Genomic DNA, 516,831 nt, shown 5'->3' on the forward strand with positions numbered 1-516,831 from the left:
TGGAATTTAAGAGAGATGTTCATGTGTTCGAGCTCATCAACCATGTTCGAGGATGGCCTCACATCTTCCTCGCATCTTTGCAGCATCAAGGGAGTGAAGATAAATAAAATAAGACAAGGGTGTGGTTGCAATCCGCATGCATGTGCTCTTGAATATTCACCTTCAACCCTTGGCTTATTGGATTTCCACTCTCTCTCCTCTCTCCAACCATCAACCCCAAGATGCCTGAGGAGGTTGCAAGAGGGGTGCATAGGCAAGGGGAGGGTGCAGATCACGTGTGACACAAGGGGTAGGGTGACAACGTGCTGGCGGGCAAACCCACCGCCCAAAAAGAAGTATTAATTAAACTAATTAAACTGACTAGGTTTTAACCAATCTACGACTAACCACTAATTGAGTGACTTTTCTAACTTTTACTAACCAAATCATTGTCATTTTTATTTTGATTGTCACTTTTTTTAATTTTTACTCAATGCATGTCCCAAGATGAGACATGACATGCATACATGAGGTGGAAAGGTTAGGTTTGTGGGTATATTATTAACAAGGATTCTCTATTTGCATGTATATGTAACTTGGTTAATTTGGATGAAGATACTACGCTTCGATTACAATGATTAGAAGTGTGACAAAAGAAAGAAAGGCATGGCATGATAGGAGACTTTAAAGCTTTTTGGAAAGAGAGACTGGTTCTATTATGTGATTGTATATCAATATAATTAAGACCATGATAATACAGAAGGTGCTGGAAAATCTTGGTAATGCTTGTTTAGAATAGCAAATACTACATGTCAACCTTCGAGGTAATCAAGTGTAGGTCACTTTCATCCTAGCTAGAACATGTGTTAATAAGTAAAAAGAAGACATCGGTAGACAACTAAAGGAGCTGCAAATTCTTATTACTGCTTGTTTAGAACAGAAAATACTAACTTGTAGGCTAAGTGTAGATAACTTTCCCAACTGGAACACTTGTTAGCAAGTGAAAGAAGTAGTTGGTAGATAACTAGAGGAGCTGATAGTAAAGTTGCTTGGACAAATGTGTTTACAGAGGCCAACTGGATAGCAAAGATCTTGTGTTCACTAAAAAATTTTGAAATATGTTGGATGGGACCACCTAAGGTTAAGTATTTATAGTATAATGGTTCCATGGATATAGGAGACCTTAATGAAGAAAATGAAGTAACAAGGATTATGCATCTTTTTTGTCACCTAGGTAAGTAGCAAGAGTAGGCTTATGTACTATTGGCAATGAGGACTATGTTAGTAGTTGATGTGAATCCATGTTTATGTAGGATGAGGATGGGTTGCAAGTATGGAGATCCTTTAGATGGACCCAACGAGACTTCAGTTAGATGGTGATATTCTAGATCCTAATCATGGAGCTTTATATAGTGTATCACTTTTTTCGAGGCATGATAGATTTTTGTACGCTTTGACAGGTGACAAATGTCATGGATCATTGTTGGCCAAAGGATCTATGCAATGAGATTTGAGTTAGATAGTGATCCTCCTCATGGAGTTTCATACAGTATCACTTTTTTAAAGGCATGATAGATTTTTATACACTTTGATGGGTGAGAGATGTGGATCATTATTTGTGATTTTTTTTGTTTATAAATTCACCTATAATTTCATTTAAGACCATATGAGCATCACCTAAATGTGCATACTCAAGTACTATGTTGGCAATGCAAGATATACTTATGTTGCTATCGTACAAAATTAATTCAACACTCCTGATCGATACATCTTTTCAACTTGGATGATGTGGCTTCGAATAAGTAGATAGAGAGCACCGTGAGCTAGCACAACATCAAGAAGTTTTCTATCAACTCACTCCAATTTATCTAGCCATACAATTAGATGATACTTGTCCACATTCAAAGTTATATTGAACAAACAACATGCCATACACTTGGGAGCTTCTTAATAGCATCTATGACATATTTTGATGCGGCATCAAAATACAATAACCCCTCTTCATGAAGAAGTGGATATCTACCACGATGCACCTAATGCTTCAATTGCTTCTAATATGCTTCACTTAAGAGTATATTGGTATGAGCAATGCACCTTTCATTTCTACTAGCATGCCAATTATTTGATAAGAGTGCACCTACTTGGAGTGAGGCTTAAGCACAAAAGGAAGTGAAAACATGGAAAAACTTGAGCAAAGCACAACTAACTGATTTTAAATATGAGTTAGCTAATTAAAAATATACACAAAAATTTATATTTTAATTATCCCATCATCAATGGATAAGCTAAGAGACAAGGAGTCTCTTCATGAAATTTTAACTAGGGTTTCTATGAAGTTATAGCCTATGCACATCCTCATATGATTGCCTACACATATTTGAGTGGCTAGTATAAGGCAACAGATCAAGTTTCAAGAGGAGGATTGTTAAGCTTAAATGTCTAGATGATCAATTTTGATGGTGAAACATAGTATAAAGTGTTAAAATATTGAGAATGCATGCTATGGAGGATCACTGATGAGCAAATAGACAATCATAATGAGGCAGAAGCATTGACAAAAAAGAACTAATATTATTCAAGCATAATGCAAGTACAACTGATTGATAATGACTGATGGAATCAGTGTGGGGATGAGTGCCTTTTATAGGCTTACAGTAGGTGGTATTGGTAGGTGGAGATAGGTGGAAAGGGACCATGGTATTCAACAACCGTGGTTTTAATAAACCGTGCATACATGACCTAGTCTAAGGCTTTATGTGCAGTCTGTTTCTTTGCCTTGTTTGTCCCATACAAAGAGGCTATGGTGGATGTGATTGCACATTTCTCAACACCCCTCCTCAATCACAACCGTAAAAGACACTGAGTATACAGAGGCCGTCGTGAGTACAACCTTGCTAAGTGTAGACATGGAAGAAACAAAAACCATACAAAGCTAGGGGCTGTTAGAAGGCCTCACTAAGTGTACAGAGGCTGTAGTGTGCAGAGGCTATATGAGGAGTTTAGGAGCTTATGGTGGGAACATAAGGCAAGTCCACATGTTAAACTTTAAAACAGTCTATCATCTAAAAATGAACTACAAAATAGAGACTGATGAGTCTTATCCTTCTGTTCTTGGGGTTCTTCTTATCCTTCTTCAATGTTGTCTTCATCTTCTTTGACTGTAGCAAGATATGCTCTTTGAGACTTTTTCTTAGCATAGCAAAATTTCTCAATATGTCCAAATTTCTTACAAAAGTCACAGACTACGCTCTTCTTCCCTTTCACATAGAGGAGTTGTTGGTCTCCTCTTGGGATGCTTATCTATCCTTTGTTCTTGATCTTCTTTTCCTCTTCCAGGAGAGAGGCTTTGATGTCCACAAGTTTAGGCTTGGGCATGTTGATTAATGTGGTAGACACATTATCAAATTCGAGTGAAAGACTTTTGAGCAGCACTCCAATGAAAATGTCTTCATCCATCTTCAAGTTGATCCTTACAAGTTGTGTCAACAAGCTTTCCATATAAGTCAAATGAGTTGCAAGTGAGGTATTACTTTGCATGTCGACCCTAAAAAATTCAATTAGTAAACCATATTTTGAGGATTTGGAATGAGCTCCAAGTAAGGTTTCTAATCGATCCCATGTCACGTAAGAGGTTTCACAATCATCAACATGATTAATGTAGCTATCATCAAGTTCAAGCTTGATAATAGCTTGAGCCTTATCATCATTATTATCCCATAAAACTGAAAGTGCAGCTTCCCTTGGTTTCTTCTCTTGACCACTTGTGATTGACCACAAGCCTTTCTTCATTAGGATCAATTTGATCCTAGTTTGCCATGTATGAAATCCAACACCATTGAATCGCGATGTCAGTGAATCCTCGCTCATTTTAGTACTGCAAGATCAGCAGAAATCCAACTCCAAACAATTCCAGTTTCAGTTGAGCACAAGTGCTAAGAAACACTAGGTGATTAGTATCAAGAGATACTAAGCAATTTAGTGACTATGATGCCCTTGATGTTGGAATCCTCAAGATCTGATACAAGTCCGAGTCTTCCCCTCCTTGATTTGATGTTGGAGTTGCAAAAAAAAATCAGTTTTGATTAGAGACAAAGCTGATTGTGTTAACTGACATTAGTGCTAAAAGCACTAGATGAGTGTCAATGGACACTATTTCTTGAAATGCTTGAGAATCTTGTTAAGATCTCCTCTCCTTGCTAGTAAATAACTTGAATGCTTGCTAAAGACTAAGTGTTGGAGCATATTAGAGAGTCAGTGACTTGATTTGAGCCACAGGAGTGAGAGAAGGAAGTAAAACAAGAGCTTGAAGCTTAATAGCTATGGAGTCTGCATTAGGGTTTCAAGGGGCAGCTTGGTTTTTCACCTCCTATGAGCTGAATACTTGATCATTTTCAAAACTTTCTTGAAAGAAATGAAGCTTAGGAAGTAGACTATCAAAGCCCTATGATGCTCGTCAGCATTGCGACGTGTACAGGCGGAATTCGACGTACGAACAACAGAAGGCGCAATCTGGACAACGTGTTGTTGCAAGCGCAATGGTGGAGTAGAGAGGCAGCAATGTTGGGCTTTGAAGTGATAGAAAGGAGCTCCTAAAGCAAAGGAAGAGTTCTCCAAAAGAAAGTACAAGCTGAAATGGCCCGGTTTGAGAGATTCAACCCCTCCACTGAAGATGGATAGCTATGGAGGGTGAGAGAATCGTGGAAAAGTGGAGGGAGCCAAAATTCAAACTGAAATGACTCAATTAGTGGCATGATGACTTACTGACTTAAAACCTGCTCTGATACTATGTTAAAATACTGAGAATGCATGCTATGGAGGATCACTAATGAGCAAATAGACAATCATAATGGAGCAGAAGCATTGACAAGGAATAAGAACTAATATTATCCAAGCATAATGCAAGTACAACTGATTGATAATTACTAATACAATATGAGTGGGGATGAGTGCCTTTTACAAGCTTACAGTAGGTGGTATTGGTAGGTGGAGATAGGTGGAAAGGAACCATGGTATTCAACAACCATGGTTTTAATAAACCGTGCGTACATGACCTAGTCTAAGGCTTTATTTGCAGTCTATTTCCTTGCCTTGTTTGTCCAATAGAAAGAGGCTATGGTGGATGTGATTACACATTTCTCAACATAAAGGCCACAAGAAAACTAAATAAAACATAACCAACAAAAAGCCATATTCTTTTTTTAAAACATTTGAAAAGAAGATATCAATCACCTCTAAGATTCTTGTGGGATTTAGGGATTTCCTTGATTTTTGCCCCGTGTGTGTGTGTGTGTGTGTATGTGTGTGTGTGTGTGTGTGTGTGAACACAACAAGTACTCTTCAAGAGTGAGGAGATTACTCTCACGACTTACAAGAGAAAAACTTGAAAGAGAAATTAAGCTAGAACTTGATTGTGAGATAACTCTATTACAAGAGAACTTGATTACAAGAGAATGTTCACAAGAGCATGGCTTGGTTACAAGACAAGACTCGATACAAGATAAGACTGGAACAAGACAAGAACTAGAAGAGGACTTACCTCGCATGAGCCTCACAACTGGTGTTGGCAAGCCTGAAGGGCTTGTAGCCCAAGACCCCTATTTATACTAGAATTGAGGAGGTTAAGGGGAAGCTTCTAGATTATGACATCATTGATGACATAAACATCATTGACATAGGTGATGACACAAAGAATGTCGATGCAAGCATTGATGCAAGCCTCTTCTAGAACCTTCCAAAGAATTATCTAGAAGCTTTTTAATAATCTAATACTTTATCAAATATCCTGGAATGTTTTGGAATCTTCTAGAAACTTCATGGAACCAGGGGTTGTACAAGCTTGCATACGAACCAAGGGTTTTCCTTGCTTGAGCATCCATTACATTTACCCCCTTCTAGCACCAAGTTTCACGAGGGGCCGTGGTATGCTTTTGAATAGGCCTTAGCTTGTTTGGGTGTTGAAGACGAAATTCGTGAACCTTAATAGGAGCTCTTTGAAGATGTGAAGCCGATTCCTACATTCGTTCACTTGCATCATGACCCTTCCAATGGACAAGACACTATAATTTGCCTCTTGAAATTCTCGAATCCAAGATTTTTTTGTCTTCATTCACTCCCTTAGACAACAATTTGAGTTATATAACACTTGACACCCCCTCACATCCACAACTACCACTAATGAACGACCAACCAAGGTGTCAATCCAGCTTCCATGACTTGCCCTTCAGTATAACGACACAAGTCTAGCTTCCAAGAGTCCCCATGCAAACCAATGGCATGGCTCCTTGCTACCCTCAAGTTGATGCTACCAACTACCATCTTGTATGACAAAGAAAGTATTTGGGCATTACCACTCTTGCCACCTACAACGATCATTATGCTCACAAGTTGCAAATTCTCCCTATCACTAATCTACCCATTCCAAATGATTGATTTTCTATCGCTCTCCTCTTAACAATCATACATAGAAATCAAAAGCCGCCTCCATCAACCTTTAGATAGGTCCACACGCTTGCACTTTGATCTCGTCAAAGGTTAAGAATCTGATCCCTTGTCCTACTATGCCAATAAACTCTCTACACATAGTGTTCCCTTCTAAAGGCAAAAAAGCAACAATGGTCTAGGAGTACTCCATCCTTCGATCCACTATGCTAGCTAGGGCATCTCTTATATCTAAATGGTATGGCCTCCCAAGGAGTCTTCTAGCAACTACTGGAAGATTTCCAAATCTTAGCACATTGCCCTATCCTCCTCACATTGTTGCCCTACACGCAAGTTCTTCCTCTAGTAGATTCTACTTGACTCTCCAAGAATCCATGCCACCCCATTTGTAATCTTTGGAACACTCCCAATTTCTAGACCAAAGCTCCCCACTCTATTTATGTATCACTTCACACTCGTAAGTCAAAGGTCAATGTGAGTCCATCTATTGTCAAAAGATCTAGAACATGATCTAATAGCAGTACCCACCAAGTGCCCAATCTAGCCCCAAAGTTACCTCCAATAACTGATACAAAACTAGTCAAGATATTCTAAGCAACTACCTCCCAATCACCTTTAGTCCCAAGAAATCTTGAGAGAGCTAACTTGCCTATGGAAAGTTGGGTCTCTTTGAGCAACTCTAGTCTCCACTATGACAAGAAAGACCTCCCAAGCATCTTACGCTTTTATCTACAATGCCCTAGAGCTCTATAACTCTACCCTTTCGAGCCTCTAGAGTCTCCAAACTATTGAATTCTTCTCCAACAATCCAAGGCTCAAGGCCGATCACCACATCAAACCCTAAACACATCCCGCACTCTTAACCTTCATCTCCATTGGTGCATGAAGGTTGAGGATGTCAATGCACTCACTCAATATCTAGTTTAACCCACAAGGCCCATGCTGTGAAAATGGGCCATGATCTCTCTCACTCAAGGTCATAGGCCCATCAAGGCACACACATCTGCTCTAACCATGGGCATTGATCTAGTACTCCTAATATGTGAACAAAGCTTTCAAAATTGCCTTTGAGATCCGCTACTCTGGGACAACTCCTAATATATGCCCACAAGTTGTCAATGCATCCAACAAGTGTTGGCTACAACTCTTGGAAAATCATCACCTTCATAGAAACTTGTACTCCAATGAAGTGAAGTTGAAATTCCATGACGCAAGGTGTATATATATGCTCAAAATAGTCAAAGATGAAGTGGGTGAACTGTGCACCATGGAGAGATGCTTGGTTGGTCACTCAAAGGGCAACATCCACTCCCACAATACTAGCTCAATGGCATAGTAGAGGTGTGATTCTCAGCCCTTTGCATTGGGAAGCATGCCTCTATTAGCCAAGCTATCAATCATCCCTCTATTGCTATATAAAAGTGGACGGTCTAAGATGACCATCACTCATGTCCATGGAGAGATGCCACTTGTGTGCCATGCAAGAGAGTAATAAGATAAAGAACTTTGATCCAATCCGCCAATAATGTCCATCATGTACTTGGACTACTACTCCAACAGTAACTAGCCCACCTCCAACTGACCACTACGACATAAGCTCCATCACTTCATCTCGATCACCAACACATCTGGTTCGGAGAAAGCAGTTTGGACCATATAGCTTGAAGAGTACGTTCTAACTGTCAAAGGTCTAAAATTTTTGAGTGAGTTTGAAAATTTCACCATAACCGCATTTGGGGGGGGAGAAGGAGAGAGAGAGAGAGAGAGCGGCTCAAATTTTGTCCCATGTTCGTTTTTGGGTGATAGATGCACCTTATCATTCAAAAACCTGCAAGTCTCAATCATTTCCAAACAGCCGGGGAACTCTTCAGTGTATGACCAAGGAAAACGGAAGAACAACTAGGTAACTAAGCATGGTGGGGGAAGCCCAAGCTGGTGAGAATAAGGTGGAACTTCCTACAAACTGGGATGGACCACTAGGGCTCTAGAAGAGTTCATCAACTATGACACCGCTGCTATCTGGAGGAGGCAATACAAGGCATGAATCAGAGGATAGTGATGGGGTGGCATGTTGGCTGCCTGAGGGGTGCCATAGTGGTGGATCAATAGCCAGTATGGGGGGATTTCCATGTAGTTTGGATAGATAACACAAGATTCCTTCAACTTCAAATTGAGTGCCACATGAGATGAACTGAATAAGGTGAAACCTTACAGATGCTCGTCTCTAAAGTTCATCAAGGCTACACTCTTAATGCTTACAGGATACGTCACAGGAAAGAAAAGTGTCCCTTTAATTGGAGTCCACATCTTGCTTTCTTCAGTGGAACAGAAAACAAAGAAGATCAAGCCATGTGATAAGAGTACGAAAGGAAAGTTACAAAAGCTGAAACAAATCAACAATCAACTCTTCATAATCTGCTCGCTGTTTACTTTGTCCTCAGTCCTGGATTAATAAATACAGAATACTCGAGACGGAAACAGTACCTGAAAATCTGCTTGCTGTTTACTTTGTCCTCAGTCCTGGATTAATAAATACAGAATACTCGAGCAGGAAACAGTATCTGAAAATCTGAAAATCCTGCCATTCTCTTAGTTCTGCATCTCAGGCAAGGGTCCACAGGAAACTTTTGTCCCTACAGACCTCACCATTCAATGAAGTTCAGCAACAATAACTTCACCTGCCTCACTCATCAGATGGAGCAAAACTACTCCTGATTTTCTAAACTTCTAATCTCTTCCCTCAAGGACGCCTCCTGAGACAATTTTTCTTGTTGGGCTGCATTTAAAGTGTAGCTTCCACTCCCTTCTTGCACTTTCTGTTTTATCTCTTCTATTTGTCTAAGTTTTTTGTTTAATGCCCTCAATTTTTTTCCAACATCATCACCTGTTAAAAAGTACACACAAAGCAGCTCTGGTTAAGCAAGCACCAAACATGAGATGATCACAACAAATATCAAAGTTATGAATGAACTCTCCTACCTGCACCATCACCATCAGTGTTGAGAGTAGCAGGCAAAGCTCCAAGCTTTTTATCCTGCCAAACATCAAAGAAATGGATTAGAGCATACAAGCCAGCTGCCACTTTTCAAAACAAAAAAGGAAATAAAAAGCTTGTGGACACTTAAGATATTGTTTGAGCTGCAGACGTGAAACAGTGCAAGAATGCTGTGATGAGACTACTAATCTACCTTAGGTTATAACAGAGTTCCTTTAACATTTCAAGACAGTATAACCACTATCATTGAAACCCTACCAACAATGACACATCTTCCTTTGAAGCTGCAACAGACTCTGTGTCCTTTTTTTCTTTCTGTTTTTCTCTACGTTTTTTGTTCTTCAATGCACTCTTACTCAACTCACTGCCGGACCTGTTGCAACCAATTAAATAATTAGTACAGAACTGCACAGCTTGGGAGTAACATATGAAGGCAGTAAAAAGTAGCAGTAAGGTCCTTACTCCAAGGGATCCTCTCCGAGCAGCTTCAAAAAGACAAAAAGAGTCAATACCCCTCTCTCTCTCTCTCTCTCTCTCTCTCTCTCTCTCTCTCTCTCTCTCTCTCATACTTGGTAATGTCATGTGGAAATAGCAATAGGGCTGATGAAGTACAAGGACTGAAAAGTATTAACCTTGAAGGCCAAAGGTGGAACATAAAAGGAATTACCAAAGCCTGGTTTGGTTGAAAACATATTGGTACGAGCCTTCAAGGGCCAGTACAGCTGCTTGGCAGTAACTATTGAGCAGCCATTACATCTATTCCCAAAAACATGAAGGGTGATATCATAGAGCAAGAACAAGCACTTAGCCCTCCTCAAATCAAAAGCATGCTTGCAAATCTCCCATATTTACTGTATATCACATTAATTTTCATGTGCGATGCACCATGCTATCTCCACCAACAAAAGAGAGCGACCCATAAAGCCCTATTTTTTGGGATGGTAACTCCTCATGAAGTTAGTGTAACACGATGCTCTCTGAACTGGTCTCTATAGCAAGCTCAACGTCAACTGAATGCAACTTACATTTATCAGGACTGTAGTGTGGCCGCCATAACTGAAGGTGGCTCCATTTATAACTGAATATTCTCTGTAACCAGTTAGATCAAAGGGGATACCTGCACATATTCTGTCAACGTGCCCAATCTTATTCCTCCGAAAACACTAATGAGGAGATGAGTCATCTTGTGAGATAAATAATGACTCAAAAGGAATTAGGAACAACTACCACCTACCATCCTCCCTTGGTTTTATCGTTTTTGTCAGCTCTTCTCCATTCTTTTTTGGTAGGCTTCATAGTAGGGCGATAAATTTGAAGACAAGAGTATGGGTGCAAGTCGTTGTAGCATGTAAATTTTTCATGCACAAATCCTGGCCAGATGTCCAATTTCCTTGGACTTGTACCATGCATTTGGGAGAAATGAAAATTGGACTGGCACACTGTACAAGGCCTAACTTGATCTCAAAAGCTATTTTTAAACAATTCTGAAATAAGACCACACCTATGCTATATCACTGGCCCAAATACTTTTCCTTGTAGAATGAAAGACAAAACCTGGCCGGATGTCCAATCTCCTTACAACATCCATTTTTGAAAAAGGCAAATTGGATTGTCAAATAAACTGTTGAGAAGAGTCTCACTTCTTGCCATCAAAAGCTACTCTTGACCATTTTCCAATAAGATCACACCTAATGCTTTATATGTTAGCCTACAACTTTTGGTGTTGTCAATCTATCATCTCCCAGTTGTGAGCTTCTGTCAAAGTCTGACGGAGACATGGGAGCTATGGCATTTTAGTGTGCCTTTCTCGAGTTTCATGAGCATTTCCCAGCCTGTGCCACCCTGTCCACATTGACCTGTCTCCCCACATTTTTCTGCCCTGTCAGCTAATTTTTCTTGCATTTTCTATGCTGCCAACTGCATTAAATGCAGTTCGACAACTGGCAGCTGGTTGGTCAGCATCAGGTCAGCCAATTCAGCACATTTTCTGCTATTTATAGCAGACATTCAGGGTGGGCAGATCAACTTTTGCAGGCTGCTCCTCTGACTTCAGGCATACTCCTCCATCTCTGGTGCTGCTGCTGCCATCATCATTTCCAGCCAGATCTGGTGTCCTCACTGACGCCTGGGCTGCATGCAAGGACTGATCAGTCCTTCCATTTGTATTCAGCATTTATTTCAATCAGAGCACATTTCTTTCTTCCTTCATCTTCCTGTTGTCTTCTTCTCTCTATGTTCACCTTCCCTCTTCCTTTGCGCACTCTCACATGGTATCATCACGTGATAGCAAACAAACCCAAATTTTCTCATCCATTTGACCGCCGTCTTCTTCAGCAAATAACAACATCTATGGCACAAGTGGCACCTCTACATCGAGTGTAGCCGTTTTCCTCCTGTGCCCATACTGTTTGACAGCCAAACACAACTTTTCTAGGTGTTTCAAGTTTCTAGGATGTCTCAACACTAGTTTTTCGGCTTTACTAACACAAAGGATGAAGTCTCTCATCATTCCTCTAAGAGACAGCGAGATTATCAGCGATTACAGTCCCCCGTTTAGACTCCTCATTCAGAGTGACCCTCTTCTCTCCCCTCCCTTCATGTTTCGAAGGAGGCTCGGTCTACCGGCCTGAAGATGTCTTATATGGCACCCATTGTACAAGTGCCCATACTTTTTTCTTTGCCCAAAGAAGACAAGTTGGATGGTTTCAACTATTCTCTATGGTCGCGTAAGGTGGAGTTTATATTAGACATCTTCAACCTTTGGGAGTTTCTCTCTCTCTCCTTGTTCCTCGGCCCGAGGAAGATTCCACACATGGGACATCAATGGATCATGCAACCCTTTGGGATCGGCTCAACTCTCAAGCACGATCCTTTCTATTTATGAGTTGACAAGATTCTGTCTTGGTTCATGTTCACAGAATGAACACTACGGTGGAGGTGTGGAAGAAGCTTCCGCCTCTTTACCATTCGAAGAAGTTTGCCCACAAGATCTCCCTGGAGAAGAACCTTCGGATGCTTAGTGTTGATGACTCTCCTTCTACGAAGCATCACATCCACAAACTACAGAATTTGCAGGATGAGCTTACATCCCTCAAGAGGATCGTATCTTCGAAGGATATGGCCATGATTCTACTGACTCAACTGCCATCTCCTAATTACATGATGTTTTCTACACCATCCTTCTGACATCAATAACCCGAGATAAATATCTAAGCGATGTTTTGGTCCATATGTGGTAAGGCAAGTATTTGACAATGCTACCTATTCACTTATTGAATTGGATGGATAGCATTATGCATTCCTATAGCTGGTAAATGGATCAAGCTCTTTAAGCAAAGGGAGTCTACAGCATATGAATTAGCTGAGTTGGATACAGGTATTGACCTTGTTATTGTGGAAAAAAAAGAGGATGACATGGATATGGATTTGGAAGACTCTAAATCTTCCAAACACTAAAACTCTAGCATATGCCAAAGAATGTGTAGGTTCGGAGACACGAGCAAACAAAATGATTGTAAGAGACTATAATGGACGGGTAGCATAGATTTGACAATGTTGAAAACTGTTTTAACTGGAAGCAAATTAATGGTGATTGACACATCCAAAATGGGTTTTGATACCTAGGGAAGGCCCGTACAAAGTTTGGTTGACATTTGAGTTCATATGCAAAAGTTATAGGGTTGGAAAGGGTGATATCTAACTGCGACTACATGTTGTAATAGAGTATTACTACCCCTTTCCCATCTCCTCAAGTTTCCTCTAGGGGAATTGAGGAGTCTAAGGGGGAGTCTTCATCAAGTGAGGAGAATTCCCCTTCAATTAGTGAGAGGGAGTCCCTTCCATAGATACGCGCTTTACAAGTACCGGAGGCTTCTCAGTCTCCTTTGCAACGGGATGAGCCTATCATCATTCCTAGGTGGTATCAACAGCTCATGCAAGCTTCAAGGATTACTTAGTTCCTTGAGATGCCTCTTGGCCCGCACAGGTCAATTGGGTTATAGGCTCGACAAGATAGTTCACCCTGCATGAACTATTCCCTCATGTCCCACATTCTTCAAGACCATGAGCCTACTACAGTTGATGAGGCTCTTGCACAAGATGTTTGACATAGTGCTATGTAGGTTGAGCTCGATTCTATCAAGCAAAACCTGACTTGGGAGTTGGTCCATAAGACCAATCATCTTACAGATGTGACCTTGGACAAGCATAAGGCACAGCTTTTTGCCAAGAGATTCTCTCACCGGGTAGCTTTGGATTATTTTGAGACTTTCGCACCGACAGCTCGGATGTCCACTATTCGAGCTATCTTGGCTTTAGCCACCCATCACCATTGGCCCATTTATAAAATGGACATGGATTCAACCTTTCTAAATGGCGTCTTGGAGGAGAAGATTTATGTCTCATTGTCTCCTCGTTTTCTTGTGCAAGGGAAAGAGGACCATGTTTATAGGTTGTGGAAGGCCATCTATTGATCAATTCTTCTTGGACAATGGCTTCCATCACTCAAATCATGACCCCAATCATTATTACAAGGTTGCGAAGGACAAGTATGTATTGGTCATCTTGTATGTTGATGACCTCATTATTACAAGGAGTGATATATAGGAGGTTGACAGTCATAGAGACAGGGAACGCCCGTTTCGGCGCATAGGAACGGATTAACGCGTTCCGGGAGGTACGAGCCCAGGAAACGCTGGCGAAATGTTTCCTCCCGTTCCCGCCCGTTCCCTGGCCATTCCCTATTTGGAACGGCCGTTCCAACCAAGGTAATTTTTAAATTTTTAAAAAAAAGTCGGCAGCCCGCTACTCCCGCCAGTTGTCGCCTGCTACTCTCCCGCCTGTGCGTGTCACCCGCCTGCTTCTCCACGTTCCGCCTGTCGCCCGCTCCTGCTAGTCGCCCACCTGTCACCTACTTCTCCACGCGCCCGCCTGTCGCCTGCTTCTCCACGCTCCCGCCTGTCGCTCGCTCCCGCCTGCTCTTGCTCCTACTCCTGCTCCTGCTCCTGCTCCCGCTCCCGCTCCTGCCCCGCCTGCTCCTGCTCCTGCTCCCGCTTCACTCACCCACAGGCTGCTCCGCCTGCCACACCTACCTCGCCAAGGCCGTGGGCGTGCCTACTTCTGCCCACCTGACTCTCCCACCTGCCTCTCCCGCCTACGTCGCGTGCGGCACACGGTACACCTCTATTGATTGCTTGGCCTGACTCCCGCCCGCGATTAGGTGAGGTCCGAGGAATCTAGATTCTTGATACACATGTTGAAATTTTGGCCGAAATTTTTGCAATTTCATTGGACTTTCAACTTTGGTTGAAATTTTTGCAATTTCATTGAACTTTGACGCATGGATGTTGAAATGTTGGCTGCAAATTTCCGTAATTTCATTGAAGTTTACTGATTATTTGTCACTTCTATAGAGATGGCAGCATTGACATCTATGGGATCTTCATCATCCTCAGCAGGTACTTCGTCAACAACTGGATGAAGTCGAAGCACTACTTGGTCATGGTGGGATGAGGTAGATGCAGGGGTGCCATTGAGAGGTGGAGGGGCTCGCCCTTGGAAATGCAAACTTTGCCCTTATGCTTGCACTAGTGGGGCTGATAAAGTGAGAGCCCATCTTCTACATGAGGAGGGGAAAGAGATGCATTTTTGCACCAATGTATCAATTGAGAAAAGGCAGGAGTTACTTGACCGCATAGCCACTTCTATGGGGATTTCACATGCCAGGAGGACGCCAAATATAGCAGTGGATCCAACAACATGGACTCCAAGGCCAGCAGGGCATGGTGCTTCATGCAGAAGACCACCAGGATTAGTGGCTACGCAGCCTTCTCGTGGGCCATCAATGGCAACAGGTCGTGATGTTAAATAGAGTTCATTGCACACTTCATGGGAACCAAAGAAAAAAGAGGAAACAGATGTAGCAGTGGCACGCTTTTTTTACCATGACCATATTGCATTCAAATCAGCAAGGTCACCTTATTTTTTAAATATGGTGACAAAGATTGCAGAGTATGGACCCACATATAAGCCCCCTTCATCAGAAACTATCAGGACTACATTGCTTCAAAAGGAGAAAGTAGCCATAAAGATTGCAACAGCAAATATTCGCAATCAATGGGCAAGAAATGGAGTGACATTGATAGCAGATGGATGGAGTGACACACGCCATAGGTCCATACATGGTGTTGTTGCATATTCTCGTGGAGATGTATACTTCATTTGTAGTCATGATGCTTCAGAGACTGGAAAGAGTGCAGATGTATTGGCATCCGAGTGGTGCGAGGCAGTGCAGGCTGTTGGGGCAGAAAATGTAGTGCAGTTTGTGGCAGATGGTGAACCTACAAACAGGGCAGCAGGAAACATTTTAATGGCAATGTATCCACATATCACCTTTAGTCCATGCATGGCGCATTGCCTGAATAACTTGTTGAAGGATATTGGAGACTTGCCATGGATTGCATCTCTTGTTGCGAAAGGCAAGATTATCACATTTATATGTAATCATCAATACTCGCATGCTGAGTTTCGCAAGAGAAGTGACAAAGAACTTCTTAAATACTCGGATACACAATTTGCATATAGCTTTCTTATGCTTGGTCGATTGCACTATTGCAAAGGTGCAATTCGGAGCTATTTGCTAGTGATGAGTATGAAAATTGGACTGGGGCTGCCACTGCTACTGCTGTGTTATGTAATGCATATGTTTCTAATAGAGATTTTTGGGATGAGGTTAATCGCACCAACCAAATGGTTGATCCTATTATGCACATGTTGAGGCTTGCAGATGGCATGGATCCATGCATTGGGAAGATCTATGAAGGTATGGATTGCATGATTGAGAGGTTGGAGAGTTTGGAACCAAATGCAGATAGGTATGAGCAGATCAAGGAGTTATGCATCAGCAAATGGAATGAGTATGACTCTCCTATGCATGCTGCAGCATATGTGCTTGATCCAGAGTTTCAAGGAAAGATGCAAGAAAGAGACCTTGAGGTGGTCAAGGCTTGGAACACATTGCTTGCAAGGCTTTATCCCAACCGTGAAATGCAACGCAAAATTAAAAATCAGCTCTCTGTATATCGGCAAACATTAGGGATGTTTGGTACAGAGGATGCACTAGAGGACAGGACAAATATTGGGATTGCTTTATGGTGGGAGGACTACGGGACAGAAGCTCCAGAGTTGCAGAGTTTGGCTATTTGTATTCTTAGCCAAACAATTAGCTCTTCTTGTTTAGAGCAACTATGGAGCTCATTCAATCACATTCACTCAAAGAAGAGAAATCGTCTTGGTACAATGAAGACGAATGACCTAGTTTATGTGAGCTCCAATCTTCGCTTGCTAGCTCGTACATCAGTTGCAAAGGCTGATTCTTTTATATGTTGGGAAAAAGATGACGATGATGATGATGGTGATGATGATGGGCAAGATGTTGTTCAGCAGGATGAGCATTCAGGCACAGTGGAGCCATCTTCCATGAATCAGAGCACTTAGTAGCTAGCCCTTTGGAACTTTAGAGTATTGACTTGGAAATTGGAGCTCTTGTAACTTGGATCTTTACTATTTAGGCTTTAAAGTTTAGTGCATATTTTGTGTTTTTGCAATGCACACTTGTTGCCAGTTGGACTTATGCAACATTGTTGATTACAATGTTGAATTATGAATGCGACAATCCATTGCTGGTTACAATATTTTGAATCTTTATTATTATTGAAACTTGATTATTATGTCTCTAGAGTCTAATTTCATGAATTATGGTTGATATGATCTCTCTCTCTAGATTCTAAGACAAGTGTTGACTCTCTCTCTCTCTCTCTCTCTCTCTACACACACACACACACACACATATATATCATTCCCTCCGTTCTCGTTCCCTCACTTTGGGCGTTCCCCCCGTTCCAGGGGGTCCCGTTCCCGTTCCCATTCCCCATTCCTGGTAACTATGTTGACAGTACTCAATAGATATTGGGCCAGGAGTTTGACACGACACATCTTGGGATCCTACACTTCTTCCTTGGATTGGAGATCTATCAAATGGCACAAGGCTTTTTTATTTCCTAGCACAGGTACATCTCTAAGCTTCTTTCGATACCTGGTATGACCAAGTGTAGACCTAATTCTTGCCCCATGGACCTAGATTCCAAGCTTCTAGCAACGAGAGATCCCCTTAGTGATGTCACCCATTACAAGTGCCTCGTTAGCTCTTTAATATGGCTTATCCATACTCAACCAAATATCTCTTTTGTGGTGGCCTTGTTGTCTTCTTTCATGATGACTCCTACTACGGCCCAATGTGAGCTACTTTGCATGTTCTACACTATCTACAAGGGACTTGATTCTATGGGATCATGTATGGAGAGGGAGCCACTCTTTCTGTTTGAAGTGACTCCGATGGCTCGTGAGCTATCTCTTGGAGCAATAAGAAGCAACCTTCTATGGCTTTTTCATCTACAGAGGCTAAGTATCATGCCCTTTGTTTTATAGCTAGCAAGGTCGTTTGGCTCCGTTGCTTGTTGGCACAGATTGGCTTTCCACAAACAGGACCTACAGAGCTGCACGTGGACAGCCAAAGTGCCCTCACTCTGGCAAGGAACCCGGAGTTTCATGCAAGCACATCGAGGTTCAATACCACTATGTTCAAGAGCGGATCATGGATTCCGAGTAAGCAGTGGCCTATTGTCCTATTGAGGGCAATGCAGCAGATCTCTTCACAAAGCCTTTGCCCAAGGATTCCATGCTTCATCACATGAGCTTGTTGGGCCTTCAAACACTCCCAAGATTTGAGAGGGGGTGCTAGCCTGCCACTTTTAGTGTTGTCAATCTATCATCTTCTGGTTGTGTGCTCCTGTCAGAGTTCGACAGAGACATGGGAGCTTTGGCATTTTAGTGTATTTCTGGAGTTTTGTGAGCATTTTCTGCATTTCCCAACCTATGCCACCCCGTCAGACATTGTCCTACCTCCCCGGATTTTTCAGCCCTGTAAGCTGATTTTTCTAGCATCTTATATGCTGCCAACTGCATTAAGTGCAGTCTGACAACTGGCACCTGGTTGGCCAGCATCAGGTCAACCAGTTTGGCACATTTTCTGCTATTTATAGCAGACATTCTGGCTGGGGCAGATCATCTTTTGCACGCTCCTCCTCCGTCTTTGGGCATAGTCCTCCATCTCCGGTGCTGCTGCTGCTGTCATCATTTCCAGCCAGATCAAGTGCCCTCATTGACACCTTGGGCTGCATGCAGGGACCGATCAGTCCTTCCGTTTGTATTCAGCATTTATTTCAGCCAGTGCAGATTTCTTTTCACTAGCCTCAATCTCAACCACAAAAGCTTGACTATGTGTAGTTGTCTGCTCTAGGAGAGAAAAACAGACCCAACACATTATACCTAGGCCAAAAGGGCAAGAAAAAGATAGTAGTATGGTCCTATACAAAAAACCCTGACTGCAGACTAAAATGTACAGGTGGGACTAAAAGGTGTGTGGCCACAACAAACTTTAATTACCAAACCAACCACAAATAAGCAATACATGTCAAAGTGCGATGCAGTTGCAAGTTTGTTTGTGAAGTCATCTTTGCTTCTCATGGCCTTGCCTCTGCCTTCCCCTTCCGCTGCAATTCATGGCCTGTTTCCCATTTGTGGATCTGCAAGATCAATCAAAATGGCAGCAAAAGAAGGAACACGTGAACAAAAGATAAAAACGCCGAAGAGCAAGATCAAAGCCCTTGCACATGCTATTGTATGTAATTGTCTGCTGTAGGAGAGGAAAACAGACCCACCACATGGTGTCTCGACTAGAAGGGCAAGAAAGAGGGAGCTGTACGGTCATATACAGAAAACCCTAACTGTGAACTAAAATGTATGGCTGAGCCTTAAGGTGTCTGGCCACAAGAGACTTAAGTGTCAGAACCAACCACACATGAGCAATACACATCAAGGCAGGGCATGGCTGCAAGTGTTGCTTGCGAAGTAGTATTTGCTTCTCGTTGGCCTCGTCTTTGCCTTCCTCTTCTCCTCTAATTCATGGCCTGTTTCCCCAGTATGGATCTGCAGGATCTATCAAAATGGCAGCGGTAGAAGGAACACATGAACAAAAGAAAGAAATGCTGGAGAGCAAAGATGAAGGTGATCAACTAAGATTGATGATGAACAAGGCCAATACAAGGAAAGGTGGGATATTTTAGCATGGAAACAACCCAACCAAAAGACACATCTCTCTCTCTCTCTTTTTCTTTTTCGTGAACGAGTATATTAATATTGGAATATTTACATCCGGCCTTCAGGCCAACCAAACAAAAAGGATACAAGTTTCACATTTTTTACATCAAACCATCAAGTCAACAAAGAAAAAACACATATAACTAAAAGTCTATCCATAGCAACCAAAAACGTCTGAAACATTTAGAAACGAAACGTTAGAAACGTGTTTCGTAAGTTTCTTTCGAGAGGGGATAAAATAAGAAATGCGACATTTTTTTATAAAGGGTTTTTTAATAGTTTTAAACTAGGGAAAGATGTTTTAAACCTCCATGAAACTTTCTCTTAAACAAGAACAAGTGAATTGAGCAAAAGTGATAAAACATGAAATAATATAGTCAATTCAGAATAACATGTTACACATCCATGATCCATAACCCATTGTTGACTGTTGTCAAAGTTTAATCTTTGAATAAGCTATACTATAATCAAACCTTAAACATCATGATCATTGATTCATACATATCACATAAAGAAAATTGAAAGAAATTTTACATAGCCCATGTGCAAATAGCAATCTAAAATGGATGAAGCGGCAATATTATGATTCTCATTTCAAAACAAGTTACAAAATGACAAAATATCAAAATCCAAAATGAATCATGATACATCATAGATAACTCATAAATGAAACTAGACTCTAGAGTTATATAATAAACTGTCCAAACAATAATAGTCCATGGACACTACATTGACCAAGTGAAAATCCCAAAAAAATAAGACTCTAGAGTCTAATCCAAAATCATGAACCCTCATGAGTCATGGCTCATGAGTCACTACTCAGACTCATCACCATCGCCACCATCATCATCCCCATGCTCATCCTCCCCACTCACACTCCAATCATCCTCTGTATCATTTATGACACTAGCTCGAGCACTAATTGCTGCCATCCTGCTGGAACCTTCTACTGGAATTGATGCATCAGCACCCCTTAGATCTTGTTTGATGCCGAAGCTGTGCTCTCTCTGCTACATAAGGCCCACACCTCATCATCCTCACGTGTAGGATGCATCAACACCCCTGGCCCTAGATCTTGTTTGATGACAAAGTTGTGCTCTCTCTACTACATAAGGCCCATACCTCATCATCCTCATGTGTAGGATGCACCAATTCTTCTAAGTGAATTTCCACCTTGAAGGAGTTGTGGTTAATCTCATTTGGTCCCTGCAATTCTGTTTTTTGCGGAGAAGCTTTAAATTTGAATTCACATAAACTAGATGCTTGAGTTGCTCAGGAGATAAACAATTTCTTTTCTTTGTGTGTATGGATGCAAATAAACTCCAATTTCTCTCACAAGCTCCTGATGAACAATCTTGTGAGAGAACCCTCAAGCCAATACGCTGAAGTTGGGGGGCATGAGTTACCATACTTCTCCCACCAAGTAACAAGCTTGAGTTGTGAATCTTGAATGCTAGCCCGTGCACTCCCAAAGTGAGGGTCAAGAGGATCTCTATATGCCACAAGGTGCCCCTCAATTATGTCCTGCAACACAAGATTTTGCTCCACTTTGCAAAGATAAGACATCCATCCTGAGTTGAGCTCGGCATCATGCTTTTGCCCCTCGTTCCTCCAATAAGGATGCAAGATGTGAGCAACAGCATGGATTGGGCAATGAAACCAATCCCATCTATCCTGCCATATCTCCTTGATTTCATCCATTCTACAAGTGGATAGAAAGATTAGTTCCAACTTCCAAGCAATAAGTTGTCAACAAAGTCCGTTGAAATTTGAATTATGGACACTTAAAAATTAAAATACAAAGTGGACCAAGAGTTTGAGAATAAATATTTCTACCTAAGGCATGAGATAAGTGTACATGTATCAAAGGCACCACCAACTTTGTCCATGAACTCATAGATGAGACCCATGGTGCACCCCTCTTAGTCAGAAATCTGCAAGGCAACAATGAGAGGCTCCATGGACCCGACGATCACCTCTGCATTGTCCCAGAAGCTAACCTCATGGATGAGATCCCCAAACAAGACTCCCTTGGGAATCTCCCTTTTAGGCCATGCAAGCCACCTAGAATCAACAATCATGTGTCTGAATCCAATCCGACATTTGACCAGCTTCTGTAGAACAATGAAAAGATAGGCAAATCTTGTCCTACAAGGCTTTGCCAACTCTATATCACAATTGGCCCTAAAAATACGAAGGGCACGTTGGTTGCGGCATACAAAATTCACTAAAAATTCAGCCTTCTTTATCACATCAGCCACCCATCCAAGCTTCCCTATGTCCTCAATAAGAAGATCAAGAGAGTGTGATGCACATGGTACCCAACAAATGTGTGGAAAGTCCCTCTCTACATAAGACCTTGCTAGTTTGTAATTGGTTGCATTATTCGTTATCACCGATACCACATTTGCAGGGCCAACCTCCACAATCGCAGCTCTCAACTGCTCATAAATATATTGTGCCGTGTGAGCCTCCGCCGAGCCATCCATGCTCGTCAAGAAGGTACTGCCAAGACAACAAGAAACCAAGATATTAATAAGAGGGCGTCATTTGGTATCAGACCATCCATCACATACTATGGTACATCCATACTTCACCCATGCAGTCTTGAAAGGCTCCAGCTCCCTCTCAATGTCTAACACTGCAGCCTTCAACTCCTTTGTGCGAAGCATATCATAGCATGGGGGCTTGAAGGTCTCACCTACCTCTGCCACTGCACTCAACATATTGATGAAGGCTAGCTTTCGTGCATGATCAAAAGGCACATCACATTCAAAAAAGTACTGCCTAACAGCCCTTCTAGCTTTTTCATGCTTCAATTTCAGCCAACTTTTTTGCAATGTCCCTTTCTTCCCCTTCTGTTTGGTAAGCATGCTTTGAGAATTAGAGAGCTGAGATACATTTGCACTTACATTGACATTTGGAGAGGGAGATGTAATAGGATGTAGCTGAGTTGTTGTAACTCTAGATGACCCAACATTGGGAGATGAATCTGTAGTAGAAGGGGGACTGCCTCATCTGAACATTTTCCTCTTCTCTTTCAATTCCCAACCGAGACCTTTTTGCTCAATGGAAGGCCTCTGGATCTCCGCCCACCGCAACAATCACTTTTTCCGCAAAGAAACGTGTTTCTTTGCTGCTATGAGTCTATCACAACTCTAACTAAGAAAAGTCATTAAGAAAGGACAGCTGGAGTGGAGCGAACAATATCCAACCAGGGAGCAGCAATGCCAGGAAGAACCAGATCCATAGAGGAGATCTGCCATAATACTAGACCACGAACACGGGTCACATGACCATGTATACCCGATACTGAATCAAAAACGAAGGCATTCCAAGTACGCCAAATATGCCACATGGCTGTCCATCTAAGGAAATGGAACAGGCAGGAATAATCTGAATGCAAAGAAGACGAGGAAATCATCTTTCCCATAATCCACGAACGAACTGATATCCGGTGCTGAGTTGCCGCGGACCACACATGGGAAACAAAACTCCAAATTTGTCTAGCAACAAGACAAGAGACAAAAAGATGAAGCACTGTTTCATCGCATGTAGTACAGAACACACAACGACCAGCAGAGATCTTGCGGGCTCGCAGCACATTGCCAGTTGGAAGACCCCCAATTAGTAGCCTCCACATGAACACGTTACCCTGATACGGAACCTTAGACTTCCAAAGCTGGATGAATCTTTCCTACCACTTCTTTTTGCTATCCCGAGTATGCCATACTTTATTAGCCTTTTTCGTGACTTGTCTCTTGGCCTCCACCATTTGATAATAAATCTAGTTGGCTGACCTTTTCTCAAAATCATCAAGAATCACACACTTCCAATCACACCATGGAGAGGACTACTGGCAGGTTCAGTCACCATAACACCTTGCTCATCCATCAAGCGCACAATATTTTCATGAGCATATTTCTAATGCAATCGAGCAAAAAATTTATGGGATTGAAGGTTATTAGCCTTTTTCGTGACTCATCTCTTGGCCTCCACCATTTGATAATAAACTAGTTAGCTGACCTTTTCTCAAAATCATCAAGAATCACACACTTTCAATCACGCCATGGAGAGGACTACTGGCAGGTTCAGTCACCATAACACCTTGCTCATCCATCAAGCGCACAATATTTTCACGAGCATATTTCTAATGCAATTGAGCAAAAAATTTATGGGATTGAAGGTTATTGTCGTGTAAAGCTTCTGCTATGGCTAGCAATTTGTATTTAGCATATTCCACTTCCTGTAAAGATTGAACTCTGTCTTTCAACCATTCAATGCATGTAAGCAAGTCATCATTGGAGTCCCCCAACTAACACAAAGACGACGAGTGGGTCAACAATGCTTGTGTATGCTGCAATTCAGCGCGTAAAGAGGAAGCATGCTGAACACCATATTGTCGAGATAACGATCAAGCATTATCCCTAAATACAGCCCAAGCTTGCATCCCGTCAGTGAGGACCCTGGAGCTAAAAGAAGTAATCAGTCCTCTCTCTCTCTCTTATACGAGATTGTATTAGTTAGAGCTCTCTCTTTGTCAACTAGAGTTCTTGTTACTTATAGCTTTTAGTTGTTTTATACTGTTCATTACATTTGCTTTTACTATTCTTTCCAAACAGTTGTACCATCATACAAATAATTGTAACTCATGGTCTCATGGGTCATTTTGACCTTTTTGCAAATATTAATCTCCCTTTTTTTCTCTTTTCTTTTTGTAATGAAGTAGCTTACAACTTATGCCTACAAAAGATCTACTACCATGTAGTGTGTGTGCACTTGCTTGTCTGATCCTAGCTGCACATTTTCTGCTACCTCCTAGTCACCACCCTCGACACACTATCTTGAAGCCATGCAAAATTTCCACAACCGCTCTTTTTTCCACTACCTTGGACTTGTTGATTTGAAGCCTTGGATCCCATACCAATCGACCAACCATATAAACAAAAAGTAAATTGCACTTTCTTTTTTTTTGCAGATAAAGTGTGGCTAATTATATTACTTCGGAAAAAACTTGAATACAAGGAAGGTCTCATGCTCAACAGAATAGCTGGAGCTGATGCAGAGTCACAGATATATCAGATGTACAAGCCTCTCAAGGTGGTCTAGGGGGGATGGGGGCAAGAAGCCATGGAGGGGGGACGTATCACCATGTCTGGAGCTGCCTACCTACATTACAAAAAATAGCTCCTCGACGCCCCAAGTGCGCATGAAATGACAACGGAGCTCCTAACAAGCCATGGACTCGCCTTGCACTTGGTCCCATCAATCGCGGAGGGAGTGGATGATGGAGGTCCAAAGCTCTGCTAAGGTCGCCTGTACTAAAAGTCTCTCTCCGCCAAAAGCCTCCTGACACCATGCCTTCTAGATATGCCATCCAGTAAGACTCCCTATGATCTCCCATACCTCAGAGTGGTCTGATGTGGACTCCAGTACCTAGCGGATGGGTAGAGCCTTCAAACCGACCACTACACACAACCCTACCTCAATACTGAATATCGTGTCCTGTATCCCGGCCTCATACAGAACGTCACAACCCTGGCTGACTGCCTACCAGCAAAAAGCTCCCCATGAGATACATCCAAGGCTGGGTGCTATACGACGGAGGATGCAACATGCTTGTCTCCACATGAGCTGCGATGCCTCATACGACCAAAGGCAGTGCTTTGGAGTTTCCAGAGGCTGCTGTGTGCAGTGCTTACAACCTTCCTCCTCCTGCATCTGCCCTAGCCAACTTCCCACCGCCAAGCCTCCATGTGCCACCAGCCATAAGAAATACGATACCCTCCTTGGCCTCCAACTACCCCATAGGCGGCACTAGAAGGTCCGTCGAAAAGCCTCCGTGATGTTGTGCTCCGCCCAGTGCCTGCTACGTGATGGCGCCCAATCCCTGTCCTCCTACATCAGTACGTGTCTGCCAATCCTAGCTACGTACTCTAGAAACCTCGGTGGCTTCTTGGCAACCACAGTGGCTGGCCATAGCCACTCTCCTAGATCCCACTCTACCTCATCAAGTGGCCTGCCCTCCCAAATCCAGAGACGCCATCCTTGAACTCCTCCTAGAAGATATAAGGGTCCAGCCGCCATGTCTTTCCCTGAAGGCCAATCACCCGAATCCTCCTCCATGAAAGAACAGCTATTCCCTCATCCTGCTGCCCTCTCTCAAGGGCCAAATGCCCCCCCTCTTACATGGTGAAGGTCTCATGTGGAGCGCCGCCCACTCTACCTGCCACTACCTGTAGGGGGATACCTGCTGGTGAGAACCTAGCAGCCCATACCTCCCCAGGCTCTACCGACTCTCGTATCAGGGGAGCAAGCCACTCTTGAGGTATTGCTGCGTCTATCTCCCTTCTCCTCAACTCAACTCCTCTCTGATAGCCTGATACTCGCTACAGCACCTCCTCGTCCACCATCCTATACACCTCCCGCCATGTCCTGATGGTACGAGCCAGGCCGGCCTCCCAACCAACCCACTGGATGTGGGGGCACTCGCCAATCACTGCCCCATCCCGATCTCTGACCTAGGGGTTTCATATATCATCGACTGACCGTCTATCTCCTCCTGGCAGCCTGGGGGGCTCTGGATTAGGGCCTTATTGAAGCCTTGCCACACACGGAGAAGGCTACGTAGGAAGGGTGATCTGGGCTATCATGAAGATACATCTCAGGGACGCACTGGATGTGGGGGTACTCGCCAATCTTTGCCCGATCCCAATCTCTAACCTAGGGGTTCCATTTCATCGACTGACGATCTATCTCCACCTGGCAGCCTGGGAGGCTCTGGATTAGGACCTTACTGAAGCCCTGCCACACACGAAGGAGTCTACGTAGGAAGGGTGATCTAGGCTATCATGAAGGGTCATCTTAGGGACAACCTCCACTCACCGCCAAGCCCCGATCTACAATCCTAGACACCCTCCTGCAGTAGGACCTTCCAGGTCTACTGATAAGTAAGTGATAAGTGAATACGTGAAACTAAACTAATGAATAGTGGAGTCCTCAAAAAAATGTCTGACGATCTTGAGATATAGTGGCACGAGACTCGTTTCTCCTCCCAACCTCGCCTAGATAGTTGCTGGCAACTCTCATCGTGATTCGATTGCCAGCCGTCAATCTTTGGTAAGTACTACTATTCTTGGACTCTCTTTCATTCTAGGCTCCCCTAAACCCCATTTGGGTGCCCAAGGCCCCCGGACAGTCGTCCCTCGCGACTGTTTCCCATAATTTGCCTTATTAATGTAACATTTCCTTCCCCTTAAGAATCGGTTTCGTCCTCGAAAACGATACTTGGAAGGTCTAACTGTAAATTGGAAAACCTTTTCCTTAGGGTACTTACTCACTCCCATGTTGAGCTTTCTTCTGAACAATCTTTCCATTTGACAAAACATTCTTGATAAATAGTATTCCTTGTTCGTCTGTTACGAACATTTAATATTCTTTCTGGTTCATGTGGATGGGATTGGTCATCTAATAGCTCCTCAATGTTATCATTTAAGATTAAATTATCCAAATCACCCAGCTTCTTCCTTAGCTTACTTACATGAAAAACTGGATGTATTTTACTACCAACAGGTAGTTGGAGCTTGTAAGCCTGTTCTACCACCTTTTCAAGTATTGTGAAAGGACCACAATACCTGGGTGAAAGCTTTGGACATCGTCCCGTTTTCATGGTTTTAGTTTGTTCATGCACCTTAAGATAGACCAATTCTCCTTCTTCAAATGAGATGTCTCTTCGGTGAGGATCTACATAAGCTCTAGCTCAATTTTGAGCTTTCTTAATATTTTCTTGAGCAAATTTTAACATATTATTCATATCCTCCAAAAAATCCTTGGCTGCCTAAACCTTTTCCTTATGCAGTCCTACTGCATGAGGAGCTCTGGGCTGAAACCCATACATTAACATAAATGGACTATATCCAATGGAAGAGTGCTTGGCACTATTATATGCAAACTCTGCTATCGGTAAATACTCTTCCCAATTAGTTTGCCTTATACTTACATATGCCCTGAGCATATCTTCAAGGATTTTGTTAACCCTTTCAGTTTACCCATCAGCTTGCGGGTGGTCCGCAGTACTCATGCTAAGTTTAGTATCCAACTTCCTACATACCACACGCCAAAATTGACTATCAAATTTTCTATCCCGATCAGAAACTATATTTGCCGGAAGGCCATACAATCGGTATATGTTCTCTACGAAAAATCTAGCCAATTCTGGTGTTTTAACATCAGTTGAAGTTGAAATAAACCTAGCCATTTTGGTTAACCTATCCACAATCACCCACACAGAGTCGTACCCCCTCTATGTTCTGGGTAATGCAACAATAAAATCCATGGAGATACTCTCCCATTTTCCCGAAGGGAATCTCTAATGGATAGAGAAGTCCTCCCATTTTCAGTCTTTCAGCTTTATTAACCTGGCATTTATTACATTTGACCACATAGTCAAGGACGTCCTTATTCATTCCAGGCCAATAGAACTGCCTTTTAATAAGACTATAAGTCTTATTAACTCCTGAGTCCTAGATGTCCCGCACTAGGGGTATCATGACCCTCAAAGAGTATCTGGCGCCTTATTTCTTTATCTTTCGGGACACATACCCTACCCTTGTAGAGTAAATAACCATTATCAATGGTAAAGTTCATCCACTTGAATCCCATTTGAGCAACCCCTGATGCTCCATTTCCTTGTTGAACATCCTTAGATATTCCTTCCTTAGTGGAGGCCCTTCCATTTGGATCCCCATTTTCTATTGCTTCCCATATGTTGGAATATACCGGATCACCCTAGCATTTCCCTTTTAAGGATTCAAGAAAATCGGAAGTGAACTGAGTAAAACTCAATTCATTTATGATGGGCATTCTGCCGAGTGCATCAGCCACTATATTATACTCCTTTTCTATACCTTATCTCATAGTTGAACTCTTGGAGGAGTTCGACCCATCTGGCTTTACGCCCTTGTAGATCCGGTTGGTCATTAAGCCGCTTAATGCTTTCATGATCAGACAAGATCAAAAGTTTGGCACTGTACAGATAGTGCCTCCATTTCTTCATTACATGTACTATTGCATGTAGCTCCCTCTCATAAACAGAATAATTCTGTTTTGCACAGTCTAATTTCTTGCTTTCAAAAGCAACTGGTCGATCTTCTTGTAATAAGACCGCACCTATCGCCTTATCACTGGCATAAATGGTTTATTGGGATCCACAATTAATAGTTCTGGAGTTGCAGCAATAGCTACCTTAAGTTTTTTAAAACTTTTATTTTGGTCTGTTCCCCAATTAAAACTCTTCCCTTTCCCTTTAAGTTGGTCTGTCATTGGAACAGCTATTCTGGCATAATCTCGAATGGATCTACGATAAAATCCAGATAATCCTCGGAAGATGGCCATTCAATAATTGCCTTTACTTTTTCTGGATCCATCTTGATTCCCTCCTTCAAGATAATATGCCATAAATATTTGACCTCTTGTGCGAAGAATTCACATTTAGTTTTCTTCGCATAAAGGGAATGTGCTCTTAACAATTGGAATACCAATCGTAAGTGTTCCAAATGTTCTTCTTTTGATCTACTAAAGATCAAGATATCATCCAAGAAGACTACTACAAAATGTCCTAGATAGGGTCGTAACACACTATTCATCAACTTCATAAAGGTAGCTGGTGCATTAGTGAGGCCAAAAGGCATCATCAAAAAATCATAATGCCCGTATCTACTACGAAATGCTGTCTTAGGAATGTCATGTGCCTTAATTCTTACTTGGTGATAGCCTGATCTTAAGTCCATCTTTGTGAAGAATTTTGCCCCTTGTAATTGATCAAAAAGATCTTCCATTCTGGGCATAGGAAATTTATTCTTCAACGTTATCTTATTAAGTACTCTATAATCAATACAAAGTCGCATAGAACCATCTTTTTTCTTTACCAATAAAATTGGCGAAGCCCAAGGTGAATTGCTGGGTTGTATAAACCCTTTATCAAGGTAATCCTTAATTTGTCTTTCAACTTATTGGTGCTATGTTTCACTTAACTTATAAGGTGGTTTAGAAATAGGGTGTGTATCCTTATTTGTGTCAATTGGGTGATTTATATAACCCCTATCTGGTGGAAGGCCACTTGGTAAATCAGAAGGAAACGCATCTTTAAATTCATCTAACAAACATTCAACTCACAAACATAAGAAAATTGTTGCTTTATATTACAGAAAGTAAAAGTGTTTTGTACAGGAAGAGACCATAACATATATACCTCACAAGCTTCCTTCTTTATCAACTTCTGAACTTCAGTGGAACACAACAAAGGGTTATCAGATACTTCATGTTCACCTTGAATCACAAAAGTCTTACCACCCCTTTCAAATTCCAGTGTATTATGATGATAACTACGTTTTAAGGATGGTTCCCATCCCCATAGCCACTCCCTCCCTAAAGCAATATCGGCTCTTTCCATATTCATAATTTGGAAATCAAGTTTATCTTTATATCCTTGGATCTCAATTTCCAAATTGGATACCATTGTATCCCATATTTTATTATGCTGACCTTGCATCATACGAACAACATATTGATCCCCACTCTTTTGTTGGGGAAGTTTCAATTTTTTGACAAGTGCATAATTTATAAAATTGTGGGTAGCAGAGTCATCAATCATGACTCTAAACCTCTTTCAGCTCTATCAATCCATGTACGCTAACTAAATCATGTGGCCCAAAGGTAGGCTGCCACATAGAAGTTGACATACAACACGTGTTGTACATCCTTGTGCAAAACCTCTAAGGATTTATACTTTTCATGCCCCTTTAATTCTAGGGTCTGCACTACATGGATTTGTTTTTCTTTTCCCTTGCCCTTGTCCTTATCCTTTCCTTTATCTTCCCCCTTTTTCCTTTAAGGGCAATTCCAGGCAGCATGGTTAGGGGATAGGCAATTGAAACACAACTTTTCTTTTTTGGCCTTATCAAAGTCATCTCGACTTAACTTTGGCCTTACATATTGTTTCTTTTCAAAAGGTTGTTTCTTGCCCTTAAGAAATGGCATTTTCCTTTTAAATTTGCCTACAAATTTTAAGGATTCCAATTCCTTAGTCTTGGGCTCCATATCAGTGAGACCAGTGAGTGTACCTCGACGCGTACTATCTTCATTGATTAATGCAAATTTAATTGCTTCTTCAAGCGTCTTAGGTGAACTCCTTTTCACTTCCTTTTTACAGGCCTTATCTAGTCCCCTAATGAATCCTCGTCTTTTGAAATTCATCTATTCCTTCCAATTTGAGGATTATCTCACGATATTCCTCCAGATATGTCAGCAGGGGTCTTCTCTTTTGTCTGACATAATCCTAATCTTCCCAAGTTCTTTCCATTTCATTTTCAAGAAGGAATTCTTTCAAAAAGACCGATTCAAATTGAGCCCAAGTTTCAGGTATTTTATTTGCCTCCTTTAAAGTTCGCCACCATTTATACGCCTTTGGCCCCAAAGTTAAACTGGCCTCCAGCACTTGGAGATGTGGTGGAGTATTTTTAAGTTTGTGCAAATCTTCCCATTTTTGGAGAAAATTAAAGATAGTATCTTTATTTTTATCTTTTTCCTCCCGTGAAACTGAGGGGGTTTCATATCTTTTAAAACTGGATTATCCCTCAACTTGTGGTGGGGTTCTTTAGGACCTCGCATAGTCACATCCAAATCCTTCGATGAAGATGGAATATCCGAGGTTTCTAGTTTATTTTTATCCCTTTCTAATAATAAAGTTAATTGAGATTTTATTTTGGTGAGTGTTTGAGTTAAAAATTCCATTTGAACCCCCTGTGCCTACACACGAGCAATTAGATCATCAAATTGTTCTCGTGTGGCAAAAAATTCTTCCCACTATTCTTCTTGTATCTCCATTTCATGGGGATCTACCATAGAGTGGTCCCCAGAACTAGAACCCTCAATTACTCCCTCTCTCCCTTTCCCTTCTATTAATACACTGGAATTGGAAAGCAAATATAAGAAATTTGTGTACAAAGTGAAGTACTTCCCTGGTTATAGTGATAGGGCAACTGTTGATGGCTTCTAGTAATAGCCCCGAAGAGTGAGGAATAGTTCGTCTTTCCCAAACTGAGGCAGTCACATTGACAATAAAGCTTATTGGCAGGAACACCGAATAAGGAAGGCCTAAACACATCCCCTCCGTAAACGGGTCACATGAACCAATTGTACCCCTGTTACGTGTGAGACTGGTCCGACTGGCTTCGTCCCCGGATTTTACTGCCGTTCAATTGCTACGCTCACGAAATCAATCGTGTATGACAAAATGTGGGCCAGTATGACGTATGACGTGTGGGGCACCGTCTTCACGCCTGACCCGTATGACGCCGAAGAAAGCCTTCGTGGGAAACGGACGAAAGCAAGACCCGACGGCTCCGACGACTCTGAAGCAGGACCCGATGGCTGAAGCAGGACCCAACGGCTCCGGCAGCTCTGAAGCACGACCTGACGGCGGCTCTGATACCAGTGATAAGTAAGTGATAAGTGAATACGTGAAACCAAGCTAATGAATAATCGAGTCCTTAGAAAACGGTCTGACAATCCTGAGATACAGTGGCACGAGACTCGTTTCTCCTCCCAACCTCGCCTAGATTGTTGCTGGCAACTCTCATCGTGATCCGATTGCCAGCCGTCAACCTTTGGTGAGTCCTACTATTCTTGGACTCTCTTTCATTCTAGGCTCTCCTAAACCCCGTTCGGGTGCCCAAGGCCCCCGGACGATCGTCCCTCGCGCCTGTTTTCCATAATTTACCTTATTAATGTAACATCTGCCCTCCTGATGTGAGACTGCGGACTACTAGCTTGCCCAAAAGGGCCATACTCTGATACCCTGGGTCTATGATTCCAAGCCCTTCCTCTGACCGATACTGGATGATGGTCGCCCATGCCACCTTGGCCCGAGAATCCCTGGAACCATCTGACTCAAACCAAAGGAAGTTCTGCACTAGGCGGCGAAGCTGAACTACGTAGGATGAGAAGAAGCAACAACATGAGGCGATGTACCAAGCCGTCGCTAGGAGAACCTGGTTAACCACCAAGGCTAGGCCTGCTAGGGAGAGACGAGCAATACTCCAGTAAGTCAGCTTCCTCCGAATAGAGTCAAGGACTAGACAAAACTGCTGAGCGGGAGTGATGTTGAGTCCCATCTGGAATCCTAGGTGACAAGCGGTCTGCCCTTTGTTGGGGTAAAGGCGCCTCCGCCGTGCCGCCCCGTGTATTACTACACTGATAGTACCCGCCACTACACACTGCAGGTGGCGGACGCCCGCCACGTCACTTTATTCTTTACATTCATTTTTTAGTGACTAGTAAATAAAGGAAGGCCCGGTCACACATTGTGACTGTTGGAGTTCCCATTTCTTGTCTCTCTCTTTCTTGCTCTTGCTCTCCCGCTATAGCTCGTGTGCAAGCTTCGATCCTTCTCACCTTTCAACTGGTATCAGAGCTTGGCTTCCTCTTGCTCAAGCTCGACTCGGTGCTTCTCTACCTTCGCATCGACTCCCTTCACGCATTGGATCTCCATCCCGCTAGCCATATCCGATCTCCCCGAGCTCCCGTCACTCCCCGGCTTCCCGAGCACCTTCCCGGCCAATTGAGGCACCTTCAAGGCATTGATACTGAGATATTCGATCATTCTTTCAGGGTTTTATTTCAGTCTATAGGTTGCAAACAGCAAGGGCAACCATGGCTTCAAACCCTTGAAGCTTATTCTCCTCATATTGTGCCTTACACCTATCAAGGCTCAAAGAGGCTTGTCATAGGCCTTTGATAGGCCCTTCTTGAGCCCCCCATTACCCCCTTTTCAGCCCATGTGGAGCAGCAGCAAGTTCAGCACCAACAGGGCAGATTGCACCATTTTTTTTCCAGGCTGTTAGCACTCGTCTACTTCAACTCCACACTTGGCCATTGCTTCTTGCTCTCTACCTTGATCAAGAGGGCTATAGACTTCATATTTGATGTCATTCAAGCTTTGGGCATTGGTCTTGATCATTCGAGGCTGATTTCTTCAGATTTGGGACTGTCATAACAGGCTGAAAAACAGGGCAGCACCATTGGCATTAGCATTTGTTGCTTATACTCCATTCCGGTTGTGCTATTTGATGCCCGTATGCGGTCTACATGATGCCTAGTGCCTTGGGAATGTATACACATGATTATACCATGATTTTGGCCTGAAATATTGGCTGATTTGGGACTGTTATTTACTGTTATACAGTGCTGGAAACAGGGCAGCCACACTTGGCATTGGCATTTGATGCTTATACTCTACTCCGATTACCTTGTTTGATGCCCGTATGCGGTCTACATGATGCCTAATGTCTTGGAAATGTATGCATTCGATTTGCCCATGATTTGGCATTGTTTTTGGGCTGGAAATTGACAGTTTTGGACTGTTTAGAGCTGCTGTACATGAGCGGGCTGAAGCTTATTTGTCACATGTATTGCTTCTCTATCGATACCGGATGTATGCTATGGGTTATGTCATAATGTATTACACTTTGGGGATCGACTTCGAACTCATGATCGCGATTCCGGAATGCTTTTGAGCATCGCATTTGCTCCGTTGTTATTGGTTTGTCATTGGCAGTTTGGTCGACTTGACTGGCATTTGGGCCGCTTATGCCTATTGTCTGTACTTGACGGATAAGCTCTATGCATTACATGCTTTGGTCCGTGGTTGATGCCTCTTAGTTCGTCCATGCTTGACACATATTTTGGAGCTCCGATTTGGATGTTTTGAGCACTTCCGACTTTGGCTTGCTACTGGATGTATTGACTTGACAAAGATCTTGCCATTGGGATTATGTCTTGCTTAGTGGTTGCTACATCAGTTGCTTCATGTATGCCATGCTCTTGGGAAGCATATGACGCATTGACTTGGTCACTTGTCACTGGTACTTTGTCTTAGGTTGCTTGAGCCCTTAACTCGATTGTACGCCTTTTGTGCCAATGGGAGCATCTTGCATGCTTACTTGACCTTGAGCAGGGATTACATGCTATTGGAGCAGTCTATGTCATTGAGCAGTTATGGAGGTATTGAGACTTTGGGATTATACTCCGACAATTGGATGTTGCATTGAGTATATGTCTTGGTTCACAGGATGCTTATGAGCTGAGTCTCAATTTTGGATCCGCTTTCTTTTGAGCAGACACCTATTTGTGTCAGGTTTTGGCAGTTGGTTCTATATTTTGCCTAGATTGTCTGGGGTGTGCCTCTTACTGGCAGATGCTATTTGACATCTCTCGGTGTTATGCTCATGTATTTTCACTGTCATTTGGCTTTGCTTTGTCCTCTTTATGCTGGCTTTGGACCTAGCATTGTTTAGTTGACATTAGATCCAGTTTTGGGACAGTTTGCTCTCATTATTGCAATTCTGAAATTTATTACAGCAAGCATTTATTGGTGGACTAAGCAGTATTTTTTATGCTGAAATATCCTGATTTGGTGTACCGCACCTAGTACTAAGTGGGCAGCATCTTTTGGCACACTTTTCTCGCCATTTGAAGCTCATTTCAGTGGATTTTGGGCATTTTCTGCAGTAAAACAGCAAGCAGTTTTACATTGTCTGTGCATTTCCAGCCTGCATAATGGCATCCTCTTCGACTGATAATGCCATATTTAACATCACAATGTTGGATGGTACCAACTACTCTTATTGGAAGAGTCAAATTTGGCAGGTCTTGGTGCAGAAATCTCAGATTAAGCCACTTCGGTTGAGTGGGGAGCAGCCTGAAACTATGGATAATGACGACTGGCTTGAACTTGATGAGCTATGCAAGCCCACGATTGTATTGTCTCTCACTGAACAGGTACATTATAATGTATTTGAGGAAGCATTGAGTGCATGGGATCTATGGAATAAGATCAAGAATCTTTATGATAAGAAAAGTCCGGCGAGTCAGATGTACTGGTTGAAGCAGCTTATGGATCTGCGCATGAAGGATAATGCGACTATGTCTGCTCACTTGAGCCAGTTCCATGCTATACTGAAGAACCTGACTTCGCAGGATATCACCTTTGGAGAGGAAGTAACTCCTCTTTTCTTGCTTGGGACTCTGAATGAGTCATGGGATGTATTCCGCACTGCCCTATGTGCCTCTAGTGCTACTCTGAAACTGAATGATGTTGAGAGTGCTCTTCTGCAGGAAGAGGTTAATCGCAAAAACTTGGATGCCTCTCGTGTTTCACATGCTTTGACAGTTAGAGGCAGGAATGACAGGAATGATCGTGGTAATAACCGTAGCCGTGACTCGCAGAAGGGTCGGTCTAAATCTCGTGGAAAGTCGCGTAGTAAGTCGCGTGGGCGCAACGCTAATGTCACTTGTCATCATTGTGGGAAAAAGGGCCATATCAGACCACAGTGTCATGAGTTGCGCAATGAGAAGCGCAAGGATAAGAGCAAAGAGAAAGTGCAAGAGAAGTCCTCTGATCGCAGCATAGTACCTGCGAAGTCCAGCGTCAAGATTGAAGAAATTAATGTCATGCAGACCGAGGATTCCGATGGTAGTGATGAGTTCATACTTGCAGCTAGTTCTTCTGATGCTTCACACTTGACTGAGATACCTAGTATGTACGCACAGTGCTGGTTATTGGATTCAGGTGTGTCCTTCCATGTGAGCCTTACCGTGAGTGGTTTCACTCTTACCGTACTGTATCTGGATCAGTCAGACTTGGAGATGACAGGTCTCTTGATATTGTGGGCTGTGGAGATATTCAGTTGCAGTTTTCCACTGGCAGTTCCTTTTTGCTCAGGGATGTACGTCATGTACCTGCGCTTACGCGCAGTCTTATGTCTGCAGGACAGTTGGATGATGCAGGGTTTCATGTCTGTTTTGGGGATTCTGCCTGGAAGATTACCAAAGGCAAACTTGTGCTTGCTAGAGGCGCCAAGGCTGGCAGCCTCTATCCTCTTGTTGTATCTGGGTCTTCTGTAGACCATGTTTTGGCAGTGGGTTCTATCCCACATGTATCACTTTGGCATGCCCGTTTGGGGCATATGTCTTTGAAGGGAATGAAAATGTTATCTGGTTTGCAGTATCTTCCGCCTTTGGACTATGCACGTTTTGACTCGTGTGATCATTGTCTTTATGGTAAGCAGAATAAGTCTACGCATAAGAAATCGGGTAGGCCATGCATGAGTGAGCCCTTGGCTTTGGTGCATTCAGATGTTTGTGGGCCCATGCCGTGTATATCTATGGGTGGTGCGAAGTACTTTGTTACCTTCATTGATGATTTTTCTAGGAAAGTGTGGGCTTATCCCATAAAGCAAAAGTCCGATGTCTTGGCAGTCTTTCAGCGTTGGCTTGCTCTTGTTGAGAACCAGACTGGGTATAGGCTGAAATGCCTTAGGACTGACAATGGGGGAGAATATGTCTCACGTGCTTTTGAGCAGTTTTGTGATAACAGGGGTATTAAGCGTCACTTGACCGCCCCTTACACCCCCGCCCAGAATGGTTTGGCTGAGCGCATGAACAGGACTATTCAGGAGCGTGTCCGCTCTATGCTTAGCCATGCAGGCCTACCACAGAGCTTTTGGGCTGAGGCAGTTAGTACGGCAGTGCATGTCATAAACCGATCGCCTTCTAGTGGATTGGATTTCCAGGTTGCAGAGGAAGTTTGGGCTAGTAAGCCACCCTCTTATGCGCATCTCCGTGTCTTTGAATGTGAGCCATTCTGCCATGTGCCCAAGGACAAGACGAGTAAGTTGGATCCAAAGAGCATTAAATGCATCTTTCTTGGTTATGGTGATTCAGGAGAGATGGGCTATCGCCTATGGGATCCGCAGGCGCGGAAAATAGTACGCAGCCATGATGTAGTCTTCCATGAAGACAAGATGCACAAGCAGCCTGAGAAAGTGGGTGAGATCCGCAGAGTGATCTTTCAGGAGGAGCCTAGAGCTCCTGCACAGCCAGTTGGACAGCCTACAGCTGCAGCAGATGCTCATGGTCAGGGTGTTGGACAGGCAGCTGGGCAGGCAGCAGAGCCTGCAGTGAGACGGTCTGCTAGAGACAGACGTCCACCTGATAGATTTCAGCCCTCTATACATTATATTTTGGTTACAGATACAGGAGAGCCTTTCACTTATGATGAGGCTATGCGCAGGGGTGACAATCACTCCTGGGAGAGGGCTATGCAGTCTGAGATCGACTCCTTGCATAAGAATGAGACTTGGGATTTGGTTGCCTTGCCTAAGGGCAAGAAGGCTTTGGTGTTTGGCCATGAATCTTTTTTTTGGGTATCTTTTCTATCTTTTCCAAATTGTTTAGAGGAAGAAGTCTCTATTATTATAGAAGTCTCTTTTCTATCTTTTTCAAATTGGTTAGAGAAAGAAGTCTTTGTTATTGCAAAAACTCTTGCCATGGTTCCATATGTGCTTAGAAAGTCATTTAGTGCCATGTAGCCTAGCAAGAAGCCTTGTTTTTATTGAGATAGGAGAAAGAACCCACCAAAATTGCTAAATTTATATGAAGCTAATGGCTTGGAATTTTGTGCAGATGTCAAGTTTCTCCCCTTTTTGGATATTTATTTCTATTGGGAAAGGCCGGATTGAGGTGGCTTCTCATGACCATCATGCGAAAATGAATCTGCAATTGTTATGTGTAGCACAGGAGGTCTTAATAATTCAAAAAGCACTATAGAAGCATTCACAGGCACTAGATTTGCTAAAAGGGCCAAAAAGTCTATCAATGCAATTGTTGTGGTGCCTCCTAACCCCAATCCTATTAAGTAATCTTGTACCAAAGCAGGAGCATGGTGTAGACTTTGATGAGGTCTTTTCTCCTGTGGTTAAGATGACCACCCTGCGCTTGGTCTTGGCTTTGGTTGCTCAGCTTGACTTAGATCTATATCAGATGGATGTCAAGACGGCTTTCTTACATAGAGACTTGCATGATGAGATTTATATGGAGCAACCTAAGGGATTTGCAGAACCTGGCAGGGAGCACCTAATGTGCAAGTTGAAGAAAAGTCTTTATGGCTTGAAGCAGGCACCTAGGGAATGGTATCATAAGTTTGATGCCTTTATGCAGTTACAGGGCTACAGCAGGAGTGCTATGGATCCGTGTCTTTACACGAAGAAAGCCCGTGATGGTTCATTGCTTATTTTGGTACTCTATGTGGATAATATGCTGATAGCAGGGAAAGCTCATGATGAGCTAGATGCTCTTAAATCTCAGCTGAAGAAGAGCTTTGAGATGAAGGATTTGGGACAGGCCTCTCACATACTTGGTATACGCATTAGACGCGACAGGCATCAGGGACTCCTCTACTTGTCACAGAGGGAGTATATTCATAAAGGCCTTGAGCGCTTCCGCATGCAGGACGTAAAGCCTATTGGCTGTCCATTGCCTTCTTATGTGAAGGTATCACAGGCCGATTGTCCACAGACAGATGAGCAGAGGGCCGAGATGGCCCAGATCCCTTATGCTTCAGCCGTGGGCAGTTTGATGTATGCCATGATAGCCACTCGTCCAGATATTGCCTTTGCAGTTGTTGTGGCACGCTATATGGCTACACCTGGTAGGAAACATTGGGATGCCGTGAAGGGTATCATGAGGTACCTGAAGGGCACAACAGATATGTGTATTTGCTATGGCAGCCAGGATACAGGGGTCGTGGGGTACACTGACTCTGATTATGCAGGACATGCAGATAGTAGGAAGTCCACTTCTGGCTATGTATTCACCTATGCTGGAGGTGTTGTCTCTTGGATGTCCAGGGTTCAGAAGTGTACGGCTTTGTCTACCATTGAGGCCGAGTATGTTGCAGCCACTGAGGCTTGCAAGAAGGCCATATGGCTAGGCCGTCTAGTTGCTGACCTTGGGATTGATGCTATACCTACACTGCATTCGGATTCTATGAGTGCCATTCAGTTGGCTAAAAATCCGGTCTTCCATGCGAAGACAAAACACATTGAGGTGAGGTATCACTTCATACGTGGTGTCGTGGAGGACAAGTCTGTTGACCTTGTCAAGATCTCCACTAACGAGAATCCTGCAGATCTGCTCACGAAAAGCCTCACTACTGAGCGCTTTGCCTTCCTCAGGAGATTGATGGGCGTTGGATGAGATGTTGCCTTTCCTCATCCCTTGTACCTATGTACAGTTGTACTGTCTTTTTCTTTTCTTTCTCTCTCACTGGGGCAGATTCGCCTTTAAGTGGGAGGTTGTTGGGGTAAAGGCGCCTCCGCCGTGCCGCCCCGTGTATTACTACACTGACAGTACCCGCCACTACACACTGCAGGTGGCGGGCGCCTGTCACGTCACTTTATTCTTTACATTCATTTTTTAGTGACTAGTAAATAAAGGAAGGCCCGGTCACACATTGTGACTGTTGGAGTTCCCATTTCTTGTCTCTCTCTTTCTTGCTCTTGCTCTCCCGCCATAGCTCGTGTGCAAACTTCGATCCTTCTCACCTTTCACCCTTTGCTCACCCATCTAAATCCCAAGTGGATGCCCCACTCCGTGCTAGAGTCCGGGTCTCTAAGGAATCCAACCAACTTTCATCAGTTGATTTTTGCTCCCACTGCAGTACAGAACACCTTAAGAGCCAACCTCACTCTCTCTAGCATCAACTCATCGTCCTCTATGCAAAGTGTTGTATCATCTACATACTCTGGGTCTAGCAACTCCGTCTCCTCTCTCACTGGAAGTCGAAGGCCACATAACCCGCTCACACGTGACCTAAGTGAGACATCGCCTCTACAAAGAGTAAGAATAGATATGGGACCAAGGGGTAGCCTTGCCGGACCAATCTCTCTAGCCGAAACTCCTCTCGCCTACCACCTATGAGAACCCTGTTGGTAGAGATGATCTGTAAAGTGCGGAGACCCCGCGGATCCATGCCTGGGGGAAACCCAACCTCACCATGGTGCCCTTTAAGAAATCCCAGTCCATCCTGTCATAGGCTTTCTCGAAGTCCGGGAGTAGTACGGCCAATCCCTACCCACTGTGCTGAGCCCACTATGTCGCCTCAAAGAAGGTAAATACATTGTCTAGGATGCTCCTATCATGGACAAAGCCTGTCTGTGTTATGAATGGTGTCTGGAAGCACAAGGCGGAGTCGCCTACCAATCATCTTTGCCAGTGCCTTATAGGCCACTGACAATAAGGTGATCGGTCTCCACTGGGAAAGCTTCAAATGGTCTCTCCCTTTGGGCGGAAGACTGATGAGGCATGCTGAAAGACTCCCTGGCATCTTTCCTAAAGTGAAAATCTCTTGGAAGGCCATCAATAAGGGGTCCTTCACTACCTCCCAATACGTAGCGAAGAAGGCCTTAGAGAGGCCATCTTCTCCCGAGCATTTCTGCCCGTCCTGTGTATGGAAAGCCTCCTCTAGTTCCTTCTCTGTGAAGGGGGCTAGGAGAAAGCATCCCATCTCCTCTGTGACGAGGGACGGATGTGATCCCAGACCTGCTATCTACACCGCTGTCCTCTAGCTGAGGCTCTCTCTTGCCGGAAAAGGCGTCTACAGTAGTCGGTGACAATCTCCATCACCTCGTCCGGGCTAGAACGAGTCCTCCCATACTGATCCCGAAGGTTGTGTATCTGCTCTCCTGAGGTGCGGGGCTGGTGCACCTCGAAAAACTCCCTGCACATCGTGTCCCCCTTCCGCACTCAGAAGGCTATTGAGGTGCAGAATGAGAGCTCCGAGAACCTGTCCTCTAGGCCGGCGTGGCTGCTCGCACGCGCACCTCCTGTGCTTGGAGGGTGGGATCCCCTGGTGCCTCCTATAATAATCTCTGCGTGGCTGCAAGGTCCCACTAGAATACTCTCTCCTCCTCCTAGCTCTGCTCCCTGGCCTGTCTAGCCTGTAGGGCTGCCTCCTGCCAAATACTGCTCGACTTGGCTATGACCTCTACAACCTTCTCTGCGATCCGGTCCCTCCTGTCTCGCTCCCTAGTCCAAATATGCTCAATCTGTCTCTTCACCTCCTCCCTCCTATAGATCGAGTCAGGGATCGGACACAATCGTGTGTCCAAGGCAGATGCTGGGGGATCAAGTGTCAGGAGAACCGGGCAATGATCGGTTGGACAATGTGGTGCCTGCTAACTTCCCTACCTGGCCTCCATGAGAGCATCCCCACTCTCCCACATAGAACCTGTCTAACAGCTCTAGCAGGACTCCACCTAGCCACCTGTATCCCCAAGAGAAGTCCAGCGACCTCTCCCTCTTGTGGAAGGCAAGGTCTCTCCAAGCATCGTGTGCTCCTACTGCCAATAGAAACACCTCCCATGTCTCCTGCTCTTCCCCAACCATGCCCTGGTAGTTTCTGCCTCTACCCGACTGGTCCTCTAAAGCCTCCAGGTTGTTGAAGTCTCCTCCAGCAATCCAAGAGTCCACCTCTAGGAGTCCTGCTGCGATCTCCACCAAGAACCTACTGCAAGTCCTAACCTCAATAGAGGCATAGACATTGAGGACTCCAAGACACGAGTCCCCAATATCCAATCTGATCCATACAACCCTTCCTGCCACTATCGTCCCGTGGTCTCATACACAGGCGGTGAGACTCGGACCAATAGAGGTGCATACGCCTCCACTCCTACCGTGGCCACCGATGACATGCTCCCAGTAAGTGTGTAAACTGCCCGGGATTACCTTCCCTACCCGCTGGGCTTGGGCGGGAGTGAGCTTGTACTCCTATAGAAGTAAGATGTCAATCTGTCCAGCACCGGCAAGCTGCAGCTCCTGCCAACAATCAACTTCCTGGAACCACGTGCCCCACTATAGTGGAGGCTATTCACATTCCAAGATGCAAGGTGTAAACTCATAGAGAGGTGGGAATACTTGTTCGGTCAGTCACAGGTCTCTCTATGAGTTTACACAGGATGTGTAGGCAGTCACAGAGGATGCTGCTCCTAGACTTACATACCATGAAGAAACCCACCTCCAAGGGTAGCGGGAACTCTCCACGCTCCGCAACTCTCAGGTAAGACCACGGCCTACTGCGGAAAAACTCGTGGTAGCAATTGCGTCTGTCTCGGGAAAGTGTGACAGGCAGCATGAACGGATAAACTCGTGGCTGTGTGGGTAGGGAAGGGGAGGCTAGACTGCCGGTGAGTGAAGGATGTCGTTGTATGGGGCTCCGCACCTCCAATGGGAGGGGGGGATGGGTGAAGGGGGTGTCACCTATGCTAGGTGGGGATCAGGGGGGCTGGTCCGCGAGGGTGATGGTGGGGAGGGGGAGGATCGAGGGATGCTGGGGTGGTCGAAGACACACGGCGGGTGGGGGGGACTAGGGTCGCAGGGAGGGGGGAATGTGGACCCTCGGGTGAGGCGTCTTGTGACGCCTCCGTGGGGAGTGGATGTGTAGGCATGTGGTCCTATCACGTAGGGTGAGGAGGGGAGGACCGCGTGGTGCTCTACCAAGGGGGCCACGATCGCCCTCCTACTCCCTGTTGCCATGGCTGTGTCTGAGGGGCTGCTTGTGGCCCCCCTGCCGTATCCCCCTCTGTCATCTCTGTACCTATCTAAAGCCACCAGCATCCACCTGGGGACCTGTCGGAAGAGCCGCCTTAGCTCTGAAGCACATGCACTCTATTGCCTGGTGCCCAAAGCCATGGCAGCGCAGGCATTGCCCTGGCCACCCAATCACAATGACCTACTTCTTGAAGGAATGTCCGCCTGCCTCGATCTCTAGAAACTGTGGTATATTCTTTCTCTTTCACTGCCACCCTACCTTTGGGACTCCTACGGCTGTCATTGCACCCGCGAAAGAGGCGGAAAGGACAATGTCAGAGAGCCGTCCAAAGTCTTCCACCAACTAGCGATACTCTATCGCCAGTCCAGAAAAGAGAAGGGTGACCGGGTGTCTAAGGAACCTGTTGAGGAGGGCGAATGCCTTCACTGTGAAGCCACTATACGAAGGGACAATGTAAATGATCCCCTTCATGGAAGCATAGGGTGAACTAGCCAGTAGCTCACAAGCTGCGTCTACCGAGGTGAGTCGTACCATGAAGATCCCTTGGCCCATTAGAACCGCCTCCACGATCTACACTGTGCCGATGCATAGCATGGAGTGAAGCCAATCCCGAAGCTGGGCCCTGGATGGAGAATGTCCTACTACCTGACCAAAGATCGTTGTTTCTTTTAGCTCCAGCTTTGTGGCACGGACAGCTAAGAGTTGTTCCTCAGAGAAGACAACGCGCAAGGTGTTATACTAGGGGACACTCGCAGAATGCACCAGCGTCTAACCAAAGGTTTCCATTGCGCATCCCTACTAAGAACCTACCAATCACGCTGCAGTGTTGCCGCCGGGGGGGGGGGGCGGTGTTGCTGCAAAAGGAGGAAGCAACAGGGCGAGGGGGGTGTTTGTCTGTTTTCTTGCGGTGGGTAAAGTAAAATGTTGGTCTCCACTGGTGGCCCGATCCCACGTGTGGGGGCCTGAGCTTTATCTTCTATTGCTGAAGGTTGAAGTACACTATTATATGGGCTGATCTCCTTCACTCTTCGACACAAATGGTTGTCATAAATGACCACCAGCACCAAGAATCAATTTAAACATTGATCAAATTACAATTTAAGCTCAAATTGGTTTTAAAAACTCTTGCATGCAAGCTAAATCAAATGGGAATAGGCTCGCTCCTCAAATCAGCTGTAAATTCTCAATTCATAACTGCTATTCTGAGTACAAGATCTTCAATTAGTGGGCACAGATCTCCAGGTGATTGGGAAACCCTAATGGCTGCTGCAAATTAGGGTTTCGGCAACAATTTCTTCAATCGCTCTTCATATGGCTGGATTATGCAGAGAATTGCTGAAGGAATGTTAGAGGATGAGAAGAAATTTTAGTTGAAACTTGAAAGAAGTATCTATGAAGATATGCTAGGGTACTAAGGAAACACAGCATGTATGACCAAGACTGAAACACAAAGACTCAAAGAGAAGCAAAACTCAAACCCTAAAAGCAAAATGCAAAATGCAAAACACAAAAACTCAAAACTCAAACATAGAGAGAAGAAACTCTAAAGTGAGTGAATTTCCTTTTTTAGACTTCCGCTACATACTTACATACTCATTGCATTGCACTTGGCTTTGCTTTCCTTTATTTTCAATCTTGGTCGTGCATGTTGTGTTTCCTTGGTGCAAACCCTAGCATATCTTCACATGTGAATGCATGCAAGTACAATAGGTGAGTCACTAGCAAACAAATCAACTAATCCTTCAAGAGTAGTAAAGAGATAGACTGCTAAGACTGTCCACGTGCCACATATCTAGTAGTAGCCACTGGGGCAAATGGAGCAGATGGTGCAGTAGCGAGAGGCATAGCCCCGCTGGAGTGGCTAGCCGGAGTGAAGGCAATCGTAGCAATCTGCTGTGGTTTTCTAGGAGGAAGTCCATCGGCCTTGGTACGACACTCCTCGTCCACATGGCTCGATCTCTGGAGGTGAATGCAAAACCTTTTTTTCTTAGGAATTTGCCACACAAGGGGTCGAGTTTCTTCAGTTCCATAGGAGGAAGTGGTGTCACCCTTGTTTGGCTTGCCTTCACATCTTGCGAGTTCTTGCCACTGTTGGTTTTCCCTCCCAAAGAAGAGACCACCAACCCTCGCGTCTCTAAATGGATGTGTGTGGACGACTTCTTGTGGACTTCATCAAGCAGCCTTGCGTAACGCAAGAGCTGGCACTCAAACTCGTAGAGGGTCAACAATAGAGGTAGTAAGATAATGTGTTGGATAAAATGGAAGTATTTGTCAAGCAACTTGTTTCAGAAGAACGTAACCTGATCATTGTCTGACTTCAGGGGCTAGTAGTCGCAAACTCCGCGAGTAACCGCCGACATTCAACCAACTTAACTTTCAGATCATCCCTTCCTTAATGGAAAACTCCTGAAGCTCAAAATCGACATTGATATATCAAGTGCGATCTCAAGCGGCATAGCAATCAATGGGATGACTCCAATGCTCAAATGCAAGAGGAAAATGTTGTAATTGAGAGTGGAACTCAAGAAGCAACCCCTGCATTAACTCAACATTGGCTATAGCATTGCACACTCTCCATTGACAAATGTGATCAAGGTGAGCTAGGAGCATAGACTCGATACCAACAATGAGGTCCCAAAGTCCTTGAGATTCAAGCACTTGTTGCATGAAGTTTGACCAAGTGGTGAAATTCAACCCGTTAAAACAAATCTTATCCATGAAGGCATTTTTCGTTGTTGCAACAAGAGTGGTAGTGCTAGGAGATGAAGAAGGTGTATGAGGGGGGTAGGGTGAAGAGGGGACAGGGTGGGGAAGTAGAGTACACTTGGGAAGAAATCCTAGAGTGCCCACCGTGTATACCGAAAGTGTACACAGTAGCCCCGAAGATAGGCATGGGCGTACTGGTTATGGGCATGGTAACCGCATAAGGAGCCTAAGGTGGAGGGATAGGAACATGGGGAGTACAGGATGGAACTCCTTGCGTAGGAGTGACCCAAGGAATGTGTGGCGACAGTCCACAAGTAGAGGATGGATATCCCTACGTTTGAAAGGTCGTGCAAGGGGTTTGTGAGTGTCCGGGGGTAGTGAGTAGAATGCATATCACATCCATCCCAGAGTGAAAGGACGTGGTAAAGTGGGGGTAGGTGAAAGGTATAGTGTTAAAGGGTAGCATTCCCCCTAACAATGCACTAAGAGGTGGAGTAAATGGAAGGGAAGATAGATGGTGGGCTGGAGAAAGAGAAAGTATTAGGAGCAGACATGGAAGATCCAACCTCTAGTGTACTTTGAGCGGAAGTGAAATGTAATCCAAGATTTTGGAATGAAGATGTGAGTAGATCAGAATGTGGAGAAGATAGTGGTAGGATGGAAGGGAGTTGAGAAGTATGGTTTACTTGCTCAAAAGAAAAACATATGGTAAAGATATACTTGGCAAAGAAAATCTACTTCGAGAGCCTCCTCTATTAAAGTTAACAGATTGAAAATCATCTGGATCCTGCTTAACAAAAGAAGAAACTGGAGAGGGTTTTGGCTCATACGACTCAAAAGGGTTATTTTCCAGCCAACATAACTAAGTCATAATTGACCAAAAATGAATCATAATTATTGTCAGAACCACATGGAACATGTCCATTAACTCTAAACCAAAAGTGTTTGAACCAAGCAATCATAGTAGAGAATAAACTATGATTGAACTATTAGTAGCATTACATAACAAAGTTGTCCAATAAAACTCAGCTAAAAACTACGGATATCTAATGCAAATGTATGGTCTTAAAGCTACAATGAAAACCATACCTATCTACATGCCAATACAATGACTAATTTTCATGGTAAATAAATTCATGAGCTATCCATCACTAGAGGAGTGTAAGTGCTACCTCCCCCTTGAGCATTAGGTAGTGCTCCAACTCTATTGAGCTTGAAAGAGTATATCTTAAGTTATGCTCTAGCTGAAATGCCTCTATGTAAAGCTACAACAATTGAGAGTGGCTTGCCAAGTCACCCTCTTCCATTCATTTCGCATCCACTGGTGAGTAATGCTAGGACTTCACCAAGTACCTCTTGGAAACTTTACCTCTAATCTTCCTTTCATTATTCGTCAATATATTCCCAGATACCAAAATCTCATCTAGCTCCTCAACAATTTCAGTAGACATATCCTCAAGCATATCACCATGAAAAGGCTGCACTAAGCTCATATGAAAAGCATAATGTATCCACCAATGTGGAGGCAATTTAAGCCTCTACACCACATCACTAATCATTTCCAATACCTCAAAGGGCCCATAATAACGTATATTCAATGTGACCTTCAAAGTGCTAGCTTGACCTTCTAATAGGCAATACCCATGCTTTCCATATACCTATCAACCTCAAAAACCTTGTCCTTTGTATACAAGATCAATGAAATTTTCTTTCCACCCTCAACAACCTCAAAAGAAGCCTTGCCACTAGAAATATGTACAGTGTTGTTATACGTAAGCTCAACCAAGGGCCAAAATTGCTCCCAATGTGCCTTATTGTATGAAACATAGCACCTCAAAAGATCCAAAAATGTAGAGTTTACCAACATGCAACACTAATCAACATCGAGCATACAGAGCCCGAGCAAAGGACACAATGCTTGTGAGTTCAAGGATGCTTCTTCAAGATTTAAAGGCCCTACTTGTGGGCCTCAAAAGGAGCCTTGCCTTTTTGCATTCCTTTGTAGATCCAACCACTAGTGATATTTTCCTCCTGTAACCAGATATATGAGTCCCCCCTCCCTCCCCAAAGCTTATCAATCTAGTTTCCTATTCACAAAAAAATCATCAAACCGTCTCAAGCTCTTGTCTCTTCTCGGGTGTCAATAATGGGCAAAAGCGCACCTCTTTAACTTGATCCCCCAAAAACTGAGTGTGCACCTTATCCACTCTGCTCCAATGCCTTTAAGGACATAGCTTGCATGTTCAATGGCATGCTCCTACGCCACGGACAGGGTGCTCCACATCGTCTCATCATGACCAAACTCGAGATAAGTTTTGCCTTGTCCAACCATGAGAGGGAGCGATGGCAACGGAAAAGGGCATCGATGACACACAAGATGAGTCTCAAGGATGTTGTGATGGATATCTTGGAGTAGCCCTACAAACCCTTCAATACTTAGCATTATTTTGATAGTTTATTGTTGCCAGTTTGAGTTTTGAGATTTGACTTTATATTTTATATGTATTGTTGACCTTGCCACCTGGGCATTAGCACTTTCATATATTATTGGTTATGACTCTTAAGTCTTTAATCCTTAAGACTTTTCAATTGTGTGTATTTATTTGTAGCACTGATTGGTTTAATGTATCATGCATCGTTTGTCACGAAGATGTGAATATTTAACTTAATGCTCTTTGGACACTTAAATTGTGCACATGTGAGATTGAATTAAATGTGTATCGCAGAGACAAATAATTTTTGCTTGGGCAATGGAGGCTATTGGCAAAAGTTATTGTCGATAGGTGCCAATAGGGTATTTCCAAAAAAATCCTCACAATGTGTGCAACAAACCAAGATGCCTAGGCTCAATCGAGGTGACATGTGGCCATTGATCCTAACACACATTTTCCATGACCAGCAGCAACAGATGCATCTGTGACAAGATGCTCTAAACACAAAAGCACAATACCAATCGTACGACAAAGCACAAACTAATAACACAAAACACAGTTAGGGTTAAGGTAACTCAAAGACAATGAACACAGATAATAATGAAATGAATGACTGCTGACTATACAATGCTCATGCAGTAAACACACTATGCAGAGAGTGAATATTGAACCACAAACTCCTGTATCTCAAGGATTAGGGCAAGGGTAATGAGCTGGAGAGTGTGTCGTATTCCAAACGGACACCAAAATGTAGCAAGGCAACCTCCGAATATCGAACACCAGCAAACACAGCCAAGGAAGGTTGGATCCAATGCAGACGGCAATGCAAGAGAGAGAAAGACTAAACGCAGGTGAGGAGAGAGAAAACAGCAAAACGCAGCCTGTTTAGGATGGGCGACAACTTCAGGAAAGAGAAAACTGTCAAAAGCAGCCAACAAAGGCTGGGCGACAACCTACAAGAGAAAGCGACAGCTAAGAAGAGAGAAAACTGTGTAGGCGACAGCTCCAGATAGCAAACGCATGCTGGTTGATAATGTGGGAAGCTGGCAACAGCAGGAAAAAATAGTGACAACGGTTGGCAGGCTGAAATCAGCTCCGAACAATATGTGGTAGGCTAGAAACAGACACCAGACTGTTGTAGACAGCAATGGCCATCTTGGACCACAATGTCCTCCGTATCCGAGGTGTGGACAGCAAGCCGAAAGACCTAAAATCTACAAAAACGAGATTGGAAGAGTGGAGGGTAGACTGCCTATTTATAGAAAGTTTGGGGGCCCCCACTTAACTCTCTCGAACCGCACCCCATTTTAGGGTTTTAAGTAAAATAAGACTAACATAGGCATTAAATAAGCTATTTTCAGGTTGTTTAAGTGGCTAATGGCATTTCTTAGCTCAACGGCATCCACGTTGAGATCAATCACACCTACACCCTCATCCGCCCATGTCTAGAGCACATTCAAACTTGGTGCCCCGTCATCTATTTCTACTACACGTTACATATGATGCCAAGATACCCTTGACACGTCTTGGGATCCACAAAAGGAGAAGGAGACCAACATCACTATTACTTACTACTTATATATTGATTGCATTGCCTTCCATACTACGAGATCTTATTCACATATTAATGGATCGAATTTCTAATGACTTGATCTTTGTATGCAATATTCACATATTAGTTTCATAACTTATTGCATACATATGGGATGATGTATACAATTAGGTTGATATTTTGCAAGACAATGCTAAAGAAGGTTGCCAAAGGTGATATGTACAATAAGGTCAAAATCACAAACCTTGCATACTACTCTATTGGAGAGGGAAAGACACGAAGTTAAGCAAGCTACAAAGATCACAAAGAAAATATGGGCATGCCATGGACTAACATTAATTGCGGAATGAGCAACAGTCACAAAAAATCCATTCATGGGTTTATAGCATACTCTCGTGGTGAGATCTCACGAGGATGTGAAAATTTAAGATGCTTTAATCTTGCCAATAACATTTGATTAAGTTATTAATCAAATGTGCAAGGTTCTTTACCACGTGATGCACATGGTAATTATTTCATGATAATAGATTAAGGACCCCGAGGATGCAATGAGTGTCAAAGACAAAAGTTATAGTGAGTTATGCCTGACAAGTACTAGGTGATACTTGATGTCAAATTTGGACCTAACCAATTTATTAGCCACTAATATAAGCGATGACATTAGAGACTAGGTATTAATCAGTTAATTAATGCTAGTCTAAGAGTCAATAACTGCTTGGAAATACTTTGAAGATGATTTGGCCTAGCCAATTTAATTGTTAATTGATGGAGCTAATTTTTTTAGCACTAGAATAATTATTAAATTAATATTTTAAAAATTAATTTAACAAGCTGGATAATGCTAAAAAATGGAATTAGAAGGCTGGCACTTAGTAAAAATTGCCCATGCAAGTGGTAAAAAGGTTTTTAGGGGCTACTGAAAGTCTATTCCAGCCATTGTGAGAGAGAAGGAGCCTGTTAGAGAGTAAGGAGAGGCTACTAATGTAATTTGCAGCCACCAAGGTTCAGTCCTACAAAATGTAATAGCAGTCTAGAGCTCTCTAGGAGTAGGTAACAATAGCCCAAGGTCCTTTTGGTACAAATGGCAGCATCTAGGAGGAGGCAACAGTCTTTTAGGTGGTCCTAAGCTGTAGGTGGCAACTTCCATGGCTGTTTGAGCAAGGCAGTAGTAGCTTTTCAATGTTTATCGTGATGAAACTCTGAAATTTCTCTCTACACCATTTTCTCTCATCCCCAAGCCATCTCTCAAGTTATCTCAACATTTTCCAACAATTTGAGCCATCAAAGGAAGAGATTTCAGTCAATCTCTGCTGTAAACCCTAATTTACAGCAGAAATTAGGGTTTTCATAGCTACTTCAAGATGGGGGCTTAAAATTGAGAGTCTAGGACTTGAATTCCAACAGCTAAAATTGAGAAATTTTAGGGAGATTCAAAAGGCCAACCAGCCAAAATCAGAATTGGGACTGAATTTGTCTTTCAAAGGGCAAGGTGAAGGCCAATCTCCAAGTAAATCAAGGGGCAAATTAGTTTGGAGTCTTGCTCGTCAGTTTTGATAGTAGAGGCACTTGGATTAGCAGAGGAAGTCAGAGGATCTCTGTTGTACTCCATCCATTTGCAATAAAAGTTAAAGAAATAACAAAATTGGAATGCACACTTTACCATAGAATCTTGGACATTGGACAGCCTGTTGACCCCAAAAAAATGACACAGAGTTTTGTGATGCTTGGAGGTGTTGAGCTAAAATATGCATTACCTGCTGATTAGCCTCTTAAACAGCCCCAAAACACACTAAAAAATGCTCTTTTAGAGTAAAAACGCTAAAACGGGGAGTGGTTTAAGAGAGTTCAATGAAAACCTTAAAACGAGGAGCGGTTCAAGAGAGTTCAATGGAAACCCTAATTTTTGGGGCACCCTTCCACATCTATAAATAGACACAAGCTTCCCCCATTCAGCCATCATTCCGTCTGTGTAGATTTCACACTCTCCAGTGTAGATTTCAGCCATCAGCCTCCTCCCACGTGGCTGTCCAGCCCTCGAGACTGCTGCCACTCCATCCGTGTTTGCTCCTCCTACTGGCGCCTTCATGCATGCTAACGTCAGATGCTAGCGACATCTGTGAGAGTGCGCAACGGAAGAAGAACACGAACACAGAGGAGAGGAGAGAGAAAGCAGAGAATGAAGGAAGAAAGTCTGCACTGACTGAGATGAATGCTGAATACACTGGAATGGACAGAACAGTCCCTGCACGCAGCCCGGAGCGTCAGTGAGGGAACCAGGACAGACTGGAAGCAGAGGCAGCACCAATGCCGGAGACGGAGACGGAGGGAGCAGTGCTGTACCTGCAGAGAACAATGCTGGACTGACTGGGGGGGCTGCTATAAATAGCCCCCAGGCCAGCAAACTGGCCGACCAGCCAGATCTGGCCGACTGCCCAAAATAATGGGCAGTCAGCCCAGAAACAGCCCAGTTTGGGCTGTAAAATGCCCAAGGCTGCATGCTGACTAAAGCAGCCATAAAAACACACTGATAGAGCTCCTCTGTCTCCTGTCAGACTCTGACAGGAGCTCACAACCAGGAGATGACAGACTGAGACTGAAAAAGAGCAGGCTAACACCCCCTCTCAACTCCTGGGAGGGTCTAAAGACCCAAGAACCGCATGTGATGAAGCAAAGAGGCCTGAGGCAACGGCTTCGTAAAGAGATCACCTGCATTGGCCGCCGTAGGACAATAGACCACCACCAACTCCGAATCCACGATCCGCTCTCGAACATAGTGATACTGAACCTCAATGTGCTTCGTACGAGCATGAAACACCGGGTTCTTGGCCAGAGCAAGAGCACTCTGGTTATCCACGCGCAGCTCCATAGGTCCGGTCTGGGAAAAGCCAATCTCCGCGAGTAAGCGACGGAGCCAAACTGCCTCCATAGCGGTCGAACATAGGGCCCGATACTCAGCCTCGGTAGAAGAAAGTGCCACAGTAGGCTGCTTCTTGCTGCTCCAAGAGACAGCACCAGAACCAAGGGTGAAAGCATAACCTGTAGTGGATCGTCTCGAATCCACATCACCTGCCCAATCAGAATCACTCCATCCAGAAAGAATAATCCCATCTCCATACATGATCCCGAAGGATCGAGTCCCCTGTAAATAGCGAAGAACCCGCAAGGCAGCCTGCCAGTGATCCTGGGTAGGAGTCTGCATAAAAGAAGACAATAAAGCCACCGCAAAAGAGATATCCGGCCGAGTGTGAAGCAGCCAGATAAGAGAGCCGACAAGGCACCTGTAACGGGTGGGATCAGTAAGAGGAACTCCAGCTGTCAAAAGCTTGGACTCAGGGTCCATGGGGCATGAGATAGGCCGACAATCAGCCATATCAAACTTCGAAAGAAGCTCGGAGATGTACCTGTGCTGCAAGATAAAAATGCCCTGTGCAATCTGATAGATCTCTAGACCTAGAAAGAAGTGAAGGATCCCTAGATCCGTCATGTCAAACTCCTGCTGTAAAATGGACCATGTATGCTCCACCTGCTGAGTGTCGCTCCCTGTAATGATAAGATCATCCACATACAAAATGAGGAACACTGAAAGAGAATCCACAACCCGGAAGTAGAGGTTGGGATCATAAGCGGAGCGCGCAAAGCCACTCTGTAGAAAGAAGCGGTCAATCCGCTGGTACCAAGCACGAGGAGCCTGCTTGAGGCCATAAAGAGCCTTCCGCAGCCTGTAGACATGATCCTCCTTCCCCTGCACAAGAAAACCAGAAGACTGTGAAACATAAATCTCCTCCTCAAGAACGCCATTCAGAAAAGCAGACTTGACGTCCATCTGATAGACAGGCCAACGGTGGTGAGCAGCAAGAGCCAAAAGAACTCGGATGGTGGACATCGTGGCTGTAGGAGCAAAAGTCTCAAAGTAATCCAACCCTGCACGCTGAGCAAAACCCTTGGCGACAAGCCTAGCCTTATGCTTGTCCAAGGAGCCATCTGCAAGATATTTGGTCTTAAAGACCCATTTCACACCAATCACCTTCCGTTTCGCGGGACGCGGTACAAGCTCCCACGTATGGTTTCGCTCGATGGAATCGAGCTCGGCCTGCATAGCCTGTCTCCAAATATCCTGTGCAAGAGCCTCCTCCACTGTGGAAGGCTCGGAATCCTGAAGAATCTGTGACATAAGAGCATAGTTCACACATAGGGAACTGTCCCGCTGGGCCTGTAAACGGGCTGATCGTCGTGGACCTGTAGAAGAAGCAGGAAAGTGAGTAACACCTGAATCCTGCATGAGCCGGCGATACCATAAAGGAATCCTGAGAGACTCCTGCGGGCTGTGAGGGAGACCGGGGGGCCTCCGGAACCTGTAAAGCACCCAAATCGGAGAGGGACTCCCCCTCACCGAGTGAAGGTAGATCCTCCGCATCTGAAGAAGGCTCTATATCTCGTGAAGATCCCGAAGTGGCGGTAGAAGAGCTCGTAGTAGACGAAGGCACATCCACCAAGGGGGAAAGGGAAGCCGAAGGAGGAGGAACAGGGGGGGTGCTAAGAGGCATCCTGGAAGGAACTGAAGGGAGAGAAGGTGGGGGGGGGGGGGGGGGGGGTGGTGGTCCGTCAATGATAAAGAAACATCGGTAAGAGAACCATCAATCGGATCCTCAGAGGCAGAAGCCTCATCAAAGATCACATCCCTGCTCACCTCAACCGTCCGTGTCGTCGGGTCATAGAGCCGATATCCCTTCGTGGTCGTGCTATAACCAACGAAGACAAGCTTTCGCGACTTAGAGTCGAACTTCGTCTTCCTCTTCTTCTTGTCCACATGGACAAAAGCATCGCACCCAAAGATGCGAAAATGGGACACGGAAGGCTTCTTGCCAAAGAAAGCCTCATACGGAGTCATGTCTTGTAACGCCGAAGTCGGAGAGCGGTTGCGTATATGCACCGCTGTAGCCACCGCCTTACCCCAAAGGAAATGAGGAAGACTCCTATGCTCCAGCATAGATCGGGCCATCTCAATCATGGTCCGATTCGCACGCTCCACCACACCATTCTCTGATGGTGTGTTCGGATGGGAATACTCCACCCGAATACCATGATCCCTGCAAAACTGAGAGAAAAGATGAGAAGTAAACTCTCCACCGTGATCAGCTCGAACACCGCGAACCTTTGCTCCAAGACAAGCGGGGAAAGTTCCTCCCATATGAGAGTCTCACGGGTCCTCGAAGTGATGAGGCTGGTGTAGAAGACATCATAACGGGGTGATGGCAGCTGAGTTAACAGAATCATCGCCATATCCTCAGACGATATCAGACGACCAAGAGAGGCTAGCTCGCCTCGCATATCCTCCATCTTCGTGATGTGCTCCTTCATGGAAGAAGAGCCATCAAGACTGAGCATCCGCAACTTCTTCTCCAAGGAAATCTTGTGGGCAAATGTCTTGTGCTGATACAAAGACGCAAGCTTTGTCCATACTTCCGCCGCGGTCTATAACCTGTGAACATGTACAAGAACAGAATCATGGAGACTCATAAAAAGAAAGGAACGGGCTCGTGAGTTGAGCCTATCCCATAAGGCTGCACAGTCCATAGAGGTGCCATCGGACGAATCCACGGGGGGTCGGTCGATGGGCGAAGAAACAAGCTCCCAAAGGTCAAAGGTATCAAGGATGCAAGCCACCTTGCATGACCATAGGGAGTAGTTGGAACCATCCAACTTGTCTTCCTTCGGAAAGGAAGGGAGAATCGGCACCTGGATAGAGGGAATCAGGGAAGGCATCCGCACATCTGATGCAGTCTTCACGGAAGAAACCTTCGCAGTAGATGGAACCCTCTAAGATGCATGGACTGAAGAAGGACGAGTGCGAGGAGGGTCTTCCCGATGTCGAACTTCACGATAGTCCCGCCTCCGCTCAGAGGAATGATGAGAGACAAGCTCATCCTCTGAGTCTTCAAAGCCTGAAAACTGGTAAGACATCTTCCAATCTGCAAAATACCAAAGAAAGTTGTGCCGCTGTCGTAATAGGACCAGCTATGTGATCACCAACCACCAAGATGCAGGCTGAGAGTGCCTACAAACACCTGGATCTGCAGAGCAGCAAAACGCAGCCTGTAGGGAGGTCGCCCAGCAGCAGGAGAGGTCGCCTGGCAGCAAACGCAGGGTTGCTGCGTCGCTGGATGACGTGGCAGCCCCTGTGGACAGCAAACGCAGGCTGTACAGCCTCCTGATGCAGTCGCCTGGCTGCTGTGGATCTGTTGGCAGCAGCAGTAAGGTATTTCTCTCCTGAAGATCGTCCTCCGTACTCTCAATCAGGCGATGATACCATGTGAGAGTGCGCAGCGGAAGAAGAACACGAACACAGAGGAGAGGAGAGAGAAAGCAGAGAATGAAGGAAGAAAGTCTGCACTGACTGAGATGAATGCTGAATACACTGGAATGGACAGAACAGTCCCTGCACGCAGCCCGGAGCGTCAGTGAGGGAACCAGGACAGACTGGAAGCAGAGGCAGCACCAATGCCGGAGACGGAGACGGAGGGAGCAGTGCTGTACCTGCAGAGAACAATGCTGGACTGACTGGGGGGGCTGCTATAAATAGCCCCCAGGCCAGCAAACTGGCCGACCAGCCAAACTGGCCGACCTGGCCAGATTTGGCCGACCAGCCAGATCTGGCCGACTATGGCCAGATCTGGCCGACTGCCCAAAATAATGGGCAGTCAGCCCAGAAACAGCCCAGTTTGGGCTGTAAAATGCCCAAGGCTGCATGCTGACTAAGGCAGCCATAAAAACACACTGACAGAGCTCCTCTGTCTCCTGTCAGACTCTGACAGGAGCTCACAACCAGGAGATGACAGACTGAGACTGAAAAAGAGCAGGCTAACAACATCATCATCTGCTGCAATCTGATCATCCAATCATCGCCAGCCATATGAGACACTGTTTCAGCCTGCTGTTTACAACAAACTGTGCGCAGTTTCCAGCCTCCGATTGGCGGTACAATGCTGTGTTTACCAGTTTCCAACCCCCAGAGTGCTGCATTTTGGTGACCAGCCTGCTGCCATTCACTATTCAGCACTCCTACACTCCGACTGGTGGTCGCAAACTTGGGATCTGTCTCCGATGGACGTCACACTCCGACCTTGCTCTGCCCTTGAGCACACTGTACACTCTTACATTCATTTACAGCATTCATTCACTTCAGAGTTGTGTTCTCTCTCCCCCTTCTTCTGTTTGTGTTTGAGTTTCTGTGTTTTGCGTTTAGGGTTTGAGTTTTGAGTTTTGAGTTTTGCATTTAGGGTTTGAGTTTTGCCCTCTGTGTCTGTCTGTCTCTTTATGTTTCTCTTGTGGTCGTACACTCGTGTGTCCTCAGTGCAAACCCTAGCAGTTTTCTTCACAGGAGGTGCACCTTGGAGTGCATGATCCATGATGTTGACACGCAGTGCTTAGTGAGGGACCAACTTGCAGCCTAAAACATTTACCATAGTTCATTTGATTGTGGTGATGCTTTACACTTTGGCCCAGTTGTTAGCTCCTCTTCTTTGAAGCAATTTTGGAGCTCTTACAGTCACACCACCCAATGATCTTGTATTCATCAATACAAGCTCATGTATGCTTTGCTCAAGTGTGACTGTGAGGCATAGCCACATGGAATAGGAAATTTGGGTCACATGGTAGGCACTTTGGACTATCTCGAAAAACCACAACATCGCAATCTTTGGTGACTCTTTAGTTGATCTTTATACTTTCTTTAGGAGATCACTTCAACAATCTCTATACTTTCTTTTAGGAGTTCTCTCAAAAGTTTAAAAAATGTGTGGTTGTGCCTAACACCATTATGTTGCTTGTCTCCTAGCTTAAACATGCTACTAGGCCCTTCAGACAACACAATTTGCCAATACTACCTTCTTGGAGGCTCCCAATGCCCGCATCCCAACTCAAAATTAGCTTTAAGTACAGCAGTGATTTTATCTCTCCTTAAAAAATGTGTGCACACCTGTACCTGCATTGAGGGCTTCTCATATTAATAACACAGTAGCTCTTACCCAGAAAACAAGTGTGAAATATCTGTTAACCCCTACCTACATCCATGTCTCCTCTCAATATTTTACACATCCAAACAAGCTGAAAAGAATTGCAAAGCTCAAACATCCCCAACCTGGAAAAAGGGAAAACAAGTCAAACCTGAGCCCTGACCGCAGCAGCTGCCTTTGCATGTGGAGCTTGATATGCCATAGGCTTTATTGGAGCAACTGCAGGTTTGTTTGATAAACCTGAACCCTTCGCACCTGCAAGAAATTGGAAGCTCAGACCCTCACTTTTCTTACACACAACTAGCTTCTTTAGAAATCCCCAGACCACTTTGACTATTTAACTAATTCTGTAAGCCCTAGTGTTGCCATTTAATCAAAAAAGGCTTAACTAGGTAAATTATGCAGCAGGCATAAGGCATGTACAATACCTTTATCTGCTTTTGTTAGAACATTTACATTCTCCCCTGAAACATTTCCAAGTCGTGGTGAAGCTGGCCTATCTTCATAGACCCCAATGGCTGGCCTCCACTCTCCCTGCAGCTCACACAGCACAAAGATCAAACTGAGAGAATGGAGTTGCAGACATGCATCTGTAAATTAATTGAAATGTATGCATGCTACACCGACAGAAAACTTCAACCTGATATAACTTGTCATATTTCTTCTCAAAGTAGAGGGAACCATCATATTTGAATATCCTTATTCTGCAAAGGTTTGGCAATTAAGTCAACAGGAAATTATCTCAAAGCAAGAGTTCAATAAGTTGTGGAGCTGCAAACTGCTCTAGCACTAGCACTTCTTATCCTTGTAAGCAGAGACAAACATTGGTATCAAGCAAAAGAGTCTAAAAAGTAAAGTGGCCCACCCATTATCTACTTGCAAACGAGGAGCTGTTGTTGCTGTCAAAAAATATCGACCATCAGCTGACCACTCACTGGTAACTGAGCATTCTGCTTTGGTGTTTGCTAAACATTTTAATGTTGTCCGATCCCAAAATGACTACAGAGAAAGATCATTGAGAACAAATGAGACAGAAGGAACAGCCAAATTACTTAGCCAAATGCAAGACCAACTCACCAGATCTCCCGGAAGATTGCCAAAGCCAGCTAAGCATATGACTTCATTATTGGATGTTAAGGAACATTGGAGTAAAAACTTCACCTGTTCAATAAGGACACTTGCAAAAAAAAACGGCACAACTCGAAGCGTAACTTTTTTTTTGGAAAGGATACATCTTCCATGTGGATTCCAACGAACAGTGTTATAGGGTCCACTCTTGAAGTGAAAGAGAACTTTACATTTGGCATCAAACAGAGTTGCACATGCAGGCATGACTTTGTCAGGTCAAGGAGTTCTGGTGCTCATATATGAACAAGATTGAACTTTAAACACAAACTCCATAGCATGAACAAGAAAAATTTTCTGGATACAGCCATACACCACCAAAAACTCTGTGCCCAAAGGAGACCATTGTACATCATGAACAGGTCCTTCTTTACCTGTAAAATAAGCTTGTCCTGTCAGCTAAGCTTCCCAAAACTCTTCCAACTTTTAACATGTTAAGGAGAACTAGATAGAAAATCTTTTAACATGCTAAGGAGAACTAGATAGAAAATCTTACTTAAAGGAACAGATCCCTCATGACTTCCATTGCTTGTAAGGAAATATAGGCGTGTCTCTCCATAATAACTCTGGTTAGTCTTGTCTACATCAGATTGTGCCAAGACTAAAAGCCCACTGGAACCGCGATTCCAAAGCAAGCGTACGCTCGAAGACTTGAAAAAGCTTTTGCGTGCCAGCACATCTCCTTGACTGACTTTAGCTCGTTCATAAATGCGAACACTTGCTGGAGAACCCTACCATGAAAGAAATCTCTCTCTCTCTCTCTCTCTCTCTCTCTCTCTCTCTCTCTCTCTCTCTCTCTCTCTCTTTATCGTAAAAGGTAATTGTATTAATTACGAAAAAAATACAAGATTACTGGATTACAAGATACATGACGACAATACAAGTCATCATGTGAAGAGGTGCTAAGTACTACAAGTTACAATTTCATGGCAAGGATGCGGAGGAAATTGCCATATGCCAAGGACGGAAATCCTCTGTAGAGAGCAAATCAGAACGATGGAGAAGATCTAACTGCCAATACAAGAGGCCCTTAAGCCTCACAATATGCCGCTGAACATTATGGGCCGAGTCAAACAGAAAAGCATTCCGAATCGTCCAGTTATGCCAACAGCCCCAGTATCGAAGAAAGTGATACATGAGCTTCATATGTGGCTGTGCGGGAGTAGGGTATTTGGGCTGGCCCAAAACCCAATCAAAGGGGCGCAGTGTGATGCCAACCACCCCTCGCCAAACGGGCGACAAAAGTAACCAGACTTTCTTAGCGACGGGGCAGGAAATAAATCGGTGGTGGGCGGATTCCATAGTAGTGGTGCAAAAGAAACAGGTGCCATTGGAGATTCGGCGCTTGGAAAGAGCCGAAGCAAGCGGAAGACCCCCAATTATCACTCGCCAAAGAAAGACTTTGTATTTAAAGGGTGTCTTGTTGACCCAGCCCTCCATCACAGTGACCCTCCACCACGAGCGGGATTTACGCAATCCCCATAAAGCATTCGCTTTAGTAACTAGCCATTGATTATCTTTAATCAGGAGATGATATACTTGATTAGCAGAAGCTTTGCTCAAAGGCAGCCGGCCTTGTAGGTCCCAATCCTGCCAGGGATGATCCAAAGCAAGAGCAGGAAAGGGTTCTCTGCTCTGGAGCACCGTCACGAGCTGTTCCCATAAAGGCCTATATCCACGAGGGATCCGGAAAATCCTCCTAGCAGTACGAAACGAGATAAGCACATTGCGCCTGGCAAGGGTGGCATCCGCAACTGAAGACAAGCCCAAACATGCCATCCGGTTGAATTGCAGTCTAAGCTCGTGTTTACCTTCCCACGAAAGTAGACGTGAGACCGCCAGTAATTCCAATTGAAAAGAGTTAGTAGCCAGGCGATCCTCCGTTGGGTGCCACTGAGCCTTTCGAAGGACGTGTTTCCAAGAACACACCAAATGAGTAAGCAGCGATGAAGAAGAACTGGAAAACCGTGAATCCGCGTTAAGAACGTGCCACCAAGAACACCTGAGTCGAGTATTGCCATGCCGAAGCCCATGACCCTCAAGGAAAGAACGGGCAATAGCGACCCACGGATGATGATCATCCGAGCACATGGCGCGGAAAAGGGACCAACGGAGTGCCTGCATGTGAGTTTGGGCATCTAAAATAGCTCCGCCACCCATGCTTTTGGGGGTGCACGCATGTGACCACGAGATCCAGGAAATGCCTGCATGCAATGAGTCCTTCTTCCAAAGCATGAAGCGAATAGACTGAGTGAGAGCATTCAGAGTCGTAGGAGTCCAGGGCAACAATGGCAAGAAATATGTGATCATTGGCAACATAATTATCTGGGCGACTTTGAGGCGAACATGAAAAGGCCAGGCCTGAGACTTCCAGTACATAAACTTGGCCACCATCTTCTGAGAAATCCACTGCAGAAGCTGCTTTGGGGGAATATCAACACCCAATGGGTATCCAAGATGCCTGACAATGGAACCTCGAGGAACAACCAGACCCTGCCAGTCCAAGGACTGCAAATCCGACTCCGTGCAGCTTAGAATGGCTGATTTGAGCGGATTGATACGAAGGCCTGACGCCTGGCCAAAGAGACCCCAAACATCCAATGCTTTTCGAAGGTTATCCTTGTCCGCACGCAAAATCATAAAAGTATCATCCGCCAGGGACTGGCTAATGAAATGGTGTCCTGTAGGAAGCGACAGTCCGGCCAACTGGGAAGAGGCGGCCATATGTGATAACATGGAAAGAACTGGATGTGTCACAAGGGCAAAGAATAAAGGGCTCAAAGGACACCCCTGTCTGACAGAACGGGCAAGGACAAATTGCTCAGTAACACCTCCGTTCAGCATGACTCGCGAAGACGCCGCAGCAGTAATGGTGTAGATCAGACGAGACATCCGAGCACCAAAGCCCATAGCGGACATAAGGTCAGCAACAAACGACCAGTCCAGATAGTCAAAAGCCTTTTCCAGGTCCAGTTGAATCAACACCACCTCCTGATTAGAATGCCGGGCATAATCAATGGCCAATTGGGCATTCAAAACATTGTGTAGGATATTTCGGCCCTTAATGAAACCGTACTGGAGAGGGTGTACAAGGGCAGGGAGATGCTTATGGAGCCGATTCGCCATTACTTTGGAAAAGATTTTGTACATGGAACCCATCAAAGAAATGGGGCGCCAGTGTGTCAACTTAGATGGCGAAGGAACTTTTGGAAGCAGTTTAATAAGTCCTTGTTTCCATGAGGGAGGCATGATCCCTGTTTCCCACACCTGCTGAAACAGAGCCTGCAAAGGTTTTGCCAGTTGGGTAGCAAAAGCTTCAAAGAACTCATTGGTGAGACCATCCCAACCCGGACTTTTATCTTTGGGCAAGTGTAACAAGAAATCCATAACCTCTGCTTCACCAATATCTGACTCCAGAGTAGCTTGCATGTCCTGCGGTAGCTGATTGCGGACCAGGTCATAGAAGACCGAACGGGCCTGAGTAATTTGGGCTGAAGGAGGAGAAGCGGAACCGAGAAGGTCACGAAAATAATTGCTGCACATATGCACAATAGTCTGTGGATCCAGGATAAGGTGGCCTTGTGCATCCTCGAGTCTGGTCAAATTCTCTCGAGCAGGAGAGGCATGGAGAGCTCGAAAGAACTTATGGGTCTGACATGCACTATCTTGCAAAGTCTCTGTTAGATGTTGCAATTTGGCCTGCTGATACGATTTTAATTGGAATTCTTTAACAAGATCGGCCACCCGCAAGGCCAGTGTAAGCAGAAATGCATCATCCGGAGTGTCCATCAGCAAGGAGCGAACCAAAAGCAGCAGGTCCTCTGCTGCCTGTCTACGGCGCCGACAAAGAGAGGCATGATAGATCCCATATTGCCGAGCAACCCGCTGCACATTAGAGAGCAATCGGTCAAATGACGCAGTGCCTTGAGAGGAAAAGTCCAAGGAGAATCTGTCAAGCAATTGCTGCATATAGCCCTGAAAAATTGTATGCTTTAAGTAAGAGGAGTTGAAACGCAAAGGGAGTCTCTCCAGAAATTGCTTGAAGGGGGCAATGGGTTGTGCAAGCAACTCGAACTGCAGAGGGAAATGGTCCGACAAGACATATTGCGGCAACACTTTTATTTCGAGCATCTCAGGCAGAAAATCATCATTATGCATGATATATATGCGGTCCAACCGCGACCATGTTGTGGCATACTGGGCCGAATGGAAAGTAAAGCCTGGAGAAGACGGGTGTAGCCAGGACCAAAGATCTTGCTTAAGAACAGCAAGAGCCAAGTCGTGCCACATACGACTTTCCGGTGCATCCATGACCGAGTGCTCCGATGTAGACTGGGAAGAATCAACACACATATTGAAATCCCCCATGAAGAAGCCGTGTCTGCCAAGTGACAAGGAGGTCTGCAAAGTCTGCCAAAGCTCCCGGCGAGATAACGAATCATTCGGAGCATAGAGGCCAAGTAACCATAGGATTTCCCCTTCGAATAAAATTTCAACCACCAAAAAGCGGCCATGAACATCATTTTTAATAAGAACAGGCTGATATTTGGCATGTACAATCATGAGCACACCCGAATAATGCCTGGCCTGTTTCCTGCATAGAACAAACGAAAGCCATGACAATCCACCACTTTACCGGCGTCACTGTGACTCTTGTGCTCAACAGCACACAGGACATCCCACTGATTCTCATACAATGCAGTCCACATGGCATGTTGCTTGTGACGAGAACAAATTCCTCGCACGTTCCACGTGGCTATTTTCATGTGTATACAAAACACACTTAGGTACGAGGCACAGTTTGCCTCGATTTGACTTTGTCGGCGAGAATGTCGAGGACTCCCTCGTCCAAGAAATCTGCCAACACCGCAAAAGAGTTCTGAGGACCAGATTTGGAAGTTGACGGCATATCTGCTTGCTTGGGGTTGGAACGTGGGTAACGACGGTCCCACGGAGTAATGACGTTGCCTCTGGTATCAAAAGCCAGCTGTGCAGGTGGACCCTTGAGACGATCCGAATACATTTTTCTGGCGGGCTGATGATCTCTCTCTCTCTCTCTCTCTCTCTCTCTCTCTCTCTCTCTCTCTCTCTCTCTCTCTCTCTCTCTCTCTCTCTCTCTCTCGTTCAATTGCAGAATACTAAGATGTACACAAGACTCAACAGAAACCACACACACCAAAGTGTAGTCACCATCCATGACACGCTGCAATCAACAAAAATCCACTCAAATATCTACACATGCAAAACACATCCAACACCAAGGACATTTGAAATGCCACCATAGATCTACAGCATGCACATGACATCACACAAGCTATGCAAGCATAAAGAGAAACAGAAATATATGGATATCAGAATCACCTCCCAGCCATAAAATGGGCTTACACACGAGCTTGCCCCTTCTCACACATATTAATTGGCTGAAGCCACATACTTTAAATGGCCTAAGCCCTTGGTCACACATCACTTACATGTGCTCTTAGTCATGCACCCTCAAACCTTGTACATGTATATTGTCACAAGGACGTGAATTAATATTTTATTGCTTTGGCATATTTAAGTTGTTCACATGTGAGGTGCACGTGTGAAGTGCAAGTTATGTTAAATACACCTTATATTTTCCTCTAAGTCGTTCTGTGTGAATGCACCCTATCCACAAGCACTTTTTACCCTCTTGCATGGGAAGGGTTTTTTCCTCATGTGAACATACTTCAATGTGTAGGTCTATATAACCTTAGGGTTGTACATTGTATTCTTATTGTTGTGATTCATTTTGAGTGAAGGTACTTTTGCACCCCTCTTTGTGTGTCTAGTCTCTCTCACTCTCCACTCCACCAATTGTCTATTGAGCTGTCCTTTCAATCCAATAGTGGTATCATAGCCGTTGTGCTGCCAGCCTCACCACCATTGATGCATCAGTTCCATCACCAGCTCCAACACATGGAGCCCCTCATGGCATTGCTGCCTGCATCCTATCAAAAGTGGATGCAGCAATGGAAGCATACACATATGTTGAAATAGACTGCTGGACACAAGACACAAAGACAAGAAGAACACTACAAAAGAAGAGAACTCACAAGAATGCTCGAGAAATGGAATCCATATGCCAAGACATGAGACAGTACAGAACCAATGTGGATCACTAGCTGTGAAGGCACTGGCACCAGCTCCTCTCTCCAACAAGGACCTGTGAATAACAGATGAATGATGAATAAAGTGTGAAGGAGTCGTCTGAAATAAATAGGCCAAAAGAGTGCCATAAATGGTAGCAAGTCGGCAAGTATAAAAATGCAAAAATAACCATCATAACAAGCCAGATAAAATGCCTAAATAATCAAGATAATATCCTGGTGCCCTAGCCCACTGAATCACATGCACAAACTCAGCCATGAACTGACATATCTACTAATACTCTCTGTCAAATCAATGGTGATCTAATACAATACAATATACAATGATAATGTTCCATCATAGTACATGCAACAATGTCCACTAGAGTACAACCATGGATACCCAAGTTATGGATACGCAAGCCACCACCAAGGTGCCTCGGAGAGAACCTAATGTCAATGTCAATTGTACCACCTCCTAAAAACAAAGAAGAATCAAAATAGCTCTCCATGTCTATCAACAATGTCTCGCAGTAGCATACAAGACCATCTTGTCGAAAATGCCTTTGAACTATGGGTCCATTGATTCCCCAAACCGCCAAAGTGTCCCCTCATGTGAGCTCAGACTAGGAGCCAATCCAACTCTTTGTCAAATAGCAGCCCATCATGAACCTAGATGTCAATCCCAATGTCACAAGGACGTGAAATTTTAAGATGCTTTAATCTTGCCGATAACATTTGATTAAGTTATTAATCAAATGTGAAAGGTTGCTTAGCACATGTGATGCACATGGCAGTTATTTCAAGGTAACAGGCCAAGGACCCGAGGATGGAGTAGGCGTCAAAGGCAAAAGTTGTGATAAGTTATGCCAACTTTGCTTTGGGGGTCAATTGGGGTCAATTTTGACCCTAATCAGGTTTTACCACCCTATCCAAGGAGGAAGACTGGTTTCATGGTTCCATCGCCAAAATACTATCAATTCCCTTGACTTGGTGGACCCGAGGCACCTAATTGAAGGTCAGAAGCTTTGCTCTAGTGTTGAAATTGTATTCAATTGAGCATTACAGCAATAATGTTTTCAAATAGTGAGATGGGATCAAGCAGGGATGATGCCTCTCAATCTGAAAATTCACAAAGTGTTGGCGAAAATGCAATGCATCATCTTGAACAAGGCACTCAACATGGATAGCAAGCTCATAATGTTGGTTTAGATCAAAATGCGGATCCTTCTAAGCCTTTAGAAGCTGATGATCAACAAGAGGAAGAGAAATTTGATTATCGATTTAAGATCAGCTAAGGACAGCAGCTAAAATGTTTATGCAATTGGTAAATGTTGCTCAGTTCATGGCCTTTTTGAACCCCTTAAAGAAGGGCAGCAAAGGGAACAAGAGGAAATCATATTAAGGAGCTTTGGGACATCAAGATGTACTGAAGAAAGAGCCAATACAACAGTATGATGTTCCAAATGAAGGTAGTGAGCATAAGCAAATGGTGCCAGTGGGGCAATTGATGCATATGCAAGGCCAACTTAGAAGTGCCAATCCAATGCTTTTTGGATAGCAGGGCATGCACGTAATGATGGGGCAGCCAAGGTACTTTGGTGGTGGCACTAGTTTCCATGCTATGGTGGGCTTGGAACTGCATACAAGGATATATGACACAACTCCTTATGGTATGCAGCAACCAATGGCCTTTTTGAACCCCTTAAAGGAGGGCAGCAAAGGGAACAAGAGAAAATCATATTAAGGAGCTTTGGGACATCAAGATGTACTGAAGAAAGAGCCAATACAACAGTATGATGTTCCAAATGTAGGTAGGGAGCATAAGCAAATGGTGCCAGTGGGGCAATTGATGCATATGCAAGGCCAACTTAGAAGTGCCAATCCAATGCTTTTTGGATAGCAGGGCATGCACGTAATGATGGGGCAGCCAAGGTACTTTGGTGGTAGCACTAGTTTCCATGCTATGGTGGGCTTGGAACCGCATACAAGGATATATGACACAACTTCTTATGGTATGCAGCAACCAATGCGAGGTGTGCAAGGCCTAGTGTATCCGGGTATGGCTAGTAATATACATAACCCCATGTATAACAATATTGACATGATGCTAGGGCACAAAGTGATAAGTTTGGCAATGCGTATATGCAGCCCACTATGTTTGGGAATCATGGTATTAATGCTGGTCATGCAAATGCTCCGTATAGTGTTGGTCATGAGAAAAAATGCAGCTAGTAATGCATGCAACATATGGGAAAATGTACCTTGGTATGGCTGGTAGTATGTAAATTTCCTTTACAATCACATTGCAACAGTCCAAAGTATGCAAACAAGAATGTTTTCTGATTCATCTCAAGCTCCTAGCATGTCAAGTACACATGAGAGGCTAGTCAACTAGATGCGATATTGCATGTTCGTTAAGTTGGAATTGCAGCAATGCTAAAGTATAAATCATTGCAATGCCTAAGGGAAAAAAAGGCCTATAACCTAGTGGAGGTTTCGAGACAAGTAAAGTCATGCAAACAAGAATGTTTTCTGATTCATCTCATGCTCCTAGCATGTCAAGTACACATGAGAGGCTAGTCAACTAGATGCGATATTGCATGTTCGTTAAGTTGGAATTGCAGCAATGCGAAAGTATAAATCGTTGCAATGCTTAAGGGAAAGAAAGGCCTACAACCTAGTGGAGGTTTCGAGGCAAGTAAAGTTAGAGGTAAAAGTTTCCATATGCTCCTTGGTGAAGCTTTAGCATTGTTTCACAAATAGATGCAAAGTGGATGCAAGAGGATGACTTCACAGACCATTCTCAGTTGTTGCAACTTTACCGAGATGCCTTTAAGTTAGAGCATTATGCTAAAAATATGCTTTACTATGGTTTTGGAGTCAGAACAGTTGAGAAACATGAGTTATAGATGTATCCAATGGGTTTCCAACAACATTTCTAGACTTATTTTCAGTTTTATGTTATATATATGCTAGCTGGAAATTTTCAACAGGTTTGGGGTATATGGCATGGTTGGACAATATTGGCTAATGCCTTATGGAAATTCTAGTACAATATGCTTTTCTTTTGGCACAATGCAATGCAATGTAGAACGATTGCACGGATTTCAAGGGGGAGGTCTGTCACAGGGACATGAAATTTTAAGATGCTTTTAATCTTGCTGATAGCATTTGATTAAGTTAATCAAATGTGCAAGGTTGTTTAGCACATGTGATGCACATGGTAGATATTTCATTGTAATAGGCCAAGGACCCTAGAAAGCAGCGGGTGTCAAAAGCAAAAGTTGTGATAAGTAACTGGGCTTTGAGGGTCAATTGGTGTCAGTTTTGACCCTCGAACAATTATTTGGCCAATAAATGTCAATGGTGACACTAGGGACTAGCATAAATTAATTAATTAACAGAGGTTGGGGACCCAAAGTGACAGGAAACGGCCGGAACGGCCCCCCGGCACGCGGAATCGCCGTCCCCGGAATGTATCCGTCATGAACCGCATTTCCAAATGATGGAACGTTCCCTGTCTAAAACGGGACAGGGAATGCCACGTGGCAAAATTACCTGCGCCCGGTCGCGTCCTGCTCCCGCCTGCATCCTGCCCCCAGCCACCTTCATTCTCTTCCTTCTTCTTCTTTCTTCTCTTCCTTCTCTTCCCTCTCTTCCTTCTTCTTCTTTCTCTTCTTTCTCCTCCCACCTCCAACCTCTTCCTTCTCTTCCTTCTTCTTTCTCTTCTTTCTCTTTCTTCTCTTCCTTCTCTAGGTTTGGCGTTCCCGTTCCTACTTACTTCATGAATTTTGATTTTTTAAATGCCGTTCCCATTCCCACGTCCCCGTTCCCTAGGTTTGGCGTTCCCGTCCCCGTCCCCGTCCCCGTTCCCGTTCCCGTTCCCGTTCCCCGTTTCATGTTTCTATGTGGGGACCACTTTAGGTTGCAAATGACCTCCTTTTGGGCCAAAATATTAGTGCATTGCAGCCAGGAATTGAACCCACGCCTTCCAGCTCTTAGAAAAGCACCCTACCATCTCACCCGTATGCATTAGTTGACACAAAATGAATTCATTAAATTTATATATTTTTTAAAAAAATGTGACCCCTAAAAAGTGCAAGGTCACCGACACGTGGCCTCTCTATGGACAATAGCCCATAGCAGGCTGATATTTAACATGAGCCCACCCTCTCACACTCCCTCTCTAGAACCGGAGAGTCATGAGAGATGACTGCATCACATGTACTAGAAAGCAATAAAGGGGTAGCCAAGCTGACCCCTTCTACACTTTGGCCTTCGCCTAGGCCAAAGGATCTAAACCAGAGTCTAAGGAAGAGGATGATCCAACACAAGAGTTTGGATCCTACTTCTTATTCTTCTCCTTTTTCTTCCACGAAGTTGCTAACACTTTATAGTCCTTCCACAAGTGTCCCTTCTTACCGCAGTGATCATATTAGGCCTTCGACAACTTCTTCCTGTCACCCCTCTCTCAAGCTACAAGAGTCACCAAAACCTATATAGAGCATGGAGGACATATGGGTAAAGCTCATAGGTATCAAGGATATCTATGCCCTCAAAGCATTGGCCACTCCATCAAAATCCGAGAGAGCTTGTAGAGTATTATTCCTACAAGGTGTGTCTCTAGAAGAGCAAAATGCATGTGTTGAAGCTAGTCCGGTACTCATGAATAGTGTCCTTCAGCTCAAACTTCGTCTGCTGGAGCTGTCCATAAAGTGTCACTGTACAAATGGTGGAAGGTGCCTCGTACAACATCTAAAGCTTTTGACCATACTTCTAGAGATGTCCTACAAGAGGTAACCACTGGTAGAACTTCTTTAGAAATACATTAAAGAAGAGCAAAATAGGCACATGCATCATCCATATCCCATGTAAGCACAACTTCCTCATGATTGTCCTCATCAACATCTTCAAGAATGAGAAAAGAACGTTGAGGACGTGGAATAGCTTCACAAACAATGTACCATAACTGCTTTTGCACAAACCAAGCTTTCATAAAAGCACTCCAAGTTAGAAAGTTAGGGCCATGTAACTTATTATCAGTAGAAGTGCACAGAGGAGCCATCTAGAGAGGATAGGAAGAGAAGGTAGAGGATAGAAGGTGGACAAAGAGAGAAGAAAGCCAAACCAATAGCAAAAACTGCATAAAAGAAGAGTTCACATGCTACGGAAACCAAAATCTCATCAAAAGATGAGAGTGACGGCTCCACGAAGTTGAAAATACAGCCAAAAAATGCCAAAAAATGCCAAAAAATGCAAAAACGACCTATACACACAATCACCCAGCCAGCAGTCAAGGTTAGAAAATCAAAACGCGGACTGAATTAAGCAATAAATGCAGCAAACTTACAAAAACAGGGCTAACAACTTTCCAGGCTGAAAACACAGATTCCTAGTCACAACACCTAGGCTGCAGTAGGACGATAGTCAAGCTCGATAGCAATCGGCAGCAGGTTGCCTGATCAGAAGAGGTAAAACAAACCAATAATCAACAGAAAAACATTAGCACGAACATAGATCCTGCAACCTAATACCATGTCAAAAGTGGATGCAGCAATGGAAGCGTATACATATGCTAAAATAGACTATTGAACACAAGACAAAAAGAAAATAAGAACACTGCAAAAGAAGAGAACTCAAAAGGATACTCAGGAATGGAATCCATATACCAAGACATGAGACAATACAAAACCAATGTCACTCACTGGCTGTGAAGGTTGTCACGAGGATATGAAATTTTATTGCTTTGCTTGGCATTTGATTAAAAGTTAATCAAATGTGCTAATGTGACTTGCACATGTGAGGTGCAAGTTAATTATTTCATAGTGTGAGACCCAGGAACCCAAGGTATTAGTAGGTGCCAAAGGCAAAAGTTGTAATAAGTTATACTTGATAGATACTAGGTGGTACCCAATGTCAGATTTGGGCCTAGACTAATTTATTGGCCACTACTATTAGTGGTGACGTTAGAGACTAGGCATTAATCAATTTATTAATGCCAATCTTAAGGGTTGATAACTACTCAAGGATACTTAGAAGACAATTTGGCTTAGGCTTAGCCAATTTAATTATTGGCTAGTGAAATTAATTTTTTTGAAGTGCTAAAATAATTATTAAAATAATTTTTAAATCAATATTTTAAAAATTAATTTAATAAGCTGTATAATGCTAGAAAATGGGATTAGAAGGCTCAAAACTTGTCTATGCAAGTGAAAACGATTTTAGGGGATGATGAAAGTCTAGTCTAGCCATTGTGAGAGAAAAGAAGGCTATTAGAGAGCAAGGAGAGGCTACTGATGCAATTTGCAGCCACCAGGAATCAATACTATAGCATATAACAATAGTTTGGAGCCCTCCAAGAGCAAGTGATAGCAGCCCGAGGTCCTTCTAGTACAAATGAGAGCATACAAAGGAAGACAGCACTCTTTGTGGTGGTCCTAAGATGTAAGTGACAGCTCCATGGCTGTTTGAGCAAGGCAACAGTAGCTTTCAATGTTTCTCGCGATGAAACTCTGAAATTTCTTTCTCTACAACATTTTCTCTCATTCCCCAGCCATCTCTCAACTTCTAGCAGTTTGAGCCATCAGAGGAAGAGATTACAATCAATCTCTACTGTAAACCCTAATTTACAGCAAAAATTAGGGTTTGACAACCACCTCGGGATGCATGCTCATAATTGAGAGCCTAGGACTTAAATTCCAACAGCTGAAATTGAGGAATTTTAGGGAGATTCAAGAGTCCGACTAGCTAATATCAGATTTGGGATTGAATTTGTCTTTCAAGGAGCGGGGTGAAGGCCAATCCCCAAACAAACCAAGGGGCAAATTGGTTTGGAGGCTTTGCTGGTCAGTTTTGATAGCAAGAGGCACTTTGGATTAGCAGAGAAGGTCAAAGGATCTCAATTGTACTCCATTCATTTTTGTAATAAAAGTTAAAGAAATACCGCAAGGGGCGCCAATTTTGGGAACAACATGCTATCCATTGTCCAACATTAAAGTGGTAAAGTGTGCATTTTAATTCATGTGAATTGCTTACTTGCTGTAATTAGTATTAAATCAAATAAGTTCCACCCTATCCGAGAAGGAAGGTTGGTTTCAAAGAACCTAGCACCAACTCCTCTCTCCAACAAGGACCTATGAGTAATAGATGAATGGTGAATAAAGTGTGGAGGAGAAACCTAAAATAAATAGGCCAAAAGAATGCCATAAACGGCAACAAGTCAGCCAACATTTAATGATACCAATCCGCCAATATAAAAATGCCAAAATACCCATCATAAAAAGCCAAATAAAATGCCTAAATAATCAAGATAATATCCTTAGCCCACTGAATCGCATGCATAGACTCAGCCATGAACTAACATATCTGCTAATGCATTCGCCATCATTCCATCCATCTCAACCCATTTACTGTTGTGCCCTCTCTCGTTGTACAAGCTACACACATCCTCTCTCTATGCAGCTTGCACTTGGTTCCACTCACAGTCCCATGCACAACCCCATACACAACTTTTCTCAGCCCTACTCATCACCTCTCTCAACCTTGCCCACCATCTCCTCAGCCTTGGCTGCCATTTTTTGTAGATCTGAAAAAGAAAACACACAAACCCTAATTTTGGGATTTGGGGTTTCCGAGAATTTGAGCAATGTCTCATCCATCTTACATGTCTTTGGTCATCTTTGCCATTTTCAGCCGTGCTAAAAATCTGAGAAACCCTAAACATGCAAAAACCTATCGTTTTACTTTGGGGGTTTCTTAAAGATTCTGCAATTTCCAAGCCACCTTGCTTGTCTCATCTTGATTTACAAAGAAGCTTTAAGATTCACACACCTAGCCCTCGAGAATTTGGAGGTTTTTGACCGGCCCTCCCAATTTGTGCAATTTCTTAAAATTTCCACCAAAAAATTGGGGATTTTTGCTGGATTCTCCTTCCATTGCACGGATCTTCCTCAAATTTGTGCAAATTCAGCAATTTCTCCAATATTCACATGCAAAATTTGGGGATTTTCAGCCAAATCCCCCAATTCAACATTGATTTCGACAAATTTCAACTTGATGCCCTAATATTTCTATGTGTAAACGCCCAGAGAGTCTTTTTTTTTCGCACATAAGTGTTGGCACAGCAACTCCCTCATCCATTTTCAAAGAAATTTGAGCAATTGCCTTGATTGCATTTGTACACTTAGCATATACAAAGATGGCATATAATCAAAATAAGTTGTTTGGGATGCTTTCTGCTGATGACAAGTTGGATGGTACCAACTATTCCATTGATTATACATGATGAAGCATGTATTGGTTGCAACAGGATTTTGAACATTGTCATGGGTTCAAAGGTAAAGCCAACGAGCCCTAATGCATCCACAAAGGTTCAACCAACAAGCCATAGTGCACCTACAACAGCTAGCACTTCTACTTCAAGTGGTTCTATTGCCACTTCCATCTCCTCAAGAGGACTATTGCTCCTCCTATTGCTGATCAGGTACATTGGGATATGTATGACACTCGAGCACACTCTTTGATCACTCTTTCAATCAAGAGATTTATTATTCCGCACATCTGCTCATGTTGGACTGCGAAAAGTGCTTGGAATGAGCTCACATGTCTTTATCAAATCAAGAATAAGGCACATGTTGCCTATTTGAGGAAGCAATTAGATTCTGAGAAGATGCATAAAGGGGACAGCATGGATGCCTCTCTAGCACGGATTACAAATTGGCATGAGCACTTGGTGAACATTGACAAGGGGATATTCTAGAGCTATCTTTTCGCTACTGTGTTTGGTGGACTTCCATAGTTCTATCATACATTTGCTGCCACCTTGCAATGAGTTTCTCAATGCAATGGGCATCAATACTCTCTTGATGAGTTGACTGCACTTCTATTGCATGAGAAGAATCATCTCTACAACTCTGCCACTACCTTGGATGATCAAGCCTTGGTCTCCTCTCACGATAGAGGCAAAGGAAAGCCATCAAGTTCTTCATCCAACCATCAAAAGGGCAAGGGTAACTCATCGTATTTTTCTTCACACGAAGAAGAGGACGAGCAAAAAAAGAATAGATGCAACTACTACCACAAGTAAGAGCATGAGATCTCTCAGTGTTGCAAGCGCAAGGCTATGAAGGAGAAGAAGAAACAAGCCTCACTGTTTGTTACAACTACTATGTCTATGTTTCCAATGGTGAGAAGGATGAGGCAGCTCATCTTGTAGAGACTTTCAATTCATATGGCTTTTGCATTGACTTGTTCTTATGACCCCACCATACATAACGTATGCAAATTAACTCACAATCTTGGACAATGGACATCCTGTTGGCCCCAAAACTGTGGCGCCCCTTTCAGTATTTCTTTAACTTAATTAAAAAGAAGTTGATATACAATGGGATTTTCCCAATCCCTTTAGGTATTCCAACTCCCCCAGCTATCAAAATAACCAACAAGTCTTCAATCGGATTTACCCCTTGATTAGGGCGATCAATTGGCCTTTACTCACTTTGATGGAGATGGAAAATGCCCCAAATTCATTGATTTGCTGGTCCCTCCACTTGAATTTGACTAAAAACAGCTTCAGCCTTGTTGAATCCAAGTCTTGGAGCTTCCAATTTCTGGTGTGCTTCCCAAGGCTATTACTAAACCCTAATTTTTGCTGTAGATTAGGGTTTATAGCAGAGAAATCTAAAATTTCTCTGCCTCTGGTGATCTCAATGCTGTAATCTTCAAAGCAAGGCTGTAGAAAGGCTGGGAGATGAGAGAGAATGTTGAGGAGAAAAATTTGTGTTCTCATTGAAGCATAACACCGATGATGCTTTCTCTCTACTGCCCATCTCTTCTCCATGGTTGTAAACTCTTCAGACTTTCTTCACAAAGAATTGAAGAAAATCAATCATTTACTACTGCTGCCTTGTCTCAACAACCTGTAGATGTTGTCGCTTGCTGCAAATTGGTCTTCTCCTGCCCCTAGCTACCTCAGAAGATCCTCCAATGGCTGCAGATCAGACCAGCAACATCTCCTTCCTCTCTCTTGCAAGCTGAATGCACTAAATACCTCTCTCTAGCCTCTAGAGAGATTTACTCTAACCCCAGTTACACCTCACATGTGCAACATTTACTTAACCATGTGATTAAAAATTAATCCACATGTTAAGTGAGGTTTAAAAAATACATGTCCTCATGACAATACTAGCAAGCATATCACCTCATGCACACATCTTTTTATTTCTTTGATTGATGCTACACAAGGGGGCATTGTCACATATGCCAAGAATGCTAGTTATACAATCAATGGTATTCAAAAAATCCTTATCACTAGCGTAAATGGGGATGTTGCCACCTTAAAGGATGTTTTGCATGTACATGGCATTCAAAGAAACCTATTATTAGTGTCAGTCATTGCTACTAGTGGCTTTAAAGTCCACTTCATTGGGCCACAATGTGTGGTTAAGGACACACATGATAATGATGTAATTGTCATCACTAGTACTTTATCTCATGGCTTGTACGGACTTGATGTTTAGGATAGACAGCCTCATTTTCATGTTATGGTTGTGGATGCTTTCACCTTATCGACTACTAAGTTATGGCATGCTCAGTTTGACACTTAAATTTTAACAGCTTGTCACGCTTGTACACAGATGATATGGTGCATGATTTGCCCAAAATGCATATCCCTCATATCAGAATATCCTATTAGGCCTCTTCTTTGCTAGTTCTATTGCTTCAAACAAGAGAAGGGGGGGTCCTAAAAGTTTGCAACTTAGTCATCTGTCTCTTGCCTCCTTTGTTGTGGGAAAGCCACATATCAAGGACCTACGATGGGGTCAACTTAGATGACTTGAGAGGGCTAGAGACACCGATGCATCAACCTATGGCATCTCCATCTCCTAGACAACTACTAGTACATTGGCAATCTCTATGTTAGTGGAGTAGGCCACGTTTGTTTGAGGGGTTGCTACTACATAGGGTTGTGGCATCTCTAGCTCCTCATGTGCCAAAAGTGTCGGTAAATGCAATAGGTGGCTGAGGTGGTGCTATATGGGTTGTGGATCTGTGATTTTTGACTGCTCTCTATTGTCCCTTAGCCTATCTCTACTGCTCCAAGCCTCTCTATCCATCATAAGTGCGCTCTTGCTATTGCTAATGATGCCTCCTAGAAATGCATCATCTTTGATGGCCACCTTCCTCCAAGGCTAGCATCTACCACCTCCCTCATCTTGAAAGGAGAACTGCTATTGGCATGTTACGGGACATTTAGCTACTTAATGTCTAACATCTTGCAAGTGAAACACTAGCCAAGGGGACCTAAATATCAAATCGTTGGACAAGGAATCCTTCATGGATAAAAGGAATCCGATGGTCAATGAATGGTATCCAAAGATTGTGGGGACAATAACTCTAACCAATGGGTATCAATGGAAACCCTTCGTGACTACGTAGCAAAGGTTCTGTCTCTCTATATAACTTGGCCATAAGTGCTACCAAACTCATATAGGTATGGAACGAAATACAGTATACCCATTGAGTCCCAGAAAGAAAATACAATATACTCATTGAGGCCCATAAAGAAAATAGTGATGGCAATGCCATCCTAAAGTGATGAATAGTGCATGCCCTCAACCCATCTGTCAAAATATGCTACTACAAACCTGATGTCCAACTGACTAGTGGCAAGTGCCACATTTATCTACTCACGTGAGCTAAACTAAAGCCTAAGCACCAATTTCCCATAGATATCATTGGGTAATCCTAGTTGGTGCCAATGAGAGCACCGGCTGCATTCTGCAAGTCTTGCTCACTCCTTGTGTCTGGTGCTGATTGGGCATCTAATTTCCACTCTTGCTACAATGAAGCGCCCCCCCCCCCCCCTACAAGTAAGTTTGAATGGGAGAGGGTGTGATAGAAGCAACTTGGCAAGGAAGCAAACAAAGGCTGCTAAGGTGGAGGAGGCTAAGAGCCCTTCCATGCTTGGACAAAGGGGAGAATACCTATCGAAAATGCATGTTGGTAAAGCAAGTTATGGAATGAGGGCTATTGCAAGAGGGAACAACGATAATGCTATACAAGCTGACCAAGCAGCAAGGCAAAGGGGGACAAAGAAAGGCAACAATGCAGCAACACGCGGGAGGAAGTAAAACAAAAGGGAAACTAAGTGTAAGCAAGGTGGGAAGTTGAGTGGTGCGAAGCTGAAAAAAGGTGAAGTTGTGAGGTGGTGGGGGTTTTGGCGCATAGGTAGGCAAGGTCCCGAAAGCTGAGGGTGTAGTTGTTAGCAGATATGCCAGTTCATGGTTGAGTCTGTGCATGCCAGAAGAGCTGGGCACATTCTAGATATTTGAGGCATTTTTTTATTTGTTACTTTCATGGTATTTATGGCATTTATTGTTGGCGATCTAACATCATTTATGGCATTATTTCAGCCTATTTATTAGGCACACCTCCTCCACAGTTATTATCATCATGCATCATCTGTCATTCATTATCTGACAAGTTCTAGTGGAGGGAGAGGAGCAAATGCTAGAGCCTTCACAGCCAATGACTCGCATTGGTTCTATACTGTCTCATATCTTGGTATATGGATTCCATTTCCCGAGCATCTCTTTGCTTCTGAGTTCTTTGTGCAATGTTCTTTTCTTTTGTAGTTTTCTCTTTCCTTTGTCTTGTGTCCAACAGTCTATTACAGCAATTTTCCATGCTTGCATTGCTGCATCCATTTCTGACATGGTATCAGATTGCAGGATTATTGTTCCTACCACTGTTTTACACTATTTCAGGTCTGAGTTTTGACTTTTCGTCTGCTGATTGGACCTGTTTCTAACTGCTGCACCTGATTTGCAGCCTGGGCGACCCTTTTCTCCTAATTTCAGCCTGTATTTCTGCTATTTTCTCAGTGTTTTGCATTCTGCCATCTGCGTTTAAAAACTTCTGGGGCTGTTTCAGAACACCTGTTTTTTACACTTACTTTTCTGTGTTTTGGTGTCGTTGGCAGAGCCAACCTGTTTTTCTGCAGCACGACTGCATTTATTGCAGTTTCTGACTGCATTTTGTCATTGGCATCTGCGTTTTGCCTTTTTCCTTCTGTGCAGGGCTGGACAACAGGTTTCACACTATTTTTTGGTTGCGATTGGTCCATTCTTCCTTTTGTGATACACTACTCAGCTTTAGAGAGCGTTCATCTGCATCCGGTTGTCATGTTCTCATCACTATTCTTTAGTTACTATTGATCTTTCCTCTATGCACTTTCTTCATTGCTTTGAGCTCGTGCAATCCTTGTGAGTCTAACTTTTTGGCATACTTGTCTCCTTGAAGATCCCTTGTTTTTTCTTCATCCTCTCTCTCTCCCCCCCTCATCACGGCTCCTCTGGTATCTCCTCCTAATGGTCAGCATGCCGACATTATTCACTCATCTACAAGTGTCGTGTTGGAAACTTGATGTGTTCAGCTTCAAGTTTCTGTCAAAATGCTCTCTCTTGGTGCTTCAAATGTTCTCGTTTCAGAGAGGGATGCCATATGGTGGAAGAAGTCCGATTGCTCTTATTGTCGCAATACATCTTCGAAAGGACTACAAGACATTAGCAACTTTTCGGTTGGAGCAGGAGTGGACGATGACAAAGGGTAACGACTCTCTCGGCAAGTCTTCCTCATCTCCAAGTCCAGGTTTAGGCTCTAGCTGTGTGGCCCCGGTGATGGCTACAAGGGTGTAACGTGCCCACCTATCGACTGTCCAAGCACGTTTTAGTGGTCCATCGAGAAAAAATTCTAGGCGTCGCCGCCCGGCATTCCCATGGAATGTTTCGGGGTTTGTCGCCTGGGGTTTCCCAAGTCTGCCTCGTAAGGGAATGTCCACAGCCGAACCCACTAGGATCGACCTGAAATTTGGGTTCCTAGTAGACAAAGTCTCCTGACACTTGTGAGAGTGCGCTGCGGAAGAAGGAATACAAACACGGAGGGAGAGAGAGAGAGAGAGAGAGAGAGAGAGAGAGAGAGAGAGAGAGAGTAGAAAATAAGGAAGAGAAATCTGCACTGACTGAAATGAATGCTGAATACAAACGGGAAGGCGGAAGGAGACTGATCAGTCCCTGCACGCAGCCCACAGCGTCAGTGAGGGCACCAGATCAGGCTGATGATGATGGCAGCACACGGGGGAGAAGGAGTGTCGGAATCTGCAAGAAGACAAGTGATCAAGTGGGGAGGGGAGCTGCCTATAAATAGGCAAAAGGACAAACCCTAACCCTAACCCTAAAATGGGCGCAAACCCTAAAAATGCCCTAAAATGGGCGCACCACATCAGTGACCAAAAAAGTGGCCGAGCAGCCAGTGGCTGCCCACTAAAAGAGGCCAAAAAGAAATACACATCCTAAGACAGCCAGTCAAGAGTGACTAGCCTCCCCCATCATAACATATGACAGACATGTCAGAGCTCCTAATGTCCTCGTCTGACTCAGACTGAGGCTCACAGGCAGGAGATGACAAGGCATGACAAACATGACTACTAACACCCCGTCTCGGATCCTGGATGTGGCTGAAGGCCGAAGAAGAAATAGATCATGGGGTGGCAAGAGGAATGTCAATGTCGATGAAGTCCGTCAATGTAGACTGCCGCTGAAGGAGCTCCTCACGATCCTGGGAACCCCCCTCTAAAACACTAGGGACCAGGAAATCCACAACCGCATCACCGAGATTGTCCCCCGCTAAAAGGGATGGGGGGTACGAGGCAACCACTGGAGGAGAAGGTGGGGGATGGGAAGGAACCTGTGGAATAGAAGGTGCACAAGTGGGAACGGGTATAGCAATAGACTGCCGCGGAGGACCCTGCATCAAAGAAGGGGAATGGAGCCTGTAAAGCCCGCTCTCCTGCCAACCTGTAGATAAGACAGCTCTTGTAAAAGAATCCTCAATAACAACGGCATGATCGGTGAAGATCACTCGTGTGCCAAGCCTCGTAAGGCCATAAACTGAGAGGAGGGGAAGGCCCAAATCCGGAACATGTAGGGCCTGTGAAAAGGAGCTCGAAGGTCCGTCGGTACAAAGGCAATGTGCCAACACCACTAATAGGCACCGATAAAATGTCACCAACAGTGACTGAACCCTCTGATGGACGGAGATCCTGTAACAAATCACCTCGGGGAGTCATGTGACTCAAAGCACCACTGTCCACTAACCAAGGCTGCGCAGAAGACACTGCAGCCACGGACGAAGGATCCTCCTCCAAAGCATGGATATGAGGGAACACTGACTCATGGGTAACAGCTGGTGTAGAGGTAGAAGAAGGCTCCGATGAAGATCCACCCTTCGCTCCCGGACGAAGGTGAGGGTACTTCTTCCAGCATTTCTCCTCGGGATGTGCCCCTTTCCCACAGAGTGGGCACTTCGGTCTCTCTGAATCTAAGTCAGAGCTTGAAGAACTGTCCTTCTTCTTAGCCTTTGACTCATAAAGACAGGGAACACCCGTTCCGGCACATAGGAACGGATTAACGCGTTCCGAGGTGTTCGGGCCAACGAAACGCTGGCGAAACGTTCCAGCCCGTTTCCTGGCCCGTTCCCTCCCGTTCCAGTCCGTTCCTTGGCCGTTCCAGGTCCGTTCCCTGTCTGGAACGGCTGTTCCAGCTCAAGAGTTTTTTATTTTTTAAAAATTTTAACTTTTAAGTTTTTTTTTTGTTGTCGTTGCCCGCGCTATCTTGAATTGCCCGCGTGTCGCCCGTTTCGCCTGCGCCCGTCTGTCTGTCGCCCGTTTCGCCTGCGCCTGTTTGTCTGTCGCCCGTTTCGCCTACATCGACTGCTCCCGTTGGCACGCTACACTCGCGCCGAGTACCTGGTCCGCCCAGTCCGCCTGCCGACTGTCCCCGCCCACTCTGCCTGCTCCGCCGGCCATGCCGACTGTCCCCGCCCACTTCACCTGCCCTTCCGACTGTCCCGCCGACTATCTCGCTTGCCCCGCCTGCCCCCACTACCTAGGCCCTACTCCCACCTGCTCTCGGGACTCGTCTACCTCTCCCGCCTGCCTGGCCCGCCTCTCTTGCCTGGCGTGACTTCTCCCCGGGATCAGGTGAAGTCTCAAGGTCCGAGGATCATTATCTCGATTCTCAAATTTGTCATTGTCCCAAATTTGGGAGCTGAAAATGCACCAAATTTTGGGGCATTTTCAGCAAGGAATTGCAGGCTCGAATGCCCAAAAATTGGGGCATTTTGAGTCTGTCATTGCCCCAAGTTTGGGAGCTGAAAATACTCCAAATTTTGGGGCATTTTCAGCAAGGGAATGTTCAATACAGGCTAGAATGCCCCAAATTTGTGGCATTTTCAGTAAAAGGAATGCAGGCTGAAATAGCACCAAAGTTCTGGCATTTTTAGCATTGCTAAAAATTTAACACACACATGTTGAAATTTTGGCTGCAAATTTCTGCAATTTTATTGAACTTTACTGATTATTTGTCACTTTTATATAGATGGCAGCATTGACATCTATGGGATCTTCATCATCCTCAGCAGGTACTTCGTCAACAACTAGACGAAGTCGAAGCACTACTTGGTCATGGTGGGATGAGGTAGATGCAGGGGTGCCATTGAGAGGTGGAGGGGCTCGCCCTTGGAAATGCAAACTTTGCCCTTATGCTCGCACTAGTGGGCCTGATAAAGTGAGAGCCCATCTTCTACATGAGGAGGGGAAAGAGGTGCGTTTTTGCACCAATGTATCAATTGAGAAAAGGCAGGAGTTACTTGACCGCATAGCCACATCTATGGGGAACTCACATGCCAGGAGGACGCCAAATATAGCAGTGGATCCAACAACATGCACTCCAAGACCAGCAGGGCATGGTACTTCATGCAGAAGACCACCAGGATTAGTGGCTACGCAGCCTTCTCGTAGGCCATCAATGGCAACAGGTCGTGGTGCTAAACAGAGTTCATTGCACACTTCATGGGAACCAAAGAAAAAAGAGGAAACAGATGCAGCAGTGGCACGCTTTTTTTACCATGACCATATTGCATTCAAATCAGCCAGGTCACCTTATTTTTTAAATATGGTGACAAAGATTGCAGAGTATGGACCCACATATAAGCCCCCTTCATCAGAAACTATCAGGACTACATTGCTTCAAAAGGAGAAAGTAGCCATAGAGATTGCAACAGCAAATATTCGCAATCAATGGGCAAGAAATGGAGTGACATTGATAGCAGATGGAAGGAGTCACACACGCCATAGGTCCATACATGGTGTTGTTGCATATTCTCGTGGAGATGTATACTTCATTGGTAGTCATGATGCTTCAGAGACTGGAAAGAGTGCAGATGTATAGGCATCCCAGTGGTGCGAGGCAGTGCAGGCTGTTGGGGCAGAAAATGTAGTGCAGTTTGTGGCAGATGGTGAACCTACAAACAGGGCAGCAGGAAACATTTTAATGGCAATGTATCCACATATCACCTTTAGTCCATGCATGGCGCATTGCTTGAATAACTTGTTGAAGGATATTGGGGACTTGCCATGGATTGCATCTCTTGTTGCGAAAGGCAACAAGATTATCACATTTATATGTAATCATCAGTACTTGCATGCTGAGTTTCGCAAGAGAAGTGACAAAGAACTTCTTAAATACTCGGATACACGATTTGCATATAACTTTCTTATGCTTGGTCGATTGCACTATTGCAAAGGTGCAATTAGGGAGCTATTTGCTAGTGATGAGTATGAAAATTGGACTGGGGCTGCCACTGCTACTGCTGTGTTATGTAATGCATATCTTTCTGATAGAGATTTTTGGGATGAGGTTAATCGCACCAACCAAATGGTTGATCCTATTATGCACATGTTGAGGCTTGCAGATGGCATGGATCCATGCATTGGGAAGATCTATGAAGGTATGGATCACATGATTGAGAGGTTGGAGAGTTTGGAACCAAATGCAGATAGGTATGAGCAAATCAAGGAGTTATGCATCAGCAGATGGAATGAGTATGACTCTCCTATGCATGCTGCAGCATATGTGCTTGATCCTGAGTTTCAAGGAAAGATGCAAGAAAGAGACCTTGAGGTGGTCAAGGCTTGGAACACATTGCTTGCAAGGCTTTATCCTAGCCGTGAAATGCAACGCAAAATTAAAAATCAGCTCTCTGTATATCGACAAACATTAGGGATGTTTGGTACAGAGGATGCACTAGAGGACAGGACAAATATTGGGGCTGCTTTATGGTGGGAGGACTACGAGGCAGAAGCTCCAGAGTTGCAGAGTTTGGCTATTCGTATTCTTAGCCGAACAATTAGCTCTTCTTGTTTAGAGCAACTATGGAGCTCCTTCAATCACATTCACTCAAAGAAGAGAAATCGTCTTGGTACAATGAAGACGAATGACCTAGTTTATGTGAGCTCCAATCTTCGCTTGCTAGCTCGTACATCAGTTGCAAAGGCTGATTCTTTTATATGTTGGGAAAAAGATGACGATGATGATGATGGTGATGATGATGGGCAGGATGTTGTTCAGCAGGATGAGCATTCAGGCACAGTGGAGCCATCTTCCATGAATCAGAGCACTTAGTAGCTAGCCTTTTGGAACTTTAGAGTATTGACTTGGAAATTGGAGCTCTTGTAACTTGGATCTTTACTATTTAGGCTTTAAAGTTTACTGTTTAGTGCATATTTTGTGTTTTTGCAATGCACACTTGTTGCCAGTTGGACTTATGCAACATTGTTGATTACAGTGTTGAATTATGAATGCGACAATCCATTGCTGGTTACAATGTTTTGAATCTTTATTATTGTTGAAAGTTGAAACTTGATTATTATGTCTCTAGAGTCTAATTTCATGAATTATAATTCATGGTTGATAATAGATATGATCTGTCTCTCTAGATTCTAAGACCAGTGTTGACTCTCTCTCTCTCTCTCTCTCTCTCTCTCTCTCTCTCTCTCTCTCTCTCTCTCTCTCTCTCTCTCTCTCTCTCTCTCTCTCTCTCTCTCGGATATATATATATATATATATATATATATATATATATATATATATATATATACACCGTCCCCTCCGTTCCCGTTCCCTCGCTTTGGGCGTTCCCCCCATTTTAGGGGGTCCCGTTCCCGTTCCTGGTAACTATGGTCACACATAAATGTTGTAAGACCTAATTAGAAAACTAAAGCTATCAAGGGAAGCGGGTGGGCGGAATCCCCGACGGGTGGGTGGTCTGAGAGAACTGTGAGGCTTCTCACAAGGTTTTACCGACGACGACTTTAGGTATCGTAAAGTTAGAATCCAATTCATGCCGTTTTAGGGGACCGGAATGGGACTATGCCCTACGGGCAGAGAGGTTGAGCGGTGCTTCCCTCTCGTTTCCCAATCTCTTTGAACCAAGTGCGGTATATGGATCTGCTTCGGATTGGATATCTCTGCGTAAAGTAGGATGTCCAAGACCCGATGCTAGGATACTGTTGTTAGCAGTCATGTTTGTCATGCCTTGTCATCTCCTGCCTGTGAGCCTCAGTCTGAGTCAGACGAGGACATTAGGAGCTTTGACATGCCTGTCATATGTTATGATGGGGAAGGCTAGTCACTCTTGACTGGCTGTCTTAGGATGTGTATTTCGTTTTGGCCTCTTTTAGTGGGCAGCCACTGGCTGCCCGGCCACTTTTTTGGTCATTGATGTGGGGCGCCCATCTTAGGGCATTTTTAGGGTTTATGCCCATTTTAGGGTTAGGGTTAGGGTTTGTCCTTTTGCCTATTTATAGGCAGCCCCCCTTCCCACTTGATCACTTGTCTTCTTGCAAATTCTGACACTCCTTCTCCCCCGTGGTGGTGCTGCCATCATCATCCGCTTGATCTGGTGCCCTCACTGACGTTGTGGGCTGCGTGCAGGGACTGATCAGTCTCCTTCCGCCTTCCCATTTGTATTCAGCATTCATTTCAGTTAGTGCAGATTTCTCTTCCTTATTTTCTGCTTTCTCTCTCTCTCTCTCTCTCTCTCTCTCTCTCTCTCTCTCTCTCTCTCTCTCTCTCTCTCTCTCTCTCTCTCTCTCTCTCCGTGTTCGTATTCCTTCTTCCGCAGCGCACTCGCACATGGTATCAGAGCCGAAGGAGAGTACACGGAGCTGAGATTTACGCGGGAGAACACCCACAATCTTTGCGTTTGCTACTGGTCTCTTCCCCAACAGCCAAGGCGGCCCTTCCAAGATGTCACCATCCTTGCGTTTGCTGCAGCGCCCCCTCCAGAGGCTGCCACATCATCAACCACCACTTCCTGCTTGCGTTTTCAGTCAGGGCGGCCACTCCTACAGCTGGGCGGCATTCCTCCAGTCTGCATTTTGCTGATCTGGCTGTCGTTCCATCTCCAGGCGGCTCTTTTCTTGCTGGGGACCTATTCCCAGGCTGTGTTTTGATGCTGGCAGCTTCTGTCTTGGTGATATTCATCAGACAACCTTGCGTTTTGCAGCTCCAGGTGTCTGTAGGCCTCCCTTGCCTGCGTTTTGGTGATTGGTGACTATACTGCTGGTCATTATTCGGCATCGGCAAAGTTTTCTTTGGTGTTTGGTGTTTTGCAGATTGGAAGATGTCTTCTCATCAGTTTACGGGCTTTGATGACTCAGATGACGAGCTTTTGTCTCGACACTTATCTGAACGGAGGCGTGATTTCTATCACGAGGACCGTTGTCCGAAGTCTATTCCTCTTTCCAGTCCCCCTTCTATTCATGTATCTTGGCGAGCCCCTTCCAGTGGGCCGAAGATGCAGCCTTTGGTACCCCTTGTACAGGTACCTGTACTTCCTCAGCTGCCCAAAGAGGACCAGTTGGATGGCTCCAACTTTTCTCTATGGTCCTGCAAGGTGGAGTGTATCTTGGACTCCTTCGATCTTTGGGCGCTTGTTTCTGTTCCTATTCCCCGGCCTAAGGTGGATCCCGCAGATGGGACATCTATGGATCGTGCAACCTTATGGGATCGGCTTAATTTTAGAGCCAGATCTTTCCTCTTTCTGAGTTTGCAGGATTCTGTCCTTGTTCATGTTCACAGGTTGAAGACTGCAGCAGATGTGTGGAGAAAGCTCGCATCTCTCTATCAACAGAAGACGTTTGCCCACTGGACATCTCTCGAAAAGAAGTTGCGGATGCTCGCTATTGATGATAGTCCTTCCTTGAAGGACCACATCAACAGATTATAGGATATGAGGAATGAGCTTGCATCCCTCGGTCGGACGATATCTTCTAAAGACATGGCTATGATTCTCTTAACTCAGCTGCCATTGCCTTGGTTTGATGTCTTCTACACCAGCCTTCTTACATCGAGGACTCGTGAGAAGCTTCTATGGGAGGAGATATCCCCGCTTGCCTTGGAGCATGACGAGCAACTCAAAGAGGTCAGTGCTAGTGGATCCGACTCCACTAGAGCCTTTGTCGTAGGTTCGGGAGGACAGAAGAAGAAGAAGAAGTCAAAGCATAGTTACTAGGAACGGGGAACGGGAACGGGAACGGGAACAGGACCCCCTGGAACGGGGGGAACGCCCAAAGCGAGGGAACGGGAACGGAGGGAATGGTGTATATATATATATATATATATATATATATATATATATATATATATATATATATATATATATATATATATATATATATATATATATATATATCCTCTAGAGAGAGAGAGAGAGAGAGAGAGAGAGTCAACACTAGTCTTAGAATCTAGAGAGACAGATCATATCTATTATCAACCATGAATTATAATTCATGAAATTAGACTCTAGAGACATAATAATCAAGTTTCAACTTTCAACAATAATAAAGATTCAAAACATTGTAACCAGCAATGGATTGTCGCATTCATAATTCAACATTGTAATCAACAATGTTGCATAAGTCCAACTGGCAACAAGTGTGCATTGCATAAACACAAAATATGCACTAAACAGTAAACTTTAAAGCCTAAATAGTAAAGATCCAAGTTACAAGAGCTCCAATTTCCAAGTCAATACTCTAAAGTTCCAAAAGGCTAGCTACTAAGTGCTCTGATTCATGGAAGATGGCTCCACTGTGCCTGAATGCTCATCCTGCTGAACAACATCCTGCCCATCATCATCACCATCATCATCATCGTCATCTTTTTCCCAACATATAAAAGAATCAGCCTTTGCAACTGATGTACGAGCTAGCAAGCGAAGATTGGAGCTCACATAAACTAGGTCATTCGTCTTCATTGTACCAAGACGATTTCTCTTCTTTGAGTGAATGTGATTGAAGGAGCTCCATAGTTGCTCTAAACAAGAAGAGCTAATTGTTCGGCTAAGAATACGAATAGCCAAACTCTGCAACTCTGGAGCTTCTGCCTCGTAGTCCTCCCACCATAAAGCAGCCCCAATATTTGTCCTGTCCTCTAGTGCATCCTCTGTACCAAACATCCCTAATGTTTGTCGATATACAGAGAGCTGATTTTTAATTTTGCGTTGCATTTCACGGCTAGGATAAAGCCTTGCAAGCAATGTGTTCCAAGCCTTGACCACCTCAAGGTCTCTTTCTTGCATCTTTCCTTGAAACTCAGGATCAAGCACATATGCTGCAGCATGCATAGGAGAGTCATACTCATTCCATCTGCTGATGCATAACTCCTTGATTTGCTCATACCTATCTGCATTTGGTTCCAAACTCTCCAACCTCTCAATCATGCAATCCATACCTTCATAGATCTTCCCAATGCATGGATCCATGCCATCTGCAAGCCTCAACATGTGCATAATAGGATCAACCATTTGGTTGGTGCGATTAACCTCATCCCAAAAATCTCTATCAGAAAGATATACATTACATAACACAGCAGTAGCAATGGCAGCCCCAGTCCAATTTTCATACTCATCACTAGCAAATAGCTCCCTAATTGCACCTTTGCAATAGTGCAATCGACCAAGCATAAGAAAGTTATATGCAAATCATGTATCCGAGTATTTAAGAAGTTCTTTGTCACTTCTCTTGCGAAACTCAGCATGCAAGTACTGATGATTACATATAAATGTGATAATCTTGTTGCCTTTCGCAACAAGAGATGCAATCCATGGCAAGTCCCCAATATCCTTCAACAAGTTATTCAAGCAATGCGCTATGCATGGACTAAAGGTGATATGTGGATACATTGCCATTAAAATGTTTCCTGCTGCCCTGTTTGTAGGTTCACCATCTGCCACAAACTGCACTACATTTTCTGCCCCAACAGCCTGCACTGCCTCGCACCACTGGGATGCCAATACATCTGCACTCTTTCCAGTCTCTGAAGCATCATGACTACCAATGAAGTATACATCTCCACGAGAATATGCAACAACACCATGTATGGACCTATGGCGTGTGTAACTCCATCCATCTGCTATCAATGTCACTCCATTTATTGTCCATTGGTTGCGAATATTTGCTGTTGCAATCTCTATGGCTACTTTCTCCTTTTGAAGCAATGTAGTCCTGATAGTTTCTGATGAAGGGGGCTTATATGTGGGTCCATACTCTGCAATCTTTGTCACCATATTTAAAAAATAAGGTGACCTGGCTGATTTGAATGCAATATGGTCATGGTAAAAAAAGCGTGCCACTGCTGCACTTGTTTCCTCTTTTTTCTTTGGTTCCCATGAAGTGTGCAATGAACTCTGTTTAGCACCACGACCTGTTGCCATTGATGGCCCACGAGAAGGCTGCGTAGCCACTAATCCTGGTGGTCTTCTGCATGAAGCACCATGCCCTGCTGGTCTTGGTGTCCATGTTGTTGGATCCACTGCTATATTTGGCGTCCTCCTGGCATGTGAATTCCCCATAGATGTGGCTATGCGGTCAAGTAACTCCTACCTTTTCTCAATTGATACATTGGTGCAAAAACGCACCTCTTTCCCCTCCTCATGTAGAAGATGGGCTCTCACTTTATCAGCCCCACTAGTACGAGCATAAGGGCAAAGTTTGCATTTCCAAGGGCGAGCCCCTCCACCTCTCAATGGCACCCCTGCATCTACCTCATCTCACCATGACCAAGTAGTGCTTTGACTTCGTCCAGTTGTTGACGAAGTACCTGCTGTGGATGATGAAGATCCCATAGATGTCAATGCTGCCATCTATATAAAAGTGACAAATAATCAGTAAAGTTCAATAAAATTGCAGAAATTTGCAGCCAAAATTTCAACATGTGTGTGTTAAATTTTTAGCAATGCTAAAAATGCCAAAACTTTGGTGCTATTTCAGCCTGCATTCCTTTTACTGAAAATGCCACAAATTTGGGGCATTCTAGCCTGCATTGAACATTCCCTTGCTGAAAATGCCCCAAAATTTGGAGTATTTTCAGCTCCCAAACTTGGGGCAATGACAGACTCAAAATGCCCCAATTTTGGGGCATTCCAGCCTGCAATTCCTTGCTGAAAATGCCCCAAAATTTGGCACATTTTCAGCTCCCAAATTTGGGACAATGACAAATTTGAGAATCGAGATAATGATCCTCGAACCTTGAGACTTCACCTGATCCCGGGGAGAAGTCACGCCCAGCAAGAGAGGCAGGCCAGGCAGGCAGGAGAGGTAGACAAGTCCCGAGAGCAGGTGGGAGTAGGGCCTAGGCAGTGGGGGCAGCGGGGCAAGCGAGATAGTCGGCGGGACAGTCAAAAGGGCAGGCGGAGCAGGCGAAGTGGGCGGAACAGTCGGCAAGGCAGGCAGAGCAGGCAGAGTGGGCGGGGACAGTCGGCAGGCGGACTGGGCGGACCAGGTACTCGGCGCGAGTGCAAAGTGCCAGCGGGAGCAGTTGACGTAGGCGAAACGGGCGACGTAGGTGAAATGAGCAACAGTGCGGGCGACAGACAGACGGGCGCAGGCGAAACGGGCGACAAACGGACGGGCGCGAAACGGGCGACACGCGGGCAGTTCGAGACAACGCGGGCAACGATAACAAAAAAAAAAAAACTTAAAAGAAATTTAAAAAATTAAAAAACTCTTGAGCTGGAACGGCCGTTCCAAACAGGGAACGGACCTGGAACGGCCAAGGAACGGACTGGAACGGGCCAGGAAACGGGCTAGAACGTTTTGCCAGCGTTTCCTTCGCCCGAACCCCTCGGAACGCGTTAATCCGTTCCTATGTGCCGGAACGGGCGTTCCCTGTCTCTATGTGTATGACATTTAAAATCAGCTTCATTAATTAAGCCTTTTAGGGCACACGGTTCATTCACGTAATTTACAGCACGGACATGAAAACAGAGCAAGCAGACCTTTTGACAAACAAGTTCCTTAATTTATCTTCAAGTTAATCTTTGTCTCCTGCCCATATAGGAGAATTATGTATCCCTTCTGTCCAACAAAAGTCCCTGGTCCAAATCACATGGCACCAAAATTTCCATCCTTTATCTAGAATAGGATCTTCCAACACTCACGGGGATCTCCAACTCCATTTTGGACAAGCAAGGGGTGTCCAGAGCTCCACCGACCCACAAGCGGTCTAGGAGTGAGATGCCGTTTCCGTGGTTGGCCTTTTCACCGCTTGACTATCGGCTTGTAAATCGAGCAATGCCCTCTCGGGGTAATCCGCAGTGTGGTCTTGGAGATGATCCACGCGTACAAAATATCCTTCCTTAATTAATCCAATTAAGAGTCAAGCACAATCAAGGCAATTAGCCCTAATATCATCTTCTAGGAAAATATTTCTTTATTCCCATGGCAACTTGTTATTACAAACCCCTGCTATGCATTGGCCATCAACACAAGCCTTGGAATATTTATCCAAATCACAATGCAACAATCAATTGATTGAAAGAAAAACATTTAGGGTGTTGTTCAATCAACTAATTATATTATTTCCCAAACAAAACAAGAATAGACGCGATAATAATTCCATCGAATATTTGCTCTTCCCCTTGGGATTAAAAAGCGATTCAATGCAAAATTTACTTAATACTTGTGCACATTTCTTAATGTCATTCTTTTTACGATTATGCTATTCATAGCCCCTGACTGATTGCTCTATCAACGAATAAGCCATATGCAACTAAGTGCAATTAACTTCCCTATACAAACACTTTGCAAACTCCATCTTTCAAATATGTGAGAAGAGGCTTATCCCTTCCCATAACCTATTCTCGTATGTCATAGCATGGGCCTAATGTATCTCATGCGAGAATCAAAGCAAGCATCAATCAATTTAGAAATACATTACTTACGACCAGAACCGCAATTGGATTGACAGTGATGCCTTTGCTCGAAGCTTCGTTGCCGGTTGTAAAATTGTGATCCGCACACGACACTCTTCGCTTGGAGGCCATCGTCCGCAAATAGACTCAAGAGATTACGAAGACGGAATAGATTTGAGATGGGAGAGCGTAAGAGAAGATGGCTACGTCGAGGATCGAGATAAAGGGAACTGTGCAACCTCTCGGGGTAACTCTCTCTCTCTCTCTCTCTCTCTCTCTCTCTCTCTCTCTCTACCTCTCTCTCGCAGCCTCTCGGGGTCTCCTTATGCTCCCTTATGCCTCCCCATCCCTCATATTTATAATGAATTAGAGAGAAGGGAATAAGGCTGAGAACAAGAGTGGAGGGGCTCTTGGAAGACTCAGTGATTTGATGCTTAGATCATAAATCTGATGGTTGCATTGGCTCCAAAAGGAGGGTAAAACCCCAAGACACTTGTTTGGCAAGCTCTCAGTTCACTCCTTTTCTTCTCTGTTCGAAGTGTTGTCTACTGCCTGTAGACTGCGATGGCGGCGCGTGCGATTTCGCCAGTCTTTATTTTTTTTTCTTTTTATAAAATCTCCAAAACTAACTAAAACATCAATTGTCTTTTCTTTTAAATGACTTTCAGTTCTAGCTTTTTAAGATAATATCTAAAATATACTAGTTTGTTTTTTGTCCAAAAATCTAATATCTTTGGACCATCCAAACTATGCACATTAATACTAGTGATTAATATGGCTCATAAGTCTTGTTCACATTGTAACTTCCATAAAGGGTAGCTACAGTCCTTGTCAATCCAAGAAAAATATCGGATTACGACTCTCGGTTTATTTTTAAATATATTTTTAATTAAATAAAAATATTAGTTATTAATGTTTGTTAGTTTTTACCTTAGTTAGTCTTTAGTTAGTAATCTTACTAACTTATTAATTGACTACTAACTTTCGAACTAACCAACTAACTTTTAATTGCGTGGAAATATTACAAAGGGTCTCCCTTCCAAGTTGCTAGTACAGATGATGCAGTCATCCCTCACAACTCTCCAATGCCAAAGAGGGGGTGTAAGAGGGTGGTGAGATGGGGTTGATACACCTCATCTATACAGATGTACAGGTACACAGGTTCCCGAAAGGGGTTTCTCTGACAAACTAACTAAAGTCTGACAGGCTCAAATCCTAGAGCTGTGATTGATATCCAAGTTCATGATGAGCCGGTAATTTGACAAAGAGCGGGATTGGCTCCTAGTTTGAGCTCACATGAGGAGACACTTTGGCAGTCTAGCCAAAGGCAGTGAATCTATGGTCACATATGTTCAAATACATTTTTGACAAGATGGTCTCATATACTACTACGAGACATTGTTAACAGATGTTGGAATCTACTATGATTCTTCTCTATTTTCAAGAGCTAATACAATCGACATCGACATCAAGTTCACTCCAAGGCACCTTGGTGGCAACTTACGCACCCATTGCTTGGGTATCCATGGTTCTACTCTGGTGGTCCTAGTTGTATGTATTGTGATGGGATATTCTCATTGTATATTGTATTGTATCAAATCACTCATGATCTGAGAGAGGATATTAGCAGATATGTTAGTTCATGGTTGAGTCTATGCATGCCAGAGGGGTCTCCGTACATTCTAGATATTTTAGGCATTTTTTTATTTGTCATTTTGATGGTGGTTATGGCATTTATTGCTAGCCAACCTGAAATCATTTATGGCATTATTTCAGCCTATTTATTAAGCACTCCTCCTCCACAGTTATTATCATCATGCATTATCTACCATTCATCATATGACAAGTTTTGGAGGGAGAGGAGCGGATGCCACTGCCTTCACAACCGGCAACTCACATTGGTTCTATACTATCTCATATCTTGGTATATGGATTCCATTTCCAGAGCATCTCTTTGCTTCCATGTTCTTTGTGCAATATTCTTTTCTTTTGCAGTGTCTTTCTTTCCTTTGTCTCTTGCATTCAAAAGTCTATTACAGCAGTTTTCCACACTTCCATCACTGCATCCACTTCTGACAATAGTGGGTAGAGTATGGTGGGTGAGTAGAGCGCACAACAACAAGCTTTGATGACATCCTCAAGGCAGGAGTGGCATTGTGGCAACAAGGATGGTGCAGATGTAGGCCACGCCATAGCAAGTTCATCAATTTGTTAGCTCATCAACTCAATGATTTCCCTCTCCCAACTAGAAGTCCGAATTCCACATACACACACACCCACACGCTTTAAATTTTTTCCTTTCATTTTTCCTTTCTAATTAAATACACTAGAAGAAAATTTGAATTCATGAGCTGAACAAATAAATGATGGAGCACTTCCATTTGAGTTTGTAATAATCGTGAATTAATTCAACACACTGCCTGAGCAAGCACGTGCCAAATCCGACTCTAAGCAATCCCAAAAAGTCCAAAACAGCATCGCTTCTTAACAAACTCGATTGCCTGCTTCTCGTTTCAATTGATTTCAACTTGCCTTGGGTTGCGTGCACCACCAAACTTGCATCAACTTGCTCTTTCCCTATATTTGAGCTTGCCACACACATAATTTTGAAAATCCAATCCTATTTACAGCAACAAATGCTGCTAGTAGAATCAAAGCAGATGGCTGGGAGAAGAAACTTGGCCTTTCCCACTATTCCATTGCTATCTGAGTTGATTGTGTGTGCAAACCTGATGTTGTTTACACATTAACTGCAAGAATTACTCTATTTGTAGCAATCATGGTCTTTTCCCCTGCAATCATTGAGAAATTGGGAACTCAAAAGTGACTTGTAGCAGTAATTTAATGCACTCCAGCAGTCATGATGATTATCAGCTGTGCTGATCCCACATGCCAATTTCGAACCAAGACAGCAAGGTCAACTTCCATGGAGCAATCATCACTTCAAGGTTGCATTCGGTCTGCGGACAGATCCATATAGTACCATCCATCCAATCCAATTGGACATATGCGATCCATCCACTTCTCATCCTCTTTTTCTTTTTTTCTTTTTTTTGAGAAACCGGTTTTTGGCTTTACCCTTTTCCCTCTTTATCCTCACTGACCTCTACCTACACTTCATTTACCACCTGTTCTTCTACCTCCCTCTTATAAGCTTCTCTAGAATCTCTACTCCTCTCTCGAATCTCCTCCCTCCACTTCTCTCCCTCCTCTTCCTCGTATCTCATCCCCTATGTGTAGCTCTATTTCTATTTCCTCTTCCTATGCCTCCTCTCCTTTCCCTTCCCCTACCTCTACCTAGCTCTATATTCTTTATCCCCTATCACAATGCCTAAGCCTCTTCATGAAGCCTCCACATTACACACATCTCGCCTTGAGTTTAGCCTTCAATTTCTTTTTGTATCTACTACTTTTTGTACTTGCCACTTGCCACTTGTTAATTGTCATACCATGATCCATCATTGTTGCAGCTAGTTTCTTTTTTTGATCCATTGTACATGTATTCAATCTTATAAATGAAATTGAATCTTAGAAATTACTTGTGACTAGAGTCTAGGATATACATTTTGTCTCAACCTCTCATCATGTTCATGGCTCATTACTGAAAACTAAAGTAAAGGCATTTGTGGTTTGTAAACTATGTTGATATTGGATAGATAATGCCTTGTGACACTCTATCTCATGTATAGCCACTTTCATGTTAAAACAAGTAATATTTATTAGCCTACCCCTTCAATTTCTATGTATTTCTAATGACTGTACGAAATAACGGATTTTATGGAGCGTTTTTTTGTGTATGTTCGGTATCATAGTAAGTCCACAAACTAGATAGATCAGATGGATCATACCTAACTACCCTACAACGCTCGTCCCTATGCAATCATTGCACTTTTTGGCACTATTGAGCACTTCCTTGAAGTCATTTTACTTTTTGCTGCTTCTTAAAGTTAAAAATCTTCATTTATTCATCCTTTCCAAGGGCTTCTTGCTTTGATACCAATTATAGATGAGAAATAAAGGCTTGCTAATCTAATCAAAAAATTAGAGTTTCGACAGTTAAACACAGTAAAGAAAAGAGAAAATATTGTGCACACTGCACGATTCACGTCCTAGCATGAACATGACCCTTTTTGGGTGATTAATAGCACTAATCCTAGTTAGTGTATGCATGCCTACCACGTTACCTACTTACTTGGCTCTAGCCCTTGTTCACACACATTAATTGGCTAGAGACCTATACATTGAATGGCCTAAGCCCTTGGTCGCACAATGAAGTGTGCTATTAGTCATGCACCCCTCAACTCTATATCTGTATATTCTATAAAACACGCACAATCACACTTCCTTAAGATGTTTCCTAGTAAATCTTGCTAACACTTTTATTTGTGTAACAACTCTGAGTACCCATCCAAAATGTCTAAGGATGTAACACTTGTTGAGCATGGAGCACACCAATCCAACCGCTTGGGAAAAAGATGGTATTCTATGGTACCATCTTCTCAACCTCACATACCATGAGTTTATCATGTGGTCACACTACATGGATTCACACTATATGGGTACACACTTGTCACATGTTTTGAAATTTATGATTGGTCAAAACCAAAAGCCATCCCACGGTCCACCACTTGCAAGTGGAGATCACAACTCCATAAGCAAAAGTCCTTCTTGAGAGAGCCAACAACACAATCTACTAAGGGTATCAACCAATAAACTATTAAACACTTCTTCAAACCTCTAGCCACACAAGCCTTGTCAAGCTCCCTCATTCTTAACTGAAGAGCAAGCTCGAGGGGGGTGATACTAGATTGATCTTTGGAGATTATGTGCAACAAGTGTCCTCCACCACCATGCCGTCAACATGACCGAGATATTGTAGCAAGATGTAGGCCATTACTACTAGCCTCAAGATCTAAACACCACTCCACTTGGATGCAAACACCTTATTTTCTATGCTACGGGGCTCGATTGTTTTATACAATATCAAAGTAGCTACTGTAGCAAGATCTAGGCCATTATTACTAGCCTCAAGATCTAAACACCACTCCACTTGCAAGCAAACACCTTAGGATAGTCATGCCATGTGCTTTCATTTCATATCATTTTTGTTTTGTGTTGTGATGTATATAATATTATGATTCTCATAGGTCGCTTTGGGCTCTTATAGTCATTAATCCCCCCCTTCTCTCCCCCCCACCCCCCCCCCCACCCCCACCAAAACCTTTCTTGCCCCTCTTCCCTCACTCCCTCTCTCTCAAATGCACAGCACATACAAAATTTGTATAAAACCCTAAAAGCCACACGTTGAGTAGATGTTTCATTCTTTTCGTACATGCCTCAATACAATTCAAGAAAATAATAGATACGGTTTCAAGATATGCATCCAGGCCCAATCAAAAAGTAAAGGCCTTCTCATTCTCTACCAATTTAAGGATCTTCAAAAATTTGTCCCTTCTACAAAATTTAAACTTAGGAAAAAATATCAATTTAAGAATCTTAAGATTTTTTACCCCTTCTAATTCTCTGCCAAATTAAGGATCTTCAAATTCTTTACCCCTTCTACAAAATTAAAGTTAGGAAAAAGATCGAAAACCTTTATTTCAGGCACATATGCAGCAATAAATGTTGCAGGTGCAGCAGCAAGTTGTACACTATCAATTCCTGGAAGACGAAGCCTATCAACTATGCCTTTTGAAAAATCCGATGGATCAAAAAAGTGCACTTCATTGGTCACAAGCCGGCATGCCACAGTCTCATCCTCGCTAAACTGAACTGTTGGCCTGAAGCATTAATGAAACCAACAACTTAAATTCTCATAGCACCAACCACCATGTAAGCTTTCTACGTTACTTTGTATAAAAGTTTAAGACACTTGTAACTCCTTCCGTACCATGCAGTTTTAGAAAAGGTCCTTTGAAATTGTTGGAAGACAATGGCACCTGTTGAAACATTCCAAACAGTGAGGTTCTTCTGAGATTGGGAAGGTGGCTCAAATGTTTGCAAAAATGTCCCCTTTGGTGAAAAAGCAGCAGCTTTGATTCCAGCAACCTTCAATGACTGAACCTCTGAACCATTCTTCGTAGCATAGATATTCACTGCACTGTCTGTGGTTACAGCTAACATACTACCATCATTGCTAAACACTGCTGAGGCACATGGTACCCTGCATTGTATGCGTTATTGAGTGACCAAAAAAAAAGACAAATACTGTGCGTCAATGTTTCTTGTCCTTGCTTTTGTGAAGCATGGTGGGTGTAATGTAATTATGCAACATCGGGTGGTGGAAACAACTACAATTCGTGGTAAAATGAAAGGAGTCATGAAAGACCAACAAACAGTCTGTCAAAACATTTTGTTATCACTACTGTGAAAAATAGGGCATGGTAGATTGAAATAGCTGCATCTAGATGCGCTTCCTATGTATGGTTCATCTTCACTATCAAAATTTGATCATTTGAGTTGAACGAATGAAATGTAGTGTCTGCCAATGAAGTAAATTAATTCAATGCTCTGATAGTGAAACAAACAGACTGACTTGTCGAGTGTTGCGGTAGGATCTCCATTGAATGGCGGTCCGATCAACAATGACAGACCCTCCGGACCTCTAACTGCAGGGTTTGGGGCACAGAGCATACAAACTGTGTTAGCATTAAGAGAGGACGGTAAGAAATCTATTTGCACGAGCATCAAAACGTGCACAGATATTTACCGAAGAAGCTCAAAGGAGGTGCAGAGGACGCCATCGCTAGTGTGTCGCTCTTCTCCACGTGCACTATACAGAAATCGGAAGACCAAAACTAGACTTTATATTGTGCTTTCATGTAGCTCATGCTGTGAACGTTATATTGTCCAATCTATATTTATTATATTATATTCAGTTTAGCGTGTTTTCAAGTTTCATGTAGCTCATGCTGTTCATGTAGGCTTTCATCATTTATATTTATTATATTATAAATCCCTCCAATTTAAAATAAGCAATAGGCGCGCCTGGTGCTTTGCACTGAGATTGGGCGGGCGGGTCGGCAGGCATGCGAGTGGGCAGGTGGAGTCGTGCAGGGTTGGCAAGGCAGGCAAGCGAGGATGTCGCATAGTGCCACATGGACCTAGTGGAAGGTTTTGCGGGACCCGGGGGACTCCACGTGCACCATGTGGCCCCCACAAAACCTTTTGTTAATAATAATAGAATCTTTATATCTAGTATAGATTGCAAATTATAAAGAGAGAGAGAGAGAGAGAGAGAGAGAATGCAAGGATACCCAACCCAAACACCAAACCTACATTGTGTGTACAAGGTGATTCCAAACCTTGAAAGCTTTTTTTTTCATAAATTAGAGAAGGAAGCACCAAACCCTCTTACTATGAGCCTAAATAAGGCCCAAGGGAATACCAAACTCTTTTACTGTGAGCCTAAACAAGGCCCGAGGGAAAAAAGAGAGATATCAAGCTTTTTCTCTCTCTATGAACCTAAATAAGGCCCTAAGTATGGAGGCTAAGTCAATGCCTCTCTAAGAACCTAAATAAGGCCCTAAATATGGAGGCTAAGTCAATACCTCTCTCTCTCTCTCTCTCTCTCTCTCTCTCTCTCTCTCTCTCTCTCTCTCTCTCTCTCTCTCTCTCTCTCTCTCTCTCTCTCTCTCTCTCTCTCTCTCTCTCTCTCTCTCTCTCTCTCTCTCTCTCTCTCTCTCTCTCTCTCTCTCTCTCTCTCTCATGTGTTGAAAATAGCAATAACCTTCTAAGGGTTTTTTGCTCTTCAAAGAAAGTTATTAACTTTTCAAAGTTACAAAAGAAAAGTACAACTTGAAATTCACCCTTCTTTATGGCCTTTATTGCCTTAAATGGCCCTTGACACATCTAGGCAAGTGTGGACATATGGCACTCCTAGCCCATGTAGGCCTCCACCCTCGTGCAAGTTGAATATTAGGAGGAGATGCTACAGAACGCATGGACAAACAAGGTGAATCATTAGAAGTCATGGACATGGACTTCCTTGTGTTGCTCGACAAGATGAGGTGGATATGGTGGAAATGGAGAAGCAAGTGTGTGATGAACTTATGGCGTCCTCAAAGAGAAAGAAAGGCCTATCATATCCTCCCTGCTATGGTCAAACAACACTATGTAAATTTTGCTATTGCTGGTGTTTTTATTTATTTCATGCGGAGGATTTCATCAGAGGAAGAATTTTGCATGTGGCTTCTATCAACCTATAGTGTAAGGGCTTCTCCTCTCCAATACAAACTCTTTGGAAAAGGGCCTCATTAGTTGGATATAGCTTCACTAATGAGGGATTTCTTCCATATGGTCCACACATGTGCCCAACAACCAATACTTCCTCTACTCCAAAAACTGATTTTTCTCCTGACAAAGTCAAATGCACTTCTTCAAGACGGCTCAAAATCCAAAGGAAAGAGGAAACTTTCCCTTAAAAAGATTGCTTGCAATATCCTTGCAGTGTTGATAGAGAGGATGAAATTGAAGACTCTGATAATTAGTTCTATGAGTAGTTTGATACATATATCATGCATTAGTTGGAATATCCATGGGCTCTACAAGGATAAAAAGAAGATTGTGTATTGCAGTCTTTTGAAGAGGAGAAAACTTGACATATTTGTTGTTGAGAATATCAAAATGCAACAAGAAGACGTGAGCAAGAAGAACTTCCCTTCATGTGGTTGTTTTATTGTGCCATACTATAACGATAGAGGTGGCACACTTCGATCGGTTAAGGAAGGGTGGAGAACCCAAATCAAATGGAAAGATGACAAGGGGATGGCACTTGCAATGCAAGTTAAGCAAGAAGAGTTGAACATCATCTGTGTATATGCAATCTTGCATCAAATCAAAGAAGCAAGGTCCACTAGAAAGATCTCTCTTCACCCTACTCTAATAGTGCAATTTATTATTGAAAAGAGTTTATATGTTTTGAATTTGAAAATATTGATTTAGCTACTACTCATCAACAAGGTGTTGTTACCATCTATTGCTTGCAACTAGAAGATCATCTTATTTTTGTAGAAATTATGTGAGAGAACTCCCAATAGATGCGAGCATTGTGGGCAACCTTTATTCTCTTTCACCCAAGACTAATCCCAAAAGCAAAGTTGTGTGCATATATTAAGAGAAGGACCAATCAAGAGCCATAAACTAGGGTAAGTGGGAAACCCTAAGCATAACCCTAATATGTAAAAGGTAAACCTAACTCGAACCCTAAAGTGTAAAGTGTTAAAAAAATGAATAGAGAGCTCATTCTCATGTGTGCAACTTTGCACAAGAGAATCGAGAAAGTGTGAGGGACTTGGAGAGTGAAGTTGTCTCATGCATTCCATTCATCTCCTTCTCTTCTTCTTGTCCTCTTCTATGGTTGTGTGCATCGTGAGGCATCCATATCCATTTGAGAGTTTGCAAGAGAGTGAGAGAACAAGGGAGAGAATGACCATGAAGGTGAAGCTTCTCCTCTTTTGCTCACGTAGGTTCTCTTTGCAATTCGGAAGCATGATAGTGGTAAATTGATGGCTTGGCTTGTGGAAAGTGCTCACTTGGATCATGTGGGCATTTACTTCCTTTGATGGTAGACTATAGTCTTCATTCATTTGTCTTTCATGCGACTCTTAGAGAGAGAGAGAGAGAGAGAGAGAGAGAGAGAGTGTGTGTGTGTGTGTGTGTGTGTGTGTGTTGTTGACTTGGAGCATTAACCTCAGCACAAGAAAAAGTAGAAAAAGTGGAAAGGCACAAGCCAGGAGCCAAAAGAGGCAGCCTAGAAGGAAATTGGACACAACGGAAGAAGCAGGAAGGGAAACAGCCAAAAGCACAAGGGCCGCCTCAAAAGCTAAGGCAAAGGCAAAAGCGCATTTTTAAATGCTAGGCGCCCCCAAAACTTTTTGTAAAAGAGCATGAGGCTCCCTCCTGTGCAAATTGTAAAAGTAGATGGGCAATAGACAGGAAGCTACGAAGATAGGAGGACAATGGGAAAGAGCGCCTAAGCCACGGCCATGTAAAAAATGGAATAAGGGGATGACCGCCCAAAAGGGATTTAGGGTTTTGTATATAAAGTTGTCAAGTGAATGAGGAGCTCATTCTTTGGTGTGTGGCAAAGTGGACTCATCTTCTTCTCTCCTTCTTGCTTGCTTGTGTGTGCTTGAGAGAGGGAGAGGGAGAGTGTGAGGGAGTAAGTGTGTGAGGGTAAGGGATTAAGGAGAAGAAGCTCTCCATCATTTCCTCTCTTCTTCTCTTCTCTTGTCTCACACGCGGCTACGGAGGATGGAGCTTGAAGGTGGAGGCTTGAGGTTGCTTGAGTTCGCATCACGAATTGTGGAGCTACTAGTGTGCTTGAGGGAGGAGGCAACTCATTTGGGCATCGAGGTAAGCTCACTATACCTTGGTAGAATCGAAGGTGCATCGGCTAGGTGAGAGATAGCCATAGGTGTTTGCTTGAAATGCTTGAACAATAAGCGGTCTGTGGGTCTTGGCGATTGATCGTGAGCTTACCTCTACATTTTTGTTCCGTTTGTCAAGACCAACGAATTCAAGCTTGAGCACTTGCACACCTCAAATCGACCGACGAAGTAAGGGTTTCATCCTCAAACCAAAGCTTGAGATAAGTAGGAGGTTTTGGGTTTTTGATATTGGCAACAAGTAAGTATTTTAGTTTTTGGATGATTAGGCAAGTAGGAGGAATCACTTCAGTATTTTGCTTTTGATTTTTACTGCATTTTGAGTAGGTTAGGACCAAGAAATCGAAGTAAAAAGCTTTAGGGTTTCTGATGTTAAACAGGCCCAAACAGGGCATAAACAGGGAGAAAAATGGAAAAAAAAAGAGTGCTTGGAGGTGTTAGAATCACACGGGGAGTGATCGGGTAGATTAAGGTCGAGTCCAGCAAGGGTTTAAGACCTTGGGAGGCAAAGGGAGACCTCATTTTCAGGTTCTACAGTAGAGAGAGAGAGAGAGAGAGAGAGAGAGAGAGAGAGAGAGAGAGAGAGAGAGAGAGAGAGAGAGAGAGAGAGAGAGAGAAAGCTTGTGAAAGACTCGCTCCTTCCAGTGAATCAATCGAAGGCCACATGAGTTTTTTGCTTGGATCAGGTGTGTAGAAACTTTATGTGCATCTAACCTTGGATTCTGGTGAATCTTGCTAGCGTGATGGCCAAAGATCGTTAGCACAAAGAGATTTTCGTTGCCGCCGGTTATGTGCCGGTGGAATCGAACATGATTCACATCAGACCAACTTGACTAGTCTGATCAGACCCAACAAATCGAACTCAAACACTCTGGCACACCACACTCGGATGCCCCAATAATGACCACTACTATGCGTCTAATCCAGAGGATAGGACGCTTGGACTTGACCTTGTTCGATTTTCAGAATCGGACTCTCAGACCACCCTGCCCAATTTTGAAAATCGAACCATCCTGACCTGTTCGATCAAACACACCCTATCCGATTCCCAAAATTGGATATTCCATAATCGAACCATTCAAAACCAAACACATGTCACATCAAACGTCTGATTCCTGAAATCGGACACTACAGAATCGGACCAGATTCGGACATATCAAAATTGATCAATTTAGTGTGTTCCAAATAGAGATCACAACCCGTAAAATAGGAGAATTCACCGCAAACCTTACAAGCAAATCTAACCATAGAAACCACAACCGAACGGCTTGGCATAGTGCTGACACTCACATCAGTATATTCGATGCACTTAGAGTTGTAGGCTACTCAGCAGACCCCATTTGACCTTGAGTAAGCTGAACGACGTAGCACAGACCCTAGAGACTAGCGGAAGCAGCCAGGGATCAAGCCTAGAGCCCCATTAGGCCGAGTATGTAGATGAGAGTGTGAAAGCTGCAATTGTCACTCTATATTCGCACTCACATTGCCTTCCAACACTTTAAGTGCACTTAAGAAAAGCCGAAAGCCTAATTTCGCACAGTGCATGGAAGAGAGCACGCATATACACACACCAAGTGAGTTTAAGTTGAGGACTGTTTGTAAATAATAGGGAATTCATTCAGACCTAACCATCAGAATGAACCCACTAGTAGGAGAAGACCCTAAAACGTAGTCGGGTGATCCAAAACCCCAAGTGTAGAACCCCGAGACTATTGGAGGAGTGGATCTGCCTGACTTGATCAATCTCATCAACAACCTGGTGAAGCACAAGACCGCAAACATGGCAAATCTAGTCACCAACTACGGTCTACAAACCCGAGACAGACCACCACGCTAGGATGTCTGAGGATATCATATCGGACCTCGAAGAGGAGAGGAGGCTAGCGGGGGAAGCTATCTAGGGCATAGTGACCTATAATCAGGAACAACAAGCCATAAGCTTGCGACAGAACATAGAAATGCGCGAGATTTGACAAGTACTAGCTGTAGCAAGCAGAAATAGGACATGACTTGACGCAGAGAGGAAAAGAGTGCTAGAAAGCAACCTCACATTGAGCGAGCTTCTTACGAACCGACTGCTAGACAACTTGTTAGTAGAGCAAAGCGTCGCTGCAATGGCAACCTCGTTGCTTGCAGGTTTAGGAGTTAACCAAGGCTCTAAGAGCCAATCAAGAATCCCTGTCGTGGCTAAGCAACTAGACAAGTACCAACCAAACAATGACCCATATAAATTCTAGAACAGTTCAAGAAAGTTTGCGATGCCAACGGCCTCACCGACCTTACTCTATGCTCGGAAGCTTCAGGAAAAGAATCCTGACTGGTGAGTGATCCATCGAAAGAGCGGTCTCCATAGTCTTCATCAATGTGATACAAAGTAAAGAACTCTATAAGGCCGTGGCATGCAATTCATGCTTGCAGCGAGACGCACTGGCTAGGGTCTTTGACGAGGCGATTAGAGTAGACGACCAGCTCAAAGAAAGAAGCTCCAAGAGCTCGACACGGAAGGAGACTAATACTAGAAACTTTGAGAGAGTTTTAACTTCAAGTGAAAAATTAGGCCCAAATACTTAGGATCAAGGAGAGGGCACAAACGCAAGTCAGGAGCTAGCGAAGATGAATATGGAGCTAGCCAAATTGTTGGGGGTAAAGGCGCCTCTGCCTAGCCGCCTGCTACACTGACAGTCACCACCACTGCACACTGCAGGTGACGGGCACCCACATCACCGTCACTTTATTCTTTATTCTTTTAGTGATAGTTTGAATAAAGGAAGGCCCGGTCACACATTGTGACTGTTGGAGTTCCCATTTCTAGTCTCTCCCTTTCTTGCTCTTGCTCTCCCGCCATAGCTCTCAAGTCCAACCTTTGATCCGTCGCTCCCTTTCAACTGGTATCAGAGCTTTGCTTTCCGACGCTTGAGCTTGGTTTGTGGCATTCTCAACATCTCATCGACTCCCTACTTGCATTGGGTCTCCTTCTCGGCAGCCATATCCGACTCCTTCGAGCTCCCGTCACTCCCCGGCTTCCCGAGCACCTTCCCGGTATTGTTGGGCACCTTCAGGGCATTACATCAGAGGTATTTGATCATTTTCTTCAGGGTTTACTTTAGTTCTCAGGTCTCATAGGCCATAAACAAGATTGGGGCAACCACCATTGAAGCTCCCTTGCTTCATATCTCACTTGCCTTTGAACAAGACTTGCTGGAGCTTGTTTGAGGCCTTCCTTGGTTTTAACCGGACCCCTCCAAAGCTTAGCCACCATTTTTTGCAGCCCCAGGACCAGCATTTACAGTTGGCTGAATCACACAGCCCTCCATATGTGTCTTCAATATTGACAGTCACAACAATAGCTCTCCCCCTCCATTGGCACTTGGAAAGGCTCCATTTCGGGCATATGAACATGCTTTGATGCTCTGTTTTGATGGTTGATGTGTTGGCATAGCATTTGGACTGATTTAACACTATTTTGGGACTGTCATAACAGTCCACATGCAGTTTATGACAGTGTTACACTAACATTTGATGCTACAGCTTGTTTTGCATTGTCATTTGATGCCCGGTTGGTCCCGTTTGATGCCCAGTTGTTAGGGGAATGTATGCCTATCGTCTGGCAACCATTTGGAGCTGATTTTGGTGCTGAAATTCTCAGTTTTGAACTGTAAATCATTGTTGTACACAGTTGGGTTGACGTCTTTTTACTCATGTATACTTATATCTATGCTTTTTGGGCTATGTTTCGGACATATATGGTGATGTATTGACACTTGGGGCTCGACATAGAGCTTGGTTTTGATTTGGGATCGTTGGTTGAGCTTGAGCTTGCTTTGCAAAGCATTTGGATGCTCTGTCTTGGATGTACTTATGGCATGTATGTTGCTTATGTCTGACCGGTCTTGACATGCTTAGCCTATGCCATTACTACATGCTAGTTACATTGTTTGGAGCCTATTGCTACTGGAGCTCTTGACCTTGGATTCTCGGAGCTTACTTGAGCTATTTATTGGCTTGCTAGAGTTGTATCTTGGGATGTACGATGTCTTACATGCTTATGGATGCTACATACGGATGCTTTACCGCCTACATGTTCGGGATGTACTATTGATATATTGTCTTGAACTTATTTCATTGGCACTGTGTCTTGCCTTGGCTTGAGCTCTTGAGGTCGTACATACGGATTCTGTGCCAGTGGGAGCATTCTTGAATGCTTATCAGACATTGAGCAGGTGGTACTTTTATGCATTTACACGTTACATGCTATTGAGCAATTACAAACACTTGAGACTTTGGGACTTCTTACCTTTTGGGATGATACATCATATGTCTTGGTTCATTGTATGCTTATGAGCTAAGTCTCAGTTTTGGATTCATATCTTTGTGAATTGACATCTACTTGTGTCAAGTTTTGGTAGTGGTAGGAACACTTTGCCTCGTTGACTAGGGGATGTGCCTACTCACTGGCAAATGTTTGTATGACATACTTGGGTGTTTGATCCATGCTTATCGACCGTCATATGCTTATGCTATGCCCTCATGATGCCGGCTTTGGTCTTGGCAATATCTGATTGCCTTGGGATCCGATTTTGGCATTGTTAGCTCTCTTTTACTGAAATCTGAAATTTATTACAGCAAGCATATATGTATGGACTAACATGGATTTTTCATGTTGAAACACTTTGAAATGATGTATTTTCATTAGTACTTGGTGGGCAGTAGCTTTGGTTCCACTTTCCTCGCCATTTTCCCTCGATTTTGGTGATTTTTTGGTAATTTTCTACAATAAACAGCAAGTAGTTTTGAATTTGTCTATAGTCTTCCAGCCTGCATTATGGCGAGTTCGTCCACTGATGATGCTATTTTCAACATCACTAAGCTTGATGGTACGAATTACTCTTAGTGGAAGAGCTAGATTTGGCAGGTGTTGGTGCAAAAATCGCAGATCAAACCTTTGAGGTTAAGCAGGCATCCGCCTGCAACTATGCCAGATGAGGAATGGCTTGAGCTTGATGAGTTATGCAAGTCCACCATTGTATTGTCTCTCAGAGAACAGGTTCACTACAATGTATTTGAGGAAGAATAGAGTGCATGACAGCTGTGGGATAAAATCGAGAATCTATATGACAAGAAAAGTCCAACAAGTCAAATGTATTGGCTGAAGCAACTTATGGATCTGCACATGAAGGAGAATGTGACTATGTCTGCTCACTTGAGCCAGTTCCATGCTATACTCAAGAACTTGACTTTGCAAGACATCACTTTTGCAGAGGATGTCACTCCTCTTTTCTTGCTTGGAACTCTTAATGAGTCATGGGATGTATTCCGCACTGCATTATGTGCCTCTACTGCTACCTTGAAATTATCTGATATTGAGAGTGCTCTTCTACAAGGAGAGGTTAACCGTAAGAATTTGGATGCCTCTCGTGTGTCTCATGCTATGACAGTTAGAGGCAGGAATGATGGATATGGAAAGCATGGCAGTGGTAGTGGCCGTGGACGGGATTCTCAAAAATCTCAGTCCAAGTCTCGTGGGAAGTCACGTAGCAAATCCCGTGGTAGGAATGCAGATGTTACTTGTCACCATTGTGGGAAAAAGGGCCATATTAGGCCACAATGCCATGAATTGCGTAATGAAAGGCGCAAAGATAAGGGGAACGACAAAGTGCAGGATAAGTCTTCTGATCGCAACATAGTACCTACAAAGTCCAGTGTTAAAATTGAAGAGATCAATGTTATGCAGCTTGAGAATGTTGATGATGATGATTATATCCTGATGACAGCTCTCTTGATATTGTGGGCATTGGTGATGTTAGGCTGAGTTTCCTTCTAGCAGTAGTTTTGTTATGCAGGATGTACATCATGTACCTGCTTTGACATGCAATCTCATGTAAGCTAGACAGCTTGATGATGCAGGTTATCATGTATCTTTTGGAGACTCTGCATGGAAGATCACTCGTGGCAGACTTGTGATTGCGAGAGGTGCCAACGCTGGCAGTCTCTACCCCTTGATTGTATCTGCTTCTTCCCTTGATCATGTTTTGTCTATGGGTTCTATCCCACATGTATCTCTTTGGCATGCCCATTTGGGCCATATATCTTTGAAGAAAATAAAAATGCTTTCTAGTTTGCAGTACTTACCGCCCCTTGATTATGCATGTTTTGATTCATGTGAGCATTGTCTTTATGGCAGGTAGACTAGGTCTATACATAAGAAGTCTGGTAGGCCACGCATGAGTGAGCCCTTGGCATTGGTACATTCGGATGTCTGTGGGCCCATGCCTTGTCAGTCTATGGGTGGTGCAAAGTATTTTGTTACATTCATAGATGATTTTTCACGAAAAGTTTGGGCTTATCCCATTAAGTTGAAATCCGATGGCTTGGTTGTGTTTCAGAGATGGCTTGCATTGGTTGAGAACCAGTCTGGGTATAGGCTAAAATGCCTAAGGACAGATAATGGGGGTGAGTATGTCTCATGTGCTTTTGAGCAGTTATGTGATGAGAGGGGTATTAAGCGTTAGTTGACCGCCCTCTACACCCCCCCCCCCCCCCCAGAATGGTTTGGTTGAGCGGATGAATAGAACCATCCAAGAGCGTGTATGCAGTATGCTTAGCCATGCACGCCTACCACAGAGCTTTTGGGCTGAGGCAGTTAGTACAGTTGTGCATATCATAAACAGATCACCTTCTAGTGGTTTGGATTTCCAGGTTGTGAAGGAGGTATGGACTGGAAAACCCCCCTCTTATACGCATCTCCGTGTCTTTGGATGTGAGGCATTTTGCCATGTGCCCAGGGACAAGAGAAGTAAGCTGGATCCCAAGAGTGGCAAATGCATTTTCCTTGGTTATGGTGATGCAAGCGAGATGGGTTACCTTCTCTGGGATCCGCAGGCGTGGAAAGTTATCCACAGTCATGATGTAGTCTTCCATGAAGACAAGATGCATAGGCAGCCTGAGAGAGTTGTTGAGATCCGCAGGGTCATATTTCAGGAGGAGCCGAGAGCTCCCGCACAGCCAGTTGGACAGCCTACAGCTACAGTAGATGCTCATGGTCAGGGCGTTGGATAGGCAGCTGGGCAGGCAACAGAGCCTGCCGTGAGATAGTCTACTAAAGACAGACGTCCACCAAATAGATTTCAGCCCTCGATGCATTATGTCTTGGTTATAGATGTAGAAGAGCCTTTCACCTATGATGAGGCTATGCGCAGGGGTGACAGTCACTCCTGGAAGAGGGCTATGTAGTCTGAGATAGACTCCCTACATAAGAATGACACTTGGGATTTGGTTTCCTTGCCTATGGGCAAGAAGGCTTTGCCATGCAAGTGGGTGTACAAGCTAAAAAGTACCCCTGGACACCCCAAGCCGGCATACAAGGCTAAATTGGTAGCAAAGGGTTTTAAACAAGAGCATGGTGTGGACTTTGATGAGGTCTTTTCTCATGTGGTTAAGATGACCGCCCTACGCTTAGTCTTGGCTTTGGTTGCTCAGCTTGACTTGGATTTATACCAGATGGATGTCAAGATGGATTTCTTACATGGGGACTTGCATGATGAGATTTATATGGAGCAACCTAAGGGCTTTGCAGAACCTGGCAGGCAACAGTAGGAAGTCCACTTCCGGCTATGTATTCACCTATGCTAGAGGTACTATTTCTTGGATGTCTAGGGTGCAGAAATGCACGGCCCTTTCTACTACAGAGGTCGAGTATGTTGCAGCCACTGAGGCTTGCAAGAAGACCATTTGGTTGGGTCATTTAGTTGGTGACCTTGGTATTGGTGGTATCCCTACACTGCATTTAGATCTTATGAGTGCTATTTAGCCAAGAATCCCAGTCTTCCATGCGAAGACAAAACACATTAAGGTGAGGTATCACTTCATACGTGGGGTCGTTGAGGACAAGTCTGTTGATCTTGTCAAGATCTCGACTAACCAGAATCTTGCAGATCTGCTCATGAAAAGCCTCTCTACAGAGCGCTTTGCCTTCCTCAGGAGGTTGATGGGCCTGGGATGAGATGACGTCTTTCCTCATCCTGTTGTACATGTATACATATTGTATTGTCTTTTTTCTTTATCTTTTCACTCCTCACTGGGGCAGATTCACCTTTAAGTGGGAGGTTGTTGGGGGTAAAGGCACCTCTACCTAGCTACCCGTGTATTACTACACTGACAGTCACCACCACTGCACACTGCAGGTGGTGAACGCTCGTCACCGTCACTTTATTCTTTATTCTTTTAGTGACAGTTTGAATAAAGGAAGGCCCGGTCACACATTGTGACTGTTGGAGTTCCCATTTCTAGTCTCTCCCTTTCCTTCTCTTGCTCTCCCGCCATAGCTCTTGAGTCCAACCTTCGATCCGTCACTCCCTTTCACAAATTACAAGAAACAGATGACCAACATGTCCTCACATCCAATGTGTGTATTGTGGTGAAAACCACTTGCTAGCCAAGTGCTAAGACCGAAGGTCCCAACCTTGCACCAATTGTGGTAGACTCAGCCACGATACCCTGCATTGCAAGCTACCGAGGAGACTTCTAGTGAATAAGCCACAATTTTTTTTTGGAAGGGGAGCCCCATTGGCTCTCCCAGCACCTAATGATGCCAAACCAAATGTGCCATACATATACATGATTGGCAACTATTGAGAGGTGGAAAACTTACTGGTACCACTTTTCTCCATGTCTTAGGTTGACAACTCTCAAGAGACGTCAAGTTTTCTTTACTAGCTTCTCATTGATGCTATCATATGTCTCGCTCCACCTGTATCTAAAATTGGAGCTAGAGAGATGTGCCCATTTTTGTTTGATTTACTACACAACCATGTCATAGTTGTCTTACATTTAGTGAATTGTAGTTACATTAATTGTAATGGCTTAGGATTTAGGGCCTTTTAGAAAATGGATTGTACACTAACCTTGAAGGAAGTACCTTTTGCATGACATGGGTGAGATTAATCAATGGTTATTAGTACCATGTGGGAATGGGTGAAGAATTCATGTGTGCTTGCACCCATTCCTTCACATCCTTGTTCAACTTATCAAATATTGATGCATGATCAGTCTACCCTAGCATTCTCACTTTGCACACGAGATCTAAATATGAAGTATGGATGACCCCCTTTTCTACCAATTTGATCATGTTACAAGCATGTTGGTTTTACCGATTGACTTGGCAAATAAAAACAATCAAATAACATACCTATTTGTATGAGATATTACTGATAAAATCTTCCTCTCAGCCATACTTGTCACCTTCACCAAGCGACAATTCACATGTATTTGTTGCCTTGGGTTATCTGGAAAGGCTATAAGAAACCATTAAAAAAGCTAGTGATACAAAAAACACACACTTCAATATGTTGGGCAATTGCAATTGGTCGCTCACATGTGTTTATCTCATTCATCCAAGTTGTAAGCCTATGGTTTCCATCCCATATATAGAACATAGAGTTTGATAGGAATGAAAAAAACAATATATGAGAACCCATCAAAATCTCTTACAAATACTTACAGTTAAAGGTTCAACTGATCCTTAATACAAGATCGCATGATACGCTTGTAACAAGTGACTGTGAGAGGAGTTTTCCCACTTGTATCTCTTACTTTTGTTATGTTCTTTCTTATTTTTTCCTCTGCATCTTTTTGCCCTCTCTATGGCCATGTCTATGTTGTGCACTAATTGATGCAATGCTTTGTTGGTCGTTACTCTCACAATCTTCGACTACCTCTTGATTTTACTCTTGGACATCACTAGTTTTCCCTTTTCCTTGTGATCTTGCCCCATCACAACAATATGTACTCTCATATGAGAGGTGAGAATGGCACTACCTTTCCCAAGGTCACTCTTCCCTCACAAGCAAGCACAATGGCCTCCTCCGTCTCTATAGATATTAGCAATCTTGATTGTCTTGATCTTTCCCTTCCTCTTGGAGGATGTTTCCCCCTTTATTGATGAGTACTTCTAATCACTACATAATGTCCAACTCCATGTTGAGAGGGCGAATATGTGTCCTCCTTCCAAGACTCATACGATCAATGCTATACCAATTCAAAAAACATAAGAGGAAGAGATAAAATGTAATTATTAACTTCAAAAGAGGAGCTACTTATTGTTAATTCAAATGGCCACTACATAATTCCATTTTCTTGGAGCTCAATATCAATAGGCAAGTGCTTCATACCTCTACGATGTACAACATTGATAAGAACTCCCACATATCTAGAGAGCAACCCTTGTGAGGTCATCATTTGATCTTGCCATGTTGGTGGAGTGTTGATGTTTACTAGATAGTGAGATATTTCTCGCTAGATTACATAAAGCTCATCCTCTCTCTCTCTCTCTCTCTCTCTCTCTCTCTCTCTCTCTCTCTCTCTCTCTCTCTCTCTCTCTCTCTCTCTATGTTATCCTCTCTTCCTCTCTCTGTCAAAACATTCGTGGTATTTTGCTGCAACGACTATTTCAACTCTTTATTTTTCCATAATATAGTGTCACCATATGTGTTGCTATATAGGTCGCTATTAGCGACTATCATAGTGACACTAATAGCGACATGTATAGCAAAACTAGTAAAATCATTGCTACCAAGTGTCTGTAAAGCTTCATTCCCTTGTAGTGCTTCATCTTCTCCTGCTCCTTCTTCACTTTCTTCTTTCTCTTCTTCTTCTTCTTTTTTTTCCCCTTCTTCTTCTAGTTAAAAAGCGTGTCACGTAGTTAATTCTTCATACTTTTTGGTATTAATAAGTAAGTTAAGAAGCATGTCACCTAATTAATAAATACCTCATTAGTAAATAAGTTAGTATTTAATTTGTTAGTTATTGAATAATATGTAATTAATACTAAGTTATTAATTAGTCTATAAGTAATTTAATGAGTTGATTTTTACTCAATCTATAGGTAATTAGATTACAAGTAATTAAGTAACTTAATCTATAGATAATATATTAGTTAATAAACACATATTTTATAAGTAATTACTAATCTATAAGCTATTGATTGATGAATAAGTATTTTTATAACTAAGTATTTAATTAATTAATAACCTAAAATTCATTAATAATTAACAATTCTGTTATGAATAAATTAGTTGATAATTAAGAAGTAAGTAATTTAATGAATAAGTTATGGTAAGTTAATAATGAAGAAATTATTAATAGTTGAGAGAGAGAGAGAGAGAGAGAGAGAGAGAGAGAGAGAGAGAGAGAGAGAGAGAGAGAGAGAGAGAGAGAGAGAGAGAGAGAGAGAGAGAGATGGTGTTTTGATTTATTTTTTCCCAAAGGGGGTCACCGATGTCACCGACATCCCCATATTTGGTCGCGATCCAATACCCTCCCCTCTTTCCCTCTCTCTCATTTTCTCTCTCTTTTTTGGCATATATTTAATGTTCCTCTAACTCAAACTGGTAATATAAGGCCACCCCCTCCTATGAACCCCCCCCCCCCCCCCCCCTCCAAACACTTTTTTTATGGTGGAGGTAATATCTAGACAAAAGACCCTCATCCCCCTTGGTCAAGTATTCTTGCATGTGTGTAGTTGTATGTGTGTGTTTCTCTCTCTCTCTCTCTCTCTCTCTCTCTCTCTCTCTCCATGTGTAGATTGCAACTGAAATTGTCCCATTGTCAAGTGCCACATTACAAACAAGAACCAAAGTTTGTATATTTGTTGCCTCTCTTATTTCCAAACCAATAGTGCATTATACAAACAGCCATTTCTTAATGCTACAGGAGGAGGAGATTCACATTGGCAAATTTTGTCAAAGCAAATGCATAGAAGAACTGGAGTGTCCAAATAGACATTGCTCTAGTGGCTGCTCAACCTTTGGATTACCAAACCATGTGGTATGGATAGGTGTATCACTCTTCATTTGCAAGGTTTCTAAATGAATTATGGGATAACCTCTTACCTTTTGTACCCTAAAATGACTATGTATTACAAATTAACACTTGGATGCTTTGATTGCAAGAAGCTCCCATTTTTCTCTCCAACTATGAGTGTGTAATGTACTATGTGATGTTAGTGAGCATAATGTGAAGATTGTTCACCCATTAGGGAATGCACATACATGAGGTGCAAACAAGCACTTTAGAGCCAATGTGAAAGAGTTCCAAAAACCATAGAGGAAATGGTGAGAGACTTTAGTATAGCTTGGCCTCAACACTTACAAATGATAGTGGCTAGAAAACTAATGACAAGTGTCCTAGTTTGTGAGCAAGGTGTTTCCAGGCACTAAACTCTCAACAATGCTAGAGAAACTCTAGCCACTAGTTCAGAGGAATAGGTAACATATTCTTCCAATCATTGAATAAGTAACATATGGTAATAGATCTCAAAAACAACCCAAAATGATATTGAGGGTTTGTGCATCACGTGCAGAGAGTGACCTAGGGATGAAATCTTGTCTTCTAAAGTTAAAGCAATATTGTGCATACAAAATTTTCCATGGCAACTATTTCCTTAGCAAATTGTTGATGATGGTAGGAGGTGCTTCATATTCAAAATGTAAGCAAACAATAGGGCCAGTGTCAGGGGTCAACTTGGTGAATCGCATATGAAGGAATGGTGTTGAGGACCTATGCAATAGTTTGAGTATGCATTGACCATATCACCCATGATAGCACATGGATATGACCCAAGGTAGTTATTCTTGTTTCATTTTGTCATCGCCACACGAATGTAAATAATATATTGTTCCTTGAGGTTCAATTTGTGATTATCTTTTGAAGTTACAAGAGTTGATTTTAGAGAAGTATGGCCATCCCAAAGCTGATTTTTGAGGGTTCATGGTAGACAGGCAGGTGCCAATTAGAGGACATTCCACACAATGTTTAATGATGGTCCGGATAACATAATATAAGGATGAGAATATCTTACTTGTTTCATTGGAAAAAAGGTCTCCAAATACACACCTCCCAATACGTGCACAAGAATTTCCAAGATAAACACAAGTGTTTGTGCCGCATATGGAGATGTGTATCCATAGAAGATGATGCAACTACATAGTACAGGTTCTTTTGGGCCTGGTGGGCCTCATGCAAGCTTGCAAGTTGCAATATTCCTACAAATGGATTCTTGGCTTAGTTGGTGGTATCTCAAATATCCACACTAGAGATGTTACTTTGCTAGGGTAACTCTAATTTATAAGAGTAGGTAGTATGAAATGTGCTCTAATTATTTTCTCAAACTCCATACACATTTGTAGTTGGTTTTGCATGGTAGAGAACATTTCTCATTCAACCATAAAGGTGATAAAGCCAATGCATGCAAGTTGACTGGCCAGTGAGTGATTCAAAGGGACTATCAGCTTGTACAATGCATGTGTTAGTGATTTGGCTTGTGCTTTACTAAAAAGCACAAAATAGTATACATTCGTTGGAGGAAAATTCCATGATTCACAACCCAATGTAGAGAAGCTTTTGATTCAATTGCAACAAGAGAGTAGTCCCACACCAATAGTGGTAGCATGGATGGTGGAGGAGGTGACAATTGAATGGGAATGCATCAACAACTTGATTTTAGAGGTAAAAATATAACTATAGCAAGGAAATGAATATATTGATGGAAAAATGGGGTTAGAGGAAGCAATAACCTATTGTAGGCCAAAACATATAGCTAAAAATCAACTAAAAAAATTTGGTATAAGAAAATTAAATTTCAAGGGCCCTTCACCATAGCAAGCGAAATGTCTCCAATTTCTTCAGAGCATGTGGTAGTAGAGATAGACTTTCATAATACCATTTGGGCCATAAGAAGGATTCCAGCTCATAGCCCTATCCAATGTCAAGATTGGTTGGGGTTTCAACAATGAAAGTGTAAGAAACCAATTAGAAATACAACACACGGGATATCCGAATCTTCATTTTGGGGTGTCATAGAGTGGTCAATTCATGAGAGGATGCTAGCAATCAATATGGTGTTGAGATGGCAAGCTCAACACGTGTGGACATTGATGACGGATCGCGTGGCTAGATGGGTTTGCATGTCTACACTTAGAATGTCGGTAGTCATTATGATCCTCACATGGCCATTGACTTATCACTTATTATATTTAGTTTGTTACACCTACCTATAGTTGGCATAGATATAGTGCCAATTGATTAATATAGTCAATTATGCACTGTTTGACTTAGTAGGCCACTTTCCTATATGTTTTATCTTATCTATACTTTGTGTACATTGTATTTTGTGTGAAAGAAGAAGAAGAAACCAACAAGAAAACGTTTTGGCCTCCATCTCTCTTATTGTGTTCTTAAGTGACCTTCCTCTTGTGTATACAGTGTGTGTTTAACACAATAGCTCAAGCAAGTCTCCCTGCCATGCGATTCTTGACATGGTATCCGAGTGGCGTCACTAAGAGAGGCTGGTTTTGAAGGCTAAAGTGAAGGAGAAGAAGCAAGGATTTGAGCAAGCAAGCAACGGGTAAGAAGCTCTCCCATTCTTCCATTCTCTCTCTTGGATAGTGCTTGTGGAGGCACCGAAAGCACGCAGAGTGAAAATCTTAGATTGATGTGAGATTTGGTATGCGAGTAGAGCACTGTATATTTTGCAAAATTTCCCTTTAAGAAAATTTTGCTACTTTTTTGGGCATCTAAGGCCATTTCGGGCCCCATTTTAGAGCCGTAAGGTTGCATGCAACAGTTTCAGGGTATATTGTGATTTCAACTGTATCGATCGAAAGTGGATGCATAGGTTGTAGATTTCAAATCTACAATTTTTGAGGTGTTTGCTAGGAAGCAAACATAAATCTTATCTGCAAACAGGTTGTAGATTACATGTATTGTTGAGCAATCAATGAAAAAGGTTGCTTGCTGTATTGCTGTGCACTTGTTGTGAAAGGTTGCAGAAGACTTGCTTGCTGTTCTATATCATTTTTGTGATTATGACACATAACAGTGGAAATCCCATCATTGAGAAGTTGGATAAGATCAACTACCCCTCTTCATGGAAGTTCCGAACTTCCTCATTGGAAAGGGCATTTATGAGTTTGTTGCAGGTGAAGAAAAGGAGTCGGAGTTGAGTATCCTTGTGACTCTCGATGAATTAAAGGCATGGAAATAATGGAATGCAAAAGACAAAAAGGTGATGTATTAGCTATCTACAGTCATTTGATAATACTATGTTAGGACATATCAGGAATGCAGAAACTTTACATGCAATAGCTTGGACAATGTTTGAGAACATGTTTTTAGTAAATACAAAGGCGTGAAAGATTCAACTCAAGTAAGAGTTGAATACATTGAAGAAAGGAAAAATGTGTGTCAATGAGTATATTTTGAGGTGAGGAGCATTGTAGATGATTTAGCAGCAATTGATGTGATGCTTGATAATGATGATTTGGTTTCATCTACTTTGAGTGGCCTTAATAATGAGAAGGCTTGGAAATCATTTGTCACTTCTGTATATGTACGGAAGCCATTTTTAGATTTTGATGAGTCAGTCTCTCTTATGATTACCGAAGAGATCAATATGCAAGGTGAATAGGTCCAAGCATTCTACTCAAGTTTTGGAAGGAGATGTGGCAGATCCTCTTCGAGAGACCATGGTATGGGACGTGCTATTGGTGATAACCAGCAAAACAAGTTAAATCAGCAATTTGGTGAAATGCAGGTTTCAAGAGGTCGTGGAAGCTTTAGAGGCAGGGGGGGCTCTAGAGAAAGAGGTGGATGGTAGAACAGAGGTTATGGAAAATTTGCTATTGTTTGCCATTATTGTGGCAAAACATGTCAAATTGCAGCCCATTGTTATGCTAAGAAGGATGATATCCGCAATGGTAAACTCTAGTAAGGAAAGTATGAATCATCTTCATGACAGAATGAAGATAAAAATGAGCGTATGTCTGTCATGCAGTATATGATAAATGTTGTTACAAGAAAGGGGACACATGATGATGTATAGTATGTCAATTAAGGTGCATCTAATCATATGACCAGTCATGTTGAATGGTTTGGAGAGATGCAAGACTTACAAAATCCAAGTTATGTGTAGATGGATGATGATTCATGCCACCCAATTTCACACATTGAAAAGGTTCCCTTGTCCTTACATGATGGCTAGATAAAGAGTGTGACACATGTATTACATGTGTCATCAATCACAAAGAATTTAGTGTCTATTGGCCAAATGGTAGAGCAAGGGTTACAATTTTGATTTAATGCAAAAGCTTGTTTTTGTAGAAGACTTTAAGGATAAGTGCAAGTTGATCGTAAAAGGAAGTAGAGTTGGCTACATGTTCACTTTAGATGTTGAAATTCATGTAATGAATGTTGCTATGTCTGCTATAGAAAAATGAGTGGTTTACATACATTGAAATATGGCATAAACGTAATGGACATGCAAATGTGCAAAGGCTGAAATTAATGTAGTTCAAAGGATTGGTTACAGGGTTGCCTTCTTTTAGAGTAAGCAGGCAAGACAACCCTTTTCGCATGATAGAGATGTGAGTAGAACTATACTTGATGTTATGCATACAGATGTTTGGGGGCTTACACAAAATGTATCTCTTGGTAGCACTAAATACTTTGTCACATTTATTGATGATTGTTCAAGGAAGTTATGGGTGTATTTCATGAAGGAAAAGAGTGATGTATTTGAGCACTTCAAATCTTTCAAGGTAGATGTTGAAAAAGAAACGTGCTTGAAAGTTAAGTGCTTGAGATCAGATGGAGGGGGTGAGTATTTCTCTAATAGCCGCTTCTTGAGGTCTCATGGAATAAAGAGACAATTTACTTACAGGTATACCCCACAGTAAAATGGGGTTACAAAAAGAAAAAATAGGCATATTGCATAAGTTGCACGAGCGTTGATGGCTGAAAAGAATATGCCAAAACATTTTTGGTCTGAAGTTGTTCATATTGTTGTCTATATTATGAATAGAACTCTCACAGCTTCAATTCATGGGATGACCCTTGAAGAATGCTTTACAGGCAAGAAGCTCGATGTGTCACACTCAGAAGTGTTTGGCTGTATTGCATATGTTGATGTGCTAGATGAGCTGCGAAAGAAGCTTGATTTGAAGGCTGAAAAATGTATTTTTATTGGATACTCTTTAGAGTAAAAAGGGTATTGTTGTTATAAACCTGTCACAAGTGAGTTCAAAGTGAGCAAGGATCTACTGGTGATGTATTAGATGATGATAATGATCATGATAGCTATTCGTAGAAAGAAAAGCAAGAATCACAGAGCCTTAGTGGACCGAAAACATCATCTAGTACTACTAAGGAGTAGCCCCACATCTCTAAGTGGATTTACAAGTGTTGCAGGTAAAGACAAAGAAAATAAAAAAGTATTGGATAGGAATGATGCATCTACTAGTCATTTGGGTTTTGATGGGGATTCTAGTGGTTTAGAGAGTTTAGATGATGAGCTTTGTATTCCTTCAGTCAGGACACCAAGTGTACAGAGAGTACATAGTAATGTAAAGGCTCCACTGAGTAATCCAATGGTACGCGGGTCAAGCAGGGTCAGATACCTTGTTAAAAGATTTGGTTTTTAAGGTTTTGTAGCTCACCATTAAGCTTATATGGTGAAGGTAGTTGAGGATGTTGAGTCCACTTATTTTGAGGATGCTGTTGGTCATGTTCATTGGGATGCAACAATGGATGAGGAGATGGTTGCATTAAAAGCCAATAAAGGATTTGGTACCCTTGCCTAAGGGCAAGAAAGCTATTGGCTGTAAGTGGGTTTACAAAGTCAAGAATAATGCAGATGGTTTGGTTAACATGTATAAGGCTAGGCTATTTGCAAAAGGCTATACTCAAACATATGGCATAGATTATGAAGAGACATTTAGTCCAATTGCTAGGAAGGCATATGTTAAATACGTGATTGCCTTGGTAGTAGTCAAAGGTTGGAGTTTAAAGTAAATGGATATTAAGAATGCCTTCTTGCATGGTGAATTGCAAGAAGAGGTGTATATGGAGAAGCCAGTAGGTTATGAGGATTTAGAGCATCCCACATATGTGTGCAGCTTAAAGAAGGGTGCTCTATGGGCTGAAGCAAGCACCTAGAGCATGCTTTGACAAGATCGGAGAGTATCTTGTCAATATTGGCTTTTACATTTCTGATGTTAATCACTTACTTAATGTGAGAAGGGGAGATGTCGGTTTGATCATCATAGCCATCTATGTTGATGACTTGATTATTACAGGTGATAGTGACAATGTGATTAATGAAGTTAAGGACTTCTTGAAGAAGAAGTTTGAGATGAAGGATTTAGGTGAGTTGAGATACTTTCTTGGTGTTGAGGTGATTAGACGTGATAATGGTATATGGCTATCCATAAGGCAGTATGGCTTGGATATGTTATTCAAGTATGGTATGATACATGTGCATTTGACCGTAGAAATTGCAACTGGGCAGCTAGAAATGACCATTGATAGTCACGTAAGCTTTTAGCCCCTCTTAGAGCCACAGACTGGCATGCATACCCTAATTAGACCTTGATTGAGCTGAAAGGTGTAGCACAGACCCTAGAGACCAATGAGACCGGCTAGCAACTGAGCCTAAAGCTATGTTTAGCCAAGAATATAGATGGGAGTGTGGAAGCTGCATGCATTGCACCCCACATTGTTTGACACTTGAAATGCACTTAAAAAAAAAACTAAAAGCCTAATTTCACACCATGCACGAAAAGAGCACCACGCACACATTGAGTGAACATAAATTGAGGGTTATTTGTAAATAAGAAGGAACCCACTCAGACTTAACAAACAGAATAAACCCACCAATAGGAGACTACCCTCAGGCCTAGATGAGTGATCGAGAACCCCAACCTATAGGACGAGGAGAGAGACCCAACATGGAAGGTTCGACGCATAGAAAGATCGACACCATTGGAGGCACAACAATGCCCAACTTAATCAACCTCATCGACAACTTGGTGGAGCAAGAGACGCAAATATGGTAGAACCTAGTCCAAATAGTAGAAACAAAGAGCTCAACTTGGGAGATTTCCCAGTTGAAATCCAGTAGATGGTGAATAAATACAATGCACACACCAAGATGGACCACCATGGTAGGCCATCAGAGGACATCATAGCGGACCTCGAAGAGGAGAGGAAACTAGCGTGGAAAGCCTTGAAAAGCATAGCGGCATACAACCATGAGTAGCAAGCTAGAAAATTTTGCCAAGACATAAAGATGAGGGAAGTCTAAGCCCTAGGTGAATAGGAACCAAATAGGATTGAATGCACAAAGAGAGAGAGAGAGAGAGAGAGAGAGAGAGAGAGAGAGAGAGAGAGAGAGAGAGAGAGAGAGAGAGCACTAGAGGCAGACCTAACGTTGAGCAAACTCCTCACGAAGTGACTTATAGACAATACAGCAGTAGCAAAACAAAGTACAGTAGCACTAGCGACCTCATTGCTTTGTAGGATTAGGAGTTGCCCAAGGCTCCAAGAGCCAATTAAAAACTATTGTAGTTGCAAAAAATTAGATAAATACCAATCGTAATACGGCCCTTATAGCTTCATGAAGTAATTCGGGTAGGTCTACAAGGCTAATGGCCTCATTGATCTTGCTCAATGCTCGCAAGCTTTCAGCCTATGCCTAGGCGATAAGGGTAGGACATGGTACACAAGCCTAGACGTTGCAGAGTGTAACAACTTCAACAACCTCAAGATTCTCTTGATTAAGAGATTCTCTGAGGTTGGGTACTTCAATAATCTCATAATGTGGCTGATGAACATTAAGCAAAAGGGCAAAGAAGATATTAGGGACTACATTACCCATATGTGGAGTCACTTCAAGAGAATCATGACTAACAAATGACCCACTAAGAGAGCGGTGTCCACAATCTTCATCAATGGAATTTGTAGCAAGGAACTCTACAAGGTCTTGGTAGGTAACTCAAGCTTGCATAGAGATGCACTAACTAGGGTCTTTGAAGAGGCCATACGAGTGGACAACTAGCTCAAGGAGAGGATCTCTAAGAGCTCAAATCAAGACGAGGCCAACTCTAGAACATCAAAAAGGGCAACTGCATCTAGCAAATGATCAAATCCAAGCACTCAGGACAAAGGAAAAAACATTGACCAAAGTCAAGAACTAGTGGAGATGAAGATGGAGGTAACTAGACTACAAGAGATGATGAGAAGACCTACGTGCCCACATGTCCAATGCATGTATTGTGGCGGAAACCACTTTCGGCTGAGTGTCAAGACCCTAGGTCTCGACCTTGTGCCAATTGCGATAGGTCATGATGCCATGCATTGTAGGCTACCAAGAAGACTTCCATACTCACAGTCTTATAACTAGCCATACCTAGGGAATAGGCCTCCAAATTTTTTGGTGAGAGGACCCCCATTGGCTCTTCCAGCACCAAACAATGCAAAACTAGCCATTCCTAGGATGGAGATCAATCCCACTAGCATACCTAAGCAACCTGGACCTTTCGTAATCCATGCATCCAATGACGCTCCAGTCCGCTACGTGGAGGAGCCGAATGATGAGGAGTCTTATGTGAACCCTTACATATTGTATGATGAAGAGGGCAATCCAGTTCTCATGCACTATCAACCAATGTTGGTGATGGCATTAGGAAGAGGAAGAGGCATGGGCCTAGGAGGGTAGATCCAAGAGCCGATTTCGTGTTGGGCTTGCGGTCACCTGGGACACATCTCTTTGCGCTGCCTCGAGAGGGAGCAAGCCAATCGAGATAAGGCTAACCAGATGTGCAGAGAGTGTGGAATCTCTCACTTCTTTGTTGATTGCCCTAGATGGACACCACCCTCTAGTTCGATCATTGTGCCTTCGGTACCATTGGGACTGTTCGGAGTCGAGACACTCAATGGAGAGGCCATGCCCATCCCATTGCATATTATGACTTGAGCATAGATGAAGCAAGCTGGCATATTACTGGTAGGGCCCAATAACCTAGACGTAGCCTCGATAGGAAAAAAGGGCCATAAGTGAAGAAAGAGGAAAACTAACGCAAAGGTCACACTTAAAATTGAGAGCACAATGACACTACTTGTTGGAAAGAAAGTCATGGACACAGAGGCAGAGACATCCACTCTAAAGAATGTTGAGAAAGGGAGTGCTAAGGTAAGGGAGTACCCCAATTGGAGGCGCCAACTCAAAGCCATAGAAAAGGTTAAGGAGTGGGTGAGAGAAGCCCAAGAACACCTAAATGATGTTGAGCCCATCTTGGAGGATGAGATCAATGATCTCTCCAACATAAGCACACCAATCTCTCCCACATGACTGAGAGATGCATCTGCACCTCAAGTAGTGCCACCTAGACAAAGCTTGAATGCCATAGGCTAGCAAACTAGTCAAGGCCATTGGCCAAGGAGCACAGAATAAGGAGAGAATCAAGCAACTAACAATCTTCTGACAATGCTAGTGGCCACCCCTGTAACTCTAAGATTAGGAGACCTGCTTAAATAGCATTCGACATTATGGCAAGAGTTAAAGTAGTGGATAGAAGGATCACTAGAGAAAATGGCAGTTGACTTGCAAGACCACAACACAGTAATGCAAATATTGAGCATGACGCTGCACTCAGTGCCCAAGTCCTTACACGTTAATGCTTTCTAGGAAGGACATAGATGCACGCAGTCTTGCCGGTCCTAGCTTTAAGTGATATCACGAGGAAAGGGATCATAAACACGGGGGCAAGATTCAGTGTGCTTACCCACGCAATACTCCAAGCTTGGGATAACCCACCTATTGAGAATCTAGGTTCAACGTCACAATGGATAATGAAACAAAAGTAAAGCCATTCGAAGTGCTAAAAATTTGGCCATTGAAGATCGTAGGAGTCCATGTCTCTATAGACGTCATAGTCATGAAAGGAGTGGACTACAATATCTTATTAGGTCAACCCTAGATGTGCAATGCACAAGTCATAGAAGACTAGGGCAACGATCTGATCTTCTTAGGCAATCAAATGAAAGCGGTAAGAGTGGAGATGGACACTTAAAAGACTACACTAGTCAACGTAGACACCATCTCAGCCATGTTGAAGGGCGATGCTCAAATTAGAAAATATTACAGCCCGTTGACCAAGTATATCCCTTGCCTTAAGGATGAGTGAGATTGGATGCATGTGTTAGCCACAATCGATTTGCCATTCTTGGACAATGAGGAGTACAAACGAGCTTTTAAGGCAGTTGGTGAGCCCAAGAACAAACCCTCAATAATAGTTTGTTTGATGGCTAGAAGCTCTCATAGATGACCCACCCCCATCACGCTCCATTTCCCGAACAACAAATGAGAGCTCCACAAGATCTTAGAGCACCGGACAGACAAACTAGTATGTAGCCCACCCGCAAATCTTAAACCACTCAAGGATCTCTTAGACAAACCTTAGTGGCAATGGAGCAAGGTTCACAATCTAAACTTGATGTACAATTGGGCCTTAGTCACCTGTGACAAGGAAACACAATATCACGACCTAAGGGATGACCAGCAGCCAGATGTTGATGACTTAGACGACGAGTACGATGACTATTGTTCCTTCAGTGATGAGAGTAAAGGAGAGATCAACATAATAGATTTTGACACCGAGGGACATGTGATTGAATAAATACGAGCAAACTTCGAACCACAGAAGAAGAACGTCTTTAGAATCGAGAAAGGAGTAGTGTGTAAGGATTGCAATCGCACATGGTTGGAGCACGTGGGAGCGATCGATTTATGAACAAGCAGGCCTCACCCAAAGGTCCATATCATTGTTTAGAACAGAATCACCATCTGGATAGATCACCATCCCACTGTGAGCAAGAGCAGTCCACTAGTGAGAGAACGATGAGTGAAGAAGAAGAAGAGCAGGAAGCACAATCTAGCCATGGAGGGGCCAAGAAGTCAAATAAAAAGACTCCACAAGAGAATGTCGAAGAAGAGAGCATGAAAAAAGAGAAAGTGGACCTACAAAGAGCCCAAAGAGATTCCAAAAATGCTGAAGAAAAAAGAAAGAGAAAAGAAAGAAAAAAGAAAAGGAGGAGTCAAAGAGGATAAAAGAGGAATTCAAGAGGGCTGAAGAGGAGAGAAAGAGGAAAGTAGATGAAGAGGCTGAAGAGCTCAGGAGGAGAGAAGAAGAAGACATAGCCTTGGCCATCCACCTATCGATGGAGCAGTCCTCCAGAGAGAAGGAGCTAGTTGCCATGAGCCCCCATGAAGAAGAATGCCAAGGGACAAGCTCCCATGTATTGAAAAGCGTGCCACCCCCAATAGCAGAGGGCAAAGGCAAGGGTCTAATTGACCCCACCCACCACCCTAATCTCTGCACCCACCCATGGCACTGCTACCATAGTGGATACCAATAACCTTGTGGCATGGGTGCAGTTTCTGGTCAAGAAAGAGATAACTCAAGGTGCAAGTGGAGGGACCCCAGTGATTGGAGCAAAAAGACCAGCAACTATGGATGCAGAATCCAGACAAGATCCCAAGAGATAGAAGATAGAAGCATCCACAATGACTACTCCTATAGCATTGCCGTCGTCTACCAATTATGATGATTACGTCAAATAACTCCTTTCATAACTAGAAAGAGTGAACGAGGAAAAGAAGGTGGCTGTTGCTGAGCTAGAAGCCAAAAAGGATATGTTAGTGGCCTTTTAGCTCGAGAAAACCCACCAAGTGGGCTTGTGTCAAAAAGAGATAAGTGAGCTTAAAGCTGAGCTCAAGGCAAAGGAAGGAGAAAAAGACATATGGCAAGCAAGGCTTGCTGAATTCGATGCCACAGAGCAGTTAGCAATTAGCAGTAGCAAAAGAAGAGAGGGGCCGAAGGTATCAAAAGGACATAGAAAATTTGGAGAAGAGGGTAGCCTTAGAGCTAGAAGAGCAGGAAAGATTAGAAAGAGAAATTGAGGAACAAGAGCGGAGGCTAATGATCCTAGCTAAAAGGTAGGGTGAAGGCTTGGAAGAGATGAACAAGAGAGCAGATGAATGGGTGGGCAGAAGTGAAAGAAGAGTCAAAGACCTAGCATGCCGTCTAGCTCGTGTAGAAGGTGACAAGGTGCTAGCAGAGAGCAAAGTAGAGGCTACACAAGTAAGCTTGGAACCCCAAGAATGCACCTTCCTCAACACTATCATGGACGTCACCCAACAAGAGGAGGAGGAGGCTGTTGAGTCATTAAAAAGAAAGTTGGGAGTCACCCACAGGGCTCTGAGACAAGGGCTGCATATGCCACCACAAGCAACAAGAGTCAGCCTAAGCTTACAAGATCAGAGGAGCTATTTGCTAAGGGCACGCTTGACTGTACAAGAATTGGATGCCTTGGGATTCATTAAAGGAGCACCACGGGAACATAGAGAAGAGGAAGGAGCAGGACCAAGCTATGAGATGGGACAACAAGATGATGAGCTAGTCTCACCGCCTCCCTCTCCACAACCTAAAGAAGTGTAGCAAGAGGTGGACACCACTACTGAGAGAAAAGCGGAGCTCAAAAGGAAAAGAATGTGAATGCTAGAATAGGCACATGAAAAAGGCTACAAGCTCAACTGGAAATTGTTCCAACAACGCTAATCCCACCAAGAGAAGAGTTCTTCCCAACAATCTGGAATGCAGAACTCGTAGTTTGGGAGTAGCAGTAGAATGGTTGCGAACCATTCAACTTTCATTTCTGATTCCCCACCACATTGAGTAGAGTGTTATCAATCAAGGTGGTGGAAGAGGTGATTAATGTCGGAAGGAGGTTGGGAGATAGATGGACCTCCAAAAGAGAAAAGAATCCTACCCTATGGGGAACACATGCTCTCAATTATTGGGAGAACAAGGTCCTAGAAGTGCCTAGAACATTAAAAGGCTATGAGTGCCAGCCAGGATGGAGGAGGAGGATCTAGGATGGAAACATGGATGCATGGATTTAATTTTGCAACACCTTGCCCTTCGAGAGAAATAACCCTACCTACGTGCCATATCCTAGAAGGGTCAGGGTGGACTACAATAATCCAGACACCACGGTAGATATGATTTTCCAAAAATATACAACATGAATGACACCAAGCCAGAGGATGCCTTGACCTTCAACGAGAATGACTTATATGCTTCTATTGACCATTTCCTTAGCGAGCTCTCCTCTTGCCCAAGCCCTACCTTCCTCATTACTTGTAATTATCTTAAACTCCTTAGGGTATTGCTAAAGCAAGATCCTACCCTACCAAAGTACCGCCTCCCACCACTCTTTTTTTATCTTAATGCCCGCATACATAGCTGTGCCATGTATAGATTGATGATGCAAGATGCTCTCTTACCATCCTTTTGCATGGACCTCTTAGATCACATGAATGATAGCCGCTTCACTCAATGTAACCACCTATTTCTATCCATCACTCCTCTTAACGATGGAATGGGCCTAAAAGGATACATCCAAATAGACAGTTTCTTAGCAAATCCATTAAGCCTGCAACTTCTCCCTCACATGACCATGACAAGAAGATTAGTTCTTCGTTATAATCCCAAAAAAACCAAAAAAAAAAGAGAGAGGGGAGAAAAGAAAAGAAAAGAAATGAGAACAAGAGAAGAAAAAGATAAGAGAAAAAGAGAAGAAAATGATACGAGAAAGAAAACAAATCACCTCACTACATGTAGGCCACAGTCATTGCACCTAGGGGTCCTCAAGTTAGGTGTGCTCGGTAGCCTCAGTCAGCCAGCTCTGCCCCTAGCCCTTTTTTGATTCCCCACTTCATGCTTAGGGCACATCAAGGGCATGACATACCTAGGGAGGTCACCCTCGCCTATGGTTAGACATGTATCCCTAACTTGCACCCACCACACCTCCCTTATGCACGAACTGGGTCCTCAAGTGTGGGACAACAACCAGGCTTGCTTGTGGTTTGACCTAGCTCCTAGTTCCACTAGTAGAAGCACAATGCACTACATGCTAAGGTACACACATCCCCTAGGTATGTGCACATTCTTTTCTTTTCAAGTAAATACAAATGCTACAAACCACCAACTTCGAAGGCCCCGGTGTTCACTCAATTCGCTCTCAGTCTCCACCACCTCAATCATTTAATCAGCTTCTCCCTAGGACCAATCCCCACGAGGCCCCATCATCATCGACTCACACAACCACCCTTCAGGACCCGCAAGCTCCATGGGATTGGTACTCGTCTAGGAGGGGGTAATGTTAACCCCAATGCAAGATGGGAAAAAGAAAATTAAAAAAATGGAATAATGCGAAAAAAGGCAGCCAAGCAAGGAATAAAAGAGGAAATGTCAAAAGCACAAGGGCGACTGCGAAGGTCAAGTCGAAGGCAAATGCGCATTTTATAATGCAAAGGCACCACTAAAATTTTGTAAAAGAGCGTCAGGCTCCCTCTTGTGTGAATTGTAAAACATAGATGGGCATAAGTGAAGGGATAAGGTAACTAGAAGGGAATAGGCAAAGAGGACCTTGGCAAGATGCCCGGTCATGTAAAAAGGGGATGGGTGTCCAAGGGATTGAGGGCTTATATATAAACTCAAAAAGTGAATGAGAAGCTCATTCTTTGGTGTGTGCCTAAAGTGGTCTTCTTCTTCTTCTCGTCTTCTCTCCTTTTTGCTTGCTTGTGTGTGCTTGGGAGAGGGAGTGTGAGAGTGTGAGGGAGTGAGGTTGAGGGACCACGGTGGAAAATCTCTCCATCATCTCATCTTATCTCTTCTCTTCTCTTCTCTTCTCTCGTGTGCTACTCACAGCTAGGTGAGAGATAGCCATTTGTGCTCACTTGAAATACTTGAAGAAATAAGCGATCCGTAGGTCTTGGCATATGAGCGTGAGCTCCCACTTCAAACCCCTATTGAAATCCAAGATGAAAACCCAAAATGTTGATCCAAACCATAGAGAGCTTGGTCCTAATTTTGATCCAAGGAGTTTCCCCTCCCAAAGTTACAAATGAAGGTAGTCATCAGGTGGACAAAGATTCCAAGTGGAATGCTTCAAATGCAACTCTAAAGGTCATATCCCCCCAAACTAAGAAAGGTAGTCATCTGGTGGACAAATATTCGAAGTGGAATGCTTCAAATGCAGAGAGAAACGTCATATCTCCCCAAACTGAGGAAGGTAGTCATCTAATTGACAAAAATTTGAAGCAGAATGCTTCAAATGTATAGAGAAGGGTCATATATTCCCAAATGATCCAAACCTAGAAGAGAATATTGTCAAGGAAATCTTCCAAAGAAACCAGAGGCACAATCCTTGACAGTGGGCACTATAAGCCATCTCCCAAAAGAAGCAAAGTCATTTATTGATGGTTGAAGATCTCCTACGTAAGCCAAGAATGACTTTTGAAATCACTTTCAATAGTGAGATAGAGGCATGGAGTATTATTCTCTCTATTAGATGGCAACAATAGAGCCCAAAATAGAAGCATAAGAGGTAATAGAAAGCCAGTTCTTTACTTATAGAGCCCCTACAAAAGTTGAAACAAATCTTAAAGAGGAACATAATGGAAGTGAAGATCAAGATTTTGATATTGACAAGGATGAATCTATCCAAATAGAAGAGGATACAAATGAAGAAAAAGTTCTAGAGGCCTTAGAAGCTAAAGATTCCATGTCATTGGATTAAATGACAATGTGTTGGGGGTAAAGGCACTTGTGCCTAGCCGCCAGTGTATTACTACATTGACACTACTCGCACACCTGTACATTGTAGGTGGTGAGTGCCCATCATTGTCACCTAAATTTTTATTCTTTTAGTGACATTTGAATAAAGGGCAGGTTGGTCACACATTGTGACTGTTGCAATTCCCACATCTTCTCTCTCTCTCTCTCTCTCTCTCTCTCTCTCTCTCTCTCTCTCTCTCTCTCTCTCTCTCTCTCCTTCCACCGCAGCTCTTACTTTCGCTCCTGCGCTTCCATTCCAAGCTTATTCCCTTCAATTGATATCAGATCCATCTTCCCTTAGAGCTTGAGCTGACCCGCATTGCTTCAACTTCCATTCAAATGCCTACAACAATTCACAGTCAATGGTAGGCATGGCTTCGAGGTGAGCATTGGCCTCCATTGCTTTAAGGCTTGTGTGTGCCTTCTCCAAGACCTTCCTTGGGCTAGTTGAGCCTTGTTTAAGGAATCACCAAGGTCAATAAGAGTAGCGGGACCAACATGAATAGCTAGCATGGTTTTCACCTGGATACCCTACCCTCTCTGCTACCCACATTCCACCTTATTCTAGCTCCCATACGGTCTTTGGCACTTGGACAATTATCTTTGACACTCCCTGATATTGGCCACTTGCACATTGGAGCTCCCAACCTCCATTACTTGTTGAAATATATAGTAAACTTGTTGTAATATAGGTATTAACAAATTTTTCTCAAACGTTGAAGCTTTTATATGCTTCTCCAGATGCCTATATGCATATGTGTGGATGTTGGATACTTCGGGATGATATTGTAATAACCACCCCCTAGTATAATTAAAATTATTTCATTTCAAAAATTTTTATTTCCCCCTGTCGACGCCACCAACTAGCAGGAGGGAGGGGAAGTAGAAGATGATGATGATGACAATGGAGACGATAATGACGATGAGGAGGAGGGGCACACATGTGCCACCTCCCTCCCCCACTATCTCTCCCCAAACTTACAGTGACGGTTGCATGGCAACGACCCGTTTTGGACCGCCCAGGTGGCGGGTGGGGAGAAGGCCACCACCACCCTCATACCACTTCTCCTCCTCCCTATAAATCTCCGTTCCCACCCCCCCCCCCCCCCCCCCCCCCCCCCCCGAGATGAAGGGACTACCCCCTGTCAAACTGGGCAAAGAGAGAGAGAGAGAGAGAGAGAGAGAGAGAGAGAGAGAGAGAGAGAGAGAGAAACTTCCAAAGAATCCCTATCATAATAACCCTTCACATGCCTTCCTTCCAAGTCTATTTTACTTATAGATATCAGGTGCTACTCACCCAAGAGTGCGTAAGGACCATCATAGTACTGGAAATTCTACACTGATTTGCAAAAATTTTCTAGAAATCTAGCCCAACAACTACCTTGCAAGAGACACGTGTGAAGAGACATGTGTGTCAGAGCAAAGATCGCCTTAGGTCCGTGAGCAAGCTTCCATAATAGCACGTGCGCGCATCTCTTGAAGAAGGCATGAGCTAAACAATGGCTCTAAAGTGAAGGAAGGTTCAAGCAAATGCTAATCTCGCATCAAATGATGGAGCTATGGGTCAAGGAACCACAACACTTAGTAACCAGGTGCATTCAATAAATTTTACTCTAGTAGAAATCATCTTAAAGGAACAATAAACACAGATCAATTACAATAAGTTTTAAAAAAATTATTCATGTAAGATAGCAAGCCACCAATTATGTTGCATTAAAAATCATGTTGGAGATTGTATTTATATTCACCTTAGCAAAAAGTATGGATTTTATTGCACTAAAGGCATGTTATAGAATGTAACAATTTGCATAATAGACTTCGCATTGGTGCACACAGAAATTAGGGTTTTGTATTGTTTTTTTTTGGTTCATGGAGCATTAAGTTTTATGCACTAGCATTGGCATGAATGAGAGATAAAAGGAATTGATAGATGTTTGCACTCGAGTGTGTGTAGAAAAATGATACAAACTGTCAGGGATTGACATTTTATATAAAAAATATCATGAAGGAGACTTGAATCTAGGAAGTTGCATCTTATGATTGTAAGGTAGGATCCTAAGCATCTTAGTTAATAAAGAAATATTTACATCAATTTCTACAAGAAACAAATGCATCCATGAAAAACATTAAATTCTCGCTTCATTGCATGTACAAAGAGTTAAGTTCTTCTTAGCTTGCATAAGTAGTGTATTCAATTTTCACTTCACTTGCAAAGAGGAAAGAATTGAAGGAGATAAAAGTGTTATTCATTTTTTCCACAAAATTGCTTTTACACCCCATGATTGCAATGTGCATGAATTAGGTTACTTGCGTTCACTGAAGCATAAACAAATGCATCTACGATAATGAATACTTGAAAGACGTACAAGCTCTGATTAGCTTGAGATAATGACGCTGATAATTAGACTATTTAAAATTGTCCAAGTAATAAGGTCAAATTCCTTAGGTTATCCCAAGGATTCCCGATCAATAGATAAACCTTAGAGCGATAGTTGTGACCCAACTATCAAGACGATGGAAACATTGTCTAAGGACCGTGTCTAAGGACTGACCCATAAGATCACTGATTTCTCTTCCCACACTCATTGGCAGAAAATTAGGGTTTGCTATCATGGAAAAATAAACCCCATGATAGTGGTGATCATCCAAACTATGGAAGAGTTATTCTTATCGTACATGAGGTAGTTGATAATGGTTTCTACAAGGAAATCAAAGGAGTGAGATAATGTGAATAGGAGGGACCCTAAATAGAGCCTAGAGTGATAAGGGATGACTTAATTCGAATTATGCAAAAACTCTAATCCTAGAGGATTGGGTAGGGTTTCGTGGGGATAATAATGGGGATGGTAACACCTACTAAAGGCAACTTGCAATTCCTATTGAAAGGATAATCAAGGGATGAAGTGTAGATTACTCATCCAAGAGTAAGAGGACTTATACCTAGAATACCTATGTCACGCAAGAGATATGGATGATAACAACATCAAGGATTTGATGCAAACGCATCATGGCCAATCTCACCAAGGTAAGAAAAATTTGAAGGTTGAATGCAAGGCATTCAAAAGGAAACTCCACCTTGGGAGGTGTTTTGAGCACCCGCCCATATTATTGTTTGTGCTTGTAATTTTAGGAGCATTATTGTGAAAGGATTGTTAGACCCAAGCTCTCATAAAAATATTGTATAATGAATTAGGTTAAATTCCTGGAGGGGCGTGCCAAGCCACCCCCAGTTGGTTGCTAGCCCTATCCAAAGGGTTCTAAAAAACCGTGATGGGAATGTGGATTGAACCTGCCATGAGAGGTCTCTCCATGGATTATTTTGATCGTAGGAGGATGCTTGGATGCCAGGGGGGACTTTGGCTATAAATCCCCTTCCTCCAGGTCCTACTCAAATGGTCTATATGACTCGAGATGGAATCTCGAGGCCCTGTTACTAGTGCAAGGGGGGCGAAGACTTGGAGAATAATAAGATGCATCCTTACGGATTGTGGGAATTGTCCTATGGACGGGTTTTGTATCTCAAATGAAATTTTAATATAAAGTTTACTTGTCAAGAAATTGATCTGAATTGTTTTCGTGTCAGTGAATAAAATTACATGAAGGAACATGTGACTAACAGGTTAATTAAGGAATTTGTTTGTATGTGTTACCACTAATGTGCCCTTAGGTAAGTAGAAAACTAAAGCTATCAAGGGAAACGGGTGGGTGAAACCTCCAACGGGTTCATCCTACAGCAGGATGGTCCCAGAGAACTGGGAGGCTTCTCAACATTCAAATCACGATGATGTATTGACCCTAGATAATGTAAGGAAGAGCCCTGGCTCATATTATTTTAGGGAACCGAAATGGGACTTTACCCTATGGGTAGAGAGGTTGAGCGATGCATCCCTCTCGTTTCCCATTCTCTTTGAACCAAGTGCGACATGAGTCGCTTCGATTCAGATACTTTACGCAAAGGAGATCATCTAAAGACCGACACTAGAAGGCTATAGAATGACTTGGCCATTAGAAACCCAAAAGATTCAAGTCGATCCTAACAAGGTTGGCCAATATGTTTCGTTGTGGAGTAGACTCGAAAGTCGCTAACCAACAAATCTTGTGACATTCCGTGGGAGTGCCAAGCAATGTATTTTAGATCAAATTCTTGATGGACTACTAAAACATGTCAAGGAGGATCGGACATGTTACATATATGGCATTGATGTGAGATGCTATTAGGCTGATTTGAGCACACATTTGACTCAATTTTCTCAAAGATTTCATTGCTGTAATAACAGGGCTGAATGTCATTTATCTGGGAAAATCATATGCCTCTTGTCATTTGATGCTTTGAGGGCTTAATATTGATGCCCAAATGTTAGCTTGACACTTAGGGATGCTCGATACATATCTTGAGATGCTTTTGAGTTTGCACTAAGCCAAAAAGTGTATAACAAGAGAAAGACTGAGCCAATACACTGTTATTCATAAGCATGAAGCAGTAGAGTACTCAATACAAGTTTTTGCTCTCAAATAAAATGCTGAAAACTAAATTTCAACATGGATGTTCATAAAATTGTAGCAAATGAATGTATAACTATAGGAAAAAGAAAAAGAAAACCAAGGTCAAATTGCCATTGATATTCATGTAGTAACTAGGATATATGATGCAACTAGCAATGCAAGATAGAGCATAAAACCACCAAGGTACCAAATTCTATCAGAGACCCAAAGATATTAGATAGATAGATGCAACCTCAAGTAAAAGAGTGGCATGTACATAATCCAACTATACATAACAGATATCCAAAAGCAATAAAGATCCATTGTATTACTCTAGATGTTCAACCCATTCCATTCAGTGGTTAGCAACATCCTCTAATAAATAAATGAGTTTGCCAATGCAGCCAATGTGCATTTGCCACGTTAGTCCTTGTGACCACTAGAAATAATGATTGCCACACACTTCTTGATACATTGTACCACTACCTGTAATAGAGACGGGGCTAAAATATAACAAAAGATATTGAATAAAGGCCACGTTACCACAAGTAGTGTATTCAGGATCACATTCAGTTTGGATTTTAGAAATCATTAGGATGTCGAGATTGGACTGGGGATAATTTGGATTGTTGTGCACTTGTGGGTCTAGAGGGTACTCTAAAGTGATAGTATTGCTACAATCTGAATCTGAATCACCAGGCTGTTCACAGTGACAGTACTGCTATAATCTGAATCCATTTACTGGGTGTGGAAGGAGATTTCCTTGTAAGTCATTAAGGTAGAAAGAATTAGATGTAGATGTGTGAAAAATCTAAAATAGTAGGGGGTGCTCCATCACATCTTTCGTTTGCTAAAAACCTTGCTCATTCAAGTCATGAAGGACAATATTACTTGCCCCCACTCGAAGAGCCACTTCTTGAAGAGGTGATCTACTTGGTATTTCTGCCAAAATTAGACTTCGAATAGGAGGTAGGAGCTCCAAATCCAATCTTCGTCTATCTATGCGAGTCTCTCAATCTGGAACGAGGGATTCCTATTGCAGAAGAAGACAATCTTTGGCAGTAATCTAGAGACTAGAGACTATAAATTCCAGAGGCATGATTGCCTCCAAGCCAAATACAAGCTTGTAAGGAGTCACACCTATTGCCACCTTGAAGGATATGTAGTAAGCCCATAATGCCACTGGGGTCTTGGTATCCCAATCTTGCATATGCTGATCTACTAGCTTGGTAAGAATTTTGCATAGAGTTTTGTTAGTTGACTCGGCTGCCAACCCATTCACTTGTGAGTAGTATGGAGAGGATTTCTTATGAATTTCAATGAAGAAGGAAGTCATATGCTTGATGACCTTATTTACAAAGTGACTACCTCAATCACTCACTAGTTCTACTGGGCAACCATAGCAGGTGAAGATATCCTTGAATAGGAAGTTAGCCACTACCTAAGCTAAATTGTTTGGAAGTACCCAAGCTTCTATCCACTTGGTACAGTATTCCATTGCAATGAGGATATACTGGATTTTGGTGTAAGATGCCACAATTTTGATAGGACCAACAAAGTCTAGTCTCCATTTCTAAAATGGTTTGAGCAACAAGATTGAATGGAGTGGTAACAAATCCTAGGAAAGGGTTTGACCAAGCTACTAGCAAGGATCACATTTTCTAACAAACTTGCAGACATCTCCATGCATGGTAGGCCACCATAGTTCTAGTTGTTGAATTTTCCTGATAGTAACATCATCTCTATGAAGTGAACCTTTGCAATTCCCTAATGAGCTTCAATCACAAGATTGTATTCCATGAGCAAAACCATACACTACAGCACTCTGAACAAGGTCCGATGGTAAAGGTGGCCCAAGATCAACTCAAAACTTTAGCTCCAAAGAGCCAATCGTTTACGTTGATCCATAAAAATGTGGTCCAGGAGTTGTCTAAGTCTAGGAAGACCAGCAATTCTTTGTACCACATCCATGGAGGGTTGGGTGGATTAGAATTTGGATTGTTAGCCGTTACACAAAATAGTTGGGCATCAGGAAAGTCATCATCTACTCCTAGAGGAGCTTCTCTAGAGTCTAGTTCAGGAAAGGAAGTTTGCAATGACATGCTATGCTTTGGGTTTATGCATCACTTTGAAGTCAAATTCCTAAAGCAAGAGGATCCATCTAGCCAATCTTCTGGTGACATTCTTCTACTTGACCAAGTGGACTGGAGTAGAACGGTTCACATGAAAAACAAAGGAATGACTAACTAAATAATGCCAAAATTTCCAAATTGAATAGGTCATTCCAAGGCATTCTCTTTTAGTAACTAAATAATTCATGGGGTTAAGGCTGAGACTTACTTTGTGATATTTAAAGCTAAAGATGATGCAATGGGGAAGTAGTGTGTTGAAGACACTAAAGTCATCCAAAAATACCTACATGAAGTCGGTCAAGTAGGGCCTGAAGATTTCTTGCATATCCCATTGAAAAGAGACTGAGCATTCTTCAAACCAAATAACATCACTATACAGACAAAAATACCCCATGTTGTCATGAAGGCAGTCTTGGCTTGATCTTTCGAAGAAAATCAAACTTCATTGTACTATTGAAGCTATCAAAAAGGAGTACATTTCATTACAAATAGCCTCATCTAGGATGTTGTCAAGGTATGGAATATGAAATGGGTTTGGAATAGTAGCATCATTTAGTTTTCTATAATCCACATAGATCCTTAACTTCTTATTTTTTTGTGACACCGACTATTGGAGAAATCCATTCTGTTTGATCCACTAGAGCAATGAATTTGCCTTGAAGGAGTCGGTCCAACTCTTCCTTCACTCCATGTGTGAATTCATGTGATACAATTGCATGCGGACTAGAACAACATTTGATTTGAGTGGAATCTAACACTGATAGAATCAAGGATCCAATCCTTTCATGTCAGCATAATCCCATGCGAAGACATCTTTAAATTCTATTGGGAGAGCAATGGGCTCGCAATGGACTACTCTTGGAACTCAGGTGCAAGTGAGCATTGATCTTTACCCATTTAATTTCTTTAGTATCAATATAGATGGTAGAGAGAGCATCCTCTGTGACCCTAGTCACCTTTTGCATTTGTCCTTCAAACTCTCTTTCATGTTTGAGCACGTACGCTACATCTGATTCAACTATAGCCATAGCTTGAGATGTTTTGGTTCAGAGTCCAAACTCAAGATTTTCATACATGGGGAAATCTTATCTTTGTGCTGACAAATATCCCCAAACACACAACCCACTCGTGAAATGTTACACTCACTATACATGCAAGCATTTTACCAAGATATGTATAAATTTTTGGCTTTGAAATATCTATCTGGTCATAACTTGGAATATTTCTGTAAGTGCGCTATCCATGTTGAAATGTTTTTGGCTAAGGAGAAGTCAAAAAGGGAAAAAATGAGCTAAATCCTTGAGAAAACTTATTGTATGGATCCAATGACTCATATATGGATTCAAACATAGAAGAGAAGAGCAGTCATGAGGAAGATAAGTTTGAGGATGAGGAATGTTGAAAGCCTATAAAGTCCAAGAGGAAGGAAAAGGGCCACAAATCCTCAGAGGGAACTCGTAAACTTGCAACCAAAACCCTCTGGTGTACCAAGTGGAATAATTTGGGTCTAGCAAATGACTGTGGCCATAATCAGTGATGGAGCGGCATTTGCCATATATCTACCCACAATATGGAGGCTTGTTTTGGTACAATGCCAGAAGTGAGATGGGACACCTTAAGGCATGGCAAGGTCCTGGAGGAGTGCAACTTGCCAACAAATGGCAAGGGGTGGGAAGAGTGTAGCCTGCTAACTAGAATACCCTTGGTCCATTGATAGCAGTGTGGCATTGATAGTTGCTTACAGACAATAGGATTATCTATCTCCTAGCAAGTTGAGTCACAAGCTTCTTCATAACTTGTTTCAACAAGTTGAGAATCATAGATTGCATGGGGACCAATATCTATTATTATTTCTTTGGGAGACTTAAACTCGGTCCCAACATTCAAGGACCACTTGTGTTGGAAATGATTCAACCGGGTTAGCTTGTACTACGAGAACCAAAAGTGGCACCCTTGATTGCAACCACATTGGAGGAGAAGAAAGTCTGCAAGGTGCAATAGGAGCCAATCCTACTAGGATCATTGTTAGAACCCAATATTCCGGTAATCTCTCTTTAGTTCAAAGAATGAGTAATTTATCATATATTTCTTGATAGTGGTTCAAGAGTGAACATCATCACAATGACCACTTACTAGCATTTGGGGTTGATGAATGGGAATCAGCTTCCTTTTTGGTCTGCATGGCTAATTAGCATAGAGTGCGGCCTCTTCGGATTATTTGCTCAGTTCTAATGGAAGTGGAAAGTATCCCATTTGTGATTTCCTTGGGCTTGGAATGAAGTTTAAGGTCATCTAAGGGTAGTAAGGGGCTAGACTTTCGATGGATAATAAAAAATGTGGACAAGAGGTGCTAAATCACCTCATTGAGAGGAAGTAAGTCCCTTGATCATGATGGTCTCAATGGGGCATCCAAAACATGAGATAATATGCTCCTAGAGAAATTCAACAATGATCCTTACATCATTTTTATGGGTGGTCCTAGCCTTTGGCCATTTTTTCATACAATCCATGGCCAGGATGATGTATCAGGCCCTACGACTATTGAGTAGCTAGGCTGATAGGTCCCATGAAGGTTATACCCCATCTCTCAAAGTATTGGTATATGATTACTAATATAAGTTCTATTTTATCCTTCTTGATATGAAATTTTGTCCCTTGGCACTCATCATAATGTTGAAAAATTTGAGTAGCATCTTTAAACAAAGTGGGCCACCATAACTATGATTGAAGCACTTTTCTAGCTATGGAGGTTGCATCAAAGTGTCCTCCTATGATGCCACCATGAGCTTCTTCCAACATAGTCTCAATCTCCTATTCATAGATTTATGTCCTAAGAAGATCGCCCTACCCTAAGTGATATAATTGACCAACAATCAATTGGTAAGGTTGGAATTTAATTAAAAGGCATGTGAGCCATGCTTTCTTGATTGGTCATAGACAATGGTAGTACTACTGCTAGAAGTCATGACTCATGACATACAAAAGAGATAACTTTGCTACTATTGTAGCACTCAAGATGCCAATCAAAAGACTGGTTGAAGGGACACATAGAGAATGTAATACTTGAGCTTTGATCCCTCAATCCTCTCCCAAACCTTCTGCTTGGGCAAGTCTCTCCTTTAAATAGTCTACTACCTGGTGCAATATTCCCTCCATCCATGTGCCATGTCAATGGTCTTTACTACTCTTGCACTCGTCGGATCATAAATGTGCTACTAGTAGACCTTGCTTCAAATGCCGCTACTATCATTGCCTTTAACACAGGCACACATGATGAACTCTGACCCATAGAAGTATTTGCTAATGTTGCCTTCATCCTAATGTGGGGTAAATCGTCTTGCTAGATTTGATCCTAGTGCGGAGGTGGAGCGATGAGGGCTAGAGGAGGGATGGGAGGCAATAAGGGGTGACATGGATGGGGGTCAAGGAGGTGCTGGGTAGAGAGGTTGAGGTTGCAATGGGGAGAGTGGGTTTTATTGGAGGTGGTACTATTGTAGCCAAATATCCATCTAGGTCCAAAGAGGAGGTTGTGGGATGTTGTGGAAGATGAGCTCAGTTGTGAGCTTTTCCAAGTAGATAGCTCCGAGCCAGATTTGCTATTGGAGTTGGTCATGCTCGAATGTGATCCTAACAAGGCAAACCTACAATCCTTCAAGTTCAAGTTTATACATGGATTTAGCGCTCAAGGTGGCATGGATGCAGTACCATCACTTGAGGAAGAGGGCTTCTTATTTGGTCGGGCGGGCTTGGAGTTGGTTAATATTGGCCAACTTCATGATGTTTAGGGTGGGAGTAGAGGGGTCTTCAGAGAGTGGATCATCAGGATTAAGATATCCACCTCTCTAATCCTTTATTGGATTATCAAGATTTGGGGATTCTTCTCCTTGATCTAGATGGGGCTTCTTCTTGACTCTTGCTTTTTGAACCTGGCTACAGAGCTGATGCAGAGTGGAAGAGCGACAAGGCGGAGCGAGTAGGGGTGCTCTCACCTTGCAGATGGGGAATGGGCAAGGTTTCAGGGACTGAGGTTGGGTAGTGGGTGCAGGCTTAGCCTCAAAGTCTAGCTCATCCAACTTGTTAGGTGCAGAGCCGAGAGCTTGGAGCAAGTCTCCATTATGGTGGCCAGGAGTTCACGTTTAAACTTCTCCCATCTGTTAATCCACTCCCGCTCATAGTCACACTAGAGTTTCCCAATGATCTCTAGATAGAGTGGGGTTGCACCATCTAGGTGCTCCACTCTAGCTATACACACTTGGATTGTCACCTCTTAGTCTAAACATCCTCCCTATGGAGAGACCTCTCGTATCTAGGTCTAGTCATAGTCTCCAGCACGGTCAAACCAGCCAGCCTCGTAAGGGCCTTAGCAACCTCTTTGGCTTTTGACTTATATTACTCTTAATCATAGGCTCCTTTAGATCACCATCAAGTTTTAGAAGACCCGCGTGAGTATTTATATCAATGACTTTCTTATCAACAACACTTTCTTTAGGATTAGGTTTACTAGTAGTAGTAAGGTTGATCTTCTGATCGTCTTTCACTTTGTGACCTCTAGCAACTACCCTAACATCATTAGAAGCAACATTTCCATTGATCAAAAGTGGCTCAACTAGATTAGCCCCACCATGCATTTCTTTAAGAGTAGCTTTTTCCCACGATGAGATTGTCTTAGAGCTCATCTATCCATTATCTATGCAATGATTAACCAATCTAGGGCACTCTAACTATTGGGTGCAGCTTTGGATATCATTTGCAAAGGCTAGTTGGGCTTGTTGGCATGCCTCCAAACTTTGTCCATATTCGCAGAGGGTGGCATCCTTCTATTCGAGCTGCTTAAGAGGGTGGTATTGACTTGCTTGAGCTAATACACTTAGGTGGTGAGTTCCTGCTAACTTATACTACTTTATGGTCAAGAATCCATTAATGAAGTTTAGTGACTGGTGAGCCATTTTCCAAGTGAACTCTAATGAGATCAAAACTAGTTGCTAGAAAAGATTGGTAGAGAGGGGTGTGATAGTAGTAGAGGAGGTGTTGCTTGAGCTTGTGAGGATCATCAAATTGGGGTCAAGGGGCTTGTTATCTTCTTGAGGCTCCTCCTCCCACTGCTGCTTTTGGCCCTTAGACTTGAGGAGGGCAATTTGGGAGGTTGGCACTGCTAGGGTGGTTGGTCTTGCTTAAGGGTATGCTCGTTAGTGCCTTTCTATGTTTGATCCTCCTTTTTGAGAACTTGGTCTTTAGGATGTTGCTCCATTGGATCCTGGTGAGGGTTGGAGAGCTGGGCTCATGCAAGGATCCAATCTTGAGTTGAGACTGGGCAATATCAATGATAGGTATCGAGAGCTAACGAGGTGGAATAAGGAGAGCGGGTGGGGGGAATAGCAAAGTAAATTGTTGTCCACACATCATCTTCATGGTTTTGATGGTGCAACTAGAGAAGGACAAGGCATATCGTCTCGACTAAGAGGCAGTCACAAAAGACATGGGCCCAGGAAATGGGAGAATAAGAAAAGGAGAAGAAGAGAGAGACTACCTTTTTGGAGACGTCGAACACCTTGGGTTGTAGGTATAAGGTTTCTTAGCCAGGACTTCTTGTTCAGCATAGGGCCAAAGATTTCTTCCATGGCCATAGTGGAGAGCATTTATGGGTCAAGGTCGCCATCAATGGGTAGGCACAACTTCTCCTGCACTCACTTGGTAGACAATGTATATTTGTGATCTTGAACATGGACTGTGGAACTTGAGAGATGCTCCACTAGGTGTCTAGGTGAACTGGGGTCATGCTCCATGGTAGATTCACAAAGTTGGTAAGCTACAAGGAGTCGATTCAAGTCTATGTATCAATGGTGGCCTCAAGGGGGCTAAGAGGCAAAACTTCCTTAGTTGGTTGTAAGTTGGAAAGTAGCCATGAAAGCAAGAACCAAGAAAGGAAATATGCAAAGAGTGCAAAAGAAGTGAAAGTAGATTTGAGAAACAAGACAATGAGCACAAGTGTCAGATGATAAATAAGGGCAGTGAAAGGGAAAAGTTTTCTTAAAAGGCTATTGAGTTAATGCGAAGAAACTATGGCCAATGCATGTACACCACATCAGCCAAATAGGCCATAAAAGGGCATGATGAAAATTGGTTTTTGGAGATATCATGCCATTATCAGGGATATTAGAAAATGAGTGGGGTTCATAAATGAATTCCACATCACCATGACTGGCAACTTCTAGATCCAAGTCAATCTGTAGAGCAACTAGTGGGGCACAATATCTAGAATCTGATCACGATGGAGTAGTAAGGGAATCCAATTCGATAGGGAATGGGCACTGGAAGCCTTTATCATGATAATGACACAAATGGAATCCATGATGGGCTTTGGTGGCAATTTTTCTTGTAAATCGATCATATAGAAAGAGTTAGTTCTGGAATAATGAAAGACCCAAAAAGGACCACTCCATCCAAATTTAAGCTTGCTCAAAAGCTTGCCTATCTGAGTCTTAAAGGCTAGAATGAGTTGGCCCTTTTGGAAAAGTGGTTTCTTGGAAATCCTGCCCACTTGATGCTTTTGTTGGGCTTGGACTTTGGATAAAATGTAGGCACTGCAAATACAGTCTTCTTCCAGTTGTGTTATGGCTTCCATCCAAAAAGAAAGGGATTCCTTCGAAATGAGCCATCCTTGTACCATGATCCATAAACTAGATACTACATACTCTAAAGATGTAATGGCTTCCAAGTTGAATGTAATTTGTAAGGGGTCATTTTGATAGTAGCGTTGAAGCAGGTGTGAAAGGCCCATAATGCCAACCATTTGCAATGATCCTTTTAGAGATGGGGCGGGGAAACTCTAGTCTCCAAGAAGGTCATCATTTCTTCATACTATGTCCACCAAGGGTTAGGTGGTGCAGGCTCTTGCACATCCATTACAGGTCTAAATAAATGGACATCCAAAAACTTGTCTTGAACACCAATGGGGGGTTCTCTAAAATCAATTCATGATAGAAAGTCAACAATTGCATGCTAGGCTTGAGGGTGATGTATCACCTTATATTCAAATTCCTGTAACATCAAAATCCATCAGCCTAATCATGTGTGCGAGGCTCCAAGACTAGTGGGCTTGAGGGCAATGTATCACCTTGTATTCAAATTCCTATAACAGTGGAATCCATTGGGCTAGTCGTCGAGTGACATTTTGCTACTTAACCAAATAAACTAAAGCTAAATAATCCACATGAAAAACAAAAGCATGCCCAAGCAAATAGTGCCAAAACTTCTTGATGGAATAGATCATACCAAGGCACTCTCTTTTTGTGATTGAGTAGTTCTTTTTTACATTGGACAATCTCCTACTTTTGTGTAAAATATTGGGTGGAACCATCCATTGGCATCTTCTAGCACACTGCCAATAGCCATATCAAAGGCATCAATAAATACATGAAATGGTTTCTCCCAATCCAATGGGATCATGAAAAGTATCAGTCTAAGGCAACAAATGCTAAGTCTACCTCTTGATTCCACTAAATGACAAAATCTCATAAAGTCAAGACAACCAGACAATAGCTATAATACTACCAAAAGTCATGACTCAAAAGGAAACACAAAAAACTTAATAGTCGAGCTTTTATCCCTCGATTCTCTCTTGAATCTTTTGTTTGGGCAGGTCTGTCCTTTATATAGTCCACTGCCTCTTACAATATTCCCTCTATCCATGTGCCATGCTAATGTTCTTTACTACTACTACACTCATTGTCTCATAAATGTGCCACTAGTGGCCTTGCTTTAAATACAACTACTATTGTTGCCTTTAACATTGAGTTTCTTGATGAATATGGAATAGTTGAGTATCAAGAAGTTGATCATCAACTCCTACGGTCTTTTCACTATACTGGTCACTTATGATAAGTGGTCAGCCATGAAGTGTTGTTTTCCTTTCCATACAACAACAAAAAATTCAAATTCTAGTAATAAGAGAAGCCAAGGGGTAATGCAACTAGTAGCATAGGGTTTGTTCACAAGATAAAGCAACATTGAAGCAAAAGGCATGGCGAGAAGGTAATGATGAAACTTCTTTACAGCATAAAGCATTACTAAGCCTTTGTATTTTGCGGTTGAATAATTCATCTCAATCTAATTGAGCTATTTGCTAGTGAAGCAATTGGTGGGTTGGCACAACATTATGTCAATTGCAATCTTAGAGGCGTCAATGTATACATGAAATGTGATTGTCCAATCCAAGGCTCTTAAAATGGGTGTTGTCATGAGAGCCTTCTTCAATGCTTGGTAGCTGGTTTGGTCCATGCCCAAGTGACTAGTAACTTATGAAGTGGCTAAGCAATTGTAGCATAATTGAGTATAAAACAACAGTAGAAGCTAGTATGGCCAAGAAAACACTAGAGCCCCTTTGGATTGGTGGGTGGAGAGTTCATAATACGTTAATTGTGTCAGTGGAAATTCCATTTATGGATACAACATAACCCAAGATGATGCCATGTTTTACCCAAAATTGGCATTTTAGAGGATTCAAGGACAAGTGATACTATCAACATCTCTCAAAGCTTCTCAAGATACTCCTCCCAACTAAAATGGATGCAAAGATCATCCGCAAACACCTCAAGCCATTCATGTAGTATGTCCTTAAAGATAGTGCACATGAGGTGTTGGAAGATCATGAGGACATTAGTCAACCCAAAAGATCAACCCAAAAGACATAACAATATATGTAAACACTTCCCACTCAATGGCAAAGGCAATCTTTGGTTTGCCATTTGGGTGGACTTCGACCTAGTTATATCTTGAAAATCTATCTAAGAAGCTATAACTTTTCTTTCCTGCCACTCACTCACTCATATGATCTATGTAGGGGAGGGGATAATGGTCTTCTAACATTGCAACATTCAGCTTCTTATCATTACATCCTACTATTTGTAGTTTTTCAATCTCTTTTGTGACATGATGGGCATAGCAAGAATTCATGGGATACAGTCCTTGCTTAACAAGCTTGGCATCAAGCTTAAGCAAAATGGTGTGAGTAAGGACATGCAGTGGGACTCCCTTAAGGTTATATTAGCTCCACGCAAAAACATCTTGATATTCTTTCAACACTTCTAAATATATAGAATCAGGGGATTCTCAAGGCTCTGTGATATTCACATATTTGACTTTTGCTTGACTTTTGCTAGTCCCTTCATGCTTGACTCCAAGCAATACTTACTCGATTGCTTTTTTCAAATTTCATAAAGTGTGGAGGTAAATCACTAGGAGATTCCAATGTAGTGCTGCATGTCTCATTTTTCAAATGTTTTCTTCACAAATGGCATGGAATTTTGGCTTTAGATTGCAAAGACGAGGTAGGCTTGAGGGTTTTTGGGTCAAAATCAATATCAACCTCTGTATTGGAGTCGGAGCTTACTCTAATGGTCTCCCTATCTTTTTGATTTCCACTTTCTATGAGCAATATCTCAAGGTCTAAACATGGATTATTGCTCTAATGTCCTATTTATTCATAGTCCTTATAACTTTAAGATATTCAATCCATTTCAATTCGGACGTTACCCTAAGGAACCCAATATCAATGAGCAAAGCCTCAAGTTGAGAGGGCTTGGGGATCCAAGTAGATTTTCTCAATGTGCAGCTGTCAGTGTCATAATCTATAGAGTTGATATCAAAATCTTCATTTTTCTAAATTGACAGGTTGTCCTCAAAGCCACTCAATTCCTCAACATCAACTCCTTGGTCTTGCATTAGCAAAACAAATAGGTCATTGTGGAAGTCAAACAGGACTAGTCCATTGCTGTAATATTTCCATGCAAGTAAAAGTTAGTTGGTTAGTTCGAAAGTTAGTTAGTCAAATAATAAGTTAGTAAGATTACTAACTAAAGGCTAACTAAGGTAAAAACTAACTAATGTTAATAACTAATAAATTTTATTTAATTAAAAATATTTTCTTTAGAAAAATCGAGAGTCGTAAATTCGATATTTTTCTCGGATTGACAAGGACCGTAGCCACCCTTCAAGTAAGTTACAACGTGAACGAGACTTATGAGCTATATTAATCACTATTATTAATGTGTATAGTTTGGATGGTCCAAAAATACTAGATTTTGGGCAAAACTAGTATATTTTAGATAATATCTTAAAAAGATATGGAGATTTCTAGAACTGGATGTTATTTAAAAGAAAAGACAAGTGATTTTTTAGTTACTTTTGGAGATTTTATAAAAAGAAAAAATAAAGAGAGGGATTTGCAAAATCACGCGCGCCGCAATCACAGTCTACAGACAGAAAACAACACTTCGAACAAAGAAAAAAAGGAGCACTAAAGTGTTTGTTATTCTAATAATAGTTTGAATAGCAAGCATACAACAATAAACTTCATGCTTTGAATGCCTACTGTGCCTATATGGTATTTTGGTTATGCTACATGTCTACAATGATATCTAGCATTGATGTATTAGCTTGGATATGGTTATGACTTGGCACTTGGATTTGAGCTAAATTTGATGTAGTTGAGGTTTGGTTAGTTGCTTTGAGCTTCTGTACTTATTCACTTATATGTATTGAAGATTCATTGGACATCCTCTCAGATGTATTTGTGATGCACTTGGGATTCTTGGATGATTTGATATATATGTCTTGAGATTTGCTTGCTCACTTTGGATTCTAGGTTCACTTCTAGTGGGATCTGCTTGTACTTACTTGGCAAACCTTGGTTCTTTGAGATAGTGGGGCTCTTGGTTCATATATATGCTCTCTTGTACATTATTGGATGTAACAACCTCTGCTTTCGGGCTGATTTGATTTTGTATGCTTTGAACACTGACACTTACCATTGTTAGAAATTTATTATACATATACATGCATATTGATTATGTACTAAGTACCATTTCTCTTTGCTCAATCACTTGTGTATTTGATTTATCTCTACAATTGCACTTGAGAATTTCTACATACATGATGAATTGTATTAGCTAAAGAAGCTTGTGGACCTTCACACAAAGGAGGCTATAGCTATGCCTACTCATTTAAATGAGTTTCATTCCATTTTCAACCAGTTTGTATCACACCGGATTCAGTTTGAAGATAATATTAATTCTTTGTCCATGCTTGTTACACCACCTAAGTCATGGGACGCCTTACATACTACTATGAGTGCTCATCCCTTTGAGGGTGATTTTAAATGTAGTCATGTAAAGAGTGCTCTATTGATACAAAAAGTAAATAGAAAGAACATTGATGGAATCCACACTTCTTATGCATTGATTGTTAGAGGCAAAAAGGGTGGTAATGGAAATAATAACTATGGTAGAGACTCCCAGCCCAACAAGGGTAAGTCTCAATCTCATGGGCAATCTTGTAGTAAGTCCTATGGATGTAAGTTCTCTTTGACATATCATTATTGTGGGCAACATAGTCATATTAGGCTACAATGCCATAAAATATGCAATGGTAGGCACAATGACAAAGGCAAGGGGAAAGTGCATGATAATGCAAAGCTTGATGATTGTAGCATTGTCCTTCATAAGTCCAACATAAAGATTGAAGCGATAAATGTATTGTAGCCTAAGTCTGATGATGACTATATATTGGTTGCTTCATCTCTTGATGTTACTCAATTGACTGATATCTTGTCTACTTGCTTTCAGTATTAGCTGCTTGATTCGGGGTTTCTTTTCATGTTAACCCACATTGAGATTGGTTTCAAACCTATCACAACATTACATATTCTATGAGACTAGAAAATAACACTGAATTTGATATCATTGGCATTGGGGATGTTAGGCTACAATTTGCTGCAGGCAGCTCTTTTATTTTACATAATGTACATCATGTATTGGCTTTGACCAAAAGCCTACTCTCTATTGGATAGTTGGATGATTAGGATACCATGTCTCTTCTGGTGAGTCTACATGGAAGATTACCCGTGGTTAGCTTGTTTTTACTCAATGTGCCAAGGTTGGTAGCCTCTATCCTTTGTTTGTATATGGGTTAGTTGACCATGTATTGGCTTCTATCGATGTACCATATGTATCTTTATGGCATTGTCACCTTGGGCACATGTCTTTGAAAGGAATAAAAGTACTTACTTGTTTGCAATATATTTTGTCTCTTGACTACTCACATTTTGACTCATCTAATCATTGTCTTTATGGCAACTAGACATGTAATGCTTATAAAAAGTTTGGCTCTATGTGCATGGGTGAGACTCTGGCTCTTATGCATTTTGATGTATGTGGTTCCATGCCCTGTTAGTCATTGGGTAGTGCAACGTACTTTGTGATGTTTATTGATGATTATTTGCATAAGGTCAGGGCTTATCCTATCAAGCAAAATTTAGATGTTCTAGCTACATTTTAGTGCTTTGCTACTCTTATTGTGAGAATGAGTCTAGGTATAGGTTAAAATGCCTAAGGTCTAACAATGGGGGTGAATATGTCTCCAAGACATTTGAGTTGTTTTGCGATGAACGTGATACTAAGTATTAATTAACCACCGCATACATCCAACTCTAGAATACTATTGCAGAGTGCATGAAAAGGACTATTCAAGAAAGAGTCCATAGTACACTTCTTCAGATAAGCTTATTGCAGCCCTTTTGGGTTGAGGTAGTTACTACTATTGCGCATCTCATTAATAGATCCCCATGCACTGCTCTTACTTGTTGAGAATGAGTCTAGGTGTAGGTTGAAATGCCTAAGGTTTAATAGTGGGGCTGAATATATCTCCAAGACATTTGATTTTGCGATGAACGAGATATTAAGCATCAATTAACCACCCCATACATCCCACCCTAGAATACTATTGCAGAGTGCATGAAAAGGACTATTCAAGAAAGTGTTTGTAGTATGCTTAGTCAGATAGGCATACTGCAGTACTTTTGGACTAAGGTAGTTATTACTATCGTGCATCTCATTAATAGATCCATGTAATTTGAGAGTCTTTGGGATGGAGACTTTTGCCATGTTCCCAAGGACAAGTGCAACAAGCTCGATTTGAAGTTTATCAAATGCATGTTCTTGGATATGGTGATGTAGGTGAGATGGACTACTACCTTTGGAATCCTCACACTAAAAAGCTTATCCATAGCCATGCTATTGTGTTTCATGAATGGAGGATGCATAAGCAACTTGACTATGTAGTTGAGGTACATAGGGTGGTCTTTTAGGAGGAGGAGCCTCCTATTATTGTATAGCTAGTCCTAGTGAGATAGTCTATTGTGGTTGTTAATGATGTAGTGACCCATGATTTGCCCACTGTGTAAGATCATAATGTTAAATAGAGAGGACATATTGTACATGTCCCACAACCACCTTTGAGGTACTTTTCTTGAGCTTCACATCCTCCTGATCCCTATGAGTCCTCTATGGATTATATCATGGTGACTATAATAAAGCTAACCTAGCTTAACCTAAACTGGCCTAAATCCATGACCAACCATGGATGATCAACAAGAAACCAATAAGACAAATTGAAAGGGAAGGAACTAATCTGCATTAATCATTGCCTGGCAGCCATAGCTAAAACTAGGAAAGAAGTACAAGAAAGTTACCAAAACATGAATTCTCCAAATGATCCAAAGATGATGCTTCCTTTGGCTGGCCTCACCTTTTATAGCTAATCCTAGCTAACCCTAATCCTCTAATTATAGGGTATATTTACATATGTGAGCTCATTTTATGGCTGTAATGGTATCCTAAATACATGGAAAATTTTCTACATTACAAACTATCCCCTCCTAGAAAAACTTTGTCCTCAAAGCTAAAATTACAATGAATACAAGGATGGATACATGTAATAGGAGAGAATATAGGACACAAAACTCATGACAAACTCTAAAAGTGGCTCTTCAACAAATGGTCTCATAGGATAGGAGATCTATCATGAAACAATGAATTTGGGCTGAATAGGGTAGCTGTAGAAAAATGATCATAACTTTCAGCAAAAGTATCCAAATGGGGCGCATGAACACTAGAAATGAAGTTCGTAACATAAGCTATCAGGCCATAACAAAATTTTCCATGTTTTGATGAAGTTGCACTGATTAATTTTCTCACAGAAAATTAATACATCAAACTATCCCCTATCCCCAGCCACATGAAATTCTCCAAAGTCAACCTGGATCGTATGGGATTCCAAAGTAATAGTCATCTATAGCCCAATGAACCCAATCCTCACCCGGATCAAATGGTATCCCATCATAATAGCCATCTAGGGTAGGAAAATTAGCATCAAAACTGTCAACACGATATTGACCACTACCTGGGTCAAAAGGATAAGAAGAGTCCTGCCCATGATTTGCATAATCAGCCCCATATACCTCAAAATCATCAATATCACCATCATTCTCATCAAAATGCAACAATTGGGATTTTAGACTAGCCCTTAGAGCCTTGGTTTGCTCCTATTCCTGCTAGTAATGATGTCCGAGTGCTGCAGTACTCTGCTCTGCTGCTGTGTTGTCGAGCAGTCACTTTATGAGAAGCTCACTCAATGTCAAGTCTCCTTCCAAGGCTCTCTCATGATCGGTCTGATTCCCACCTACTAGGTGTACCGTGATGGTAGAGATCATCATCATCAATAAGCTAATAAGCATCATGATGCACATGAGGCACCACAATATCTACAAGATTGTCACTGTCATATTCTTCTTGAAAGACAAAAGGATCATGTGTATCTTCAATGTCATCTTCTTCTCCTTGATCCCCTTCTCGATCATAATCTTGTTCCTCGTTTACTGCATTGTTCTCTTCTTCATCTTCTTCTTCATTTTGTAAGCTGTCATGTACTTCATTTTCTTCAATGATGCCCACTCCTTCAGCTTTCAACTCTTCTCCATATGTATGATCAATATCAATTACTATGGAACACATCCCCGCATTCAATGCATGAAGCATAATCACCATATGGATAAGATCCGCCATAATGACTTTGCCACTGCTCTAAAACATCATGCCTCTGCTCATAGACAATGCTTTGATAAGGGATGCTGCAAACACAACTCTCATGATAGTGATTATCATGAATAAGACCATCTTGCTGCTCGCAAGAACCATTTGAGAAGGGATAATTTTGGCACACATTATCATGACCATAGTATCCCCCTAAATTGCTAAAATATTGCCCACTAGTGAAAGAAGAAGTAGGAGATCCAAAACTATCATGACAATGAGCTGGAGCATCATAGGAAGCATATCCATAAGCATTGAATCCAAAATCATGAGCATGCTGACTCATAGATGCTAGTCCAACACCTTTATCAATAAGAGACACAAGGTTTCCAACCTCTAACTTCATTTCCCTAACATCCTTCACTAAACTATCCCATGCAGAGACAAGTTGTCCCAAGTACCTAGTTGCATAGTTTGGGCCATATCTTGAGAAATACTGATCCAAATGAGGTGCTTGATGGTTCTATTAGAAGCCCATGATGTCTAATACCAATTAAAAGTCTTGGTTTACATTAAAATATTCATATAACCCATTTTTTAAACGATTTATTATGTCTATCCACAGTAGATCACCCTGTCCCAAGTACCTAGTTGCATTGTTTTGTCCATAACTTGATGAATACAAGTCAAAATGGAACAAATGATAGCTGCATTTGAATCATATGATGTCTAACTTCAAATGAGAGTGCTAGTTTCAATTTAGGAGCAGAAATACCCGTCTCTGTAAAAGGATTTCCAGATTTGTCCATAGTGGATTGCACGCTGTTTTTACTCTGTTTTGGCCATGTTTTACCTCATGAACAATGGCAATGTCTTCCATCCATAAGAAGTTGGGAGATGTTTCAGATCAGTAAGTACATTGATAATCCAAGCATATTCTCTACAAATAGGCCCATAATGCATGCAATTTTTGCTCTATAGTAGTCTAACTATCATACATTGTATACCCTCAAGGACTTGGTCAAGGGTGATCCATAGTATATGCAAAGGAAAGAGGAAGCCACTTTCTTATTCAATCTTGATGAAAGATGCCAAAAAGATCATTCAATCTTGAAAATCATTTACTGATATTGATATTGGAAATACCCCACATGTCAAGGTCCATACATGCTATTCATACATGAAACAAACATGTCTTGAAAAGCATTAGGCTACCCATACATTTGTCTCATGTTGCTCCTGCATTTGCCTTCAAAACACCCATACATTTGCCTATAAGGGACTCATACATGTGTCTTTATGCTGCCATACATTTCTCTTTATGTTGCCTATATCAAAATACCCATTCTATCATAGTCCAAACATGATACAATGCTAAGAATGCTTGTAGATAAGAGTAGGTCTTCAATCTTCATGAGATCTTGGTAAGAATGCTTGTACGAGTGACTCACTGATTGAAGAGTACTTCATTATTGATGATGAACCAAATCTTCAATGAAATTATTGAGTACAAGCTATCCATTATGTCCAAGAGATAAGAAATTATTGAGTACAAAATGTCCATTATGTCCAAGAGACAAGAAAGTTCCAAGACCTCTCATAGAAACTTTGAACTCTATGGATTCTTTTAAGAAATCTAGATAGAATCATCCAAGAGTGGATTGAGACTTTGAAAATGAAATGAAGTTCTATTCTTCAGTGAAATTTGCCAAAATTTTGGATTACTATGTTGTACATTATTCCCATGAAAAGAAAGAACTCCAAACCCTCAAATTTTGCTCAAACCTCTGTCAATCCATAGTGGTCATGTTTGTGGAAGCTCTTGTACTTGAGTTTGAAGCATATTGTTGATGAAGAACCATTGATTAAAATAACTTCAGTTCAGCTCCAAATAGTCAAGACTCTCCATGCTCTTTGTTGAAATTAAATTCCCTACAACTATGCTTCATGTATGGTTGATGGAATGCAAAATCCCCTTACATTTGATAAGAGACCTTGGATATTGGAAGTAGGCAATCCAATGATGGTTGAAGAGTTCAAGATTGAAGAGAAACTCAATGACTTCAATGGAAATTGAAACCTATGCTGTCCATAACCTCCATAGGTACCTAATGAGTAGTTGGTCAATTTATCATCTTTCTATTTCTATTGCAGATTTAGAAAAGCTCCTAGCTAACTGGGACCACCCTACCATTGGACGGACCCGTCGGGGGTCACACCCATCCGCTTTTCTTTGATGACGGAATCATCTTTGGTTTTTTAATTACTTACAACACATTTATTGGAACATATACAACCATCTTCCTTAATTAGTATGTTAAATCACATGTTCCTTCATGTAATTTATCTCACTGACATGCATACAATTCAAACAATCCTTGAATCAAAAAAACTTCTTTATTCTATTAGAAGCTTATTATAATTTCCATCTTTTCGACCTTGTGGAAGATACATAGAATTCCATGAGGGTATTCTGCCCATCAAGATTCCACCATTGTAACTAGTATTTAGGGTTTCAGGATCCCATCTTGGGTCATGAAGGGGCTTGTCAGATTCTAAGAACAATACAAGATTTACAGCCAGAGCCCCCATGGCACCCACATTTCCTACTGCCTGAGACTATCCCTATTGACAAACCTTTCGCTAATGGAGCCGGTCTAGGCCTCACGAAGTGATAACCATGACCCCCTTGGATTAGGGTCTAGCAACTAGCTTGGGGGTAGCCTAGCGCAATCATTCCTTTTATCCTATTTGTTAATATTTTCAAGTAGAGATCTAGATTCTAGCAAATACAAACAATCCTTTCAAATGTATATCAAATGATGCAATGACAATCGCACCATCATGCAATTCATAGCTTTCATAGCCAAGGCAGATCTTATCCCAAGGTAACCTTACATTCTAATGAGGATTCTCCTCCCCATAAAGAAGTGTTAAGTACATCTCTCACAACATGTTAAGCAATGCATGAATTTCCCGTTTGGGCTATCTTACCCAACATAAGTGAAATTCCTTAAAGAAATATATTGTGCTAATAACTTAACAAGATGACTTATAAGACTCTTAAATAAACATTCACTTTTCATAACAAGCATTAATAAACCTTAACCTTGTCGTGTTTGACCATAATTATATCAAATGCGCATAAAGGCATATGTGCAATAACCTTTGGCAATTATCTCCAACATGATTCTACGATTTAGAATCTCAATTAATCTAGCTACAATTCATAGCGATTAATTGTTTATGCATGTGCTAGTATGCTTTCTAGATGAAGGTGCTAATTTGTGTAAGTATAAAAGCTAATATTTTATGTAATTAATTTATGTGGCAAAATAATAAACTAGTAACGAATAAACTAGTTTGGCACGATTACATTGGGAATTTCGTCTTTGCTTACGCTTGCGTTTGCCACACCTGATGTTTCATTGGTAGTGGCAACTTCGGCAACCTCGAGCACTCCTGTATCTCTAGCAATACCCATTCCTTGACTTGTTGCGGTGGTTCCCATGGTCTTTCCACCTCGTCACTTTGGAGCCATCATTCGCAAGTGGATTCAAGAGATAAAGAAGGCAGAATAAATTCGAGATAGGAGAGTGTAAGAGAAGATGGCTTAGTTAAAGACAGAGATAGGGGGATTGGGTCTTGGGTCAGGAAGGGGCTTGTCAGATTCTAGGAACATTGCCAGATTTATAACGAGAGCCCCCCCTGGCACCCACATTTTCTACTACCCGAGACTATCCCTATTGACAAATCTTTCACTAACGGAGCCGATCTAAGCCTCACGAAGTGATAACCATGACCCCATGGATTAGGGTCTTGCAGCTAGCTTGGGGGTAGCCTAGTGCAATCATTCCTTTTATTCTATTTGTTAATATTTTCAATCAGAGATCTAGATTCTAGCAAATACAAACAGTCCTTTCAAATGTATATCAAATAATGTAATGACAATCGCACCATCATGCAATTCACAGCTTTCATAGCCAAGGTAGATCTTATCCCAAGGTAACCTTACATTCTAATGAGGATTCTCCTCCCCATAAAGAAGTGTTAAGTATATATCTCACAACATGTTAAGCAAGGCATGAGTTTCCCGTTTGGGCTATCTTACCCAACATAAGCGAAATTCCTTAAAGAAATATATTGTACCAATAACTTAACGAGATGACTTACAAGACTCTTAAATAAACATTCACTTTTCATAACAAGTGTTAATAAACCTTAACCTTGTCACGTTTGACCATAACTATATCAAATGCGCATAAAGACATATGCGCAATAACCTTTGGCAATGATCTCCAAAATGATTCTATGATTTAGAATCTCAATTAATCTAACTACAATTCATAGCGATTCATTGTTTATGCGTGTACTAGTATGCTTTCTAGATGAAGGTGCTAATTCGTGTAAGTATAGAAGCTAATATTTTATGTAATTAATTTATGTGGCAAAATGATAACCTAGTAATGAATAACCTGGTTTGGCACGATGACATTGGGAATTTCGTCTTTGCTCGCACTTGCATTTTCCACACTTGATGTTCCATTGGTAGTGGCAACTTCGATAACCTTGGGCACTCCTGTATCTCTGGCAATATCCGTTCCTTGACTGGTTGCGGTGGTTCCCATGGTCTTTCCACCTCGTCGCTTTGGAGCCATCGTTTGCAAGTGGATTCGAGAGATAAAGAAGGTGGAATAAATTCGAGATGGGAGAGTGTAATAGAAGATGGCTTAGTCGAAGAGACAGAGATAGGGGGATCGAGCTAACTCTCTTCCTTGCAGCCTCTTGAGGTAACTCCTCTCTCTCTCTCTCTCTCTCTCAAGCTCCTTCTCATAGCCTCTTGGAGGGGTATCCTTCTACCTCCCTCTCTCTACCTCTCTCTCGTAGCCTCTCGGGGTCTCCTTGTACTTCTCTAACTGCTCCCCATGCCTCATATTTATAGCTAAACAAGAGAAGAAGGGTTGTGGCTGAGAAGAAGAGATCTTTGTGGAGGGGATCTTGGCAAAATTAGCAATTCGATGCTCAAATCACAAATCTAATGGTTTCTTGGCTTCAAAAGGGGGGTAAAACCCCAAGACACTTGATTAGAAATCTTCTTGATCACTCCTTCTTCTTCTCCATGTTTGAAGTAGTGTTTACTGCTTGTAAACTACGATCGCGACGTGCGTGATTTCGCCAATCATTTTTTTTTTTGTATTAAATCTCCAAAACTAATTGTTTTACTTACATGACATCATGTTCTAGATATTTCCATATCTTTTTAGGATATTCATAATAAATAATATCTAAAATATTGTAGTCTTGTCCAAAAGTCTAATAGTTTTGGACCATCCTATACTATACACATTGACACTAATAACTAATATGACTCATAACTCTCATTCACGTGGTAACTTCCGTGATGGGTGGCTATAGTCTTTGTCAATTTGAAAAAAAATATCGGGTTACGATCCTCGATTTTATTTATTTATATTTTAAATATTAGTTAGCTATTAATATTAGTTAACTTTTTCTATTAATATTAGTTAACTTTTTTACTTTAGTTAGCCTTTAGTTAGTAACCTTACTAACTGATTAATTGACTAACTAACATTTGAACTAACTAACTAACTTTTATTGCGTGGAAGTATTACAGCTGTCCATCACCAAAAGAGAGATCTTGGAGAAAACAAGACAAGCGAATAGGGAAAGACTATTATCCACAAAAATGAACAATATTTTAGCATAGTGATGTAAAGTCCGGAAAACCTCTCAAATCTCCAATCAATTGATCCAAATTAGTCCACAAGTTAAAGATAGGGACTAAACTAGTATATGGAGGGGTGAAAAAGAGATTGGAGAACTCTATATAAGCATATGGTAGCCTCCATAGCTACACACAAGTCTAATAGTTAAGATGATGTTATCCTAATCACTCCATACTGCATTACCCTACTTAAATCAACCCTATATCTTGCCTATAGTATCATGAAACTCTACCTAATTTACCCAAAATCACAATCTATTTTGTCCAACCTCCACAAGGATCAAGTCATCTTATTTTGGTCTATTAAACCCTCTAATTTACATTTGTTCTAGAAATTATTGTGGCTATAGTTTACTCCCATTTATAGTGCAACTCAAATAGTTTGTCTTGCCCATGTTATACCTCAAATTATCTATTTCACTCTTGCATTTTGTCTAGAATTTGACCTCTATTTCCAACTTGTTTTAGATTGAAAAGAGTGTGAATTAGTGAGGTTCTTAAGTGTTTCACATATTGGATTATTCCTAATTCAAGAAGTAAAATCATAAAATACAATCTACACTTAGGATCAATGTCTTCTATGACCCTTGTATCAAATTATTTAATGGGAATATATATTAGGAAGAAAAATTCACTATAGCACCCAAATGAAGATTGATGGTGGTTGAGCAAGTTCCAACAACAATCAAAGCAAAGTAAACTATTACAAATATAAGCATGGCTCCTCTTTCAATTTACCATGTACCTATGTATAATAAGATTTTTTGAGATGTCAAGCTCAAGCTAGCACTCACATACTTGGATGATTGTTGGTACTTGCATTGACATAAGCTTCTAGTGATACTCTACAATTGGACATCAATAGTCCACCTACACAAGTTATGGGATATCTATATAATCATATTTCTAGTTTGCATGTTTATATTATGGTCTGCTCGTAAATTATGCATGTTGTACTATTTGTTATTAGCAAACTATTATGAAGAAGAAGAAGAAGAAGAAGAAGAAGAAATATTAGAGGTTTTAGCTTCCTATCTTGTGTGTGTTCTTTATTTGTTATGTGTCTTGCAAGAGGTCAAGATCCCTCTCTCTCTCCCTATCTTTTCGTGGTAATAGAGTTGTGTCTAGGCAAGGAGCTATTGCCATAAGAAAAAGAGTCTACAAAGAAGTCGAATGTTGTGGAGATATCTCTATGACGAGCCATCTTTGTGAGCTTGGAGTGCTTGAGGAGATAACAAGATTATAGGCTACAAAGCTTTATGTGTTACATGCCTACATGCTATTTGGGTATTCCATATGCTTATGTTGATGCTCAACAACTTTATGCTCGGATATGTTTATGGCAACCTTTGAAGCTTGGATTGGATGTGTTTGGGTGTTAGCCATTTGCTTCAGTGATTCTTTACTTGCAGGTATTGAAGATATATTGAATGTATATGCTTCGGGCGGATGTATCATTGATATGCTTGGGCTTCCAAGATGTTATGTGCTTGTTGTATTGAGCTTTATTGTGTCTTTGGCATTATGGATTTTCTTTCAATGGTAGCCATTTGTATTTATATTGTAGAGCTTCATGACTGTGGGTTGATTTTCTTCTGATTACTTGGATATATGCTTGATACACATTGTTGTATGCATCTATGTATTTAACACCCTATATATTTTGATAGTTCTAGTAGATATTAGTGCATAAGAAGTAGGTTAGGCCATTGAAAGACAAGGTCATAAGGCCAAGAAATTAGGATAGAGATGATTGGGATGAGCTTGATGAATTATGCAAGTCTATTATCATATTAAGCAGATGTGCTTCAATGTTATTTTGACCGATACACATGATATGGAAGAAGATATGTGATCTTTATAACAAGCAGAGTCTTTTATCTTAGTTGTATTGGTTGAAGAAGCTTGTGGACCTTTGCATGAAGGAGGGTACCCTATGTTTATTCATTTGAATGAGTTTCACTCTATTTTCCTCTAGTGTATCTTGCATGGCATTCAATTTGAGGATAATATAAAGTCTTTGTTCTTGCTTGTCACACTACGAGAGTCATGGGATACATTCCATACTACTGTGACTGCTAATCCTCCTGATGATGGATTTAAATATAGTGATGTAGAGAGTGCTTTACTTACAAAAGAAGTGAACATGAAGAATACTGATGTAGCTTGCTCTTCTCATGCACTTAGAATGAGAGGCAAAAATGATAGAAATGGGAATAATAATTGTGGTAGAGACTCATAGCCTGATGGGCAATCAAGTAGTAAGTCTTAATCATAAGTTCTCTTTGACATGTCATTATTGTGGGCAGTAGGGTCACATTAGGCCATAATGCCATGAAATTCATAATGATAGGTGTAAGGAGAAAGGAAAAGGGAAAGCACAAGATAATGCTAAATATTTTGATGATCACAACATTATATCTAAGTCTAGTATGAAGATAAAGGAGATAAATAAGTTGGATTATAGTTCTAATGACTACATGCTTGCTGCTTCATCACTTGATGCTACTCAGTTCTGTCTTCTTACTCTCTGTGTTGGCTTCTTGATTTGGGGGCTTTTGCATTGCCATTGGTTTTATATATACTGCATTGTTATGGGTTCTATTAGACTGGAAAATGATACTGCATTAGATATCATTGTCATAGGTAATGTTAGTTCGGTATTGGTATTCCTTTTGTACTTCATGATGTATATAATGTCTCAGCTTTGATTAAAAGCCTTATTTCAACTGGATAGTTGGACAATGATAGAGACTATGTATCTTTTGGTGATTTTGTATGGAAGATCACCCATGGTAGTCTTGTTTTTTCTAGAGTTGCCAAGGTCAGTAGCCTCTGTCCCTTGCTTGTCTCTTAGTCTATTGACCATATTTTGGTTGTGAGGGATCTTTTACATGTATCTTTATGGCTTCTTCACCTTGGGCACATGCCTTTGAAATGGATGAAAGTACTTAGTGATCTGTAGTATATTTTGCCTCTTAGTACTCATGTTTTGATTCATGTGATCATTATCTTTGTGGTAGGTAGATATGTAACTCTCATAAAAAGTTTTGTTCTATGCATGTGGGTGAGTTGTTGGTTCTTAATCATCCCATGAATGTCGGCACCCTATTATCTGCAAGCAATTTCCTAGATAAACATATTGATCAAAATTGTGTCAAGATCATGGTCAAACTGGGATAACAAATTGATAGTAGCATTACAAGCATACTACTCCGCTTATAAAACAAACACAAGATAGACCCCTTTTAGGTTAAACTATGACATCAATGCCATCATAGCCATAGAATACTTGATTCCCAATCTATTTATTTCAATACAAAAATGTTGGGAAGGAAACAAGGCCTAGACCAAATACCTCTTTGAGTTAGAATTGTTGACGAAGACTTGACTTTTAGCTACTCATGTGCTTATTGGAGAAAGAGTCCACGGGAAAGCTTGGTTTAATAAACATGTGCATTAAAATTTATTTGAATAAGGAGATAGTCCTCCTTTTTTAACTCAAGGGATACTAACAAAAATTGAGATTCAGAGGATTGGGGCCCTACTATGTTCACACTACTAGCTGAACAAAAAATGTATAGCTCGAAACTCTTGATGGGGATGTGATCACATCCACTTTAGTGAAAGCTGCATAAAAAAATATTTCCCCTTGGACATCCTCAATATGAGAAACCCACTACACCCACCAATGGTGCAAAACTGAAAAAAAAAAGATAGAATCCTATAGCAAAAATACAACACAAGTTTGCAATGAAATATTCAAGTTTGAACAATTGCAATTAGTAATTTGATACATATGAAATCTCAGTTCAATCCCACATGGGTACCCAATGCCCTATTGACCACACAACGGCTAATATGAGGGTAATCCTACACATGGATTCTGACATGCCGACCAATGAAACCCCATAGAATGCAGCCTAAACACAGGCCTTCAAGCTAACAACCTAATATCCATGGCACCAAAACTATGTTTCCATGAACTATCTAGGTTTAGAAGCCCAAGTGCTCAATGAAGATTTATTTACAAACCCTATATAATACAAAGCAAGGAATAGGATCACGGAGCACACACAACCTAAAAACAAAAAAATTATGGTAAAAAATCAACTAGCAATCATCATTGCATTCCACCTATTGAATGCCACTAAACCACAACCGCTAGCTAGATCGAAACCCTCCTCAATTTGCTAGTTGATCTACCAAATGGCCATAGAACTAGCCAATAAGATCAATCTTCGGTTGCTAATTATTTTACCCATCTTAATAGCACATTTGAGACACTCCCTCGAGCATATGAAATGATCGATCTAAGAGTTGCCACCATTGATGAATAAATGTCTCCTATTGGAAAACTATATGGGAAGATAGTGAAGAAATTTTTTGCAAAAGCAAAGCAATTTAGGAGAATATTCTCAAAATTCTTTTTGAAAAAAGTGCTAAAGCAATGCATCTTGTTCCAAATTGGCATTCTAAATTAGGCACTGATCACAAAAGCCAAGGATCCTATTGAAATGGCCAAGATCCAATAAAATTGTGAAGTGAAAAACCCTTCCTCACAAGTTAGTACAATCATGCATTGACATTGCCTATAGTCAATTAATGACCAACATGGAACAATGATACGTTGTAAAGACCTTGGAGCATGACAAAACCCACTACACTAGAGTTTCACTTCGAGCAATTCTCATTGCCCATAAATTTCCCTACCCTTATGAATTGGGGCAACACCCTTGATTCAATAAAGTCTTTTTGGAAGAGGAACTTCATGTAGCAAGTTGCCTTGACCACCTAAACTTGTTGATGCTAAAATGTATGGTGCGAGGCACATATATGATATTAGAGGCATACATAATGAATTCCATAAGCATGGAGAAATGTGTGTATCCAAGCTAAAAATATATAAGATAACATAATTACAACCATCAAATCAATCAAGTCTCTTTCATGCCACTATGGTTCCATTCTTATTTTTCTACTTTCCCCCATAGTCTATTCTCATTCTCTTGCCTAAACCTATGTTTTACAACATGGTATTAGAGACTTTTTCCTAGAGATTGTGAGGTTATGGGAGATTCCATAGCTGCCAAGCTCAAGCACTAGATGTGATGCTATTCAAGAAGTTCAAAGCTTGGGAGTAGAGACTTGCAAAGTGTAAGTTAGAACCAAAATCCACTAAGTGCATTATTTTGGGATATGGATAGAGTGGTGAGGTGGGTTATCACCTTTGGGACCCAAAAGGTAGAAAGATTTTCCATAGTACTGATGTGTTCTTTAATGAGAAGAATATGTGTAAATAGCCTCTTAAGGAAGTGAAAATAAGAAACATTACTTTCTAGGATGTAGTGTCGCTTATTATTTTGCCATGTAGGGTAAGTGCTAGTGCACCAAGTGTGTAGATAAAGGGCATAAGTGACGCTTCAATAAGAAGCATGGAAATTTATTGAGCAGTAGGTTGAGAGCCCTATGGTGCCTCATGAAGGAAGAGTATAGGCTGAAAGTCTCACTCCTAGTCATCCCATTGTGCTATGCACATCTACTTGCATCTCTCATCCCCTTGAGAGATTTTAGCGAAGGGTTGACTATGTGATATTGATAGATTGTGGAGAGTCATCTTGTTATAAAGAGACCATGACTTATGATGATAAGCTTAAGTGGGAGCTAGCTATGTAATCTGAAGTGGATTCTATTATGAAAAATCAAACTTGGAAGTTGGTTTCTTTGCCAAAGGATAAAAATTATTTGCCATCCAAGTGGATTTATAGGTTGAAGATTACAAGTAATGCTAAACCAAAGTACAAGGAAAGGTTACTAGCCAAAGGTCTTAAGTACGAAAAGGATGTGAACTTTGAAGATAACTTTTCACTTGTGGTGAAATTGAATACTCTTTGCACTATGCTTGCCTTGATGGCTAAATATGACATAGACCTTGGTGGTGGCTAAAGATGACATGGACCTTGGTGGTGAAATTGAATACTCTTTGCACTATGCTTGCCTTGATGGCTAAATATGACATGGACCTTGGTGGTGGCTAAAGATGACATGGACCTTGTGCAATTGGATATCAAGACAACATCTCCACATGGTGACTTTCATGATGAGATCTACATGCAACAACCAAAGGATTTTGTGTGTAACATTTCACTCTCATCCCCACCCACACTCTCACATTTCAAGGAAACATCGATGCCCATCAAGTTTTGTTTGCGTGCAATGAGCTGAGGATATATTCATCAAGTTAGTAAGCTAAGAAAGTTAGTAACAAAAGCTAGTTAGATAAGGTTTAGTGAGAAGTAAGTTAATAGGTTAGTAATACTTTAGAAGGTTAAAATGCTAGTTGTAAATGTTATAAGGTTAATAAAGTGAGTTTAATAACAAGTTTAAAAGGAAACAAAAAAATTACTTACCTGTCGTGCAACCGCAACATGCCCATCATCGTCGTCGCCATCTTGAGGGCGCCACCATGGTATACACATCAGCCGTTGCCACTTCGGAGAATCACCACCTTGACACCATTTATCATCACAATGATGATAATCATCATCATAATCATCACCATCAACTATAGGCTGTTGTGGCAACCATGGATGAGCATGGCAGACATCTATACGATGGGTGGAGAAGAGAATGTGGTGCACAATGGGGAGATATCGATCCCCTTACCCCTTGCAAGAGGATTGAGAGAAAGATTTCCATCATGGAACCCTAGAGGAAAGAAACACATAACAGAAGTTGGAGTGGGATTGAAAATTTGTAATAGAATCTCAAGAGGATGGAGCCACCCTTAAACGGTCCTTGAGGATCTTAGATTGGATCTTTCCGAAAACCCAACCCGTGAGCTATAGAACCTAGGAAAGTTTTACCAACCGAAAACTAATGGGTGTTGCTAATTGGATGTAAGACCAATTGTGCAAATTCTCATTCTTATCGCATAAGAATGAGGGACGGAACAAGGGTATTCCCTACCCCCACAGAGAGCCATTGCAGTTGACACCAAGGCAAGAAAAAAGGTTGCTAAGTGTTCAAAAAGGAACTCCACCTTAGCAGATGTTCTGAGCACTTGCCCCCATTATTGTTTGTGCTTGTAATTTTAGGAGTACTGATTGTGAAAGGATTGTTTGACCCAAGCTTTCATAAGAAACTGGTAAAGTGAATCATGTTAAATTCCTAGAGAGGCATACCAAACCACCCCCAGCTGGCCGCCAAACCTATCCAAGGAGGTTCTAAATAACCATGATGGGAATATGGACTGAACCTGCCACGAGAGGTCTCTTTGTGGATTAGTTTGAATGTAAGAGGATGCTTGGATGCCAGGGGGCTCTGGCCGTGGCTCTGGTCATAAATCCTCTGCCTTCGCGTCCTACTCAAACAGTCTATGTGACTCGGGATGGATTCTTGAGGCCTTGTTACTAGTGCAAGGGCGAAAACTTGGAGGAAAATAAGACGCATCCTTATGGATTGTGGGAATCGTGCCACGGGTGGGATTTGTATCTCAGTTAAAATTTAAATATAACATTTAATTTCAAGAAATTTGTCTGATTTGTTTTCATGTCGGCACATAAAATTACGTAAAGGAACAAGTGACTAACGGGTTAATTAAGGAAGTTGCTTGTATGTGTTACCACTAATGTGCCTTGAGGTAAGTAGAAAACTAAAGCTATCAAGGGAAGTGGGTGAATGGCGGGCTTGTCCTACGGCAGGGTGGTCCCAGAGAACTGGGAGGCTTCTCAACATTCAAATCGCGATGACGTATTGACCTTAGAAAATGTAGGGTAGAACCTTGGCTCATATCATTTTAGGGGACCGGAATGAGACTTTATCCTACAGGTAGAGAGGTCGAGCGATGCATCCCTCTCGTTTCCCATTCTCTTTGAAATAAAGCTCGAAATAATGGACTTATTCTCTGGATATCGTTGTTGCTGGTCAACAACTATTGAGACTTGCTCAGTATTATCCAAACCCGAAGACAAGGATTCATCCTTACTAAACATGCCTTAAGCATTGCTACTTTTTGGATGGTTGAAATGAGAAGTGGCTAGTGTTGTGTGATTTTCCATCCATCTTCCTAAACATAGCTCTGCCAAGTCATGATTTGCAACTTGCTGTTCAAATTTAGCAGGCACCAAAGGTATTCTACCAATATCCATATTCTCACTATCTGTAGCCTCATAATTCCTACCCTGAGCAATATGGATTCTGCTCTGAAATGGGGTGGAAGTAATTTGTGGACTAGAATAATGGTTGTCCATAGGGAAAAATCAAGGAAGCTGACACATACCTCCTCTTCTTTACTATCCATCATGTGGCTTGAGAGGAGACATATCTAAGACTATGCGAGGGAGCGATTTGCCTCGCGACCATTTTGCTTATGGCAAGAAGAAAGCCTACCGCTTCAACTAATACTTAATCTGTAAAATGGTGAAAACTGATGAAGCTTGTATTTGCCTCAGTGATGGAAGCTATGGTGCATGATCAAGCTCGATCAAGATAGAAGGAAGACACGAGAGGGTGTAGAAGGATTCTGTTCTTAGACAAGCAGGAGGGGTAGGGCTAATGTGGCAATGGTGGTTGGGCCTGCAATTGGTCTTGAGAAGATCAAGAGTGGAACTGTGGCACACATAGACACAAACTAAGAGAGAGAGAGAGAGAGGTGGTGGGCCTAGGTGAACTTTGTCTAGACTATATGATTCTCTATACTGGTGCCAGACATAATCCTCTCCAAGGATAATTAGGGAGTCAAAACTAGATGTGGATGGGGTTTTAGCATGTGATCCAAATATGCACCGTGCAGCTGCTCCTGTATGTTTATTGACATATGACAAAGTAGCCAAGTTGGCTTACTTTGGTGCTCAGGTTTCAAGAGCCTTTCCTGCATCCATTTAGGCCTCCTAAGGCTCTAAGTTCTTTGAGGGTTGATCTTTGCATACGTTGGGTAGTAATTTAGGTCCTTCATCCTCAGTTCATGAGGCTTAGAAGGGAGGGGAAAATACCAATTCATTTCAAGAATTGTTACAATTTGCAAGGTCCCCAAACTCTTATCAAAGAATCACAAGATTTCAGCAAGACTTGGCTTAAAGTATAGTGGTGAAATGGATTGTTACCATGCTGGACATTGTCAGTATTCACATGCTTGGGCAGTTTGGTTTTCTTGCCAAGCATGAATAATTTTTCAGATTTCTCAATCCAAATCAAGGGTTTTTTTGAGGAAAACCCACTAATGGAGTATCTTCATACTCATGACCTCAATCTTTGGACAAGATTGAACCAACATTGAAGAGATTTGGACCTATCTAGAACCGACTTGCATTGTTTTAGGGGGGCGGAATGTGATTTTGCCTTAGGAGCAAGAGGGTTGACGTACCACACTCCACTCCGTCTCCCATTCTCTTTGAACCAAGTGCAATGGCAAGTCCGCTTCAAATTGAGTAATCCTGTAGAAGTGTGAACTCAAAATTACTGATGCTAGCTGGTTGTTAGGAGACTTGTCTAATTTTAGGAACCTGAAAATTCAAGTCGATCTTAGTGGATTCGGCTGCAACTCTCCTATTGCAAAGTAGACTCAGTAGGGCCTAAGTGACAAACCCCATGGCGTTCCAAGGGAGCACTGAGTGGCATCATTTTGGAAAACTTACTGATGGACTACTAAAGCTGTGCTATGGATTGAGATTAGCAATGAGGCCTGCTTTAGGATCAACAAACTGAGTGGTTTTGATGCAAGAGATGATTGGGAGAAGGAAAGGAGAGAAAAAATTCAATTTGTAGCAATCTTGGGCTGTTTTGGATTGTGCCTATTGCTTGCATGGATATATCCAATTTATTATTGGCTATTTTAAGTCATGTGTTACTTGCTTTTGATCTTTTTTATTAAAAATCTTATAATACTTGTTGTTATAAATAGCAATAAAATTTATCCCTTATATCATTTTACCTTTTTCTAAGGTTTCAACATGTTTGGGTTGCTCTAGATGATTACAAACACTGATATTTTATGCCTAGAATACTAGTGCTACATGTGGCTTTGTCAAGTAATTTGAAAATACCATGAAACTTTCGATAGAAGGTAAAACTAAACCAATAAAACATAATCATATAGAGATAAATTAGGTTTTTGGGGCTATTACAATAGTTAAACATGCTATATAAATTTGGGTACATTGAATAAATTAAGTTTAGGGACCCATACATTAGAAGGAGGAACTCACCACTAACTCTCATCAACACTCTTATGACTTTTAAATGATGCCAAATGGGTAGCGATGGATCAAGAAATGACACACCCAAATTGAAGGGAGCATTAGAATGGGGGCCTCATCACTAAGTATCATCAACAATGTTATAGCTTCTAAATAATGCCAAATGGGAAGTGATGGAGCAATGACACACCCAAAGCAATCGCAAAACAAGACCAAACACATGCCCATAGTGTGCCTAATCATCAACTCCCAAGGCACCCATAGAGCAACACATTAACATGCACACATACATGAGGTTTCTCTCATGAGGATGACACAAAGTTTAGATAGGCCATCTAGAACCCAATGCACAAGAGGAAGGAGGAATTACAACATCCAATGCTCATAACATACCACTCAATTGCAATCACTGTGTGTGTAAAAACTCCGTAACACCATGACAATAATCATCATGCAATAATGAGGTAATACATGAGATATCAAAAATGGATTCTTGCATTACATGGAAATAATTGTCAAAATATATACATGCAATGAAGCAACCAAGAGCTTATGGCTATGAGAATATGATGTCCATGCGTAAGAGTATGCTCTCATTATATGGCCATACTAGTGTGGTATGGGAGTGAGGGTGGATAAGTGGGATGGAATGGCAAGAGAGTGGCTCTACATAATGGGTTTATTGTGAAATGAGGGGAGGTATGGCTCCTTATATAGCCTTCCATGGGATTTTATTATAGTAAAATAATGTTTTACATGTAGCTTTGGTCATAATGGTAATTATGATTACATGTTTCCAAAATTGAGCATAGTCAAGTGATAGATGCCCAATGAGAGGCTTCCATGAAGGATTAGATAATCTTCTTGAGAATTTGTATACTTTCCAATATCATTCTACTTCCATCTTCTTCTTCATTTACTCTCGTTTTGAGCATCTTCACTTTGGAATCATTTTTGTGTGGGAAAAATAGGGTGAATGAGACCAACCATTGATCAAGGGTGGGTCTCTACAAGCCCAAAAGGGAAGAGAACATACATCTTGTGCCCTCTTATGATGGTGGAAGATTAGATTGTGTTTGTGTCTATCTCCTTCCTGTATGACATATGTCCATATGCAAGAAGCTTCAAGATCCACATGTCCAAGGCATGCCCTATAAGTTTGCATTGTTAAGTATGAGAAAGCCTATGTATACATGCTATAAAAAAGAAGAGTGCATAAGTATGTTGACTCCGTTGCTTCCATCACTATCCATCTCCATGGACATTATGTTGCTTGAGAATCTCAAAAGATTAAAATGTTTAAAAATTTGTTAAAAACCCCTCATGTCAAACACTCACTCATCAATAATACACACAAATCATCCTCATGTCTCCCTATTTTGTGCCAAGCCACAAGGATGTGGGACCTAGACACCATGTTTAGTGTAGTTAGTGCAGGCACAAGGAAAGCTTTGTGACTTTGTGACTCTATGTGGCAAAATTTGAGGCTTGGAACACTGACTCAAGGCTAAATGTACAAGCTCTAAGCCAATTAAGTCATAAGCATAACTATACTAATAATGGTGTCTCTTCAGTGCCAAGCAATGAGGACATGGGACCTAGACACCATGCTTAGTGCATGTATAATGAAAGCCTTGTGTCACTGCATGCCAAGTGAGGCTTGGGACACCAACACAGAGTTGAAAGTATAAGCTATAAACCACTTGAGTCAAATGCATGACTAACACTAATTATGGTATCCCTTTATTATCATCATGCTAAATTGTAACTACACAATTGGGTTGGAGAGTCAATTTATTCAAGTGCCTTGTAAGCCTCATGTGGATAGTGTGAGACATACCTCATGATACCTTAAGGCTGCATTCAATTATGATATCTTTTATGAGGTTGATTGAGTGGTGTAATTATTTGGTTATACTAATGTAAATTCAATAGCGTGCCTAATAGGGAATCCACTAGTTGCTATGTGTCTTCCTTTGCGAGTGAGGTTGTGACTTGGAGCAGTAAAGAAAAAACCCACTAATGCAATATCAAGTGTAGAAGTAGAGTATAGGGGTGCTAATATGGTAGCATGTGAGGTATTTTGGTTGCAAAAGATGCATGATAATTTGGGGATGTAGATAGACAAAAGAGTTGTCATTTATTATGACAGCATGAGAAGCAAACAATTGGTGTGGAGCCCAGTGTTCCATGCATGCATGAAATACATTGAGATTCACTAAAGAGCAAGTTGTAGATATTTTCATCAAGGCTCTAGGAGCAAAAAATCTTTGATGATTTCAAATCTTACATGGAGGGTGGGTCATAGAGTTAATCTCCAGGGGGAGTGTTGAGTTGTCAACTCAACATGAGCTGACACTCACATACCTAGAAAACTGATTTTGCATTCATATCACTCGCATGGTCGGCACCTACACTGGTATATACTTCTATTGATATGTTATAGTTGGTTGGTCCACTAAACCAAGGCACAAGAAATCTATCTAGTCATCCTTTTGGTTAGCATGCTAACATTATGGATTACTTGTATAATATGTATATTGTATTCTCTCTCTATTCTTGGTAGATTGTTCAAGTGGAGGAGAAGAAAAAGAAAGATTAAGGTCTTGCACTTCCTATCTTATGTGCATTCTTAGAGTGTTCTATGTCTTGCAAGAGCTCAAGCTTCCTATCTCTCTCCCTATCTTTTCTTAAGCTCCCTACTTTGGTAACACTTGATAATTCTAACCATTGACTTCTAGGGCAAGTTATTCATGTTGAACTCTCAGTCTCTTCTGTTGAGGCTTCTCAAATAAATCTCTCTTTCACATTTTCAACTTTCCTCTCTTTCTCAATAGCTAGCCTCATAGCCTCTTTAAATGTGTCAATTTTTTTAATCCTAAGTTTTGTCATGATCTCCCCATGAAGTGTATCTCTACTTCACTTTCAATTGTGTTAGTTCTCTCTCTCCATCTCCAAATGAACTATTTCAACAGTTCCAAAGTCTCTCAAAGTCTAGGGAAAACAACTCAATGGATTGATCTTCTTTTCTACGGCACAACTTAATCTTTTTCTAGGGCAAATAACTCAATGGATTGATCTTCTTTTCTATGGCACAACTTAATCTTTTTCCAAATATCTTGTGGTGTTTCAATCTCTTGAAATCAATCAAGAAAATCTTATTTGCTTGCTTTGTACTCTTAACAAAGTTGGAGGGTTTCTTTGGTTTGATTGTCTTTCATAGTCTCTCTTTGAACTTCTACTCTCTTGCCAGAAGGTAGGTTCCATGAGTCTTTGGATAATAAAACTTAATTCTACCTTTTCTAGGAACTTTGACATCCTCGCTCTCTTTTCCATGAGACTCAGGGAATAGTTTTCCATTTTATCCACTTAAGATTGGTCAATCTAATGACACTAGAATCACTCACAATACTTGTCAATGAAGCACCAAGAAAGATGACATGACATGTGGTTAGCTAATAGGGGAAATCCTTCAAGAGCACATGTAGTCAACGATACTAAGAAGGGTTGGTAGGGTTTAGTGATCTAGTGCCTAGGCTTGGCTTGAACTCAAACACATCAATCCCAAGAATAACCTACAATAAACCCCAAGAGATCAAAAAGGATATTATAAAAGCTAGACTCAACTTAAGTATCTTCAATAAGCTTCAATAGCCTCTATGCTTTGATTCAATGGTTGGAAGAGTCCTAATGAAAATACCTCTCTTGTCACTCACAATCCAATTCAAAACCGATAATGTCTTCAACAACAATGGCTCAAGGTCACAACATCCACTCTCAAACTTATCGTAGAAAGACAATCACAATGCTTCTCACATTTTATAGCATTGAGGAATCTAATCTCTAGTGATATGGCTCATTGCTCGCTCTAGAACTCAAAAGGACATTACCTTTCTCTCTCTTAGCTTCCCCCAGAATTGATGCTTTAAGAATTTTCCAATTATAGTTTCCATTTACAATGCATATGGACATGACAACTCAAGGGACCTACCCTCGTACCTCCAACTAGTGGTCCATCATTTCACCATAATTTGTTACCCAAAATACATCATCTAAGCCACACTAGGAAACAAGATAGTGTCAATGTTTGAACTTTATCATACCATCCTAACTCGCAAGGCATGCAAACCTTATACACATCACAAGATCACCAAGATATAGTAATCTCATCATATAATCAGCATCCACCCTCATCCAACCACACATTAAAGCAATATCAATGAAACATATGCACCTGAATAAATTTTCTTAGAGAAATACCATGTACATATCACATTTCTCTCAAAAAAGAAGACATCATTCATGAGCCCATCATCATAAACCATTATCCCTTTTAACATGAGGAATAACCAAAAGCACCTCTTGTGTTATCTAAAGAATGATAACTTATACCCTTGAATTACAGCCCCAAGTTCTATTTAACATCACTCTTTAGAAGGTGATCCTTATAATCTTTTTACATGGAAGAGTTATAGTCTGAAGGCCCAATAGACCTAGATTCTCCACCTAGTGCTACAAACTCGCCTACAAAATGGATCTTGTCAAGACTAGAAAGAAAAGTTTGAGTATTATCATATCTTGAAACTACCTCTAGTAGATGTTTACATGAATTTTATGTCTCACTAGCCATTAAAATATCAAGTTCACCATTTTACTCTAAAACACATGTTGCTAGAAGCCCTCTCGGATGTCTCTAGTTTCCAACCACAATTTGTTTGCTCATGGGCCTCTTTCCCTCTTACTACCATCCCAAAAAATGCCCCTTCAAGACCCTTTTTTCTCCTTCCACCACCTTCCCAAGCCTTCTCCCTTTAGTTCATTTTCCATAATTTCCTTTTTAGGCCTTTGGATAAGATAAGGGTTTCAACACCTATTCACACGCAATAGGAAAAACATTTGCACATACATGATATAGCACTAATATGTACGCTCACACATTTATCTTATATTGATAAGCATATGAGACATGCACAATTGCAAATGGTTATGCACACATTGAAATAGACAAAACATTGTGTGTGTGTGTGTGTGTGTAAACACACACTTTTACACACAATAATGTGTATTCACACATGAAGGTAGATAATAACTGTGGGAGCTTCTCGCTCAACCACCAAGACCCATGGACCACTAATTGCTTCAAGCGTTTCAAGCCAAGTGCAATGGTTGGACACCTCTCACATAGCCATATGTTCTCTCACAGCTACGAGTGTAGTGAGCTTACCTCCATGCTCGATCGAGTTGCCTCCTCCCTCAAGCACTTCGGTAGCTCCACAATCCAAGGTGCAAGCTCAAGCAAGCTCGATCCTCAAGCTCCAAGCTCCATGCTCCATTTCCGCGTGCGAGAGAAGAGAAGAGAAAAGAAGAGAAGAAGAAGATAGGAGAAGATGGAGAGCTTCTCCACCATGGTTTCTCACCCTCACACACTCACTCCCTCACACTCCCTCTCTCAAGCACAAGCTAAAGCAAGCAAGAACAAGAAGAGGAAGAGGAAGAGGAGAGTTAGCTTTGGCCACACACACAAGAATGAGCTTCTTCATTCACTTTTTGCCTTTTATACAAAACCCTAATCCCCTTTGGGCATCCATCCCTTTTTTACATGACTAGTCATTTTAGCCTAGGTCCTCTTTTCTTATTTTTTTCATATTTGCATTGTGCACCCATGCCCATCTACATTTACAAATTGCATAGGAGGGAGTTTGGCGCTCTTTTACAAAGATTAAGAGTGAATATTTATGTTTAAAATATGCATTTTCTCTTTTGCACTTGCCTTGAACTTTTAAGGTTGTCTTGCGCTTTTGGCCTTTTTTCCTCCTATTTCTTCAGTCGGCAGGCTACCTTTTTTTGATTTGCCACCTACATCTTTTTAATTTTCTTTTTGCTTTCTTTGCACTAGGGTTAACATTAGCCCCATCCTAGCCAAGTGTCAGGACCTATGACACTTGCTAGCACTTATCGATGAGGGCTCGAGTGGTTGAAGGATTGTCATGTGGGTTAATGATGGGGTTTCGTGAAGATTGGCCGTGGACAAGAAGTATCACAAAATCAGATGAGAGATTGCGGAGGTCGAGGATAGATTTGAGCGGGTAATGGGGGCTTTTGATGTTGTTGGTTGATCATAGTTGTTGAGTGTACCTGAAAAAGACAAAGAAAGTGCACTACCTAGGGGTGTGTCTACCTCACCGTGTAGTGCGGGGTGTTCATCTAGTGAAGTTGGGAGTTGGGTTGAGCCGCAGGGAAGCCTGTGGTATTGTCCCACACTTGAGGATCTAGTTTGTATACAGGGGAGGTGATGTGGGTGTGACTTAGGGAGACACGTCTACACAAACTCCCTGGGTGTATCCTACCCTTGATGTGCCTAAGTGTGAAGTAGAGGGACAGGAAGGGCTAGAGGCTTAGGCACAGAGCCGGCCGACCGAGGCTACCGGATGCATCTAACTTGAGAACCCCTAGGTGCAATGTTTGTGGCACTTTGATATTACATGAGAAAGCTCGTTGTTCCTTTCCTTTTGCTTTGTGTGGGTATTTTCTTTGTTTTGTCTTTTCTTTTTCTCTTCTTCTTCTTTCCCTCTCTTTTTGTGAGATACATTGGGAGGGAGCACGCTATACATCATCTTGATACTCTTTATAGTTACATTTCAAGGGGGCCTAAGAGATTCCATGTTGCAACACCCTCTTTGTTAGCTCTAGTTTTCTTTTCAATTGTTCCAATGTCTCTTCTCCTATCAGATGCATGACATTAAATGTTGTGCTCAAGAATGTCCGTTGTTACTCCAGCATTCCTATCTTGATAGCCATGGCTTTGCTTTTCTCCAGGAGGCATTCACTCTCAGAATGGGCCAGCTTGTAGGCTAAATCTTTGAATTTGTTTTTGTTAGAGCAATCTCTTCCTCCTCCTAGTGCCTTAGTCGTTCTTCCTCCTCTTCTTGCCTTTTGCTATGATCTTTTTCTAGTCTCTTAGATTCCTCCTCCACCCTTTGCAACTCTCTGTTTTCCTTGAAGGTGGATCGGGTTCTTCTTATGGGGATTTTGAGAGCGACCTTTTCCTTTCCCCTTGGCTCGACAATTTTGAGCCTTGCTTCTCACTATCGGTCCTCTCACTCGAGGCTTCTTGCTATTGAGATGGTTGGTCATTCTCCTTTTCATGAGTAACTCTCTGCGTGTTTTCCTGCACTGTTCCTTGTAGACTTTGTCTTCCCCCTGTTTTCCTACTAAAAGTGAAATGGTTGGGTTTGTTGGGTTGGAAGAGCTATGCTCCTCTCAGGTTGGTGATGGCTTTGGGGTCTCCTCTGCTACATCGAAAGCTCTTAGGAATTTTGTGTATCTACTGTGGTCCATTTTCTAGCTAACCTTCTCCATGTATCTGCGGAGATTGCACTGGTCGACTATTAGTCTCACCGCAGCTTCCTTGTTCACCAACTCTCCCAAATTGCTAATGATATAGTACTTTAGCTAGTTGTAGACTTGTGTTTTAGTGGCCAATTGGTACTTTATTGTGCTCTTCGTCTAAGAATAGGAGTTGGACTGCCATCTCAAGTTCTTGTTATGGCATAATAGCTTACAATTAGCTCCTTTGAGAGTATTTTTTGCAAAAGGAGAGAGTTTGAGATCGAACATTATGGAATGGTGCGATGTTCTAGTAATCAATGGAAACTTTTTATACTTCAAGCAATCCACACATTCCAAGCACGAATTTCATTGAAGATTTTCTTCGAGTACAAGTTTCCTTTATTTGTCATTTTTTGCTTTTGAACCTTTTTTGCTTTTGAAATACAGTTTCAAGTTTTGAAGTTCGTCATGTTTTCTTTTCCAACTTATCCCCCTCTCCACAAGAATGATGAAAATCCTTTCTAGGATTGAAGGATGAAGGGTTAAGGGCGTGAAACACATGTATGATGTACTTTACTTCATCATGAACCAATCATAGAAGTTTGGATTATACTCCAAGTGGGCATGACAGTCGATGCCATGAGGTCTAATGCCTACATGTGTAATGTAGGTCAGGAAATCAGCAAGGAAGTCTCCAAAGTTCATCCTACTATAAATATGCAATTCTTCATTGGTCAGAATTCGATCGAAATAGGGGTGGGTCATGACATATTTCTCTAAAGGTCATTTGTGTGTGATGGCCAAGACTCTAAATGAGGTAGAAGCCACATAGGTTGGGTCATACTCGGAGATTTTAATTGCGCATCTCTACTTGATGTTGGTCATGATTTGGCAACCCTCTTGTTCCTATTACAGAAGCAAAGCATACCATTTTCGCCAAAAGGAGAGTCAGAGTTGGCTAGCTTTGTCAGCTCTTCTAGCTCCTCGCTTGTTGTTGAGACTTTGCTCCTATGATAGGATGTGATCATAGCCATTGTGTGTGAGCTTGCTCTCGAGAGATCTCGCTCTTGCTTTAGCCATTTCAAAAATCCTGACAAACACAAACTCATATTTCTCCCAAGTGCATGGCAAGGAACATACTTCCATTGCTAATGTCTCATCGAGGAGGCCTAAGTCCAATCGTTCATAGCTCCTAGCTAGTGAGGTGAATGTGGCATCCAAGCATCTGATAGAGGTGACGAGGTCGTTCCTCGTATTCGTGGCTAGGTATGAGGCCAAGGCAACGATGGATCTCCTCGTATAGAGGTTGTAAGGCTTGCGGGAGGTTGGCTGGACTAGATAACTCCACTACTAATGCCTACCTTCTCGACTATTCAGTGGGGTGTCTAACGGAAACTTGTGCAATGGGTTGGGCTTGCAACTCAATTGATGTCATGTTCTCTACTGGAAAGTAGTTGGAATACAAGAAGTGTTAGGTTGAGTGTTGGGGAAGCTGGTTGTGGTTTTGGTCATCAATAGACGTGTTGGGGCTCGACGAGTTTAGTTCCTTTTGGATCAATTGGTTTCTTGATCCTCGCTAGCTTACCATTTGGTGGAGATGGAATGGAGGGCCTGGATTGAGGGGCACGTGTGTCGCTCGTAGTCTTGGGCAACCAAATCCAATTGTTTCCTTCGTAGTAGCCTTGAGCGCGTAATAGGTCTTTGGGTACCCTATTGCAACTTGACCGTTCATGTGCTTCTATAGCACCAGCTTTGCTGGCTAGGCCTAAGGTGTGATGTTCTGTTGTTTGCATTATTTCATGCAATTTGGCTTCCAGGCAACTGCAATTGGCATTTTGGCACCCATTTGAGTTGTTGCTTAGTGGTCTTGGATGTGTCTCCTTTGGATTCTGGATGTGGTTTGTCTTGGAAGGGTGGGACAAGTTACGACCCCTTCCTTAGACTTTGCACTTGGTTCCTCTACGGGTGGCACTGCAGGAGGCTATGATGGAGTTGTGTTGCCCTTGTTGTTGAAAGCCGTCACTATCCAAACATTGATAATGGCGAGGTGAATGTGCTGCAAGCCATAGTCGACATTGCAGTGTGCTTGTTTCTTGAGTGCGCGTCCTAGCATCAATTTCTTACCAGCAGCCTTAGTGTTAGGCATCACATAGAAGATCATAAGTAGGCTTTCAGTCTCAATAGAGACCGTATTTTACACTTTCCCAGTAGTGAGTAGGATTGTCCCCCAAATGGATTGAGTTTAGCATTGGTAGTTTGTATTTGGCTGACCAATGAGGGTCCAATGATCATGTTGTGTAAGAATATTAAAGTTAGCTTCTTCATCAATAAGTGCATCAAAGGTGTGTGGTCTTTGGGCAGTCTCACTAATATATGTAGGTAGGAAGGTGCTATTCTTCCTCATCCTCTTCTCCTCAATCTTAGTGATGGTGGCTACCCTTATGTTTATAAGTAAGTTTAGCATTGGAGGCTTGTGTGGTGGGTGTATTGGTATTGGTCGATTGCTAGAGCTCCTAGCCATCATGTGGAGTGGTATTGATGGTGGGACCCTACTCTTTGGCGGCAATTGAGATTATGTGACTTTTTGGGACTCACCGACTACCCTCACAGCTTGCTTATTCACGTATAAGGACTTAGGCACTAAGTTCAAGGTTAAGCTCGGTACGTATGTTATTGTGTCATGCTTAGGCAAGTTAGTCACTCCAAGATCGTCATGTCATTCTACCCACTGCTTCAACCCTTGCCATAGCATCGAGTTCTGCCTAAGTAGTTGTTAAACCTCAGACGAACAAGGTGGAGAATCTGGAAAATCTAAAGTAGAAAACAAGGCCAAGAAAAAAGGGAAACAAAAGGTGAAGGCACGCCAAGAAAAATATGGAAACGTAAGAAGTGCAAAAAAGTCCTAAATCAAGGAGAGAGACGCACACGAAAAAGCGCAAGTCAATACTTTTGTAAATGAGCACAAGGTGCACCATGATTTATTTTAAGAACGATGGGCTCTCACTCGTGCAAATTGTAAAGGTAGATGGGTGGTAGGAAGGAAGCTAAGAATATAGGAGGACAATGGGAAAAAGGGCCTAGGCAAGGGGATAAGGGGATAACCGCCCAAAAGGGATTTAGGATTTGTATATAAAGTTGAAAACTAAATGAGAAGCTCATTCTTGTGTGTGGCCAAAAGTAGCTCTCCTCCTCTTCTTCTTCTTCTTCTTCTTGCTTGCTTACTTGAGCTTGTGCTTGAGAGAGGGAGTGTGAGAGTGTGAGTGTGCGAGGAGGATGAGGGACCGTGGTGGAGAAGCTCTCCATCTTCTCCTCTCTCTTCTCTTCTCTTCTCTTCTCTTGCTCACGGAAATGAAGCTTGGAGCGTGGAGCTTGAGGATTGAGCTCGCTTGAAGCTTACACTTGGATCATGGAGCTACCGAAGTGCTCAGGAGAGGAGGCAACTTGATCGGGCATGGAGGTAAGCTCACTACACTCGTAGAGATCGAAAGTGCATCGGCTATGTGAGCGGTAGCCATTAGTGCTCGGCTTGAAACGCATGAAAGAATAAGCGGTCCGTGGGTCTTGGCGATTGAGCTTGAGCTCGCCTCTGCAGTAATTCTCCCAAAGATAGAGTCACAGGGGCCGATATCAACTTCATGAGCAAGTTGCCAACTACCTACTTTTCATTAGGCTCTACACTCTTTTTCCAATGATCTTAGGCAGTCTACCCACCTGTGGCATCTAGGCTCTTCCTATGTGGTGCTACATGGGGTGCGAATGAGTCTCTTGATTTGAACTAAGTAGGCAAGACCGATGTGCTCATAGGAGAGAGCTCATCGATCTCATCTTCGATAATGGGTTCCGCATCTTTTAGGTGTGCTTGGGCTTCTCTCACCCACTCGTCCTTGACCTTATCGACCACTTGCAATTAGTGCCTCGGATCAGGATATTCTCCGAGCTTGGCACTTCCCTTTCCTACTACCTTAGGAGCAGATGTCTCTACTTCTACATCTGTCACTTGCTTCCCCTTTGGTAACGTGGTGGCACTATTTTTCTGAAGCGTAATCTTCATCTCAACCCTCCTTTTTCTTCTTCTACGACTTCTCTTTCCTACTGAAGCTGCATCGAGGTTGCTAAGTCTTGGTAATGAAATGCTGGTCTACTTTGCCTGTGCTCGGGTCATGACATTCAGTGGAATTGGTGTGGTTTCTCTATCAAGTGTTTCAACTCTGAAAAATCCACAGATGGTATGATAGTCAAAGTAGTGGAAGGTTTCTACCTAGGGCACTCGGCATACAAGTGTATGATCCCACACTCATGGCATCTCAAGTCCACCTTGTCTTGATTGGCTTGCTCCCTTTCAAGGCATCGAGATGAGATGTGTCATGGAGGACCGCAAGTCCAACATGCGATGGGTTCTTGGTTCTGTCATCCTAGACCTCTACCTCTTCCCCTAGCCAACACCGTCATTAGTACTGGTCTGAAATCCATCAAGATGGGATTGCCCTCTTCGTCATACAAGATGTAAGGGTTTATGTATGCTTCATCCTCGTTCGGCTCCTATACATAATGTATAGATGTGTTGCTTGATGGATGGGTCACGATGGATCCAAAGTGGTCTAGGTATCGCCATGGGGGGTTTATATCCATCCTAGGGACAGGTAGCTTTGAATCATTGGGTGTTGGGTAAGCTAGTGGAGCTCCCCTTTCATAATGTGGTAGTCTATTCCGTAGATAGTAATGATAATTGTATGGCAATGGGTATAGCAATCGCCTCAGTAATCAGCAATGCATTGCATCATGGACAAACCTATCACAATTGGCACATGGTCTGTATCTAGCATCCATGCACTCGACCAGGAGATGGTTTCCTCTGTAATGCACTCATTACATGTGAGCTCATGGGTGGGGCCTTCTCATCATCTCTTGAAGCCTAGCCAACTCTTGGCTCTGATTGATATTCTTTCCCTTGTCTTGGGGTGCTTTGGTTAGATCTTTTACTAATGGTCATAGCTCTTTCTGAGATTCTAGAGGCATTACTATCTCGGGTTGTGGGTCTTGAGCTCCTCTCCTTGAGTAGGTCATCCACTCATATGGCTTCTTTAAAGACTCTAGCTAGCACATCCCTTTGCAGGGCTGAATTACTCACCAAGGCCTTGGAAAGCTCTTTGCTTAGAATTCCACTCATGAATATGGTGGAGACCGCTCATTCGCTAGGTTACTCTAAGGCTGGAATTCTCTTAAAGAAACTCTACGCGTGACATGGTCTCAAATATCCTCCTTGTTCTTTTGACTAACGTTCATCAATCTAATGATGAGGTTGTCAGAGTATCCCACCTCAGAGAATCTCTTGATGAAGAAACTCTTGAAGTTCTTGAAGTCATTACGTTCGGCATTGTCTAGACTAGTGTGCCACCTTCATTCTTTGTCTCCTAGGCAAGTCCAAAAGCTTGTGTGCATTGAGCAAGGTCTATGAGGCCGTTAGCCTCGCATACTTGCTCCAACTAGTCCACAAAGCCATAGGGGTCATTGTCATGCTGATACTTGTCAAGTTGCTTGGCAAGCACATGTATCTTGGTCTGGCTCCTAGAATTCGGGGTGATTCCCAGTCCTCCTAGCAATGTAGTCACTAGAGCTGCTCTGCAACTGTGTTGTCTAAGAGTTGCTTCGTAAGAAGCTCGCTCAGTGTAAGGTCGGCTTCTAGTGCTCTCTCCCTTACATCATTTGGTCATGTCCTAGTTCTATTAGCGAGAGCTAAGACACATTGGACCTTGCACATTTCTATGTTTAGCCTCATCTTTTGAGCTCATTGTTCTCAGTCTGTAGGTAGCTATGCTTTGCAGCACTTTCCTTGCCAACATTCTCTCCTCCTCTAAATCAGCTATGGTATCCTTGGTTGATCTACTGTGATGCTCCATTTTGGTTTGCAGGTCATATCAGGTCATCAATTTGCTAGATGTCAACTATGAATTGTCCCAAGTCAAGCTTGTCATTTTCCAGGTTGGTACTGGCTCTTGACATATTGTTGACTTCTTGAACAACTAGCGCATCGATTAAATTGATCAACCCGGGTAGACCTATGTCCCTAATCATGCCTATTATTGTTGCTCCCTAAGCGGCTCGACGATTCAAGTCTCTCAGTGTTTGGTGATTTGGATCCTTGGCCACTATTCAATGTCTAGGGATCTCCTTGGGTTCATTCAACTTATCCTATCTTATGTTGCATGAATACCTTGTTATTTAAAACAATTCTTAATGTTACAAGCACTCAGATGTCAGTGGTGTGCTCCTCAAAGTGCGCTATGCAAAATCAGGCTATTAGCTTTTTTATGCCATGTGAAGTGTTTAATTAATGCAATGTGCGAATCCAATGAAAAACCACAGTACAACATACACTTTTCTTGATTCTTTCGTGTGTTTAACAACCATTCTAGCTAGTTCGTTATGGTCTCTACAACATCCTAGATGTGTGGTTTGAGGGGTAGCTAATTTGGTGTCGTTTTCTGGGCCATTAGATTGTAATTCATGAGTCTGGTGACCCTATGAGCCATTCTACACATTTGGAGGCCTATAGGGATATCATCTAGATTGGGCTTAGCCTTTGCATGCCCTAGGGTGTTGGGTCCAATTTGTCAAAATCTAGGTTCTACATAGCTCGTATGAGTAACAGTGTCCGAGTGTGGGAGCATTCGAGTTTCAGACTCAAACATCCGAGTCAGGTACCTGTTTGAGTCTGAGTGGTCCTACCCGAGCCTGTTGAATGGACTGTCCGAGTTGTCTAACTCGGACCATCCGAGTTCAAGTGGTCCTAATGAACGGGCACTCAACTGTCCGAGGTCGAATATGTGAGTGTCCAAGTGGACAATTTTGGGGTGTCTGAATTTGGCCGTCTGAGAGTCCGAACTCGAGTGATGTTGTCTAAGTAGACTTGTGACTCGAACTATCCGAGTGGTAGCAGGACTCGGACGGCTGTGGAATCCATCTGAGTGCAGACGTCAAGGGTCTAGAACAATGAAAATCTTACCAAATCTCACACACGCCTTAATCAATCTCTCAATTATAATCCTGGAAGCAATTATCCAACACAAAAACACACTCAAAGCTTACCTACAAGGCTCGAAGGTGTAGTGGTGAAGATTGCTATGATGTTGCCACTATCACTAAGATGTTGATGTGGATGACATCATTGTTGTGCTTGTGTAGTAGTTGTTGTGTATAAGATAAAGTCAATGAGACAAAATTGGAGCATGTGACCAATTAGTTTGTTGATGCTTCTCCTCTCACCTTCTCTCATTGATAGTATGAAAAATGTTAAGAATTATCCCAAATCGTAAATCAAGAGAGCCACGATAAGAAAGGAGACAAAATCAACTAGATTCGCACTCTAGAAATGTGGTAATCACGTGCCTTTATACTTGATGTTAAAATTAACATGGCTTAATGGCTCTTTAGTAATATTGTGGCTTTATATCTGCTTGAAGTTAAAATTAATGTGGCTTAATAGATCTCCAAAGAGCATCCCTAAATCAACTCCACATCTCTCATATTCACTCTTGATCAAATACATCAATGAATACATCATTAATTTGATAGATGCAATCATGCTACATACTATGGTTCTAATGAACCTTAAACATTTTAATAAAACCTAATCTACCTTTTCCTTTCAATAACCCCCCATCAAGGTTAGGTTGTGTTAGATCAATTACATTGTTTGATTTATTAGTTCCCACTTAAACTTGGCCTATTAACTAGACAATGAGACCCATGGCACATCGACTTCTTTAGAATCTTGTGGAAATGGAGTGCTCTCCTTGCTTGATGGTTGGCCTCTTGATTGAGATAAAATACTTGTGAGAAGTTACAAAGGTTTTAAGATTTTCGATTCAATTGATGGTTGATACTCTTCTTTGTTTGCTTTGAACTTGTGACTATTGCTTTGTCAACTTCTAGCTTTTGTGTCTTGGTCTTGAACTCTAGGATCTTGCTTTGTCAACTTCTAGTTTTTGTGTCTTGGTTGTGAACTCTAGGATCTTGCTTCATAGGCTTCTAGCCCTTGGAGTCTTCAACTTCTTTGATTCATTGGTCTCCTTTATGTTGAATATTCACTTTTGGTCCTTCTTGTATTCTTATTCTTGGCTCACTTGCTCTTAGCTTCATATTTTTGTTTTTGTTCTTCATTTATATATTGCCTAAAATTTTCATCTATGTCTTGATAAGTAGCTATCAACTTTATAATGGATATATGCACATATTCTCTTTGCTTCGTGACATTACATCTTTAGAGCATGACCTTTACATTGATTTTTGAAGATACATTCTGTTTTGAAAACACACTACCTTGGCTCCACATCTCCTTGGCATGCTTAAGTAATTGAGATAATGAATTTGTTTCTTGATAGCTTTGTGGGTCTTGCACATAACACTCACATGGGGTATGTGCTATTAGGCTTATAGACTTGATATTGTTATGAATTGAAATTAGTCATGTATTTAAATAGACATTTAATAATACTTGGTTCTAACTAGTACAATCATATAAAGGTGTGAGATATTATTTTTGGGATCATCAACATAATACAATTGAGTCTCTTCATCTTCTTCAAGCTTCTCTCTCAACTTCCATAGCTTCTCTTACTTTCACCTCTACTCTTTCTCTCTCCATATCCTGCATTCTCTCTTCTTTCTTTCAATATAGTATATTTTCTCTCCTTAGTATCTCACCTTCTTATAAGTGGCATCAAATCTCATATTGTTGATCCATTTATTTTTCATTTCTTCCATATCTAGTTAAATTGAGGGCTTAGGGATGACCAGGAAGGGGGACAAGTGCAATCTTGACCAAGATGAGACACTGATCGAGAAGGAGGAGACTTTATTCTGCAAGATGAAGAGACATCATTCCATTCAACCCAAGGAAGTGGATACACAAAAGGTCTCTCATCCTCTTCTTCTCTAATCCTAGAAGAGAAGACATTGAAGAACTTTATCCTATTCTATCAATCCGGTTAGAAGTCATACCTCCACTCTCGTCCCTATTCTGTCTACTAGAGAGAGAGAAGTATTGCTCTCTATGAGGCAAGAAGAACCATCCACAAGGCCTACATCATTGAATCCTGCAATAACCATCATCATCATCAAGAGTCTTACACCCTTGCCAACCGGTATTCTTGTCGTGTTCTTCTTCTTCTACGAATCATATTTGTGTCATGGCCTCAAACAAAAAGAATTCAAAAGCAAAAATTGTGAATGACCCTACTAACATGAAAGCAACAATTGGAGTTGCGAGCATGGGAGTCACTAATGGAGTCACGGGTGCGGATAACAACCCTTCACCAATTTCAATACCATAGGTTTTTTCTAAAAATTTCTATCCAAATTCAATAGAAATAAGATAAGTCTCTTAAGAAATACTATGATCTTAGAGTATTCACTTGGTAAATTATTAGAACATCTTATAGGCTAGAAATTGTTAAGGAAACTACAAAATTCTAGAACTCAAGAGAAATCATGATGAATTTTTCAAGATGGATTCATTAAGAACGAACCCCGAAGAAATCAGTCAAGGATATAGTTTGATCTAGAAGCTCTAATAGAAGATTTTAAGACCAGAAATATCTCTAAGTTAAAGAAACTGACTTAAGGCCAAGAAACTTGGTTATAAGAATAAACCTTAAATTGGGAAGTTAGAGATTCCAAAATCTAGATACCCTTAGTTAAATTCCAAGGGGAAGAGTTCATTATGTGAAATTCAAATATCGATTGCTACTAGATTAATCATCACTTGAAAGTTGCATGATTGATTGAAGTCATAACTGCTTGAAGACATCAATCTTGTTCATGATTTTCCAGATTAGATCCTGATTGAATTAAGTATTGGAACATATATAAATTGAGGAGCCCTATACCTCCCCCCAAGAAATGTTGAATCCCCATACCAAGAGGGGATGTTTTTACCACTGCAGAAGCATGGACTGACTCCGATGGTGAGAGGTCTCCCAACAAGGATTGTATTAATAAGGAGTTGGTTAAGGTGCTAGGGGGGCTCTGGCTAGTAAATCCTTTATGCACCTAGGAACTACTTGGTCCCCTGTATGCCCCAAGTTCTACTTGGGACACCTAAAAACGCTAGCTATAGGTGGATTTGATCTTGGTGACATGTAGACGCGTCGGATGAGGCAGCACATGAAATTGTAATTTTTCTCCTGTATGGACGGGAGAACACATATTATGGAACATAATCAATGAATTTGTTTTATTCTAATTGTATGTTTGTGACTAAATTACACGAACGAAAAATTATGCATAAAAGGATTCTTTTTAATTAATGAAGCTGCTTTTATATATTTCACATAATGTGGTAAGTAATTAGATAACTAAGAGGGAAGCTGCTTTTATATGTTTCACATAATGTGGTAAGTAATTAGATAACTAAGAACTTCCATAGAGGGAAGCAGGTGGATGGATTTCCAACGAATCCAGTCCTATGGCAGGGTGGTCTTTGTTAGTCGAGAGGTTTCCAACAAACGCTAGAAAGAAACTCTAGGAAGGGTCGATTTGCTGACTTACCTAGGGTTTGGTCTCAGAACCTGAACTGTAAATTATCTTACGGGAAAGGTACAGGGCTGTGCCAAAGCACTGTGAGGGATTTCATAAATCCTTAGTCTGCTACTAGAAAAAATTATTGTACTCCATGAACTAAGGGTAATGGCAGTCACTCCTTCCAGGCAAAAAGCCTCTTAAAGGACACCTTCGGATGTGAGCTAGTTGTTGATAGGTGACTGTTAGGTCAATTAGGAACCTTCATGTCGGTCCTCCATGGGTAATGGCAAGACATTGTCAAAGGGGTTTTTGTCGAAAGGTCGAATCCATCGGGGATCAAAAGTAGAAGGAAGTAGAGATAGGAGATGGAAGAGAAGATAGAGAATACCCAAGTGGTAAACACTACAAAGACAAATCACAATGAATTGAATCAATATGTATTGAAAGAACCCGGAATCTTTGCGCTACTCAGAAGCAATCTCCACGTATTAGTTCTCCTGGAGCTTCTTCGTAGAACAAAACGTGCATAAAAATTACAGCTCCTTCTTTGCTACTCAGAACCCAAATCTAATGGCTCAGTTGGCTCCGAAAGGGGGGGTAAAACCCAAGGACACGTGGTCATGGATCTCCCGGATCACTCCTTCTTCTTTCAGTTCAATCTGTAGTTTTCGGTTTGTTTACAACGATCACGATGCACGAGATTTCGTCAATCTGTCCCTCTTGTGAAAATCCCCTGATTGGCTGAAAAAGCAACGAGCTTTTTTCATGCCATCCTAATCTAGAAGCTTTTTTCTAACTTTTTTCAGATTTTGACAATAAATAATATCAAAAATATACTAAAATTATCTAAAAATCTAGTATTTTTTTATAATCCATGCAACTCACACTAGTACTAATGGCTCAAATCACATTGACTCTCTAGATCAATAAAGAAGTCAGATGATGATGCATTTCATACTTTTTCACACTGTGTCCTCATAACATCACGACATCCACCCCCTCTGAACCTGCACATCCTCCAGTATGTGCCAAAATCCTAGTTGTCACCAGATTCTAAGTCCTCCTCATCCTCTGCAACAACCATATCCTTTACTTCTTCATCTTCCATATCTTCCTAGCTAGCCCCTGTATCATGACTACTATTTTCTTCCAATTCTGGCAACTCATAGGTAGTAGATTCTAGCCTTTTGAATAATTTGATTCTTTTCCCTGCTATCGCGTTTGATGGCTATCCCATCCAGCTCATTTAATGCATAAGTAGCATTATCAAACACGTGTCTTGTTTTCTATTTAGGAAAATCCAACTCAAACGTGGTACAAGTGGCTACTAATTGAACGTGGTTTATCTCTACTTTAGCTTCTATCTTTTCTATCAATTCTTCTGTGAGCTCACGATTGGAAGGAAAGGGCACCATTGTCTCCTAGAGCTTGTGAGAAAAGGGCAACCATCTATCCACGTGATTGTATTCTCATTCATCTTCCTTTCTTTCATCCATTTCTTTTTGTGAGGAGAGAGAGAGAGAGAGAGAGAGAGAGAGAGAGAGAGAGAGAGAGAGAGAGAGAGAGAGAGAGAGAGAGAGAGAGAGAGAGAGAGAGAGAGAGAGAGAGAGAGAGAGAGAGAGAGATTAATAGAGAGATTGGACCGAGAGAAAGGGATAGAGAAACTTATAGAGAGAGAGATACAACAAACTTTCTTTGACTTGGAGGAACAAGTTGAAGAGTTTATTATCTTGCAAATGAGCTTGTGGGAACAAGGAGTATGGAGCTATAAGTAGAAGTAGCTACCAAGGTTGGTGAGAGATTTGGAGCTCAACAACAACCATCTAGACTATATAGGGTGAGTTTCTATTGCATCCCTCTACTTTCTTTTTATGTTTCAATGTCCGATCTTGACCTTAGATAGAGTCCATGGTTACGCTAGAATAATGAGATGTCATGGTGAGGATTCTTTATGGGGTGAGAGACCACAATATGTCAAAGATTCAAGTGTATGAACTAATATGCATAAATACATCTAAGTCTACTGAAATGAGGATTTGGCCTACATTTTTTGTTCCATCACTGGGATAGAATAGATTCTCAATCATTGAATAACCCCACTATTCATGAGTAGAATACATTGTGTATTAGTATTGAAAGTACATTCTAGAGACTAGAAGACTTGCCACAGGTAGGAGAGACCAAGTTTGAAGCCATTGATAGGTGTAATGGAAAAAAATGGTGGGAGAAGGATCATCTTAGTAGGTCTTATGCCTTTTGAAGACATTCTAGCAATCAATTTGGAGAAAGGGGACTTCACAAGAGTTGGAAAGGCTTTAATTCATGTTACTTTTTCAAACAAGCTTCTTCTTTAACCTTTCTCAAGCTTTCTTCAAGCTCCGTGGATCCATTCAACCCATATCTTGTCATCTCTTGCTTTATGGCACAAATGACTTCAAGAAGATTGATCTAGATATCTTGAGCTTGAAGTAGACAATCAATAGAAGTCATTGGTGAAGCCAATGAGTAGCCTCATGTTGGGTTGGCAAACAAGTGCAATTCACACTAGTATGATAGGCTAGATCACTCCATGATTAGCAAGCAAATCATCAAGCATTACATTACTTCACCTACAAACTAGCAAATGGCTCTTTCCTTCATGTGGTAGATCCCTCATTGTTCTATTTTCATGTGTTTGCTCTCTTCTCCAAACCCTAACATAGTAGGTTAGACATTGAAGCTTTGATTCAACATTTATTTTCTTTAAGAGAGTTCCACCTATTGTTCCATGGATCTATTCTTGTCATCGATAGAAGCCTAAAGGTTGAACACATTAAAGAGAATTTCATCAAGATTGCATCGTGAAGCAAGTTTTGGGGCAAATGACCAAATCAGCCCATTCTTTCATCTTCAAGATTTGGAAAACATAAAGGATACTCATATTGGAGTTGCCTGCAAAAGCATTATTGCCATTGGATCATTTTATGTGGAGAATTGATCATTCTATTCTTCATTGAGTTCAAAATCAAGAGGTATTTCTATTCATTCCCTTATCTCTCCTTGAAATCCAATTCTTGAGCCTACATACTATTACTAAGAAAGATTAAATCACTGTTAAAACCTCTATGTTGAGCCATTTATCCCTTAGAATTATTCAATCTATATGCAATTAGTGAATTTAAAGATCTCTCCATTTCATTATTGAAATGGATTCAAGTATGATTTCCATTGGATTTATCATGATCCTTGAACCTTAACTTTTTGTGTTTTGATCAATTCAATAGAAAAGGTAGGTGTAAGAAAATATGAATCAATGAGTCAATGATATCCCAAGGTATAGTCTCTATTCCCTATATCTAAATCTTTGATTGCCAACTTTACATTTTAGTCCATTGCAAAGATTCCTTTCCATTTATCCATTGCATACTTTTTGTAGAATGCTTAGAAATTACCATTGAATAATATGATTTTGATCTAGGAAAGAGTTCAATGCTAATGGAGAGAGCGGGATAAAAGAGAGATGACCCATCCTCACTTCTGAAGATCCCAAAGGGATGCAACAAACTGGACCAAGGAGGTACTTCGCTCACCTCTAGTGATTTGAAGCCCATTATGAGTGCTCAGATTGTCATTTTATCCCTTATCATATGTAATGTGAGCAAACTTGGCATATTAAAGAATTTCTTGAAGACAAAGGGGTTAAAATAAGGTAAATATAGGTGTAGGATTGTTTTAGACAAGGGATGTGACTTATTTTGTAGTGATTGAGACACCAAAATTGAGTGCTCAACTCAAAGAAAGAAACTTAGCATCATTTCAAACTAAAAAGTTTGTCAATCAGAGCTTGGGAGCTCGAGATACTACATTTTTTCTAATGGGGGTTTGTTTGGATATCACTATAATGGTAGGGAATATGGGTAAAAATAAGGCCCAATAAGGTTTATTACAATAGATCAAAGATCTCATGCTAGAAACCCAACCCTCAAGACCTCTACAAGATGACACTCAAAGACATAGAGAATTTAGTACATTGAATGCTACATTATTGTGCAAGCATGAAACATGGCATGCAACTAGACATAGCAAGTTGGTAACCAACATAGATGAAATGGTTTTAGTGGGGTCACAAACGAATGATACCATCAACAAATTAATGGAGGCTAATGTAATTGGATGATAGTGCATATGATTGAGAAAGAAATTAGGGAAAAGCTTCGAAATAGTGGGGAAACTAGCGTTCCATTTCAGCCCTATTAGATGGGAATATATTCCTAACAACTGAGTTGAAGTGGGTTAGCTTTCACAAAGCAATGATTATCCTATTGGAAGTGTGCATAGCATGAACTCTCAGGGCCAAAGAGTGCAAATACCAATGGGCAAATTTTGGTAGCCAATTGATTGGAGTTTTTCCAATGTTGGGAGTCAAAACAGTGGATTCCATGATCAGCCTACAAACCAACGGGTCTCTTTAATGAAAGGAAGCATAGAGACAAGATAGTCTTATCTAAGTATAGTGGTCAATCATCATTACCATCCGACCTTGAAGAATGGACAAAAAATATTGAATCTTACATTGACATTTATCATAGGACTGATGAGCAAAAGACTCACTTTGCTACCCTATATTTGGAGGGATTTGCACATACATGGTGGAGGGATGTCAACCAAGAGAATTAGCCTATAGAGGGTTGGAAAATGTTCAAGGATCAAATGGTTAAGTCTTCAGATCTCTTGTTGATATGACCTGTAAGAAGGTGAGATGGAGGAGAGAGAAAATAGACTATAGAGAGAGAAGTGATGAAGAGACTTGATTGTATTATGTTGAATGATCCCAAAAAAAGTCTCCTATATCTTTATGTACTCGTGTCAGTGTAGCACTAAGTATTATTAAATACCTATCAAAATACATGATAGATATTGGCTCTTGGACTCATTATAATGTTTTAATTTGGAAATGGGATTTGACGATTATTGAATTTTTCTAAAGGAATTTATGCAACAATGGTTGCATTGACCATTACATAGCTTGTTGTAAGCATAGAGGATATCTTTTACATATCACACATACATGATTGTTTATGGATTGAGCTCAACTTGTCTATATTGATGCAAACAGTTTAATTGGTAGGTCTTATAATTTGAGTAGTATATCTAGATCTTCAATACTACACTTACATTAATCATTCTCCAAACAACCCTAGATATGATGCTTTGGCTGTTCAAATAGGTGATTGAGATTAAGATTAAGGAATAGACTTCACTTGCCCTCAAGTTGATGAAGTGTAAGTGAAATTAGTAAGAAACCTTGTCAAAACATCAAAACCCTAACTTGGAAGTGAATAGGGACATGGAGATTCAGAGACCTTTTAAGCCTTCTCCTTCCTGGAGGATAAATTATTGTGATGCAATGTATCTCCAAGATTAAGATTCCATGAGCAAGTCGGTATGCCGCCTCTATGATGAGAAATCAAGAGAAGCATGTTGAGAAATGAGAGAGAATTGATCAAATCCACAATTGGTAAATACATTAATCACATGCCTTCAAACATGCTTTAACTTGCAACTAATCCAAACGGCATCCCTAAATCAACTCCATCTGTCCTAAAGATGGAGATGCAACAAATAGTCAATCCACCTCCTTTACATGGTCGAGTTTTTATATAATTAAAACTCTTCATCAAATACATCATTGGTTTAGTAGATGCTAGTACGACTAAGTAAATATTTTGATAGACCCTAATCTACCCTTGCTTTCCAACAAAAGTGCATGCCAAGTTGAAGTTTCTTAGGAGGACTTACGAATCCTCAAATTTTTGGGTTTGATTATTGTATGAATATCAAATCTCGAACGTACATAGCAATATAATCTCAATGGAATTGATCGTGCTTCAAACATCACACAATAATCTTGCATTTGCACATCCTTGAATACACAATACTTTTTAGTTGTAGGAGATGTATTTGCACAAGCATGACACTATGCATAATGGTGCTTGTGTCTAATGGGGATTGTTCACACTTGTACACACACACATCCAACATACTTACACATTAGGATTGATTGCTTCTTTACCAAGCAATCCATAGTTTTTAGATAGAACTTGTTTGCTTTGTAAAATTATTGTAAACAGTGGTAGTTTTATAGCCTTGCACATCATAACTTTCTTCATTTAGTCATTCATAAAATCTTTTTGATTGCATATAATGTCCTGTAATAGTCAACATCTTATATAATCCAGGGTAGTTAGCTTTTAGGTATGAGGCCACTCTCTACCTATTAGCATGGGTAAAACGAAGGCCTTGATGAGACCTCACACTAGTATTAGATGGAGTAAAATGGTTAATGCTTCCACCTTCCATTAACACTTTTGCATCTTTGAGGGGATGTGAAGTGCTTTTTATGCATATACACAAGCTCTCTCTTTCCCTTAAAAGAATTGATGCATAAAGTTCAAGTTTAATCATGTAGGCGAAATAAGGATTTATGCACTCTTTTAATTAGTTTATGCGACATCATATCTATACAAGTTGTGAAACCTTGCCTTCGTTGAATTTTATGGTGTCAAAAATGTAGATATTAGAAGACCTAATGGAGTGTAGATTTATGTTAATAATGGTTTACACATAAGAATTCACAAATAGACTCAAGGAAGAGATATGTAGTGATATTGAAGGGAAATCAAAATATGATGGCATTAGGTATGAGTTGGACTAGTAATATACACTAACCAAGATGGCATATGCCACTATTCCAAATAGACTATGTAAACAATTTTTCATGTTGATTCAACTAAGGAGTGCAAGTATTTACTTGGGTATGCATGAGATTGATAACATTCTTTTGGGGTTCTCTAAAAAGCATATAGCTAAGGGTTTGGATAGAAAATATATCCTTTGTTTACAAAGGTTTGCCCTTTTTCATTGCCATATAGCATAATTAGTAATTGAGATAACAAGGGCCAATGAAGGGACTTGCCTAAAGCATTAGTACAATGACATGGTCCAAGGCAAGAGCTTCTTGCTTTTACACATATGATGTAGTGGTACTATTTGCATATAGTACTAGGTATTACAATCTTGTAGTGATAAGTAGTGGCCTATCACTCTAGTATATCCAACCAATTCATTGGCCATGACAAGGGCAATAACTCATCCCACATAAGGGAGGTTTCAATTTTTGCATTTGGAAGTCCCTTATTGAGAAACATGATGTTCATTTGGTAACTCAAGATACTATTTGAATGATAAAATGACTTTGGTGGTTCATAGTTGTGGTTTCATTGGTGTAAATTAGCTTCAGTCTCAAGGTCTTGAAGTATTTATATATCTGTTTGACCTATCTAACACATAATTTCCTTTCCTTTTAAACTCTCTAGTTATGATCACAATTTCTAACAACTCTTACATGTTTATTGTTTATTTTTCTTGGGATCTTTCCTCTTGACCTAAACATCATACAAATGGTTTTTTTTGGCATTACTCGTAAGAGTATGCATTGCAATGTTTTATGTGCATCACTAATAGAGTAGCTAGATTGGATGAAGCTACCATATGCAATGAATTCATTATAGAGGGTTCACCTATCTGCATTCAAATGTTGATAAGCATCTTACAGTATTGCAAAATACATCTATTTACATCATTATAGAACATATAAATATACTATATGTGTGTGTGCATGGGTGTAAAGTTAATTTATAGTACACATATGGATGTTGAAGGAGTGAGAGCTTATGGATAACTTTTGATGTGGCAACAACTAATTTGTTAGCAATCTTGTTTGGAGAAGCAAAATGTGACTGAGCTCCTAAGGGTGTATAATCAGAAGACACTTTGTAGTAGAAGATACATACTCAATAATGTGGATTGTACCATGGTCCATCCATTGTTAGGTAGATATGATCCCAATCCAACAATTATGATGGTATGGATGTTTTGATGGAGTCATTCTTGTACAACATGATTATTATGCAATTGGATGAGATGACCATCAACCTCATTTGAGTAGGTCCTCAACCAACATTTGTGCAGACGAACAAATCTTACATGCACTCTTGTACATCACATGCTCTCTGTTGCTAGGACTGACTAGTTGAACTGGAAGAGAGAGTGTGTGATGAATGGGTTCTACTGGATTTCATCCTAGTTGGTCACATTGGGTGGATATCCTAAAAAGGGGACCAAACCTTGAGTTAGTTGTTATGAGTGTTCGGTGCGAATCCTTATCAAATTAATAACCCCAAAATCAATAGAAGGCAGTGTTGTAGGTTGCGAACAGTGAGATCCCTTAATAGAAAAGCAGTCTTAGCAATGGTAAACAAAATGACATACAAACGTTCCTGTGATCATATTGAGATGCCTCAATAGAAATACAATGTTAACAATGGTGAATCTAATGATGTACAAAAGCTCTAGTGACATCACTTTGATTAATACAAATCGCGAAGGATCGATGCAGTAGGTTGCTACTCATGTAGGGCTCCTTATATGGATTTGATGCAATTGAGCTATAATAAACATGCCGATGGGGTGACACACACCATGTAAGAGTGGTGTCATGCGGTGGACTTGCGTGGGGCGGGTCTAGCACGCACTAGATGAGTGCTGCTCGTATACGAGATCTCTCCCGATACACCATCGTCATCATCATCTTCGCTCTCATCATGCACGTCCGAAGGAGAAGGTAGATCACATCACTCGTCCCTCTTTCTTGGTCTTTTTGGAGGTAGAGCGAGGAGGCAGCTGCGCCCACCGGAGAGACTCGCCTTTCCTCGCCGGAGCTTCACACACGTCAAGCTCCCGCAGAGGAGATGGAGGATGCATATGCCAGATCTGTCCCGGAGGTTTGCCTCAGATCCTTTCTTCCGTATGCCTTGTGCATTGTCTCAAGTCCCATAGACAGCTCGTGCTCATGTCGCGGGATTTGCATTTTTCATATTTATGACTTCTTTTTAAAAAATGGGAGTTCGAACAATCAAGCACGCTAGCATCCAGCTACACAAGGAAATCCGTCATAAGTATAGAATCTGCATCTTTCATATTATGACTCGCCTTGATATGCTTGTAAGGAGGAAGCATGGTAACCAGCTACGCAAGGAAAGCCATTAAAAGGAGAGAATTTGCATCTTTCATATCATGACTTGTAAGAAGGAGAAGAAGAAGCAAGCCAGCAGTCGGGATATGAGGGAAAGTATAGAAATCAGGAATTGTCATTGAAAGCAGCGCAGGCAATAGGCACGTGTGTTTCTCTAACCTGGACAATTTGTTTTGTTGTTGCAATCAACCCAATAAAATCCAAGTGTGAATGCTTTACATTACCGTCAGTGTAGAGCATGGAAATCTTTTCCAGCTGTCAACCATGAAGTGCTTCTGGTTTGCTGTTAAAAATCGTGTTTGAAGTTGTCAGGCCTGCTCTATCATTTCACAATGATTGACACTTTGCACTGCTCATAATCGGAAGCCACACGGGTTTGTTATATCTAGAATTTTCCATAGCAATGACACCTCTGTATGGATGGCTGAGATCTCTGGAATTCTGACTGTTAGACTTGTCAGAATTTAAGGTCCACTTTTTGTCGTATTCAGCATTTGGGGCAAGCATAGGTGTATTCATACATCTTCGCATGATTTGTGAGAGTGAATGATACTTTGCATAGCTTTGACATATGGTCTAATTTGCTAAACACACCACAGTGTATAAGTGCTTCCAATTGATAACATAAAATATCAAGAAACCTTCTTTTCTACGGATAAGAACAAAGAAAGTTGCACCAAGCTTATGAAGGTTAAGAAGATGCGAGTGGTTGAGGCTGCATCCAACTTTATTCCACCCCTTCTAAGACTCCCGCCATAATATTAGATATAATGCATTAGCCATGAATTGGAGTGCAAAGATTGTGTTTGGCTGCATATGCCATCTAGTTAAGCTCTCAACTTGTCCTAATGTAACATGGTGCGAGACAATGTGATGAAAAAATAGTAGCTCTCAATGGAGATTATTTGAGATGTTGAGACATTAACCAGTCCTTTTGAGGTAGAGTGCATTTTCCTATTGATTTTTTCTTCAAGCAAATTGAGTGTGGCCATTAAGTAGGTGATTCGTTTCTCATGGTGCAAAACAAACACATGAACACATAAGCACTAAAAGGAAGTGTAAGAGATCCTAGTGGATAACCAAAGCAAATACACTATCATCAACATAGTGAGGAGGATGTTAGAAGTGGGTGCGGTGATGGAATTGTAGAAGGCTACTATAATAGATTGCACAACACAAGAGAGAAGAGAGGAAACACAAGAACAAAGGAACACGATAAAAAAAGGACTCAGAGATATGCTTGGAAATGGAATCCATATACCAAACATGAGACAATAGTGAGTCAGTGGCTGTGTAAACATTGGCACCGGCTCCCTCTCGCCAATAGGACTTGCTTTGGTAGATTGCAAGTGAACAAGTCACTAAGGAGGAGGGAGCCCAAATAAATAGGCATAAAATAATGCCCAAAATGCATTAGGTCAGCTAGCAATAAAATAATCATAAAATGCTGGTTGACCATTAATGCCAATAACCACAAAAGGAAATGCTAGAAAAATGCCTAAAATAATCCCCTGTGCCCATCTCACAATGGGCCAATTAATTTGCTAACACTTGCTCTTAGATCATGGGTGATTTGATACAACAAAGACCATCAGAATAGGACCATGGATACCCAAGCAATGGGTGATCAAGCTGCCACTAAGGTGACTTAGAGAGAACCTGTTGTCAATGTCAATTATACTAGCGCTTGAAAATAGAGAAGAACCATAGCAACTCTCTACTTTTGTCAACAATGCCTTGTAGTAGCATATGTGACCATGGATTCCTCGCCTTTGGCTAGTTGGCAAAGTGTCCCTTCATGTAAGCTTGGACTAGGAGCAAAGCTTGCTCTTTGTCAAGAAACAACCCATCATGAGCTTGGATGTGACTTCTAGCTCTAGGATTTCGAACTTGCCAGACTTTAGTGAATGCGTTAAAAGTCCCTCTCTAGATCCTATATACCTATATACCTTACTTGTATAGATGAGGCTCATCGGCCCCATCTCACCACCCTCTCACACTTCCTCTTTGGCACTGGAGAGCTATGAGGTATGACCACATCACTTGCATGAGAAAGTAGTAGAGGAGGGCCTTTCCCTTCTTTGAAAACAGAGGAGAAAGAAAAATAAATAATGCAGCAGTCAGCTGACGATGTGGCAGCCTGCAGTGAAAACGAGATTAGGATGATGATGTGGCAGCCTGTATGGCAGCTTGCTGCTGCCAACACAGATCATGATGATGATGTGGCAGCGTGTACAGCAGCCTGCTGCTGCAAATGCAGGAAATTCTGTAGGCATTTGGGCAGGGTGGCAGCCAGCAGGTATAATTGCAGCAGCAAATGCGCCATGTGGCAGCTGGCAACAGCAGATGAGTGGACAACAACAGAAGTCGTGGCTGGGCAGCAGCTGTGAGAGGTTGGACTGCACGATGAAGCTTGGAAACAGGCCCCAGATGGATGTAGACAAGGTTGGGCAGCCTTGGCTGGGATGTTCTCTATGAACGGGGTATGGGTAGTGAAGCTAGAAGGCCTGATACTTGCAAAAACGAGATTGGGCTGAATGGAGGGCAGCCTACCTATTTATAGAAAGTTTTGGGACCTTGAACCTCTCCCTATTTTGAATGAATTTATTATTTTTGGGGCTGTTTAAGAAGCTAATTAAGCATGTAATGCATATTTTAGCTCAAGATCCCCTCTCAAGCCTAAAAATTGGGCTAGAAAGGAAGACCAATCCAAAGTTTTGTTTCTTTTTGTTTGTACCCCAAGGTGTCCCACCCAAAGTAGCTAGGGCATTGGACACGTCAGCTGCCCAATGGCCTACCAAAGCTACAGAGGTGATGGTAATCTTACCAAGGGAGTCCAAGTGGTCATCACAGAGAGGCCAAGGGCATTGGACAAAGGGTGCATGTCGGCTGCCCAATGGCCTACCAAGTCCTGCACAGGTGGATGGAACCACAATGAACTTTTTTTCTCCCTTTTTGGGTAATTGTTTGTTTCAAAAATGGTGGCTTGCGGTTGATTAAGTAATTGACGGCCGGGAGAATATTGGTTAGGACCGAAGACATTCACAAAACAGGCAAGCTAACCCTACTACTACTAGGTGTCAATAATGAAGAAATAGGCTAAGGATGTGTGAAGCAAATATGATGGGTATGTGGAGAGGCAAAAAAGATGTGTGAAAAGCAAACTAGCAAAGCTAAGTAAGCAAGGGAGATTGCGTTGGAGACTGCCATGTGCAATGGCACCAATATGGTGGATCCAGAGTCGACTACTTAAAAAGATTAAAATGGATAAATGCATACAAATGCATGTTTATAAGAATAGAATTCCAATGCACTAGAGTTATCCAAGAGGCAATGTAGGTGTGATTATGCTCATGCAAAATGCTATGGAACGGTGCCACGACTTGAACAATGCCCTCGCAAATGAATTATTTACTTACCGAAGCGTCCTTTTACAATCATGTCATCTTGATGATGCGGATGAAGATACAAAGTATAAGTAGTGAACATTTATAGTATTTGGTATACACAATGTTTGAAAAAGTAATTGTAAATAACATCTTGTCACCACCAAGAGAAGAAAGTTGTCCCCTCTCAAATTGGAAGGGAAAGCTGGGGAATTACTCTTCCCCTGTCAATATTGAAGAAGTAGGAGAGAGTCTACCCAAGTTGATCATCGGTAACAAATACTGAAGTATTAGCCGATTGACTACCTTGATCAATATGTCTGCAAAGTTATCTAATGAAGGCACAAACTCTAGGCGAATGGTGCCTAGCTCAACTTGCTCTCTAGTGAAGTGGAAGTGTAGTTTTAAGTGCCACATCTATGGTGTGATGTTTGAATTGTTTGTGAGGGCAATGGCACTTTGGTTGTCGTAGTAGACAACAATAGAAGAGTTGCATTGAAACTAAAGCGGTGCCACTAAGCTCCTCAAGTAGATAGCCTCTGTGGTACCATCAAAGAGAGCTCTATACTCAACCTTGACCATGGAAGCTACCAATGTCTCCTGCTTATGACAGGCCCAAGAGATGGATGTGGCGCCCAAGGTAAAGAGGTAGCCACCGTGGGAATGTCGGGTGTCAAGATCTCCTGTCTAGTTAGAGTCAATGTGCCCTTGTAAACATAAACTAGAACCATAAGTCAGGCCATAAAAATAGGTACACTACAAATATCTCAAAACACAGAGATATGCAATCCAATATGACATCCTAGGTGTAGTGAGATATTGGCAACCAAGGCACTTTTGACATCCATCTGATAGATCGGCCAACCATAGTGAGTGGCGAGTGCAACCAACAAACAAAATGATGTCAATTGTGCAATAGGAGCAAAGGTCTTTTCATGGTCAATGCCTTGCTTCTGTTAAAACCGTTGCATTGCAAGGCGAGCCTTGTACTTGTCTAAAGTTACATTAGCCTTTAGCTTAGTCCTAAAAATCCACTTCGTCCTGATGACTTTCTTGTGGCTTGAACGATTCACGAAGGTCCAAGTCTCATTTTGGTCAATGCTCTCTAGCTCCACGACCTCTTGCCATTAGGGGTGTTGAAGAGCCTCTTGCCAACTAATCGGATCAAAATGCGCTTTGTAATCAGTTGTAAATAACAATGTAAAATGATGCATGAGGTGCAAGCTGGGCAGATGGAGCCCTAAGAGAAACACCAAGAAAATGGGGAAACTACTACAAGAAAATCTATCTTGTCTCACCAACAAGCCTATTCTTTATGCTCTAGAAACCATAGGAAGGAAAAAGAATACTAGAAACAAAGGAATTTTGTATGCAGCTTATGAATCTCCCACGGATTTATCGCAACAAAAATTCAATATATTCTTCATAGAAACCATCAAAGAAGGACTGATGATGATGAAATATGAATACTATGTGATGAATTCCATTCAAGATTGAGCATTTCTCTCAATTTCTCTCATGTAGATGCAATGTTTCTTCACAGAAATTGGCTCTCTCTCATACACTTTCTCTCTTACATATGCTCTCTCTCAATAGGACATGAGAATAACAAAGAATCACACTCAATAATTCTCTCATGGTCGTGGATACACCTCCTAAGAGGTATGTCTGATATGAAGAGACACCAGAGATACCACAGTTACCTCTCAAGACTCATTACTATCACTACCACTTCAATTCTTCAACAGTTAAGTAAAAGTGATTCCCATAGTAGCGATGAGTGAAATTCGAACTCTTTCAAGCTAATATTATTCCATTTCCAAGATTAGAAAACTCTCCCAAGTTAAACATCCATAAAATAGAGCACTTAACATAGAAGCATACAGAAGACAATAGAAGATCCATAGAAGCTCAATAAGGTCAACAGGAAGTACAAAAAACCATTCAACTCAAACTAAAGCCAATCCAAACCATTGTGACAACTCATAAAGAGAGTTGTATCCAAGATGTCTCAAGTGAAAATACCAAAGATGTTTAGTGCTTGTAGGCTTCCATGCAATGGTTAAAACTTGGAAGCTGTGGATTTGAGTTCCCTTGGCTGTTGGCTTGGAAAGAAAGTATGTCATGTGGTACAAGCCACTAGGTTGTACCTCACCGTGAGCAATCACTAAACCGGTTTATGAGTTGAGGACCTCGATTGTGGTCGCTATAAAGAAGACCGCTTGTCCCAACCGACAAAGTTGTTGAATGGATAACAAGTTCATCCCAAGCTAGGGGATATACTATATATCATCCAACATAGCGCGATCTAGACCTTGGTCAGTGGCAAAACTGACGCGATCGTGAGCGTGAATCTTAACCAAGGAGTTGTTCCCAACTCAAACTCTCCCAATTGCGGGAGCTTGGGAAATGAAGATCTCCTTGATGGGGATTATATGATGAGTGGGTCCATTGTTTACAATTTGCAGAGTGGCTAAAGTACTTGGCTGTGATGATTGGGCCTCTATAGTCACCTTGTCAAGAGGCAACTCATAGATGTAGACGAGACTCGTATCCTCAAATGTCTCTACAGAGATGATGTGGGCCTTTGTAGACTAATCAAACAAGCTCTCTGGCATTGAGAACGTTGTCGAATGTGATGGCTGACTGGTGGTAGCGTGGGTTTGGCCTCGCCATTGCCCTTGTTGGGGGTTGCCACCACTGTGTCTCCCCTATTGGGGATTGCCCCACTGAGGAGGGGGGTTTTTGAGTCTTAGCTTTTGGTGCCGTGCCTCTTGCCTTTGATTGACACTCGTTGTCAAAGTGGCTAGCCTTTTGATAGCGTTGACAATACCCATTTTTCTTTGGTACATTTTGCCACCCAGGTTCTGGAGATGACTGGGAGTTTCCTTGGGTCTTACTAGTGTGATTTTGATTTTGATTTTGGTTATGTTTGTGGAGTTTTGATTTTGTTTACCCTTTCCTTGCTACCACTTTTGAGAAGCAGTAATGAGAGCCCCCTCTATAGTGGTCATACTATGAAATTGATCAAACACCCTCGTGTAACACAATAGTTGATACTCAAATTCATAGAATGTGGGCTTAGTGGGTTGTGAGATCACCTACTGCACAAAATGGAAGTATTTCCTCTGCAACTTATTAAGAAACAATGTGACCTGATCGTTTGAGGATTTGAAAGCCCCTGTGGTAGAGAACTCGACGAGAAGGCGTTGATACTCAACCAACTTGACTTTCAAGTCATCTTGGTCGGTGATTTTAAAGTTTTGGAGCTCATGATCCAAATTGATGTGATGGGTCCTATTGTGAGCCGCATGGCAATCAGTCAACTGTGCCCAACGCTCGGATGCCAAGTCAAAAGGCTGAAGTTGTGAATGAAATTCATGTAATAAACCTTGCATTAGCTCGACAATAGCAAATTTCTAGCCCTCCATGAGCAAATAACCTTGTATGGAACAAGTGCGGGATTAAGTTGGGGTTCCAACCCTTGTACAATATCCCATAGGTTCTGTGAATTAAAGATATGTCTTATTAGATTTGACTAACTAGTAAAGTTTGACCTGCTAAAATGAGTCTTGTCATTAAAGGCATGTTTGGTTGAGGTGGAGGGGGATAAGTAGGAGAAGGTGGGTAGGCATAAATAGGCTGAAAATGTGCAATGGGTGCGGATTGATGCAGAGGCACTAGAACATGAATGTTTCTGTAAAGTGCTTGGGGAGGTGGAGGCACTAGCACACGTAAGCACTGCCCAACTATCGACTGGGGCACAACAAAATGACCAGAAGGCCCACTAGGTAATGTCAATTGATTCATACTCGGTGATGGTGGTTGGGTGGCATTTCTAGGTTGTGAAAAACCCGAAAGTGTGTGTACAGGAGGATAAACCTCCATCATGGAGACACCACCTGCCTAAGGAAAAGGTGAGGTCTTAAGATTGTGCCTAAGGATGAAAGACCCCTCGGAGTGATGTGTGAAGACATGAAAGGTGCACTTAATGGAGGTTGAAAGGAAGGTGCAACGGAACTGTTAGCAGTCATGTTTGTCATGCCTTGTCATCTCCTGCCTGTGAGCCTCAGTCTAAGTCAGATGAGGACATTAGGATTTGACATATCTGTCATGTGTTATGATGGGGGAGGCTAGTCACTCTCGACTGGCTGTCTTAGGATGTGTATTTCTTTTTGGCCTCTTTTAGTGGGCAGCCACTGGCTGCTCGGCCACTTTTTTGGTCACTGATGTGGGGCGCCCATTTTAGGGCATTTTTAGGGTTTGCACCCATTTTAGGGTTAGGGTTAGGGTTTGTCCTTTTGCCTATTTATAGGCAGCCCCCCTCCCCACTTGATCACTTGTCTTCTTGCAGATTCCGACACTCCTCCCCCGTGGTGGTGCTGCCATCATCATCAGCCTGATCTGGTGCCCTCACTGATGCTGTGGGCTGCGTGCAGGGACTGATTAGTCTCCTTCCGCCTTCCCGTTTGTATTCAGCATTCATTTCAGTCAATGCAGATTTCTCTTCCTTATTTTCTGCTCTCTCTCTCTCTCTCTCCCCCTCCGTGTTCGTATTCCCTCTTCCGCAACGCACTCTCACATGGTATCAGAGCCGAAGGAGAGTACACGGAGCTGAGATTTACGTGGAAGAACACCCAAATCTTTGCGTTTGCTGCTGGCCTCATCCCCAACAACCAAGGCGGCTCTTCCAGGAGGTCACAAATCCTTGCGTTTGCTGTAGGCGCCCCCTCCACAGGCTGCCACGTCATCAACCACCCCTTCTTGCTTGCGTTTTTAGTCAGGGAGGCCACTCCTACAGCTGGGGGACACTCCTCCAGCCTGGGCCTTGCTGTTCTGGCTGTCGTTCAATCTCCAGGCGGCTCTTTTCTTGCTGGCGCCCTATTCCCAGGCTGCGTTTTGGTGCTGGCGGCTTTTGTCTTGGTGCTATTCATCAGACAACCTTGCGTTTTGCAGCTCCAGGTGTCTGTAGGCCTTCACCGCCTGCGTTTTGGTGATTGGTGACCATACTGCTGGTCATTATTCGGCATCGGCAAAGTTTTCTTTGGTGTTTGGTGTTTTGCAGATTGGAAGATGTCTTCTCATCAGTTTACGGGCTTTGATGACTTAGATGACGAGCTTTTTGTCTCGACACTCATCTGAACGGAGGTGTGATTTCTATCACGAGGACCGTCGTCCGGAGTCTATTCCTCTTTCCCGTCCCCCTTCTATTCATGTATCTCGGCAAGCCCCTTCCAGTGGGCCGAAGATGCAGCCTTTGGTACCCCCTGTATAGGTACCCGTACTTCCTTGGCTTCCCAAAGAGGACTGGTTGGATGGCTCCAACTTTTCTCTATGGTCCTGCACGGTGGAGTGTATCTTGGACTCCTTCGATCTTTGGGAGCTTGTTTCTGTTCCTATTCCCCGGCCTAAGGTGGATCCCACAGATGGGACATCTATGGATCGTGCAGCCTTATGGGATCGGCTCAATTCTAGAGCCAGATCTTTCCTCTTTCTGAGTTTGCAGGATTCTGTCCTTGTTCATGTTCACAAGTTGAAGATTGCAGCAGACGTGTGGAGAAAGCTCGCGTCTCTCTATCAACAGAAGACGTTTGCCCACTGGATATCTCTCGAAAACAAGTTGCGGATGCTCGCTAGTGATGATAGTCCTTCCATGAAGGACCACACCAATAGATTACAAGATATGAGGGATGAGCTTGCATCCCTCGGTCGGACGATATCTTCTGAAGACATGGCTATGATTCTTTTGACTCAGCTGCCATCGCCTCGGTTTGATGTCTTCTACACCAGCCTTCTTACATCAAGGACCCGTGAGAAGCTTCTATGGGAGGAGCTATCCCCGCTTGTCTTGGAGCATGACGAGCGACTCAGAGAGGTCAGTGCTAGTGGATTCGACTCCACTAGAGCCTTTGTTGCAGGTTCGGGAGGACAGAAGAAGAAGAAGAAGTCAAAGGCTAAGAAGAAGGACAATTCTTCAGGCTCTGACTCAGATTCAGAGAGACTGAAGTGCCCACACTGTGGGAAAGGGACACATCCCAAGGAGAAATGCTGGAAGAAGTACCCTCACCTTCGTCCGGGAGCGAAGGGTGGATCTACATCAGAGCCTTCTTCTACCTCTACACCAGCTGTTACCCATGAGTCAGTGTTCCTTCATATCCATGCTTTGGAGGAGGATCCTTCTTCCGTGGCTGCAGTGTCTTCTGCGCAGCCTTGGTTAGTGGACAGTGGTGCTTCGAGTCATTTGACTCCCCGAGGTGATTTGTTACAGGATCTCTGTCCATCAGAGGGTTTAGTCACTATTGGTGACATTTTCTCGGTGCCTATTAGTGGTGTTGGCACATTGCCTTTGTTTACCGACCGACCTTCGAGCTCCTTTTCACAGGCCCTACATGTTCCGGATTTGGGCCTTCCCCTCCTCTCAGTTTATGGCCTTACGAGGCTTGGTACACGAGTGATCTTCACCGAGCATGCCGTTGTTATTGGGGATTCTTTTACAGGAGCTGTCTTATCTACAGGTTGGCAGGAGAGCGGGCTTTACAAGCTCCATTCCCCTTCTTTGATGCAGGGTCCTCCGAGGCAGTCTATTGCTACACCCGTTCCCTCTTGTGCACCTTCTATTCCATAGGTTCCTTCCCATCCCCCACTTTCTCCTCCGGTGGTTCCCTCGTACCCCCCATCCCTTTTAGCGGGGGATGATCTCGGTGATGCGGCTGTGGATTCCCTGGCCCCTAGTGTTTTAGAGGGGGATTCCAAGGATCGTGAGGAGCTTCTTCAGTGGTAGTCTACATCGACGGACTTCATCGACCTTGGCATTCCTCTTGCCACCCCAGGATCCGTTTCTCCCTTGGCCTTCAGCCACATCCAGGATGTGAGAGGGGGTGTTAGCAGTCATGTTTGTCATGCCTTGTCATCTCCTGCCTGTGAGCCTCAGTCTGAGTCAGGCGAGGACATTAGGAGCTCTGACATGTTTGTCATGTGCTATGATGGGGGAGGCTAGTCACTCTCGACTGGCTGTCTTAGGATGTGTATTTCTTTTTGGCCTCTTTTAGTGGGCAGCCATTGGCTGCCCGGCCACTTTTTTGGTCACTGATGTGGGGCGCCCATTTTAGGGCATTTTTAGGGTTTGCACCCATTTTAGGGTTAGGGTTAGGGTTTGTCCTTTTGCTTATTTATAGGCAGCCCCCCTCCCCACTTGATCACTTGTCTTCTTGCAAATTCCGACACTCCTGCTCTCCCGTGGTGGTGCTGCTATCATCATTAGCCTGATCTGGTGCCCTCACTGACGCTGTGGGCTACGTGCAGGGACTGATCAGTCTCCTTCCGCCTTCCCGTTTGTATTCAGCATTCATTTCAGTCAGTGCAGATTTCTCTTCCTTATTTTCTGCTTTCTCTCTCTCTCTCTCCCTCCGTGTTCGTATTCCCTCTTCCGCAGCGCACTCTCACAGGAACTAGTCGGTGGCATGGGTCGAAGATTAAATGGATTTGTCATTTGTGTAGTAGTGGGAATGAGTTAGGTTCCTTTTTTTCCATTAAATGCAAGTGATGAAAACAATTATTCACCAAGATCAAATTGACCATGAGATGTAAAAGCTGAAGGAAAAGATGGAGTACTCACCAATGAATCGTGTAACTTTTGCTTAACTTTTTCTGGAGTTCAAATGGAAAAATCTATCTTGCTCAAGGCTTATGAACCAATACTTGGTATTCCCTCATCTTGAGCATCACTAATAACTTGTGGAAAAGAGGAAGTCAATTCAGAAGATTGAGAAGTATTGATTTCCGTACCTGACATAAGAGTGAATGAAGGTAGAGGTGTTAGCAGTCGTGTGCCTTGTGTGGTCAACTCCTACTTGAGCCTCAATTTGAGTTAGATGAGGACATTAGGAGCTCCGACACTATATTTGTCTGTCATTTTATGTATTTTAGACAGTTTAGATGGAGGGCACATTAGTGCATTTCTTTTTAGACAGCTTTGACCATATTTAGGGTTTTGGCCATATTTAGGGTTTTGACCATATTTAGAGATTTGCTACTTTTTGTGTATATATAGGCGGCCTACCTTTCCACTCTCATTATCCATCATTGATCCTTCATGATCAGCCGGTCCTCGTCATTCTCTCATCCCCTTGCTACGCGACAGTGTGACGTGTAGCGGTGCATGGTGGGGCTGATTGTTGCAACCTTGTACCTTTAGCCATTGCAGTCACATTGTTCCTTCTCTCACCTGCATTCTCTCTCTGTCTCCTTGTGTTCACTTTCCTCTTTCCGTTGTGCACTCTCACATGGTAATAGAGCCACATGTGGGAGCCGGAGATCTTGAAGAGGAGCATGCCGTGACGAAACTTTCCAGGCGCCTTCCCAACATGCTGCAGACCTTGCGTTTGGAGCCAAACAGGGTAGGGCGTTCTGTTCCCAGCCCTTTATTCCTGCATTTACCAGGGCAGATTTTTGTTTTTGATCTCTGGTTTTTCCTGTGCAGCATCTTCTCCAGCGCTGGTCCAGATGTTCTTTGGTGGCTGGTTTCTCCAATGCCAATCTGCGTTTTATCGAGGATCTACAGGTGCTGGTCATTTACTGCTTGTGTTTGTGCAGTCAGGCTCTTTTCTCTGAGAAGAGCAACACTCAGCACAATAGACAGTCCTCTTTGATCTGCGTTTTTCTTCCAGGCAGTTGGTTTCTTTGTAGGCAGCACCTCAGCAGCTGGGGCAGCCTGTTTACAGGTGGACAACATCCTTTCTCTGCTGCGTTTCACCCTGGCTGGCCTTTTTGACCAGGATGACTTTTCTTCGATGCTGGGTGGCCTCTATGTCAGGCCTAATGCAGGGCAGATCGGCATTCATTGCAAGCATTGTACTTCTAGGCACTCCTTGCACCATACCAGCCCGTGGATTGCATGCGTTTACAGGTTGAAGACCTGTATTCATTTGCGTTTACTGCTTCTTCTTTCTGCTCCGCACGGAGTTGTCTCTCTCACTTGGGATACTCCCTGTCTACACTACTGTCCATCAGTCCTTTCTAATCAGCACCCTGAAGGACCCCATATAGGTGGAGGATATCCTAGTTGCAGCATCTCCTTTGTTTTCTTACAGGTATTGCTTGAAGGACAGATTTGGCTGATGTGTATGCTATGGGGGATTGTGTGGTTTGATATGATTCAGATCGACCACCATTATTATATCCCTAGACACGTGGATGGGTGCTAGTAGCACTGGTCACAGTGGTTATGAGGTGACTTGGTGCGAATGCACTAAGGGCACTTTAGGGTTAGGGTAGCTGAGTCCTATAAGTAGGACTCAAGACCCTATTGTGCACATTCATTGTGTGATCACCACTCTTGGACTCTTGGCCCATTGGCCGATGCATCCATATACCGGGATGGTGTGGGTTGGTAGTATGGGACGCCAACCCTTGGGATGAGGTCGTGGCGCGGAGTGCTTCTGGCTCCCAAGCTCGGGGGTGAGCCCGTTTGACTCTATGGTTGGGAGATGAGTTTGATGTGTAGTCCCTTTTATGTTGAGTTTGGCTTGTGTCATGTCTCGTGTGCAAGTTGGATCCTAGGGGGATCTTTCAACCATCCTATCACTCTTTCTTGTTATATTCTTCTGGGGCTTCCAATCCTTAATTGGCATTGATGGCATCTCTTGAGCAGATGCTAGTACTACCCTCTCTACCTGCATCCGACAAGATGGATAGGACAAACTACCCTCTATGAGTAAGCGCAGCAATGTAACCAGTTGAGGATGAAGCTAGCTGATCATTGGCAGCATTAGGAGGCTAGGTGACAATTATAGAAGGTGAACCTGATGTAGGTTGGGCATGCATTGTAGAAAGCACAAGCTGAAAGATGCTTTGGAGGAGTCTGGACAGCAGGGCAGCCTGCGCAAATAGTAAACATAGCTGTTTGATGGCTCGAGAATCTAGATTAGGTCACTAGCACAATTGGAGATAGTAGACAGCGATAGTGGATAGAGTGCCGAGGGTTGGTGATGATGTGGCAGTAGTTGCTATGGGCTGGATAGCTAGTGGAAGGAGAGTCGATGGCGGAAAACTTGCAAGAGAGGGGATGAACAGAATGGCTAGGCGAGCTTCTATTTATAGAAGTGAATCCTCCCAAAATTAGGGTTTTGAATTATGGGACATAGAAACTTTGGTAATCTTTGAGTTTTTGGGTGCCTAGAATATTGGTGCTATATGAGAATTAGTATGATGAGATCTGCACCTTATGTGACATGGTGGGATGCCTATGCGTCTTCTTTGCATTCAGTAGCATACATGTCGGACCTAGAGTTTCAAGCTTGTGGGCAGGATAATGATAGTGATGTTAGTGATGGCTAGAGGCACATCTTGGAGCCTATGGTTTTTGATATTGAGATGAGGTGCATAGTGAAGGATTAGCTTGCACTCTATAGGGTTTTCCATTGTTGAGGCTCGAATTGCACTTGCTATTAGTACTTTTATATCTTAGTACTAGTATACATGTAGAACCAGCATATGTAAAGTGACTTAAAATGTCATATGAAGTTTTTATTTGACATTCAGGCGCCTTCCTAATGCTCAGGAAATTGTATCTTTTGAGATACTGCGTGATGAGTAATGCTATCTTCTTCAAAACAACGCTAGATTTTGGTCGCTCATATCTGGTTCTATTAGTTTGTGTTTGTGTCCTGAATATTTACGATGTCTATTTCAAGTTATCTGATCAGGAGCGGTCGTGATGACAGAGAACTGTGTGATAGTTTTCAGGACAGTAGTTCTGCGTTGATGAATGTAATATGTAGTTCGTGTTTGCATAGTGTTCCTAAAGAATAAATGTATGAAATGGCTCTAAATCATGTTAGGGAGTTTCCTATAGTAACATAGTTGTTTTAGGTAGTTTGATGTTTCCTGTATTTTCTGTTATGGTCTTGACATGCCATAACACTTTGGCGATCCTGCTAGTTTCATGGGAATAACTCTCATGATTTAGGCATTAGGCTTGGAAAGAATAATTACAAAATTGGGCTGTAGGAATTCAGAATGCTAATGGCATTGGAGATGTACAAGGTGCCTTGCATGGGCAGTATTTATGTCAAACAATTATCCTTATTTATCCAATCCTATCCTCACAAGGAGCAGATCTCAAGAATTGAGGGAGGTGTTGTCAAGATAGCAACAACAAATTGCAAGGCCTAATGATACAGATGAAGCGGTGCAATTAGGTAGGCTGGATGAAGAAGAGTTCATAGATGTTGGACAGAATCCCTTGGGAGTGGGTTCCTTTGAGGGTACCTCAACAATATACCATTCTCCTGCCACCTCTACAGAGTCCCCCCCAACACCTCCAACTTCTTCAAGCATACCAGGTTTATCAGATAATGAAGCAATATTGCCTCCTGACTATCAAGGTACTTCTCCAAGGCAGGCACTTGAAAGATTGCAGCATGCGGTGTTAGGAAGGACATTCCTGTTAAGGAATGCAAGGGTTCTAGTAAATAAATCTTTGAGTTTTAACCCTTTACCACCACAGAGGAAGCCCAAGAAGTAAAACAATATGAATCAAAATCAACTATTCAACCCAAAGGTGAGAGCATCTAATTTTTCAGGCAAGAAGGAAGATCCAGACTGCCATGTGGCTCAATTTGAAACAAGGTGGACAGCAGGTGGATTTAATCAATTGTATGGAGATCAGGTCAAAGAGCAGTAGTTTGCAACCACTCTGCAGGGAAAAGCCATGGACTGGTTTTCCAGTTATGGTATGGCAGCATTTAATACATATGATGAATTGAAAAATGCATTTTTGGGCAGGTTCCGGAAATATAAAACCCCGGGGGATATTCTAAGGAAGATCAAGAGGATTAAGCAAAAGAGTATGATGGTGGAAGATTATGCTCAAAAGTTTAGGAACCTATTGAACATGTTGAATAATGCCGATGCACCATCAGTGGAGATGCAGAGTACTTCATTAAGGGTTTGAGGAGTAAAATCAGGAACCCAATTGCTAATGTAGAATTGGGACAAAATGGTACACTGGATACCATGATTAGGGCTGCTATGAGAGTTGAGAGAAGGCTAGGTACTTCTCGTTCAAAAACAGATTTTGATACAGATTCAGATTCAGGATGTGAAAGTGATACTGATGATGATGATAGTGAGAATAGTTCAGATTCAGAAAATGATTCCAGTGACTCTGATGATGAGGAGTCTAGTAGGAAGAAACATAGGAAGAAGAGGAAAAAATTAGGATCAGCCAAGTCTAAAAAGAAGAAAACAAAAGACAGAAGTAAAAGAAAAGCAGAGGAGAGTAAATTGGATGAGAAGATTAAGCAGAAACTGAAAGATTTATGTCTTTTAAACACTAAGAGGAAGGAAAAGTATTGTGAGATATGCCAAAGAAATGGCCATGAAACCGGGACATGTTGGTACAATCCTAATGTTAGGATGGCACAGCAGATGCCAATGGGGCAGCCTAGGCTGAGACCTATGCAGCCAGTTGCAGTAAATCAGGTTATTACTGACACAATGCCTCAAAGATCTTTTAGGGGATCTGGAAGAAGAAGAAGTACATCAAAGGCAACTAGTGAAAAGAACTAGGAGTGTAAAGAATGATGTCTCTGCAAGTAGACATCCGACACACCAAACCATCAACAACATGATCCTCAGTAGTTCCATGACCCGTAGCATTAATTTCTTCATGTACCTCATGAATAACTTCCTGCAACATAGCATCCTTTTCCATCATTTGAAAATTCTTTTGCTGCAATAAAGATGCTACATAATCATCACTCTTCCTCTTCTCATCCAATGCATTCTCCAACTTGGCAGTAAGATCCATATTCACAGCTTGCAAATCAGATACTTGCTGAACCAATGCATTCTTTTCATGAATCAGTGCATCATAATCAGCTCACACAAAAGCATCCTTAAGAATGTGATATGGTTTAGAAACCATATTCTCAAATTTCCTAGCCATAACCTGCCAAATATTTTTAACATCAGTAATCAAAGCATGCTGAATCTCATGAAATTCAGACTTCAGTACTACAGAAGCATCAACATCCACTTCCAAATTTTGCAATATCTGCTCTTCAACATTTTTAAGAGGCTTAAACCCTCTCCATCAGCATCTTATGTTCAACCTGCAACCCAACATGCATATCCACAAAATTCTTTAATTCTTGCATACATTTATCCTTCAATTCATGAGTCCATCTTTCGAACAATGCTGTTGATATCTTTCGCTTATCCAGTAATTGCTACAAATATGCAATTTTTGCAAGATACTGTGTTTGTAGTGAATCATATTCAACTTGCTTCACTTGCAAGTGTCTAGACAACTCATCGGACCTCTTCTATTGAATATCCAATTGAAACTTTACCTGTTTAAGTTCAACCGCTATTTGAACATTATTCTTTTTAGTTTGCTCAAAATATATCATCACTTTCTTCATCATATTCAATGCATCTGACAAATTGTTGACTGCAGCATCATCAACCCGAGAGTGAGATGAAACAAATGGAACATTTGTCTTATCAACACCCACATGCTCTCCAATAACCACAGATTCTGCAGGAACCTGAGTATTTGCAGAAATATCTTCTTAGCCAAAATTTGCCAATTTTCTGTTTCTTTTTTGAATGCTCCTGGCCCTTAGATTTAACAGTACCTGCATATTCCTAGTTCCCATGATTAACCACATCATCCAAAGACACATCTTGATGATCTTTTTTAAAATTCCAATGCAACCTTGCGAGCATATTCTTTGTCATATCCAACGTGCACTAAATCCCTGTAAATAACCCTTTTGTGTTCATCACCTGCAAAGAGGCTATCATTGTCATCATTCTTTTTGATAGAATCAAAACCTGCATTCTGACCATCAACCTGCACTGCATCACCCAATGTAGACAATGGTTTCAAACCATGCAAAGTCTCCAAAGCAACATCAGGATACTGTGATTGAGCATATTCATAGAGTGTAGCTAAATAACATCCCATTCGAGATTTTTGAAAAACCTTTTTAGGCCTTGATATCTTAATCTCAGCCATGAGTCTATCAAGCATCAATCCTACCCAATTTGGCATGCCAATGTTCTTTGCATAGTAAATAACTCCATAGGTTTCCCTAGCTATGCTGTCGGTTTTAATAAACATCATGAAGTGTTCCATGAACCAACGCAGCTGCAATTTCCTCACAGCATCAGTTCTTTTCAAGATATAGACATTTCTAGGACCAGCAGGGTCCCCAAATGCTTGGCACATCTGCTCTTCACTGCATCTCCACAATGGCGGATTGTCATTCATGGGGAGTGCAAACACCCGGGCAACCACTGCTATAGTTAATTCTATGTGGCCTACAATCATACCCTGCATTTGTCTCAACACATCCAATTGTGTTGACGCATTAACATTCGCTGCCTATCGAGACCATGGTAGACATGCAAATGCATATAGGCCAATATTTTGCAGCCAACCACTGTGGACCTCGTCCTCAATATAAAGGACTAATGTAGAGTCAACAAAGGGAGTACTCACAACGCTAAGACTCGACAGCTGCGACACTTGCTTTAGTGTTGATTCTCCATCCTTATGTCGCGTAGGTCGTTCATCATTAGACACTTCATACTCCTCCTCCTCCTCCTCTTCCAGTCGAGCACATTTTGGTAAAGCTAGCTTCCTTGCAGAGCTTCGACGCATGTGGGTCATGGCGGCAACATTAGGGCGCGAAGCACACGGTGATGGAGAAAGAGAAGAAACATCAAAAGACCCTGTTTCCTTCTCCATTTCAAAAGTGAGGTCTAAGTCTTCTTTGAGTGACTCTTCTTTTGTGCCAATTGTCATGTCAGAATCATGCAATTGTGACCCTCCACACATGCAATCCTCAAAAACTGATTCATTTGCACCAATAGGAAAAATTAAATTAGTAGGTGAATAATAAGGTTGCACTAGCCTTTTCAACCTGAAACCATTAATTGCAGGTTTCAAGATATTGCCCTGCAAAATTTTTAGCAGAAATGTACCTTGTCCATGATCTTCATAAATGATAAATGGTCCAGCATACCAAAGCTTCAGTTTACGTGGGAATTTTCCCAGTCGGGAATTGTAAGCAACAACCCAATCCCCTTTTTCAATTTTTTAAAAAAATGTGTCTATTCACCCAAGCTTGTCTCCTTTGGTGTGTGATTCTTGACACATAGGCAGCTAACACAGTGTCTTCCTCCAACTTCAGAAGTTGTTCCATCCGATGCTGCACTGATTGTTCAGGATCCAATTTATGTACAACAACAACTCTTAAACTTGGGACCACAAACTCCATAGGGACCACGATCTCTAATCCATACACCAACCTGAAAGGTGTAAGTCCAGTTGTCACCTTATATGCAGTCCTAAAAGCCCACAATGCAGAATCCAACTTTACATCCCAATCCTTCCTGTTATCCTCAACAATTTTCTTCAGGATATGGAGTAAGATCTTGTTGGAACTCTCAGCTTGCCCACCAGCATGAGGATGGTATGGGGTCGACTTCTTGTGAAGAATCATGTGTCTGACAGTCAGGTCTTGAATAACTTGATTCAAAAAATGCTTACCCCTATCATTGACCAACTCAATGGGGCATCCAAACCTGGTCATGATGTTAGTATACAAAAACTTGGCCACACTAACAGCTTTATTATCCTTTAAGACTTGAGCTTCCACCCATTTTGTGGCATAATCAGTGCAAACCAAAATGTACCGATTACCTGTCCTTTTTGCAATTGGCTTAATGGGTCCAACAAAATCTATTCCCCATTTCTGAAATGGTTCAAGTGATAATACAGGATGATCCTGCATTCTATCCCTGTCAAGAGATTGACCCTCCTTCAGGGATTACAAACACTCCTTAGCATATTGACGAGCATTCTTCAACACAGTAGGCCACCCTAGACCTGCCTGCAGAATTTTCTTGCCTGTAATTTCTCCAGAAAAGTGACCTCCTAACAGTCCGGAATGAGCTTCATGAAGAACTGCTGGTTGCTCAAATTTAGGAACACACCTTTGTAAAACATTATAAAGTCCTCTTCTGTACAAAATATGCATAATAACCTGAAATGACCAACTCTTCAATGCCAATCTTTTCCTTTGATTTGCTGTAAAGTGTGCAAGCATCACTCCATCCCGCAAGAAATGCAACAGCTGATCATAATAGGACTTAGGATCTATTACCTGAACTTCAAAAAGTTCAGCATCAGGAAGCTGATTAGGAACTTCTGCCTCCATATCATCATTGTCCGGTCTGCTGAGATAATCAGCTATAGCATGCTCTTTCCCAGGAGTATGAATAATTTTGAAATCAAATTCCTGCAACAGCAACATCCATCTGGCAAATCTTCTTGTTAATTGAGGTTTGTTGATCAGGAACAAGAGTGCCTGATGGTCCACATGAAATATGACTTGATTCCCAAGCAAATAATGTCTGAATTTCTGAATTGAATACACCATACCGAGTGCTTCTCTTTTAGTTACCGAATAATTCTTTTCAGCAGCACTCGATCTCTGACTTGCATAGTAAATAGGTCTATACCATGCAGGTACTTTGTCCTGCATTAACACAGCTCCCACAACAAGATCAGAAGCATCAACAAAAATATGGAAAGGCAAATCCCATGCAGGAGGTTGCAATATAGGAGCTACAATGAGCATTTTCTTGAGGGAATTGAAAGCTTTGTCATGATCTCCCCTCCACACAAACAAGGGTAACTCGACATCTGCAACCCTTGAGGACGCTGAAAGCTTTGTCATGATCAGAAAACGAGACCCATAAGAGGGTTCAGGACTAGGATAGGAGTTATCCTAAAGAATTTCAGCAAGAAACACTTGGAAATCAGCTTACTGATGTGGATAACTATAGGGACAGTCCTGAAGTACTAGATCAAAGGGTCAAAAAGCAATTATTCAGGCTGAGTTGAGATATGAGCATACCATGAGAACATCTGCAAGGTGTTTAGGGTAAGTTTTGTTGCACTTGTTCGTGTTTGCATAGTGTTCTTGAAGAATAAATGTATGAAATGGTTGTAAATCATGTTAGGGAGTTTCCTGCAGTATCATAGTTGTTTTAGGTAGTTTGATGTTTCCTGTCTTTTCTGTTATGGCCTTGACAGGCCAAAACATCTATGGTTCATATGGTTGTGGTGATGCAAAGGTGGATAGGTTCACTAGAGGCGATCCTTTATGGTGGGAGGATTATGGATATGATGGCCTTGAGCTTAAGCGCCTAGTAGTTCTCATTTTGAGCTAGGCTGTTAGCTCCTCATGTTTTTAGCAATTGCGAAGATTTTACAGCCACATTGCGTCCAAGAAAAGGAGCAACCTTGGTGTGTAGAGAAGGCCAATGATATTGTCTTCCTTAGTGCAAACTTACATATGCTTTGCAATAGTATGATTGTGAAGGTTGATCTCTTTAGAGTGGGAGATGGAGGAGGAGCATATAGTAGGGCAGGTCCCACACTCTGGAGAGATTGAGGAGGCAACATTGGAGAGCATTAGTGACATGGCAGGCGAATCATGAGGTCCTAGAGGTTAGGACTTGAGTCTTGAGGATGTTGTCATGCCACATGGACTTCTATGTAATTATTCATATGAGCTTGGAGTATGATGTATCTTTCTAATATTCTAGAGACTAGTGTCTAGTTACTAGTGTGATGTATCTTTTTGATAGTTTATTGAGTATTCATTGCTGAGTACATAAGTCTGTATTCAGTTTGAGCTATGAGTCATGACTCACGAGTCTTGAGTCTTGAGTCTTGCCTCTTACCTTTATTTTGTATGTATTGTTGGCCTTGCGGCTTGCCACCTGGGCCTTACCTCTTTCATGAATTGTGACACTTTGATATGTTACTCAACCTTTAAAGTTGAAACATTTATAAATAATGAATCTCGAGACTTCAAAGTTTGATCATTAGAGTTTTAACTTGTTTTGATTGTGTGCACTATGTATTCAAGTCTTATTTGAATTTTGCAACATTGATTGGCCTTAATATATCTTGCATCATTAATGCAATATGATGTTTAAAGTGTGCTCTTAGAGTGTCTTCAAATACTTGTGAAGTTGCCTAATGCAGAATTATTTAAACCTAAATCTTGCTTTTAATTTAAATTTCTTGCTCCTCCCGTTTCTAGAATGCGGCCTTCCTATTCCTTTCGGGTTCCTGTTCTCCTCGTTCCTAGAATGGGGCCTTCCCATTCCAATCACATTCCTCATTCCCTTTACTGTTTCCCGTTTTCCCTCCCATGTGGCTACGCAATCCTTGCATCATGGAGTGCCTCACAAGCTTAACAAGGAGGAGGGGGATACTCCCCTTGTCGCTGGTGGAGAAGCAATCTCCTCATCTATAGTTGGAGCCTCAAGAGGCATAGGCTCCATAAGCACTGGCCGTGGTGTTCAACTATCACTTGGATTTCCAAGAACAAGTCGCTCCTCACCCCCCTTTGCAGTTGGAAACTCTACGAACTACACATCTTGGCTCAAGTGAACAACTTGTAAGATGGGATCATCAAATCTATATCCGTGTGAGTGAGAGCTGTAGCCAATGAATACCTATTTCTTGGATGTGAGCTCGAACTTATCTCTTGAATATCCTGAAATAAGAAACATTTGGTTTTAGTCCAAAATATGCCTGAAAAGGAGTCATACCAGCAATGACGGATGTGGGTGACTGATTTAGAATAGGAATTGCGATGCTTTGGCCCATAGACATTGAGGTGTCTCTGCTGATGCTCCATCATAGTTTGAGCCATCTTGATCATGATTCACACTCGTGTTTTTTTGCTCCAATAAGCCATTCTCCTGAGTAGTGTTGATGTAAACAAGCTTTAAGGGCTCTTTTGTCCATCTTGAAGCCTTGTTGGGAATCAGATCTCTATGCTGTTTACCTTGGATGCATGATACACACGGTGGATGGCTCAATCCAACATCTGGCAATCCATGCACTAGCTGATCACGAGCTGTCTTCCGAAGGTACTCGTAGTTGAGGTGGCCAAACCAAGCATGTCATAACTCGGTTTGGAATTGTGAAGAGAGAAGTAAGGAAGCAGGGGATGTGGAAATCTGCATCTTGTAGACACCGTTTTTCTTATGCCCCTAGCACAACACTTGTTTAAGTCTTGCCGTCAAGAATTCTGAAGGAATCTACATCAAACTCAGCCCTAAGGTAGGCTAATTGTGCAAATCTTACTGATGGAAAGAAGATGATAGCCAAAGCTTGATTCACAAAGAACCTCTGATATGTGGGCACCGCCATGCGCATTCTATATCGGATTTGAAGAATTGCCACCAATCAAAATGTGCCCACATATTCGATGCATATGGGCAATATACTCTAGAGAAGGGGTCGTGGTGGAAGCGCCATTGTCCACAATCCACTTTCGAGATTGTGGGACCATCAATGCTACATCCTTGTGTAGAAGATTCAATCATTTCGAGATGAAGAAAGGTACTTGTTGAAGGAGCAACCATTGCTGTTGAGTCCTTTGTAGTCTTCTCCTTGGTTTCCTTATCCTTATCAAGGCAATCCTTCTTCCAATGCCCTGTCTTACCGCATATGTGGCAAGTAGACTCCTTGTTCTTCTTGCTCTTATCATCCTTCTCCTCCTCCTCCTTCCCCTTCTTTTGGGAAGCTTGACCTATAAGAGCCTCAGATTTCTTTGAATTAGTACCCTTCGATTGCTCCTCTTGGCCCAAGACCATAAGATCTAGTTCCTCCCACTTAAGGGTCTCTGTCTACCTTGAAGTAATCAAGGTGGAATAGAATACACTGAATCTAGGGGGCAATTGTGACAACAAAGTAATCGCCATGTCCTCGGAGGTAATTGCCTTGCTTGCATTTTGAACTTGCATATGTAATTGTTGAAGCTTATTCACATGCTCACAATTGGAAGCAGACTTCTTTGGGTTCAAAGTCCACATTTGTGCCTCCAAAGATACGTGTTCACGACAATCATCCTATTGTAGAGCTGGTCTAACTCAAGCCATATCTCATGAACATTGATTAGGTGCTCAATATGATCAATCATAGTTGGTGTGCAAGAGAGAAAGAGGAATGAGCGAATGTGGACATTCGACTTATCCCAATTGTTAGATATGTAGTCACCCTTGGATGGGCACTGTCGACATGGAGGCATTAGTCACAGTTTATTATTATTATTATTTTATTTCAGGCGGACTGTTTTGCTGCAGTTGGCCAGTTTTTTATTGGCCGACTTGCATTATTTTGTTGTTTTCCTTCGGCCTATTTATAGGCTGCTGGCGGCCCAGGCATACACATCATCAGTTCATACTTTTGATTTGCAAGTGGAGAGAGATCTTCGGCGGAGATAAACTTGACAGCCCATCGTACATATTTACTTCCTTCATTCAGCATTCATTCACTGCAGATTTCTGCGTTCCACCATCTCTTTCTCTCTCTCTTCTCTTTGTTTTCCTCTCTTTCTTGTGGTTCGGTCATTTGCTTCTGCATTTGCTGCACTCTAATATGGTATCAGAGCAGCATAGAAGGGTTGATTGATCATGGGCAGACCTAAAGAAGAGATTTCAGCGTGATAAAAGGCTGCGTTTTCAGCATTTGAGGGTGAGTGGGAGGCCTGTGCATTGACACAAGGCTGAGATGAGCAAAGAAGCGCAAGAAAGGAGCAAAGTTGCAGATTTTTTGCAGGTTTTAGCTGTTCATTTATTAGAATAGGCTGGTTTTCAGCTTTTTGCTGCAAATTTTGAGTTTTCATTGTCTCCGATGGTTGAAATAGGTTCAGGACAAGTAGAAGAATCCTAATAGGCTGCATTTTCAGAGTAAGGGGGTTGCCCTTGTTTTTGCACATGCGATTTAGGTGACAATGTCTTTCGAGCTCGATGTGGAGTTTTAGGCTACTATGGATTGTAAGGTCCTCGTGTTACTTGGTCTTCCTCAAGATCAAGAGCTCCATTGGGAGAATTATTGATCTAGCAGGTAAGTGTGCTTGCCATATTGAGTCTTATGATTTGGCGGAGCTCGTGACTGAGGCCATAGATTGTCCTATAGCTCGTGATTTATCTAAGCCTTCTTTTGATGAGAAAGTTGAGTTGGCGAAGGTACAGGCACATTGGGACAAATTGAATGCCCGCATTTGATTGCTCCTATTTCTCTTGTGCACATCGGCCTTGATAGCCCACATAGAGCATTTGATGGTTGCTCAGGAGATATGGCTTGAATTAGATCAATTATACAATGGGATGCGTGTGTTGAAGCGAGTGTTTTTGGGGGTACAAATGCAGACGTTGAACCTGTCCAAGTTTCCTCCCATGCAACAGCATGCCAATAAGCTTCAACAATTGTAGATGTAGGTCTAGAACACAAGGAAGATCCTAGAGAACATGGTGATAACTCTTTTCCCTCCTCCCCGATTTAGTGCATTTTACACTACCTTGATTGCTTCAGGGCGGATAGATACCCTTAAGTGGGAGAAGTTGGTTCCAATGGTCTTGGATTAGGAGGAGCAACTCAAAGGTCAAAATGCTTCCAAGATGAAGGTGTCGATAGGTTAGTCTTCTCAATAGAAGGAGAAGAATAACAAGAAGACAGACGAGAAGACCCAGCAAGAAAAAACCAAGGATTCTACTTGCCACATTTGTGGCAAGACAGGTCATTGGAAGAAGGATTGCTCCAACGAGGACAAGGACACCAAGAAGGAGAAATCTACGAAGGACTCAAGAGTGGTGGTTGCTCATTTATCAGTCACCTTTCTTTATTTGGACGTGATTGAGGATTACATACCAGTGGCTTTTGATACAATAATGATGGCCCCATAGCCGCGTGAGTGGGATTGTGGACAGTGGTGCTTCCTACCATATGACTTCTTCTAAAAATGATATCGCCTGTATGCGTTTGATGCATGGGCAAATCCTCATTGGTGATAGCTCTTTAGTCCCTATTAAAGGTGAAGGTGATATGCTGCTGATTTTGAATGGTCATGTTGATGCTCATATATCAGAGGTTCTCTATGTACCGGGTTTAGGTTATCTTCTTTCTATGAGCAAGATTTGTGCGCTTGGTCTTCTGGTCGGGTTTGATAAGGACTCCTTCCAAGTTCTTGATGAAGATTCAAGGTAGGTTCTTTGTACAGGCCATGAGGAGGATGGAGTCTACAAGATGCGGACTTCATTAACCTTCACCTCTCTCCTTTCTTCTCAGACACAGATCGAGTTATGGCATATTCGGTTCGGCCACCTCAACTACAAGTACCATAGGAAGGTGGCTTGTGGACAACTTGTTTGTGGATTGTCAGAGATTGGGGTGAGCCACCTGCCATGTGTGTCTTGCATTCGTGGCAAGCGGCATAGGGATGTGATTTCCATCAAGGCTTTGCTTTGCAATAACGACATTGGAAGAAGGCTATGGAGTAGGAGTTGGAGAGTATTGAGCATAATGGCACTTGGAATCTTATGCCATGCATGATGCCTCATTCATACTACATAGGAAGGTGATTGGAGTCAAGTGGGTCTTTAACACCAAATACCATAGTGATGGTGCTCTGGATAAGCACAAGGTGTGGCTGGGTGCTAAAGGGTTTGTGCAGTGGGCAAGAGTGGATTTCCGTGATACCTTTCATCTACCTCTCTGATGGCTACCATTAGGGTCGTTCTTTCCCTAGTGAGCCATAGGAAATGCTCCGTTTATTAGCTAGATCCTTAATGGTAATTTGAAGGAGGAGATCTATGTGAGCTACCTCTTGGCTTTTCCTCATTAGATGGCAAGATTTACAAGTTGAAGGTAGCCTTTTACGGGCTCAAATAGGCTCCGCGCACTTGGAACAAGAAGATAGACTTGTTGCTTGAAAGGAAGTTAGGGTATTGATGTTTTGCTTACTAATCTTGAGCTGTATGTCCACACATTAGCTAGAGTGCATGCTTTGTTCGTGCTTTACGTGGACGATCTCTCATTTTGAAAGGTGACCATGCTAGAAGGTCAAACAGACAAAGGAGGTGCTACATGAGATGTTTGAGATGATTGATATGAGACTTCCCTACTTCTTTCTAGGTCATGAGATTTGGCAGACTTTTGAGGGGGATTTTCATCTCCTAGCAATGGTATGTGTAGGAGCTTTTGACCACTTTTGGGATGGAGGGGTATAAGTCTATTTCTACTCCCATAGATCTAAAATGGAAGGCTATAGCCCATGCAGATTTACATTTTTTTGCTGTAAATTGGGGTTTAATGTTAGCTGAAATTCAATGTTGCCTTATTGTGGATGGCTAATTGTTGATTGTAGCCCACCATCAACAGGAGCCCCATATGTAGTCACTTGCTCTTATGGGTCCAAGGATTGCATTCACGTGCTTGTAGACAACCTACAAGGGCTATCACGGGGGGCAGCTCTTCAACAGCCTCCAATGTCCGGGCTTATTGTTTTAATTATACTCATATGATCAGTAATGCAGGTGTATGAAACATATGAAATCCGGAGTATGATATCGTATTTCAGATTTGACCACTTTTGGGGGGGCGGAAATGACTAGGAAAAGCACAAAAACTTGACATAAAAAAAAAAGGCTGTCACATGCCTATAGACAACATCGTATGGTAACTGCCTACCATTGGTGCTTTAATTGTGTCTTGACTTACATGACTAGAAATCAGTCTGAAATTTTTTTGGCAAATCAATGTTGTGTCTTGATCATTGAATGCCTTATTGGTAGTGACTATTTTGTAGAATCTAAAGCTATTATTGAAGCACATGGGGTCACTAGAAAAGGTAGAGCATCTATTAAAGGCTTACTTTAGAAGATGGCAAGGCTTTGTCAATACCAGTACTCCACTAGGGACTATTACTCTAGTATTTAAGAGTTCTTTGTTCATGAGGAGGCTTAATATGCATCATGAGATTAGAAAGGACTAAAGGTTCACAACGTATTGTCCAATTGATATTTGGATACAATGGTGGAGATGCAATGCTTATGCAGTAGGTGCCAGTTGGACAATATCCCTCATGGGAAAATTGTTCACTTGCCCAAGCGCCCTAGTACAAAGATGATGAAATCATGCAATGCATAGGAGGTAGAGGATCCCTAAGATCCAAGATTTCCACCTGAAAGGGAACCGACAGTAAAAAATAGTAGACAAAGTGAACTAGAGAACCCGAAACTCAACCTTGGGAGAGAAGCCACTAGCTCCGTGCATCCATGCTGGAAGGAATACGAAGGCCTCGCCACCAAGTCGCGGCTGAACCTCTGAGGTCCCGATCTAGGTGGTACCTGAAGATTGTGGGTATCAATAGAAGAGATGATTGGTCGAAGACAGCCACCCCAAGAAAGTAGAGGATGGGTGAAGAACTTCATGTGTAGGAGGTTCCCCCTCTGAGGTAGGAGGTGGAGGGGCCCCCGCTGAAGTCAAAGAAGTAGATGCTTCCTCTGAGGGCAAAGAAATAACATCCCCCTCTGAAGTAGATAGGGAATCCAAAAACTCATGGATCACAAACTCCAAAATGTCTGATGACGAAGGAAGTGCCGCTGGTCGTGCCGAAGAAGGTATATGGGGTGCTGAAGAGCTCCTAGAAGTAGCCTCTTGAACCGGAGTAGTCGAGGGTGGGGAAGGTGGGACTCAGAATGAGCAAGGGGTGGGCAACAGTCGTTGTCTCTCAGTGGAGCAGACTGGGTAGCCAAAGAAGAGGAAGGCGTCGAGCAGCCACTGTCTCTCGAAGAAGCAGAGTGACGAGGAGATGGTATCCAACAATCATTGCCTCTCAATGGAGCGGATTGCAAGTCCGTAGGTCGTGGAAGCCATCATACCTGAAAATAAGTGGGAGAAGACTGCCGTTGGAATTGGGACGATCTCCAAGAGGTCGTAGCACCAATCGATCCCCCATGTGCTCCAAAGAACTTAGTACGCATCGAATGCATCTTATTGCGTCTTATTGCCGTGAGCATAATACTCTGATAGCCGATGCAGAATGATCTTTGTGGCCTAGAAAGGAGAGGTGGCACAAGGAGTGCCTGGTGGAAGACACATGTACTCCGGAGGGGTGGGGAGCAAAGGTCGAAGTCGGCAAGCATCGGTGGTGTGTCCGGTGATGCCATAGTAGGAGCACCCAGTACATCTGTTGTTAAAGAAGCCATGGATACCCGTGTGCCTTGCTGAAGAAGGAAGAGGTCAGCCACCATAAACCACAAACCGCAATGTCCGCCTCAAGGGGTGTGAGGGCAGTGTGAAGCACGAACCGCAATGTTCGCCTCAAGGGGTGGGAGGGTAGTGGAAGGGTTGGAAGTGAGCTGCCAGTGGGAGGAGGATGTGACCGGCAATAAGATGTTGCAACCAGTAGAAAAACGCAGGTGAGGAGAAAGAAAGACTAAAAACGCAGGTAAGATAGCCTGCAGGAGAGAGAAAGACTAAAAACGCAGGTAAAAACAGCCTGCAGGAGAGAAAGACTTAAAATGTAGGTAGTAGGTGAGAGGAAGACTAAAAATGCAAGTAGGACAGCCTGCAGGAGAGAGAAAGACTAAAAACGCAGGCAGGACAGCCTGCAGGAAAGAGAAAGACTAAAAACGCAGGCAGAAGGAGAGAGAGACTAAAACGCAGCCTGTAGGAGAGAGAAAGACTAAAAACGTAGGAAAAAACAGCAGCAGCAGTCAATATGCTGAAATCAGCTCCGAACAGTGTGTGATAGGCTAGAAATAGACACCAGACTGTTGTAGACAGCAATGGCCAGCTTGGACTGCAATGTCCTTCGTGTTTGGGGAAGCTGAAATACCTGAAATCTGCAGAGACGAGATTTTGATGTAGCGGAAGAAGAAGAGAAGTGGATGCCGAACCTGCCACCGGTCTTTGCCTTCACTGGAGTGGAGGATCTTCGTTGCTAGGTGAGCAGATCTGGCTCTGATACCATATCAAAAGATGACGTACCAGCGAGACAGTAGGGTTAGCGGGGAGGAACATGGAGTGAACTCGGCAAACATGGAGAAGAGAAGAGAAGAGAGAAAAAAACTCTGATGAATGGAATGATGAAGTTCTGAATCATGGAGTGAATGTGATACAAGGGAACAAGGGTGCCGTAGCACAAGGAAGATGATGAAGACAGCCATGAACCACGACACAATGTCCTCCTGAAGGGGTGTGAGGGTAGTGGAGAGGCTGGAGAGAAGAGGTGACGGATTGAATGAATCAGCCATGAGGAATGAATGAGAGAGTGGCCTATAAATGGGCACAGTCAGTCTAGGATGGCACCCCTTTTTGGGGCTGCAAACCCTAAACGCAAACCCTTAACACAAAACGCAAACTATGGGTGAAGGGTTTCTCAGCAAGGTTTGTACAATCCTTTTGAGTTGCATGAATCAAAACCCTCGTTTGTTTCTTCTTTTGAGGTACAGGATCTGGATGGCTGTGTATGTGAACTTTAATAGAAGGGGCTCATGAAGCAGACGGAATTCAGGTACATCTATAGCTTCTGTTTCATTTGAGCACGTAACACACACTTCACTTTCCTCCCATCCCACCCTCTTCTATATCACACCTTGATCACCTCTCATCATCCTTTCAAAATCTCGGATTACACTCCACATCCGCTTCACACACACTAGGGGTTGGATCTTCCATCTCCGCTCCTAGCACCTTCTCCTTCTCTACCCCATTCTTTATCTCTTTGCACCATGGTACTTTGTTACAGGGAATGCCACCCTTTAACACAGTGCTTCTCACCTTTCCGCAAATGAGCACACCCATAGCACCTGGGACGATTGTGATGGGCGTCCCCCTCACTATCCCCAGCTTCACATCTCACATGACCACTCAGATGCAGGGGTTTCCATCCTCAGCTTATGGTGCGTCTTCACACTCTCCTTGGATTACACCTACACAGGGATTCCCATCTTCTGCTCCATGTATTCCCATTCCACCTCTTGGGGTTACTCATGTGGCTATCATGCCCATGCCTAGTTAGCCCATCCCTACCTATGGATCCACCTTGCACATTATCCTCATTCTTGGCGGGTACTCTGGGGGCCATTCCCAAGTGCACTGCACTCCCCGATCTTATTTCCATTACACTTTTTGACACTACCCATCTCCGAGCACTATCACTCCTTTTGCAACGGCCAAGAATGCCTTCACGGACAAGACTCATTTTAACGGGTCGAATTTCACCACTTGGTCAAATTTCATGCAACAAGTGCTTGAGTCTCAGGGTCTTTGGGACCTTGTCATTGGTCTAGAGCCTATATAGCTCACCGTGACTACATCCGTCAATGGAGAGCCTACAATGCTATAGCCAATGTTGAGTTGATGCAGGGACTGCTTTTTGAGTTTCACTCTTAGTTACAGTACTTTCCGCTCGCATTAGAGCGTTGAAATCATCTTCTTGATCGCTATGCGGCCTGAGATCATACTTGGTGCATAAATCTCGACTTTGAGCTTCAAGAGTTCTCTATTAAGGAAGCGGATGATCTGAAAGTCAAGCTGGCTGAATATAGGCGGTTACTTGTCGAGTTTGTCACTGCTAGCTCTCCAAAGTCGGATGACGATTAGGTTATGTTCTCTTTGAATAAGTTGCCCGAAAAATACTTCAATTTCATTCAGCACATCATTTTACAACCTCGATTGCCAACCTTCTACAAGTTTGAGTGCCAGTTCTTGCGTTATGTGAGGCTGCATGATCAAGTCCGCAAGAAATCCTCATCACAGCCTTATTCAGTGCAGAGGGGGTTGGTTGCCTCTTCTTCGAGAGGGAAAACCAATAGTGGCAAGAACTCATAAGACGCGAAGGTAAGCCAATCAAAGGGTGACTCCTCTTTCTTAGATGCCACCAAAGAATCTAGATCTATCTAGCAGCTACTCCCTAAGAAAAACCGGTTTTTCACACACTGCAGCAGGCTATGTGGACGAGGAGTGTCGCTCCAAGACCCAAGGTCTTCCACCTAAAAAGCCTTAGCAGATTGCTGTGATTGCATAGTTCAGTGGGGCTACGCCTTCCGCTCTTGCTTCATTTGCTCCTTCAGCACCCGTTGTTGCTGTTGGATATGTGGCCCGAGCACAGCCTTAGCAGATAGTCTCTTTCACTATCCCTGAGGGACTGGCTGATTGGTCTGCAGGTCCCAATCCCGTTGCATTTCATGGATCTGTCTCACCTTCCTCTCCACCTCATCAGGCGTTTCCTTTGCAGAGCCGTGCTACTGGACACACGCAATGGAAGACACCTTAGACTAGCATGTCTCTAGGTCCTTTAGGATACCCTAGGTTAGTCTAGCATCCGTTTTTCACACTCTTAGAGTCGGGCCCATAGGATTCATTGTCCTCACCTTTTCCATTCTTAAGTCTTCTCGCTGCCTTTACTCACACACATACACATTCATTGCATTGTCTTTTCAGTTAGATTTTCTCTTTGTTATGTTTTGCTTTGGAGCATCTCACCATTGACCTCTGTGTTTGCAGATTCTCATCTCTTTTGCAGGGTTTTGTCTTTCAGTGTAGGGCTAACTTGCAGATTGCTTTGGTCCTACGTAGGCTAGAGACGTGAGGATACATACCGTTCCTTTCATGGTTTCATAATCCTAGGAGTGCTTGCTCTTCTTCTAGCATGGAGGTTTGAGGTTTCCCCTCCCGAGGCAGATCATGCAGCATCTCTCTCGATGCTATCATGGCAGTGATTTCCACCTTGCTCTTCCAGTGGGGTGCTTCATCCACTTCATATTCTTCCATTCCTTATGGTTCTCAGCACCACACGAAGACTGACATTAGGCTCCTCTTCTTTCTTTGGCATCTACATCCAGGTTGAGAGGGGGTTTCACCCTTCTTGGTATTCCAGAGGCTTCAGCACTTTGTCTTCGACATCGGCTTCTCCCCCTTGTTGTACTTTCCTCTTTGCATTGCATGAGTTCATCATCTTTGTACTAGGGCGCTTGGGCAAGTGAACAATTTTCCTGCGAGGGACACTGTCCAAGTGGCACCTGCTGTATGAGCATTCTTTAGCATGTAGCATACTTTGCATCTCATTGTGCAGAGCAGCACTTGAGAGCGGATCCTCAGTTGTTTCCATCGGCGGTTGTTGTCACCACACCACTATACTCCTTTATCACATGGATACCTCATTCCTTTTTTTCCCTCGTCATCGACATCCTTGAGTGGATGGGTAAGCTTGTACTGTTTTGTGATGTGTTGGGTGTACCCTCCTTACTCCCGTCTTCTAGGTCGCTATTACTCAATCGGCTGCATCCCATCAAATTTAACTCACTTATAAGAAAAAAAAAAAACAAGTTCAATGTGGTTCCATCCGCCTTTGTAGGGCTTGGTAGGCCACTGGGCAGCTGACGTGCACCCTTTGTCCGATGCCCTGTCCTCTCTGGGGTGACTACTTGGACTCCCTTGGTAAGATAACCATCGCCTTTGTAGTCTTGGTAGGCCATTGGGCAGCCGCCGTGCACCCTTTGTCCGATGCCCTGGTTGCTTTGGGGTGGGATGCCTTGGGGTAAGTAAAATCAAAGTGGCTGGCCTAACCTTTCGGCTCTATTTTGGGCCTAAGAGGGGTTGTTGAGCTAAAACACGCTTTTCAACCGATTAGCATTCTTAAACAGCCCCAAAACACACTTAATTAATGAAAAACCCTAAAAAGGGAAGCAGTCCGAGAGATTGGGGCATCCTTCAACATCTATGAATAGACAGGCTGCCCTCATTGAGCCTATCTCGTTTTTGCAAATTGCAGCCATCAGCACACACACACGTGGCGGTTCAACCCTTTGACTGCTACCTCTCTCTCTCCATCAGCCCTTGTAGTGCCTTGTTGCCTCTCTCTCTCCATCAGCCCTTGGAGTGCCTTGGCGCCTTCCTCCAAGGTGTCGTCCACTGTCTGGCGCCCTCCTACCTGTTGCGTTTGGCCCTATTCCTCATTGCCAGCTCCTCCACCTTCATCTACACCCTGTGTTTGCAACTTCTAGTTGTAGACAACAATTGGCAGCCCTCTTCCTCCATCAGGTGACCTGTTGCTACTGCGTTTGGAGCTCTCCATCACCTGGTGGCAGCTGGTGACCATCTTCCTCCACTTGGTAGTTGCGTTTACAGCCTTCTGTTGGCGTTTTCATCATCATGCATCATCCTTTGTAGTCGCCTACACTCTGGTGATTAGTGTTTGGTGTTCTTCCTCTCTCTTCACAGTTTGATTGGTGGTCATAGACTCCGGATCCCATCTCTGGTGGACGTCACTCTCCAACACACTGCTCTGCCCTTGAGTATATGTACACTCTTACATTCATTTGTAGTATTCATTCGCTTCAGAGTTGTGTTCTTCTCTCCCTTCTTTTGTTTGTGTTTGAGTTTCTGTGTTTGAGTTTTGAGTTTTGCATTTAGGGTTTGGGTTTTGCTTTTTTGTGTTTGTGTCTGTCTCTTTGTGTTTGTGTCGTGTTCATACACTCTGTGTTTCCTCAATGCAAACCCGAGCAGTTTTTCTTAACAGCAGTCCTCTTCACATTTTGGAGTCACTAACATCAAAATGGCATGATTTTTCTTTTGTGTTTTTTTGTAAGCTCTTTGAAGGACAATGGCTGACAGATGCAATTTGCAAGATCAGGTTGACTGTCTTTATGATGAAGACTGTGAGGACCAACATACCAACGACTGGGATTGTGAAGACCGGTGTTATGGGCAATGAGTTCAAGATGATCTTGATGAAGACCATCTTGATCGAGAAGATTGTTGTGAATATCACATTGGAAGTGTTGGTTAAAGTGTTCCATGTGAACTACTTGTTTATCAGAGCAAAGCAAGCAGTCTTAATTCAACTCACTCAACAGCTAAGGCATTGGAATTTGTTAAGTCAGAGGAGATTGACGTAGATGTTGATGATGTGGTGTATAACCTAACTTGGGTTAGTCTGGGTGACCTTGATCCCAGAAGATTTCTAGGACATCATGGATGTTAGAATCATTTTAAGTTGCGTTCAAAGTCCATTATCACCATGATAGCAATAAGCTTGCCAACCTGCTGTTCTCGGAACTCTGGATTTATAAGTAGCTGAAGTTCAGGTCTGCCAACTTGCTGGTTAGGACCATTCTTTTTTATGTTGCATGTTCTCTTATTTCAGGCAGGTATCTATTAACACACTGTCCTGAAAGCATCCCCCGGTTTAAAAGACCAGTTGCATGCCTTCAATTAGGGTATGGCTTCCATAATTGACAACATTGTGTTCCAGATGAGACAATTATTTGATGCCCGTTTTCTGTTAATTCACACAGTAAATATAGAGTCTTAATTGAAAAAAAAGGGGGATCTTTAGTATTAGTGGTGTTTGATGGAATTTAATGCCATGCATGTTTTGAAATAGGTGCCCTTTTGAAAGCTGCATCCATAATGCAATCTGAAAGCTCTTGTTTCTTCATTTGACTGTTGCTGTTATAATTTGGAAGACCTCTTCTTTGCCGTTCCTTTTTGCTGTGGAGAGTTTCTCATTGATACTGAATGTCTTTCTCAGGTTCTTGCATTTTTCCAAGTGAACAAAGACAGAGGGCTCACAGATTCACAGGTCAACTTATAACCTTGACACTGAAGTGCAAGTTATTATGCCATAAACAGTCCTTGAGCATGTTTCATTAACCTTTGAAACACCTGTTTTGATTCAACAATAAGTTAAATCAAAGGATGCTGTGCTGTTTGGTATGGAAGAGGTGAATGACATTGGGCTTGTAGTAATTGCCTTAACTGAATTGGAAGGTCTTGTTGGTGTAACATGTTACAATTAAGCATGCACTCTAAGAGTTCTTTCTATGAGATAGCACCACGAGATTTTAGGGGCTTTGGAGATTTCCTCTTTTTGTATGTGTATCTAAGAAGTTTGTAGGTTGATTTGATGCTTATTAAATGTTGGCAGTGTTCATACTTTTGTATATGAAAGCCGTCCACTTATCTAGTGCAAACATTATCTAAGATATGTAGTCACCCTAATGGATGGTGGACTGTGTGCCTTATGGACTGATTTCAGGTTGCTGCAAATAGGACGGTTTTTGGAACAAATGGTACTTCCCTATTTCCTGTTGTTCAGTCTGATGCATTTTTTGGAGAGGCTTTGGATTCCTTGTGTTTTAGGAAGATTGAAATGCTTTAAGAATATTCTGTTTAATGAGCTTTATGTGATTCTTAAAGGTGTTACTTGACTTATTATTTTCAGAAAGAACAATTATATGCAGTATCTATGAATATGCTCAGAAAATATTGAACTCTCTTTTCCTAGCCAGCTTATTGTACGAAGTGTCTGCCAACTAACATGCTGAGTGGAAAAGCGATGTTAGTAGCCAAAGCTGTACAGATGGTGGAGTTTTTTGTCTTGGGATGCATTTGGCAAGCTGATCTTCGCCGTTTTTGGCCATGTGTGTGTGTGTGTGTGTGTGAATCAGCACAAGTTGAATCTTGGCTGTGTATTAGTTTGACTCCAACTTTAGACAGTTTCAGCTATTTAGAATGATGGTGCAGTGTGTATGTGAGTCAGGGCAGCAGTGAGATTAGTCACAGGTGCATTGGAGATCAGCTTGGAAGCTCTGAAGCACCATTGAGCATGCGCAAAATAGGCATGATGCAACAAACCACTGGAAAATCAACAATTTGTATTCAATTTGGGGCAATCCCTTAGTAATCTAAAGAAACTGGAAGGGGTGCCAAACTTGGGGCAATAGATGTCTACGTGTTGAGTAGGAGCATTCTAGCTCCCTTTTTTGTGATTAATTTCTTTGCTGAATTTTTAGTATGTTGCTGTAATTATCATGCTCAAGGTTAACTCCCTTTGGGTTTCCAAAGGCCACCTTCATGCTTCCCTTGCTTGGACATCACCATTTTCTTTAAGAAGGCGACTTCTGGTCGTCTAAAGGTACAAAGATAGCTGTTTGGCTTGCTGTAATTTGATTACAACAGGGTTTAGCTTGCTGAAAGTTTGGCAAAGAGCAATTAGTGGAAATGTCCCACAACAGTGGCGATATGTGAGGAATAGGAATCATCTTCTTGAGAGAGGCACTATGTGTGAAACCAACCTTCTTGGATAGGGTGGTAAATAACATGATTTAACACTAATAAATTTACAAAACTGAAATGCACACTTTACCATACAATCTTGGACATTGGACAGCCCATTGACCCAAAAACTGGCGCCCCTTGCGGTATTTCTTTAACTTTTATTGCAAATGGATGGAGTAGAATTGAGATCCTTTGATATACTCCGCTAATCCAAGTGCCATTAGTTATCAAAACTAACTAGCAAGCCTCCAAACAAATTTGCCCCTTGGTTTGCTTAGGGATTGGCCTTCACCTTGCTCCTTGAAAGACAAATTTAACTCCAAATTTGATATTGGCTAGTTGGTCTCTTGGATCTCCTTGAAATTCCTCAATTTTAGCTCTTGGAATTCAAGTCCCAGGCTCTAAATTCTGAGCATGCATCCCAAGGTGGTTGTCAAACCTTAATTTCTACCCTAAATTAGGGTTTACAAGAGCAAAGATTGGCTGAAATCTCTCTCTCTAATATGACTCAAATTGCTGGAAAATGTTGAGATAACTTGAGAGATGACTGGGGGATGAGAGATAATGCTATAGGGAGAAATTTCAAAGTTTCATTGCGAGAAATGCTCAAGAATTGTTCCTGCCTTGCTCAAATAGCCATGGAAGTAGTTATCTACAGCTTAGGACCACCAGAAAGATTGCTGCCTCCTCCTGTATGTTGTCATCTATACCAGAAGGACCTTGGGCTTTTGTCACTTGCCCTTTGAGGACTCCAAACTGTTGTCACTTGCTGTAGAATTGGTCTATGGTGACTGCAAATCACATCAGCAGCATCTCCTTACTCTCTAATAGTCTCCTCCTCTCTCTCAATGGCTATAACAAACTTTCACCAGCCCCTAAAAACGTTTTTCCCACTTGCATGGGCAAGTTTTGCCAAGTGACAGTCTTCTAATCTCATTTTTGAGTATTATTCAGCCTATTAAATTAATTTTCAGAATATTAATTGTGAAAATTATTTTAATAATTATTCTAGTGCTTAAAAAATTACTTTCATGAGCCAGTAATTAAATTGGCTAGGTCAATTTGCCTTCCAAGTATCCTTGAGCAATTATTAGCCCTTAGATCGGCATTAATTAATTAATTAATGGGTAGTCTCTAATGTCACCACTAACATTAGTGGCCAATAAATTGATCAAGGCTAAAATCTGACACCGAGTACCACCTAGTACGTGTCAGATATAACTTATTACAACTTTTGTCTTTGGCACCATCTGATATCACGGGGTCCTAGGTCCCACAGTGAAATAATTGATGCACACCTCACATATGGAAGCCACATTAGCACATTTGATTAACTTTTAATCAAATGCTAAGCAAATCAATAAAATCTCACGTTCTCATGACAATATGCATGCTTTCAGTCACCTAATACAAGAAATGCTTCAAGACATTATGCAAGCAATGCAATTGATGACCATGCAACTCTTTCTTAGGTAGTTCTATAGGCACATTAGCACATTGATTAACTTTTAATCAAATGCTAAGCAAATCAATAAAATCTCACGTTCTCATGACAATGTGCATGCTTTCAGTCACCTAATACAAGAAATGCTTCAAGACACTATGCAAGCAATGCAATTGATGACCATGCAACTCTTTCTTAGGTAGTTCTATAGGTTCACGAGGAACATGAAGAAAATGCGATGTTTAGGGCACAATTGGTTAGTGTAAGTGTAGTGAGCACATTGCACTAACCACCTCGTTTTGTTGAATTTTATGTAATATTTAGGGCAGAAGTGATTAGTAATGAGCACATGGTGAGAGTTGATTCAATAACCTTAGTTTTGCTGAATTCAGGTATGCTGTACTTGCATCTTGAAAGGGAAAAAGGTCGGGTTCTTGGTCTAGATGGCCAAGTGAGGCTTATTGGCGGCCATCATAGCTGAAGGCATTGGACTGGTGCCCATAGTGCTGAATGTACAAGGACCTGCAATAAAGCAGTTTACTAATGCACAAGGGAGTAGTGTTCAGCATGCTTCTGATGGACAGCAGACAATTCCTTAGCCATCTACACATACAGATTATTTTGGGAGTTGTTCAACATTCAAAGCTATGGCTGGGAATATGAAATCAGCCCTCCTTGCCAGAAAGTGTTAGAGTGCAGCGAATGAAAGCTTATGACCGGACTGAAAGAAAGGAACAAGGAGAGAGGAGAGAAAGAGACAATAGAACACAAAAATCTGCAGTGAATGAATGCTGAACAAAGGGAGCAGATATGTACAACATGCTACGGAATGTGTCCGCCGAAGATCTCTCACCCTGCATACACTGAATTTGAATGTATGTGACCCAGGCTGGGTTGCCTATTAATAGGCTGTGTAAAACTGACTGATTGCACATAAACTGCACAAAAATAATAAAAAAACTGTTGTGATTGCAGGCTGCCTGCCACATGGCATTTGCCTGACCTGCTTGCCTTGTCTGGCTCTATCCAACCTTGCCCGAACTGCTGCCAACTGCTGCATACTGTCCGGCTTGATCAGGAAATGCATGAATCTGCCTGAACATGCCTATACACTACTTGTGTCCGTCTAGGGGATGACCAAATCTCTAACACCCCCTCTTAGATCCTGCACGTAGCATAAGTTCAAGGCTCTTTAGTGCTATCGAAGAACCGCATGAGAAAAAGCCTTTGTAAATAACTCCGCCAAGTTATCCTTTGTCTTACACTATACTACATCAATTGTCTCATCCAATATCTTTTCCTTAATGTATTTGCTTCATTCTAGCATGGAACATAGGATTTTGTATCAAAGCAATGCAACTCTGATTGTCGAAATGAAGTGTAGTGGGACATGTCAGCAGGCAACCAAGCTCTTCTAGTGATCTTCGAAGCCACACACACTCACATGTGGTAGAAGTCACCACTCTATACTTCACCTCTGTAGATGATAGGGCAACTATAGGTTGCTTTTTACTACTCCAAGAGATAGCACTTGCACCCAAAGAAGCAATAGCCAATTGTTAACCTCTTGTGGTTAATGTCTCTAGTCTAGTGTGAATCTGTCTAGCCTTGAACAACAAGGGTTGTATCTTAATGTGCTTTGTCCAAGCATGGAACATAGGATTCCGTGCCAAAGTAATGCAACTTTGATGGTTGCAGTAAAGTGTAGTAGGAGCTGTCTGTGGGCAGCCAAGCTCTCCTAGTAACCTTCAAAGCCACATTGTCTCACATGTGTTAGAAGATGCTACTTTATACTTTGCCTTTGTAGATGATAGGGCAACTATGGGCTCATTTTTACTACTCCAAGAGATAGCACTTGCACCCAAAATAAAGCGATAGCTAGTTGTTAACCTCACTCATGAACCATGCAAGAAAACCAGTAGCAAAGCACAAAACAATCTAAGTATTGAGGAGCCATATCAATGATCTAATCAACAGCCTCTAGCAGGTAGCATGTGCTGTTGGTGAATGCCTTTGTAGATGATAGGGCAACTATGGGCTCATTTTTACTACTCCAAGAGATAGCACTTGCACCCAAAATAAAGCGATAGCTAGTCGTTAACCTCACTCATGAACCATGCAAGAAAACTAGTAGCAAAGCACAAAACAATCTGAGTATTGAGGAGCCATATCAATGATCTAATCAACTGCCTCTAGCAGGTAGCATGTGCTGTTGGTGAATTTGGATGGGCTATAGCCTTCCAGTTTAGATCCATGGGAGTAGAAATAGATTGACATCCCTCCAACTCAAAGGTGGTCAAAATCTCATGCACGTATTGCTATTGAGAGATGAAAATGCCTCTGGTTGTTTGCTAAATCTCATGACCTAGAAAGATAAGCACAAGGTGTGGCTGGTTGCTAAAGGGTTCGCACAGTGGCAAGGAGTCGATTTCCATGATATCTTTGCACCTATAGCTTGGATGGCTACCATTAGGGCCGTTCTTGCCTTCGTTAGCCCATAGGAGATGGCTAGTTTATCAGCTACATGTGAAGCCTACCTTCCTAAATGGTGATTTGAAGGAGGAGATCTATGTTGAGCAGCCTTCTAGCCTTTTTTCATCAGATAGCCAAGTTTACAGGTTGAAGAAGGACATTTACGGTCTCAAAGAGTCTCCACGTGGTTGGAATGAGAAGATAGACTCTACCTCCACAGGAAGCTAGGGTATCGACGCTCCACTATTGATCCCCAGTTGAAGGTCCACACATCAACTTGAGGGCACAATGTGTTCATGATTTGTGTGGACGATCTCATTTTGACAATTGATCTAGTCAACTGTGAAACCCAAGAAACAATGACCAACATGATGAATCGTTCAAGACACTTAGGAGGAAGTTCGAATGACTTTCAAACCATGCAACCATGCCCAGAAGGCCAAGCAAACAAAGGAGGCACTACATGATATGTTCAAGATGATAGACATAGAACTTTACTTGCAAAGCCTCCTTCATGGAGGTGGACTCTCTATCATGCATGGCATGAGTCATTAAAAAATAGTTACTATAAACAAGCTTGGTGGAATGTACTTGATTCCTTTGAGATAGCCGTGGGTCGTCTTGCAACTGATACTTCTTAGGAACTCCCTTAATGCTTGCATCACGCAGTGTCTCATGTGCTCAACGAGGAGGAGGCCGGTACTCCCCTCGTTGCTCTACCTCTATTTTAGTTTGTAGGACAACCACCGGTGCCGACTCTAAGGGTGAATCGAGTGGTGAAGCAAACTCCTCCTCCATTGATTGTGGAGCCTCAAGAGGCGTAGGATCCAAAGGCAATGGCTTAGGTGCCCAAGTGTCAACTTGATCTCCAAGTACAAGGTGCTCCTCACCCCTTTCTATAACTAGAAACTCCACAAACCAAACATATCGACTTGTGTAGACCTCCTAGAAATGGGATCATAAAGCTTGTACCCCTATGATTATGAGCTACATCCCACAGACACCTGTTTTGGAAGTTGGGTTGAACTTATCTCTTTGTTTTAATGTCTCTGGCTAGATCTGTCCCAAGTATGCAATGGCATCTATCCTCCGCAATTTTTGTCAATGTCCCCCATTGCTCAAATTAATTTTTCCTATCACCATGACTCACATGTTAACTTAATTTCACATGTGCATGACTTAGTTATCCCTAGAGAAATAAGTTCAAAATTCATGATGGAGAGACCTCGCTATTAGAATCCTGCAATCATCCTTAGTTGCATATTGCGGTGAGACAAAAGCATTAATTTCCATTGGAAATACATGCGGCATCAAAGTCAAACATCATTTGCAGCTATTGCTTAACCATGCTAATGCCTATAGCATGCTGAAATTTCCAGCCACTAAATCCAAGTTACAATCCACACATGTATCATAATTGCCGTCAGAGCTAAAGGCAATAGACCAATATGCCTAAAATCCAAATATGTTTTGACCATTCCAAGGCAAGGTAATGCAAGAACCTTGTATAAACAATGCCTCAATGCAAATATGTATCACTTGCAAATATATAGTTTTAGAGCCATGGTACAACTATAGGCATTTACAATCTAGTCCACAGTGACTAGTAGACTGAATCCAGGAAGAAATACTGTCAACATACAACACCTTGAATGATACCAAAGTACATCCAAGACCACTAGATATCGGAGCTAGTCCACTCAAGTGTTGAGAAACCTGGTCTTTCAGTACATTTCTACTTCATTCCTTTTGTTTTTGTACTGATAGCCCCAAAAAAGTGTTTGGCGTCCACTTACTAGGGCGCTACTCAAGAGAGTATGTGCCTATAAATATGGCACTGACTCTCCCCATTCGACATCTCTCATACTGTCGCCAGGTGTGGAGGATGATATGAGACTTCAAAATGCAGCCTAGAAAGGTTGTCACTAGGTGTGGGATGCTGATGCCAGCAGAGTCAGAGAGTCACCAAGTAGCTAGTGAGTAGTTGGCCAGCTCGACGATGGAGATTGTAGCCAAAATGCAATGCACATGTGTCATGAAGAAGAATAGGGTGCTTGACAACAGGGGAGCATGGGCCATGAATTGCAATGTCCTTGAGCTGGAGAGGAGAAGAATGTGTGGGAGAATGACTAAGAGTGCCAGGAAGTATAGACACCTAAGTGGCCCAACCCTTGGTCTCAGCTTTGCATATCAAGTGAGATTTGTAGAGACTAAGGGAGTGTTCTCAGCACTTTGTTGATGAATATTGTGCTCTCAATATATATTTTATCAGGCCAAGAGGGCCATTGCATTTCCTTCCTAGGGTGTGGGTGCTTCTGACCTATGTGCTGCTGTTGAATTTGTTATGTAGGTTATTTGGTTTGCATTCAAGGAGGATTTCTGTAATGTTTTGAGCTATGACTAATGGTGCTTGCTCATGTCATATAGGTGAAAGAGTCTATATATATTAAACTAATAGTCATCCATCTTTTTAGTTGCTTTGTGGATCTTGTCTATGCTTACAAAGCAATGAGTAACCTTTTTGTGTGCAAGCTTAATCTTGGTATGTTGAGCTCTGGCTACAAGCGCCTGCTTTGGTTGAGTAGGTGGAATTGCGTGGCACCCATTTTGACCATAGAGTGGAAGCACCATGATTTTTGGCCAGCTCCTAGTAGGCAACTCTACTCTAGATTTTTACTTTTTTTCCCTTTTTAAGTATGTTGTGAATATTTCAATTGGTAGTGTGGAATCATGACTTTTGGTCCTTCACTACTAGGCAACTCTATTGTACATTTTTGTTTCTTGTTTTTCAATTATGCCATGAGTTTTAAGGGAATTGAGGAAGAAAAGAGAGATAAGATTCGAATTTAAAAGACTCTCAACCTAGTTATTTTTGTGAGAGGCAACTCAGAAAATGCAATTGTGCCATTCTTGCTTCAACGACAGACAACAATATTTTCTAAGCCTGCCTTCTATGAAGTGTTCACTTTGTTGTCATTGCTTTGTATGCATAATGTATGGAATATTGCAACTCTAATGTCCTTGTGGTTGTTGTCATTTTATTTGGAGGAAAGTGATAAAGTTACTAAACCCTTTCTTTTTTTGTTTTTGTTTTTTTGGTGGGTGGGTTCGGTTGGATGTGATTCTTAATAGAACTGCCCTCTGAGCCAAGTAAGTCTGTCCTTGCAACTCATTTCAGCTTTACAAATGATTGTTTAATTTAATTTGGAAAAAAAAAGGAAAAAAAACTGTTTAGCTTTACGATTGTTTTAGTTTTTCAGGATATTTATCACTTCTAGCAAGTGATATGCATGCCAAAAATTTCATTTTTATACATCTATTACACTGAACAGGACACACATGTTAATGTCGTTGAAAAACTGGTTTTAAAGTTGGTACTCCAGATGGTGGTAGCTTATCCATAATCGTGAAAAATATGAGCTACTGTAGAATAGATAGGAATAACACTAAGAGAGTCTCTACTTCATAGCATTGATGAAGTATCTATTTGTCCAGTTTTCAACCACTCCGTGTAATGATCTCTTTGATGCTTATATTCCATGTTAGGTTGGTTCTTTCTCACCAAAGAGACTTATGAGGATCTATTGGGCCTTTATCTAGTTTTCTAATATTTAGATTAGCATGAATCTCCAGAAAACAGCTTAGAAGTAAAGTGGTAAGGTCAGCATGACTTTTCACAAAACAACTTAGAAGTATAGTGGTTGTTTGATCTTGTGAGTGAGTTACTTTGTTATACTGCAGTTTTTCCTCAGTCTGCAGTGTTAAAAATCACATTGTAGTACCATGTTATCAAATTTGGATCCAAAAACAAACCAGTTAATGCATATTTGACCTAAATGATGTTGGGCCTTTTAAAATATTAAAGAAAAGGATTTCCAGTCAGTGTGCCTCTAGGTTAGCTTAGGATTCTAGTTGATTCATAGTTCTAAAGGCATAAAGGCAAAGGTATCAAATATATTCAAGCAAAATGCCAAGCCTTTTCCAGCACTAGAAGCACATGACAACAGTAAGATTGAAAATTTACTGTCACTATGTCAAAAATTCTGGGAAGCTGGTCACTTGAGAGGTCGTAAGTTACCAAACTAGTTTAGGTCTATTAACCTGATTGGTTCAACTAATCAATAGCAAACAATATGAAAAATCAATTTGTGGTATCTTTTGCAACTTCCTGCAGCACACATGGCAGCTGTGCTGCTCAGTTTTGACCTTTTGCTTTTTTTTGTCCTCCTTTGTACTGCCATGGTGCTATCTGGTTTTATTGTTGACATGGCAGTGTTGCTGTAAAAGCATTCCCATGGAAACCAAGGGGGCATATGGGCGATTAAGTTTCTTGCACATAAGTACACTGGCAGATCTCAGGTTTCACCTGTAATATGGAGGCCTGAAGCATCTATGGGCTGATTTGGAATTGGTGCTTTCCAAGAGTACTGTTTCCATGCTGGTGACTGTGAATGTTTGCTGACTTTACCTTGGGCCTCTTGTTGTTGAGTAGATCCTGCCTTGTGGATGCCATGCCCCTTGAGGCCTCCAGCTGTGTGGTCTTGTGCCATTGGTTGCCCTACTTGGCTGTAGTGCAGTTTTGGTGCATGCTGACACACATGTTTACAGGCTGTTTTCCAATGTTACACACAATTGATATGGTGCGAATGAACCTATTGCAGGTCGGAGGGGGACTATCTACAGCTCTTTCCTAGTGGTCTTGAGCAGGTGTATCTCTTCAATTGCTGGTGAGTAGCTGGTTATTAGGTTTGGGGTGAGCTAATTGGTGGATTGGTAGGGAACAGAGTTTATGGCTTGTCTTCGTTCCTGATGAGTGGATTAGGGCAAACTGAATGGATTAACCATAAGTTATGAAAAACAAATATCAAGAGCCAGTTGCCCCCAGGTTGTGGAAGATTGTCGAGAGCAAGAAGTGAAGCCTAAGGTTTCTGAATCTTAAGCATCCTTGTAAAGTAGCTGTCATAAATGATGATGATGGCTTGCTGCTTACCCGAGTGGCTAGTGGCAGTTGGCCCAACAGTGGTGGAGGATTGGGAGGGGAGAGATGTCCTGGTTGACATCAGAGTTTTTGGGCCTTTTGTGTGTGTGGGGACGATCTCTTTCATTTGGCCCCAATGTTTTGAGTGCCTGGCCCTTTTAGGATTTCTCTAGAGTTTTGATCAATTGCTGTGTAGGCATGCTCTTTTAATCTTTGTCATTGCGGTTGGTGTTTTGTGCATTGTTGCTCAGGTTGTCTCTTGTAAATTTCCATCCTGGCTACAGGTGTAGTGACACACATTTTGAGGAGGCAGCTGGGGTGTCAACTATGAACTATGAATGCCTTCACTCAAGTGACTCCAGTAAAACAAACTAGAGTTACTTCATATAAAAGTGGTTCAGCTGTTGATCCAGGAGATTAGAGATCATTCCAACATTTTACAGATGCTGTATGCAAGTAGAAGCAGATTATGTGGCTAAAAGTGTGTTAGCTGAGCTGAGGAGCAACTAATATAACAGAAGGCAAATTTATGAGAGAGAGGCCTCATACTTGAGAAGTGTCCTACAGCATTCCTGCTCCATAGGGACTTCAGCCCAGGAAGGTAGATTTACCTAATTGCTCATGAGAGGCATGCTTTTGGCTGGATAGCATTAGGCCTATAGCTTTATGTATACTTACCATGTCTGCTGATCTCCTGCATTCTAATCTGATCACAAATATGATCACCAGAATAGGTACTGCTGCCAAAAGATTTTCAAGTCTGAATTCTTACATGGCTGTGTTGTATAGTTGCTGGTCTGAGAGCCAAAGATTCCAAGACGAGTGGCAATTAAAATAGTGATATGAAATTGAGAAGTATAGTGCATGAAAAGATAAGTCTTACATAACAATGAAGTCTCCAGCTTTTTGATGTGGTTACCAGTCATTGTTTGTACTGAAGCTGCATGATGTCATGGCAGGGACACCTTTTTGGAAGCTTGTGCTCAGGCAGTTCAATGATTTGCTTGTAAAGATTTTGATAGTTGCAGCAGTTGTGTCATTCATTTTAGCCCTCATCAATGGGGAAACTGGCTTGAGTCCTTTCCTGGAGCCCGCTGTGAGTGTTACTTGGTGTGCTTTTTGAAAGGGATGAAATCGTCCGAAGCAGCATGTCTGACAAAATGCCTTTGTGTATGTTCCATTTTTGTCTGTCTCCCATCTTTTGAAACTCATCAAGTAAAATCTATTGTGGGTCCAGGTTATTTTGATGATCTTGGCTGCCAATGCAACAGTTGGAGTGATCACTGAGACAAATGCAGAGAAGGCACTCCAGGTTCAAAAATCTTATCTAAAAATGCTGTTGATAGTATCTGATAACTCTAATGAATTAAAAATGGGAGTTTCTGAGTATTTATCACTTTGACTATCATGCATTTAACTCTACAGGAACTCAAGGCCTACCAAGCTGATGTTGCTACAGTTTTAAGGAATGGTGTGTATCTAGTGACTTCAAGTTGAAGTTCTTTACGTTCCATGTCTCAAACCACTTATCGTGATCTTAGATATTCTTTTTGCTATATACTTATGCAAGTAATTTCTTAAAATGCTGTATTGAGATAGCTTTCAAGTTCCTCATAGAACTTCAAAGCTCGTGTTTTTTTGCAGGATCTTGAAATATGAAATAACATCATAGCAAGTAAAAACACGCTTCAGTAGATCTGATAACAGTGAATCAAACTTCATTGCATTTTACAGGCCTTCTTTCAATTGTGCCAGCTTCAAATCTTGTCCCTGGAGACATTGTTGAGGTGTCAGGTGTGCACATGTCTCATGCCTAACTGACAATGTGTGCATAGCCTTTCCATTCCCAAACCACCTAACTTTCTGCTGCTCTTTGATGCTTTGATAAGTTGGCTCTCAAGTCCCTGCTGATATGAGACTGATTGAGATACTGAGCAACCAACTTAGAGTTGATCAGGCCATCTTGACAGGTACATTTTTCAGTGCCTTGCATCTAAGGTAGCAGGGTATAATGGCTACCCTTGAAATAATTTGATCTGAAACTGCTTGCCACTGAAAATTATTGATTGTATGCTGTAAAAATCATGAACAACTGTTCTTTGACCTGAAAAATCTTAATATTACACTTTCCTACTAGAAGCTGAGCAAAATGCTTTCAATTGGTAGGATATTCTATTGTATGCTCAGGCTTGCCTTGAGAAAGGCTTTCATATCAAAAGAGGTTCAGAAGAGTGGGAGTGGATGAATAGCTTCAGAAGAGGTGCTATGTTGAATTTGCAGGTTTGCTGTCCCGAAAAATGGCAGTGAGAGAAGGGAAACATACTACTAGAGTGAGAATAGGACAAAACAATGGGAGTACCACGTGTGTATTGCTTATGAAAGAGTGCATATAATCATGCAAAACAACGTAAGTTTTCGCAAGTAGTGAGCCGAAGATGTTGCTTGAAATGTCCAAGGTTTTTTAAATAATATCAATACTATCATTTTGGATTCATCGTCACAACTCACAACTCTTATAAGAACAGTAATAATGAGTAAAGCATTCAACAACAATGGAATGACACATTAGTCAATAACTAAGATTGATTGCAAGGAAAGTACTGTATGTATAATTAAATATACTATCTTGTTCACAAAGGTTGCAGATGCATAATTCCATCACAATGGTAAAGAAACACTAGCACCATGACATGAAGCAATGACATGCTAGTAAAACATGCACGTAGTATCCATAACATCATATCAGATAGACATGGTTTCTTCCTTTGTGGTTTCTTCCATTCTGGATTTTAGTCTCATATCAGAGGAGGAGTTTCAGGAGTACTCATGCATCACCTATAGTTGAACTTACACCCCTCCTAGCAACTTTGCTACTCCATCCGGATCGGTTTGTGAGGCTGGCCACCTCTTTGATCATGTAGGACATATGACATCTGGGACGATTGACGACCCATCTTCATCTCAGCCAGGCCCAGTGTTAGGTTCCTATAACCTCTTTGAGTTGTATGAATCAAGATCCTCTCCTATTTCTCCTTTGGTATTCAGGATCCGGATGATTTTGTGTATCTAAACTTCAATAGAGGGGGCTCTTGAAGTCGACATCTCTCATTAAGTATATCTACATCTTCTGTTTCATTTGAGTATGTAAGCCACTCTTCTCAAATCCCTCCCATCCCACCCTCTTCTAGCCCACACATCAATTTTCTCTCTTCTTCATTCCAAAACCTTGGATTACACTCCACATCCGCATCCTCCACACTAGGAGTTGGATCCTCCACACTGGGATTTGGAACCTGTGTTTCTGCTCCTAGCACATTCTCATTCTCAGTTCCATACTTAACACTTTTCTACCACTTCACATCACGATGCATCGATATATAGAATGCCACCCTTTAACACTATACCCTCCACTTATCCTCAAGCCACTTTGCACCATGGGGCTTTATTATAGGGCATGCTACCCTTTAACATAGTTTCTATCCACATTTCGGCAAATGAGTATATCATTTCCCATTGGGATGGTTGTGATGGGCATCCCCCTCACTACCCCCAGTCACACACCTCATTTTTTTTTTCTTCCAAGGAAAATGTGGCTGATTATATTACTCAAAAAAACTGATTACAACGGAGTGCTCATGCTCAACAGACTAGCTGGAGCTGATGAAAATCACAAGTACATCATGTATACAAGCCTCTCAAGGCGGTTTGGGGGGGATGGGGGCAAGAAGCCATGGAGGGGGGGTGTATTGCCATCAAGGGCTGCCTGCCTACATCACGAAAAATAGATATTGGCCACCCTAAGTGCGTAGGAAATGACATCGGAGCTCCTGACGAGCCTTGGACTCGCCCTGCACTTGATCCTATCGGCAGAGGAGGGAGTGGATGATGGAGGTCCAGAGCTTTGCTAAGGTCGCATGTACTGAAAGTCTCTCTCCGCCGAAATCCTCCTGACACCGCGCCTTCCAGATATGCCAACCAGTAAGACTCCCTATGATCTCCCATAACTTAGAGCGGTCTGTTGTGGGCTTCAGTACCTGGCGGATAGGTAGAGCCTCTAAACCAACCACTGTGCACGACCCTGCCTCGATAATGAATATCGTGTCGTGCATCCTGGCCTCATACAGAAGGTGACGGCCCTGGTTGACCGCCTGCCAGCGGCAAGCCCCCCATAAAATACATAAGGCTGGGTGCTATATGGTGAAGGATCTGGCATGCTCCTCTCCACACGAGTTGTGCCGTCTCACATGACCAAAGGCAGTGCTTTGGGGTTTCCAGAGGTTACTGTGTGTAGCGCTTACAATCTCCCTCCTACATCTGGGCAAGCCAGCTTCCCACTGCCAAGCCCCCATGTGCCACCAGCCATAAAAAATACGATACCCTCCTCGGCCTCCAGCTATCCCATAGGTGGCGCCAGAAGGTCCGTTGGAAAGGCTTCGTGATGCTATGCTTCGCCTAGTGCTTGCTACATGATGGCGCCCAATCCATATCCTCTTGCATTAGTACGTGTCTGCCAATCTTGGCGGTGTATTCCAAGAACCTCGGTGGCTTCTTGGCGACTGCAGTGGCCGGCCATAGCCGATCTCCCGGATTCCACTCCAGCTCATCAAGTGGCATGCCCTCCCAGATCGAGAGGTGCCACTCCCTGAGCTCCTGCCAAAAGACAAAAGGGGCTAGTTGCCATGTCTTCCTCTGAAGGCCAATCACTCGGATCCTCTTCTATGAAAGGACAACTATCCCCTCATCCTGCTGCCCTCTGTCAAGAGCCAAATGCGCCCCCCCCCCCCCCCCCCCCCCCCTTCCCCCTTGTACGGTGAAGAAGGTTTCGGGTGGACCGCCGCCCAATCTACTTGCTACTTGTAGGGGGATGCTTGCTGGTAAAACCTAGCGGCCCATACCTCCCCGGGCTCTATTGGCTCTCGTATCGGGGGAGCAAGCTACTCTTGAGGTATTGCTGCGTCTATCTCCCTTCTCCTTAACTCCACTCCTCTTTGGCAGCCTGATCCTTGCTGCAGCACCTCCTCATCCATCATCGTGTATACCTCCCGCCATGTCCTAATGGTATGAGCTGGGCCAGCCTCCCAACCAGCCCATTGGATGTGGGGGGGGACTCGCCAATCTGTGCCCCTTCCCGATCCGTGACATGGGGATTCCAGATCACCGGCTGACGGTCTATCTCCTCCTGGTAGCCTGGGGGGCTCTGGATTAGGGCCTTACGAAGGCCCTGCCATACGCGGAGCAAGCTGCATAGGAAAGGTGATCTTGGGGGGATGATCTGGGCTGACATGAAGATCCATCTCAGGGACGGCCTCCACTCACCGCCAAGCCTCAGTCTACAATCCTTGAGACCCTCCTGCAATAGGACCTTCCAGGTTTGCCCTCTCGGTGTGAGGCCGCGGACAACTAGCTTGCCCAAGAGGGCCATACTCTAATACTCTGGGTTTATGATCCCAAGCCCTCCCTGTGACCAATGCCGCATGATGGTCGCCCACGCCACCTTGGCCTTGGAATCCCTGGAGCCATCTGACCTGGACCAAGGGAAGTTCCACACTAGATAGCGAAGCTGCACTATGCAGGATGAGGAGAAGTACCAACACGAGGCGATGTACAAGGCCGTTGCTAGAAGGACTTGGTTAACCACCAAGGCTCTGCCGGCTAGTGAGGGGTGAACTGTGCTCCAGTAGGTTAGCTTCCTCGAAATAGAATCAAGGACTGGAAGAACTGCTGGGCGAGTGATGTCGAGTCCCACTTGGAACCCTAGGTATCGAACGATCTGCCCTCTGCTCACCCATCTAAATCCCAGGTGGACATCCCACTCCATGCTAGAGTCTGGGTCTGTGAGGAAACCAACTGACTTTTGCCAGTTGATTTTCGCTCCCGCTGCAGAACAAAATACCTCAAGAGCTAGCCTTACTCTCTCCAGCATCAACTCATCGTCCTCTATGTAGAGTGCCGTATCATTTGTATACTCTAAGTCTAACAACTCAGTCTCCTCTCTCACTGGAAGTCGGAGTCCGCGTAATCCGCTCACACGTGACATGAGGAAGTGAGGCATTGCCTCTGCAAAGAGTAGGAACATGTACAGGGCCAGGGCGCAACCCTGCCGGACCAATCTCTCCAACCGAAATTTCTTCCCTCGCCTACCACCTATGAGAATCTTGCTGGTGGCCGATCTATGAAGTGTGAAGACCTCGCGAATCCAAGCCTCGAGGAAACCCAACCTCACCATGGTGCCCTCTAGGAAATCCCAGTCCACCCTGTCATAAGCTTTCTCGAAATCCAAGTGTAGTACGGCCAGTTTTTGCCCACTGTGCTGAGCCCACTCTGTCGCGTCAAAGAAGGTGAATACATTGTCGAGGATGCTTCTATCCTTGACAAAGCCTGTCTGTGTGTCATGGATGATATTTGGAAGCACGGGGCGTAGTCGCTGACCAATCATCTTTGCCAGTGCCTTATAGGCCACTGACAATAAGGTGATCGGTCTCCACTGGGAAAGCTCCAACCGATCTTCCCCTTTGAGGAGAAGACTGATAAGAGCTGCCGAAAGGCTCCCTGGCATTTGTCGTGAAGTGAAAATCTCCTGGAAGGACATCAGCAGGGGTTTCTTCAGACTTCACCACTTCCCAATAGGTAGTGAAGATGGCTTTAGAGAGGCCATCCTCTCTCGGGCATTTCTGCCCGTCTTGAAGTTAAAAAGCCTCCTCTAGTTCCTTCTCTGTGAAGGGGGCTAGGAGGGAGCGTCCCATCTCCTCTGTGACGAGGGATAGGATGTGACCCTAGACTTGTTGCCTACATCGCTGCCCTCTAGTTGAGGCTGTCTCATGCTGGAAAGGGCGTCTATAGTAGGCGGTGGCAATCTCCATCACCTCGTTTGGGCTAGAACGAGTCCTTCCATACTGATCTTGAAGGCTATGTATTTGCTCTTCCAAGGTGCGAGGTTGGTGCACCTGGAAAAACTCCCTGCACATCGTGTCCCCCTTCCGTGCCCAGAAAGTTGCTGAGGTGTGGAAAGAGAAGTTTGAGCTCTTGTTTTCTAGACCAGCAATGGCTGCTCGCATGCGCACCTCCTATGCATGGAGGGTGGGATCGCCTAGTGCCTCCTGCAATAATCTCTGCGTGGCTGCAATGTCCCGCCGGAGTGCTCTCTCCTCCTCCCAACTGTGTTGCTATGCGTGTATGGCTGCCTCTTGGCAGATTTTGCTCGATTCGGCTAGGACCTTAGCAACCTCCTCTGTGATCTGGTCCCTACTGCCCCTCTCCCTGGTCCAAATCTGCTCTATTTGTCTCGTCACCTCCTTCCTCCTATAGATCGAGTCAGGGATCCGGCAGGATCGTGTGTCTAGGGCAGATGTTGGGCGATCTAGTGTCGGGAGAACTGAGCAATCATCGGACAACGTGGTGCCCGCCAAACGCCCAATCTGGCCTCCAGGAGAGCCTCCCCACTCTCCCACATAAAACCTATCCAACCACTCCAGCAGGACTTCACCTAGCTGCTTGTATCCCCAAGAGAAATCCAACGACCTCTCCCTCCTATGGAAGGAAAGGTCTCTCCAGGCATCGTGTGCTCCTACTGCCAGTAGAAAGACCTCCCATGCCCCCTTCTCCTCCCTGGCCATGCCCTGGTAGTTTCTGCCTCTGCCCTGCTGTTCCTCCAAAGCCTCCATGTTGTTGAAGTCTCCTCCAACGATCCAGGAGTCCACCTCTGAGAGTCCGTCTGCGATCTCCACCCAGACCTGTTACGTGCCCTAACCTCCGTAGGGGCATAGACATTGAGGACTCCAAGGCATGAGTCCCCAATATCCAATTTGATCCATAGAACCCTCCTTGCAACTATTGTCCCATGGTCTCGTACGCAGGCGGTGAGACTCGAACCAATAGAGGTGGATACGCCTCTAGTCCTGCCGCCGTAGGCACCTATGGCGTGCTCCCAGTAAGTGTGCAAGCTGCTTGGGAGTACCTTTCCTACCCGTTGGGCTTGGGTGGGGGTGAGCTTGTGCTCCTGTAGAAGTAAGATGTCGATCCGTCCAGCAAGGGAAGGCTGCAGCTCCTGCCGAACAATCAACTTCTTGGAACCACATGCCCCACTGTATTGGAGACTATTCACATTCCAGGATGCAAGGTGTAAGCTCAGGGGGAAACCTGGGATAATTGACCGAACATGCATCTGTTCGGTGTGGAGGGTGTTGATGAGGAGGAGAAACTATGAGGCATGCAAGTACGCTTTGCTGCCGGTTTGAACGGCGAACTCCAATCCCCTATGGTGGCCCTCGGTTGGACCATAGGGGTGATAGATGCTCCAAGTGGTACTATCAATGCATCTATCAGCCATGTTGAGAATTGTGACTCTGTACACTAGTAGAAATGGGCCCCTTGTGCCAGGGGCCACTCGATCACATCCCTCGGAGCACTCCACTGTGGAGGGGCTCGAAAGATAGTGTTTAAGTGTGGGACCTTGGCACCGGCCCACTAGTTGATGTCCATCATGCAACCTGGCTAGTGCTGTGCAAACAGTGCTAGTCCTTCTCCCATCCACTGGGAGATGTGATCCGCCACCTGACTCTTCAACTCCTCTATCTGTGCCGCCGTCCAATCCCCTGATTGAGAGGATTGAAAGAAAAAAGCGTAGTTTGGTCCATCCAGTGGTGCTAGTAGATGGACCTTGCCTCTCCTTGACTTACGAACCACGAAGATCCCCACCTCTAGAGGTAGGGGGGACTCTTTGCGCTTCGCAACTCTCAGGTAGGACCATGGGCCACTGCGGAAGAACTCCTGTGGCAACAATTGTGCCTATCTCTCGGGAAGGTGTGTTGGGCGGCAGGGACAGATGAGTTGGTGGCTGTGTGGGAGGGGGAAAAGTGCTGGTGCGAGGAGGATGTAGGCGTGTGTGGCTCATCACCTCTTGTGGGAGGAGGGGGGTGGGTTTGGGGGGGATCACCTGAACCGGGTGCGGATCAGGGGGGGTTCTCGGTAGGGGAGGTGGTGGGGGAGAAGAGGATCGAGGGATGGTGGGGTGGTTGGAGGTACGTGGCGGGTGTGGGGGGGGGGGGAATGTGGGCCAAGGTTAGTGGGGGGAGTGGGTCTGGGGGCTGTGGGATCTCAGGTGAGGTAGTCTGTGGCGTGAGTGGTGGCTGTGGGGGATTGCAGTCTTGCTGGGTGGGTTGGGCTGCAGAGTGCTTTGTCGAGGGGGTGTTGCTCGCCCTCCTGCTCCCTATTGTCGAGGCTGCATCTGAGGAGTTGGCTACGGCCCCCCCTGCCGTCTCCATCTCTGTCGTCTCTGGACCCGTGTGAAGCCGTCAGCGTCCACCTGTGAGCCTATCAGTGGAGTCACCTTGGCTCTGAAACGCGTACACTCTGGTGCCTGATGCCCAAAATTGTGGCAGTGCAGGCACTGCCCTGGTTGCCCAGTCAAAATGACCTACTGCCTAAAGGAGTGACCTCCTGCCTCAATCTCCAGGAACTTTTGTATACTCTTTGTGTCTTCCACGGCCGCTCATGCCTTTGGGACTCCTGCAGCTGTCACTGCATCCGCAAAGGAGGCAGGAAGAACTGTGCCGCCGAAGAGCTCTCCAAAGTCCACTAACTGGTGGTACTCTACCGCCAGTTCGGGGAAAAGTAAGGCTATTGGGTGTTTGAGAAATCTGTTGTGGAGCGCAAATGTCTCCACTGTGAAGCCGCTATACCAGGGAACCATATAGATGACCCCCTTCGTGGAGGCATAGGGCGAGCTCTCCACTAACTCACGAGTTGCATCCGCAGAGGTGAGTTAAGCCATGAAGATCCCTCGGCCCATGAGGATTGCCTCCACGATCTGTGTTGTGCCAGTGCATAGCGTGGAGTGGAGCCTATCCCGTAGCTAGGCCCTCGATCAAAGGTCGTTGTTTCTTTCAACTCCACCTGTGTGGCACGGACGGCTAAGAGCTGTTCCATAGAGAGGATGTTGCGCAAAGTGTTTGACTTGGGGGCACTTGCAGAATGCGCCAGCGTCTGACCAGAGGTTTCCATTGCGTGTCTTTGTTGGGAACCTACCTATCACGTTGCTGTGCTACCGGGGGGGGGGGGGGGGGGTTTGCTGCAGGGGGAGGGAGCAGCTGGAGGTGCGGGGGGGGGGGGGGGGGGCAGGGGAGATTCACTGTTTTCAAAATGGTGGGCCGCAGGCAATGGAGATAGTGCCATAGGTGGGGGGTGGGCCACAGGTGATGGAGATAGTGCCATAGGCGGGGGCGGATGGGCTGTATGCGGGGGCACAGGCAAGCTGTAGGTGGGGCAATAGTGGCAGGCGGGGGGGTGACGGCTATAGGCCCGGGGGGGGGGGGGGGGGGGGGTTTGGCACAGGCACGGGCAGGGGGGGACGACCACAGGCAGGGCCACGGATGGGCCACAGGCGACGGGCGAGGACAAGCGGGGCGGGCATGAGGAGTTAGTCGAGGGCGGGAGAGCAGGCGCGCGTGATGGGCAGGGAGTTTTTTTTCATATCCTTAGTGTCACACACCTCATTTGACACTTGAGATGCAGGGATTTCCATCCTTTGCTTATGGTGCGTCATCACACTTTCCATGGGTCACTCCTACACATGGATCCCCATCCTTTGCTCCATGTGTCCCTATCACTCCACCATGGGCTCCTCATGCGGTTATCATGTTCATGCATAGTCAGCCCATGCCCACCTTTGGATCCACTGTGCACACTTCTTGCATGCATTGTGGGCACTCTAGGACCCCATCCCAAGTATACTCCATTCACCTTGCCTTCCCACCCTATCCATCTTATCTGAGCACTACCACTTTTGTTGCAACGGCCAAGAATACCTTGGATAAGACTCGTTTTAACGGGTTGAATTCACTGGGTCCGCTGACTCCTGCAATGATGCCACACAAATAAATGGTGATTTTGCCACATCATGCTTGCTTGCCAGGGAGTTGGTTGTGCATGCTATCACTGTCAAAGTCAAAGGTGTTGTATCAGTAACTACAAGAAAGATCTAGTGCTAAATCATAGATCCCGCTCTCTACCCGACACAATTCACAAATGATCTAAATCCATCGGCTGAATAGTTAGCTATTGTTTAAGGCCTTGGATTTCAAGTTCCACACCCCCATTGGGACCTTGGGTGTTCCACAGTGATGTGTCCCCTTAGCTAGTTGCACAACATAGCAGTGAGCACTTGAAACTTCAGGCACGTCCATTGAACCATCCCATCTGATAACGAACCAGATGTTGTGCTCAGTGTGGAAAACAATAATGATTTAAATTTTAAACCAAACTAACAGCCATAAAAATAGTGAAAGATGCCATCATCCACAAAGATGTGCACCTGACAGTCCTAAATTTGTCCATGCAGGCTAGCCCCCTCTAACCACATAGCATTGTAATACACTGTAACCTGCCTATTATCTGGATGAGATTCTAATAAAAGTGCAGTTCGCACTGTCTGAACCCAGAAACATTTTGTATGATGATTCGAATATCTACTGTTTGTATCTGTTGACTCTCTTGCCTTTCTAGTGCAGCAAAACAGGTGTTTTGATTTCTTTTATTCTCATGTGTTTAATCTCTCTTTTGTTGGTGTGATGGCAAGTCGGTAATGTTAATCTCATGTTTTGCATATTTCTGGCATATTTCTGATACTTGTTGACACTCTGCATATCACTCGACTTTTTGCTATGTGCAACTTATCTAAAAGAGCAAAACCATCAAACTAATGATGCTAAAATGGTAGGGGAAAGCTGTTCTGTTGTGAAAATGATGGAGGCTACAAATACTAAAAGAGCTGTTTATCAAGACAAAACCAATATACTATTTTCTGTAAGTTTGGGCTATTTGACCATCCTGTTGAGTTTTTCCATTTATCTTTATTTCTAAGCATGTTGTTAGGAACCATGTTACTTACATCTAAATTCTTTTCAGATACTCTTTCTCTTCATTCCCTTCTAGTCAGGGCAATGAGTAGGTTCTGTTTTGCAATTTTGTGTATCATTACAGGCTTTGCAATGGGTAGTGCATCTGTGGTAAATATTACATGGGACATATCAGCAGTGCATGAGAAAGAGGGAATTGTGCAAATCAAGCGAGAAGCTTCAAAAGTTTGATCCCCAATTTGAAACATTGCTTTTGTCATTTGAATCATTACAAGGGGATGCTTGATGCTTTATAGTAGGGAGGGTCTCCAACATGAGAGGGATGTATACATTTAAATAGTTCTCGACTCCAATACAAGGGCATGGTTAATGTTTTAATGAATGAGACGGTCTACAACATGAGAGGGGTTTTTTCTTGGGTACTGCCGAGACAAACTACCTGAAATGGCTACACAACTATTCTGCATATATTTCTTTCAAAACACTGACAAGGGTGTGCACATCTGGAAAAACTGGTTTAGAAACACACTTTCAAGTTCTTGGTTTTGTGGCCATGTCATCCACTTAATCACTTTCTCAAATGCTTCAAACACAGCCCCTTTGTACCAGGAGTTAATAGTTGATATATCAAAGGAGTTGCCTTTGATTATACTGGAAGCAAGATAACCCAAGTGTAATGCCTAGGCTTAGGTGTAGTATCATTAGGACAATGCTGACGCTAAGCATGGTTAAGCTAAATAGAAGCTATGCTTATTTGAGTTAAAATCAGGGCTGTACTAGTTCAGAAACCCAAACACAAATTATTTTAGGTAGGATCAATTCATACGCTGACCTGGTAGAGAAACTAATCTAGCCCCACTTAAATATTAGACTGCCAATTCCATCAAATTGGATACATGAATCCAAGAGGGCGTCCATAAAATTTAACACGTGAATTATATTATTTGACATGCACATTGCGTGAATCGCTTTCTCTTTTTCTTTTGCTAGACTAGAATTTCTAAAATATGGAGGATAGAGCCTCAATCAGATATGACATTTATAGTTATTGCTTTGAAGGTGTTCCATTGGATTTTCTACGAAAACTAGTTTTTTGGCAATAAATTGCATACATCTCAGCTTTAAGGGCTTGTCTCATAGAGAGGAAGGCCTTTTTCTTCTCCACATCCCCAAAGCGAACAATTAAGATGTTTGACCTAGAGTCCACTTCCCCACCCTCCAAGCACTACCTATAGGTATCTCTGAAGGCCCAATTTTGTTTGCCAAGGTCTTAGTATCCTTACATGGATTGCCATTCTCCTCCCATCCTACTACTCGGACATGTAATGCCCTAGCTCGTCTCGTGGCCTCTTCTTCCAAAAATGGTGTTCATTATCTTTGTTTTGTTCATTGATATTCCCTTGTTTCTGGTTTTCCACCTTAGTCCATGGGATGGCCTCCTCTATCCGCTTTTGTGCTATGTTTGCCACTTTTGCCCACGAGTGGACTTTCCTTTCACATGTTATCGGTGCTTCTTTGTCCTTTTGTAGTCCTTTGTACACATTTACTTCTTTTTTCTTAAATATGTTTAGTTCCTCTCTGAATTCCAAGATTTCAAGTTTGCATACGTCTATGGTTTTCTACATTCAGTTTTCAACTTGTCCATTTTGGGTGACCTTTGTGCTAGCAAGTCATTCTTGATTTTTATCTATATCTATTGTATATGCATATTTTGATCTGCTAATAATTTAACATTGACCTATTCTTGTATCTCTTTCTGATTTGTGTCTCATGATTCATATGTTTGTGCAAATCATGAGATGCACCTCTTTGTATCTGCTTTCATTTATGGTGTGTCAAATCTTGGGGAAATAGTCCAATAATGGATCCTGCAACCATAACTGTTATACCATGTATCCTTAGAAGGGGTGTGGTACACCACTTCCAATGATGACTATGTCAACTCTTGGTTAGATAATAGATTAATTGTGCATACTGTGGGATATTGCTAGGAAGCAACCCAACCAGTTGCACCTCAATTGTACAAGCATGCAGCCTTTTTGATTCTGGCTCAACTGGGGTACTTTTGCTAGCCATTGTTTCTCTTCTGGTCAAACGGGTCATTCATGGGTGAATGTCTAGATTGCAAGACTGCATTAGTGAATCAGCACATGGATAGGGATGAGAATACGTCCCTTCACTTTGCCCAGCAACACAGTTAGCAAGCAGCCCGCTCCTTCTTCAGACTTGGCAACCGAGGGGTGGATGGAAGCCCAATGCAACAAAGGAAAAGCAAAGAAAAGCTTCTGTCCCCACAGTGTCTCTTGATCCTTCTTCTTCGTAGGACACCCTCTGCAATTTAGACAAATCCTTGGATGTGCCTACGGCTCAAGTTCTTACCGTTGCCAAGGACTTGTAGCCCCCCAAAAGAGCACTAGCAACATCAGCAATTGTCTCGATCATTGCCCTGCGCCTGCTGCGAGCCTCTAGCGTAGCTGGCTTTTGCTGGCATTGTGGATATCCAGGTTCTTATTCTCACCTAGCTGATGTGCCTTTCTCCTCTTGGGCTGAACATCACAGACCCAATCCCTTTGTGGTGCTGGGGGACTTCTTTGAAGATGGTGTATTGGAGATATTGGCAGCTAAGGTCCACACGGCTAAATCCTGTCAAAACTCTTTTGTGTCTGTCTAGTCCCAGGGTGCCTTTTGCATTCTCATCTTGTTTTACTTCTTGAATCCGCTGTATTTGGTTTACACATGGTGGCCTAGAGCTAACCTGCTCCTTCTAATCTCAATATATTGCACTTTTTTCGTAATCAATGTAGTTACCCATTATGAAAAGAGAGAGAGAGAGGGATGATGCTGCCTTGCTAGAGGTTCTAAAGATGAGGGTATTGCAGTAGTATGCATTATTTGATCACTTCCCATTGCTCCTTTTGCACAATTTCTGGATAGGCTTCCCTTGCATTTCAATTCCTCCTTTTCGAGTCATGAGATTTTTAGTGGCTACATGGGACAACTTGCTTGACTTTCCATGTGTGGGCAGTGCCTCTTTGAGCGATTGATACAAAATGTGCAGAGGGTTGCTAGACAATATGGGATTCACCATGCTTCTCTTTGTAGGCAGTGTATGCATGCTACAGAGGAATTGTTGGCATTAGTGCTTTCTTTATTGACCGAGTCTCCAGATGATGATTTCTTGGCTCTCTTATCTATGTGGTTGGCTGTGCTGAGCGTTCTCAGCTGCATTCTTATCAGCGAGTAGAGCTGAAAGTCTTGATTGGGGATGTGCAGGATAACTCCTATCAGTGCCATAAATTTTTCTGTGGTTTATATGCATCCTCTACTTGGGAAAACATTGTGAGATTGCAGACTGCTGATGGTCAGATCGTCACAGACCCTGACTCTATCGTTGGTATGTGCAAAGAATACTTCGGGATCTCCTTGATTCAAGATAGGCTCATTCGGATCAGATGGTCCATGTGCGTTCAATATTTTTTGCTTCGACCAAGGATCAAGTCACCCCAGATATTCATGCTGTTTGAGAGGAGGATATTTGTTAGGATGAGGTTGTGGATGTCTTGTTAAACCTACCCAAGGATAAAAGTTTTGGTTGGGATGGCCTCATGAATGATTTTTTTGAGACTTATGCTGCTCCTTTAGCAAAGTTCTTTGCTATGTGTTAGGAGGTTTGGGCTACTAGACTAAGGCCTATATCTTGGAAAGAAGGGGTTATCAAGTCGATCCCCAAATCCCCTTTAATACTAAAACATTGGCGATCGATTTCCTCGATGGGTTCTATGTCCAAGATATTCTCAAAGGCCTTAGCTAATCGTCTTCATGAGCACCTTCCTTCCATTCAATATAGGTTCATTAAGGATGGGAATATTTTGCACATTATACTAAATGTGCAGATGGGCAGTGATTATACACAGCACTCCAACCAAAAGGTTGTTCTTGTCTAGTTAGATGTGGAGAAGGCCCTTGATTACTTGGAATGGTCGTTCTTGGCAGAGCTAATGTAAACCATGGGTTTTGGGCTACATATGTCTCAGCTGATATACACTATTAGCAGCATTGCCTCTTTGTGTGCCACGTTGAACGGTGGCACTACTCAGCTCTTGGGGATAAGGATGCAACTGTCATAAACTTTATGGTTGTTGCAGGAAAAGCTAAACTGCTATTTCTGAGATGGAGTAAGTGTACTTGCCTTGGCGAGGTTGGTCTGACAAGGCTGCTCTCTTGGCCCTTGGTTTTTTGCCCTTGCTATCTATTGTCAATGTCTCCAAAGGACCGGGTTTTTTTCTCAGATCCTGTGCATCCAGATATGAAAGTTCTTTTCCATTTCTTGTGCTCGTGGGGCTGTTGGCTCATATGCACTATGTGTAATGCATTCAGTTTTGATTCTGCTTGTGGAGTGCCGAGCTCTCTTGCCCATTTGAGGGGCCTTCATCATTGATGCATATAGGCTGTTTGTACTTGTAGTCATGTTGCACGCCTGAATATTGTGTTTTGGTGTTTTGGTAACTAATAGAATTACCTTCACGAAAAAAAAGAAAAAGAGAGAGAAGGCCTGATGTAAATATTCTCATTTAATTTAAGCTTCTTCACTGGAAAAAAAAAGAGATCTCACTTTGGCTGTGTTATTGCAGGGCACTGTAGTAACTGTTGGGCATGCAAGGGCAGTTGTTGTTGGCATTGGTTCTAGGACTGCGATGGGGAAGATTCGGGATGCCATTTCTGAAACAGAAAATGTGAGAATACAGGACTATTTTTTTAAACACAAGTTTTGTTTTTGCTTTTCTGCAATTTTAGAAGTGCAAAGTGATGGTTATGTTTACTATGGTGCATTCATTCAATGGGGATAATTCCGTCTGTTTGGACTACAGTGTCATTCGTCTCAGTATCTGCCCTTGGTAATGTGGTCCTTTTGAAGTGGACCTAGGATATTTTCCCAAACTCTGATTGTAAAAAAACCCAGATGTTCTGTGGAGAGTGTGGCTCTAAAGAATCTGTGAATCGATAAGCCGAGGTAACATACCATAGTTAAGTATTCCGAGGTACCATACCATAGTTAAGTATACCCAATCAAGGACAGATGTTTCACAAGGTTTTAATGGCTCTTGCATTAAAGAACCTTTGGCTTCATACTTCTGCTGACTTTCTTGTTGCATTATGGGGATGATATTTGAAGATGAACCTTTCATTTCATGCTTCTGCTAACATTGGAGCAGTAATACATTTGCACAGTAATGCATATGGGGATGAGATTTGAGCAGTACTGAATGTGCACCATTCTCGCTGCTCATTGCTACCATAGTGGGTTACACGTTTGGATTTTACCCTTCCCATGTCATGTCTTTATATGACAGACTTTGGGAGTTGGGCACTTATACGTAGATTGGCATTGTGAGGAGGGTGTAGCAGGAATTTAAGGAAGTGTCAGTGCTGTTTTACCCTAGTGTGTTGATTGTAAAACATACATTTGGACAGCAGGCTACTTTAGCATGCCATGATTGCAGGAACACACTCTGTCGTTTTAACTTTTCAAAGGTTTGGAGAGTTTCAAAAATTACAAATTTGTTGCCTGTGTTTCAATCCAATAATCATGCAGAATAATTTTGATGCATTTTGAAAATCTGAGAACCTTCAAATCTGGATGCCAATCTCATCTCATATTAGTGACTTAGAGAAGGCTTAATGATTTTGCCTTTACCATTATTCTGGAGAGAGTCCATACAGAGAGTCGATTCTTGATGTTACTTTCCTTGAACTGGAGCAATTTGCTATCTTAACACGTACTTTGGTTGCATGCTAACTGCCTCTATCAATATGTTTACTCCAGGAGACGAGTCCACTTAAAAAGAAGCTGGATGAGTTTGGGGCATTCTTATCCAAGGTTAGATAACACTTTTATACACTGAAGGTTCCTAGATGCCATGCATGATTGCTTATCCCTCTTTATGCATGGAACAAAGTAGTACATACAAGTAATTTGCTTTTTGAAATTGTGTGCTCATGCAAACAAGGTTTAAGTTTTACTTCATGTGTGCAATTATGACGTGCCATTTTTATTTGATTCTTGTAAGCTGGTGCCATACTGTCATGTGCTCATATTAGCTGGTTGGAGTTCCAAGAATACTATTTTTCTGCTGATAATTCTGTTTGTAAGTACATGACTGTGCAGTTATAAATTCTGGTTACCTCATGGGTCTCTGAAGCATGTTGAATATGTTGTCCTCAACAAGGTGGTGAGCCAAGTGTCTTCTGAAACTTGTAATGATGGCCTGGACAGATTGATGGTGGCAGCCTTTGTCTCACCTCCTTACACACACACACACACACACACACGCACACACGCACGCACGCACGCACGCACGCACGCGCACACGCACACGCACACGCACCCACCCACCCACCCACCCTTCCCTCCAACACATGCACACGCACGTGCATACACATGCACACACACGCCCACACACCCACAAAGTACTGTGGGTTATCTAGCTCGGACATTGCTATAGGCTGTGTATATGCAGATGTAGTGCTCCTTGCTCTCCACATCCTCCTGGCATAGTTTACAGATCCGCTCAGCTTTGGGATGTGGGCTGCCCTCCTAGTCTCAATCTCCAGCTGGTGAGAGGATATCGGGAGTTGGCCAATCAATGGCTACTTGCATCTTATGTGGCATGTATACATCTAGGTATCCAGGTCTCATGATGAAACCATCCCTTGTAGTCCTCATAAAGTGATCCCTATAGTGCTACATGTTCAGTGGAAGAGGCTGCTGAGGTGAAATCCATGTGTGCTGTATGTACTGCTAGTGAAGGTCCTATTGCATGACCAAGTTCCTCTCAGTGTGGGAAAGGTGTGTGAAGGGGGAGTTGAGGTCATATTGAAAGGGGGGGAGGTGGCCCATGTCGATCCCATATCTTGTGAGCCATTGCTCAACTTGTGCATACCATGAAGTCTCAAGCCCTGCTTGAGCTAGCTGTCGAGAGGCCTCAAAGGCTCTCGTAGGTAGTCTATTTGGATGCATGTCACTTTGTGTATGAAGTTGATGGTTTGAAAAGGGCATCCATTAACATGGTGGGTTGCAAAAAACTCGGCACTAATGATCTCATGTGGTACTGATGGTTTGCTGCGGATCATTTGTGAGAGTATGATGACCTTTGGTCTCTCAATTTGGGTCCGTAGGTATGTAGCTAGGACCGGGGTCCAAATAGGTGCACCATACATCATGGTTGATGTGACCAATGTGTCAAATAGCCACCTCTGTGTGCTGGGCTCCTGGAAGTGTGGCTGGTGTTATTGTCTCCCCATGGCCAATGCTGTGTGTCCTCTTGTGAGTTGGTCTATGGATGCTTGTGCCATGGTGAATCTCTTGGCTGATGTAGTGAATGTGACCCCTAGGCAGACATACGAGCCCACAACTTCCATCTATCTTGCTCCTAGGGTGAAGATTGATCTCCTCCTCACTAGGGCTGATGTGTGGAAGATTGGAATCTTGCTTTTTCCAAGATTAGTTGTCAATCCATGCTGTGTGCAAAAGTCATGAAGGGCGGCTATAGACCCTTCTATGAGTTATAGACTAGAACAATATCATCAACGTAAAGCATAATAGAGTGTAGGGGAGGGGAGACATCCCTATTTCACTCCAATGGTGCTAGTGACCATGTCTGAAAGTCTTTTGGGCATCTCACTTGGCCAACCACCCTCTTGTGCAGTGCATAGATACCCCAGATCATGTCCAATAGAGCCCTCAATGTTTGTAGCCTTTGTAGTAATCTATCTCGTGGAATTGTATCAAAGGCTATGTGGAAATCCACAAAGTAGCAATGGAGTTTCTTCTTCCTCACTTTTGTGTGCTCAATCATGACCCTCAAGATGAAGATGTGGTCAAGTGTAGAGAATCCACATCGAATCCAGCCTGTCTTGTTGCCTCAATCTCCCTCTCTCTACATATGTGTCAAGCTCCGCCTCCATCATTGATCCATATATCTTAGCCAATGTGTGGCCCACCATGATGATGCTGTAACTACTAGGATCTTAGGAATTTCTAGACTTATGGATAGGGACAATGGTATGTGTGGTCCGCGCATCTGGGAAACCTTTTGCTAGAACCCTCTTCTTGAATATTAAAGCAAGAAGAGGAGCCAAAATGTCCACTGCATAAATGACGTGCTCACCTTGTATACTTGTGTGATCCGTGGATTGTGCATATTGTAGGTGCACTATCGCTCTCCTCACCTTATCATGTGCGAAGAAGGTGGATGTGGTAGTGTGAGGTTTCGATGGGGTGAGAAATCGGTGTTTGGTGTGGTACATCATATAGTTTCTTTGCATAAGAGTGCCATGTCTCTAGGTCATTGATGGGTGTGGCCTGTGGGGGGCGGTGTGGCTCCCGGAGTTTGCACCATGTTGTGGTTACATCTCTACTCATGAATAAATGGTATAGATCCCGATACTGTGCCCACTCAGTGCCTATTACTTATGGCAAGTCAGGGTCCTCATCTGCTTGCAGGCCTCCCTCTTTGTAATAGACCCTAGTCCTCTTTGGGTCTAGAGGTCTTTCTATAGTTTGCTGTACTTGTCATCATACCATTTGTTCTAGGGCACGGTCCTAGGTCTTGTGAGTTTGCTAGTGTGTGTGGAGTGTGGGAAGCTTTGGAGAGCGTTGAGTGTAGGATGGAGGTGAGTGTGCTTAGGTAGGTAGTATGCTTGAATTGTATAAGACCATCATAGACGTGATGGTTGTATATGTAGCTAGCTTGTGCATGAAATAGAAAGTGGTAGGTTCGGTGTGGACAAGAGCTCTCATTTCTGGGCATTGGAAGGCGGATATGGTGAGGGACAAATAGGTATGATTTGCTTTGAAAGGGCAAGGGAGGATGGTGAAGGATCTAATTAGTTCCATCGTTTCAATGGAATCTAGTACATAATCCATGGTGCTAGAGCCAATGGGCTGGAAGCAAGTTAGTGCTTTGGATTTGAGCCACTTTTTCATCCTGTTGTACATAATGAGATGGTGCCGTGACCCTAGCTCTAGGAGGTGCTAGCCATAGTGAGTACTATTTGTCAAGAAACAAGCATGCTTTGATACCATGTCAAGAAATGATTTTTGTGAAAGCAAACCAGAGAGATAGTAGGGTTTGCGAGGAAATACAGTGTGTGTGGCAAACACTAAGAGAGAAGAGAAACTCAGAAAACACACAAGAAGAAGATGATGAAGCACTAAATCATGCTAAGTGAACAAAGTTGATACAATGGAGTGATGTATTTGAGGCAACAAGTGCTTGTTGGAGTTGTCGTCGGTGCGAAGGAAGTGTCCAAGTGCGAAACAAAGTGTGAGATGTTGACACCAAGTGGAGAGCACTTTTGCTAGGTAGAGAGAGGTGATCTAGCAGCAAAAACATAGGTGTCGTTGCTAATGCCAAATGGAGATGATAGTCGCCAGGTGGAGGAAGAGAATTTGCAGCCAAAAATGCACCCTAGAAGGCGTGGAAGATAGGGTGTCTAGTGGAAGGAGTGATGGAGACCACGAACTAGAATATGCTTCGGGTGGGGTGTGAGCAGTAGTGGAGATGAAGAGAGTGACAGAACATCGGAAGGAATGAATGTGGGATGGGTGAATGCATAGCAGCTAAGAAATGCGTTTCTTTGAGTTTGAAACTTACCAAATGTTTCTTAAAGTACGAAACGTTTTTGAGAGTAAAAAACTTGAGTGCTTTTATTTTTTTTAATTTTTTTGGTGAGTTGGAACTCGAAACATGGTTTTTTTGACAACAACTATTGGGCAATGTTACAATGATGATGATGATGCGTAATGACTCGTGAGGGCTCAAGATTTTGGATAAGAGACTGGTTTTTTTGTGATTTTGTTTAGTTATTGGACTTTGTCAATCTAGTATCTATTCTTTTCTTGAGATTTGAATATTATACAACTTTAGCCTCATTTATGAGTTATTTATGATATATTACGATTCATTCTCGATTTTGATATTTTGTTAGTTTGTTTTTGAAATGAGAATCATGATGTTGCAACTTGACTGAGTCCATATTATAGATAGGCTATTTACATGTTAATTTCAATTTTCTTTGTATGATATGTATGAATCATAGTGTTTGAGTTCTAAACCATAGTATAGCTTAGACTAACTTTGACTTAAGTGACAAGTCATCATGGATATGTAACGTATAATTTATTATTCTCAATTGACTCTATTATTAGTCAAGCTCAATTAGCCATTCTTTGTTTAAGAGAGAGTTCTATAGAGGTTTAGAACCTCTTTCCCCAGTCAAAACTATTAAAAATCCCTAAATAAAAAAACCCGCATTTCTAATTTTACCCCCTCTTGAAAGAAACTTATGAAACACGTTTCTGATGTTTCGTTTCTAAACTTTTCTAAAGTTTCTGGCTGCTATGGGTGAATGGGTGGAGTCATTGTTGTATATATAGACATATTCTCTAGACTGTCTAGATTGTCGCTCATTGAAGTCTCTCCCTCTCTCGAAAGGTGTCCGCAAAACCTTTTTTGAGGCTGTAAATGGAAACCAAAATTAGAAATGGAGTGGGAAAATGGTACTAAATGATATGGTTTCTCAACACCATGTCCCCTAGTATCAATTGATACCTTGTCGGTGCTTGTCTTCTTTACATCCATCACCTGCAATGGATTCTCAAATTTATGTGGCATATTGTTCGCTCTGTATCCTGGTGTTAAAGTCTTCTACCAAGAGAATCTCTTGGAGTCCGGAGTATTGTACAATCTCTTCAAGAGGTATGTAAAAGGAAACTCTCCTCCTCCAGCTTCCTCTCTCTTTTGTTTCTGGGGCTTGTTGGTCGCCTATCTTGATCCATGCGGTGGAAAGTAGCAGATGGCAATGTATAGCACGAGGTCATGAGAGATCTCCACTCTAATCCACATGTATTGCATGTTAGGTTCTCGTGTCATGATGGAAACTCTGTCCTGGAGCTCTTGTTTGATCAACACTGCCACTCCTAATCCTTGGGTGGTACCTTGATGTCTCATGCAACTCTTGTTGTGTGTGAACTCCCAAACATATTCGTGTACTCTAAGCAGTCCCCTCTCAAGACTCTGGTGTGTCTTTGTGACTAGAATCAACTCATGGTTCTCCATCAGCTCCTCCATCCTCTATGGGTGTGCCCATAGTGAGCCATCATAGTTCCATATTGTCATCTGTATTTGTGAGGTGTCTATCTCATAGGCCACACGTCCCTATTCAATGGCCTTGCCATCAATGATGACTTGGCCATCCCTATAGACTACCTTCAACTTTGATTATTTTGGGCATACTCACAGGCCTTTGCTCCAGTTGTATCTTGGTAAGGTCATCGTCCAAGTAGATGGGATCCCCTTGGAGTCCACGTAATACGGCCTTTTTCTTCATGAAGGTCATCCTCTCCATCCATCTCGAAACCCGACTATGAGTGTGCACTTTTGTGGTTCCTTCCCAACTCAACAGGCTTTGGTAAAGGGGAGTGCATATTCATCTTTCTGATTTTTAGGACTCTTATCCTTGGCGAGATTGGAGTTTCCCTTGCCTTGATGATTTCATGCAGCTTTCAACAAATGTATTGTACCATAATACGATAGAGGACAAAAGATGTGTTATTGAAAAGTCTAATAAGGTGTGGTCATGTATAGTTGGCCATACAAAATGGCAGGGTGTTATACTTGTCATGTTCCTTTGTTGTTTTGGTGTGAGCATGCCCTTATCCATGATCACTTTTTACCCACTTTGGGTGTGGTGCTATAGTACCTTAGGATTGTACTTTCATTCTATCATTCTCCAATTAGTGGATGTGACCTTCCAACAATCTCTTCCTCTCTCTCCTATTCATTGTTCGCTATGAGAGAGTGTATGTGTGCAGTTGAGCATTGACCCAACAATGTTTTCTTGATGTGAATTTGGTGAAATTGTTGCTCAAAAGCGAAATCCCAATTTTCTGTCAAGAAGTTTTAAATTTTTTTGCACAAAACTGTAAATCCCCAAAGTTTTCGGTGAAATTTAGGGGTTGTGACAAAAAGGCCCAAATTTTTGCAAGAAAATTGGGTGAGATTTGATGTCTGATATGAAACAGCTGAAATGTGTGCTTAGGAGGAGGCTGTGCGTGAACAAGCCCTTGAAGATTAACTCTTGGAGTTGGGTCCAGTGTGTTGTGCTGAGATAGTAGGTTGTGCTTGCAGATGTAGTAGACAGACTGTGACATGCAAGCAGGGAGAAAAGCAAGTGACACATAGGCAGATATTGATGCAGTGCTTGGTAGCCAGGCGACACATTGGAACAGGTGCTGGAAATGTGTGGATGGAGTAGAGAGCCATGTCTATTGCTCCATCTTGATAACCCTGCCAATCTCTAAGCACCTCAAGATTAGAGATGGTGCATCAAGGGAGTACTGAAAGGGGGGTAGGCTGTCAAAGAGAGAGAGAGAGAGAGAGAGAGAGAGAGAGAGAGAGAGAGTTACCTTCCACCATGACTGAGATTCACGCAATCCCCATACAGTAGTAGCTTTAGTAACCAGCCATTGATGATCTTTAATCAGAAGATGATACACTTGGTTAGCTGAGGCCTTTTCCAAATTCAGCCGGCTTGCAAGGTCCCAGTCCTGCCAGGGATGATCCGAAGCAAGGGCAGGAAAGGGTTGTCTGCTCTGGAGCACCATCAAAAGCTGTCCCCATAAATCACGGTATCCACGAGGGATCCTGAAAAGCCTCCTGGCTGTACGAAACGATATCAACACATTCAAACTGGCAAGGGTGGCATCTGCAATTGAAGTCAAGCCCAAACGTGCCATGCGGTTCAATTTTGGTCTGAGCTCATGTTTGCCTTCCCAAGAAAGTAATCGCGAGGCTGCCAACAATTCCAGTTGAAAAGAGTTAGTAGCTGAGCGGTCCTCCGCTGGATGCCACTGAGCCTTCTGGAGAACCAATTTCCAGGAACATACCAAATGAGCAAGCAGGGAGGATGAAGGACTAGAAAACTGAGAGTTTGCATTAAGAACATGCCGCCAGGAGCTCCGAATTTGGGTATTACCATGCACAAGCCCGTGATCCTCAAGAAAATAACGAGCTATAAAGACCCACGGGTGATGATCCAAGCACATGGCACGAAAAAGAGACCAACGGAGTGCCAGTATATGAGTTTCGGCATCCAAAATAGCCCCACCACCCATGCGTTTGGGGGTACATGCATGCGACCAAGAAATCCATGAAATGCCTGCATGCAAGGAGTCCTCCTTCCATAACAAGAAACGAATGTATTGAGTAAGAGCATTCAATGTAGTAGTAGTCCAAGGCAGCAATGGCAAGAAATATGTGAGCATTGGCCATATAATTGTCTGAGCCACTTTGAGGCGAACATGGAAGGGCCAAGCCTGTGACTTCCAATACAGAAACTTAGCTGCCAGTTTCTGTGAAATCCACTCTAGTAGTTGCTTTGGCCGAACATCAACACCCAATGGGTACCCAAGATGGCTGACAATGGAACCACGGGGAACAACCATTCCCTGCCAGCCCAATGACTGCAAATCTGACTCTGTGCAATTGAGAATGGCTGATTTCAAAGCATTGATATGAAGACTAGAAGCATGACCAAAGAGAGTCCAAACATCTAATGCTTTGCGAAGATTATCCTTGTCCGCATGCAAAATCATAAATCTGTCATCAGCCAAGGATTGACTAATGAAGTGCTGTCCAAAAGGAAGAGAGAATCCAGCCAACTGAGTAGAAGCTGCCATATGAGATAACATCGAAAGAATCGGATGAGTCGCAAGGGCAAAAAGAGAGGACTGAACGGGCAACCTTGTCTCTCAGAGCGTGCAAGGACAAATGGCTCATAGTACCAAAGCCCATAGTAGACACAAGTTCTGCAATGAAAGACCAGTCTAAATAATCAAAAGCCTTTTCTAGGTCCAATTGAATCAATACCACCTCCTAATTAGAGTGCCTTGCACAGTCAATAGCCATTTGCACATTTAAGACATTATGCAGAATGTTTCGGCCCTTAATGAAACCATATTGAAGAGGATGCACATTGGCAGGAAGATGCTTATGGAGCCGATTCGCGATCACTTTGGAAAAGATTTTATACATAAAACCCATCAAAGAAATTGGTCGCCAATGTTTCAACATAGACGGTAAAGGAACTTTTGAAAGCAGTTTGATAAGTACTTCTTTCCACGAGGAAGGCATGAACCCCGTTTCCCAAACCTGCTGAAACATAGCCGTCAATGGTTTCACCAGTCGAGTAGCAAAAACCTCAAAGAATTCATTGGTGAGACCATCCCAACCGGGACTTTTATCCTTGGGCAAGTGTAACAAAACATCCATAACCTCCGTCTTACGAATATTTGTTTCCAAAGTAGTTTGCATGTCATATGGAACCTGCTTGTGGACCAAATCATAGAAAACTGAGCGGGTATGAGTAGTTTGGTCAGAAGGTGAAGGAGTAGAAGCAAGAAGGTCTAGAAAATAATTCCTTCACATCTTCACAATAGTTTGAGGATCAATGAGCATTTGACCTTCTGCATCCTAGAGTCTAGTCATATTCTCTCGAGCAGGAGATGCATGGAGAGCTCGAAAGAACTTATGAGTTTGACAAGCACTATCTTGCAAATTCTTTGTCAAATTTTGCAATTTGGCCTGCTGATAAGATTTCAATTGAAACTCTTTAATAAGATCAGCCAAACGTATAGCCAATGGCAGCAGAAATACATCATCTGGAGTCTCCACCAGCAGAGAATGAACCAAAGCCAGTAATTCCTCCGCTGCTTGTCGACGCCGCTGACAAAGAGAGGCATGATGGATACCATACTGCCGAACAACCCGCTGCATATTAGAGAGCAATCGTTCAAAAGAAGCATTGCCCTCAGAGGAGAAGTCCAATAAAAATCTATCAATCAATTGCTGCATATAACCCTGAAAGATTGAATGCTTCAAATAAGATGAGTTGAAACGAAAAGGGAGTCTATCCAGAAATTGCTTAAAAGGTGCAATGGGTTGTAGAAGCATCTCAAGATGTAGAGGAAAATGGTCCGACAAGGCATATTGCTGCAACACTTTCATTTCCAGCATCTCAGGAAGAAAAGCATCATCCTGCACGATGTACATGCGGTCCAACCGCGACCATGTAGTTGTATACTGCGCAGAATGAAAAGTAAACCTTGTAGAAGAAGGGTGTAGCCATGACCAGAGATCTTGCTTAAGTACGGCAAGAGCAAACACATTCCACACACGGCTTTCCGGAGCATCCATCACCGAATGCTCTGATGTGGACTATGAAGGATCAACACACATATTAAAATCCCCCATCGAAAAACCCCGTCTGCCAAGTGACAAGGAGGTCTGTAAAGTATTCCAAAGATCCCGGCGGGATAAAGGGTCATTTGGAGCATAGAGCCCAAGTAACCATAAGATCTCTCCTTCAAATAAAACTTCAATCACCTCAAAACGACCATGTACATCATTTTTAATAAGAAGAGGCTGATATTTCTTATGTAGAATCATAAGCATACTAGAATAATGCATGGCATGTGTCCCTGCATAAAACAAGCGAAACCCATGGCAATCCACAACTTTTCCTACTTCACCGTGACTCTTGTAGTCAACAACACACAAGACATCCCACTGATTCTCATGCAATAAACTCCACATGGCATGTTACTTATTGCGAGAACAAATGCCTTGTACATTCCACGTGGCTATCTTCATGTGTATTCAAAAAAGAAAATTAGGAACGAGGCAAAGCTTTCCTCGATTTAACCTTTTCTGCTAGAATGTCAAGGACTCCCTCATTCAAAAAATCAGCTAACACGGCAAAAGAGTTTTGACGACCAGATTTAGAGGTAGACGGTGTATCCACTGCCTTGGGGATGGAATGGGGATAACGACGATCCCATGGGGAAAATTGGGGCATTTTATGGCCAAATGTCCAGCGAAGCAACCGACTTCGGATGCTGAGCATGTTTTGCCTCCCATGGAAGATGTGGTGCTTGATGCTCCGTCGCAGGATGCGACGCAGCCACCTAAAGTTTTGGATAAAGGCAAACAACGTGTTTCGGGTTTGGATTCCCGTGACAATGGCTGGGTAGATGTACGTGCCAAAAAAGGTAAAAGGTTTGATGTTGGCATGACGGATACTGTGCCTAATGCTTCACAAGATTCCTTACGTACTTATATGCGCAGGAAATACATGTTGTCTTTAGAGCACACTACTCATGCTATGGTTTCTTCTGCTCCTCGCAATCAGCCCACTAGGAAAGTATATATGGATGGTCCAAAGGGCCCACCTGCTAAGTTGGCTTTTGACCAAACGATGGTAGCCCTTGGTCCGGATTCTGAAACAGAGGAACCAAAGAATATGGTTCCTTGCACAGAGGAGATGCCATGCGGTCCTGACTTTCAGCCTGCGGGCAAACGCACCAAGCATACTTTGGAAGATACAATGGATCATCATGAACGTTCTTATGCTCACGTTGCGTCTGATTCTGTGGATTCTCAGGATGTTGACTGGGAGCATTTGTTGGAGTTTGCCAACACTCTGCTTGGTGATTATGTTCAACATAATCATGAAGCGTTTTTTGACTCTAAAACTGAAGATGTTCTGGAAGCCACTTTGGATCCTAAAAATGTTTTGCGCTCATTTGCAGTGTTTTATGAACGTGCTCTTATACTCTTCTTCACTGGTACGATCCCAGTGCTTTCCTATATTCGCCAGTGGCTGCAAAAACTACTAAAAGGGGAGTGTGTTGAAGAGATTTTTGTTGGGCCCCGAGGCTTTTATGAGGTGCTGTTGAAATCCAAGAAGCATCGTGCCGATTTGTTGACTAAACTGCCATTGTTCTTTGATCGCCGTTTGGTCCATGTTGTGCCATGGCGCCCAAATGCAGATTTTCAGCGCATGCTTCAACGCTAATGCCCGGTGTGGGTTGAAGTGGAAAACTGTCCGGCTGTCTATTGGCCACTCTTAAAGGATGCCATGGCCGTTGTGGGCACTGTTTTGGTTCCCCCGAGCCTAAGGGCCACGAATCGTAACCGTTTGTGTATGTTATGGGACACTGCTTGAAAAATACCTGCTTGGTTATGTCTTTATTGCTCTAGCATGTATCCTTTGCACTTTCGTTTGAAATGGGGTAACTTTGCAAGGCATTGTTTTTCGTGTGGAAAATTGGGGCATTTTATTGCTGAATGTCCAGCGAAGCAACCGACTTCAGATGCTGAGCATGTTTTGCCTCCCATGGAAGATGTGGTGCTTGATGCTCCGTCGCAGGATGCGACCCAACCACCTAAAGTTTTGGATAAAGGCAAACAACGTGTTTCGGGTTTGGATTTCCGTGACAATGACTGGGTAGATTTACGTGCCAAAAAAGGTAAAATGTTTGATGCTGGCATGGCGGATACTATGCCTAATGCTTCACAAGATTCCTTACGTACTTATATGCGCATGATATACATGTTGTCTTTAGAGCACACTACTCATGCTATGGTTTCTTCTGCTCCTCGCAATCAGCCCACTAGGAAAGTATATACCGATGGTCCGAAGGGCCCACCTGCTAAGTTGGCTTTTGATGCTAGAGGTAAGGTGATTACCCCATGGGATCGTCGTTATTCCCGTTCCATCCCCAAGACAGTGGATACACCGTCTACCTCTAAATCTGGTTGTCAAAACTCTTTTGCCGTGTTAGCTGATTTTTTGGATGAGGGAGTCCTTGACATTCTAGCAGAAAAGGTTAAATCGAGGCAAGCTTTGCCTCGTTCCTGATTTTCTTTTTTGAATACACATGAAGATAGCCACGTGGAATGTGGGAGGCATTTGTTCTCGCAATAAGTAACATGCCATGTGGAGTTTATTGCATGAGAATCAGTGGGATGTCTTGTGCGCTGTTGAGCACAAGAGTCACGGTGAAGCAGGAAAAGTTGTGGATTGCCATGGGTTTCGCTTGTTTTATGCAGGGACACATGCCATGCATTATTCTGGTGTGCTTATGATTGTACATGAGAAATATCAGCCTGTTCTTATTAAAAATGATGTACATGGTCGTTTTGTGGTGATTGAAGTTTTATTTGAAGGAGAGATCTTATGGTTACTTGGGCTCTATGCTCCAAATGACCCTTTATCCTGCCGGGATCTTTGGAATACTTTACAGACCTCCTTGTCACTTGGCAGACGGGGTTTTTTGATGGGGGATTTTAATGTGTGTGTTGATCCTTCACAGTCCACATCAGAGCATTTGGTGACGGATGCTCCGGAAAGCCGTGCGTGGAATGCGTTTGCTCTTGCCGTACTTAAGCAAGATCTCTGGTCATGGCTACACCCTTCTTCTACAGGGTTTACTTTTCATTCTGCGCAGTATACAACTACATGGTCGCGGTTGGACCGCATGTACATCATGCAGGATGATGCTTTTTTTCCTGAGATGCTGGAAATGAAAGTGTTGCAGCAATATGCCTTGTCGGACCATTTTCCTCTACATCTTGAGATGCTTCTACAACCCATTGCACCTTTTAAGCAATTTTTGGATAGACTCCCTTTGCGTTTCAACTCGTCTTATTTGAAGCATTCAATCTTTCAGGGTTATATGCAGCAATTGATTGATAGATTTTTATTGGACTTCTCCTCTAAGGGCAATGCTTCTTTTGAACGATTGCTCTCTAATGTGCAGCGGGTTGTTCGGCAGTATGGGATCCATCATGCCTCTCTTTGTCGGCGGTGTCGACAAGCAGCGGAGGAATTACTGGCTTTGGTTCGTTCTCTTCTGGTGGAGACTCCAAATGATGTATTTCTGCTGCCATTGGCTGATCTTATTAAAGAGCTTCAGTTGAAATCTTATCAGCAGTCCAAATTGCAAAATTTGACAGAGAATTTACAAGATAGTGCTTGTCAGACTCATAAGTTCTTTCGAGCTCTCCATGCATCTCCTGCTTGAGAGAATATGACTAGACTCCAGGATGTAGAAGGTCAAATGCTCATTGATTCTCAGACTATTGTGAATATGTGGAGGAATTATTTTCTAGACCTTCTTGGTTCTACTCCTTCACCTTCTGACCAAATTACTCATACCCGCTCAGTTTTCTATGATTTGGTCCGCAATCAGGTTCCACATGACATGCAAACTACTTTGGAGACAGATATTCGTGAGGCGGAGGTTATGGATGTTTTGTTACACTTGCCCAAGGATAAATCATAAAAGTCCCGGTTGGGATGGTCTCACCAATGAATTCTTTGAGGTTTTTGCTACTCGACTGGTGAAACCATTGACGGCTATGTTTCAGCAAGTTTGGGAAACGGGGTTCATGCCTTTCTCATGGAAAGAAGGACTTATCAAACTGCTTCCAAAAGTTCCTTTGCCGTCTATGTTGAAACATTGGCGACCAATTTCTTTGATGGGTTCTATGTATAAAATCTTTTCCAAAGTGATGGCGAATCGGCTCCATAAGCATCTTTCTGCCATTGTGCATCCTCTTCAATATGGTTTCATTAAGGGCCGAAACATTCTGCATAATGTCTTAAATGTGCAAATGGCTATTGACTATGCAAGGTACTCTAATTAGGAGGTGGTATTGATTCAATTGGACTTGGAAAAGGCTTTTGATTATTTAGACTGGTCTTTCATTGCAGAACTTATGTCTACTATGGGCTGGTTACTAAAGCTAATACTGTATGGGGATTGCGTAAATCTCAGTCATGGTGGAAGGTAACTGTGATGGAGGGCTAGTTGAACAAGACACCTTTCAAATGCAAGGTCTTTCTTTGGAGGGTGATGATTGGTGGTCTTCCTCTTGCTTCAGCTGTTTCCAAGCGTCGAATCTCCAACGGCAATTGTTTCTTTTGCACCACCAGTGTGGAATCGGCCCGTCATCGATTTATTTCTTGCCCTCTGGCTAAGAAAATTTGGTCACTCTTGTCAGCGGTTTGGTGAGCAGTGGTTGGTTTCTCGCTAAGCCCTATTGATTGGGTTTTTGTGCGGCCCAAATACCCCACACCAGCACAGTTGCATATGAAGATCTTGTTTCACTTTCGTAGATACTGGGGCTGTTGGCACAATTGGACCATTCGGAATGCTTTTCTTTTTGATTCAGCCTCTAATGTTCAGGGACATATTGCTAGGCTTAAAGGTCTCTTGCATTGGCTGATAGATCTCATTTGGCACTCTGACTTACTCCCTCAAGAGGACTTACTTCCCTGGCATATGGCAAATTTCTCTGTATCTTTGCCATGACTTTTGTAACTCTTTTGTCGTTTAGTACTTTATAAATATAACATCCATTACGGAAAAAAGAAAAAGAGATTTCTTAAGTTCGAGGATTGTTGTTACGGTGGATCTCTTCAATGGTTGGATATTGTTTGCTGAACTTTTGTTGTGCTGCCTACATGATATTTGTGTGCTATGTTTTGGTAGCCTTTTGGCTTGATTTCTAATTGCTGGGATTTTGATGGTTTTTTAATGGATGGCCAGAAGGCTTGATGTGAATGCTTTCATTTAATTGAAGCTTCTTCACAAAAAGAGAGAGAGGGAGAGAGGAAAAGGGGGGGGGGGATTAACATCTACTGAGGCCAAAAATGGCCTTTGGGATGGGATTGTGTACAATGGTAGTAGGCAGCAGGTATCGAAGTGTAGCATGCTGAGTGGTAATCAGGAATATATATTGCAAGCAAGGTGTAAAGTGATGTACAATACAATGTCCATGTAGGGATACAAAAAAGGGGGATTGGTGGATGGAGCACTACATGACTATCCATGTAACTGAATGATAGGCTACTATGTGTGTCATACACCCTTTATGAGATGGTGTATAGTCTATAGATAGCGCCTAGGCTGGTCTCTCAGCTCTGCTAAATGTTGCTCGTGGTGCTGATGGGCTTCTAGCCTCTCAACTGTCTCCGTATCTGGTATCTTTGCATCGTTGGTCAGCATGCAACTCTGATCTCCATAGCTCTCTGAATTGTCACCCCTCTTTGTGTAGGTGCAGTGTTTGTGGTCACTTTCTGAAAATATCAGAGTCATGTTTGTTTGCCCTTTCTTTACATGGTGGTCGGCTCGAGTCATAATGGGTGTAGATAGGTACTTCATATGTCATGGCTAGTGTGACCAATGTATCAAACTACTTTCATGTGTGGGGCTCATGGAAGTGTGCTCGATGGCATTGTCCCTCTAGCATAGCTAATGCTTTATATTCTCATGTGAGTCGATCCCTAGTTGTATGTGACATGGTGAATCTCCTAGCAGATACGGTTAATTTAATTCCCATATAGATATATGAATCAGGTGCCTCCATCTGTCTGCTCCTAGAGTGAAGATACCCTACTAGGGTTAATGTTTGAAAGATCAGGATCTTGGTTATCGCAAGATTAATAGTCAATCCTGGTTGTTTGCAGAAGTTATTTAGAGCACAGATATGTTGCTGTAGACCCTCTTGTGATTCAGAGATGAAGACAACATCATTAGCATAAAGTATAATAGAGATCAATGTACTTGCTATGTACACCCCACTTTCCCGCAACTTGTGTGATGTGATCCTATATTTGGTTGATGGAGAGCAAAGAATGTAGGGGAGATATGACGTCCTTGCTTCACACACCGATGGTGCCAGAGACCACATCTGAAAGTCCTCTTGGGCATCTGAGTTGGCCCATCACCCTCTTGTATAGTTCATAGATGTCGCAAATCATGTTTGATGGAATCTTAAGTGTCTGTAGGCTGTCATGAGGACATGTATTTTTGAAACCTCACTTAATATGTGGATTAAATTTTAATCACATGATTAAGTAAATGTTGCACATGTGAGGTGCAACTGGGATTAGAGTAAATTTATGAGCTTGGGACCTGAAGAAATTACGAGATGTCAAGGCAAAAGTTGTTATGAGTTATGCCGCATAGATACTTGGTGGTATCAGGTGCCAGTTGTTAGCCTAGGTCATTCATTTGGCCATAAGTGTCAGTTGGTGACTCTAGAGAAGTGTTTAATGGTACCTAACACCAATTTGATGGTCAAAGATGACGCAGAGACACTCGGGAATGGAAGTTGCCTAGCCAATTTAATTATTGGTCAGTTAGATCATTTTTCGGGGCACCAAAATAATTATTAGATTAATTTTCAGTATTTAAAGACTGAAAATTAATATTTAATCATGGATAATGCTAGAAAAACCATTTGGAAAGGCTGTCACTTGTCAAAAATGCTTATGCAAGACTGAAAAACGTCTTCAGAGGTTGGAGAGAGGCATTTTTAGTGTATTCAGCTTGCAAGAGAGAGAGAGGAGATACTGCTGGTCTGATTTTGCAGCCATTGGAGTATCTTCTGAGGTAGCCAGGGGCAAGAGAAGACCGATCAATAGCAGGTGACATCATCTATAGGCTGTTGAGACATGGCAACAGCAGTAAATGACAGATTTTCTTTAGTTCTTTGCATTTGCAAGCTGTTGTGGTAGGTCAGCAACTGCGTTTGACTGATTTTCAGTCATTCTTTGCGACAAAGCTCCAAATTTTCTCTCTCTACAGCTTTCTCTCTCATCTTCTCGCCATTTCATAGCCTTGCTTCGAAGATTTCAGCATTTGACCCTTGGAGGTTGAGAAATTGCAAATTTCTTTGCTGTAAACCCTAATTTACAGTAGAAATTAGGGTTTAGCAGCAGCCTCGGGAAGTGTGCCAGAAATTGGAAGCTCCAAGACTTGGATTCAACAGGGTTGAAAAGTGAATTTCAACTAAATGTAGGTGGAGGACTAGCCAACCATTAAATTTGGGGCATTTCCTTCGTCTATGAAGTGGGTGAAGGCCAATTAAGTGCTTGAATCAAGGGGCAAAATAGATTGAAGACTTATTGGTCACTTTGGATAGCAAGGGGAGTTTGGATTGCGAAGGGGATCGGGAGAATGCCCTTGGAAATCAATTTTTTCTTCAATAAAGCTAAAGAAATACCGAAAGGGGCGTCAATTTTGGGGCCAATCGGGTGTGCATTGTCCAAGATCAGTAGATAAATTTGTATTTTCAGATTTGCATTAACTGTTTGCTGCTGTAATTAAGTTGTAATCAGGGATTTACCACCCATCCATGGAAGGAGGGCTGGTTACAGGATTCCATTGCCGGGATGTGATGTCTTGCTTGGTATGCCTTGGTGTCATCGTGTACATGCAGTGATTGATACTCATGATATGATTGTGACCCTCTTCCATAGAGGCAAAGTTCATACTTTGGATGTAAAATGGAAAGGGGAATCTGTCCATATTGTATTTGCTTATGCTATTTCCAAAGTAATGAAAAATCATATTTCAGCTTACTAAGAGAGCAGTTGTCATAGGCATGGTTTGCACTTTGCAGAGAGCGATTATGTATTGCTGTGATTTGAAAAGGCACAGGTGAGAAAGATGAAGGGCAAAGAGCTATTGTTTCCAAAGCTGTTGGTCTGATTTGCAGCTGTTGGAGGACCTTCTGAGGCAGCTAGGGGCAGGAGAAGACCAATCAATAGCAAGTGATAGCATCTACAGGCTGTTAAGATACGGCAGCAGCAGTAAATGACTGATTTTCTTCAGTTCTTTGCATCTACAAGCTGTTGTGGCAAGGTATCAATTGCGTTTGACTGATTTTCAGTCATTCTTCGCCAGAAAACTTTGAATTTTCTCTCTATAGCTTTCTCTCTCATCTCCTAGCCATTTCACAGCCTTGCTCCGAAGATCTTAGCATTTGGATCCTTGGAGACTGAGAAATTTCAAATTTCTTTGCTGTAAGCCCTAATTTACAGCAGAAATTAGGGTTTAACAGCAACCTCAGGAAGTGTGCCAGAAATTGGAAGCTCCAAGACTTGGATTCAACAGGGCTGAAAAGTGAATTTCAACTAAATGTAGGTGGAGGACTAGCCAACCATTGAATTTGGGGCATTTCCATCGTCTATGAAGTGGATGAAGGCTGATTAAGTGCCTGAATCAAGGGGCAAAATAGATTGAAGACTTGTTAGTCACTTTGGACAGCAAGGGGAGTTTGGATTGAGAAGGGGATTGGGAGAATCCCCTTGTAAATCAACTTTTTCTTCAATAAAGCTTAAGAAATATCGAAAGGGGCGCCAATTTTGGGGCCAATCGAGTGTGCATTGTCCAAGATCAAGATCAGTAGGTAAATTTGTATTTTCAGATCTGCATTAACTGTTTGCTGCTGTAATTAAGTTGTAATCAGGGATTTACCACCCATCCACGGAAGGATGGCTGGTTAGAGTAGCCTCTTTACCTTGGACTGTATCAAATGCTTTGTGAAAGTTCACGAAGCAGCAATTGAGTCTCCTCTTCCTTTTTTTTAGCTTGATTATACCCCTCAAGGTGAATATGATATCTAGTATAGAGAATGTGTGTCTAAATGTAGGCTATGATGTAGCTCTCGATCTCCATTTCTCTGCATAGTACTTCAACTTTGTCTCCATTATTGCTCCATAGATCTTACTCAATGTGCGGTCCACCATAACGATCATGTAATCACTTGGATTGATAGAATCTCTAGACTTATGGATAGGTACAATGGTATGCATGGTATACGTATGTGGAAAGTCCTTTGCCAGTGCCTTGTTAAACATAAATGCAAGGAGAGGGCCCAAAATGTCCACTACATAGATGAATGCTCACATGTACACTTGTATGATCCATTGATCATCCATGTTGTAGATATTCTATGGCCTTCCTTACCATATTGTGTGTGAAGAAGGTGGATGTGGTAGGGTGAGGCTTTGGGTATTTGGTTATCTTTTTTTTGGGAGGGGGGATGGAGAAATGAAATGAAATGATATATTAACGTCTGCAAAAGGCCAAAATGACCTATGAGATTATGGGTTACAATAATTTATATGATGATACATCTATTTGAACATAAACGCCAGTACAATAGTAAATAAAGTAGAATGAAAACTACGGGACATGTAAAACAGAGAACTCCAGCTAGTAAAGAGGGCTCTAGGTGATACAATTTGCTACAATCTCATGGGGGTATAGATGGCCTAGGTCTAGCCCAAGCTATAATTTCCTGTATCTGCCTATGAAGATGCATCTCTTGTGTGGATTGGGACTGTGACTGCACTAAGGCCTCTTGGGTAGTCTATGAGCTACCCTTGGGTGGGGCTAGAGTGTACTGGAGCTGTTGTACTCCTAAGGAGCATGTCATCGAATTGCTGTATCTCAAGGAGGAAGAGGCCAAGACATTGTTGATCGATGAAATCCATGACTCTAGACAATTGTCCAAATTTGTCTTTAAATAGATAGTGGAATTGGCCCCGGATCTCATAGTATGCTGTGCAACGGGTGGATATAGTGCTCCTCTGTCTCTAGCTCTAATTGACATATTTGGCATATGCACTCCTTTGGTGGAATGGATCTTTATATGCCAGTCTCAATCTCTAGTTGATGTGAAGAGGTGCGTAGTTGACCAGTACTACATGTGATCCCATGTGAGAGGTGGGTATTCATATATCTTGGACGGACAATAAATTCATCGTCTATAGTATGGAGAAGATGTTTTCGGTAGAAAGCCATCTTCGTCCTAATCTTCGGCATTGGTGCCAATCATGTTCGTTTGGTATCCAACTGGGTGAGATCCATCCTGATGACCTTGTGAATCTTTGATCTGCTCAAGTAAAGTATGATGCATCAAGGGAATATTGGAAGGGAGGGAATCCGTCCATGCTTAAGCCATGTAGGTCAAACCGTGTCGACACTTGTGCATACCAACATGACGTATCACCCTCTCTAGCAAGTTGTTTGGAGGACCTAAGAGCCAGTTGTGTATATTTGTGTGGCCAAGTCCCGTATTCTACGTATGTATGTGATTGATTTGGTAAGGGCCTCTATCACAATTGGTGAAGCTGCTAATTCAGCTTTGATGATCTTGTGTGGGACTGAGGCCTTACATTTGATCATCATCCTAGATATCATGGACACCAGTGGTCTCTCTATCGATCTCCATGCATCATAAGTGCGACCTAATTGGCTGTGATGGTCAAGATTGGGCCCCCATGTCTGTGCTTCATAGAGTAATGTGGATGCCACTAGTGTGTCAAAGAGCCACATGTTGGTGCGGGGCTCTTGGAACTATACTTGTGAGCATATCCTCTCCAAACCACCTAGGGCAATGTATCCACGAGTTAGTCTATTGTTGGTTGCCTCTCTTATAGAAAAGGTGGGTCTTGTAAAAAAAGGTCTCCTAGGTATGTATATTGATCCATATATTGCAACTCCTCATGCCCACATGTGAGTTTAGGTGCTGATCTCCTAACCCACAGTGATATGGTATTAAATATCATCACCTTGGCTTTACTAAGGTTCATTGAAAGCCCACTGTTCAATGCATATGAGTGTAGTGCATCCAAGTCTCTCTATGGTCCCTATGAGAATTAGCTATCAATACAATGCCTTTGCATATGGTAGGAGAGGTATCCAAGTGCTAGTTAATGGAGCTCCTCTGTCTCCTCCCTGAAAATTATAATCATCAATCCCATCAATGTATAGGCCAAGTTAGGGGGACATCCTTGCTTCACCCCAATGGTGGGGTAGAGATGTGCTAAAAGACTCTTTGATGTTTGTGCCATACCAACAATCCTCTCATACAATGGCAAAATCCCCAATTGAGCTCTTTTGGTACTTCCATAGCATGCTGTTTGTGTATCAGCTTGCCTCTTAGTACTATGTTGAAGGCTTTGCAAAAATCGACAAAGCAACAATAGATCCGTCAGCCATGGGCCCTGGCCTCCTCAATAATCACTTTAAGTGGAGGATGTGATCTAGTGTGGAGAAGCCTCTCCTAAAGCCTGCCTGTCCCTATGCTCTGAGATCCCACATCTCTACCCATCTGCTCAACTCATGCTCAAGGATGGAGGCATATGACTTAGCCAATGTATGTCCCACCATAATCGTGCAATAATTACTAGGTAGAGTCGGATCCCGTGATTTGAGGATAGGCACAATAGTTTTTGTGCTCCAGCTCTTTGGGAGGCCTTCACACATGGCTATGTTAAACATGTAAGCTAAGAATCCCGCTACCAAGTCCCTAGCATGAATCAAGTGCTCAGCTACCACTTCATCATGATCCAGTGCCTTTCCTCTCCAGTGTTTGCCAATGGCCTCTTGGACCATAGTCTCAACAAAGAAAGTGGTGGCCTTTGGGCAAGGCTCTGGTGGAACCAAGAGAGAGGGCTGATTTGCTAGTGTGTAGAGGCTGGCTGCATACTACTCCCATGTAGCAGTGGATGGGATAGGCATGGCTGGGCAATGCTCTCTAAAATAACTCCAGGCCTCTCTAGAGTCCTGGTTCAAGTAGCTGCTGTACTTTCTCTTTTATGCAGCCGTGCTCTTCGACCATGTTGGGTTGGATTTCTCCTTCTTCCAATTTGGGATGAAGCTGTAGGTTATTTAGTTGCTGCTTAAGTGATTTATCATTTAATCTCCACATCTTGAGCCTCAATCTTTAATTCAGACTTTTTGATATTGTCACTCAGCCACATGTTCACTATAGTGAGTCATGAAGCAACGTACTACAGGGCGGCAGGCAGAAGCTGCAGCTCTGGTGGTGAGCAGGTGGCAGGCAGAAGCAAGTGGCCAGGGCAGGTGGGGGGGCGAGAAGCACATGGCAGGGGCAGGTGGTGGGAGAGAGGCAGGTGGCAAGCTGGTGTCGGGGCACGCTGTGGGATTTTGTTCCATTTTATCAGATTTTGAGATTGTTGGCAAAGTGAGTTATCCCGAGTGCTTTTGTCTTTGAATCCGCCACAGGTATCTAGTGACATATTGCTAGGATCAAGGGTCTTCTACATTGGCAGTTAGATCTTGTTCAGCTTGCTGATCTTCGCCCTAGGGAGGCTTTAGCTCCTTCGCATACGGCGATCTCTTCTGCTTCTTTGCCTTGACTTTTGTATCCTTCATGTGATCTGACTCTTGCACTCCTATGATTTGATATAATATAAACACTCATTACAAAAAAAAAAGAGATTCCACTATCTTGGTTGATCAAGATTGAACTTACGAGAGGTGGTACTCTTTGTTCATGTGCCTAGATAGTGCCTATGTGGCTAATAGTGTGTACCTAGATGCTTCAACTAGGCTTCAGTTCAATTAGGCTTCTTGTAGACAAAAAAGGGTTTGGGAACTATCACAGATGGGATTCTATATAGACAAGGTGCCATTGAGGCACAAAACATACACATTGTAGAGACCACCAATTATTCGCACCCTTGGTTAATGGGGGAGCCTGCATTTGTACCCTTGGGTAATGGGAGAACCTGTAGGGTGCTACATGGATGTATTATGGTTTTTTGTTCCTATTAATTGATGTTCTTTACAAGGCTCGTACTATATCTATCTTGGTCTAGTTTGTGTAAGTTGTTATAAAAAGAATTCGTTTTCCCCCCAAGAAAAGATGAATCTTTTAATAACACCTCAGCAAAGATTTCAGGATAAATATACAAGATAAGCTGTGTAAAGGACATTGATGAAATATTGAAAAAGAACAATTTTCTTTTGACATGTCCTTACTAGAAAATTTCTTTTCTCAAGGTAAAAAAACTCTAATGCAAGGGCCATGTGAAATGTCAGTTGTTATAAATAGAAATCTCCTTTCTTAGGCAAAACTTCCCAAGTAGGTGAATCTACTGGTGAATACTCATAAACTCTAAAGAGGCTGCTATAGTCCTCCAAGTTACTACCAAAAACTCAATTGTGATTCCATATTTACTTTTTTTGGACATGAAACTTGAAACATTTATTTTTCCAATCCTACTGCAAATTTCCAGTTATCACGTAAATCTATGTCCAGTCCGTCATCTCAGCAGGCTTGCTATTTTACTAAGTAGCCAGAAGAAACTCTAGGTCATATCTTACCTGTTGGACGCTAATTAGGTTTGTAAATAGTCAGAAAAGATACAGCTAATATACTGCATTTATGAATGCGACTCAGGTGATTGCAGTTATTTGTTTGCTGGTGTGGATTGTTAATATTGGCCACTTTGGGGATGCATCACATGGAGGAGTCTTAGGAGGGGCAATCCATTATTTCAAGGTGAGTTCTACAAGTCCTGCTTTTCCAAGGGAATACAAAACTTGCACAAATTATTCATGGATATGGAACTGCATAGATTGAATTCAATAATTTTGTGCTGTTGAGTGATAAATGACACAGCTTTATGTTTCAGTCGTTAATGATGTATTTCAATGGATGAAGATTGCAGTTGCTTTGGCGGTAGCAGCAATTCCTGAAGGATTGCCTGCTGTTGTGACAACGTAAGGTTCAGATCGATAATGGATTCTTTTTTCTTATCAAGTCTTTAAATACATTACCCCCGATCGGTACCATACGTGACAATTACTTACTTGATAGAGTTTTGAAAATGTAGAAAGTTCACTGTTTTGCTACTTAAAAGTTGATGTAAGGTTAATTTTATATCATTTTAAAAGTTACCTCTGTGTCTTCAACTCAGCTGCTTAGCGCTTGGGACCAAAAGAATGGCAAAGCTAAATGCAATTATACGCTCGTTGCCATCAGTTGAGACATTAGGATGCACTACAGTGATTTGCAGTGATAAGACTGGCACATTGACAACAAATATGATGTCGGTTTCTAAGGTAAGGTTTTGGTTTTGTCAACATTTGTTCGTCAGGTTCTTGTAGAGAAGACATGCTTTCAATCATTCTCTTGACTGGGTTTATTTGATGTGGAAAAGCTTCTGTTTCGGTAAGTTGAGGGGCAGTCTTAATTACTCAATTCAAAATATTCTGATGCCACCCCTTGGTCTGTATAAATATGGAAAAGTTTAATTCAATCATTAGGTGTGTAACTTATTTTAAGTTACTGCAGATCTGTGTCAAATTCCTCTTGATATATTTGCTGGCTTTATTATTTGAACACACCTCATTGCTTGGAAAAGGTCTTAGAGAAGGCCAGCCAGCTGTATTGTATCCATTACAGATTTCAATCCTTTATATCACACTGTTAAGTCAAGAGAAATGGTGCCTTTAAAAAGGATTTGTATCCAAAAGCCTGCTCAGCAATAGTCATCACTAAGGTGAAAAGGGTACATGCTTGATATATGATAGGATAGAAGCATATGTGAAGGAAACTGCTACGGTTTGCACTGAGGACACACAGAGTGTACGACCACGATAGAAACACAAAGAGACAGACATAGACACAGAGGGCAAAACTCAAACCCTAAACGCAAAACTCAAAAACTCAAACGCTAAATGCAAAACTCAAAACTCAAATACAAAAATTCAAACACAAACAGAAGAAGGGAGAGAGAGAACACAACTCTGAAGTTAATGAATGCTGTAAATGAATGTAAGAGTGTACAGTGTGCTCAAGGGCAGAGCAATGTCGGAGTGTCACGTCCACCGAAGATGGATCCCAAGTCTGTGGCCACTAGTCGGAGTGTAGGAGTGTTGAATAGTGAATGGCAGCAGGCTGTTCACCAAAACACAGCTGTTTGGAGGTTGGAAACTGGTAAACGCAGCAGTGTACCACCAATCGGAGGCTGGAAAATGTGCACAGTTTGCTGTAAACAGCAGTCTGAAACAGTGTCTGAGAGTGTCAGGGCCTGCAATGCTGAAAACGCAGGCTAGCTGACCCTGGAGATGATGGACAGCAGGCTGATCAGCAGTCTGGGACAGTTTGGAGCAGTGGCCAGCAGCGTGGAGCTGTCGCCTATAGCAATGGATAGGCTGAAGATAATGTGGCTGCAGTCGATGATGGCTGGACAGCAAATGGAGGTGGGCTGCAGGCTGGAAATTGGGCGCCAATAGCAGTAGAGGGTGCGTGGGCTGGTGTAACCTGCAAACAAGGATAATCATTGAATGGGGGCAGCCTGTCTATTTATAGATGTGGAAGGGTGCCCCAAAAATTAGGGTTTTCACTAAACTCTCTCGAAGCTCCCTGTTTTAGGGTTTCCACTGAACTCTCTCGAACCACTCCCCGTTTTAGGGTTTTACTCTAAAAGAGCATTTTTAGTGTGCTTTGGGGCTGTTTAAGAGGCTAATCAGCAAGTAATTCATATTTTAACTCAATGCCCCCTCTCAAGCCCAAAACTGAGCTGAAAGGTTAGGCCAGCCATTGTGATGTTTATGTATCCCAAGGCGTCCCATCTCAAAGCAGTCAAGGCATCGGAGAAAGGGTGCACGTCGGCTGCCCAGTGGCCTACCAAGACTATAGAGGCGATGGTTATCGTACCAAGGGAATCCAAGTAGTCACCCTAGAGAGGATAGGGCACCAGACAAAGGGTGCATGTCGGTTGCCGAGTAGCCTACCAAGCCCTACAAAGGCGGATGGAACCACATGGATTTTTTTTTTGTTTTTGTTTTTTTGAATAAGTGAAGTAAATTTGATGGGATGCGGCCAATTGTCTAAAAGTGACGCAGAAGATGGGAGTAGGGAGGGTACACCCAGCACATCACAAAACAATACAAGCTAACCCATCCACTTAGGGTGTCGATGATGAGGAAAAATGGATAATGAGGTATCTATGTGATGAAAAAGGAGGGTGGTATGGTAACAACAACCACCAGTGGAAACAGCTTAGGATCCGCGCAAGTGGTGCTCTGCACAACGAGATGCAAAGTATGCTACATGTTGAAGAATGCTCATGCAGCAGGTGCCACTAAGACAGTGTTTCTCGTGGAGAAATTGTTCACTTGCCCAAGCGGCCTAGTACAAGGATGATGTAATCATGCAATGCCAAGAGTAAGGTATAACAAGGGGAAAAAGTTGATGTCGAAGACAAAGTACTGAAGTCTATAGAATACCAAGAAGGGTAGGAACCCCCTCTCAACCTGGATGTAGATGCCGAAGAAGGGAGAGGAGCCTGATATCGGTCTTCATATGGTGCCGAGAACCATAAGGAATGAAAGAAGATGAAGTGGATGAAGTGGATGAAGCACCCCGCTAGAAGAGCAAGGTAGAAGTCACCGCCATGATAGCATCGAGAGAGATGCTACACGATCCACCTCGGGAGAGGAAACCGCCATGCTGGAAGAAGAGCAAGCACTCCTAGGATGATGAAACCATGAAAGGAACGGTGCACATCTCCACGTCTCTAGCCCAGGGAGGACCAAAGAAATCTGCAAGTTAGCTCTACATTGAAAGACAAAACCGTGCAAAAGAGATGAGAATCTGCAAACACAGAGGCTAGTAGTGAGATGCTCCAAAGCAAAACATAACAAAAAGAAAATCTAACTCAAAATAAATGCAATAAATATGTATGTGTGTGAGGAAATGCAGGGGAAGACAAAAAAATGAAAAAACTAAGGAAAATGAATCCTATGGGCCCGACTCTAAGATTGCGAAAAATGAATGCTAGACTGACCTAGGGTATCCGAAAGGACCTAGAGCCATGCAAGTTGAAGAAGGTGGCTACCATTGCGTATGTCTAGTAGCAGGGCTCTGCCAAGGGAACGCTTGACGAGGTGGAGAGGAAGGTGAGATGGATGCACGAACTGCAACGGGATCGGAACCTGTAGACCAATTAGTCAATCCCTCAGGGGTAGTGAAAGAGAGGGGCCGCTGAGTGTACTTGAGCCACATGTCCAACAGCAGCAACAACGGGTGCTCAGGGAGCAAATGAAGCAAGAGCGGAGGGCGTAGCTCCACTAGATTGTGCAGTCGCAGTGGCCTGCGGAGGCTTTTTAGGTGGAAGACCCTGGGCCTTGGAGCGATTCTCTTCGTCCACATGGCTTGCTCTCTGGCAATGTGTGCAAAACCGTTTTTCTTAGGGAGTTGCTATCAGATAGTTCTAGATTCTTTGGTTCCATTTGAGGAAGACGAGTCACCCTTTGATTGGCTTGCCTTCGTATCTGGCAAGTTCTTGTCGCTAGTGGTTGTTCCTCCCAAAGAAGAGGCAACTAACCCTGCTCTAAATAAGGTTGTGATGAGGATTTTTTGTGGACTTGATCATACAGCCTCGCGTAACGCAAGAACTGGCACTCAAACTTGTAGAAGGTTGGCAATCTAGGTTGGGAGATGATGTGTTGAATGAAATTGAAGTACTTGTCGGGCAACTTTTTTAAGAAGAATGTAACTTGATCGTCATCTGACTTTGGAGAGCTAGTAGTGGCGAACTCGGCAAGTAACTGCCTATACTTAGCCAGCTTGACTTTCAGATCATCCCCTTCCTTAATAGAAACTCTTGAAGCTCAAAGTTGAGATTGATGCGCCGAGTACGATCACGAGCCGCATAGCGGTCAAGAAGGTGACTCCAACGCTTTGATGCGAGCGAGAAGTGCTAGAACTGAGAGTGAAACTCAGGAAGCAATCCCTGCGTCAGCTCAACATTGGTTGTGGCATTGCGGGCTCTTCATTGACGGATGTAATTAGGGTGAGCTAGTCGAGGGTCCAGCATAGGCTCTAGACCAATGACGAGGCCCCAAAGACCCTGAGACTCAAGCACTTGTTGCATGAAATTAGACCAAGTGGTGAAATTTGACCCGTTAAAACGTGTCTTATCTGTGAGGCATTCTTGGCCGTTGCAACAGGAGTGGTAGTGCTCGAAGATGGATAGTGTGAAAAATTGTAGTGTGGGTAGGATGGGGGAGTGGAGTACACTTGGGAATGGGCCCCAGAGTGCCCACTAGGCATGCATGTAGTGTGCAAGTGGATCCATAGGTAGGGATGGGTTGACTAGGCATGGGCATGGTAGCCACATGAGGAACCCAAGGAGGTGGGACGGGAACACGGTGAGAAGAAGATGGGAATCCCTGCGTAGGTGTAACCCAAGGAGAGTGTGAAGGCGCATCATAAGCTGAGGATGGAAACCCCTGCATATGAGTGGTCATGTGAGATGTGAAGCTGGGGATAGTGAGGGGGATGCCCAAGACAATCGTCCTAGGAGTTATGGGTGTGCTCATGTACTGAAAGGTGAGAGACATTATGTCAAAGGGTGGCATTCCCCCTAACGAAGTACCATGGTGCAAACAGGTAGAGAATGGGGTTGAGAAGGAAAAGGTGCTAGGAGCAGAGATGGAAGATCCAACCCCTAGGGTGTGTGATGCAGATGTGGAGTGTAATCCAAGGTTTTAGAAAGATGATGAGAGGTGGGATAGAGAAGAGGGTGGGATGGGAGGGAAGTGAGAAGTGTGTGTGATATGCTCAAATGAAACAGAAGCTATAGATGTACCTCAATTTCGTCTGCTTCGTGAGCCCCCTCTATTGAAGTTCACATAAGCAAAGCCATCCGGATCCTGTACCTCAAAAGAAGAAACAGGTGGGGGTTTTGATCCATGCAAAACAAAAGAATTATATAAACCTGACATTGGACCTGACTGAGATGATGAAGATGGATAGCCAGATGTTTCGAATGCCGTATGTCCTCCATGATCGGAGAGGTGGCCAACCTCACCAACTGGTCCGGATGTGGTAGCAAAATTGGTAGGAGGGGTGTAAACATCACCATACTTGTTGCCATGGTACTCCTCAAAGCCCTCCTCTGTCATGTTAGTGAAATCTGGTGAAGGTGGAGTGTCGTCTTTCTCATCGAGTCCATAATGCCGTCTCAGGGCCTCCAATGATGGAGAAACCTGATAAGACATCATAGGAACTGGAGAAGAAGGTGTTTGGGACATTGTGATTCGGTTACGAGTCGTATTGTGTGCCTCGCACAAAGACTAGCTCTCCACAATATCTGCAGGATACTCTTTACAAGAGCACCGGCTCTGATACCATGTGAAGGAAACTGCTAGGGTTTGCACTAAGGACACATAGAGTGTACAACTACGATAGAAACACAAAGAGACAGACCCAGACATAGAGGGCAAAACTCAAACCCTAAACGCAAAACTCAAAAACTCAAACCCTAAATGCAAAACTCAAAACTCAAATACAAAAACTCAAACACAAATAGAAGAAGGAAGAGAGAGAACACAACTCTGAAGTGAATGAATACTGTAAATGAATGTAAGAGTGTACAATGTGCTCAAGGGCAGAGCAATGTCGGAGTGTGATGTCCACCGAAGACGGATCCCAAGTCTGTGGCCACCGGTCGGAGTGTAGGAGTGTTGAATAGTGAATGGCAGCAGGCTGCTCACCAAAACACAGCGGTCTGGAGATTGGAAACTGGTAAACGCAGCATGTAACACCGATCGGAGGCTGGAAACTGTGCACAGTTTGCTGTAAACAGCAGGCTGAAACAGTGTCTGAGAGTGTCAGGGCCTGCAATGCTGAAAAGGGAGGCTGGCTGACCCTGGAGATGATGGACAACAGGCTAAACAGCAGTCTGGGACAGTCTGGAGCAGTGGCCAGCAGCGTGGAGCTGTCGCCTACAGCAATGGATAGGCTGAAGATAATGTGGCTGCAGTCGATGATGGCTGGACAGCAGATGGAGGCGGCTACAGGCTGGAAATTGGGTGCCAACAGCAGCAAAGGGTGTGTGGGCTGGTGTAACCTGCAAACAAGGATAATCGCTGAATGGGGGCAGCGTGTCTATTTATAGATGTGGAAGGGTGCCCCAAAAATTAGGGTTTCCACTAAACTCTCTCGAACCGCTCCCTGTTTTAGGGTTTCCACTGAACTCTCTGGAACTGCTCCCTGTTTTAGGGTTTCACTCTAAAAGAACATTTTTAGTGTGTTTTGGTGCTGTTTAAGAGGCTAATCAGCAAGTAATGTATATTTTAGCTCAACAGCATATACATCTCCCAAGCATATACATCTCCCAAGCTGGTTGCTTTCAAGGAAGCATATTTAGTATAAGGGCTAACAAAAGAACTAGTTTAGGGTCTATAGTGCGAAATTGTATGGGGAATCTCTCACTGAGAGAATGTGCTGGACTCTTAAATGCTTGAGGAGGCATCTCACCTCCTCATCTCATCTAAGTCTTGTTGTAGTCCTCCCATCTACCTGAAAGTATATACACTCTGCACGGATGTGGCTGAGAGTGCCTGAAGGAAGGTTTGCTAACTGTATCTAGCTGTCCAAAATGTATCATGTACTGGAAATGTGTTCCAAACTATGGCAGTAAATGAGTGAAATTTTGGAGTGTGTATGGCTCCCCTCTGGTGCCCTGAGATATGAAAACAAGTCCTCTCATGAAATTCTCTTAGCACATGAAACACTCGTGAAAACATGCCCTCTCATAAAATTCTCATGAAAACAAATCCTCTCAGGAAACTCTCATGAATCCTCTCATAAGTTGGTTAAGAAATTGCTTCTCAGTAACTATCACCTTTTCTTGAGTCCTTGAAAGACCAGCCTAAGAGCTCTCCTCCAAAGCTGGGTTTTGCCAAATGCCTACTGAGTTGCATACAGACTTCTACCAATGCCAAGGTAGGTGCGTATTGCTAGACTCCTATGTGCTAAAAGACAAACAAAAAAGGCGACCTTTCTTGGCCTAAAGCCGTCCTCCAATCTCCTCCATATATCTGTCAGGAAGGGCTAAGGCAGACATGCCTGTAATAATGCTGTGCTGCAGTTGGAGTCGCTCTGAATCTACTCTTATGAATCCTCCTCTCTACTTTGTCTATGGACTGGCATAAGGGAATTTCTAGAGCCCTATCCTAGAAATGATCTCTTTATGCTCTTGGGTCCCAATGCAGTCTTCGCAAGGGTCTCCTGTTATAGGCCAAATACCTCCATACATTGAGAGTATACATAGCCTGATTTGGATGACTGTACCCCTTCCTATTGTAGCATATTGTAATGCTATAATCATCTATCATGATTCGTACCTTGCCATTGTCTTGCCATTGTGTTGTGCATCTGCCATCATCTCAGACTGCAAAGAGGGATCCCTTCTTCTTTCAGAGAGAAGAAAATTCTAGTAAATCCTTTTTGAACAAAGTACCCCTAGGCAAGTACATCCCTGTCTGCATGCGACTACCATTAGTAAAATGATAGATTCTTCTATCAAAGTCTGGGAGTAATCTATATTGATTGATCTTGGCTGATATTGAAAGCCACTCAAATGCATACATGGTGAAGACTTTGGAGTAGACAAACCAAAGCTTATGCTGTCATTAGGCTGCTTGCCACAAACTCCATTTGGCAACAAATGGTTCTCGAAGAAGTCTTTTCAACTCCCATGAGGATTGTTTGTTCGACAATTTTGTCATGTGGTTTATTCAAAAACATAACTGGTGTTGAGAAAGCAGTGAACAGATGGCTCTTTGACTACTTTTTTAACTCCTTTATTTCTAACTGCATTGAATAGTGCTTTCAAACTACTACTAACAATGCCTGCTTTAAGGCAGTCTGTCTTACCAGTTTAAAGTAGGTGGGACCACTTTTGAAGTACTTTAAAGTAGTGGGTCACTTTTGAGTGTTGGGCAAGCTTTTTTAAATTGTGCTGGACTCATAATGCAACAGTAGATAATATCTAAATTAAGAAATAAGTGCCCAAAAGACTAATCCCCAACAAATGGAAGTGACCAAGATTGACATGAAGGATTACAACTTGAGATGACAACATCTTCACTTCCTAGGAGTCCACAGCTTTGACTTGATCTAGGAACCAAGACCTTATGGTGTTCCTTCTTGACTTTGAGAAGGCATATGACTGTGTTGACTAGTTCTTAGATGGCATGATGTTGAGGATGGGATTTCCAGAGCAGTGGGTCAGGGGAATAGCAGCTCTTTGCTTCTTAGCCTATAGCTAGGACGTTGAGGATGGCATTTCCAGGCAGTGGGTCAGGGGACCTCTACATCTACATTTCTGGGTGGTGCTCATGCACCTATGGGGGAGGCTCAACCTTCATCATATGCACATTTGGGATACCTGCAGCATGGGATACCCTCCCAAGCTGTCCGTTGCATGAGTTATATTGTGTATGTATATAAAGTTCCATTTTTTTCCGATTCGAATGAAACTGGTTTCTAACATTTTATGAAACTCATATGAAACCTATGAGAACCATTTCATACCTCTTGTTTTAGAAACCCCCGGCAACTATGCCCTCAATCCACTCTGCCTGCAAGAAATCTAGTGAGAGCCTTGTATTCATACATTGGGCCTTTGTGTCTATGACCCAAGCTATTGCTGCTAGGTCACTATCATAGTCTCCATTGTACCATGGAAGCAGATCTTGGGGGGCTCTCCTCAAGAACTCCTAGACAGTGGTGTAGTCCCAATTGGCAGTGCCTCTGAGTCTCTTTGCTGTCCACATCTTGCACACTCTACAGGAAACCTGCCATAGCTGGGCCTCTATTTATGTTGGCTTCTAGCCAAATTGAGAGGGCAATCAACCCATGACATACAAACTTGCAGTGTCAGAGGTATTGATTTGACTGCCTTTAACAATGATCTGCTGCCAAACTGTGGTGTCTCTGACCGTAATCTCGACAGCATTAGGGATTTTGCATGTGCTTGTAACAACCATCTAGACCTTAAGCATCGTACACAGGTTGCGGCATCCTCAAATGAAGCCAGGAGCAGTGTGTCAAAGAGGCATCCAATGTCCTCCACCAGGTGGCTGTACCCCACTGCTGCATTGGGCTAGCATTGGGAAGTGGAGGGTGATGGGAGGGTGAGCATCCTACAATTTGGCCAAGAATTGTTGTCTCCAAATACTTCTTTGTTGTTTGTACTGACTAAAGTTGTTCATTAGAGGTCACAACACACAAATTGGAGAACTCAGGTGCAATGGAAGTTTGCATGGCAGGTTCCATTGCACATCCTTGAAGTAGACCCCAAACTTGAGCTTTGGGCTCCAGAAGCTGGAGGAATCCTGCTTTGAGAGAGGGTGCACCATAGGCATAACTAAGATGAGAGTAGAGGGAGGGTTAACACTATGTAAGGGGATAGGGTTTGGTGGCAACACTCACATACTAGCAAGCATGAGTGGAGGTAGGAGACTGTGGAGAGAAAAGTGAAGAAAAAGGGGTTTCCTGTTGTAATGAAGGGTTGGTGTAAGTGGTGAGAGGCAGGGCAGAGACGATGCACACAGCCTACAGGTAGGGGAGGACTGCAGCCTGCAAATCAGGGCAGTGCAAAGGTGGACATGGTGCCTTCACAAAACTGTCAATCTTCTCTGTCATAAGTCTTCTCAAAGTCAAGGAGCAATGCAATGAGGTCCTGGTTCCTGGAGCAAGAAAGAGCCGCAGATTCCTGTAAGGTGAAAATCTTGTCCAGGGTACCGTGCTTTTGGATTGTGTAACATTGGGGAAACCTGGAGGGTGATCATGTTGAGAAGGATCCCGTAAGCAGTCCCTTAGCGAGGTGATGGATCTCCACTGAGCAATCTCCCATCTGTCTGTTCCCTTTGTGAATGAGGTGACTCATTCCTTGAGTATCTGTTTGTGGCATGACAGCTGATGCCAATAGCTCATAGAAAAATTCCTGACAGGCCATCATCTCCATGGTGCTTGCCTGACAGCAGAGCAGCCAGAGCTTTCATGACCTCGTCCTCTATGGATGGGGGATAAGGGATCTGTGCATGCTCTTTATAACCATTCTCTTGATGGTTTGCTAGTCTATATTTCTCTCTCTCACCCTCACAGCCGTGAGGTCTGGTCATGGATGCCATAGTAATCTGTGGCTGGGGCTTGATGTAAGTCTCTATAATAGGCAAGGTGTGTAAGTGGTGTATGAGCCTTTGAGAAAATTAAGTAGTGGCGACTCTTAGACAGACTTGAAGGAACCCTTTTTATGAAAATATTGACTGAAAATCAGAAAGAAGGAAATTGGATGGCTTGAGATAATTTTAACGATGAAACCCTTGATACAAAGTTTTTTGAAAACTTGAGGTGTTTGGTTAGGTGACTTGAATCATTACCAGAGTTAACTGTATCAAGAGTCCAAAACTTTAGACTGGACAATGAAACAGGTACAAGTTTTTGGTTAAGTAACAATATGCACAGCATAAACACTAGCAGGCTTTTTTTCTGCACTTGAGCTTATTTTAAAGAAAGAACATACCAAAATTAAGTTTCTTTTTGCTGGTATTATGAAAATAATGCTTGTTTGGAAAGATCTGCACATTCTTTTGTTCTTCTTTCCTAATGTATGATCCAGGAGGCTTGCATCCTCATGTTTATAAGAACACTTCTGGTTTTAAAAAGAGAATACATTATCATTGTTGCACCATAAGCAAGTACAATTGTATATGAAGACATCCTTGATGAGAATGTCGTATGGCTCACAGGACCATACTATTTTAAATTATGTGCATTTCTGATGAATCATGGCAGCCTTTTCTGATGTTCTTTAAATCTGCAGAAGTATGATGTTCTGTTGTGTTGCAGATCTGTGTGATTAGATCCGTACATGAGGGCCCGTTTTCTGTACAGTATGAAGTCACAGGCTCAACTTATGCCCCAGATGGTGTGATCTTGACCTCTACTGGTGGGCAGGTATTAATTCAAGGTTTATATGTTTCATACTGCTCATTAAAACTCGTGCTGGACTACCAATTGAGGCTGTTGGTATACTTTTTGTATCTTGTACAGATTGAGCATCCAGCACAGCTCCCTTGTTTATTACATATTGCCATGTGCTCTGCACTTTGCAATGAATCTTCCGTACATTACAACTCAGACAAGGGAACCTATGAAAAAATAGGGGAATCAACAGAAGTTTCATTGCGTGTACTTGCAGAAAAGGTTAGTGAGTTACAAATCCATTGTCATAGAGGTTGTTATACAGTTTAGACTCAGCATATTTACATAGAATCAATCAACATTAATGGTGGGCACAGACTTTGCCGTTTAGCTCTTAGTTTGCAACTTAGTCATATCAGAGCAATACAAAATTTGAATTGGTAGATCCACTTTGCAAATTGAGCAACTATAGAAGTTAGTTGGAGAAATATAATACCAAGAAGGTCAAAGATATGCTGGTAGGTGAGTTGGAGTGCTGGACTGCTTGCAATCATGCTGCTAACAATCTGAGTCTCTACTCATTGCCATGAGGATGATGATATGTTCTCCCCCAGCTGAGAGGTGACCATCCTCAGCAGTTTTTTGCTGCAACCAAGATGGATCTTCTGAACAAGGAATATGTTAGGAGAGTTAGGCCTCACGGAATGATACCTAGGGGATGGAGGCAATCATTGGCATTGGCCTCACGGAATGATACCTAGGGGATGGAGGCAATCATTGGCATTGGCGTCTACATCAAGGGAGGAATGCTTCCAAAGATCCACTAGAGGGGGAGAAGCAAGGTGGTCAATGGGGCATTCCCAAGTTAAAGGCGGCTATACAACATCATGAGTTATTTCATGCTGCTTGTGCAAGTCTAATGCTCATGAAAGCTTAGGGTACTTTTTAAAAGAACATGGGCTTTGATATTATGTGAGGATAAAGCGCACATATTTACAACTAGCACTATAAACTCTAACAAAATGCAAATGTAGAAGAGAGAGAAGGAGCGCATACTGAAAACTCATTGAACAAACTGATGTTGACATGACACAATGGATGCTCAAGGGGTAAAGGGATGTCCAACAGCCACAGACCCTCTTAGGAGAAAGCTAAGGGGGTGTGTCAGCCTCTATGACAGATTCTGAGTGCTGAAAATCACCAAACACAATGCTGGATGATGAAGGAAAGGACCGGGAAGCTAGGCATGCATGAGAAAAGTCAAAATGTTAGCAGTTCCTGGGATACAGAAGCTGAGGGGATACCTGAAAATCAGTGAAACACAGTAGCGCTGTAAATGTTTGATGGTGGCATTGATGCATTGATGCTGGCAGAAAAATGCAGCCATACAAACATGAGAAAAGCCAAAAGGCAGCAATTCCCGGGATGAGGAGGGCACTGGAGGCTGAGAGGATGTGTGATATCAGTGACGTGCAGCAGCAGCTGTGACGTCTGACAATGACAGCAAAAATGCAGGCACCTGAATGAGAAGCAGCAGCTGATTGAAAACACAGCTTTGGCTGATGACATGAGCAGCTGGAGGTTGACATGAAGGGCAGCAATGATGATGTTAGCTGTGGGAGATGGCAACAGCACCAGCAATCCTCTAGAAGCGTGATGGCATTTGAGGGGATGGAAATGTCAGCAGTGGGTTTCACTTCCTAATGATGATACTGATGAGATGATGGAAAGTTGGTGCAGTAACGTGAGAGAATGAGGGATGAAAGTTGCAGCAACAGCAGGAGGGCAGATATGCATGCAGTTCGAAGAGGCTTAACAGGTAGTCCGAAGTCTTTGCGTAGCCAAATATAATTGCAGCAAAGTTGAGGGATTTTCTAGCCCCTTTGCATATGCCATAGGAAAAGGAGACTGTGATCATGTAGCCTTAACATTTATTTGCCGAAACCTTCACCTGCCCCCTTGATAGATGTATGTGTATTCTTGGGGTAAATTGATATATATTGTCAATGTAAATACAGTGGGATGTACCAGACTCAGTGTGGCTGGCTTGGACTCAGGGTTTTCAGGATATTGGCATGCACACTAGATGGTAGATCAGATGCATCATGGTGGCATTCCTCCGCTGGTAGTGGATGGATAGGCTGAGTCAATGTAGGGATTTTAAACATTCAGAAGAGAATAGAAATCAGGAAGTTTTCACATGTCCTTGGAAATATAAAGTTTTGGAGGCACTGGATGATTAGATTTAAGTGCCTTAGGTTCTGGAGGAAATTTTCATGAAATTGAAAGACAGGTTCATATCTCACACTTTTTAGGCCTCCTCAACTAGGTATCTGCTTGAGCTAAGTACTAAAGCAACAATCACATGTGAGATTTCTTTGTAGGAAAGATGAAATGAGCTGCTTTACTTAATCTTCCTCCCAAGATATGCCATCAATGCGAGGAGGCTGTGATTTTGTAGCTTTGAATCACAGCGACTCTGCTAATGACCCAAATGCTTTTACTTGTGTGAAGGTAGGGCTACCAGGATTTGACTCTATGCCAACAGCATTGACTATGCTGAGCAAAGTGGAACGCACATCATATTGTAATCACTACTGGGAACAACAATTTAAAAAGGTAATGCTATGATCGACTCTTTCAAGCCATAGCTTTATTTTGTATTCATGGGTAGTGCACCTGCCTCTCTTTTTGTGATAACTTACCTCCTTAATTCTGTTAGACTTGGAAAAGCTTTTATCATAATCATGGGCTTTTATCATAATCATGGGCTTACTTTCAGTGGCATATTATATGCTATGCAAGGTCCCTTTTGGAGTTTCCTCGCACTGAAAAAATTTCTCACTTTGACAATGTAGATAGCCATGCTGGACTTTTCAAGGGAGCGGAAAATGATGAGTGTGCTTTGCACAAGAAAGCAGCAGGAGATTCTGTTTTGTAAAGGTGCTCCAGAAGTGATCATTGCCAGGTGTACCTATGTGCTTTGTAATGAAGATGGTTCGGCAGCTCCAATGACAGCTGAAATTCGTGCAGAATTAGAGGAGAAGTTTAACAGGTACAGTTATAAATCCTGACCAATTAGTCTGCATCTGTTTTGACAGTAGCCTTAGATCACAATTTGTTGATAATGAATTTCATGTGTAGAGCTCACAGGAATGTACTGATTCTTCTATTATCTAAACAATCAATTGTACACTGCATAATTATGAAATGTATGTTTCAAAAAGATACATGATCAGATTTCTATTCAATACATAAATTAAAGATTAGAAATGAAACATATTTAGTCTATTTACAGTTGAAAACACAGCTCAACTGGGATACATTAATAAATGGGAAAGAAAAATGTAGTGAGTTGTATAAAGGAGTCCCCTTAGGCTGGTAATTCATGGTCTAGTAAGAGTCTATGATAGTAACATGGGGGACTGCCACGGGGATGAAATTTTGAGATGCTTTAATCTTGCTAGTAACATTTGATTAAGTTACTAATCAAATGTGCAAGGTTGTTTAGCACATGTGATGCACATGGCAGTTATTTCATGGGAACGGGCCAAGGACCCCGAGGATGTAGTGGGTGTTAAAGGCAAAAGGTGTGTTAAGTTATGCCAACTGGGTTTTGGTGGTTAGTTGGTGCCAGGTTGGACCCTAGGACAATTGTTTGGCCATTAAGTGTCAGTGGTGATACTAGGGACTAGCATTAATTAATTAAGTAATGCTAGTCTATGGGTCAATAGAGGTTGGGAACCACTCCAAGGTGCAAATGGCCTAGCCGATTTCATTCTAGATGGGCATGTTTAATTTTGGGCAGGGTCAAAAGGGCTGAAATTAATTTAATGGTTGAAAATGCATTAGGAAGACTGCCACTTGGCAAAACTTTCCCATGCAACTAGGGAGAAGGCGGTTGGAGGGTGGTGGAAGCTGAATGGCAGCCATTCGGAGCTTGGTGGAGGGAGAGGAGGTGATCAGATTTGGCTCTGAGAGGTGACGATAACTGATCGCGCGCCACGACAGGACAAGGGGTAGCAGGTTTTCTCTTCCGCCTCAAGAGAGGCGGCGGTAGGAGAGGAGGGCTCACCAGCTGAGCTGGTATTTTACCCCCCCCTTTTGAAGCTGTTGGTGCCATCAGATTTGTCATTAGAGCTACGAATCAGAAGATACATTTCAGCTAATTTTCTCTCTTTCTACAGCATTCTCTCATCTCCTCCAGTCTATGCTCAAGTATTCTCAACAAATCTCAGCCATGGGTAGCAGAGTACAGCCAAATTTGGTGGACAGCAGAGAGTTTACTGCTGTAAACCCTAAATTACAGCAGTAATTAGGGTTTAGCAGCCACCTTGGGACCCGTGCCATCAGTCAAAGGCATTGTACACTGAAATCAGCACCGGAAATTCGTGGAATTGTGAGGATTTCAGATGCCAGTCCATCTATTGTGAATTTGGGGCAGCATTTGACCAGTTGGGGTTCCATTAGAGCAAGTCCTGGGTGAAAATCAAGGGGCAATTTGCCCGAATGCTTTGCTGATTATTGGAACAGCAAGGGGCTTTTGAATTAGCCAAGGAGATTGTGAAATCTCGGCTTGTAATTTATCCATCAGCAATTAAATTAAAGAAATACTGAAAGCGGCGCCAGTTTTGGCGCCAACAGGGAGTCCACTGTCCAAGTTTATGAAGGTAAAGTGAGCATTTCAGTTTATGTTCATTTGCTAATTGCTGTAATTAAGTGCTTAATTAGGTTAAACCACCCTATCCGAGAAGAAAGGCTGGTTTCAGGGACAGCAGGTGTGTGGGTCACGGATAGAGGTGCAGCTTGTGTATATAAGGATGTTATAAAAAGTTATGCCTATTTCATATTGAGTCAGCTCTTGAGCACAATCACCACACCACATTTTTCACAGATAGTGTAGACTCAAGGGCATTGTTGCACATGGAAGCCATACTTATTTCCCCTCATCATCTGCATCCAAAACATAATATTCAGCTTGGTACCTATTGCTTTGAGGGTTGGTTAGATGCTCTCAATGAGGAGACCACATACTCCATCCTTTTGGTAAGAGAAGCTAAGTACACCAAAGATACAATGATGGAATGAACAATCAATTTGGTGGGCTATAATGGTAGATCATATGAGGTGTAAGGTGAAAACAAGTATGGGATTCCCTGTTTTGCATATCTCCTCCTCATCTACTTTGCATCTCTTTGTGGCTATGTCTTAGGTGGTCCTCCGTGGTGGGGCTGTTGGGCGGACCAATGAGGGCTCTGTGGTGGATGGAGTAGTCGATGTTCTATTGAATTCTATGAGTGCACATTCGTGTGTGGCCCTGTGTCTCTGCAACTAGGTTCATAAGAGGTGCTCTTTGTGGTGGTATAGCCGTAGCAAGAAGAGCATGAGACATCTCTGATCCAGGAAATCCATAACCCTAGATAATGGCCCAAATCTTTCTCTGAACAAGCAATGGAAGCATCCTTGGATGTCATAGTACATTGGGCATTTGCATAAGTATTGCTCCTCTGTCTTTGGCTCGAGCTAACAAAGTTAGCAAATCTTGTTCTCCGAGGGGAGGGAGTTTGTGCAACATCTCTGCTACTAGGTTCGTAAGAGGTGCTCTTTGTGATGGCATAGCCCTAGCAAGAAGAGCCCGAGACATGCCTTACCCAAGAAATCCATAATATGGCCCAAATCCCTGTGAACAAGCAATGGAAGCACCCTTGGACCTCATAGTACACTGAAAATTTGCATAAGTAGTGCTCCTATGTCTCTAGCTCGAGCTAACAAAGCTAGCAAATCATGTCCTCCGGGGGGAGGGAGTTTGCGCCGTATCTACTTGTCTCAACTTGGAGCTAGTGTGAGGATGTATGGGGCTACCCAATGGCACATCATACACCATGAGACGTGTGCATCCATGTATCTCGAGTGGACAAGAAAGCCACCGGGGATATGTGTAGAAGATTCTTCCGGTAGAAAGCCATCTTCATCTCAAGATCCTCAGTAGATGTCACCCATCCCTTGGTTGTGTGTATCTAAATAATGTCAATCCTGATGATGCAGTTCAACTCCTCTCAGTTGAGCTCCAAGTGGGGCAAATCCAAGTTGTACTGTAGTGGTGGGATGTGATCCATGTGTAATCCATGTAACTATAGCTATGCCTCTGTCCAAGCATACCAGGACTTACTATCCCCTTGTAATGCGAGATGTCTAGATGACTCTAGTGCAAGCCGGGAGTATCTTTCTCTCGGCAAGGTCCACAGCCTATGTAGGAAAGTTTTTGTTTGGAATAGGGCCTTTACCACTATAGGTGGTGCTTCCATCTTTGCTCTGATAATTTCATGCAACATAGAGGGCTTACTTCGAATCATCCATGAAATCATCAGTACTAGGGGTTTCTCCATTTGCTCCCACCCCTCAGTACTAGGGGTTTCTCCATTTGCTCCCACCCCTCAGATATCTCCTCTCCCCTAGGTAGTAGCTGATCTTGTGTGGCTCTCCTTGTGTGGTAGAGGCTCAATCCCCATATAGGGGCCCCATACGGAAGTGGTTGTGTGACCAAAGTGTCAAAGGGTGAAAGCTTCATCTGAAGCTCCTGAAATTGTATGCATGTACACTGGCTCTCTATTGCCCCTAGAGCCGGGTAGCCTCGTGTCAATCTATCGTCTGCTACTCTCCTCAAAGCGAATCTTGGCTTTGAAAATGTAATTCCCAAGTAAACATATCTTTGGACCAACTCCACTATCTCCTCTCCATATGTGAAATGGGGTACTGATCACTGAATCCACTAGGAGGGAGTGTTAAACACCATAACATTGGTTTTTCATTGTAAGATCCGTGCCCTGACAAAAGACACCTAGTGCATCTAGGTGGTGCTGCAATCCCTCTGGTGTGCCGGAGATGAGGACTATGTCATTGGTATACATCAATATAAAAAGTGGAGAGAGAGAGATGAAATGAAATGATATATTAACGTCTACGAAAGGCCAAAATGACCTATGAGACCATGAGTTACAATCATGTGTATGATGGTACAACTGTTTGGGCAAAATATGTTTGTAGCACAAAGCAAAATAAGAAAGGAAACTAACTATGGCTATGTGTAAAACATAGAGCTCTATCTAGAAACAATGAGCTCCAAATGGTACAATCTCATGTGAGTATGGAGGACCTAGCTCTAGCCCAAGCAATAATCCCCTGTATCTGCCTATGAAGGTGTCGTCGATGTCTTTGTCGAGGCCTAGGACGTTTGGATCGGCTAAGCTGAACGGCTCGATCAATCAGTACTCCTTGTCTGTGTGTGGACTGTGGCAGTGAAAGAGGCTCTTGTGTGGACTGTGGCTGTAACTGTATTGAAGTCTTCTGAGTCTCCTTTGCAAAGAAGTCTGTGAGAGAGTTGCCTCTGTGAAGGGCCTCGATGTCCTGGAGCAGCTGTACTCTTGAGGCGCATGTCACAAAGCCGTCGTATCTCAAGAAGAAAGAGGCCAAGGCATCGTTGATCAGTAAAACCCACGACTTTGGATAGTGGTCCAAATCCGTATCTAAAGAGACTGGAAACGATCACGGACCTCATAATACGCTGGGCAGCGAATAATGCTTCTCTGTCTCTAGCTCTAATTGGCATATCTGGCATATGCGCTCCTCTGGTGGGATGGATCTATATCTGCCAGTCTCAATCTCTAGCTGATGTGAGGAGGTGCGCAACTGGCCAATAGTACATCTGATCCCATGGGAAAGGTGGGTGTTTATGTATCTCGGACGAACAATAAATCCATCATCTGTAGTATGAAGGAAATGCACACGGTAGAAAGCCATCTTTGTCCCTAGCTCCTGCCCTGGCATCAACCATGCCCGTCTGATATCCAAGTGGGTAAGATCCATCCTGATGATCTTGCGGATCTCTAACCTGCTCAGATCAAGAGATGGTGCATCAAGGGAGTACTAGAAGGGGGGTAATTTGTCCATGCTAAAGCCATGGAGCTCAAACCAGGCTGACATTTGTGCATACCAACATGAAGTATCACCCTCTTTGGCAAGCTATCTGGAGGACTCAAGGGCCAACCGTGCATATCTGTGTCTGGGTAAGTCCCATAGGCTATGTATGTATGCGACCGATCGGGTGAGGGCCTCTACCACAATCGGTGTAGCTGCTAGCTCGGCTCTGATGATCTCATGTGGCACTGAGGCCTTACATCTGATCATCTTGGATATCATGGACACTAGGGTTTCTCCATCGACCTCCATCCGTCATAAGTGTGCCTTGATCTGCTATGGTGGTCAAGACTAGGCCCCCATATCTGTACTCCGTAAAGTAGTGTGGATGTGACCAGTGTATCGAAGAGCCATAGCTTGGTGCGGGGTTCTTGGAATTGCACCTATGGGCACATCCTCTCCAAACAACCTAGTGCTGTGTATCCGCGAGTCAGTCTAGTGTCTGCTGCCTCTCGCATAGAAAAGGTGGGCCATGTGAATAAGACTCCTAGGTATGTATAAGAATCCACATACTCCAGCTCCTCAGATCCATATGTGAATTTAGGTGCTGATCTCTTTCACTGAAAGCCCACTGTCCAAAGTGTAGGAGTGTAGTGCATCCAAGTATCTCTGTAGACCCTCTCGAGAGTCAGCTATCAATACAATGTCATCTGCATACAATAGGAGGGATATCCAAGTGCTAGCTAGTGGAGCTCCTCTATCTCCTTCCTGTGAAATGTAATCAGCAATCCTATCAATGTACAGGCCAAATAATGTCGGAGAGAGGGGGCATCCCTACTTCACCCCAATGGTGGAGTAAATAGGTACCGAAAGGCCCTCAAGTGTCCGGACTCTGCCCACAACTCTCTCATACAGTGCCAAAATACCCCAATTGAGCTCTTTTGATACTCCCATGGTATGCACATATATATATATATATATATATATATATATATATATATATATATATATATATATATATATATATATATATATATATATATATATATATATATATATAGAGAGAGAGAGAGAGAGAGAGAGAGAGAGAGAGAGAGAGAGAGAGAGAGAGAGAGAGAGAGAGAGAGAGAGAGAGAGAGAGAGAGGGTTCATAAATGGCAAAAAGGGGAATTTTGGGTTTGCCATTCGGTGCTTTGGGTCCTATGAGGAGGCATTTCTCGCTTCTATGATGTGTGGTGCTAAGTGATAGAAGGCACTAGAGCCCTATGTTCATGTAAAATCATTGCTTCTCCTCCTCATCCACTTGGGGTCGTGCTGTAGTCTCTCCCATCTCCTAGAGAGGGTATGGATAATCTCTATCGAAATTCTAGAGAGAGCATACATCTATTGAGCTTGGGAAAATCTAATGCTAGTCCTAGAGGGGAGAGTACTTGAGCCATTCTAAAAGGTTTGACAAATGAGGGAGAAAGGGATAGCAAAAGTACAAATAATGTGTGAAATGCCCATTCATGGTATGGAAGAAGGTATATACCTCCTGCTTGTGAGGAGTTTACTTGTTTGTGTAGTTGTAAGATAACTTAGTTAGTTATTAGAAACCAACATGCTCTTCAATTGGCTAGTACTAAATCAGCTGTAACAATTTGTGTTGTCTTTCTGGAAATGTTAACTGTTGTGAGACCTTTATTGATGCTATGTACAAGAGATAATTGGTTTTGTATATTTGAAATCTCTGCTATGCAGTTTTGGACAAAAAGAGACACTGAGATGCCTTGCAATTGCGCTAAAGCTGATGCCAATAGGCAAGCAAACGTTGACTATTGAGGATGAATGCAACTTAACATTTGTGGGCTTGGTATGTGCTTATTCTCTTTTAATTCTTGCCTTGTTTATTGGGGAAATAAATGATGGGTTTATTTGCTTTGTTGTTGTTCAATTTTTACCATTGTTTATTGGGGAAATAAATGATGGGTTTATTTGCTTTGTTGTTGTTCAATTTTTACCATTTTGTAAATAAAAAAATGCACTTAAAAACTTGGGTAAAGCTTCTATCCCTACTCGGAGTAAAAACCATTTTTAATTTGGTTCAGTTGGGAGCAAATGAGTTATTTTTTAAATCTTTCTTGATTTATTGATTGTTGGATTGACATTGAAAATAAGCTCAATTTTGATGTGAATTAGGCATGTCTTTCCTAGTGAAATTCCTGCTAGTTTACCATTTGAGAGGGGTGATTTTGACCATTCTAAAGAGATAGTGAAGGATGCCCACCCAATTTCTAAACCACCTTATAGGCTTAGTAAGACCCAATATGAAGAAGAAAGGAAAATTAAAGATTTTGGGAAAAGGAATTTATTAAACTGAGTAGTTCGCCATGGACTTTACCAATTCTATTGGGTAAAAATAAGGATGGCTCTATGCAACATTGTGTAGATTATAAAGCATTAGATGAGGTGCTAGTGAATAAATTTCTATGTTGAGGATTGAGGATCTTTTTGATCAATTACAAGGGGTAAATTTCTTCACAAAAATTGATTCTAGATCAGACTATCATCAAGTTAGAATCGAGGCCCAAGATATTCCCAAGTTGGAATTTAGGACTAGAAAAGCCAAAATAAGTTTTTGGTAATGCCGTTTGGTCTTACAAGTGGACCAACCATAATGATGAAACTCATGAAGCCAATAGGTCTTTGTTTTCTTAGGAAAATTTAGAATAGGTTAGTGATTCAAAGAAATATTGAAAGGGGCACCAAGCTTCAGGGCCGATAAGTGTCATGTGTGGTGCAAGAGCACTTTTGCTCTTGTTGTATGTGGATTTTTCTCTCTAAATTTATTGTTATGCTGAATTAAGTGTTTTCTAAAAGTGGTTTACTGCCCTTTGGGTTTTCAAAGGTTGGTTCTATCCAGCCAATTCATGTGTGTGTCAACACGGGCTAGAGCCAAATCAGTGGGTGATGTGGCAAGAATGTACACACTTGCTAGGATAAATGTAAATCCTCACTAGAAAGGGTCTGGCTAAGGCTGTAATGTGAATCATGCAGCTCACACTCTTTTTCTCTCCTATTTAAGAAACCCTAGTTTACACATTAGACCAACAAGCTCACTTATCTCATCTATCATTATTTTAGTGTCTTACTTATGTTGTTGCCACTCATCTACAGGCTTGCTATTTGATTCCATGTGTAGCTACATCAGTTCCCTCTTTCAGAATATCAGCTGATCAACAAATTAAAAGGCTGGTATCGCTTGGCCTAGGTCTTTTTTTAAATCAAATATGCGCCATAAATATTTGCAGATACATTACACAGATGGATTGACTACATGGCTGGAATCGTTCAAGCATAGTCACAAGTTATGGACATGATGGACCCTTGGGATGTTGGGATGCCATTCCAATGACGTTTTCCTAGCAGAGCATGTCACGATGTTCAGGGGCGTTGTTGTGATGCAATGCGGACACAGTGTGAAAAAGCATGGAATGCATCATCATCCAACTTTCTTATTGATCAAGAGAGTCAGTGTGATCTGAGTCATTAGTACTACTGTGACTAGCATGAATAGTCAAAAAATACTAAATTTTTGGAAAATTTTAGCCTATTTTTGATATTATTTATTGTAAAAAATTGAAAAAGCTAGAAAAGCTTCTAGATTAGAATGGCATGTAAAAAGCAAGTTGCTTTTTTAGCTAGTTATGGGATTTTTCATAAAAAAGACAGATTGATGAAATCGCGCGAGTCGTGATCGCTGTTGATAGGCTGAAAACTACACTTTGAATTGGAAGAGGAAGAAGGAGTGATCTGGGAGATCCTTGATCAGGTGTCCGAGGGTTTTATCTCCCTTTCGAAGCCAACAGAGCCATCAGATTTGGGTTCTGAGCAGTAGAGAAGGAGTTGTTATTTTGATGCACGTTTTTATTCTACAAAGAAGCTTCAGGAGATCTAATGCTTAGAGAGTGCTTCTAAGTAGTGCCAGACAAAGGATTTCAGGTTCTGCCAATACATATTGATTCAATTCATTGTGCTTTGTCTTTGTCGTGTTTACCTCTTATCCATTCTTTTTCTTCTCTTCCATCTCCTATCTCTACTTTCTTCTACCTCTGATCCCTGGTGGATTCGACCTTTCGACAAAAACCCTTTCAACATTGGTGAATTCAACATGAAAGGTCGTCAGAAGAAGGAAAGACAATATGTGAGAACCTTCGAACACAATTTCGAGTGATGTTTTGCAACAATTGGTACAAAATATGAATATGCTTACGTAGGTACAACAACAACAACAGGTGATGCAGGCTTCTGCTCAAATAGAAAGTGTTGTGATGAATGCTTTGCAAGCAGTTGAGTGTGAGATGAAGTTATTCAATGGCAGAAATGTATCTGCATATGTACATATCTATACTCAGAAGATGAAATTCTTTGGGGTGGCTCAACTTACATGGAGCCCGTATTTTGTACGTGTTACTGTACTTGAATTGAAGGCGTGAATTACTGAATTATACATGCAGGATGCTGATAGGGTAGCTTTCAAGAAGACACTCAGAGAAGAATTTTACATTGAAGATACCAATTTGATTACGTGCAAGACTTTTCAAGAGTGACTTTTATAACTCGATAAGGGTCTTGTGTCTACAGAATTGTTAAGAGAATTTGAAAGTTGATTTGAGCAGTTGGATCTTGTAGAACAACAAGCTCTTGCAAGTCAGAAAATTGAATTGTTTCTATAGGCAGCTAATCTTGAGCTTTAACAGAAGCTTGATGATTTGCTGGAGGATCAAACTACAGAGACAAGTTTGAAAACAGAGTGGAGACATATCGAGGAAGTTGTAACTGCACTTATGAAAAAACATAGAAAAAGAGAAAGATTGCATGTCTCTAGCTTGCCCACTGTTCCGGGCAAAACAATTGAAGTATCCAGTAAGTTACCCGCTTCTGTGGCTAATCCTATTACTGTACTTGCTATTGTTGCCTTTGTTATGAAAGATGTCTTGGATGAATTGGTCAAAGGCATGTGGGATCTTCAATTGAAGGTTGCAAAATTGGATGAAAAAGGACAAGAGGATAGGGGACGGGCAGCAGCCCCTAAGCTAGGAAAAAGATGTATGTGGCAAGATCCATGCACAAGAAACGGGATTGTCTCTTGCTTTGAATTTTGGAAAGGGAGGTATGTAAAAGTTGTTGGAAGACTTGGCTGTTCGAAATGCTTATGTGGCGGTACATGCTTCTGCTTTTGGTCTACAATTAGATAGAATGTATGGCCAAGTGATGGTTGGTCCAAAGGTTAAAATATGGATACATGCTTTACATGCAGGTGAAAAGAGAAAGATTACTGATAGTGAAATGTCTCATGCAAGGCAAGACATTCGTGACATAACTAGTTGGAAATCACCGGTAGATGCATATTCAGTGTATGCATATTTAGCAAAGGTACAAAACACGGATGTACTTATGGAAGAAAAACGAAAGAGAGATGAAGATAATGCAGGGACATCTAAAAGAGTGACAAGAAGAAGTGTGGATTAACCTAAAGCTACAAATTAGCCACCTCCCGAGCATGTTATGGAAGAGGTCAGTCATGAGTAAAAACATGATAGCAAACAAGAGGGAAAAAAGAAGGACAAGCAGGCAGGATATAAGTTGCAATCTGACATTGAGACAGCCACAAATCTTAAAAAGGTTCTTGAAGAACGGATCTTAAACAGTCGGGTGGAATTCACCTTGGGAGAGGTGCTTGGCATTGCCAAGTGAGAATTTCATGATGAGATCATTGACATAATTAAGAGGAAGCGTCAGTTTCTTGGTGATACCACTAGTGCATTGCTGCAATTTGAAGAGAAAACTGATTTGTTGGTGTGACATTAATGTGACATTAAAAGTGACATTTAATGTAACGTTAAGGTCACAAATATTGAATGTGACATTAAAGTGACATGTAATGTGACATTAAGGTAAATCTAGGGGAACATGCACGAGAATGACCGTTCGGGCTCTTGGACGCCCGAACGGGGTTAAGGGGAGCCTAGAGAGTAAGAGAGTCCAAGAATAGTAGGACTCACCAAAAGTGGACAGCTGGCAGAGGAAACGGGGAGAGAGGAGCCAGCACTTATCTAGGCGAGGTTGGGAGGAGAAAAAAACACTCGTGTTTACAGAGGAGAACTATTCTTCTTCAGGCTTCATCGTTTTCTGTCTTTTCCTAAGTCATCTTGCATTGGTATCAGAGCTTATAGGTTTAGCCGTGTGGATTCCTAGAGATCTTCAACGAAAGGGCAGTGACGGATTTTCAAGTGCCCCGCGATCCATTCAGTCGACAGTCGACGGACCCGTAAAGCCGTTGGTCAAACGTCAAGTGCCCCGCTATCCATTCAGTCGACAGTCGACGGACCCGTAAAGCTGCTGGTCAAACGTTAGGTGACACGTCACGAAAAACTTGACGTGACGTGTAATTTTGGTCACGTAACGTATCGAAAGGGCAGCTACTTTTTCACGCCTGTCCGTGAACGCCGTAGGCTGATCGTGTAATAAATTAAGGTTAGGATTTATTTCTAACCAGATGATTTATTTATGTAGCTGAAGATTGCTAGGTATTCACTTTTGTCGGTTTAATTGTATTATTTTACTAACGATTGTGAATGCTTCAGTTGATGTGTAGAGATAGCAGCAGTGGTGGAGGAAAGCATCGGAGTCTAGCGAGTATTCGACCTATGGATTATATTTTGATAGGCGCCACGCCTATATTTTGTCATGTCTATTGAGGCATCGATTATTTATTATTATTTTGTATGCGCCTATGCGCACGGATATGTTATTTCTATTTGGACATTGTGTTGGGCGTGCCAGACTCTTTGGGCACCGTCCATTAGCTTTATTTCCTATTTTTGTAAAAGCAAACTCAAAAGCTAAAAGCTTGTCATATTTTTGTAAATTGGGTTATTATTAAGCATGAAGAAGAAATATACATAAAATACATGCTTTCTGAAGCGCTCACACAAGGCACCACCGAATCCTGGCCACGCCTGTCCGTGAATGCCCCTCCATGAACACACCAACGAAACACGCATTCTTCTCCTTTTCACGGGCTGAAGTTGAAGTTATTTTCTGATACGTGTTTGATCAGTCGACCGCGTGTTCGGAATTCTTCTTTTCAGCCTCGACTATATTTATAGCACAAGTACAAGTTCAGCAGAAAGCAAATTCAGGAAAGGGACATTGATGGCTTGCGTGATTATTAAAGAAGGGGGCTGGATACTAGTCGTTTCTGCAAAGAAGCTCCATTTCCTGCATGATCGACTTTGTTCGGGCGATAAAATTTATTCCTTACTCTTCGGGTTTATTTCCAAACCAGCAACAACTATCTGCCATTAAAATCAGGGAAGTACTTTACTTTGTATGCAAGTTTCTTATCTTTGCTTTCCAATTCCAGTGTATTAATGGCAGAAAAAGGGAAAGAAAGGGTAATGGAAAGCTCTAGTTCTGGGGACCAACCTATGGTAGATCCCCATGAACCAGAAAAAATATTAAATGTTCGTAATAGATGAACAAGGAATACTATTTATCAAGAATGTTTGGTTAAGTGGAAAGATTGTTCAGAAGAAAGCTCAACATGGGAGCGAGTAAGTACTTTAAAGAAAAGGTTTCCCGATTTACAGTTAGACCTTCCAAGTATCGTTTTCGAGGACGAAATCGATTCTTAAGGGGAAGGAAATGTGACATTAATGTGACATTAAAAGTGACATTTAATGTAACGTTAAGGTCACAAATATTGAATGTGACATTAAAGTGACATTTAATGTGACATTAAGATAAATCTAGGGGAACATGCACGAGAATGACCGTCCGGGCTCTTGGGCGCCCGAACGGGGTTAAGGGGAGCCTAGAGAGTAAGAGAGTCCAAGAATAGTAGGACTCACCAAAAGTGGACGGCTGGCAGAGGAAACGGGGAGAGAGGAGCCAACACTTATCTAGGCGAGGTTGGGAGAAGAAAAAAACACTCGTGCTCACAGAGGAGAACTATTCTTCTTCAGGCTTCATCGTTTTCTGTCTTTTTCTAAGTCATCTTTCAGTTGGGTATTCGGGCTGAATATGAGCATGAAGTAAGTATTGGATTATCTATGCAGGATGCTACTAATCAGTGGACAGCATGTGGAAAAGAGAAGGAAGTGGCTGAAAATGCATTGTCTTGTAGCAATATGCATGGTGGAGTAAGGCCTATGTAACAATATGGGGAAGAGACTCTAGGATTTATTCCTCGAAGTCATTACACAAGGAATCATTGGGCTAGGGCTACCACTGAAACCGTAGTGAAAATAGGGGAATGTGAAACTCCTTGTGTTGCTTTGCTTGACCATGGGTCTGAGATAAATGCCATTGAGCATGGATTGTATGAGAATGGTGCATGGCCTGTGGATACTGATTATGGTTGGCGTATGAGGGCTGCAAATAATTCTTCGGGAGAGCTTTATGCTCTGCATGTCCTAATGTGAAAGTGACTATTGGTGATATACAAGAAGGGCAACACTTCTTTGTGCAAGATAATTCCTCATATGCAGTGATTTTGGGACAGCCCTATATTACAGGAGTGCGTATAGAAGCAAAGGTGCTTGATGATGGTTCTGCTTATGCAAGAGTCAGAAGCAAGGATGGAAGGAAAGCAGTCCAATTTCTTACTGTTTGTATTAATCACCCTAGAAATCGTGATATGCTTCGAGAGTCTCCTTTGGCTCCAAATGCAAGGTAATTCAAAGACCTAGATTTTCACTAAGCACTGTTGTAATGCCGGGCTATAGTAGTGTTGTTTAGAGGATGTTCTCGCCTCTTGATGAAATGAAGCATGTATTTACTATTGGTTATTATTCTCAGTTTACAGTAAACAATTCATGTTGGTTTAAGCCTATGGAAGCTATGTGCAAGGCTGAACGCATATCTATGAAACGGGCTACTAAGGAACTGAGAGCATTGGGATTGTTAGTTGAAAATGAAGGCATTTCAGGCATCTTTTATGGGCTAAATATTAATGACACTATGGCTGAAATTTCAGCAACTATACATGCAGAAAATGAGGCTGAACACAGAGTGTTGTCAGTATGTTCTTTGGACATGTATGATGTTATAGCATTGTTTGCTCAGCAGGAAGGATTACAATGGGCTGAAGCACTTGTGGAGACAAAGTGTAAGACAATTGACAAAAATGTGAAACCAATTTCTTTGCCACTTCCACCAGAGAGAGAGGGCTTGTATCAAAAAGTGTCAAGGCAGCCAAGCTTACGGGATCCTAAAGATAAAGGTCATCAGTTTACATCTAAAACATTACAGGAATTGAAAGTTGGTGCAGAAGGGTTTCTTTCGCCTGTTGAGAGAGAATGTTCTATGCAAATGTTGGCTAGGCATGGAAAGGCATTTGCATTTCAGCCAACTGAAATAGGTTGTGTGGATCCAAATGTTGTCTCTCCTATGGTCATATTTTTTGTGTCACATGTACTATGGAACTTGAGGCCTATTCCAGTGCCTAAAGCTTACGTGCCAAAGCTGATGGATTTGCTAAATGAAAAGATTCGCATGAATATCTTGGAGCCCTCTTCATCCCCCTACTCAAATCGTTGGTTTACTATGCCCAAAAAGAATGGGGCTTTGAGATTTATTCAAGACATGCAACCGGTCAATAAAGTGACCATAAGAAATGTGGGTGCAGGTCCTGTGATTGATGAATTTGCAGAGGCTTTTGCAGGCAGAGCGATCTATTCTTTGGGTGATCTTTAGTCGGGTTATGATCAATTTCAGCTTGCAATTGAAAGCAAGGATATCATAACCATGAAGACTCCCTTGGGGTTAGTACGGATGTGTACTCTTCCACAGGGTGCAACAAACTCAGTGGCACACATGACAGATGCTATGAATAGGGTACTTAGGGATTTTATACCACAATTGACAATGCCTTTCTTGGATGATGTTCCAATCAAAGGGTGTGCAGTGGATAAAAAGAATGAAGTGATGGATGCTCATGGATACACACAGTTTGTTGCAAACCATATTGTGGATTGTGATAGGATTTTGACGCATCTAGAAGAGGTGCATTTAACTCTTTTTCAACAAAAGTCTGTCTTTGGAGTTGAAGAGGTTTTGATTGTTGGGCATATGTGTGGGCTCTATGGGTGAAGACCATCACCAACAAAAATAGATGGGATTGATAGAATGCAAGATGTATGCACGAATGTATTAAAGGTGTGTAGATTCTTGGCAGCATGTGTGTTCTATTTGATATGGATTCCTCATTTTGCACATATAGTTGATGCTCTATATCAGTTTCTGAGGAAAGATTAGAGATTTCATTGGGAAAGAAAGTATTAGAAAGCAATGAAGAATTTGAAGCATCTCTTAAAAGTTGCTCCTACATTGAGAAAGGCTGACTATTCACATGGAAAGCCTATTATTATTACTATTGATACAAGTCCAATCGGAATTGGATGGGCAATCGGTCAAGATGATGAGGAAGGGTAAATATATGCAATTCGCTTTGGTGCTAAAGTATTGAGGAACGATAGAGAAGGTATCCACAAGTTAAAAGAGAATTATGGAAAATTGTGACAGCCCTTAAATGTGATAAGGAGTATTTTATGGATGCTCATGTAATCATTGAGACCGATTGTTTGCCGGTATTGGATATGATTACTAGTTGTGCTACCCCGGACATTGCTATGCTCCGGTGGATTGCATACATTAAATCTTTGAACCCTGAATTTCAGCATATTGTAGGAAGAGATAACCCAGTGTTAGACATGTTATCTCAAGCACGCTATGAGAATGAAGATGGGATGATGGATGAGGAGGAAGAAGATGACTTTCTTGCGGCGGAAAATGATGTTGTAAGAGTGAATTTAGCAATGCAAGTTGTTGCTACAACATTATCAAAAGCTTGGACAACAAAGAGAAGACACTTTAGATGTTTTGCATCTTGTGTAGAAGTGTTTTTGAAAGACAAATATGTAGGAGAGTGGCTGAGAATCGGTCAATACCTCAGCACATTAACAAAGAGAGATGAATGGTCAGAATAGGAGTTTAAAAAGATCAAGAGGAAAGCCTATGGGTTTTTCTTAAAAGATGGATACTTATGGAAACATGTTAAAAAGAAACAAGGTATGCCATTGCGAGTTTTGGGTGATAGAGCTTCACAAGTAAATGTTATGCAAGAATTTCATGAAAACTTGTGGGCTGGCCATAGAGGTGTTTGGGGTACTTTTGCAAAAATCAAAGAAAGATATTGGTGGCAGGTTATGCATAAGAATATTGCTCACTTTGTAGAAACATGTACGCCATGCCAAATGTATTCATTTGTGAGACATCGGGATGGATTGCAGTCCATATATCCATTGTCTCTTCATTTTAAGTGGGTGGTGGATTAAGTCAGGATCCTACAAGTCTTTGGCAAATGAGATATCTTGTGCTTGTCCGTGAAGACTTGACTAATCAAGTGGAAGGGAGAGCTCTACGTACTAAGACAACAAATGCTGTGTGTACTTTTCTCTTAGAAGAGATCTTTTGTCGGTATGACTGTGTGGGAAAAATTACAGTAGATAGGGGTGAGCTGGATGCAAATGAAGCTCATGATTTCTTTGCACGGTTGGGGATAAAGCTTGCTTTAACTTCAGCTTATAACCGTAAAGGAAATGGAAAAAGTAAAAGAGGTCATCCACCTATTGTGAAGGCATTGGCAAAAGCATGTGGAGAGAAGGTAAAAGAGTGGCCACGATTGCTCCCTTATACCTTGTGGGCTGACAACTCATAGTACTGTTACAGGATATATGCCTGCAGAATTGATGTATGGTTAAAAACTTATTATACCGATAGAAGAGATGATAGTCACATGGAGTGTGCTACCTTGGGAGGAGGAGTTGAATCGAGAGGAGTTGTTGGCCTTGTGCATTAGACAGTTGGAAAGAAAGTCAGAAGACGTAGAGGCAGCAATTGCAAAATTAAAGGCAGCAAGAATACATAACAAGAAACGGTTTGACAAAAGACATAGACTGAGACCAAGAACCATACAAGATAGGGATTGGGTGTTGGTTTATGATAGCAGTTTAGACAACCAACATAGTGCCATGTGTAAAGTTTCCAAAAGATGGTTTGGATCCTACGTGGTAAGACAGGTGTTTGATAATGCTACTTATGCATTAAATGAGCTGGATAGGATAGCCATAAAACTTCCGGTTGCAGGGAAAAGAATCAAATTATTCAAGAGGCAGGAATCTAATGCCTATGAGTTGCTAGAATTGGAAGAAAACAGTGGCCATGATACAGGGGCTAGCTAGGAAGATATGGAAGATGAAGAAGCAAAGGATATAGTTGTAGAGGATGAGAAGGACTCAGGATCTAGTGACAACTAGGTTTTTTGGCACATACCGAAGGATGTGCAGATTCAGAGGAGATGGATGTCGTGATGCTATGTGGACACAGTGTGAAAAAGCATGGAATGCATCATCATCCGACTTTCTTATTGATCAAGAGAGTCAATGTGATCTGAGTCATTAGTACTAGTATGAGTGGCATGAATGGTCCAAAAATACTAGATTTTTGGACAATTTTAGCCTATTTTTGATATTATTTATTGTAAAAAATCCGAAAAAGTTAGAAAAGCTTCTAGATTAGGATGGTATGCAAAAAGCAAGTTGCTATTTCAGCCAGTTATGGGATTTTTCATAAAAAAGAGAGATTGATGAAATTGCGCGCGTCGCGATTGCTGTTGACAGGCTGAAAATTGCACTTTGAACTGGAAGAGGAAGGAGTGATTTGGGAGATCCTTGATCGGGTGTCTAGGGGTTTTACCCCCCTTTTGAAGCTAGCGGAGCCATCAGATTTGGGTTCCGAGCAGTAGAGAAGGAGTTGTTATTTTGATGCACGTTTTTGTTCTACAAAGAAGCTCCAGGAGATCTAATGCCTGGAGATCTGAGTAGTGCTAGACAAAGGATTTCAGGTTCTGCTAATACATATTGATTCAATTTATTGTGCTTTGTATTTGTCGTGTTTACCTCTTGTCTATTCTTTTTCTTCTCTTCCATCTCCTATCTCTACTTCCTTCTACCGTTGATTCCCGGTGGATTCAACCTTTCGAAAAAAACCCCTCCGATAGCGTTACTTTTGCATCACTCACAAGCTGGTAGGTGGTTTGGTATCACATTGACCTCATGGGTTGTGACAAGGGGTCCCAAATGGGACGGGATTGACTAGCAAGCCCAACTTTTATCTTTTGGGTTGCCTTGCATTCTTCTTCTTTTGTGCTTACTTTTCACTGCTCCTTGCCTATGGCCCAGCCCCATGCCATCCTTCGACGTGTTATTGAGCTCACATCAGTGGAGTCTAGCATGCAGCCTTACACACACATACACACACACACTCTCTCTCTCTCTCTCTCTCTCTCGTAAAAGGTAATTGTATTAATTACGAAAAAAGTACAATATTCGCATGATTACAAGATATGAGATAGCTCTAGGCCATCATGCATAAAATCTGAGACATCACAGTCAAAGTACAAAGGAAGCAGAGTGACTAGAGAGGTGTAGAAGAAACTGCAGCAATCCCATCAAAGGAGAATATCTATTAACTCAATCAAGTCGAGCTGTCAATAAAGAAGTCCTTTTAAGTAAGCTATATGATTTTGCACTTGAAGCATCAAAGACGAATGCATTCCTCATGGTCCATTTATGCCAACAGCCCCAAAAGCATAAGAAGGGAAAGAGAACATTCATATCAGTCTGCACGGGCCCCACAAATTTGGGATGTCCAAAGATTGAGACTTTTGGTAGCATCGATAGCCCAACCTCTCAGAACCAAATGGCTGATAGTAGTGACTAAACGTTGTGTGCCTCTGGGCAAGTAAGGAACTGATGGCGGGGGGTTTCTACCAACGTATGACAAAAGGAGCAATCATTGGAAATCCTTCACTTGGAGAGCAGAGCAGTAAGAGGAAGCATACCAAATCAACATTTGCCAAATGAAGAGCTTGGATAGGAAATGCATTTTGTTGAGCTAGCTTGTCATTACCACAGATTTCCATCACACTTCGCCTTTTTGGCGACCCTAGAGGCTAGGTGGTATTGCCTTTTTGGACAAGCCAATCCTTATTGCATACAAGAAAATGATATATTTGATTGGCTGAAGCACAACCCAAAAGCAGCTAACAATTAATAATTCAATCTTGCCAAGGGGCCTCCTGGTCCAAAGAGGGAAGACTCAGGGGGACATGAAAGTAGTGTCAATTTAATCTGAAGGACATCACATCCCCACAGACATGTAGAAGAGTATAAGCAACAGTGAGGAGTCCCAGGTGTGCTATCCTATTTAACATCAACCTTTGTTGCCCTTTGCCTTGCAAGGAGAGCAGCTTCGAAACCATCAGCACTTCCGCTCTCAAGGAGTTTGTCGCCTCCCGATCCAAAGCAAGGTTGCATTTTATGCATGTACGGTACATTTCGTACGGTATTGTACTGTACAGTGTGCATGCGTTCAAACTATACCAAAAAATAATGACCATTTAAAATGTCCATTGGTACATTTTTTGAAAATTTACTCTTTTTTTGGCGTGTTACACATTTAAACTTCTCTTCTTTCACACTCCTTCCCCTTCTCCTCTCCCTCAACTCAGCCCTTATAAATGTGCAGCCCCCTCCCCCCATCTCACCACACAAATCAGCCTCCATCTTCATCAATCTCTCTCTCTTGAGCTCAACTTTCAAGTCACTGTCTCCTTCAATCACCCTAGTCTCCCTCTCCCTTACCCTCTTCCTCTCCCTTTTCCTCGCCTTCTCTTCCTCCTGTCCCTATCCCCATCCCTCTTTCTCTTCCTCTCCCTCTCCCTCTTCCTCTTTATGCCTCTCCCTCTCTCTCTCTCTCACTTTCCATTCATACATATTACACCCTCTCCTTTTCCCAAATCCCTCTTACTCTCCCTCTTCTCCTTTCTCCTCATTCTTCTCCACAATGCCTAGGCTTCTTCATGATCTATCTTTAAGTTGCACATTTTATATGTATAGGCTGATTTTATATAAAATTTATATGTATTTTTAAAAAATGAATGTATGAAAAAATGTATTTTATTCTTAAAATTTTTGTGTACGTTCCATACCATACATATTAGCGTACTGAACGTATTGTACTAAATGTACAAAACCACCGTGATCTGAAGGTGGGTGCTAAGGAGATTGAACAAGGACCGAGGAGTGGACCAAATGATTCAATAGCATAGTAGACTTAAGATGGAAAGCCTGCTTAACATTAACCACATGGCACCAGGAGTTAGAAACCTTGGTGTTCCCATGCTTGATACCCTGAGTCTCAAGGAAAAACTTGGCAATGAAAGACCAAGGCTGCCTACCCTCGCACAAGGCCTGGAACTGTGACCAATGGAGAGCAATCATATGTGTCTCCAAGTTCAAAATTGCCCCACCACCCATTCTCTTGGGAGTGCAAACACCCACCGACCCACCCACCCACACCCCCGGAAAAGCAGAAATAGTGCAAAGAACCTCTTGAGTATCAACCTGTGTATCCAAGTTCTCTTCCTCCACACAAGTAGGAATCACTTGATTGATTGTGCTCAACATAGTCCTTCAAGAGTGAATTCAAAAACTCAAGCAACTGTTCCCAATTTGGTTCATGCAGATCCTCTGAATCAGAAGTCACATTAGCATACAAGCAAGGTGGAGAATCACCCGATGACTTGGTCTCCAGGGCAACAATAGACTCACCATGGAGTTGCTTGCTACATTTGACAGATGGCTAAGCATCCAATGGGAGCCAAACCATCTCATCAGTATAGGGTACCATATCTTCTTCCATCGCATCTTTTTCCATGTCCATGTTGGGGGCCATGGCTGCATGAGCCTGATCCATATCCCTTGACTTTGGCTCCACCATCAAGGCATGTGAGCAGACAATTGCTGCAGATCCTCTCGATGCAGGTGGCGCAGTTCAATCAGACAGACTGGACAAAACAGGGCAGCGCAGGTTGCCAGGCAGGGGCAGACAGCTGGCTGTCTGAGTGGTACTGTCCCTTTGTCTCAGCGCCTCAGCACAGAACAACAGCAACAAGATGGGCAGGGAATAGGTCTGCTGTCTGTGGCCACCGGCAGGGTTGCGAGCTGCCACAGGAGGCACTCGCAGGCAGGGCAACAAACCCACAGCAGGAGGTGGCAGGCAATAGTGAAAGTGGGAGGCCTAGGGCAGGGCAGTGCAGCATGCCATTTTTTTTTTTCTCTCTACACACACACACACACACACACACACACACGCACTCTACACATACACGCCCCACCCCCCCCCCCCCCCCCCAAACAACACACACACACACACACACACACTCTCTCTCTCTCTCTCTCTCTCTCTCTCTCTCTCTCTCTCATAATGGGCAATTATATTATGATTCACATGAGAACTACAAGAGTCACGGCAGCATAGCAGAAGAGATTGCTGCATGCCAAGGGACTAAATCCTCCTTAGGGAGAAGATCGGCATGCTGACAAAGATCAAGTTGCCAATGAAGAAGTCCTTTCAGCCTAGCATAATGGTTTGAATCACAGAGGCAGAATCAAAGATGGAAGCATTCTGAATAACTGTGCCAACATCCCCAAAAGCAAAGGAAATAATACTTTCATATGTGGTTGTGCCGGAGTGGGATATCTTGCCTTGTTGAAGACCCTATTTGATGGAATATGGAAGGACCCACCATAGCCCTCAAGGTGTTAGATGCCATGGACCAGATTTTTTGGTCAATGGGTAGGAGATGAATCTATGGTGGGAAGATTCCACACTGGTAGTACAAAAGCAGTAGTTACCATTTCAAATATGGGAGCCTAGAGGGGCTAGAGGTGAGGGGCAAGCCATGTATTAACATTCTCCAAAGTAAGATTTTGTATTTGAATGGGGTCTTATTAAGCCACCCTTCCATAATAGTTGATTTCCGCCAAGCCTTGCTTTTATGCAAGCCCCAAATAGCATCGGCCTTAGCCACCAACCAATAGTCTCTTATCAAGAGATGATAGATTTAATTGACCAAAGCATGATCTAGATGTAAGTGATGTGCGTTTTTCCAATCTTGTGAAGGATGATCTCAATCGAGAGTGGGGAATGGGTGGCGATCATGTCAATGCATGTAGATCATATGCCATAGATCATGATATCCGTGAGGGTTTGAGAAAATCCATCCGACTATGCGGCAAGACATGAGCACACTACAAACTGATAGGGTTGCATCTACAAGAGAAATCAGGCCCTGATTTGCCATTTGATTGAACTTGGAATGTTCATCCTATTTTCCCCAATGAGAGCAAGCAAGGCATAGCCAATAATTCCATTTGCAACAAGGAAATAGTATGCAATCTATCCTCTAGTGGATGCCAATCCAAGTTCTGAAGGACTGTCTTCCATGAGCATATTGGATGGGTCAATAGAACAAAAGATGAAATTGAGAGCGGGGAGTCATTAGTGTGTACATGCCACCTCGAATCTTGGAGGACCGTCTTTCATGAGCATATTGGATGGGTCAATAGAACAAAAGATGAAATTGAGAGCGGGGAGTTGTTATTATGTACATGCCACCTCGAATCTTGGATCTAAGTATTACTATGCGCAACCCCTTGGTTCTCTACAAAGAAGCGAGCAACAAAGACCCAAGGCTGATGACCTACACACGAGTAACCATGAGAGTTTGAACCTCTGAGAGAGCCCCTCTATCCAGACTCTTTAGAGTACAGACATAGCTCTAGGATATCTAAGACATACCATGATGCATTGAATCTATTATCCTTAGCATGAAATGGATATGCTTGGTAAGGTTGTGCAAGTGACTCTTTGACCAAGGTAAAAGAGGCAAATAATACGTAAGCATGGGAAGCGTAATAACTTGAGCCACTTTAAGGTGGACATGAAAAGGCTAGGCTTGAGATTTCCAATACAGAAACTTGGCATCCAACTTTTGAGAAATCCATTGCAGCAATTGTTTAGGCTGCACAGAGACACCCAAAGGGTAGCCCAAATGTTGGGCAGTATGGCCATGTGGAACTACTTCACCCTGCCATGTCAAAGCCTATAAATTTGATTTAGTACAACTCATCAATGGTGATTTGGTGGCATTGATATTAAGGCCCAAAGCATGACCAAACAAGTCCCAAACGCCCAATGCTTTACGGAGGTTGTCCTTGTTAGCTTTCAATATCATGAGCGTGGAATCAGCCAGCACCTGCCCAATAAAATGTTGATTGAAAGGAAGGGACAAACCAGAAGGGACAAACCAACCAACTGCCCAGTCTCCACAAGTTACGACAACAGAGTGAGAATCGGATGGGTAGCGAGGCCAAAAAACAAAGGGCTGAGAGGGAGCTTTTAGACCGACCTTGCTAGATTAAAGGGCTGACTATCACCATGGTTTGTTGGTTGGAGTGCTGTGTGCACATTTAGTATATTATGCAAAATATTAGTGCTCTTAATGTACCCACATTAATGGGGATGCACAATGGAAGGGAGGTGTTCATAAAGACGATTAGCCATGACTTTTGAAAATATCTTGTACATTATCCATTAGGGAAATTGGCTAGCAATGTTTGAGCATTGAAGGGAAAGGGACTTTGGGTATCAACTTGATAACCTCTGCTTTCCAGGATGCAGACATCAATCAAGTAGCCCAAACCTCCTAATACATGGCTATCAAAGGCTTTGCTAAACGAGCAGTGTAAGTCTAAAAAATTCATTCGTGAGGCCATCTCAACCACGACTTTTATCCTTGGGTAAGTTTAATAAGATACCCATAACCTTATCCACACGAATATCAGCCTCAAACAACAAGAATGTCTGGAGTGACTTGATCCTTTGTCAAAACCTAAAATAGTGAATGAGCGTGAGCAATCTGATCACAGCGTACATGTCTCAAACCAAGGAGATTCAAAAAAAATTGGCTCTACATATGAAGAATAGAGTTAGGGTCTGTTATCATTTGACCATCAACATGTTTTCCGGAGCAGCGGATGCATGTAAACGATGATAGAATTTATGGGACTGACAGGAGTGATCTTGCAGATCCTTAGTCAAGGCTTTTAGCTTGGCTTGTTGATAAGAACACAATTGAAAGTCCTTAGCAAGATCAACCAATTGTACCAATAAGGAAGCCAAGAAATCATCATCTAGACACTCAAGCAACAAAGAACAAAATAAGGCGAGCAAATCATCTGCAGCATGCGTATGCTACCTACAGAGATAAGCAAGGTGGATTCCATCTTGCATCACAACCCTCTGCACGTTTTGTGTCAACTGCTCAAAAGAGGCATTGCCATCATGTGGAAAGTCGATCAAAAACCTATCGATCGATTGTCCCATATAGGGTTTGAAAGTTTCATGACTCAAAAAGGAGGAACAGGGAACCTATCTAGAACAGTGCAAAGGGAGCAATAGGCTAGCTGAGCATTTTGAAATGCAATGGAAAGTGATCAAATAATGCATACTTCTGCAATACCCTCATCTTTAGAATCTTCAGCAAGAAAGCATCATCTTGCATAACATACATACAATCCAAATGACTCCATGTCACGGTATGCTGTGGCGAATGAAAGCTAAATCCCAAAGCAAATGAGCAAAGCCAAGACCAGAGGTCCTATTTAAGATTGGCTAATGCGAAATCATCCCAAACCCTACGTTTCTATGCATCCATTACTAAGCACTTATAAATAGACAGCAAAGAAGCAACACACATTAAATTTATTCATCATCAAACCCAGTCTACCAAGGGACACTTGTGCTTTAAAATGACCCCACACATCATGACAATGCGAGGAGCCATCATGTGCATAAGACCCACTAGCCATAAAACCTCAACCATAATTTCAATGACCAAAAAATGTGAAAATGCATCATTTTTCACAAGAATTGGGATTCATCATATTCTTAGGAAATTTTTTTCTTAGGTTTGGTTCCTTCAACTTCCATATACTCATTGGAAAAAAATTATCCTCCTATTTATTCCCCAATTTATGCATTTCATGTTTGTTGCATAGATCTACTTCAAAATGGACAAGGTAAGATTAATGTTTTATCTTGTTGCAAGCTAGTACATTTGCTATTGTGTTGTATATAGCCTCCCACTCCTATCAACTAACCCCTGTTGTATCACAGGCTATTTGAACTTCTTCCACTAGTAAACTATTAAGGATATCTATATGAACCTCATTTAAAGTAGCAAGGTGGAGTGCTCGATGTCGAGGGCTTATCATAAAACAATCAAAATCCATGACATTCAACAAATTTACCAATATCACTATGGCTCGTATTCAATAGCACATAGAGCATCTGTCATGAGGACATTTATTTTTGAAACCTCACTTAATATGTGGATTAACTTTTAATCACATGATTAAGTAAATGTTGCACATGTGAGGTGCAACTGGGGTTAGAGTAAATTTACGAGCTTGGGACCCGAAGAAATCATAAGATGTCAAGGCAAAAGTTGCTATAAGTTATACTGCACAGGTACTTGGTGGTATCTGGTGCCACTTGTTGGCCTAGGTCATTCATTTGGCCATAAGTGTCAGTTAGAAAAGTGGTGTTTAATGGTACCTAACACCAATTTAATGGTCAAAGATGGCACAGAGACACCTCGGAATGGAAGTTGCCTAGCCAATTTAATTATTGGCCAGTCGGATCATTTTTCGGGGCACTGAAATAATTATTAGATTAATTTTCAGTATTTTAAGACTGAAAATTAATATTTAATCATGGATAATGCTGAAAAAACCATTTGGGAAGATTGCCACTTGTAAACAAATGCCCATGCATGATTGAAAAACGTCTTTAGAGGTTGGAGAGAGGTATTTTTAGTGTATTCACCTTGCAAGAGAGAGGGAGGAGATACTGTTGGTCTGATTTGCCTTCTGAGGCAGCCAAGGGCAAGAGATGACCAATCAAAATCAGATGACATCATCTATAGGCTGTTGAGACACGACACCAACAGTAAATGACTGATTTTCTTCAGTTCTTTGCATATGCAAGCTGGCAAGGCAACAACTGGATTTGACTGATTTTCAATCATTCTTCGTGACCAAACTCTGAATTTTCTCACTCTACAGCTTTGTCTCTCATCTCCCCGCCATTTCGCAGCCTTGCTTCGAAGATCTCAGTATTTGGATCCTTGGAGGTTGAGAAATTGCAAATTTCTTTGTTTCAAATTCTAATTTACAACAGAAATTAGGATTTAGCAACAATCTTGGGAAGTGTGCCAGAAATTGGAAGCTCCAAGACTTGGATTCAATAGGACTGAAGGTGAATTTCAACTAAATTCAGATAGAGGACTAGCCAGCCATTGAATTTGAGGCATTTCCTTCGTCTATGAAGTGGGTGAAGGCCAATTAAGTGCTTGAATCAAGGGGCAAAATAAATTGAAGACTTACTGGTCACTTTGGACAGCAAGCGGAGTTTGGATTGTTAAGGGGATCGGGAGAATCCCATTGTAAATTTTCTTCTTCTTCAATAATGCTAAAGAAATACTCAAAGGGACGCCAATTAAGGGGCGCCAATTTTGGGGCCAATTTGGTGTGCACAGTGCATTGTTCAAGATTAGTAGGTAAATTTGTATTTTCAGATTTGCATTAATTGTTTGCTGCTGTAATTAAGTTGTAATCAGGGATTTACCATCCATCCATGGAAGGAGGGTTGGTTACAACATCCCATTTATTCTCATGCAAAAGATGCCACATGTTATGTTTTTTGTTGCAAGAGCAAATCTCATGAGCATTCCAAGTGGAAGTCTTCGTGTTATAACAGAGCAAGATGAAAATTATATTTGAGGCTGATCTTGCCTCGATTAGACATTTTCAGTGAAGTTTTCAAATATACGATCTTCCAAACAATCAACCAATATTGCAAAAGCATTTTACCCTTGAAAACCAATCAAACTTAGAGGCAAAGTTCATACTTTGGATGTAAAATGGAAAGGGGAATCTGTTCATATTGTATCTGCTTCTACTATTTCCAAAGTAATGAAAAATCATCTTCAGCTTACTAAGAGAGCAGCTGATCGTCATAGGCATGCTTTGCACTTTGCAAAGGGCGATTATGTATTCCTGCGATTTGAAAAGGCACGGAGGAGAAAGATGAAGGGCAAAGAGCGATTGTATCCAAAGCTATCTATGAGATACTATGGGCCATTTCAAGTGTTTTAGAGGATCAGTGATGCATGCTACAGGCTGAAATTGCCTCCACATTGGGGGATACACAATGCTTTTCCTGTGAGCTTGCTTAGACCTTTTCATGGAGATATGCTAGAGGATGTATCTGCTGAAATTCAGTTGGAGGTTGAAGAGCTCGATGAAATACTGGTACCAGAGCAGATTTTGGCACACAGAGAGAGGAAGATCAGGGGTAAGGGTTTCAGAAGGTACTCCGTGAAGTTTCAAAATTATTCACCAGTGGATGCCAAATGGATGGAGAAGGATAACTTGACATACCATCCTTAGTTGTTGTAGCTTTACCTTGATGCTTTCCAGTTAGAGCCAACTTTAGTTCGGGCTCAATCAGGTTTAGCAGAGCAGAGTTCCAAAGTATTACATGATGCTTGTGAGGGAGCTAGCACCTCTGCTCCTCCAGTTATGGATAGCTCTGGTATATAGTGGATCTCGGATGTATTCAACATGCATCCAAGGTACTGCGCTAATAGTATGTTTGCCATGAGGTCACTACTTAGTGTACTAGTCACTATGAGATGTATGAAATGAGTATGAGTTTTACCCGCGCACTGGAACTATACTTTTGCATCAGCTTATGACCAATTTGACATGAATTTTGCCTCAATTTTGAGACAAAAATTCTGATAAGTTTCAGCTCAATTTTTGATTAGCTTGAGAACCGTTTATGGTCACTTTTTGGATCAGTTTTGCATCAGTTTTTGCATTGATTGCTGGTCAGTTTTTTGCAATGAGTTTGTGATCAGTTTGGGGTCACATGTGCAGCAGTTTGTGATTAGTTCTCAGATCAGCAAGTGATCAATTTATGATCAGATTATGCTCACTTTTCAATGGTTTACATCTAGTTCCATGGACAAAAGGATATGTTATGATGCCATTGATGTTTTAGCCATGGTTTATGCTTGGTTATGCTATACTATGGTTTGTTTTTGCCAGATGAGTTCAGCTCATGAGAAATGGACATGTCACATGATAATCTGGCAATGTTTCTAAGATTCTTTGTGAGTCTTATGTTATTGCACATGATAATATGGAATGGTTGAACAACAGTACACAATGTTGTGTTGACTATGAGGCCCTATGGAAAATTCCAGTATAGTACTTTGCTTTTGATGCATTTGGCAGTGCAATTGAGAACAATTGCAAGGATTTCAAGGGGGAGCGCTGTCATGAGGACATGTATTTTTGAAACCTCACTTAACATGTGGATTAACTTTTAATCACATGATTAAGTAAATGTTGCACATGTGAGGTGCAACTGGGGTTAGAGTAAATTTACGAGCCTGGGATCCAAAGAAATCACGAGATGTCAAGGCAAAAGTTGCTATAAGTTATGCGGCACAAGTACTTGGTGGTATCTGGTGCCAGTTTTTGGCCTAGGTCATTCCTTTGGCCATAAGTGTCAGTTGGTGACACTAGAGAAGTGGTGTTTAATGGTACCTAATGCCAATTTGATGGTCAAAGATGGCGTAGAGACACGCGGGAATAGAAGTTGCCTAGCCAATTTAATTATTGGCCATCCGGATCATCTTTCGAGGCACCGAAATAATTATTAGATTAATTTTCAGTATTTAAAGACTGAAAATTAGTATTTAATTATGACTAATGTTGGAAAAACCATTTGGCAAGCACTTGTCAAAAATGACCATGGAAGACTGAAAAATGTCTTTAGAGGCTGGAGAGAGGCATTTTTAGTGTATTTAGCTTGCAAGAGAGAGAAAGGAGATGCTGCTGGTCTGATTTATAGCCATTGGAGAACCTTCTGAGGCAGTTAGGGGCAAGAGAAGGCCAATCAACAGCAGGTAACATCATCTAGAGGCTGTTGGGACACGGCAGCGACAGTAAATGACTGATTTTCTTCAGTTCTTTGCATCTGCAAGCTGTTGTGGCAGGGCAGCATCTGCATTTGACTGATTTTCAGTCATTCTTCGCTACAAAACTTCAAATTTTCTCTATCTACAGCTTTCTCACTCATCTCCCCGCCATTTCATAGCCTTGCTTCGAAGATCTCAACATTTGGACCCTTGGAGGTTGAGAAATTGCAAATTTCTGTGCTGTAAACCCTAATTTACAGCAAAAATTAGGGCTTAGCAGAAGCCTTGGGAAGCATGCCAGAAATTGGAAGCTCCAAGACTTGGATTCAACAAGGATGAAGGTGAATTTCAACTAAATTCAGGTGGAGGACTAGCTAGTCATTGAATTTGGGGCATTTCCTTTGTCTATGAATTGGGTGAAGGCCAATTAAGTGCTTGAATCAAGGGGCAAAATAGATTGAGGACTTGCTGGTCTCTTTGGACAGCAAGGGGAGTTTGGATTGTTAAGGGGATTGGGAGAATCCTATTGTAAATCTCCTTCTTCTTCAATAATGCTAAAGAAATACTGAAAGGGGCGCCAATTTTGGGGCCAATCGGGTGTGCACAGTGCATTGAGCACGATCAATAGGTAAATTTGTATTTTGAGATTTGCATTAATTGTTTGCTGCTGTAATTAAGCTGTAATCAGGGATTTACGACCCATCCATGGAAGGAGGGCTGGCTACAACATCCCATTTATTCTCATGCAAAAGATGCCACATGTCATGTTTTTTGTTGCAAGAGAAAATCTCAGGAGCATTCCAAGTGGAAATCTTCGTGCTATAACAGAGCAAGATGAAAATTATATTCGAGGCTGATCTTGTCTTGATTTGACATTTTCAGTGAAGTTTTGAAATACACGATCTTCCAAACGATGAGCCAATATTGCAAAAGCATTTTACCCTTGAAGACCAATCAAAGCTAGAGGAAGAGGGTTTATCCTCATTTTTTGAACTCAAGCGGGGATGTCTATGTTCCCATGGGGTGATTACCTTGGCTTGTTTATCAAAAGCCAAGCGGGTAGGTGGATCCTGGGAATGTTCAGCATGTGTTCACAAAAATCTTGGCTGCTTTGAAGTAGAAGAGACCATAAGAGACCCATGCACAACATTGGAGGGTTTATTCTTTCAATGTACATATGTATAGAAAGAGTCCTGGCGTCAATCGAGATAGTAGTCTATGTGTGTTGAACCACATCTTTTTGCACACTCTAGTCACCATTGACTAGTGGATGAACCATCATACTTGTATCCATATCATGAGAAGTGGTAAGATCCCTTTTTTGACTCAGCCATGAAGTGACCAAGCTTGCCACAAGAGAAGTAGTGGCTAACAAAGATGCCCAATTTAAGTCTAAACCATAATGGATACATACAATACAATTAGAACACAACCAATTAGGTCTTTTCCTAGTAGTATCCCACAACATGCACATTTGATTCTTGTTGCCCACCCTGATACTTGGGGACACTAAAACAGTGCCAATGGCAGCAATTGCGTCCCTTAATAGAAACCGATAATCTAGATGGTAAATTTCCACCTCAACCCACATTGTACATTCTTGCTTAAGCGAGCGCTGGAAATCAGCCATGGGCATCCATGGCACCACATGCACCAATTGTCTATCAAAGAAGAGGGCAGCCTGCCCAAGTGGTCTTCGCAATCCTAGACTAATGTAAGCATGACCTCATAGAAGTCCCTAGGGCCCACAAAGATGATCTCTACACAATCACACCGTAAAATGGAAGTCGGCCACCAATGGATCCAAGGTAGCATCCAAATCGTGGCCATGAATAAAAGGATGAATCCACCCACATAAAAAGCAGAGGAATGAAGCACTTTCTGTGTGTCAACATGAGCATTGTCACAATTTGGAATATTGCTATGATTATGTTTAACATATTTGCCTAGTAAAGTGTTACCAAATTCTAGCAAATGAGCTCATTCCAAGTCCTGGAAATCCTCAGAGGGATTAGCAGCATGCGTATAAGAGCGCAACAGGCTCAGAAGGGATAGAACTCTCTGAGATCATCATGGAATCATCTGCATCGTGTTTGATGCATTTCACAGTGGGCTCTGTACATGGTGCTATTTTCATCTTCCACCTCAGAATCTGTTCCAAGGCTTCCACTACCTAATCTATGAAAACTGTAGTGAGCTCAGGCGTGGTGACAAAAATGTGACCTGTCTCTTGTCTTTTTCTTCTTTTTCTTTCTCTATCTCACCTCATCCACTCATGTGCCTAGATCAGTTTGCAGACCGCTTAGGCTGCGGTCACGTAGGATTGAGGATGCGTAGAATTGACATTGGTACTACTGTGATGATGTGGGTGTCTCCTCTTTCTTGCGTGCCACAGATGTTTCCTCTTTTCTGGCTCACAGCACTACAAGTTTGCACCACTGCAGTTCCAGGTTTTAAGAACTTGGTGGACTATGCCTGTCAGCCTGGACAAAACCTACGCCTGTCTACAAGGTCCGTGTGTGTGTGTGTGTGTGTGTGTGTGTGTGTGTGTGTGTGTGTGTGTGTGTGTGTAGCTATACAGATACTGAATGCTGGAAAATACGCTGTATGATTTTTGATGCATATGTTCTACAGACGATATTATATGGAGTGGAAGTGGGGGGGGGGGGGGGGGGGAGCTTTTCCTTTGCATGGAACGACATTAAGAAGCTGCGAAAAGCTTTTATTCGTAGACATTTTGGTATCAAAAGCACCACACCATATGTACTGCTTTTGGAAACTGGTCATCGGCCAATTGAGGTATATGCTATGATCCGAGAATTGAGACATACCACCCGAGTACGTCAAATGGATGACAGTAGGCTTCCCAAATGGGCATGGGATTCTAGCACGCGCCTACAGAAAACGTGGAAAAGTAAAGTGCTTTCAATAGGATGGGTGTTGGATATGCGAAAATGGTTTTAAGGGTGGGGAGTGGATAGATATCTAGATATGGCATCTGAAGATATATGCATGGGCACATTTCAATCAGACCTCTTACGAGCCTATCAAGCAAAATATCAAAGCAAGGGAGAAAACGGCAAACTTGCTTATAACAATATGCATATCTATCCTTCATGTTGGGAATCCTACATGCATGCAGAGGCACACACGCAGCCATACATAGCCAACCCGCTCTCAGTGGTATGTAGACGAAGTATTGCACGACTTAGAACTCGATCACACACTTTATTGATCGAGACAGGTGCATAGAATGGACAGGCAAGAGAGATGAGGTTATGCAAGCTGTGTGGACTAGAGAGTGTAGAATCAGAGGAGCACATGATTATGACATGCCTAGCATATCCACACATACGGACCGACTTTGATATCCCTTTACAGGGGCCACTCACTAGTTTCTGACCACTACTCCTATATCGAAGCTAGGGGCTCTCATCACCCTATGTTACGCTTTCGGGAGAACCACGCTGCATAGATTGTTCTTTCACTGTAGCAACAAACCAAATACCCAACATATTTATTGAAAAAAAATATTTTTTAGAAAAACAACAACAAACAAAAAACCACTACCCAACCAACCCACGAGAAAAAACAAACCAAAAAAAACAACCAACTACCAAAAAATAATAATAATAAAGAACACGACAACACCCAACATACGCATCATATTTAAAAACAACACACAAGAAAAGACAAAAGAGAAGAAAAAAAAAAACAAAAAACAAAAAACAAAAAAGCCAAAAAAAAAAAACAAGAACAAAAAGAAGAACAAGCAACGAAAGAAAACCAAAAGGAAAAAAAAAACTTAACTTCCTTACCTGCGCGCCCGTCGGATCCTTGTCGTCCTCCTCCACCATCTCCGTCTCCTGTCCATCTGCTCCCCGTCGCCTGTCAACAACTGCCCTGTCGCCTCCATAGCCGCCCTCTGCAGCGCCATTCATCGGCGGCCTCCAGGCCCCCACGTGGTCGCTGTAGAGCCGCCGCGCCCCTGCCATGCTTAGCGCGTTGTTCGTCAGCGCGATGATGTGGCCCACCTCCCCCATCAGCTCCCCGACCGCCGGTGCCACGTCCACGTAGCTCACCGCCGACTGATCCTCCAGTGATCTAATCCAACTCTTGGCATTCATCAGAAATAGTGGCCGCTTGCACATTAGAGCAGACTAGAGCATGTGTGGGAGTAGAACCTTGCTGCAACTCATAGATTCTCCCAAAGCATATTTGGGACGCTTGCCAGCTGGTTGGTTATCAGAACAGGGCACCATCTCTTCTGTGCAAGGAACCATTTCCTCTTCTTCATCAGCCTCGGAGTGTGGGGCTGCGATTGTTTGATCAATGAATGCAGTATTAAGGCCAGCGATTTTTGCTGGCCGCCCACCCTGTGTGTGTGTGTGTGCTGCAGGTCACTGAAGACAAAGTCTGCTGCTGGTCACACAAATCTGTTATGGGTCACACAAGTCGACTACAGATCATGTAGGTCGCTGAATATGCTGCAGGTCGTCTCGTCCTGATCATGCATGTCTGCTTTAAATCATGCAAGTCTCCCAAATCTGCAGGTTGCCCAGCCCTGCCAGTCACATTGCTCTCGTGTAGCTCACACAGATTAACCACTGCAGGCTGGGCACATGACAGGTAGGGCACAGGGCAGGCTGCGTGCTGGGCTCATAGTCACAAGTGTCAGTAGCTCCTTTCTGTCCCACGTCCCATTTCATGTGACTATATAGTCACAAGTGACAGACATTCCTCCCCATCCCCATCCCCATCCCTGTCCCTGTCCCCATCCCATTGTGCGTCACTTGTGACCATGGCTGGGATGCAGGCCCCCAATACAGGGTGAGACTGTAGGGCGGCCTCCCCAGAAACAAGGCGAGTTCACAGCAGGTGCCTAAGGCACAGTGAATCAACAGCTGGGTACACACAGGCCTGACGCGACGCACAGGGCAGGATTTGCCATGCTCTCTCTCTCTCTTGCAAAGCCAAAGAGTGGAGGAATGAGAAGGCAGCCATGCTAACCAAAATCCAGCCTCTAAAAGAGGAGATTGTAACACTGAAGTCTGAAGAGCACCAGACGAGAGGAAGGAGAGATCCAAGAGGACCGACTTGGTTCTAGCCCATTGGCTCCGACACACTGGACTATGTACTCGGCTTCATAGAGACAATGGAACTAATCAAATCCTTCACCATCCCTCTGTTTGATCGTAGCAGATCATACCTACCTATCCCTCACCCTATCCTCCTCACCACACCCACATATTCCAACCACCACCCATACCCCGCCCACCACTTTCTATTTCAGATACAAAAAATTAGTGAACATATATAGCCACCACATATACGATGGGCTCACATAGTTTCAGCATAATACCCCCCTAGGGATACTCACCTCCATCGTCCACTTAGTTGCTCTCCAAAGCTTTCCACACTCCACACACACTAGCAGATCCAAGTGCAGAGAGCTATGCAAACATCTTGAGATTCAAACAGGATTGGGGACCATTACAAGAGAGAAGCTAGTAGATAGATACAAACCCTGACTTGTCGTAAATGATGAGAATATGAGGAGGCACAATATTGGGATCTATACTATTTATTCATGAGTAGAGATGTAGCCATAGCATGGCATAGATTGCGGGAGCATTGGTCACCCCACACCTATTAGTGACCCAGAGACATGGCACTCCTATGCAGAGGGGCTATATGATGTACCACACGAGGCATTGATTCCCAACGCACCAGAGAGCTGCCCTACACATCCACATTCTTCACTCATGATTTCGGATGGGGGTTCTCCAGACTCGATCTTATCTTCACCTTGAGGAGCACGATTGAGCTGGTGAAAAAGAAGGAAGAGACTTTATTGCTACTTTGTGGATTTTGGGAAAGCCTTTGATACAATCCCATGAGATACACTCTTACAAAGACTGCAGACAAGGGGGATCTCGTGAGACATGATTTGGGGCATCTATGCACTGTATGAGAGGGTGGTAGGCTGAGTGAGATGCACAGGAGGACTTTCAGACATGATCTCTAGTACCACGGGAGTGAAGCAGGATGTTCCCTCTCCCCCACACTCTTTGGTCTCTACATTAATGAGAGAGAGGATCCCATCACACGAGGAGCGGCGATGGGGTGGAGCTAGCAAGTATACTTGTCCCCATTATGCTTTATGATGACGATATTGTTTCGGCAGTCTCTAAATCACAAGAGGGTCTACAACAACATCTCCACGCCCTTCGTGACTTTTGTACACAACACGGATTGACAGTCAATCTTGGGAAACCCAAGATCTTGATCTTCTATACATTAGTCCCAATGAAGAGGAGATCGGTCGTCACATGAGCCAGACATGTGAAGGTTGTGGACTCATATGTCTACTTAGGGATCACTTCCACTACATGTGTTGGGAGATTCATTGTGGCACAGGCAGCTAGAGACCCCGACTCACACGAAGATACACAACATCGGCTATGATGGAGAGATAGTGCCACAAGGTACACTTCCAAGAGTCTTCCACATGGAGATGGCTATTTGACACATTGATCATACCAGCCATGCTGTATGATGTACCTAATTGGATCCCTAGCTTGGCTACATACCTATGGACACAGATTGAGAGACCACAGATCATTTTGCTCTCATGGATGATCCGCAGCAAACCATCAGTACCACATGAGATTATTAGAGATGAGTTTGCTACACCACCATGATGATGGAGGCTCTCTTTTAGACCATCAGCTTCATACACAGAGTACATGACATGCATCCGGATAGAATACCTAGGAGGGCCTTCGAGGCCTCTAGAAAACTTCTCAGGTAGGACATGAGACTTCATGGTATGCACAAGTGGAGCAATGGCTTACACGATATGGGATCGACATGGACCATCTCCCCCCCTTTTAGTATGATCGTGACTCCCCCTTCATACACCTCCCCCACATAGAGAGCAACTTGGTCATGTGACAAGATATATACCAGTTGCATATACATCACACATGGCTATCACCTAGGCAGCCCCTTCCCCCGAAGATGTCTTACAACGGAGACCACTTCATGAAGATTACCATGGATGGCTTCATTGAGAGACTTGGATCCCTAGATGTATACATGCCACACGAGAGGCGGGTAGCCATTGGCCAACTTAGTGTATCCTCTCACCAGCTTGAGATTGAGGCCGAGAGAGCAGCCCACATCCCTAGAGTTGAGCGAATTTGCAGATTATCCCAGGAGAAGGTAGAGAGTGAGGAGCACTACATCTACAGGTGCAAAGCCTACAACACAGTTCGAGCTAGATACTTCCAGGCTATTTGGAGGAGACCCGTAACTCATACTAGTTGTTGAGTTCCCACATCAACGCCACTTGGGCCAATTTCTAGTTGAGATCTGGAGGCTTCGCATATCACCACTATAGGTTGGCACTACATAGAAAGGGGGGTATCAATCAGAGCTTACTAATTTCTTTCAAACACTGACCACACACACGATACCTACACAAAGAGGGGTGAGAATCAAGAGAGCAAAGGAGATTAGAGTACCATGCTGTCCGCAGATACAAGGCTACTAGACATAGATGATACATCGGAGAGGAACATATCATTACCATACTCCAGCACGTCACATTTTGATGTCCAGTGACGATCAACATTGTACATGATTTCGTCTGATAGGCCGATTTTGGCCTCGGAAGACACTAATATTTCTTTCTCTCTCTCGTAATGAGTAATGAGTAATTTATATTACATCAATAGACTACAAGAGTACAGAAAGTTAGATGGCTAAAAGAATACAATTGTTTTTTGCCAGAGCTGGATGCGGATGTGGAACCTCCACCACCAATGGTGAAGGCCTCACCCACATTGGTTGAGGATACAGCCACATTCGAAGCTTCCTCACTAGCAGGCATAGGTTTTGGAGTGGATATGCCACTTCCTCCTCCTCTAGTGGATTCCCTTCTCATCTTGGCAAGAATCTCGTCCGTGATGTTTTGAGGGATCTTCTTGCATGGAGCAAGCAACCCCCACCCCCCCAAAACACACACACACACACACACACACACACACACAAAAAGAAAAAAGACCCGGTCTTGGAAAGATGTTGGAAAAGTCAGCTTGCACTTGTGATGGAGAGGGAGAGTCAGTTAGAGAGAAGGGTAGGAATCGGGAGATGCTTGAATCTTGATAGATAGATAGCTTGCTTGAAGAGAGAGAGGCTTGAGCAATGAGAATTCTTGTTGTTTTGATGTGGAAGGATGGAGGGGAGGGGCACCTTTTATAGGCAAGAGAAGAGAGTGGAAAAAGAGAGACCTCCAAGGTGGAAGAAGAGAGAAGGCTTAAGAGTGTGGAAAAGAGCATCCAAGGCTAGAGCATGGAGTCCAAGGGGGACTGGAGTGGCAATGGGCATCCAGATTCCAATGGCCCACCAACCTTCCAAGTGGCAAGTGGCAAGTGGCAATGGGCTGGCAAGTGTGCCACTCGGGCAGAAACAGGAAAGTTAAGTGCAGAATTGACTTTGACCGGATGTGGAACGTGCTAGACACGGTGGCCCAAAAGCAGCAGCTCTTTTGTATGAAAACGTACAGATTTGTACCGTACCGTACCATCAACAGGTCTGTACTATGTATGAGGGCAACTATGCTTTTGAAGATTGGGATGAAATTTTGATTTCCATTATGCCAAGGTTGAAGGTTTTTTTCCAATTGCTACAGACACAAAACAAATTTTCACTATTGCAAGTGCTCTATGTGTTGATTGCTGAGTCGAAAGTTTGAAGCTTCCACTTAAATAAACTGTTCTTCTTTCTCAATGTGTGGCATGAATCTTCCCTATCGGTAAGCTTTTACAAAGAAGAAATATTGACAGGATTCCCTAGATGCCCTTGGCCAGATGAGAGGATTTCCATGTTTAGGTTGGTATTGCACATCCACTAGAGAATCCTGCAGTATCTGGCTCATAGACTGACTGCATTTCTTTTTATTCACTTTTCATATTGTTGGATCTTCAAAGAATAGGTAAATAGACTTTCTTCACATTCCTCTTTGTTATTTGTTCCTTTTCTGTCTTTATCAATTGTGTGTACGATCAGAGATTACACTTTGTTCCAGCATCCTTGCATAGCTATCTTCTTTACATAGACTTTTTCTCATTACAGCCTGCATTTGGATCAGACACTTCCTATTTCCAAAAAATTTAGCTTGTGACTTCAGTGCAAATTTTCACATTGATGAGTCCACTCTAATTTCATATGTGGTGATAGTGAATGGCAAAAGTGTCTACAGGATGCACAGCAGCTGTTGCCCAAAAAACATTTTTTGAGAATCAACCTAACACTAGTTTGTCATCCAAGAAGGTCTAGGCTTCGTTGAAAAATAACGGTAGTTTCATATAATCAGTGAGACAGTGCAAAGAATTGGAAATACAGGTGTCCTAGGGCATTGCACAACATGGTTGTGATTTGTATCAACGCAATAATCCCATATCAATTATTCTGATATCTCAAACTCATAACTGACCTGAGAATCAAAGTATTTTTCATTGGATGTCTTTTTATGCGGTTTCAAGTAGGAATGCTTGCAATGGTCCCATATCAAGTATTCTGGTATGTCAAACACATAGCTGAGCTGAGAATCAAAGTATCGATCATTGTATGTCTTTTTATGTGGTTTCAGGTAGGAATGCTTGATCCTCCCAGGGATGAAGTTAAGAATGCTTTAGCAGTGTGCAGAGCAGCTGGGATAAGAGTGATAGTAGTTACTGGAGATAACAAGGTGAGCCTTGACTCTTGTGTACTAGTTTAATTGTAGGTCCTTTCTGACACACATTCACCTGTATTTTCCTATAAATTCAAAAGGTTAGTTGGTAAAATGCTAATTTTCTAAACTATATTCCATGCCATAGGCAACGGCAGAGGCAGTTTGTGAACGTATAGGAGTTTTTGATCCTTGTGATGATAAGACAGGCATATCTTACACTGCTTCTGAGTTTGACAACCTGACCCCTTTACAGCAGACTGTGGTTCTTCAAAGATTAGTCCTTTTTTCAAGGTAAGGTACTTATCAGAGAAAGTTACAACTCCAGTTCTCATCTGATCCTCTAAATGTTATCTTCTTCATGTAACAGCCATTTGGAAGGTACCAAATCTCCCACAAAAGATGAGCTGAATGTATTAGAAACTGGTCCAATACTAGGACATATATTAGCTAGCATCACAAAGAATATCATAAATTTTTGGAAAACACAAAAAGATAAACGATCTGTCTCACCAAGGGAAAGCAATCACAAAGGGATTGAAGCATGCACACATCTCACATATACTGTTTTAGTGAATCCATGTTCTTTAATTAATTACTGTATACAGGATATAGTCCTCATAAAGATGATGCTAAAACACATTCACTTGAGAAATTTGCATGTCATCAACATAGCAGAGCTATCATGTAGGGATTGCTGCAATATCTAATCCATTGAAATCTGGAAGAAAGTTTGCCAACAACCTGAACTATTTTGTAAATCCTTTGGAAAGAATCTAGCATGTAACTAGCTAGATAATCTATCCGAAAGCATTCTACTAGGTGGGCAATGACAAAGTAGGTGTATGTGATTGGTCTGACCAGTCAGTCAAGCAGGGATCCATGGATGAAGATGGGAGATGAGAGGAAAGCACAGTACTCCAGCTGTTTCTTAGACCACCTACTTTTGCAGAGCAATGCTTGTCTAAGTGATCACAAGCTATGGCCTCAAAATCTCAGGTCCTTGATGAAAGTAAACAGTCAAACCGCACAGACTTTATTTGAGAATGAGTCTGTGCTATGTTATTATTTCCCTTTTCTTAATTGCTCCCACAAATCATAAATATTCAGTCCATATGGCAAGTCCAAACATGAAGCTCGAAATAATCCCCATTGATCACGAGTACCTGGTCCTCTATGTGGAGGGCCCAAGTGGGATGAATAGAACCAACTTGTGCTGCAGCTGAATCTCAAAATTTGTATAGCCACGCGCTTGCATAAACATATAGGCTATGTTGATAGCATGTTAGGCATACCATGGTTACATACACAAACATTCCACTCAAACTAGTGGTACATTTTTGGTGGGGTTTGTCATCCCTCAAAACCATTGAATCCACTATGTGTTTGGCTCATATTTAGGGCTATTGATGTTCTTGTTACTAACCTTAAGCAAGTTATTTGGGCAGAGAGTTGTGTGCATGGTAATGTGCTTGTATGATTTGGAGAGGACTCGAGGTACAATGATGGATTGGTGGAAACGGGGCACTTTTGGGGGGGTGGGAAGCCTTGGATACCTTATCCCACCCCCTTTTCTAGCCATGCACTCCCCCCCAGCCCTCTTTGGATTCGTTCCAGTTGGCAGCCCTCTCTTGGACCGTTGACCCCTCTTTGACTGTTTGAACTTTAACCCTTCTCTCATCTACAAAAGGTGCTCCTCTCCTCCATGCTTCCACACCAATTCAGCAAGCACTTACCATTCCCATCTTCCTCTCTTGGATCTTGATTCTTGAATGGACTTGTGATTTATCATTCTCAAATCTCACCTCCCATCCCCTCTTTCCCGCACCCTATCGAAGCATTTGCCATTCTCAAATCTCATCTCCCATCCCCTCTATCCCGCACCCTATCAAAGCATTTGCCATTCTCATCTCGCATTCCCTCTCTCTCACTCTTGTTCTTTCAACTTTACCCCAACCCTCAGGCCTCTCGAGTCTCCCTCCCTTTCAACTTTCAAGACTCAAGTACCAAGAGTCGAGACTCAAGCATCTCTCTCTCTCTCACAGCACCGTATTTTCAGTTTCCAGTTTTTAGCTTTTCATTTAGCACTTTTATTTTGGATAGCTGGACCTCATCAATTGTATCACAGTTTGTCTCATAGGCCAGTTTTGGTCTTTAGAAGACGTTAATATAACTTTATTTATTTATTTCTTTCTCTCTCTCTCTCTCTCTCTCTCTCTGGCCTCTTTATCCGTCATCGGCACCATGACTTGCGAGAAGCACGAGGCCTTCAATTTGCGTGTGATCCATGTGGAGAGGGACAAAAAGAAGTCCAACTCCCACCATTGGAGATGCAAGTATTGCGGGAAGTGCTATACAAGTGGTGCAACTCGGCTTCTCCAACATCTTTCCATGACGGGGGGGCAAGTTGCTTCATGCAAGGAGATTCCTTAAAACATTGCAGAGGAGATTCTCACCAAGATGAGAGGGGGATCCACAAGAGGAGAAAGAATTGGCTTATCGGCACCAACTCCTATGCCTACTAACGAGGAAGCATCCAATGTGGACGTATCTTCAACCGATGCGGGAGAGGCCTCTAGTATTGGTGGTGGGGGCTCCACGTCTGCATCCGGCTCCGGAAAAAGACAAAGAGTGGAGACTCCTGCGGTGCTAGAGAGACAATCCTCTCTCTCTCAAGCTCTCAGTCATGTGCGTGGATCGGACTTGCGGACATTGAAATTACACGCACGGTGATTGAGTGGAATCTTGCATTCAATGTCCTAAAGCAAGAGCAATGGAAGAAGATGGTAAAAGCCATTGCCAATGTGGGTCCGTTTGAAGGATGGACTGGCGTTACATACAATGACATGAGGGCGAAAAAGATTGATGAAGAGAAGGAGAGGATTGATAGAGCCCTCGATCCTATTCGGGCCGCATGGATAAAATATGCTTGCTCCATTCTCACCGACGGATGGAGTGATCGTAAGAAATGGGGTATCATCAACATACTCGTCTCATGTCCTCTCAGCACTTACTTTTTGCGAGCCATAGATACTGGCAACAGGGGGAGAAAAATGACGGGCAGATTCATCTACTGTCACATTTGACAAGCTATCATTGAGGTATACATTGCAATTTTCCTTTTAAATTTGTTTCACTTTCTTTTATTATGATAATATCATGATTCATAATTGAAATTCGATTTATGCATAACTATCTATCTTCCTATTCTAATAATTAATTTCTCTCTCGTATCTATGATATCTTGATTCTCTCTTTTCTCCAAGCCGCAAGGCCCCCAAGCCGCGGTCCCCATCTCTCTTCATTCTTGAATCTTGAAAGTTGAAAGTTGAAATCTGAAACTTGAAAGGCTCAAGTTTCAACTCTTTCTACCAACAATGCATCGAATTGTCGGTGCATGGGCGATTTGCTTGAGGCCAAGTTCCCTACGATTGTGTGGACTCAATGTGCAAGTCATTATTTGGACTTGCTCATGGAGGTTATTGGGAAGCTCAAGTGGGTGAAGAGGGTGGTCTGCAAAGCTACGCCAATTGTCACATTTTTCACGGTAAAGGTAAAGGTGCTTGCGATGTATCGTGAGCATAGGTCACTGGAGTTAAAGAAGCATTCTTCAACTCGCTTTGCTTACATGTGGTTATTGCTGGAGCGCCTTTATGAGGTGCGGTCTGACAGTGGTGTCCACTCTATGGAATGAGTGGGATGAGCATGAGACAAAGGAGGCCAAAGCCATGCAGTGCTTGTGCCTTAATGAGTAGTTTTGGCAAAAAGTCTGTGTCGTTGTCATTGTCGTGACTCCATTTTATAGGGTATTACGTATGAGTGATTGCGAGGGGTCCACCATGGGCCTTCTTGTTCACTTCTTTAGAGCGGCATTGGTAGAGGCACATGCTTGTACAGTGATCACAGAGACACAATGTGCACATGTTTTAGAGATAGCAGAGAGGAGATGGGCATGGATGTATAAGCCCATCCATGGTTTTGCAGCATTGGTACATCCGGCCTACAAGTCACCAGTAATCATTGATGATAGAGAGTTCCCTTCAGACTAGCTTGCTTATTTGACTCGTGTGGTCCTTGTGGATGACCACAATGTAGTGCTGGAGGAGCTAGGATGCTATGCAGATTAGAGAGAGCATGTGGCTTTTGCTCCTCCCACTTGTTGGAGGAGAGAGTCACCTGTGAAGCCTTTATTTTGGTGGCAAAACTTTGGATACCCATTGGAGATCCTTCAGCCCTTAGCCATGAGGGTCCTTGCCCAGGATTGCTCTTCGGGTGCATGTGAGACAAACTGGAGTGTCTATTCTCTCATTTACACAAAGATTCGCAATCGGCTTAGCACACGACAGCTAGAGTGGCTAGTCTATTGCCGCACTAACTTACCCATGATGAGAGCTATGATGAGCATGGAAGCAGGTAAAGTTTAAACACTCAATCATAACATTTAAATTTTAAAATTTGTTGTTTTAACTTTTAAACTTTGAACTTTGAAGTTTATACTTTACAATTTAGAATTTAGCATTTACAATGATTAATCTTAGGTGCATGATTGCATTATGTAGGTAAATGTTGATATATTCAAGTTGACGGGCGACACTCTTCCGAGTATACATAAGGAGGTGGATGAGGAGGAGATGATTTTTACAGAGCTTTATAGAGAGCTTATAGCAGCAAATACTCGTGACACTCGTAGTCAGCGTGCTCGTGGGCGAGGAGTTCGAGTAGGTGGTAGTAGGGGCATGGTCATTCGACGCCCTCCATCATCAAGGAGGGGTGGTTTAAGTGGCTTGCAAACATATGTAAGGCGGGGCTCAAGTAGCTCACATCCTATGCCTCACGATGACATCCCCCCCTTGTCTACACAGCCACCACCTAGGGAACCATCATTTGATGATGATGGTAACCTCATCAGTGAGGATAAGTATGAGTGTGTCTCATCATCGGATGCCAAGGAGTCATCTTCAGACTCTCTTGATGAAGAGCACTTAGATGGTTCTGATGATGATGATAGTGATGCCGCATCATAGTTCATATGACATAGGTCTCTTTTTTTTCAATATAGATATACTAGACTATAGTTGTATCACATGTTTTGCGCAGCCCATGGACTACGATGGTCACCCCATGTATTCATCTTATTCTATAATGAAATGGCTATTTCCACTTTAAATATGTATTCTATGATCTATCATTCATGATTTATGGTTTTTGTTATTAAAAAAATCATCTTAATTTTTTTCGTACTAATATCGTATCATACCTTATAAAATCATAAGGTACCATTTAGTACCGTATTTTATCGCACCGTACCGTATTGTACCTTTCATACCTGATAACTATGGCCATAAGAACAAGTACATCGTAGATAACGCAACACACGAAGACATGCAATCCAATGTGACATCCTAGGTGCTGTTGTTGGGTATTTCACTCAAGCCTCACTTACACCTACTCGGATCAGTAGGACACTAGGGCACATTTTACTCTCGGTAGGATAGGTTGTTTCCCCCAAACTTAGGGTATTATTTCGTATATGCTTATGACACACACCTACGGGCACTTATCGTGTTCGGGTGTAAACACCCCTTACAACCCTAAGGTTTAAGGGTTGTACCTTGTACTTTCAATTTACACTCTTTCAGACTATTACATTGGGTGTCATGCTTCACTCTCACATTGTCTACTATTTTCTGTGTTGAGCTTCGATCTTGCCATCCTCTCTCACATTTGGTATCAGAGCAGCAATGGCTCTGCTAACCTCAAGCTCTGTTCAGCTCAACTCCGCGGTTCTCCTCAACTCAACCTTGTCACACAACCTGTAGCAGTCGCCAGTGTTCTGCTCGTCAGCTCTGCAGTTCGTAGCCTGCCCAAGCCACGTCAGTCCTTAGTTTGCAGCCGCCACGTCAACCGTTAGTTGCTACACGCTTCGTCAGTGCCCGCCAGCAGCACTGCCTGCGTCTGCTACCTGTGTCGTTCGTCATTAGTAGTAACGCATGTCCTGTACCCTCCTCGCCTGGACCAGTCCCCTTGTTTTGCGGTCGCCTGGATCAGCGCCCTTGTGTTGTGCTCGCTTGGCCGCTAGCTTGCTTGCAACGTCCCGCTCGACAATCCTCACGTCATCAGTCGTACGCCCCGCCAGTTGTTGCCAGTCGCTACGCCCATCAACCGTTGCCAGCTCAGTTTGACTGAAGCGTCCGTCTAAAGCGCCGCCTGTATCCGATTGATTTTGCGCCAGTAGTCAACTCGTAATTTTTTCTCGTAAACTTTTTTTAAAAAAAATTCCAGCATCAATTTCTGAAAGCATGGGTTCCTACCCAACAGACACAACATTCAGAAACGTGTCTAGGACACTTCAGATGCAAATTTTTTGGGCACCTTCATAAAAAATTTTGGGGCTTTCATGTTTTTTGAGGACATAGGTATATGCACTGCAGTTACAGTAACAGAAAGACTGTTTTGAACAAATTTGAGGCAAGTAATTTTGGGGATTTTGCTGGTACAATGTTGTTGAACACTAACTGCACATTGAATTGCGTGCATTAAAGACAGTTTTGACAGAGTACACCTCTGTACAATAATTACAGAAAGTTATTTCCTATAATTTTTGGAAATTTTCAGATTTCCAGTGTGGTCCTGCTTCGATATTGCTCTTTTGCTTTTTCTTGGTAATTGATAATCATGGCAAATCAGGGAGGAGATGTCTTCACCTATGTATCCAAGGAGGACAGATTGGATGGAAATAACTATTCACTTTGGTCCTTCATGATGAAGAATGTACTTGTGGCCAAAAATCTTTGGGATTATGTCAGTGGAGAAAAGGTTAGACCTGGAGTTTTGGCTCCAGCTACTCCTCCTCTAGGAGGACATGCACAACATGCACCTCAGCCTGCTCCACTTCAGCCACTTCCTGAAAGAACAACAACTCAAAAAGCATGGGATACAGGGGATACACACGCTTTGTCGCTTATTGCATTGGCAGTTCAGTGGTCAATCATCCCCCACATTCGTTCAATAGCTTCTTCTCGAGAAGCTTGTCTAACTTTGGAGTAGATATTTGCAGGCAAGAATGAGACTTATATCTCTTTCTTAAAGAAAAGCTAGAGACATTGAAAATGGATGAAGGTGATTCTATTTAGGATCACCTGAACAAAATTCAGGACTTGCGAGAGCAACTCATGAATGTTGATGAGTACTATTCGGATGCACAAATGATATCTACTACTTTGAACTCATTACCTCCTTCGTACTTGGCTTTTCATACGGCCTTAAACCTCACCATGAGGATTGCCGCACACCCAATCACTTTTCTTCAGCTAGTGAGTTTGCTTCTAGAGGAGGAGCAAACAAGAAGAAATAGTGGTGTGGATGCTATCGCCTCGGAGCAGGCTTTTATGGCTAGACAGAAGGCAAAGGCAGCCAAGTGAAGAATGCTCCGCAGAGTTTTAGGACTTCTGGCACATCACAGGCAAGTAAAAAACAAGGGGGCACGCAAGCCAAAAAGGGCAAATGCCATTATTGCAAGAAGCCAGGCCACTACATCACTAAGTGCAGGAAGCGAATCGCCAAGGAGAAGAAGAATGAGTCAGGAATGTTTGTTTTTTATGCTCCTTCCACTACTACTGAGTCCGCGTGCTTTGTTGTAGATAGGGACTATTGTTTTTACACATGTAGTTATGACATCTCTTGGGCAGATCGAGCATTTAGCTCTACTAAGGATGCAGGCATTTGGTTTGTTGATAGTGGTACTTCTAGGCATATTACATCTCGCAGAGATTTATTTGCTTTTGTTAGTGCTGCTCCAGTTGGCAAGTCTGTACAGTGTGCCAACAATGCATCATACCCTGCTCGAGGTATTGGGGAGATTGTGCTCACAACCATTGATGGCTCTATTCTCCACCTACAAGATGCTTTGTTCATGCCAGGCATAAAGAAGGATTTCCTCTCTATTTCTCCTTTGGCACGTTGTGGATTGCAGGTCACATTTGATGATGACAAATGCATGGTGAGAGACAAAGAACAGGTGACTTTGGTCTTGATAGGCACGTTATGTCACGGGTTATACGAGTTGGATGCTCTTTCGGTTGATCGGTCATCGTATTTGACATCCACTCTTACTCCTGCTATGATACAAGTAGAGTTATGGCATGCTAGGATGGGGCATGTGAACTTTGGCAGCTTGATGCTCTTACAACATAGGCGCAGATGCTAGATGGATTACCTCTACTAGAGAGACCTCCTAAGCACTTGTGGGAAGGATGTTTTTTGGAGAAAATGCATCGCTTTCGTTTCCCCGTGATGTTGCTTTTAGAGCAACAGCCAGGTTGCATTTAGTGCATTCAGATATATGTGGGTCTATGCAGACAAAGTCATTGGGAGGATGTTACTATTTTGTGACTATTATTGATGACTTTACTCAAATTTTTTTTTGGTCTACTCTTTGGTGAAATAGTCAGAAGTATATGATGCATTCTTGGCTTTTATTGCACTTGTTGAAAACCAGTCTGGTTGTAAAATTAAGACTCTCCATTCGGATCGAGGGGGGGAATACATGTCCTCTATGTTGAATTCTTTTTTGAAGCACAAGGGCATTGTCCATCAATACACTACTGCTTATGCTCCACAGTAGAATAGGGTTGCAGAGAGGAAGAATCGGTCACTCATGGAGATGGCTAGATGTATGCTGAAGGCAAAGAGCTTGCCTCACAGTTTTTGGATGGAAGGAGTCATGTGTGCTTGCCATGTTTTGAACAGATGCCCCACCAAAGCTTTGAGGAAAATTACACCTTTTGAGGCTTGGAACAACCGGAAACCTTCTGTTGGACACTTTCTTACCTTTGGGTGCCTTGCACGTCAGGAGGCAAGACAAATGCCTAGATGGTATTTACAGACTATGAAAGATGGTCATCTGGATGCACCCATGGCTGGTTGTCCTAGAAGGCAAGCTTGTATGCATGATACTGTACATACCATGGAGTTCGTTATGGCAGCAAGCACCCTTGATGATGATGAGCCTGAATGTTTTGAGGATGCACAATAGAGTGTGCATTGGATGGCAGCAATGAAAGCTGAATTGGATTCTTGACAAATACAAGGCAAGGCTTGTAGCTAAAGGCTATGCATAGAAGAAAGGCATTGACTATGAGGAGACATTCGCTCCTACTTCCCGCATGACGACCATTAAGTCTATGCTTGCTTTGGCTGCTCATTATGGATGGACTGTGCATCAGTTGGATATTAAAACTGCATTTCTACATGAGGAACTTCATGAGGAAGTATATGTACATCAGCCCATTGGTTTTGCAGTTGAGGGCTTGGAACACTTGGTTTGCAAGCTGAAAAAAGCTTTATATGGTTTAAAACAAGCTCCTAGAGCTTGGTATGCAAAGATAGATGCTTTCTTGCTTAGCCAAGGGTTTATAAACAGCTCATCAGAGTCTACCCTTTACATATGTAAAGAACGGGGATCCATGCTGATCATTTGTCTTTATGTTGATGACCTCTTGCTTACAGGGACACATGCTAATCAGATTTCAGCATTTAAACAAAATTTGCAGCAAACTTTTGACATGTCAGACTTGGGGTCTTTGCATTATTACTTGGGCATTCAGTTCATACATGATGCTAGAGGTATTGGGTTATCACAGTCAATATACATTGGTAAACTTGAGAAGTTTGGCTTACAGGATTGCAAGCCAGTCTGTACACCAATGGAGCTTGCACTAAAGCTGTCATTGCATGATGACAGTGATTTGTTTGATATTCAGACATATGCTCTAGTAGTTGGATATCTTATTTACTTATGCAACACTAGGCCGAACTTACAGTTTGCAATTTCAGCCCTGAGCAAATATATGCATCAGCCACGCATGTCACATTGACAAGCTGTTAAGTGTGTCTTCCGTTACTTGCAGGGTACTAGATCTCTTGGATTGCTTTACGCCAAGGGGGGACCACTGCAGTTACATTATCACGCACGAAACACATTGAGATACATCATTACTTTGTTAGAGAGAGGCTACATGCATGTGATATCAGCCGTGTCTATTGTCATACCACCCGTAATGTGGCAAACATCTTCACCAAGGCTCTTCCTCGTGACAAATTTTAAGCATTTCGCGATGCTTTAAATTTGATCTCCTTTGGTGGCAGATGATCCTTATACTCTTGATCACTCTTCACTCCAGGGGGGTTTGTTGGGTATTTCACTCAAGCCTCACTTACGCCTATGCTCACATAGGAGTGTCGGTGATCACTAGGACACTCGGACACTTTTTACTCTCGGTAGGAGAGGCTTTTTCCCTTAGACTTATGGTATTATTTCGTATGTGCTTATGACACACACTTACCAACACTTACCATGTTCGGGTGTGAACACCCCTTACAATCCTAAGGTTTAAGGGTTGTACCTTGTACTTTCAGTTTACACTCTTTTAGACTATTGTATTGTGTGTCGTGCTTCACTCTCACACTATCTACTGTGTTCTATGCTGAGCTTCAATCTTACCATCCTCTCTCACAGCTGTGAAATGTGTAAGCTAAATCTGGCCTAGTGTGAATTAATCAAAGAAGTTTTCCTACAACAGAGCAATAGGTATGTGCATTGAAGGGTTGTTCTAGGGTATCCTTCAACAAGTGGACAGTAGGATCAAGTAGACAGTAGGACAATTCTTGTGTGTACCTCTTTACGTTTTAGATAGATATATATGAAAGTACAAATGTGCTAAGGGTGTGTTTACACCCGTGCAGATATAAAAGGCATCATGGCCCTTTATTCCCAACAACCTTCCACCTAAAGGCAATGTGCCTTAAGAGGAGAAAAGAATCAGCTAAATCTAGGTATCTACAAAGGTGAAATACATATACCTATCCAACTCCCATAATTTGTCAGCAATGAGGAAACCGCTCTGCTAGAAGACCCTTCGTGAGAAGTTCTGCAAGATTATCATCTGTATGCACTTTGACAAGCTCAATGCACTTGCTCTCAAGTACATTTCTAATGAAGTGATACTTTACTTGTATGTGCTTCGTCTTTGTATGAAAGACGGGATTCCGTGCTAGCATGATAGCACTCTGACTATCACAATGGAGAACAAGTAACTCTGTAATGTCAAGCTCTTCCACCGAACGTGAAAGCCATAAAGCCTCCTTGCATGCCTCAGTGGCAGCCACATACTCTACCTTTGTAGTGGACAATGTAACACACTTTTGTAGCGTGGAGATCCAAGAGACTGCTCCTTCTGTGAAGGTAAACACATACCGAGAAGTGGACTTTCTACAGTCGGCATGATGAGCATAGTCTATATCCGCCAACGACAGATGCCTTCTGCTTTCCAAAGCAGATGCACAAATCCTTTGTGCCTTTGAGGTTTCTCATAATACCTTTTATTGCTTTTCAATGCTTTTTACCAGGGTTCGCTATGTATCTGCTAACCACTCCCACTACAAAGGCAATGTCAGGACGTGTAGCAACCATAGCATACATCAAACTGTCAACACATGAAACATATGGTATCTTGGCCATTTTAGCCTTCTCATCATCTGATGTAGAGCTATCCTCTGCACTAAGTTTCACATATGGAGGCAATGGAACCCCAATTGTTTCCCCCCCCCTCCCATATTGAAACACTGCAAAACCTTGGAGATACACTCCTGCTAAGAGAGATAGAGTAATCCTTTTGACTTGTCTGTGAGTATTCGCATGCCAAGAATGTGATTTGCATCGCCAAGATCCTTCATGTCAAAGCTGCCATGAAGACTTTACTTCAGTGAGTCCAAGGCACGAGTATCCCTGCCAGCAATTAGCATGTCATCAACATACATAACCAAGATAATCAGGCTGCCATCTGCTGCCTTCCTGATGTACAAGCAGTGATCCACTTGACTTATATGAAAACCTTGAGATTGCATAAATGTATCAAACTTATGATACCATTCTATTGGTGCTTGTGTCATCCCATACAAACTCCTTTTGAGTTTACATACCATCTTCTCTTTCCCTTTTGCCACAAACCCTTCAGGCTGCTGCATTATTATGTCTTCATGTAGATTACCATGTAGATTACCATGTAAGAATGTACTAAAGTGTGAAGAGACAAAGAGTACATCATTCCCACTGTCACTGTCATGAATGACTACATTTACTTCTTCAATTTTGACACTACTATTCTAAGGTTGACTCTCTTCCTTGCTATCGTCTATCTTCTTGCCATTTTCTTTCTCTTTCTTCCATTTGTAGAAATCATGTTTAAAGTGATCCTTCTTGCCACAATGATGGCATTCAACATCCTTACCACGTGATTTATTGTGTCCCTTGCTATTAGATTTGCCTTTCTCTTGTGATCTGCCCCAGGATGCAAAGCACTGGAAGACTTATTGGATGCATTGTTCTGCCGATTCATTTCTTCCACGGGTAGAGCACTCTCTACATCAGCATACAAAAGGATTGCATTAGAATTGCTCATAGCAGTCCTAAATGTATCCCTACTTTTTGGCAAAGTGCAAAGCAAGAACGTAGCCTTAAATTCTTCATCAATCAAGAACTTCAAGGCAACCAGCTGGCTGAAAATGGAGTTAGACTCACTTAAGTGAGTAGACATTGTTGTACCGTCTTTCATACGCAAATCCATAATCTTTTTCAGCCAATACACTTTGCTTGCGGCACTTTTCTGTGCATACGGTTTTTCCAATCGAGTCCAAATAGCATATGCAGAATCCGAACCTTCAATGGTAAATAGCAAAGCATCAGAATCGATAGCTCAATGGTTGAGCATGCAAGCTCATTTAACTCATCCCAATCTTCCTATTCCATGTCTGCGGACTTTGCCCCTTTGTCTTAAACGGCTTTGCTTGCTTCTTCTACAACAGGATATTATAGCACTGTTTTTGCCAGACTACCGCAAAGTTGATGGACACGCATGCCTGCCCCATCACCCTGTGCCACAACGCTGCCTTGTCGCGCCCAGTTGCTGCCATTGTCTACTTGCCAACAGTCCGCTTGATTCGCTGTGCAATCACGGTTGACTTGTCTTGTTGCTTGCTCCTCAACAGCATTATGCCTACAGCAGGCGTTAGCACAACTGTCACCTGTTGGTCCAATGATGACGATTGTATTGTTAGCAGTGACTAATCGGTCATCACGACTGCATACTTGTGTGGACCATTGGCTAACTCCTGACGTCTCGAAGCGTGCACTCCTTGCCTGCTCTGATACTAGTTTGTTGTGACAAAGAGCGTGAGGATCAAGACATGCAATGCTTTCTCACAGCGCACACACACACATAGAGGAAAGTAGTGAAGAGAGTGAGCACGACTTGTGGGTACAATGCCGAGTGTATCTCTTTAGGTTTTTAGATAGATATATATATGAAAGTACAAATGTGCTAAGGGTGTATTCACACCCTTGCACATATAAAAGGCACGATGGCCCTTTATTCCTAACAGATTCCTTTTTGCTGGAGGTTTTGGAAATCAAGATTTTGCATGTTGGTATTCTCGCTGATCACTTCCTCCTGGTATTTGAGATGTAGATGCATATTGTTGATCCTTTTTGAGCCCTTTTGAGTGAGCTCTTGTTGTGTTTCAATACCTCCTTTCTGTGGCATGAGATTTTTGATGGCTATATGCAATAGTGGCTACATCAATTTTTATTGGACCTTCTAGCACAAGGGGCAGCTTCCCTTGATCAGTTGATACGCAATGTGCAAACGATCGCTAGACAATATGGAATACATCATGCTACTTTGTGTAGGCAATGGTTGCAAGCTGTCAAGCAGCTCTTGGCTTTGACATACTTTGCCTTGATGAATTCGCCACCAAGATCCCCTTTTCCTTTCTATCTCTACAAGATTGACATAGCTTGTTGATACTTTTCAGAAGAGATCACACTAGCAGGCCAAACTTGCTGCTCTATTGGACGCATTGTAGGACAATAATTGTTGGTCGCACAAGTTTTATGTGGTTAATGCCGAACAACCTATCCATCTTAAATCTTCTATGCTGCTGAATCATTTGGTCCACTCTTGGAGATCGGTCCTCGTTAAATTGTCTTGGTATCCGCTTCCAGATTAGGAGGCAGCAAACTCCTTGAGAGTGGAAGTATTGGTGGTTTCAAAGCTTCTCTCCGTGCAAGCCAAAGAGGAGCAAAGACGGATGTTGAATAGCATGGTATGTGTGGGACTCGTCACTGTTGTTGATGCTCTTCTACCTATTAGTAGGAGTGTGATGTCCTTCAAATCAGCTCGATGCTACTTTCATGTTCCTCGAGGCTACCACGATTTGTGGAACGCCATCTCCACCTCTTTATGGACTATGTAGCCACTTACCTCTTTGGACCAGGAGACCCCTTGGCAGGATTGGATGATTAATGGTTGGCTACTTTTGGGTTGTGCTTCAGCCAATTAGATATATTATTTGCTTATTCATGATAAGGACTGGCTTGTCAAGAAAGGCAATACCACCTAGGGTCTCTGCAAAGGCCAAGTATGGTGGAAATCTGTGGTAATGTCAGGCTAGATTAACAAAATGCCTTTCTGTTCCAAGGTCTTCATTTGGCAAATGTTGATTGGTGCACTTCCTCTTGCCTCTGTGCTCTCCAAGCGAAGGATTATGGTTGCTGCTTCTTTTGTTAGATGTTGTACAACCGGTCTATGACTCGCATAAAGCGGTAGTTCCTTCAATTAACACCTGGTCTTTACACACACACACACATAAGCAGAGACCTCACTCCCTCGCTCAATACCAGATTGGCCCCGAAGGCCGGCGCCCCTCTCGTTATTTCTTTATCAATTAAAAGATGGAAAAGTAAAAAATTGATAATGTTCCAAAATACATAACCTGTGAACAGTTGGTTTTCATCTCTTTTGAGTAAATCCCAGCTGCATAAGAACAGTACAACATGTCCAGATCAACATCCCTTTTAGGAAAACATTTTGTGTGGCCAAAACTCAATGATTTGTGTGCAGAATTGCAGTCTACAGATCTCTAAATTCATTGTTCTTACTATCCAGCATGTCTAGAATTCACTGTTCTTATTGTCCAGCATGTCCAAAGTTCACTGTTCTTATTGTCCAGCATGTGCAGAATTCACTATTCTTACTTTTCATCATGTGACCAAAACTCAATGATTCGTGTGCATAATTACAGTCTACAGCACTGTTCTTATTGTCCAGCATGTCTTGTATTTTCTGTGACCAATACTCAATGATTCATGTGCAGAATTTCAGAGAAAACACAGAATTGTACCTTTGATGGAATCAGCCCATCATGGAAGCATTTCCTTTGAGAATAGAGAGAGAGTTGATCAGAAGGAGCAAGCCCTACCTTCGTACTTGAGTCAGAGACGTAGAAGTACTCTCCATGGTTGATTTTCTTGCAGCAATTTTCCCTAAGCTCCTCAAAACTTCATTCTCCCATCTGCCCCTTATGCCTATTACGTTTTTTTTTAATGCTCTCTTTCTCTCTCTCTTTTTTTTTTTCCGTAAAAGGTAATTGTATTAATTACGAAAAGTTTCCATGATTACAAGATACACGATGGCTCTACCCCATCATGTGTACAAACTGACTGTTTACAAGAACCAAAGGGCCAAATAGATACAAAATCATGGCAAAGACGCGGAGGAAATTGCCATGTGCTAGGGGCGTAAGTCCTCCCGAGAGAGGATGTCAGAGTGCCGGAGAAGATCTGTCTGCCAATACAAGAAAGCTTTAAGCCTAGCAATATGCCGCTGAACATTATAAGCAGAATCAAAAAGGAAAGCATTCCGAATGGTCAAGTTGTGCCAACAGCCCCAATATCGAAGAAAGTGAAACAAGATCTTCATATGTGGCTGTGTCGGTGTGGGATATTTGGGCTGCGCGAAAACCCAATCAAACGGGCGAAGCGAGAAACCAACCACCGCTCGCCAGACGGCTGACAAGAATGACCAGATTTTCTGAGCAAGGGGGCAAGAAATAAAACGATGACGGGCGGATTCCACAGTGGTGGTGCAAAAGAAACAGTTGCCATTGGAGATTCGGCGCTTTGAAAGAGCTGAAGCAAGCGGAAGACCACCAATCATCACCCTCCAAAGAAAGACCTTATATTTGAATGGTGTCTTATTTAACCAGCCCTCCATCACAGTTACCCTCCACCATGATGAGGATTTATGCAATCCCCATAGAATATTAGCTTTAGTAACCAGCCATTGATGATCTTTAATCAGAAGATGATACACCTGGTTAGCTGAAGCCTTTTCTAAATGCAGCCGACCTGCAAAGTCCCAATCTTGCCAAGGACGATCCGTAGCAAGGGCAGGAAAGGGTTGTCTGCTCTGAAGCACCCTCAAAAGCTGTTCCCATAAAAACCTGTATCCACGAGGGATCCTGAAAATCCTCCTGGCTGTACGAAACGACATGAACACATTGCGACTGGCAAGAGTAGCATCCGCGACCGAAGTTAAGCCCAAACGTGCCATACGGTTGAATTGTGGTCGAAGCTCATATTTACCGTCCCACGAAATTAACCGCAAGACTGCCAACAGTTCCAATTGAAACGAATTAGTGGCTGAACGATCCTCCGCTGGATGCCACTGAGACTTCCGGAGAACCAGTTTCCAGGAACACACCAAATGGGCAAGCAGAGATGAGGAAGAACTGGAGAATCGAGAATCTGCATTAAGAACATGCCACCACGAACTGCGGATGTGGGTATTACCATGCACAAGCCTGTGATCCTCAAGAAAGTAACGGGCTATGATGACCCAAGGATGACAATCCGAGCACATGGCGCAAAAAAGAGACCAGCGGAGTGCCAGCATATGAGTGTGGGCATCCAAAACAGCCCCTCCACCCATGCGTTTTGGGGTGCATGCATGCGACCAAGAAATCCAGGAAATACCCGCATGCAAGGAATCCTTCTTCCATAACATGAACCGAATAGACTTCATAAGATCATTCAGTGTCGTAGTAGTCCAGGGTAGCAATGGCAAGAAATATGTAAGCATTGGCAACATTATTGTCTGGGCTACTTTGAGGCGAACATGGAAGGGCCAGGCTTGAAACTTCCAATACAGAAACTTAGCCGCCAGTTTCTGTGAAATCCACTGTAATAGCTGCTTTGGGGAAACATCAACCCCCAAAGGGTACCCAAGATGCCTGGCAATGGAGCCACGAGGGACAACCATGCCCTGCCAGTCCAGTGACTGCAAATCCGACTCCGTGCAGCTGAGAATGGCCGATTTCAAGGCATTAATGCGCAGACCAGAAGCCTGACCAAAAAGAGCACAAACATCTAACGCTTTATGAAGATTATCTTTGTCCACACGCAGGATCATAAAACTGTCATCAGCCAAGGATTGATCAATGAAGTGCTGTCCAGAGGGAAGCAACAATCCAGCCAACTGAGTAGAAGCTGCCATATGAGATAGCATCAAAAGAACCGGATGAGTCGCAAGGGCAAAGAAGAGAGGACTCAAAGGGCACCCCTGTCTGACAGAGCGGGCAAGGACAATTGGCTTGGTAACTCCTCCATTCAACATGACCCGCGAAGATGCTGCAACACTAATAGTATAGATCAAACGAGACATCCGGGCACCAAAGCCCATAGCAGACATAAGTTCTGCAATGAAAGACCAGTCCAGATAATCAAAAGCTTTTTCCAGGTCCAATTGAACCAATACGACCTCCTGATTTGAATGCCTTGCATAATCAATTGCCAGTTGTGCATTTAAGACATTGTGCAAAATGTTTCTGCCCTTAATGAAACCATATTGGAGAGGATGCACAATGGCAGGAAGATGCTTATGGAGGCGATTCGCCATAACTTTTGAAAAGATTTTATATATAGAATCCATCAAAGAAATTGGGCGCCACTGTTTCAACATGGATGGCGAAGGAACTTTTGGAAGCAGTTTAATAAGACCGTCTTTCCAAGAGGAAGGCATAATCCCCGTTTCCCATACCTGCTGAAACAAAGCCGTCAAAGGTTTCGCGAGCTGGGTGGCAAAAAACTCAAAGAACTCCTTGGTAAGACCATCCCAGCCAGGACTTTTATCCTTAGGCAAGTGTAGCAGAACATCCATGACCTCCGACTCACAAATATCTGCCTCCAGAGTAGATTGCATGTCCTGAGGAACCTGATTGCGGACCAGATCATAAAAAACTGAACGGACATGAGTAATTTGGCCTGAAGGTAGAGAAGTAGAACCAAGAAGGTCTAGGAAATAATTTCTAGACATATTCACAATCATCTGCGGATCAAGAACCATTTGACCTTCTTCATCCTGGAGCCTCGTCATATTCTCTCGAGCAGGAGAGGCATGGAGAGCTCGAAAAAACTTATGAGTCTGACAAGCACTGTCTTGCAGAGTGTCCGTCAGCTGTTGCAATTTGACCTGCTGATAGGATTTCAATTGAAACTCTTTAATAAGATCAGCCAAACGCGTTGCCAGTGATAGCAGAAATGCGTCATCGGGAGTGTCCACCAGCAAAGAACGAACCAAAGCCAGCAGTTCCTCGGCTGCTTGTCGGCACCGCCGACAAAGAGAGGCATGATGGATCCCATACTGGCGAGCAACCCACTGCACATTGGAGAGCAATCGTTGAAAGGAAGCAGTGCCCTGGGATGAGAAATCCAATAAGAACCGATCAATCAATTGCTGCATATAGCCCTGAAAGATTGCATGCTTCAAATAAGACGAGTTGAAACGCAACGGGAGTCTATCCAGAAATTGCTTGAAAGGAGCAATTGGTTGTGCAAGGAGCTCAAGCTGCAGAGAGAAATGATCCGACAATGCATATTGTTGTAACACTTTCATTTCGAGCATCTCAGGAAGGAAATCATCATCCTGCATGATGTAAATGCGGTCTAACCGCGACCATGTTGTGGCATACTGGGCAGAATGGAAGGTAAACCCTGTAGAAGAAGGATACAGCCAAGACCAGAGATCTTGCTTAAGAACGGCAAAATCCAACTGCTGCCACGTACGTCTTTCCGGCACATCCATGATTGAATGTTCTGATGTGGACTGTAAAGAATCAACACACATATTAAAATCCCCCATAAAAAAACCCCGTCTGCCAAGGGACAAGGAACTCTGCAAGGTATGCCAAAGCTCCCGACGAGCGAGAGGATCATTCGGAGCATAGAGGCCAAGTAACCATAAGATCTCTCCTTCAAATAAAATTTCAATCACCACAAAGCGGCCATGTACATCATTCTTGATAAGAACCGGCTGATATTTTCCATGTACAATCATAAGCACACCAGAATACTGCCTGGCATGTATCCCTGCATAGAACAAACGAAAACCATGGCAATCCACAACTTTACCCGCTTCACTATGACTCTTGTGTTCAACAGCACACAAGACATCCCACTGATTCTCATGCAATATTGTCTACATAGCATGTTGCTTGTGGCGAGAACAAATTCCTCGCACATTCCACGTAGCTATCTTCATGTGGATGCAAAAAAGGATCAGGTACGAGGCACAGCTTGCCTCGATGAGACCTTTTCGGCGAGAATGTCTAGTACACCCTCATCCAAGAAATCAGCTAACACGGCAAAAGAGTTCTGACGACCAGATTTGGAAGTGGATGGCATATCCGCTGGCTTGGGGATGGAGCGGGGATAGCGACGATCCCATGGGGTAATGACATTACCTCGAGTATCAAAAGCTAGCTTAGCGGGTATACCCTTAGGACCATCTGAAGACACTCTCCTAGCTGTCTGTTGACGGGGAGCAGAGGAAACCATAGCAGGAGCAGAGTGTTCTGAAGACATCATTTCTCTCCTGCGCATATACGTACGCATGGAATCTGGTGAGGCAGCAGGCACAGTATCCATCATGCCAACAGCATGCTTGTTGCCTTTTTTCGCGCGTACATCTACCCAATCATTGGCACCAGAATCCAAACCCGAGACCTGTTGTTTACCTTTATTCAAAACTTTAGGTGGCTGTGTGGCATCTTGCGATGGCGCATCACACATCATATCTTCCATGGGCTGCCCAACATGCTCGACATCTGAAGTGTGGTGCTTGTCGGGGCATTCAGCCATAAAATGCCTCCACACAATCTCTGCTCATAGAGACCTGTTCTTATGAGCAGAGATTGTGCAGACGCATGGAGGCAGATCAGAGAACCACGCTCACCCACACTGATACATGACCCTGCAGTATGGCATGGATACGCACAGAGTTTATATCATGTACCCGCACATACCCACACCATGTACACCGAGACCAGGTATTGCATCCTTTTTCACCACTAGTATGGTGAAACATGCTATCTCACGGTTACAGCATGGCCGCGCTCGAGACCAGTTTGATCTTCAGGCAGAGCATATTATATATGGCAGAGACACATTGGCTCCACTCATTGCTCACCTCTTCAACCGTGCATTGTCTGAGGGGTTCCCTGACTCGTGGACAGAGCACACCATTGTACCTATCCACAAGTCAGGGGATCCTATGGATCCTAACACATATAGGACCATCATGATTGGGCCAGTTTTGTCCAAACTTTATGGCACAGTGATGGAGGAGGAGCTCAGCACGCTGGCAGAGAGAGAGTGCATACGCACACCTGGACAGGCAGGGTTCAGACGGGCATTTTCTACCATAGATCACATCTTCACTCTCCGTTGTCTGATCGACCAGACACGAGTGAAGAAACATAGATTGTACTGTTGCTTTGTGGATTTCCGCAAAGCCTTTGACACGGTTCCGAGAGAGAGGCTTTTCAGACGCCTACTTGATCTAGGGGTGGATGATGACATGATGTGGGGTATTTATGCACTATATGAGCGGGTTACTGGCAGAGTCAGATGTCTGGGAGGTATATCAGATCCCCTTGTGAGCACCATTGGTGTGAAGCAAGGATGCCCACTCTCACCGACTCTATTTGGGCTATACATTGATGAGATAGCAGAGTTTATTCAACAGCGAGCCGGTGGAGGTATAGATCTCAGTGGAGCCACAGTTCATATCTTACTATATGCAGATGACATTGTGTTGGTCTCAGACTCAGCTCAGGGATTACAGTAGCATTTATTAGCATTGGATGATTTTTGCATACAGAGAGGCATGACAGTGAACCTTGGTAAAACGAAGGTTCTTATATTCCATACATCAGCTCAGATACGCAGACAGAGTATTTTCATGGCAGCAGGAGGGAGTATTGAGGTCACTGGATCATATGTATATTTGGAAGCCACCTTTACAGCAGCTTCAGGGACTTTCTCGATGACACAGGCAGCTCGTGACCGCCTTACTAGAGGATACTCAGCATTGGCTCTTATGGAGCGACAGTGTCATCAGGCACATTTCCAGGAGCCCCGCACCAAGGGGTGGCTCTTTGATACTCTAGTCACTCCAGCACTGATGTATGGAGCAGCTATATGGGGGCCAGGCCTTGCCGATTATGTATGGACATTGATGGAGAGACCTCAGGTGATCATGATATCTAGATTGATTCGCAGCAAGGCCTCAGTCCCACATGACATTGTGCGAGCAGAGCTTGCCACACCGCCCATGCTAGTCGAGGCATTATTTCAGACAGTCTGCTTCCTACACAGATTTCAGGATATGGACAGAGATCGCATTGCATATAGAGCATATATGGCATCTCAAGAGATGGCTCGAGCGGGGGATACCACATCATGGTATGCACAGACTAGAGCTTGGCTTGACAGACATGGGCTGGACATTGATAGACTCCCACCTCTTCTATATGATACTCAGGCTCCCACTTACACCCTCTCTCTCTCTGAGAGGAACAGAGTCATCAGACAGGAGATATGGCATATTTATATACAGAGGACATGGGTCAGCCCTGCACAGCCACTGCCATCGAAGATGGCACATTATTATACACAGTTCTTGAGGATATCAGAGCAGGGATTCATAAAGATTCCGAGATATATGCAGATCTATATACCACATCGATTGAGAGTTCTTATTAGACAGCTCAGGGTATCATCACATCAGCTTATGATTGAGAGTGGCAGAGCCAGTGGCATCCCGCGGGAGGAGAGGATATGCCCCCTTTGCAGATCAGAGGTGGAGAGTGAGGAGCATTTTGTTCTTAGATGCCCGGCATACTCAGAGTTGAGATCTAGATACACATTGAGCAACTCACTTCAGGGATGTATGATTGATATGGATTAGAGATCATTTGGCCGTTTTCTGGGAGAGGCATGGCACATCAGAGAGCAGAGCACATAGCGGGTCCCAGTCAGAGAGGGGCCCACCCAGACGACTATTACACAGTTCTTTCAGACAGACAGAGTGAGAGCTACTGTACCAGCCTCCAGCTAGACCTCCGGGCTCACACTACAGCAGGCTGAGGACCAGCGTACCCGACGCCGCACGAGGATCCGTGGGTTTCGGACCCCACAGCCACACCGACAGGAGATCCGGAGGATTCTTGATCTACATCGACAGCAGACTGAGATCCGACGACACTCGACACATTGGATCTCAGATCTCCAGTTTGCTCTTTCTCCACCGCCGATGTACCACATCTTGCATCCAGGAGGGATCACCTGCTATTAGCGACTTCGACGACTGCTACTACATCCCAGGATAGTATATCTCCCTGCATCTGTTACATATACACATCGCACCACTTTATCACAGCCGACAGTTGTTCCCCTATCACAGCCGACATTTGTTCCCCTTTTGTAGCCATTATCTGGAGTACCAGAGCTACATACGCACATACACATACACGACACTTATCACACTCAGCACCGTATTTTCAATTTCCAGTTTTTAGCTTTTCATTCAGCACTTTTATTTTGGATAGCTGGACCTCATCAGTTGTATCACAGTTTGTCTCATAGGCCAGTTTTGGTCTTTAGAAGACGTTAATATAACTTTCTTTCTTTCTTTCTTTCTCTCTCTTCTTTCTCTCTCTCTCTCTCTCTCTCTCTCTCTCTCTCTCTCTTTTGGGAATTTGTGCCACACGGCATACATGTAATAATTTTCCCGTTTAAACATTCTGGTCTAAAATTCTCCATGATCGGTACACAATTTGACCTCAGCATAGACCAAAGAATTAATCCTCGTGCAAAAACGAAGATAGTGACGCGAATAGATTCTGAGGTCCAAAATTAGTAACTCCCTAAATTTTAGGGATGGTGACCCTTGCATTCCTCAAGTTGTTCTGAGCAACTTTTATCATTGTGACCACATCAAAAAGTGTAATGTGGCTCAGTTTTACGATGACTTTTATTCCGTGAGCATTCTCACACGTGCATCTTTTGTCTTGGCCAGGCTCATTGTCCTACACTCTCTCTAGTGGCTAAGCACACAGTCCCAAATCACTGGCATTCTATTCTTCAGTGGCCATTCAATATGGAACCGGTCCTAAGGCTCAAACAAACCATTAGTCCAATTTGTCCCAATGGCTGTCTCTTCTGGCCATGCAAAGATCCCGGCTTATTCTAAGAGAACTCTGGGGGTAAGAAGCAATAGTAACAAAAGAAAAGAAAAATAAAATATTTATATAATTAAATAAGAAAAGCAACTGTAAAAAGTATCACTACCTCGTGACATGTTGATTTAAACTCCCCGCCACCATTAGTTCACAGAAATAGGGAATGCCCGTTCTGGCACTTAGGAATGGATTAGCGCGTTCCGGGAGGACTAAACCTGTGAAACGCTAGCAAAATGGATTAGCGCATTCCAGGAGTCCAAGACCAACATGGCATGGTGCTTCATGCAGAAGACCACCAAGATTAGTGGCTACACAGTCTTCTTGTGGCCGCTGTTTTTTATTTTTGGTGCCTCCAAATTCGCCATTTTTTAATAATTTTGAGCCTGGTGATCATCAAAGGAATGCTCAGGAGAGTCAACATAGCTGCATCCTCCCAATAGGCATCATCCATGACATTTCTAATAAATGTCAAAAGCCTTAGGTTGCTCCCTCTCATCCCATGGAGCCCACTCTCTAGAGACAACCGTCCTCAAGAGGCCTTGGCAGACTCTTAACAAGTCTCTCCACAACAATAAACATGTAAACGAATCAAGTAGCTGATGGCTTCAAAAGATCCAAATCATTGTTTGCCCTAAAAATAACAAGTACTCTAGGCCTCTTTGTCACAAACTTTGCCATGCTTCTATCTCTCTTGAAGAGGCTATCTATCCATCCAAGCTTTCTCAAATCCTCCATGAGTAGATCTAAACAATGTGATGTGCATGGAGTCCAGATGATCTTAGAGAACTCACTCTCTAACAAAGCACTCATAGCCGCATAGTTACTATCATTGTCAGTGATTACCTATACTACATTCTCTACACCAATTTCCAAAATGGCAGCCTTGATGTGCCTATAGATGTAGTCACCTGTGTCGAGACCTAAAACGGGCCCGATATTGGCTCTAAGCACTAGTTGGGCCTCTCTATACTCAAAGAACACAACACCTCGGCCTCGCAGCGAGGAGCATATTGTGAATCTCGTGTTTATTTTAAATTGTAGTCCAACAATTAAGCCCCACACTCCTCGAAATCACAAACAAAAGGAGGCACCCCTCTGGTTGAATCTTGCCTACTAGCAATACTCGATAGCTAGGTCACCCTGCAAACCTAATGACTCTAAAGTCCAGAATGCATTCGACATTGGCAATGGTCACATGGACTTTAGTGATGCAACCTTCGAGTTGTCTTAAACTGTCATCAGCCATTCGGAGGATCGTGGAGGCATCTTTTTTTATTTCTAATCCTAGTCTCTCCAATTCTGAACTCATGATGTTGATAGAGGATTCTGTGTCTACTAATATTCCATCAAGATATGCTGCTACCCTCGAACAATGCTTTTCAGCATGCTCAAACCAATCATCTCCTACTCGCGCTATTCCCAAGGGCTAAACGATATACCCAATGCGTAGAATCTTCTTATATTCCTTGCGTACTCCTAGAGACAACTTAATCAACTGTAGAAGATTTACATCCAGCTTAACTTCGCAAAGAGAACTCGCTAAATCGAATTCATGATAGCTAGTAAGAGCTTGCTTTTCTCACCAAACCATTCTCTCGTTTGGTCTTTGAACCGGCCTTGGTGCTTCTTTCTTGGCTTTTGCCTTCTTCTTTGGCGACTCCTTTTCCTTCTTGGGGTCGGCTTTACCATCTATGGCCTTGAGAGATCCGCCTTCCATATTGGGATTAAGGACTTGCGTCCCCTTATCATCTTGCTTGGGATTACCCTCGACAAGTTTTGCCTTGGCTTTGTCGATTTCTTTACCCTTTTAACCTCTCGTAATAACCCATAGATTAGAAGCTTTAGTGTTATTGATGCAAACAGCTTCTATAAGGCTAACTCCATTGCCACTAGGTAGCTTCTCTACCATAGCTTTCGCTCTTTGTAATATTTGTTTCGGTCCTTCATCTTGCTAGAGATTATTCCCTTGCGCTCGATGATTAATTAGACCTGGTTGTTTACTTCCTTGCTGGAGAGAGCTAATTTTACTCCAATAGGTACTAGCTAAATGGCCGAACTTCTCACATATGTCACATTGAACATTTGGACAATTCCTAGGGAAATATTGGTCACCACACCACTTGCAGCTGAATCTTGAGGGGGCACTCTCTTTAGGACGTCGACTCTCTATTAAATTCTGTTGCTTCTTAAGGAAATTAACATTGACGGCTATTTGTCTATATTGTTCACTAATCATATTAGTACAGTGCTTCATCATATCCTTAACTTCACCAAGGACACTCGAGGCACTTGACTCATAGCTGCGGTCGTCTACCTGTCGTTCCATTGGCCTAACCACTTGATTAGGGATTGGCTATTGATTTCCTGGAACAACGGTAGGATTTATCCTTGGGCTTCCAACAGTCGGTGGAGCCATTTGACTAGTCATAGGCATGGTCACACTAGGAGGAGCTAACATGGGCACATATGGAATTATGCCTCCTCTCCCATTAGGAGGACTTATGGGCATCCCTTGACCTCCATTCATCAGCGCTAAAGTATTTCCAAACCCTAAACTCGGATTCCAGTTTGACCTAGAGGCATAAGTTGCTTGTAATCACGATTCTACCTCTTCTGCTCGTGTAATACCTGTATCAATGTGGGCAAGAGCAACACTGCTCAACTGCACTTGAATGTTAAAGTCTAGCCCATTCAAAAAATATTGCAACTGAACACTAGCGGAAATAGGAATATAGGTTTGCAACTTCCAAAATACCTCCTTCAATTTCTTGGCATACCCACAGACATTCTCGTGAGGCTCTTGACATGTAACATTGAGAACACATAGCCAATACTGACCTCCCCTTTTCAAGGGCAAACTCTCTTCGAAAGGTCTGCAAAGAATAAGTCAATCGTGGTTATGGTTCCAACCTCTAGGCTATGATACCACACTACAGCTCGTCCTTTCAGAGTCATGTTGAAGAACATCATCAAGTGCCTCTCATCTTGAATTCGACAGTTAAACATTAACTTCTAGAATTCATTGATGTAAAGTTCCGCATCTTCCTCTACTAACCCATTAAATATGGATCAAGGAAACCCTAAGGTTGGTAAATCTGCCGTTCCAGCAAAAATTGCAATGGGTTGCGCCACCATGGTAACAACCGGATTCGCTAAAAGAGATTGAACAATCGGAACTATCACTCCACTTGAAGTAGACGGACTGCTTGGAAGGGGAGAAGTACTATAACTTCCTCCCCCTAACAAACTATGCGTCGAGCTAGGGTTACCAAGACTCCACCCTTGTAAGGATATTGGACCGCTCCTTTGTGGAGAATATCTTCTATTTATTTCGGCTCAGCATCTAGCTCGTTCAACTCTTTCTTGCTTTTAAAGTTTGGCTTAATGGTCTTGTGACTCTAGCTCACTGGTTTTTGACACACTAACGAATTGGTCCCAATTGAATCTCGGTAACCACCACTTATTAGCGGCTCTCGGCAAACGCACCACATGTCAAGACCTAAAACGGACCCGACACTGGCTCTAAGTACTAGCCGGGCCTCCCTATACTCAAAGAACACAACCCCTTGGCCTCACAGCCAGGAGCATATTGTAAATCTCGCGTTTGTTTTAAATTTGTAGTCCAACAATTAAGCCCCACATTCCTCAGAGGGAGTCCTTACACATAGATCGGTATAAAATACCTCGTAATCACAAACAAAAGGAGGCACCCCTCCGGCTGAATGCTGTGGCCCCACTGTAGCTCTCCTACAACTTGGGGATTGGCCTCTCGATGCGCCGCTAACACAAATATCATAGGTATCACAAACTCCACTCTTATTTAAAATGATCCAGGAGATAAGATATTTCCTCACTTAACAGTTTCCCAAGGAACCCGAATGCCTAAACCTATAGCTTAGGTGTCTCACCACTCAGCGTAGATCATGTATATAAGAAACCAATTGCAATGCATCCAGGAGTTACTTCATGTGATATGCACAATGCAATTGTGAATGTCATAGTGCTTAAACATTTTATATTTCATAAATCAGTGTTATGAAGTGCAACAAACATTTCTTTTAATGATTTCAGCCTATACGTCGTGCTTCATTGCTAAGGGTTAGCCCCGTGCATCCTCGTGCTGCTTGACCTCTTTTACCTTAATTTATAGCTGTCCTATATGGTATGCATAAACAAATAGATCAGAATTTCAAATGTTCTCAGCAACTAATCAGCATCAAAACCCCTCTTCCCCCCTACTGTTTAGGTTGTGCATCATTGATAGGTATAAAGAGCGGTTTTTCATGCGTTTTTCTTGTAAAAAGCAGTAAAAACGAACTTTAACATGAAGACACAGCTGAACTGAGGCTTATCCCTCATGCTACAGCCATGCCATACATTCACGAACACAAACATATTTTTCTTTGATTTTCTAGTGCAAAAAACTAAAATTTTTCATTTTTTCACTATTTTTTTCATTTATTTAAATAAAAATTCTGATATTTCTAATTTATGGGTTGGGATTGATCACAATTACTGAATATTGATTTTATATTCATTTCTAATCCATATGAACCCCAAAATCACAACAAAACCCTCAAAATTCATCATTTTCATGAAAATTGCATAATTGCGGGTTTTGTGTGTTTTGATATAAATTATTAAACGACTAAATTTTCTGGTTTTCTTCAAGTTTTTTTATAAACTTCAGCATTTTCAATCAAAGGAATCCATTTACAAACAATTTCATCACATTTCTCATAAAACGAATGAAATGAGTGCTTATGCATAGAAACCCGGATTTGGAGGCGCGTATTTAATGGTTGGGAGGCCACTCACGCTTATTTTCTGCGGCTGTTGCATATGTGAACAACCGTGAAGAGGAGAGAGGAGGGAGGAGAGAGAAATACTAGATTTGCAACTTCCTCATCAAGCCGCCATTCCTCGATCTGAAACCGGCGACAGAAAGCAAAGAATTACTGAAGATCATTGCCAATGCTTGATTGGTGGCTTACTTGTGAGCCCCCATAGCCATCTCCATCATCAAATCTGCACAAGGAGGGCGGCACATCTTGAACGGCGCCATTTTGAAACTCCCCCCCTCCCCCCCTCTCTCTCACGATTTTTAAAGGGGGCCGTGAAGCAGTTGGACCCTCAACAGAAGCATCCGCACTTGCCTGAGTGGCCTCTATATTTGTATCCATAGAGACGTTGGCACTAGCAGAAGCACTGCCACTAACATCCATGCACACTCTACCCCTCTTTGGGGCACTATCACCTACAAGAGGAGGTGGAACTATAGGACGTGCACTTGCCCACGAAATATCATATTCATGTGGCGTACTAACCACAAGGTGTTGCTGCCTCCGATGCTCTAAACTAGCATACACATCATTAGGCACATCAGGGCAATTATCAATATCCTTACCACTAACGCGAGCAAAATGATCCTTCACGCTTGTAATGCTCCCCATGCGTATGACATGGCAATAGTTGCATTCCTACCGCTTCGAGCCATTGCTACCTCCATAGTTGCTAACTATGCGTGTGTGGCTCCAAAATGTGTCCTTCACCATGGCTGTACCTTGCTTGAAACAGGGGAAACCAGAAGCAAAAGTAGGGAAAACTTGCTCAAATAGTGTAGACAGCGAGGGACAAAGAGAGGGAGGGATTGCTCCCTCGAAAGAGTGAAAATCAGCACCAGATCTGAGGGAAAACAGCTAGAAATAGTGTGGATAGGAAAGGAAAGGGATTTGGCAGCTGATGGATGGAAATGTAGAGTTTCAGGGCTGGGATGTGGAGCAAACAGCAGGTAGGGGAGGTTGTTGAGCTGAGAAAGAGGGTGGACAACAGGGGAAAGAAGGCGGAATGCTCACACAAGAAGGTTGGATAAAAACCCCTACTGGCCGAAATGCTTGTTCCAAAATGCGTTTTGGGTAACTATATCCACCATCCATTGGACTCTATAGAAGCTATTCGGCCATGAGGTCATTTTGTAGCTCAAGACCGGGATTAAGGGAGAGGGTACTTCTTTATGCAATTTAAATAATTAGCACAACCTATCCTTGAGGGGAGTGTTGAGAATGCAAGGGCAAATCAGAGTTAGCTAGATAGATTATGGCTCATTAAAACCTGAGGACCTAAGCACCATTGTGTGCTAAGTCAATGATGCAAGCACTCATGTAATACACAGTCTTCAAACTTGTTAGGGCTGACCCTTTTGGGTCTCCAATTGTTGGGAATAAAGGGCCATCGTGCCTTTTATATGTGCACGGGTGTGAACACACCCTTGGCACATTTGTACTTTCATATATATTTATCTAAATCTAAAGAGATACACACGAGAATTGTACCCAAGAACATCGTGCATCTCTATCTTTGACTCTCACTCGCTACTCTTACTCACGTTTTGCTCTCTACCTGACATTTCCATCATCGGACATTCCATCGCCACTACGCATCGCTCACTTCAAACCGGTATTAGAGCTGTGGTTAAGGTATTTGCGCTTCTCAGAGTGCGTGCAAGTCAGCTCGTCATTGTTCTTCCATATTTTCAGTCAGGCGACAGTTCTAGTTCGCAAGCAGGTCAAAACATCACTCGTGCAGTTAGCCACAAGTCAAAATGTCAAAACGTCACTCATGTAGTCAGGGAGCAAGTTCGACAGTAGTAGGCAAGTCATGGGTTGCAAGAAACAGTTGCAAGCAACTAGGCTGCAGTTGCAGGTGAGGTGACCAGGCATAGGAGAAATGGAGCACGGCTAGAGAGACTGGCCGCAGGCCATACATGGCCGGTTGAGACACATGAGTCAAACTAGAATGAAAGTGCTTTCTCGTTCGGGCTACTTGCCTTATGTTCGTTATGTTGATTTTGAGCATTGTGATCGTCGTGTTTATGGTAAACATGTACAGACGTCTCATAAGAAGTCTCTTTCGCTGAAATCTTCTCCTCTAGAGTTAGTACATTCTGATGTATATCAAATGCCAAGGTTATCTTTAGGGGGAAAGAAATACTTTGTCACCTTTGTCGATGATGCTACACGGAAGGTATGGGTTTACCCTATTCGTAGCAAGGACAAAGTGCTTGACAAGTTTTAAAAATTCTTGGCATTGGTTGAAAATCAAACTGATAAGACACTTAAGTGTCTTCTCTCTGACAATGGTGAGAAATATGTGTCCAAGGCCTTTCAGGCATTTTGTGACAGCAAAGGGATAAAGAGGAGGCGCACTGCCCCTCATAATGGAGTCGCAAAGCATATGAATTGGACCATATAGAATAAGGTTCGTACAATGCTGTCACATGTTGCTTTACCTCATGGTTTTTGGCAGAGGCTATTATGACAGTCGTACACTTGATTAATCGGTCGCCAAACAGGTCTTTGGGAGGGGGAGAGGGGAGTTCCCCAAGAAGCGTGGTCGGGCAAGCCACCTTCATATGCACTGGAAGTGTTTGGCTGCGAAGCATTTGTGCACATACGTGAGGAAGAACCCAACAAACTTGAGCCAAAGTCTTGTAAATGTATTTTCCTAGGATATGGTGATGAATGTGAAATGGGCCAAAGTCGTGTAAATGTATTTTCCTAGGATATGGTGATGAAGGTGAAATGGGGTATAGATTATGGGATCCTGAGAAAAGAAAACTAGGATACAGCAATGATGTTATCTTCCGGGAAGATCGCATGCACAAACAGCCCGAAAGAACAAAGGGAGTCTGTAGGGTTGTATTTCGGGAAGAAATACCTTTTCGATAGCAAAATGTGCCCACTATACAGCAGCAAATACCTGTTGTAAATGAACCTACAAATGTAGAAAATAATGTTGGAAATGATCAGCCAGCCATTGTCCATGACGATGAGCCACTGGATGTGCAGGAACAGCTAGGACATCAAGCTGTTAATGCTGATTTGCAGGCTGAAATGCTAGGACAGCAAGCTGAAAATGAAAATTTGCAGGCTCAACAGCCAACAAACAATGATCATTGGGTTAGGAGATCATCTAGGGCTACTAGAGAACCTGATAGATTCGTTTGTGGTGCAAACAATGTGGCTAATTATGTCATGTTGACAGACTGTGGTGAACCGTCTTGCTTCAAGGAAGCAATGGGCAGACAGGACATCAAGAAATCGTATAAAGCCATGTTTTCAGCGATGGACTCTCTTGAAAAAAATGACACTTGGGATTTGGTGCAATTGCTTAAAGGGCAGAAAACCCTTCCATGCAAATGGGTTTACAAGATGAAGGTCACTTCTGGTTCCTCGCCAAAGTACAAAGCAAGATTGGTTGCGAAGGTGTACAAGCAGGAACACGGAGTTGACTTTGATGAGATCTTATCTTCTATAGTCAAGATGACTACATTGAGAACCATTTTGGGCTTGGTTGCAGTTGAAGATATGGAGCTCATATAGATGGATGTAAAGACTGCATTCTTACATGGTGATCTATATGAAGACATATATATGCAGCAACGTGAAGGGTTTGTGGCAAAAGGAAAAGAGAAGATGGTATGTAAACAATAAACTCAAAAGACGTTTATATGGGCTGACACAAGCACCAAGAGAATGGTATCATAAGTTTGATACATTTATGCAGTCTCAAGGTTTTCATAGAAGTCAAGTGGAAACCCTGCTTGTACATCAGGAAGGCACCAGATGGCTGCCTGATTATCTTGGTTATGTATGTTGATGACATGCTGATTGTTGGCAGGGATACTCGTACCTTGGACTCACTGAAGCAAAGTCTTCATGGCAGCTTTGACATGAAGGATCTTGGTGATGCAAATCACATTCTTGGCATGCGAATACTTAGAGATAGGTCAAAAAGATTACTCTATCTCTCTTAGCAGGAGTATATCTCCAAGGTTTTGCAACGTTTCAATATGGAGGGGGGGAAAACAATTGGGGTTCCATTGCCTCCATATGTGAAACTCAGTGCAGAGGATAGCCCTACATTAGATTATGAGAAGGCTAAAATGGCCAAGATACCATATGCTTCAGTTGTTGACAGTTTGATGTATGCTATGGTTGCTACACATCGTGACATTGCCTTTGTAGTGGGAGTGGTTAGCAGATACATGGCGAACCCTAGTAAAAAGCATTGGAAAGCAATGAAAGGTATTATGAGATACCTCAAAGGCACAAAGGATTTGTGTATCTACTTTGGAAAGCAAAAGGCATCTATCGTTGGCTTTACGGATGCAGACTATACTGGTCATGCGGACTACAGAAAGTCCACTTCTGGGTATGTATTTATCTTCATAGAAGGAGCAGTCTCTTGGATCTTCACGTTACAAAAGTGTGTTGCATTGTCCACTACAGAGGTAGAGTATGTGGTTGCCACTGAGGCATGCAAGGAGGCTTTATGGCTTTCACATCTGGTGGAAGAGCTTGGCATTATAGAGTCACATGTTCTTCATTGTGATAGTCAGAGTGCTATCATGCTAGCACGGAATCCCGTCTTTCATGCCAAGACGAAGCACATACAGGTGAAGTATCACTTCATTAGAAATGTATTTGACAGCAAGAGCATTGAGCTTGTCAAAGTGCATACAGATATTAATAACACCTTGGAGAACGCACCTAAGGTAAATACAAAGTACAAGAAATTTTGTGAAGAGTAACTAAGTACATCAAAGATACAATGGTTGTGAAAACAACTAGTCTGGTGGGCTAAAGTGCCAGACCATCTGAGGGGTAGTATGAAAGGTGTCTGATTCCCAAATCCGCAGGAAGGCCTCTCTTTTCCTTCTCATCTCTCAGTGCTGCCCTACAACCTCTCCCATCTCCCACGGAGAGTGTGGCCTATCTCTGTCCAAATCCTCGATAAAGACTCCTCAGTGGGTATATCCGAAGATCAATGACCTAGCTACATCTCACAGTCCATATGTACCAAGCTATAATGCTGGAAATCAGCTCCCATCTGTGACAATGTCCCCGAGTCCAATGTGTCTATGAGTAGTTTGGGGTAGGGATCCTACTCAAATGTTGTCCAATGATGAGAAAAGAAATGCTCCCCTGAGTGTCCTCATAGCCACATGCTAGACCTCTGTCTGTGACCCAAGCTATAGCCCCCCATGTCACCACCATGGACTCCATTGTACCATGGAATACTATCCTAAGATCTCTCCTCCAAATCTCTTGGGCTCTCGGACAGTCCCATTGGCATAGAAACATGAAACGGGGAACGAGAACGGGGAACGGGGACGGGAACGCCAAACCTAGGAAACGGGGACGTGGGAACGGGAACGGCATTTAAAAAATCAAAATTCATGAAGTAAGTAGGAACGGGAACGCCAAACCTAGAGAAGGAAGAGAAGAAAGAGAAAGAAGAGAAAGAAGAAGGAAGAGAAGGAAGAGGTTGGAGGTGGGAGGAGAAAGAAGAGAAAGAAGAAGAAGGAAGAGAGGGAAGAGAAGGAAGAGAAGAAAGAAGAAGAAGGAAGAGAATGAAGGTGGTTGGGGGCAGGATGCAGGCGGGAGCAGAACGCGACCGGGCGCAGGTAAGTTTTGCCACGTGGCGTTCCTTGTCCCGTTTCAGACAGGGAACGCAGCAGGGAACGGGAACGTTCCATCATTTGGAAACGCGGTCCATGACGGATACATTCCGGGGACGGCGATTCCACGTGCCGGGGGGCCGTTCCGGCCGTTTCCTGTCACTATGCCCATAGGCAATGTCTTTGTGTCTCCTCTGGCTCACCACATCACACGCATGCCACTGGATCCCTGCCATATCCAAGCCAAGTGCCAATTGCTAAACTCCTATGGGCTAAAAGCCATAGAAAGAGAGATATCTTCTTGGGCCTGAAGCTGTCATGTAGCCACCTGTAAGAGTCATATAGGAACTCATCTGAGACTCCCTCTCTATGCCAATAAGGGGTGGCTGCAGGCTGTGCTCAAATCTTGCTCATCTATATCCTCTGTCCCAATCTAGTAGTGTAACCAAAGAAGGGGATGTCGAATGGCCTATCATGAAAGGGATCTTTCCACACCCACTCTCCTGGATCCCACTGAAGTCTCTCTAGAGGCCTTCTTCAGTATGCCCAATATCTCCATCCATCTATAAGACAAGTGGTTGGGTCTGGTTCTATGTGCCATTTTCTTTCAAAGTGTGCCACTACTCTAATTCTCTGCTTGGAGCACCACTGAGTGCTGTAAGGTCAAGGTCCTCTCGTTGGAGGCAGCCATCCTCTTCAATGGTGAAAGTGAATGTCCTATCTCTGCTAGATGCAATGACTGCTAGAAGAATCACAGCCCTAGCTCCCCTAAGATCATGCATATAGGAACTCATCTGAGACTCCCTCTCTATGCCAATAAGGGGTGGCTGCAGGCTGTGCTCAAATCTTGCTCATCTGTATCCTCTGTCCCAATCTAGTAGTGTAACCAAAGAAGGGGATGTCAAATGGCCTATCATGAAAGGGATCTTTCCACACCCACTCTCTTGGATCCCACTGAAGTCTCTCTAGAGGCCTCCTTTAGTATGCCCAATATCTTCATCCATCTATAAGACAAGTGGTTGGGTCTGGGTCTATATGCCATTTTCTTTCAAAGTGTGCCACTAATATGATTCTCTGCTTGGAGTAGCCACTGAGTGCTATAAGGTCAAGGTCCTCTCGTTGGAGGCAGCCATCCTCCTCAATAGTGAATGTGAATGTCCTATCTTTGCTAGATGCAATGACTGCTAGAAGAATCACAGCCCTGGCTCCCCTAAGATTATGCAATCTCTACCTTTGGGTCTCGTGTGGTAACTCCTGAAATGCAAACCACTCCCCCACTGATGTAGTGACCTTTAAAGAGAATCTCCCCCATTATAAGTGTGTTCGCTACCCAATGGTGTGGCCTAACTCTGATCTCAAATAATGATTAAACAGAAGAGGTTGTCTCCTCTTCTCTTCAATAGTAGTCGGGGGGAGCTGGTAGAGCCTTAGAGATACAGATCTCCAAGCTCTAATAATGACCGCTGCAAATCTGACCTCAAAGCTCCTCCCTAAATCTCTGGTGTTGAACTCCTAAAATATCCAAGGCTGCATGGTCCTCCATGTGTAGGTGTCAAGTGCTCTAGCCTCCCCATCAAAAGTTTCTTCCAGGGCCCCTCACCTGGAAGTAGACCCCTAACAATGAGCTTGACCAATAAGGCTTTGCTCTAACTATCTGGATCTTTGATTTCCAATCCTCCTTTGAATCTAGGTTATATGATGACATCCCAAGCCACCTTTGCTCTGGTTGGACTCCCATCTCCTCTTGACCAAATGAAGTTTGTGATGAGGCGTTTCACCTAGCCGATGTTAAGAAGACTGCTAGGGTTTGCACTGAGGACACACAGAGTGTACGACCACGACAAAAATACAAAGACACAGACACAGACACAGAGGGCAAAACTCAAACCCTAAACGCAAAACTCAAAACTCAAACCTTAAACGCAAAACTCAAAACTCAAACACAAACAAAAGAAGGGAGAGAGAGAACACAACTCTGAAGTGAATGAATGTTGTAAATGAATGTAAGGGTGTACAATGTACTCAAGGGCAGAGCAATGTCGGAGGGTGACGTCCAGTGAAGACTGATCCCAAGTCTGTGACCACCAGTCGGAGTGTAGGAGTGCTGAATAGTGAATGGCAACAGGCTGATCACCAAAACGCAGTAGTCTGGAGGCTGGAAACTGGTAAACGCAGCAGTGTACCACCGATTGGGGGCTGGAAACTATGCACAGTCTGCTGTAAACAGCAGGCTGAAACAGTGTCTGAGAGTGTCAAGGCCTGCAATGCTAAAAATGCAGGTTGGCTGACCCTGGAGATGATGGACAGTAGGCTGAACAACAGTCTGGGACAGTTTGGAGCAGTCACCAGCAGCTGAGAGATGTCGCCTACAGCAATGGATAGGCTGAAGATGATGTGGTTGTAGTCGATGATGGCTGGACAGCAAATGGTGGCGGGCTGCAGGCTGGAAACTGGGCGCCAACAGCAGCAGAGGGTGTGTGGACTGGTGTAACCTGCAAAACAAGGATAATAGCTGAATGGGGGCAGCCTGTCTATTTATAGATATGGAAGGGCGCCCCAAAAATTAGGGTTTCCACTAAACTTTCTCGAACCGCTCCCTGTTTTAGGGTTTCCACTGAACTCTCTCGAACCGCTCCCTGTTTTAGGGTTTTACTCTAAAAGAGCATTTTTAGTGTGTTTTGGGGCTGTTTAAGAGGCTAATTAGCAAGTATTAGCTCAACAGCCGATACATGTCCTAGAGAAAGCCCAACAAGAAGTGATGTACCACATGATCGCCAGAAGAACTTGGTTGGCAACCACTACTCTTCCTGCCAATGAGAGTCTCGCCAAGCTCCAATACAAAAGCTTATGTCTAATGCTCAAAAGGAGGGGTTCTAGCTGCTGCTCTGAGGTAATGTCAATCCCCACATGGCATCCGAGATATCTCACAACAGTCCCATGGGGAACCCATGTGAAATCCTCATGTGGTTGCCACTCTGGCTGTCTAGTGTGGCATACCCAAAATCCATAGGATTTGTGTCAATTAATTAATGCTCCATGCTCTGCAAAATGGCTCCATGGCTATTACAAAGGCTCTAAAGTTGCCCTCATTCCCATCTAAGTAAACTACTGTATCATCAGCAAACTCCACATCAAGAATAGTCTAATGCTTATGATACCTGTAGATCTATCTCTCAAGAAGGAACTCATGGCCTCTACTACAAATAGAAACAAGAACGGAGCAAGTGGACATCCTTGTCTGACTGATCTATGGATGTTGAATCTATCTCCTCTTGCCCCTCCAGTCATGACCTGGCTATATGCTGAAGAATAGAGGGCCGCTACACCCTTGACCCACTACTCTGGAAAGCCCATCCTCAGCATTGTGCCCTCCAGGAACTCCCAATCCACGCGATCATATGCTTTCTCAAAGTCAAGAAGGAACACAATAAGGTCTTGTCTCCTGGATCTAGACAAGGTTGTGGTCTCCCAGAAGGTGAAGATGTTGTCCAAGATGCTGGCTCTCGGACGAAGCTTGTCTGAGTGGGGTGTGTAATATCTAACATCAATGGTGCCAGCTTGAGACTAATCGCCTTTGCAAGGATCTTATAAGTAGTTCCAAGCAAGGTGATCGGCGGTCTCCACTATGTGATCTCCAATCTATCTCCACTTTCGGGATAATATGAAACAACCCCTCAGAGAGTCTCTATGGCATAGTCCATGATGCCATAATCTCCTGAAAGGCTAAGTGAAGGCCTTTTTTTATAAGATCCCAGTAGCTCACAAAGAAGGATTTATCTAGCCATCTTCTCCTGGGCACTTGCCTAAGTTTAGTGCTTGAAGTGCCTCCTCCAACTCCTCCTCTGTAAAATGGGCCATTAGATGTCTACTCATCCCATCTGTAACCACCCTCTGTGTGCTCTGCCAAACCGCTTCTCTATCTCTCTCATATCTAGGGGGTCTAGTGGTGAATCCTAGTAGGTATCTATAGTACTGTGTGGCCACCTGTCTCGCCTCTAGAGGGCCCTGTGCAATGGATCCATCAGCTCTCCTGAGTCTCAAAACACCCTGTCTAGAGTGTTTAGGCCCTGTGGTGTGGAAAAAATCCCTATTAACCCTGTCCCCAAACTGAGTCCAAAAAGAGGCTCTCACATGAAATATGTACTCCAATCTAGCTTCCTTCATGAAGTCAATCTCTACCTTGGCGGTATGCATCCTCTCAACTATCCATCTACATCTTGATCATCTCTCCTTCTCCCTCTATAAGGCAACCAATGATGCCCTAGCAGCTCTTTCCTTCTCTAGAAGGCTCTATCTCGTCCTTGTGGCCTCCTCTCTGAAGAGGGAACTAACCTCCTGTAAGCTCTCATCCAAGTCACTAGCTGCCCGTCCAACTGAGAAGGGTCTAGATCGCCAACACTATGTGATTGTGTCTCTAAGATCATCCTCATAAAACAAGTGCTCTGAAATCCTGACACTGGAATGGGGTCCCCCTACTCTCTCAAAAAGAAGTATCTGAATCGGTGAGTGGTTTGAGAGGGTCGTGCTAGGTATGATGCTTGTAAGGCCGCCTCTGTCACAGGCCCAGTCATCCACATAAAATCGATCAATCTGGAGAAAGTCCTGGCTCCTATTGCCCTGTCTCTCCCAGAGAATTGAAGTAAGCATGTGGTCCTGCCAAACTCTGCTATGAACCATGGGTCCTGGCCTCTAATTTGGAATAAGAACTCCTCCCAAGCAGCCTGCTCTCCTCCCCTAATGATTTCCGTGTATCTGCCTCTCCTATCCTCAAGAGCCTCCACCATGTTAAAGTCACCCCCTACCACCCAGTGATCAACCTGTGGTAGAGACTGACTGAGGGTGGTCCAAAACTGTCTCCTGTCTCATTGGCCATTCGAGGCGTAAATGGCCAACAAACCAATGAGTGCTTCCTCCACTCTCATCGAGACCCACATGGCTATCCGTGGAATCAGAATACCCCAGCCGTGTATCGACTGAGTCCATTGCCCCCCAACACATATGCATACTCTAGTCTATCTCGATAGCACCTACAGCTGCTACCCAGTAAGTGTGACTCTAACCTGGCAGTAGCTTCCCGCAACATCGGGATATCCTGTCTGCTGAAAGATGGTGCTCTTGTAACATAAGAAAATCAATCGATCCTCCTACTAGAGCTCTGTGCAAATCTTGTCTGGCCCTGCCTAAAGTGACAACCTCCAAAACCTCGTACATTCCATGAGAGTATCCTCATGGAGTGCGTGTCAACCTCTCGGACCGGCGTGGCTGTACAACCCATGCCTGCCTCTGCTGTCTCCTAGTATATACCCGATTATGTGTCCTCTCCACTATCTCTCCTACAGGATGTAATGGGGGGAAGTCCTCAAAGTAGTCACCTGAGTCCTCTACCTCCTGCTCATTGTCTTGGACCATATGTCGGGTACCTGAGATGGGCTAAGCCCGGGAAGCTCAACCTGATGAGGCAATGGTCTGGGGGATTGTGGCGTATCTATAGCCTGTTGTAGCTCCTGAGAAGCTACTGGTGTTGCTGCCTTCGTGGGATGAATCACATCCATCTGCAATGCTGCCCCTATCAGTGGCTGTGGGACCTCTGGCTCTAGGGCATCCAAAGGAGCATCTATGGGAGCAGTGGGGGGCTGCAGTGGCTCTGCATGGACTGATGGCCTGCGGTCCCTGATCACTCTCCACCGTCTCGGCTCTAGGCCCTCGTGCCCCTACCTCTCAATAGCGCACTCTCTTCACTGGCGATGTCTCCTTGTCTGTCTAGCCTTGCGTCGTCTCTGGCGCTCTGCATCACTCCTCTAACGCGTCTCGGGTTTACCACCTCCCTCAGCGATTTGTCCAATCATCCTGCAAGCAAAGCACTGACCAAGGAGGCCTGTATAAGAGACTGGCTGGATAAGAATGCCCCCATGAATGGAGGGAATCCTAATAGTCTGGGGAAGGCAGTGCAAAGACTCCGTGGGTATTATCACTCGGACCGAAGGGTATCTGTGTGGGCCTTCTGAGATTGTGTCAATAAAAGTCCTATCCCTCTATATGACGTGGCCGAATATGGTGTAAAATACTCATCAAGGCCAGGAAAAGAGATGGTGATGGCAATGCCATCTCCAAGCAAGGAATAGTCCCGGCCCTCGATCCATCTGTCAAAGTATGCTACTGAGGTCCTGACATCAAGCGGGCTGGTAGTGAGCGTTGACTCCATCTACTCGGGTGAGCTGAACTGGAGTCTGAAGCATCCCTTTCCGAGGGGCACCACTTGCATGATCCTGGCTGGGGTGCCAGTAAGAGCAGACTGGATGGAGTCCTTACATCATTTAGTATTTTTCCTTTCATGATTAGTTTATTAGGGCTGTCGCACTGTCATTCTAATAATACACCTATTAGATCAGACTGCAGCTCAGGTTGATGATGATTGTCTACTTATTGCTTGCCTGATGAACATGTTCAATATTGTTAGGCTACATTACTGCATCAGGTCTTTATTTCTTTTCTTTATACTGAGTAGAAGCCAGGTACAGTTGTTTTGGTAGGTGACATTGTCTCAGTTCACATTATCTTTTGCCAGGGTGGAACCATCACACAAGAGCATGCTGGTAGATGCACTGAAGCGGCAGAATGAGGTGGTAAGTTCTCAAAAGTTGTTGGAGTACGGTGCACAGATTTCCAAGGCAAAAAGAGTCATGGAATTACTTTCAACAGACGCTTTCAGTTTTTACTTAATCGACATCGTTTGTAAAGTTGACTTGTGAGCTTGTATTTTGGTTCACGTAAGCTATGCCCACACTATGTATTGTGTTATACATTGGACATCTAGTGGCTTCATGTGCACACCACTTGGACGCATTTGTCATATGCATTCATTTGGATAACCATACGCACCTTGCTTGTATCATTTTTGTGCCTGTGTCTATTTTTCCTGCATTTTGCAATCAGTTTTACATTCTCTCTTAGATATTGCTTATATTATTAGAGTTCAGCATCACACATTATCATATGGCAAGCTTTCACATGCATCAGTTGCATTAATAACATAGATACATATGAACATTCTTATGCAGAAACTGATGATGATTATTTTTTCCATTTAGTGCTACAGCTATGCAGATGATGTCATAGTTTGCCATGATCATCACGGTCAAGATGATGTTTATCCAAACACCTGTGATGATTGTGATATTTACATCTGTCAGTACAAGTAGTTTTTGAGTAATCATTGTGGTCATAGTGATCTCACACATTCTACAGCAGTTCCTGGGATTGTTAGATAGGGCTCTTGAACCATTCAGATAGTATTGAGGATACCCTGCATGAGGAGAGATCATCTAGAGTGTGAGTGAGCTTTACATATAGACCAGGAGAGATTATCATGCAGTGAGCTCAACAGTATGCAAGTACTCTATCACAACCTACTTTTTTAGTGTCTCATAGGCCATTGAAATATGAGAGCTTTGTCATAAATCTTACAGATTTATGGCAGATAGGGAAGCTGATGTTCACTTATCTATGCATGGTTACCAATTTTCTGCTTATTATGGCAGTAATCATATGAAGTTTCATTGGGTCAGATAATAGGGTTCGAAAAACTTTTGTTAAACGACACCTCAGGGATATCATTACTAAGATAAATACACACAGTAAACCATTACATGAGCTGAAGGGAATAGTAAACGTTGTTGACAACTCCTGGCTATCTGCTCAAGGGGAGAGGTCAAGTACAAGGGTTGTAAAATAACCAGTCTGCAGTTTACTGCCACTTTCACATCCACATACATCTTCGGGGGGGTGCAATAGTCTCTTTAAGTGAATGACCTGCTAGTACATCAGCATGACCGTTGTAATCTTGGAGTCATTGGTATGATTGAGCATGAGTTACTTAGATTCAAGATTAGCTGGCTATGATCATTGCCAGCAGCGTTGGATTATGTTCCATATTCAGAAGCAGACATTCATTCAGCATGACCGTTGTAATCTTGGAGTCACTGGTATGATTGAGCATGAGTTACTTAGATTCAAGATCAGCTGGCTATGATCATTGCCAGCAGCATTGGATTATGTTCCATATTCAGAAGCAGACATTCATTCAGCATACTCTAGGATTATCTTTCAAAAGATGATTCCACTGCATATTCTTTGTCAATTATAAAGCAAAAATCATTTACTTCTTTCCACTAAAGAGCATAATCAATCTGAGGATGACCTTCATTGGATGTTGACAAACAGTGATTTACAGGTTGCAATGACAGGTGATGGGGTGAATGATGCTCCTGCGTTGAAGAAAGCTGACATTGGGATTGCAATGGGATCAGGAACAGCCGTGGCCAAGGTACAGAGTTGCTCTGTAGCAATATGTGCAAGATTCAGTTAATGCATACTATGTTTTGGAAATATGTCCTTATGCCAGTAATTTTGTATGCTTGGTATGAAGCCTGTTGTTTTTTACAGGGCGCATCAGATATGGTGCTACAAGATGACAATTTTGCAACCATAATTGCCGTAAGCTTATCTGATCTTATAACTAAAACCTTATTGAAGAGCAACAGATTCTTGGATTGCATTCACTAGTATGTTCAAAAAGAGTGGAACTGCTGAAAGAACATATGGCAATTGACTGTTTTTGTGTGTTGAGTGTATGTTTGCTCGTGCTATCAGTTTTGGTACATCAAAAGTACTATGATTTGTCAAATAATCTCCTTTTCATTCTTTTTGAGACTTATTTTATGCTGATTACAGAAATCAGTTCAAAATTTGACGAATTTAAGGCTGGGCCTTTAAGTGGACACGCAAAATAAATTCAAATGCTGATTCCTCAAGATCAAGTCATGCAGTATCTGATGAATCTCGAGTTTGATAGGCAAGTTACCTGCTATAAAGTCCTCACAGTGTCCTTTTTCACCCAAGAAGAGTAGCTTCTATTGAATCCATTTCAGGAATGAGCCAAGGAAAGCATTCAAAGTTATCCTTTTTATGCTTTTTGAGACTTCAACAAATGTCTGAGCCATACACATTCCATTGTAGTAGTGAAAGCTGCCTTGTATTCAGCTTCACAAGACGATGTGGCAATAGTGGATTGTTTCTTGCTAAGCCAAGAGATGCAAGATGAGCCAAGAAAGAAATAGTTTCCACTTGTAGAGTGACATGAATCAAAATCACTAGCGCAATGTGAGTCACTGTAAGCATGTAATTGCAGTGGTCCCCCCTTGGCATAAAGCAATCCAAGAGTCCTAGTACTCTGCAGGTAACGAAAAACACACTTCATAGCTTGCCAATGTGACATGCATGGGCTATGCATATATTTGGCCGGGGCTGAAACTGCAAATTGAATATCTGGCCTTGTGTTGCAAAAATAAACGAGACATCCAATTGTTGGAACATATGTATGGATGTCAAACAAATCACTGTCATCATGCAAGGACATCTTGAGTCTAGTCTCCATTGGTGTGTTGATTGGCTTGCAATCCTATAAGCCAAACCCTCCCAAGGAGTCTACCAATATATCTGGACTATGGCAATCCAATGCCCAAATAGTAATGCAAAGGCCCCAAATCTATCATTTCAAAAGTTTACTGCAAATGTTTCTCGAATGCTAAAATCAAATCAGTATGTGCCCCTGTGAGCAAAAGGTCATCTACATAAAGACATGACCAGTAAGGATCTCCCCTCTTTGCATACATAAAAAGTAGACTCTGATGGGCTATTAATGAACCCTTGGCTAAGTAAAAAGACATCAATTCTTGCATACCAAGCTCGTGCTTTAAAGTTCAAACCATACAAATTCTTTTTCAACTCGCATACCAAGTGTTCAGATCCCTCAACTGGAAAACCAATGGGCTGCTGTACATACACTTCTTCTTGAAGTTCCCCATGTAAAAATTTAGTCTTAATATCAAGGTGGTGCACAGTCCAACCATGATGGGCAGCCAAAGCAACCATAGATTGAATGGTAGTCATATGGAATGTAGGAGCAAACGTCTCCTCATAGTCAATGCCCTTCTTTTGCGCATAGCCTTTGGCCACAAGCCTAGCTTTATACTTATCAATGGATCCATTCACTTTTCTTTTCAGCTTATAGACCCACTTTGTACCAATAGCTTTCTTTCCAATAAGCAATGCCACTAAATCCCATGTTTGATTCTTTATGATAGAATCAAATTTACCTTCCATTGCTGCCATCCAATGCACATTTTGTTGTGCATTCTCAAAACAATCAGGCTTTTCATCATCAAGTGTGCAACAAACTCCATAGTATTAGCATGATTATGCAGACATGCCAGTCTTCTAGTAGGATGAGCAATAGGAGCATTCAAATGACTATCTTTCATAGTCATAGTTATCAAGTATGAAAGGTAGGTTACGGTACTGTACGATAAAATACAATACTAAATGGTATCTTATGATTTTATAACATACGGTACGATATAAGTATGAGAAAAAAATTAAGATCATTTTTTAAATAACAAAAATCATAAATCATTGAATGATAGATCATAGAATACATGTTTAAAGTAAAAATAGCCATTTCATTATAGAATAAGATGAATACATGAGGGTGGCCATCACGGTCGCATGGGCTGCGCAAAACATGTGATACAACTATAGTCTAGTATATCTGATACAAAAGAGAGAGAGATCTATAAATCTATAATGAGACATTACTATCATCATCGTCGTCATCATTAGAACCATCTAAGTGCTCGTCAAGGGAGTCTGAAGATGACTCCTCGGCATCGGATGATGAGACACACTCATACTCATCCTCACTGATGAGGTTACTATCATCATCAAATGATGGCTCCCTAGGTGGCATCTGTATAGGCAAGGGGGAGATATCATCATGAGGCACATGATGTGAGCTACTAGAGCCCCGCCTTACATATGTTTGCAAGCCACTCGAACCACCCCTTCTCGATGATGGAGGGCGTCGAATGGCCATGTCCCTGCTACCACCTACTTGAACTCCTCGCCCATGAGCACGTTGACTGCAAGTGTCACGCGCATCTGCTGCTATAAGCTCTCTATAGAGCTCTGCAAAAATCATCTTCTCCTCGTCCACCTCCTAATGTATACTCAGAAGTGTCGCCCGTCAACTTGAATGTATCAACATTCATCTACACAATGCGGTGATGCACACAAGATTATAAATGCTAAAGTCTAAATTGTAAAGTATAAAAATGCGGTCCCTCAAGAAGCATGGTCGGGCAAGCCACCTTCATATGCTCACTTGAGAGTGTTTGGCTGCAAGGCATTTGTGCACATTCGCAAGGAAGAATGCAGCAAACTTGAGCCAAAGTCCTATAAATGTGTTTTCCTAGGATATGGTAAAGAAGGTGAGATGGGATATTAATTATGGGTCCCTAAGAAAAGAATAGTAGTACTCTGCAATGATATTATCTTCTAGGAAGATCGCATGCGTAAACAGCCCAAAAAGACAAAGGAGGTTAGAAGGGTTGTATTCTGGGAGGATGTACCGATAGGATATCAAATAATGCTTGTTCAACAGCAGCAAATACCTTATGTAAATGTCCTTGAAAATGCAGGGAATAATGCTGAAAATTATCAACAAGAACTTGCCCATGATATACCACAAATTTAGCAAGAACAAATACATTTGGAACAACCAAAACCAGATATACTACATGCTGAACCTGTAGAACAACAAGCTGTTAATGCATATTTGCAAGCTCAACAGCCAGCAATATGGTAAAGAAGGTGAGATGGGGTATCAATTATGGGTCCCTGAGAAAAGAAGAGTAGTACGCAGCAATGATGTTATCCTCCAGAAAGATCACATACACAAACAGCCCGAAAAGACAAGAGGAGGTTAGAAGGGTTGTATTCTGGGAGGATGTAGTGATAGGACAACAAATAATGCCCGTTCGACAGCAACAAATACCTGTTGTAAATGTCCCTGAAAATGCAGGGAATAATGCTGAAAATTATCAACAAGATCTTGCCCATGATGTATCACAAATTCAGCAAGAACAAATACCTTTGAAACAACGAGAACCAGTTATACAACATGCTGAACCTACAGAACAAGAAGCTGTTAATGTATATTTGCAAGCTGAACAGCCAACAAATCTTGACCATTGGGTCCGTAGGTTGACCAAAGTGCAAGGACACCAAATAGGTTTGTTCTTAGTGTCAATTATGTGGCTGATTATGTCATATTGACAAATTGTGGTGAGCCGTCATGCTTCCAAGAAGCAATTGACAAAAAAGACAACAAGAAATGGCATAATGCAATGCTGTCAAAGATGGAAATCTCTCATGAAAACAGGCACTTGGGATTTGGTGCATTTGCCTAAAGGACAGAAAGTGTTACCATGCAAACAGGTTTACAAAATGAAAGTCACTTCTAGTTCTTTGCCAAAGTACAAGGCACGCCTGGTTGCTAAAGGATACAAGCAAGAACATGGAATTGATTTTGATGAAATTTTTTCTCTCGCAGTCAAAATGACTGCTTTGTGAATCATCTTGAGCTTGGTTGCATCTGGAGATATAGAACTCATACAAATGGATGTAAAAACCGGTTTCTTACATGGTGATCTACGTGAGGAGATCTATATACAGGAGCCTGAGGGTTTTGTTGCAAAGGGGAAAGAGCACATGGTATGTAAATTCAACAAGAGTTTGTATAAACTGAAACAGGTACCACAAGAATGGTATCATAAATTTGATACATTTATGCAATCTTAGGGATTCCATCGCTCTCAATTTGATCACTACTTGTACACCAAGAAGGTAGTAGAAAGCAAGCTTATTCTCTTGGTTTTGTATATGGATGACATGCTGATTGCAGGTAGGGATGTTCATGCCTCGGACTTCTTGAAGCAGAGTTTACAAAATAGCTTTGATATAAAGGATCTTGGTGAGGCCAATCACATTCTTGGCATGCGTATACTTAGGGACAGATCAAAGAGTCTTCTTTATCTGTCATAGCAAGAGTATGTCACTAAGGTTTTGCAGCGTTTCAATATGAAGAGGGGAGAAGCCATTGGCATACCATTGCCTCCATATGTGAAACTTAGTACAGATGACAATCCTACATCTAATGATGGAAAAGTTGAAATGGCCAAGATACCTTATGCTTCAGCTGTTGGTAGCTTGATGTACGCTATGGTTGCTACACATCCTAACATTGCATTTGTGGTGGGAGTGGCTAGCAGATACATGGCATATCCTAGAAAAAATCACTGGGAAGCAGTGAAGGGTATCGTGAGATACCTTAAGGGCACAAAGGATTTGTGTATCTGCTTTGGTAAGCAGAAGGCATTTGTTGTTAGCTTCACGTATGCAAACTATGTTGATCATCCTGACTGCATGAAGTCTACTTCAGGATATGTGTTCACGTTCACAAGTGGAGTAGTCTCTTGGATATCCAGGCTGCAAAATTGTGTTGCATTGTCTACTACAGAGGCAAAGTATGTGGTTGCCACTGAGGCATGCAAAGAGGCTTTATGGCTTTTACGTCTAGTGAGAGAGCTTGGTATTACAAAGGTTCCTATTCTCCATTGTGATAGTCAGAGTGCTATCATGCTAGCATGGAATCCTGTCTTTCACACATAGACAAAGCACATACAGGTAAAGTATCATTTTACCAAGGATGTACTTGACAGTAAAAGCATTGAGCTTGTCAAGGTACATACAAATGATAACCCTGCAGACCTTCTCACAAAGGGTCTTTCTAGTAGAGCGGTTTGCTCATTTCTGCCAGATGATGGGGATTGGATCATAGAAACAGGGAACGCCCGTTCAGGACCTTAGGAACGGATTAATGTGTTCCGACATGTGTCTACCAGTGAAACGCCCATGGAACGTTCCTGCCCGTTCCCATCCCCGTTCCTGCCTGTTCCAACCCTGTTCCGGGCTATTCCAGCAGTCATTCCCTATTTGGAACGGCCGTTCCTTGGAATCAGACTGCACTATCCCCAAATTTGGGGCATTTCAGATCAGGGATTGCCCCAAATTTGGGGCTTTTTCAGCAAGGATTTTGGGGTATTTCAGATCAAGCATTGCCCCAAATTTGGGGCTTTTTCAGCAAGGATTTGGGGCATGGCATTGGCTGCAATGTCCCCAAATTTGGGGCATTTCCAATGTGTTGACTGATATATATATATAATATGCCATTCCCCCCATTCCCATTCCCCAATCTTAAGCGTTCCCCCCGTTCTGGGGGGTCCCTTTTCCATTCCCGTTCCCCGTTCCTGGTAACTATGGGTTGGATAATATGTGTATTTCAGCTTTGTACATACATAGACTTAGCTGATTCTTTTCTCTACCTTCAAACACGCTGCCCTTAGGTGGGAGGTGGTTGTGAATAAAGGCTTATCGTGCCTTTTACGGTGTTCGGGTGTGAACTCACACCTACACTCTTGTACTTTATATATTATTAAACTTAAAGTGGTACTTGTCATTGTACCAAATACTTTGTGTCTCGTGCTCTCACTTCTGCTCACTCTTCCTATTTTGAACTCTACACTCAGTCTGTCCTGTACTCTGTCTCCATCCTAGCAAGTCAGCCATCATGTGCTGTACAGACAGCACAAAAAGACCGATGGGCACTGAATGCAATGTCACAGGTGGCAGCTCAGGCTGAACGAGGCATGCTGAAGCAGCAGAGGTGGTGTGAACTAGTTGATCCCACTCTGATACCACTTGGGTATGGAGCTCACATGGGACCAGCAGCCTATCACCAATGGAAATCCATTGGCGGTGCGCAGGGTGGGGGGAGAGAAAGAGAGGACTCTTGCATGTTCACACAAACTGAAAGATAGATTGACAATGAGATATGTGAGATGAAAGTACAAGTGATAGGGCCTAAATATATAGGCTAAGGTATCCACTTACAGCTTTGACCCTTACTAATGCTAAGTGTTGTAAAAGGTGTTCATGCCTAAACATGCACTTTTACTGGCAATAATGTGTGTTCACACTTGAAAATAAATAAATCTAACAGTGCCCAACTCCCGCTTGTGTGTTTACTGACCATTGCTTCACTTCACTCAATTGAAACTTTCCACGAACATGTAAAGCATCTAGTAGCAAGATATTGACACATGTACTGTAAGAGATGTTAAAACAGTTGAAAAGAAGTTATCCTCAAGAGGGGCTGTTTCTTTGCAGGCTGTTGCAGAAGGAAGGGCAATCTATAACAATACAAAGCAATTTATACGTTACATGATTTCTTCCAACATTGGTGAAGTTGTTTGCATTTTCGCTGGTGCTGTTCTGGGAATGCCAGAAGCACTTACTCCTGTATGTATCTGCATATTTAAGAATGGGCTTTGATTTGCACTGTTGTTTAGTATTGGAAATGTATCAAGTGTTCTCAATTCAGTGGCCATATATAAATACATTTATTCAGGATGCATTCATGAGATAAATGCTCGACAAAGAGGTTAAAGAGAATATAAATGCACAACTGTTCATCTCATCTTTCAGGTTCAACTGCTGTGGGTCAACTTAGTTACTGATGGACTCCCAGCAACTGCAATTGGATTTAATAAGCAGGACAAGAATGTTATGATGACACGTCCAAGGAAGGTCATAAATCCTTTCAAGATGTTAAGTAATGCTTAGTGGCACTACACAGGTGTGACAGTATTTAACTTCCTCTGAATGTCATTACAGATGGATGAAGCAATTGTAAATGGATGGCTTTTCTTCCGCTATCTTGTTATTGGAGGTAGCTGACAGAGACCTAGTTTCCTATTAGCAATTCTTCAGTGTCCCATTCCTTAATACAAGGAAATCGACTGAAATTGTAGATTGGTATAGATTTAGCAGTTGCACAACTTTCAGTATTATGTATTAATATAAAGGGCTTCCACTCATGCAGCGTACGTGGGTCTAGCAACAGTTGCCGGATTTTCATGGTGGTTTCTTTTTTATGAGGAGGGCCCAAGAATGCACTACAAAGAGCTGGTAACAGGATCTGTAGTGATGACATGAAGTCTATTAATAAAAGTTACTGCATTTTTTGTTCATTTCCAACTATGTGTTACTTTATCCGATTATAAAGAAAGAGTGTCATCCATAACATGCTATTATGCATGAGAAATAGTCAGTGAGAGCTGCAATACGACACGTTGGAAAATCATAATGAAGGATATAGCCAATGAACACGATGCTATGGTAGGGTGTATTTGATTTCTTGCAATGGATCTTGACATTTGAGTCTTTTCCCATGCAGGTAAATTTTGACAGTTGTGTAGAGGGCAGATATCAGTATTCTTGCAAAATATTCCAAGACAAACATCCTTCAACAATTTCTATGAGTGTACTGGTTGTAGTCGAGATGTTTAATGCTTTGAACAACCTGAGTGAAAACCAAAGCCTTCTGTAAGTTACATATTCTGAGGCATTTCGGTCTACATGACAGATCAGCCTATTTAAGGTTTAATTTCCTTTGGCATTAGTAATACAGAATCATTAGCAACTATTCTTCAGCGTTTCATAATGTAGTTATAATTTCTTCTGCAGAGTCGTCCCTCCTTGGAGTAATCCATGGCTACTTGGTTCTATTGCTGTTACAATGGTTCTGCACTTCTTAATTCTTTATATACAGCCCATGTCTGTCTTATTTTCTGTGAGTTTTTGATTCAATCAAGAGTTGTCCATGGTACTTACAAGAATTGTAGATTCTAGAGTTGAGCTAATCTGTTCTCACTTAACACAGGTTACTTGGCTTTCTGCCAGAGAATGGAAAGCTGTTTTCTGGTTTTCATTTCCAGTAAGTTGATTTTGAATGAGCAAATAGTATGTGGAAAAGTATCTATTACCTCCTCCTCAGGTCTTAGATCATCAATGTTATTCTTAAACTCCTGAGGTTTTGAGCTTGCAGGTTATCCTTATTGATGAAGTGCTGAAAGTTGTCTCCAGACAGATGAGAAGTATGTATCTATGTTATCTGTTTAGTTTACTATTTTGTAAATTGAAATCTTGGTTTGATGAGCCTTAATGTGGAGAATTGGACAATGCATAGCAACATGATCAGTTATGGTTGCTCTTGAAGGCTTTACAGTTTGATACGGTTACATAAAACTTGTCACTGCAGGTCCAATGTTTTCTCTCAAACTCAGACGGTATGATTTTCTACCTAAAAGTCAAACCCGTCAACAATGAGACCTTCTGGTAAGGCTTTTCTGGGGATGTGCATTGTGCACCCCTTAACCCGAAGTCCAAGGTTTTCTGAGGGGGGGTTTTACACAACAAAAAGTTTTTGCTAGATCGGCTATCAACATATTTCCAAGAGAGTAGGACAAAAACTAGTGTAAAACATCTTCATTGCTGGTACAAGATATGCAGCATACCTAGACCAGCTTGTATTAACAGGTGAAACATATATATATATGAGGAAGTTTGAAAATAGTTATCCCTTGGTAATTGTGGGATTTTGTTGTAGAAATGCTTTACAAAACAGGAAAATTCAATGGAATACCTCTGAATGTAGGCAATGTTAATGAATTAGTATGGAATCAGCTTGGAGTCAACAACCACCTCTGTTAAAGGAATACACCACCATTGCAGCACATGCACTCACTGCATGAATGAAGCAGCTGTGCAATATATTGTGAAAATGGTGAGTGTATCTGATGGATGGCCTGCATCTTGCACCTTCTACATTTCTATACAAACTGTACATGTGTTGATTCTCTAGTCATGAGCCAAGATAGAACTCTACACTCATGGTGCTTATGCTCTCACCACATGGAAGAATAAGGGGTGTCATAAGTGCTAGTGGAGAAGTGGGACTCCCTATCTTCTCCATCATGAGCATAATATGTTGGAAACCCATACATGTAGAGTAGCAAGGGCAATATTGGAAGGAACTGGCTCATTGATTTAGACTAGGATAGAAGAGAGAATAGGTAGGAGGAGGATTAGGGCAGAACCCTCAAAATTTTCATAAAAACTCAAAATTTACTTTTAGAAAAAATTGCTTCTTGCATAAGGATTAAACTTCATCTTCACGATCAATCCCTTTGTACAGAATGTGTTTTGCATTTGATATTGTAACTAGAATGCAAAAACTTTAGTAAACTCTATGAATTCTACTCATACTGGGCCCGTGGACCTTTTCTAGACTGATTTTATGCTTTGATTATCATCATTAGAATTCATACTGTGCACAAAAGGGTTAAGCTATGTCTAATTTCAGGCTTGTAGAATGCACAAGGGAAAGTTGCATGGGCCTCTTATGGATTCAAAAGAGAAAAAGACTTGCAATTTTCTAGAATTCCTTTTCTTCTCATATGGCAATGTATTTTGATGGTCAACCATTCATTGGAGTCTCCATTCAAGTAGTATGGGGACTATCAATAGCAAGTAGAGTACATAGAAAGGCTTGGATTGTATATGAGCAATTCAAAAGTGGAATCTTACTTCAAAACCTATAATTTCTTGTATTTTTACTCTTAGGGCTAAATTTAGATGAATTTTAGCTTCGTGCATAATAGAAAAGCTCTACAAATTGGACTAGTCATTGACTAATTGCATTCTAGTAGCATAGCTTTGCATAGAGTTGAGTTTTATAGGCTTAGATGGCCTTTCTTGTGTTTCTAGAGTCAAAACATACTCATATCCTCCACTCTTAAAGTCTCAAAATCACCTCTTTCATGGTCATTTTGAGCTTTGCTTGAAAGGACTTATATTGAGCATCTAACGGTTTTTACATTGGCATGCATTGAGATAGTCTATAGAGTGTTGTCTTGCTTCCTATTTAAGTATCATGATCATTGGTATCTTCAATTAAATTGGGCTTTGTTCAAATCATGGCCTCTTAGATGAGGTTTTGGGGGTATCTTTTTTAGTAAAAAAGCAAAGATATTGAGTTCTTGAACTTTCGAGTAAGGGCTCTAACTCTTAGCACAGTTATAGGAGGCAAGCTAGACTTTGTTTCAACTTTGAACTTTGAGTTGCTCTTATCGAATGAAATCCTTCCTTGAAAACTCTACCCTTGAGGTAAATACCTCCAAGGTGCTTTCACAAGCTTTGGATTTTGAGAACCTATCTTAAGGTGGATGGAACCTCATGACTATGACCTATAGCAACCCCTCTCAAAGTCACACATTCTTGCATAGAACTTGTCATCAAGGTTAAATACCTCAAGAAGAAGGATTTTGCCTTGAATTTATATTCTCCAACTCCTAGCCATGCATTTGGTGCCTTGGATCCTACATCACTATACTACTTGCAACCTTGAGCTTGATATAAGAGATTGTTGGTGCCTTGGACGAGATGTTGAGCTCTACATGAGTTGGCATCCACTACGTACTTTGGTGATATGGCACGATATTATTTACTGGCATGTTAGGTGACTGACATGAGGATATGCTAGTGATTCTATGACTGGACTACACCCACGTAGTCCAATCCTTGGTTATGGCACATTCATTGTGTCACCACTTCTTTCCTAGCATGTTCACACTTAGTGATCAAATGTACATATGTTATGGTACTTTCATATTAGTCTATCATGTTGTAGACTTAGTTCTTTTGTGTGAAAGAAGAAAGAAGAAAAAGATCTCTCTGTGTACTCAAGTCTCCATAGCTTTTGTATGTATGTGCTCTTGGATGCTTCATCTCTCTTTCCTCTTGTTTGTTTTCATGGTATCCAAGCCATCCCATGATGGCATAAAGCTCAATTAAAGGCTGAGGTGAAGGTATTGGAGCACGGAAGCAAGTGAGAAACAAGTAAGAAGCTCTTTCACCTTGCCTAATTTGCTATAGGTTATAGCCTCAAGACTCTGATTGTAGTGAAACTTGGCAAGCATAAAGAACATTGTATATACTGCAGATTAGCCTTTTAGGGTTTTTCACTATGATTTTTTACATTCGAGGTCATTTAATCTCCATTTTGGACATGCAAGAAGCAGTCTCGACATTAGTTTTTGGGTACACTACATTTTCAGCTGCATTTGCCATTTATAAGTATATAGGTTATAGATTTCAAATCTATAAAATTTAAGGCGTTTGTGGGGTTACAAATACAAAAAACATTTGCATACAAATTGCATATTGCAATTATTGTTATACAATCAATGAAAAAGGTTGTTTGTTTAGTTGTGGAGTGCACCTAGTATTAGCTTTCTTGTAGATTACAAGTTTTTGCAAGGTTTTCTATCTTGTTAAAATGTTTGACAACTTCAATCAAATTGTTAGTGAGAAGCTTGATAAGAATAATTTACCTGCACGGAAGCTCAAGATGATGTATTTCTTAAAGAACAAAGGTCTTTGAAATTACATTGAAGAAGATATGGCAATAGCATCTGAAGTTACTATACAAAATGCTACTGCAGAACAGTCAAAGGCTAAGAAAGATTAGAGAAAACACAGAGAATTGATTGTTTGTCAATGTCATAGATAGCATGATGGGCTATTTGCAAGAATTTGAAACCCCAGTTATTGCATTGAAGAATTTAGCAAGGTTGTTCAAAGTAAATACAAAGGCCAGAAAGCTACGACTCAAGTCAAAGCTAACCAAGTGAAAAGAAAGAATCTTCTCATTAATGATTATGCCTTGAAGTTCAAGAGTATTGTGGAAGCTCTTTGATCTATCAGTGTAGTAGTTGATGATGATATTGTTGTGCATGCGTACTTAGATGGACTTGGAGATTAATACAAGAGCTTCATATAATCTATGAATATGAGAGATGATATTTCTAATTTTTGCAAACTTGATTTTTATGCTAATACTTGAAAAGAACCTTAGCTTAAATTTCTCTTTTTCTCAAAGCAAGAAGAAGTTTGAACAAGTGTTTTCCTTTACTAATAGAGGTAAAGGTCATAGCAAAGGCCAAGATGGTGGTTGTGGTCAAGGTTATGATACACATCAAAATAGAGAGAGACAATCTTAAGGAAGGGGGAGCCAAAGAGAGCGAGTTGTAAATTCTAATATGCAACATAATTCTAGTGATATTAGAGAGTCCTGGCATTATGGTCAAAAATGTCATATTTCTAAAAATTACTTCAAAAAGCATGTTAAAATTAAAAATAAGAGAAAGCAGTAAGGTAATTATGTATCTATTAGGTGAAACAAGGATGACAAAAGTAAACAGTTGTTTGTTATGCAACAATGTATGGATACTATAAATGCTAATGGTTTATCAAAGAATGATGCTGAAATTCCAACTACACACTACCAATCCCTGCAATATTACATGGATAGTTGTCCCCCAAGTGGACAACACCATGTTTGCCACCACTATAGTCAGAGAACCACTGATAGTGTGGTGTTACATCGAATGAAGAACCTGTATCAAGAATCCAAGCATGCATGTTTCATTGAAATCTGCAATCAAAGATTGTGCACTAAAAGAAGAAGCAAAGAGGACATCACTGCCACTATCACTTTCATGACTGACTACATTGACTTTCTCTGTCTTGACATTGCTCTTCTTTGCAGGTTGGTTATCCTTTTTCTCGTCTTGCTATCCTTAGTCTTTTTACCCTTCTCCCACAAGACTTGTATTTTTTATTTTCAAATTTTCCCTTCTGCTAGGATCAACCTCGAGTATGCAATGCACTAGAAGACTTACTGTCTACATTATTCTGTCTATTCAGCTTTTCCATAAGCAAAGAACTCTCCACATCAAAGTACATCATTATGGCATTGGAGTTACTCATGGCTATCATGAATGTATCCTAGCTTTTAGGCAAAGTGCATAACAAGAAAGTGGCTTTGAACACATCATCAATGTTAAACTTCAAAAAACCAACTAGGTGGTTGAAAATCAAGTCAAACTCATTGAGATGTACAAACATGGATGTACCTTCCTTCATGCGAAGGCCCATCAATTTCTTCAACCAATAAACCTTGCTAGCAGCATTCTTTCGAGCATACAACTCCTCAAGTCTAGTCCACGTAGCATATGCAGAATCCAACTTCTCTGTGTTGAACAACAAAGAGTCTAAAACTGAAACTCTATCGTAGAACATGCAAACTCATCCAGATCTTCCCAATCCTCTTTCTCTATGTCTGTTGGTCGTACTCCCTTTGTCTTAATGGACTTCACCCGTTTCTTCTACACCCATTGTAGCACTACTTCTGCCATATGACAAAGTTATGTGCACCCTCAAGCTTCTTAATGTGTAAAAGGTTGCTACTATCACTATTTTCAGCCATGATTACAGCCCAAAGTTGACTCAAATGTTACCAAATACAAGCCCAATCTATCATGCAAATGACCAAGATGAAAGATAAGTACCAACTGATAATATTTCTGAAATCTTTGTCTTAGTACCCCCTACTAACCATGTTCACAGACATATGGGCTCAAAACCATACATCAGTACATTACCAAATAGCATTTGATAGCATTATGGATAACTTGTCTCCATGTAAGACCTGCTGTCCATAGTATACATCACAAAAATCTTTGCAGAAAATGATATATTTCAGCCCAAAATTGAGGCACAAAGCATGTGCAATCAATGTCCAATCATATGCAATGATTCAATACCGAATTAGTAGTACCCAAAGACATCAATAGGAAGCATAAATTTATGCCAAATGCTCTCCCAGATAATGTACATGCAACCTACAATTTTACTATAGCCAATGACAATGTTGGCAAGCCCAAATCCAAGCTCAAAATATCCCCATAACCATAAAATCGAAGTGCATAGCATCAATGGCATACATCAATACATCATGTAGAGCACCCAAATCATAGCCATAAGCAATAGACATAAGGATAATCCATGTAAAGTACACTTAGCCCTGTGTATTCTAGCAGCTATATCACTATCAAAACTAAGCAAATGAGGCCTCAAAACATGTCCAAAGACATCTCAAAGAAATAACACAGCATCCCCAAACATTATAGCATCAAAACATTAACCATTCGAGCACCAAAACGAGCATGTCACTGATCATGAGGCATCAAAGACAAGTACTATGCTACTATTTTAGACTATATATTATGATTCACAATCAAAGGACTGAATGTAATCAAATCCAATCCAATGCCAAATGCTAAAGAGACAATGCTAATGTCAATGGGTGTGAGGGCCAACCAAGGCTCTAGAAGCCTTAAACCAAGTCTCAATGCAAGCTAAGGTGATAGGCCAATGGATTTTGCTTCCTCCAAGATATCAATGGTTGACCCTAAAACTAAGTTGAATTCTCTCTGAAATGATCTTATCATAGGCTCAATAATGACCCTAGCAAGCTTCAAGAAGCCTCAATGAGTGCTCAAGAGATCGATGATTGATACAAACCTCGAATGGTGTGGATATGGCTACCAATAATGAAAACCTTGTGGGTATTGAATTGCCTACTAAAGTAATGCCGAGGAGCTCCTCTAGATGTCCAGCTCTGAAACCAATTTGAAGTGAAGGATTCGAGATAGAGCTTCCTCTACACTTCAATGGAGATGTAGCAAGTTGAGAGAAAATAGTGTTGTGTCATGGATACAATGACTTGTACCTCTTTGGGTAGGGTGCAAACACAATGGCCCTTTATTCCCAAGAAACAAAGTGTGGATGGCTTGCCTAAGTTTAGAGTTGATGGGATGCACAAAGTATGTGAAGCATGTCAACTTGGAAAGCAAGCAATGCACGTGTTTCCACATGAAAAGCATGTATTCAAAAAGCCACTTGAATTAATACATTCTGATGTGTGAGGTTCTACAAACACTACAACTTTGAGTGGTTGTACATATTATATTTCCTTCATTGATGATCATACTCACAAAGTATAGGTTTACTTTATGAGTGAGAAAAGTGAGGTGTTTACTCACTTTAAAAGTTGTAAGACTTTGGTTGAGAAGGAGACATGGTTGCATATTAAATGCCTAAGAATGGTTGGAGGGGGAGAATATCTCTCTAATGAGTTTTCTACTTTTTTGCAAAAAAATGGTATACAAAGACAGTATACATGTAGATATACTTCGTGGCAAAATGGAGTTGCTGAGTGGAAAAATAGGCATATTGTAAAGGTAGCTCGTGTATTGATGTTAGAAAGAAGCTTGGCTCTTACTATCGAGTTGAAGCAGTTGCTACTATTGTATACATTATGAATAAGACACCAATTACTACTATTGTTGTGCATGGTATGACACATGAAGAAAAGTTTACAAGTAGAAAGCCAAATTTATCTCATCTAAAGTTATTTGGATATATTGCTTGTGTGCATATTCATGATAAGTTGCATAGTAAATTGGATCCCAAAGCAGAAAAATGTGTATTTGTTGGATATTCTCTTGAGTAGAAGGGATATAGATATTATAGCCATGTTACATATGAGCTGAGAGTGATCATGGATGTTATTTTTTATTAAATGAGTAGTCAATACAATAATATGCAAAATGCAATTAGGATTGATAAGCATAAAAGTGTGGTTGTGCAAAAAACATGTCAATAGTCACAAACATTAAGTGGACCACAAGATTCTCCTTGTCATGGTTCTGTTGATAGATCTTGGAGTGGCAGATTGAGGTCACAAGTTACTCCACCAAGTAAATCACAAATGTCATGAAAAGGTAAAGAGAAAGTTGGGGACTCGCCTATTGTGACAAATGTATCATCAACTTTCTCTCATGTTGATGTTGATTCAGATGGCTCTAAGCAGATCTTGGATGAGGAGTTTGTAATTCCATCTATTAAAACACCTGGTGTGCAAAAGGCACAAGAGGATGCTAAATCACTTAGTAGTGATCAAGGTCCATGCAAGTCAAGTAGAGTGAGAAAGCCAATGCAACGATTGACATATGATAGTTATATAGCTCATCACTATCCATAATGGCTAAGGTTGTGCAAGATGTAGAACCCACTTGTTTGGAGGATGTAGTGTTGGGTAATGACTATTGGGATCATGCTATAGATGAAGGAATTGTTGCACTAATGGATAATAACACATGGGAGTTAGTACCCTTACTTGAAGGAAAAAAAGTGATTGGCTGCAAATGGATCTACAAAGGTTAATGGATCTATTGAGCACTATAAGGCACGACTAATTGTCAAAGGATATGTGCATATTCATATTATTAATTGTGAGGATACATTTTCTCCAATGGCTAAAATGGCCACTATAAGGGCTGCCATAGCAGTGGTTGCATCAAAAGTTTGGATCATGCATCAAATGGATGTTAAGAATGCCTTCTTATAGGGGGAGTTGTAAGTGGAAGTTTCTGTGGAGCAGCCACCTAATGATATGAATGAGAATCATTCAGATTATGTGTGTAGGCTTCGTAAGGCCTTGTATGAGGAGTGCCACGATAGTAGAATACCTTGTCAACATTGGATTTCACATTGTACATGTTGATAACTCACTTTGTGTATACGAGAGTGATGCAAGTATTATAGTCATTACTATATATATATGGATGATTTGATTATTGTGAGTGATACTAAGATAGAGGTTGAGAATGTGAAGGGTCTTCTCAAGGCTGAATTTAAGATGAAGGATTTGGGAGAGCTACATTATTTTCTCGGCATAGAGATCATCTAACTCCAGAGGGTATACAATTGTCAAAGACAATATGCGTTGGATATTTTGAAGAAGTATGGTATGGCCGATTGCAAGCCTATTTCTATACCTTGGATGTTAATCCTAAACTTAGTGCACATAAGGGTGACTTGATTGATGACGTCACTATCAAAAGATTGTGGGTAGACTTATATGTTTGATGATCACTAGGCCAAACCTAAACTACACAACTAGTTTAGAGAGTCGATTTATGCAGCTTCCACGGAAGCCACATTTGGATGCACTATGGTGCACATTATTGTGCTATGTCAAGTCCACATTGGACTATGTCTTATTCTATAGTTCAAGTGTACCATTAGATTTGCATAATTACATAGATGCAAATTGGGAAGTTTAGAGAGATGCACAATCCAAAATCTCTAAGTGTCTAAAGATAGGGGATAATACATCTCACCCCATTACTCATTTTGAAAATGTTTCTTTTAATATATAGGATGGCAAAACTAAGTACTTGGCTAATATGTTTCATGTACCAAATATTACAAAAACCTTGGTTTTTATTGGTCAGATAGTAGAATAGGGATTGTAGATTCACTTCATATGTGATGGTTATTTTATAGAAGATCTAAAAAATGATTGCAAGTTGATTGCAAAAGAAAAACATACTAGCAGATTGTTTACTCTTGATGTAAGTCTACTTGAAATGGATGTTGTCATGTTTGCACAAGGTTCAAGTGTTGTGGTTGATATTAAAATTTGGCATAAGAGAATTGGGCATGTGAATATACAATGGCTAAAAGACATGCAATCAAAACAATGAAGTGAAGGATTTAAGATGGAGTTTCCTCCATGCTTCAATGGAGATGCAATAGATTGAGAGAGAAGAGAGAAGGTGCAACATGTGTGGGTACAATGAATTATACCTCTTTATGTTTTTTAGATAGATATATGAAATATAGTACAATACCCACAAAGGGTATGCTCACCTGTGTAGGGTGCAAGCACGATGACCCTTTATTTCCAACAACCTCTCACCTAAAGACAGTGTATCTGAAGATAGAGGTAAGGGTTACTTGGAGCAGTAAGAAACAGACAGCAGTTGCCTTGTCTAGTACAAAGACAGAGTATAGAGGTACTACAATTGTAGCATGTGAGGTAGCTTGGTTACAAGCTACTTAGTGATTTGGAGATGCACATGGATAAGAAGGTTATCATGTACTATGATACCCTTAGTAGCATTCAATTGGCTAGGAACCCAGTGTACCATGCGCAGACCAAACACATAGAGGTCCATTACCATTTCATTCGGGAGAAGATTCTAGCAAGTGATATTGACTTGGTTTATGTTAGCATAGAGAACTAAGCTGTTGACATTTTCACCAAGGCCTTGGGAGCTGAGAAGTCTCAACGCTTCAGGACTATGCTTGGAGTTCACGAGCTTATGTTGAGATCAAGGAGAGGGAGTGTTGAGATGTCGAGCTCTACATGAGTTGGCATCCACTACGTGCCTTGGTAATGTGGTATGATATTATTCATTGGCATGTTAGGTGACCGACATGAGAATATGCTAGTGATTCTACAATTGGGTGGACTACACCCACATAGTCCATCATTAGATATGACACATTCATTGTGCTAGCTCCTCTTTCCTAGTGGGTTCACACTTAGTGATCACATGTATATACGTTGTGGTACTTTCATATTATTCTTTATCATATTGTAGACTTAGTTCTTTTGTGTGGAACAATAAGAAAGAAGGAGAAAAATATTTCAGCCCTATCTCTCTTTGTACTCAAGTCTTCATTGCTTTTGTGTGTGTGTGCTCTTGGCTGCTTCACTTCTCTTCCCTCTTATCTATTTTCATACACCATTACACAACCTGCAACCATGAGCTTGATATAAGAGACTGTTGAACTTTCAAATTTCTAATTGTATTTCAAAAAGCTACTTGACTAGAAATTGTGATCTCTTTATACTCAAGCCAGAAGATACCTTGGGACACTTATGATTAGGTGGCATTCACAAGCAATTGTCCTCGTAGGGAGAAGTGGATTGACAAGGACTAAGGCATCAAATATTGTGAGGATAATTGACCTTACACTAAGAACCCTTACTCGAATCATCAAAACATTCACTTCCATCTCCAAAGCATGTATATTAGAGTGATAATGAGAATGAAGAACATGGGAGCGAGAGAGAGAGAGAGAGAGAGAGAGAGAGAGAGAGAGAGAGAGAGAGAGGATGCTATGTTTGTGGGGCCTCCAATAGCTCTCTTGTGAGCAATACCTTATTGTCTTTTCACTCAACGAATAAAGAATGAATGTGTATATATATAGTTGGGGTTAGTGAGTAAGATGAGCAACACCATCCACATTAGCCTTTACCCCAACAACCTTCCACTTAAAGGCCAATGTGTTTTAAGGGAGAACGAAACAATAAGAGAAGATATGAGGTAAATACATATGAGTTGCCATCATCCAATGCCCATCAACTCTGTGCAATGTGCAAACTTTTCAGAGGGAAAATTCTTAGTGAGAAATTATACAAGGTCATCATCAACATGAGCTTTGATAATCCCAACTTGCTTTTCCTCAACCAAATAAAGTGATACCTCACTTCTATATGCTTTTTTTTTTCATGAAAAACAGGATTCTTTGCCAACATGATGGCACTTTGACTATCACTATACGATGATGGCATGTCTTCACCAAGGATCAAGTCTCCCACTAGACGAGTAACCCATATGGCTTCTTTGCACGCCTATCTAGCTACAAATATACTTAGCTTTAAAGGTAGATAATGCCACACATATTTGCAAACGATACATCCATGACATTGCATCACCATATAAGGTAAAGAGATAGCCTATGGTTGGCTTTCTCTTGTCAACATTTTCTATGTAGTATGCATCTTTGTATCCAAGTCACTACTTCTCCTCCTCCCAAAGTATATGCATATATCTCTTGTATGACTTAGTACTTCAAGCTATCTTTTATTGCTTCCCAATGCTTCTTTCCAAGATTTGACATGTAATTGCTCACTACTCCCACTACAAAAGCAATGTCCAATTGAGTGGCAAGCATACCATAGATGAGACTATCCACATATGATGAATATGAAACCTCGGTCTTTTCAACCCTCTCCTCATAAGATTTGGCACAATCCTCAACGATAACTTTCATATATGGAGGCAATGGAGTATAATTGGCTCCCCCACCCCATCCCCCTCGATATTGAAACATTACAACACTTTGCTGAGAAAATCCTTCTAGGATCGATAGAGCAATCTCTTTATTCTACCCATGATTCTGTACATGCTAAGAATGTAATTTGCATGTTTCAAATCCTTCATTTCAAAGGTCTCCATTAATCCATAAAGACTCTTTTTTAGCTTGAGACAAGCTTTTCTTCTCCATGTTTCACAAAACCCTCTAATTGCTACATGTAGATATCATCATGAAGGTCACCATGCAGAAATGTTGTATTGATATCCAATTGTACAATATCCATGTCATCCTTAGCCACCAAAGCAAGCACAGTGTGAAGAGTTAGTCAATTTCACTACAAGTAAAAGGATCACAGCAAAGTCCACACTTTTTTCTTACTTAAAATCATTTGCTGCTAACCTTACCTTATAATTTGGTTTAGCATCACATATGACCTTCAATTGATCCACTTGGATGGCAAAGCATTTTTCCCCTTTGGCAAAGGAACCAACTCCCAATTCTGATTCTTCATAATGGAACCCATCTCAAACTACATAGCTAGCTCCCACTCAAGCGTATCATGGTGAATCATGACCTCTTTGTAATAAAATGACTTTCCACAATTTTTCAACATCACATAGTCAACCCCATGCTAAAATCTCTTGGGCAGGGGGGTGAGATACAAGTAGATTTGCATAGCACAATGGGCTGATTTTTAGAGTGGGAATTTTAGCCTCCATTGTTTCATCATGAGGCACCATAGGGTTCTCAACTTGTTGCTCCATAAGTATCCATCCTTCCTACTCACTAGTTGAAGCATCACGTGTACCCTCTATCTATGTAGTTGGTACACTAGCACTTGCCCTATTATCTAGAAAAACAATAGGTGGCATTGCATAATTGAAAGTAATTTTTTTTGTTTCCACTTTGTTAAGGCATTGCTTGTACATCTTCTTCTCGTTGAATATCACATCATTACTACAAACAATCTTTCTATCTTTTGGATCCCAAAGGCAATAACATGTCTCATCACTTTATCCATACCCCAAAAAGATGCATTTAGTGGATTTTAGCTCTAACTTATTGCACTTTTCCTTTGGTACATGTAAATAAGCTTCACAACCAAATACTCTTAAGTGATCATAAGAGGGCTTCTTGCCCAACCATGCCTCTTCAGAAATGCCACCATCCAAAAGTAGTTAGGCGACCTATTTATCAAATGTAGTACAACAATCACCATAGCCTCAGCCCAAAGTCATTGAGTAAGACTAGCATTAGATGACATCCTCAACATCCTTTTATTTAATCTCCTATTCATATACTCTGCAATATCATTTTAGGCAGCATGACCAAGTGTAGTGAGTTCTCTTTTTATCCCACGTGTTTCACAAAAAAAATTGAACTTGTAAGAGATATATTCTCCATCGTTATCAATTTTGAGACACTTAAGTCTCTTGGCATGCTTATTTTTCACAAGTGCTAGAAATTTCTAAGAATAAGACAAAGCGGTATCCTTCCTATCCATAGTGAAAGCCACCCTTTCTAATTGCATCATTAATGAATGTGAGAAAATAGGATGCCTTGTCTTATAGACTTTGTATGCCTAAGCCCACATATATCGCTATGCATGATTTAAGCAACTCGCTCCTTTTTGTGTTTAATGTTTTCTTATGGGCTGAATGTGCATGCTTTCCATGTATATAATGCTCACAAACAAAAAGGTCAAAAAAACCAAGAGAAAGGAAGTAACTTAAATGTGATAACATTTAAGTTAAATGACGTCGCATTTAAGAGAAAGAAAGTAACTTAAATGTGATAGCATTTCCATTTCTTTTTGGGCATATACCCCAACTGTGGCAATGCCACAATGATACATTTGGCTGCTTAATTATTATAATTATACAATTGTTTACAAAATATACATGAAGGGGATAAAAAATGCCATATTTGGCTGCAAATTGGTGGTTCATTCCACTAACATGGAAGTAGATGATCAATTGAGGTATAAAGATCCCTAATGAAATGCCCAAACAATGTTTAGTGTAATGCTTACATCCCTCTTTTCTCTAAGATGTGAAAGAGTTTAGGGTTCAAAAAAATATGTTTCTTTATTTGTTGCTTGGCTCTTTTCATCCAGCTTCCTCTTTTCTCATATACAAACACTCAAACTCCGCAAGAAAAGTCATATGCATTAGACCATTCAAAACAAAGATGATTTATCTATCAACTAGTCTCTTTTTGGATCTTCAATCTTCTTCTTGATTGTTTAACATCCTAGGTCCAATAGAAATGATTCCCCTAATGTGATGGTTTGCCTCATTTTCTTCTTCCTCATAGGGCTTTGCTTCTCTCAAAAAAACCATGTCCCCTATCATTTGTTGAGAAATAGGCGCATGATGTATGCTGCAAGAAAAGGTGCTCTGTATCCCCCCCCATAAGCACAGTGAGGAGAGTGGAACAGCTGGAAAGCTATATAAGCTTGTACTTGGTCCTTATTTCAAAAAAAAATGTCATGATACCTTTCTCTTTCAATTAGTGTCTTTGTCAAGTGTCATTGTCCATTACACAGGATTGTGTTTATGAGTCCAAGCGTCCATCTTGGAACCTAATTCACTTGTGTAACAATCAGTCTAATCATTGTCTATGTCATCATGAATCTAGTCTTCATCTTCCATCCTCCATAGCTGCCATGCTCTAGATCCGTGTTTTTCACATGGTATTAGAGCTCAACTAAGCATGGTTTAGGTTGCTTCTGTGCTTTTCAACCCCTCTTCATCTTTTCATAGCTCAAGTTGAGTGGTTGAGCTCATCTCTTACCTCTATCTCCACTTTACCTTCTTGTCTGCCATAGCCAAGAGGACCTGCAGCACTTGGAGTCCTTATATCTTTTCATAGAGAGCATATCCTTTAGAGATTCCTTTTGTGGACCTCTTTTACACTCCAAGGCGCTCCATCCCATCACCTAAATTGGTCTAATTAATGCACGGATTCGTCAACACTGTCAAAATTCTTCCTTTTGTGGACCTCTTTTATACTCCAAGGCGCTCCATCCCATCACTTAAATTGGTCTAATCAATGCACGGATTCGTCAACATTGTCAAAATTCTTCCTCGTTGTTTTGAACTATGCCCTTGCTAGTTGTATGGCTGCCATCATCTACTTGCTGCACGATTTCCTCTGCGACCATAGGGCTTTTCTAGCCTACCATCTAAGCTATCTAATCACTAAAGGGTTCCCCAAGATACTCTCTCTATTGATCACAATTTGAGAAACCCTAATTGTCCTCTCTATGGGCACCATAGCCATTGACCTTCAAGGTCATAAAACCTTTCATTTTCTTACTCATCTCAATCCACTGAAGACTGTATCACTCTCATCTTACTAAGCACTTAATTTCTAGCAAAGCATCACACTAAATCAGCAAGCAAGAAGAATATCAAGCATCAACATCCGACATTGAGCTCGAAGATAGTATATTTTTAATACTCATCCAATGTTGTTAAACACTAATCATCTTGTGTCTCTTCACACATTGAAGTACAACTCTTTTACTAGTTGATTCCTTACAATGAAAATTCTTTAGAACAACTCCGTACAAAATCTTCCAATGGTAGCTCATTCCTTTCTTCTTCTTTAGTATGCTAAAGTAAGGCATTGTCCCCATCTAGTTAAGTCTCTTGTGTTGTTTTAGTTTCTCTTGGTTTTTCTTCTTTAAGTCCTTGAATTATTTTTAGTGTCTTTTGCATATTCTTTTTTATGGTCTCGTCCATTTCTATCTCAAGTTCTTTTGAGCTCCAATCCCAATTCCACTCACTCAAAATAGATTCTTGCAAAGAAAATCTTTCATAGTCCTACCCAAGTACTACCAATATGAGTTCTCAAAGTCACTCAAAGAAGTCTCCCCTCTCTCATTGTTGTGTAGGTTTACATCAAACTCATCAACACAATTGGGTAGATATGCTAAACAATTTCCACTCATCCCAACATCACTATCTTTGATAACAACATATTGAGCCACTCCAAGGTTCTTGATAGCATCAAAATTACTCTCCTACAACTTGTTTTTATCAACAAACATAACTCCAATTAGTCACTACCACCAACAACATACAATAAGTGGGCAACACTTGCTTCAACATTCTCGTAATCTACTTTTAGATCTAGAGGCATGTCCTCAAACTTACATTAATTATAACCATCTTTGCTAGATAATAACTTAGTGTATCACCTCATCTTCAACCTCAAACTCCCAAGTCCCTAAGAGCTTCATCCATAGGATGTCTAGACTATGTTTCCAATCTCTTCTCACAACATCAACTTTAGGGGGCTCCTTCTCTAGTAAAGTCTAGTTCTTAATCCTTTAGGTCAAACTCAAAACTCGCCTCCTTGTATTGCTTTATTTCTCTCCTCAACCATTTGGTTTATGCAACTAGTCATGTGTAGGTGGATAGTATTTCTTGATATGACTTCCATTAAAAAATTCGATCCCCTCACCCTCTAGATTCTCTAGGACACATTGCTTGTTTGACTAAACTAGCATACTCGAAAATGATCGACATCAAAATTTTATTTTTTGTTTGTGATCTTTGATAGAGTTGAGTAACACAAGGTTGCCCTTCTTGAAGTCTCTTTGTTTGACATGCTTGTCAAGCCAGTTCTTTCCACGTGCCTTCTTGTAGAGTAGCATATGCGTTGCTAGTAGTCGATGATAGGCAGTCGAGTTCAATGAGACGCTTGGTTCAAGCTTCTGTATTGTCCCAACACTCTTGTAAAGCAATTCATAGACTAGGAACAAATAACTCAACTAATAAGATTATGCCCATACCAACTGTTCAATATACCCACAAAGCTAGCATCAATTGTTATCCTAGTTACTTCAATAGACTAACATTTTCTTTGTTCGTATATTGATCACGATCTTATTTATTATATCTACTTGGCCATAAGCCTGAGGATAGTAGGGTGGCAATTTTTTGTGAATGGCCATAAATATGCACAACAAATGAGAAATCGCTTCATTGATGAAGTGTGTGCCTTGGTCATGTACTATCTCAATCAGGCAATCAAATTAAGAGATCATCTACTCCCATAAGAACTTGGTTGCTATCCTAGCATTGTTCCCATAAATAGTTAGTTGTTGCCATGATGGTATACTTTGCTCATGACGACTAGGCTGCAAGACTAATGGGTCCAATGAATTCAATACCCCATTTCTCAAAGGGTTAATGGGCCACTATAGGTTTTTGTTCCATTTTTCCTTTTAAATTGTTACTTTTGTGTATTAACACTTACTCCAGTGCTTAATAGATTTAGCCACATCATGAAAAAGAGAAGGCCACTGTAGTTGAGTGGTACAAGAGAGATGTGAATATACTTTGGGAGAAATAGAAATGTACTTAAACACACAGACAAAAAGTGTACCTTATACGATGATGCAATCTCATGGATGTCTAGATTGTACAAATGTGTGGCATTATCTACCACTAAAGCCGAGTATATTGCGACCACAAAGGCTTGCAAAGAAGCCATATGGCTTACTCATCATAGTGGAAGACTTGGGCCTTGTTGAAGACATATCATTTTTGCACAGTGATAGAGTGCCATCATATTAGCAAAGAATCCTATGTTTCATGCAAAAACCAAGCACTTAGAAGTGAGGTATCACTTCATTTATCAAGTGCTTGAGGATAAGTGAATTGGGCTTATCAAATTGTATATGGATGATAACACTACAACCTTTCTCACCAAGAGAGTGTCCTTCAAAAAGTTTGCACATTACAGGAAGTTGGCGAGCATTGGGTGAGGTTAACTCAAATGTATTATACCTCACACATTCTCTTATTCTTTTGTCTCCCTTAAAGGCACATTGACCTCTAAGTGGAAGGTTGTTGGTGTAAAGGCCAATGTGGCCAGCCGCCCATCTTACTCACTAATCCTAACTATATATTTATACACTCATTCTTTATTCTTTAACTGATAAGACAATAAGATATTGCTCACAAGAGAACTATTAGAGGCACCACAAACATAGTGTCCTCTCTCTCCATCTTTGTGCATTCTCCGTTCTCCTTGCAGCTCCGGTAATTTTTTGAAAAAATGATGAAAGGTGGCATCAATATTCCTCCAATCCCTTGTCGTGACCATGCTAAAATGGATGGTGGAAACATTGTGTGACAATAAGTTGGTGCATATACTACTAGGCTATTTATACTCGTTCCGCATCTCATAGTACCTCCTATAGTTTATGTGATAAGGATGAGCTTATGCCCTTTGAAGAGGCATAAAACTCAAAAAATTGGATGGTTGCTATGCAATATGAGTCTGATGCTATCATAGAAGATGATACTTGGTTCTTATATGATTTGTCTCGTGGCAAGAAGGGCATTGTACCAAGTGGATATTTCAAATAACAGATGGCCTTGCCATCTGTATTTTGTATATCTATTCAGGATATGAATTGGACAAGTTATCCAATGTATATGAAGTGACCAAAAATGTCTTACTATTCTGCTAAGGCAGTTCTTTTTAGTTCAACAGTTCAGTCAAACTCTTCCTACAATGGTTTCTACCATCATAGGCCAAGGGGAGATGCCAGTTTCAGTATTCCTTGTTTTCTAACAGCTGGTACAAATGTTAAACAAAGTTATATACAGTCCAAGAGCAACATACACCTGTAATTGTTGCCTCGGATATCAATGCAATAACTAATCATTATAACCAGGACCTTATGCCAATGTATGAAGCTATACTAAATACAGTTCATTTCCCATGGCAGTAGCTAAATGTATATAGACCATCAAAATGCAAGCCCTTACATGTTCTACTATATGTATTTATATGATAGCCATGGTGAATACCCATATTTCAACTAGCATCTGCTCATTGCTCATGGGACACAGGAGTATGTTATTTATACGTACATTAGTTCCATTTATCTAATTTGTTATGATTATCTATATGCTCTGCCTGGTTTTGAGAGAACTTTGCAGTCAATTTCTATTGAAGTATAGGAACTATAATGTACATCCAATCATAACACTCTTGTCCTGAGCTTTTATCCAAAAGGTCTGTAGCTATACAGTTGTCAGAGCCGTCCAGAGAACACTTCTACTCCCATGTTACACACCAAGATTTGCCCTTACAACACTACAACCTTGTTTGTTTTATATCTCTCATACTTGTCCCAAAATCCCTGCAATCATGCATATTTAATATATATCAAAATTGATTTTTGCAACAAGCATTGTCACATACAGGTACAGCAAGGTGTGTACATATTCATATAACCTCCCTAATGCATGTTCATAATCAAACCTGTTATAACTTACTGCTGCAAAAGATATCAAATGTAGCAGAATTGCAGGCCTCCAGTAGGAGCTGCCTTATGTAACTACAATGGCGTATACTTTTTTACAATGGCAGAACTTTATTATTTTTTACAAGTTTGTCCTGTACCCTTCTAAGATCAGCTGTAAGAACCCTATAGCCATGTTTGTTTTATATGCCAAGATATAAATGTAGTAGAGATGATCCTTACAACAGATACTACCATATGCAGGTACAGCAAGGAACATATCAGTTAAACTTGCTATTAAATTTACGCATCGATGTTCAGAACCAATGGTTTCTGACAGGAGCTGCCCTCTGTAGGTATAGTGAGGTGTGCACCTATTGAATTATGTCCAGATAACATATGCAACTAGATACCTATTAGCTAGACTTGATATATTAAGAAGGATAACTATACATGGCAGATCAGCATGTGACCAACCTGCCCAGAATTTCACTGTAGCTGGGTATTCATGTTATGAGGTCATTACCGCTCTTTTTACTACCTAATTGCCCTAGCATAAATTATAAGGCCATATGTAACAGAATTATCCACTAATTCTTCTAGCTAGATATGGTACATATATGAAAGAATACATGAAAAACTTGGTGTAAAAACAAATAATAAACCCCCTTCATTTTCATATAAACACTAAAACGGTTTCTCACCTCATGCTGTTGTTTACCACAATAACAATATTGTAAACAATAATTTTTTGTTACTATTGGTATGAAAACTCAATTCTTATCCAATGTATATTCAAAAACACAGAACCAATCGGAGCTTACCTTGTGTCTTACCTCTTGGGCTTGACATTTAAGTTACTCGTAACTATATACAACGCGAATGTACGAATAAACATTTAATGCCACCTTAGAGGATCAAAATGCTAAACAAACTCTCAAGGTGCTAAGAAAATTATGATATACTTGTAGCTACAAACATAGAAATCTGAAGGTGTTATGAAAGTGATGATATATCTGTAGTTACAAACCTTCTAATTATATCATAGTTGAAGATGATATATCTCAACTATTTCTACCTTTATTGAAGAGTTATCTTTGTACATATAGGTTACTCTTGAATTGCAATGTCACCAAAAGGGAGAGTAAAACATTCTAATTATATCAAACCAATGCTACAAAAATTTGTACTTATTTGGGTGAAAATATAACCCTATCCATGTAGGAAATTGTTGAACACTAGTCACGCAACTCATACTTATTTGTGTGCCTTTAAGCCGCAAAACTGACTTAAAGCTAAAACACAATTTAGCAAGATTTCACTAATTTGATAATAACTTTCACATGCATTATTTAAAAGTTATAAGGTTGATCAATTCTGATTAATAAGAATGATACAAGATTTGAATTATCTTATTTCATGCTTTTCATTGATTTAATAAAAGGCATAACAAAGAAAGCCACAAAAGTAGTATTATCCTTTCTCTACAACCCTAGCTTCAAGTGCTTCAAAAAGTTTGACAATTTTTCTTCAATTGGTATATACCTATATGGATGAGTCTCATGCATGTCAAAGTATTTTTAATTAAAATTTTGAGAAGTTCTTATTAAGAAACCTTGAGAAAATTATCAAATTGAACCATATTTTTGTGAAACATCCTGAAGGATGCCCCTTGAAAAATACAATTTCTTAACCAATACGTCTGTATTTTATTTCAACTCCCACCTTGTGTTGACTACAAATCCCTGAAAGGAATTACATTCATAAGATGTACTCAAATAGAAAATTCAAGGTCATACAAAAATAGCCACAATTGTGGTTTTTTGGCTGCAAGAGGAGTGTCAACTTGAGAATCCCATTCTTTTAAGATAATTCCTTTATTTGTAAATTATCGTAATCAAATGTCATTTTTTCCTATTTAATGAAATAAAGAGAAAAAGCAAAAACAATGTATTAAACACATGGATCTTATTCAATTGAAAGGAAACATATCATGGATGTAGCATATGAATTGCCCATAGCTCACAAAATTACTTCAAAGGCAACTATTTGATAAGCATTTTACACCATGTCAACAAACTAGCATTTGAATTGAAACATCCACTAATCACCATAGCATCGTTTCCCTCTGGTTTCTCTATGAACAATATTAAAGTAAGTTTGCATGCAATGTGCATTAGCATTACTCAAAATCTATTGGCCTACACATAAAACATGTCAATCTAATTGGCTTATAGCAAAAGGCAATAAGAACAATGCTTCCAAGTGCATATATGATTATGAGAAAATTGCAAAATGGAAGGAAAGCCATGGAGGGGGTTTTTACTTTTTTTCCACAAGGGAGTGTGAAAGAGAAAGAGGGGGGACAGACACACAAAAGTGAAACTTTTGTTGACATAATTCAACTAAACTATCCAAGTCTACAAGCATGTCCTTACAAGCAATGCTAGCATATTAAATAATGAGGATAAGGAACAAGATACTTTCATTAATGTGGACGGCCATGGAGCTAGGAACACAAGTTTTGGCTCGAAGCTTTCTGTTATGACTTTCCATGTCCAACTTCAAGATCTTTTTCTTGTGGGTTTTGGTGCTTTTTGGGGGTGGGGAAGGAGGGTGGTGTTGTGTTGTGGATGGGGAGAGAGAGAGAGAGAGAGAGAGAGAGAGGAAGGTTTCTACATCAATGATCTTTAGTGAATATAATTCAATTACTCTATCCAAGCCTATAAGCATGTCCTTACAAGCATTGCTAATACATATGACACTAAGGATGAGAAAGAAGATTCAGTCATTGGTGGGGCTCACAAATGGACCTAAGAACACAAGTTTTGTTAGAGCTTTTCATAACGACATTGTGTGTCCAAATTCATAATCATGGTTATGGCACGTTATCACAACTACGAATATTTAACTCTCCCATTAGCAGAGCACATACTAAGGAATCATCTTATGATTCGAACACATTAAATACATCAAGTCAAACAGCAAGTCAAACAGCAGTCATTTAGATTTATGGACTACAGATAATTAACAGCATAGGGCCAAATATAAGCAAGGATTTTACCGGCTCATCCACCCATGCAAGAGCCACTCAACAATCTTTCATGAGAAGCTCTTATATCCACTTTCTATCTTAGCAGCCAGTGCAAGCTCTGTTTCAACCGATGCCATCAGTAGAGAGCCAAGCTTGCCTTAGCCACTTCTAACCCTTGCATGACGTGTGACCTTACAAGTCATCCTCAAAATCGCATTGCACCGCAAACATAATGCTCCAGAATCTTTGTTTTGGGCATATACATGTCATCACGAACACCAGTTCTTTTTGTCAACACACCAATTGAGATCCCAAGATATGCTAGTCTAGTCATTACTGGAAGAAAACTCCCATGACCTGGCAGTGAGATGCTGTTTTGAAGTTGAAATCCCTACTATGCATAGAGTTTCAATCACAATCAATATCTTCTGAATTGATTGATGCTTGAAGAGAGTTGCAGGCTTTAATCTAGACATAGCTCAGGTCCTCTGAACTTGTAGATTCTAAAAGCAATACACTAGCATAGAGCACTGCAATGATGGGTTCCAAATGGCACCAATTTCGTAGTCCTGATTATGCAATAAAAACAAGCTTTTCACTTGAAGAAAGTATGTGGGCTCCAAATAGTCACTTTGAAACTAAGAGCCACACAGAAGAATGTTGAAACTTCATCTTGATGCTCAGACTCTTCAAATCTGTGGTCATCAGAGTGCAATAGGAACACAACCTTACGATTATGAGTCTTAGAAATGTCATCTTAGCCCATTATAAATCATGATGCTGATAAATATCATGAAACACATGCAAAGAAGTTTGCAACCAATATAGTAGACCACATCTCATCATATGATTCAAACATCAAACCTCCACAACCTCTCACTAGATAGCAAGAGATCTCAATTATAGATGCCTACCAAGTAGGCTTCTACCGAGTGAATACATTGAAAAATCCAGAGAAAGATGAGCAACCGCAGCAGAGTAGCACAGCTCAATACATATGAACAATTACAAAATTTCATGCACTTAATAGAAATCCCAATAAAATTTCCTGACTTCAGAGATTTTTCAATGTTTTGCCAGCTCTACTGTACTGCTGACATGAACATTTACTGGATGTGGCCGCCTCTGCTTGACGGCATGCAGTTCTCAAGCCCCAAAACAATGACAGAGAGGTCAACCAAGAAAGCAGCTTCCAATTTAAGGCATAGTAGCTTTTGATTCAGCTCACAGATTCCAGATGAAAAATATGTACCAGTAGCTGCAAAGTCGATGCAGAAGTCATACAAACTACACCACCCCACAACCTGTTGAAACAACAAACAGATGCCTCAACAAGGAGACACTCAAAGAAAACAGATACTATGATCTGTGTTAACAACGGATGTCTTAGTTGCATATACCTTATCAAGTGCTCAACCAGGTAGGGCCTAAGGCATGCAGGTTCTCATGGCAGCTGTTAGAAACATTGACCATGTTTGCAAGGCAGAGACCTTCAAAACCCTCTGTATGCTAGAAAAGCATCAAATGTGCACACACACTGATCATTCCCAAGGAAATCATGTTGTTGGCTTTTGAGAACTTTTCGCCACATAATACTGAGGGGCAAGCTCTGTTAGCCATACTGAATCTATTCTGGTGATGTTGCGTATATAGTGCCTAGTAGTGCACACCAATTCATCAAATATTACACAATCAGGCTTCTTCCCGAATAATACTGAGGACGGATGAATAGATACTATCTGTCCACTAGACATGGCCCTGTCGCAAGCGAAAGAATCACATATTTTACAGCTTCCCATGAGAAAACTTAGAAGGTGAACATATGTAATATAATTTCTCAAGGAAAAACTTCCAATAACATATTTACTTAAGTTGTATTACTGCAAACATGCTTCTGCAAAACACACTTAACATATCATGATACCTGTAAGTACCATCTGGTTGCCGGCATGCCGCATTCAAAAAAAATCCAGCCGTCAGACATCTCCGAAATTGTATCATATCATCTGAACAGGATATGATAGGCAATTTGATCCCAACCATATACCCTTGTATTTGCCTGCAAAGAACACCCTCCAAGTCAGAAACATGAGGTGTCTACTCAAGAAAACTGTGAGTCAGTAATACCTGAAGATGTCTAAAGCCCGCTTGAGAGATCGACCATTAATAAAGTTTTCACGGCACCACCTTTGTATCCTTTTTCGAGATGTCCTGCTATCACCAGAGTTTTCCACCTCCTTCACATATGCTTCAAGAACATTAACCAATGTTATATGATCCCCATCTGAAGTTGTGAATCGTTGTTTCGCTGCGTTAGCCTGTGCAGATAAATCTACATGTGAGAGTCTGATGGGATTTTGCAATGAAGATATGGTACTAGATTCAGTCCAACCTCATTCAACTTCTCCCGGGGCTGATAAAAGACAGACTCCACAGACAGCATAGCAACCAGAGCCAACATCTCAGCAGAGCACTTGAAATCACCAGATGTAATCAAAGCCTTGGCATAAAGAGGTTCAAGAGGAAAGCGTGCCATCTGCAATCCAAGAGGATCAGACAATTGGCCTTGGTCTGTCAAAGCGCCGAGTGTATACAAGAGCTCTAAAGATTTCACAACTGTCATTCTGCACAAGAAATTATAATTTAAAAACCCATTGATAAAATGTCAACGTCAGCAAAGTACAGGAGATCTCATTCACACTTGAATAAAACCATTCGGTAAACAAGCAATGTCCTTTAGCATGGTGCTTGCTCTCAGATTTATCATTTAAAGCATTGAAAAAAAGCCATCTCTAAACTTTGGCAAACAAAAAACGAGTACACTTAATTTTAGACACGCTATGAGCCAAAGTTGGTTTGCAAGCTTAGAGAGTAAACCAAGTGTCAACACTACATTAATATCATAACGAGGAACTTCTGTGGAGAGGATAAAAAGATGCTAGAAGAGCCAACGTTTAGCTCCTCCTACTGCAATGGTCATAAAATTGGACCTGCATTTGAAGCATTCAAAATTAAAAACCATTCTAAAGCTTTGCAAACACCACGAGTCTCTTCCCTTCAAACATGCAATGAACTAAAGTTGCACACACATCTTTGAAGAGGATAAACAAGATGCTACAAGAGCAAAAGTTTAGTTTCTTCTATGATAATACTCATAAAACTGGTGATTCCACAAAGACCAGTGCCTTGCACACCTTACGCATCAGTATGACTTTTACAAACATTAGTGAGTGCTCATTAAAATAAGTGCAAGTCCTGTCTTGGCTATCTGGTAAATGATCTCCCTGGAACCAGCCCTCCCATCCACAGGGGGAAATTGTTTCATTGACACCTCAATACCTAGACATATACATGCCAAATGAGATGCGAGCAAAGCCATCAGCCGGCTCAAGGTCTCTTCTCACCAACTGGAGACAGAGATAGGGAAAGCATCCCGCATCCCTACATATGCAAATGCAAAGCCTGCAGCATAGCCCATTCAATACACTCTACACTATTCACCAGTGACACCTCTATTAGACTAGTCATGTAGTCCCCAGATCAGTAACCCTTGGATCAATTCCTCCTTGAGATTCAAAGGCTTTGCAAATCATTACACCAGTTAGGCAGCATGCAGGGGGAAGACACAGCTCATTAACTTTTCCCAGACAGACCACACACACCCCATAGAAAGAGGATTGACACTTGTAACCAACCTTTTGTATATCAACTGTTACCAAGATGTATTGGCTCAATGATTCAAATTAATTTTCTGCTCATATATCTTGAAAGGTGATCTGTATATTATTTGACTGCTTTAAAAATCCAGCTAAATGTTTATCATTTCATACAAGGGTGGCCAATGGCCAAAATGCTCTATAATTATATTTGGGTCATCTCATCGACAAGATGCCCAAGAGGAATCAAAAGTTTAGTCAGGTGGTCAGATCGACCAAAAAGCCCAAATCACTAAGACTTTTTCACTCGGGTGGTCACATTGACTAGAAGCCTACATTATGAGTGGTTTCAGAAAGTGAAACCAGATGTTCGTGATCAAAGAAACAAACCATTGAATGGTGAACTTGTATAACTTAGCTCACCTGAATCCAAATTTGGCAATTATAAATTTTAAGACCTTCTTGGAAGTTATTCACATGGAATTTTTTTTCACGTCAAAGGCCTCAAAATTTCAAAAGGAAAAACTATCTCAGCAACTATCTCAAATTCCTAACCATTTGAGAGATTTTTTAGAGTAGAAGATTAGAAGCTTTTTTCTCAAGAAAATTCATTGTGGCATCTAGAATAGGATGCTCCTTTTCGAAAGCGACAAGTGTCTCTACACTTGTCATTTTGCTCAATACTGGTCATTATCAAAAACACTTAGTCGTTTGTAGCCTCTACTTTCTACCTTTGACCACCCAAGCCCCACACATATATATTGGAGCTCTCTCTCTCTCTTCATTTCAAACAAGTTGTAACACTGAAATTTCAATCACATGCTTTGTACTCTCCTATCTATCACTCATCCAAGAAGCACTTTCTACTTTGCTTGATCAAGTCCAAGCACTAAAGAAGAAAAATAGCTTATTGCACAAAGTATACAAAAATTAGAGTTTCAAAATCCTAATTTTCAGAATTGCAACAAATCGTGCCATTGTACATGGTTCAAGCACTTCATGGCCATGGTTGTTTCAATAAAATCCTGTAAAGAGGGAGGGGTTGATTCCCCTTTCAACGTGTTGTTCTCTCTCTCTCTCTCTCTCTCTCTCTCTCTCTCTCTCTCTCTCTCTCTCTCAGACAATTGAATTAAGTAGGCAATATTTTTACATCAGACCATTAGGTCAGCTAAGAATACAGAACAAACACAAATCAAGCCGAAAGGCTAACACACAAATATCACACAGAAAGGACACTTGGAGTGGAGCCAACAATATCCAGCCAAGGCGCAACAATATCAAGAAGCAGCAGATCAATTGAAACCATAGAGGAGATCTGCCATAACAGTAAACCACGAATACGGGCCACATGACCATGGATGCGGGAGGCAGAATCAAAAATAAAGGCATTCAGATTACGCCAAATATGCCACAGTGCTGTCTATCGAAGGAAATAGAAAAGGCATGAATAATCTAATTGCAAGGCAGACATAGAAGGCATCCTTCCCATAATCCACAAACGAGCTAAAATCCACTGCTGAGTCGCTTAAGACCACACACAAGAAACAAAACTCCAAATCTATCGAGCAACTGGGCAAGAGACGAAGAGATGACGCAATGTCTCATCGCATGTAGTGCAAAATACACGAGCACGAGAGATCTTGTGAGCATGCAACATACCCCCAGTTGGAAGACCCAATAAGCAACCTCCACATAAACACTTTACCCTGATAAGGAACCTTAGACTTCCAAAGTTGAAGGAATCTTTCCTGCCACTTCTTTTTGTTGTCCCGAATATGCCATATTTTATTGGCCTTTCCAATGACCCATCTCTTGGCCTCGACCATCTGATCATCGATTATCAGGTGGCCTTTTCTCAATATCATCAAGAAGCACAAACATCCAATCATGCCAAGGAGACAATGGCTATACAGCACGCAAAGGATAGAACCTCAAAAGCTTCTCCTGTAAAGATGACCTAATGTCATGATAGCCACGAGGCACTCGAAAGTGCTGACGAATGCGCCGGAAAGAATAAAGACGGGGCTGGCAAAGACTGACACCATCATGGACTATTTGCAGCCCCAAGCGAGCCATCCGATCAAACTTATCTCGCTGCAAGTCTTTATCAGGCCAATCCCACAACCTAGAGGTAGCCAGCACTTCTCCTTGTAGCAAAGTCTCCTCCTTAAGAAGATCACGAGGGTGCCAAACTGCAAAACACAAAATCTCTTGCTAGGATGCAATCAAATGAGAAAGGAGAAAAGACTAGGAGAGCTTTATAGGCCTCGTGGAGTTTAGCACATGCCACCAAGAAACTTGAATAATTGTGCGACCATGCGAGATACCAATCTTTTCAATGAAAATTTTTGCAATATCTGACCAAGGATAACCCTGCATGCATAGTGCCTACAAAAGTGTCCATCTCAAAGTAACCATGTGAAAATTAACATCCAATAAAGCTACTCCCCCCATCCTTTTAGAAGTAGTCACATGTTGCCAAGAAATCCACACATATCCCGAACGATTCCCTTTCTTTTTTCACAACATGAAGCGGATAGGCTGAACCATTTCCAAAAGAGACTTCTTAGTCCAAAGAAGTAAGGGCAAAAAAAACGAGACCATACTGATCATAATGCATTGAGCAACTTTAAGTCTGACACAAAGAGGCCAACCTTGAGATTTCCAATACATGAACCGATCATGTATACGGGATGACATCCAATCAAACAAGGCATGAGGTGCTACATCCACACCAATAGGAAAACCCAAGTGTCGGGTAATATCTTCTTCAGAAGTCACTGCTCCTAGCCAACCCAAAGCCTACAAATCACTTTCCATACAAGAAATCACGATAGATTTCTAAGCATTAATACAAAGCCCCGACACTAAAGCAAAAACAAGATCAAGTTGAAGCATCACAACCTGCTAGCCTGAGGCTTTGGCACAATCAATCCCCAGTTGAACATTCAAAATTTTATGCATTATATTCTGTCCCTTAATGGAACCATATTGACGTGGATGAACCAAAAGTGGGAATACTTTCTGCAATCTATTGGCAATGATTTTTTAAAAGATTTTATACAAAGAACCCATAGTAGAAATGGGTCTCCATTGTTTCAAAGAAGTCGGAGAAGGAACCTTAGGCAACAACCAATCACAGCAATCTTCCAGTATAAAGGCATCCTACCAAAATACCAGACTTGCTGACACAGGTAACTTAATGGGTCCTTAAACTGCTCAACATGGGCTGAAAATAACTCATTAGGAAGCCCATCCCAGCTAGGGCTTTTCCTACATGGTAAATGGGACAGCACATCCTCCACTTTAGCCTCTGAGATATCAGCCTCCATCAAATCAACCCATTCAAGCTTAACCTGATTACTTACCAAGTCACAAATGTATCGACGAGTAGAGTGAACAGCATCAGAAAGAATCTCCAATGGACCCAACAAAGATTTATAATAGTCGATGCACATTTGAATGATGGAGGCAAGTTCAGTAACCATAATACCTTGCTCATCCAACAAACACATATATTTTCCCAAGAGTATTTATGGCGTAAACGAGCAAAGAACTGATGAGAGTGACAATTATTAGCATGCAAAGCTTCCGCTCAAGCTAGCAATTTGTATTTAGCATATTCCTCCTCCTGAAGAGATTGAACTCTAATTTCAACCATTCAATGCATGTAACCAAGTCATCATTAGTATCCCCGACTAATACAGAGACAATGAATGAGCCAACAAAGTTTGGGAATGCTGCAATTCAGCTCAAGAAGAAGAATGCTGAATACCATACTATTAGGACAATGCACATACATTATCCCTAAAAACAGCCCACGCTTCCATACCTCTAGATAGGAGCCTTGAGCTAAAAGAAGCAATCAATTGCTGGATACTTTCCAAGAACTGTTTTTGCAGTAGAACAAATTGATTGAAACGTAGAGACAAACGAGCAAGCAGAGCCTTAAAGGCATGAACTGGTGTATGAGTCAAATCCAAAACCAAGGGATGGTGATCTGACAAGACATATTGTCGCTCCACCCACATATCAATCATTACGAGAAGAAAAGAATCACTCTGACAAATATAGATCCTATCAAGTTTGGCCCAAGTGTTTGGATGCTGAAGAGAACAATAAGTTTATCCAGACTGTGAAGGATGCATCCAAGACCACGTCTTGTTTCAAAGACACAACTGCCAGTACATGTAACCGGCCTGTTCATTGGAAAATGTTCACTGGAAAGGGCAGTAGTGTACAACCAAAATATATAAATGCTTTCACCCAATTCACCGTCGCCCACTTTACCTGAACTTAAAGACACAGAATCAAGAAGAAATACATGAAGCTAGAATGCTCCTGTTGCGACACAGACACCCTATTGGCCCCTAAGTCAGGAGCCCCTTGCGGTATTTCTTTATTTTTAAAAAGAGAGAAAGTACAATGGGCTGTCTTTCACCTATTCTGGGTGAAATTTGGCAGCATAACAATACAATTACTGACCCAAAACAAGTTGACCAAAAGGGGAAACTCTGCCCAAGTCTTAAACTTCTGGTTGGAGTGCAGAATTGACAATTTCAGCCCGCTGTAATTACTGGTTCAGACCTGTTTTGAGACCTGTTTTCAGTACTGTTCTCCATCATCTGTGCCAAGTGCCAAGTGCCCCTTGATTCTGACATCAATTGGGCTCTGAAATAACCTCTGAACAGTCCAAAATCAGTACTGATTTAGTGCTGTTTCAGACACTTGCTTGGTGAGGTTACCACCCTCACCTGTTCCTGCTTGGGGGCAGCAAACAGCTCATTCACCTGGCTCAATATCTCTTTTTGTTGGGCTGCACTAGCCCTATACGAAGGTCTATTTGGTGGGCTACTGCCTGGCACCAAATCTATCGCATGATCCTCAGACCTCTCTGGTGGCAACTGTGAGGGTAATGAGTCGGAAAAACAATCACTGAACTGAGACAAGAAAGCAGACCTGTCTCTATTTAACATAGAGAAATTTGACTCATCATTATCCTTGACATCACGTGCAAAAATCAAGTACGCAGAAAGATGATTCTTTATTACAAATGTAATGGCAAAAGCCGATACAACAGATACAGACTCTCCTTTAAGCTTCACATCAAGCACATGAGTCTTTCCCCTATGTTCCAAAGTCAGTGTCTTGTTAAAGGCATCCAACACACCATGCTTTCTGAACATCCATGGCATTCCCAACAAGACATCACAGCCTTCAAGTGGCATGATATAAAATTCTTCTGCATCAACATAAGACTGTATATGAAGACGCAACTTTTCAAGAATGGGTGCCACAGACTCTGAGTGGCCAGGACATGCCAACCCTGCCTCTGCTGTGTAGCCCATCTCATCTGCTCTGATGCCCAAAGTAGAAGCCAACTCTGGTGAGATAAACTTTGCCTTAGCTCCAGGATCAAAGAAAATGAGTGCATGTTGATCCCTAACTTTACCCCAAGCTCTACAAAGCTCATTAGCATCCGAGTGTGGCTTGTCTCCCATCATATCTGGCACTAAACCTGCTGAAGGTTTAGGCTTCTTTCCTTTCCTGTCCCCTTTATCATCATCAGCTGGTTTCTTATTCTTGTCCGGACAATTAGACGCAATATGACGAGTCTGCTCACAGATAAAGCACTTCCTCTCAACCATTAAAGCCTTTTTCTCTTCAAGAGACTTGCGCACAAAAGGCTTCTTCTGATCCTTTGACTGCTGTCCAAAGAACTTGGCTGGCTTCTTCTTGAACTGCCAAGGTTTACCTGTGCTCTGAGAAATCTGAGAAACCTATTTACCAAATGGCTTCTTTGCTGAAAATTTCTCAGATTTGTCCTGTTTAATGCTGCCCCCAAAACCACTTGACTGTCCCGTAGGATATGCCTGTAACATAGGAACACTAACGGGTGGCATGGAAGTTGCCGGACCACTGATTACAAGGCTTGTAGAGACAATACTTGGTTGCTGATTTTGATAATCAGCCATACCAAAAGTGCCCTGTGGCATACCAAAACTGCCCTGAACACCCTGAAATCCAGGCTGCATGCCTATATTGCCATACATGGGGTTTGGCATAAAACCCTGTGTACCCCCAAACACTGTTCCTGGTACATAAATCTGGTTTCCACGCGCATAACCAGCCATACTCTGAAATACAGATCCACCTTCAAAGTACCCAGGATGTACAGAGGTCGGTGGGAAAACCTGTGGTAAAGCCTGAACATTGTTTCCCTATCCATTTAAACCAACATTTGGCTGCTATAAAGTGGCGAACTGAACTGGCAATGCCTGTGTAACTAGCGTTTCCACCACCTGTTCCTGGACAGTCGGAACCAATCTTGGAGTCTCCATTGACTCCGCAAGCTGCCTTGGTGTTTCCGCTGAATCTGCAGCATACTTACCCTTATCCTGGACCTCTACTGGATCCGAAATCTTTGCAGATTGCCCAACTTGCTGTAAAGGAAGTGAGGGCTGCAAAAATGCCAAAAACCTTGGATTCTGCATCACTTGAGTAAACATACTCACAGCAGCAACTAACTGAGTCTTGAAAATGTCTCCATAGAAGAAGCCGTAAGAACTTGTGGCTCAACCATAACAAGAGGAGTAACAAACTGTGGAGGTCTAGAAGACCCTCCCACCTCATGAGAGACAAGGATCTCCTGTGATGAAGACGCTTCCTCTGTGGTGTCTTCCTTTCTATCAGCCATAATACACAATTGTGTGTCTTACACCCAAACAAACCCTGGCTCACTCTTTAGGGAAAAAGTGATTCGATCCCGGCAATGAAACCATGTAACCGGCCTGCTCACTGGAAAATGTTCACTGGAAAGGGCGGTAGTGTACAACCAAAATATATAAATGCTTTCACCCAATTCACACTCGCCCACTTTACCTGAACTTAAAGACACAGAATCAAGAAGAAATACAGGAAGCTAGAATGCTCCTGTTGCGACACAGACACCCTGTTGGCCCCTAAGTCAGGCGCCCCTTGCGGTATTTCTTTATTTTTAAAAAGAGAGAAAGTACAATGGGCTGTCTTTCACCTATTCTGGGTGAAATTTGGCAGCATAACAATACAATTACTGACCCAAAAAAAGTTGACCAAAAGGGGAAACTCTGCCCAAGTCTTAAACTTTTGATTGGAGTACAGAATCGACCATTTCAGCCCGCTGTAATTACTGGTTCAGACCTGTTTTGAAACCTGTTTTCAGCTCATATTGTTCATTGTACTGTTCTCCATCATCTGTGCCAAGTGCCAAGTGCCCCTTGATTCTGACATCAATTGGGCTCTGAAATAACCTCTGAACAGTCCAAAATCAGTACTGATTTAGTGCTGTTTCATACACTTGCTTGGTGAGGTTACCACCCTCACCTGTTCCTGCTTGGGGGCAGCAAACAACTGCTCCTGTTCCTGGAGAAAGGAGGCTCTTGCCTCATGCAAAAACAGCATATTCCCACACAACTGTACATGAATCAGAAGAAAGGCCCTCGACTGGGGCATAACCATAACTGTCAGGGAGAGAGAGGAAGAGAGTAGGGAACAAGCTCAACCCTCTGTGCATCATAGACAAGGTAGGCAAGCTCTCAATAATCTCCATCAGCAACTGTCCATCCTTTTTAAATGAGCCTCCCCCAAAAGCCCAAGAAACTGCACGCCAGACCCTCTTTAAAGAGGAAAGTGCACAAATTTGTGCCAAATGGCAGCAATGGAAGGTGTTTCCCGTTCTAGCCTTCCGGTCTAAAATTCTCCATCATCTGTTCAAAATTTGACCTCGGCACAAACTAGAGGATTAATCCTCGTGCAAAAACGAAGATAATGACGCGAACAGATTCTGTGGTCCAAAAATAGTAACTCCCTAAATTTTAGGAGTTGCTTCCATTGCATCCCCACTAGTCTTCTGACCATCTTTGCAGACTATGGCTACATCCAAATTTGTAATGTAGCTCAACTGAAAGTGAATTTCCACTGATGACCCCACATGGACTAATCTCTTGGAGATTTGTCCATCTTCACTTTGAACTAGTCTCTTCCAGGCTAGTTCTTCAGCACACTTGTCCATATACACTTTCACAAGTCTCTTCCAGGCTTGTCAATCTACAATACCATCAGTCTCTTCCAAACTTGTACTGGACCTTAACTGTCCAGTCTTGACTCACTAGACATTCCTGTCCGTTTCACGTACTGGCCATGCAACTCAGGCATTTAGATTTCAAGAGGGATCCTTCCAAAAAGAAAAACCAAATAAAGTATGTAATAAAGAAATCAGCAAAAAGGTAATAGTTGTCACAGTCTTGTGACAGTACATCCCTCGTATATGATTTTCAGTATCGAGAAATTTGCCCTGAGCATCCTGAGAAACCAAGCATGGTTGCAAGGAAGATCTAACAGCCAACATAACTTCCAATTTATAAGGAACTTGACTCCTAAAAAACACTGTATAATCCTTGTATACATGAGAAGAACTTGCCAAAGCATGTTGTTTGTGCTCCACAGCACAAAAAGCATTCCAATTACCAAGTAACAATTTTCCACAATTGATACTGTTTATTGCCCTACCTTTAACATTCCATAAAGCGAGTCTCATGATAAACCACAAGAGAGAAAACTATTGAATTGTTGTGACAGAGAGCACAAGGATCGAGACACGCAATACTTTCTCACAACGGAGAGATAGAGAGAGAGTGCAAAGTAGAGAGGAGAGTAAGCACGACGTTCTTGGGTACAATGACGAGTGTACCTCTTTAGGTTTTTAGATAGATATATATATGAAAGTACAAATGTGCCAAGGGTGTGTTCACCCCCATGCACATATAAAAGGCACGATGGCCATTTATTCCCAACAACCTCCCATCTAAAGGCAATGTGCCTTAAGAGAAGAAAAGAATCAACTAAGTCTAGGTATGTACCAAGCTAAAATACATATATCTATCCAAATCCCATCATCTGTTGGCAATGAGCAAACAGCTCTGCTGGAAGACCCTTCGTGAGAAGATCTGCAAGATTATCATTTGTATACACTTTGATAAGCTCAATGCTCTTGCTGTCAAGTACATCTGTAATGAAGTGGTACTTCACCTGTATATGCTTCGTCTTTGCATAAAAGATGGGATTCCGTGCTAGCATAATAGCACTCTGACTGTCACAATAGAGAACAGGTAACTTTGTAATTTCAAGCTTCCCCACCAAACGTGAAAGCCATAAAGCCTCCTTGCATGCCTCAGTGGCAGCCACATACTCTACCTCTGTAGTAGACAATGCAACACACTTTTGTAGCCTGGAGATCCAAGAGACTGCTCCTCCTGTGAAGATAAACACATACCCAAAAGTGGACTTTCTGCAATCCGCATGTCCAACATAGTCTACATCCGTAAAGCCAACGACAGATGCCTTCTGCTTTCCAAAGCAGACACACAAATCCTTTGTGCCTTTTAGGTATCTCATAATACCTTTCACTACTTTCCAATGCTTTTTACCAGGATTTGCAATGTATCTGCTAACCACTCCCACTGCAAAGGCAATGTCAGGACATGTAGCAACCGTAGCATACATCAAATTGTCAACAGTTGAAGCATATGGTATCTTGGACATTTCAACCTTCTTATCATCAGATGTAGGCCTGTCCTCTGCACTGAGTTTCACATATAGAGGCAATGGAACTCCAATTGTTTTCCCCCCTCCATATTGAAACGTTGTAAAAACTTGGAGATATACTCCTACTGAGATAGACAGAGTAATCCTTTTGACATGTCTCTGAGTATTCGCATGCCAAGAATGTGATTTGCATCACCAAGATCCTTCATGTCAAAGCTGCCATAAAGACTTTGCTTCAGTGAATCCAAGGCATGAGTATCCCTGCCAACAATCAGCATATCATCAACATACAAAACCGAGATAATCAGGTTGCCATTTGCTACCTTCTTGGTGTACAAGCAGTGATCCACTTGACTTCTATGAAAACCTTGAGACTACATAAATGTATCAAACTTATGATACAATTCTCTTGGTCCTTGTTTCAGCCCATACAAACTCTTTTTGAATTTGCATACCATCTTCTCTTTCCCTTTTTCCATAAACCCTTCAAGCTGCTGCATATATATGTCTTCATGTAGATCACCATGTAAGAATGAAGTCTTTACACCATTTGTATGAGCTCCATATCTTCAGTTGCAACCAAGCCTAAAATGGTTCTCAATGTAGTCATCTTGACTACAGGAGAGAATATCTCATCAAAATCAACTCCATGTTCCTGCTTGTATCCCTTTGCAACCAATCTTGCTTTGTACTTTGACGAGGAACCAAAAGTGACCTTCATCTTGTAAACCCATTTACATGGAAGGGTTTTCTGCCCTTTAGGCAACTGCACCAAGTCCCAAGTGCCATTTTCCTCAAGAGATTCCATCTTTGATAGCATGGCTTTATACCATTTCTTGCTGTCATGTCTGTCCATTACTTCCTTCAAACAAGATGATTCACCAAAGTCTGTCAACATGACATAATCAGCCACATTGTTTGCACCATGAACAAATCTATCAGGTTGTCTAGTAGCCCTAGACGATCTCCTAACCCAATGATCATTGTTTGCTGGCTGTTCCTGCAAATTTCCATTTTCAGCTTGCTGTCCTAGCATTTCAGCTTGCAAATCAGCATTAACAACTTGTTGTCCTGGCTGTTCGAGCACATCCAATGACTCATTATTATGGGCAATAGCTAGCTGATCATTTCCAGCATTATTTTCTGCATTTGCAGGTTCATTTACAGCAAGTATTTGCTGCTGTACAGTGGGAATATTTTGTTGTCCAAAAGGTATTTCTTCCCGGAACACAACCCTACGGACCACCTCAGTTTTTTCGGGTCGTTTATGCATGCCATCTTCCCAAAAGATAACATCATTGCTATGTACTACTTTCCTTTCCTCAAGATCCCATAATCTATACCCCATTTCTCCTTCAGCACCATATCCTAGGAAAATACATTTACAGAACTTTGGCTCAAGTTTACTGCATTTTTCTTTACGTATGTGCACAAATGCTTCGCAGCCAAACACTTTCAAGTGTGCATACGAAGGTGGCTTACCCGACCACACTTCTTGGGAGACTCATGTATCCCAACCGGCCATGCCGCAAAGAAACACTTGGCTGCTCGGTCACGGCAACAACATGATCACTCCCACTAGATACATGGAGAGGATACAAAGTCTCACTTTTACAACCTCTTGCAATCACTCTAAATCCCTTACAGATCTTCCGTTTCCCATATCTAAGGTGATATGAAATCCATCGTCATCTAGCTGCCTTGTGCTAATCAAGCTCTTCTTGAGCTGAGGCACATGTCGTACATGCTAAAGTGTGAAGACAGAACCATGCTGAAAACGCAACTGCACACTGCCAATACCTGCAATGTCACATGCAAGTAAAGCATGTATACTAAAGTGTGAAGAGACAAAGAGTACATCATTGCCACTGTCACTATCATGAATGACTACATTCACCTCTTCAATTTTGACACTGCTCTTCTTAGGATGACTCTCTTCCTTGCTATCATCTATCTTCTTGCCCTTTCCTTTCTCTTTCTTCCATTTGTAGCAGTCACGTTTAAAGTGGCCCTTCTTACCACAATGATGGCATTCAACATCCTTACCATGTGATTTACTGCGTCCCTTGCTATTAGATTTGCCTTTCTACTGTGATCTGCCCCTAGTATGCAAAGCACTGGAATACTTACTAGATGCATTGTTCTGCCCATTCATTTCTTCCATGAGTAGAGCACTCTCTACATCAGCATACAAAAGGATCGCATTAGAATTGCTCATAGCAGTCCTGAATGTATCCCAACTCTTTGGTAGAGTGCCAAGCAAGAACGTAGCCTTAAATTCCTCATCAATCATGAACTTCAAGGGAACCAGCTGGCTGAAAATGGAGTTAAACTCACTCAAGTGAGTAGACATTGCTGTACCCTCTTTCATACGCAAATCCATAAGCTTTTTCAGCCAATAAACTTTGCTTGTGGCACTCTTCTGTGCATACAATTCTTCCAGTCGAGTCCAAATAGCATAGGCAGAGTCCCTGTTAAATAGCAACGCATCAGAAATCGATAGCTCAATGGTTGAGCGTGCAAGCTCATCTAACTCATCCCAATCTTCCTGTTCCATATCTGCAGGCTTTGCCCCTTTGGTCTTAATCCGCTTTGCCTGCTTCTTCTGCAACAAGATATTATAGCACTGTTTTTGCCAGACTGCAAAGTTATGTGCTCCTTCAAGCTTCTTAATGTGCATGAGACTACTACTATCACTGGTGCCAGCCATGATTTTCAGCCCGAATGTGACCAAAAAATTCAGCAAATGCAGGCCCAAACTGTTACACAAGTGACCAAGGTACAAGAAAGTACCAACCAGTAATAAATGACCACGTAAAAGCAGAAATTTCAGACCTGCAAATAAATTTTCAGAAGCACCAAACCTTGTGCTACAGCACTCCACAACTGATTACAGCTGTTCCAAGAACAAATACATCACATCACATGAGAAGTCCCAAATTTTAGCTGCAATTTCTGTTGTACATGCACCCATGGGCACAAAATTTGACACGCACGGTCAAAAGCCCCAAAATTTTTGTGCTCAAAGCATCAGCTATACATCTGCACTGTCTCTGACATGCATAGAACAGGCCAATTTTGCCAAAATAGAGCAATCTCAGTAAAACCGCCAAATTTTTCCAAGTGCTAGGTATCCAAATTGCACGGAATTAAACCCACATGTAGATAAAATGACCAAATGGCACACAAATTTTGCCCAAACAGCAAAATCCCCAAATTGCACGGGGTCCAATGTGCATCAATGTCGAGAAATTGAGTAAATTTCAGCCTAATTTTTGCATGTACATGAAAAGCCCCAAATGTTGGAGGCAAAATGTCACAAATTCTTGCAATTTCTGAGACAAATGGTCTTGTTCTGCATCACAATCCCCAAATCCAGGAAAAGCCCCAAATTTCTGATAAGCAAGATTGCACACCTTGCTTATGCACGCGAACACTCAGTAGTGGAAGAGGAAAAATTGCAAGAAATTTAAAAAAAAATAACAAAAAAATCAAGCTTATCAAAAAACGTTGACCGAGCGTGATCTCTGCCTGGGCTGAATTGTGACCCGTCACCCGCTGAACCTGCGCCACTTGCACACATGCCACCCGCCTGGTCGTCGCCTAGTTGTATGCTGTCGCCTGATCTATCACGTGGCCTCTATGGACTGGTCGCCAGTTGACTAGTCGTCGCCCTGGAACGTGTCGTCTACAGCCCGTCAGTCGCGTGATGTCTGTCCCGTCTAATGCCTGCAGGCCGTCGACTTGGCCTTCATTAGTCCTGTTGCCCACGATGCCTGCAGCCTAGTTGCGTGTTGCCTCGGCCTGCAGCTTCCTAGTCGTTGCAACTGTTCATCAGGCCCAGTTGCCTACAACAAGGTAACATGAGCTTGGTCCTCGCCTGCACTTCAACCCACCAACTGTCTACTTGGCAATCACCTGCTTACCCAGCTCACTCCTTGAGAAGCGTGCACTCCTTTCCCACTCTAATGCCATTTTGTTGTGACAAAGAGCGCGAGAATCGAGACACGCAATGCTTTCTCACAGCAGAGAGACAGAGACACAGAGAGAGAGTGCAAAGTAGAGAGGAGAGTGAGCACGACATTCTTGGGTACAATGACAAGTGTACCTCTTTAGGTTTTTAGATAGATAGATATATATATATATATATATATATATATATATATATATATATATATATATATATATATATATATATATATATATATGTGAAAGTATAAATGTGCTAAGGATGTGTTCACACCCATGCACATATAAAAGGCACGATAGCCCTTTATTCCCAACATGAATCACCACTTTCCCTTTCCCTTTAGTATCCATAGCTTTAGCAACCTCAGATCTCTCCATCTCACTGCGGATCACATCTACAACATCTTCCCTCGACAAACTAACAATCGAAGCACGAGAAGGGAACTGCTATTGTTGAGAACAAAAAACATTCTGAGGAGGCAAAAGCCTTTCACGTGCGACAAAGCGCGACGCAGAATCAGAAGCACTTTTATCATCCACATGACCTGCATGCATACTCAAAGATTGAGGTTTCGTGTAAAAACCCCTACGTCTGTGTTGAAAAGTCTGAGTAATAGGATGAGGAGATGGGTGAGTAGGAGTCGAACAAAAATCCTATCTAGCATTACATCTAACCACAGTGACCCAGGAATCATCTTGAGGAGGCAGATTTCAACCAACCGAATGCGATACATACTCAATACCAACTTGGGAAACGTCCTTGTTTTCATCATCATGTCTATGCAAGGCAAGAGCCACAGCAACAGCATCTTGCTACTAAGTCATTGACTAGGGATCATGCTCTTGCATATCCATATCAGGGCCCAAAAAACACTACAATATCTCACAGCCTCTTATCACATTTGGAAATAAAATGGCCCAATTGGCCACATCGAAAGAAGTGTCCAGCAAATGTGCCCCATTTAAGCTCAAAAACTAATGTCTATAACCCAAGGACCTCAAAGCGAGTTTTGGTTGGCTAAGGTTTCCCTGTGTCCCAAAGCATACAAGCCCTAATCCTATTGTGGAAGGCCAAACAGGGCTCCACTAACACCTCACCAAGGGATCTCAAAACCAAAGGAAGGAGTCGCCAAAGATATGCAGGAAAATTAACCACCTCCACCCATATTGGGCATGACTGACTAAGCACCTCTTGAAACTCAGCCATAGGTCTCCATTGGACCATATGTACTAGTTGACCATCCATGAACAAAGGAATATATTGCATAATGTGAGCAAGCACATCCAGAGTACAAAAAAGAACCTCAAAAAACCCCCTAGGTCCATCATAAATCTCTTCCACCAGAGGGGTATGCACTTGTCCTAAAACATCGTCATGACACGCATCACCACTCACAAGCATGGACTACAACCAAGTGCAAATCCTAGAAATCAAAGGAATCCTTTCTATAAAATAAAGGATGGCTGCTCTCTCATGAAAGACAGCAATCTACTATAAAACAAGATCTATTCAGACACATCAATCTAAGCAAGAAACACAGACATCTTGCTGAGGCGAATTTCAATCACCCAAAGCCGACTCATCAACCGTCACCTTACGGTGTTTTGCCATCTCATCCCCTTCCATCAATTGCCCAAAATCCTCAGCCAAAGAGTCAACATCCGACTCCACCGATTCTTTCTCATCCCCATGCCCAATATATTGGTCAAGTGGTGTGAGTCCAACACAACAAGAGAAGTTTATGAAGCAAGTGAATGAGCTCTTCAAGAAGGGTCTAATAAGACCTAATTCCTCACCTTTTTACTCTTTACTCCTCTTACTACACAATAAAGATGAACCTTGGCACATGTGTGTAGACTATAGGGCTCTCACCAAAATTACAATTCAGAATAGGTTTCCCGTTCAAAAAATTGAAGATATCTTGTATAGGTTGGATGGATCCAAAATATTCAGCCAGATTGACTTTAAAGACCGACTATCATCAGATAAGGATTGCTCCTCAAGATGTGTGTAAGTCACCATTCAAGACAACTTTTGGTTTGTATGAGCTTTTTATGCTACCATTTGGTCTCAAAAATGCTCCTAGAACCTTTAATAGAATTCTGGAAATAAGCTTTGAAGCATAGAGGAAGTTTACTTGTACTTTCTTTGATGATATTTTGCTTCATTCAAAGATGAAAAAGGACATAAGCAACACTTAAATAGTATTTCAAAAACTCCGAAAATACAAACTTTATGTGAGTGGAAAAAAGAGTGAATTTTTCCTAGAAGAGATTTACTACTTGGGTCACATTGTATACAAAGTATTAAGAGTGTGGCGAATGCAAAAGTATATGATCGAACTGAAAGAAAATGTACATGAAGAGAAGAGGGAGAGAGAAAAAGACAATAGAACATAGAATTCTGCAATGTATGAACGACAATATGATGGAAGACAAATATGTACAACAGCTTGTCAAATATATCTCCACGAAATGATCTATCTCCACCTGAAAACAAGAAGTAAAAATGACCAAGGAGGGACAGGGCATGAATAGCCCAAAATAAGGTATAAAAAATAATAAGTCAGCTAGCAAAAATTATTCAGCCAGCCTGAAAACTGCAGATTCTGCCATAAATGCAACAAAAATGTTGTGGGCTGCCACATGGCACCAACCCGGGGTGGGTCTATACTAGAGTATCAAATGTACAACAGTACACTACTTATGCCAATCCAAGGGATGACTGAATCTCTAACAACCCCCTCTCAAATACTAAAGGCATAAGTCTAAAGGATCTGGAGTGTTGTTGAAGAACAGCCTAAGAAAGAGCCTTCGTAAACAAATCTACCAAGTTATCCTCTATCTTGCAATACACTACATCAATAGTCTCATCCAAAATCTTCTCCCAAATAAAATGGTACTATATCTTAACGTGCTTCAACCTAGCATGGAATATGGGATTCTCATCGTCACAATGAACTGTACTAGGACCAGTCTACAAATAGCCAAGCTCTCCTAACAACCTCCAAGGCCACACTATCTCACATGTGGTAAAAAATGCCAATCAATACTCTTCCTTTGTAGTAGATGATAGGATAATTGTGGGCTGCTTTTTACTACTCCAAGAGATAGCACCTACACCCAAAGAGAAGCAATATCGTGTTGTTGACCGCTTATGGTCAACATCTCCATCCCAATTCGAATCCATCTAGCCTTGTAGAACAAAGGCTGAATCTTTGGATAATAAATATCTGGGTCAAGGGTCCCCCTCAAGAACTACAAAATCCTCATGGCTACCTTTTGATGAATCAGCTTGGATTCACTCATGAGCCCACAAGAAAATCTACAAGAAAACACAAATCAATCCAAGTATTTAGAAGCAATATCAACGATCTAATCAACTGCCTGTAGTAGCAGGTGCCATCTACCACCAATGAATTTGTATGAGTCGTAGCCTTCCACTTCAGATCCATGGAAGTAGAAATAGTTCTACATCCCTCAATCTCAAAGAAACTCAAAAGCTCTTGCATATACTAGTGTTCAGGAGATAAAAATCCCCCTTGGAGTCTACCAAATCTCATGATCTAGAAGTGGAGAAGACCCATATCCATCATCTCAAACATCTCATGTAGTGCCTCCATTGTATGCTTGACCTTTTGGGCATAGTCACCTTTCAAAATGAGATCATCCACATAAAACACGAATAACGAGTGCCCTCCGGCTAAGGTGCAAACATACAATTGGGAATCAACAAAGCAAAGGAATGTGGATATCCTAACTTTCTTGGGAGAAACGTGTCTATCTTCTCGTTCCAAGTTCGTGAAGCTTGCTTGAGGCCATAAAAGGGTTTTCTTCAACCTGTAAACTTTGTCATTGAATGAGGAAAAGCTAGGAGGCTGCTCAACATAGATCTTCTCCTTCAAATTTTCATTAGGAAGGAAGACTTCACATCAAACTAGTCAACCGGCCATCTCCTATGGCTAGCTAAGGCAAGAACGGCCCTAATGGTAGCCATCCAAGCTATGGGTACAAAGGTATCATGGAAATCTTCTCCTCGCCACTGCACCAATCCCTTAGTAACAAGTCATGCCTTGTGCTTAAGATCGCCACGGACCATCTTACGACTACCATTCCTCAAGAACCCCCTCAATGCTACATCATGAAATGTATCACGTACCCAACAACAAGCAGAACAATACTTCCCTCACCTCTTTGCCTCTGACAAAGTCTCAGAAATATCCACCAATGCCAACTCAGCAAGTGTATTCAATGCTAAAGCAAACTCCTCCTCCACGGATAGTGAAGCCTCAAGAGGCCTAGACTCCAAAGGCATTGGCCCAAGTGCTCTATTGTCACCCGGATCTCCAAGTACCGGATGGTCAACACCCCCTCTATAGAACTGAAAACTACATGAACTAAACATCTCAATTCATATCTCTCATGAAACAGCATCATAAAGTTTATATCCTTGGGACTGCGAGCTATAATCCACGAACACATGTCTTTTGGAAGGCACCTTAGACTTATCCCTCTGTTTCTTCGAGATGTCAACATTGGCATCACATTCGAACACCTTGAAATATGACACATCGAGCTTTTTGACCAAAATAAGTCTCCAAAGATGTCATACCAACCATGGCCAATGTAGGTGAGTGATTGAGGATGTGGATAGTGATGGCCACTACTTCGGCCCATAGACATTGAGGTGTCTATCGATGCTCCATCAGTCCATGCCATCTCAATCACACTACAATTCTCCCACTCCAAGATGTCATTATCCTAAGGTGTATTCATGTTAGTAAACTCTTAGTGAATACCAAAATTTGCACAAAACCTAGCTAGCTCCTTGGAGACAAACTCCCCTCTTTTGCTGAAACGTAGAGTCTTCGGTTTTCAATCAATCCTTAAAATGTAAGAATGCTTCTGACTTCAATTCCAAGAAGTATGCCCATATTTTCCTCCTAGAATCATCAACAATTAGCATAAAGTATAGACTCCACTTAAGAAAATCCACCTATATCGGTTCACATAAGTCTGTTGAAACGCGCTTCAATGGCTCTTTTGCCCTACACAAAGCCTTGCTGGAAATCGTATCTCTATGTTGCTTGCCACAAATGCAAGACACATGGCAGGTGGCTCACCCCAATCTCTAGCAATCCACGTAGAAGATGACCACAAGTTGCTTTCCTAAGGTACTCATAATTGAGGTAGCCGAACCAAGCATGCCATAGCTTGATCTAAGTCTGTGAAGAGAGAAATAAAGAAGTACATGCTAAGAAAGTCTACATCTTATAGACTCCATTCTCCTCATGGTCTCCACAAAGAACCTATTGAGAATCTCCATCAAGAACTCAGACAGAGTCCTTATCAAACTTGACCATAAGGCCAAGAGCACAAATCTTGCTCACTAAAAGAAAATGATATCCCAAACCTAGCACATAGAGAGCTGATGATACGTGAGCACCATCTTGCCCATCCAAAATCAACTACATATCACCTTTGTCTTTAATAGCAATTAAAGAGGTATCACCAATGAGAATTTGCCGTCCCAACATGCTGGGAATAAAGGGCCACTATGCCTTTTATATGTGCTCGAGTGTGAACACACCCTTAGCACTTGTACTTTAGTCCTTTACATATAACTATCAAAAACCTAAAGAGAGTGATACATCTATTCGTACCCACACATCGTACATCACTCTCTACTACTGCTGCTCACTCTCTACTATTGCTGCTCCCCACCTCTCTCTCTCTCTCTCTCTCTCTCTCTCTCTCTCTCTCTCTCTGTGGAAAAAATAGTAAGGTATGCCATTTGGAGGTTAAAGAATGGGAGCACATAATCAAGATGGCCTTGTGGCATAACATTTTGCACATGCATGTTATGCATTGGCCCCTATCTTGTCAAATATCTTCAATAGAGTTGTATGTGAGGGGATTCCAGCAAGTTGGTGTGACCAAACAATACTGTCAGTTTTAAGAGTGGAGATCCATTGGTCACTAACAACTACTGCACTTTTATGATTAGCCATATGCTAGCAAAGATATATGCCTCTATTGTGGAGCATGACTTGAGTTGGTGGGCTGAAACAAAGGGGATGCGGTCTGCAAGACAAGCTAGCTTCCGCCAAGGATACAATACATTAGACCATATATTCACACTGAGGGCCTTGATTGAGGAGGGGCGATCACAAAGGCAAAAAATCTATTGTTCTTCTATGGATTTCCGCAAAGCTTTTGATACGATACCACATGCAAGACTCATGCAGAGGTTGCGAACCATTGGGGTCCTAGAGGATATGCAATGGCGTATTTATACATTGTATGAGACTGTGACGAGTAGAGTACGAGTACATGGAGGCACAACAAACTCCATGTCTAGCACAATGTTGGGAATAAAGGCTCACCGTGCCTTTTACGGTGTTCGGGTGTGAACGCATCCTTACACTTGTACTTTATATATATATTCAAAATCTAAAATGGTACTTCTTGTCATTGTACCAAACACTTCATTTGTCGTGCTCACACTCTTCTTCTACTCACTCTTCCTACTCTGAACTCTACACTCAGTCTGACCTACATTCTGTCTCAATCCTTGCACAACGACATCACACGGTTGGTGTAAGGCAAGGTTGTCTGCTCTCTTCTTTGTTGTTTGGATTGTACATTGACAAGATTTCGGATGGTTGTCTCCTCTCTTCTTTCCCATGATGGTTTCATAGTGAGGCCAAGATATATGGATGCTCAACTTTCTCACGGGCTTTGAGTTGCTATTGGATAGATTCGCACCTCATCAAATGATTGAGACAGGTCCATGGAGCCATGTTGCAGCAAATGAAGAAGAGCAGTGTGAAGATAGAGAAGGTCGATGTAGTCAATCATGAGAGTGACAGTGGCAATGATGTAATCTTTGCTTCTCTTTTTAGTGCACAGTCATTGATTGTAGATTATGATGATGACATGCACCTGGATTCTTGATTTAGGTGCCTCATTCCATGTAATAGCACACCATGAGTGGCTCTCCAAATACAATGGTGGTAGACATGGTGTTGTCCACTTGGGGGACAATTATGCATATGACATTGCAGCGATTGGCCGTGTGCATTTAGCATTTCAGCATGGTTCAGTGTTCACTTTGCATAATCTGAGGCATGTACCCCAACTCAAGAAAAGCTTAATAAGCACAGGGCAACTAAATGATAAAGGCTATCGTACCACTTTTGGAGATAGCAAATGGAAAATATGTAAGGGCTCTAGAATTGTTGCTAACCGAGAGACGAACTGTGTCTTTGTGGCGCAGCCAATTGGGACACGTGAGTCAAAACTAAAATAAAAGCACTTTCTCACTTGGGTTATTTGCCATGTTTGAGGTATGCTAATTTTGACCATTATGATTATTGTATTCCTGGCAAGCATACTCAAACATCACATAAAAAGTCTCTTTCACTAAAATCTTTACCCTTAAGAGTTGTATATTGCCAGGGTTATCTCTAGGGGAAAAGAAATATTTTCTCATTTTTGTTAATGATGCCACACACAAAGTATGGGTTTATTCAGTCCGTCATAAAGACAAGGTTTTGGATAAGTAAAAATTCCTGGCACTTGCTGAAAATATAATCGACAAGACATTAAAGTGTCTTCACTTTGACAATGGTGGGGCATATGTGTCTAAAGCCTTTCAAGCCTTTTGTGACAGCAAAAGGATAAATAGGGAACTCACTACCCCTTATAATCTACCCCAAAATGGTGTCGCAGAGTGTATGAATAGAACTATTCAAGAGAAGGTCAATATCATGCTGTCTCATGCTGCATTACCTTATGGATTTTAGATAGAGGTTGTTATGACAACCATACACTTGATAAATTGGTCACCAAACAGGTCTTTGGAAAGGAGAGTTCCTCAAGAGGTGTGGTCGGGTAAGGCACCCCCGTATATGTACTTGAGAGCGTTTGGTTACAAGGCATTTGTGCACATACACAAAGAACAATGCAGCAAATTAGCGCCAAAGTCTTGTAAATGGGGTATAAGTGGATCCCAAAAAAAGGAAAATTGTATACAGCAATGATGTAATCTTTCGAGAAGATTGCATGCAAAAATAGCCCAAAAAGATAGAAAAAGTCAAAAGGGTTGTGTTCTAAGAAGAAATACCTATAGGACAGCAAAGAGTGTCTGTTGTACAGCAACAAATACTTGCTGTAAATGACCCTAAAAATGCAAGAAATGATACTGAAATTAATCGGCAAGAAGTTGCCCATGATATACCATAGTTTCAGTAAAAAAATGTGCCATTGGAACAACCGGAACAGGCCATACAGCATACCGAACCTTTGGAACAGCAAGCTATTAATGCAAAAAAATTGATCCTTGGGATTTGTAGGTCAACCAGAAATACCAAACAGCCAGATAGGTTTGTTCCTAGTGCGAATTATGTTGTTGATTATGTCATATTGACAAATTGTGGTAAACCGCCATGCTTCAAGGAAGCAATGGACAGAAAGGACGGCAAGAAATGGCATAAAGCTATGCTATCAAAGATGGAATCTCTAAAGAAAAATGGTACTTGGAATTTGATGCATTTGCCAAAGGGGCAAAAAATCCTACCATGCAAATGGGTTTACAAATGAAGGTCGCCTCTAGTTTCTCGCCAAAGTACAAAGCACGACTAGTTGCCAAAGAGTACAAGTAGAAACGCAAACAAAAAGAGAACCATGGAATCGGATCTGCTCTGGTCTCCCTTCGCCTCCTTTCACAAACATGGGATTAACTTTGATGAGATCTTTTCTCCAGTAGTCAAAATGACTACTTTACGAACCATATTTGGCTTAGTTGCATGTGAGGATATGAAACTCATATAGATGGATGTAAAGACTGCTTTCTTACATGGTGATTTGCATGAGGACATATATATCAACAGCCAGAAGGTTTTGTGGCTAAGGGACAAGAAAAGATGGTATGTAAACTCAACAAAAGCTTGTATGGGCTGAAACATGCACCACATGAATGGTATTATAAGTTTGATACATTCATACAATCTCAAGGTTTTAAAAGAAGTCAAGTGGATCACTACTTGTATACCAAGAAGGCAGCAGATGGCAATCTTATTATACTAATTTTGTATGTGGATGACATGCTAATTGGTGGTAGGGATGTTCATGCGTTAGACATATTGAAGCAAAACCTACATAGTAGCTTTGATATGAAGGATATTGGTGAAGTAAATCGTATTATTGGCATGTGTATACTTAGGATAGATTGAAAGGTCTTATTTATCTGTCACAGCAGGAGTATATATCCAAGATTTTGCAGTGTTTCAATATAGAGGGGGAGAAAGCAATTGGTGTACCATTACCTCCATATGTAAAACTCAGTGCAAAGGACAAGTCTGCATCACATGACAAAAAGGCTGAAATGGCCAACATCCCATATGCTTTAGCCGTGGGTAGCTTAATGTATGCTATGGTTGCTACATGTCGTGACATAGTATTTGTAGTGGGAGGTGTTAGCAAATACATGGCACATCCCAGTAGAAAGCATTGCGAAGCAATGAAAGTGTCATGAGATATCTTAAGGGCACAAAGGATGTGTGCAGCTACTTTGGAAAGCAGAAAGCATCTGTCGTTGGCTTTACAGAGGCAAACTATGTTGGTCATGCTAACTGCACGAAGTCTACTTCAAGGTATGTATTCACCTTTATAGAGGGAGCAATTTCTTGGATCTCCAAGCTACAGAAGCGTGTTACATTTCTACTACAAAGATAGAGTATGCGGCTGCCCCCTCTAACTTCGATAATGCAGCCTACTCGTGCTTCCTCTGCTCATCCCAAACCTATTTACAATCTGCACCAAAAGGCTAAAAACGTAACCTTTTCTCCTTTTCAAACAGCAAAAACTTGCAAAAAAGAGTCATTTCACTCTTTTCCCATGCTTCACATGTTCATCTCAGCCTTGTGTCGATGTGTAGCCCCCGTACTCGCCCTCAGCCTGAGATGAACATGCTTTACATGTTCATCTCAGTCTTGTGTCGATGTGTAGCCCTCGTACTCGCCCTCAAACATTGAAAACACAAACTTTTGTCGCATTGAAATCTCCCCTTCAGGTCTGCCCACGATCAATCAGCCCTTCAACCCTACTCCGATACCATGTCAAAGTGCAACAAATGCAAAAGCATATGACCGGTCTGAAAGAAAATGAACATGGAGAGAGAGAGAGCGAGAGAGTAGAATGCAAAAATCTGCAATAAATGAATGTTGAAATGAAGAAAAAAGATATGTACAACAGGATAATCGAGTGTATCTCCACCTGACAATCTCTCTCCACTTGAAAACAACAAGTGAAAATGAACAAGGAGGGGTTGAGAATAAATAGCCCAAAATAATGCGTTAAAAAATAACACGTCGGCCAGCAAAAACGGGCCAACCAGCCTAAAAACCGATCGACTGTGCCATAAATGTAATGAAAATGCTATGCCTGAGGTCTACCAATACTGCTTGCCCTGCCCGGTGTAGCCATACTGCCCAAACTACTGCATAAACATTAGATGATTGTTGAAAATTGTTTGACCTAGACAAGAAAATGTGTAATTGTGCTCGAGAGTACTAACTGTACAACTATACACTAGTGTCCATCTAGGGGATGGCTGAATCTCTAACACAAATATGGGATTGAATGGATCTAGAAAAGGTCAAGGCTATTGTAGAATGGCTAAAATTGGCCACAAAAGTAGTGGCACTCTCGTGGACCAAACTAGAGAATGAAGCCTTCTGAAGCTCTGAAATTCTATATCACCAAAGGACCTATTTTTATTATACCTAATTCGTCAAAACCTTTCTTTGTGGAATGTGATGCTTCAAAAGATTGCATTGGTGCAACCTTAAACCAAGAAGGGCATGCAATTGCTTATGCAAGTAGAAGGTTGCAAAATGCAAAAAAGATGCTACTACCTATGAAAAGGAGTTGATGGCCATCATTCAAGCTTTAAAAGATTGGAGGCACTATCTCTTAGGCAGAGAATTTCTAATCAAGATGGACCATGGCAATCTAAGACATTTTCTCGACCAACCAAAGATTTCTGAGATGCATATTTAATGGGCCAATCATTCAACTCAATTTAACTTTCATATATATATTGTATATTCCCAGGAAGCAAAACAAGGAAACTAATGCCTTGTCAAGAAGACCTCAAATTCGTACAGTCTCCATGATTCATCATACATATTTCACTAGTATGAGGGGCATATATGCCTCTAATGAAGACCTTAAAATCGTTTGAGAGAGTTTACAGCTTAGTAAAAAGGTAAACTCTTATGTTATTAAGGATAGATCTTTTTAATGGATAATAAGTTATGCATTACAAAAGTTTTCCAACCTAAAGTAATGAAAGAATGTCATTCTGCACTCTCATACCTCATCATGGTATTTTGGCCACAACTAAGGTCCTTAAAATGTATTTCTTTTGGCTAAGCCTTCGAAGAGACATTCACTACTTTGTTAAGGAATGTCTTGTGTGCTAAAAGATAAATTTTGATCACCAAAAGCTTACACGGCTTTTGCAACCATTACCAATTCCAAGCCAACCTTGGGAAAGCATAGTGATGGATTTTATTTTTTGGCTTGCAAAAATCAGCAAATCACAACGATGGCATACTGATAGGTTCAACAAGCCAGCTCCTTTTATTCCAACCAAGAAAACTATCAAGTCTCAACATATAGGCTAGAGTATTTATTCAACAAATCTTCAAGTATCATGGGTTACCACCATCCATTGTGGGTGATAGAGATCCACAAGGCACTAGTCTCTTTTGGTAAGATCTTTTTGAAACTTTGGATACATAGTTTACTTTTTCTTCCTCTCATCATTCTCAAACAAATATCAAAGTGAAATAGCCAATCTCATAATATTAGATTGCTGAAGTGCTATTGCCATGACGCCAACCAACAATGGAAAAGTATTTACCTTTAGTAGAGTATGCCTATAAGAACACACTCTTACTTTCTATTCTCAAAATAAAGGAGGAGATATATCAGAGTGAAGCAATGCAAAAGAGAATGACCATGACAAAGAGTGAACAAAGAGAGAAGAGAGAGAGAGAAAGAGACAGTGAAACGCAGAAAATCTGCAGTGAAGAATGCTATATAAGGATGCAGAATTATACACAGGTGCAAAGAAAATATCTGCGTATGTCTCCACCTCGAGGACCTCAATCTCTATCAGCCCCAAGTACAATTCCATCACCAACAGGCTGAAATCTGTCAAATACAAGTGTCCAAGACTATTGGAAACTAAGCCTTATAAAGGCTGAAAAGAATGCCTCAAAATAACCCGAAATATTCAGGTCGGCTGCATTAAATGCAGCCGACTGCAATCGTGGACTGTAGTCGGACAGTCCGATTGCTGCCACGTGGCACTGCTAACATGGTACAAGGAATGACTCTCAACACCCCCTCATATCCTGGACACGGCAACAGATGGAGGGATCTGGCGTGTCGGTGAAGTAAAGCCTATGGAAGTGCCTTCATGAACAAATCTGCAAGATTGTCTTCACTGGAACACGGGTGGGTAAAAAGGAAAATTGGACAGTTCGAAGGGACGAACAGGTTTGTAAAGTCAGATTGGAAGTCCGCTGAACGTAGGGTACGTTCACGTAGAAACACAGCAAAATAAGGGAAAAAGAGAAATGGAGGAGGAACAGCCCCAAGGGAGGGTTGACAGGAGACGGGTGGGTGGGGAAGGGAACCCAGGAGTGTAACAAAAAGTCATGGCATACATGCATGATCCAAGTGAGGCATATGCAAGGCGGTATGCAATGTAGACGTGTAGGGATGCGTCCCCACACTTAAAACCTTAACGGATAGAATTGACCAAGCAATAGGGACCTAGGACCACGGGATTCTGTGCCAAGGCAATGCAACCCTCATTGTTGCACCGCGAAATAGTAGGACGAGTCTGGAGGCAGCCAAGCTCCTCCAACAACTGCCGAAGCCACACAATCTCACATGTGTTAGAAGACACAACCCAATACTCTACCTTGTTCGAAGATAGGGCTACCGTGGGCTGCTTCTTGCCACTCCAAAAGATAGCACCAGCACCCAAGGTAAAACAATAACCTGTAGTAGACCACCTTTGATCCACATCGCCAGCCCAATCTGAATCACTCCAACTTGCAAGAACAAGATCAGAAGCACTTGTACCAGCTGGATAGGAACTCCTGAGGTCAGAAGTTCCCCTCAGAAACCGAAGTATCCTCTGAGCAGCCTGCCAATGCACCTGCTGAGATGCACTCATGAACCTAGCCAAGAGACCAACAACAAAACATAGATCAACCCGTACGTTGAGGAGCCAAATCAATGATTCAATCAGCTAAGGTAGCGAGTAGCATCCGTCAAAGGAGAATCTACGTGTGAAGTGGTCTTATAGTTCCAATCCATAAGAGTAGAAATAGACTGACAATCCTCCATCTCAAAAGTCACCAAGAGCTCCTATACATATCTCTGCTGAGAGATGAAAATCCCCCTCTAAGACTGATAAATCTCGTAGCAAAAAAATATGGAGAAGTCCTAAATCCATCATCTCGAACTTCTGATGTAGGGTTGCCTTCATCTCTTCGACCTTCTCGGCATGATCACCTGTAGCAATCAAGTCATCAATATACAAAACAAACAACATATGACCACCTTCGAAAGTGTGCACATAAAGCTGCAGATCGGCCCTAGAGCGCCAATATCCCAACTTGGCCTGGAGAAACGAATCAATCTTCTCGTTCCAAGCGCGTGGAGCCCTGCTTCAGGACATACAAGGCCTTCTTCAACCTGCAAACCTGCCCATCTGAGGAAGCAAAGCCAAGAGGCTCCTCTACATAGATCTCCTCCTTCAAATCACCATTCAAGAAGGCCAACTTCATCCAACCGAAAAACAGGCCATCTCCTATGACCAACCGAGGCAAGAACAGCACGAATAATCGCCATGCGAGCAACGGGGGCAAAAGTATCATGGAAATCAACACCTACGCGCTGTGCAAAACCTTTAGCAACAAGGCGAGCCTTGTACTTGTCCAAAGAGCCATCACTATGGTACTTGGTCTTGAAGACCCATTTGACACCAATCACCTTCTTATGAGAGAGATGAGGCACAAGGTACCAAGTGCCATTCCGCTCAATAGCCTCCAACTCGGCTTCCATCGCCTTCTGCCAATGATCAAAGTGTAAAGCCTCCTTCACTGATGTAGGCTCTCTATCCTGCATAACACGGGACATCAAGCAATAGTTAGAGCAAACAAGCTCCATAGAATGTGTCTGGTGCCTTCGTGACCTCTGCGATCCATCTTGCGGTTCCTACTCCTTAGGGACCCCCTTGATCCTTGGATCTCGAAGCGTGTCACGAGCCCAACAAGAAGGCCGAATCTCACCTCGGCGCTCTCCATCTGCTGAAGTTTCTGGAAGGTCCACTGGCAATGGAGGACCAATCCGTGAATCCGGTGGCTAGTAGTAGGCTCCTCATCCGAAGAAGAATCCTCAAGAGACATAGGCTTGAGAGGACCAGTCGCTGGGGCCCAGCTATCACTGGGATCTCCAAGTACAAGGTAATCCTCATCCCCCTTTGGGGCTGGACCCTCCACGAACCGAACATCACGGCTCGTGTAGACATCCCGCTTAACAAGATCATACAATCAGTAGCCTTAAGATTGCGAGCTATAGCCCACAAACACCTATCTTTTGGAAGCTTCTTCAAATTTGTCGCGTTGTGTCTTTGGGATGTGAACATAAGCATCACACCCAAAAATCCTGAAATAAGAAACATCAGGCTTGAATCCAAAGTACGCCTTAAAAGGTGTCATACCAACAACAGGGGAAGTAGGAAAACGATTACGGATGTAAACTAAAGTAGCCACAGCCTCAGCCCTTAGACAGTGAGGTGTCTGACGATGCTCCATCATAGTACGAGCCATCTCAATCACACTGCAATTCTTCCGCTCCAAAATGTCATTCTCCTGAGGAGTATTTGTATTGGCAAACTCTTGGTATATGCCATGATCTGCACAAAACCAAGAAAACTCATTAGAAACAAATTCTCCACCCTTATCCAATCTAGGGTCTTCAGCTTCTGCCTCGATCGGTTCTCCTCAAAGTGCAATCAATCCTTGAAGTTGGAGAAAGCCTCCGACTTTAACTTCAAGAAATAGACCCATGTCATCCTGCTGTAATCATCTACAATGAGTATAAAATATAAACTCCCTCGAACGGATTTTGTCCTCATCGGTCCACAAAGATCGATGGAAACAAGTTCCAAGGGTACTGAAGACTGCCTCGAAGCCTTGCTGGGAACAACATCACAAGTCTGCTTCCCATGGATGCAGGATACACAAGGCTGCTGACTTACCACAATATCCGGCAAACCTTGAACAAACTGGTCCTTTGCACCATCCGAAGGTATTCATAATTGAGGTGACCGAACGGAGCATGCCAAAGCTCGGACTATGTTTGAGAGGTAAGAAGAAGAGAAGTCAAGGCAAGTAGAGTCCATTCTCCTCATAACCTAAAGACAAAACCGCTCTCAATCCTCGATCAAGAATTTGAAAAAAATCCACATCAAACTCAACCAAAAGGCCGAGGGCACAAATCTTGTGCACCGAGAGAAGATGATATCCCAAAGCCGGCACATAAAGTACCTCAAAAGCATGGACACCACCACGCCCATCTAGAATAAGACGCATGTTACTCCATCCCAAAATAGGAATAGATGAACTATCTTCAATAAGAATTTGTCCATGAGAAGGCCGCAAATGAGTTACACCTACTATAGAAGGAGTCATGTGCCGAGAGGCACCACTATCAACAATCCACTCCCGAGTAAATGGGACAATCAACGCAATATCAGAAGCCGGCATAGTCGAATCCTCAACCACCTTCAAATGGAGGAAAGCAACTGATGAGGGAGCAACCACCGCTCCGGAATCCTTTGAAGATTTCTCCTTCGTCTCCTTCTCCTTGTCTGGGCAATCCTTCTTCCAATGACTTGTCTTGCCACAAATGTGGCAAGTAAACTCTTTGTCCTTCTTAGATTTGTATTCCTTCTTCTTTTGGTCCTTCCTCTTCTTCTGAGAGGATTGACCAACCAAAGCTTCAAACTTCGAAGCATTGGTTCCTTTCAGTTGCTCCCCTTGGTCCAAGACCATAGCAACCAACTCTTCCCACCGAAGAGTCTCAGACCACCCTGAAGTAATCAAGGCGGAATAAAAACCACTGAAGCGAGGCGGTAACTGTGAGAGAAGAGTTATCGCCATGTCTTCAGAAGTGATCACCTTCCCTATGTTTTAAACCTGCATCTAAAGCTGCCTTAGCTTGTTGATATGCTCTCGCATAGATGATGACTTATTGACACTCATAGTCCTTATTTGCACTTCCAAAGACACACGCTTCATGACGGTCATCCGATTATACATCTAATCCAACTCCAGCCATATCTCCCTAGCCAGTGTCAAATGCTCTATCTGAGAGATAACAATTGTAGTATATGAGAGAAATAAAAACGAGTAAATGCGTGCATTGAGTTTATCCCAATGTCCTTAAGCCTTTGCCAACTCCACCTTCTCACTGGAAGAGAGACTCGGCTCATCTCACGAAGAAGAACGGTTGATAGCCTCTGTAACAAGCTCCGCCAAATCATAGGACTCCAATATGGCAAGCATCATGACCCGCCAAATGTGGTAGTTCTCACCATTGAGCTTTTGATCTGAAGCAAGAGCTAGTAGAACGGACACCTTCCAATCCATGATTGCCTGAAACTCTGTCTCAGCCTCAAAAGACATCTCCACCTACAATGCTTGCACAAAACACAAAAAGCAGTCCCCTCTCACTGTGAAAATACAACCTGCTAGGATTGAGATTCACTCGTCCCGTTCCTTCTTCACCCGTCGGAGGCGATGAAGAGATAAAATCTGCACTTGAAGGCCAAAAACGCAGCCTTCTTTCTTCTCTAACAGCAAAAAAACAACATCAACTTCGGCAAATCTTCTCTTTTCTCGCACACCCAAACTCGCCTCAGCCTTGTTCTAATACGCAGCCCACCTGCTCGCACTGGAACACTGAAAACGTAGCCTTGTGTCGCACTGAAAACTCCTCTTCAAATAGGTCCACCCTAGGTTAGTCCTTCAATGCTTTGATACCATGTCAAAGTGAAGCAATGTGGAAGTGAATGACCATGACAAAGAGTGAACAGAGAGAGAAGAGACAGAGAGAAAGAGACAGTGAAACGCAGAAAATCTACAGTGAAGAATGTTGTATAAGGATGAAGAATTATACATGAGTGCAGAGAAAATATCTGCGTACGTCTCCACCTCGAGTACCTCGATCTCCGTCAACCCCGAGTGCAATCTCCGTTACCAACAAGCTGAAATCTGTCATATACAAGTGTCCAAGACTGCTGGAAACTCAGCCTTATAAAGGCTGAAAAGAATGACTCAAAATAACCCGAAATAATCAGGTCGGCCATCGGGACTGCAGTCCGATTGCTGCCACGCGGCAGCAACTGGCAGACGGACATGGCAGACTGTCACGTGGCACTACTGACGTGGCACAAGAAATGACTCTCAACAGATATTTCATACCGATGAGTCCGTACGTGATATGGATACAGCTTTTGCTCAAGTGAGATGATAAGATTCCAAGAAAAACAAAAGAGAAGTAGCAAATGAGCATAGAAGACACTTTGATTTATGAGAAGAAAACTAGGTGTGGCTGAAATTTGACAAAGCTCGTCTAAGAAGCTCTAGCAAGCCTTCATCCCAAGTCATTAATCTCTTAGCAAGAAATTATGAGCCACTAAAAAGATTGATGAAGTTTGTTACACGTTGCAATTCCCAAAGCATAGAAATTTCACTATACTTTTTATATCCATCTTCTAAAGCCTTCTCAAGGGCCCCCACTACTAGAATCTTTAATAAAGGATTCATATGAAATAGATAAACAAGAGATACTTTATCGAGAGCAAATAGTTTTTCATTTGAGCACGAAACGAAAAAGAAACATTTCCAAAAAGTTTCTTTTAAAATTTAAAAATTACTCTCAATTAGATTCTAAATGGATACCAAAAGAGTATTTGAAAAACCATCCATACATACTTAAAAACTTATAAAGAAGCTATAGAACCAAAAGTACTTCTAGCGACATCTTGAGAACAAGATGGATTTCAAAAGAAAGGAAGATAACCAACTTGTTATAAATTAACTCTTACCAAGATGTATTGGCTCAATGATTCAAATTAATTTAATGGTCATATATCTTGAAATGAGTATTGTAAAAACTCAATTAAATGTTTATCTTTTCATACAAGGGTAGCCAATGGCTAAGATACCCTATAATTATATTTGGGTCACATTGAGAGATGCCCAAGACTTAAAAGTTTGGTCAGATGGTCGGATTGACCAGAAAGCCCAAATAGCTAAGACTTTTTCACTTGGATGGTCACATTGACTAGAAGCAAAACAAGATACTCTTGATCAAAGAAATAAACCATGAATCAATAAGCCTATACAATTAAGCTCTCCTAAATCGAAATTTGGTCTCCTAAAATTTAGAAGATTGCTATTTTTGAAAGTTATTCAAATAAAAATTCTACTCGCGTCAAAGGCTCTGGAATTCTGCAAAGAACCATTTTATCTCGAATAACTATCTTAAATTCTGAACCATTTGAGAGATTTTTTAGAATAAAAGGTTTAGAAACTTCTTTCTCTAAAAAATTGGCATGTTGCATCTAGAATAGGACATGTATCATTCTAAAAGAGACAAGTGTCCCTACACTTGTCATTTTGCTTAATACTTGTCATTTTCAACAAATACTTGTCATTACTTTCCTTTTTTGACACACCTATATATTGGAGGTCTCTCTGATCATTTCCAACAAGATCTAACGTTGAAATTTAGCCACATACTTTGCTACCACTCATCCAAGAAGCACTTTCTACTTAGCCTAATCAAGTATAAGTATTTAAAAAGGAAAAATCAGCTTGCTACCTAAGGTATACAAAAATTAGGATTTCAAGATCCTAATTTTTACAATTGCAACAAATCAGCCCATTGTATATGGTTCAAGCACTTGGTGCCCATGGTTTGCTTCAATAAAATCCTATAAAGGGGAAAGGGCTAGTTTTTTTAACCTTCATGGTGGTAAATTGTTTAAGTTGGATAGTTCAAAGTATTGTCATTCACATTCCTCTAGTGCTTACAATACTCCAAAAAGCTAAGTTGAATAGAGCTGCATGCCAACCAAGGGTGCTACGATATCAAACACTGAGATTGCACCAAAGAGAGATTATGGATATCTGCCAGCAATACAAGCAACAACCAATAGAGCTGAGAGACTGATCCAAATGCTATCCGTACACCTCCTCATTAGGGATGTCTGATATATTACACCCATCAATCTTAATTGGATGGAGTTAGATAGGATTGCCCCACATGGTTGTATCCTTAACAGATATAATAGTCCATCATTTAATCACATAGTTAATCATTTAGTGCTCCATCCACCCACCCCTTATATCCCTACATTACCATTGTACCGTACATCACTTTGCACTTTGCTTTACACCGTTCGCATCAATACACTCTCTCTCTCTCTCTCTCTCTCTCTCTCTCTCTCTCTGTGTGGATTAACAAGTCAAACCAGTATGTCAGTATGTTAAGTTTCTTCTTACTCTTTAGATGTTGACATTTTTCTTTCCATGGAATAATTATTCGATTTGATGGCCTCAGTTTAGTGAATGGAGCACTAAGGATGAAAACATTTATTTTGAGATATTTAGAACACATTAAAGAAGAGGGAGGAATATGTGAGTCTTACGACTCCTACCATTTTTCTCCCTTCTGAGGTGAACACTATAGGTTGAATCAGCATTTAGGTTAGTAAAGTAACTTCTCATGTTCTTTACAAACTGGTAAAAAATAATTTTCCTAAAAGTCAAGTGGAGCCCTACACTGTCAAACCTTTCTCATGTTAACAGCACTTGGGTTTTTAAGTTCTCTCATTTCTTTATAAGCTAATAAAAAATATGTTCCTAGAGAAGGATTGTACAATCTAATTAAATAGAGCATTATGTTAAATAGGAAAGACCTTTATTTCCAATTATCAGGACAGAAAAAAGAGATGGTGCACTACGGTCAAGAGACAAGACCATCAGGAAATAAGTCTTGACCCGCACCATAACAGTTTTCTCTATAAAACAAACCCAAGTACATCAGCATGCCCAAAGTCAGGTTCTTGTCTTTTCCTTCCTCACACTCTCATAAAGTTTTTAAGATTATATGAATGTGTCACTTAGATAGATAAGTGGACAAAGTGCTTTATGATCATTGGATGAACAGCTCTATGATCATACACAGGTCCTTTATTTCAAACTTCCAAACATGGAAAAAGAGAGGAATAAATCTTGTGATCTTACCTAGGTGGTTTATCCATAAAATCAAACCCAAGTACATCATCAATGCCCAGAGCCTTCAGCTGCAATACAACACTAGCAAGGTTGCAACGCTTAATTTCAGGAATAGTGGAGTCATCAAGTTTCTCAAAGGCATCCTCTGTGTATAAACGGAAGCACTTTCCAGATCTTTCACGCCCTGCACGACCACTGTTAAAAAAATTAACAATGAATAAAATAAAGCAGCTAGTAACAAAGGAAAGGGGTTTGTCAGGTCTTAACACTTGCTTCCAGAAGACAAGCAGCAGGACCTCAGGAGTACATACAGGAGGATTAGTACGTTTCACCATCAAAAGCAAGGTATAGAAGAATGCGACTCTAAAATAAGCTTAGATAATAGTTTGAAGCAAACTCTTTGAAAGCTTTCAAGTATTTCAGCTGCGTAATGAAAATAGCAAAAGGACAAGTTTCTCCAGTATGAGCACAAGGCTTAAATTCAACCGGTTTCCAGAGAAGCCTACACACCTCCGTTGTAATGCCTGAGCCTTTGAAATGGGGACAACAGACAGTGATTCAACCCCTATTTTGGGGTTGTAAGTACGTGCTTTGACCAGACCAGGATCAATAACGTAACGTACTCCAGGAATAGTCACAGATGTTTCTGCAATGTTGGTGGCCAAGATGACCTGAAATCACGTGTACACGAAAACAACCCTATTCAGAACTAAACTAGTAAGGCAATTCTTACACTGACCAATAAGACTACTTAACCTTGCGATAGCCAGACTTGGCAGGCTTGAAAACTTGCATCTGTTGCTCACACGGCAAAGCTGCATAAATAGGTGCAACTGAAATTTTAGTTGAACCTTCAGGTAACTGAGTTGCACGTTCAAGTAGAAGCCGCTCAACAGATTCAATCTCTTCTTGACCTGTCAAAAACACAAGGATGTCGCCTGGCTCTTCATCTAGATGCACCTGCAAAGCAAGACAGAACCAGCAGTTCTACTGAAATATAAATCATCAAAACCAATAAAACAGACATCTGTGGAGTGGGATGCTTTTTTTATTTACATGGGAAACCTGAGAAGCAATTCCCCACCAGAAACTACTAAGTTAAAAATTACAAAACCCTGCCCATAACAAGTTTATAGTCTACGTTCTTCAGCTCTTGAACAACCCCAAAATAGAATTTTTTATAAATTATCAAGAGAAAACTCCAAAGTTTTAAGTGGGACAACTGGCTCAAAAAAAGTTTATGAAAAGGGATCAAGGGCAGGACCATTCTTGCATCCCTCTTCTCCACATCTTCACAAATTGCCATCATCGCCATCTTCTGCCTCCATACTTAATCAGCGTTTTCTCTACTGGTCCATTGCCATCATCTTCTCCCCCTAGAGTCTGGCTACTGACTGCCACTGCTGGTGGTCATCGCTGCAGCTTGTCCACACCAGTTTGCTGCTGCATTTCACATCAGGAGCTGCTGCCCTTCTCCCTATATACCTGTGTTTGGCAGCTAGCTGCTCAGTGCTCAACCACCAGATGACACCTCCTTGCTGCCAGGGGACCTACCAGACAGCTGCATTTGCAGTCTCTAGTTGCTACACCTTTCGCGCCAACATCATCCACTGCACTTTCCTTGCACAACTCATCAATCAGAATGCTCCTGAATTTTGCAATCTGATTCCTCAGCCTTGACAACATCTGACCCACTCTAAGATTGTTGCATTCAGCAGTCTCTACTGCCCTTGTCGCTACCTGCACTACCTACATTACATTCAGCATTGAGCTTTGATGGTCAGCCGCATTCAACATTGATCAAAGTATGACACTCTCCTTGTCACAGGAACATGAAATTTTAATGCTGTGCTTGGCATTTGGCTTAGGCATTAATGAAATGTGCACGTAATATGAAAGTCAATTACATCACAATGATAGGCCAAGGACCCCGTGATGTTAATGGGTGTCAAGGAAAAAGTTGTAATAAGTTATACCGGTTAAGTCGTTCTCTAAGGAGTATGAAGACAATGGAAATAATGCAATGCCCTATCATGGATTGAGCTTTCAACATGGGCAGCATGCTGAGTATGCTGGTTTTCGACATGAAGTTGGAACTTCAGTCTTCAATGCCTCACAATGCTGAAAATCAGCAAGAAGAAGAGAATTTGAATGCACAATTCAAGGCTCAATTGATGGCAGCAGTGGGTACTTTATCTCAGCTCACCGACTGGCAACATGTCACCAAAGACGCATGATTTATTGAATTCTTGTGGTTCCCCAAGGACAACAAGGACAAAAGGGGGAAGAACCTAAAGAAGCTTCAAGAACATGTATCATAGAAGGTGCATGTGGTACAACCTCAAAATGCAAACAATGCATCAAATGAACAGATATAACTGTGCGCTTTTGGGACAATGACAGCAAATGCATGGGAATCTTGGTACACTATGCCTTTTGGACAGCAAGGTATTCCTCAAAACATGGGACATCCGGGGTACTTTGGAGGTGAATCCATGTTTCGTGCTATGGTTGGGGATGAAATTGTTGATATTGGCATGCATGGAACAAATGTATTCGGTGCACAGCCAAGAATGCATGGAATGAATGGGCACATCCTTCCCTAAGATGTTTTGATCAGCTTGTTATCCCATACCCTAGTATGGCCAGTGAAATGCAAAATTCCATATATACTATATAGTCACAGTAGTATCATTCCCAGTATGCAAATGGGAATGTTTAGCAATGCATCTCGTACTCCTAGAATGTTTGATACATGTGGGGTTGGGGCTAGTCCAAAAAATGCAATGTTCAATACTAGTTAGGTTGGTAGTGCAATGAATGCACCGTTTTACCAATCACATATTTATGACAATATGGCACCCAAGGACAAAGCAAAGGACTTAATGAAGGCCAAGGTTGTTAAGTTTAACACTTTTAGTGCCACTCAAGATAAGTTGAAAGCTTTGACTTTTATTCAACAATTTTATGCAACGTACTCAATGAAGGAGCAAGATTGTCAAGTTTAAAACTTTTAGTAGCACTCAAGATAAGTCGAAAGCCTTGACTTTTATTCAACAAGTTCATGCAACTTTCTCCGAGGGCAATTTCACTGAACCATCAAAGATGAGAAAGGTGCCGCTTTTCTCAAAAGTAATGCTTTGCAATGGACTTCTTTATTAATATAGAATAGAGCACCATCCACATGGGTCCAATTTAAGCAAGTATTTGCTTCACCTTGGTTCACAAGCACATTTGAAGTGAATGTTATGGCCCCTTGGCACAAGTTGAATGTTTCATAGTGTGCAAACTTGGAACAATACAGTAACAAGTTTTTGGAAAATTAATTGTCGATCACTTTCTTATTAGTCTATGCCTCTATCCAAGCAAATTCAGAAAGTATTGTTGTGGATTGCCAAAAGATATTCGTCATAACTATGACCACTTGTCTCACTTAATTGAGACCACATGGACAACATATGCATTTCTACATAGGAAGTCTTCTAGCTTCAAGAATGACAATGGGGAGTTGAACAACAAGGTACCAAAGGCTGAAAAGAGTAGTGCCAAGGATTCTTTTAATGTCAAAAAGAAGCCAAATAGCACGCTACACCTTGGATTAATGCAAATAAACACAAGGAATTGTTTTGCTATGCATAAATGCTATATATGCGAACAGGAAGGACACATTGCCAAGGACTATCCAAATAGATAGCAAATTGAAAATGTAAAAAATAGAGCTGATCATAAGAGTAAAAATCCCAAAAAATTTGCTGATTTTGTGACTTCGCACAATGGAAAGGACTTAGGAAAGTAGAGAAGAAGACTAAAAAAGATGCATTAGAATGAAGGAACAAAACTAACAGAAGACAATCAACCCCAGCACGCAACTCAGAGCATCAATGTGGATGCCAGATGAAGGTAGGAGGATGAGAAAAAAAGAGATGAAGGGCTAGCTAAGGTGGAGTGAAGGGAGCCAGCTATAAATAGCCAATCAATGATAAAATTCACCAACCAGCTAGCCAAGGACTTGTCAAAAATTATGACACGTGCCAAAATCCATCTACCCAAGTCAGCCTACCCGCAATCAATGTGTTTGCCCTACTACATGGCTAATGTGTCTACCCAAAACGCAGAGAATAGAATGTTAGAAATAAAATGCATAAGTGGGATCTCCACTTGAAGTGTCTAGGACAAAAGAAATGACAAACAAATACACTATCAAAGCTCCAAATATCCTTGCTTGACTCAAATTGAGGCTCAGACGTTTAAGTTGACCGTACATAACACACAACTAATAGACATTTTGTATGTAACATTTTGGTCTCATAGGCCAACTTGGCCTTTCGTAGATGTTAATATAACTTTCTTTCTTTCTTCTTTCTTAGATCCTAAATGTGATGGAAGATCAAAGAAGGAACGAATCCGAGGGTGGCAAGAGGAGTGCCACTACTAATGAAAGTCAGATGATGATGAACGCCACCCAAGGAGTAAAACCCCTTCTCCATGCAAAAACATGATCCAACGAGAGGCCACCATAGGCCAATGGAAGTGAAGAGGCCTCGAATGGATCGCTCCAAAGATGTCCAGTTTGGAATGGGGGAGCCAAACCACTAGCCCAACTATAAGACGATAGAGAGAAGCTGTCGAAGGTAGTCATAGCCTACCAAAAAAGAGCAGTAGGGACCAAGGGCCATGGGATGGGCATGCAAGCAGTATGGGATAGTAGCTTGACGATGAAGGTAAGTAGTCACCACATGAAGGAAAGGCCTAAAGAAACTTGTCACCATCTTGGGAATCCCCCTTGAAAACACAAAGGGACAAGTTGTAGCCAATAGATTGGTCTAGGCCCAAATCTGACACCAAGTACTACCTAAAATCTATCGAGCATAACCTATTACAACTTTTGCCTTGGCACCAGCTAATATCTCGGGATCTTGGGTCCCGCACTATAAAATAATTGACATGTACCTCAGATGTGCAAGTCACATTTGCACATTTGATTAACTTTTAGTCAAATGCTAAGTAAAGCAATAAAATTTCATGCCATCGTGGCAAACCATCCTCTTAAAAACCTTGCAATCATCCTCTCAATTGCATTGCAATGTGCTAGAGCAAAACATTCTACACTAGAATTTCCCAAAAGGCATCATAGTAAGATAACATTGGCCACTACCATTGAACCATGCTAATGTCAAACACTTGCTGAAAATTTCCAGCCAGCATACATAAAACATAAGAATCATAAGAAATCCAATATTGCTACAAGAAACCCATAGAATGCATTTCTCATAATCATATCAAAACTATTATGGCCAAACAACCATAACAAAGCATAAACTAGGCATAAACCATGGCTGAACTATCAATGGCATTCATAAACATGTTGTTGTCCATAAAACCACCTAAATACCACTGAAAATTGATGACCATCCACAAAAAACCAGCAACCGATAATCAATTTATGATAATCATAGACTCATACAGAGCTATAGTGAAAACCATACCCATTCTACATACCAACTACATTGACTAGTACCTGGAAGGGCCTATAGTATCTCATACTCAGTTTTGGATACAACCTCTCTCTACCTTTCATCTTTTTCAACCTTGCCTTTTCAAAACGCAACAACACATAATCGCTCTTTGCAAACTACAACGCACGTCTATGGTGATCAGCTACCTTCTTGTGCTTCTCTCGAGACCTCTAAAGAGCATACTTGACCTTTGCGTAAGCTACATCCATGTTTTCTACATACCTATCAACCTCAAAGATCTTGTCCTTTGTGTGCAAAATAGGGGGCACTATCTTGCCACCTTCCACAGCCTCAAATGAAGCTTTGATAGTGGAACTATGCATTGTATTATTATATGTAAACTCTACCAAGGGCAAATATTGCTCCCACTGTGAGTTATGCTTAGATACATAGCATCTCAAGAGATCAAGCATTGAAGATTTTACCTCTTCTAATTGACCATGTTTGCAAATGAAAAGAAAGGAATTTCAAGAAGATTCAAGAGGCCAGCCAGCCAATGTCAATTTGGGGCTAAATTTGTCTCGCAAGGAGCACAGTAAAGGCTAATTTCCCGAGCAAACCAAGGGGCAAATTGGTTTCAAGCTTGTTGGTCACTTTTGATAGTAAGAGGTACTTGGATTAGTGAAGGAAATCAAAGAATCTCAGTTGTACTCTATCCATTTGCAATAAAAGGTAAAGAGATACCACAAGGAGCACCAATTCTAGAGCCAACAGGCTATCCATTATCCAAGATTAAAGTGGTAAAGTGTGAATTTCAATTTATGTGAATTAATTACATACTGTAATTAGTGTTAAATCAAGTTAGTACCACCCTATCCAAGGAGGAAGGCTAGTTTCATCATCCAAGTGTCTTGATCACCATTGATCGACTCTGGCATGCCATGATACTTGAACTACTTAAACACATGTTGCAAAAATAAGCATGTCATATGATCAATACCATATTAAGCATTTGCATGACCAGCACTCATTCCTTAAGTCCCAAAGGCACCAGGGGGTATAAATGCATTACCATACATGCCACTTTGTGTCTGCCCCAAGCATAATGCCATTGTTGTCATACATGGGATTATGCATACTACCAACCATACCTAAATACATTGGACCGTGTACACCATGCATTGGTTGCTGCATACTATGAGGAGTTATACCACACATTCCCATATGCCGTCCCTGATCCACCACAACATGAAAATAATGTCACCACCAAAGTATCCTAGCTACCTCATCATTACATACATGCTTTGCTATCCAAAATCCAATGGATTGACACTACCAAGATGGCCTTACATTTGGGTATCCAATCCCAATGGTACATTTGCTTTTGCTCATCCCCAACCATGGGTGCATCTTTAGGCTACAATGGCTATCCTTTGAAAGCTTGCTGTCCAAGGCCTTTGAAGATGAAATATTCTTCTTGGCCTTGCTACCCTTTTTGGAAGAATTTAAACAATCTCGCAAACTGTGGATCTTTGGCCAATTGAACAAAGATATCAACTGCCACCTTCAACCAAGCCTTGAACTAGTCATCATATTCTTCATGGTCATTAGCATCTTGTGACCTTGAAGGACCCGCTTCTTGGTCAACAACCACATTTTCTCCTTTACGTCCATGCTATAAGCTTGTTCCAAGATTAGGCATTGCATTTTTCCCTTCATTATGTGCATTTTCAGAATGACGTGCATCTTCACCGCTTGATCCCATCTCATTATAAGAAGACCTAGTTGATGTAAATGCTCAGCTGCACACAATTTCAGCACTAGAGCAACACTTCTAACCTTCAAGCAGGTGCCTCAAGCCCACCAAGTCAAGGGAATTAATAGTATCCTAGCAACGGAACCATGAAACCAATCTTCCTCCTCTCTCACAATGGCAAGAATAGACTTTCACCAACCCCAAAGACATTTTTCTCACTTGCATGGGCAAGTTTTCCCAAGTGACACCCTTCTAATCCCATTTTTCAGCACTATCCAACTTATTAAATCTATTTTTAGAATACTAATTTTAAAATTTAATTTAATAATTATTCTAATGCTCAAAATTTTAATTTCAGCAGCCAATAATTTAATTGGCTATGCCAATTTGTCTCCCAAGTAACCTTGAGTAGTTATTGACCCTTACACATGCATTAATTAATCAATTAATGCCTAGCCTTTAATGTTACCACACTAACATTGGTTATCAATGATTTAGTCTAGGCCAAAATCCGATACCAAGTACCACCTAGTACCTATCAATGTGTTTTTATCTAGTCTAACAAATCTAATCTTTCTAATTTGCACAAGCCTTCTATTCTACCACATGGTAGGAGGGTGAGAATCTTGGCAATTGCATTGTCCTTTATCCTGACAAACAGAACCAAAATGTTGGGCTAAATGCACAACAATCAAGACATTGGATAGCCTTGTATTCTTTCAAAACTTGCAACTCACTTTGGTGATAATCTCTCACCTTGTCTCTCAATGATTTTCAAATTTTCTACATGGTAAGTAAAGGCAACACTGTGGTAGATGCTTTGTTAAGAACGTGGGCATATTCACTTTCCATAATCTCTATCCTACACAAAGATTCAATCCATCACATACAATAGTAGGATGTGAAACAAGGAAGAGTATGGGTTGTGTGCAATACAACTTGGTGAGTCTCGCATAACTTATTATAACTTTAGCCTTTGGCACCAACTGATATCTCTATTAGTCTGCCCTGTTTAGTCCTGTCAATTTGTCATCTCCTTGTTGTGAGCCCCTATCAAAGTTTGACGAAGACATTGGAGCTCTAATAGTTTAGTGTGCATTTCTATGCATTTCCTCTATTTTAGACACGTTTCTTGTGCATTTTCTCTGTCTGTCGGTTGGATTCCACCCCTTGACAATGTCTACTTGCTCCATGATTGCCTGGGGTATTTTGTCATTATTTCCCATTTTTTATGTGTAGTCGGATTGCATTTATTGCAGTCATATCATCTATTTTAGCAAGTCAGCTAGATTTAGAGGCCTTTTTAGCAGGTGGCCAGTTTTGGAGGAGTTAAGCTGTTTATAGCCACAGTGCACCTTGGCTGATCACTTTTTCTTTTGCAGATTCAGCACACTCCATCTCTCAGACACTCTCCAACATTGGTGTTGCCATCATCTCAGCCTGATTCGGTGCCCTCACTGACACCTTGGGCTGCATGCAAGGACTAATTAGTCCTCATTGTATTCAGCATTCATCTTCAATCAGTGCTATATTTCTTTCTTTATTTTTTGCTCTGTGTGTTTGTGTGTGTGTGTGTGTGTGTGTTTTCCTTCTTACATTGCACACTCACATGGTATCATCAAGTAAGTGAGCACAGAGTGCAGATTTCTTCATGACGCATATCCAGCTGCCAAATGCAGGCCCAACACCTTGCATTTACTACAAATGCAGCCATTTATGGATGATCTGGTGGAGGCGACCCTTCCTAGTGTTGAATCGTCAGCTAGTTGGTGCAGGCAGCAGCTTTTATTCCCCAAGCAACAGCATTTATTGCTGCCACATCAGCATTTGCAGCCGATTTTCCTCTTCTAGAGGCCATGGCACCTCTCTGGCTTGCAAGCGACAGTCTTTTCTTGTCCAGATGGCCCATCTACACCTCTTGTAGCTGATTGCCTTCTGACATTCCTACTATTTCCATCAAAACACGACATTTCTAAGTGATTGCAAATTTGGAAGATGTCTTTCTAATTTACACGCTTTGATAACTCAGAGGAGGAGCTTTTGTCTCACCACTCTTCTGAGTGGAGACGTGATTATAGGGAGTTTTGACGGGTGGAGTCGCCAAGAACCAATCCCTCTTCTGCTCATCTTTCAAAGGAAGCCCCATCTGAGTTGAAGGCTCCATTTGATGTGAAGATGCCTTCTTTGATACCCTCCATTAAGGTTCCTATTCTTCCTTCCTTAACCAAAGAAGATAAACTCCACGGTGCCAACTACTCATTGTGGTCTTGCAAGGTGGAGTGCATCCTTGACACCTTTGATCTTTGGGAGCTCATTTCTGAGTCTATTCCTTGCCCTCAAGAGGATCCAATTAATGGTACCTCGCTAGACGTTGTCGTGATGTTATGAGGATACACTGTGAAAAAGTATGGAATGCATCATCATCCGACTTCTTTATTGATCTAGATAGTCAATGTGATTTAAGCCATTAGTACTAGTGTGAGTTGCATGGATTATCCGAAAATAATAGATTTTTGGGTAATTTTAGCCTATATTTGATATTATTTATTGTAAAAATCCAAAAAAGTTAGAAAAGCTTCTAGATTAGGATGGCATGCAAAAAGCAAGTAGCTTTTTCAGCCAGTTAGGAGATTTTTCAAAAAAAAGACAGATTGACGAAATTGCATGTGTCGCAATCGCTGTAAATAGGCTGAAAATTGCAGATTGAACTGAAAGAAGGAGTGATCTGGGAGATCCGTGACCAGGTGTCCTAATGTTTTACCCCCCTTTCGGAGCCAATGGAGCCATCAGATTTGGGTTCCGAGCAGCAGAGAAGGAGCTGTATTTTTTATACACGTTTTGTTCTACGAAGAAGCTCCAGGAGATCTAATGCCTGGAGATTGCTTCTGAGTAGTGCGAAGATTTCAAGTTCTTTTAATACATATTGATTCAATTCATTGTGATTTGTCTTTATAGTGTTTACCACTTGGGTATTCTCTATCTTCTCTTCCATCTCCTATCTCTACTTCCTTCTACTTCTGATCCCCAATGGATTCGACCTTTCGACAAAACCCCCTCCGACATTGGTGAACCCGACGTGAAAGGTCGTCAGAAGAAGAAAAGACAAGATGGGAGAATCTTCAAATACATTCTCCAGTGATGTTTTGCAATAGTTGGTGCAAAATATAAATATGCTTATGCAGGTACAACAATAACAACAGGTGATACAAGCTTCAACTCAAACAGAAAGTGTTATGATGAATGCTTTGCAAGCACTTGAGCGTGAGATGAAGTTATTCAATGACAGGAATGTATCTGCATATGTATATACCTATGCTCAGAAGATGGAATTCTTTGGGGTGGCTCAATCTACATGGAGCCGGTATTTTGTACGTGTTACTGTTCATGAACTGAAAGCACGGATTATTGAATTATACTTGCAAGATGCAGACTGAGTAGCCTTCAAGAAGACACTCGAGGAAGAATTTTACATTGAGGACACCAATTTGATTACGCACAAGACTTTTCAGGAGTGGGTTATACAACCCAATAAGGGCCTTGTGGCTACAAAATTGTTAAGAGAATTTAAAAGTCAATTTGAGCAGTTGGATCTCGCAGAACAGTAAGCTCTTGCAAGTCAAAAAATTGAATTGTTTCTACATGCAGCTGATCATGAGCTTCAAGAGAAGCTTAATGATTTGCTGGAGAATCAGACTACAGAGACAGGTTTGAAAACAGAGTGGAGACATATCAAGGAAGCTGTTACTGCGCTTGTGAAGAAGCATAGAAGAAGAGAAAGATTGCATGTCTCTAGCTTGCCCACTGTTACGGGCAAAACAGTTGAAGTATCCAGTAAGTCACCCGCTTCTGTAGCTAACCCTATGGCTGTACCTGCTATTGTTCCCTCTGTTAGGGAATATGTCTTGGATAAATTGGTCAAAGGGATGCGGGATCTTCAATTAAAGGTTGCAAAATTGAACGAAAAAGGACAAGAGGAAAGGGGACGGGCAGCAACCCCTAAGCTTGGAAAAAGATGTATGTGGTGTGACAGTTTGCAGCATAAGACTTGGCTGTCTGAAATGCTTATGCGGTGGTACATACTTCTACTTTTGGTCTACAGTTGGATAGAATGCATGGCCAAGTAATGGTTGGTCCAAAGGCTAAAATATGAACACATGCTTTACATGCAACTGAAAAGAGACAGGCCACTGATAGTGAAATGTCTCATGCAGGGCAAGACATTCGTGGCATAACTGGTTGGGAATCACCAGTAGATACATATTCAGTATATACATATTTAGCAAAGGTACAAAACACGGATGTACTTGTGGAAGAAAAACGAAAAAGAGATGAAGATATTGCAGGGATATCTAAAAGAATGACAAGAAGAAGTGTGGATCAGCCTAAAGCTGCAAATCAGCCACCTCCCGAGCATATTATGGAAGAGGTCAGTCAAGAGCAACAACAGGATAACAAACAAGAGGGCAAAAAGAAGGGCAAGCAGCCAAGATATAAGTTGCAATTTGACATTGAGACAGCCACAGATCTTAAGAAAGTTCTTGAAGAATGGATCTTAAACAGCCGGGTGAAATTTACCTTGGGAGAGGTGCTTGGCATTGCCAAGCGAGAATTTCATGATGAGATCATTGACATGATTAAAAGGAAGCGTCAGTTTCTTGGTGATACCACTAGTGCATTGCTGCAATTTGAAGAGAAAACTGGTTTGTTGGGTATTCGGGCTGAATATGAGCATGAAGTAAGTACAGGATTGTCTATACAGGATGCTATTAATCAATGGACAGCATGTGGAAAAGAGAAAAAAGTGGCTGAAAATGCAGTCTTGTAGCAATATGCATGGTGGAGTAAGGCAAATGCAACAATATGGAGAAGAGACTCTAGGATTTATTCCTCGAAGTCACTACACAAGAAATCATTGGGCTAGAGCTACCACTGAAATTGTAGTGAAAATAGGGGAGCGTGAAACTCCTTATGTTGCTTTACTTGACCATGGGTCTGAGATAAATGTCATTGAGCGTGGATTATATGAAAATGGTGCATGGCCTGTAGACACTGATCATGGTTGGCGAATGAGGGCTGCAAATAATTAAGTCTTGGTTTACATTAAAATATTCCAATAACCCATTTTTTAAACGATTTATTATGTCTATCCACAGTAGACCACCCTGTCCCAAGTACCTAGTTGCATTGTTTTGTCCATAACTTGATGAATACAAGTCAAAATGGAACAAATGATAGCTGCATTTGAATCATATGATGTCTAACTTCAAATGAGAGTGCTAGTTTCAATTTAGGAGCAGAAATACCCGTCTCTGTAAAAGGATTTCCAGATTTGTCCACAGTGGATTGCATGCTGTTTTTACTCTGTTTTGGCCATGTTTTACCTCATGAACAATGGCAATGTCTTCCACCCATAAGAAGTTGGGATATGTTTCAGATCAGTAAGTACATTGATAATCCAAGCATATTCTCTACAAATAGGCCCATAATGCATGCAATTTTTGCTCTATAGTAGTCTAACTATCATACATTGTATACCCTCAAGGACTTGGTCAAGGGTGATCCATAGTATATGCAAAGGAAAGAGGAAGCCACTTTCTTATTCAATCTTGATGAAAGATGCCAAAAAGATCATTCAATCTTGAAAATCATTTACTGATATTGATATTGGAAATACCCCACATGTCAAGGTCCATACATGCTATTCATACATGAAACAAACATGTCTTGAAAAGCATTAGGCTACCCATACAATTGTCTCATGTTGCTCCTGCATTTGCCTTCAAAATACCCATACATTTGCCTATAAGGGACTCATACATGTGTCTTTATGCTGCCATACATTTCTCTTTATGTTGCCTATATCAAACTACCCATTCTATCATAGTCCAAACATGATACAATGCTAAGAATGCTTGTAGATAAGAGTAGGTCTTCAATCTTCATGAGATCTTGGTAAGGATGCTTGTACGAGTGACTCACTGATTGAAGAGTACTTCATTATTGATGATGAACCAAATCTTCAATGAAATTATTGAGTACAAGCTATCCATTATGTCCAAGAGATAAGAAATTATTGAGTACAAGCTGTCCATTATGTCCAAGAGACAAGAAAGTTCCAAGACCTCTCATAGAAACTTTGAACTCTATGCATTCTTTTAAGAAATCTAGATAGAATCATCCAAGAGTGGATTGAGACTTTGAAAATGAAATGAAGTTCTATTCTTCAGTGAAATTTGCCAAAATTTTGGATTACTATGTTGTACATTATTCCCATGAAAAGAAAGAACTCCAAACCCTCAAATTTTGCTCAAATCTCTGTCAATCCATAGTGGTCATGTTTGTGGAAGCTCTTGTACTTGAGTTTGAAGCATATTGTTGATGAAGAACCATTGATTAAAATAACTTCAGTTCAGCTCCAAATAGTCAAGACTCTCCATGCTCTTTGTTGAAATTAAATTCCCTACAACATACTCTTCTACCATAAAGTCCATCGATGCTCTATTGCTTCATGTATGGTTGATGGAATGCAAAATCCCCTTACATTTGATAAGAGACCTTGGATATTGGAAGTAGGCAATCCAATGATGGTTGAAGAGTTCAAGATTGAAGAGAAACTCAATGACTTCAATGGAAATTGAAACCTATGCTGTCCATAACCTCCATAGGTCAAGATAGGTCCAAATCTCTTCAATGTCGGTTCAATCTTGTCCAAAGATTGAGGTCATGAGTATGAAGATACTCCATTAGTGGGTTTTCAGACTTACAAGTATAGTGGTGAAATGGATTGTTACCATGCTGGACATTGTCAGTATTCACATGCTTGGGCAGTTTGGTTTTCTTGCCAAGCATGAATAATTTTTCAGATTTCTCAATCCAAATCAAGGGTTTTTTTGAGGAAAACTCACTAATGGAGTATCTTCATACTCATGACCTCAATCTTTGGACAATATTATTTTATTATTTGTATGTCGGTTTGGTTTTCTTGCCAAGCATGAATAATTTTCCAAACCAAACTGCCCAAGCATGTGAGGTCCAAATCTCTTCAATGTCGGTTCAATCTTGTCCAAAGATTGAGGTCATGAGTATGAAGATACTCCATTAGTGAGTTTTCCTCAAAAAAACCCTTGATTTGGATTGAGAAATCTGAAAAATTATTCATGCTTGGCAAGAAAACCAAACTGCCCAAGCATGTGAGGTCCAAATCTCTTCAATGTCGGTTCAATCTTGTCCAAAGATTGAGGTCATGAGTATGAAGATACTCCATTAGTGGGTTTTCCTCAAAAAAACCCTTGATTTGGATTGAGAAATCTGAAAAATTATTCATGCTTGGCAAGAAAACCAAACTGCCCAAGCATGTGAATACTGACAATGTCCAGCATGGTAACAATCCATTTCACCACTATACTTGTAAGCCAAGTCTTGCTGAAATCTTGTGATTCTTTGATAAGAGTTTGGGGACCTTGCAAATTGTAACAATTCTTGAAATGAATTGGTATTTTCCCCTCCCTTCTAAGCCTCATGAACTGAGGATGAAGGACCTAAATTACTACCCAACGTATGCAAAGATCAACCCTCAAAGAACTTAGAGCCTTAGGAGGCCTAAATGGATACAGGAAAGGCTCTTGAAACCTGAGCACCAAAGTAAGCCAACTTGGCTACTTTGTCATATGTCAATAAACGTACAGGAGCAGCTGCACGGTGCATATTTGGATCACATGCTAAAACCCCATCCACATCTAGTTTTGACTCCCTAATTATCCTTGGAGAGGATTATGTCTGGCACCAGTATAGAGAAGCATATAGTCTAGACAAAGTTCACCTAGGCCCACCACCTCTCTCTCTCTCTCTCTCTCTCTCTCTCTTAGTTTGTGTCTATGTGTGCCACAGTTCCACTCTTGATCTTCTCAAGACCAATTGCAGGCCCAACCACCATTGCCACATTAGCCCTACCCCTCCTGCTTGTCTAAGAACAGAATCCTTCTACACCCTCTCGTGTCTTCCTTCTATCTTGATCGAGCTTGATCATGCACCATAGCTTCCATCACTGAGGCAAATACAAGCTTCATCAGTTTTCACCATTTTACAGATTAAGTATTAGTTGAAGCGGTAGGCTTTCTTCTTGCCATAAGCAAAATGGTCACGAGGCAAATCGCTCCCTCGCATAGTCTTAGATATGTCTCATCTCTCAAGCCACATGATGGATAGTAAAGAAGAGGAGGTATGTGTCAGCTTCCTTGATTTTTCCCTATGGACAACCATTATTCTAGTCCACAAATTACTTCCACCCCATTTCAGAGCAGAATCCATATTGCTCAGGGTAGGAATTATGAGGCTACAGACAGTGAGAATATGGATATTGGTAGAATACCTTTGGTGCCTGCTAAATTTGAACAGCAAGTTGCAAATCATGACTTGGCAGAGCTATGTTTAGGAAGATGGATAAAAAATCGCACAACACTAGCTACTTCTCATTTCAACCATCCAAAAAGTAGCAATGCTTAAGGCATGTTTAGTAAGGATGAATCCTTGTCTTCGGGTTTGGATAATACTGAGCAAGTCTCAATAGTTGTTGACCAGCAACAACGATATCCAGAGAATAAGTCCATTATTTCGAGCTTTATTTCAAAGAGAATGGGAAACGAGAGGGATGCATCGCTCGACCTCTCTACCTGTAGGATAAAGTCTCATTCCGGTCCCCTAAAATGATATGAGCCAAGGTTCTACCCTACATTTTCTAAGGTCAATACGTCATCGCGATTTGAATGTTGAGAAGCCTCCCAGTTCTCTGGGACCACCCTGCCGTAGGACAAGCCCGCCATTCACCCACTTCCCTGACAATGATATCTAATGCAGTATCATTTTCCAGTCTAATAGAACCCATAACAATGCAATATATATAAAACCAATGGCAATGCGAAAGCCCCCAAATCAAGAAGCCAACACAGAGAGTAAGAAGACAGAACTGAGTAGCATCAAGTGATGAAGCAGCAAGCATGTAGTCATTAGAACTATAATCCAACTTATTTATCTCCTTTATCTTCATACTAGACTTAGATATAATGTTGTGATCATCAAAATATTTAGCATTATCTTGTGCTTTCCCTTTTCCTTTCTCCTTACGCCTATCATTATGAATTTCATGGCATTATGGCCTAATGTGACCCTATTGCCCACAATAATGACATGTCAAAGAGAACTTATGATTAAGACTTACTACTTGATTGCCCATCAGGCTATGAGTCTCTACCACAATTATTATTCCCATTTCTACCATTTTTGCCTCTCATTCTAAGTGCATGAGAAGAGCAAGCTACATCAATATTCTTCATGTTCACTTCTTTTGTAAGTAAAGCACTCTCTACATCACTATATTTAAAGCTATCATCAGGAGGATTAGCAGTCACAGTAGTATGGAATGTATCCCATGACTCTCGTAGTGTGACAAGCAAGAACAAAGACTTTATATTATCCTCAAATTGAATGCCATGCAAGATACACTAGAGGAAAATAGAGTGAAACTCATTCAAATGAATAAACATAGGGTACCCTCCTTCATGCAAAGGTCCACAAGCTTCTTCAACCAATACAACTAAGATAAAAGACTCTGCTTGTTATAAAGATCACATATCTTCTTCCATATCATGTGTATCGGTCAAAATAACATTGAAGCACATCTGCTTAATATGATAATAGACTTGCATAATTCATCAAGCTCATCCCAATCATCTCTATCCTAATTTCTTGGCCTTATGACCTTGTCTTTCAATGGCCTAACCTACTTCTTATGCACTAATATCTACTAGAACTATCAAAATATATAGGGTGTTAAATACATAGATGCATACAACAATGTGTATCAAGCATATATCCAAGTAATCAGAAGAAAATCAACCCACAGTCATGAAGCTCTACAATATAAATACAAATGGCTACCATTGAAAGAAAATCCATAATGCCAAAGACACAATAAAGCTCAATACAACAAGCACATAACATCTTGGAAACCCAAGCATATCAATGATACATCCGCCCGAAGCATATACATTCAATATATCTTCAATACCTGCAAGTAAAGAATCACTGAAGCAAATGGCTAACACCCAAACACATCCAATCCAAGCTTCAAAGGTTGCCATAAACATATCCGAGCATAAAGTTGTTGAGCATCAACATAAGCATATGGAAGACCCAAATAGCATGTAGGCATGTAACACATAAAGCTTTGTAACCTATAATCTTGTTATCTCCTCAAGCACTCCAAGCTCACAAAGATGGCTCGTCATAGAGATATCTCCACAACATTCGACTTCTTTGTAGACTCTTTTTCTTATGGCAATAGCTCCTTGCCTAGACACAACTCTATTACCACGAAAAGATAGGGAGAGAGAGAGGGATCTTGACCTTTTGCAAGACACATAACAAATAAAGAACGCACACAAGATAGGAAGCTAAAACCTCTAATATTTCTTCTTCTTCTTCTTCTTCTTCTCTACAATAGTTTGCTAATAACAAATAGTACAACATGCATAATTTACGAGCAGACCATAATATAAACGAGCAGACCATAATATAAACGGAAGTTACCACGTGAATGAGAGTTATGAGTCATATTAGTTATTAGTGTCAATGTGTATAGTATAGGATGGTCCAAAACTATTAGATTTTTGGACAAGACTACAATATTTTAGATATTATTTATTATGAATATCCTAAAAAGATATGGAAATATCTAGAACATGATGTCATGTAAGTAAAACAATTAGTTTTGGAGATTTAATACAAAAAAAAGAATGATTGGCGAAATCACGCACGTCGCGATCGTAGTTTACAAGCAGTAAACACTACTTCAAACATGGAGAAGAAGAAGGAGTGATCAGGAAGATTTCTAATCAAGTGTCTTGGGGTTTTACCCCCCTTTTGAAGCCAACGAAACCATTAGATTTGTGATTTGAGCATCGAATTGCTAATTTTGCCAAGATCCCCTCCACAAAGATCTCTTCTTCTCAGCCACAACCCTTCTTCTCTTGTTTAGCTATAAATATGAGGCATGGGGAGATTACCTAATGCATTACGTTTTGACATGCAAAATCCGCTTCCTTAATTAAACAAATTAATCACGGGTTCCTTCACATAACTTAGGCACTGACGCAAAAACAATGCCAAGCAAGTTCCTTATTCTTCAATAACTGCTCTTTATTAAAAAGAAAAATCCTGGAGTACATCCAATATAACGCCCGAAGGCTAGCCCAGCAATCTACAGGATTGATGCTCCAAGTTCCGCCCGATGACTAATACACGGGCCTCGAGATCCCATCTCGAGTCACGTCGGCCTCTTGCGCGGGATCTGGAGGCAAGGGATTTACAGCCAAAGCCTCCCCTGGCACCCAAGCCTCCTCCCGCTCCAAGCAGTGCCCACAGAGAGACCTCTCACGGCGGGTTAGGTCCATATACCCGGCGCGGCTAACAACCCCCTTGGATAGGGCCAGGCAGGCAGTCGGAGGTAACTGTTCCTGCCTCTCCCTCCAGGCTTTCAACCTGAAGCATTAAGCGTTTTCACGGGAGAGGCAGATTCGTCCAAGCTGATGCTGAAATTTGTGTGACTCCTTTTTCCCGGATGCCCCAGCACCCGATCTTGGGTCTTTCCGCAACTTGGCGAAATCCCAATAATTTCAACAAGAGAAAATGGTCTTGGTAAGTTGACTTATACTTGCTCCTTTTCCTTGGGTTTTTCTCTTAGGGTATCTTAGTCCCTAACTCAAGCACTAGCTGGTCAATCAAGGCAATGGACATGTCTTATTCGCAACCCAACCAAGGGTCTTTTAATCTCTAATTCCAGCCAAGCTCAGTTAACACACATGGCAACACATGATTCCTCATTTAAACTTTTAAGATGCGGTTTAGATGCATGCGACCCTTCCAATTCTATTAGTGCGGTTCTATGCAGGATTTCCCAACCATCATGCACATTGTGTGTTTAGTATAGTTGTACCTCCTAAATGACTTTTATATTCCTGGCAACGAATAATTATTTCTAATGCACCGGAACACATGTGACTTGCGTCTATGAAGTCTAGGGTTTTGTCTAACGATGCAAGTGCATCTCATGAACAGAAATTAACATTTCATGTGTTTCTTTTAACTATGATTGCGAAACGTGAATTCCAAATAATTGTTCATGCACTGAACTAGTTAAGAAGCTATCATTTTATGTGAGTAAACCCTATCATTTCATGTGAGTAAAAGCTATCATTTCATGTGAGGTAAGGCGATAACCTTATCATTTTATGTGAATTTCAAACTCCTCTGTTCGCGCATGCAACTTAGTTCTTAGAGTAAACAAAAACCCTATGCACGACATCAATCCTTCCATTCCTTCTACGAGAAATAATTCCTAAATTAATTTTTTTAACGCTTAGAACCTGGGCTTGAGTCGTGTGTGCTGCATTGGTCGTTCCACTCGCCCCTCCAGCATTGCTGGTGGCTTGGGCACCTACGCTTCCCGCAACTTTCTTCTTCGGAGTCATTCGCCTCGCGGAGATTGGGTAGTCTGGACCTTGACGGGTCTCAGTTTGACGGGTTTGGTAGAAAAGACTGCTGGATGGGGATCCTTCGCCGAGAGGGTGGTTTGGGACGTGCCTCCTTACAATTACCAGCTCTCACTTATTTCTTTTTCCTCTCTCTCTTCTTCTTCTTTTTACTTAATCTCTCTCTCTTCTTCTCCACTTATTCTCCTACTCTCCCCCTCTCTGTCTCTCTCTCTCTCTCTCTCTCTCTCTCTCTCTTCTTCTCCTTCTCCCACTTCTTTCCTCCTGCTCCTTCCCTCTCTTTGTCTTCCTCTTCTCTTTTTTTCTCCTACTCTTCTTATTCTTCTTCCTCTACTACTTCTTTCCTCCCTCTCCCTCTACCTTTTCTTCTTCTTCTTCTACCTCTCTCCCTCTACTTCCTCTTCCTCTACCTCTCTCCTCCTTCCCTTCTACTTTTCTTCCTCTACCTCTCTCTTCCTCTACCTGTCTCCTCCTCCTTCCCTTCTACTTTTCTTTCTCTACTTCCCTCTCCCTCTACCTTTCTCCTCCTCCTTCCCTTCTTCTACTTTTCTTCCTCTACTTCCCTCTCCCACTCCTTTTCCTCCCTCCTTCACCTTCTCTCCCTCTTCTTTCTCTTCTCTCTCTCCCTCCTCTTTCTCTTCTCTCCTCTTCTTTCTCTTCTCTCTCTCCCTCCTTTCTCTTCTCTCCTCCTCCTTCTCTCCCTCTTCTTTTCTCTCCTCACTCCTCTTTTTTTTTCTTCTCTCCTCTCCCTCTTCTTCCCTTCTCTCTCTCCCTCCTTTCTCTTCTCTCTCCACACTCCTCTTCTCACGGCCGAGTTGGATGGCGCTCACGGGGGGAGATGGCTGGTTTGGAGGTCCAGGGAGGGTCCCGCAACGAAATAGTCAACCGGGGTGGGGTTTGGGGGGGTGTGGGGGGGTGGGGTGGGGGGGGGGGGGGGGGGGGTTGGTTGGGGGTAAGGGCTTTGTAGCTATACCATGCCGTTGCTACCGATTGCACCTATATAGGGAGTAGTAGTGACTCAAAGCCCTGCCTTGTTTCCACTCTACGTGTGATTCCCTATACCCAGTGGTGAACCCTCTTATGTGCGGCGTCACGAGGGTGTAGTCCTGGGATGTGTCTATGTTGTCCCGCTTTTGGATTGAATAATACAAGAGTATACCTTGAGCTCATATCGTGTTACCTTTCTGTGCCGTGTTGAGTGCATAACGAGTGCAGGTTTATCACACTTGGTATCAGAGCAACTCTTGCTCGGAGTGAAGGAGTGCTCACGGAAGCAGGAGGAAAGATCCAGTGCCCCGAAGAGATCGAAGTCGTAACGACCCACAGCGCGACGCCCCACGTCGTGTCGCCCCACGTCGCGACGCCCCGCGTCGTAACGCCCCACGTCGCGTCGACCCACGTCGCGTCGACCCACGTCGCGTCGCTCCACGTCGCGTCGTCCCACGTCGCGACGCCCCCCCGACGCGTCGCCCCGGCGTGACGCCCCAACCTCGACATCCCACCGTCTGAAGACGTGACGCGGCTTCCCCGCGGCATGACCCACACCACCACAGGCGAAACGCGGCTTCCCCGCGTCGACACCACCACCAACCACATGGAGGAAGAAAGGGAGAACATCACCCTCCCGACATTAGAGGAGAGGAAGAAGAGTAGGGGACAAGAATGGAGAGTGGCCCAAGAGGAGAAGGTGGCCGGACTAGAAAGACAAATAGATGGTATGTCAGGCATGCTAGAATCAATATGGAGGAACATGCAGATGAAAGAGGAAGAGGAAGAAAGGAGGAAAAAACTAGAAGTAGAGCAGGGCTATAGAGAATGGGTGAGTCAACAACAAGAAGAGGAGAGGAGACACCGAATGCAAGAGGAGATGGATAGAACGGGTAGAGAGGAGTCATCTAGGAGGGCGCAAGATACAAGGAAGGAGAAGGAGAAAGTAGTAGAATTAGGAAGCAAAAAGAAAGACAAGAAGAAGGAGAAGAAGCACCATCGCAAAGAAGAGGAAGATAGCAGTAGTTCAGAAGATGATTATGGAAAATTCAAGATGCCCCAACCCGCCAAGTATAAGGGAGAGAGAGAGATGGGTTGGTTCTGAAGAAATGGATCGCAGAGGTAGATAGGTACTTAAAATATTCAAGAATCACCGAAGACAGGAAGGCGGAAGAGGCAGCCATTTACTTGGAGGACGCTGCCAGTTGGTACCTGTTAGAACAGGAGCAGGGCCACACAATCTGTTCGTGGGAAGAACTCCAGGAAGAACTGAAGGACTACTTTATTCCAAAGCTGGAGAAATTCAAAGTGAGAGATGAATGGAGGAACCTCAAGCAAGCACAGGGAAAGATGAAAGAATATGTCAGCAAGTATAGGCAAATCATGCTGCAGCTACCAAACATGGATACCGACACTAAGCTACATGGATTTTTGTTTGGAATGCAAGAATGGGCTAGAAGAGATGTGGAGAGACAGGAGCCAACAAGCTTAGCAGAAGCCATGAGAATGGCCGAACGACTGGTGGACCTGGAAGGCAGAAGAACAACACAAGGGAATCAAAACAGGTTCAACAACTTCAACAACACCTTCAACAACAGCAACTCCTGGAACCAAAGGCCCAATGCTCCTAGAGGGGCATTCACAGATACAAGGAGTCAAAATACCACTAACACCACGGCCGTATCCCAAATCCCAAGAGGAGCAGCAGGGAGATGGGGAAGCAATCACTACAGGCCAACCCCTAGCACATCATATGGACCCGCAGGATCAAACACATCATGGTGGAGACCCCCAGGCCCTTCCACTGGCATCAGATGCTTCAAATGCGGGGGTCCACACTACCAAAACAGATGCCCAATAGAAGACACAGCCTCATCGAGTGGATCAAGGGTGAATGCAGCTTGTGCATATGGAGGAGAAGAACCACAACCACCGCGTATCCAGGAAATTCCAAATGGGAGTGAAGAGAGCATGGACCACCCAAGGGTAGGGTCAGTTAGTGCCCGACCCCAATGCATGGCAGCCAGAGTAGCGGCAGTCCACCATCTATACATCAAAGGTCGAGTGGGCGAAGGAAACCAACCAATCATGGTGGACACAGGAGCAACCCACAACTTCATGACACCACAGTGTGCAGCAAAGCATGGATTGAAACTATCCAAAGCCCCAGAAGGATTAACAGTAACATTCGCACAAGGAGAAGCCAAGGAAGTAAAACAAGTCTTTGCAGTCCAAGTGGAAGCCGACAAGTGGAAAGCGAAACTCAACTTCTTAGTAATCCCCATGGATGATTTTGAAGTGATATTAGGCTTAGAATTCTATGATAAGTATGTCATTGCAATGTTTGGAAAGGGGGTGAATGAAATGATGCTAGATATGCAAGGAGAAGGCGTCAGAGTACCCTGCGAAAGAATGCAGCTACCTGGTAGGACCCCAATCAAGGTACAAATGAAGGAGAACAAGCCAGGAGTATCATGCCAAACAGTAAAACCAGCTGCAAACCAACCAAAGGGCCAGACCCAAAAAGCACCGGTCCAAGGGACCGTCATCAGGCCACGTATTATGACATGCAGTGCGAAGCAAGTCGAGAAATCAGTCAAACAAGGAGATATGGTCTATCTGTGTATGATCCGACCAATAGAAGAAGAAGAAGATGGCAAGAAATCCAAACAACAGAAGAGGAACACAGAAGTGGCAGAAATACTTGAAGAATTCAAAGATGTGATGCCAGCCGAACTACCCAAAGGTCTGCCACCCAGACGAGATGTGGATCACAAGATTGAGTTGATTCCAGGGTCCTCTCCACCGGCCCGAGCTCCCTATCGCATGAACCACACTGAGCTCATGGAATTGAAGAAGCAACTACATGAACTAGAAGAACAAGGATTCATCCGCCCCAGCAAATCCCCCTTTGGTGCCCCAGTGTTGTTTGTAAAGAAGAAGGATGGGGGACTTAGACTCTGTGTAGATTATAGGGCTCTTAACAAAATCACCATAAAAAACAAATACCCTATGCCCCCAGTGGAAGACCTATTAGATAGACTGCATGGGGCCAAGCACTTTAGTCGGATTGACCTTAGATCAGGATACCACCAAATCCGCATAGCCGAAGAAGATATCCCAAAGACAGCCTTCCGCACCCGATATGGTAGTTTTGAGTGGTTAGTATTAGGGTTCGGCCTAAGCAATGGGCCCGGCACATTTTGTGGCCTCATGGATGGAATTTTTAGACCGGAGATAGATATCTTTGTCATTATCTACATAGATGACCTCCTAGTCTACAGCAAGACCTTAGAAGAGCACAAGCAACACTTACGCCAAGTTTTTGAGAAACTGCGGCAACATCAGTTATACGCCAAGCCGGAAAAATGTGAATTCGCAGTGAAAGAATTGGAGTTCCTAGGCTTTATTGTAGGAGCAGATGGAATCAAAGTGGACCCTAAGAAAGTGGAAGCTGTCCAAAAATGGCCTGTACTGAAAACTGTAAGAGAAGTGCGGGAGTTCCTAGGCTTCACAGTATTTTGTCGAAGATTCATCAAAGATTACAGCCTCATCACTGCCCCCCTCTCCCACCTCACCAAAGAAGACCACTCGTTTACATGGGGGAACGCGCAACAGGAAGCCTTTGAGCAGATGAAGAAGTGCATGAGCCAAACTCCTGTCCTAAGGGTACCGAACTTCACCAAACCCTTTGAAATCTCTACAGATGCATCTGACTATGGCATAGGGGGTGTACTGGTCCAAGAGGGGCACCCCATTGCATATGAGTCAAAGAAATTTACTGATGCTGAAACAAGGTGGAGCACACATGAGAAGGAAATGTTGGCAGTCATCCACTGCCTTAGAAAATGGAAGCACTATGTTCAAGACAAGCATACAATAGTCTTCGCCGACAATATCTCCCTCAAATACTTCCAATCCCAACCCAAGTTATCAGCAAAGCAAGCCCGTTGGCTAGACTTCCTAGCCGAATTTGACCTGGAAATTAAGCACAAGCCTGGCTCTACCAACAAAATAGCAGATACCTTGAGCCGGAAAGCTAACCTGAAAGCTGTCAGTGTTGTCAGCAGCAACTTCATAGAACTTGTCAAAGAGGCCCTAGAACAAGATCAAGACATGCACAAGATAATCAAAGATGTGGAAGCAGAGAAGACCCCCCATGGAATGTACACTTTAGAAGAGGGTATTCTATTTTTAGGCAAAAGATTGTATATCCCCAACAATGTGGAATTAAAGAAACTCATCCTACATGAGATACATGACGGCAAGATTGGAGGCCACAAAGGGCAAAGCAAAACCTTGGAGGCCCTTAGGAAGCAGTTCTTTTGGCCGAACATGAAGGAAGAAGTGATAGACTACATCAAAACTTGCCCCACTTGCCAAATGGTCAAAGCACCCAGATCAAGACCAGCCGGACTACTACAACCATTACCAGTACCCAACCGCCCATGGGATGTCATCAGCATGGACTTCATTGTGGAACTACCGGAGTCCCATGGGTACACAATCATCTTTGTAGTGGTGGACTATTTTTCCAAACAGGCCCACTTCATCCCGGCCAAACCACCACTGAATGCCAAGGAGGTAGCACGCCTCTTCTTCACACATGTATTCAAATTGCACGGCTTACCACTGGCCATTGTATCAGATAGAGATGGAAGATTCATGAGCGACATGTGGAAGGAACTCTTCAAGACTCTGGAAACCCAACTGAGATTCTCATCATCCTTCCACCCGGAGACAGATGGACAGACAGAACGAGTCAACCAAGGTATCGAAGATTACCTCCGCAGCTATGCTAGAGTGGATCAGAAAGATTGGGCCTTGTACCTTGATGTCTTGGAATTTCACTATAATAGCTCCATCCACTCGGCTACAGGGTACACTCCCTTTGAGTTAGCTACAGGAAAAGAAGTCATCACACCACTGGCCTTAGCATCCGGAGCAGCCAAAGCGGAGGATCAAGATGCAGAAGAATTCTTGAAGAAATGGAGAGATCGCAATGCAGCAGCTAAGCAAAGTCTCGAGCGGAGCAAGATAACAATGACAGAGCAAGCAAACAAGAAAAGAAAGGCTGTACTATTCGCCAAACGAGACATGGTCCTAGTGAGCTCTAAGAATATGTCACTTCCCAAAAACATGACCCCAAAGTTCAATCACCGCTACTATGGACCCTACCGAATCACTCAAGTGCTGAACGAAGTCACTTACAAGCTGGACCTGCCAGACAGTGTTTGTGTTCATAATGCATTTCATGCTCGTCTTCTGCGCAGGTTCTATCCCGACAACCAATGGGGACGGCGCGTACCAATGCTCCATTCCAATGGTCCCTTCGAAGTAGAAGCATTCCTCCGACGCCGGGAACAAAGAGGCTTCCCCGAATACCTCACCAAGTGGCGCGGGCGTCCACTCAAGGAGGCCACTTGGATCTCAGAAACGGAGGCCCGTGAACGCGGAAAGGATACCTTCGCCCTTTGGCTCGAGGAGAACCCCCCTGCTCCTTCTACCGACCCTTGAGCCGACTCAACACTCCAACAAAATAATGCGGCTCTCAATCATAGACCTCAAATGTGCCTCCACTCCTCAAATGTAATCAAGTCGAGGGTGGACTCACATGGTAGCAATCAGCACAAAATAACTCCATCAAAAAAGAAAAAAAAAGCCCCAATGTCTTAGTGCGGCAGACACTGACCAGTCTGATAGTATAGACTGTGTTAAGACCCCGTGGTCCCTTTAGACCGGCAAACACTGACCAGCTTGCTAGGAAAAGCTGCGTTAAGACCCCGGATGAGTCAAATAACAAACGCTACCCTTAGATTGCTGAGGTCAGCAATCCAGTAAGCGGGGGTGAGTGTAAGGGCTTTGTAGCTATACCATGCCGTTGCTACCGATTGCACCTATATAGGGAGTAGTAGTGACTCAAAGCCCTGCCTTGTTTCCACTCTACGTGTGATTCCCTATACCCAGTGGTGAACCCTCTTATGTGCGGCGTCACGAGGGTGTAGTCCTGGGATGTGTCTATGTTGTCCCGCTTTTGGATTGAATAATACAAGAGTATACCTTGAGCTCATATCGTGTTACCTTTCTGTACCGTGTTGAGTGCGTAACAAGTGCAGGTTTATCACCGGGGAGGGGGGGGGGAGGGGTGGTGGTGGGGGGTGACTAAGGTCGGAGGCCCCAGATGGCCCGCGCAGTGTTGACGGGGGAGGTAACGTAAGGAGGAGCCATAGCCTCCGTCGGCGGCTAGCTAACGGGGGGGGCGCAAAATGGGTCGAGCTGTGGCACGTGGAGGCGGCGTGTTTGGGAGCCCAGAAGTGGCAACTAGGGAGGGAGGCCGTTTATGTGGAGGGCCCAGGGAGGTCGAGCCGTTGCACGTTGACAGGAGCTCTCGTTGCAGCACGTCCGGCGGGGGGGGGGGGGGCGCAAAATGGGCCGAGCCGTGGCACATGGAGGCAGTGTGTTTGGGAGCTTGGAAGTGGCAACTAGGGAGGGAGGCCATTTATGTGGAGGGCCCAGGGAGGCCGAGCCGTGGCACATTGACAGAGCTCCCATTGCGGCACGTCGGGGGGGGAAACGCCAGCTAGAGGGCTCCGCAGCACCGCCAGCGAGGGAGAGGGGGAGAACCCTCTGTCGGAGGCCCAGTGGTCCTGCACGACTGCTAACAGAGGGGGATTGACGTAAAGGAGGGGGGCCCGTAGTCTCTGACAGCCATCCAGCGAGGCAGCAACTGGGGGGGGGGGGGGGGGGGGGAAGGTGGCGACAACAGACCAGCGTAGCCACCTCTGTCTCTCTCCTTTCGGGGGAGGGGAGAAGCCTCGGGGAGAAGGTAGGTGGCATGGCCTCCCCTCCACCTGGAGACTGCATGCCTCCCCCTCCCATCATCCACCACTCCCACTCTCTCTCCCCCTCCCCCGACTGCTGTCGGTGGGGAGAGAGGCGGGAAAGTAAAAAAAATTTAAATTTTTTTTTTCCTTTTCTTAAGAATCTTTAGGGGAGGGTTCCTATGGCCCATTACACTTTGCATATATTTCCTATTGAGCTAAAACATGCTTTACAACTGATTAGCATTTTTTAACAGCCCCAAAACACGTTTAATTAATGAAAAATGCAAATTTGGTGCACCGTTTGAGAGAGTTTCAGTGGTCCCCCAAAACCCTAATTTTTTAGGACACCCTTTAACATCTATAAATAGAAGGGCTGCCCACAATTCAACCTTATCCTTTTGTACACCACATGGAAGTTCCAAAAATACAGAGTTCGAAGCCCATGAGACAACCTTGTTTCCCTTCTTAACATATTGCCTCTACTCTTCCGTATAGATTTCAGCTATCAACCACCTACCATCTACTGTCCGGCCATCATCAACTACAGCCCATCACTATCCAGTCCTAGGGGGCTTGTTTTTAGCCATCACTCTGCTAATTAGATGTTTCCATCTACTACACCATCATAGCACTTTATAAGCCTCATTTTTAGCATTTGGCGCCAAGCGTATGCTACTGCCATCTCTCTGTTAGCAGAGTATTTGTCAGCTCATGTGTGAGTCTGAGCTTGATCTGGGCTGGGCATTTTTATTAGGTATTTTAGGTATTTTTCTAGTGTGGCATTTTATGCCAGTGGGGCATTTTTATGCACTAGTCGGCCAGCTTTAATGCTGTCCGACCAGCATTATTGCTCCCCACTTTTTCAGCCTATTTATACTCAGTGGCTCCTCCTCAGTCAGTCACTTCATCTTCACCATCTGCAGACTCTGTGGAGAGAGGAGCCAGTGCCAGTGCCCACGCAGCCAGTGACTCACTATTGTATGCGACTCTCTCGTGTTCAGATATATGGATTCCATTTCCCGTGCATACATCTGAGTTCTCATCTGTATCGTGTTCTTTCTTTTCTCTTTTTGTCTTGTGTTTCAGCAGTTTATTTCAGCACATGTTTATGCTTCCACCTCTGCTCCACTTCTGATATGGTATCAGTTTTCAGGATTTGTGTTTCTGCTGTGTTTTCTTGCTGATTTCAGGACTGTTTTGTACCCCTGCTGATCAGACGACTGCTGTCGCAGCCAGGCGACCTGTTTTGGGGCTGTTTACAACCTGCGTTTTTTGCAGTTTTGCCATCGCCTGCTGCCTCCGCACCCTCTGCTGCCTACGCACCCTTTGCTGCCTGCGTTTTTCATCTGCAGCTGCTGGCGACAGTTTACTACCTGTTTTTCTCCAGTTTACAGCCTGCGTTTTGCTGATTCAGCATCTCTCGTGGCTGGGTGACTGTTACTTCAGGCCGTTTTCTCTGTTTTTCGCAGTTTTTGACTGATTTTTTGACTTTCTGCAGCAGATTTTGTATTCTATTGATCAGATTTTGAGTTATATTGCATGTGAACTCTCATTTTCTGTAGTCTGTGCTTGTGTTTTGGCTGTGTTTCCTCTCTAAATTCCATCTCTTCTCTACTTCTCTTCTTATCCTCTCCATATGGCTCCTCCGTGCACTTCCACTGATGATAAGTTACATGGACCTGATTATCTCACATGGAGTGCTGTCATGAAAGCTTGGTTTGTGCAGAAGCGGCTATGGTACATCGTCTGTGGAGCTATTGCTCGACCTCTCCGTCCTTTTCCTCTTCCTGAAGACTTTGATGAGGACAACCATGAGGAAGCGGTGCTCACATGGGACTCGGACGATGCCCGTGCTTACTCGGCGTTGCTTCGGTGTATTTCTAAAGCGGTCTTACCGGCGGTCACCTCCTGTAGGACATCTCCTGAAGTATGGCAGAAGTTGCAACAGATGTACGAGGCACCTTCCACCATGCGGGCCGTCACACTTTATGGCCAGCTCCAGCAGATGAAGTTTGAGCCGAAAGATACTATTCAGTCTTTTCTTCTTCGTGTTACGCAGGTACAGGACCAGCTTTGACACATGCAATCTGCTCTTCCCGAGGTGCATCTTGTCGGGACGGTTCTCTACAAGCTCCCCCCGGAGTTTGATGGAGTGGCCAATGCTTTGCGGGCGCAAACATCATAGACTCTTGTCAGTTTTACACATATGACCTCGATGCTTCTTGAGCATGAGGCATCCTTGAGATTACAGGGGCGGCTTCCGGCACATTATGGAGGTGAGGCTTATGTAGCTTCAAAGAGGGGTGACGGGAAGAAGAAGTCGAAGGCCCAGTGTTACCACTGTGGCAAGAAGGGACATTTGCGGAAGGACTGCAAGAAGTTAGCGGCTTCCAGGAAGAAGGAGCAGAAGACGAAGCGGGATGTTGACTCTACCGATGAGTCCTCTCCTTCATCAGACTCCGACTCCGATCCTCCGACCAAGGTGAAGTCCAAGGCGCGGAAGGGATCCTCTTCTTCGGATCGCGGGAAGGGCTTGGTGGCCCCTTCCTCGGCTGCTTTCTAGTGGTGGTGATGAGGTCATCCCTCACGACTCTCTTGTGCCAGAGAGGGAGTGTGAGCGGGTGTTCAGATGGGGCAGCCGCGTCTCATCTATACTTTTATACAGGTGCACAGGTTCCAGAGAGGGACGTCCCTGACGCATCGACTTCAGTCTGGCGGAATCAAATCCTGGAGTTGGGATTGACATCCAGGTTCATGATGAGCTAATTATCTAACAAAGAGCGGGAGGCTTTCGTCTGGAGCTCATATGAGGGGACACTTTGGCGGTCTGGCCAAAGGCGGGGACTCCATGGTCACATATGTTCAGAGGCATTTTTGACAGGATGGTCTTGTATGCTCCTGCGAGACATTGATGGTGGACACAGAGACATGCTATGATCTTCTATATTTTCAGGTGTTTGGTACGATCGACATCGACATCAAGTTCTCTCTGAGGCACCTTGGTGGTGGCTTGATCACCCACTGCTTGGGTATCCATGGTTCTACTTGGTGGTTCTATGTTATCTAGTTTCTGATCCCTTTTCATTGTACTATTGTATTGTATCAGATCACTCATGATCTGAGAGAGGGTGTTAGCAGAGTATTTGTCAGCTCATGTGTGAGTCTGAGCTTGATCTGGGCTGGGCATTTTTATTAGGTATTTTAGGTATTTTTCTAGTGTGGCATTTTATGCCAGTGGGGCATTTTTATGCACTAGTCGGCCAGCTTTAATGCTGTCCGACCAGCATTATTGCTCCCCACTTTTTCAGCCTATTTATACTCAGTGGCTCCTCCTCAGTCAGTCACTTCATCTTCACCATTTGCAGACTCTGTGGAGAGAGGAGCCAGTGCCAGTGCCCACGCAGCCAGTGACTCACTGTTGTATGCGACTCTCTCGTGTTCAGATATATGGATTCCATTTCCCGTGCATACATCTGAGTTCTCATCTGTATCGTGTTCTTTCTTTTCTCTTTTTGTCTTGTGTTTCAGCAGTTTATTTCAGCACATGTTTATGCTTCCACCTCTGCTCCACTTCTGACACTCTCTCACCAAGCGATTGCCACAGGACCTGCGTTTTTGCTATCCAGCAAGCCGTCTACATCAACAAACACCTCTCTTGTTGTCGCCTGGCAGTTCTCTCCCTCAAGTGATCAATTTTCAACCTTCCTTTGGTGCTACACTACTGGATTTACTAAATTTCAACCTCCGACTGTCGTGTTTTGGTGACCAGCCTGTTGCCCTCCATTATTCAGCACTCTCACATCTCCAACCAATGGTTACTCCACTTGAGATCCATCTCTGATGAACGTCACTCCCCGACACTGCATTGCTCTGCCCTTGGGCATTTTGTACACTCTTACATCCATTTACAGCATTCATTCAATTCAGAGTTTCTTCTCTTTGTGTTTTGCGTTTTGCTCGTCTCTATCTGAGTCTTTGTGTTTCAATCTTGGTCATGCATACTTTGTTTTTCCAGTTCAAACCCTAGCATATCTTCACATGGTATCAAAGCGGGTGCTCTTCTAAAGAGTATTCTCTAGTGATTGTGGAGGCTAGTCTTTGTGCAAGACTCATACGAGACTGAATCTGACTCATAATGTCTTGGGCACCCTCTAAGGATCCTATGACACCCTATCAGGCTTCTCCATCATTGGAGACTCTGGAAAGGTATTATGGTCTCGAGGAGGAGGTAGACACACCATCACCTTTACCGTATTCTTCTTCTTGTTTTGGTCACCTTACAAATGAAGAGTTTAAGGAGTACTTGCACATCACATACAATCAGGTTTACACCCCTCCAACAAGTACTACTACTGGACCAATTGGTGAGACTAGCCATCTCTTTGATCTTGAAGGGACCACGACATTCGACGCGCCTAGCAATCCATCTCCTTCATCACAACCAGGCCTTATGTCAGGTTCATATAACCCTTTTGAGTTCTATGAGCCAAAACCCTCTCCTGTTTCTTCTTCTATTATGCAGGATCAAGATGATTTTCAATATATTAACTTTAATAGAGGCTACTCTCAAAGCAAACACCCTTCATCAAGTATATCTCTACCATCTGTCTCATTTCTATAAGTAAACCATACTTCTCAACTCCCTCCCATCCCACCACTATCTTCTCCACATTCTGATCAACTCGCATCCTCATTCCAAGATCTTGGGTTACATTTCACTTCCGCTCAAAGCACACTAGGGGCACCACTATTCTTCTTCCCATGATACTTCATCACCTTTCCCTCATCATCAACATCCTCAAGTGATTGGGTCCGCTTGTACTCTTTTGTGATATGTTTGGTGTACCATAACTACTATCGTCTTCTGGGTCACTGTTCTTAATTGACCGTCACCCTCTAAAATTAACTTTCAACCCAGAAAAAAAAAAGTTCAATATGGTTCCATCCTCCTTTGTAGGGCTTGGTAGGTCGCTAGGCAGCCAACAAACACCCTTTGTTCGATACCCTGTCCTCTCTGGGGTGACTACTTGGGCTCCCTTGGTAAGATAACCATTGCCTCTGTAGTCTTGGTATGCCACTAGGCAGCCAATGTGCACCCTTTGTTCGATACCCTTGTTGCTTTGGGATAGAGCACCTTGGGATAAACATTGCCAACCTTCCCTTTTAGGCTCAATTTTCGGGCTAAGAGGGGGTGTTGAGCTAAAACACGCTTTACAACTAATTAGCATTTTTAAACAACCCCCAAACATGCTTAATTAATGAAAAAGGCAAATTTGGTGCACGCTTCAAGAGAGTTTAAGTGGTCCCCTGAAACCCTAATTTTTTGGGACACCTTTCAACATCTAAAAATAGATGGGCTGCCCACCATTCAGCCTTTATCCTTTTGTGCAAAGTCCTCACTCTACCGTGCAGATTTCAGCCATCGGTCACCTATCATCTGCTGTCCAGCCATCACCAATTGCAGCCCATCACTATCCAACCCTAGGCGACCTACTTTTAGTCATCGCTCTACTGTTTGGATATCTCCATCTGCTATGTCATCATAACACCCGATAAGCCTGCGTTTTCAACATTTCATGCCAAGTGACAAGCTACTGCTATCTCTCCCACCAAGCAACTGCTGTAGTACTTGCATTTTTGCTATCCAACAAGCGATCTACATCAGCAAACATCTCTCCTGTTGTTAGTTGACAATTCTCAACCTCGGGTGATCTGTTTTCAATCTTCTTCTAATGGTACAATACTGTGTTTACTAGATTTCAGCAACCTCCAACTACTATGTTTTGGTAACCAGCCTGCTACCCTTCATTATTCAGCACTCTCTCATCTCCGACTCATGGTTACTGCACTTGGGACCCGTCTCCATTGGATATCACTCTCTAACACTGCCTTGCTCTGTCCTTGGGCATTTTGTACACTCTTACATTCATATACAGTATTTCATTCACTTCAAAGTTTCTTCTCTCTGTGTTTGAAATTGAGTTTTTGTCTTATACGTTTTGTGTTTTGCGTTTAGCGTTTGAGTTTTGCTTGTCTTTGTCTGAGGAGTCCTTGTGTTTCAGTCTTGGTCGTGCATGCTGTGTTTCCTCAGTGCAAACCCTAGCATACCTTCACATGGCCAAGAACACACACACTATAAGAGTTCTATGTAAAAAGAGACAGATTTCACAATTTGAAGGAGAGAAGAGAAGAGGATTCTAATTGATTGCAATAGGCAAATATATTGAAAGCATGTATATGATATCCTTGCAATCCATAGAAGAGTGTACATCCAACAAAATTAAGCATGTGTTTTAGTTTTGAAGGCTTGTGAACAATAAAATCCAAGCTATGATCAACCTTATTTGATTATGAACAGCCCATAGTGTTTATCGACAATCCCGTATGCTTCTATGGATCAGGAACAGCCCTTTCTTGTATGTAAAGGCCTTTGCTCTTGCATTAGTTCAACCCTTTATTTTCAGCATAAACCAACTCAAACATAAAGATTCAAAGTAGCCCTGCTATGATGCATCAAATCAACCTTACACGGCCTCTCTTGATTCAAGACAGCAGTTTACAACTCTGTAAGAACAGTTCAAACCTGCTCTTGAACATACCAATTCAGCCCTTTTTGAAGACAGTTTAGGCCTACTCTTCATCACAGAGATCAACCCTGTTGTGCATCAAAAGCAGCCCTCTTTATGATGCTTCTATTCAGCCCTGTTATGCAGGATCAAATCAGCCATGATATGGAGGGTATGCTGTCCACTTTCTATCCCTTCTTCCTCAACCTGATGGTACCTTCAAAACGGAACCAAACCCATGCTGAACAACCCCCAAAAATTGTGCTCCATCCTCCTTCTCTGGTCACACTTTGTTGCCCCCATAAAGTCATGGTCTCCTTTCCTAATAATATCCCCTCTTCCTATCCTTCGTGCACATAAGTTAAAACCTTAGACATGACTTCCAAACTTGAAGGTCATTCACTTGAAGTACATTCTCCCAACAAAGAACTAATATGAATGCTTCCAAACTCCTGTACTACATGACATGTCAAGTGCAATGCACATCCAGCAAGGTCCACTTCATTTGAGCCTTATGTATATGTATCTTCCAAATACACATGCTCATAGATTTTTTATGTGCTACCATCCAAACCACATAACACCATCCCCCCCTATCCATGTTCCCTAGTTCTGAAGCATTTCAGCATTGGAATTGCTGACTACAGACTTGAATTCAGTAGAAATTAGGGCATGCAGGGCTGTCTTGGAATACATGCAAGCAAATTTCAATCTTGCATGAAGGATTGTTTCTGTAAAACAAAGGATTATCAGTAAATCTGAAGGCATCTGTTCATCTAAGCAAGGGTAACTTGCATATAACAGTGGAAGACTCAATTTGGCTCCCCAAGCATCCAAAAACAAGGGGCAAATTGACAATTCCTGTTGCTGAGTACCAAAGACAGCAAGGATTTCCAAAATTGGTAGAGATTGTGCCTTGCTTTGTTGGGAATTGTCGGATTTTCACTGAAGGAACTGGGACAGATTCTGAGTTCTGGGCCTAGCCATCAAATCTCTCAAAGCTTCAGTGTCTCTCTGTTGGACTATCATTCTAGAATAAAGATTAAAGAAATACTACAAGCAGTGTCACGGCTTGCGGCCAATCGGTATCGGTAGTCTCATTTGATTAGCAAAGTGTTGAATTGGTTCATTCATCCATTTATTGCTTGTTGTAATTACTTATGAAACTCTCTCTCTCTCTCTCTCTCTCTCTCTCTCTCTCTCTCTCTCTCTCTCTCTGGATGGATGGATGGATGATTCAAACCTGGAATACAGTAATTAAAACAGCATCAAGGTAATCAGGTTCAGGCTGATAGGTGTATAATATGTCCACGGGGTACTGTCTCCCTTGTATATACACAGCTTTTGCTCTGTCAAAGTACTCTGTGAATTCTTTAGCAACTAATGTAGCAGACATAATCACAAGCTTCAAAGAGGGATCTCCAGACACTATGGCCTTCCTTAGTGGACCCCCTTTGCCATTTTGTAGAGTGGCTGGCTTTGAGTGACTAGACTTCTCAGCATTTCCATTTCCCTTTACAACTGTTTGATTGCAGCTTACGTCTGCTTTTGATTTCTGTGAAGATTTCCTACGCTTTTGCACTGCCTTTAACAGCCCAAGAAGTACATCAGTGTGAATTGTCCTTTCATGGGCCTCATCCACAATTATAACAGCATAGTTCTGAAGCAAGGGATCTAAGAGAGCCTCTCTGTGAAATGGAAGAACAAAAGATAGACAATGGATAAAAACGTAGAGAATAGAGTGACTTATGGAAGTCTGGAAGTTTGCAGGCACATATGCTTTATGCTGTGTTACACACCTTAGAAGCATCCCATCAGTCATGTATTTAATTTCAGTCGCAGGTGTAGTTCTATCCTCGAATCTGATAGAATAACCAACTTCTTTGCCCAATGGAACCCCCATCTCTTCAGCGACACGTGTGGCAACTGTAACAGCCGCAACTCGTCGAGGTTGAGTAATAGCAATTTTCTTCCCATTCTTACAAAATCCCCCAGAATGAAGAAACTGTGGTAGTTCTGCCATTAGACACAACAAGAGAGAGAAATTAGAAAAACCACCAGTTAACAATAACTTTCAAATTATGTATGTGCGCTCATGCTTGGGCCATATATGAAATGAAATTTCTTTATGGATCCTTCACTTCATAAAGCTGGTGGAGACCGGTTTGGGTATGGACTACAATGTCAAAAAATTGTCTGAGTCACTATACATGCTGTTATATATCTGTCATTGCATCGACCAAAGTATAAACCAGACATTCTTATGCATCAACCACCCCATCTAGCTGTTAAAGTCTAATATCATTATATGCGAAGACTGTCCAGTAACAATCAATTACACGCTACAAGCAACTTGTCACCAAATTATGCAATCAGAACGTTATTCATAACCTCCAAAATAATCAGTGCACATGTTCCCCCACTAGGGGAACACACGCACACATATATGCATGCACACACACATGCATACACAGAGAAGTTGCCATACGGGTCGTTTTCCCACTTCCAGTTTCTCCAATTACCACGAGCGTATCATTCTGCCGCACTTCCTCAACCAATTTCTTCTCCGCTGTGTATCACAAAACCCACAACACATAATCAAATCGGCAGGAAATTAGAACACCTAAATTTTATACGAAGACCAATTCCTGATGTTTTCATAGAAAGCAAACTCAGAACAAGCAGCACTGCTTCACCTGGAGCTCTTGTTATTACATATAAAAAAGCCCAACACTTGACATTGAATTCATGTCAGGGTAATCAGACAACTAAAGAAGTCAGGATAGTTCTGCATTCTAAGTACCAGTTGCAATGGGCAAGGCCCTGCGTTGTTCTTCGATACCAGACCTTCTGGGAACAGCGAACATCAGGTCCAACTTCCGCCAATAAGTTGTAAAGTACACAGAGCTAGTATTTGCAAATGCGGTAAAAAATCAAAAAACGGAACAGTGCTTGCATTGATACCCGCTAGAAGGACGGTTTCTTCCAGCGAAATCAGACATTCTGTTCGTGTGTCCCAAGCTGCGATGGGATAATGAGTTATAACAATGGCACCCAGAGAAAACCGCTCCCCCCCCTCCCTCCCTCTGAGTGTACAGCGTAGTTTGCGAGCGCTGTCAGTACACTCGACAGCAGAAGCGATGGTGCTTTCGGTGAGCAGAACACTCCCTAAGAATCCAGACCCTTCCTTAATCAAAAGTCGGTCACATAAACCATGATTGATCGTGATAAAAATAAGCTTTCAGAGCAGCCCATAAACTATTTGTGTGTGTTCTACATAAGCATAAGCCTATAAACTATTTGTGTGTGTTCTACATGTTTACATGCTCAGCTATAGGAGACTTTCGATTTATCTTTTTTGTGGTTTTTTCTTCATTTCTTATAGGAGACTTCCAACCTATCTTTTTGTTTTGTGGTGCATTCAATCACAGAGTAGCGGCGCAAAAACAAAAAAGGAAGGCAAAAGTGGCGTTAGGCTCCTACTAAAGGCACCAGAGTAAAAAAACAAGGCAAAAGCAAGTCCCATCGAGTCGAGTCTTTCGTTTTCTTCTTCATTGTTTAGCCCGTGGATCCATCATCCTTCCTCCATCGGCTATGCCATTCGATCTATCATCTAGGTTCATCGATCCATGTTTAGAAATCAGAATCAGAATTTTTTTAATTTAAAAATTTTCCAAACGTACATGTATAGATATTTAGATCTACTTGTTCAAATCAAATGTTTTTTCATAATTTATATTAGCTATAGTATATTGTGTACAGTATCTTGTAATTGAGCAATCTACCAACCCTACACAGCTGTCACCAATGATATGATGATTCCAAAGCCCCTCTAACTATAAACGAAATAATAATACAAATTTAAAAATGCTACCTCATAATTGAGCAATCTACAAGGATAGATACGTGCACATCTTTGTGACTTAAGCAATGTCCTTGCTAAAAAGAAACCTAAGTCCTCTCTCTCACTATGGGCCTCGATGGTTGCATACGCCTATATCTACACACACACACTCTCTCTCTCTCTCTCTCTCTCTCTCTCTCTCTCTCTCTCTCTCTCTCTCTCTCTCTCTCTCTCTCTCTCTCTCTCTCTCTCTCTCTCTCTCTCTCTCTCTCTCTCTCTCTCTCTCTCTCTCTCTCTCTCTCTCTCTCTCTCTCACTCAATCAATCAATCAATCAATCAATTACTCGATCCTCGATGCTTCCAACAATGGCCTACGCTCTCACAAGTGTCATATTCTAGTGCCTCCACCTTTCAATGCTCCCATCTCTCTCGCATGACCTTGATGCATGCTACAAAGATAAGTGTTAGGCACCTTGACTCAATGTAGTCATGTACATGTGCATGCAACCTTTTATAAAATTGCAAGAATGCTATGGAGGTCCTCCAATGGTGAAAATGTTTTGGTGCTATTTAGAAAGTCTATCATGCCCAAATGCTCAATCACTACCTGAATTTGGGCCACCTTCTCCACAAAAGAGATTCAATTTCATGTGCAATGTGATCAGTGTCATGGAGGGATGGCAAAATGGAAAGATGGCAACTATATGCAAACTATGGAGGATGATCTTTTTATGATGACAAAGGAAGTGCATTGGTTGATCGATACATTGGGAACATATAAAGGCAAGATGACTGGGCAGCATGCCAATGATAATCAATAAATAATAATATATATAGGACAGATTTGAAGTAGTAGGTATGTGACAGACATCTAGAACAATTGATAAAGACTTGTGTGGAGATCTCAAGAAAAGAGCATTTTAAATGAGTAATAGGGGATTAAATGCAACAATGCTTTAAGGGGGGGCTACTATTTGGTCGGATGATGAGAGAATACAAGCTCATAGATAGGGGTGTGTTTGGCTTATGATTTAATGTATTCTATATATTATTGAACGCTTTGCCTTGGGGATCCCAAACCAACCAGAAGGCTCCCCATCCTATGTGGCACAAGGAGAAGAAATTTAGTATTTAATAAATAAAAATAGCTTTTTCTTGAAGGGTGAGTGGGAGTTATATTTATTTTCTGTCATCTCCCCCACCCACTCTCTCTCTCTCTCTCTCTCTCTCTCTCTCTCTCTCTCTCTCTCTCTCTCTCTCTCTCTCTCTCTCTCTCTCTCTCTCTCTCTCTCTCTCTCTCTCTCTCTCTCTCTCTCTCTCTCTCTCTCTCTCTCTCTCTCTCTCTCTCTCTCTCTCTCTCTCTGTGGAAAGGGGGAAGGTGAGTCTTTGAAAAATTATATGTGGTTCTCTATCTCTATAAAGATATTGATTTCTTTTTTAATTAGACATATGAAATGATATGATATTTTAATGGTTAAACATGTGCATGTAATGTGTATACACTTTAAAAACATCCACAAATGCACATATACTATTAAAAAAGAATAAATTTTCTTTTTTTATTGAACCTTATAGAATTAGATAATAATTTTAATGGTTGAACATGTTCATGCAATGTATACATACTCTAAAACCATACACAAATGCATGTAGACCATAAAAAGGCATGAACAATACATGCACACATAGATATGTATGCATGCATACACATGTGCAAATATATACACATGTATGCACACATGCAAACATCCTCATACTGTCATAAATATAAATGAGTGTGAGAGGAAGAGCAGAGGAGAGAGAATGGATACACACTTACAAATATACACACACTCACATATGTAGATACCCATATTCACACATAAAAATGTATACACATGTACACATATGAGGTGAAGATAAATAAACGAGAGAAAATAAAAATGATGAGAGGAAGAAAAGGGGCACACACTTATGAGACCATGCAAATAGACACACATGTATTGAACACACACACACACACACACACACACACACACGTTTTAATTATGTAATAATAATTGACTATTAACTATTATTATGTAAATCATACTTAACGTATAATCAATATGTATATGTATAGTTAATATATATGTTACATATTAACATTTAATTATTATGTATACTTTTTATGAATTATTATCTAAATTAATTATAAATAGAATACACATATTATAACTATTAATATGTATATAATAATCAATATATGTTATTAGTATAATATATTTTGATATAAAATTATATATATATATATATATATATATATAATTATGATTATATATCATATATAATAATAACACATATGATATAATTATACATTAATTCTATAATATATTTATTAATCATAATTATTAATGCATTTGCATAACTAATTGTATATTAAATAATAATTTTTAATATACTAATTAATTTTAATAAAATATTTATACGTGTATAATAATTAATAAATAGATTAATGTATATATGTGTTATTTGTTATGTATGTATGTTAGTATATAACCATAATCTATAATATAAGACAACATATTATTATTTTAATCGATAGGTATTATGTATACTTATCTTTCTTGTATTATTTTTATTAACGATAATTGTAATATACATATTATAATTATTTTCAATTTTATGTATTTTATTATATATTAATAATTAATCATTAATAAATCATTTAACTATTAATAATAAACATATGCTTGTATTTCAATTAAAGTATTATATGTGTATAATTATATACATATGTTATTAATTATTAATCACGAGCGAGAGAGAGAGAGAGAGAGAGAGAGAGAGAGAGAGAGAGAGAGAGAGAGAGAGAGAGAGAGAGAGAGAGAGAGAGAGAGAGGAATAAGAAGTAATTCTCAATATAGTTCATGGATCGTCAAATTTATGTGATGTTATTGGCTCATTGTGTGAGGATAATATGCATGCCATGATAGGCTCAATGTAAATAGAAATCACCATTAAATGTGTTTGTCTTTGAGAAACTTGCAAAAATGGTCATTAGATTTTATTGGAGATATAGTTTAGGCTTGATCTCATTAATGTTGGTCTTTTGCTCTATATACACTACTGATGAGTGGCAGATTCCCATATATTTCATTTTCATGCATTAAATATTGTATTAGTCTAAGTTGCTAAAGCTTTCAAAAAGGTTGGGTTATGTTTCTTATATTAACCTTCCATAAACCCTCTTACCACATGAAACATACTTTCAAACATTGGCACGAAGCGCCAAGAGAATCTAGGCATGGAGTGCCTAGTGCATGATTATACTAGAGCAAAACCTTATGAATGACTAATAACTATAGCACATTGCTATTTTTAGCTAATACTTAAGCGGTGTTTAAGCACAAAATTTTAGAGGTTATACATCTCTTTTTGTATTCTATTGATTCTGAAATAGTTTGCAAGTCAAACTTCATTTTCTTCTTTCTTATTTTAAAAGAGGAGAAAAAAAAGAGAAGGATTTGGAAGTATTGAGATGTCGAGCTCTACATGACTTGGCATCTAGTATGTGTCTTGGTGATGTGGTAGGATATTATTTACTGGCATGTCCGGTGACCAACACGAGGATAGACCAATGGTTCTATAGTTGGACTACACCCACAGTCCATTCTTGGTTATGGCACATTCATTAGGCCACCTCTTCTTTACTTAGTGGGTTCACACTTAGTGACCACATATACATATGTTGTGGTACTTTCATATTAGTATTTTATCATGTTGTAGACTTAGTTCTTTGTATGAAAGAAAAAGAAAGAAGAAAAAGATTTCAACCTTATCTCACTATGTGCTCAAGTCTCCATTGCTTTCTTATGTGTGCTCTTGGCCTCTTTACCTCTCTTTTCTCTTGTGCTCTTGGTCTCTTCACCTCTCTTTCCTCTTATCTATTTTCATGGTATCAGATCCATTCCATGGCTACACAGAGCTCGATTGAAGGCTGAGGTAAATGCATTGGAGTACGAAAGTAAGCAAGCAAGTAATGAATAAGAAGCTCTTCCACCTTACTCATTTTGCCTTGGGTTATAGTTGTAGAAGACTCTTGAGGTTGGCAAGGTTGCAATCTTCGATTGCAGTGAAATTTGGTAAGTAGGAAGAACAATATATATACTGTAGACAAGCCCTTTAGGGCTTGCTTGCTATAATTTTTTGCATCTGAAGTCAATTCGATCTCAATTCTGTACCTGTAAGTGGTCCTAACAATAGTTTTTGGGTATATTGCAAGTTCGGCTGTGTTGACTATTTATAGATGCATAGGTTATAAATTTTGAATGTATAACGTGTCAGGTGTTTGCTGGGTTGTAGACACAAAAAGCATTTGCATACAAATTATAGATTGCAGTTATTGTTGTATAATCTGAAAAAGGCTGCATGTTTAATTGTGGTGCACTTGGTATTAGCTTACTTGCAATTTGCAAATTTTTGCAAGTTATTTATTTTATCAAAATGTCTGACAATTTAAACTAGATTATTAGCAAGAAGCTTGATAAGAATAAATATACTGCATGGAAGTTCAAGATGACAATTTTTTTGAAGGGCAAAGGTGTTTGGAATTACATTGAAGGAGACATGGCAGTAGCACTTGAAGTTCTTGCACGAAATGCTATTGTAGAACAAGTAAAGGCTAAGAAAGATTGGGAGCATACATAGAGTAAAGTCATGTATTGGCTATTTGTTAATGTCACAGATAGCATGATGGGCTTTTCATAGGAATCTAAAACTCCCACTATTGCATGGAAGAATTTGGCAAGGCTACTTGAAGTAAACACAAAGGCCAAAAAGCTGTAACTCAAGTCAAAGCCGAACCAAGTGAAAAGAGGGAACCTATACATTAATGATTATGCCTTGAAGATCAAGAGTATTATGGAGGCTCTTGGATCTATCAATGTGATAGTTGATGATAATGATATTGTGCGTGCGTGCTTAGATGGATTTGGAGATGAATACAAGAGCTTCAAGGCATTTATGAATATGAGGGATGATATTCTTGATTTTGCAAACTTAATTTCTATACTAATACTTGAGGAGAAGAACTTTGGCTTGAATTCCTCTTCTTCTCAAAGCAAGAACAAGTGTTTTACTCTATTGGCAAAGGTAGAGATCGTGGCAAAGGCCAAGGTCGTTGTCGTAGTCAAGGTCATGGTGCACAATAAAATAGAGGAGGACAGTCTTGAGGAAGGGAGAGTTAAAGAGGGCAAGTTGTAGATTCTAATAGGCAAAAAAATTCTAATGATATTATGTTAAGAAGTGAACTGGAGAGAGAGAAAGAGGAGAGAGAAGACTACAGACAAGAGAGAAGTGCAAAAGGGAGAGATAAGGAGAGAAATACTAGACATGGAGAGAGAAAGACATAAAGAGGTAAGAAGCCATTGAAGCTATGAGCAAGATAATGAGGAGAGAGACAGTAATGTATTAATATTTCAAAAGATGAGAAAAATTACATGTCCCTTTCTTTTATACCTATGTTAGTGTGATATGGTATTACCATTATTTCCACACTAAACCATTATTCTTCCCAGTTTCTTACAATCCATCCCGTCCCAAAGGTTTTTGCCCACAAAGACAAACTTACAAAGATTGGAAAAGGATGGATGGAACAGAGTACTACTGTGTTTTTACCTATACAAATTGGAAAATGAATGAAAGATTAAAGACATATGGACTAGAATGAAGGAATGGAAGCAAGCCTCAGCTATATACATGATCAAGAGTGCTCTCCATTTGACCAAATATTCAATGATGGAGGGAGAGCGAATATTCTTCTCACATTGACCTATGACAACCTTTGGGATATACTGAATAAGACCTTCTTCATCAATAGGTGGTAGCTCATCAACTGCATTAACAGGATCACCGTAGAAAGGCTTGAGCTAGCTAACATGGAATGCATTATGAATCTTAGTCAAAGAGGGTAGCTCCAATCTATATGCCAAGTCTCCAATGCGCTTCAAAATCTTGTAGGGTCCATAAAATCTGTGAGCAAGCTTGTTACTGGATCCATCCTTCAAAGTAGAATATCGAGATTTGGGGACCTTCTACAACACTAATTCTCCTTCTTGGAACTCTAAAGGTTGCCTCTTCTCATCTACATACATATTCATTTGGTCTTAGGCTTTCTTAAGATTCATCTTACATTGCTAAAGAAGGGTTTGCATTCTTTCCAATTCTTCCTTCCCATGAGGATTGATTCTTTCATTGAAGATAATTGTGGGTAAGGGCACCTTATATCCATACATAGCCTCAAAGGGTGAAACTCCAACGCTAGCATGAGTGGAGTTATTGTAGGCAAACTCAGCCAAGTGTAACAAAAAATCCCATGAATTCTAGACATCATAACAGAAATGGCGAAGATAAGTCTTCAACCACTTGTTTACCTTTCTATTTGTCCATCAGTTTGTGGATGATAGGTCGTAGAGGGAGCCAAATTAGTACCCATGGATGTGAATATCCAGCCAAAAGTTCCTCATGAACTTTGAATCTCTGTCACGAATAATCACCTACAATGATCCATGTAATCTAAAAATTTGCTTCCTAAACTAGCTAGCCACTTGAGAAGTAGTAAACTGGGTCTCGATTGGAATGAAATGGATTGCCTTAGTGAGTCTATCCACTACCACATATATACTATTTCGTCCCTTTTTTGTAGTATGCAAGCCAATAATGAAATCCATGGTAATGTGTGTCCATTTTCCTATAGGAATGGGTAATGGCTGCAACAAATCACCTGGCTTATGGGTGCTGTCCTTATTTTGCTGATAAGGCATGCATTTCATGACAAAGTCTTTGACATATTTCCACAGTCCTTTCCAATAAAGGCTTTTATTAATCCTATCATAGGTTTTGAAAACTCCAAGGTGTCCAGCTAAAGGCAAATAATGCAACTCCTCCATAATTTTCCATATAAAAGAAGAAGTAGAAGGAATGACAATCTTGTCATTTAACCAGATTAGGGCATTTCTAAGCTGATAATGCGAGTTATCTTCCATGAGACCTTGCTGTAATTTTTGAAAAATATGGCTGAGTTCTTCATCCAAAAGATAGGCTTCCTGTAATTCTTCAATCCAATCATTATGTAGCTCAGTCATAGCTAAAACTTTACAAGCCCACATATGAGAAAGAGAATTAGCCACTACATTGTCTTTGCCCCTCGCATGAGTGATGTCAAAATCATAATTTTGCAATGTAGCTACCCACCTATGCTGCTTAGGAGTAAGATTGGACTAAGTGAGAAAATACTTAAGGACCTTGTGATCACTTTGAACTCTAAACCGATTGCCATATAAATAATAGTGCAATTTATTAATTGCATGTAAGATAGCCAATATCTCTTGGTCATAGACATTCATAGCCATTTCCTTGTCTGTAAGCTTGCGACTTTCAAAGGCAATCACTCCATGCTCTTGTAACAAAATAACCCCATGTCATGGCCACTCGCATCACACTATATGGTAAATTCCTTCGAAAAATTCAGGCATACTAGAATAGGAGAAGAAGTAAGAAGTTCCTTTAACTAGTTGGAGCTACTATCTGTAGAGCATCCCAAAAGAAAGCTTCCTTCTTTAACCCATCAGTCAAAGGAGCTACAATAGTCACATAATGCTTGATGAATCGGTAGCAGTAAAATGAAGATAGACCAAGAAACCCTCTAAGCAAAGTAGTGGTAGTAGGTATTGGCCAATCTTTAACACACTACACCTTCTTGGGGTAAGCCTGGATCCCTTTTTCATTGACAATATGTCCTAAATATTCCACTTCAGTCTACATAAAAGAGCATTTCTTCTCCTTAGCAAAGAGTCTGTGATGCCTCAATACATCAAAAACCTTCCTTATGTGTGATAAATGGTCTTAAAGGGTCTCACTATAAATCAAAATGTCATCAAAGAAGAATAGGACAAACTAAAAGAGAAAAGGCTATAGAATATTGTTCATCAGACTCTGGAAGGTAGCTAGAGCATTTGTAAGCCCGAATGGCATCACTAAGAAATGGTAGAGCCCTCAATTAGTCCTAAAAGCAGTCATAATTTCATCACCCTCTCACATATGGATCTGATGATACCCTAACCTCAAGTCAATCTTTGTAAAGAATCTAGTCCCCTTGAGCTCATCAAGTAAATCATTAATTCTAGGTATTGGGTACCTATTCTTCACTGTGATCTTGTTTAGATCCCTATAATCAATACACATCCTGAAAGATCCATATTTCTTTTTAACTAACGAGATCGGAGATGCATAAGGTGAAGAACTAGGTTCAATGAATCTCATTTCAAGAAGCTCCTTGATTTACTTGGCTACTTCTTCATGTTCACACTTGGACGATCTGTAAGGTGGCTTATTGATTGGCTTTGAGTTGGGCTTCAAATCAATTGAATGATCTACTGCTCTCTTGGGAGGCAATGAAGTAGGCACTTCAAATAAATCCTTGTACTCCTTAAGAAGAGCTTTCAAAGCTAGATGACTTGCTGAATTTATGGACTGATCTTCAACCTCTTTATTCAGGTGCAAAAGAAAAATTTGTGAGTACTTCTTATACTCCTTTTTGAGTTGTTGAATGGTGATAAGCTGAAAATTTGATTTACTAGAAATTCCCTCTAAATGGATGAGATGTCCATCAAAGACAAACTCCAAATATAGCTGTGAGAAATCCATAGTAATTTTGCCCAATATTATCAACCAATCACAACTGAGTACAATATCTATGGGCCCCATTTCCGTAGTTATCAAGTTTACTTTTGCTTCAAAATTTTCAGTTAGCTGTAAAGAAACCTGTGGGCATATTTGACTGTTGATTTCTTCTTCACCATTGGCTACCTAAACTCTTATGGGCTACTATAAGTCAGTGGAAGGACAATTCAACTTGTCCAAAATGGATTTATTCACAAAACTATGTACCGCCACTATCTATTAGAATGAACACATCCTTCCCATGAATATTACCCTTCATACAAAGTGTATTAGGGCTCTTAGAACCTGTCCAAGCATCCATGGAAATGGAACAACTAGTGGTAGTAAGTGACTCATCATAAGTTCCTCCCGGATCAAAAGGAATACTCCCACCTAGATCAAAAGAAAAAGTGTCGGCAGGATCATAAAAATACTCTTGCCCAACTTCTTTCTCAAGATCTTCATTTTCAGCAGTAGGTACAAATGTATTGGCCTCATCAATGTCATCTTCAGAATCCTCAAAGACTAACATACTATGAACCTTGGCTTTTGCATTTTTGTATACACACTTTGTGGCATGATCACCTATATACTTTTCCCCACATTTGAAGCATAAGCCTTTTTCTTTTCTTTCTTTGTAGAGGTCCATAAGAATAGACTTAGGATTCATATTGGCTGAAATAGTTTAGGCTTGTTGTCCCCTTATTTGAAATCTACTCTTGGACTATTTGCTATCTTTAAATTGCTTTGAGGTTTTGAAGCATTGAATGATGGATAAGTTGGCACTCTTAAGCTTCCACTCGGTGCATGATTGCTGACATAAACATTGCCAACTTGTCCCTGTTTTAAAACCGTCCTTGGCTATCTATAACTAGGCTGAAATGGGGACTCTCTTCTATATTCCCTTCCATAGCACTTCACAAGCTCAATTGCTTTGAAGAGATTGGTAAGGTTTTGCACCATAACATTAGTTGATAAAGACGGCTCTAAACCATACATATACTTGTGGAGTTTAGCTTCATCACTAATGTTCTCTACGTACATGGTAAGATTGAGGAATATGTTTGTATACTCCCATACACTTAGGCCTCTTTGCTCTAATTCATACAATCTCCGTGCCAATTTCTCTTTTTCAAGAGGAGAGACAAAGACCTTAGCCGCCGCCATAAGTGCCTTGAATGCATCCCAGTTCGCCATAAGTGCCTTGAATGCATCCCAATTCTCAACAAGCATGTTCTCCTTCTTAATGTATCTCCACCAAGTATGCGCAAATTTCTCCAAATGCAGGGATGCAAAATGAATCTTCATATAATCAATTCTAGGGAATATATCAAAGCAAGATTTCAATTTTGAAATCCATTTCTCTAGATCGGATGGTGAAGATGATTGACCATTGTACTTTGCCAAGATGATCTTATCATTCAGCTCTCTTTCATGAAAGGTTTGTTGTCCCAAAATAGACTTCTTGTGAGTATTAGGCATGGAACCCCCAAAATAAGATGGGACTCTCCCAATAGGTGGCTGAGAACTAGTATGAAACCTTCATGTTGATAGAGGACCTCTAGGAAGTTGGGTATTCGGCCCAAAAGCTTGAGAATTAGCACCATTTAAACTGCCCAAATAGTCATCATGACTTTGTGAAGTCTCACCTACTTCATATTGACTATTTGGAATACCTCTTTGTCCAATGATACCATGACCTTGACCATTTTGGTTAGGTAGTTGAAGTGGGACTGAAGGTTCACTATTTAAATGAGCTTTCTCCTTAGCTTCCTTGGTTCCCATTTGCAATTGCATCCATTGGGAGAATTGAGCTCTTATTTGAGCATTAGATGCTACTAGCTTTTCAATTGAAGCCTTTGTTTGGGTAGTAGAATCCACCAACTTCTCAATGGAAGACTTCCTTTGACTAGTAGACAATACCATCTGCACCACTCTAGATAACAGCTCCATATGTCTTTAGGCATACCTATTCTCATGTTCACACATGGTATTATTGAGTGTACCAATTTTCCCATGCACTTGAGGCTCTTCAGGGCCCTCTTGAGGTGTATTATCCAGCATGGAATCTCTTATTTTCTGTGTATACTCATCGTGGGCCTTATTCTTGCCTTTATGACACCTGCCATAGTAGTGTAGTCTTGTAGTACCTTTTATCAGAAATTTGGCTATAACTTGAGCTAGGAAACTCAGATTCCCAAAAATTTTGATTCAAATCAAAGCCAACAATGCCCTCTTTAAGGTGATCTATAGCACAACATAATAGGTTTTGGACATAAAATTATGTAATTCAATCCGTGAGTCTGAACTATTTAGGCCTGCACCTTGTTTAAACCAGTAAGTACCTTGTTTCCACCTATAAGAGTAAAATGGTGGTCCAAAATGGCTATCAAATCTTGTAGGAGGCTGAATATGACTTGTCGGTACCCTATAGTACCTGCACTTGTACTTCATTAATGAATATGGTACCTATAATGACCCGTATATACCCTGCAATGTCCTATAAATCTCCTTGTTTTACCTTGTCTTGCTCTTGAAGATTCTTGCGTCTTTGAAAGTGCTTCAATCTTCAATACTCCACTCATTGTACATGTGTGAGGGATAAAACAACATGACATGCTCCCTACACGGGCTTTGAATCACTGGGAGGAGGTGGGCAAAGTTCCCCCAGAGTTAATTGGTTGCACCCTTTGGGATCTTTAATAGTGAGATAGGGTCACCTCTCTGTTGTCTCACTATTTCCCCTGGCATCCACCTTTTTCCTCGGTGCGAATATCAACATGGCAGTGTGTAGAGGTGAGCTCAAGCTCAACCGCCAAGACCCACGGACCGCTTATTGTTTCAAGAGTTCCAAGCCGAGTACTAATGGCTATCTTTCACATAGCTGACACGCTATCCATCTCTACGAGTGTAGTGAGCTTACCTCCATGCCTGATCGAGTTGCCTCCTCTCCCTAACACTTTGGTAGCTCCATGATCCAAGTGCAAGCTCCAAGCAAGCTCCATCCTCAAGCTCCACGCTCCAAGCTTCATTGCCACGAGGAAGAAAAGACAGGAGAAGAGAAGAGAAGAAAAGAAAAGAGGGGAAGATGAAGAGTTTCTCCACCACGGTCCCTCACCCTCATACACTCACACTCTCACACTCCCTCTCTCAAGCACAAGCTCAAGCAAGCAAGAAGAAGAAGAAGAAGAAGAGAGTTACTTTTGGCCTTACACAAGAATGAGCTTCTCATTCACTTTTCAACTTTATATACAACGCCCTAAATCCCTTTTGGGTGGTCATCCCCTTATCCCCTTTATTACATGGCCTAGGCTCTTTTTCCCATTGTCCTCCTATCTTCTTGGCTTCCCTCCTACCGCCCATCTAGCTATACAATTTGCACGGCACTCTTAAAATAAATCACGGTGCGCCTTGTACTCTTTTATAAAAGTATTGACTTGCGCTTTTTCTTGTGCGCCTTTCTCCTTGATTTAGGAATTTTTTGCACTTCTTGTGTTTTTCTTGGTGCACATTCGTCTTCAAATCAAAGATATAAAATAAAAAACTTATAAAACAAGGACATTAAAAGACCCTCTCCCCACCTCTCTTTGTTTCTCTCTTTCCTCTCTCCCTTTATTTTTCTATCATTCCATTCTCTCTAGTTCTCTCATTGTTTCCGTTTCTCTCTCTCTCTCTCTCTCTCTCTCTCTTTCTATTTATTGTTCTCTCTATCTCTCTTTTTCGTTCCTTTTTCTCCCTCCCCCTCTCTCTTTTCTTTTCACTCTCCTTCCTCTCTTTACCTCACCATTTTCTTCTATCTCTTCTTTCACTCTCCATTTCTTTCTCTCCCCCCTCTCTTTCTTTCTCTCTTCCTCTTTCTTTGTTGCCTCTCCCCTCTTGTTGTTTCTCTCACTCATTCTCCTTTCTCCCACCCTTCATATCTCATTTCTCTTCCTCTCTCTCTTTGTTACCCTTTCCCCCTTTTTCTCTCCCTTCATATCTCATTTCTCTCTTCCTCTCTTTCTTTGTTACCTTTTCTCTTTTTTTTTCTCACACACTCTCTCTCATTCTCTCTTCCTCTTCTTTCCTTCTTCTCCCTCTCTCCTTTCCTATCTTTCTCTCTCTCTTTCAATGCATCTCATTACAAAGAAAAAAAAATGAAAAGAAGAAAACATAAAAACAAAGCAAGAAGAGGTAATGTCCCTACCACAAAGGCTCAAGGATGCAATATTTTTTGCCTTTTCTTCGTGACGTGCCTTCTTTCTCCCTTACACACTTCTTTCTCTTCTTTGCATATGGCGGTGGGAGAGTGGCAGTGATAGTAAGGAGCTCTCCTTCTCTCTCTTTCCCTCTTCCTCTTTCTCTCCCTCTCAAGGCAATGATCTCTCTCACTCTCTCTTGAAAATGTTTGCGAAAAATGCCACGCTTGGGTTTTGAGCCCTTTTTTTTTCTTAGATTGGTGTCACTATTTGCATTGCAAATAGCATCATGTGACACAAATAGTGATGCTAATAGCAGCACTACTATTTTGTGTTGCAAACCGGTGTCACTATCTCCCCATTTCCTTGTAACGTTTCATTCCCTTCAGGATTGTATGTCAATATAAGTGCAAGATCAATCTCCATTCTAGAGAAAAATCTCTAACCTCCCTTAGCATCCAACTCTCCTCTATCAGCTTTGATCTTGTCCACACAAACATATCAACATATCACATATTCTACTAAGAACTTGCATACAATATTTGTAGCTTTTATCCTCAAAGCTCGATGTTCAACTTGATTTGTGAGGTACTCCCATGTAAACACAATATATCTTATTTGTCATAATCTCATAGGCATAGTCACAAAATTGACAACCCATTTATAATGCATAGAGAGAGGGTAAGTAGGATACAAACCATCAGAGTGTCTCATGGAAGAATACATTTGGCATGTACTACAAGTGTCTACAAATTGTAAAACATCCCTATACATAGCTTTCCACTAGTATCTCTCTTTGATATTTTCAAATGTCACCTAAACTCCTTGATGACTAGCCCATGAGCTCTCATGAAACGCTCACATAATTTGTAGTTGAGTATCCCTGTCACACACTCCTCATGGTGGAGTAGCTCTTTTATGCTTCCAAAGGAAGCCTTTCTTTAGAAAATAGCCATATGCCTTTTTTCTTTTCCTTTTGAATTAGCCATATGGCATACACTACAAGGGAAAAGGGGTATAGTATAGCGACGGGTGTTTTCAATGCAAATTAGCGATGTCACTATTTGTGTCACAAATAGCGATGCTACTTTGAGAAAAAAAAGCGGGCAAAACCTGAGCATGGCATTTTGCCGCAAAGAGTTTGAGAGAGAGTGAAAGAGAGCGAAAGAGATCATGGCTTTGGGAGGGAGAGGGAGAGGAAGAGAGAGAATAAGAGCTTCTCACCGCTGTCGCCACCGTTCGCAAAGAAGATAAGGAAGTGCACGAAGGAAGAAGAGGGGCCATCGTGAAGAGGAGACGAAGAATCCATCCTTAGGCCTTTGCGGTGAGTATGTTGCCTCCTCTTGGTTTTTTCTTGTTTTTTCTTCTTTTCTTTTATTTGTTTTTCTTGAGAATGAGGTGCATTGAGGGAGAAAGAGAGGAAATGAGAGAGGGAGAAGAAGAAAGAAAAATGAAGAGAGAGAGAGAGAGAGAGAGAGAGAGAGAGAGAGAGAGAGAGAGAGAGAGAGAGAGAGAGAGAGAGAGAGAGAGAGAGAGAGAGAGAGAGAGAGAGAGAAAGAGAGAATAAAAATGAAAGATAACAAAGAAAGAGAGAGAAAGAGAGGGAGAGAGGAGAATGAGTGAGAAAACACGAGGGGGCGGAGAGAAACAAAGAGAGGGGCAACAAATAAAGAGAGAGGGAGAAAGAAAGAGAAGGGGAAGAGAATCTGAAACGAAGAGTGCAAAGAGAGGTGGATAAATTGTATTAGGTTAGTTAGAAAACTAAAGCTACTCTTTGAGGAAAGGGGGTGTTTGAATTGCCCATGGATTTTTTATACAACAAAGTAGTCTGGTTAGCCAAGAGAATTCCATTAAAAATCTGAAATGCTAGATTAAATCAAGTTAGGAATGATCAAATATCAACTATCATAGTGTGTCATCCTAGATCCAAATCAATGTTATTTTAGGGGGACATGAGTTGAGACTATATCTTATTAATATAGTGGTTGATGCATATTACTCCCCCTCGTTTCTCACTCTCTTTAAATGAATGCAATGTTCTACTTAAGTTTGAGAGATGATAGCAAAGGAGTTATCTTAAGCTAATGTTAAATAACCATGGTAGGAGACTATAGTCACGATTAAGGCTTGCTTTAGGTTGATCCTTGTGGGGTTGAGGTGAAACTTTCCCTGCAAGGTAGACTTAAGTAGTTTGAGGTAATGCAATTTGATTATTACAAGGGAGTTTTGAACGGAAGTTACATTGATTACCTCTTGATAAATTTGTGCCATTAGGATTCGATGGATAGACATGTTACAAATATAGATATGCACCTAGATATGAATATAGTCTCTAGATTTGCAAGGCCATGCATTCTCTAAAATTTGGATGAAAATGGTTCAATTTGTGCACACCTTAGATTGACTTTATGATCTTTCTACATTATGAAAGGTGTTGGATATGGAATGGCATGTATTACTTTATCAATATGCTGATTATCTTCCCTATATTAGAACCAACCTTAAGTAGATATAGTGGATGGAAAATCTAAAAGTTGTTTAATGTTTATTTTGAAGGAATCTATGGTTAACCATACTATTAATGTATCTAAATTCCATGGGCAAATCTTTATAATAGGATTCTTATCATGATGCAATGTCTCTTAGCTATTGGAAAACCTTAAATAAAAGATCTATTTGCCTTCTACTTGTGTAAGATCAATAGCTCCTAAAAATTTATGTTAAAATGTAAGAAGGCTTATATGGAATCTTTATAATGTATATTAAACCAGTTCGTTATGTGTTGTAAACCAAGAAGTTTTAGTTGATGTTAAATCTATTGAGTTACAAGAGCAAAAATCCATTCTCAAACAAATTAAAAAAGAAAAAGAGAATGAGAACAAAAACTAGTTGTTTGTCATAACGTAGATAAAATGAAAAACGATGATGGTCATGATGTTCAAGATCACGAGGCATATCTTAATCAGCGTGTTCCATATCCTTGCTCTCAATGCAAGCTGACAATCAGATGAAAGTGTCAATTGTCTATAGAACACATACGACGCTTCAGTGAGTTTCAATTAGAGATCATTGATCAGACAACCTCAAACTTTGAGAAAACGGTAAGAAAAGTGTGTATCAATTATGTCTTACATTTGCAAACCAATTGAATATCATATACAAAAACATTAGATGTGACCGTAAAATTTATATAGGGAGGTGATGTCTCATCTCAAGGAGGAATGTACCTATTACGGTCAGTTAGAAGAGTTCATGGGCATGCGATGGATAGAGTGCTTGAGCCAATTCACCACTTGGAAGGCATGACTCAGTCTATACTGTTAATACCAGAGGAGACATGCAGCCTTTTGGACCTTCCTCCAATCTTGGAGCTTGAGATGGAGGCAATGATTGATGCATTGATACCCATGGATGTTGAGACATCTGATCCGCTAAGAGAGGAAGCATCCATACCATTATATGATGGGTGCAGAGTATGCCACCTAAAAATGCTGCTTGCACTCCTAAGCGTGCAAGCAAAATATGGGTGGAGCGATGCGAGTGTGACCGAGTTGTTCAGGTACATTCTATATATGCTTCGTTGAACTTTTTTCAGTACCATTATAAAAAACAATTGTGCTTTTCAAGGTGTTTTATGTTTTATTTTCACGTTGCTAAAGTATCATATATTACTACTTGGAAATACCATGCTTGAGTCTTATGATGATGCACGATATGTTTTATGAAAGCTTGGCATGGACTACAATAGTATCCATGAATGTATCAACGATTGCGTGCTATTTCAAGGAGAGTACAAGACTATGGAGACATGTCCAAAGTGTGGTGCTCATAGGTATCGACAAGACTTGCAAGGGAAAACCATCCCTCAGAAAGTTCTTAGACACTTTTCACTTATCCCCCGTATACGTCACATTTTTCGTACGTCGGGCATGGCGAGCTTGACAACGTGGAATGCATAGAATAGATCCATAGATGGAGTTCAACGAATATCAGTAGATTCACGCGCATGGAGCCACATTGACTCTACCTTTCCAGGCTTTGCACAAGAGCCAATGAATCTTTGGCTTGGTCTTGCTATGGATGGCATGAACCCATTTGGTCTTTGCTCAACTTCTTACATTGTGTGGCATGTAGTCCTTGTTAACTATAACATCTTGCCATGGATTTCTACGAAGAAAGGACACTTGATCCTTAGCTTACTCGTTCTTGGCCACTACAAAGCCAAGAATATGGATGTCTATCTTCGTCCATTAGTCGATGAGCTTAAGATTTTGTGGGAGGAGGGGTTACCATGGAAGATATGAGTAAGCGCAATGGTCGACGGTTTGCCAATATATGAGCCATTCTCATATGGACCATGCATGACTTTTCTAGATTTAGGGAGTGCTCAGGTAAGTAGGCTTCCGTTCTTATTGGTGATATCTATCATAGCTCATTCAAGTTTGTGTTCACTAAATAGAGGTGTTGGGATAGGTCTGGTTACCTCAGGTTATCATCCGTGTCCATTATGTGGGCCATAGTTAGACTCCCAAAGGTTACGAACCATGAAGAAGATAGTATATCAAGGACACGCCGCTTTCTTGTCAGAGGGTCATGAATGGAGGGAAGGTTTTCTTAGATGACCTCTAGCACAAATGAACGCCCAAAGTTGGTACGAGTTGAAAATGGCCCACACGGAGTCACATCCAAACGAAATGCAACGGTTCTTAGTTTTCTACGAGTTGCCGTATTGGACCCACTTTTTATAGATCAACCACTTGTTGGATCCCATGCATATTTTCATAAATGTGGGCAATTGATCTTCCAGTGTATGTGGAGTTGTGCCAGGAGATTGACATGGGACCATAGGCTACGTCATACTTGCAGCATCCACCTACCCAATTCGTTGATGAATCGCTTATAAGGGTACTTTAGAATATGCATTTTAAGTAACATCAATTTGCGAGAGTTATATTACCGTGCTTTGCTTGAATCTTTATATTGATTATGCTAACATCACTTTTTGTATGTGCAAGTGATCTTTGATAATGTTTGGAGAGCAGGATAAGTCGAGGGATGAGCGATGAGGAATTGCAAGAGTACTCTAGATCAGATGGCCCTATTCAGAGGTATGGCAACCAAGAGCTATCTCAAACACCATTAGGCTATTTCGTTAGATTTACTTTGGCACGCTCTGATGCTTCGATTTCTAGTAGATGACATCAACACTCCAAAGACTAGGCTTGGACAAAGGAAGTGGTTTTGGGAGGGTGTTGCGGAGACGTGGATGTTTTGAGCCCGCGGTCAGGCTAGAGATATAGTGCTACTCCTTGCTCTCGTGCAGGTTTGAGAGAGGGTGGCTTAGGTGGTTGTTGTGGAGGCACTGATGCAGTGTCTCCGTCTCGTCGTTCTGGTGGAGTTGCGTCACTTGTAGGATTTGTCATACCTGTGGGGACATCTACCTCAATGACTCCAGCTTTTGCTTAGCCCGTTGTAGGTGGTAGCCCTATGGATGCTACTTCGAGAGATACCACCCCCGTGGGTACAACAGATGTACGGGGTCTCCTGGTTATGCCCATGAGCACAATTGTAGTGGGAGAGGACACACCTTAGACATACCCTAGAGGGATATAGATACCTTGTAGATGACAGGATATGAGCCGTGATCATGAATGATGAGGGGAGGAGGGTGATGTGTCATATGAGAGAGTTATGCCAGCAAGTTTTTCGCCACAATGTCTTGGACCATTGGAAGAACATACCTAAGGGGAGCAAGGACTACATAGTAGCATCCTTACATGAGGAGTTTTCGGTGTCCATCGCGACAGAGAGGTTTTCCACAGGACGGATGATGGAGTGCATGCATGCGTACATGTTACATAGACAATCGGACACACTCAAGGCACTCAATAGTGGCACCTAAAAGCCCGAGGGACTAGACACAGATGGCTGGCGGAGATTCAGGGAGGAGGCTATAGATTCTCCAGGATGATAGAGGGAGGTAGCGAGGGTATGACTGGAGGCAGGGGTGGTCCATCATCTTGGGAGTGGCAGCCACATGAATTATTTGGAGGACTTTGTAAGTTTTTCTTTTGTTCTTCTCTCTTTCTTAGTTGTAATATCACTTGTATTGACAATCATTTTTCTAACATTTGTATTTTGTTTTCTTTGGAGCACTTCATTATTACAAACCATGATCCCACTGGCATGAAGACTCAATATGCAGAGAGACCCGGTCTCATTGCATTGATCGATAGATTGTATGCATGTGACGGCCCAGTAAGTCACTCATCTTTCCTGTCAATAGTTACTATTTTTATTAAAATGCATTATGTATGGTGTACTGATGTGTACTTGTTTATTTTGTAGACTTTGTTTGATGTTTCTTTGCGCCGGGATGAGCTTTCAGATGGGAAGAATCTATAGCTTGTGCTTGGATTCGTGGAGCACATATTCTCTTCCTTTTTGGTCTTGTGATTTATGCAGGCATCTTCTATATACTATGTTGTTATCATCCTTTGTATCTTGCCATAATTGATCCATGAGTTTTCATCAACGATCTTGTACTTATTCTATGTATTAGTCTTGTGGGTTTAACTACATTTTATGCTCATCTTGACAACCATTGCACACTTAACATTTAATCCATTTGTAGAATGTAAATACATATAAATACAATACATAGTGCTATATGTTGCCCTGCTGCCCTACCACAATTATTTTTTCCTTTGTAACCATCGCTATTAGTGTCGCAAATTTATTGCACGCATTGTTATTGGCATTGCAATATGTGTCACAAATCGTCACAAAACTGATGCACATTACGACACTGATACCGATGCAAATTGCAATGATTTCATGGAGGCGCTAATACCGATGCGTTTAATGACGATAGGGGCAATTTTTTTGATGAACATTTTCATCATTTTGAATGTCGGTATGAGGCATGTATCTTGTAGTGGAACTCATATTCAAAGCATCCTTCCCTTCTTGTAAAAGAACTCAAATATTGCCCAATTTGTAGCCCTTTACCTTTATGTAACTCCTTTGAAAAATTTTGTTCTAAAGAGATAGAATATTCATGATCAAGTATTGCTCTTGCAATTATTGAGATAAAATCTCATATAGATACTCTTTCATAAATTCATATCTAATTTTAGAAAGAAAATATTGTATTGTTCTATTGACAATCTATTTTAGCTTGTATATGATCTAATCTAATTGAGTTGTGCTTAGTGTTAGGGCCTACTTATACCTAGTAAGTCAGTATACATGTGAAGTGTCCTAAGATGTCTTGAGACTTACAACCACCTTTGTATCTCTTAGAAGCAAGCCTTTTGGCATTCAGCTCAATGGTGAAGGAATGATGGTAGCTACAATGTTCTTTTGATTCTCTTTGTCACAATTTGTTTTGTTGTAATGTTTGCCATAGTTAAAATTGAGCATGATTGTGTGCTTGGGTTATGGTTATTTGTGTTTCTATTTGGATTATCTATTTGGGGTAAGTTTATGTTCTAGTACATTGGAGTATTTTTACAACACACACACACACACACACACACACACACACACACACACACACACACACACACACACACACACACACACACACACACACACACACACACACACACACACACACACACACACACACACACACACACACACACACACACACACACACACACACACACACACACACACACACACACACACATATAGAGAGAGAGAGATCTATATAATCATGACTTCTTGCATGCATTGGTCACTTTGTGCCAATCTCACAAGTAGAAATCAATGTGTTTTGTTTTCTTGGTGAGCAAATTATTAGTAGCCATTGACCAAAGTAATGCTGAGGCAATGATTTTTGTGTTTACTAGTGGATCACCTTTGATATGTGAGGTTATTATTTTTAACACTATTATTGCATAGATTTAGTATGTTCTTGTATATCCTTAGATTTATTATTATGACCTTAGACCTACTTTATCTCTTGCTCTAGCTGACATTAACATAAGTGCTACACATGCTAAAGGTAGAGAATATGCTTTGAGGTTGGAAGAAATTCATTAAAGGAAAAAAATAAAAAAGCTACCTTAGATAGATAGCCTATTTGGCTATAATGTTATATATATCACTAATATTCAAGATACTACTTGTCTAGAATAATATTCACGAAAAAGAGTACATAATTAAGTGCATACTAAATAGTTTGACCTCATATAGCATAAAGAGAATGATGTGCTTGTCAATTGAGAAAGTTAAAATATGAAGAAGGGTTAAAGATGACATGATTTTGGATGTCTAAATTTTATTTTTGTCAAATATTAGGATGAGGAGACTATTGTGGCCCACATGATTTAGAGAGAGAGCTTGTAGAAACACTTTAATCAACATTTTCTTTTCCAAAGCAGGGCCCATCATATATGTACAAAACTTATTAACAATGCTAAGGATTTCTTTTAGGAGTTTGGTTTGATGTATTTCCAAAAATACTCAAAAGGACATTAGGATTAATCCACAACTTATGACCATTCCTATGGCATGTTGAACCATCTAACTCTACATGCTTCAATGAGTGACCCGTCAACCAAAAAGTGTCTAAAGCTTAATATTAGGAGGGGGCCTATGCCTTGAAACTTTGGTTGTTGCCTTTTTATATGTCTATTCTATACTCAATATTGATAAAGTGGCCTCTTATATATGCCTTTGGTTTAGACAATCGCTTGTTATGTATGCTTTTTAGGATTAGATTCCTCATGAAGCAATTTCTAAAGCTAAATCACCCTTTCATGAGGGCAAATCTTCTTTTCAAAACCTTCTATGCATGTGTGATCTTTAGATGTTAAGATGTCCCTTATGTTGAGGCTATGTGCTATCCTACCAATAGTAAGGTCACCAAATGTGTTATTATGAGCCTAACTACAGGAGTTCTTTAATAAAAGTTTGCTTTGATTAGTCACTCTTGAGGTAACTTTTTTAGGATGTTATTCCAAATGAAGAAGTAAGGCAACATGACTTTCTTGAGTTGTGAGCATTCAACGACATAGTTATAATTTCTTATGGCATAGGAAATCAGAGCCTTCTTGCAGTGACCACTATATAAAGCTTCACCATGCCAAGGTGCTAGGGGTAGAACAATATGTTTAGATCTATATAACGAAGATTTGGAAGAAAGGATGAACATGGATGTCCTTTGAATACACCATGAAGAAGGGTTGAAAGAAATTGCGAGGCTATGGATCTCACCTAATTGAAGGGGACAAGGGAGGGTGGAACATCGCATATGAACAAGTGAGGGGGGATTCTCTTGAATAGTGAGATTCGATAGGAGACTAGACCGCATGAAGGCACGACTAACTTAAAAGCTATCACCCTCTCAGATTCATACACTCATAGTTCGGTCTCATAGCTCGGTCTCACTCATCGTTCGGTACCACCCTCTCAGATTCATACACCCATAGTTCGGTCTCACCCCTAATCGGGTGATGGAAGATGCGCCCTTGGTGATTCCTTTCTCATGGGAGGAGAAGCCGGGGGTCCCGAAGCAGCCCGTGCTCGATCGTGGCGATAATCCTGTCCGGTTACCCAATCATTATCGTGGCTCTGATGATGATCATGGGTATGATCGTATCGATGGGGCATCTCGACTGCAGCTTGCAACGTCGTTGATTCCGCCCCTTCGCAAGCCGCCTCGGATGGAGGCAGCTGCAGTACTGCTCAGGGCGGGCGCCATTGATACGAAGTCGGCTAGTATAGCCAGCCATGGCCGAAGTATAACTGCATCAGCAGTCGGAGATCAGCATGGCGACAGGCGGATAGTGGCTGCAGCCGCCATAGCCAGCAGGCCGACTCATAAGAGCAGCGGCAATACAAATAACAGGCCGAAGCTCATCAACATCAAGGACGATCCCTTCCTCCTCGCCATCCAAGCATGCATCAACAGCACTAACTCTAGCACATTCATCCGATCAGCGTCCTCATCCTCCTTCTCTCATGATCGTCATCGATACGACAACCCTAATCCGTATCAGTACAACAATCCTTACCCTAATCCTCATCATAACAATATCCGGTATAACTATCATCGTCGCTGCAATACGGACATGCTGGCGGCGCAGTCGGGCAGCTCCCCTCATAATCAACACCAGCACCACCTCACTATCGCGCAGCTCCTCTCCCATGAGAAGATGCTCGAGTTAGAGGAAGATAATAATCATCATCATCAGCAGCAGCACCAGGAGCTTACTCGCCACATGCAGAGAGAGCCCCTCCTGGCCATTAGCGATACCAAGAACAGCCTGCGGATGATCAGAACATACAAGAGCCAGCTGACCTTGCAGCTCCGCCATCACAGATATGATAATGACAAGCCTAGCATTTTCACGAGGTGTTTCGGTTGCATCCTGTAAACCTCGAGTTCTAGAGTCTATCTGAATTGGCATGTCTTCTGTCCATAACAACAAGCTTAGCCTTGCATTTTCAGGAGGTGTATCGGTTGCATCCTCTCACCAAAAACCCCCCAACACCCCTCCTCCTCCCCCAACCCCCCTTTATAAGAATGCTTTCTTTCCTTCTTCCTTTGAAAGCATTTAAACCCCATGTTCTTTTGAATGTTCACATCTAGAAAGTTTGAGAAATGAGTCAAGAAAGAAACATGCACTCAATTTGAAGGGCATTCCCCAAATTTTTAAATTGATGGGCTTCCATAAAACCTGATTTTTGTGTGGAGAAATTCTCAAGGCCCTCTACTATTCTTATCACATAACTACATCCTTAGTTTGAAGGGCACACTCATTTCTATCATTCTTGTGAAAGATAAACCCACTTATATGCTCAAATTTCAATTGTACGACTACTATCTCTGACTCAAAAAAATGGGAGTTCTTGGGAAATTTTTTAGTGTAACTACAAGAATGTATTTACAAATAGGATTTGCTTATTTTGTTTTAAAAGCATCCCATATGCCGATGTAGAACAATGGGTACCCATCATCAATATTTAAATAGCTAGAGGTGTGAAGTATGGGCCTCATTGAGAAAAACTTAGGTGTGCAAGCAAGTACCATCAAGCAATGTGTGGATGACTTTCAAAGCCACAATATGAGAAATAGTTCATTTGAGATGTGCTCAAGTTATCGCTTAATGAAAAGTGCAAGACAAGGTACATCAATACTCCTAATTGCAAGAAGGTGTTGAGCTTTAATATAATGAAAGAGTTGCTATCTACACCTAATTTCAAGAAGATGTTGAGCTATAATATAGTGAAAGAACTTATAGAAATTGTAATGTGACAGCTCCCTCAAATTTGAAGATGAAATGAGATTTCAACAATCTTTTAATCCATGATAATTAAGTACACATGCCCTTCAATATGAATGAAAATACCAACAAGGAAGTCATGTTTTTGAGGTTACAAAGTTTTGAGGTATATTGGTGCTAGACATAAATTAGAACAATTTCTAGTAGTGTTATTTCCATTTAATAAAGTAAGATGCACATGCATTGCATTTTGGGATCCTAGCCTACAACCATAGTTTAATAAGCTTTGAAATTTGTAAGTTTTGATCAAGCAAATATAACAAAATGGTTAATATTAAGTAACACGATTGTCAACCTTTTTGAGCGGTATATTCCTTTCTCATTTCTCCTAAGGAGAGTCCTCTGATCATTCTCCCTCCCCCCCCCCCCCCCCCCCCCCCCCCCCACACACACACACACACACACACACACACACACACACACACACACACACACACACACACACACACACACACACACACACACACACACACACACACACACACACACACACACACACACACACACACACACACACACACACACACACACACACACACACACACACACACACACACACACACACACACACACACACACACACACACACACACACACACACACACACACACACACACACACACACACACACACACACACACACACACACACACACACACACACACACACACACACACACACACACACACACACACACACACACACACACACACACACACACACACACACACACACACACACACACATTTTGGAAACTTATCCAAAAATGAATATGTGCTTTTCTTATAGGAACTCACAAATTAATGTTTTCTTGAAAAATCTACAAATATGGTAATAAAGGTAGTTGGGATAATATCAAAATCTAACCCTCTTACTTACATAAGAAAGTATCCACATATCACATTTTTCATTTGTTAAAAAGCTACTCTACATTTTACTTATAAGAGTGCATAAAATGCCATAGATATTGTAGTCCCTATACTTAGGAGGGCCTTGAAAGTAAATCTTTGGTACTATGTTGACAAGTTAGGCAATCATGGAATGTTAGAGGTTTACAAGCTAGTAGATTTAAACAATCCAACCCTTTTTATTTTAGAAAGGAGAACAAACCAAAATTTATTTATAATACATTTTTGTTATATATGAAAACACACACACACACACACACACACACACACACACACACACACACACACACACACACACACACACACACACACACACACACACACACACACACACACACACACACACACACACACACACACACACACACACACACACACACACACACACACACACACAATGTTGGATGTTAAAATAATGTTCATCCCCAAATTTTTAAGTATACATTCTAGCGAGGCTAAAAAAACAATACACTGGCATAGAACATTTATAAAAGGTAGTAGAAAAGACGAATGTAAATATTGCATAAGACCAATGCGATTTGTCTGTTATCATCTATATAGGAAGTCTTTGGTGGCAAAGAATTACAACAATACCAAAATAATAAAAAAGAAACTATGGTGTGGAGCATATTGGATTGCTCATAAGAGATGCACAAATTGAGTATGCATTACAATATCTTACTACTATATATTTATTTTCACTATAGGTTTGGAAAGCCCCAAAGCTCTAGAGGGCTTCCCGAATCTATCCCCTTTTCCAAACCTCCCTTTTTCAATCAAAAACCCCTCCCCTCTCCTCTTTCTCACGTGTAATCTCTCATTTTCTCTTCCCCCTTCCTTTTTCATTAAAGAATCCCCCCCACCTCTAGTTTTTAAATTGAAACCCCCTCCCCTCTCTCACACTTATAATCTCTCTCTTTCTTTTCTCTCTCCCCTTTTTCATTAGATTTTTTCTCTCTCGTGTAGGGCCTATGTTTCTCTCTCTCTCTCTCTCTCTCAGTTATATTAAATTTTTTAATTTAAACTTTTCTTTTAATTAAAAAGTTTAAAATATTTTTTAAATTTAATTATTTTAGAACATAATTTTTCACACACTTTGAGAGAGAGAGAGAGAGAGAGAGAGAGAGAGAGAGAGAGAGAGAGAGAGAGAGAGAGAGAGAGAGAGAGAGAGAGAGAAGAAGAAGAAGAAGAAGAAGAAGAAGAAGAAGAAGAAGAAGGGGGAAAGAGGAAAGAGAATAGTCTTTTGCACAGCCAAAAAGATCTATAGAAGGCAACACAAAGAGACATGTCAATGTAGACGGAATAGCATGGCTCATCACACTTTGGATCATGAAGATAAGTAGCATTAGAAGCATCCAAGTTTATAAGTATTGAAAATTTAATTGATTTATCTTGCGTCTTTATAATGCTCTCCTAATGTTTGTGAATTGTTTTAAGGGAAAATGGTCACTGAGTATACATGAGGAGGTATTTATAATTTGTTATATTAAGAATGGTTATTTTTTGTTCATGCTCATACGGTAATGGAACCGATGATAATGAAATTGAGGTGGGGCCCATTAATGCATAAGCTCGGGGAGATCAATCATAAATATATGTATGTATCACATGGGCTCAACATAAGGGATTTTTAAAATATAATTTTTTACACACAGAAGGGTTCCATATAAAGAGATTATATATAGATTTAATAGAAAAGGGTTGTATTTTATTAATAAAAAATTCATAGATAAGGATATTCATAAATAGACCTTGAATGCACATGATATAGAGGGTATACCTATAGTGAGCTACCTGGGGTGCATAAGACACATCATCTTAGATTAAAGTTGTTTAACTAATTGATTACTAAAGTTTTATGTATAGTAATGGTAATTTTTTAGACAACAAAGGACATTATTTGGTAGGTTTGAGTTGTTTTATTTTGAGAAGCAAGCCAATTTTTGGCTTCTACAACTTTATATATACTTATGTATATTTTATAATGCAACAAAGACTATCGTTGGGTGAATATTGTTCTTATCTTATATTGGAATTGTATGACCAATATAGGAACTTTGAAACTTATTTGTAAAAACTTTCACAATATTTGAATTAAATAATTTGAGATTAAAACCAAAGTTTGATTATGTCATAATGTATTTTTAATAATAGAAATGCACCTTAAGGGTTAAAATGATACTTGAGTTGGATGTTATCCATGTTATGGATACTCTTTAAGGTTGAGCAAGCCTTCCATTATTTGTCATATGTGAAGCTTATCTTCCATAACTCAAAGTAGGTGTTGGGGCAATCCCCTTTTAATAGATAATATATGAGAGAAAATAGATAATGTATGAGAGAATGTCAGTAGTCTCAGCTTCTAAGAACATCATTTCCAAACAAAAGGAACTACAAGATTCTCAAACTTAAATCAATAATCAAATGCATATTTTTAAACAAAATACGATCTTGAAGGGGCAACAATACCATCATTAACAATATATTATTATATAGCTACAATATATTCATCTCTTTAATAATATCTTGTTTGTGATATGGATATTCTATCACCTATTTCAAAAAATTAAGAATTGAAAGAGGATTTTAAAAAATGGGACTTGAATAAGTGCCAATATTCCTAAATTATTCCTTGCACATTTTATTATGTTAAGCCATTTAATTTCTTATAGTTTTTTGCATGTTACTTTTACTTCTTACAATGCGTAAATTCTTATGATAATAATATATATATATATAATATGCATAGAGGAAGGGGCAAAAGAAATTAAGGAACATATGATTATAGTATTATGATTGTAGACATAATTGTGGATAACCAATGTCTTTTTTTTTTTGCACAATTCTACACAACCAACATTACATCTATAAGTGCATTTAAACATGTATTGTATAAAAATGTGCATCCATAATTGAAACTTGAAGATGAGATGCACCTATAGTTTCATGTCTATAAACAAGACTCTAAATGCAACTATCGACACAAGATACTTTTTTTTTTCTAGTTCACACATAGTATAATAGAATAGAAGTAAAGATGCAAAAGCTAGACATGCATAAGTGGATGTGTTAAAATGCATGTTTATACTACTATTTACACTTATACATCTATGTAAAGACAAAACACACATGTAAATGTGACTTGAAATGCAAAAGATAATGTAGAATTTACATGCACCATTTCACATGCCACTATATGCGGGCTGATTTAAAATGCCTCCATGATGAATTTAGGCATTCTAAAAAGCCATAAAAAACTTGTGGAAAAAAAAGTATATATATATATATATATATATATATATATATATATATATATATATATATATATATATATAGAGAGAGAGAGAGAGAGAGAGAGAGAGAGAGAGAGAGAGAGAGACAGAGAGAGAGAGAGAGACAGAGAGAGAGAGAGAGATGAACTAAGATGTTGGGAGGTGCTGGAGCTCATATCCACCAAGGTTGTGGAAAGATCCCTCTTCTCAAAGCATCCAAGTTTTGCTTCACTTTTAATATCTTTAGAATCTATGGTTTGCATAAATTTTTTTGTATTATTTAAAGCTTGTTTGTTTTTGAATGATTTCGATCCATAATGTTGTTTGTTGTTTAAAGCTCTTAATTTTTACTATTCTCTACTTGTGTAGATGCCACTATAAATGCTTGTATTAATGACTATAAACCTTTGTCAAATGTATTTTTATGAGTTTGTTTACTACAATGTTGTGAATGATGCTATAAAAAATTGCCTATGTGCATATGTTAATGTGCCATACACACATGTACTACATGATTGATGTGTAAGTGAAAATGCCTCTGTAAACAACTATTTAAATGGATGTTTAGAAAACTATGTAAGTGGCCACTTTCATGCATATGTAAATGCACAACAAAACTATGCAAACTTGTTTATGGTATCTAAGCTATACTATAGTTTACATTAGCTTTCAATCAACTCATAGCTTCATTTTCTTAGATCTAGTTGATCCATTGAGTTTAGGGTGCTTGCACATGTGTTGGAGCTTGTATCCAAGGTGTGGGAGCATTCTATGGAGAAAACTCTCTTCTCAAAAAGTCCTAGATTCACTTCATCTCCAATGCCTCTTAAGAATCTCTAGTTTGTATATTTTGGGTATTTGGAGTTTGTTTTCTATTTTTGTTTTTTAGATTCATGTTCATGTGTTTCTTATAAGCATAGAAATAATTCATGTGTACTTTTGTGTACACATCTTTTGCAACTTAATTCAAGTATACTTATTAAGCTTGCAATTTTTTCTTCACAACATAGTAATTAAATACTGTGCACTTAACCATGCTTATGTGTTTCTCATCAGTATAGCTCTAATTCATGTTCACTTTAGCATATATGTTGTTGTTTTGCAACATAAATCATGTGCCCTTAGGTAAATTTTTGCATTTGTCTCAGTAGCATGATAATAACTCATATTAGAGAATATTATGTGTGTTGATTTTGAGGTGGGGATACAAAGTGATAAGATAGAAGAGGAGAACAAACCAAAAACAATAGAACAAATTAGTATTAATTCAAAAATAAAAAGAACTGGGAAAAGTATTTATAGTTGCCACATTTCTTCAGTCTCAAAAAGTCTTTGTGGATGAGGCAATAAGGATGCTAGAAGAGCCTTTTGATAAAACAGATATTTATCAATCACGTGAGACAATGCATATTACATTGGCCTATCTAACAAGCTATCAAGGTTTTTCTTATCTTGATTATCACATGTACATGCTACAAGTCTTGTTAGAGATTGTTCCTTAAAGGCTTCCTCATATTTAGGAAACATAGGAACTAAAGTGTTTGCCCTGTTGAAAGCTTTCTAAGATTGAAAAAATGTGGGAAGTAAAGTCTTTTTCCTAGATGTGTTAGAACCTATAAGTAATCTATGCACATAGTGTGTATTTTTAAAAGTAATTTTCTTTAGAGTTTTATTTAGATGGTTATTCAAACTTTCTTCAAACATTTTAAAAAACTATGCATGTTGTGAGCCATGGAAGTATAGACATCTTGTTCTATTTTAAAGTATGATTGGTTTTCTATCACTGCCTATAGTTTATAAAATTGTTGGTTATATACAAACAATATTCTAGTATTATCATATATATTGGTGCAATGTAGAATCAAAGGTCTATTGGTGTTAGGTTCTATTGTCCATCATCCATGGGTATTCCTACAATGAATTTAGAATGTTACTTGATGGGCATAATATAAGATGTATACTTCCATTTTCTCAAGAAAGTGAGAGGAGCAAGGGGAGAGACTAGGACAACATATGAAGACGATGTGAGTTCAACCAAAGGAGTTACAAGTTTGTGGACTTGAGTCCTACAATATTTCATAGATGGTGATATTACTGACCTGGATATGTTAGAGATGCAACTTCTCCAAGACAGTATACATATGTGGTTCTTCAACTACTTATGAGAGTACTAGATACTAATGCTATTGATTTGGATAAGTTGGAGGTGTAGCTACTCCAAGACATTACATATATGTGGTTCTTTGATTACATAAGAGAGTCAAATGTAAAAATGTTTAGAGAAGTCATAAAGTTTTTGTGGATTGTCATCGTCATCCCAGAAATAGTGATTGAAAAGGCTCTTTATCTATTAGTGGCATTTAACTTATCTTATTAGACATGTTTTGGGATTTGTCATGTAGTTTTAGGTTCTATCATATCTCCTTTTAATAATTCTCATGGTAATTTTGGTGTTTTATGTGTAGATGCCAACACCTCATCCCTTGCAATTTGTAATTGTCTTGCCTTTGATAGTTTAGATTAAGGATTAGTGTAATGAAGATACAATTGTATTCACTATGGTAGGACCTCAATGAGAGTTCAATCTTCAAGTCAAAATGTGGAGAGTGGAACACCTAAAATTTTGGCAATTGTCAAGCCTAGAGAACATCATTGACAAATATCAAATGATCAAATAATCAGTAGCAAAATGTGGACTGGTAGACTACACCAAGGTTGCAAGTACATTAGCACATATCATAGGTTCAAACTTCATTAGAAACTATGATTCAGATGCTAGGTCTAGCATGTTGGTATATAGGATGGGAAATGCACCATAGCATGAGCAAAGAGCTAGGGAGATAGAGCCCACTCCAAAGTTAATAAAAGAGACTTTGGGAATCCCAATAGATTTATAAAGGTATAAAAAGCTGCTATGAATCCCTCATGTGATAGAAAGAGTGAATGACACACCAAATGTAAACTGAGATGAGCTACAATTTGCATCCATAAGCAGAGGGGCAATTAAGCATCATAGTACAAAAATCTTCCACTATCTATTCATATACAATAACTCCATCATAGCAAGGCTACCAAAGGGATTGATGCAACACATAATGTTATGTGACATTGTGAAATAAGATCTGAACAACCTATCAGTAGATTGCATTTTATGAATCCCCTGGTTGAGCTCACAAGGTTCTATTATAGGTTCCCCTGTGCCAAGCTTACAAATCTAGAAGCAAAATAATGCACCATTAACTAGAGTAGTGCTATTAAAAGAGTCATCGCTATAGGTTTGTGAGTCCCTATTTAGGTCATTCAATTGGTGGAATAGTCTAGTCCACCACCAAAAGGGAGTCTAAAAGGGGAGAAAGACATTTAGAAAGAGCATGAAAAATCACAAATAGAAGAGCAAAAAATGTAGTGAGATAGATAATGCCATTGATTACGTGTCCATATGTTAGTCATAGTTCATTTTTCATAGTCATACCACTCCATTTTTGTAAAACCTGTCACAATAGCCCTTGTGTGTGATGATTTTTCTGTAAATGTGCATAACTATAACAAGAAAATGCAATCAATTAGTTTCTTTCAATACAACCAACATCTTAGTATCATGCTAGTATTCATAGCTCTTCTATTATTAGATTTCAAATTGATTCAAAGGAGATATCACACTATCTAATTAGGAAAAACAACCTCCACAACATGAAAATGGTCTAAAGTATAGTAGTTTCAAAGTTAATGTCGATCATAGTAGGTATACTTTTTGGCTTTGTTCCTACACCTTGGATGTTTCCTTCTTCAAATTACCTTTTTTGCATGTGCTTTATTCCTACACATTGCATATTTCCTTCTACAAAATACCATTTTTTGGCATATTGATTTTTTTGTGCCAAGTTTATATTTTGCGCTCCTTGAATACATTAAGGAAACTCAATAAAAATATTTTTCTTTAAAATTTTTATGTTTTTCAATCTTCTTTCAAGGAACCTAAACATGTTTCCTTTATCTTCTACATAAAGACTAGAGCTTTACCTTTGTAATTATTGTCCCATTGAGTCAATAGATTTGCATTAGGGTCGTAAAGGTGTAGGTATGGAAGGTTAACCAAATATTATTCAATTCACTCCATCATTATTTAAAAGACTTCCATATCTGTGGTGTAATCTATTTGGAAAAATATTTCAAACATTTCTTGTAGTGGAGTATCTTATAGTCAACAATAATAATTCATTGTTGAAATGGGCTCACCTAGCTCAACCAACCCATTCCATGCATTCATAGTAGTATCTATTATTGTCAATTGTTTAATTCTAATTTTGAAAGAGTGAACCAATAGTTGATCCAACCACTTGCTCTATCATTGTCATTGTCATATGCTTTATTGAACATTGATGTATATTGCCTTGGTTGGCTCTACATTGAATGCCTTAGTTGGCTATTTAACTTCAATAGATGTTTCAATTTGACCAAGGCTATTAGCCTTTGAAGCATTATTCTAATCACCTTTTGAAGGTAGCCCAATGATTCAGTGTCTTTATGTTATTTGATGTATTCTCTTATTTATAAAGAGGAGGATTCAATAAATGTCATAACCTTATAACTTCTATAACTATACAATGTAACTTTTAATATAGACTTCTTTAGTCTAAATTTTGGATTTTCTGTTGCATATCAATATAAGACCAGCATAAGTCATTAAAGTGGATAAGTCTCTTTGGCAAGGTGGTGTCAACCATTGATCATGATGGTTTGTTGACTTTGTGTGTGTGTGTGTGTGTGAGATTAAATTTCTCTCAAACAAATGAATCATATAGGGTTATCGAAAATTTGGTAAATTACTACAAATCCAATAATTAATTCAAATGCATCTAATGAGATATAAAAATGATTAGAAATTACAATCAAATAAAGTTTCTTTGTGTACATAAAAAATGTAATTTTTATCATTTGAGAAAATAATTTAAATAATATATCATTGAAATAAATATAAATACACAAAACATATTAAATTTTGTTCATAGTAGTCCCTAGGAGTAGTCTTTCTAGGCATGGGTGGACAAAGGGTCTACCTATTTTAGTTGCATCAATACAAAAGAAGAAGGTTAGAACATTGCCTTCTAATGTGTTTTGCAAGTGTCATCAAGGGACCTAGTTGTTATCTCTCAGTTCTAGATGATATTTTAAAATCTTAGCTCTAAGCATGAGAGTCTTCTCATATTTAAGGAAATGGAACCAAGCATGCAAAAAGTCAACATGAGGACAAGAGGATATATGAATAGCTTTTACAAATAATTCAATGTTGTCAATCACTTGGGTCTAACATATTTGAAAATGAAAGGAGGAGGTGGGTTCAAGCTTGGACATAAATATATTGAGTATTTTCAAGAAATGGCCTTTCCATAAATTTTCCATGTGGTGCATATATAATGTATTGACTATTTTTTCTCCTTTCTCGTATTTTCTCTTTTCATGCATCCCACTGCTCCTATCCTATTATCAAATTAACGATGATATTCCTTCTTTCCCCCACTCTTCAAGCGTAAAATCTATCCTTATTTTAATATTTGGAGCTTCACGAATGGTGCATACATAGAAAAAGAATTGGTCTACCTAAGGAAGAAAATACAACAAAATATTTGTGCTAGAAAGGATTGATAACAAGGGCCACAACTATAAATGTGGAGATTTTAGGCCCTTCTAAATTATTCTACAAAACCCTTTTCTCCATATGTCTCTCTCCAAAGTGAGATTCCTTTCTCTTTATGAATCATAAGCTCTTGTAAGCAATGCATATACAATTTTCTATTTTCTCTTCTTATGAGATTGTAAGATCATCTATCACATGATGTAAAACCTCACATTGTACTAGTGATGCATATCACAATCTTTCTCACATTTTCCATTTCTTGAATCTACCTTCCCTCTTTATAACTATGAACACTACATGCACATAAGACAACCAAGGGCATTATAAAAGGGGGCCCCATACACCCATCACATCACCTAGTGTATTACCTGATTTATGGCTCTAACTAATCAAGATTAACTTTGATTATCTTAGATTTAAAAATAATATAATCCAACCAAAGGCCTATAAAAGAAGATCGCTTGGGCCTTCAAGAGATGTACTCCACTCTATAACCATCTCCATCCTGTCCCTCTTCCACTCCACCTCTCCCTCTCCTTCATTATTTCCCCACCCTTATTCCCATTCCATCATTCTCCATTGCCACCATATTATCACTCCCTACCCTTTTTCTCTTCCTCTCCACCTCTTGACTAACACATAATTCTCTCCTCTCTTCTCACATTCCCCATTCCTCATTATCCCTATCATCTCTCCATTCCACCACTCTCAATCCCTCAATATCATCCTCCATTTCCCCCCTCTCTTCTCCTCCCTTTCTGCATAGCATTATGCTTTTCTTTTCATCCTCCCTAATCTCCATATTATCATCACTATAACCCCCTCTATTTGTGCTTGTAAAAATATCCTAGCCCATTTCTATCTTCACTACTGGTGTTCCATTAATTGTAATTATTAATAAGAAGATTCTTCATTTGTTCACTAGGCCATTCTACTATATCATTTGCTTCTCTCCAAATTGTCACCACCATCTTTGCCTCAACTTGTGTTAGTAAAATGTGTCCTAGCCCACTTCTATTTGGCTAGGTGATTTCCCATGGCCTACCCTTAATAAGGAAAGGAACCATGTTTTGTGTAGAGGCCACAAAGTCAAAATTTCTCCATCATTATTGTAAACATAATTGTATCGAATCTTGTATCGAGAAATATATTGTTGTACTTTGTCTTCTTGTAATAAAAAATCAGGTTTTCCTTTTTATTCAAGTTAATTCTTGCAGGTTATGAGGTGACAAACCTTATCCTTGCCAAGATCTTGTTGACTTCATAATCTTGTTAAGACCTTTATGAGTGAATATGATGTATACAAAAGTAAGTGAGACATATAATGGCATATCTTAATAGGATCAAAATTGTTATATCATTGATCTCCTTGTCCTTTCTATGGAGGAACATGGTGTCCTATAGATAAATGGTCAAGTATTGTGGGCTGCCTTCAACCCCAACATCAACTACCACCTAACCTAGAATCTCATTAAGTCTCTTTTTATTTTTTTCCTCCAAGTCAGTAAGCTGCTTGAGCATTTCTTTCTCCTCTTTTAGCCTTTCATTTTCCATCCTTTTTTCTCTCCTCCTTTTGCCCCTCCCTCTCTCTCTATAAAGTTTTTTTTTCTCTTTCTCCTTTTTGCCTTTGCTTGTATTTATACTCTTTCTAGTGATGTTTTCAACCTTGTGAATATGGAATTCTTGGTCCTTCTTATAGTTGGAATACTAAAAAATACTTAGGCCTTCTTCTTAGCTATGTGTATTGGTATAAGATCCTCAAAACTAGAGTAATGGTATTTTCTCAACAAAGAATTGTTTCTATCACTCCCTTTGCAAGTGCAATCAATCCAACTACTCAAGGGCAATTCAAGGGTAGTTGGATGATCCTAAATTTGTCCAAGGATGAGTATTATCTTGAGGGATTTGTATGCTATGTGGTTGAAGTGACTTAGAAGAAAAGATCAAGTTCTATGGTCTCCAAACAAGCCTTCATGGCTCTCCCAAGGCTAAGCTTGGAAAATTTTTGCAAGTGGTCCATCAAGGTAACTAAGTTATTTCCAAAGTTCATGAGGTATTCCTACCTCCAATACAAAGAGGGAATTTCA

The 516,831-nt window shown here is 41.9% G+C and overlaps 3 protein-coding genes and 3 pseudogenes across 9 annotated transcripts; 2 read left to right on the plus strand and 4 right to left on the minus strand.

Moving 5' to 3' along the window:
- Positions 1 to 8,767: 8,767 nt before the first annotated feature.
- LOC148022025 (Eukaryotic translation initiation factor eIF2A family protein) lies at positions 8,768 to 97,951 on the minus strand. Of its 3 annotated transcripts, none has more exons than XM_087697625.1 (16): positions 97,817 to 97,951; positions 97,643 to 97,715; positions 96,998 to 97,270; positions 96,701 to 96,887; positions 59,397 to 59,631; positions 59,206 to 59,274; positions 59,008 to 59,109; positions 58,853 to 58,893; positions 58,641 to 58,774; positions 58,416 to 58,479; positions 58,204 to 58,309; positions 57,927 to 58,030; positions 9,875 to 9,897; positions 9,671 to 9,785; positions 9,397 to 9,451; positions 8,768 to 9,301 (listed from the first exon to the last, which is right to left on the minus strand). In XM_087697625.1, the coding sequence occupies exons 1-16, from the start codon at positions 97,848 to 97,850 to the stop codon at positions 9,123 to 9,125; spliced, it is 1,794 nt and encodes a 597-aa protein (XP_087553751.1). In that variant the 5' UTR covers positions 97,851 to 97,951; the 3' UTR covers positions 8,768 to 9,122. The 3 variants fall into 3 exon arrangements, 2 of the variants coding, with proteins under 2 accessions (XP_087553751.1, XP_087553752.1); XR_015694451.1 differs by lacking the exon at positions 8,768 to 9,301 and adding an exon at positions 57,647 to 57,744; XM_087697626.1 differs by lacking the exons at positions 8,768 to 9,301; positions 9,397 to 9,451 and adding an exon at positions 57,647 to 57,744 and having other exon boundaries at positions 9,670 to 9,785.
- Positions 17,250 to 21,414, minus strand: LOC148022026 (uncharacterized; annotated as a pseudogene).
- LOC148022027 (uncharacterized) lies at positions 21,550 to 22,500 on the minus strand (annotated as a pseudogene).
- Positions 97,952 to 192,774: 94,823 nt separating the features above from the next.
- On the plus strand, positions 192,775 to 385,933 carry ECA3 (endoplasmic reticulum-type calcium-transporting ATPase 3). 4 transcript variants are annotated; one of them, XM_087697631.1, is made up of 34 exons: positions 192,776 to 193,096; positions 228,161 to 228,211; positions 228,668 to 228,701; positions 236,738 to 236,755; positions 239,543 to 239,679; positions 239,821 to 239,895; positions 240,009 to 240,054; positions 240,318 to 240,377; positions 240,473 to 240,553; positions 250,297 to 250,382; positions 255,067 to 255,168; positions 256,260 to 256,313; positions 279,352 to 279,453; positions 279,616 to 279,674; positions 279,872 to 280,016; positions 290,608 to 290,715; positions 290,812 to 290,964; positions 293,197 to 293,301; positions 293,541 to 293,737; positions 300,337 to 300,448; positions 332,262 to 332,360; positions 332,491 to 332,636; positions 372,785 to 372,842; positions 374,450 to 374,542; positions 374,662 to 374,712; positions 381,343 to 381,474; positions 381,661 to 381,762; positions 381,850 to 381,904; positions 382,058 to 382,143; positions 382,412 to 382,560; positions 382,702 to 382,807; positions 382,898 to 382,951; positions 383,063 to 383,111; positions 385,840 to 385,933. In XM_087697631.1, exons 1-34 carry the CDS (start codon positions 193,064 to 193,066, stop codon positions 385,848 to 385,850), a joined length of 2,949 nt encoding a protein of 982 aa, XP_087553757.1. In that variant the 5' UTR covers positions 192,776 to 193,063; the 3' UTR covers positions 385,851 to 385,933. The 4 variants fall into 4 exon arrangements, with proteins under 4 accessions (XP_087553756.1, XP_087553757.1, XP_087553753.1 ...); XM_087697627.1 differs by lacking the exon at positions 385,840 to 385,933 and adding an exon at positions 383,276 to 383,681; XM_087697629.1 differs by lacking the exon at positions 385,840 to 385,933 and adding an exon at positions 383,276 to 383,681 and having other exon boundaries at positions 240,485 to 240,553.
- LOC148022029 (uncharacterized) lies at positions 328,760 to 329,938 on the plus strand (annotated as a pseudogene).
- A 19,975-nt stretch (positions 385,934 to 405,908) lies between the features above and the next one.
- LOC148022030 (RNA helicase family protein) lies at positions 405,909 to 479,999 on the minus strand. 2 transcript variants are annotated; one of them, XM_087697633.1, is made up of 14 exons: positions 479,893 to 479,999; positions 479,732 to 479,778; positions 479,417 to 479,497; positions 478,728 to 478,944; positions 478,172 to 478,616; positions 443,709 to 443,754; positions 443,551 to 443,609; positions 443,305 to 443,465; positions 442,804 to 442,989; positions 407,578 to 407,809; positions 407,313 to 407,503; positions 407,110 to 407,244; positions 406,586 to 406,943; positions 405,909 to 406,489 (listed from the first exon to the last, which is right to left on the minus strand). In XM_087697633.1, exons 1-13 carry the CDS (start codon positions 479,928 to 479,930, stop codon positions 406,742 to 406,744), a joined length of 2,040 nt encoding a protein of 679 aa, XP_087553759.1. In that variant the 5' UTR covers positions 479,931 to 479,999; the 3' UTR covers positions 405,909 to 406,489; positions 406,586 to 406,741. The 2 variants fall into 2 exon arrangements, with proteins under 2 accessions (XP_087553759.1, XP_087553758.1); XM_087697632.1 differs by having other exon boundaries at positions 443,551 to 443,754.
- Positions 480,000 to 516,831: the final 36,832 nt, after the last annotated feature.

Source organism: Lygodium microphyllum, chromosome 17 (genome assembly GCF_053477565.2).
Source record: "Lygodium microphyllum isolate KBCC chromosome 17, Lygodium_microphyllum_v1.1.10, whole genome shotgun sequence".
Lineage (NCBI taxonomy): Eukaryota > Viridiplantae > Streptophyta > Polypodiopsida > Schizaeales > Lygodiaceae > Lygodium > Lygodium microphyllum.

What these genes read in the sequence shown, in the direction of transcription:
- LOC148022030 (XM_087697632.1), bottom strand. Translation starts at nt 479,930, where the DNA reads ATGTCTGATTTCGCTGGAAGAAACCGTCCTTCTAGCGG. An exon ending in GGCCTTGCCCATTGCAACTG is followed by an intron (nt 479,498 to 479,731) that starts GTACTTAGAATG and finishes TGTGATACACAG; the next exon opens with CGGAGAAGAAATTGGTTGAG. An exon ending in CGGGCTTTAGACATCTTCAG is followed by an intron (nt 407,245 to 407,312) that starts GTATTACTGACT and finishes TGTTCTTTGCAG; the next exon opens with GCAAATACAAGGGTATATGG.
- LOC148022025 (XM_087697625.1), bottom strand. Translation starts at nt 97,850, where the DNA reads ATGGCGTCCTCTGCACCTCCTTTGAGCTTCTTCG. An exon ending in AATATGACAAGTTATATCAG is followed by an intron (nt 58,310 to 58,415) that starts GTTGAAGTTTTC and finishes TGTGAGCTGCAG; the next exon opens with GGAGAGTGGAGGCCAGCCAT. An exon ending in CACTGATGGTGATGGTGCAG is followed by an intron (nt 9,302 to 9,396) that starts GTAGGAGAGTTC and finishes ACTTTTTAACAG; the next exon opens with GTGATGATGTTGGAAAAAAA.
- ECA3 (XM_087697627.1), top strand. Translation starts at nt 193,064, where the DNA reads ATGGAGGATGCATATGCCAGATCTGTCCCGGAG. An exon ending in ATGCCAGATCTGTCCCGGAG is followed by an intron (nt 193,097 to 228,160) that starts GTTTGCCTCAGA and finishes TGTCTTTCTCAG; the next exon opens with GTTCTTGCATTTTTCCAAGT. An exon ending in TTTTCTGGTTTTCATTTCCA is followed by an intron (nt 382,952 to 383,062) that starts GTAAGTTGATTT and finishes TTGAGCTTGCAG; the next exon opens with GTTATCCTTATTGATGAAGT.